Genomic DNA, 561,049 nt, shown 5'->3' on the forward strand with positions numbered 1-561,049 from the left:
GGAAAGCCCAGGATGGATGAAGGGCGGAGGGCCACCAGGGTAGGGGTCAGGAGGCCTGGATCCCTGTCCACGCTTGCAGTTGCACGCACAGAGCTGCTCTCAAGTATGGGGCCCTCCAGCCCCTTGACTGTCTGCCAGGCCCTGCACACGAGCCCCCAGGGCTCCACTGGGCCTCTATCCCATGCCGGGGGCCTCAGCCTGGAGCCCCACCTGGCCGCAAGCCAGCAGTGAACTCCTGCGCATCCTTCAAAGCCCCTCAAGTGTCTCTCAGAGCTTCCCACCCCCACACACCGAGGCAAGAGCGTCTTGCTCAACCACGTCTTCTGCTCCCACACATCCCATGCTGGTGATCAGCCCTGTAGGGCTGCCCCTAGCCTGGGAGCCCCTTCAGGCAGACAGCAGAAGCCATGCAGCCTCACAAACCGCACATGGGAAGCTTGACGCCCGGAGGGTCAGGGCCAGGGTCCGTGGTGAGTGACCGATCAGCAGGTCACTTGGTCACCTCCTCGAGGCAGGAGCCTAGGGCTGGTCACAGGACGAGGATTCACCCGGAAAGTCCCCGTCCAGCCCCAGACTCCCACCTCTGGCCTTCAGTTTTTCCTCGGAAATTCCTGCGCCTGCCCAGCCCTGGTCTGAGTGGCTGAGACGTGACACATCAACTCCCTCCGCTGCAGCCCCCGCTCCCAGGTCTGAGCCCGGGAAGCAGATGGCCACTCAGACTCACTCACCTGCCCTGAGGGCCCTGGGCCAGGATCCCACCTTCGGGCCAGGATCAGGGCCTGCCTCTGGGCTGTCTCCAGCTGCCTCCCCCCGGAAGCCCCCCAGGCTTTGCCCCCGCAGCCCCAATGTGAGCTGCTCCTGTCCTCCCTGTGCTTCACCGTCACCTGCCTTGGAGGGGCTCGTGCCCTGCACCCAACCTGGGGCAGTGTGGGCTGGGGGCTCGGGGCGGTTGTTGGATGGGTGTTGGTTGGTTCAAGGGATGCCAGGCCCCTGGAGGCTGTACCCTGTCTAGCAGAGGGCAACAAGGAAGGTCATCTGCATGAGGACAAGTCAGGGGATGGGCTTCCCCACACCTGCCCCCCTCAACCCTTAGGTCTGCAGGAAGGCCCCCCTTCCCGTCCCCTTCCCTCTGCCTCCATGGCCTCTGTTCTCCCAGGGCTGCCGGCTCTCCGGCCTCTAGTCTGCGTGCTGGAGGGAGGGTGGGCTGCGTGGGACCCTGGCCCAGGGAGATGATGCAGCTCCTACCCCATCCCAGCCCACTGCACAGGGAGAGAAACAGGCCCAGCAGAGATGAGGCAGATCCAGGCCTCCTCCACCCACCCACCCAGGACCTCCCATATCTGACACTCTCCCACCCATGTGGTTGTCTAGGGAGGTCAAAGGAGACTTGCTGCTGCAGTCATGGAAGGCTCCTTGGAAGAGGCGACGGTCTGCAGGGTGTGGAGGGGCTGGTGGAAATTGGAGGTGGGTGAGCTGGAGGCCTCCCCAGGGGGCGGCAGGAGGCCCCAGGCAGGACAGCTTCCTGCAGGCCCAGGAGGATGAAAGGGAAAGCGCAGGAGAGGCTGCTTTGGAGCCCCAGGCTGGTAGTGCCTGCCGTGTGCAAGGCTGCTCTGAGTACAGGCCAGTCACGGGACCCAGTGCTCTGCTCTGCCCGGGGGCTCCCGGGCTCGCGTGCCAGCCTGGGGGTGTTCCTGCCTCCTAGTGGGGCTCAGGTGAGAGTGTCCCTGGGTTGGCCCCGCTGGAGGAGGGAGCGTGCAGATGGGGGCCCAATCCTTAGGTCGGTCCTCTTCACCAACCTCGGGCGCTCTCATGCAGCAAATGGGGGTCGAGCATCTGCCAGCGGCCCACTGGTGCCGGGGACCCAGACCTTCAGGGCAGCCTGGCCTGCCCTTGAGGGCTCCCGGGAGGCAAAGACTGCAGGTGGGATGTGCACGGCTGGAGCAAAGCACGGAAGGGGGTGGGGTGAGACAGGAAGGCCTCGCCAGGACGTGGCCTCGGCGGTCACAGGGAAGCACGGAGTCTGGACTGAGCCCGGCAGTCAGCCTGTCCTCAACAGGGATAACCAGACCCTGCTCTGCCCTCGGGAGGATGCACCTAAGGGCTCAGGCGCCGGGTCTGCCGGGGTCACATCCTCCCTCTGGCGCCACGTTGACGAGTCCCTCCCTCCTTCGTGCAGAGGTGAACACAGTGCCTGCCTAGTGGGGGGATGGGGGTGGGGGAAGCTGCTGCTGTGAGATTAAGTGTCGTGTCAACGTTTGGACTGTCCGTGTCCACAGAATGTCTCAATGATTATTAGCGCTAGTGGGAAACACCGCCCTTTCCAGGAAGACCCCTGGCCTTCTTTCAGATTCCAAGGCCGGAATTTGGGGGCCACTTATGAATCTGAGGAATGTCCTCTGCACTTTGTGACACTTGAATAGCTTTTTGAACCTTCAGGGGCACTTGAATAGTTCATCAGAAGACTTGACATTGAGACTTTTCGGGAAAATCCAGGTCATCCAGTCACTGTGCTTATAGTTAGTTGTATAATAAAACTAAAAATTGAGAACATTGGGCTGTGCACAGGCAGATGGCACTCAACTGACCTCCACAATTTTTGCGGTAGGTGTACTAGTTAGCTGTCACCACAGACGTGCTGCATAACAAATAATCCCCCGCCCCCCAATACTCAGAGCCTTAAAGCAGCAGCCAGTTCCTCTGTTGGGTCTGTAGCTTGACTGCTCTTGGCTGACCTCTGCCAGGCTCGTCCATGTGTGGGGGCTGAGCTGATGTAAACTCTGCTCTGCTCCACCCTTTCCTCCTGGGACTGTGACTCTTATCACGTCCTGTGGCTCAGGCGCAGTAGGGGCGAGCCTGGTCATGCAGGCGCTTTTCAAGCCTTTGGTCACATGGCCTAACCTCAGATCCTGGTGGAGAGAGAGACCCTGTGATTTTAGGGGAGGAGCTGCAGGGCTGCTGGCACAGGGCATGGGGGCTGGGGCTTGCAGGTCCTCAGCCAGCGGGGTTGAGACAGCCAGGCTCGCCAGCCTTTCTTGCCCTCCTCTGTGGGGGTGTGTGTGTGTGTGTCTGGGCCCGGCCACAGGATGAGGGCATTTCCGTGTGTGTGTGTGTGTGTGTGTGTGTCTGTCTGTCTGGGCCCAGCCGCAGGATGAGGGCATTTCTGTGTGTGTGTGTGTGTGTGTCTGGGCCCGGCCGCAGGATGAGGGCATTTCAAAGTCAGCCTGCCTCCGAAGCAGCAGCGTTGGCGGGAGGGAATAACTCCACTCCCACCAGGCTGAGAATAGCTCAGAATTGGGTCACGCTCCCCAAGAGCTCCGGTCACAGCCTCCAGCCTTTGAGGATAATCAGCTTTCTCCCCGACATCTGTCCCTTCAAAGAGGAGGGCAGGCCGGGTGCGGGCACATTCTTAGAAGGAGCGGAGGGGATCGGGACGGGGCGGGGAGTCTGTTAGTGGCTGGCCCCTTCCTTCCCTCCCCCGCTTCCCTTGCTGACCCCGCTCCATTCATGTCCCCTGCCTGGCAGGCCACTTCCACCCTTCCTGCCCACCCTGCCACTTCCCTCACTCCCCGGGGCCCATCAGCCCCTGCCCAGGGCCAGATGATGTGAGAAAGCTCTGAGGGTGCCCCCACCCTCCTGCCCTGACTCCTTCCTGGGCTCTCTTTCCTTCTGTCCTGGGTAAAGGTGATGGTGGGGAGTGCGCAACCCCCCTCTCCAAGGATGCAGGAGGCTCAGGTCTCTCCAGCCTTCAGGCTCTGACATCCTGCTCCCCACTTGGGCCCAACGTGGAGTGCAGCCCCTTGGCCTGCCAGAGGAACTGGAATCCCTCAAACTGCTCTTTTCTTTCGCGCCTCGATGAACCTAAGCAGCAGGGTAACCACTATGGAAGCTTCCAGCACCAGCTTCCTGGCTCTTTCCGAGGCTAGGCTGCGCTGTTGTCAACATGAGCTTAGTTTTCCCTCCCTTTGGTTGGATTGTTTGTGCCGACGCCCCAGGCCCTTCTGGGATCACTGTGTCTCCCAGTGGCTCCATCGCAGAGGCCCCTGGGCTCCCAGATTGACAGCAGCAGGGGGACAACAAGGCAACGCAGTGCGGACGCTTCTTTTGGTTCAGCTGGGCCATTTGAAGGCCGAGTGGATGTTTCGTGGGTTTAGGGATGACAGCGTTTTTAGGTGTGCTAACGATACTATGAAATGATACGGTGGCTGCCATCGGCCTCAAAATAACCTGGGTGGGGGGAGGGGGAGGGAGATCCGAAACCCTGGTCCCCCGGGACCAGGAAGCCTTTGGGATTCTCTCTACTTTCACCTTTCTTTGACGTTTTCCATGATACAGAGTTTTGTTCTGTTTTGTTTTGTTTTAAAGGAGAAATGCTCCAGGCCACTTAACCATTTCTTTGCTCTTGACTCCCCAGCCCTGGAGGAGGTCAACCAGATCAGTGCCCAGGGTCACTAGCCCCAGCCTCCCCTCCCAGGGCCACCAGGCTCCTCCTACATCGAGGGCGGTGGTGTGTCCCTCGGGTTCTCCAGCACTGGGGGCAGGGGCAGCAGCTCACGCGCTGTGGGGCAGGAGAGAGACACAGAGGGTTGGTCCCCGGCAGGGGCAACGGTGAGCCGTCCACTCTCTGCTCCCCTCAGCGTGGGTCCAGTGGCCACACACCCAGGAGCCAGCTTGCTGTGGTGGAGCCTGGGCCTTGGGAGCAGCTCCCAGCCTTGCAGGGTGGGAGGGGGAGGGCTGCAGGACGTCCTCACCTCCTGCCTCGGAGGGGGTGCTGCCCGCTCCAGGAGACGGCCACTCTTCTGGCCTCTCCAGCTCCAGACAGCCACCCTGTGTTGGCTTCCAGACCCTCCCTGTAGCCCTGTACCCCCTTTGTCCACCCTGCTGCCACAAATAGGCCTGACCTCATGCCATGCCCCCAGAAGGTAGCTAAGGGATTCATTCGATTGCAGTGTAATTCCCATACAAGGATGGACCCGTTTAACAGTCCAGCTCCAGGAGTGCTGGACCCACGTATGCACCCCTGGACCCCCGCTGTCCCTCCCTAGTCTGTCTCCGCACCTATCCCAGACGGACACTCGGCTGCCTTCTGTCACTGTCATTACATTTGCCGAGAAAATGAATCTAAGCGGGCGAGTGAACCAGGGGATGGGACGAGGTCTGAACACAGCCTCTTTCCGTGGTGTCAGGGAGCACCGACAGGGCCAGCAGCGGACACACGGCTCCGCAGGACCCAGGCTGCTGGGCACGCCGATGGGAAGGCTCTGAGCCGCTGGACACACTCGGGTGAGCAAGGCCCGGGCCTGCGGAGGCGAGGGCCCTGCCGAGGAATGCGGGTGGCCGCCTGTGGGGCGGGGGCTGCGGGGGCGACAGACAGAGGCTTGTTGCTAAGCTACGGCCACAATGGACATTCCGGGCACCAGGCAACTGGGACAGAGACGGGAGGAGGACGGGGGGCCCAGGCCACCCCCACCCCCAGCTCTGCTGTCCCCCAGGACGTGAGGCATACGCTGCCCGGCCCCGCGGGGCCTCCGACATCCAGGCCCACTAGCCGGGCACCCAGTGGGGAGGGTGGCCAGCGCGGGCTTCTGCAGCTCAGGCTGACCCAGCCCTCCGTGCCAGCCACCTCCTCTGGGCCTCTGTCTCCTCTGCCCCGTGCTTCCTGGCCGGTCCCCCCAAGGCTCAAGTGCAGGCTCTCACGGGGTCCCGGGCAGAGCTCAGAGGGTTTGGGGGGCCTCCGCCCCCCCAGCCCTTAGCCTCGGCACCTCCGCTTTTGGCCACACCCGGCCGGGGCTGGCTCTGCTGGTGGCCACGCCCGGCAGGGCCCCAGGCCCCCGGCGGCTGGCCCCGGTGTCCAGCGCGGCCTCTGTTTGTCTGGGACAAGACAAGGGGTAGGTCGGCTCCCTTTGGGCTCCACTTCCTCCCTCCGTGGAGAGACTGCTAAGGAGCTCTGGGCCCAGGGCCGCCAGCTGGTGCCCAGTGGCGGGGGCTCGGCGGCCCTTCCCACCCCTCTGATGGGTGGGACCAAGCTCCCGGTCCGTCCATCGGGCCTTGGCCCTCGCAGTTCCCGCATCCAGCGGCCCAGGGCCCCCTCCACCAGGGCGGCTGAGCCGCCAGGTCCCCTGCAGCCCCGAGAGGCAGACATCCCAGGAGCCCACCCAGGCCTGTCTCCCACTGCACAGTGCCGGGGCCCCAGATGGACTGCACAGTCCTAGCGGGCCCAGGTGGGCCCGACCGTGTCCAAGCTCTGCGGCCACAGTTACGGCATCGGAGTCCACCAGGCACCGTCTCTGCACTTGCCCAGCTTTTGTCTCTGTTCTCTGCTACCCTGTCTTTGCTGACCCCCACCGGGCCGGCCCCCCGGCCCCTGCCCGAGGAGGTGCTCAGTGCAATCTGACTCATCCTCACTGTGGACGCTTGGCAGAAGGGTGAGAGTTTCTCCCAGCCCCACCGGCTGGGGGCTGGGTGGTTTGGGGCAAAAGACTTGCCCTCTCTGAGCCTCAGCCCCCCCACCCCCTGTGGAACACGGTACGCCCAGGAGCTCCCTGGCTGGGCTTAGGCGGTTTCCCGCATGGGGACGTGCCCAGGCCTGCAAGCCCCTCACCCCACCACACACACATGCACAGAGATGAATGCACAGGTGCACGTGCCAGGCGTCGTGGGATCCAGGGAGATAGTAGTTTCAGAGCTCCCCACCCCCCCCACCCCGTGCCCAAGCCCACCCCAGGGTGCTTCCTTATGCCGGCCTCATGGTTCCCCTCCCCCTCCTGCAGCCCTCATCCTTGAAGCTTGCCTGCCTGTCCTGTGACCCAGACAGACAGCTGGACACAGACCCTCCCACACCAGGCCAAGACCCGCGCCCCACCCCCCAAGAGCTGCCTGGGCCCAGCAAGGCGTCTGGGGTGGAGTCTGCACCTCAACAGGTGCTGCCACCTATCAGGAGCAAAGCCAGGGGAGGAGGCCGCTCCCCTCCCCTCCCCCACTCCGTCCACTTCCCAGGGAGGCAGCCTGGGCCTCTCCAAGGCCGAGCAGGGGCCCCTCGGGGTCTCTTCTAGGCCAAAGCTGAGGACAAAGAGGCAGCTGCCAGCAGGGCGGGTTGGGGGGCCTCGGCCTTTGTGAGCACAGGGCCCCTCCTGGTGACCTCATCACAGCCCAGAGAAGGGCCCTTTCTTCCCAAGGCGGCCGCTGGGAATCTGCCTGGGGACAAAGCGGCTGCCCGGCAGGGGACCAGTGAGGGGCTGGCCCCCCCATGGCATAAATTAGGGGGGCTGAAGTGGGGGAGGGGAGGGCAGGGCGGCTGCAGCTGGTGCCCGGAGGAAGGCGCGCACAGACGGCCCCCGAACCCCCCCGCACACACCGGTGCAGGAGCTGCCCCCCTCCGAGGCTCATTCATTCATCTCTACTTCATTCATTCCACACATGGCCACTGGGCACTGGCCCTGGGGACGCAGAAGAGCATCCGGAGGAGGAAGGAGTGAATGGACAGGTGATGGCTGGGGCTCCCAGTCTGGAGGGGGGATTGGGACAGCCAGTCACCGTGGTCCCCAGGCTCCAGGGCTGAGCAGGGAGCTAGTCCATCCAAGCAGGTGCTCGGGACACCCACAGCTGCATGTCTGTCCCTGTGGGGAAACCAAGGCCCAGCAGGTGGCCGGGCCTGAGGTCACAGAGCAGCCTCTCAGCCTGGCCAGCTCCCCAGGTGAGGTCAGGAAGACATCTGGTTTTCAATGAGATCAGTAGTGTCGGGTGACATCCGCCCCCTGTGGGGCCCAGGGCTCTACAAGCATCCTCACTGCCTTGCTGGCCCGCGGCCCTCCCTCTTCAGGGCACCTCCCCTGCACCAGAGATGACCCCTGGGTGAGGCCTTGCTGGGTCAGATGGCTCAGGGTGGCCGGTGGTGGCAGGGCATGTCGACATCACAGATAGTGCCCGGCCGGCACAGGTCACCCAGAGCGCCCCTTGGGCTGTCCCATGGATGCCCCAGATCTCTGTGGCCTGCTGAGCCACACTGGGCATCGGAGACACCTGCCCCCATCCCCGAGGCTCTGAGTGCACCAGGGCCCCAGGCCGGGCGGGCTTCCTGCAGGCGGAGGCAACAGGGCAGATGGCCCTGAGTGTCAGGCCGGGTCCAGGAGGCATGCACAGGAGACCTGGTACTGTCAGCAGGGCTATGTCAGGCCCAGGGGGTCTCCTTCAAAGAGTGACAGCCCTCCCCACCTCCCCCACCAGCCATGAGTAGGATCTGGCCCTGCGTCCTGTCCACAGTGAGCACAGAGGCTGAGAGGGTGTCGGAGCGTGTGGAGGGCACCAGCTCCGGGTTCCGTCCCCAGGTCTCCTGGGCCCCCCTCTCACCCAGATGCTGTCCTGACTTGGGGGACTTGGCCTGAGTTGTTTGGTTGGGGTCCGAGAACTTCGGGGCTTGCAGTCACTCCAGCAGCACAGAGAGCTCTGAGATTCCTGGTCCGGAAACTCCCAAAGCCTTTTTGCAACCACTGGGGCCAGAGCCCAGCAGGAGACAGGGAGGAAACTTACGCAACTGAGCACAGACTGGGTGCTGGACATTTCTGTCCTCCCATCACCCCCATTTGTGGATGAGGAAACTGAGTCTCTGTGGCTGGGGAGGAGGCCTGAGGCTTCCAGGACACTGAGCCCCCAAAGGCTGGGGCGCAGCCTGCAGGAGCCCCTCACCGCCTCCCTGGAACAGAGAGCTAGCAGGGCGGGGGCGGGGTGTAAGTAGGCCAGCGCTCTGTGCAGTGTTGCTATGGCGCCGCCGTTGCTGCTGTGCAGGCTTCCTTCTGGGCCCTGTTCCCAGGACACCTCGAGCTAGCTGCCAGGCGTCCCTCCCCAGCCCGGCCAGGCCCCATCGCCACTCAGGGGCTGCTCCCAGTCTCCGAGCCCTCCTCTACCCCCGGGCCCCTTGCCCACCCGCAGGCTGCCGGGGAACGGAGGGAGCCGTGGCAGAGCGTCTGTTCCACCTCGTCACACACACAGCCTGTGCACACACTCACAGCACACACGCGCAGCCACACGAGGCACTCGTGAAGGTGAAGCTGCAGGAGCTCCGCCTCACGGTGGGAGGTGGGCTGCAGTGCAGAGCTTCGGCTCCAAGACGCCCCCGGACTCCGAGGGGCTGCGAAGCCCGGAGCTGGGCCTCAGCGGCCTTGGCGAGGGGCCTCCTCTAGCCTGGCTGCCCTGCTCAAGGAGCGGGGAGGGGAGGGGCTCTTTGGGCCTAAGGGGCAGACTGAGCCGAGCAGCAGCGCGTTGGCTCGGGCTGCCTCTGGGCCCCGCTGGGCTTCCTCCACACACCACGGCGGCTGCCGTGCCCACCCCGGGCCCCGTGTGTGCCTCGCTGGACTCAGCCCCGCGATGAAGTGGCTTTCACCGCCCGCTGCACAGGCAGGGGCCCAGGAAGGCTCTGGTGGGCAGCCGCCATGGCCGGAGCCCCGCCCGCCTCCCTCCCGACGTCAGCTGACGTCAAGGCGTCGGTGAGGGGGCTGACCCCAGGGTCCCGGAAGCCCAGCCGGCAAGGACCCCAGTGAGGGCGGGGAGGGGGCACGGGAGCCGAGTTCCCTGGGGAGGGCCAGGTGGGAGGGGCCGGGGGCACTCCCAGGCCGCCCTTCAGGGTCGCAGCTGGGCCCTGTGAGCTCCCCCCTCCCAGTCTGACGCCAGGGGTCCTCACGCCCGCCCGCTGTCTGTGCAGGCGCTGGCTCCTCGCCAACAGGAGGGCCTGCGTCCTTCCGACCTGCGCCCCGCGGTGGCGGTGGCCCCGTGGGCACCCGCGTCCTTGGGGTGAGCGCTTTGTCTGTTAGAATCCCAAGGGCCCGGGGAAAGGCCCTGAGCTGTTAGCAGCGGGGGCCTTTCAGCACAAAGGCCTTCGGGCCCAGGAGGCCGAGGCTCTCCGGTGGGGATCCTACCTCTGCGCCCCTTGCAGCCTCCCCAGCCCAGCGGCCAGCAGCGCGTGAAGCTGTGTGAGGCGCTCAGGAAGTGCTCGAAAGTTAGAGCTGCCTCAGGGCAGAGGAGAGGGGCTCTTGAGAGGCCCCCAAAAGCTTCCTTAGGCAGGGGCGTGGTGGAGGGGCAGCAGGGGGAGAGGGGGCTTCGTGGAGGGGCGAGTGGGTGGGCCGGAGCTGGGAGCATGCTGGGGGTCCTGAGGGAGAAAGGGCAGGAGGCGTCTGACATCAGGGGCGGGGGGCGGGGGAAAGGATCTTGCTCCTGGCGCTGAGGTGACAGTGGCACAGAGGCTTGCCTTGGGCACAGGCCAGGCTGGAGGCCGGGAGGGACCCCTGCACCCTGGGCCACCCACCAGGCCCCATGGCTGGAGCTGCTGCGGTCGCCCTCACACCTGCCCCGCCTTGCTGCTGCAGGTGGCATGGGGCCAGAGGCCTGCTTCACACGGGGGCAGAGGCCTTTGCCTGGTGCACGTCACCTGAGCTGCCCTGGTTGCTGCCAACACAGGCCCTGGGAGGCCTGCAGGGGGGAACGGAGGCCTGGAGAAGGACAGGGCTCCTTGAGCCCCGGGAGCACCGGGGGAGGCCCAGGCAGGGTGAGGACCAGCCCTCCCTTCCCACTGCCCACAGCAGTGTTTCCTGACCCCGAGGGCCCAGACTCCCCGCCCGGGCTCGCCCACCTGCTACTGATTTCCAGTTCCTCCCTTCTCTTCGGTTTCCACTGACTTCCTCGGCCCTCCTGCCCTAGACCTCAAAACACAGGAGCCCCCGTGGGGCCCGGGAACAGAGGATGCGGCTGGGATCAGCCAGTTCGGCGGAGGGGGGGGCGGTATCTGTCCCAGGCCAGAGCGCCTTGGGGCCCGGAGGGTCAGCACACGGGGCAGGGGGCAGGATGTGGCATTTGGCTTGGACGTGAAGGTTGAGCTCAACTGCCCAGGAGGGAGGGACCAGCCTGCGTAGAGATGGGGGCGGACTGCACGGCTGCCTTGCCTGCCAGGCCACCCAGCTCCACCCTGATGGCGCGATGCCACATGAGCTGTGGGCAGGTGGGCCGACCCGGCCTGAGACGGTCCTGCTGGACCCCCAACTCTGAGGGGTGAGTCAGAAGCGAGATCCACAGGCCTCCACAAGGACCCATCAGAGCGCGTGGTCGCGGCGTGACGGGTCATGGAACCCGGCACGAGCACCACGCACAGCTCGGGGACAGAAGCCGCAGCCAAGCGGCGCCGCGGCCACCTGTCCAGCATCCCGAGGGCAGCTGCGCGGCCGGCGCCCCTGCCCGCTGCCTGCTGCTCCCTCCACCAGGGCGGGTCCTGGGCTCCGTGAAACTGGGTCGCGGGCGCCGCCTGGCGGCCGCACAGCAAAACAAGACCGGAGGGCGGGCCGCGGAGGGGAAGACCGCCCTCCAAGGTCAGGGGCCCAACGTGGGAGCAGGTGCGCCGCGGTGCGGGCCGGGCCGTGCGGAGGGCCGGGCCGTGCGGCGGGTCTATCTAGGTCATCCTTTTCCACCCAGCCGGGCAGGCCCCGCGCACAGTGGGTCTCACACCGGCCCCTAGGGATCTCATCTGGAGGGACCCCCCGCAAGGGGCGCTCTCTCAAGCTGGCCCAAGCACAGGCCTAGCACCTGGACGGCCATCCATGGCAAAAGTCACGGGGCCTGGCTTGGTGGAGCTGCTGTGGGCTGGGCCTGGCAGGGTCTCCCCAGAAGCACCCAGTCCCAGAAGGCTACCTGAACCTGGCTCTCTTGTTTTTGGGGAGCCTCTGGTCTAGGATGCAATCCTGCCTTGCCAGGCACACATGGCTCCCGCCATAGCCAGCAAGGCCCTGTCGGATCCAGCCCTGCAGACTCTCACCTGACTTCTCACCTGGCTACAACCACAGGAGCTGCTGCACCTCAGGGCCTTTGCACAGCTGTTGGTCTGCCCTCACACTCTTCCCCTGGCCCTCGCGTGGCCCCTACCTCCTGGGCCACCCCGATAACCCTGTTGGTCCAAGTTGGCCCTGGGACACCTGCCTTTCTTTTGAGTGGCTGGGTCGGGGATGAGTGCCAAAAGATGCCTTTTTCTGAAAAGATGGAACCTGGGCCTCCCAGAGAAAATAAGGCATATGGGACCCTGAGAGTGGCCTGGGCCTGCCTAAGCTGGCCTGTGGGGGAGGGCAGCATGATGAGGCTGTGGACGGTGCCGACGAGACCTCAGGCTCAGGAGCCAGGCCCATGGGACATGGCTGGCTTCTGTGCCTGCCTGTTAAATTATCTGCATCCTTCTTTCTTTCTTTCTTTTTTTTTTTTTTTTTTGCCGCACCGTGCAGCTTGTGGGCTCTTAGTTCCCCGACCAGGGACTGAACTCAGGCACTCGGCAGTGAGCGCGTGGAGTCCTAACCACTGGACCGCCAGGGAGGTCCCTCTTTGCACCTTTAATAACCAGCTCATTTTGTTATTCAGCTAGATCCAGGGGGTTCTTGCACTGCTTGTGTGACCCTGTCCCCTTGAGTAGACCCTCCTGCTGTTAGGCCAGACCCCTGGAAGCCCCCATCCCCTGGTGCCACCCTCACCGTCCTTGTAAACCCTCCCCCTGGGTCCCTCCCTCCCTCCGGGCCCTGCTGCCCTGGCCCCATTGCTCCCAGTTCAGTCCCTACGTCTGCCACCGGGGTGAGCCTTCAACAAAACTCCTCGTCTCCAAAGACCCAAATCCTCCCCTGGCTCACCAGGGCCCCCGGCACCCGTGCTCTGACCCCTGCTCCCTGCCGAGGTGCTCCCAGGCCCTCGGGTACGCCTGGCACCAGACTCTGGGCCTCTACGTCTGATGCCCACTTACCTGGGAGGCCCTCCCACCCCGGGGGTCTCCGTGTAAAGGGTGTGCCCCTACAGCATCCTCAGAGTCCCCTGCACAGGAGCTCAGGGCACATGCGCACCCGCTCCCCTGGACTCGTCCACCAGCCTGGCCGGCAAGACGAGGTGACCAAGGGAGGAGGCCGCAGTGCGTGCCCCTGAGGGCCCCTTATGTGGGGGCTGACGTGTCCCTTGGGCTTCTCACCCAGCCGGGTGCTCGGCCGAGTGCAGTCAGTCAGACGTGAGGGTGGCGACGTGCCAGCCTGGCTGGCTTTCCTGCCACACGGGTCTTGGGCACGGCCGCTGCCGATCCCACCCAGCGGGCGAGGTGGGCGTGAGGTGACCTCCTGATGGGGATAGCAGGATTTTGGCTGCAGGTGCTGTAGACCAAGCTTCTTTGGATCCAGATGAGCAAAAGGGCCGCTGATTTTATTTAATTAACTATTTGGCCGCGCCACACGGATCTTAGTTCCCCGACCGGGGACTGAACCCGTGTCATCAGCAGTGAAGGTGCCTAGTCCTAGCCACTTGGCCGCCAGGGAATCTCCCTGATTCTAAACACTTTATGAAGCCACGTGAAGGGCTGAGGTTTTCCATTTACTTATGCAGCAAGTTTTTTGGGGAATATGTATTATGTGCCAGGACACTGTTTCTAAAGAGAAGTTCAGCCAAAGGGTATCCGAGCGCCTCCTGCTGCCTGGGACGGAGGCTTCAAGGATGAGGAGAAGGTTCTGCCTAGGAAGGCACCGCAGCCTGGCGTGGGAGTGACCAGCCCGTGGGCCCCGAGGGATGCGGCAGGGGAGGGGGCCAGTACCAGGCCACGCCCGCCGTCTCAGGGGCGGGGCGGAGGTGACAGAACCCACCAATGGTGGCTCGCCCCTCCACCCAACTCCACATCCTGCGTCTGCAGGAGGATGCGGCGGGACAATCACGTGGGTGTGAGGGCCAGGTGGAGGCTGCAGGGCAATGGTTCAGGAGTTCAAAGGGTTAGTACACAGACGACGTCAGCCACTTGCCGTGACCGGTTTGGTGTTTCTCCGGTGTTTCTCCAGCTGCGAGTCACGGGTGCCTGGAGCTCCGAAGGTCTGTGACTCCTAAGCGGGGGAAATGCCAACTACACTTTAACTGGCCGAGTTCTCCGACCCTGAGTGCTCCGGACGCCTTCCCACCGTCCAGCCTGCACCCATGCTGATGAAATCAGAGCCCCTGGGGTGGGACCCTCCAGGTAAACCCTGTGCTTGCATGTACCCTACTGGGCTGTCCTGTCCTCCCGGTTCGCCATGCGGCCTCGGGCAGTGCCTTGGGCAAGTGATTGCTGTAGAGCCCAAATCTGTGAAATACACTTACCAAAACCTGCCGTGGAATGGTTCGCAGAGTTTAACATGCACATGAGGCCTTTCGCCCAGGGCCTGGCACGCAGGAACGTTCACTCAACGATGGCTTGAAAAATGTTTAAATGATAGCGGAAGCAACGTAGGACACCCCCCGCCCCGCATCAGACACACTCTGACAGCCGGGCACCCGCTGACCTGCATCCGGGCCCTGAGGCGGGCCTCGCTCGCCCTCCAGTTAGCGCTTCTGCGCGCTGGAAGTAAGAACCAAGTTTGCCAGCGCTGTGCTGCTCAGCCCCTGTGCGACATCGCTGCCCTGCGCTGGGGTTTCTCCTGTCTTGTTCCTGACCAGCCTCGGGGGGTCCCTGAGCCCTGTCCCTCAGCCTCCCTGGCCTATGGCACTCACGGTCTCTCTCCAGCGCTCAGGGAGGACCTGCCCTGCTCTCCTGACATCCTGGAGTTTATGCCCGAGACGGATGCGGGACAAGCGTGTCCTTTGCCACCTCCACGCTGGCTGAGACACAATAGGATGGCCATTTCCCAACCTGAGCACTGAGCACACAGCAGGAGCTTGAGAACAGTTTTAAAAAAAATTTATTTATTGATTCTTGGCCACATTAGGTCTTTGTTGCTGTGCGCAGGCTTTCTCTAGTTACAGTGAGCGGGGGCTACTCTTCCTTGTGGTGCGTGGGCTTCTCATTGCAGTGGCTTCTCTTGTGGCAGAGCACGGGCTCTAGGTATGTGGGCTTCAGTAGTTGTGGCGCACGGGCTTAGTGGCTCCACGGCATGTGGGATCTTTGCGGACCAGGGCTCAAACCCGTGTCCCCTGCATTGGCAGGCGGATTCTTAACCACTGCGCCACCAGGGAAGTCCTTGAGAACAGTTTCTAACGTGCGTAAATAACCCAAGCCTAACGGGGCAGAGCGCACCTTGGTGGGTGGCAGAGAATTAAAAATGTCAAATTTCCTGTCTTTTTAACCTGTACGATTTGTTTCTCCTGGCGGCTGGCCTATTACGCATCACACACCTGCACGGCGGGGCTGGCCGCGCTGCTTCTCCACTTTGATCACTGGAACACGCAGGCAGAGAAGACAGAAGAGGGCCTGTAGGAGGAGGCGGGGAAAAGGCAAAACCAGTTGCTGCCACCAGGTAATGGGTTGTAATGGGTTTGTGACAGACAACTGCCAAAACGAGGGTGAGCTGCGAGGTGGGTGAGGGAGCCCGAGGCAGAGCAGAGCATTTTGGGAATGCTGGAAGGACTAGATGGTCAGAGATACACGGCCGCCCGACTAGCTCAGGTGGCAGAGCACGAGACTCTCAAGTGGCCAGAAAAACATCTCCGTTAAGATGAGTTTCAACAGCACAACACCTTACCTCAAACCTTTCCTCCGGGGAGAGGACCTTTCCAGAACGCCTCGAGTTTCCCCTCCTGCGAGTAAGGGCAGCTCCTGTGCGCTTGGCCCGCGGGCACCCTCCCCAGGGAAGCAGCACGTGAGGCCACATCTGCTCCAGGTTCCCTGCCCCCCCCCACTTCCTGGGTTGTTTACGGGGGCACAGTTACCCCTTCACCCGCCACTGGATCCCCGTCTGTGCTCTGCGCTGCGGCCCCCTCACATCGCTGCCCCTGACTGGAGCCAAGGAGCCCTCCTCCCGGGCCTGGCCTGCTCAGGGGCACCCAAGTCAGACAGTACCCAAAGGTGAAAACATGACGACAGGACTCACACCTCAGACTCACGTCCTTTCTCCACCGCAAAGAGAAGCTAAGAGATTTTTTATTTCATCAATAATTAAGGGTATACTAGTATGTCTACCTCAAAATAATGCTGAATTATTTAAGACACGGTATTACAGTAGTCACACAGTTCATGGGGCAGGGACGAGAACCAACACGCTGGAATGACACACCTGAATTATACATCAAAATCAGTGTGGCAAATTGTTCTCCAATTATTCTTGAGAAAAACACTGCATGAGTTAAAAGCTAAAAAGCTTTGCTTAAAAAAACCTGTGTGAACAGGATAAGCTTAGACCCTCCAAAACCAGATTAAAAACTGGCCAAGCAAAACAAATGAGAAAAACTGGTTAAACTTTTCAAATATACTAAATTATGTCAAATATATTATACCCAGGCAGTTTAACAAAATAAAGCATTAAACTGTACTTAGTAGACATAGTCATTATATTTATTTTCTTAACTACTTCACAGTAGGCTGATTAATCTGTTTGGATAAAGAATGACCTGAACGCAATGCTGACTGAGTGGAAGGTAAAGAAAGCAAACATTCCCAGCCAATTTTTCATGAACATGGATTATACAGTTTAATGCAGACCCAAGGCCAAACATTTGTAGGGGGCAGGTTTTACTTCCAGTACAGATTCTCTTCAAGTGAGATCATAAAAATACAATACAAAGTGATGAACCCAAAATACATGCAGCAGGCCACATTAACACACATGCCTCCCGACGAGGGACAGCAGCAGCTAAAGCCAGTATCGCTAGGGCTCATCATGGGAACCGAATCATCAGGTACAAGGAACTAGAACAGACTGAAGACAGGGAGCATCACTCCTCAGCACTCAAGGCTGATCTGATTATTTCAATGACCAAAATAATCCCCGTGAGAAATCCAGCGTGACCGTGGATGGGCTCAATATCCTATGCTCACCCCCGATGCGCAAAGATTAACGGTTTGAGCCATCTCTGCGAGTTATGGAAAACACTGCTGGAAATGAATGCTGGAGGAAGAACTGCTTTCAAACAACAATGGATACTCTGAAAGGACAGGCTAACATTTAACTTTCAAATCTGAAATTAACGTGAAGCAGTGGGGCCTGGTGCAGGATGTGTGTACCTCTGAAGTGAGTTAGAGTACAGCCTTGATTGCCCAGTGATATAACGCCAACAGTGCTCGAACTTAAAAACTCAAGATTTTAAGAGCACCCTAAAATTATGATACAGAATAGCAATCCTGAAACGACTTTGGTTGGCATGAGCTACCAATAAGCTGCACTGAAAGCCCGCTGGACGTGCAGGTGGAAGGCTCACGGCCCAAAGACCTCTGATTGCCCTTTGACCCCACTGTCCGATGAATCTATAACATTTCTAGTAGGAAAGACATATCAAGGGCTTTTAATTATTGGGCAGTACTGAGACAAAATGAAAATTTTTTAGGGCTACACGTTTATAATCTTTTAGGTATTTAGGGCTATTCCTTTATCCATCTTATTTTTAGCTGTTTCCAAAGTTATCAAATTAATATCTCTGAAAGAAAAGAACAAATTACTATAGAGCTCAAAAGATGTACTCTAATACGATTATTTTGTGAGAGCTGACTACAGAGTAGTCTGTTAGTTATAATACTGGGGCAGCAAGTTATCAAGGCACTTCAGAACTCTGGGAAATTCTTTTGTTCACATTAACAGGCAACTGGTAATCTTGGATCCTCAAAAAGTATGTACAGAAATATGTGTACCCTTTAGCAGAAAAAAAAAATTTCCTGCACTGACAGACTTTACTGGCCCTTTCAGGCACTAGAGAAGCATCCATGTGCCAATAACATGAGCTAAGGAATGCAGCAGGTGCCCGGAGTGCGACGTCTGCAGGCGCAGGGAGCTGATGCTCGCTTCCTCTGAACAAGCTTCAAAGAGCTGGTCCTGCAGGGCTGCTGACAGTTTCTGCTCTCATACACTGTAAAACAGCATCGGGAATGTTTAACAAGTTTGTCCCTTATGCCGCCTTGAATGACAGAAGAAGCCCATTACGTGCTACATGCAGACATTTTTGCTTATTTTAGCATAACCTGATAATTGGTAATTTCCACTTCTTTTCATTATCTTACCATGGGTGTGGGTGTTTCCTTTTTTTTTCAAGGTCCATTAACTTCATTTAAATGTTCCCATCCTTAGTAATTTCTAAGGGAAATTCTAAGTTTAGATTTTACAAACAAAAACAACTTGAAGGTATCAGCTGGTGTTTTATCCCTTCTTCAATGCAGTCTCAAAGGTGTTTTTGCTATTCATTTTCATAATTTTATTATGTCATACACAAAAATAAGACTCCCCCTCTAAATGCAGAGTACAGGAGAAAATACACTGTATTTCAAACAAAAAATGTTTATGAAAAAACCCACCATCCAAAAAAACAAAAAGACTCCCACCCTATTAAATTGGGTGGAACCAACTGGGTTTTATAAATGAAAAAAATCCTTCTGCTTTATTTAGCATAATAAAACATTTCATTGTACTGCGTTTGTGCTTGGACCTTACTTCTATTTAACCAAAAATTTCCCCCTTCCTCATAACTGTCCTGGTATTTATTATGTAAGGTTATGTCTATTCTAGATTCTGAAATATCTGCATTTTAATGCTTGAACCTATTAAAACTTTTAAAAGCTGCCCCTATTCCATTTTCTGATTTAAAAAAAAAAACAACAGAAAACCACACCACAACATAGTGATCCAAATGGAAAAGTTAGTATGTCGTAATATTTGTTTTTCAACATCAAAAGCAGCAGAGATACTGAATTTGCTTAAATCATAAATACTGAGATTGACATATGCATGTATAAATCACATCCAGGCTCAACAAACTGAACGCTCTCTATAAATACACAGACATATATATAAAGTGCAAAAGAAGAATGATCAACCGTGGGCTCTCTGGCGTTTCAGTACTCCCATTCATCGGATTTCAAGTCGAGATAGCTGAGAATATTCTGTGCAAGCTTCACTGCCTGCTTCCGGGCAGCCTTACACTTCTCCTCTCCCTGTGGGTCAACGGCGTCCAGGGCAAGCAGCTGCTTGGTGAGCAGCTCCTCCAGCCGGATGTAGTTCTTATCATTTCGACTGCCATCAAATGAGAGAACTTCCCCCTGGATGTCTGACAAGTTTCCCAGGACGCTCCAGACCGCTTTGTGTGAGGGGTGCTCCTCACAAACAAACAGCTTTCTCTTCTCGAGGGCTTCCTTCAAGTCGATGTAAGTGATGAGGGTCTGAACTTCGATCACCGCTCTTCTCCTGGCTTCCCGGATGCAGGGGTTTTTTTCAAGGCTTACCTCATCCAACTGTCCAATCAAACCCTGCAGCTCTGTTTTGGAGCTCAGGTACCATTCTGAAGGATTCTGTGCTTGAAGAAGTTCGTTTTTTATTTCTCTCATTCTCTTGAGGACCTGTTCTATTTTTAAAATGGAATGATTCTGCCCCAGGTCAAACGCACGAGTGCTATCTGCTTCCTCTTCTAAATCCAAGTACTTCAATAACTGGTTGATATCTTCCACGACCTCCTTCCGGTAATTTCTGATTTCTGTGCGGCCGCACACGTCTAAAGCATCCAGATCGGCCATCAGTCCCGAGAGCACACAAGATAAGTGCCTGCAAGTCTCATCACTGTTCACTCCCATAAGAAGGGCAATCAGAGTGCCTCTGGTCTTGTTCACATCACACAGCACAGAGTTAATTTTGGCAACTGAGGGATGCGCGTCCTCAGAAAGCGGCAGGGAAGGCTGCTTTTTCACGCAGTCCTCGATAATCTCTTGCACTGCACAGATTTTGGTTAAAGTGTAATACCGTGCTTTCCGCAAGGAGATCTTGCCTCCAGTTTTAACATGTGTCAGCCTCAAAATGACATCCTGGATGCCTTCTTCAAACTCATCAGTTACACAGTTGCCTCCACTATAAAATGGCACAATCTTCTCTTTCACTAGGGACTGGGCTTCTTTAAAAATGTTCTCTATTTCGATCCTGTGTGGGTGGTTTGCATTCTGCTCCAACTCTTTGAGAAGACGCTCTGTCTCTTGTGCTGCCCTCTTCCTAGCTTGCTGAATATCTCCTTTGCCTTCAGTATCTACCGAGTCTATTTCAAAAAGTTGTCTTGTTAGAATCCTCTCCAGTTTCTTGTAATTCTTGTCGTCTGACAGACCGCTGAAACCAATTACTTGCTGTTCTATGCTTTTTACCTCCTTTTGGATTTCCTGAAGCCTAGTAATAGAAGGATGTTGGTTTCCCATCTCCATACTTTTGTTGTGTTCAGTTTCACAAGCACTAAAAGATGACAAACACGATAACTTATTACACCACAAAGCCTGCAGAATGGTAATCATATATTAATTCATTCTACAAAGATATGCTTAAGAAATACGGCTTGTTATTGCGATCCCAAGAACAGTCAAGCTCAAGTACAGAAATTAGAGTGACTAATCAACTCCCTCTCCTGAAAACAACCTAAACGTGACAGTGATTGAGATCGGGGTTACTGCAGTGGGGAATATGAGCCAGAGCTCCGGACCTGGGAAATTCAGTTTCCTCAGTCATCAAAGAAAACGGCATATGCCTTCGTAAGTATGCCACGAGGCTGAACCATCAGCTTGGAAAAAGCACAAGTACCTTAGGTCCTAACACTGGAAGCTGGTTTTTGGCAAGAGCAGGGCCCCTCTGCAGAATGTGAAACAGCAGCTCTCCTAACCTTCCAGACGACGTGGGTTCACTGAAGCAACCCCACCAGGCCAAAGTGCTATGCCTAGTTTCAGGAAAAGGAACTAAACAAAAGGAGCTGAGCCAGTGAAACAAACACCAGGGGTTCGCAGACACTCCCAAAAGTCCCCGCTTCTACTTCCTCTCCACCCTTTAAGCACTTGTGTAAAGATACCCTGTTTCTCGCCTCGCCCTTTTCATACCTCACAAATCCTCCCTGCACAGGGATAAAATTCCACAGGGAAGGCGACTGGGGTTCCGTTAAAGACACCACCTTGGGCTTCGGAGGCCTACTACCCCCTGGGCCCTATCATGCTCCTCTCCTCCTCCAAACCACACCCCACGAGAATGAGACAACTATGACTAATTCATTCACCAGCCTCCCTTTAAGGGTCCAGAAGGACTTAACGCATTTTTTTTTTTTTTACGCTCTTTCACGGGAGGGGGATGGATGCTCAACCGAAACTAATCCCCTGTGGGTGGCCGAGCCCAGAACACGCCTCTGGAAGCCCAGAAGAGCAGGCTGCCTCTGCTGTTTCCTCCTCTCTCGCCCGGCCCTCCCGGCACTTTACCCAGCAGCGGTCTAAGCTGGTTTGGTCTTGGCTTCCCGTGGGTGAAGTGGCCAGATGGAAGATCGACCCTTTACGGGGTGCGGCAGCGGAGCTGCATCTCTCTCCCCGTCCCGGCTAGGTCTGAACGGGGCAGCCAGTGAAGGGGCCGGCGGTGGCAGCGGCAGCTACCGGCCGCAGCGGCCGCTCCGGGCGTCTCGCCCCGGCCCCACGACGCGTCCGCCGGCCTGACCTCACAATGGCCCGTGGGGGGAGGGGACGGCCGCGCTCTGCCGGGCCAGGGGAGCCGGCGAGAAGAGAGGGAACTCGGGCCCGGCCGGCTGCGGGGAGCCCGGCTCCGAAACCAGGCCCGGCCGCGTCTGACCCGGGGCGGGGGTGGCGCCCCGGGACAGGGGTCGTCCTCTGGCAGCCCGCGCCGAGGGAGGCCGCGCGCGCACCCCCTCCCCCCCGCGGAGGCCTCCGCCCTCGCTCACCTGCGCAGCCCGCGCCATCGCACGCTTCGCCGCCAAAGCCCCTCAGTCCTGCAGTCGCCGGGACCGGCAGCCCCGTCCCCGGGCCGAACACACCCCGCCCTGGGAAAACGTCCTCCGGCGTCCGCGCTGCACCTCGACCTTTGCTGAGCTCGCCGCTAGCCGCCTACCGCAATGCCCTGGAATGCCCGCGCCCGAGGAGCTGCCACCCGGGCGCGCTCGCGCCGTTCGGCCGCCCACGCAGCCTGTCACATGCCGGGCTAGTTCATGGTCGGCCAAGTAGTCCCCTCCCGCGGACTTTGCGACCGTGCCGTAAGGCAGCCCCTCGCACCGTCGCGACTCCGCTGTGCGTGCGGTAGCCGCCGGACGGCAGCCATGGCGGCCTTGCGACCCCCGAGGAGGTTCCTCCTTCCTCTCTGCCGCGCCTTCTCCGGCGGCGGCTGCCAGCCCGTCCCCGAGCGCGGCGGTGAGCGCAGGGATGCCGCGCCGAGCCGGGTGAGCGTGGTTCCCGGAAAGGTTGGGCCGGGAGTGACCGCGAGGGGCGACAGACCCGAGCCGCGCCCCTCAGGGACACACGTGGGCGCTCACCTGCGTTGCCGCACTGGCGGCCTCGGCTGAGCTACCCGGGAGCAGGGTCCCCGAGCCGGCACGGGCCTGGCGCGGAGCAGCGTACGCGGCGTGGGGGGACGGGCGGGTGGAGAGTGGGAAGGCCCCGGAGCCCCCAAGTGTCGTGCGTCGCCGCCACCCCGGGGCTGTTGACAGAACTTCTGTTAAGTAGAGCAGAGTCAGCTAGGAAGTTTATACGTACCTTATTTCTTGTCGAGGGTAATTAGTCTTTACATTTAAAGAGCTGTTGATAAGCACAGCGTGTGTGTTCGCGCGCGCTTGGCCCCTCGTTCAAATTATTAGTGCTTTTCGTCAAGTGATGACAAACTATCGTCATATCTTGTAGGACTTCACGTTGAACGCTTTTTCTGGTTTGGAAACTTTGTGTGCATATATGCGTGTTACTGACCAAAGATGCACAAAGATGAATATCTTTAGCAGCAAGGGGTGGCGAGCAGTTTTTATAAATTGCACTGCTTTGGGGCAGGATGTTTTGTTTGAGGGAGCCGTAGGCCTTCATTCCAACTGTCACATGAAAATTTGGACTAACGGTGTGGAATGGACTGCAGATAGAATATTTAAACGAAGCCTAAAAATACTGGACCTCCCTGGCGGTCCAGTGCGTAAGACTCCGCGCTTCCATTGCAGAGGATGCGAGTTCTATCCCTGGTCGGGGAAGTTCCGCATGCCGCGCTGTGCAGCCTGCCCCCGCCCCCCACCAAAAAAGAAAAAAAAAAAAAAAAGCATACAAAAACTAACGTTTCATTTGCCAGCAGGCTAAGGAGCGAGGCTGGCAAGCATCCTTTAAACGATAATTAAAGAAGGATAAAAAGAGCTTATTAAGAATTCCAAAACGTGCCTGCCTGTAAATTTTCATTTATTTTGGTCTGTTGCTATTAGCATGCTTTTATAAATGCAGCTTTGAAGTTCTGTCTGGTTTACAGTGTAAACAGGGAGTTACCAGGGCAACTGGGCGCCTAGACCCCAAGCCTCTGGCTCAGTTCCCTCATACCGTGGCCGCAGCCCTGACTTCTGTTCCTAGAACATAGAAACCCGCCAGCATCTCAGTCTTTGGGCAGAAAGATACTCAACAGGTATCTGAAAATGCTCTGGGAGGGCAAACAACATCAGCCAACAGCTGCCCCCACGGTGAGGACTTCGCCCAGCTTCTTTTGTGAACAAGTGCTGGAAAAAAGAACAGCACCCACACAGGGCTTTCTCTGTCGACATACAGCCTTTTGTTAAAGTAAGTCTTACTGTGGGTCTGATCCTCGGGATGAGACCTCTGCCTTTTGCAGTCCAAGTGACAAGGAGCCAGTGCTGCGTAGCTGTTGGACTGCCTACACCTGTGAAGGCGATGATGCCGACGAGGCTGAAAGTGGAGCAGCTGACCCATGAGTCAGACCTTCCCCGTTCTAGCCTTACGACTTGTGTTGTTTTTTATTTTATTATTTATTTATTTATTTTGCGGTACACGGGCCTCTCACTGTTGTGGCCTCTCCCGCTGCGGAGCACAGGCTCCGGACGCGCAGGCCCAGCGGCCATGGCTCACGGGCCCAGCCGCTCCGCGGCATGTGGGATCCTCCCGGACCGGGGCACGAACCCACGTCCCCTGCATCAGCAGGCGGACTCTCAACCACTGCCCCACCAGGGAAGCCCTTGTTGTTGTTTTTTAGAATGTGTTCCCCATTACGCTAGGTTTTGGATGGGACGTTGAAGAACAGTTCTTTCCTCAGGTCAATTTGTGTTTCCTATGTATTTGGCCCCGTCTTTGTGTGCTTCCTGAGCACACAGCCGGTTCTCCAGGTAATTAAATTCCTGCAGCAGAGAGAGATTGTTGTCTTTCAGGCTGTGATTTTAAATATTTTTTAAGGTCTTCTTAAAAGTCACAGGTCCTAAACCTTTTGTTTTCTTTATCTAAAGAGATATATTTTAATCCTGTATTTCTAGTTCACCCTATGTATTTTCTCATTCTTTGTTCTTCACTTGCGTTAAGGAGACCTGCTTTTAGGACCTACACAATTTATTTCCCTCTCTAATCTCTGGCTACCAGTTTATTATTATTATTATTTACTTATTTATTTTTTGGCCATGCCGTGCACCTTGCGGGATATTAGTTCCCTGACCAGGGATTAAACCTGGGCCCTCAGCAGTGAAAGCGCAGAGTCCTAACCACTGAACGGCCAGGGAATTCCCTGGCTACTGTTTTTTTAAAAATAAATTTATTTATTTATTTCTGGCTGTGTTGGGTCTTTGTTGCTGTGCGTGGGCTTTCTCTAGTTGCGGCGAGAGGGGGCTACTCTATGTTGCGGTGCGCGAGCTTCTCATTGTGGTGGCTTCTCTTATTGTGGAGCATGGGCTCTAGGCGAGCGGGCTTCAGTTATTGTGGCACACAGGCTCAGTAGTTGTGGCACACAGACTTAGTTGTTCTGCAGCATGTGGAATCTTCCCAGACCAGGGCTCGAACCCGTGTCCACTGCATTGGCAGGTGGATTCTTAACCACTGTGCCACCAGGGAAGTCCCTGGCTACCGGTTTTTAATAGAAAAACATTATAGAACTTAGAGTTAAGCACCACTTTTCCTTCCAAACCCAGCTTAAACTGAGCCGTCAAATCAGGAGTTCTCTAGCTGCTTCGTACCTGCTTATTCCTTACCTTTGTTGTTTACGTCATTGGTTTACACCTTTGCCTGCACATTTGGAATGATCTGGAAGACTAGGAAATACCGGGGCCCACCCCCAGAGATTTTGATGTGATTGGTCTGGGATGCAGCCTGGGCATCAGGATATTTACTTATTTTCTTGATTTGTCTAGTTGTTTTCCCCCCAGCTCTGTTGAGATAAAACATAAGGATTCTCTTTTTTTTTTTTAAAAAAAATATTTATTTATTTATTTATTTTTGGTTGCATTGGGTCTTCATTGCTGCACGTGGGCTTCCTCTAGTTGCGGTGAGTGGGGGCTACTCTTTGTTGTGGTGTGTGAGCTTCTTGTTGCGGTGGCTTCCCTTTTTGTGGAGCACGGGCTCTAGGTGTGTGGGATTCAGTAGTTGTGGCTCGAGGGCTCTAGAGCATAAGCTCAGTAGTTGTGGCGCACCTCTCCGTGGCATGTGGGATCTTCCTGGACCAGGGATCGAACCCCTGCATTGGCAGGCAAATTCTTAACCACTGTGCCACCAGGGAAGTCCAAACATCAGGATTCTTTTTTTTTTTTTTTAATTTATTTATTTATGGCTACATTGGGTCTTCATTGCTGTGCGCGGGCTTTCTCTAGTTACGGCGAGCGGGGGCTACTCTTGGTTGCAGTGCGCAGGCTTCTCATTGTGGTGACTTCTCTTGTTGCGGAGCACGGGCTCTAGGCGCGTGGGCTTCAGTAGTTGGGGCTCGCGGGCTCTGGAGCGCAGGCTGAGTAGTTGTGGCGCACGGGCTTAGTTGCTCCGCGGCATGTGAGATCTTCCCGGACCAGGGCTCCAACCCGTGTCCCCTGCGTTGGCAGGCAGGTTCTTAACCACTGTGCCACCAGGGAAGCCCCAAACATCAGGATTCTTAAGGGCAAGTCCAATAAGTTCACAAGTTTGGGAACCATGGTTACATTATATGCATTAATATTTGCTTATAGTCCTGAATTCCATTCACGTTTATACTGATAGTAAACGTTTATCAAGCACTTGCATGCACTGTTCTGAAAACTTTACATATTTTACCTTATTTAAGCCTCAAATTCTGTCCAGTAGGTGCTTTTATCATCCCCATTTTACAGATGAGATTGAATAATTACTTTTCAATAATTACTTACTTTTACAGTAAGATTAAACAATTTCAAGATCATAATGCTTGCACATAAGGAATATACATGTTATAGTTCCTTTATCCAAAGGATAAAGAATTAAAATTTTTCTTCTAGTAAATTTTAGATGAACAAAACAGAGAAACAGGCCCTCAGCATAGAGAGGTAATATTTGCAAGTAACAACAGATAATGGAACCACTGGTGTCACGTTTTGCTTACATTTTCATTAAGGAGAATGATCTCCAAAATCCCCAAGTTTAGATTTGGAATAAACCTCATAGGAAGAAGTTGAAACTCAGGATAGATGAGAAACTGGTGAGAGAGCCAGTCACTGAATTTTAAGGTTAACATGGCTATTTCTAGTATTTAAAAGGCTTTCAATAAATAGTTGGAAAACAAAGCTGCGGTGGGAGGACTTAAAAACCATGCAATTTAACTCTTTTATCATAAAGGTGAGGAAATTGGGACCCAGAGATGTAAAGTGACTTGCCTGCTAATCACAGAGCAGAGTCAGGATTGAAATCAATGTTTTCCCACTCAGTCCAGTGTTCTAACGCTACCAAATGCTTTTCCTTCACCTATTGAAACAATTACATGATTTCCCCTTGTTCTGTTAATGTGGAGAATTACTTTGATTTATTGATTTTCTTTTTTTGTTACTTATGGGAAATTTAAAACATGTACAAAGATAGAAGAACATAAAGAATTGTTGTGTATCCAGTACCCTGCTTCTACAGTTATCCACTCATGGCTGTTTATTTCATCCTTAGCCCCATCCAGTCCCCCTTCCCAGATAAGTTTATGCCAAATAGCAGACATATTTCATTTGTAAGTATTTCAGTATGTATCTTTAAAAGATACAGACTTAAATATATATACATATGTGTGTGTGTATATATATATATATATATATAAAACATAATACCATTGTCACACCTAAAAATATTATAATTCCTTAATCCCAGCAAATTTCCAATGTTCAAATTTCTTCAGTTGTCTTAGAAATGTCATAAATGTTTTCTTTTACAATTTGCTTGTATCAGCATCCAAATAAGGTCTACACATTGAGATTGATTAATATTCTTTTAGTTTTCTTTCAATCTATAGGGTTTGACTCTATCCCCTTCCTTTTTTTTTGAATTTTTGAATTTTATTTATTTTTTTATACAGCAGGTTCTTATTAGTTATCTATTTTATACATATTAGTGTATATATGTCAATCCCAATCTCCCAATTCATCCCACCACCACCACCACCACCACCACCACCACCCCTCCACTTTCCCCCCTTGGTGTCCATACGTTTGTTCTCTACATCTGTGTCTCTATTTCTGCCCTGCAAACTGGTTATTCTGTACCATTTTTCTAGGTTCCACATATATGTGTTAATATACGATATTTGTTTTTCTCTTTCTGACTTACTTCACGCTGTATGACAGTCTCTAGATCCACCCACATCTCTACAAATGACCCAGTTTTGTTCCTTTTTATGGCTGAGTAATACTCCATTGAATATATGTACCACATCTTCTTTATCCATTCGTCTGTCGATGGGCATTTAGGTTGCTTCCATGTCCTGGTTGTTGTAAATAGTGCTGCAGTGAACATTGGGGTGCATGTGTCTTTTTTTTTTATCATCTTTATTGGGGTATAATTGCTTTACAATGGTGTGTTAGTTTCTGCTTTATAACAAAGTGAATCAGTTATACATATACATATGTTCCCATATCTCTTCCCTCTTGCGTCTCCCTCCCTCCCACCCTCCCTATCCCACCCCTCCAGGCGGTCACAAAACACCGAGCCGATATCCCTGTGCCATGCGGCTGCTTCCCACTAGCTATCTACCTTACGTTTGTTAGTGTATATATGTCCATGCCTCTCTCTCGCCCTGTCACAACTCACCCTTCCCCCTCCCCATATCCTCAAGTCCGTTCTCCAGTAGGTCTGTGTCTTTATTCCTGTCTTACCCCTAGGTTCTTCATGACATTTTTTTCCTTAAATTCCATATATATGTGTTAGCATACGGTATTTGTCTTTCTGACTTACTTCACTCTGTATGACAGACTCTAGGTCTATCCACCTCATTACAAATAGCTCAATTTCGTTTCTTTTTATGGCTGAGTAATATTCCATTGTATATATGTGCCACATCTTCTTTATCCATTCATGGGCACTTAGGTTGTTTCCATCTCTGGGCTATTGTAAATAGAGCTGCAATGAACATTTTGGTACATGACTCTTTTTGAATTATGGTTTTCTCTGGGTATATGCCCAGTAGTGGGATTGCTGGGTCATATGGTATTTCTATTTTTAGTTTTTTAAGGAACCTCCATACTGTTCTCCATAGTGGCTGTATCAATTTACATTCCTACCAACAGGGCAAGAGGGTTCCCTTTTCTCCACACCCTCTCCAGCATTTGTTGTTTGTAGATTTTCTGATGATGCCCATTCTAACTGGTGTGAGGTGATACCTCATTGTAGTTTTGATTTGCACTTCTCTAATAATTAGTGACGTTGAGCAGATTTTCATGTGCTTCTTGACCACCTGTATATCTTCTTTGGAGAAATGTCTGTTTAGGTCTTCTACCCATTTTTGGATTGGGTTGTTTGTTTCTTTAATATTGAGCTGCGGGGCTTCCCTGGTGGCGCAGTGGTTGAGAGTCCACCTGCTGATGCAGGGGACACAGGTTCGTGCCCTGGTCCGGGAAGATCCCACATGCCGTGGAGCGGCTGGGCCCGTGAGCCATGGCCGCTGAGCCTGCGCGTCCGGAGCCTGTGCTCTGCAACGGGAGAGGCCACAACAGTGAGAGGCCCGCATACTGCAAAAAAAATTGAGCTGCATGAGCTGTTTATATATTTTGGACATTAATCCTTTGTCCACTGATTAGTTTGCAAATATTTTCTCCCATTCTGAGGGTTGTCTTTTTGACTTGTTTGTAGTTTCCTTTGCTTTGCAAAAGCTTTTAAGTTTCATTAGGTCCCATTTGTTTATTTTTGTTTTTATTTCTGTTACTCTAGGAGGTGGATCAAAAAAGATCTTGCTGGGGCTTCCCTGGTGGCGCAGTGGTTGGGAGTCTTCCTGCCCATGCAGGGGACACGGGTTTGTGCCCCGGTCTGGGAAGACCCCACATGCTGCGGAGCGGCTGGGCCCGTGAGCCATGGCCGCTGAGCCTGCGCGTCCGGAGCCTGTGCTCCGCAACGGGAGAGGCCACAACAGTGAGAGTCTGCCCGCGTACCGCAAAAAAAAAAAAAAAAAAGATCTTGCTGTGATTTGTGTCAAAGAGTGTCCTTCCTATGTTTTCCTCTAAGAGTTTTATAGTGTCTGGTCTTACATTTAGGTCTCTAATCCATTTTAACTTTATTTTTGTGTATGGTGTTAGGGAGTGTTCTAATTTCATTCTTCTACATGTAGCTGTCCAGTTTTCCCAGCACCACTTATTGAAGAGACTATCTTTTCCCCACTGTATATATTTGCCTCCTTTGTCATAGATTAGTTGACCATAGGCGCGTGGGTTTATCTCTGGGCTTTCCATCTTATTCCATTGATCTATGTGTCTGTTTTTGTGCCAGTACCATATTGTCTTGATTACTGTAGCCTTGTAGTATAGTCTGAAGTCAGGGAGTCTGATTCCTCCAGCTCCATTTTTTTCCCTCAAGACTGCATTGGCTACTCGGGGTCTTTTGTGTCTCTCTACAAATTTTAAGATTTTTTTGTTCTAGTTCTGTAAAAAATGCCACTGGTAATTTGATAGGGATTGCATTGAATTTGTAGATTGCTTTGGGTAGTATAGTCATTTTCACAATATTGATTCTTCCAATCCAAGAACATCGTATATCTCTCCATCTCTTTGTGTCATCTTTGATTTCTTTCATCAGTGTCTTACAGTTTTCTGAGTACAGGTCTTTTACCTCCTTGGGTAGGTTTATTCCTAGGTATTTTATTCTTTTTGTTGCAATGGTGAATGGGATTATTTCTTTAATTTCTCTTTCTGATCTTTCATTGTTAGTGTACAGGAATGCAAGAGATTTCTGTGCATTAATTTTGTATCCTGCAACTTTACCAAATTCATTGATTAGCTCTAGTAGTTTTCTGGTGGCATCTTTAGGATTCTCTATGTATAGTATCGTGTCATCTGCAAACAGTGACAGTTGTACTTCTTCTTTTCCAATTTGTATTCCTTTTATTTCTTTTTCTTCTCTGATTGCCGTGGCTAGGACTTCCAAAACTATGTTGAATAAGAGTGGCGAGAGTGGACATCCTTGTATTGTTCCTGATCTTAGAGGAAATGCTTTCAGTTTTTCACCATTGAGAGTGATGTTTGCTGTGGGTTTGTCATATATGGCCTTTATTATGTTGAGATAGGTTCCCTCTATGCCCAGTTTCTGGGGAGTTTTTATCATAAATAGGTGTTGAATTTTGTCAAAAGCTTTTTCCGCATCTATTGAGATGATCATATGGTTTTTATTCTTCAATTTGTTAATATGGTGTATCACATTGATTGATTTGCATATATTGAAGAATCCTTGCATCCCTGGGATAAATCCTACTTGATCATGGTGTATGATCCTTTTAATGTGTTGTTGAATTCTGTTTGCTAGTATTTTGTTGAGGATTTTTGCATCTATATTCATCAGTGATATTGGTCTGTAATTTTCTTTTTTTTGTAGTAACTTTGTCTGGTTTTGGTATCAAGGTGATGGTCCTCACAGAATGAGTTTGGGAGTGTTCCTTCCTCTGCAACTTTTTGGAAGAGTTTGAGAAGGATGCGTGTTAGCTCTTCTCTAAATGTTTGATAGAATTCACCTGTGAAGCCATCTGGTCCTGGATTTTTGTTTGTTGGAAGATTTATTTATTTATTTATTTATTTTGCGGTAAGTGGGCCTCTCACTGCTGTGGCCTCTCCCGTTGCGGAGCACAGGCTCCGGACACGCAGGCTCAGTGGCCATGGCTCACAGGCCCAGCCGCTCTGTGGCACGCGGGATCCTCCCAGACTGGGGCGCGAACCCGTGTCCCCTGCATTGGCAGGCAGATTCTTAACCACTGTGCCACCAGGGAAGCCCTAACTTCTCCTTTTTCATTTCTAGTTTTATTGATTTGAGTTCTCTCCCTCTTTTTCTTGATGAGTCTGGCTAAAGATTTATCAATTTTGTTTATCTTTTCAAAGAACCAGCTTTTAGTTTTATTGAACTTTGCTATTGTTTTCTTTGTTTCTATCTCATTTATTTCTGCTCTGATCTTTACGATTTCTTTCCTTCTACTAACTTTGGGTTTTGTTTGTTCTTCTTCTTTCTCTAGTTCCTTTAGGTGTAAGGTTAGATTGTTTATTTGAGATTTTTCTGTTTTTTTTGAGGTAGGCTTGTATTGCTATAAACTTCCCTGTTAAAACTGCTTTTGCTGCATCCCATAGGTTTTAGATCGTCGTGTTTTTGTTGTAATTTGTCTGTAGGTATTTTTTTATTTTCTCTTTGATTTCTTCAGTGATCTGTTGGTTATTTAGTAACGTATTGTTTAGCCTCCATGTGTTTGTGTGTTTTTTTGTTTTTTTGTTTTTTTTGCGGTACGCGGGCCTCTCACTGTTGTGGCCTCTCCCGTTGCGGAGTACAGGCTCCGGACGCGCAGGCTCAGCGGCCATGGCTCACGGGCCCAGCCGCTCCACGGCATGTGGGATCTTCCTGGACCGGGGCACGAACCTGTGTCCCCTGCTTCGGCAGGCGGACTCTGAACCACTGCGCCACCAGGGAAGCCCGTGTTTGTGTTTTTTACCTTTTTTTCCCTGTAATTGATTTCTAATCTCATAGCATTGTGGTCGGAAAAGGTGCTTGATATGATTTCAATGTTCTTAAATTTACCAAGGCTTGATTTGTGACCCAAGATGTGATCTATCCTGGAGAATGTTCTGTGTGCACTTGAGAAGAAAGTGTAATCTGCTGTTTTTGGATGGAATGTCCTATAAATATCAATTAAATCTCTCTGGTCTATTGTGTCATTTAAAGCTTGTGTGTCCTTATTAATTTTCCGTTTGGATGGTCTGTCCATTGGTGTAAGTGAGGTGTTAAAGTTCCCCACTATGATTGTGTTACTGTCGATTTTCTCTTTTGTAGCTGTTAGCAGTTGCCTTATGTATTGAGGTGCTCCTATGTTGCGTGCATATATATTTATAATTGTTATATCTTCTTGGATTGATCCCTTGATCATTATGTAGTGTCCTTCCTTGTCTCTCGTAACATTCTTTAGTTTAAAGTCTATTTTATCTGATATGAGTATAACTACTCCAGCTTTCTTTTGATTTCCATTTGCATGGAATATCTTTTTCCATCCCCTCACTTTCAGTCTGTATGTGTCCGTAGGTCTGAAGTGGGTGTCTTGTAGACAGCATATATATGGGTCTTGTTTTTGTATCCATTCAGTGAGCCTGTGTCTTTTGGTTGGAGCATTTAATCCATTCACGTTTAAGGTAATTATCGATATGTATATTCCTATTATCATTTTGTTAATTGTTATGGGTTTGTTTTTGTAGGTCCTTTTCTTCTCTTGTGTTTCCCACTTAGAGAAGTTTCTTTAGCATTTGTTGTATAGCTGGTTTGGTGGTGCTGAATTGTCTTAGCTTTTGCTTGTCCATAAAGCTTTTGATTTCTCCATCAAATCTGAATGAGATCCTTGCCAGGTAGAGTAATCTTGGTTGTAGGTTCTTCCCTTTCATCACTTTAAATATATCACGCCCGTTCCTTCTGGCTTGTAGAGTTTCTGCTGAGAAATCAGCTGTTAACCTTATGGGAGTTCCCTTGTATGTTATTTGTCGTTTTTCCCTTGTTGCTTTCAATAATTTTTCTTTGTCTTTAATTTTTGTCAGTTTGATTACTATGTGTGTCAGCATGTTTCTCCTTGGGTTTATCCTGCCTGGGACTCTCTGCGCTTCCTGGACTTGGCTGGCTATTTCCTTTCCCATGTTAGGGAAGTTTTCGACTATAATCTCTTCAAATATTTTCTCGGGTCCTTTGTCTCTCTCTTCTCCTTCTGGGACCCCTATAATCCGAATATTGTTGTGTTTAATGTTGTCCCAGAGGTCTCTTAGGCTGTCTTCATGTCTTTTCGTTCTTTTTTCTTTATTCTGTTGCACAGCAGTGAATTCCACCATTCTGTCTTCCAGGTCACTTATCTGTTCTTCTGCCTCAGTTATTCTGCTATTGATACCTTCTGGTGTATTTTTCATTTCAGTTATTGTATTGTTTATCTCTGTTCGTTTGTTAATTCTTCTAGGTGTTTGTTCTTTAATTCTTCTAGTCTTTGTTAAACATTTCTTGCATCTTTTCGGTCTTTGCCTCCATTCTTTTTCCGAGGTCCTGGATCATCTTCACTATCATTATTCTGAATTCTTTTTGGAAGGTTGCCTATCTCCACTTCGTTTAGTTGTTTTTTCTGGGGTTTTATCTTGTTCCCTCATCTGGTACAAAGTCCTCTGCCTTTTCGTTTTGTCTGTCTTTCTGTGAGAGTGGTTTTCCTTCCACAGACTGCAGGATTGTAGTTCTTCTTGCTTCTGCTGTCTGCCCTCTGGTGGATGAGGCTATCTAAGAGGCTTGTGCAAGCTTCCTGATGGGAGGGACTGGTGGTGGGTAGAGCTGGCTGTTGCTCTGGTGGGCGGAGCTCAGTAACACTTTAAACCGCTTGTCTGCTGATAGGGCTGGGTTCCCTCCCTGTTGGTTGTTTGGCCTGAGGCGACCCAGCACTGGAGCCTACCTGGGCTCTTTGGTGGGGCTAATGGCGGACTCTGGGAGGGCTCATGCCAATGAGTACTTCCCAGAACTGCTGCTGCCAGTGTCCTTGTCCCCACGGTGAGCCACAGCCACCCCCTGCCTCTGCAGGAGACCCTCCAACACTAGCAGGTAGGTCTGGTTCAGTCTCCTATGGGGTCGCTGCTCCTTCCCCTGGGTCCTGATGCACGCACTACTTTGTGTGTGCCCTCCAGGAGTGGAGTCTCTGTTTCCCCCTGTCCTGTTGAAGTCCTGCAGTCAAATCCCACTAGCCTTCAAAGTCTGATTCTCTAGGAATTCCTCCTCCCGTTGCCGGACCCCCAGGTTGGGAAGCCTGCCGTGGGGCTCAGAACCTTCACTCCAGTGGGTGGACTCCTGTGGTATAAGTGTTCTCCAGTTTGTGAGCCGCCCACCCAGCGGTTATGGGATTTGATTCTGTTGTGATTGTGCCCCTCCTACCGTCTCATTGCAACTTCTCCTTTGTCTTTGGATGTGGGGTATCTTTTTTGGTGAGTTCCAGTGTCTTCCTGTCGATGATTGTTCAGCAGTTAGTTGTGATTCTGGTCCCCTTCCTTTTTTTAAAGCAGTTTATCTGGGGCTGCTGAGGGGAGTCTGTCCTTTGGAGTTTCTCAGAGTCTGGATTTTGCTGATTGCGTTCCCGTGGTGTAATTTAACGTGGTCCTCTGACCTGTGTGTTTACTGTAAACAGACAGCTGCACTCTACAGCCTTGACCTCATGTGGATTTCACTTTTTTATCTCTGAGAAGACTGCTTCATTGGTTATTGATTTTCTGATGTTAAACCAACCTTGCACTCCAGTATAAACCCAGCTTGGTCCTGATGTGATGGCCCTTTTGTGTACTGCTGAATTCAGTGTGCTGCTTTGTCTAGCATCCGTCTAGAATGACAGGCTGGGGGCGCCAACCCTCCAGAAGGGAAAGGCTTTCAGTTCCCATCCCAGGAGTGTTAGGACTCTAGACCAGGAAACACGCCGAGAACGCTGAATCTGGCCAACATTTGTTCCGTTCACTGTTGCCCGTTGGTTTCCCCAGTGTCTGGCAGTGAAACTTTAACTCAGAGAGGAGCTTTGTGTTGTGTACAGGCACTTCTGGGAAGGAAGGCACTGGATAAAAAGGTCTCCCACTCCAAATCCCGGCTTCTAGAAGGACAGGCCCCAGGGTGGGAGTGTGCTGGCAGAGCTCTGGAGCCTGCTGCAAGGCAGAAGGGATGGAGAGCCAGGCTGGGCCTGCAGAGCTGAACAAGGAGAGGCCTGGTGTGGGGCTGCCCAGCCTGGCAGTTTACAGTTACAGAGAAAAAACTGGAAGGTTCATCACCACCCCACCCCCCAGTAATGAAAACTCAGTGTGACCAGTAAGAACATGTGTGGCCCTCCGCGGAGCTGTCAGGTCTGGCACGCCTTCCCACGCACATCCCTGCCCCTCCAGGCCTCAGGAAGCTGTGCACTGTATGCTTTTGCTGGAAGAACCATGAATTATGGTAATTATTCAAACCTCAAAGGGATTCTTTCTTTTCCTCCCCCAAGCCCCTTCTTCTCCCTTTTAAATAGCAGTTCTTGGGTGAACAAAGACAGAATGTATGTTTATAGGGGAGAGTAGAAGGACTACTTCTGCCATAATTGAAGATGCAGTCTCTCAAATTATAGTGGAAAACTGAGGATGGTTGAAGGAGTTGGTTCACAGAGTTCACATATGAACTGTAAAGTAGTTTGTAAGCAATAACTAAAAGATGCGTGTGGGAAGGTAACTGAATACCCCGGCTCCTCTGAGCTTGCCTTGGTACGCATGGGCAGCTGGGGTGGCTTCTTTAGCATTTCTTGATAGGGAACCTGTAAGAATAGATGGGGTACAGTTCTGGGAGATAGTAAGGCAGGTAAACAGGTGCAGTTAGGGTGGAACCTGCCCCTTTGTCTCCTTGCTGCTGGCAGAGCTGACGTCTCCAAGGGGTGTTGTGCAGCCTCCCCAGCTTGGAGGAGGGGAAGGAACCCCATCTTGCAACAGAAGTTCACAGCAGGGGACCCAGGCTGGCTCCGTTTCTGTCTCCACTCACTGGATCCTTTTGTGTGAATCACCTTCAATTTCTAAGACTATCTGAATACAACAGATGCAAAGGCTGTGTGGGAAAAGTCCAGAAATACTTGCAGAAAAGTAGGGTTTTTTTCTTAAAAGCTTTTTTTTTCTTCTTCTTATTTTTTTTTTCTTAAAAGCTTTTTTAAAAGAAAAGGAAAATGTGGTAACCGTATATTATTCTTAGAATGATGGATAAAACATTAAAGATCTATGTGTTACGGTCCTTTTTTTTTTTTTTTTTTTTTTTTTGCGGCACGCGGGCCTCTCACTGTTGTGGCCTCTCCCGTTGTGGAGCACAGGCTCCGGACGCGCAGGCTCAGCGGCCATGGCTCACAGGCCCAGCCGCTCCGCGGCATGTGGGATCCTCCCGGACCGGGGCACGAACCCGTGTCCCCTGCATCGGCAGGCAGACTCTCAACCACTGCGCCACCAGGGAAGCCCCTGCCTTTACTTTCTAAAAAGGATTTTTAAGTCAGTCTAGTATCAAGTCAGTATATTTCAACCCTGCTGGCGAGGAGCATAGTTTCAGGTCTTAGGTAGCAGATCAGGATGCCTTTCTGCTAGTGGGGCCCTATCACTTTCACACACGAAGGATGAGTTCAGTCCCTTCTTGGGGACTTGCTGGCCCTTCATTTAGAACTTTCCACTCTGGCTGTGCCTCTTACGGCTCAGCTTTGCTTCCCAGTGACAACAAGAGAGACACTCTTTAGAAGAACTAGACAAAAGTAAAAATGGTCAAAGATAAAGATGTTTGAGTCTGCAAGAAGAAATGAAATAGCCATGCTGAACTGGTCAGTAGGGTGTAGTAGACCGGTGTGGAGTGTGAACTGGCCACGTAGAGGTGACAGCTACGCCTAGGCTTCTCCCCGTCTCCCTCTGTCCCTCTCCAGCAGCCGGTCAGCCTGGCTTTCCACTTCCCCTGCAGCTCTGACGTGTCCACCTGCAACAGTGCCTCCCTGTTCTTCCACCACGTGTAAGTCATACTCCAGAACACTCAGCCACTCAGTGTGCTTCTGCTTCTCTGATTATACAGCCTTTGAGAGTTTACTGGAAGACCTAGAAACTCGTCAAGAACTAGCAGTTACATAAGGAACACTGTTGGCGGTGATGGCTTCTGGCTCCCTCAGAACTTCTCAACATTCTGGTGCTAGTTATCAGTGATTGCCATATTGAGTTAAACTTTGCTAGGGACTTCCCTGGTGGTCCAGTGGTTGAGAATCCACCTGCCAATTCAGGGGGCGCGTGTTCGATCCATGGTTGGGGAACTAAGATCCCGCATGCCACGGGGCAACTAAGCCCTCCTGCCACAGTTACTGAGCCCACGCGCTCTGGAGCCCGTGCGCCACAACGAAAGATACCACATGCTGCAGCTAAGACCCGACACAGCCCAAAATAAATAAATACATATTTTAAAAAAAAACTTTGCTAGATGTTTCTCCACCAAATCGTTCATGTAAATCAAGCTTTTTGAAGATGAAGGGATTTCTCTGCATAAGCATAGAGAAAGTGAACAGGAAAGATTTTTAACAACTGAGAAGAACATTCCTCCAACAAGTGCTTGTTACAACCAGAGAGATGCAGTTTCTGCCCCCATGGGCTTGCAGTCTAGTGGGGGAAACATGTGTTTCCTCACGTCACCAGGGGGCTCAGGATGCCCTGGAGATGCGCCATGGAGCCTGAAGCCAGTGAAGGGGACGAGATGAGAGAGGGATTCAGGGAGGACATAAGTAGAGTTCCCGAGGACGGTCAGAAATCAGCTGTCCTGTTATTAAAGGAAGTTCCGGTGGGTGGACGGGGAAGCAGAGATGGGGCAGGCCTGGCCTGCTAGACCACAGTGAGGATTTTAGACTTTATCCTGAGGGTAATGAGTAGCACTGACGGTTAGGTTGAATGATTTGGAGCAATCGCTCTGGCTGCAGTCTGGAGAATCGGTGGGTGTAGGGCAGGCCTCTGGAGGCAGTTGGAGCTGCACGCACTAGCTGACTGCAGAATTGAAGTGGAGCCTTCAGCCTGCTGCGGAAGCCCGAGGCCCGGGGCAGCTGGCACAGGAGGTAGTCGGAGCCGCTGCAGGTGCAGCTGTTTGAACCCTTCAAGGGCCTGGTGGGAGGGTGCCAGAGTTAAGTGCTGCTTGGGCCTGGAAATCTGTAAGCTTATTCCCTGGGCCACAGAGAAGAAGGCTTCTCAAAAGATAGTACTTGACTCCCTTTAACTTTCATCAGCTGTAGGCTCTTGCATCTTCTGCAGCTGTGAGAAAAATTCATCTTAATAAAAATGTTTGCATCAATCATGAAATAAGCTAGCATGAAGCACGGAGAAGGTTTTAGTTCTAGCAGCTTCTTCTCCAGAAGTCTGAAGGTAATAAAAGAAAAAGTAAAATAAAGTATTGGAAGCAGCAGAGCCTGCTAATATTCATTGCTCAGAAATGAGGCTAATTAGAATTCTTATGGCAAAAACTGCACACAGAATTTTAGAAAATATTTTTAAAAATTTCTTTTCCTTACTAGTTTTCTAATACACACACACTTATATTTGCTTGTTTCTAGACGACAATAACTACAGGAAACAAACTTTTTTTATTATGTTGATAATTTTGGACGTTCTATTAAGTTTCTTCTATATCCTCATAAATATCTTTAGGAAAATTAAAAACATTTTTAGGCATTTAAACTATTGGTGTAAATTTTAGCTCTCTAAAGAGTACTGAAGGGACTTCCCTGGTGGTCCAGTGGCTAAGGCAACGCGCTCCCAATGCAGGGAGCCCGGGTTCGATCCCTGGTCAGCTAACTAGATCTCTCACACTGCAACTAAGAGCCAGCACAGCCAAATAAATCTTTTTTAAAATAAAAATAAATAAATAGTACTAAACGGTAACAAAATAAGCCACCCCGAAATAGGCCACTTTGGCATGAAGATTATTTTGAGCTAAAAGCACTTGAAAGACAGCAGGTGCAAGAAGGGCACTGTGACCGCCCCCTTTTCTTCCTTTAGGCAGGAGATAAACCTCCCGCGTGAAAGCTGCCTTTCGTAAATCAGGAACAAATGTGTTCTTATCACCAGAGAGCGAAAGAGGTCTGTGCAAACGGGTCTTGGTAAAATAACTCTTACCTTCCTTTAGTCTCCCCATAGATTTTAGTCCCTCTTCCACAGTGGGTACTTTTTGTTCAGCCTGGTATATAGGCAGTTGGGCCTATCTGCTTTTTGGGGTCTTCATTTTCCTATGGGTGCTCCCATGTGTACATTAAAAAATCTATATTGTTTTCTTTTGTTAATCTGTTTTATGTTAGTTTGACTCTCAGGCCCGTTTAGAGACTCTCAGAGAGGAGAGGAAGAGTTTGCCTCCTTTACTAAAGGTTGGATTATAACTATCTCTGCTTCTGAGGTTGTTTGCATCTATTTCTACCATACCTATATGGCAGAAATAACATATAATGGTATTTCTGCACATCTTTTCCCAACTCCTTGTTCAGTAACATCACGTTGCTAGCTTGAAGTTGTCCATGGTGGAAGTCATTGCACTATGGAAATTGGCAAATTTTCCAAATCAGGGCTTGACTTACTGTTTTGTTGATGGTCCAGACTTAGGAAAGTGAAGGATGTATTGTTAGTACACTTGATCCTTGAACAAGGCGTGTTTGAACTTCGCAGATCCACTTACGCTCAGATTTTTTTCTGTAGTACTATATACTCTCAGGTTGGTTCAGTCTGCAGATGTGGCACCTCTGATATGGAGGGCCGACTGTAAAGTTGTATGCAGATTTTTGACTGTATGGAGGGTCGGCACCCCGACCCCTAAGTTGTTTGAGGGTCAACTGTAATGTGGATTAAATTAAGAAGTATATCTTGAGACTTCCTGGTGGTCAAGTGGTTAAGACTCCATGCTCACAATGCAGGGGCCCGGGTTCACTCCCTGGTCAGGGAACTAGATCCCGTGTGCCACAACTAAGACCCGGCACAGCCAAATAAATAAATAAATACTAAAAAAAAAAAAAAAAAAAAGTAGTGTATCTTGTCGGTTGACATCATATTGTGAATAAACCTAATTGAGAAAATATTCTTCCAGTATTTGAAAGCTGTTACCCATTTCATCAAAGAGATCATTTGTGGGCTTCCCTGGTGGCGCAGCGGTTAAGAGTGCGCCTGCCAGTACAGGGGACACGGGTTCAAGCCCTGGTCCGGGAAGATCCCACATGCCACGGAGCAACTAAGCCTGTGTACCACAACTAGTGAGTGTGCACTCTAGAGCCCACACGCCTAGAGCCCGTGCTCCTCAACAAGAGAAGCCACCGCAATGAGAAGCCCACGCACCGCAACGAAGAGCAGCCCCCGCTTGCCACAAGCAGAGAAAGCCAGCGTGCAGCAACGGAGACCCAACGCAGCCAAAAATAAATAAATAACAAAAGAAAAGAAAATCATTTGTGTCCTTGACAAATAGGTGAGATCAGTAGGTCTTGTTCACCCTTAATTAATTACAAAAAAAATCATTTGTGTCCTTGACAAATAGATGAGGTCAGTAGGTCTTGTTCACCCTACTTTTTTTTTTTTTAATTAATTAATTTATTTTTGGCTGCGTTGGGTCTTCATTGCTGTACGCGGGCTTTCTCTAGTTGCAGCGAGCGGGGGCTACTCTTTGTTGCAGTTTGCGGGCTTCTCATTGCGGTGGCTTCTCTTGTTGAGGAGTACGGGCTCTAGGCGCGCAGGCTTCAGTAGTTGCGGCACGCCGGCTCAGTAGTTGTGGCTCACGGACTCTAGAGCACAGGCTCAGTAGTTGTGGCAGACAGGCTTAGTTGCTCCGTGGCATGTGGGATCTTCCCGGACCAGGGCTCAAACCCGTGTCCCCTGCATTGGCAGGCGGATTCTCAACCCCTGTGCCACCAGGGAAGCCCCCACCCTACTTCTTAATATCAAATCACCTTTGTGTCCTAAGTATTATACGCTTACTAATTAGTCACCTGCAACCAGGGTTTGGCTATTAATACCAAATTTAGCAAAAATCAGTGAAGGAACTGCAATGAGATAACACTTCGTACCCGCTAGGATGGCTGTCATTTTAAAACATGGACAATAGCAGGTGTTGGTGGGAATGTAAAATGATGCAGCCACTTCGGAAAACAGTTCGGCAGTTCCTCAGAGTGTTAAACAGAGTCACCATATGACCCAGCAATGCTCCTCCTATATATACACCCAAGAGAATTGAAAACATATGTCCACACAAAACTCTGTACACAAATGTTCATAGCAGCATTATTTATGATAGCCAAAAAGTGGAAACAACCCGAATGTTCTTAGCTGATACATGGATAAACGAAATGTGTTTATATCCACACTATGGACTGTCACTCAGCCATGAAAAGAAGTGAAGTATTGGCAGCACAAACTACAGCTTGGATGAACCTGGAAAACATGTTCGGTGAAAGAAGCCAGTCACAGAAGAGCGCGTTGTATGATCTCGTCTGCGTGACGTGTGTAGAACAGGCAAATCCGTGGAGTCGTGGTTGCCAGGGGCTGGGCGAGCGGAAGGATGCGGAGTGACCGCTCTTGGGTACGGCGTTTCTTTCGGGGGTGATGAAAATGTTCCGGAATTAGTAATAATAGTTGCCCAGCTCTGTGAACATGCTAAAAACACTGAATTGTATACATTAAAAGGGTTAATTTTATAGTAATACTGTTTTTTAAAAAAATATTTATTTATTTGGCTGTGTAGGGTCTTAGTTGCGGCACGTGGGATCTAGTTCCCTGACCAGGGATCAAACCCAGACCCCTGCATTGGGAGCGCGGAGTCTTAGCCACTGCACCACCAGGGAAGTCCCTGTAGTATGTGAATTATATATATATCACTAAAGTTGTTAAAAATTAATGAAAGCAGTTTGTGAGAATCAATCGGCTATGTAAAATTTATGAGGAAAGGTAACATATGTTTTATTATTATTTGTAAAGTGTGTGCTGCACATCCTGATATCAGTGAAGTTATAACCACATGCGTCCCCCAGCCATTAAACATTTAAGGGCACACCACTGCCCGGGGGGCGGCTCCATCCACTGGTTCCTCAACGCTGTCCCCAGGCCTTCTCCCGTTCCTCTGTCCCTGCAGCCCCCATACCGCCACAGCCTCAGAGAATGGCTCTTCCTCTCCACCCCCTCAGAGTGGTCATGTCCCCCCAGAACAGGCCTGAAGGACCCTTCCTTGCATTCCCCTGGGACCTCCTCCAGCTTCTTAAGCTCCATTACTGATGTGTAAATTTGAGTGAATTTTAGGGCATATTCTACTTGTCACCAAATCTTTAACTCATTACTACATAGGTTCTTTTTAGTGATTGGACATTTTCTATCAATTTTTTTTTTTTTTTTGGCTGCGTTGGGTCTTTGTTGCTGCGCGCAGGCTTTTCTCTAGTTGCGGTGAGCAGGGGCTACTCTTCGTTGCGGTGCACGGGCTTCTCATTGCGGTGGCTTCTCGTTGCGGAGCATGGGCTCTAGGCGTGCGGGCTTCAGTAGTTGTGGCTCGTGGGCTCGGTAGTTGTGGCTCACAGGCTCTAGAGCCCAGGCTCAGTAGTTGTGGCTCACGGGCTAGTTGCTCCGCGATACGTGGGATCTTCCCGGACCAGGGTCGAACCCGTGTCCCCTGCATTGGCAGGGGGATTCTTAACCACTGCGCCACCAGGGAAGGCCTCTATCAGCCTTTTTTTCTCCCCAGTCAAATGCTGTATTCTGGGCTTCCCTGGTGGCGCAGTGGTTGAGAGTCCGCCTGCCGAGGCAGGGGACACGGGTTCGTGCCCCGGTCTGGGAAGATCCCACATGCCGCAGAGCGGCTGGGCCCGTGAGCCATGGCCGCTGAGCCTGCGCGTCCGGAGCCTGTGCTCCGCAACGGGAGAGGCCACGGCGGTGAGAGGCCTGCGTACCGCAAAAAAAAAAAAAAAAAAAAAATGCTGTATGCTTTTACCTAATCTGTCAAGGGTCCTTAAAATTTTGAAATTTTGTTTAAAAGATACTTTTCTAGAAATGTTTTGAGAGTCTGAGGGAATCATATGTACTTTTCAACATTTCCTGCTCATTCACTTATTCTAGACTCAAAATAGTTTTCTAAATAGTAAGCATTCCTTTTTTTAAAAGAATTATTTATTTATTTTTGGCTGCGCTGGGTCTTTGTTGCGGCCCTCGGGCTCCTCTGGTTGTGGCGCTTAGTTGAGGTATGTGGGATCTTAGTTCCAGGGATTGAACCTGGGATCGAACCCAGGCCCCCTGCATTGGGAGCGTGGAGTCTTAACCACTGGACCACCAGGGAAGTCCCCAAATAGTAAGCATTCTAATGCTGAGCTGAACATGCCACAGATTTTTAATAAAATATTATAAATGCCAGTGTTGTCCTAAAGGCAGAGCTATAATGTGTTATAACTCAGAAACTCTGTGTTCTCAGGTGTAAGGAGAAGCTTTTTGCATGAGCGGATGTCCCTGCATATTTTGTAATATAACTTGACCTGCTGAACTCTGAGCAGTGATGGCAGAGCTGATGTAACCTCCTCAGGTGTTCTGTGGTCTGAACTATCCTCGTTAGGTGGCCACACCGAGCTTTGTAACCCACTTCCCGACCAAACCCGCTGCTATCCTTGTCATGTTTTAAATTCTTCCTATTTTTAAACTGCCTGGGAATTTAGAAGACTTAGGAAGGTCATAGCATCCAAGACAAGGAGAGGGCCGACGGGTAGTGCTGCATCTAGCAGTCTCCTTCAGTTAATGCCAAGTTCTTGGGATGCTCGGTGTAGGTTGGTGGTGCTTAGTGGCAGCCGTCAAAGCGAAAACTAACTGACTGTGTTTCCTGAAGAGTGACTTGGTTTCCTTTCTCAGTCTCCACTTGGTTCTTTACTCTAGTTGTCCAGGGTTGAGTCCAGGGACCAGAAGATGGTCAGACCCACACCAGAGAGAGGAACGCTGAGGATTGTACACCAAGCTGAGCTTCTGCTTGGCCTCTCCTTTCCTCCCATGGTGCTCCTGCCAAGTGAGCCATTGCAAAACACGCAGCTGCACCTGGTTATCTGCATTAATTTGTGAAATGATTAGCTATTAAAGCTACGTTTTTCAAATGAAATTATAAGTAAGCTGCTTACTGATAGAAAAAGAGCTGCTTTATCTTAAACTTTGCAAACCCTGCATCTCTATTTTTAGTTCCTTGGAAGTTGCAGCTTATAGTGGTGGTAGTGAAGTACTGAAGTATCCTAAACGAAGGGCCTTCTAAATGCAGAAGAACTGTTAATTGTGCTCAATATAGTAATTTTGTATCTTTGTAAGTTTTACCACTCTTTTAATTGACTTTATTGGGGTGTAATTTATGTATAGTAAAATGAGTGCACCCATTTCGAGTTTGATGAGTTGTGACAAATGTGTAAATCTGTGCATCACCACCCCAATAAGATCTAGAACATCACTCCAATCCCCTCCACCCCTCACTCTGGGCTACCATTGATCTGATCACTTTTTCTAGAATGTCACATAAGTGGAATCACATAGAACGTCCTCTTCGGTGCCTGGCTCTTTCGCTCTGTATGTTGTTTTGAGATCTGTCCGTGTTCCACCTGTCAGTGGCTCACTCCTCTGTGCTGCTGAGTAGTTTTCTGGTTGTTTCTGGAGGGAGGGCTGGCGGGAGGCACTCCGATGTTCCGGAGGTAGACGTCGTGCTCAGTAGAGCTTTTGCTTTTTTAAAATCGGAGGACAGTTAATTTACAGTGTTGTGTTACCTTCGGGCGTACAGCAAAGTGATTTAGTTATACATTTTCCATTATAGGTAGAGCTTTCTTTTTTAAAAATAGGATATAAGAGATTTCCAAACTGAATGTTATTTCCCCCCATGGACTGTGGTTACATTGATCTTTTAACAGACAAATGGATAGTCTTTTAATTACTCAGCTGATCTCTTTATTTTAATATCAGGTTTATTGAAGTCCAGTTCACATATAGTAAAATTCACTCCTGGCAGACATGTACGCCATAATTCAAGGTATCAATCACTTTCACCACCCCAGAAAATTCCTTTGTAGTCACCCCCTTCCCCTACCCCAGCACGTGTCTTTTCCAGGATGTCTTGGGAATAGAACCATCCAGTGTGCAACCTCTTTGGTGTGGCCTCTTCAATCCGCATAGTGCCTTTGAGATTCATCTGTGTCGAGTAGTGTCCGTCACATGTATATGCCGTGCTGTTTTTCTGTTCATCAGTGGAAGGGTATTTCAGCTAATTCCAGATTTTGGCAGTTATACATAAAGCCACTTTAAACAGTCATATCCAGGTTTTTGTGTGAACATGTGTACTCATGCATCTTGGATAAATAACCTGGGAAGGGGCTGCTGGGTTGTATGTTAGGTGTGTGTTTAATTTTATAATGGACTGCTGACTTTTTTCCCAAGTGGTTGTATCATTTTGCATTGCCATGAGCAATATTTAAGAACTCGATTGTTTTATGTCCTTGACAGCACTTGTTTTGGCAGATTTTTTTTTAGCCATATTAATAGGTGTGTAGTGATATCTCATTGTGGTTTTGATTTGCATTCTCTAATGACTAATGATGTTGAGCTTTTTTTTTTTTTTTTTTGTGGTACGCGGGCCTCTCACTGTTGAGGCCTCTCCCGTTGCGGAGCACAGGCTCCGGACGCGCAGGCTCAGCGGCCATGGTTCACAGGCCCAGCCGCTCCGCAGCATGTGGGATCTTCCCGGACCGGGACATGAACCTGCGTCCCCTGCATCGACAGACGGACCCCCAACTGCTGTGCCACCAGGGAAGCCCGATGTTGAGCAGTTTTTATGTGCTTTTATTTGTCATCTATATATCTTCTTCGGAAAGTTTTATTTAAATATTTTGCCCAGTTTTATATTGGGTTGTGTGTTTTCTTATTATGGAGTTTTGAAAAGTCTATATATATTCTAGAAACAAGTCCTTTTACAGATTTGCATGTATTTTCTCCCAGTCTGTGGCTTGTCTTTTCATTTTCTTAATAGTGTCTTTAGGAGAACAGAAGAGTTTAACTTTGGTGTAGTCCAGTTCATCTATTTCTTATTTTGTGGATTGTGCTTTTGGTGTTGTACGTAAGAAATCTTTGCCTAATCCAAGCTTGTAGAATTTTTACTGTTTTAGACGTTTTATAGTTTTAGATTTTACATTTTACGTCTTTGATCCATTTTGCGTTAATTTTTGTATATGATACAAAGCACAGGTTGACATTCTTTTTCCGCCTTAGGATGTTGAATTATTCCAGCACCATTGCTGAACATGTTTGGTGTAGTATTAATGTGAATGCTATTTATTATAGTTCTTTTAATTTGGATATTCCCTGGCACATAGTCTTAAAAAGAGGAAGCTGACAAGGGTCTTTAATAAATCTGGACTGTTCATTTTATAATACTAGAGATTCGTTAAGTTGTATAGTAACGCCATGCGTTTTGTTAAAGGTCTCAAGATTCTGCCCTCCAAGAAAATCTTGCCATGATTGGATAGGACCCCCAGATAAATATTCAAACCTTCGACCTGTTCACTTCTACATCCCTGAAAATGAATCACCATTGGAACAAAAGTTAAGAGAATTAAGACAAGAAACACAAGAATGGAACCAACAGTTCTGGGCAAACCAGAATTTGACTTTTCTTAAGGTAAGTTTAGGTTTCGGGTCAGAATGAGAAATAATACAGTTGGCCACTTGGGGGTGCTAAATCTTTAGCATCTGCTTTGCCTTTCAGTTATTTGGCAGCATCTCATTGCCTCCCCGCCATACATACGTATATGTATATATATGCGTAGAATTTTAAAATCAGTATGTAACTGTAAAGAAGAAATATTGATCATTCACAGAATCACAGATCTTGAGACGTTCAAGGAAGTAAAGAGAGTAGCAGAGCCAGAACCAGAACTGCAGGTTCCACATGTATATACGCTTGTGTGTGTGTGTGTTTATGAAATTATGGGTGTCTGGGATGTGTTGTCATTCTTCCTGAGAATTCAGGATTCTTAATAGCATACTCATAGATAAACTACGAGAAAGGAGTATAAATATTCTAATCCAGAAGAAAGACTTAGGCGATACATGTTTATCCATTTGGGCAGGCTAAGTCAAATGGAGTTGCATTTATCTTATTCTGTGGATTTATAAACAAACAGTGCCTCCCAAAGGTTATTAAATATCTCATTTTCAAATCCTGTTTCAAGCATGAAACTTTTAACTAAGCTCAGATGGTTTAAAACAGGCTTTGAGATGGGCCACTTCTCAGGAAATCCACATCCAGATTTCTCCAGAACACTGAGAGCTGTGTCCTAGCCAAGGAAAAACGGAAAGATGAAGAAAGGGAATTCTGATAGCTGTCTTATTTTAGGAAAAAGAAAAATTTATTGACTCAAGACTAAAGGCCAAAGGCCTGGAACTGAGAGCTGAATCAGGTGAGTGAGTTCTTTTTCTGCCAATACTGGTTTTGTTTGAGTAACTATACGAGAAGGTGTGAAGAAAGAGTATTAGGGCCTCCCTGGCCGTCCAGTGGTTAAGACCCACACTCCCACTGCATGGGGCGCAGGTTCCACCCCTGGTCAGGAAACTAGATCCCATGTGCCTCTCGGCACAGCCCAAAAGAAAGAAACGAAAAAGAAAGGATGTTGAATGAAGTAGAGAAGCTCAGGGGGCAGGCGCTCTGAGGCCGTGTCCTCGGTGGGACGCACGTCTGTCCTCCTCCCGCTCCCTCTCCTGTCTTTGGGTGAGGTCAGCCCTCTCGTCATTTTGGGTCATTCTGATCGATGACCTCTTTCTGACCTTTGGGCTTATATCCGAGGTCCCATGGCTTCAGCAGCCTCTGTCTCTTCTGCCCTGGCTTCTCTTCCCTGCTTCCTGATGGCAGTTCATGGTCCCACTGGCCATGAGCCGGAAACTGCAGAGTCATCCTGGAAGCCCCTCCCCACCCCTTCATCCTTCATCTCTCTACCAGATTTACCTCTTAGGTGTTTCTCAGCACCTTTGCTACTCCCTGTCCTTTTTTTTTTTTTTAATAAATTTATTTTTATTTATTTATTTTTGGCTGCGTTGGGTCTTTGTTGCTGTGCACAGGCTTCCTCTAGTTGTGGCTTGCGGGATTTAGAACACAGGCTCAGTAGTTGTGGTGCATGGGCTTAGTTGCTCGGTGGCATGTGGGATCTTCCTGGCCCAGGGCTTGAACCCGTGTTCTCTGCATTGGCAGGCAGATTCTTAACCACTGCGCCACCAGGGCAGTCCCTACTCCCTGTCCTTTAAACATGGCTTTAATTCTCTGCCTATTGCAGTATCTTCCTAATTGGTTCCCTGGCCCCCAGTCTTTAAATCAGGGGTCATTAGACTTTCTGTAAAGGGCTAGATAGTAAATAGTTTAGTCTCTCTGGGCCATATGGGTCTCTCCTTCAACTGGTCAGCTCTGCTGTTGTTCTGTGAAAGCAGCCATAGAAAATACATAAATTAATGGGCGTGAACTTGTCCCAATAAAACTGTATTTACAAAATCAGCTGGTAGGCCAGATTTGGCCTACAGGCTGTAGTTTAGCAACTCATGCCTAAAATCCATTCTTTGCAGTGTAGCCAGTCTGTTCTACCCCAAATGCAGTTCTGACATTTGCCACTCAGCTTAGGTTTTTCGATTTCCTGTGACGACAGAGTGACAGCCGTGCTCCTCCTTCTGGATTGGAGGCCTGCCCGGCCCCTGCCTGTTTTACTTGTTTTACCTGTTTCGTGTCTTGTTCCCCAGGCTGCGCGCTTCATGTGTCAGGGATGCAGACTGCATTCAGTTCCCTCTGCCTACCGTGCTGTCCTTTCTTTTGGATGGAGAATCTAGTGCTCAGAATAACCTTTAATCATTTTCTCTCACTGTTGATGTTTGGCCTGAATAAGGTTTTGTTCTGTTGGTTAAACAGGTGTCTACTGTCAGAACATTCTGATGGAAAATCTGAAATCGTTGACCCCCAAAGCCAGGTCTTCGTTGGGCTAAAGCACTGTGACTCTACCTGCTCGTGGTAGCCTTGCCTGGGCTCATTAGAATAGAGGTCTGGGGAGGATGGAGTTAGCCCCATGCTGGGCCCAGTCGTGTGCTGTCTGCTGCACGGGCCCCGCTGAGGGTCTGGGAGGGCAGGAGTGAGCAGGAAAAGGTGCTATGTCCTATCAGTTTTTGTTTGTTTTTTGTTTGTTTTTGGGGGGGGGGCAGTAAATATTTTAATTTTATTTTTATGGTGACAGACAATTTTCAAGTTTACTTCCTTTTTTTTTTTTTAAATACAAAGCTAAACCACAAACAGGTACAACCAAGACATTTTATCTCCCATTTACACACTCCCATTGAATCCTCCTCCAATTGGCTGGCCGCTGAGCAGGCAAGTGTGGGGTGAGGGGAAGACTTTCTTAGGTAGCACCGTCCTTAGGCCAGGGGCCGGGGCATCGAGACGAGGACAGGCTCTCATCACAAAGCACAGAATGAGAGCCCCGACCTCAGGACTGTGCCCTTTGCACATATGTTCTGTTTTAGTTCCCACGGTGAACCAATGAAGTAGGTGCTGCTACTTTTACCATTTTGTAGATGAGGATCCCGAGGGCAAGTTGTTTGACCAAAGTCACAGAGTGAGCAAGTGGAGGGGCCTAGGTCCTGACCTGGAGAGTGGGTTCCCAGGGAGGCCCACGGGCCACTGTCTTCTGTGAGTATCATGGGTTCCTACTGATGGCGTTACTGAGTGTTGAAAGACGGGCCTTAATTAGATTTCAGATTAGTTTGGTAAGAAAACAGGAAAGAGTATCTTGAGGAAAGGACTCATGAAGGGAGGTGCCCGCTCTGTCAGCTGTTTAAACAGTTACCAGGCTGCAGTGATGGAACTGGGGGCGGGGGGACAGGTGTGTCACCCCCGTGGGCCAGAGCACGCATGTGTAAAACCTGAGTGCAGGGGTCTCGCAGAACCCAGGAAAGAGGAGTTACATTTAATAAATGATGTTGGAGAAACTAATTATTTTAGGCCCAAAAGGATAAATTTAGATTCATGCTCCCTGTGATACAAATATATTCCAAACGGATGAAAAAGTTAACTCTTAAAAATCAGTTGTTTATGGGGTAAAAAGTTAAGTACATCGCTCCTAGTTGTAGGAAGTCTAACGATAAAAGTGACCCTCCATTATCTGGAGGGGTGATGATTCCCTGAGCTTGACAGTAAAGGTAGAAAGATTCAGGAACGTGAAAACTGACAATGTCTGGATTAGTCAGGACTCCCTTTGATCTGTCCTCCTGGAAAGGAGAGTTTACTGAGGGGACACGAAGTGGCTCAGACCCAGGACCAGGGGAGAGCCGGGCCCAGGCACGGCCTGCACTCAGACGCCGGCACTAGAGGGAACCCAGGACATCCTCCCTCCTCTCGTTTCACCTCCTCTCTGCCCCACTGCTTCAGCCTTCTGTTGCTGTAAACAGGCTTTTTCCACCTCTCAGTTTATACCTCCCAGGTCCAAGGAAGTAGCCAGACTGAGGCTCTGCCCAGGCGGGGTTCTGTTGAAGGAGTGAGGCTGCTCCACAGACAGTGCCCAGCAAACCCGAGGGCCAGGCAAAGGGGTCCACGTCCAGGAAACACATTAAACGTGAACGGCAGGTGGCGGGAGGCGTTTGTGGCAGAGACGAAGAGGCGTGTGGACTTTATGAAAAGCCTTAACAAATTTGTAGAAATAGCAAAACACCTGCAGATGAATAATGTGACTACAAGAAAAAAACTCCTCAAACTAAATTTCACAGTGTGTATTAAAACAGCACCTAGGCCTTGTTTTATGCTTACTGAACTCAAGATGTTTTCCCAGCTCCTTTTCCAGAAGGATTTAGTTGCATGAAGTACGCATATGCCAAGAAGCGGGGAAATTATGGCCACTGAATATCTAAGAATTCATCCTGTGGGAAAACATGGGAAGATTCACTCTGTTCTTGCAGCGTTGTCTCTCACTGCCAAACAGTGGAAAGTATCTCAATATCCGGCCACTTCAGGTTGCATAAGGCTGAGGTGGCCCACTGTGCACTGGATGTTCACTGGAATATTCTGCAGCAGTCTAGGAACATTATTGACTTAATTTCAAGTGCGAGAAGTAGAGTGCCATGACGTCAGCGCTGCCTGCCCCCGATTAAATCTCGTGTAAGGCAGGCAGTGCTGTGGGAGGGCTCTTGCCTCTAGTTTCTTTCACTGCTGAAGTGTTCATGCAGCTGGAGTGGGTGCTATCAGGATGGATTTACTTTAAGTCAGCTGGTATTTAAGAAGCACCCACTCGGCTTTCGGTAAATGTGTAATAGATTAGATTGTCCTGCCTATCGTTCTTAGTATTACTAAAGTTCAGTGTCACACTGCAGTGCTGACAGGTGTGGAACCTGAATTACTTAGCAGACATTTATGGTGCGTCTGCTTTACGCTGAGCGCCACCTGGCAGCGTTTGGGCAGGACACCAAACTAGACCAGTAGCTGAAGGTGGCACCCCGACCTGTCCTTAGAACCCTGGGGCGCCTGCTGTTCTGCCAGCGGCGGTGACGAGTGCACCCCTCTGTGCCAGGCCCGTCCCACCTGCCGCCCTGACCGCGACTCGGTTTGTCTCAGAGCAGCCTTATGAGGTGTGCTGTTGTGATCTGCGTCCTGGAGCCCGGAGAAGCCACAGCCCGGCTGCAGGGCCGGCGAGGGACGGAAGCCCGGCCCGTGGAACCGCTGCCTGCGGGGCCAGGAGGACACGGCCCACCTGCTCAGCTCCTCTCGTCAGTGTGAGAGGCAGGGGAGGCCGGCTGGAGGACCGGCGGAACCTGCTTGCAGCTTAGGAGACGCCGTGCTCTGGGGCGCTCCCTGAAGCGAGAGCTCCGTTTGTGGCGCCCGCATCGCGCTCCAGCCCTGCCTGCCCCTCTCCTCCCTCGCTCTGTTCAGCCGTGTCTCTGCCTCTCCACACCCTGCATTTGCTCTGCCCATGCTGCTCCCCTTCTCCGCCCTGTGGAGTCCTAGCTGGCTGTCACCTTCCCTGGGAGCCTTCGGCTTCCCTCCCCGCCGCAGCCAGCTGGTTGTCCCTCTCTTTCCCCGATCGGCGTCCACCCCTTGATTGATTCCAGGTATTTATTGAACACCTGCCACATCCCAGGCTAGTCCTGGGGACCAGCTGGGGACGAGACAGAGCCACGGCCTCGCCTTTGTGGAGCAGACCTCCTTGCGTGGGCCGGGAGGGTGACCAGCAGACAAGCAGCTCGGTGAACGCACTCTGCACTCCCGGGGTGTCGACCGCGGGGGAGAAAGAAGCCGGGGGGAGGGGAGGAGCGGCGGTTTCGCAGAGCGGGGGCATAGGGGGCGGTTGGGAGAGGGTCTTCCAGGTGGAGGTCTCGAGGGCCAGCAGGAGGCCGAGTCAGAGGAGTGAGGACACGTGGAATCGACTGCTCTTCACTCAGGCGCTGGGGGTCCAGGTGACTCGTGGGGCCCTGCTCAGGCTGGCTGGGAGGTGGCCCTTCTGTCTTCGTGGGGGACAGCCACGCTTGTACTGTGCGGTCTTCGTTTGCCTTTGTGCTGTGTGAGTTCAGGGTTGGCCACTTTCCCTCCTGTTTCTGTAAAAATGTGCCCTGGGGTTACCTTCCCAGCTCTGTCTCTGTCTCCCAAAAATCCTGGTGTGGTTGAAGTGTCAGCATCAGCTTTGCAGCCAGGAAACATGGCCTCTGTCTGGAGTCCTGGAGAGTGTACTAACCCCGGGGGAGCCAGAGCAGGGGCCTCTCTGGATGGGGGTGCTCTGCAAGTGCAGGGACCCTGGGTGCGATGCCTGTTTGGAGCTTGGGGCTTCTAAGCCAGAGGGCTCTCTACCTGCGGTCTCATTCCTTCGCCCCTGAGCCGCTGCAGGGTGTCCTGAGGCTGGCCCCTGGCCTGCTGTACCATCCCGAGTCACAGGGGCCCTACTGCCCGCTTGGCAGGCTGTGGTTCCTGTCCTGTGTGGCCTTTCAAGTCTCGTGAGAGTGTGGAGGGCAGGGGCAGCCCTGAGGGTGGGCATCACGGTTGGCATCTCCTACCACAGAGGCTACCAGGTCAGTCCGTGTGTGTCGCCAGTCCCCACCAGCACCTAGTGTGTTACTGGGTTCAGTGTGTGCGCACTGATGCGGAGTGGCATGGTTAGGCTGCTGTCTGCCCCGGGCTGCGTTCTACTTAGGAAGCACGTCATTTTCCTTATGCTGATATACTGGTAGCTCACAGTCTCCACCCAGAAACTTCAGAAAGCATTGGCCTCTGTGTGCTGAAACACATCCCACACCTATGTATATATCAATTGTGAAGAAAACTAGTTACACTGTAACCATTAGGGTCCAATGGTAGAGGAAGGTATTTTTCCCCCTTAAATCTCTTTTTCTTTACTGAGATATAATTCACGTACCGTAAAATTCACACTTTTTTTTTTTTTGCGGTACGCGGGCCTCTCACTGTTGTGGCCTCTCCCGTTGCAGAGCATAGGCTCCGAACGCGCAGGCTTAGCGGCCATGGTTCACGGGCCTAGCCGCTCCGTGGTATGTGGGATCTTCCTGGACCGGGGCATGAACCCGCATACCCTGCATTGGCAGGTGGACTCTCAACCACTGCACCACCAGGGAAGCCCCAAAATTCACACTTTTATTATTTTTTTTGCGGTATGCGGGCCTCTCACTGTTGTGGCCTCTTCCGTTGCGGAGCACAGGCTCTGGACACGCGGGCTCATTGGCCATGGCTCACAGGCCCAGCTGCTCTGCGGCATGTGCGATCTTCCCAGACCAGGGCACGAACCCGTGTCCCCTGCATCGGCAGGTGGACTCTCAACCACTGCACCACGAGGGAAGCCCATTATTTACCATTTTTATATCTCCTTTGGAGAAATGTTTATTCAAATCCTTTAAAATTGGGTTATTTTAAAGGATTTAATCGGGTTATTTCTCTTCTTATCGTTGAGTTGTAAGAGTTCTTTACATACTCCGGATATTAGACCGGTATTAGAAGGATGATTTGCAAATATTTTCTCCCATTCTATAGGTTGTCTTTTCACTTTTTCAGTAGTGCTCTTTGAAGCACAAAAAGTTTAAATTTTGATGAAATCTGGACTTTCCTCATGGTGCAGTGGTTAAGAATCTGCCTGCCAACCCAGAGGACATGGGTTCAATCCCTGGTCCGGGAAGATCCCACATGCCACGGAGCAACTAAGCCTGTGGGCCACAACTACTGAGCCCATGTGCCACAACTACTGAAGCCTGTGCGCCTAGAGCCTGTGCTCTGCAACAAGAGAAGCCAGTGCAATGAGAAGCCCACACACCACAACAAAGAGTAGCCCCCACTCGCCGTAACTAGAGAAAGCCTGTGCGCAGCAGTGAAGACCCAACACAGCCAAAAATAAATAAATAAAATTAAAAAAAAATTTTTTTTGGATGAATCCAATTTATCTATTTTTTTCTTTGTTTGCCTGTGCTTTAGGTGCCATATCTAAAATGCATTGCTTAATTCAAGGTGATGAAGATTTGCACGTGTTTTCTTCCAAGAATTGTATAGTTTTATCTCTTACATTTAGGTCTTTAGATTATTTTTGTTTATGGTGTGAGATGGGATTCAGCTGGTTTTTTTTTTACATGTAGATATCCAGTTGTCCTAAGCATCGTTTGTTGAAAAGACTGTTTGTCCCCATTGAATTGTCTTGGTACCCTTGTCGAAAATCACTTGCCCATAAATGTTTGGGTTTAGCTTTGTTCTATTGATCTGTAAGCCTGTTCTTCTGCTGGTATCACACTGTCTTGATTACTGTAGCTTTGTAGTAAGTTTTGAATATAAGAAGTGTGAATCCTCCAACTATGATTTCCTTTTCCAAGGTTGCTTTGGCTACTGGGTTTTCTTGCATTTTTATATAAATTTTAGGATCCACTTACCAATTGCTTTTTTGTTTGTTTTTTGGTTTTTTTTTGCCGCACCATGCAGCTTGTGGGATATTAGTTCCCCAACCAGAGATTGAACCTGGGCCTTCGGCAATGAGAGCACAGAGTCCTAACCACTGGACCACCAGGGAATTCCCTGTCAATTTCTGGGGCGAAAAAAAAAAAGCCAGCTGGGGTTTTGGTAGGGTTTGTGTTGAATCTATATGTCATTATGGGAGAGTGTTGCCACCTTAATGGTATTAGGTCTTTGAAACCATGAACATGGGATGTCTTTCCATTTATTTAGGTCCTTCACTTCTATGTTTTGTAGTTTTTAGTGTGTAAATCTTACACTTCCTGTCTTAAATTTATCCTGTCTTTCATTTTTTTTGATGCTGTTGTAAATGAAATTGTTTTCTTAATTCTGTTTTCAGATTGTTTATTGCAAGTGTATAGAAATACAGTTGATATTTGTATATTGATCTTGTATCCTGCAACCCTGCTGAACTCATTTGTTAACTCTAATAATTGTTTGGAGAACCCTTCCCCTTAAGTCTTAATGTTTAAGTTGAAATTAATTTTCAGGTCAAAAAGCAACATTGAATGCAGAAGAAATGGCTGACTTTTACAAGGAATTTTTAAGTAAAAATTTTCAGAAGCACATGTATTACAACAGGTGGGTGTCTACTTTTTTCCTGAAAGTTTGAATATCACAACCATATTGTCTATCTGAATTTAACATTTGTGTTTATATTAAAGGTAGAAGTTGCTATCAGCTTAGTGTTTGCACTTTTAAATAAAAATGACAGCTTCAAGTTACTTGCATGGCAGCCCTAAAGCAGCTTGCACCCCTAGTGCGTAGACAGTGGGTTCACAGCACTTCCCGCTGAAAGGAGCCTGGACTCCATGGAGAAGCACAGTCTGGGGCAGGAGCAGCACGAGAGGAGTCGAGACATCTTGTGTTTGAAAGAGAGGAAGCTCGGAGCCCAGCGGGGTCGTGTGAGGACAGCACAGAAGGCGACTCGTGGGGCTCCCGTAGGCCAGAGGCGAAGCCATTGCAGCCACACAAAGAAAATGACGGCTGTGGATTAAAAATCTATCAAATACACTAACATCTTTGCGATCATAATGACATTGAGTGGCTCACAGGCACCGCGGGGTATTGCTAGGCAGCCAACCCATGGTTCTGAAAATCCATTAGTGAAGGAGCGCCTCCAAAGAACAGTCACCTCTCCTGCCTTTCCTGCACCGACTGGATTCCAGGGTAGCCAAACGAAGGAGCATTTTTCTTGGTAGAAGAATGACAGCTGACGCGGGAGTGCTGGAGTTAGATCTGGGCCTGATCACCCCACAGCTGCTAACCGCTCGGCAGCAGGGCTGATGGGCGCTTCATAATGGACGGGTCGGGCTGATCGCACCTGAACCCCTGGTTCCTCTTTGCACTGTGCGGAGTGGGGCAGCGGCCTGCCTGCACTTCTGTGAGGTGTCCTCACCAAACAAGGGGACTGCAGTCTGGCAGGCCTCCGGGTCTAATATCAGGTTACAGGAACAAGATAAAAGGGTGTGTTGGGGGGGGGTGGAGAGAGCAGGTCACAGACCGTGCTTAAATCGTAGCCTGAAGATACAGTCCCAGATGTTGGAAATTCTGCAAGACAGACGATCCAGTTTCAACCAGTAACTAGGATTAAAAAAAAAAAAAAAGGACAGCTTAAAGTTATTTGCATGGCAGCCCTAAAGCAGCTTGCACCCCTAGTGCGTAGACAGTGGGTTCTACACGGGGGAGCTAATATTATAGGATAAAAGAGGCTTCATGCAGTGTGTAGACAATGTTTGGGTCCTAATACAGACAAACCACCTATAAGAAGGTATTTTTGACAATCAGTCAAAGAAAACTGCACAGTGACTGTGTATTAGGTTGTATAGATAAGTTATTGTTCATTGTATCAGATACAATGATGGTATTGTGGTTAGGTGTTTTTAAAAAAGGTTTTGATGATACATAGTGATGTGTATTCCTAGGTGTGACGATAGGACGTGGCGTTTGAGATTTGCTGTGACATTCATAGGGCAATGGCCACGCCGGATGGGCGGGTGGGGCAGGGTCTAGACAGTGGGGTGATCGTCAAGTCTGGAGGAGCTCTTGAGTGACACTCAGGCATAAAGCCCAGTCCTGCAGCGTCCAGAGTCTGTTGCTAATGCTGTCATGTGTCACTCTGAATTAGCTGAGTTATTCAGTCAAGCCAGTATTAGTTAGATTTCCCTGGACCTTTGATTTCTGGCGTGGACGCGGCATGTTTGCATCTTGCTTCCTCTCCGGTAAGCTTGATGTTTTCCGTGTGGCACTCAGAGTAGAGAGAGGGTCGGACAGCGGTGGAGCCTGCGCGCTCCCCCTCTGTGCCCGCACCACCTCCTGCCCCTGCTTTCCTTACGGAAGCGGGGACAGCTTAGTTTGTCTTTTCCACTCTCCCAGTTCAGGTTGTCTGTATCGGTGGAGTGGAATCTGGCTTTTCCCTAGTAACCTAAGAACTTTAATCTCGGTGGGATACCAGTTTTCTTTTTTCTGGAAGCCTTTTTTATTTATTTAGGGCATTGCTTCCCATTTATAGCATCATTGAAGTGGATAGAAACGTAAGGATCGTTCTCGTGTGGAGAGGGGTTTTCTGTCCAGCTGTGCAAAGGCTCCAGGAAACGGGCATTTTTGCCTCTTGCTACTGCTTCACTCAAGCCCTTGGTTATTCTCCATTCTTCTATGCTGAGATCCAGTCAGCCGTTTGAGTCCAGTCTGGAATAGCAGTTCCATGTCCCTCATTAGCTCATTTGGACCCAAAGCACTGGCACTTGCTGGCATTTCAGCTTCCAAGGGCTCAGCACTGAGAGTCTGGAATGTGTGCTTTCCGTTGTGGAAACTTGCCAAGTTTTGCCCATTCAGCTGCTGACAATGTGGTGAATTTGCAAGTTCTGACATGTTCTGTAGAGTAATTCACAGGCAAGTGAGCCTATGACAGCGTGTAACTCCATCCCAGTATTTGTATGAGAAGTTCTGGAATATCCCTTTCGAGACACAAGTTACCCAAAAGTTCAGATCATCAAGAAAAAGAAGATATGAAACTTGATGATGTTGGCACCTGCGATAAGTTAGCTTCTCAAGATGGAGTGCTTTTGTCATGTGCTTCTTATGCAGTTAAGGTGCCAAAGCCTGGGGGTCCCCACTGAGTTCTTGCAGAGCCTCCAGTCCTTCTCTGAGAGGTTACGCCCCCATCGCTCTACAGTTGTGTCTCCGAGAGAATGCCGCTGGGCTCTGGGGGCCCCAAGGCTTCCGAGAGCTCTTTCTGTGTCTTCTAGCAAAAACTGAGGAAGGCTGCAGCAGCCTCCAGGAGTGCGAAAAGCGGGGTCAGGGTGCCCTGGGCACATCAGCCTGATGAAAATCCGGGTGGAAGGCAGGCAGGCTTTTACGGGCAGTCTAGCTTTAAAGAGGGCGGGGAATGGCAGAGATGGTGGGGAAGGGTGGAAGAGGAGACAGTCGGATGCCTGAGCGTGGGTCACGTGTGCTTGTGCTGTTCTTCTTCAGGGACTGGTACAAGCGTAATTTTGCCATCACCTTCTTCATGGGAAAAGTGGCCCTGGAGAGGATTTGGAACAAGCTTAGACTGAAACGAAAGAAGACCAGCAATTAGGAGCCCACCCTGACCCACCCGCCCAGCGTCTAAGTTTCCACGAGAAGCAGCTGCTTATAGGAGCTCGTTTTACGAGGGCTCTAAGAGCTGTGTGTGCAGGGCAGGCTGGGAGGACGCGGGTCCTGGTGCGCTGTGGCCCACGTGGCTCCGTCCTGACTGTGGATTCCAAGCTGGCTCTTGGTCATGGAAGTGATGTTAAATAAAACCCAAGCACTGTGCGCCTGTTTTCTGTGTTTTTGAATTATACCAGTTTGAAAGAGAACAATATAAAGATACTAATAAAATTTCACTTGAAAAATTTGACTCTACTGATAGGAATGTTTTGGAGTGTTACCACAGCCTCACCTGACCAGTGAGCCCTGGTTATTGGAGGGCCACGGGTCCAGGCCCTGATGAAGCGCAGCTGTCCTGGGAGGCGTCCGGACACAGACCCGGAAGCAGGTGCGGCTCCTCCAACAGGCCCCAGGGGACTTCTCTCCATTTATTCCAGGGAGGCAGAGCCTGTTTCCAAGGTTTTCCGGGACAGCTTGCTGTGGCTTGTGTCCCTCTGCTTCAATTCTTATAAAATCAGCATTGTTTGAAATAGGATTACGTGGTTGTAAAATGATGAGGCTCACTTTGTACTGTGTCCTGGAGCCGTGGCGGGGAAGGGGTGGGGGGACCTGCCTCAGCAGCGGGGAAGTGGCCTTCAGAGTCAGGGCACAAGGTGTCCTCTGAGGACAGATGAGACATCTGGATTTTACCAAAAGCCACTTGGCAAGCAGTTTTTATTCCAAAACGGGATGTGACAGTAGAGTCGAAAGGCTGGATTTTTTCTGTGGCTTATAACCTGCTGCCCCCGAAGATGATTTCCAAGGAGAAATTCCAGATACCAGAGGAAGCACATCATCCCACCCCCACCCCACCCCAGGCCCTTAAGGGCCACGCGGATGGACGAGGGTGATGCTGAAGAGGAAAGCCGAGCGCTGGGCGCCACTGAGCGCCGTGGTTCCTGGCGAACCCTGTGCGGTCCATCAGCTCCGTGGGCTGTTAACCCAGGTGTCCATGGAGGTCCCCAGGGAGTGGAGTGCATGCACCAAGCAGCGTGGGACACGAGGCTTCACAGAAATAACCCCATCTCACGCGTCACGCCACTGCCTCTGCTAAACACAACCTGTCACTAGCACATGTGACACTGTTTGCATCTGCAAAGGAACGCCAGCAGAGTTAGGGGACCAGGTTGGGCTCCGGTTCCATATGAGTGAGCCCGGAGGCATGAACTGTTCTCTAGCTTTTAATTCTTTTTTTTTTAAAATTAATTATTTTATTTTTGGCTGCATCGGGTCTTAGATGCGGCACATGTTGTGGCATGCGGGTTTTCTCTCTCTAGTTATGGCGCATGGGTTCCAGAGCACGTGGGCTCTGTAGTTTGCAACATGCAGGCTCTAGTTGAGGCTCGAGAGCTCAGTGCCCTGCAGCATGTGGGATCTTAGTTCCCAGACCAGGGATCGAACCCACGTTCCCTGCATTGTAAGGAGGATTCTTTACCACTGGATCACCGGGGAAGTCCTTCTAGCTCTTTTTTTTAAAATGTATTTACTTTATTTATTTATTATTTCTGGCTGCATTGGGTCTTCATTGCTGCGCGCGGGCTTTCTCTAGTTGCGGTGAGCAGGGGTTACTCTTTGTTGCGGTGTGCGGGCTTCTCATTGCAGTGGCTTCTCTTGTTGTGGAGCATGGGCTCTAGGCACGCAGGCTTCAGTAGCTGTGGCACGTGGGCTCAGTAGTTGTGGCTCCTGGGCTCTAGAGCACAGACTCAGTTGTTGTGGCTCACAGGCTTAGTTGCTCCGCGGCATGCGGGATCTTCCTGGACCAGGGATCAAGCCTGTGTCCCTTGCATTGGCAGGCGGATTCTTAACCACTGCACCACCAGGGAAGCCCTCCCTTTTTTAAAAAAAAAATAAATTAATTTAATTTAATTTATTTATTTTTGGCTGCTTTGGGTCTTTGTTGCTGCACGCAGGCTTTCTCTAGTTGCGGCGAGCAGGGCTACTCTTCGTTGCAGTGCGTGGGCTTCTCATTGCAATGGCTTCTCTTGTTGCGGAGCACGGGCTCTAGGTGCGCAGACTTCAGTAACTGCGGCACACGGGCTCAGTAGTTGTGGCTCGTGGGCTCTAGAGTGCAGGCTCAGTAGTTGCTCTGCAGCATGTGGGATCTTCCCAGACCAGGGCTTAAACCTGTGTCCCCTGCACTGGCAGGTGGATTCTTAACCGCCATGCCACCAGGGAAGTCCTCTTTCCCTGTTTAACCCTAGTAGCATATTGGAAAGTCTGCCTCTGGGAGGTCCAGGGGAGCGTCTTTATGACAGACCTGCACAGAGGAGCCTTCCAGAGCAGACCGGTCTACCCAAGCCCATCTCCTGGCCTCGGCTTCCTTGGCCGCAATGACACCTGACAGAACCCCTGGGCGCATTCCACGTGCCTGTCGCAGATAGTGTCCGGCACTTAACAGGCTCCTCACAAATGGGGAAATTAGTGACTAATAACATTCAAAGGGTCTGGTTCCCAAGCACCTCAAGGCCTCTGTGGGGGTGGGGTGACTGGAAGCCAGCCCGTCATGAGTGGGAGCTGAGCATCTGCACCAGCGGGAGTTTAAGCAGGATGCCTGTAGGTAGATGTTGGCACACGGGGTCTTCGGGGATTGCCTCTCCCGAAGGAGCCCGCACACCACTCCTGTGGCCGGCAGCCTCACACGGGCTCTGGAGGAAGCATCGCAGCGTCGGCTGCCAAGAAGCTCTGCTCTGTTCTGACCCTCCGGCCCTCCCCCGAGGACGCAGGCTTGGCGGGCCCTTTTCCAGCCAGCCCTTCAGGCCACTTCCACGGCGCAGGGCTTCCGCGCCGGCGGAGGGCGCACAGCCACGGGGGCGCCTGCACAACAGGCCTCTTCTGCACGTTTGCAAAGACTATTTTACACTTCTGATTAGTGGGGAAGTCAGAGAACTCATGGGAAATCGTGTGATAAAGTTTTGTGCGTGTTGATTTTTTTTCCCCTACTAGCATTGCTTTTTTTGTGATTCTGAAAACAGAACAACAAATAGGCATATTCTGTTGACTTTTTTTTTTTTTTTTTTTTTTTTTGCGGTACGCGGGCCTCTCACCGCTGCGGCCTCTCCCGTTGCGGAGCACAGGCTCCGGACGCGCAGGCTCAGCGGCCATGGCTCACGGGCCCAGCCACTCCGCGGCATGTGGGATCCTCCCGGACCGGGGCACGAACCCGTGTCCCCTGCATCGGCAGGCGGACTCTCAACCACTGCGCCACCAGGGAGGCCCTGTTGACAATTTTTAAGTTAAAAATTTAAGAATGCCTCTGGTTAGAAAGTTGGGACGGTGCAGGGAGGAGCAGACAGCAAAGGAACAGCCTTCCTTTACGGGGAATCAGTTTCCCAAAGGGGAGGCTGTGCGTTCTTGTTCAGCAAGGCCGCCTGACTGGGGGGCCGGTGAGAGCTGGGGTTTTGGTGCCGGCCGTGCTTTCTCCTCCTCTGGGGTGCGGCCAAGCCCACAGGGGAGGCCTCAGTCCTGTTAGATTCCCTCTCAGACTCCATTGCACCCATGTTATTCTTATTTCAAAGTAATTGCCTTTTAACAACTTCCAGGCCTTCTGAATACATGCTCTGGCGCCTCCCTTTCTTCCCAAGGTTTTTGCATCATGGCGTCGCATCTGCCACAACTGGGAAAGCCCAGCGCTTCCCATGGGCCCCGGGCATACGCCGCCTGCTCTTGGCCAGCTGCACGCTGCCCACCCATGAAGGCTGTGGGTGAGTGGGAGAGTTCGTTCATCCCACAGATACTGAGTGCCTGTCCGTGCCAGGCACAGGGGCTGTGATGGTGAGGGCTTGTTGTTGCTTCCGCCGCAGCGCTTACAGACTAGCAGGATGTAAGGTAGGAGAAAAAATTAGTCACGTGATAAAGAACCCATGAAGAATATTTAATGGAATCACCTGATCTGATTTGCATGTTTATATTCCAGGTTAACCATAGATTTTAATTACATTCCTTTAATTGCAGAAGCATCTCTACTTAAAATGTACTGCAATTATATCTAAGTGCTAGTTAATTAACATTTTCTTGCTGGTATCACAAAGAAATAGCATCGTAAAGTTGATAGCCAAATTTTATCTTTTTATTTTTTAACTTTTTGTTTTATGTTGGAGTACCGTTGATAAACAACACTGTGTTAGTTTCAAGTGTACAGCAAAGTGGATAGCCAAATGTTAAAACACGGGTCTTCAAGTGGGGATGTACAGACAACTGCGCGAGCCCTTCTAGGGCACTGTCCCCTCCACACGTTGCATCTGCTCGCCGAGGAAGGCACCTCCCACTTCCGGTCCGTGTCCTGACCTCAGGGGCCTCAGGCGCAGCCTACCCCCCGATTGGCTGGCGGACTTGCTTGTGTTACAAGACTTGGCTCCCCAGAAAAACTTCCCAGGGGGCCTGCCCCTCAGCTTTGCTCAGGAGACTTGCCCACCTGAACGGAGCTTTGCCGTGTCCATGGCTGGCGAGTGGCCCAGGGCACTGCCCCCCGTGCCTGCAGGAAAGGAGGGAGGCTGGAGGAGCAGCAAAGGGTTTACAGGCCAGGCCCAGAGAGGGCCTGTCACTCATTTACCTTCCGTGGAAGCAACCCTTGTACCTGAGCAGAGGCGAGTTGGGCCAGGCTGGGGTGCTGGTGACTCTGGACGTGCCTGCTACCCCTTGCTGGGAGGCGCACCTCTATGGCATCTCTCTTAGGAAGCCTGATCCCTGTGCGGGGTGCCCTCCTCTCGGAGTGGACGAGCCTCACCTCAGAAATACCACAAGGCCCAGAGGCCAAACGGAATGAAGAGTAATTTTGTGTGAGTATGTGTGGTAAAATACACATAACATTAACCATTTTTTGAGTGAACAGTTCAGTGGCATAAAGTACATTCACGTCACCACCATCCGTCTCCAGGACTTTTCCATCTGAAACTCTGTCTGCATGAAACACTAACTCTCCACCTCCACTCCCAGCCCCTGGCCCCCAACAGTCTGTGAGTCTGACTGCCCTGGGGGGCCTCATCCGTATTTGACCTTTTGCGATTGGCTTACTTCCCTTAGCGTGACATCCTTAAGGCTCATCCATGTTGTAGCCAGTGAAGACGGTTTTGTTTGCCCTCTCAGCTCTGGCATCTGAGCCCTTGAGCCTCAAATGCACTGTAGACCGAGAACGGTGAGCCGTCTAGCAAAGTGCACGTGGTGGCGTTCCGTTTGGGGCCCTGTGAGGACAGCAGGGTCCTTGCTCATCATTCATTCATTCATTCACTCAACAAATGCTCAGAAGCACCTGCTGCGCGCCAGGCCCTGCTCTCAGCCCTGGGGATGGAGCAGCCCGCACGGGCCGCCCTGCCCACCTTGTGGCCCCAGTGCCCTGTGCCCACATGGTGAGGACAGCCACCCTCGTTGCTGGGCAGTGCCCCTGCTCAGACACTCAGCTCACCTCACTGGTCTTCCAGGAAAATCATTTCTTTCTTTTCGTGCCATTGAAAATGAGTTGATCAATCTTCCAGAAATGTTCAGGCTGCGTTTGGAGCTGCTTGGCTGTTGATTTGCCGTGATGATTCTCTTCACTGAGTCCAAGTCGGTCCTTGAGTGGAAAAAGTACCGGAAGAGCTGCCGGAGGAGGGGATGAGATGGATGGACGAGGTCGGTAGGTGTCTCGAGGTGGTTTCTATCCAGGTAACTGGGGGCTCTAAGCTCCCCCAGGCCCATCCCCCCTTCCCCTCACCCCAGCACACGCACCTGAAGACTTGAGTTTACCGTCCAGACGGATCCACAGTGTGGTGCAGAGTGGGAAGATTAACACAAAGGAAGCCAGAGCTGTGGTGGAGAGGCCCTTGAGAGGCGCTGCTTGCTTGCTTGTTTGTCTCTGTGCACACGCAGGCACACACACCCGGGGTCTGCCAGCCACAGCCAGACGAATGAGCAAACAGCTGTGGGCACTGGCTTGTGAAGATTTGGCCCATCTGCCAGGAAAACAAGTAGGCAAACGAGCTTTTTATTTTAAAAAGAAAGCAGGGACTTCCCTGGTGGAGCAGTGGTGAAGAATCAGCCTGCCAATGCAGGGGACACGGGTTCAAGCCTTGGTCCAGGAAGATCCCACATGCCGCAGAGAAACTTAAGCCTGTGCGCCACAACTATTGAGCCTGCGCTCTAGAACTCTCAAGCCACAACAACTGAGCCCACGTGCCACAACTACTGAAGCCCACGTGCCTGGAGCCCGTGCTCCACAACAAGAGAAGCCACCGCAGTGAGAAGCCTGTGCACCGCAATGAAGTGTAGCCCCCGCTCGCCGCAACTAGAGAAAGCCTGCACATAGCAATGAAAACCCAACACAGCCAAAAGTAAATAAATTATAAAAAAGAAAGCACAGCATCCTAATGTGTCCTTGGTGCCTCCCCAGGCCTGGCCACAGTGGTCATATGTCAAGCATGGCCCTGGCCTGGGGAGCACCCATTCTGGTAGGGATGTAGCAAGACACCTGGCAGGGCCACCGGCACAGACCCAGCTCCCCTGCCATGGCTGGGGGCCTTTTACGTAGAAAGCAAGACCTCCCGTCAGCCAGGGTCCTGCTGCATCTGGCCACAGACTCCAGAATCTGAACATCTGGTCATGCAGACATGGGGCCCAGAGGTCACCAAGGGACATGACTGCCCGGCCCGGGGAGGTGACCTTCATCCCTGTCGTCGCGCCCCCGCCCCGCCCGGTACTCGCCATGCTGCCTGGTGCAGAGTAGGCCTTGGACACAAGTGTGCTAATGATTGCACTTGTAGCGCCCTGGACCCCTTTACCGAATAATAATAATAATAACAGTAATAGTGAGCAAGGGTTATTGCCTGCCAGGCACGGCTCCTGCAGCATTATTCAGGTGGCTTCCTAGCATCCTCAGAACGGCCCTTGGAGGGTTCTGGGGCCCCTCGGAGCACAGGGACAGGCGGGTCAGGCCAGCACAGGCCCCTGCAATCCAGGGGCAATTTGGAATCAGATCTGCTCTGATTGGCCTGGCCAGGTCCTGGGCCCGCCCCCTGGCCTATCAGATGCTGGCAGGGAGGATGGATGCTGCGGAGCCCATGTTCCCGGGTGTCCTGTTAGGTCAGCAATGCGCGGAGGCTTGCAGTCACTGCTGCAGCGCTGGGGGGTCGTCCGTGAACAAAACTGGCAGAAATACTAGAGGGGGCAGACATGTATGCAGTAAAGAGTAAATCATAGCAGATGCTCAGTGCTGTGGGAAAATAGCAAGCAGACTAGGGAGTTTGGGAAGGAGCAGATGGCAAGGGCACCTGACCCAGATCTGGGCAAGAGTGACTAAGGCCCTGGGGCTGCAGTGTGCCCGGCAGAGCCAAGAGCAGCAGGACGGCCAGCGTGGTGGCACAGCGGGAACCATGGAGGAGGAGGGTGGGAGGAGATAGGCCAGGGCCTGGCAGGCCACCACACAGACCCTGGCTTTTCCCCTGAGTGCTCCGGGGAGCCACCGAGGACTCTGTGCAAGGGAGGCCATGGCCTCGTCACTCTGCCAGGGGGCCAGGTCACTCTGCAGGGGGCTACCCCACATAGGCTACTGCCGGGACTCGGGTGGCTCTGACCAGAGGGGCAGCCAGGAAGGTGGTGAGAAGTGGCCTGTCCAGTACAGGAGCCACTAGCCACGTGTGGCTATTTACATTTCAATAAACATAAAGGGAAGTTAAAAACTCAGTCCCTATGTTGCACTAGCCCCTGTCAAATGCCCAGTAGCCACGTGTGGCTCGTGGCTACTGTATTGGGCATCACAGATGTGCAGCATTTCCATTGTCGCAGCAAGTTCTGTTAGTGCTGGCCTGGGAGGTGCCGTAAGGCATGTTCTTCCTTCTTTGGTCCCAGAGGGGAGCTTGGAATGTGTGAGTGTGGGCTGGGCAGCAGGTGGGGCAGGACAGGGCTGAGAACTGAGGAGGGGGATGCAAAAGGCTGTGTCCCCAGGAGGACAGGTGGGCCATCCAGGTGAGTCAGTACCTGGCTGAGCGGGGAGGGGATCCAGAAGATGCTCCAAGCCAGGCACGGCCACTCCGGCTTCTCCCAGGATGTCTGGCAAGAAGCACTGCAGCCATGGCCACATGGTAGCAAGCACTGGAGATGTGGCCTGTCTGAGCTGAGCTATCTGTAAGCATAAGCTCCACCCCAGATTCCAAAGACTTAGTGTGAGAAGAGGAATGCAAACTACCTCATGATTTCTTATATAGGTACATGCTGAAATAAAATTTAGATATATTGGGTTCAGTAAGATATATTAAACAGCCTTAAAAAGAAAAGAGAGGCTTCCCTCTGGTGGAGGGAAGTGGGGGCTACTCTTCGTTGCAGTGCATGGGCTTCTCATTGCAGTGGCTTCTCTTGTTGCAGAGCACGGGCTCTAGGAGCGCGGGCTTCAGTAGTTGTGGCTCGAGGGCTCTAGAGCGCAGGCTCAGTAGTTGTGGCACATGGCCTTAGTTGCTCCGCGGCATGTGGGATCCTCCCGGACCAGGGCTCGAACCCGTGTCCCCTGCATTGGCCAGTGGATTCCTATCCACTGTGCCACCAGGGCAGTCCCTGTATATATCTTATTAAAGTAAATTTCCCCTGCTTCTTTTCATCTTTTTTACTGTGGCTACTGGACAACTTTAAGTAACATTGTGGCTCATGTTAGCTTCCTGGTTCTGTGAAGAGCCTGACCGTCCTGGTGGCCCCCCAAAGATGTGTCCACATGCTAACCCTTCGTACCTGGAATTGTGACCTGATTTGGAAGCAGAGGCTTTGCAGAAGTAATTAAGATAAGGATGTCAGGATGAGATCATCCTGGATTTAGGGTGGGCCCTCAATCCCTTGACAAGTGTCCTTAGAAAGGAGAGGGATACTTGAGACAGAGACACCCAAAGGGGAAGGCCACGCACAGACAGAAACAAAAGTTGAAGTGATGTGTCTTCAAGCCAAGGACCTCGGGAGACATCAGAGGCTGGAGAGAGGCCTGCGACAGCCTCCAGAGGGAACCAGCCCTGCCCACACCTTGGCTTCCAGTTCCGGCCTCCAGAGAACACACTTCTGTTGTTTTAAGGCCCAGGTTTGTGGTCTCTTGATCCGGCGGCCATGGGAGTCACACGCTGATGGGCTCCAGACCTAGGGTTAGCAAGGAGAGCAGCAGGAGGGACGCGTGGCACTTCGGGTGAGATTGGGTCGGTGTGCAGCCCTGGAAAAGGAGAACGAGAGTTATGTCTGATGGATCCGCAGACTCTACAATGAAGCGATAGATGAAAATTTCCAGATAAAAGCCTCTTCCTGAGTCTGTTCTCCAGAGGCGAGAATGTGGGTAAAGGCTTCAGTCTTACTTACTGCAGCACCCAAGTGGGCACTCGGCTTGGGTCCAAGGACTAGACCTGAGTTGAGGCCTCGCAGCCAGTTTCCACACTCGAGCTTCAGTGTCTCCAGCTGCAGGGTGGGATGGTACTCCCTGCCCTGGCTGGCTCTTGGGGAAAGGGTGTGCCAGCACATGGGATAAGGGTGGTCTGTGGTTGCCAAGCTTCTCTACAGATGGGGGTCACGGGTGCTGAACGAAGGTAGAGGCCAAGGGTGCAGCGTAGATGGACCAGGTCAGCCCAGCCCAGGCGGGCTCACCCCGGATCTTCTGAAGGCTGGGTGTTTTCCTTTTTAGCCTGTGGCCGTGATGTATCCACTTGCACATTTCCTTGTTCAGCGCCTGTCCCCCTCTCCGCTCTGTCCCGCAGAGCTGAGTGGGGCCTGACACCGTCAGAGGCCCATCCCAGGGCACCGAACGCAGGCAGGGCTGAGAGCCCTCCCTGGGTGTGGGCGGCCTGGGTCTGCCGCGCTCGCAGGTTTCCTCAGGCCTGGCCTTTCTCTCTGCACAGGTGACCAGCACAACAGACGTCCTAGCAGGGTGGGAGTGTGTTGCTTCTGCTCCTGGGGGAGACCCTCTAAGCCCAGCTTTGGCCAGCCTCCGCCCCCAGCTCCCTTTCTCAAGTCACGTGGTCCCAGCTGGGCCAACATGCAGGTGATTGCGGTAGGAGAAAATAATTGACCCTCTTCTCCCAAAGGTGACTGTGAATGCACCAGATCACTGGGGACCAAGAAGTCTACTGAGAGAGGGAAAACCAGCGTGACGAGTGCTCACGATTGCACTTTGTATACAGACAGGCTTGTCTGGCAGCTGGGGGTTTGGGGGAGGAAAGGGGGAAGTCAGTCTGGAGGGTGGTTCATGGGGCCTGGGAGGTTCAACAAGCCTGACCGGCTGAGCCAATGGCTTGCGTGCAGAAGGTCTGCTTGGAGATTCCCCACTGCACGCCACCCCCACCCCAGGGAGACGGGCCTACGTGAGCTCAGAGAGCCCCCGTAGAGGGGACCAGCTGCCCCCAGCCTCCAGTCCCCATCCCCCATCCTGCGGCAGCATGTTCCCAGGGCAGCCCCCACAGGCAAAGCCAAGCAGTGTGAGGTGTTCTCCTGGCTAGGGGTGGGTCCTGGGGGGCTTGGGACCTGGGAGGTGGAATCCCAGTGAAGCCCAGGGCATTGCTGATGGGTGGAAGGTGAGGGTCTCTTTCCTTCTGAACTGTGAGGTTCAAAGATGTGATGTCTGGAACTGGTGCAGCCATTTCTGCTCCTACAAAGAGAGCCAAGCTGAGGCCTGATCACACCCCGAACAGAGGCAGAGGGAAGAAAGCCACAGGACACAGAGCCCCCTGCCTGATGGTGGGATCCAGAAGTCCAGGGGCACCCGCAGGTGGAGCAGGGGACGGGCGAAGCCGACTAGGATTCCCACCTGGGGCATGTGAAATCAGCACCTGGGGTGTTGACTGTTTCCTCGTTTGTTCATTCGTTCATTCACTTGTTCATGCATTCAGCCCCACTGACTGAGAATCACTGTGTCCAAGAACCTGAGTTAGGCCTGGGGTGTGTGGGAAGGAGGAGGGGCTGGAAAGAGATCGAGGTGGGGTCTGTGCTCCCAGAGTGCCCATAACAGCTTGGAGACAGCCTGGTCTTACCGGACGAGGCTGATGCCGTGGAGAGGACGGGAGGAGGCTGAGTCTGGGGGGCGCGTCTGGGCGCGCGCACGAGGCCGGCGCCATCAGGCATCCAGAGCTTGAAGTCCCCAGACAGACTCCTGTGGGTGGAGGGGGGCTGCAGCCTGTGCTGATTCCAGGACAGACTGGGCACCTGCGTGGCTATTTTTGTCCAAAAACGAATAAGCTACCCATCTGGCTGTCTGAGGAGCCCCAGATTTGTGTCCTTGAGCAAGTCCACCGCCACCCCCGGGATTGCAGCTGTCTCAGGTGAAAAGGGGGGGTGGCCAAGATGTGGGCTTCTGGGCCGTCAGCATTCTGCACAAGCAGGGCCTTATGGGGAGGGTCAAGAGAATCTCCCCCTGGAAGGGCCTGGCGACCTGCCTCCAGGGCATACCTGCGTGGGGAGTGCAGAGCTGAAGCAGCAGAGTCCCTGAGAGAGAGAAGGACCGGAGGACTGCCTGGAGGAGGCCAGTTGCGCTGGGCCGTAGAATGTGGAGACAGGTGGACAGGGGCAGGGAGGCGAGAGAACACGACACGGTCAGTGGAGGCCATGAATCCACCTGTGACTTTGGGGGCTGGGTGCACAGGGCAGCCGGGACAGCAGCCCAGGCCTTGGAACCTCCTGCAGCCCTTCAAGCTCTGGGCACTGCTGTAGACACCCCCCAGAAGGAGAGAGGAGCAGAGGGATCTCGCCCCATGGTGTGGTCGCTGTGGGAGACTCTGGCTGAGCCCCTTCCCCTGGGGGTGGAGATGCCCCCAGGCTCTGCCGTCGGTCAGCTGCCCCGTAGGGATTGGGGTGGAACATGGGATTGGCACTCATGAGCCCCTTTCTCACCCATCAACTCCTCACAAGGTTCTGGGGCCAGATGGACAGCGTGTTTATGCCCCCTTGACAGGTGGATAGACTGAGCCGGTGCAGGAGTGGAAGGGGGCTGGGTCCTGCTCTCCTGACTGCAGGACAGTGTGGCTCCTCACAGGCCATAGTTCAGGACTGAACTCAGTTTCTCCTCTTTCCCTCCTTCCCTCCCCCTTTAACGCTTTCTGTGCCAACCTCATGCTGCACGTGTATCAGGATGGGTGTGCCGCGAGGATGACCTCACCTCAGCTGTGGGGTGGGAGGGTCCTGCGGGGGCTGCACTCTTAATTTGTGCCCCTCCGTCCCCAGGTGTCAGGGCCTCCCAAAGGGCCATGAGCACTAGAGGAATGGGGCCACGTTGGGGGAACCGACATAACGTCAGGGAACAAACCACCTCAAAGCTCAGCGGCACGACAGAGTGTTCTGTGCTCATGGGGTCAAGGGTGGGTCAAGGGTCTGGCCTGGGCACACCCGGGGTGGCTCATCTGTGCTCCTCCATGTCTCAGAGGCTGGGGTGACACCAGGGCTGGGGGCTGGCACATGTCTGACGGTGATGCTGGCTGTCAGCTGACTGTCTACACAGGCTTCTCTGCGTGGTCTCCCCATGAGGCTGCTTGGGCCTCCCAGCAGCATGGCAGCCGGGTGCCAAGAGGGAGCTTCCCAGGAGAGCCGGGTAGAGGCAGAATCATCTCTTAAGACCTAGCTGCTCGTAGTGTCACACGGTGTCACTTCCACTGTATCACAGACCTGCCCAGATTCAAAGGGAGGGGGCAGAGACTCCCCCTTTTGTTGGGAGGAGTGTCAAAGTCACTTTGTAAGAAGAATGGGAGGGACGTACCGATGCTGCCATCTTTGGAAACTGTAAGTTGGCTCTGCGGGGGGTGGGGAGGCGGTAGTAAGGCCACCTCCCCTAACCCCTTACCTGCCTTCTCCCCAGAGATGACAGCTGGTGTCCCCTCCTCACTCTTCACCACACCTCCAGTTCCTGCACATTTGGAGCGCATATTGCAGTGTTTTTTTTTTTGTTTGTTTTGGGTTTTTTTTGGCGATATGCGGGCCTCTCACTGTCGTGGCCTCTCCTGTTGCAGAGCACAGGCTCCGCACGCGCAGGCTCAGCAGCCATGGCTCACGGGCCCAGCCGCTCTGTGGCATGTGGGATCTTCCCGGACCGGGGCACGAACCCGCGTCCCCTTCATCGGCAGGCGGACTCTCAACCACTGCGCCACCAGAAAGCCCTATTGCAGTGTTTTTAATCATTGCTTTTTGAACAGCAGAATCATTGGCCTACAGGATGTCTTGTGATGGGACTTTGCACCTGGCGGCTCGGCTGTCACTGAGGAACTCTGTCCCTTCCCTTCAGGAGGCTTGAGGCCTTCCAGCAACCACCTCTGCTCAGCCAGCACCACCCTCCCCCATAATCCAAGTGTGGCACCCCTGGTGGTACCTGCTGGGCGGTACTGGCTGTCCTTTGTTCCAGACCGTCTCTTCAAGGATTCTGGTATAGCGAATTGCCATGTGTGGAATGCTCATACAACACTAGTGGGGTGTAAAATAGTCAGTCACGTAGGAAACAGGTCTGGAAGTTTCTTATAAAACTAAACATACCCCTGCCCTATAGCCTAGCAGTTCCATTCCTAGGTATTCACTGGAGAAATGAAAATACAGGTTCCCCAAAGATTTGTATGAGAAAGTTTAGATCAGCTTTATTCATGCTGACCAAAATGGAAGCAGCCCAAGTTCCCATCAACAGGGGCAAACACACATGCAACCACACGGATGAGTGCAAATCTGCTAGTTGTGTGAAAGGTACCACACAAAGGTGGCTCCTGTATGGTTCCGTGTATGTGAAGTGCTAGAACACGCAAAACGAATCTACAGTGAAACCAAAGGAAACGACAGTACACAGCAGTGGATGGGGGATTGCCTGACAAGGCACTTGAGGGAATTCTGGGGGGTGATGGGAGCTTTCCATTTACTGACGGGGCTCTCAGTCACGCAGGTATGAGCATTTATCAGAACCCATCAGATGGTCTCCTTAAGATGCGTGCATTTTACGTTGTGTAAGTTTTCCCTAAAAAACAGCAAATGATGAACTCCATTCAGCATTCAGGAATGCTGGGGGCCCTGGGCACTCCTGCAGGGTCAAAATTCCCCAGCAGGACCCAGGCTTCAATTCCTCTGCATCAGAAAAAAAAAATGCGTACGAGGGAGGCTGAAGCAGGGGGCAGGGCTTCTCCCTGCAGCTACCCCTCCCTCGCCCACCTCCTCCCCACCCAAGGTGCTGCTGTTTCCCATTTGTCTGAGGGAGCAGTTCCCGGAGCTTAATTAATGCTAACAGCTCGAGCTCTTTAAAGGAAAAGCACCTGGAAATCTGATAAATGCCATTTTCAGCATCGAAGCCAGAGACCAGAGAGGGTGTGACCAGCCCAGGTCTGGATGCCAGGCTGCCCCTCCCAGCGGTTGCGCTGGCCACTTGTTCCCGAGCCTGGAGAAGACCCGATGATGCCCAGGCTCCTCTGTGCCCGACTGTGGGGCGGGGTCCAGGCTGGGTGTGACGCCCAGGCTAGGGCAGGGGGCGGGGAGGGGTGTGGACCCGAGAGAGGAGTGTGGGCTGTGGGCGCTGGGTGAGGTGCGGGGCGCGCAATGGGGCCAGCAGGGAATTGGGGGGTCCTGGCTGTAGAGCCTCTGTTTACCCTCCCCCCTCCATGTCCCTCTGCGGGTGTGCAGGCTCCTCTCTGGCCTGGGCCACCCAGATGGGTCGCCCCTCCGGACTGAGGACGCCACCCAAGTACCGCTTCCTGGCCCCTCCCCACTGCCATGAGCAAGCAGGCTTCCTTCCCTTCCTTCTCCCTGCCTGCCCTCCCTCTCAGGCACTCAGACTGGGGCCGGCCCCCGCTCCCCGAATGCAGACCTCGCAGGATCAAAGGGAAATCCCCAGATCCCAGTCTCCCCCAAAGGGCTGCGCCTGGACACAGACGTCCACAGACATTTACAGTAAGAAGATGGATGCTTTATAACCGTGGTGGCATCCCGCCCCATTCTCCACTGGAGACAGAGGATCGTGTGGTTGGTTGGGCGCTTCCTCCACTGGGACCGTCATCTGCTGGGTCCTTCCCACCTGCCAAGTGAATGTCCCTCTTGCATGGGGTCCCCTAATCCCTGCCGCACCTGGCCCAGCCTCCTGTCTGAGCTCCTGTCCTGGGCTCACCTGTGCAGGTGCCCCTCACTCTCCTATTGCCCAGCCTCGCACCAGACGGTATTGGTTCTCAATAAATACTGGGAATGGAATGAGCGTGGGCCACCCTCCTAGCTTATCTCCTATGCCCTGGTGCCTGCGAACTGCAGGAGGTTGGCTTGTGGTTGTTTCCGCTGTTCCTCGACCAGGGACCTCAGTCACAGCTTCATCTGGTCCCTGTATGCTGTACTGCAGCCCTAACCTCTGTTTCGACCTATAGGCTGCCTGTTGATTTCTCAGGTTTTGGAACAGGGGAGTGAAAGGTGGGAAGCAGACAGAAATAGATGAGGGCAGAGAACATGGCAGGAGGATGGAGAGACAGGGACAGGCAGAGAGAACGAGGAGGCAGCGGCTCAAGCCACATGGGCTGCCTTTCCAAATGGAAGAGACATACATGGGAGTGAGGAGGGAGGCCGCTCACGTCTCTCGTGCCTCTCGTGTCTGTGGGAGGAACCCCTAGTCCTGCCCTAAGGGGTCGGGTGCAGGGCCCAGCTCTGGCCAAAGATCCCTGCTGCCCCCCAGGCACAGCCCCACCCCTCCAGGACCCTGGCTGGCCCAGCAGGCTGTTGGCTACAGGGATGTGCAAGCGTGTTTGCTGCCTCTAGGTTTCTGGGGAAGGTCAGATAACGAATGAATTTGCGGCCCCTGAGTAGCCCTGATGAGGGTTCCCCACCACAAAGGCATCAACTCCTGGCCCCGCCAGTGCCAGGGGCCCAGGGGCCCAGGGGCTTCCATTTGATTGCTAAAGCCAAGTTAACCCCTCTTCGGGAAGCAGCAAGCAAACCTCGGAACTAGCAGGACCTCAGCTGCAACATCTGTAAAACGAGAGAGCAGTGCTCCTCTTGGGAGCTCCAATGAGGCTGCTCAGGGGTTCTCAGGGAGGACGGACGCTTGTTAGTCTCAGCGTGAGACCCTGGGTGAGGACAGGTGCTCCAGCCCGCCGCCCTGAGAATGATGGTGCATCCAGTGCTTCCAGGAGGGTCCCTGATTGTGGTGGATGATTGGCCTTTTCTCTGTTTCCCTCATCACTTCAGATTCATTGCCGCCTGAGGACTTTTGCCTGGAGTGTCCCCCACCCCCACCCCCACCGCCATCCCCGCCGGCTTTGCAGTTGGCTGCTTCCTATTATTTAGGTCTCAGCTCACCCCACCACCTTGCCTCTGCCTGCCGCATCATCTTACTTCAATTCTCTGCCGAGCACTGCACCAGAAAGAGCAGGCATCTTATCTGTTCTGTTTACCGGTGCATCTTGGCTTTTATCATGGTGACCACGGCAGTTCAACAAATATTTGTTGAGAGAATAAAAGACTAAGATAATAGAGCCTGAACAGAGCGGCAGCAGAGGGGATGGACTAAAGCAATAGCAAAGGGGTAGAATCTTGGCCACCCATCGGAAGAGGGCATAAGCATCTCAGGTTCCTTACTTGCTGGTGTGATGAGTGAGTGGAAGGAACAGTTTCTGAGCCCAGAGCTCAGCCCACTCCTCCCCTCTCCAGAGCACTTCAGTTACAGCTGCCTGCCATGCCCAGCCCCAGGGTGGTTGTTGGGGAGCAGGTGACATCCAAGCTGCAGTGCGGCCCAATCACTAAGGGAATGTGGAGGGGTTGACTCTGATTAACTGCCTCTCTCTCTCTCTCTCTCTGCCCAGTAATTGCTGTGTCACCAAGGATCTTTCCCACTTTTAGCTCAACTTTGCATTTACAAATGAAAGCAAAGTAACTGGACCACCCTCTGAAAATCTAGGAGCATTTATTTCCCAGGTGACTGGGTCATCGCAGGGTTAAAAGGGCTGCTGGTGCTGGGGTGGTAGCATCCGAAAAACAGCAGTTTAAAAGCAAGTGTGGGGGGGACTGGCACAGGACCCCCTCCTGGTTAGTAATGCCACTTGGGGCATCCGCAGACACCTGGGGGGCGGTCTCCCAAGCTGGTGGCAGGCAAAGCAAGCCGAGTCTTGCCCACTGAATCAGCAGGCATCCTCGCAGCTGGCTGCTGAGTCAGGCCTGCAGAGCCCCGGTGCAGCAGGATGGGGCCCAGAAGCACTCTCTGACCTGGAAGTACTGCCCTTTGGGTTGGGCTGGAGGTCGTGGCACTGCGCCCAGGGGTGTGCCCTGGTGATGGCTGCCCGTGGGTGGGGGGGCGACAGCACCTCTCTCTTGCCAGGCATTAGGGGTTAAGCATCCCACCCCGCTTATGAGCCTGAGGTGCTGTTCCTGCGAGGCCTTTGTGGCTGAGGGGAGGGCTTGGAAAGAGCCCGTGGACTCAGATCCTTGAAGATCCGATGGCCCAGGGGCGAGGGAACGAGATAGGCAAGGCGTGGGGACTGGGGGGTCAGGGTCTCGACCGAAGACTCCAGATTGTCCTGGAGAAAGGCCTCCTGGCTTAGGCTAGCGCCTCAGGATCCTTTCCTTTGGAGGGGCTGGTGAAAGCCCCCCTCGTGGGTTCTGGAAAGATTTAAACGAGCACATAAATATTATGTGAATAAATATTATTCCTGATACATGAGAGGAGGAGACGGCCGCGCCCGGGAGGGAAGGGCCAGGACGCGGTGCTGACCGGCAGCGCCGGGCCAGCGCCCTCCTCAGGCCACCTTCTGGCCCTGCCCGCGCGGGGCCGCCCACGGAGGGGGGTAGTACCCCCTCCCCGCCCCCAGTGTGGCTCACGACAGCCAGCCTGGGACCGCGTCTGGCTCCAGGAGGCCCGCTCCGCCTGGCCCCAGGTTCCCGAGCTGCCCCGCCCATAGGCGGCGGGGCAGGGTGACGTCACGGTGGCGCGCGGCATTGTGGGGCGGGAACGCCGAGCCGGGGGAGGGACGCGGAGACGCCATTTTCGGCGGCGGGAGCAGCGGAGCCGGAGCTGGCTGGGCGGCGGCTGCGAGGAGGAGCCGTGGGACACAGCGCGCGTGGGCGGCCGAGGATGCTGCGGGGCGGCCGCGCCGGCGCCCCTCGCTTGTGACCGCGGCGCCGCACCTGAGGCGGCGAGGCGACAGCCCCGGCGGTCCCGCTCGGCGCACGCGCCCGCGGCCTCCCGGTGCTGACAGCGCGAGCGCGCGGCCCCGCGGGAGCAGCACGGTGAGTCGGCGGCGGGCCCGGGTCCTCCGGCCGCACCCGTGTCCCTTCCCGCCCCCGACTCCTCCCGGCTGCTCTCCGGCCCTCGAGCCTCCAGCAGGTCCGTCCCCTTTCTCCACCGGCCCCGGCCGCCGCCCAGGACCCCGGCCCATCCCCGTCACGGCCCCTTCAGGTTCGGGTCTCCTCCGCGTGCCCATCTGGCTCCGGCCCCTCCCGGCCCCCCGCCCGGCCCCGCGTCGCAGGCTTGGCCCCGCTGCGGGCGGGGGCGGCCGCCCTGGGAACAGCTGTGGCCCCGGGAGCCGCGCGGCTGGGGACGGGAGGCTGGACGCGGCGCGCGGGGAGGGGGCGGCCGGCCCGGCTTGCTTTGTCCGAGTCCTTCCCCTTCCTTCCGGCCCCCGCCCTCTCCCGCGGCACCGCCCAGGGCGGGCGCGCCTGTCATGCTCGCGGTCGGTCGGCGGGTCGGAAGCGTGCGGGCTCCTTCCCGAGAGTCCGGCTGGACCCCGCCTGCCCCGCGGCCTCTTTCTTCTAGCGGTCAGACCCGAAACGCCTCATCCCCAGTGTTCGCCTAGGCTGGAGTTGCTCCCACTAAACTTGTAGCATTCCGGTCCTGGAATATCTACTCGGTTGTCAAATTTGATGTACCTCTTTCCTTAAAAATTTAAAATAAAATATTAAAGCGAATGCCTGGTGAATTGGATGGTTTTATAACTTAAGGTTTGTAGATCCAGGCAATTCGGTGTTAGAGATTTTTGTACTGTTGCTGCTTTTTACTGTTTTGTTAAACAGCACATTCAGAGTTTACATATTAAGCGTTTGTTAAGGAGAACTTGCAAAAATGATGTTCTTTAGAAGTGTGAGAGCAGAAAATTTGTGATACACCATTTAAACTGCTGTGTGAAGGGGCAGTTGGTTCTTTGAGCCTTTGCATTAGTTAAATGCAAAGGCTTTTTTTGTAGAGCATGACTAAGCCACTGATCAGAATCATTAGCTCAGAATACATTGTAATAGTTCAGTGAATAGTCCCATTAGAAATTGGAACAACCTCCTTAGATCTCATATTCTTATTTAGGATGACCCTCTTTTATGGACTGGCAACAAGCCTTAGTTAAGGTGGGAAATTTGATTCATTGTTCTGTTTCCTAAGTACCTCTAAGAGTACAGTGATACTAAACACTAAAAATTTCAGATTGTGTGGGATTATATGTCGTGGGGGAGGACCCTCTCTTAAGAGCCAGTTTCTCCAAGTCATCTAAGAATGCAGCCTCATGTTGCAGTGGAGCCTGGCAGCCCTGTTGTCACTGAGGGGCGTGGAGGACCTGGGGTGGTAACCTCACAGCAGCCTTGCAGGTTCACCTAGCTTGGCAGTGTCTTCTAACAGTACTGTAGACAGTACATAATAAAGGAAGAAAGACATGCATGGGAATCGCAGCAAGGAGGAGGGAGGAAATGCCACCGGGGAGAGGCACACAATATCCTAAATATTGCATAGTAAGTAAAAACTCAGCTGCAGTTACTTAAATTATATATTCTTTTAAAAAATTATATCTTAAGCATGTTTCATAATGTTGAAAGATAGGTAAGTCAATGTGTAGCTTTTCATGTAGGGCTATAAACTATTGCAAAATATAATTGTACAAAAAGAAAATTAGAAGTGGAAAAGTCAGAAGTTAAAGTGTAGGATTCGTATAACCTGGAAACCTAAGTGAAATATGATAATGAACCAGAACTTTATTAACAAAGAAGTGATCAGTACAAAAGTACTGATCAAAAAGTACAGGGAAGTTTTAAGTGTCCATTTCGTGGTACAGGATAAAAATGATTAGCCTATTAAGATGTGAAAGCAAGGTCTTAAATGTTTATTGAGAACCAGCTGAATGGCAGGTGCTGTGCTGAGTAGTCGGGGATACGGGGACAGTCGCTGTCCTGGAGGAGCTCACAGTCTGGTACCACAGATGAGATTGAATGCTGTGCCGAGTGCTCTGAGGAGGTGATTCTGGCTGGGAGACTTGAAGAAAAGTGGGGTGGGACTGGGAGTGGTGGCGCTGCAGATTGGGAATGGGTGAGAATGGAAGGATGAGATCAGGAAAGCGATGTACAGTGTGTCTAGGGAGGGTGGTCCTGACTTGGGACCTGAGTGGAGTGGGGGAAGGGTGGGGCTGTAGGCAGAAGGAGACTGTAGGCAGTTTTCAAACCCAAGCCAACTGCTAAAACCTAGGTGGGATCATGTCACTCCTCTGCTGAAGTTCTTGCCAGTGTCCTGTAAGCACCCCACCCCATCTTTTCCCCTTGTCTTCCTACTCTTGCCCTCATTCAAGTCCACCCAGTCGCATTCCGAGTCTGCTCTTCAGGATATCAGTATGTCCTCACTTCTCCACACACTCCTTACTACTTCTCACTCTCTGTACAATATTATATTCTTTTTTTGGGGGGGGCCACATTTCGAGGATTGTGGGATTTTAGTTCCCCGACCAGGGATTGAACCCAGGCCCTCGGCAGTGAGAGCTCGGAGTCCTAACCACTGGACTGCCGGGGAATTCTCTACTTAATTATTTTCTTATATAGTTATATCTGTCGCCTCCACTTACATTCAGTCTCCACAAGGGCAGGGTGGGGATTTTTATCTGGTGTATTCAGTGTCAGTGCTTGGCACATAATGTGAAGGAATACATTTAGAGTCACTTCCCTGTCTCTAACTTGGGTGACTCACTGGCAGGTGACACCCACCACGATGGGGAAAATGGGAGGAGGAGATGGTGAGTTTGGGTTTGGGAAGGTTAAATCCATGATGCTCGTGGGGCGGCCAAGTGGATTAGTGGTCTGTTGGAGATTCAGGCCTGGAGCTCAAGACAAGATTTAGGCTGGAGATAAAGATGTGAGAGCTTCTGGCACTTGGTAGAGATTGCGGAGTGGCCCTAAGGGTAGGAAAGCCCTGGGACACAGGGAAGAGGAGGAGGGCAGTATCAAATTGGCTAAGAGGTAAGGAAAGATTTGGACAGAAAAGACTATTGGGTTTGGTTCTGGAGGGCTATTTGTGACCTTTTAAACTTTTCCTGAGAATATTGCTTCCCAAGACTGGAGGGCTAATTCAGAGATGAGCTGCTTATTTTTTCTCCCAAGGTATCCTTGTGTCATTCTGCCCTGTAGCCTGCTGGTTAACATACTCTTAGATCAAAAATGAATTATGTTTTTATTTTTAACTAATTTTTGGAGGCAGATGAAAGCAGTCTCAATCTATGCTTTTAAATATGCTTGGTATGTCGTTGATACTTAATAAAGCAGATATAAGTGAATATCATTAGAACAAACAATTTAAGCTAAGTGCATGTGTAAAGTAGAAATTATTTCCATGGTTCTAAAATATCCCACTCACCTCAACTTTTTTTTCTTTTGTTTAAAGGTTTTTTGTTTTTTGTTTTTGATGTGGACCATTTTTAAAGTCTTTACTGAGCTTGTTACAATATTGCTTCTGTTTTTTATGTTTTGGGTTTTTGGCCATGAGGCATGTGGGATCTTAGCTCCCTGACCAGGGATCGAACACGCACCCCCTACATTGGAAGGCGAAGTCTTAACCACTGGACCGCCAGGGAAATGCCTAACTCAACTCAAACCTTAGATTGTTCCCTGACTTCGATGGCATGATGTGGAAATTTATGCTCCAGCTTCTTTGAAGTTATTAAACTTCTACGATAAAACTCATAATAGTGAATTTAGCACTGTACCAGGTAAAATTGGTACAGCAATCGCCTCTATCCTGCTGTTGAGGAAATTGAGGATTAGAGAGGGTAAGTTATGTAAACCAGAGGTATACAGCTGGTTTAAAGCCTTCTAATTCAAGGCTTTTTGCTTGTACACTTCAAGCTTTGAACCACCTTGCTATCATGAATCCCAGTAATGCTAAGCTCAGTCTTCCAGTTGCCTTCACCTGGGATGCCCTTGCCCCATTTCTTCGGTTTCAAAAGCCCAGGTGATGCAGGTGGTCATGGTCACTCCTTGGGGTTGCTGTCTAAAGTATAGTGTTTCGGGTCACCATGTTGGTGTTGTAGTACTTGTGGCCTTCAGAGAAGCTGGCACAGGCTCCATGGTCAGTAAAAGCTGACTGAATCTTCATTCTTACGGTGAATATGGTGGTGTGTTTTCTCTTAAATTCACTTATTCTGTCTAAAAATTATTTGTATTATTGACCAAATGGGGAAAATGTTAATTTCTATTCTTTTTAGATTGTGGTTTTAAAAACCCCCAAATTTACCATCTTAAACATTTTTAAGAGTGTATTTCGGTAGTCTTAAATATATTTACATTGTTGTGCAGTAGATCTCTGGAACTTTTTCATCTTCCAAAACTAAAACTGTATCCATTAAATAACAACTCCCTATTTCCCCCCATCCCCTTAGCCCCTGGCAACCACCATTCTAATTCCTGTTTCTATAGATTTAACTACTTTAGATACCTCAGATAACTGGAGTCATACAGTATTTGTCTTTTTGTGACTGGCTAATTTTACTTAGCATAATGTCCTCAAGATTCATCCATAATTTCTACTTTTTTTTAACTAAAACATCATTAAGTTCTAAAGCTTTTTTTGTGTGACATTTGTGTTAGTTTTCTATTTACCATATAACAAATTACTGCAAATTTAGTGGTTTAGAACAGTAATGTTTGTTATCTCACAGTTTCCGTGGATGAGGGGTCCAGGCATGGCTTGGCTGGATCCTCTGCTCAGGGCTCACGTGGTTACAGTTGTGTGTTGGGCTGTTGTTCTCTTCCAGAGCTCAGGATGCTCTTGCAAGCTCTTGCGGTTGTGGCAGAATTCAGTTCTTTTGGTTGTAGGACTGATGTCCTGGTTTTCTTGCTGGCTGGCTGTCAGCTGAGGGCTGCCTCCCGTAGCTCCTAGAGGTGGCCTGCACTCCCCTACCAGCAATACTGACTTACTTCCATAACGATAGGTTAGTTCCGTCTATTCTAGAATTTCATGCAAATGAGATTAAACAATATATGTATTTTCGCATCCATCTTCTGTAACTCAGCGTAACCATTTAAAAGTCAGCACATGCGGGACTTCCCTGGTGGCGCGGTGGTTAAGAATCTGCCTGCCAATGCAGGTGGCACAGGTTCGATCCCTGGTCTGGGAAGATCCCACATGCCCGCAGAACAGTTAAGCCCGTGCGCCACAACTACTGAGCCCGCATGCCACAACTACTGAAGCCTGCATGCCGAGAGCCCGTGTTCCACAACAGGAGAAGCCACTGCAATGAGAAGCCCGCGCACCGCAACGAAGAGTAGCCCCCGCTTACCACAACTAGAGAAAGCCGGCATGCAGCAGTGAACACCCAATGCAGCCAAAAATAATAAATAAATAAATTTAAAAAAAATTCAACACATACAATAGCATGGGTCAGTGATTTCCTTCTTTCTCTTCCTGAGTATTGTTCTTTTGTATGGATCTACCACAGTCTAGCCATTCTCCTTTTGTTGCACATCTGGGGTGGGGAGCACTCATTCTTGTACAGGACTGTGTGGACATACATCTTCTTTTTTTGGCCTCATCCCGAGGCATGCAGGATCTTAGTTCCCCAACCAGGAATAGAACCTGTGCCCCCTTCCCCCCCTGCAGTGGAAGCATGGAATCATAAATACTGGACCGCCAGGGAAGTCCCACATTTTCATTTCTTTTGCATAAATACCTAGGAGTGGCATTGTTCATAGGTTAGATGTAGGATTAACTTGTAAAGACACTGCCAGTTTTCTCAAGTGGTTGTGCATTTTACACTCCCGCCAGCAGTGTGTGTGTTCCAGTTGCTCCATGTTCTCTCCAGCTTTTGGTGTTGTCTGCTTCATCTTAGCGACTGCAAGGCCGTAGCATCTTGTGATGGGTTTAGTGAGCATTTCCCTGATGACTAATGATGATGAGCACTTATTCACATACTTATTGGCCTTTTGTATACCTGCTGTTGTGAAGTGTCTGTTAAAGTCTTTTGCCCATTAAAAAAATTGGGTTGTCTTTTTGTTATTGATTGTAGGAGTTCTTTATGTATTTGGGTACATGTCTTTTGCCATATGTTAGAAATACTTTTTCCCAATCTGGGGCTTAACTTTTTTGGCTGTGCCTTTTTTTTTTTTTTTTGCGGTACGCGGGCCTCTCACTGTTGTGGCCTCTCCCGCTGCGGAGCACAGGCTCCGGACGCGCAGGCTCAGCGGCCATGGCTCACGGGCCCAGCTGCTCCGCGGCATGTGGGATCCTCCCGGACCGGGGCACGAACCCGTGTCCCCTGCATCGGCAGGTGGACTCCCAACCACTGCGCCACCAGGGAAGCCCCTAAAAAATTTTTTTTAATTTCCTTTCTTTAGGAAAGAAAATTATTTCATGTATGTGTTATTGATTAGCATTTAAATACGTGAACTTCGTCCTATGGTATTATGTTAATCTGCTGACATTTTTCATTTTGAAATAAAAATGTTTTTTTTTAAACCACAGAATGAATACTCTCTATTTTTTTGCCCCAGTCACCCATAACCACCCTCTTATGTATTCTCTTAGTCACGTCTGGTGAAGCTGTTTTTCCTTTTTGCTTGCTCAACCAAGGACTTGTAATAGAGACATCTGCATCATTTGGGCTCACTCATCCTTGTTTCAGGAAAACGCATGTTCTCCCATATTTTCATGTAGTACCCTTCCCTGTAGCTTCTCATACTTAAAATTTGTATGCGGAGAGATAGACCTGTGGTCCCACAGCAGATTAAAAGACCTCAGTGCACTCCTGGCCCTGGCCTGGAGCGCTGCTCGGGGAGAGGTAGGCACTTCACCAGCTGGTGGGGGACCTGGCCTTCTTGTAAAGTTCTTTCCACAGGTGGTGTGGTTAGGTTATCATAGAGTTAGAGGATCTCTGTACGCAGAGGTGGCCCAGTGCAAAACAGAACCACACTCAGCCGCAACTTCCTGAGCAGGGCTGTGGGGAAAAGTACCTGGAGTTCTGCCTTTATTTCTAATTCTGCAAGGGCATCTACAGTAGACTCACCCAAGAGGCAAATACAAGCTTTTGTTTTATCCAGTGGTTTATAGTTTTAGGATGGAAACAAATTCAGAATAGATACTGTAATTATGGAGTCTTTAATTTTAAAACATTTCACTTTATAGATTTTTCTGATTTTTAGGCCAGCAGGATTTTTGTTCATTCAAGTTCATTCTTGTGACCCAAGTTTAGAAGAGGAAATAAAAGGATTAGATAAAGTTAGATTAGATGAGAAGGAGATACCATGGTTCTAGCAGAAAATGATGCAGTCAGTAGTTTCCATTGGCAGGCTCTGGAGTTGTATCTCTCAGTTGTCTCTGTCAGTTCATAGCCCAGAGATGAAATTTCTGGTCAGGAGGTACCTGATACAGCACATCCTCCCTTGAGTAGATTATAGTGATTCTCAGTGGGTAAGGGCAGGCCATGTAGAGCTGGATAAAATATATTTATTATTATAATATTGTATTATATTTAGAAAACAAACTCACTATTGTAATACAAACCACGAAGGGGTGTGACGTTTGCATTTTTATCCAAAATGTCATGGTTTGAACAAGATTGAGACCCTGCAGGAGACCTTTTTGGATTTTGCTCAAATATGAACCTTAACTTTGTTATATAAACTGGGGGAGTGACACACCTCCCTGCTTACCCTCTCCTGCCCCCACCAAAACAAAAATGAACCATCCCCTGGAAATTCTCGAATTGTATTTCCCTTTGACTCTACACTGTATAATTTTTGTTCTGAAATTTCAGAACCAAAAAGTATGTATATTTTTACTTCTGATATTACCATTGATTACCTTTTTAGTTGCAATAGGTAACGTATTGTGTATTTAGACATTTTTAAATACCTTGAGAAGGGCTTGAGATTTTTGTTTATCAAAAGGGGAGCATAGGATAAAAAGGTTGAGAAATGAAGCTTTCTGTGACTCCTTGACAAAGCTAAAATAGATTAGGTCCCAAAGTGGGGTTTTGTGTTTTTCTTTGATCTGTATCATTTAATTAAAAAAAATTCTGGTTGTATTTTACTGAGATATGATTCATGTATGAAAAAATTCACAGGGTTTTGCAACCATCTGTTTCCAGAACATTTTCATCACCCCAAAAAGAAATCCTGTACCCGTTAGCTGTTACTCCCCATACTCCTGTCCCTTTGGCAACTACTAATCTACCTTCTGTCTCCATGGACACTTCATATAAATGGAATTATGCAACATGTGGCCTTTTGTGTCTGGCTTCCTTCAGTTAGCACACCGTTAGCTATGTTGTAGCATGTATCAGTATCTCATTCCTTTTTATTGCCAAATAATATTCCACTGTCTAGATATACCCCATTTTGTTTATCCATTCATTAGTTGATGGACATTTGGGTTAGTCCCACATTTTTAGTATTATGATTAATGCCAAAATATTTGTGTACAAGTTTTACATTTGTCCAGCATTTTGTTTTTTGGACCATTCATGTGTAAGTTTTTACATAAACATGTTTTCAGTTTTCTTGGGTATATACCCAGGAGTGGAATTGATGGCTCATTCATTTAATTTTTTAAGTTTTGACACTTGTGTCGTTTTACCCACAACACACTGTAATCTTGGGTTCCAGGTACTGAATGTCTTAGTCCATTCAGGCTGCTGTAACAAAATACCATAAACTGGGTGGCTTACAAACAACGGAAATTTATTTCTCATAGTTCTGAAGGCTGGGAAGTCCAAGGTCATGGTGACAGGAGATTCAGTGTCTGGTGAGAGCCTGCTTTTGTTTCATAGATGGTGTCTCCCTGTGTCCTCACTGGGGGAAGGGGTGAGGGAGGTCTCTGGGGTCTTTTTTATAAGAGCACTAATCCCATTCATGAGGGCTCCACTCTCATGGCCTTCCCAGAAGCCCTACCTCCAGATACCATCACCTTAGGGGCTAGGTTTTAACATGTGACTTTGGGGGGATACAGACATTCAGATCATGGCACTGAATATTTCCCTGAATACAACTTGGGTTGTTTTCTATAGACCCATTAGAGACTCTCGACCTGCGTCTCCTCACTGCTGCCCTCTGCGTCAGCACCTTCCCTGTGTCTGGTGCTCATCAGGGCTTGTGTGCAGAGATGGGTCTGGCTGGCTGCCAGAGTTTCCCACTGGATCAGCTCAGATATCTCTTGGAAAAACATCTCAAATGTGATTTTCTGCTACCAATCTTTGCTAGGTAAAGACCTCCGTGTTCTTCCCTCCATCTTATTTTTCTGTGCCACTCTCTGCTGTGTTTATAGGAACTTCATTTCGCACTCAAGAACTGTCAGAATAACTCACATTTCTGTCTTGGCTGTTATTCACTCTGCATACAGAGCTGCTACTTTTATTCCCCACATTTCTTTTTTTTATTTCTTTTTTTAATTGTTGGCTGCGTTGGGTCTTCGTTGCTATGCACAGGCTTTCCCTAGCTGTGGCGAGCGGGGGTTACTCTTTGTTGTGGTGTGCGGGCTTCTTGTTGCAGTGGCTTCTCTTGTTGCGGAGCACAGGCTCTAGGCGCGTGGGCTCAGTAGTTGCGTCACACGGGCCCTAGAGCGTGCGGGCTTTAGTAGCTGCAGTTCGTGGGCTCAGTAGTTGTGGTGTGCAAGCTTAGTAGTTGTGGTGTGCAAGCTTAGTAGTTGTGGCGCACGGGCTTAGTTGCTCCACGGCATGTGGGATCTTCCTGGACCAGGGCTCAAACCTGTGTCCCCTGCACTGGCAGGCAGACTCTCAACCACTGCGCCACCAGGGAAGCCCGGTTTATGGGTTTTGGGAGGGAGACCCCTGAGCCCAGTTTTGGACTAATGGCTGATTCTAGGGCTGGGCTAGGGAGAATACAAGATGGGCCTGGAATGTCTTGTAGTGCCAGAAAGTGCTCGAAAAATAAAAGGATGGGCATATCAGTGGGGCACAAAAGAAACGGAAAGAGCTCCCATGGCCAGAGGTGGAACAGTTTGAGCAACAGAATAACTAGCGTGTCTTATTTGTTGTGCGCCTGCCAGGGCTGTGCTGGTTGGTGCCTCAGCGGAGCCGCCTGGAGGCGCACTCAGCAGCAGGGGTGGAGGGAGACTGAGGGCTGACAAACTGGGATGGCTGACATTAGAAATCAGCGTGACCTCTGCCTTAACCCTCTCAGCTCTGTACTGTGATGGGCTGCAAAATAGTGTTTCCTCAGAAAGGTAGTTTCTAGATCAAACTTTAGTAGGAGGTTTTTTTTTGGGCAGCGTCCTGGGGCTTGTGGGATCTCAGTTCCCCGACCAGGGATTGAACCCGGGCCACGAGAGTGAAAGCCCAGAATCCTAACCACTAGGTCACCAGGGAACTCCCTAGCAGTTTCTTATTTTAAACATATCTTTTTTTAAAAAATTAAATTTATATTTATTTATTTATTTTTGGCTGTGTTGGGTCTTCGTTGCTGCGTGTGGGCTTTCTCTATTTGCGGTGGCTTCTTGTTGCGGAGCACAGGCTCTAGGCGCTTGGGCTTCAGTAGTTGTGGCACACAGGCTCAGTAGTTGTGGCTAGCGGGCTCTAGAGCTCAGGCTCAGTAGTTGTGGCGCATGGGCTTAGTTGCTCCACAGCATGTGGGATCTTCCTGGACCAGGGCTTGAACCCGTGTCCCTTGCACTGGCAGGCGGATTCCCAACCACTGTGCCACCAGGGAAGCCCTCTTACTTTAAATAAACTCTTATTAGTCTTTTCTTTTAGTTCTCTGCCATTTTATTCATAGAACGCTCTTTACCTTCACCTGTATGCTTATAGATCTTTGCCTAAATTTTATTCTAGTTTCTCGTGGGTTTTTTAACCTTTAATTCTTTATGCAATATGGAATTTATTTTAGTGTATAGTGAGGGTAGGAATGCATCCCCCCCCACCACCACCACAAATAGCCAGTTGTCTTAGCGCTGTTTTTTATATAACCCACCTTTGGTTATAATGGCTTAGCTTAGAAATAAGAGAGCTATGGAGCAGTATAAATATATGTGCCATTGTGTGCTTCCCTCTGAAGAAGCAGCGTGCACAGTTGAATCCATGTGATGGTGACTTGGATGGGAGATGAAGAAACTGTCACGATTGAGGCGTGCCAGAGGAGTAGTGTGAGGTGTGAGCCAGGGAGATGGAAGATTTGCAGAGTCCTATGCCTGTCACACAATATTTGAAACGTTATCTTGTGGATGCGATAGTAAATGTATTTTATGTTTATTTTAGAGGGAAGAAGTTGGCTCAGTGGGTAGAAGTTACAAGGAGGAAGATATCAACTCAGCAAAAGGAATAACTTTCTAACTAAATACTGGAACAGTCTAACAAGGAACTGACTATCTTGCAGAGTAGTGAGTTATAGGAAGTGTGTCTGCAGACCTTGAGCAGTCATTTATTAGGGAAGTTCCTGATTCCTTATCTCTCGCGTGGGAGATTGCATTGATTACTGAGCGGTTCCTATGTGTCTGTCAGCCCTGTGCTTAGTGCCCCATCTACACTCGCCCATGTTGATAAAAGCCTGGTGAGGGAGGTCTGCTAACCACTGAGACCCCAGGAGGTTTGGGGACTTCGCCCATGCTGAGGTGATGGCTGGTGGTGGAGCCAGGCTCCGTCCTGCCCACAGCACCTGTCATCTCATTTCTAAGTGCCTCCCAAAAGCATTTGGATTCTCATTTTCTTTTAAGAGTAAGAAAACTGCCTTAAGCGACTCTTTTTTGGTGTGTGTGTGTGTATACACGCATGCATCCAGATAACGTTTGTATTCATTACTCTTGTGTATATGGTTAGAGCCATTGCAAGAGTGTGTGAGCACGCAGTACCCTGGGGCCAGTTTTGTTACATATTCCTTAAGGAATTAAAATTGGGTTTCTCTAAATGTATTTACTTAATTGAGGCATTCCCTCAATTAAAGTGGTAAGTCTTTCTCATTTTGTTTTCTTTTTTACCTAAGTCCTGCCTTTTGTGGTTTTCCTACTTTTGTATAAACACTGTCCCCCTTTCTCTTTTACGTCAACAAAAGTGCCCTCTCTTCCCGTTTCAGCCACTGCTGTAACCTGTAGAGGTGTGACACTGACCATCTTTATAGCTGGACAGAATTTAACCTGCAGAGCTATGACTTACTGCCCATTCATGCCCCAAGAGCCTTGGTTTTCCGGAGGTGATTTGAGCAGTGAAGTCGCTGCCATTTATTACTAGGTCTACAGACTCTCCTCTGCGTCCCTTTGGGTTTAACATTGCTGGGAAAGACTGAGAAGTTGCTGGCGAGGTGTTTGGCTTTCTGAGCAGAGGCATCAAACCTTGGGCCAGCAGAGGGCTGGGAAGTAAGTGCTGTGGGTCTTGATGGATGGCTCCATGGCGTGGTCACTGATTCCCTCCTCCCTCTCCTGACTGCTGCCGTGGCCCCCTCACCCCGGCTCTTGCCTTCAGAACGCAGGTGTGCTGTGGCCTCGCTCCTGTGCGTCTCTAGTCTTATCACTGTGAGTGTGCCTAGCTCACAGCGACCTGCAGCGTGGTGCAGCTGCTCACAGGCAGCAGGAGCGTGTACATCTCTCCCTCGCCCGTTGCCAGCAGTGCCCCGCACTTCGTCTAGAGAAGATGTGCTCATTTGCTAAGAACAGCTCTCCTGGGGGTGGCGGTCGGGGGTCGTTTCTCTTGAGTAGCTGGCTTCCCCTCTCCAGTGGAAGAGCTGCTGCCCCCTCACCCCCCATGCTCCCACCGTAAGTCCTGTCACCTGTGAAGTGTCTTTAGCTCTGGGTGGATTTGTTCATTTACTTATCTTCTCCTTACCTGCATGTCCCTGAGGGTGAGGCCCTTGTCACCCTGTGTAAGCCAGGGCCTCGCTCAGAGTATGTTGTAGTAAAACACGTTTATGGTCTAGGTTGGGGAAGAAGAGAATAAACGTTGCATCGTTAGGAAATAATACATAAATGTGTTGCTGCCAAAAGTGGAGAAGGAGTTCTTCATATTGGGTTTTTTTTCTTTCTCTAGGGACACCAGTTCTGGGAAGTGAACCTTAGGCAGTGCTCAGATCCACACCTTAACCTAGTGGTATTGAGTCCTGTTCATTGGAAGCTGGTTCTAAAATGTTTCCTTCCTTCATTCAGCAAACATATATTTAGCGTTTACTGTGTGGCAGGCTGGGAATATAGTGCTGAACAAGACAAATGAGGTCCCTGCTCTACTGGAGTTTGCAGTGCAGTTGGAGAGCTATGAGTTAAATAAGTATGTAACAAATCTAATAATACTACACTGTCAGGTAGAGGAGTCGCCTCTGTTCTTTTGTTGTTTTCTGGGCTCTTTGTGTTATGGAGGTGGATTTCTGAATAGTCCTACAGACAGCTTCTAAATTTCCAAAGTTTAGTCTTTGTGTTATACAAAAAAATCAGTTTTCCAGTATGAAACTGGGGGTACAAGGACAGATGTGACCCTGTTATCATCTACTTGCAGCCTTCACTCCCAAATCCTGGAATGTGTGGTCTGTATTCACTGCTTCAACACTGCTTCCCCAGAGTTCCCTGGTGGTCTAGTGGTTAGGATTCGGCACTTTCACTGCCGTAGCCCAGGTTCAACCCCTGGTCAGGGAACTAAGATCCCACAAGCCACGCGGCGTGCCCCCCCCCCCAAACAAAACAAAACAAAACAAAAAAAACAACCAACCACTGCTTCCCTTCCCCCAGCATCTATCAGTCCATCCATTCACCAGATGGTCTGTGAGGGCCGGGAACTGTCCTACGTAGTGTGCATTCACCGTGGGTATAAGGTAAAGTCTTGCCTTTTAAATAGAATTCATATTTAAGGGAATATAAGATAATATGTGAAAACAAAGATTTTGGGTAGTCGTAAGTGCTCTGAAGGAAATCACTCTCAGATGATTTAATATGACTTCTGTCCCTATCACTCTCCTGAACAGGCTTTCCTAATGATCACTGTTTGTGGCCTTAAAAAAAAAAAATTATGGGGTTTAAAAACAGACATGAAACTAGAGAGGATAGTAAAAAGAACTATTGCTTCGTATTAGCCATCATCACCATTTTGCTGACATTGTTTTATGTGCTCCTTTCCCCTTTCCTTTACCTTCTCACTGTAGTATTTTAAAACCAGTCCCAGACACCATATGATTTCGTGCTGGTGACCTCTTGGCTAGTCTGACCCAGTAGGCATGCTCAGCCCTCACCCTCCTGGAGTCTTTTTTTTATTTAATATGTTTTTAAAAATTAATCTATGGCTGCCTTGGGTCTTCGATGGTGCACGCGGGCTTTCTCTAGTTGCAGCGAGCGGGGGCTACTCTTCGTTGTGGTGTGGGGGCTTCTCATTGTGGTGGCTTCTCTTGTTGTGGAGCATGGGCTCTAGGTGCGTGGGCTTCAGTAGTTGTGGCACGCGGGCTCAGTAGTTGTGGTGCACAGGCTTAGTTGCTCTGCGGCATGTGGGATCTTCCCAGACCAGGGCTCAAACCTGTGTCCCCTGTATTGGCAGGCGGATTCTTAACCAGTGCGCCACCAGGGAAGCCCCCTCCTGGAGTCTTTACAGCACTGGTCATCCTGCTGTGTCACCAGGCTTCAGTCAGGTGTGGTTTTCTTGCTGCTCTGATTGTTCCCGTGCTCCTTTGCTGGTTTCTCCTTCTCCAGCTGTGACCCCTTCTCAAGGCTTTGTCTGGTAAATATGTGACCGAGAATTTACTGTCCCTTCTGCATTTCATTAAGGAAAAAAAAGCTTGCAAACATTCACAGAAGATTTTGTTCACAGAGGCTATGTGTTTTATTTATTTTAAAATTTTATTTATTTCATTTTTGGCTGCATTGGGTCTTTGTTGCTGCATGTGGGCTTTTCTCTAGTTGCGGAGAGCGGGGTCTACTCTTTGTTGTGGTGCGCGGGCTTCTCGTTGCGGAGCACAGGCTCTAGGCGCGCGGGCTTCAGTAGCTGTGGCACGTGGGCTAAGTTGTTCGGCGGCATGTGGAATCTTCCCGGACCAGGGCTCGAACCCATGTTCCCTGAATTAGCAGGCGGATTCCTAACCACTGTGCCACCAGGGAAGCCCTGCTGTGTGTTTTAGAAGTGCCATTTGGATGTTTTGCTGCTTTTCATCTTTGGCATTATTTTCAGTTACTGTCATTTCTTCTGTAAAAAAAAAAAAATTCAGACATAAGCCAGAAAAGTAATTAATTTGGTCTGCAAAGGACAAACAGATACAGTACAGAATGTAGTATTTCCAGGTAATAAATCACAATACACCTATTTATTATTCACCTATAAAAATGTTAATTCAAAAGTCTTCACACATGTATTTCATTAAAGATATAACATAATTTAAGCCTCTAATGAGATTTCTATCTTTTTTTTCTTTTTCCATCCTAGAATGTATGACAACATGTCCACAATGGTGTACATAAAGGAAGACAAGTTGGAGAAGCTTACACAGGATGAAATTATTTCTAAGACAAAGCAAGTAATTCAGGGCCTGGAGGCTCTGAAGAATGAGCACAATTCCATTTTACAAAGTTTACTGGAGACACTGAAGTGTTTGAAGAAAGATGACGAAAGTAATCTGGTGGAAGAGAAATCAAACATGATCCGAAAGTCACTGGAAATGTTGGAGCTTGGCCTGAGCGAGGCACAGGTACAAGTCTCAGATATGAACGTGAAGTTGACAGTCTGGAAAAGGGGAGACTTTGTTTGACATACGAGGTTTAACTAAACTAGAGGGCAGATACTTATAGAATAATAGAAATCAGCTTATATGTGGGTTATGTATGTTATACAAATGATGATTTGGGCATGTCTGCATTTTAAAAAGTAGAGCGAAAATAGGTAACTCTGTGTCGGTTAGGATTTGATTTGGCTGCATATATCAAAAAACAAAAACAGTGGCTTAAATATCGTAGTCACATGTAAAAGCACATACTGAGGTGGGCTGTCCCAGATGGGTGCTATAGCTGTTTGGGTGTCAGGGGTGCCCAGGACCCTGCCACCTGCTGCACTACACCCCAGTCAGCCTATCTCGTGGGCTAAGACAGAGTCCCAGCTGCAGCCACGTGACCCCACCCTAGGACTGCCAAGGGGCGGGAAGGGTGTGCCTCCTCCCTTCACCTCCTTGAGGTGTGCGTGGCACTCTGCTTACACCTCATTGGCCAGAACTTGGTTCCGTGGGCATACCTAGTTGTGAGGGACACTGGGGAATGTTGTCTTGCCCCTTAGACTTCCAGGTTCTTAAGCCTGAGGAAGAAGGGTGAATGTTGGCCAACAGCTCATAGTCTCTGCAGTACCCCAAGACAAGATTGTCTTAGGCACTTGACTAAACCTTTGTTTCTATCCTGCTAGACATAGAGATGAAAAAATTGGAAACATTTAGGTGTGCCCCCGCCCCCCCCACCATAACTTTCAGCTTTGCCAACATATTTTAGGTAAAATTAAATACACTAAAAATTGGCTTCTTCTTTCTTAGCTTTCGTCTTGTATAGCAAATGAATGAGGCAGAAGTGGGGCTGCTGGGTTACCAGTTCCTGCTTTCACAGAAGAAATCATTCTGTACCAAAGTGACGGCCATACCCTGATTTTAGAATTCTTCATCCTAAGCATGTTACAGATTCTAATTGCAGGACTTTGGTTATTGTGAATCTCTTATTTTGCAAGTTGTGTTGAAAAGCGATATAGAGGTGAACCTCCTTTTTTAGTTTGGCAGATATTGGGGTTAAAAGAAGGAGGAGGAAAGAGCCCCACCTTCTAGAGTGTCAGGTTTTAGACCTAGGAGGATAATAAAGAGGGAGGGGCAGGTGCACGGTCTGCAGAGAGAACAGACCGAAGCCGGCTTTCCTCCCCAACTCTTCCAGCCCTTATCCTCCCAGGCAGGCCGGTCCCTGAGACCCATCAGTGCACCCCAGGCAGAGCCCAGTAGGGACCTCTGCTTATGAGTGCGTCAGGGCGTCCTGACTCTTGGTACTGGCCACAACACAGAGCCTTCGTCCCTTCCCCTGCAGTGGCGAAGAAGTCTTGTCTGTGCGCCCAGCTCCACCACCAGCCCCTCACAGAGTGACCTGCACTCTGAACACGTGTGCAGGTGTGTGCACGTGCTCTCACCCGTGGCAAAGGGTCTCTGAGAAATTCTGTTGGCGCCATCTAGATAAAAAGTAAAAGAACACAGCTTCATCAGTACAGTAGCTGCCTGTCCATTGCTAGTCCATTCGAGATACTTTCTAAACAGAAAAAAAAAATGCATTTTTCATAGATGTTCTGAGCATGTGATATTCTTGATCATGCCCTGAATGTAGCCTGTGACTAAAGAAAGGGTGGAAATAGAAGTAAATGGCAAAATGTACTTGTATGTACTTTGGAGCACGTGTCTGCAGGTGTCAGGTAGAGCTACAACCCCAGGACGCTTGCGGAGACGGGAGGTGGCGTTTGTTGGGCTGAGTACTGCAGTGCTGTCAGCGTTTCTGTCTGTCTAGGTTATGATGGCTCTGTCAAATCACCTGAATGCTGTCGAGTCGGAGAAGCAGAAGCTGCGTGCACAGGTTCGTCGTCTGTGCCAGGAGAATCAGTGGCTGCGGGATGAATTGGCCAACACGCAGCAGAAATTGCAGAAGAGTGAGCAGTCTGTGGCTCAACTGGAGGAAGAAAAGAAGCATCTGGAATTCATGAATCAGCTAAAAAAATACGATGATGACATTTCTCCATCAGTAAGTGGTTCTGTAGGAATGCAGTATTGACAGTTACCACGTTATCGTCGGTAGATTGTTTCAGTAAAGCCGGCAGTGTTTTCCTGTTCCCTCCAGCGATTGTGTTTAAAGAAGACCAAGGATTAAGGGTCTTGGGACCGAGTCCCTGGGCAAGTCATATAAGTTCTCTCTGGAGTAGTTTCTTCGTATGTGTTTTTTTTGAACGATGGTCAGTTCAAAAAATACTTTGTAAATATAAAATAAATGCCAAGAGGTGCCATTGCCTTCAGCGAGGTCTGTTGCAGCTTGAGATCTCCTGAGCATCCTCACCCTTTGCGGTCTGGCTTCCATGCACATCCCGCTGCTGGAATGCTTTTCCTTTAACAGTGCCCTGATCCAGTCGCCTGAATCCAGACTCGGGACTACCTCTAGTTTGTAGTGGATCCTCACTTTCTCTTTGCAGCCCTCTGCCCTGCTCCCAGGACGCCATTGGTTCTCCTGCGCCCTCGCTCGTGCCTCCTTGGCCTCCTGCGGTTCCTGGATGTTAGGGTTCCCCAAGGATTGTGGTCTTTTCCTTCTTCTGTTGGCTCTCTCTGGATGTTCATCCCAATCTCGATTACCGTTTTTCGTTTACTGTTTATTTCTGATTCAGTTAAGTTTTTTTTTAAAGTAACCTTCTTTATTTTGGAATAATTTTAGATTCACAGAAAAGTCAGAGGTGGGGCCTCTGGGAGGTAGTGTGGGTTAGATGCAGTCATAAGGATGGGGCCACCATGACGACATTAGTTACACAAAGAGCAAGAGACCCTAGGTCTCTTGACGTGATACTGTAAAGAGAATTCCCACATGCCCTTCACCCAGGTTCCCCTAGTGTTAACATCTTGTATTGCCGCATAACGTGTCTGAGTTAACTTGGAGCGCTGTCTGTCTCCAGAGTACCGTAGGCTGCATGGCTTAAACAATAGACAGTTAATTTCTCCTGGTTCTGGAAGCTGCAAGTCTGAGATCAGGGTGACAGCTTGGTCGGTTTCTTGGTGAGGGCCTTCTTCCTGGTGTGTCCTCGTGTGGCCTCCTTGGTGCATTTGTGCAAAGAGAGAGAGAGAGAGAGACACACACCTAGGGTCTCTTGCTCTTTGTGTAACTAACGTTGTCATGGTGGCCCCATCCTCATGACTGCATCTAATCCACACTACCTCCCAGAGGCCCCCCCTCCAGACACCATCACACTGACCATTAGGGCTTCAACATAGGAATTAGGGGGTGGGGAGGACAGACATTCAGTCCCTAGCAGTACGTTTGTTAAAAGTAAGAAATTAACGTTGCTATTGCTACGTCACTATTAACGAAACTACAGCCTTTATTTGGATTTCACCAGTCCTTCCATTAGTGTCCCTTTTCTGCTCTAGAATCCAATCCTGGATTTCACATGGTATTTTGAGCTAATGTTTTTTTAATGCCTACATAGTTCTAGGCATGTTCGCTACATAATCCGTATACCATTGAGTTCCACATTTGTGTCTCCAGTCTGAGCCCTCATCCTAAGACTGTAGGAATGGTTTTGTGTATTGTACCAGCAGACCTACACTTGCCCTGTGTCTTAGCTTGGGCTACCATAACCAGATACCATAGACTAGGTGGCTTAAAGAGCAGATCATTTACTTTCTCATAGATCTGGAGGCTGGAAGTCAGATATCAGGGTGCCAGCATGGCTGGTTTCTGGTGAGGACCCTTTTCCCAGCTTGCAGATAGCTGTTTTCTTACTGTGTTTGCACATGGCAGGGTGTGGGTGTGGGGGGAGGGAGAGCTAGCTCTCTGATGTCTCTTCTTGTTATTAGGGTACTAATCCCATCGTGAGGGCCTCACCCTTGTGATTTTATCTAACCTAATTTCCTCCAAATACCATCACACTGGGGGTTAGGGCTTCAACATGATTTTGGGCACAGTTAGTCCACAGCACCCTGTTTTATGAGGCATCCTGTATTTCCCCCTTGCATCTCTAGGTCAGGAGCAACTGAATGTTTTGATTTAAAAGATATAACTCCTGTAGGTTGCTGTGGGAATAAGAATAGAGAAGTGGATTCACCTGGAAAACTGGATAACATTGAGCAAGGGAAAGCTAGTCTCATAGAATCAGAGACATTTAAAACATTTTATTTGGAAAACATGTCTAGCTTGGAGAAGAGATACAATGAGCTAACCCTGCCTCCCCTTTTAGGGGGTTCGCATGATAATTTTTCTGCCCCGTTCCTCCTACCGCTGCTGGTGCATTTCCTTAGCATGAGGAGTTCTCCTGTGAGACCCAGGGCTGGGGTCAGATTCAGGAGATTGAACACAGGCGCAGTGCTTCCTCTGTCCTCTGCAGCCCAGATTCCATTTTTTTGTTGATTATCTCAGCAGAGTCCTCGATGACGTTTTTCACTCATTCCAGGATCCAGTTCAGGACCACATGTTGGACATAGTGGTCCCATCCCTTTAGTCATCTTTCATCTGGAACAGGTCCTTTCACAGAAAGAAGAAAGCCTGTCTTTGTATTTCATGACATTGGTATTCTTGAAGAATACAGGCCAGTTACTTCATAGATTGTTCCTCAGTTTGGGTTTGTCTGGTGTTTCCTCATGAGTGTGTTTGGATTGTGTGTCCCAGATGGGAATGTTATAAAAGTGACATGTGCCTCTCAGGTCCTTTCCAGAGGCAGATGGTGTCCGTCTGTGCCACGCGACGCTGAGTTCTCCCCTGGTCAAGCTGCTGTCTGTTCTCTCCAGCGTGTACTCACTCTTTTTACCTGAGGGCTCATCTGTGGGGGACATGAGTCATAGGCTGTCACACTGCTCTTAGGGGTGCTGCGGTGGAGATGCTGGGTGGGGAGGGGAGTGTCCAGCCTGCCAGTTCTGCGGTGTTCAGAGATTTGCCATTTTAATCATTTGGTTTCCAAATAAAATTTATTTCAAGTAAGGGCTTCCCTGCTCTTTAAACTTCTGTAGGACACGGGTGACGACTAAGGCACAGAGATGCCATCGTGATCTGTTCTGCCACTCCTGCCCGGACAAGTACTTTGAGTTCAGTCTAGCAGGCCTTTTATTACTCTTTACTGAACTGATGGATAGACCAAATTGTGGCTAGTCCTATGTTTAATCTGAAAAACAAACCATCTTTTCTATTTTTAGTTTAAATGAAATTTGTATCAAAGATTTCCAGTGCAGGATTTATAGTATTTGTAAGACTAATATTGTCCTGGGTTGGTTTTATAGGAGGACAAAGACACTGATTCCACCAAAGAACCTCTGGATGACCTCTTCCCAAATGACGACGACGACCCTGGTCAAGGAAGTAAGTTGGGAGTGGTGGTTAAATGGCTGCATGCAGACGGAGGTGGCGGGTCCTCTTGGGGTGTAATTGCTGTCATTAGCAGGCGGTGGCGTGCCTGCAGCCTGCCTCACAGCAGCCCTTGCACACTCAGGCTGCCTCGTGGTTCCCCAGAGAATTGCGAGTCGTTTTCTCGCTGGGATAGAGTAACGTGTTGAGCCAGCCCTCGTAAACAGGGGCACGCACCAGCAGTTCCGACGCGATCTGTGGATACTCACAGAGTGAAAGGGCAAAAGAGTTTTCCTGGGGCCAAGAGCAGTCTCACCAGTCTCACTGTTGGGGCGTGTGCGGCATCCCCAACAAGTTGCTGGTGTTGCCTCGCCTGCGCGGGGAATGCTGGACAGGTTTGGTACAGTGGGGACCACGTGCTGACCTGGACCAGAGCCAGAGCGGGGAGTGCTAATCAGCTGGTGTCATCGGGTGATTTTCTCTATTGCCTGAAGTGAGCCCTTCTCTGTGTAGTGCAGCAGCAGCAGAGCAGTGCAGCGGCGGCCGCCCAGCAGGGTGGCTACGAGATCCCCGCGCGGCTGCGCACCCTGCACAACCTGGTCATCCAGTACGCCTCGCAGGGGCGCTACGAGGTCGCCGTGCCCCTCTGCAAGCAGGCCCTGGAGGACCTGGAGAAGACCTCTGGCCATGACCACCCGGACGTGGCCACCATGCTGAACATCTTGGCCTTGGTGTACAGGCTAGTAGTCCTCGTTTTATTCTCTTAATTTTACCTAGAGACAACGTTTTTAACGAGCTTGTCCTAAAAATACGTTTCTGTAAACTGTTATGAGCTACTTTTCCAGCCTTATCGTCCATTTGTCTTCACACAGCCAGGGGTTAAGTTCAAACATTTAGCAAGCTCTCTGGCAAGAGTATGACCCTGAAGAACAGACGCTGCCTGGGGCTCCCAGGCAGCCGTCCAGGACTAGCCCACAGCACCCTTCGCTCTGGCCAGGCTAAGCTCTTTTGATTTTTTTCCCCACAATACTTGGTATACCAGGCTCCTTCTGCCCACCCTGCCTGCCCGTATCCCCTGCCTTTCTGAGGCCTTGTCAGCTCGCTCTCCTTTCTGAATCCAGGGCTCCACGTGCCCCTTCCCAAGTTGTGCCCCATAACCCTGTCCCTGCCTCTCTCGCAGCGCTTGCCCTGTACTTGGCCTCCGGGTGATTTGAATTTTGTCATCTCTTCTCCCGGGATCCTGGCTCCTTGAAGTTGAGGACCAGGTTGTCTTCTTGTCTCCACCTTGAGTCGCTTGAACATGTTTGCTAACTCAGAAGCCTTTGGTGAACTTCCTGAATGGAATTAAATAGTTTGCCTAGGCACTGACTGGGCAGTGGTACGTGGGAGCCCTTTGTCTGCTTCTGTCTTTTAGCCGAACTGACCTGAAATCGAGCAGGTCGGGGTGTTACTCACATGCAGGACTGGTTTGCTGTGGCCACTCCAGTGTGGTGGGTTTCAGGGAACTGCTCCATTTTTCCTTCGTTGGTTTGGTTGTTTCAGTTTAGCCAACAGTTTTGATCCAGATGTATGTAAGACTTTGGGCTGGTTCCTGTGAGACCCTAAAGATGGATACATAATACCTGTTCTCAAGGAGAAACCAGAACGTGGAATTTGAAGTCAGGAGAGTTCAGTTTGTATCTCTGCTAAGTGGCCCCTAGACAGAGGATGTGGTCCAGAGCCCTTAGCTTTTCTGAGCCTCTGAAGGGTTGCAGGGCATGTGAGACATGGTGTTACCTGGCACTGTGAAATAGTCGAACAGCATCATCTAAACCTGTTTCCAAAGGAACTGAGAACATTGTTTAGAGAATAGGCTGGCTATGTTCATATGTAATTATAGAAGCAGGGAGACCGTTGTTAATAAAATAACAGAGAAGTGGGAATTCCCTGGCGGTCCAGGAGTTAGGACTCTGCGCTTTCACTGCTGGGGCCCGGGTTCAATCCGTGGTTGGGGAACTGTGATCCCATAAGCCGCTTGGTATGGCCAATAAAGAAAGAAAGTAACCCAGAAGTGTTTATGGAACAGAAAGATGCCTTCCAGCTGAGAGGATTAGGGAAGGCCTAATGGAGGGGTGTGAGTGCTTTCTGCGGCCTTGAAGGGTGTGTTTGGGGCAGACTCCTGCATCCTGTTTGGCAGTAGTAAGAGATAGGGCTGAAAGGGCTGGGCACTCTGCAGGTGCCAGGTCTTAGAAGAGTGGCTGTGGGGAGTGCACAGGACCTGAGGGGGCTGGAGCCTGGAGGCAGGGCAGCCCGGCAGGAGGCAGCAGCATGGGGCTGGCGGGGATGGAGCTGGGAACCTGAGCAGGGAGGGGGAGAGGAGGGGGAGGGCTCCATGAAGAGAAGAGGAGTAAACTGTCCAGAGAGAGAGGTGATGGCCTTAAAGAGCACCGGAAGGAAACTGAGCACTGCCATGCCACTGCTGCAGCTCCAGGCCACTGCCGCGGCTCAGCTTCGAGAGAGCACAGCCTTTTCCATGCTGCATAGCACTCTGTTTTATAGGTAGTCCTGACACTTTTTGACAGGTTCCTGCTGATGGACATTTAGGTTTGCAGATTTTTACTGTTACGCATTATTGTAAGAATTCCTTAGTCACAGGTTGCATTTAAAATCTTGGTAGATTATGCTAAATTTCATTCCAGAAAGGTCTTTAAAAAATTTACATGCCTATGAAGAACATTAGAGTTTCTGGCTGATGGTAGATATTTTTATTGTAAATGAATTAAATAAAAAATGTGCGTAGAATGCCACTGGAATTTGTTGTACTTAGGGTGCGTGGTCACACAGATGTCATTGTGCTGGGTGCTGGGACTTCGGTGGCCTCTCCTCAGTCTTGTGTTTTTCCTTCGCACTATAGTGTGAGAGTTTACTCATGTCAGCAGAACATTTGAAAAAAGTTAGCAGCTACGTATATATTCATATTTAATGTTGTGTCCTAGAGCTGTACCATAACTCTATTTCAACATTTTTCTGTTAAGGAACATTTAATTTTAAGCTTTTTGTGGGGGGGCATTAATCTACTGATGAACATCTTTTGCTCAAGTTTTGCTCAGGATTTTGTATTTTGTTTTAGTGTCAATTCCTAAAGCGGGTTAGAGTATAAGCATGATACGCGGGCTTCCCTCGTGGCGCAGTGGTTGACAATCCGCCTGCCAATGCAGGGGACACGGGTTCGATCCCTGGTCTGAGAAGATCCCACATGCAGCAGAGCAACTAAGCCTGGGTGCCACAACTACTGAACCTGCGCTCTAGAGTCCGTGAGCCGCAACTCTTGAGCCCATGTGCCCCAACTACTGAAGCCCACGCACCTAGAGCCCATGCACCGCAACGAAGAGTAGCCCCTGCTCGCCGCAACTAGAGAAAGCCTGCGTGCAGCAATGAAGACCCAACACAGCCAAAAATAAATAAATTAAATAAATAAATTAAAAAAAAACAACAAAACATGATACGCTTCTTGGTACATGTTGCCCAGCCGCTTTCAGGAAGGTGGTGCCAGTTCACACTCCTCCTCCTCCATCACCAGCCTGGGGCTGGGCTGCTTGTCTCTTACTCTTTATTAATGGAGAAGTGCAGCATTGTGTATTAATTTGTATTCTGTGATTGTGTGTTTTTAGTCATTTGTGTCCTTCTGTGAATGTTCTGTTACCTTTTTTTAATATGTGTTTATTCATTTATTTTTTGGCTGTGTTGGGTCTTCATTGCTGCACGCAGACTTTCTCTAGTTTTGGCGAGCAGGGGCCACTCTTCGTTGTGGTGCGTGGACTTCTCATTGCAGTGGCTTCTCTTGTGGCGGAGCATGGGCTCTAGGCACGTGGGCTTCAGTAGCTATGGCACGCAGGCTCAGTAGTTGTGGCCCAGGGGCTTAGTTGCTCATGTGGGATCTTCCCGGACCAGGGCTCGAACCTGTGTGCCCTGCATTGGCAGGCGGATTCTTAACCACTGCGCCACCAGGGAAGTCCAAAACCTATATACTTGGCCAGAATTAGTGTGCTTCGGAGGATCTGGAAGGCTTATTAGCCCTTCCAGTGTTCTGCAGGACAGTCTGGCTTCTGCAGGGCAAAGCCTTGCTGGGCAGCCGTTCTTACTCAGTTGGGAAGTATGTGTACTCAGTCTCACAAAGTAAGTAACTGGTTTGCAGCCCCATCATCAGGTAGCACTTAAACCAGGGGGGCTGGGCTGGAGGTGCTTCTGTCTCCCCACTGTCAGCAGACACTGCGGGGTGCGTCCTGGGCTTCTGTTTCGCAGGCTTTTCCATGGCACGTGGCGAATCATTAGCTTCTTAGAGCAGCTCTGTGAGTCACGTCCTTCCTTTTTAGGTGGGCCGACTGCGACTGTGGAGCCCATGTGACATGCCAGAGCCACGCAGCCGGTAGCTGGCAGAACTGAGTGCAGACACTGGGATCCGTTCCGTCTGCCTCACCGTTCTGGATGGCCTCGCTTACTGTGTGCGGGGTTATGGGGGTAGTATTGTCCCAGTGATCTAGATGGGAGGGCCAGGTTCAAAAGCTAATCAGGCCCGACTCCCAGCTCACCTTGCCAGTACGTTTATTGATGGAGTCTTTTTCTCCTACATTAGGAGTGTTTTTAATAGTTTTAATAGCTAACGTCTATTTTTTAGTAACTGAAGCTTAACTTCTATTTCTTTAGTTCCAAAATTAGATTTTAAAGAGATGTAGTAAGCTGTGTCTATAACACTTAACTGTATGTTTTTCAATTTAGAGACCAGAATAAATACAAAGATGCAGCTAATCTACTGAATGATGCCTTGGCCATCCGTGAAAAAACTTTGGGCAAAGATCATCCTGCGGTTTGTATACTGGTCCTTTCATTCTTTTTATATATTATTTTCCCTAATGTATTTTTATACCCATCTCATTTTAATATTAAACTCAACAGGGAAGATTTAAGAGCTGCCTTTTCACTGGATGGCACAGGTAGGACTTCCCTCACTTAGTACAAGTGATGAGCTTCAGTGCTGGTGACTCCCATTTAGCAGGTGTCAGTGTGCACTTCAGTTGTTTATCACCCCACCTCAAATGGATCACGTACTGTGTTTTTTGATCCTAAATCAAATTGCATGTACTTCTGTAAATTTTTTCATAAAGATTTTGTATTGTCTCTTTATTAAAATCTGGTCAGATTTGCATATAGATCTATTTTGGTTGGCTTTGTGGCTTTCAGTGAAATTAAAAAAATCAAGATCCTGTTGATGTTGATTTGTTAATTTTAATATTCTGCAGTGTTCCTTTATGCAGTCTGTCTGTAGACAGTGAGATTGCTCTTTCGCCTTTAAGTGGAGTCATGTTCCTTCATCCAGCTGAGAGCTCTTCCCTGCACATACTGGGCGTGATGAGTGTGTGATGTCTCACATCCCCTCCACTGCTGTCGTTTACTGTTCTTCACGGTTCCCTGTGTTGGTAGGTGGCAGCAACTCTGAATAACCTCGCAGTGCTTTACGGCAAAAGAGGAAAGTACAAAGAAGCTGAGCCGCTGTGTAAAAGAGCTCTGGAGATCAGAGAAAAGGTGCGACTAAGGACGGTTCTCCTTGAGATGCTATGTTTTATGCTTTTAAATAACTCACTTTTTTTTTTTTTAATAACTCACTTTTAAGCTTTGAGATAGGACCACTGTGATATATCATTACTGACCATTTACTGAAAATAAGCCCTTCAGTCAGGTGGGCAGCCCGAAACGCAGCCAGATGGGCCCATACACATGGGAGTTTAGGAGGAGTGGGTATGCAGAGGGTGGAGCCTTGAGTCTGCATGCCCTCCTAGCCTGAGGCCTAGAAATGATTCAGCTGAAGAAGGAATTTCTCAGGCCTGTAGGTAGGTGGAAGGCACGGGGGCATTTCATTGACGGTGGGGCACGTGCCTGTCAAGAAGAAAAACATTAAAATTTTAAAAATGAGGTCAACGAATATGCTTATGAAACTGAAGAAAATGAATAATTGTTTTTGAGAACTAAAGAGTAACTCAGAGCTGGAGATTAAGTCAGTCATGGATGTGTAATGTCAGCTAATACAGTTTATAGTAATTAGGTATTTTTTAAATGTAACTTGTTAATTTCAGCAGTGCTCTGGATGACCGTGTATTCAGATGTTAGAGACTTGGCAGGTCCATGCCATGACTTTTTTTTTTTTAAAGGTTATTTTATGACATATAGGTTTGTTTGTTTATTTATTTGTTTTTGGCTGCGTTAGGTGTTGTTGCTGCGTGTGGGCTTTCTCTAGTTGCGGCGAGCAGGGGCTACTCTTCATTGCGGTGTGCAGGCTTCTCTTGTTGCGGAGCACAGGCTGTTGGCGCGCGGGCTTCAGTAGTTGCAGCATGTGGGCTCAATAGCTGTGGCTAGCGGGCTGTAGAGCGCAGGCTCGGTAGTTATGGCGCATGGACTTAGTTGCTCTGTGGCATGTGAGATCATCCCGGACCAGGGATCGAACCCGTGTCCCCTGCATTGGCAGGCGGATTCCCAACCGCTGTGCCACCAGGGAAGTCCAATGCCATGATATTTTAATTTGACTTTTTGTGTCATTATTTACCATTGATACTGAGCAATCAGTCATTTAATTTTGAGTCATATGGCAAGGACTTGGGAAAGGGAAGATGAAAAGGGCTAATTATCACATTATGCAGGTAAAGTTTTGTCCATGTTGCCATCTGCATAATATTTACAAAATAAAATAGTCTTTATTTATTTATTTTATTTTATTTATTTATTTTTTTGCGGTATGCGGGCCTCTCACTGCTGTGGCCTCTTTTGCTGCGGAGCACAGGCTCCGGACGCACAGGCCCAGCTGCTCCGTGGCATGCGGGATCCTCCCGGACTGGCATGTGAGATCTTCCCGGACCAGGGATCGAACCCGTGTCCCCTGCATCGGCAGGCGGACTCCCAACCACTGCGCCACCAGGGAAGCCCTAAAATAGTTTTTATTTTATTTTTTATTTATCCACTGAGATTTTGAGTGGGCTGGGGTTAAAATCAGGGAGAATCACAAATGTATCAAATTGAGGATTATGAACTATAGGTGATGATCTATCAGATTCATTCATATATATTTGCTCTTTCGTTCAGTCATGTAGCAGACATTTATTGAGGACTTGGGGGCTCCCTGCTTGGTTAGAGTTGGCGATTTCAAATTAGACACAGTCCTTTCCCTGGGGACACAGTGCAGCAAGCAGACCTTGGGAATGCAGGTGCTTTGGCTTCTAGCCTAGAGCTCAGGGAGCACATAGAGCAAGGGCTTCTCCAGGTACAGGGCTGGGACTGTGCTGGGCATGGCCTCCCACAAACGGCCAGCGTTGGAGCTGAGTCTCAAGAACCGAGATCAGAGCTTCCCAGGCAGGGAGAGGAAGGGAATGCAGAGGGGATGGAGAGGCAGCCTGCCTCACTGGGGACTGTGTAGGTAAAGGCACAAGGTGAGAGACTGGATGGCTGGCTCAGGTCCTGAGGAAGCAGTGTAGTGTTTGGTCGTCCACCTGTGTGCCAGCACCGTCCTAGGTGCTGAGAGGACATTACATCCAGACATTGAGACAAGGCATTTGCATACTGAGGCTTACGTCTTAACGGGTGAGAGTCTAGGCGGTAAAGGACTAAATAGATAAGACAGTTTGGGGTAGTGATACTTGCAAAGAAAGAAAAAAACCAGGTGATGTGCTTGTGAGTAAACTGGGTGGGGATGGGCTGAGGGCTCCCTTAAATTGGATATAAGGAGGTCCTCTCTCAGGGGACCTGAAAAGAGACCTGAAAGATGAGTTATTTAGTGGAGGGTGGGGAGCAGGGCAGTGCTGGGAGAAGAGTGTTGGGCGTCTGGGACAGTAAGTTCAAGTTCGAAGAGCCCTGAGGTGAAGTTTGAAATGTGAGGGAAGTGGTTTGGGATGCTCAGAGAATCTGGGTCTGAATGTGAAGGGATACGTAGGATCTGAATTGAAGAATTGGAAGTTTCCTTTGAAGGCTGTTCTGTGCAGGGATAAGTGTAATGTAGTTAGACTCAGAAGGGCCAGGTGTAAGTTCAGGCACTTCAAGGACTGGGTGGCCATATTAAACAGCCTTTATAAAACCCAGTTTCCTCATCTTCAAACTGTGCATAGTATTGCCTACCATGTAGGATTATTATAAGAATTAAAGACACTAAAGCACGTGAAGGAAATCAGCATAGTCCCCTCCCCCCACGAATAAGGAGTTCAACAAATTCTGGTTAAGTTATTTTTATTATTGCATGGGGAGCCATTTAAACATCATAAGCCTGGAAACAAGGCACAGTCGTATTTATGTTTAGAACGCGCCTTCTCATGATAGGGTGGAGAATGGATCGGATGGTACCATGTGAAACAAATAGTAAGTGTTTCTAATACACTATTTTTTATTCCCAGGTTTTGGGAAAGGATCACCCCGATGTTGCCAAGCAGTTAAATAACTTGGCCTTACTGTGCCAGAACCAGGGCAAGTACGAAGAAGTAGAATATTATTATCAAAGAGCCCTCGAGATCTACCAAACCAAACTGGGGCCTGATGACCCCAACGTGGCCAAAACGAAAAATAACCTGGTACGTTGACAGAGGTACAACTCTATAGATAGAGCCAGATGACTTTCTTCCTGAAATCTGAGCTCTGTTCTTCCATAGTTTAACCTATAAATAAGCACGTATGCTTCACTTACTATGAAGAACAGTAAGTACTTTGTTTTATTTTAAGGCGTCCTGCTATCTGAAGCAAGGAAAATTCAAGCAAGCAGAAACGCTGTACAAAGAGATTCTCACTCGCGCACATGAAAGGGAGTTTGGTTCTGTAGATGGTAAGAAATGTACTTTTGTTTCTAAGCAGATGCAGTTGTAGGATGCATTAAACATAGTGATTTCCATGAAGCAAAAGGATAAAAAAAAATAGTGATTTCCAGCTTGAACTTGATAATACACAAGTCATCACAGTATTTTCAAGGTAGAATTTAATTTGAATTTTAGAAATGATTTTCCACGGAGCGCTTATTGGAGAGGACGTGACCCGGTCTGAGTGAGTGCCCATCGGCTCATCATTCATCATCCAGTGACCGTGGTGAACCCTGCATACCTGCCCTGGCATTACCGATAATGGAGTCATGCAGCCTGTGGTCAGGGTGATGGGCCACGCTACCCTCACCGGAGTCCACACGTGCTTTAGGCACAACCTAGATGCACTGACTCCAGAAAGCCTTCCTGGAGTCATTAGTGCTTTCTAGAATTGCTCTGTAATACAGTGGTTCTCAAAGTGCCGGCAGGAACCAGCAATTTCAACACTACCTGGGACCTGTCAGAAATGCAGATCCTTGACCCATCCCAGGCCTGCTGGGTTGTTTGACAGCCTTAAGGAGCTAAGGCCTGTCTCCTTTGTAGCCCTTAAAGTATTGTAGGTGCTTAATATTAATATTTTATAAGATTTTGATTGCTCAGTAAAACAATATTTGTGTGTTACATAAGGCATCTTCCCCCCTTTACTGCCTATTCCATGAGGATTTCAGAATGTGAACAGTTGTTACTAGTGTGTGGGAAACCGTAGAATTCGTGGGGAAAAAGGTTTTGATTAATAAATACTTTTCTTCTATAGAGAGTTTCTAGAAACTACTTTTGAAAAACCTTTGAAAAGTGTATTAGTTTTTGTCTGTTAACAAGTGGAGCAGTAAATCTCTTACTCTCAGAAGATCGTAATGCCTCAGGCTCATCATTTTGAAAATGGATTCTGTTTGCAGTTGGGCCGGGATTGGATAACCGTCCACCTCCCTGGACTTGTACAGTTCACAGGGCCCTTTCATGTCCTCGTCTAACTGTAGAGGCCTTGCTGGTTTTGTGTTGATTCCAGGCCATCTCCTTAGTGCTTCTTTCAAAAAATTTTACTCTTGGGGAAGACTTGTTTCCTTGCGATTTGCTAGCTTCTTTCTACTAAAAATAGTAGCATGAAGTCCAGTTCATTGGGTTCTAGTTAAAAGCACTTTTTCTGTACTCAGCTTTATCCTCCACACAAATGTTAAAACGTAGGACAGAAAGGCATTTTTTCTTTAGGCAAGATGCACATGTGTCCTGGTTTGCTGTCGGGGCGTGGCTTTCAGGTCACAGGGCCTTCTTGACTACAGTGCAGCATTGAAACCCATGACCTGGTTTGTTGTCAGGAAATCTAGTTCTCTTAACTGGTGGATTCTTGTCTGTTCTAACAATAGGGTTAGGTTAGTACATAAAGCTAAAACTGCAGTAAATAACAGTGTTATTAAGCTTTAAATACTGTTCACTTTTTTTTTAAAATAATTGTGATATACAATTATTTTTCAAGTATTTAAACAATTGTACGAGCACCACTAACTGAATAATCCTTCCATTCCCCCCACTCATTCGTAAGGTCATATTCTAAATTCTTTATCAAGTCAAGGGTTTTGTTGCTGGTGGTAGTGGTAGTGGTAATGGTGGACCATTCCTCTCCATTTATGCAGGTATTGATTCTTGTACCAGTTGCACATCTTCTTGGCTGCTGTGGTTTTGCAGTGAGGCGGGGTGGGGGTGAAGTTAGATATGTGATGTGACAAAGTCTGTAAGTACTCTTCCTTTTCAAAACTTCCCTGGCTAGTCTCACCATTGTTAATTGAAGTATAGTTGATTTACAATGTTGTTAATTACTGCTGTACAACAAAGCGATTCAGTTATATATGTACATTCTTTTTTTTTTATATTCTTTTGCATTATGGTTTATCATAGGATACTTATAGTTCCCTGTGCTGTACAGGAGGCCCTTGTTGTTTATTCATTCTGTATATAATAGCTTGCGTCTGCTAACCCCAAACTCCCACTCCACTCCTCCCCCACCCCCCTTCCCTTTGGCAACCACCAGTCTGTTCTCTATGTCTGTGAGTCTGTTTCTGTTTCATAGATAGGTTCCTTTGAGTCATATTTTAGATTCCACATATGAGTGGTATCATATAGTATTTGTCTTTTTCTGACTTACTTCACTTAGTATGGTAAGCCCTAGTTGCATCCATGTTGCTGCAGATGGCATTATTTCGTTCTTTTTTTATGGCTGAGTAGTATTCCATTGTATATATATACTACATCTTCTTTATCCATTCATCTGTCGATGGACTTTTAGGTTGTTTCCATGTCTTGGCTATTGTGAATAGTGCTGCTATGAACATAGGGGTGCATTGTATCTTTTTGAATTACAGTTTTGTCTGGATATATGCCCAGGAGTGGGATTGCTGGATCAAACGGTAATTCTATTTTTAGTTTTCTGAGGAACCTCCATACTGTTTTCTATAGTGGCTGCACCAGTTTACATTCCCACCAACAGTGTAGGAGGGTCCCTTTTTCTATACCTTCTCCAGCATTTGTTATTTGTAGACTTTTTAATGATGACCATTCTGACTGATGTGAGGTGATAACCTCATTGTAGTTTTGATTTGCATTTCTGTAATAATTAGTTATGTTGAGCATCTTTTCTTGTGACTGTTAGCCATATGTATGTCTTCTTTGGAGAAATGTCTATTTAGGTCTTCTGCCTTTTTTTTTTTTTTTTTTTTTTGCGGTACGCGGGCCTCTCACTGCTGTGGCCTCTCCCGCTGCGGAGCACAGGCTCCGGACGCACAGGCCCAGTGCCCATGGCTCACGGGCCCAGCTGCTCCGCGGCATGTGGGATCCTCCCGGACCGGGGCACGAACCCGTGTCCCCCGCATCGGCAGGCGGACTCTGAACCACTGCGCCACCAGGGAAGCCCCCTTCTGCCCATTTTTTGATTGAGTTTTTTTTTGTTGTTGAGTTGTGGGAGCTGTTTGTATATTTTGGAAATTAAGCCCTTGTCAGTTGCATCATTTGCAAATATTTTCTCCCATTCCGTAAGTTGTCTTTTCATTTTGTTTGTGGTTTCCTTTGCTATACAAATATTCATTCTTTTAAAGCCAGTATTTAAAACTAGTTTCATTCTTCTCCTATGACATGCCCAATAATCCTAAGAATAGTTAACCACATACTAGTCTTTTAGTTAAAAACAGTTTAAATATGTAATCTTATTTAATTTTCTCAACAGTCCTGTGAAATGGGTCACACGTTACTCCATTTTAGGAGCGAGGACACTGCAGGCTAAGCGACTCGCCCAGGATGGGTAGCTTATGAGTGGTTGGATTGGGTGGGAGCACAGGTCTTATTCTCCAGAAACCTCAAAAATAAGTGAAGAGACGGGATCATGAAAATCACCTATAATTTCATCACCCAAATATGTCTTAATTTTTTGTGTCTTTCCTTCCTTTTTTGCCAATTGATTTGCAAAATTGAAACCACACTTTATATATAATCATGCATACTGCTTATTTTCTTTTATACTTGTAGCTTAAGCATTTTTCATGTCATAAAAGTATTTTCATAACCTTCACTTTTAAAAAATATTTATTTATTTGTTTTTATTTTTGGCTGCGTTGGGTCTTCTTTGCTGTGCTTGGGCTTTCTCTGGTTGCGGTGAGCAGGGGCTACTCTTTGTTGCAGTGCGCAGGCTTCTCGTTGTGGCTTCTCTTGTTGCGGAGCACAGGCTCTAGGTGTGCGGGCTTCAGTAGTTGTGGCACACGGGCTCAGCAGTTGTGGCTCGCGGGCTCTAGAGCGCAGCCTCAGTAGTTGTGGCACACGGGCTTAGTTGCTCCGCAGCGTGTGGGATCTTCCCGGGCCAGGGCTCAAATCCGTGTCCCTTGCACTGGCAGGCAGATTCTTAACTACTGCGCCACCAGGAAAGCCCATAACCTTCACTTTTAAGACTGCTTATCCTCCATGATGTGGGTGCATTAGTTGGAAGCTTTGGATGAGTGGTATGTGTCAGTGTTCTCAAAAGTGAAGAAAATTTTAAAGGAATATTGATTTGTAGTTTTTCCATTTTTGCTCCCAACATCTTACTACTATTTCTTAGACTTTTGTTTAATGTTAGTTGTTCAAATTCTAAGTAGTCCCAAGTGTTACGTGAGGGTTCTAGCATTAAAAGTTTCCTTATAGGGACCCTAGCATTTGTCCGTGTTTTTGATCGTTGCCTACCCTGTCTAGGTTGGTACCTTTGATTCCATGTCTTCTGTTCACAGAGCTGCATGTGAATGGCCATTTCCTACTGGTTTCTTGTGGTCTGGTTCTGTCTTCATAGTCTTTATTCTCCATTGTGAAACCTTGTCTGTCCATGATGTGAAAAGTAATATCTGAGAAGGATCATACGGAAAACAAAACAGAAACCTTGCAGTTGCTGAAACTTGACAAATTCCACTTTGTGGGCTCTGTTATGCTTCAGTTTATAGTATGTTATTTTTTCTTCCCTAGATGAAAATAAACCCATTTGGATGCATGCTGAGGAAAGAGAAGAATGCAAAGTAAGGACATACTATTTCGAGAGATTCTAAATTGAATATATTGCTTAAGATAATTATTCACTTGAAATTATTTCCTATAATTTAGGGAAAGCAAAAGGATGGGACTTCTTTTGGAGAGTATGGTGGCTGGTACAAAGCCTGCAAAGTTGACAGGTACGTCTGCTTAACTGAAAAACAAAGACACAGCTGTGGAAGGTGCTAATGCTTCAAAGGTAGCTTGTAAATAACCGAGTGTGTAAGTTGCTTAAAGTGGTGTGGTTGCACAGTCCCTGATTTTCCACAAATTCCAATACAAATTCCATAACTTCGTAAATGAGGTAATTCATGTACACAAAACCCACCGTAATATGAGTCACGTGGGTAAAATATTGGTTCTGTCCATTAATGCTGTGTCTAAGGCTAAGTACCAAATCGCAGGAGAAGAGATGACTAAATATAGAGACACAACATTTGAGGTCGCCATAGAGCAAACTCATGGGAAACAGGCCAGCAGACGTGCAAAAGCCAGCACTTTGCAGGTGTGTCCAGGTGCACACCCCAGTCTCCCGCAGCCCTCAGGGCCTCCGTGTCTGCGGAGGGTTGTGTGAGCTCCTTCACCAGCAGCCCATGAGCCTGTGCAGATGCCCGTTTCCTCTTCTGACTGCAACACCTTTCCTGCAGTCTTTTTCCTATTTTAACTTTTGCTCACCCTTTAAGACTTAGTTTACCAGTCTTCTATTTCAGAAAAACTCTCTGAACCCCTAGTTTGGAACAAGTACTCCTTCTTTGGGTTCCCCATAGCACTTAGCATAACTTCTGAATTGCATGTGCTTTGTTTCTCCCAATACTCTGTAAATTGTCTCAAAGACATGGAGTATAGCTTCTTTATTTCTAAAGCGCCTATCATCAGTAAGAAAAGAATCTCTTGAAGTATATCTATACTAAAATGAACTAGACTTATTTCTCGTTTCTTAGTAAGAGTGCTCTGTGAGGAGTGCAGAAGCACTGTCTGTGTGCACACTGTTTGTTCATCCTTTCGCACACACAGCCGTCATTCTGTGACTCAGATCTCATTGGTGATGAGTTTTGGATTCACTTTGCTTCCCCTCTACTTGTAGAGGGAGGGGAGAAGGTAGATAGCAGCATTAAAACATGTGTCCTCTTTACTACCTGGCACAGTCAGCTCTGCCCCCGATGGGGGGAGAAGCCTGATGGTCACTGGATAGACCCAGAATAGACATTTTTGTTGAGACTGCCCGGTGGTCTGTGGGAGCAGCCACAGACTGGAGAGGATACAGGGGCATGTCCCATCAGCCACAGGGCTCAGTGCAGTAGGCAGGGGATGCTTGACATGGAAGAGCCTTTTAGAGTTTTACAGTTAAAAAAAAGTACCATAGAAATTTAAATAATTTTAGCCAAACATAAGTCTGTTTGTCCTTTAGATTATGTGCTGTTGATAGTGGTTGCTCTAAAACTTATATTTTATAGTTTTGTATATCATATGCTTTCTTACAGTCCAACTGTTACAACTACTTTAAAAAACCTTGGGGCACTTTACAGACGTCAAGGCAAATTTGAAGCTGCAGAAACATTGGAAGAAGCAGCCATGAGGTCACGTAAACAGGTCAGTCAAAAACCTTCTGTTTTTAACTTAGCCTTCCGTATTGATTGATTGATTGATTGATTGATTGATTGTACGCGGGCCTCTCACTGTTGTGGCCTTTCCCGTTGCGGAGCACAGGCTCCGGACACGCAGGCCCAGCAGCCATGGCTCACGGGCCCAGCCGCTCCGCGGCATGTGGGATCTTCCCGGACCGGGGCACGAACCCGCATCCCCTGCATCGGCAGGCGGACTCTCAACCACTGCGCCACCAGGGAAGCCCCAGCCTTCCGTTTTTAACTTTGAGTTTAATGATTCTCTTTTATGAGACTTACTGAAACCTTGATTTAGAAATAGAAAATGTTTACTGTTCTAGTTTGTACAAATAAACTTATATTGTTCAAGCGACAATATAATGTAAATATATGGTAAATATGACACCAAAAGCACGAGCAACAAAAGCAAAAGTCAGATTCACCAAAATTACAAACATTTGTGCGTTCAAGGACACTATCAAGAAAATGAAAAGACTCACAGAATGGGTGGACATATTTGCAAATCACATCTCTGAGGAGGTCTAGTGTCCAGAATGTATAAAGACAAAAGGACCACCTAATTAAAAAACGAGCACAGGACCTGAATAGACATTTCTCTGAAGATGCTATACAACTGCCAACAAGCACATGGAAGGATGCTCAACGTCATGAGTCATCAGGGGAATGCAAATGAAAACCACAGTGAGGCACCACCACACACCCACTGGGATGGCTAGAATTCAAAACCAAAACAGAAATAGCAAGTGTCGAGGAGGAGGTGTAGAGACTGGAACCCTTGTGCACTGCTGGTGGGGACGCAGAATGGTGCAGCTTCTGTAGAGAACAGTTTGGAGGTTCATCCAAAAGAGAAGCATAGAGTTCCTATCTGACCCTGCAAGTCCACTCCTAGGTATACACTGGAGAGAATGGAACACAGGTACTCAAAAGAAATACAGCCGGTTCTCGTTATTCATGGTACTTATGTTCTATAAAGTTGCTTTGAACACTGAATTAGCAAATACTGAACCATTGTTCCTAGGGAGATACAGAGTTATGTTCCTGGGAGCCTCTGGTCACATTTACTTCGATCAATACATAACCTTGTTTTAGGTGTGTTTCTGTTTAAAGACACCTTATTTAGTATATGTTGTTGATTCATTAGCATCGGATTCATGGCCGGCAGCACTGTAACTTGTGCCTGAAGGGAGCTTATCTTTCTCCATAGGGCACACCCCAGCCTTCTTGCGCTTAGGAACGCCAGAGGACACTTTTTCACCGTTTAAACAGTGAAATCACTGACTGAAGTGCGGAAAGCATGGCCGCAGATGGTTTAGACTCGGGGAGGGAGGCGCTTGCTCACATTGCAAGGTGCAACAAGAAAGCAGAGCGCCACCTCGCTCGACCCCAGCGGCGCGTCAGGTGCCTCGAGGTTTTCTCCACTTCGTGTGTCTGTGAATGACCGTGAAAGCACTGCGAGTGTTGATTTTAGGACTACAAGTACGTCTTGGCCACTAGGTGAATTGGCAGATGTGGCCTCCATAAGTGATGATGGTTGACTGCTCCTGTGCATATACGTCCGTGGCAGCGTTACTCTCGGTAGGCTGAACGAACACACAGACACGGGTTCGTCGGCGGATGCATGGATACACGAGGTGGTATATCCATGCGATGGAGTACTATTTGGCAATAAGAAGGACTACTGAAGCACTTTGCTTCATCAACTGAGGTAGTTTAGTTATGCTGAAACACAGTTGTAAAGACCATTCAGGAAGAAGGCTTAGTTCTTGCCCCTTAATTACCAGTTTTAGAGTAAGGAGTTAATGTATTACTGTGTATGTATATGCATATAAAGATGGCAGGTTTTGTTTTCTATTTTTAGTGCTGGAGGGACAGGTGTGGCTTTTTCCCCTGAATGGTGTGTGTGTAGCCTGTTATGCAGTTGTTGGTTTAAAGCCACCTTTTGGCTGGGATTAAAGTTACCCATAGGTACCTTAGAATTTTTTCCTTCGAGAGATTCTGTGCAGAGGGATTAGAGAAGGCCCAGCATAGGTGTTGTCAGTGGTGCTCTCCTAGCTTGTGCCCTGCAGGAGCCCCTTTCTTGAGTCCTGTCGTCCTTCCCAGGTCTTTTGACTCTGAGGGGCTACTGTTCAGGGGAGGGCGCCCTGGGTGTAGGCAGCGTGGGATTCTGGCTCGACTGGTGGTCCGTGGTGCTCCTTCATGACCAGGCTTTGCTGTAAACCAGTGCCAGATAGTGTTCATCCAGCCAGTGGTGTCTAGAGTCATGAGCTGCAGATGTCTAGAGAAAGGGATGTTGCTAGTGGTTTGTTGAGAACAGCCCCTCCTGCGCCTGGGAGGGCCACGGTCCACTTCACTGTGGAGGTCACCGCAGCACATGGTCTGTTTGGGTATTGTGCCCCCCTGAGGAGGAAACCCTCAGGGTCAGCGAAGGGGCAGTATTTGCATGAGCTGTTCGGGTTGAGATTCCATTTAGAACATAAGACATGCTGCACCTGGTCATCAGATGGTGCTGAAATGCACATGGAGAACGTTTGCTGCTGGGTGTTAATCCAGTTATGTTTCCACTCAGATGTGCGTGGGGTGATTGTTGAGAAAGTAGGCGAGTGCTTGCCGCTGCTCATCGCTCTGTGGAGTAGGAAAGTTTGCTGTTAAAATGCCTTTTGTTAAATAAGTGGCTGATTTTTTTTTTTGTGGTATGCGGGCCTCTCACTGTTGTGGCCTCTCCCGTTGCGCAGCACAGGCTCTGGACGCACAGGCTCAGCGGCCATGGCTCACGGGCCCAGCCGCTCCGCGGCATGTGGGATCCTCCCGGACCGGGGCACGAAGCCGTGTCCCCTGCATCGGCAGGCAGACTCTCAACCACTGCGCCACCAGGGAAGCCCTAGTGGCTAATTTTTAAAAATGTTATACTGAGAACAAAGTAATCCGTGAGTTTTCAACCATGTACTTATTTTGGAGGCATGGAACACCAGGCACTTAATGTTAAAGTGTCAAAAACTGGGCAGTTTCCCAGCGTCTCACCATGAAACTTCCAAACATAGAGTACAGTTGAGAGGATTTTATACCCATGTACCGCCTCCTAGATTCAGTCATGAGCATCTCTCCCATCTATCCATCCTTCAGTCCTTTTTTTTTCCCGATGCCTTTCAAAGTTGTATACCTCAGTACACTTCCTTTTAAATACTTCAGCGTGCACATCATAACCTGGAGCTCAGTATTTGTTTATAATTTTTTAACATTTGAGGTAAAATTTACATGCGGTGAAATGCACAAGTGTTAGGTGTACATTCCTGAGAATCACTGTTCTGATTTTCCCTCCAATGTTTAAGAACTTTTTTTCCCCTAATATACATTTAGCTATCTTAGAAATTCCCAATAAAACTTAAGTGCTGATGGATCACACCCTTTTCCCCCTGCCTGGCTCGCAGGGTCTTGACAATGCTCACAAACAGAGAGTAGCTGAAGTGCTGAATGACCCTGAGAACATGGAGAAGCGGAGAAGCCGCGAGAGCCTCAGCGTGGATGTGGTCAAGTACGAGAGCGGCCCTGACGGAGGGGAGGAAGTGAGTATGAGCGTAGAGTGGAACGGGGTAAGTACAGTACACAGCGCGTGCTCAGCCCGTGCTGCGAGGCCCTGGGCAGCAGCCTGGGCCGTCTCCCACCGGGAGTGCTTTTTGGCATCTCCTGGCTTAACTGCTAGACAGCCTACTTTTCTCAAATTAAATACGAATTAAGCTTTTTGTAAGTTCTTCTGCTAACACTGAAGTCTGTTATTTGTTTGAAGTAGTAATTTTCTTCTTTTTAGGAATCCATGAAAGCTGTTTGGCTTAACCTTGAGCACTTCAATGCTGATTGAGTGTCCTGGTTTTTAAAGCATAATCCGTAATTTGGTTTTATTTTAATAATAGGATTAGTGTGGCAGATCACTAACTCGCTTTTTTAACTTGCCCATTTTCATTGCTAACTTCAGTGCTCCTAATTTCACTGACGAGGCTGCTGTAGATTTTGTTAGAATTAATTTAAATACTTCCAAGAAAAGGGTGATTCAGACAGAACTCTTCTGTAGAAGAGAACAGGTCAGGAGTGAGAATGTTAGGATGGCTGCTCTCCATGTCCCAGCTCAGTCCACGGAGGGCCCAGCGGCTCATTGCTTTCCATGGTTACCTGCCGGAGGCTTTTGCGTCCCGAGCATGTGCCTCTATTAGAAACATGTCACCTCTGTGGCCAGGCTCTGCCTCTGCCTCTGTGGAAATTCTTACCACTGCTGTTTCTCCAGTATTGCCTTTTGGACGTTTTCTTTCTAGTGAATTTTTGTAACACGTGGGTAATTTTTTTGTACATTGAGCTGGTGTCTTTGGAATTCTGCTTTTATGGGGGAGGGTTGAATGCAGGATTAGGTTTAATGCATTCAGTTGCAGTGTTGATTTTTTTGAAGTCACGTAATGCAATTTGATTAGTTGTAATTGTGCAGATGTTTTTCCAAATGGTAGTTTGGGGCTTTCTTATAGTCTATCTTTTTGAATCTATTTATTCTTTGGGATTTTCTACAGCTGTAGCAATTTGGTAAGGGTCAGCACTCTAGTTGACATTTTATACAGAATGTTGTTGGCCAAGCTTTAAGGGAGAGCATCTCTTTCGACTGTCTTTACCTGGCAGCTCCCTTGCTTTGGTTTCCCTGTGCCAAGACAACCAATCAGCATCTGCTTTGACCACTCACCCTGTCGGGCAGTCGCCCAAAGTGAAATGAGGGCGGCGCTGCCCTACTCATGTCCGCGTCCAGCCCGCACTGTGTACTGTACTCTCCCCGTGGTGGCTGTTGTCTGCGTGCTTTGTGTAGAGGGCCCCTCCTTTCACTGGTCTTCAGGAGCCAGAGGGCAGGGTTTGATCATTTAGAATGAAGTTCTGGAGGAGCTTTCTCTTGAGACAGTATTTCTAGGTCAATCTTTCTATGAAATCACGTGAAAATAAAATTATTGACATCTCAGAGTTCTATTACTGTCTTCAAGACTGAGACTCGGGGGTGAGGGAGAGCTGCTTTCATTCCTCTGTGGAGGGGCGGGCGGGCGGGCGTCACGGTGCGGTGGGCAGAGGTGGGCACCCTCCCCCCCCTCCCCGTTCCTGCTCTCTGCCCTTCACCGCACATTTCCTCTCTCACTGTGGACATGCTGTCACTCAGGACACACACGCACACGCTGGGTGCTGGATACCTTTTTACTTGACTTTTAGACACTAGCGACTGCATCTTTGACAGAATCCACCCCAGGGCGCTTCGCCTGGGCTGGATTCAGTTGACTGAAAGAATCTAGATTGCAGGTCATCCAGTGCAGCGGTTCCTAAACTCACTTTGAGCAGCAGAAGGAACCCTCGCAGAAGGAACCCTCCCTCAGATGGGGCTTATGTGAAGCAGTAAGTAAATAGAGAACTGCTTGGGTTAACCAGGGAGGGACAGTCGAGAGCTGGCGCCTGAGGCCACCGCTCAGACCAGCACCGCCCCCAAACGGGAGGCCTTGGCTCTCAGACTGGTTTCCTTTGGGAGCTCTGAGGCTCTGAGAAGTTAGTGCGGCTCTTCCAACACTTGACTTGAGTTTTATTTTCAAAGCATGCATTTATGTTTTAAAAAGAGGCAGGAAAGGCAGTATGCACCCTTAGGTGGTGGTTGGTTTTTTCAACATCTCTTTTGGAGTATAATTGCTTTACAATGTTGTGTTAGTTTCTGCTGTATAACAAAGTGAGTCAGCTATACATATACACGTATCCCGTATCTCCTCCCTATCCCACCCCTCTAGGGGGTCACAAAGCACCGAGCTGATCTCCCTGTGCTTTGCAGCTGCTTCCCACTAGCTGTCTGTTTTACATTTGGTAGTGTATATAAGTCCATGCCACTCTCTCACTTCATCTCAGCTTACCCTTCTCCCTCCGCATGTCCTCAAGTCCATTCTCTGTGTCTGCATCTTTATTCCTGTCCTGCCCCTACGTTCATTAGAACCATTTTTTTTTTCAGATTCCATATATATGCGTTAGCATACGGTATTTGTTTTTTCTCTTTCTGACTTAATTCACTCTGTATGGCAGACTCTGGGTCCATCCACCTCACTACAAATAGCTCAATTTCGTTTCTTTTTCTGGCTGAGTAATATTCCAGTGTATGTATGCGCCACGTCTTCTTCATCCATTCCTCTACCCTTAGGTGCTCTTCAGATTCAGCTTTATTGAGGTATAGTTGTGTGCAGCCAGAGGAGCCCGTTTAAGCTCACCTTGGTTTAGAGGCTCACACACTGCTGTCCTCACATTATCTCTGTCCAGGTGTGAGGATAAAATGTTTAATGCTGTCTCTGCATGAGTGCAGATTTCCCTGGGATTACAGGGCAAGCAGATTAAGCATTGTTGCTATTTGCAGCCACTTTCCTGTGTGCATCAAGATTTTCTCTGTTATGCAGTCAAGATAAAAGATAAAAATAAATGGGGAGTTGAGGTGGGCACTGAGGCTGGACCTGTCTGTAACTTCACGTTCAGATCACAGGTTCTCTAAGGCAGCCTCATTGTTCTTGTTTACTTTAATCATAAGAACTTGTTACCCGTTTATAATGAGAAAATGCTGTTTAGGTTTTATTTTATATTGGGGTTCTACATTAGATTTTAATTTTTTTCAAAAAGGATTTCAGCGCTCCTTATAAAGTTTGGAACTCACTGCTGTAGGGAAGGTGCTGAGCTGCTCTGTTGGGGAAGGTGCACACAGCCCTCACTTGGGTTTTCACAAACATTCTCACAGGCCACCAGGCGCAGGCCTTCTCAACACTCAGAAATAACATGGACCACAAAGGGCAGTGTGGTCAAAGACGAGACAAACTAGGTTATGTAATAGTTACTCCCCGCAGATACTGCAAGTCTGGATCAGCAGAGAACTGAATTGTATGCTATTAAGATATAAGAAACGTAAGGCTCCTGGACATATTCTAATTCACGTGAAGTTTCTGGATGAGATTCTTCACATGGTAGATAATTTGTTTAGGGAAGTACAATTTTGTTCTTTTTCTATGTACCATAGAGATCATAATTGAAGTACTTGAAAATGTAACTTCATCAAATGTTATTTTTGTGTAAACTGTTCAGATCTAAAAGTCACTGTCGAGATAAGTCTCTTACAGTCCTGCTTCTAAAGATGCAGATGCTCTGTGCATAGTGACCCTTTCTGGGTAAAATTGACTTCACGTTAACTGTGAGACGCACATGTGTCAGTCACCGGGACCCAGGTCCCCACTGGGCCACGCAGGAGCCTTGGGGCTGCACTGTAATTAAGGAATTGCCTTTGCAGTGGTCCCACTAGGCCACCAGGAAACATCACACGTCTTACATTCTGAGCGGAACCTGAGCTTCACCTGTGCTGGCCTTTCTGTTTTCAGAGTGCCAGTTCTCTACTGGGGTCCTTCTGAAGTAGCCCCACCCCCATGTCCCCATCCTTTTCATACTGCTCCCCATGTTAATATTTCTAAAAGCTTTTAATACACTAAACTCTTTCCCAAGATTACTGGGAATGAGGTAGCTGTTAATTAGAAATAAAGTTATTTTTTAAAAATAAAAATTAAACTAGGAAGACAACTAGAATAAACCAAAGAAGGATTTAAAAACACCAAATCACCTGAAATCCGTAGATGATAATTACTGCCATATAATTCTTCACCAATACATTATACTGTTAATTTTTGTTCAGAAACCCAGTTTTTTGATGCAAATATTCTTTCATGGCAGTATAACGATCTAGACTCTTCTGAAAGTGTTGGAATACAGTGAAACCTCCCAACCCTCTAGTCTGTTTTGAGTAGAAATCCACCTTGTTTGGGTGGGTTTGTGCTGTCCTTCCTGCTGGTTCTCAGGGGCCAGGTTCCCAGCTGGTGAGAGCAAGGAGGACAGGCAGACCTACCTGCTCCAGCGCCCCACTTCCCCTCCAGGTGCTGCTCCCCCAGCCCAGCCCAGCCCAGCCTGCCTTGCGGGGGTGGCGGGGGGAGAGTGAGTGTGTGTGGATAAGTGTATGAAATGCTCTTGGAATCTGACTGAAATTACTCTTCCATATTCTGTGGAGTGTCTAGTACAGGAATATTACAAATAGTGCTACTAAAGAGTAGCACTGAATTTGAAATGAACACAAGGAGTTGTACCATTTATAGAATTATATTAACATTTTAGCATTCTATTTCTAAAGAGCAGCAAGAACTTGTGTTTTCTTGTCCTCCCAGCATTGGTGGGGAGTTGGTAACAAGTTTTATTTTTCCATTTTAAAGATGAGAAAGATGAAGCTCGGGCTGGTTAAATGACTTGCTCAGCGTCGCATGGTGAGTCAGCGCGGGCGGGCTCAGGTCCCCGCGGTCTGGGGCTTCCAATCTGCCAGGACCCAGGATGCGTTGCTGCTTCGGAAATCCTTTTTCTAGTTAATTTTATTTTGGATTATCAACTGCATGTTTAAAATGTGCTATAAACTTTAAAAGTCAGTGTTTCTTAACATTTCTGAAATGTCTAAAATGTTAGTGTTCTTCAGAGAAAGTCCTTTCTGATTTCAGAGAGAACTTTATAGTTTAGTTCTATGCAAGAGGATTTCTGATAAAGTTAAATCTTTAATGAATGCACTCTTCCTGTGCATAGCAATCTTTCTTTTGGTCACTGTCGATGGTTTTTGTTTCAGAATCTCCTTATGTACAGTAACTTGAAAACCTTTTTATTGTAAGTATCAAGGAGATTTCTAGCACGGTGCCAGTCCGTGCTCTAAAAATGTTGAATTTTATTTTATTGAGGATTAGGAGTGATTTTAGTCTAGATTATGTGAAATGTAACATAAGGTCCAGTACCTGTTTCATACGGGGCTGACAGGAGCAGACAGAAGGTAATTCCAAATACTAAAGCGGTAAAAATGCTGCTTAGACTTTGTGACCTAGAAATACTGTAAGCCAAGCTGTGTTGCGTGGAAACTGGCTCTTTTCTCATGAGTTTCACTGGGCTTTCTCTCTCCGTTTCTGTCTAACAGGCCTAGCTGCCCTGTGTGACACTCACTGTCTCCTGCATGATGGGCGGCATCTCCTCCAGCTTTTCTTCTCTCTCCAGTGCTGACTGCTGTGTTTAGCAATCCCCTAGGATTCTTGTCAGAGCTACACCTCTCTGTGACTGGCCATTCCTTTGGTGCTGCTGTCCTTTTGGGGGGTTCCTTATCTCTGTATACATGTAGCTTTGCCAGATATGTACTTAGTAATATAAACTGTGTTAATAAAACCATTTACTGTGTAATACATGAGTTTAAAAACTAAGAGCAATTAGCTGTGCACTTTGATAAGAGGTAGTTAGTAGTATCCCCCAGGTGTTACTGCAATGGCATGATGGTGACTGTGACACTACCTAGGCTGTCAGAGTAGGGCATGTGCTGCTCCTGTCGCGTTTGGAGACCTGGTGGGACCACCCTGGGCTCTGGGCGCTCCCCTTAGGATCGTGCTCAAGTAGAATTTGCTGTGTAGTCTTTGTGTGAAATTTTGGCAATTCTGCTTTTCTCTACTAATCTTTAAGTGTTCAGTGATTTGTGTATTTGTGTCTTTCTAACTTCTAATAAACTCACTCCAACTGACCTGTGTCTTGGTGTCTGTCTGCTTGGTAGACCTTCTCATTCTTTCCATGGAATGCAGCATTGCCGTAGCTTCTAGAAGTGGTGGGGCTACTGTTAATCTTACTAAATGATTCATTCTGAGAATAAAAGTTGTTCTATACACATTTTTTTCACTCTGTGTATTTGATTTTCATATCCAGATGCTGCCAAGTGTTTCACTTATTAATGTCTGAATCAGTTATACGAAAGCTGGGCACTCTTTCACTTGCTTCCTACAAGGCATCTAAGGATTTTTAGTTATTTGTATAGAATGAACGTATTGTTTAATTTTCCCACTACATCTATAATCAACATTTAATAAAACTGTCGTATAAAACTTAATGAAGAAACAGTATATCTATTGCATGTAGATGAAATTGTTAAAAGGAAGTTGCCTATGTCAAACCTAAATGTTTTAGGTCCTGTACTGTTTCATGGACCAGATGCTTCCTTATTTATTAAACGTGGAGTTTGATTTTGGTGATCTTCCTAGAAGCTGCCTTAATTTCCTTGAGTCTTTCTGTGTATCTTTTGTTTCAAAACAGTAATATAATTAATTTTCCTTTGGGGATTTTACTACTTTTGTTTGAGCTTTTTCATGTTCAAAGGTTTTCATATTCATTGGATTAGCTTTCATGAAATTTAAAATGGATAGATTTCTATTTAAAGTGTATTTACATACATGGCAAATTGATAATTTCTGTAGGAATCACATTACCAGCACGTCACAGACCGGCAGGTCAACACGATGTGAATTCTTGTTTTCATTTAGCTTTGTCTCTTGCGGGTTGGGAGGGAGAGCCGTGTGGCGCTTCACATTTGTTCACGTTTTTTTCAGGATGGCACTGGATCTTTAAAACGCAGTGGTTCCTTTAGCAAACTCCGGGCTTCAATTAGACGCAGCAGTGAGAAGCTGGTTAGGAAGCTGAAGGGAGGAGGTTCACGAGACAGTGAGCCAAAGGACCCTGGGTAACTATCGCCGCCCCCGCCCGCCCGCCCTTCTCGCCCGTAGACCTCAGAGCTGCGTTCCCGCCTGCTTCCCACACGGTAGGAGTGCAGAGGGTTAGTAGCTGCAATCCGACTTTTGCCCAGGTTAGGTTGAGAAAAAATTGTGAAATTTCCTGCTTAGAGGCTAAAAGAGCTGAAGCTTAGAAATTTATGGAATTCTTTGATTTTGTTACATGTTCAAAGAAAGCCTTAGCAGTGGAAAGTAAGAATTTAATATTAAAATATTGAGCATATTAACTTGTTTTCTCTAAGTATGCATTATTCATTTTTAAAACCAGCATTAGCTTAAATCCTTTAAAGTTAGTTTTAATCTTTTAAAATCAAATGCCAGCTGTGACTATATTCAATCTCATCATACAGGTGTTACTATAGGAAGAAAAATGGTTTAAATAGAAGGATGACAATTTCAAGACTTTTGTTATAATGAGTTTCTTTAGGAGATTTAAAAAACCTTAGGTTTTGCATGTGTTTAGAAAAGGGTCTCTTCAGTCATGAGTCTTTTAGGGTCTTTTGAACAATAACTTTTAAGTTATCAAAGGAATTTGATTCTTAGATATTCCTTGCTTTTTATAAGGTTCGTCAGAGGAAGGGTTCTTTGTCCTTCCCTGTTAGTGCTAACAAATTGCCCTGGTTTCTGGGTTATTTCTGGTGTAAACGGCTTCCTGTTTTTGGATGCGTTTCTCACAGAAGCACTGTATTGTACTGTCAGCTGTTCGTGAAACTCAACCTCCCTAAAATGGTGCCTATTTTTTAAAGGTTGATTCTTATCTTAGTATGACTCTGTTTTAAAGTATTTCACTTCAAGTTCTGTAAGAATTCTAATGTCTCAGGACTGAGACCGAGTTCCTTTGGGTAACGTATGGGAGTATAAAGGTAGGTGCGTTTACAGTTGTGCGCTTTGCTGTCTGTAAGGCATGTCCCGTGTCATTCCTCTTGTCATCAGTTGGGGCCTGACTCCCGAGACCCCTGGGGTCGCCCAGCCCGGCTCTCTGCCCCGCGCCTCACCCGCACCTGTGGGGAGAGGGGCTGGGCTTGCCCTTAGCTCTGCCCCCACATCTCTGCTGGCGAGGGACTTGCTTCCCGATGGCTTTGGAGGCAAGAGGAGCAGTTGGATGTTTATATGCTGCCATTGCCCTCTTCTCAGAAATGCCTACAATCTGCAGAGGGAGTTTCCCGCGCTCCGCCCACATCCGGTGTGAAATTGCCAGAAGCTGCGGTGTTGGAAGCCACTGGGGGCTTCAGCGGGCGCGTGGGGCATCGGCCCTGCCTGGGAGGAGGCATGTGCGCGCTGCCTTAGGGAAGTGGGTCCTAAAGTGCCCTTGTTCGGTTTCCAGAGCTAAAGTGATAGGGTGCTGTCTGGCCTCTCACAGCGTGGGGAGGGGCTGAGCAGATCGCTGCGCCCGCTGAGTCCCCGTCCTGACCCTTCGGCGTGTCTCATGCGTCAAGTGAGGGTGCGTCACGCGCTCTGTGCCGTGCAGGCCGTCGGCCGGTTCTGCCAGGGCAGACGCACTGTGGCCTGGGGTTCTGGATGTCTCAGAGCTCGTTAGGGCAGCGTCCAACTCTGGCACCGAGTCCTGGACGCGGCAGAGCTCACAGTTTCTCCTTCTTCACGTCTTTCTGTCTTTCCCGTGACGCCGCATGTGTGGACGCTCCCCAGTACGGATGTTCACGGCGCTAAGAACGCTTTGCCAGCCTGACCTGATGAAAAGTAGACCCACACACTTGCATATCTTAACAGTTTTCCCATGTGATGTTATTTGGGTTGATATCTTACTAAACGTTTTGAAAAACTAAATAATTTAGAAAGTTTATCCCGTCAAATGCATGAAACAAAGTAATCTTTCCAGGTAAGAGCAGCGATCTTTATTAACTAGACCAGTGGCTCTCAAACTGGAGCATGCCTCAGCGTCTCCTGGAGGGTTCCTAAAACAGACCGCAAGGCCCACCCCTGCGTTTCTGATGCAGTGGGGCTGGGCTGGGGTGGGGTGGGGGGGCGGGGCAAATTTGCCTTTCTAGCAAGTTCCCGGGTAGGGCCAGCGCTGCTGGGTGGGCCACGTTGTGAGAATCACTGAAGTGGGTGCCCCGGGAGCAGGGTCTGCAGCCTGCAGTGGGCACAGCTCCAGGGAAGCACTGGACTGCTGGATGGTCTGGGCACCGCGGGCTTCAGTGAGAGTGTGGGTGCGATTCTGAAGAGTCACTGATGGGGCAAGTTGTTCTTTCACTTCACCTTGTAAAGAAAAGGAGGTTTGAGGACAAAGTTTGTGTACCTTTCTTAGGAAAAGGTAGCTGGCCAATTAAGTAACAGAATAATTAAATATGGCAGAATATAATTCACTGGTGATTTGGTTTGATTTTATCCTTTGTCCTTTAGTGGTTCTGAATAGAGGAAAACCTGTCCAGAGCTCTGGCAACACTTGTGTGGGGTTCATTGGGATGTTTTTGTCTTGTCCTAGGTGGGAAGTTTGGGGAGTGAGTTCTGTAATACTTGGGGATGAGCCAGTTAAGGTTTTGCTTTTAGTGTAGTTTGTTTAGTGAGGGCTCAGTAAGCGCCTGCTGTTTGCCTGGCACTGTGCCTGTGGCGCTGGCGGCCATGCGTCCATCACGTGGACCTTTGGTCCCTGCAGCTGGTGCGTGCGCGCGCGTGTGTGTGTCTGTGTCTGGTTGTGCTCAGCCTTCACACCTGTGCTTCACCCTTGCAGCCATGCCCTCAGCTTGTAAATAATAGTGGTCACTGTTGATTTCATAGTAGTTCAAATTCAGAATTACTGATCCTATTATAAACATTTAAAAATAACCCTTCATATTGGTTCTTTTAGCTTTAAAAGAGAAGGTGGCTTTGTTTGAGGTCATCCGTGGTGGCAGTAAGCAATTACAGTAATTTTACGACTGTCTATAAGTTTAGATTATAGGTAATTTGTAAGATATTTTATTAAGTATCTTAAAGGTGTTAAACGGGAGAAAAAAGTAAATTTTATATATATATATATATATAAAAATCAGTATGTTTTTTGTAAATGTAAAGCCATGAAATATGTTTTAAATTTTGGTTTCTGAGCAGAGAAATACTAGCCTTAGAGTTTATTTTACTAATAAAAAATTATTTTTGCCTAGTTTTAATATAGAAAAATCTACAAAATATATTTATGCATTTGATCTTAATACTGAGCTTTGACGGTCTCTCTCTTTTTTTAATATTTATTTATTTGGTTGCGCCGGGTCTTAGTTGTGGCCGGTGGGCTCCTTAGTTGCGGCATGCATGTGGGATCTAGTTCTCCGACCAGGGATGGAACCCGGGTCCCCTACATTGGGAGCGCAGAGTCTTACCCACTGTGCCACCAGGGAAGTCCCTTGAGGGTCTCTCTCTGACGCGATCACTTAGGGGCGAGGTTTACGGGAGTCGTTGAGGATCCCTTCCTGAAACTCATCTCAGGAGGCTCCTCGGGCTCCCACGCTGAAGTCAGCGGGTGGCATTGGCAGAGCCCCTCTGCTCCTATAGGAGCCAGGTTTTAACAAGTGAAACTGCAGCGACACTGGCTTTATGGGGCTCAAAGATAAACTTTTTGCTGAGAAAGACGCAGAGGAACTTCGCTTTTTTCTGCTGGGTGCAGTAGAGTAGATCTGGGTTGTACGTGTATCCCAGTGGGTATCCCAGTCTGGGCGAGATAAAGGTCTCCTCTCCGTTAGGGATGGTCCCAGGCCCCCATGGTGACAGAAGCTTTGGAGGGGTGGCTTTGCTGTGCTCTCTGCTCCTGGTTGACTGATGTGCTGACGGTTTGTCCTTGCATGTCCGCCGTCCTGGGTGCAGCATGAAGCGTGCCAGTTCTCTGACTGTCCTTAACGTGGGTGGCACGGCGGCCGCAGACCATTTCCAAGTAAGGAGCCCTGCCCCACTTACACGCTTTACATGTTGGCTGGACCTTCCTCACCACTGCTGCCCTTTGAGCAGAGCCTGTGGGGACTGCCCCACTTACACCCTTTACATGTTGGCTGGCCTTTCCCCACCGCTGCTACCCTTTCAGCAGAGCCTGTGGGCATTTTAGTGTTCCTGATTCAGGACACATAGACACCATAAATGACACTTTCATAGTCGGCATGAACTTAACCATCTGAATTATGGGAATGTTGTGAACATTCTCAGTGTACGAATTAATGATCTTTACAAATACGTTGATTGACAATTAAAAATTAAATATTCTGATGAAGTAATATCAAAACTTGGCCAGTTGTTAATTTGTATTATTTGTATGATTTTAGCTTCTAGTAGTTTATAACTAATATAATGTCTAGCTAAGCTGTTCAGTGTTTTAAAACTATTCAGAACTTCACTAAGTACAGTCACTTTGACAAATAGTCTTTAGCACTTTGTCACCTGTCCAAGTCTCGCACAGACCGGTCACCTTTGCACTTAAAACTGTTGGCATCCTGTTCTCCATTACAAATGGCCTTTTTATTTTCCATGTGTGACTGTTGGGTGCGCCCAGGCCTCTGGCCCCTTCTGTGGCCTGGCTGCTGTCCACCAGGACCAGGTGTCCTGGTCCCCACACCTGTTGGTGCAGCAGCTCTCCCAGTCAACTCAGTCCCACCGGTAAACTATTTGACGCACAGGGACGGTGACGGGCCGGCAGGAGTGCTGGCCTTCCCCCTCACCCCCAGCACGCTGCGGGGGGCGGCTGTTCCCAGGATGCTGTCATCGGGCCTCTAGTTTAAAAGCTGCAGGGTGCTGGGAGGATGCACTCCTGACGATGACGATAGAAGAAACTACTTTTGTTTTTAAAAGGCCTGGAGCTAACACAGTCCTTTTGCTCCCCTTTCTTGTGTTTTGCGCACACACATCTGAGCATCAGGACTCTCGTGTGTTGATGTGAGTTGTGCAGCTATTGTTAGTGCCGAGACCACTGGAAGCTGGCGTCATGTGAGGTACTGGTTAAGAATAATTTTTCCATTTGTTTTTTCATGCAGGAACGAAATAATTGTCTGGCAGACTCCAGAGCTCTCAGTGCCAGCCACGCCGACCTGGCCCCCACGGGTCGAGGCAGAGCTAGATTAACCCCCAAGGCTAATGAGCGCTGAGACCCTCAAAGCTTGGCCAGGCCCCTCCCCCCTGCAGGGCGGCCCTGGGGTCGCCTCCTTTCCTGGATGGTGACCTCCACCACCTGCTGGAGGTTTGCCCCGAATTCTGTTAGGCGGTCTGCAGCCCTAGTGCCCGAGAGCTGCCAAAGCCCGGCGGCGGGACCCGGCCGGGTATGGAGCTGGCTCAGCGCACTCGGGGTCGGCCGCTGCTCATGGACACCGGCCCCAGCACCGAAACCTGCTTGCAATTGTAATACTGTGTTAAGGCTGTTCATTAAGACTGGAACCTTAAACTACATCCTTTGAGACTAGGAATCCAGTGACCTGTGGCAGCGATGCTGGGATTAGGGAGCGGGGGAGATGGGGTAGCTGCGGGGAGGCCTGCACCCCCTCCTGGTCTGCATCTCAGCCCCTTTGGAGCCCTTTTCCCTCCTCCAGGCCTCTGTACACTAGCACACGGAGATGCATGTGTTCCTTTTAAAAAGCTTTTCTTTGTAGCGTTAAGTAACACAGGGTGGGTTCTGACAGATGCATCTTATTTTATTTTTTTAATTTATTTTTGGCTGCATTGGGTCTTTGTTGCCGTGCACGGGCTTTCTCTAGTTGTGGTGAGCGGGGGCTACTCTTTGTTGCGGTGTGCAGGCTTCTCATTGTGGTGGCTTCTCTTGTTGCAGAGCACGGGCCCTAGGTGTGCAGGCTTCAGTAGTTGTGGCTCACAGGCTCAGTAGTTGTGGGTCACGGGCTCTAGAGCACAGGCTCAGTTCCCGGACCAGGGATTGAACCCGTGCCCCCTGCACTGGCAGGCGGATTCTTAACCACTGCGCCACCAGGGAAGGCCTGACAAATACATTTTCAAACCAACCCTGAGACATTATTCCTTAAGGGAATCCGTGAGACTAGCTGGTAGGCTAAGAAGGTGTAATTCCAGATGATGCCAACTGTACAAGGGCACATCCCTGCTGAGGAGGTTTGAAAGGATCTGGAAAGCTGTGAGCGTCCTTGTGAAATGTTGTCAGGGTTAGTTTCTAGTTTACCTTAATGTTATCATATGGGTGGTGTCACTGAGCAAAGGCGCTTCCAGCCACCTTTTCCTCAACAACTGCACTGGGCTGGGGTGCTACGTGCTCCCTGGGCTCCCTGTGGGGACTAGGGGGTGCTCACTGTGGGGTGCCCTTGGACTGCACGTGTCCTTCACCCCCACTGTGGACCTCAGACTGAGGGCTAGAGGCAGCAGCATCCTGGGGTTTCGGTACAGCAAGGCTAGACTTTAACTTAAGCTTTGTTTAAAAGTTTCTATAATTCAGTAGTGGATCACCTCAGGGCACCGGTGCTTGTGTTGGTGAGAGCTGCTGTGCCCCCCCAGAGGCAGACACCCTGGCCCGGTGTTGGGGGCCCTCGAGGCTGACCTGTCTCCTGCAGCCTGTCTCCTCTGGCCACGCTCCTTTCCTCAGCTCCTGACTCCTTAGGTTTTGCAGTTTCCGATGGATCAGGAACTTTCAAAATGCTCTCTAGAGGTGTTTAAAAAAATATGATGGGTTGTAAGAAACCACTGGAAAAAAGAGCAGAGCTGTGTCCCCATGTGGGCACTGTGGCCCTTTCAGGTTCACGTTTAGGTGCAGTGGGGGTGATGTGTCTGTGTCACATCAGAACCAGGAGGGGACCAAGCTGTCCTGGCTCCTCCTCCCACTACATTGAAGTTTCCTCCCAGCCACAGATCTGGTACAGGACATCTGAAACCCACTCGGTTTCCCTTAGTGACAGTTGTCTCTGGAAAAACAAAGGGCATTTAGAAAGAATAAACATGAGGCTAAGAACAGGATTTAATTTTAAGCTTCCAGTTGGTGAAAAGAGACCTTCTTTGCAGGGGCCTTAGTTGAACCTTGTCTGGCTTTGAGCCCTCTGGCCCTGGTTCCCCGAGGGTTATGGTGGCCTTTGTAAGGCCACATGGAGACAGCATTCGGGGTAAGAGAGGCTCGAGGGCCTTCCTGAAGCTGGGTTGTAAAAGCCTTCGTGTCTCAGAGGGGATGCTACCTGGGACTCGGCAGTGTCTGATTTTTGAACTTGTATCAAAATAGAGAGAAGCCAGGTTGTAACCTACTTGCAGTCTGGTAGTCAGGATTTTAACATTCTCGGAGAGAGCAGTGGGGGTGGTCCAGCCCTCCCTCTTCCTTGCCTGGTGAGGGGACCCTAGGGGGCCAGCACCCATTTCTACACTGTGCTGTGTCTATCAAGTTAGACTCCCCTGGTCAGAGGACGGACTGGCAGTGGAGGAGCTGAGGGTCTACGTGAGTGTCTGAGGGCTGAGGTCGTGGAGAGCTGGGCCTCCTGACCCTTGTGCCCCTCCCCAGGCGGAGCAGGCACTTCCGGTGCTGCAGGGATTCAGGTAGTTATTTTCTGAAACTTAAAAAAAGTCCCTATTATTTGTTTGGTCAGGAGGCTGCTAGGAGTATCATGTAATTAGTTATTGTCTTTACAGTAAAGTATAAGTACTGCTAAGAATTCAGAGTTTAGTTTGTAGCACTCATTGTTATAACTTCATAGAATGTTCTGGGGAAGGCATGTTACATCTGTACGAGGCCAACTCTTGGTATGCTTAGACGTTGTACTGTGTAATCATGGGATATCTGGAAACTAAAGCAGCACTGGATAGCACCAACCAAAGGTGAAGTTCAAGTGAGCTAAGCGAGCATCGTCCTGCACACGTCTCCTCCGTGCAATCGGGCTGATGCGTAAAGACCTGTGCGGCTTCCACTGAGTTCTCCACCACGACAGGAGGACTCAGATGGTGTATACAGTGGTGTGCAGCTACCCCTCGGGGGTCACAGGCCTGTGAGGACCGTCCGATTGTCCCTGGGGTGTGCTCTGGGGGATGGGATTGGCTGAGAGGCCAGGGAGGTAGGGTGGACACTGCTTTGGGGCTTGGTGTTCCTGAGACACAGAGAGAAAACCCCACTGCCAAGTTCTATGGCCCCTGGTGGGTGAGCACCCCCAGGGGGGCCTGTCTGCCTGGTGGGCGGGTGCGGCTGCCCAGAGGCCGAATGTGGGTGCGCTTGTGCTGGTCCGCACCTCTGCAGGGGGTTGGCCATGAAACATACCTTCTGTCTTGGAGCAGTAGTTTTCTTTTCTCACTGTTGGTGTGACTTGCCTAGGAAATCATTTGGAACTGTTTATATTTACTTACAAAAATAAAGTGTTTTATTTCCTGTTGTAAAGCCCCTGTACTTTTGTGGAAAGGCTCTCTTGTAGAACTCCAACCCTAAAAGAACCCTTTCCTGTTTAACGTTAGGCACCCACTTTTTAGGGTCACAGACTACTTTGAAAACATGATGAAAGTTGTAACTGGATCATCCGGTCCTAGAATGACGTGCACAAAGCGTGTGCCCCGTGACGGGTTTACCGCCCCGCCCCAGTGAGCCCGTGGGAGCTTGGGACCAGTGTCTAGCTCCTGGAGCTGTGGGAGGGTGGCCACAGCGCTGAAAGTGCAGTGACAGGGCTGCCCCAGGCTGTGAGGACAGACGTCACGTGTATGAGTCCTGAGGACAGTGCCTGGCAAAGAGCAAGCGCTGGTGAGGGTCCAGGGGCTGCAAGTGCCTTCCCGGCACGTCTGTCCGGCCGGGGCTGCTCTGTGCCGGGCAGCAGCGGGGAGGGGGCAGAGGCAGGGCGATGATGGGGGTGAAGGCGGCGCAGCCCTGCCGGAACTGGGCAGTCACGTCCCTTGGTGACCGTGGGGCCTTGTGCTGCCACGACCAGATGCTCAGATTCTGGAGTTTCTGGCCCGATGCAGCAGGACCCCGGCTGATGGGAGGTCCCGAGTTCTATGCACAGTGCAGGAGCGCCCTGCCAGAGTGGATGCGTCCCCAGGCCAGGGCTGACGGTCCCGGCCACTGTGGCCAGCCTTGGAGGAGGCACTGAGGGCACAGCGGGATGTGCTCTCCCTTTAGAATAGTTCTCGTCTGCCCAGAACGGATTTCCCGGCAGATGGGCCAAGCCGGCGCCGAGGCTGCTAGCGCTCGCTGCGGCCTGGGGGGCTGGTGGCAGGGGCAGCGCACAAGGCACCTCTCCCCGCCCCGATGCCTCTCCCGGACCCTGCGGCCTGGCCTGCCGTGTGTTCTCCACCCTGTGCCAGACCGGGGCCAGGGGGTGTGCTGGCGGCCAGGAGCCGACAGCCCAACCACGGGGTGAGGAGGGCCAGTGGGCACTCGTCTGACCTCGGCCCCGCTGTGGCCCGAGGCGTGGGTGTTGGGAGCTTTGGGAAGGGGACGCGGAGCCTGTGGGGGTCAAGGTGGAGGCCCTGTCTGGCCGGGGCCCAGGGGCCTGCATCCGGGCGGAAGCTAACGTGGGCCCAGGGGGAGGAAGCTGCTGCTTATTGTAGAGACGCTGCAGCAGCTGGCGGGGGTGGGGGCAGCCCCTGGTACCTGAGGGGACCCTAACCAGAGGGAGGGCCACACGTCAGCAGGACTCAGTCCCAGGTGTCCCCCGCACACCCTCGGCGGTGACCGTGTAGGAACAGGACGAAGGCGGCAGGTGGGGGGCGGAGAGCACCCTCAGGGTGCGGCGGGGCGCGGCGGAGGCGGCCTCCTCAGGGCGCAGCCGGTCGGCCATCAGCCTCACCAGGAGCTGGTTGGACCAGGTTATGCCCAGGGCCGGAGAAGCCCGCTCTCCCCCGACACTGAGACAGAAAACAGCCCGACCGTCCTGTGCTGCGTGTGGATCTGCGGGCCCCGCCACCCCTGCCCTCGGGGCGCCCCACTCACCCCGGCGGCCCGGCTGCCACACCCCGCTCCTCTGTGGATTCCGTCACCTGGAGGGTCCAGATCGGGGTCAGCGGCGGTGAGGACCCGGCCCCCCCGGCCTCGCCCTCCCCGGGGGTGGAGGGGGGCCCACCTGGTTGATGCACAGCACGGGGCTCCGGAAGGTGCAGCTCAGCCGGCGCAGCTCGGCCCCCAGCGCCTGCAGATGCCGGGCCCTGAGGGCCGAGGCCGCCTGGTCGAACTCACAACGGAACGGGGCTGCCACGGAGTCGATGACCACCAGGCGGGCCATACCCCGCGACAGCAGCACAGGCACCTTCTTACGCACGCACTCCAGCAGGGTGTCCTGGAAGCCGAGGGGAGGTGGCCGTCACCACCCCCGCGGGGGGGGCCCCTCACCACGCCCCGTCCTGGGCCATCACGGTGGCCGGGCCCCTCCCCTTCAGTGGCCCCGTGCTGGGCACCGACCACCCGGACCACCACGGTCACCAGGACTGCCCAGCCCCACCCAGTGGAGGGAGGAAGCAGGTGTGCGGGGACCTGAGTCTGTCCTGCCACCAGCGTTGCCTCCCATGTGAAGACCCCTGGGCCGCGCCCAGGCTGTGTGCTAGGACGCCAACCGGCCCGGCGTGGGGCCTCAGGTGCCTCCAGGCCAGCCCCACCTGCCCCCCACGGCCCTACGCACTGTGCTCGGGGCAGCCCTGTCCCTTGGGGCTGCCTGGCCCTGCCGGCCTGGACTCGGCCCTGGTGCCCAGTGGCCACACACTGGCCATCCCGTCAGGCACTCCTGGGAGCTGTTGGGTGTCTGGGATGAAATTCGACTCTGTGCTTGTTAACTCTCCAGGGTGTCTCCAGCAGAGCCCCTCTCTGTGGAAAATGACAGCAGCAGCAGCGGCCTGGAGGACGCCAGCCTTAACGTGAGTCCTGCACCCCTTCCCGCCACCTCAGGCAACGCTGGGGCACCGGGGGGCCGGGGGCGGAGGCAGGGCTGCACCCCCCTGCTGCAGCGACGGGACTCCGAGAGGGGCCTAGCTTGGAGACCCCGTCCCCCGGGAGGAGGCCTGGGACCCCGAGGCTCTGTTTGTGCAGCAGCATCAGGCCCTGGTCCGCACCTCCCGCCTCCCCCCGGCAGGGCCCCCCAGTTGCTGGGCAGACACCAGCGAGGGGCTGGGGGCCTCCTCCACCAGAGCTGCTCCCGGAACAGAACTTAGGAATGTGCCCCTACCCCCCGCTGGGGTCTCGGTCGGCCTGGCCCTGACCCACTGCTGCGTTTCTCAGTGAGGATGCACTGGAAGGATGAGGATTGTGCTGCTTGTGTGCGTCCAGAGGGCCCTGTGACAGCCAGGGGACGGTCGCGAGGCTGGAGGGCCTGGAGCCGGAGCCTGTAGCACTGACCTCGTCTTCTCCTGTGTCCACGCCCTGAGCACCGTCACGCTAATAACCGCGCTGCCCGCCGCCAGCGCGCACTCACCTGCAAAGCCACGGCCGCGCTGGGCCCCTAGGGGACGGCCACCTGCCGCCGGTCCACCCCGGGCCGCCCGTGCCCTGAACCAGCCCGGGCTCGCGTGCCACCGCTCATCGTGTCACTTCCCTGTGCTATGTGTGATCATGTATTTTACGGTAAAATTTTTTAAAATTAAAAGTTTATACAGCTCATCCTTTACCGGAAATTCTTTTTATAGCAGTTCTTAAATGGGGGAAGGGCCTGGGTGGGTGGCTCTGCACACTTGTGTTCGGTGCACTGGTCTGTACTCCGTCTCCCATCTCCCTCCTGAAGCCTTTGCTTCGTTATTCAGCCCCAAACAATGACCTCAGCTGGCTGCTTCCCGGCCGCTTGCCTGCCCCCTGCCCCCTCCCCAGGGGCCACTGCCCTCTGTGTTCCCACCGCTGTCTGCCCCCAGGGAGGGCGCGTGACCCGGGGACGGCTTCCAGGTGTGGTGTCGCCCCAGCGGCCCTGCCAGGCGTGCTCAGCAATCGGGGGGGGGGGGGGCTCGACAAGGGGGCTTTCCCCTCCTTCAGAGGCAGAGGTACAACCCTACACCACGGCTGCGGCCGGGCCAGTGGCCTGGACGGCAGGTCCCGTCCTCTGGGCCGCGGGCACCTCTGTGCCCTGCCGGGGCCTCCTCTAGGGGGCAGGAGGTGGCGTGTCCGGTGCCCTCCCTTGCCCGCTCTTCCCTTGGGGTTAGGCTGCCAGAAACACACTGGACGCTCAGTTCAGCCTGAGTCCAGGTAACGAGTAGTGCCAGCCTGAGCGGAGCACACGGCCCCCAGCAGGCGACTCGCCGCAGGCGGGCACCGGGGCCTGACCTCACGGGTCGTGCACGTGGCCCGCCCGCACGGCCGGCTTCCCCTCAGACGCTTACCACGTCGGCTGCGTGCTCGATGAAGATCTGGTGGCCAAACTTGATTTTCCTGAGCACGTCCCCTGGGACATCTGTCCGCAGGCGCTGCTGCTGAGCGATGAGCTGCTGCAGACGCTGGCTGGGGAAGGCGTCCTCTGTGCACACGTAAATGGCCCCTGGGAAGCCGCGGGGCGGTGAGCAGCTGGGGGTGGCCTGAGGCCGCCCCGCCAAAGGCCAACGACCCTCTCCTTCCTGCACTGCCTCTCGTGGGTCTGCCCCTCTGACCCAGCACGGGGGCCGGTCGGCGCCCACCTCCCAGCGCAGGCCCCTCGCTGCCGGAACTTCACCCTGTGGGTCTGCCTACCCTGTGCTGTCCGAGTGGAAGCGAGGGGAACTGTAGGGGCTCCCGGCTTTCGGAAACGCCCCCTCCTGCAGACACAGGGAGATGCCCCTCCCAGGCCCTGTTGGGCGGATGTTCCCTCAATTCCACTGTCAAGGCTCCTCCTATGGTTCTGGGCTACCTGGTGGTAACTGTCTTTGCTGCGCCTGGAAAAGCCAGTAAACAAAACACAGGCGATGCATCACCAGGGGCCTGGAATCCCCGCCAGAAGGCACCCCCGGAGTCCTGCGCTGAAAAGAACGAGGGGCCACCGATTCTCAACAAAGGCCCCAGGACAATTCAGTGGGGAAAGAGTATTTTTAACAAATGGCGCTGGGACAGAGAGACACCCACGTGCAAAAGGATGAAATTAGACCCTTACCTCATACCATATAGGAAAACTAAATCACAATGGATCAAATATGAGAGCCCAAACCATAAAACTCTTAGAAGAAAACACGGGTAAACCTTATGACCTTGGGTTAGGCAGTGGGTCCTCAGACAAGACATCAGAAGCACAAGCAAGAAACAAATTGGACATCATCAAAGTGAAAAACTGCTTTAAAGGACACCAACAAGAGAGGGAGAAGACAACCGAATAGAGAAAATACTGCAAATTGTTTATCTGATGAGTTTAGTGGCCAGATTATATAAAGATCTCCTACAGCTCCACAGGCAAATAACCCAGGCTTTTAAATGGGCAAGAGATTGGAACAGACATTTCTCCAAAAACACACGAATGAGCAGCAGCACGTGAAGAGACGGCCAACGTCACCGGCCACCGGGGGTGCGGTCGGCGCCACGGTGAGAAGCCACCCACGCTGGCGTCAGAGGGACAAGTGTCGGCTCAGACGTGGAGGGACTGGAACCTCCTGCATCGTTGATGGGAAGTGAAACGGTGTAGCCACTGCTGAGAACAGTCTGGCAGTTCCTCAAAGAGCGGAACACGCAGCTACCATACGACCCAGCAATCCCACTCCTAGGTGTCCACCTGAAGCCACGCACGAACAAGAGGTGTGAACAACCCACATGACTGTCAACGGATGAAAGGGTCGCTAAGTTGTGGTCTGTACACGTGAAGGAACATTATTCAGCCCTGCAAAGGAAGGAAGCACCGACACACGCTCCAGCGTGGGTGAACCCTGGGTGAAAGGGCACATGTGCATGATCCCGTGTATCTGAAATGTGCAGAACAGGCGGATCCATAGAGACAGGAAGCAGATGGGTGGTTGCCAGGGGCTGGGGGAGGGGAGAGTGCGGAGTGACTGCTCATAGGGATGGGGCTGCTTTTTGGGGTGAGGAGATGTTCTGGAATTAGATAGTAGTGGTGGGTGCACAATTTTGTGAAAATGATAAAAACCACTGAGTTAAATAAAGAGGAAGGGCCTCAGGACTTCCCTGGTGGCACAGTGGTTAGGAATCCGTCTGCCAATGCAGGGGACACAGGTTCGAGCCCTGGTCCAGGAAGATCCCACGTGCCGCGGAGCAACTAATTGCCCGTGCGCCACAACTACTGAGCCTGTGCTCTAGAGCCCGCGAACGACTACTACGGATCCCGTGCGTGACAACTACTGAGCCTGGGCTCTAGAGCCCGCAAACCACAACTACTGAGCCCGTGCGCCACAACTACTGAGCCTGAGCTCTAGAACCCGCGAACCACAACTACTGAGCCCGTGCACCACAACTACTGAGCCTGGGCTCTAGAGCCCGCAAACCACAACTACTGAAGCCCGCGCGCCTAGAGCCCATGCTCAACAAGAGAGGCCACCACAATGAGAAGCCTGCGCACCTCAGTGAAGAGCAGCCCCCGCTCAGCACAACTGCAGAAAGCCTGTGTGCAGCAACGAAGACCCAACGCAGCCAAAAATAAATAAATAAATAAATAAGAAAGGCCTGTGATCTGGTGGTGCGCTGGCTGAGCCCCACCAGGACTCTCAGGGCCACGGCTAAACCTACCGTTCCTCTCGCTGTACCGGTCACGGCACCGCCCCGGGGAGGGGACCCAGAGAAGAGCCAGAAGCACTGACGCCACGTCCGCGTGCCCTATTTGTGAGTGTGTAACTTTCATTTTGACCCGATTCTGTTTCAACAGACTTTCAAACTTGGAAAAGAGATGCAGGATGGAGGGAGAAGCACCGTCTGACCGTGTCAGTGGTGAGCTCCTGACCCTTGAGGCCTCCCTAACCTTCCCTGGCACGTTCCAGCCCATTCCCGGGGGCAGGGCTGCCTGGGGAGCCCCCGACGTGGCCGAGACCCTCGTCACAACGCCGCGGCACCCGTGTTCTCCGCATCTTGGGAGAGGCCTGGACAGAAGGGTCACAGCCAAACCCAGTCGCACGGCCCTCGAAGCTCCTCGCCCCACACCCTATTGGGCGTCTCACTGGGACAGATGAGTGGGGTGCCCGCCCACAGAGGGGCTTCGAGAAGCTGGCGGCGAGGCGGCCCAGCGTTTGAGGGTTGGCGGGGAGGAGCTCCACGTTTTCTGAAGTGCAGAGCCGCTTGGCCATTCTTTTCAAAATTGGGCCTTTCAGACCTGATTTGGGAAGTCACTTTCTCAGGAAAATGTGCCTCAGGCCCCACATTTAATGCGGTCACAGTGGCCGCGGGCCAAGCCTCTGCAGGGGACATGTCGCTCGGAGTCACCCCAGGCCGGCTCTGTCCCCCCTCGGCCAGGCCCCGGGGCTCTGCACTTTCCCTCCCACTGAGGGGTCCCTGGCCCACCTCCCTCTCCTGAGGCAGGAATCGCAGAGCGGTTGTGAAGACAGAGACGGGAACCCTGGAAAACGGCCCCCAGGGGCAGCCTCTGGCCTCGAGGGCAGGTGCCCGCGAGGTGACAGGTCAGGACCCCTGCCCGCCCCCCGAAGTGGCCGCACTCACCGGCCCCCAGGCCTCCGTGTCGCCGTGGGAGCTGCACAGCCAGGCAGAGCTGCAGTGCCAGCTGGGTCTTCCCGGCGGAGCTGCGTCCGGCCAGCTCGGTGATGCCGTCCAGGGGCAGCCCGCCACGGAGGAGCCCGTCCAGCACGGGGCAGCCCAGGCTTAGGCGCTCGTGCTGCTCAGGGAACTGCTCCTCCTGCTGGAGCAGGTGGAGCGCTGGGTGCGGGGAAACAACAGGTGAGCCCAGCCCCGCACAGCCGCCCCCGGGCCAGGAGGCCCCTCGGGCTACAGCGCCGTGGCCTCTGGGCTCAGCCCCACGCCCCACTCCTCCAGCCAGACCCCAGGGCACCGGGCACCTGTGCAGACGCTGCTTCCTTGCAGGTGTGAGGAGGCCGCCTTCAGTAAGCGCTGCACGTCGGGGCCGGAGAGGCGGGTCAGTCTCTGCAGGTCTGGTCCAGAAAGATGCAGAACCTCCTTTACTGACCTCAGTTTGGCTGAAGGTATAGAATCAATTACAAGACAAGGTCAGACACAGCAGGGACAACAGGTATCCTCCAGTTCTGGGGACCTGGTGGGCAGGGGCCAGTCCACATGCTCCCTGAAGTTGCAGGGACCCCCAGATAGAGGGCGACCGTGACGGGACGGGAGGGAAGGGGCCTGGGGAGGCCCACGTCTTGGCTGCAGAAGCCGGATGCTTGGGCCTCTCCCTGGTGCCGGGAGTAGCGGCCTCTGCCTGGTCCCATGCCCGCCCGGACACATCTCCCAAGACAGGTCTGTGTGTGCACAGCCTGGGAAGGGCCCGGGCCGAGTCGGGGGAACCATGCACGAGGGAGAAGCCACAGGAAGGGATCCAAAGGAACACCCAGGCCACAGGATGGCCAGTGGGGTGAACAGACAAAAGAAGAGTCAGCATGCTGGTGGCAGTACCGCGGAGGGCTGGGTTACAGGGTGAACGGCCCAAGGGAGCTGGTGTTTCATGAGGAAAATGAATAATTTTGAGCTTAGATAAGCATATTACTTTCAAACGAGTAGAAAGAAAAAAATACGCTAAAAATAGATCCAACCAATCCAGAAGAAAGCATAAAAGAAAAACAACACAAAAAATAGGACAAACAGCGCAGCATAATAAGGGAGGGTTAAACCTACATTTATCAGGAATTACCTTAAATACGTATGCACTGAGTGCTTCAGTTAAAAGACAAAGACTGAATGAAAGGGGAAAACAAAACTACTGCTGTGCTCTCAGGATGGAGGAGCAGGGGGGCACCCTGCTGCCGAGCCCTGTGCTCACTCAGGGCCCCTGTCACCTGCTCACAAGCACCTGATGTCGAAGCATCCCTCACAGACACCCTGGGAGGCAGGGAGAACAGAGGGCAGGTGCGGGGCACCAGCCGGGCTGCGGAGGGGCCAGTGCAGCCTGGGGATGGACGTGCCCAGATGCCAGCAGACTCGGTGGGCTGGCCAACCCTTTGAGCATTTAGAAAAGAGCCACTGCTGCCTGACAGACCTACTGTGACGTGGGAATAATCAGAAGTACAGAGGAGATGCAGTGCATGAAAAAAGGAGGCAACCACTAACTCTGGGGGGAAAAACCAGAGACGGTACAAGAAAGGAAACAGTCATAACCCTGGGTTCAGTGGCAGCCATTATGTCCCTAGTCACAACCCTGATGGCTAATGGGACCCAAACTGTGTTCCAACTGTGGGGGGGGAGGTGTGGAGGAAGTAGGGGCACACGGGCAGCAGCCTGCCCTCACCCCCAAAACAGGAGGCCTGTGAGGACTCGTAACACAGACAAACACAGCAACACAAGCACACTCGCCAGCAACCCAGACATAAATACAAAATGCTGCTAAAAGACTCCTAAGTGGTAAGTAGTTCCGTTTCACTTTTCAGACACTGTGTGTGTACTGCTTTGATGAAAATGAAATTAACTTAAAAGAAGTCCTTTCAGTTAAAAACACACACACACAACTGAAAAACCTGCGGCACATTCCAGCATCAGGGCGTTGATCAGGACCAGCTGTCTTGGGATCAGTAACCAGAGGGTCCCCGAGGCTCGGACAGGCAACCTGGTAAACCTGTTCTACATGAGGTGTGTATATCTGTGCGTTTATACTTTTACACAATCACTTTATATAAACATCAGCAAAAGCACCTTTCTTAACTGCAGCAATAATTCTAGGATTCAGGTCCAACTGATCCACGTCCATTTTTTCAATGGGGTGACCACAGAGATGGACGGATTCCCAGGGACACAATTCTGACGCGCTTGTCGTCCCCTCGAGCAGCCCGGGAGCTGAGTGCAGCAGAGTGGCGGAGCCCGGGTGCGCGGTTCCCTTGTGACGGGGCCACACCATCAGCCCGGAGCCTGGAGAGGCTTCACTGCACCAGGGACGGCACTGAGAGACGTCCAAGGCGGCGCTTCTGTCCGGGCAATTGTTCGGTAACTCAGAACCTAGGATTCAATCCACACACAGATGCATCTGAAGAACCACCCCCCGCCTCGCATTCTGAAGGTCAGCCCACTTCATCCCCCGCAGAAGGCGGGAGAAACCGGCTTGTGTCCCAGCCCCACGCCCCCCAGGCCAGGGGCGCCCTGCCCTGACCCACCTCTCTGGGGTGACGGCGGCGGATACAGTCAGAGGCCCGTGCGCGCCGGGCTCACCCGAGTGGAGCCTGCTTTGCGTTCTCTGGTGTGAGTTCCCTTAAGTGTGTCTCCACGGCGATCTGGAAAGAACAGAAAAGGCCACGTGTGGTGGATCTCAGAGGACGCCCAGGAGGTCGGAACCGCTGTGACCACCGAGCTGCCCGACCTGCAGCGGACACCGAGTCTGGCCCGGCCTGCAGCCTGCCCTCCCCGCTGGCAGGAGGGGCAGCCAGCGGCGTGTCCACCCAAGACGGCACAGCCGGGGATGCAGCAGGGCAGCAACACTAAGGCCGTGGCCACTCAGCAGAGGCCAGGCTCAGCGTCCAGCAGCAGCAGCAGCAAGGCCCGGGCCTCTGGATGGTGTCAGGTCGCTCCGGAAGCTTAAAGAACCAGGCCGTGTACACCCCCTCATCTGCGGTCTGCTCAGGGAGCCTCTGGAGGCAGCTTCTGGGAGGGGGCAGCACGAGGCTCTGGGGCCCACAGCCCGGGCAGGGGGTCTCCGGGCCAGCAGGCTGCTCCCACGTTCTGCTGGCGTAGGGGGCAGGGGGCTCCCAGGCCAGCTGCTCGGGGCAGGGCTGACAGTAAACACTGCTGAGGCTGAGGGGAGACACCGAGGCCCTCAGGACTGCACATCAGAGCAGAAGGGCGGCCTGAGTGCAGGGCCCCGGTACCAGCTGCAAGGCGGCTGGGGGATGTTGAGTAGCTAGGAGTGCACCCTGAGGCCGTGTGGGAGACGCCCGGGCATCAGACATCTGGACAGAATACCAACCTGGGTTTGTAAATTCTAGAGGAAGTGCGTGTGTTCTTCCCCTGGACGTGTGGAAAGCGCCCCCCCCCACCCCGGCGTGGGCCCTGAAGCGGGAGTGGGCTGGGGTCTGGATTCTGAATGACGGGGGGGAGGCAGCCTGCGTGGGGACACAGCCGGGAGGTGCCTGTATATAAGGCTCGGATCCTGACGAGCAGCTGGACACGGGGCAGGAAAACCAGTGGGTAACCACCAACCGAAGGGCCTCAAGCTTCCGTGATGGGGGTAGGGCCCCCAGAAGCAGAGTGCCCACTGGCGGAGCACCCGCTGGGTACCCGACACTGGCCCAGGAGCCGGACCAAGAGCAGGGCCCGGGTGAGCCAGCCACCCTCCAGGCCTGTGCTTCTCCAACCGGGGACAAGCATGTGCCCAGGCAGCACCCAGTAGCAGGCACGGGGTGGGCCTGGACGGAGCGGGGCAGCTTCCAGGAGCATCCGAGTGCAGGTACCGTCTCAGGGGCACAGCTGACAGCGGGCGCTGTTTGCTGAGTGTGAAGGTGCATCAACTCTTAGGGCCCAGCACAAGACTTTGAGGAAACTCCAGTTACGTCCCTGAGCCTTCCCAGGTGGAATCGCTTTCCTGCATCTCTGGGGCTCTGGGGCTCTGAGGGGGCCTGAGGATCCCATGCCGCCAACACACGCTGGGACAGGAAGGCGGGGCCGCGGCAGATGGGCCCACCTCCACCCTGGGGGCAACACTCAGGTTTCCGGCAGCTTTTGTTGACTCAAACTAAGGACTCAAGGGGAGAATGAGGGAAGATCTTCTTTCAAAACTAATGCACTAAAATAAACGTGTTCAGGGCCTCTCCCGCTCAACCAGACAGCCACCCAAAGGAACCGGAGGGTTGGTCGGGGTGGGAGGACCCAGTCCCCACACACTGAAACTGTTAATTCTTTCTCTGGCCAAGTTCGGAGCTAAATTCAGGCAAACTACATACAGCTCCACTGATGTTGCCCTAAAATCACCAAAGGTAATGGAAGGTCGAGGGCTGACTTTTATCAAACACTTAGTCTCTTCCAAGCACGTGACAGGTATGAACTCAGACATCACACGAGCAATATTATAACCCCTGTTTTGCTGTGAGAAAACAGAAGCACAGAGTGGTTAAACGACAAGCTTAAGGTCATGCAGCCAGCAAGTGGCTGGCCTGCGATGCAGGTCCAGGCTGTGTGTTCTAAGCCCCGACCCAAATTAGGCCGACACTGAGTTTACACAGCCCACCTGTTAACAAATCCAAAGGGAATCATTTGGTCTCCATACTCTGCAGAACTCGGTCATCCAGAGGCTGACCTGCCCTAGGGTATCCAGCCCTGTTGGGAGCAGCCCACTCTCAAGGATGGGCATCTTTTCCGGCTCCCCCTCCCACAAAGGGCGCCAACGAGCACTCCTTCATCCTGGGCTGCTGGGAGGACGCTTTCACCTGGGACCTTGGGTGGCCATACAGGTCCTCCCACGGCTGGGCCACCTCTGTGGTTTCTCCAGAACTGGCCAGCCTGGACTTCTGGCCCCCGTCGCTTCTCAGGATCGTCTTCTGCCCTGGGAATCTCTTCTCTCTTCAGCCCCTGAGGCTTTGAGCACTCCCCACTCCCCCAGACCTGGGTGTCCGGCAGACCCCGCCTTGGCCGTCCGATGGACCAGGGCGCCCTGCAGACGCACCCTGCCACCTACGCGCATCTGCTCTTCCCATCGGGCGCTGCATCTCCGAGGTTGTCCACCCCCAACCCTCTCCCGCCCCACCCCACGGCCCCTAGACTGCTGCCACAGCCCAAACTGGCCCTGCAGCTGTGCGGGCTGACGGCCCCAGGACAGGGGCCCTCCGGTCCCAGCCCCGCTAGCCAGCCCGCGCGGCCCCGGCACCGGGCTCCCTCCCGCCACCGGGACTCGCTCGGACCCTCGCTCGGCTGTGCCTTCTGCCCGCCCGCCCGCGGGTGCGAACCGCGGCTTGGGGCATCGATGACGCGCGACCCCGTCCCTCCAAAGCCCCAGGAGGAGGGCCGCGCGGGCGCCGAGCTGCGCTCTCGGTGCCCAAGGCCACCCCTGCCTCCATCCCGCCCCGGACCACGGCAACCACTACTCCTCGCACTCACCTAGCCCGCGCTCCACAGGCTTCTTCGCGCCATCCTACCCTTCGCAGCCTACTCTTCCAATGAGCGCCGGGCGCCTCGCGCCGGATACGCCAATCAGAGAGGAAGCGGCGCCCACGTCGCCGACTAATTGGCCAATCCAAAGTCTCAATAGCCCTGAGGGGGCGGAGCGTGCTCGGGCCGGCCCTCACTGCCTATTGGTGGCCGACCGCAGGGTGGCAGGGGAGGTACCCTTGCGCCAATTGGAGAGCGCAGCGACGGGGCGGACATCTGGCGCCGATTGGTCCGCGCTCCGTGGTTGGCGTGGCTATTGGGCGGAGGCGCTGTCAGTCGCGCTGGCGGGGCGGGGCGGGGCGGGGCTCCCGGGGGGCTAGGGCCCGGTTGCGGGCGGCGGGCGAGCGCTGGGGCGGCGTCATGTCCTCCGAGGTGGCCGCGCGCCGCGACGCCAAGAAGCTGGTGCGCTCCCCCAGCGGCCTGCGTATGGTGCCAGAGCACCGCGCCTTCGGCAGCCCGTTCGGCCTGGAGGAGCCGCAGTGGGTCCCGGACAAGGAGGTAGGTCGCGGACGCCCGTCAGCCCCGGGACCGGATCCGCTCCCCCTGTCCCCTCCCCGTGCCCCCGAGCCTCCCGGCGTCCGCGTCCCGCGTCGGCTCCCCGGGCCCGCCCCACCTCCCCGACGCCCCTCCGCAGCCCGACCCGCTCTCCGCTCCCCGCGCACCCCGGCCCCGGAACTGCCTCCTCCGGCCCCTGTGTCCTCCCCACCCCCAAACCCGGCCGCCCTCGGGACGCCTGCCCCGCGCCCTAGCGGAGCCCCCGGGCTTCACCCCTCCCGGGCCACGGGTACTCTGCCTGGCCTGGTTCCCTTTCGCGGGGCGCCCAGTCTACCCCGCTCTTAAGAAACTGCCCCCCGAGGTTTCTGTGACCCCTCACGTATCTCCCTTCCTGATACGACCCGGGCTTTGCCCAGCTGCGAGGTCATCTGTGGATTCCGCCACATCCATAGGTCGAGCTGCTGGGCTGGAACCTTTGATACAGTTGCGACTCCCTCCCGCGAGGGAGGAGAGGAGTCTCGTGTTTGTTTATTTATAATCAGCGCTCTGTGCAGGGGACTCTCGCTGTGTGGATTGCCTGGCGGTGGTGTCTGAGGGAGTCTTGGGGGTGAGTACGCGTGTCCAGGTGGGGCGTGTGGAGGGCGTCCTGCCTGGGGAGCTGCACCTGCGCCCAGAGGTGAGGGGCGGGGTGGGGCGTGAGCTCTCCCGTGGGTGGGGTGGGGGCGGAACCTCTGAAGGCCTTTTTGTGCTTGCTGTGCCACAGGGTTTGGACTGGATCCCATAAGCCGGTTATTCTCAGCTATGCTAAGCCAGGCGGAAAAACTTACCGCATTCCTGTAAATCACAGACGTCCCAGAGACATAAAAGTAGCACGACTTATTTTTTTTACGCGGGCCTCTCACTGTTGTGGCCTCTCCCGTTGCGGAGCACAGGCTCCGGACGCGCAGGCTCAGCGGCCATGGCTCACGGGCCCAGCCGCTCCGCGGCATGTGGGATCTTCCCGGACCGGGGCACGAACCCGTGTCCCCTGCATCGGCAGGCGGACTCTCAACCACTGCGCCACCAGGGAAGCCCAGTAGCACGATTTTTGAAAATGCTTTAAGTTGCATCTCCTTCCAGCGTTCCGATTGACCACTTTTCCTTCCTCCCCATAGAATGACGGTTGCAGGCGGCACGTTTTTTTGCAGGGGGGGGCGAAGTGAGGGGATGCGATCAGGTGTTTTCAGGGCACTGGCGGTGAAGCGCCCAGAGCTCGGAGGGGCGGTTGGGCCAGCCGCGGGGAGGTCTCAGCGCCGTCCTGCCAGGGCTGCCCTTTCCTCCCATCTCCTGGTCACCGAGTCCCTGCAGGCCAGTGCACAGAGAGCGAGATGTTGGCGCGCAGGCGGGTCACTGAGCTGGCCCAGGCCACGTCCTCCCTTCCTCTTGGGTTTCTGGTCGCCCTGTCTGTGCTCTTTCTCTTCTGCATTTTTCTTCCTGGCGTTTGCAGTGTTTGAAATCACAGAACATACCTTTTCTCGTGTGGTCTCCTTGGTTAGTGCTGTTAAAAGGTGATTAAAGAGAAAAAAGGTAATATCACGACTCTCGGTCTTCTAAGTGAATGCATGTTCCGGAGCTCTTTTAACTGCATCAGTGAGGGAGCCGGGCAGGTGTTATCAAGGTTCGAAGAGAAGTCAGAACCGCACAGCCTGACCTGGAAGGAGGCAGGTGAGGGCAGGAGCTAGAGGCGAGTTGGTCTGTTCCACGCCGGGGGAGGGGAGCCGGGACAGGGACATACTGTGTCCGCAGCGTCTCCACTTCACTGCGTGGGCACCAAGCGTGTCCTCGAGGCCAGGTCAGAGTGTCAGTCTTTTTCCACTTTTGTCCTCCGAGGACCCTCTTTAGACATTTTTTCCCCTGATTGATCCCCCATGAAATGCTTACAGCAGGGATATGTCCACCTCCTTAGGGACCGTATGTGCGGGAGAACACCCCTCTGGACGATGTGCAGTTTTCCCCTGCAGCCCGCGAGCTGCTCTTCAGTTAACCTCTGGGTCCCCCCTGCCAGCACTCTTCAGGGCCCCTTGCTCTTTGCTGGAATGATTGTTTCGCAGGTTGTACTGCATGTGTTGTCTTTCTTTGAGGGTCTGGTGTTGAGGTGCGTCTGGGGCCCTGCCCGCCTGTCTGGGGGCTCTCGGGAAAGCGATCAGTGTGGGTGGGAGTGCGTGGCACTCCTTCCTGTAACAGAAGTTTCGTTCTTGTGTTAGAAGGATGGCGGGGTGCCTTCCAGAAACACGCCCCCAGTTTGCCATCTGAGCAGCCAAAGAAGGCCCTAGAGGCGGAGGGAGCTCAGAGCGGGGAGGAAGCGCCAAGTGACCGTGGACAGTTTCTCCTCTGACTTTGAGGAAGTGCGTGTTGAAATGTGCTGGGGAATGTCCTAGAGTCCAGAAGGGACCAAAGGAAGCGTCGGGAGGAAAAGAAACTGGGAGTGGGGCAGTTGGGGCTGGGAGCGTCGGGACGAAGGCTGGCCTTGGTTGCAGGGCCTCTGCCCTGCTGCTCGCGCGGCCTGGCGGCACTCGGCCTGCCCAGTGCTTCTGGACCCACGACCCTGGTGTGTGGGGCGGGGACCCAAGCGTGGATCTACCAGTGCTGAGAAGTAGGTTTACTTGTGGTTTGGGACGGGCGGTGGGGGGCATAGGTGGAGCATGGCAGGGGCGACATGCTGTCCTCAGCTTCACCCGCCCCCGCACTCAGCTGTGGGTGGATGAGTGTCACGGTTGTGTGCAGCCGTCCTGTGTTCTTCGTCCCGGCTGTCTTCTGCTGGGTCCATCAGCGGCCAACCTGTTGCCCATCTATCAACTCTTTTTTTTTTTTTTTTAAAGTTTATTTACATGTGGTTTTCTCGTTGTGTTGCCATTATCAAAGTGGGATTCATTTTTTAAAAAAATTAATTAATTAATTAATTTTGGCTGCATTGGGTCTTCATTGTGGTGCGCGGACTCTAGGTGTGTGGGCTCAGTAGTTGTGGCTTGTGGGCTCAGTAGTTGTGGCTCGTGGGCTCAGTGGTTGTGGCTCGTGGGCTCTAGAGTGCAGGCTCAGTAGTTGTGGCACATGGGCTTAGCTGCTCCACAGCATGTGGGATCTTCCTGGACCAGGGCTCAAACCCATGTCCCCTGCACTGGCAGGCAGGTTCTTAACCACTGCACCACCAGGGAAGCCCTATCAACTCTTTACTCAGTGCCTGACCCTGTGCCAGCTTGGTAGCTGGGGCCCACAGGGGCATCCCTTACAGATGTTGGAAAACGTGGGGATGTGGGTACATCTGTAGCTCTCAGCTTCTCAGAGGGGTTCCTGACCCAGAAGTAACTGAGACTTGCTTTCCTGGTGTCTCTGTGCCCCTGGGAGCTTGTGAGGTGGGGAGGCAGTGGCGGGACAGGGAGGGCCTGGGAATAGCTTGGGCCTCGTGTGGCTGCCGTCCGAGTGTCCCATGACCAGGAGAGTGGCCTTAGGGGTGGGCTGTCTGGGCACACAGCCATAAGGACTTGCTACAAGTAGCCCAAAATACTGAATTTTATCGTTAGAATCCATGCAGTTTTGCATCCCTTTTCTTCCTGTCCTGGGCGCTGGGTTTAGCCAGTGATGACGATGGCTCTGCACTGTCACTGACGTCAGATGCTCTGCAGATGCAGAACCGGGGAGGAGAGAGCACAAGTGTGTCAAACAAAAACAAGGTGAGGAGAGATTTGTGTCCCACAGGGTCACTGTGGGGGGAGGTCCGGCCCAGGGCCCTGTGAGCTCTCCAAAGGCAGGTGGCAGGGGCTTGCTCCATGGGAGGGGCAGCCCAGGCTAGGAGAGAGTGGGGTGGGAGGGGCAGGTGGTGTGATCTGACAGAGGATCAGGGGGTGCATCACCCCAGGACAGCCTGTCTCAGGCTACGGGGTGGGTCAGAGTTCAAGGCCCTGAAGGAAGGAGATATGAACGAAGGTTTTATCAAGTCCAGTTCGTGGGCGCTTTGTTCCGATGGATGTGTCAGCCAGTCCCATCTGCAGTCTGCGTGTGGCTTGTGGTGGGTGGACAGGGGTGTCTGTTAGTCTTCTCTAGGGCAAGAGGGGAGGGGGCCCTTTGCAGGATGCGTTCCCAGAGCACTGTGGGCGGCGTCCCCGGTCTCTGGTCTCGTGGCCTCCGGGATCCCAGGCGGGTCCCCGTGGTCAGGAGCCAGGAGAGCTGCCCACGGCCGCTCGGGCCAGCGGGGCGCTGCTGCCAGTGTTGGGAGAAGGCGGGTTCCTGGCCGTCCTGCGGGACATGGGCAGTGGCAGCCTCTCCTTCCTGGGATGTGGTGTCTGCACCTGCTGCTCCCTGTTTGATGGCTCTGGGCTTTGTCCTTGGAGGTGTTCTGTCCCTGCCGCTCCTTCCCTCAGGCGCCCCACCCACCCCCGTGAAAGCATCTGTTGTCAAATTCGTCTCGTTCCCGGGGCTGCTGTGTGTCTGCTCTTCGTCCCTTGAGCTGGTTTCTAACATCCTATTGGTTCCCTCATTAGTTAATGAGTTATATCTTTTTTTTAAAATTTATTTTAATTAATTTATTGATTTTTGGCTGCGTTGGGTCTTCGTTGCTGTGCGCGGACTTTCTCTAGTTGCACTGAGCAGGGGCTACTCTTCGTTGCAGTGCGTGGGCTTCTCATTGCAGTGGCTTCTCTTGTTCCGGAGCACGGGCTCTAGGCACGCGGGCTTCAGTAGCTGTGGCTCGCGGGCTCTAGAGCGCAGGCTCAGTAGTTGTGGCACATGGGCTTAGCTGCTCTGCGGCATGTGGGATCTTCCCGGACCAGGGCTCGAACCCGTGTCCCCTGCACTGGCAGGCGGATTCTTAACCACTGCGTCACCAGGGAAGTCCATGAGTTAAATCTTTGACATGGGTTCATTTTATATTTGTAGGAGTTATGCTTTTCCTCTTTAAAAACGGTTGTCTTTCAACAAAGATACAGTAATACATGTAATTTTGTAACTTATTTTTATGATTTATTTCTGAGGAAGCTTTTTCTTTTTAATTTAATTATTTTTGGCTGTGTTGGGTGTTTGTTGCTGTGCGCGGGCTTTCTCTAGTTGCGGCGAGCAGGGGCTACTCTTCGTTGTGGTGCGCGGGCTTCTCATTGCGGTGGCTTCTCTTGTTATGGAGCATGGGCTCTGGGAGGAGGAAGCTTTTTTAAAATAATATTTATTTATTTATTCGCTTGTTTGTTTCGGCTGTGCCAGGTCTGAGTTGCGGTATGCACGTGGGATCTAGTTCCCCGACCAGGGATCGAACCTGGGCCCCCTGTGATGGGAGCCCAGGGTCTTACCCACTGGACCACGAGGGAAGTCCCCTCGTAGCCTGAGAAACGGTCTAGCGTGCGAGCCAGGCGCAGCCGGGCAGGTGTTGTCTCTCCCAGCACCGCCAAGGACAGTGTGGGAGGAGGCGTGACTGTCCTTTGCCGCTCCAGCCTCAGAGGGAGGGTGGGCATCTGTCCCAAACTCTGTCCTTTTTTTTTTTTTGCGGTACGCGGGCCTCTCACCACTGCGGCCTCTCCCGTTGCGGAGCACAGGCCCCAGAAGCGCAGGCCCAGCGGCCATGGCCCACAGGCCCAGCCGCTCCACGGCATGCGGGACCCTCCCGGACCGGGGCACGAACCCGTGTCCCCTGCATTGGCAGGGGGACTCCCAGCCACTGCGCCACCAGGGAAGCCCTGTCCTTTTTATAGTAACTTCTTTTTAAACACTCCTTTAAACTCTCCAAACTCTCTCTTCCGACTATTCTACCTTGAGGGGAGATGCCCTGTCGGCCGTCCTGATGCGCTGCCCTGGGCACCCCCAGGGCTCCCTGTGCTGGAGTCGGACAGCAGATCGGCAGAGACCGCGGGTCTCCAAGCAGCCCTGTGGCCCAGCCTCTGCCCTCGGCTGTGTGCCGGGGTGGACCCCACGATCCCCGAAGGCCCCTTCTGCCCTGAAGTCTTCCATCTGGGCCCGGCTTCCTGTGGCCGTTTCTGGTTTCTCCTTTGATTGCTCGTAATCCCCTCACTTCCCCACCAGAAAGCACACCTCCAACCTCGTCTGAACTCTCCTGCGTTGGCAGGGTGGGCATGAGTCAGCTGTTGCTTTCCTGGCCCTGCGAGGGGTTGAGGCCGCTGGGCTCTGACCCTGGGGCTGCAGCCGGGAGCGCCTCGGCGTTGGGTGTTGCACTAGAGGCTGTCTGTGCCACCCCCCCGGCTCCCCTGTCCTCTCGTGGGCGCCCAGGGGACACTGTGGAGGCCACCCTTACCACTGGCTTCCTCCCAACTGCGGGGCAGGAGTCCTGGGGGTGAGCGCAGGGGCCCCGGTGGTGGGCTGGAGGCCCCACCGTTGACACTGTTTCACTCGAGGACGAGGACGGCCCTGCTTGTCCTACCGCCCGTCCTGGCGGGTGGGGAGCGGCCTGGGGCAGCCCGCGGAGGATCAGGCAGCATCTGCATGTGTGTCTGTGTCTCTGTGCCTGTCTGCATGTGCTGTGTGTGTTTGTGCCTTAACCTGCACCTCACACGCAGGGCCCTCACTGAGCTCCTGTGGGTCCCGGTTCTCCCTTACAAGTGTGCCTGTCTGTGATGCCAGCCCCAGCCCACCCTAGTGATGCCGTGGTGACACAGGCCTGGGTGCGACATAGTCTGGGAGGCTGGAACCCAGGCAGCTTTTGTCACACATGGTGCAGGTGGGTTGCTCACACCTGGTTTCTGGACTCCGTCTCCCCAGACAGTGGTTTCCCAGAACCCCAGAGCCTCTGGGTCCAGGTCAGGTGAACGGGGCTCGGCCTGGGCTTTTCGTTTCCTTTCGATGCAGCTGGTTTATCAGACAAGGTGTGAATTCTTTGGTGGTAATTTTACTCTCATATCTTCACCAGTTGCTTTATTTCCTTATTTAATTCTGTTTTCATACCAAATTGTTCTCTTGATAATTTTAAAAGCTTCTTTTATATAATCCACAGGAAACTTACTTTATTTAAAGCCTGTAAGTTTTCTGAATAACCTCGTTGGTTATTTAGATTAATACAAAACTTCTAGATCACTAATGTTTTTAAGGGAGTGAATTTTATTTATTTAAAAAAATTATTTATTTTATTTATTTATTTTTGGCTGCGTTGGATCTTCGTTGCTGCATGCGGTCTTTCTCTAGTTGCGGCGAGCAAGGGCTGCTCTTCGTTGCAGTGCGTGGGCTTCTCATTATGGTGGCTTCTTGTTGCAGAGCACGGGCTCTAGGCACGCAGGCTTCAGTAGTTGTGGCATGCAGGCTCAGTAGTTGTGGCGTGTGGGCTCAGTAGTTGTGGCATGTGGGCTCAGTAGTTGTGGCATGTGGGCTCAGTAGTTGTGGCATGTGGGCTCAGTAGTTGTGGCTCATGGGCTCTAGAGCTCAGACTCAGTAGTTGTGGCACGTGAGCTCAGTAGTTGTGGTGCACGGGCTCAGTAGTTGTGACACGTGCAGTCAGTAGTTGTGGCTCACGGGCTCTGGAGCACAGGCTCAGTATTTGTGGCACACGGGCTTAGTTGCTCCGCAGCATGTGGGATCTTCCTAGACCAGGGCTCAAACCCTCATCCCCTGCATTGGCAGGCGGATTCTTAGCCACTGCACCACCAAGGAAGCCCCGGGAGCAAATGTTAAATTCTGCTGTGGTCTTAGTTTAGAAATTGGTCTCTCAGTTGTGTAGATGCGAGCCTCCCGGCGAGGGTGGGGCAGCCCTGGGCTCCGTGTCCCAGCCGTGGGTGCAGGACGCGCATGGACTCGGGAGGCAGCTCTCGCACTGGAGCCTGGCCTGACGCTGGTGGTCCAGCCGGCTTTCCCCACATCCAGTGGATTCTGTGGCTGGCAGATGTGTGAGGTCACAGGAGAGCGTGGCACACAGATGCCCTGCCATGGGTGGAGGCCCAAGGGCCAAACACACGGAACATTCCAGAACTGACAGCGAGAGGCAATGGCAGGGACTGGTGGAAGCAGCTGCGCTGTGATTAGCCAGCTCATGCCTGAAGCCGACAGGGACTCTGTGGATGGTTCTGGAGAGCCAAGGTGGGCCAGGCCCTGTGTCCCAGCCCAGAAAGCAGCGTAAGAGCAAAGAGAAAATAAGGAAACATCAATCACAGGATCTCAGAACGCTTAGACACCAGCCCAGGGTGGGGCCGTGGCCACGTAGAGCTGGGTGGGCTCGGGGCCGGCCTGGATGCCTGCCCTCCCACGGACAAGGGCACACTGCGTGTGGATGCCAGGCTCCTTCCATAAGCTTCCTCAGGGTCCCGGCCCCATGGTGGGCCCTGGCACCTGCTGTGCCTTTCCTCAGAGCAACAGACCCGGCTGCAGGCGCAGGCCTGGGGGCGGGAGGGGTGCAGAGCAGGGGTCAAGGTCAAGCACTGCGTTGGCAGAACGGGGAGGATGGGGAACAAAGCCTGGGTGGCAAGTGGGTTCTGGCTGCCCAGATTGAAGCCAGGCAGTGAGGACGAAGGGCAGGACACTGGGGTCAGGCCGTGTTGGCCAGGACTGACTGGGGACTGGCCGGGTTCAGGTCGCGTGGTGATCAGGGTGTCTGGCTCCCTGACAGTGGCATTTTACTGTCACCATGTCATTGGGGTGAGGTGGCACATGTGTCCAGGAGCAGCTTTTCCACCGTGGAGGCTGAGCCTTGGCGGTGCGGGGACAGTCTGTCCGCACTTGGCGCCAGGATGGGAAAAAACCCTCGCTTTGTCAGATAAGAGGTCTGAGGTCCTCTGCGTGGTTGGTTGGTTTGGTGATAATGTGGCTGTTTCCGGCCCTGGACCTCGGCCTGTCCCTGGAGCACTGTCCCCAGCCTCCCCGCTGAGCCCCGGGCATTTGGGGCTGGTAGCACCCTTGCTAGCTAGACGCTGCCCCAGCTCAGCAGACCCACTGCCCTTCCCCGTGCCTGCTGCCCCCTCCCCCTGCCTGCTGCCCTTCCCCATGCCTGCTGCCCCTTCCCCGTGCCTGCTGCCCTTCCCCGTGCCTGCTGTCCCCTCCCGGGCCTTGGCAGCCTAGCCCCCCCGGCCTGCAGGCCCCTTCCACCTGCTGGCAGCAGGGCAGGTGGTGCTGCCCAGTGGCCCCTGAGCACTGGGGGAGGGTCGGCGCCCTGTGAGCCAGGCCCTTGGGAGGTAAGGCCCCTGGGAGCCCCAGGCAGCACCTTTTATTTCCACTGTTGAACCCCAACCCCGTCACGGCCTTTCCGCCTCAGCCGAGGGCCCCACAGAACAGAGCTGCCACCTGTCTTGCTTTCCTTTTGTCCTCTGTGCGTGTCCCCTGGTGGGCTGGCCTGGAAGGGGAGCGCGGGGACCCGGTGTAGATCACTTTCTGCTGTGGCATCGCATCATCTCACAGCCGATCCTGGGTTCCGGTGACAGGACGGGGCTCCCTGAGGAGCTGACCACGTGGCCTTGGCAGCCGGGTCCTGACGCCCTGTCACCTTCTCTCCTAGTGCCCGAGGTGCATGCAGTGCGACACCAAGTTTGACTTTCTCACCAGGAAGGTGAGCTGCGGTGGGGCGGGAGGGGGCGTGGGGGGTGGGAGTGGGCGCTGTCTGTCGCGGAGCCTTGGGGACAGTGGCAGCCTGGTCAGCAGGCAGGGTTCCGGCCGCTGGGAAACCGTTGGGACCCTCGAGGCATCTGGTCGTGGATGCCGGTGGCGTGGGTCTCCGGGGGTCCTCACTGCCTGCCCCGCGTCTGCAGCACCACTGTCGCCGGTGTGGGAAGTGCTTCTGCGACAAGTGCTGCAGCCAGAAGGTGGCGCTGCGGCGTATGTGCTTCGTGGACCCCGTGCGGCAGTGCGCTGAGTGCGCCCTGGTGTCCCACCGGGAGGCCGAGTTCTACGACAAGCAGCTCAAGCTGCTCCTGAGTGGTGAGCACCTGGGGCCTCGTGTCTGTCGTGTGGTGGCTGCGATGCTGTGACGCCTGACGCCGTGCCTGGCCTCTGTCTCTGCAGGGTGCCTGCTGCAGGCTTGGGACCAATGGTTGGGACTCCAGGTGCGGCCCCCGCCCTCCTGGGACATGGTGGTGGCGAGAGGGCAGCTCTCTCCCTGTGCCTGCTGCCCCTCCCCGTGCCTGCTGCCCCCTCCCCCTGCCTGCTGCCCCTCCCCATGCCTGCTGCCCCCTCCCCGTGCCTGCTGCCCCTTCCCCCTGCCTGCTGCCCCTCCCAGTGCCTGCTGCCCCCTCCCCCTGCCTGCTGCCCCTCCCCGTGCCTGCTGCCCCTTCCCCCTGCCTGCTGCCCCCTCCCCTGCCTGCTGCCCCTCCCAGTGCCTGCTGCCCCCTCCCCCTGCCTGCTGCCCCTCCCCGTGCCTGCTGCCCCCTACCCCTGCCTGCTGCCCCTCCCCGTGCCTGCTGCCCCTTCCCCCTGCCTGCTGCCCCCTCCCCCTGCCTGCTGCCCCTCCCAGTGCCTGCTGCCCCTCCCCGTGCCTGCTTCCCTCTACCCCTGCCTGCTGCCCCTCCCCGTGCCTGCTGCCCCTTCCCCCTGCCTGCTGCCCCCTCCCCCTGCCTGCTGCCCTTCCCCGTGCCTGCTGCCCCCTCCCCGTGCCTGCTGCCCCCTCCCTCTGCCAGCTGCCCTTCCCCGTGCCTGCTGCCCCCTCCCCATGCCTGCTGCCCCCTCCCTCTGCCTGCTGCCCTTCCCCGTGCCTGCTGTCCCCTCCCCCTGCCTGCTGCCCCCTCCCTCTGCCTGCTGCCCTTCCCCGTGCCTGCTGCCCCCTCCCTCTGCCTGCTGCCCTTCCCCGTGCCTGCTGCCCCCTCCCCCTGCCTGCTGCCCTTCCCCATGCCTGCTGCCCCCTCCCCGTGCCTGCTGCCCTTCCCCGTGCCTGCTGTCCCCTCCCGGGCCTTGGCAGCCTAGCCCCCCCGGCCTGCAGGCCCCTTCCACCTGCTGGCAGCAGGGCAGGTGGTGCTGCCCAGTGGCCCCTGAGCACTGGGGGAGGGTCGGCGCCCTGTGAGCCAGGCCCTTGGGAGGTAAGGCCCCTGGGAGCCCCAGGCAGCACCTTTTATTTCCACTGTTGAACCCCAACCCCGTCACGGCCTTTCCGCCTCAGCCGAGGGCCCCACAGAACAGAGCTGCCACCTGTCTTGCTTTCCTTTTGTCCTCTGTGCGTGTCCCCTGGTGGGCTGGCCTGGAAGGGGAGGCGAGAAGGGAGCTGCCGGGTCCTCATGTCTGGTTTTCATCCCCAGGAGCCACCTTCCTGGTAACTTTTGGAAACTCGGAGAAGCCAGACACGATGGTCTGTCGTCTTTCCAGCAACCAGAGGTAAAAGCGGGTGCTGCGCGGCACTGACGCTCTGTCGCTCCGAGCCTGAAGTGACGTGGTGTGGACACCCTTCGTTTGCTGCAGGTACCTGCTTCTGGACGGGGACAGTCGCCACGAGGTCGAGGTCACGCGCATTGCCGCCGTGCAGATGCTCACGGAAGGCTTCCCTCCTGGAGGTGAGCGCCGTGTGGCACCGGCCTGGGTGACCCTCGAGGTCTGTGGGCCGTCGCGCTCAGCCGTGGCGGGGGCTTGTGTTCAGTGAGTGGCTGTAGGAGCTCGCCAGGAGAATGGGGCTGAACGTGTAGAACAAGCGGGGACTACCCTTCTGTACGTTTCACTTCCTGTCGGACTCGGGTCAGGGGTAAGGCTCCGGCGGCAGCTGGCATCGGTCCGATTCCCCGATGCCTGGATCGTTGCCCGCCCAGCACCACGACCCCCAGGGTCTGCGGGGACGACCCTCCTCCTGGAGCTTGCGGAGCGCTTAGCCTATTCTGGATCTTTCCGCCTAAACTTTCGCACTTCAGCAGCTGTCCTTCCACGGAAGTGGAGTTGGTGTTCCGCGTTGGGCGCAGTGCGCTGAAGAAACCCACGTGACTTAGCCCGTCTTGCTTTCTGTTTTCTGATCGTCTCTTGCTTGTTCTTCTCTCCTGCCGGCCTACCTTCTTGACGTAGAAAAAGACATGCACACTTACACCAGCCTCCCGGGGAGCCAGCCCGTCTCTGAAGGTCAGCTCCCCGCTCCCCGCCGCTCTCCCTGCCCCCGCGCCGGGCTGCGCCTCCTTCAGACCCTGCTGTGTGCTGGGGTCCACGCCGAGGCTCTCTGTGAAAACACATTCCCTTCTTTTGGTTGATTTGAAGGACAGTTGGGTCTAAGACGGGCAGACAAAGCATGAATGAAGCAATCTATCTCATTTGCTCAGTTCTGCGCTCCCAAGGGGAGCCCTACGCAGTGTTTCCTAACGTCCCCTGGGCATCCTCCCCTGGGCATCCACTGGGGCCTGAGCGGGCCACGCGAGGGGGGCGCGGGCGGCGGCCCTCCCCAGCGCGCTCCCGTCCCTCCGCAGCGCGCTCGCTCCCGTGTTCTCTCGTAGGAGCCTCCCTGCGCTCCTGGGCCCGCAGGTGGCGAGGGGAGCGGGCCGGCTCAGCGTTTGCCCCCTGTCCCCGAGCACAGGCTGTGCGTGGCGGCACCTGTGCTGGGCCGTGAGTCGAAGGTGCGAAAGTCACGGTCCGGAGGAGCGGGGGGCCACCCCCCGACCCAGGCCGGGGCCTCCCTCCGTGTCCTTCCCACGTGTGGGCGGGGCCGGGGGCTGGTGGCGCTATGCGGCCCCTTGTGGCGGTGCTGGGAGGATAGTGAGCCCTGCTCTGCCCAGGCTTCCGGAACCGTTAAATGTCCAGAAAAATGTGTTCCCGAGTGGGCGGGGGTGGTGGCCACAGCAGCGTTGCGCACTTTCTGTCGAGGCCCAGGTACTTGCATGCAGCTCTGCCGGCCACAGACTCAAAATGCGACAGCGGTCGTAGGAGCCATGGAAACGTGGCCTGGGCCAGTAGAAGTCTACCTATGGGAGCGGGGGGTGGGCAGAGCACAGCCTGCCTGCCCCAGAGCCCGGGGGCGGGGGGCACTCCTGCAAGGAGCCCAGGCGGGGACAAGCCGCTTGACACCCAGGGTCGAACCGTGGCTTATGAAAGGTCATGAGGGGCGTCCCAGGCCTTGGGTGGCGGGGCACTTCCAGCCGGATCGACCTCCCGGTGGGCCGGGCCTCTCCCCCCCAGCACCTGCTCCCCCACCGGCCTGCGTTTGACTCTGAGACCTGCGTCTGATGGAAGGGATCTTCTGAGCTGGGTAACGGCTCACAATGGAGTTTTCCTCCCAAGTCACAAAGTAGAACAGCTGTAGGTAGGCAAACTCCACTGTGAGGCTTGGTCTCCTTGCCACTTTTCTGACTGCAGTCGTGACAGAAAGGCCGTCTGTTCCTCCAGCCGTTGGTTCTCAGAGCAGGTGCTGGGGTCCCGTCGTCGTCCATGGCGTCACAGCCCAAAGGCGGGCAGTGTCCCCGCAGGCCGACCCCACATGGCATCTTTTCAGGAGCTCATGTACTAGAGTGGGGTGTTGGTGGCACTTGTGCCCTCCGCTTTGACCCTGGCTCTCCAGAGTAGGGTGGGGGTGAGGCCAGCGTGACAGGCAGGGTGCAGCCTGGGCAGCCCTCCCAACGGCACCGCGCCTCTCCCTGGGTTCTCGGCCACGTGGTGCCGGGCCTGTGAACTTGGGCTCAAACGCTGGGCAGCCCCTAGCCCAGGCCCCGCCACCAGGCTGCCTCCGTCTGAGACCAGCACCAGGGCTGGGGAGGAGGCGCCCCGGCAGCACATCAGGGCCGGCGGCACCCTGGGCGCTCAGCGTCCCCTCGGGCATCCTTACCTCGTCTCCCCACTCCAGGAGGCAACGCGCGGGCCACAGGCATGACCCTGCAGTACACGGCGCCAGGGGCGGAGGGCGTGACGCAGCTGAAGCTGACGGCCGGGGAGGACGCAAACGGCAGCAGAAGGCAGGCGACAGCATGGCTGGTGGCCATGCACAAGGTACCGTGGGCCTGGCCCTTCTGCTCAGAGCACTGCCCACCTTTCCCAGAGGGAGGCCCGCTGCCTGCCTACCCGGGGTGCCCCCACTGGATTCAGCCAGGCACACGCATTTATCTCTGGTCACCTTGCAGGCTGCCAAGCTTCTCTACGAATCTCGGGACCAGTAACGCCACGTGGGCTGGATAGTCCGCTAGGGGCAGCAGCACCTGCTCGCCGAGCACGCACAGGCGCAACTAACCCTACACGTGCTGGAAACGCAACTCAAGTACTCGGAGCTTACCTAGTGCAATATGTACACAGTTGATTAATGCTCAGAACACCTCGTGCTTTAGAATTTGTCTCATCGATGCCTAATTGGGGGTGGGAGAGACTGAGCTACACTACTGCTAAAATCTTTTTAGCATAATCTATACCATGTTTTTATGAGTGCCCAAGTTTACTAGATAGTTCTGGCCCCTTGATGTTTGTTCCATTAATTCTTCCACAGAAGTGATCTGGGCAGTGGTGACCTGGCCTGATTTGTACTGGAGCGCATCTCACAGACTGCCCGTTCATGTGTCACTCATCTGGGGCTATGAACAAACCTTTGCTACTTCACAGGGAAAGGAACAAGATTTGTGTTTTGTACTTTTCACTATTTCCCTTTATTAAAATAATTGTACAACAATTTGTATATAAAGCTTACGATTAAAACCTATTTTGAAAATACGGATCAGGCCTCACCTCGCTGTGTCCAGACAACCTGAGCTTCATGCTCAGCTCAGTTCTGGCTCCAGGACACAAGACTCGCTCACAGCCTGCGGTGAGAGACGGCAGTTTACGGTGTGCACGTTTACACGGCATCCGCAGAGACTGCCTTGCAGGATGCTCGCTTCCCATCAGCACACTGTGCACAGTCAGCCAGCGCTTAAAGGTAGGTGACTCTACAACAAGGACCTACACGTGTCTGTACGTAAATTACACACAAGACTCACGCATGGAAAATAAGCTCAGGGCCTGGATTTTAATGAGAGAAAAAAACATTTCCAACGTGGTTCTGACAGTTTCGAGTGGTTTAGTCAAAAAATAGTTTTGGTATATAAAAGCCTGTACGTACAGTTGACGCTTCAGGGAAGCGCCTTACTTGCTTCAAGTCTGGAACCAGGCAGGTTATGGTGTCATGGCTGGGACCGGGGAGCTGGGGCCCCTGCCCTCCCACCCCCATAGCTGCCCCCGTGACTTTGCAGGCGTCCCTGCGTCCACCGCCTCCTGGCCCGTGGGCTGCACGTCCACGCTGGGAGGGGTGGGGACCACACCGGGGCAGCACAAGGCTGCAGAGAAGGCAGTGCTGTGCTGAGACTCCTGACCACGTGTCACTTGATTTTAAGGTCCCTCGCATCCACGGCCTGTCGGTGACCTAGACCGAGGCCTGGAACAGGAAGTGGAGCCCACACACCAGGCACCACTGCTGGACAGAAGTCTCCACACAGGGCCTCGTTTGGTGATGAAGAAACGCATGTGGTGAGGATGAAAAAGGTGCCTGGGTTTCTGTGATTTCTAGTAAACGGGAGGGCAGGGCTCTAGCGAGGGGACGCACCTCACGGCAGCTGCAAGTTTTCATTGTTGGGGCTGGGGTGACACCGGGAATGAGGAACGACGGCCTTGGGGCCCAAGTGTGTGACAGCATTCGTCTTCCTTGGCAACCGACCAGGGGTTAATTACAGGGCTTCTTACTGGCAACAGGGACAGTTGTTTAGAAAGCTGGGTATTTATTTGGATTTACAGTAACTGGCAAAAGTCGGTCTTCCTGGAGGCGAATGTCTCTCTCCCAGCTGCGGGCAGACCAGAGAAAGGGCCTCACCTAGAACCTGCCGGGCTTTCACATTGTGGACGCTGTCTGATAAAGGGAGCACCAGTAAAGCCATTTCTAGCTTCAGCTTCCCAGGGAAATGGCAGAATCATCTCTTCAGTGGCTCCTCGTCGCTGGAAAGCCCGTGCAGTGCTCCCAAGGGAAGTTCAGGCCAGTGTTCGCTGTCGGGGTTTGATCCGTGGGTACAACTGGGAAGCAAGGGACAGGAGTTAGGACGAGGGGACGACAGGAGTTAGGACGAGGGGACGACACACTGGGCAGGAACCCCTTCCAGAGGCCAGGCTGCCCTCAGAAGTCCGCACACCAGCTCCTTCAGGCTGAAGTTCAGCTTGTCACCCTCCTACGGAGAACTTCCAACTCCCAGGATACCCCATTCCTCTTCCTCTCAGGGCACTCGACACTGACACTGTCTGTAAGGCCCCTAAAGGTGCCTGGCAGGCCCACGGTGTCCAGTGACTGTGTCACGAAAGCATCTGCCAGCCCCACCGGGCACGGAACACGAGAGCAAAGGCACGGCCCTGCCAAGGGTCTGAGGAAGCATCAGTGCAACGCAGAGGAGCAGCCTGCAGTCGCCTGTCCCCCACCGCATTACCGACCCCACGAGCAGAGCACTCTGAGCAGCCCCTGTCGGGGGTCTCCGGCAGATGCCCCCCCACGGTTCCCACGAGGCTTGGAGAAAGGCAGTCTCCCGCCCGCAGGATTGGAGCCCAGGTTATGCCCACGGGCAGGTAGAGGGGACAGCTGGCTCCAGCACGGGGCCCCCGGTGCAGCGCAGAGTGCTTACCCCCAGCAGGGTTTTGGGCACATAGCCCTCCCGGTCCCCAAAGCGAGCCCACCACCAGTCCGTCTCGCTTTCGTCCTTGCGCCTCAGGATGGTGAGGGCATCCCCTTCGTGGAAGGACAGCTCGTCACTGTTCTGGGCCTCGTAAGCCCACAGAGCATACACCACGCCTTTGTTCATCACGCCCAACTTCTCCTGCACCCCTGGGACGGGAGAGCAAACGGTCAGGTCTCCATGGAGGGCGGGCTGCAGAGAGAGCCCCACAGCAGGACCAGAAGGGACACGCTGCTGTCCTTGGGCAGCCCGGCGGGGGCCACAGTGGAGCGGTCAGAAGCCAGGCCAGCTGCCACCCTCCGCTTAAAGCCAACAGTCCCTTCCACGTCCCAGCAAGAGGACCGTGGCGGAACCTTTGTGTCCAGAAGCAAAGCAGGGTTGTTCTAAAAGGCGTTTCTTAAGGTGAAACTTACAGCCCACACGCAGAACAAACTCCCAAAAGTCGATGACTAAGGAAGCCGCGGGACTTGCTCTTGGACAGTGGGAAGCACTCACCACCAGAGCGACGGAGCCACTGCGACCCAGTGAGCGCACACCCAGGACTCGCCTGCGGGTCCCCAGGAAGGCCGGCCGCCCCCCACCCCCGCCCCGCCACAAGGCCTCTGTCCTGGGAGCTGGGCCTGGAGGGCATTGCCTGTTTCATTTTTCACTTTGTCCCCAGGGTCTAAGGTAGGCTGGGCCCACAGGTTCTCCCATCGGGTGTAGCGTGGATGGCCTGTGACTGTTTAGCCCTTGGAAAACCCAGCGCTGCCTAATGGAGAAGGGAGCTTCCCTCCCCCACGGGACAGGATGGGAGACCCACTGTGGGACACCTCAGCCCTCACAGGCCTCTCCCCTGGGGACCCCCGGCCGCCCGCCCCGCACCGTGTAAGAACTGGGAGCACTGGGGGTAGCCTTCCTCCGCCTCTTCGCACTTGTCCGCAGCAGTCTCAACGTCGCTGATGGTGGAGGCAAAGATGGCGGCGCCGCTCTCCACCAGCTGTTTGCAGAGGTGGACGCTGTTGCAGGAAGCAGCGCAGTGCAGCGGCGTCCTGGAGGGACAGAGGAGGTGCTCACGCCCGGCCGGGTCCCAGGCGGCCCCCAGGGCTGTGTGCTCAGTGCCCCGCGAGCTGCTGTGCTGCTGGCTGTGTAGTGGCCTCACTTCTACTAACAGTTTTGGGCCACACACACGTTTCTGAAAAGGGCGGGCGGGGAGTGGACTGAACACCGGCCTGGAAGCTGGGTGTTCACAGTGCAACAGCACGAATGTCCCTCACACCAATGATGTGTCCCTTACAATGGCTGCGACAGTGACGGCTGTGTTGTATCACAATATACAAAAAACAGCTGTTCAAACGCAGCAGTGCAGACTGCTGCCTGAAGCTCACGATGAGACCCACGGGGCACAGGGCCTGCGGCGCAGCGGCCGGCCTGCAAGGCTCCCCTCCACACAGGCTTTCTGGCCGCTTAAAAACGTATGGATCAGCAGAGGCTCAGCCTACAGTCAGCGGTCAGCCACGTGTAGAGCGTGATCATGGCCGAGCCTTTAACAAAACCCCCGCGAGAACGAAGACCAGGAGGATACGCAGGCCTGGGACCAAGTTGCCACCCTCGTCCTCTTCCCTTCTCCCCACCACCCCAGCGCCCCGGGGCCCTCACCAGCCGTCGCTGTCGGCGGCATTCACGTTGACCCCGAAATCCAGCAGGAACTTCACAATCTGGTGGTGCCCGGCACAGACGGCGTTGTGCAGCGGGGTGATGCCCTCGTCGTTGGGCTTGCTGGGGTCCTCCACCTAGGACAAAGGGCGCGTGAGCCCCAGCCCTGCCCGGGGCCGCCAGGGCTGCGGCCGCCCGCCCACTCACCTCGTAGATGATCCTCTGCACCAGGTCGAACTCCCCCTCCAGGGAGGCGTCAAGGAGAAGCGCCAGCGGGTTGAAGCGGACCCTCAGCCCGTGCCCCGTCCTCTCCGAGTTGGGCTTCTTCAGGTTGGTCCGTTTGCTCTATCGGGAGGAAGCTTTGGATTTCAGGGTGACCCCATGGAAGCAGGCCCGGGGGGCAGAGGGGAGGGCCGAAAGCCCAAGGCAGAGCTTCACCCGCAGCCCCGAGTGGTGCCGGGCACCCCGGGCCAGCCCGCTCTCGGGCCAGCCCAGCCTGGCTCCAGAGGGTGTCTCTGCCTCAGGGGCCGGGCCGCGCCACGGGCACCCGAGAGAGGCAGCAAGTGGGGGGGGGGGTCACAGCCGAGCCCAACTGCTTCTGCCCTGCCAGCCGTGAGGGGCTCCCACCTGCCTCTGCTCCTGCAGCACTGCCCTCCCTCCAGGGCTCTGTCTAGAAGGTTCTCCTTCCCCTTGCTGCCTGCCCTTCTGATCCCCACATGGCTGCTCTTCCTCAGGGCCGCCTCGGGCCCCCAGGCTGGCTCTCTGGTAAGAGGCCACCGCCCCTCGTGCCCCGGATGAGCCCCACTGCTCCCAGCAGCCCCGACGCAGGCACGCCCTCCACAGGCACTGGCTGGGTGACTAGGGAGCCATGGCCCTGGTCCGGGGCGGCACCCACCGTAGGGGGCGCGGCGGGGGGAAGCGATGGGGGGAGCGGCGGCTCAGTGGGCGGGGCCGCGGCCACGTTGTTGTTGTCGTCCTCGGCAGGCTCAGCCGTTTGGTGGGTGTTCAGGGGACAGATGGGCCCCTCCGGTTCGGGGGAAGGGAGCCGGTTGTCATTGGCATCCGAGGTGGGGGCAGGCTCGGCCGGGAGCGGGGCCGTGGGCAGGGTGGGGCCGGCCTCGCCCAGGTTCCCGTTGGCAGCAGTGTTCCCATTGTCCACATCGGCTAAGGAGCCCAGGAAGTCCCGCGAGGGGCTGGGCTGGTAGAAGGGGGTGCCCTCCATGCCCCCAGCCAGGGTGTTGAAGCGCTGATACAGCAGCTTCTGGATGTTGGGCCCGCCGGGGCCCTCTGGCTCCGTGATGGAGCCGCGCTTCTTCAGGGGCCGGGGCGCGTTGGCCAGCTTCCTGCGCAGGGCCTCCAGGTCAGCATCGCTCTGGTAGCGCAACGGCGAGTGCACAATGGGCGTGAGCTTGGTGGGGCTGAGCGGCCGCGGCAGGCTCTCCACGGCGGCCCCGTCTCCGGGGGCGGCAGGGCTGTCCTGCTCTGGCTCCTTCTCAGCACTTTCTGAAGGCGGCAGGGGATGCGAGGCGCTTGTGGCCAGCGACCCATGAAGAAACGGTAGCGGCGACGGGGATGTGGAGCCGGAGGGCAGAACGGGTTTACCGTACACTGGGGAGACACAGAGGACACCCACCTCAGCAGCCTGTGGCGTCTGGGGCCTGCTCACCAGGCACCTTTGACGACACAGAGATGGGCTCCTACAGAGACTGTAATCTGCCACTGAGGATGCTAAGTCCCCATATTAAATCCCAAAGGAAGCTACTGCTCATAGAACCCCACCAACTCCTTCTGGAAGGTGGAGTGTCTCTAGTTTATCAGTTTTTACAGAACTGGATCTTTCTCAAATGAAAAAGAATGAAAGGTTGCAAACCTGCCTTCCTGCCCTAAACAGGTGTTCACTGTTTCCTGGCCAAGAAGAACCCACGTGACCTGGGACCAAGCCAAATGATGTAAAACGCAGGCCACCTCAGAAAGGAAGGCTCATCTGGTGGCCCCGGCAAGCCTTTCCCCCGTGGGCCAGGGCCTGCCACAGGCCAGTGCTGGTGTATCCACCTGGGAGATCCCTGGGCACAGGGTGGCCTGGCCTGCCTAGGGATTCTCAAACTAGATTCTAGAAATGTTCTGCAGCCATGCCCAAGAACATCTGAAGAGGCCCCAGCCCAGCCCAGATGCCCAGGATCCTGCCGCACAGGGAGGAATCACCGTCAGCCTCCGTATGTGGGGAACTGGGCTCTGTGCTCACACCTGCCTCCCCAGGAGGCCCGGGGCTGATGTTCCCACACCCAAACCAGGTCTTTTCTCCCCTGTGGGCTCTGGGAAAGGATCCCAAAGCAGCAAAACCGTCCCCCCTCGCATCACCCCCTAGGGGCCTGGCTCAGCTACTGCTAGGAGGCCAGGGGGATCAGATCCAGGCAGAGCTCCCACTACGCCAGCTCCCCAGATATGTCCTGTACGAGTTACTACGAAGCAGGAGGAAAAGAGGAACTTCCAAAGTGCCAGCCTTCCGAGACCTGGATTTCCTGAGAAATGTGGGCAGGCGGGTGCTCAGACAGGAAGTCAGAGAGCGGTGGTCCACCTGCAGAACTGCTCTATGCATGTCATCTTTTACCCCCATCTCACACAGATACCCAAGGCCGCACTTTATGTAAGAATCAAGTTTAATCCTAAACAGCACGTGGCCCAAAAGTAAGAATATGGATTGGCATTTTCTCAAGTATGACTTCCTCACCCCGAGAGATGGCGAGTGCAAACCCACCGTACCTGCTTTAACCGACTTATTTAAGGTGCTGTGTGCCGCTGGCTGGTACTTCTTAGGTGGCGTGGCTTGCTGGAGGTACATGGAGTATATGGAACTTGAATTCACTGTCTGTGGTCCTTTCCTGGGGGATTGTGGCCTTGACCCTTTATCAGCCAGAAAGGGCCTAATGGCCACAGTCAGTGGGAGTTCAGGTTTGCCGTCGCCAGCTGGAAAGGCAGGCAGCCCCGCCGGTGGGTACGTGGGACTTGGTGGCACAGAAATCCTCTGCTGAATCTGCTGGGAGGACCCTGGCTGGTGGGGGCCAGCCGCAGGGGGCAGCGGTGCAGGTTTCTGCCGACTGGGCAGGCCTGCGCTGGGCCTGGGCAAGCTGCCCTCCTTCCTCCTCTCCAGGGAGTTTGTCGAGCCTGGGCCCGCGGGCGCAGGGCTTGGGTACGTCCCATAGCTTGGGGGCAGCTGCTTGCCGACACCAGGGATGGGAGGTGGCACTTTACCAATCTCGATGCCCTAAATTTAGGTGTTAAAAAGAAAGACAAAGTCATCCTTTGAAAAGTCAAGCACGTTTCCATCCACGGTCACAAGAGCACAAAGCAGGACTTGTAATCCTTCAAACAGGCTTGTGCCCAGGCACAGGGCACGCCGTGGGGGTGAACAGCAGGGTGAACGACCCTGACCAAAGGCCTCACACCTGTACCCCACTCTCGTGCTCAGGGTCCATGAACTCCTTCAGACTTGGGTATGATTTGGACACCAACAGGATTAATTTGCCTCGTGACACCTCCTACCACTTAGATAAAGACGAAGGCTAAGTAAGGATGTAGTCAGTCAGGAGCTTGTTTGTGTTTTGTGACAAAGACAAACGGCCTACCAGCTTCTCCGGGGCTCCCAAGGCTGACAAGGGCGCAGGCTGGCTCGAGACGGCCCCCTGCTTGAGCGGCCCCTCCACGTTCGGGTCCTTCCAGTCCACACTGGCGATCTGCGTCGGTTTCACCAAAGAGCTAGAATTTTGTTTTAATGTTGGCCAGTTTCCATCATTGGCTTGAAAAGAACACAGAATTTAAGTAAAATTTTTCTTGAAATTAGTTGAACCAACATAAGAATAACCCCCTGCCAGAAGCAAAAATCACCTTCTGGAACGTCACGCTCTGACGGAGCTCCATGACCAGGAGGTGCCCCCCACACACACACCGGCTGCTGCGCGGCAGGACGACCAAGGTCGGCCTCTGCCGGCACCGCCTCACCAGTGCCCACATGCGGTCACGTGTGCAGAGACTCCATGACCAAGCACAGGGCTGCTCCAGCCCGGGAGAGGGGCCAGAGGATTGCAGAAACATTCTTAGCGCCCACTGAAATACAGGTCAAAGCCATTACATCGCCACCAATGAATAACATAAGCGTCGGCACTTGGTTTTCAAACACTATTTACAAATACAGACAGCAATATAAAAAAAGACATCTTTTAACTTCATAACAGGTTTGACCTGTACTGCTTCTAGTATTAAAAGAAAGATTTGACTTTTATCTGTTAGAAATTTCCACCCTCTTAAAATAATTCATGATCACAGGAGGACAGTACAAGTTCCCAGTGATTGGAGTAGCAGGCTATTATTCTGTTGCAGTGATTAGAAAGCCAGTCAACCCAGCATTTTCAGGACAGCCACTGAAAAGGTATGTTTTTTAACATAGCATCTTCCAAACTGAGAAAGGGTGCAGAAGCATTCCCTGGTAACACAGGCCCACTCACAGTGAGCCCACAGGGTTAGATCTCAGCCCGCCTCAGGCCCCTGCTTCTCTCCGCAGCGGTACAGGGCTGGACCGGAGTGGGAACCCTCCCAGCCATCAGCCGTATGGGAGGGAAAGCAGCCAGGGGCACTGTTCTGGGCCCTCCTGTAAGAGAAGCACACCCTCGCCTCTCCTCCCGTCTGCCAGCACGGGCAGGTGGGGCAGCAGCAGAGCAGCAGGGAAATCACCCTCCCTTACAGCAATTGTGCTTGAGCCCAAACCTGCGACTCACAAAACAGGAAGAGCAAACTCTCAAATCCACTCTGCACACAGCCATACAAGGCAGCGTCAGCGCAGTGAGGATGAGAGGGCCTCTGAGTGCCCGAGCAGCGACAGCTCCTAAGCCAATCTATCTCTGGCAGCAGCACGGCCAGCCCATGTGTCCACTGCTCCTCCGGCTCAGTTCCTCCATGGCTGGAAACCACTGCAGGCTCCAGGCCGCTGCTAGGGCCCTGGTGAGGCATTCCCAGGCCTTAGTCTAAACCATCGCTTTGCTCTGTGTGGCCCATCAGCCTCTTCCGGGCCAGAAGTGTGTGTGCTTTCACACCCCCTTGGTTGTATCAGACCGGGGCGGGTGTGGGCCAGAGATGCACAGGTTCACCAAGGATGCACCAAGGTGCAAACTCCGGGCTGAGGGGAAGATGGACAGAGCCTGCTGCTGACTCAGGAGGGAGGATGGGGCTGGCCGTGGGGGCTAGAGTCCCTGACCTCTCTCAGGATCACATAAAATGCGGCCCCCAGCTGCTCCTCAGATCCCACAGCCATGGCAGAGTTCGCAGAGATCAGGCACAAAGGGACTGGACAGGGACTAGGAATTTTCTTTCTTCAGGATGAGGCAGGAGGTACAGAAGGAAGACCATTTATTATTATTATAAAGGGACAAAATCATCTAAGTATGATGGGAGATTCCTGTACTGAAGATAAAACTAAAACCCTCATAATGAACTCAGAAAATCATCTTAATTTTGTAAAAACAAAACCAAAAAACCCTTGCTGGGCCAGCACCTGTCAAACCCTTCCTGAGGATGATCTGGTGTTTCGACCCAGCCCAAATCTCACACCGGTTGAAGGTGGGGACCAATTAACATGTATGTGGCTTCTGTCTCAAGCCTGAATGCGAGAAGCAGGCCTCTGTCAGTTTGGAAGAGCAGCCACGGCTGATTTGGCACTGTCACCAGAGCTTCCCACCGGACCTGCCGGCCAACATACGGTTCGCAAACGGGCTTGTGGGGCGCTGTGACGAGCCACAGTCAGGCCCGACGTCGAGGTCTGACACTGCCCACGAGCTGGTCACTCTGGGTTTACCATGGCCATCTGTGTGACACGGGAACCAGAAAGACAGCCGACAGCACAGTTAGTCTCCCCTGGGAGATTTTCTCACCCCGGCTCTACATCTGGGCCGAGATACTGCCCCCCAACGTGGGGGTGACACAGGTTTCCTGCGCCCACTCACCCCACAGCACAGAGAAGGAGCGAGGCTACTGCCGAACCTCCGGAGGACACGGTCTCCCGGCCCTGCGAGGGGTCTTATCCCGGCAGCCTCTGTGAGGCGGCCTAGCACACACCCACAGAGAAGAGGGGAAACTCGAGCCATCCTCAGCTCGGGGCAGGTTTGAGATATTTAAGCAGAGAAGGAGCCGGCTGTGCTAATTATCTGCCATCGGCAATAGCTGAATATATACTCCCACCATCGGGTGGTTCAAACTATAAATAACAGCTTATCAAAGAAAGCTGCAATTAGAGTTTCATGCCGACCACGCACTCCACGTGGCTTCTGAGACACAGCCACGAAGAGATCTGAGCCGGGCACGTGGCCCACGAGGACTGGGGACGCCTCCTCCCACCTGGGTCGGAGCAAGCCCCCGGCCCTCCAGCGGGGGCAGCAGTGGTGTTGCTGCTCAGACCAGGTGCCAGGCAAGAGAACTCAAAGCGACCAAATGAAAGACCAGCACAAATCTACCACCAAACCTGGAAAAACGTCCTCAAAATGTAGCCCTGACCCAGTCAGCACTACTGCTGTCAGGCATGTCACCTGTGCTCTGTGATTCCATGTGTGATGGGCCAGCATGGCAGCCCTGTCATATACAAAGTCTCACTGCCAAGGAGCCCTGGCATCTCATGCATCAGTTTAAAGCACAGCCGTCTTCCTCTGAGCACACAGTGCAGAGTCTCCGTGGAGACCTGGGCCTGCGCTCGGCTAGGAGGCTGGGGGCGCCGCAGGGGCTCCATGTCCTCGGGACGGCTACGCACCGGCTCGGCGCTGGGGCCCGAGTCCAGTCACACCGCACGATTCAGGGTGGCCAAGAGCCAAAGGGGTGGCTTGTGGACACTCTGGTGGACAGAGACCATGCTGGGTAGGGAAGGCAGAGCAGCTACAGGCTCTGCTGATGTGGAGGCAGCCCTCTGCCTGGGCCGCAGCGTGAGGACGAGCAGCAGCCCAGGCTACAGTGACGCGTCCCCTGCCGCCAGCGAGCACCCTCACAGGCAAACAAAACCTGTGGCAGGAGAGGCTCAGGTCTTAACTAATTTGTGTTTTGAGAAGCCACACAGTAAGGACACTGAGTCCAAAAAAGAGAATCTGTTCTTGTTTTAGGATCATCATTACTGTGGTGGCACACAGCTCCCCAAATGCTGCCCTAGAGGACGAAGTGCCTTGGAGGACACATCACAGAGGCTGGGTGCAACGTGGGGGTCTTCTCTGAGGCTACTGTCCCCCCCACAGTCCCCCTTCCTGCTCACTCTCCCCTCGAAAGAGGACCCAGGCCACTCACCGGATTTGGATCTTCCGTGGGCAGCACTTGAGGCGATAGTGAGAGACTGGGGCTTTATGGGGTCTCCGGGGGCAGGACAGCTGCCGGTGCTGGGAACCTGGATGTAAGGCCCCACCGCAGCGACCCTGCCAGGCGTGCTCAGGGGTGACTGTGGCGACGACGTGCCATTCACACGGCTCAGCTATAAAATGGGAAGAAATCAGAGTCAAGATTATCCTCAGTTAAGTTCTTTTAACTGTAAGCCTAGTATGACCGACTGCTCAGATTTGAGCCAATCACTCAACAGTTCATACGTAGGAAGCTCCATGACCCTAGAAGATCAGTATCTAGAAAGGGCAAGACTTCAAAAAAGGGCCTGAACCCACAGTCCCACATGAGTGATGCTCTGTGATAACACCTACCTGTTTGTGAGTTATAAAACCAGGAGCCGAGTGTGTAACAGAGCAACCCCTCAGGACCCCTCTGTGTACATAACCCTCTCACCTGGGGATGCACTCCCTTCCCTGGGTGGGCACAGAGGCATCGTCAAGCCTGGGCTCTGAGCCTGGCTTCAAATCCTGCTCTGCCACTTACTCGCTGGGCTGCCTTGGGCAAGTGATGGAACATCTCTGAGCCTCTGTGCCCATGTCCGAAAATTCGGGATAAGCGTTGTTGTAAGGACTGAATGAGCCACGCAGGACAAAGTAATAGGGTCTGGAACCAGGTGAGACTCTGACCAGTTCCCTGAAGGCAGCTCTGCTGTTCTCAGCAAGGACACCAGGCCACAGCCAATGACACGGGTCACGTGACACTGCCCAACAAAAAAAGCCTGCAAAACAGGGATCTGACTAGAGAAACACTGACCCTTAGAGTTCCCCAGACAGGCTCTGAGAGAGCCATACCCATCCTACAACTGTTTGCAAAATTCTGCATGCATGAGCATGTGTCATTTTGGAGAAAGCGTCCATGATTTTGACAATTGTTCAAAGATGCCTAAAACCTTTGGGTTGGAGACACATCTCTGCAGAAGCACCAACTTCTTCAGGGAGATCCCTTGAAGTATCAGATGGAATAAGAAGTAATATTTATGTAGCCATCTGTGACGGTTAATTTTCCCTATCAACTTGGCTAGGCTGTGATACCCAGATATTTGGTCAAACATGTCTAGATGTTGCTGTAACGGTATTTTTAACATTTAAATCAACAGACTTTGAGTAAAGCAGATTGCCCTCCATAATGTGGGTGGGCTGCATCCAATCAGTTGAAGGGCTTACAGAGAAAGACTGAGGTCCTCAGAGGAAGAGGAAATTCCACCTCTAGACTGCCTTCAGACTCACGCTGCAACATCCACAACTCCCTGGGTTTCAGACAACTCCCTGGGTTTCAGGCTGCCAGCCAGCCCTGCAGATCTGGGGTGTGCCTGCCTCCACAACCGCATGAGGCAGTTCCTCACAGTCAGTCGACTGATCAGTCTCTACACACAGGTACACACAGAACTGATTCTGTTCTCCGGAGACCCCTGACCCACCAAGACTGTAATGTAAGCAAGCATGGAGCACGGGCACACGTCCTCTCCCATGCTCTGTGTGTTGTTAATTGAGAGAACAAGGAAGTCATTATCTGAAATCATGGCATCATACAGATCAACCATTGACCTTTAAGCACTCTGGTTAAAAAAAAAAAAAGTGTGGATTTGTAAATAAGAGACTTTTCACCTGAGACCACTGATCACGATGCCCACAGAAGTGGCAGTACCCTTCTGCCTCTCGTGTCCTCCTAACCCATCCCACCAGGCGAAGCTGCTGAAGCCTGCACCTCGCCTCCTGAGAGCTACCTTCAGAGCAGCAGGAGCTGACAAGAGGACACCTGTCAACGTGAAAGCACTGGTTTTGGAGTGTGGAGAGAGGAACTCTGGGAGCACTGTCCCAGCTACCTGGCTGCCTGCTCCATTTCCACTCCTGAGGGCAAAGTGCCAATCAGCTCTCCACTCAGGCACTGCTCCCCTCAAACACTGAGCACCACTGGTGGAACGAAAGGTCAAGTGCTACATCCAGCCAGAGACACCACACACAGCAGTCCCTTATCCTCCCACGAACTCCCAGCGATGCATACGCTCATGAAGCACTGACAGCAACAGCAAGACTCAGGGGCACCCTGCCTAACAACAGGGCTGGGTAACATGACCACAGGCCCTGGAACATGGAATTTTACACAGAAGTTACAAAAGGAATGAGGTAATAATGACCTGGAAAGATACCCGTATTGCAGTTCAAAAAAAAAAAAAAAAAAAAAGGACTAGGTACAGAACAGTGTGAATGATATAATTCCTACAATTCCATTTTCAATTAAAAATTGAATACCTTTCTCTCTATATTAAGCAAAAGACTGGAACCATTAATAACTATCATCCCTGGAGAATGAGAAGGATGGAAGGGACTTCCACATTTTCCTTTAAATATTTCTGCACTGTTTTAACTTTCTTCCAATGAGTATTTACTACCTTTGAAATTCAAAATACCAAATAAAGATTTTAAAAAAGCACTAGCTCCTTATATAGCACCTTTCTCAAGAGTTTACAAAGTCTTTCCACATGGGTTATTTCTCAGAATCCTTATAGCAATTCTCAGTTCACAGCAAGGACACAAGGCTACACAAGGTCAAGGAATTTATGCACATGGCGCAGCTTAAAATGGTTGCCGCAACTCCAGCGCCAAAGCTTCCCCCCAGTGGAAAGGAGACAGAGCTGCCTGGGGAGAATGAATGGTGAGGAGCTGCGCACCGGGCGGTTTTGATCCATACATACACCAGGAAACAACTGTGTCTTTGGGAACATGAACTTTCTTCTACTGTCACTTTTTATGGTTTATGGCCAATTTATGTTTATCAGCTATGGCAAATGGGGGGAGCAGAATGGCATTACAGTGAAAATGTACACTTTGAGGATGAACCATTTTCAGTAGTTTATCTCACAGAAATATTTTCTTTTTCACATGCCTGAATTTTTTTCCCATAAAGACGTTCACGCAGTTCATTGATCCGCTTGTCCATCACGGCCACCTCCATGTTGCGCTTATTCAAGAGCTCCTTCTGCTGCTGGAGCTTTGAATTCTGCTCCTGGTTGAGCTGATTACGAATCTGCAAAATAGAAAACACAACATTCATGATTTGTATTAACTAAATAGTCAAGTTCTCATTGTTAGGGGGATTAAAAAAAGAAGAAAAAAGCAACATTTAGTTCTTATGTGTACTTACATACAGGCATCGTCCCCTGTATGCTAAATATTTTACAGGTACAGCACAGATGAAGCTGGAACATATTTCTTATGGAACAAAAAAAGAGCAAATATCTGCAAATGTGTCTTCTTCAAAGCGTACGGAATGACTAGTACCAGTAATGACTGTGGGACACCATGCCTGTGGTCCTAGGGAACGGGGGTGGGTGGGTTCAGTGACATAAGGAGGGGTATCTGTTCTGCCCCACACAGTCCATTGAATGTGGCAGCAGGAAACCCAAGGATGGCCAAATCACCAAACAGAATGTTCTTATATCATTTTAATGGGTTATAACAAGCACTTTTAAAAAATGAAATAGAGAATAGGAAACATCAGAGTGCACTGCACATAGAAGGTTAAGTCTTGTCTTGCTAAACTCTTTCAGATGCACACATGTACTAGCACATACATACTGGCATATGTGTATAGACAGGAGGTAACATGTACTTTATAACCTAGATTGCAGTCAAAAAATTGGAAATATATATAAATAAATGTACTACAGTCTTCACACTTTACCAAAAATAAATCCTTAAAAAACCCTGCACTTGCATGAGGGAGGGGATATGAGGATATATGTATACGTATAGCTAATTCACTTTGTTATATAGCAGAAACACAACAATGTAAAGCAATTATACTCCAATAAAGATGTTAAAAAAAAAGAAAAACCCTGCACTTTTAACAACTGCTTAAAAATATAAAAAGTAATAAATTTTTATAACACTTTGTTTCTATGCATTTACATTACAGAACTTAATGGCAACAAGTGAGTTTACTCCCTGTAATTAAAAATCTGCATTTCATAAAATGATATAATACTTTTTCTAGCAAGTACTAATATAACTGCAAAACTTGTATCTGGCTTGAAAAATCACCTGCTGGGGACTTCCCTGGTGGTCCAGTGGGTACGACTCCGCACTCCCAGTGCAGGGGGCCCAGGTTCAATCCCTGGTCAGGGAACTAGATCCTGCATGCCATAACCAAGAGTCTGCATGCCGCAACTAAAGATCCTGCGTGCCGCAACTAAGACCTGGCTCAGCCTAAATAAATAAATAAATATTTTTAAAAAATCACCTGCTGAATGACAATTTCTGAGAAATGGGAATCTTGAGGGTTGTTATGATTGTGTCCTCCCAAAATTCATGTGTGGAAGCCCTAATCCCCAATGTGATAGTATTTGGAGATGGGGCCCTTGGGAGGTAATTAGGCTTAGATAAGGTCGTGAGGGTGGGGCCTTCATGATGGGGTTAGTGTCCTTATAGGAGGAGGAAGAGAGATCAGAGCATGTGCGGACACAACAAGAAGGCAGCCAGGAAGTGGACCCTCACCATGAACTGATCTTGGACTTCCAGCCTCCAGAACTGGGAGACATAAATGTCTGTTGCTTTAAGGCAGCCCAAGCTGACTAAGACAAGGATTTAACAAATAAGCATCTATCTTGTCAAAACACAGTTTACACAGAGGCCTTAAGTATTATCTAAAGCTTAATTCTTTACCAGTTCATCATATTGCCAATTAAATTCATACCGAAATTTCTGTACCGGAAACATGCTAAGGGAAAGAAGCAAGCCTCAAAGAACTACAACTGCATGATTCCATTCATATGAAGTTTCTGGAATAGGCAAATCCACAGCGATGGAAAGTAGAGTCATGGTTGCTTAGGGCTAGAGGGATGGGGGGTTGTGGGGTGATGGCTAAAAGGTGTCTTTTGGGGGTGATGAAGATATTCTAAAATCAACTGTGGTGGCGTATACAGAACTCTGTGAAGATACTGAAAACCACTTAATTGTATGCTTTGAATGGGTGAATCGTATGCTATGTGAATTATGTCTCAAAGCTGTTTAAAAAATTACTTTGTACTGAATACATTTTGTGCCTACTATTAAATTAGAATCCATTAATTTGTTTCCAGTCCCTGAGGTTTCCACACTGAAAGAAAACTCAAAAGATAAGGAAGTTTTAATAGAATCATTCCTCGGACCCAGGTGAGTTACCTGTAGCTCTTGGTACAGTCTTTTCAGCTCCACTGCTGCTGGTCCTGTCAGCTTGCCATTGTAAGACTGGAACCCATTCAGTTTTCCCTTCTTTAAATCTTCCAATTGCTGACTGAGCTGATCAACTCTTAAAATTGCAGTCTGTACTTCTTGCTTCTTTTCCTGGAACATGGCACTGAACCTTTCTATTTCGGCAGCTATAATTTCCCACCAATTAGGGAAAAAAAAAACATAATTTAGTTGATATTCTTTCTTTCACAGTATTTTGCTATTTTTATTTTGTGATTTCTTCATTTCTATCCATTTAACTCAACTTTAGCATCATCTAGTGCCAGACCTTGGAGAGAAAGTTGTAATATCCATAATCCAAAACACACTTCAACAAGCCTTTGGAACACATAATGTGACCGCTCATATGACAAACAATTAATTTGCACTAATTATTGAATATTTTTAAATCAGGGCAATCTGTCCAAAAGCTATCTTGGTCAAGCCACTTAGGAATCTCAAGGCACCAAAGAGACCAAGGCTCTGTGAGGGCAGGACCATCCAAATCTATCTTGCTTATTCTGTAACATAAAGTAGGTACTGACAGAACTGACTGATGAAGTAACAATCCACGCACACAAATAAAAAGTGAGCATTTGTATGCTTTATCTTAATACACAGATAAAATTTATGCTGTTCAATTAAAACAGACCCTCATGATGAGTTGAGTCTTAAGAGTACCCTAGCCCCAGTCCAAAGGGTGGCTACAACCAAGGTAACAAAAGGATCTCTCTACTACATTGCTAAAGCTGCAGAAGATTTTCTAAAATCTCTTAATCTAACCAATCCATCCAGTTAGATGCAGATGACAGAGCAAAGCTTTAGTGCTTTTCTACAGCAAGATCTGACATCAGCTTGTGACTGAGAGCATCTGGAAGCTGGCCTCTGTCTCACGTCATCTACGCCTGCTGAGTGTCAGGGTGCCAGTGGGCCGCGGCACGTACACAGATTGCCATTCATGATTTTGCTGTAGTCTACTTGTCCTCTCATGGCACGGATCTTCTTCAGTTTATTTTCCTGGGCTTCAACTCTTTCTTTCAATTTCTGAAGCTTTTCATTTTCAGAAATAGACTGCTGCTGACGGCGCTCCTGTTGCTTTAGAAAATGTAAACGCTGTTCCTATTGAGAGAGGAAAATAGCTAACTTTGAAAACTGAAACATACAGTAACTTTTGTACACTAAAAAAATTTAAGTGGATCCCTCAGTATCTCCTATCTTAATGAATGTTACAGAAATGCCAGCCATGCTTTCACCTCCATCCTGTGTGTGAAGCCCCAGCAGCCTAAGCTTCCTGCCGCCAGTACCAGGTTTCCTGCTGCTACAAAGCGGCTTTCAAGGGTCCCTTATATTAACCTCCTAAAGGAAATGAGCACTGAGTAGCAGAGAATTTTATATTGAAAAGAGATAAGGTGAGCAGTAAGGAGATGAACCTCTAATCTGCTAAGTGACAGGAACTTTTGAGGAAGGGTTTGTTTTCTTTAGGATTAGTTCCTTCAAAAGTAATCAAACATTTTATAGTCAGACAAGAACAGGACAGTCCTACAGTAAAAATATATGTGATACTCTTCAATAGTTTTTTTCCCTACTCATGTGAAAGCACACCTTAAGGGTAACAGTCAATATTATTCATGGTCCCATCTGTATGCATAAAACATACTTAAGAAGAGGCTTAAGTGTGACTGTGTAGGCGTTACACACTGCACACTAAGGGAAGGGAATATGTGCTTCAATATGGAAAGATCAGCATTAACTTGTGAATTACACTGCTGAAAATATCTAAGGTTTTTTTAAAATAGCAATACTCTTGGATCAATATTTGGAAAGAAAATAAAAAGTAGAATTAGAAAATTTTATAATGACATAATACCACGTACATTTCATCTTAGAAATGGAATGAAAATACTTTCCAATTACTTTTAATTGTTCTTTATTCTTGTAAATCCAATAAACTTTGTAAGACAACTTTTAAAAACAAGTCCAACTTAAACTATTATTTACATAAAAGTGTACAGAATCACATGGTCATTCAATAAATGATAAAAAATTGAACTGGACATTTGGTTCTTAAGAAAATCTCTCTACAGAGCAAGCATGAAAAACCTAGGTAGTGGCGTTAACATGTTCTCTCTACAGCAGTTTCAGAACATTTACGATCATTAGAACATGAAATCATTTTCAGCAGGCATGGGTGATAGGTCTGATGTTTTAGTCCAAGACTAAACCATTATTTAGAAAAGTTTTGAAAGCAAGCAGGATCCTGTGGGGCCGTCCCAGGTACAAAAGCCTTTTCTGCGCCCCCATTTCTGGTTTGTAGGGAAAAGGCTTCAGATTCCTATGCCTTCCCTGAGCCCTAAAAGGCAGATTCAGTTACTAACCAGGGAAGTAAGAGAATGCAGGAGCAAAGGAGGAACAGTCAGGAAACAACAGGGTCCTGGCTCCTCCTCCAGGGACACACAGAACGATATACCCTTGAGCTCTTCTGCAGGAACTAAGGCCCCCACCCAGGTGGAGGATGCTAACTCCACGCTGAGCACAGACTCCGGAACACCAGCCTGTTCCCTCACCACCAACGAATCAGAAGAAAGCCACACACCCTGCAGCCCTCCCCTAAATTTTGCCTATAAAAATGCTTCCCTGAGAACCACCAAGGAATTCAAATTTTTTGAGCATGAGCCACCCGTTTTCCTCACTTGGCCCTGCAATAAACCTTTCTCTTTTCCAAACTCCAACATTTCTGTTTTGGTCTGTTTGGGCTCACTGCGGGTTGGCAACAGTTTCAAATGCTACGACAGAGTTTCAACAACAAATCCAGTACTCAGTGTAAATAATGAGTGCTGATGATGCCGTGCACCAAAATAAACCAAACAAATTCCTTGTAGGGTGGGATAAAGGGAAGCCACTGTCTTGGGGGCCCACGGCCAGTGTCTTATCACAGGTCATTGGCTTCCTCTAGAACACTAATGCCAACTACATCAGCCGAGAACACATCCAGAGGGAAAAGGAGGGGACAATGGAAAGCATCCTTTCTTTCCAAATTTTATCTACAATTGGGTAAGGCCAACTGTTTCCTGTCCCGGGGGGTTGTGTGTACAAGTCAAGGGTCAGATGCTCTTGTTCTGATACTTTCCCAACTTCAAGAAGCTACAGTATGCATTTATGATTACAGAAGAGATAATTAAGATATTGTGTTTAACACTGTGGCGGCATGGTCCTACTTGCAGGGGTTAGCCAGGTAATCTAAAGTAATGCCGAAGGACACACTTGTTGAACATTTCCCCACCGCTGCTTTAATAACTTACCTTGGCAACCAACATTTGCTGCTGGTTTTCAATTTGCTGTTGTTGCCTAGCTGCCATATCTTGGAGTTCTGAGAGGGTAAGTTCGACACGTGGATTTCCAATCTGCAGGGAACAAAACAAACTCAGACTGGAATGTATGTTTATCTGCATAATCATTTTCTCTAGTGTCAAAATGCACACACATCAAGATTTTTAAATAGGTTCCCTAGAAGCTAAGAGAAGATAAATAAGTTTACTTTCTCATAAGAACTTTTCCTCCTAATTGTTGACTGCTTCTATTACATTTATTTGAGTAAACTGGGATGTCAAATGTTTAAGGATAAACAACGTAAAAAATAAATGTGTAGGGCTTCCCTGGTGGCGCAGTGGTTGAGAGTCCGCCTGCCGATGCAGGGGACACGGGTTCGTGCCCCGGTCCGGGAAGATCCCACGTGCCGCGGAGCGGCTGGGCCCGTGAGCCATGGCCGCTGAGCCTGCGCGTCTGGAGCCTGTGCTCCACAACGGGAGAGGCCACAGCAGTGAGAGGCCCGCGTACCGCAAATAAATAAATAAATTGGATACAGGGAACTACATTCAACATCTTTTTTTTGGCCGTGCCGTGCAGCTTGTGGGATCTTGGTTCCCCGACCAGGGATTGAACCTGGGCCCTCGGCAGTGAAAGAACTGAGTCCTAACCACTGGACCGCCGGGGAAGTCTCAATACCTTATAATAGCCTGTGATGGAAAAGAATACGAAAAAGAATATATATGTGTGTGTATAACTGAATTACTTGGCTGAACACCTGAAACTAACACAGCATTGTAAATCAACTTACTGTAATAATAAATAAATAAACAAATAAATTGGACAGAATTGCTTTAAAAAGAATAAAAGAGGACTTCCAAGCCTGGGTGGTAGTTACCTGAGTGTCTGCTAAGTAATTCTTTAAACCATACATGTTTTACACGTTCTTCTGTACATTTATTTCTCAATTTAAAAAGTAAGAAATAAAGAAGAATTAGACCTAACAGCCAGTATCCCATCTTGTGATTTAATCATCACAAGATATTGGTTTAAAATTATAACTAGTTTTTTAAAGTATAACTGGATTCTCAAGAACAATGCCACTTCAAAGATGACAAACTTCCCTAAAACAAAACTGACAAAATAATTAGGATAAATCTGTTTATACTCATAAGATATTCTAGAACATTAAATCATTCCTCTTTTTTCCTACCTCTCTCCAAGGTTATAAACTTTCAGGTTTGGAGAGTATTTTTACTTGCTTATTTAGCAAACAAAAAAGTAGGTGATAATGATATCAAGGTACACTATAAGCATGTAGGTTTATTTTTATCACATAAAATATTCTGTAAAATTGAACCTAACCTCTCATTGTGCTCTGGGACTGGTGTATTTCATATTCCAAAAATTACTAAGTCTTACAAATTAATAAGAGTCAATCAGATATCTAAAGCATATACTGGCTCCCACCCCCTGCAATACTACTACAATATGCTATTTTATCCTATATGTGAATCACTCATATGATTAAAATTCACTGATACCAATTCAGTGTGGTTTAACCACATTTATACCCAAGGCAAGTGGCTAGGTGCAGTTGGGGCTAGAAAGATCAACAGGAGAACAGGGCTATCAAAGAGCATGAACACCAATAAGAAACCAACTACACCCCGCATGAGTGCTACAAGCTGAGCATTATGGTAACTGCTCCATCTCTCAGAATGTGGTCCACAAAACACGCTGAGCTACTCTCCTGATAGCAACAATTAAAAGGCAAGATAAAACATAAAAACCGGGCTTCCCTGGTGGCGCAGTGGTCGACAGTCTGCCTGCCGATGCAGGGGACACGGGTTCATGCCCCGGTCCGGGAAGATCCCACATGCCACAGAGCGGCTGGGCCCATAAGCCATGGCCACTGAGCCTGCGCGTCTGGAGCCTGTGCTCCGCAACGGGAGAGGCCACAACAGTGAGAGGCCCGCATACCACAAAAAAAAATAAAAAGACATAAAAACCTATTTTTAAAAGCATCACTGAGCTGACACAGCAGGAAGGAAGCTACAGGGGCCAAAATAAAGAGACAGCAGAAGCTCTGGGCATTGAGGAAATATCAAAGCCACCTTATGCCCACCTGGAGACTTGCCCTCTGGAGCTGCTGAAGCCTGGCACTAAGAGAGAAATATGGTTTTCCGGTAGTGATGACCTCCCCAAGAGAACACGCCTCTCGGAATGGATCTCCTTCATCCCTTTCCAGGAGAGAAGAGGAACACAAGAAGAAGTGCCTGGTGCAGAGCCCCAGTTCCTACTTCATGGATGTGAAATGCCCAGGATGCTATAAAATCACCGTCTCTAGCCATGCACAAACAGTAGTTTTGTGTGGCGGCTGCTCTACTGTCCTCTGCCAGCCTACAAGAGGAAGAGCAAGGCTTACAGAAGGATGCTCCTCCAGACAGAAGCAGCACTAAAAGCACCCTGAATCAAGAAGAACAGGAAACCATCCCAATAAACACATTTCAGATTTAAAAAAAAAAAAAGAGAGAGAAAGACGAGACCAACCCAGGGTGGAGAGTCCAATAGGAGATGCCCATATACATCCAGGACCCCGATTCAGTGTGACAGTGAATGAGAAACAGCCTCAAACCCACAGATGGGAGCAGGAGAAATCTGCCCTCTCTCCATCGCAGTCTGAGTGGAGGGGGACGACCCCGCTAAGAATCTATGAAGACTTGACAGCCCTCATGCAAGCTTCAAGACCCACAAAGGGGACCACAGAGTGAGTCTATCTGCATGCCCAGTTACTGACCAAAGCAAATGCAAACCACCTGGGAAAATCCCACCTTCATCCAGACCTTAAAAATACTCACAGGTCAGGCTTCCCTGGTGGCGCAGCGATTGAGAGTCTGCCTGCCGATGCAGGGGACACGGGTTCGTGCCCCGGTCTGGGAAGATCCCACATGCCGCGGAGCGGCTGGGCCCATGAGCCATGGCCGCTGAGCCTGCGCGTCCGGAGCCTGTGCTCCACAACGGGAGAGGCCACAACAGTGAGAGGCCCGCGTACCGCAAAAACAAACAAACAAACAAAAACCTCACAGGTCAAGTTCCAAGGAAAATGAGAAGCTCATTGTCAAAAATCAAAGCACACAAAAATCATAAAACCATGACTTAAAGCCAGTAGAAGCGACATATGCAGAAACTGAAATTATTAGTTGCAGAATATGAAATGACTATGTTTAGTGTGTTGAAAGAAGTAAGAGAAGCTTAAAATATGACCAAAGAGTAACCAAGAAGAGGTGGAAAAGAACCAATTAAAACCTCTAAACTGAAAAATTTTTAATGACTGTTTAAATCCACTTTACTGTAGTTGACATATAATAAACTGTACATATCCGAAGTGCACAATTTGACACGTTCTGACAAACATGCACACCATGAAACTATCACCACAATGAAGAAAATGGACAAACCCATCACCCTTAAAACCTCCTTGTGCTCCTTTGTAATCCCTCCCTCCCACCTCCCTCCAACCCCTTCCAAGGTCCCAGGTCCACAGGCAACTGCTGATCTACTTTCTCTTACTAGAAATTAGTTTACGTTTTCTCGAATTTTATATAAATGGAACTATACAGTGTGTACTCTTTTGTCTGGCTTCTTTCTTACAGCGTAATGATTTGAGATCCATCCATGGTGTAGCATGCAGCAGTGGTTCATTCTTTTCTTTTTTAAAAAATTTATTTATTTATTTATTTTTGGCTGTGTTGTTGGGTCTTTGTTGCTGTGCGCAGGCTTTCTCTAGTTGCAGTGAGTGAGGGCTACTCTTTTGTTACAGTGCGCGGGCTTCTCATTGCGGTAGCTTCTCTTGTTGTGGAGCACGGGCTCTAGGCACACGGGCTTCAGTAGTCGTGGCACGTGGGCTCAGTAGTTGTGGCTCACAGGTTCTAGAGCACAGGTTCAGTAGTTGTGGTGCATGGGCTCAGTTGTTGTGGCTTGCAGGCTCTAGAGCGCAGGCTCAGTAGTTGTGGCTCACAGGTTCTAGAGCACAGGTTCAGTAGTTGTGGTGCATGGGCTCAGTTGTTGTGGCTTGCAGGCTCTAGAGCGCAGGCTCAGTAGTTGTGGCACACGGGCTTAGCTGCTCCACGGCATGTGGGATCTTCCCAGACCAGGGCTTGAACCCATGTCCGCTGCATTGGCAGGCGGATTCTTAACCACTGCGCCACCAGGGAAGCCCGGTTCATTCTTTTTTATTGCTCAGGAATATTTCATTGTATGGATATAACAGTTTTTTTGTCCATTCACCTGTTAACAGACATTAGGGTTTTTCTAGATTTTTGGCTACCACAAATCAAACTGCTATAACATTCATGTACAAGTTTATATGGACATCTGCTTTCCTTTCTCGTGTAAATACTTAGAACTGCTGTATCGTATAACAGATTTATGTTCAAGTTTTAAAGAAACTGTCCAACTGTGTTCCAGACCACACCACTTAGATTCTCAGCAGCCGTGTGTGTCTCGCAGGCTCTCCACACCTCTGCCAGCACTTGCTATCACCAGTCTTTTTAGTTTTAGACATTCTGATGGATGCGTGGTAGTATCTCACTGTGGTTTTAATTTGTATTTTCCTAAAAACTAATGATGTGGAACATGTTTACACGTGCTTACTTGACATTCACATACCTTCTTTAGTGAAGCATCTATTCAAATATTCTGCCTGCTTCTTCTAAAACTGTTTTATTTTCTTAATGAGATTTGAAATTTCTTTTTATATTTTGAATATAGTTCCTTATTAGGTATAGTATTTGCAAGTATTTTCTCCCACACTGTGCCTTGTCTTTTCATAACAAGTAACACTAAAAGCATATTATATGTACTAACATCCAAATAAACATAGTGAAAGACAGAATTCATTAGCTGAAAAATGTATCTTAAGACATTATCCAGAACACAGTACAAAGAGACAAAGAAAGTGAAAATATAAAAGAGTAATTAAGGATAAAATGAAAGATATAACATGTCTAATCAAAGTTCCAGAGAAGAAAAAAGAAAGAATGTGGAAGAAGATATACCTGTAGAGATAACAGTAGAGAACTTTCCAGCTATGTTGATAGATGCCAATCCTCAGAATCAGTAAGTTCAACAAATCCCAACAGGAGAAATTAACAGAAATGTACACTTAGTTCTTCTGCTCAAAACACAGAATTATTTAATCCTAATTTCATTAAATCTCAAAACCACTATATGATAGTAAAGGGATTTTTGACATCAAATAATACAAAACCACAAAAACAGGAATGGAGACAACAAGAATGTTTGGAAGCTGGAGAGAGAATGGATGAGAAGTAACTGACCTAGTAGATCTGAGACAAACCTCAAGAGAGAAGAGGTGAAACTGGATGAAGAAACCAGTTATATCACAGAACCTTAAAAGGGCTCAGGAATTGGCAAAACTATGTACCTCTGGAAAGGGGGATGAAATGTAAGGCACCTAAAATAAAGCAAACTGAGTGAAAGATATTTAAGAAGCACTAAAATCCCTAGATCTCCTCCCCAACTCTATGATCTAGGTGACTGCCTCTCTCTTACCCTGGCGGAAGTCTAGAAGTTTATTCTCTAGACAATTGAAACGTTATCTGGCCTGGGAGATGACAGTCCCAGCTGAGTCCTGGGTACCATATGGAAAACAAGGAGACTAAGTGACCATATTAATAATAAATGCTTCCAGAAACAAACAAACACATATACAGTCAATTGATTTGACAAAGGTGCCAAGACAATTCAATGGGGAAAGGATAGTCTTTGCACCAAATGGTGCTGGGGTAATTGGATATTTACATGCAAAAGAATAAACTTGGCCCCCCTACTTCATACCATACACAAAAATTAACTCAAAATGGACCACAGACCTAAATATAAGAGCTACAACTATAAAGCTCTTAGAAGAAAATATGGGGGGTGGGGGTAGGATCAACTGGCCTTGGCAACTTAGTGGATGTAGAGGAAGAGAGCAGAAACGGACTCAGATTTAGCCTGACTGGCTGAGAAAACAGCAAAGAAGTATAGATACTTTCAGGACACCTAAGTAAAATGCTTGCTTTCCTTCTGGGAGTCTGGAGTTTTGGTGCTTGCTAGACAGAGGCTGCCCACATGAGCAGCTCCCAATAAAACCCCAGGGCTCGGGGCTCTGACGAGCTTCCCCGGCAGACATTTCACACGTGTCATGATTAGCGGTTGGAAGAATTAAGTGCATTCTGTGTGACTCCACTGGGAGCGGACTCTTGGGAGCCTGGTTTCCTCAGATGTCACCCCGTGCCCCTCTTCCCTCTGTTGCTCTTGCTCTGTGTCCTCTGACTGGAGGAGGTTGCAGCCGTGAGCACAACCATAATGCTGAGCCCTGTGAGTCCTCCAAGCAAATCACCGACACCGGGGGTGGTCTTGGGACCCCTGATACAGGCATACACAATGAGAATAAATCAATTTGCCTTTATACCATAAAGTTAAACAAGATCTTCAAAGTTCTGTTGGAAAAGTAAGTTCCAAATACTTACGACAGTGTGTGCATATAACCTGGAGGTTCCCAAACTGGCAGGGCAACAGTCATATGGGGAGTCTTCCAGGCCCACCTCACACTTACTGAATCAAAAGTTCCGTCAATGGGATCTGGGCCTTTCTTTTTTTTTTAAATACATAAATTTATTTATTTATCTACTTTTGGCTGTGTTGGATCTTTGCTGCCGTGCGCGGGCTTCTCTAGTTGTGGCGAGTGGGGGCTACTCTTCATTGCGGTGCACGGGTTCTAGGTGCACGGGCTTCATCAGTTGTGGCACGTGGGCTGAGTAGTTGTGGCGCATGGGCCTAGTTGCTCCATGGCATGTGGGATCTTCATGGACCAGGGCTCGAACCCGTGTCTCCTGCATAGGTAGGCGGACTCTTAACCACTGCACCACCAGGGAGGCCCGTGGGCCTTTATTTCTTAGACAACCTGACTTCATGACCTGCAATTTTAGGAGAGCAGAACTTTCGCAGCCTCCTGCCTCAGCAGCTGCTAATGGGCATGAATCACACCAAATCAGCAGCCTGTCTTTCTCTTCCAACCCACAGGCTGCTGGATCTGTTCCTGGTTGCTGTAGCCCACAGACAGAAGGTTCACTGTGCCACCATTCTATATCCAGGATATACACAAAAACATTTTTGGAGAAGGACATTTTTAACATCTTATTAACTTTAAAAATGCACGTAGGGCTTCCCTGGTGGCGCAAGTGGTTGGGAGTCCGCCTGCCGGTGCAGGGGACACGGGTTCGTGCCCTGGTCCAGGAGGATCCCACATGCCGCGGAGTGGCTGGGCCCGTGAGCCGTGGCCGCTGGGCCTGCGCGTCCGGAGCCTGTGCTCCGCAACGGGAGAGGCCACAGCAGTGAGAGGCCCGCGTACCACCCAAAAAAAAAAAAAAAAAAAAAATGCATGTAAAAGTGCTTTGTAGACAATAAAGTACTTCACAAAGGTAATATATTATTAGGCTGAAAAGGCAGGTGTGTGTGCCATAAAACACAGTAACATCTTAGATGTCATGCTTCTAGGCCAGAGTTATACCTCCTCGCTAGCTCTCTACCTTCCTCTAATTATAAGCTCATGTAAAGGCTACAAACACATTTTTTTTTTTTTTTTTTTTGGCGGTACGCAGGCCTCTCACTGCTGTGGCTTCTCCCATTGCGGAGCACAGGCTCCAGACGCGCAGGCTCAGCGGCCATGGCTCACGGGCCCAGCTGCTCCGCGGCATGTGGGATCTTCCTGGACCGGGGCACGAACCCGTGTCCCTTGCATTGGCAGGCGGACTCTCAACCACTGCGCCACCAGGGAAGCCCTACAAACACATTTTTAATTTTGGTTTCAGGTTTCAGTTTTGTTGCTCTTGAAATGTAAACATCATTTCCATGTTAACAAGAAACAACTTCATCCTGGAAAAGATCACAGACCCATCACATCAAAACATCAAAACTCACCTTATTACATTATTGGAAGGGAATCCTTTCCTCCTGAGTCCCTTCCCTTTATCATATACACACACACCCCGCCTCAATACACAAAGCCTACTCAATGTATTTACTTCACCTTCCCTAAAGCTCAGGTCAGGAAATCTTAGAACTCAAAAGGATCTTCAAAATTCTGTTGTACAGGTAAGTTCTGAATGCTTCCGACAGTGGGTACATGTAACCTGGAGGTTCCCAAACCTGGCAGGGCAACAGAGTCATATAGGGAGTTTTCCAGGCCCATTCCAAACTTACTGAATCAAAAGTTCTGCCAGTGGGGCCTGGGCCTTTATTTCTTATGACTTTCTGAAGCACATATGCCTGACGGAACCCCACAAAGGCTCTAGATTTGGAGTGGACAAGTATATCAGAAGGCAGGAATAAGAAGAGGATTTGTGGAATGATCTTTAGAAATTGAAGGGTAAGGAAGGAGAATCCTTAATCTTGACATTAGGAATAGTTCTCCTTAAGTGGCACAAGGATTAGTACATTGGAACTAAAACGAAGAAAATATAATCTAGTATACCATTTGGCTCTGCAGTGGCTAATATCTGAAAAATCTAAAATAATAAACACCATTAAATAGTTTTCAACTTTATAACCAATGTATAAACAAAGTATAAAGTCTTAACTATACTTAGATAAAAGTACACAAATATTATCAACATTGACAACATAAAAGTACAGCTGACGGCTTCCCTGGTGGCGCAGTGGTTAAGAATCCGTCTGCCAATGCAGGGGACATGGGTTCGATGCCTGGTCTGGAAAGATCCCACATGCCGTGGAGCAACTAAGCCCGTGCACCACAACTACTGAGCCTGCTCTCTAGAGCCCGCGAGCCACAACTACTGAGCCCATGTGCCACAACTACTGAAGCCTGCACGCCTAGAGCCCATGCTCCGCAACAAGAGAAGCCACCACAATGAGAAGCCCGCGCACTGCAACAAAGAGTAGCCCCCACTTGCTGCAACTAGAGAAAGCCCGCGCACAGCAACAAAGACCCAACACAGCCAAAAATAAATAAATTAAAAAAAAAAAAAAGGGCCTCCCTGGTGGCGCAGTGGTTGGGAGTCTGCCTACCAATGCAGGGGACACGGGTCCGGGAGGATCCCACATGCCGCGGAGCGGCTGGGCCTGTGAGCCATGGCCGCTGGGCCTGCGCGTCCGGAGCCTGTGCTCCGCAACGGGAGAGGCCACAGCAGTGAGAGGCCCACGTACCGCAAAAAAAAAAAAAAAAAAAAAAAAAGAAAAGTACAGCTGAAAAAGCTGGAAGGTAGGACAGGAGGGAAGGGGAGACGGAGAAAAGGGAGGGGGTGCTAATACTCTCATCTTACAAGAAGGGAGGTCCAGAGACATGGTTTAAAGTTTATCATACAAAGAAATAGAGACTTAAGTATATCATTTAAAGTCACAATGGTAGCCAATAAAAGAAATAAAATCGGAAATCAATAATAGCGAGTTGGAAAGTACAGAGGCAAAGTAACTTGCTCAGACTTAGCTTGTTAGAAAGTTCTGAAGCCGTGTCTGAGCGTGGGCCCTCCGCACTCCAGGCCGGTGCTTTTACCAGTGTATAGCTGTGCCAAGCACATGCCAGGGGGTGACCCGCCCAAGGCTACACACCTAGTTAGTGGCAGAGCCAGAAAAAGAAACTAATTCTCCAGCCTGAAAATTATTTGGAAAACTTATTACTAAAACTTCCAGAAAAGACCATGGTGAAAATTTCTCATTCTTCCTTCTCTCATTCATTCACCCTCATTCATTCATTTCTGCTCATTCTTTTAACATGTATTTCTTAAAAAGAACCCTTTAGGACTTCCCTGGTGGCGCAGTGGATAAGACTCAGTGCTCCCAATGCAGGGGGCCAGGTTCAATCCCTGGTCAGGAAACTAGATTCCACACGCATGCCACAGCTAAGGAGCCCATGTGCCACAACAAAGGAGCCTGCAAGTCACAAAGGAGCCCACCTGCTGCAACGAAGACCCGATGCAACCAGATAAAATAAATAAATATTAAAAAAGAAGAAAAAAAAAGAACGCTTCTACTTAGACAAAATTCCTCACCTATATCAATGTTAGGCCTATGCTCCAACTCTACACCATATGATAAAGGAAGTTCTCTTTCCTGGAGGCACCTATGAAGACTTCAACCCACCAGCCACTTTGTCTTTTAAGACCTGACAGAAGGATCAAGACATCAACACTGAAGATACAAAGCAAGTCTGCCTGTCCATCTCTTAGTCTAGAGACTAGACCATTTGCTTCCTGGAGACAGGCCATTGTCATGAGCACAGAGGCACACATGCAGCTGCTGCTCCAGGACATGCTGTGGGCGGCAACATGTAACGGGCATGGAGAGCACTGCTCTGCTTGAGACCATCCAGTGCATGGGCCATGGTATGGACTGATAAAACCATTACCACTCAAGTGACTGCCACTTTATAACTTCATAAAACTGTTTGAAATATTCAACAGAAATGACAACTTCTGTGAAAATAAAGGGCAACCTCAGGAAAATGGAGTTGGGAAGCCACAATGGGGAGCTCTCACACACATACCACTAGACACTGGTGCAGATCCCAACAGGAAGAGATGTACTGTGCATCCCCAGAGGAAGTAACACCATTCTACTGCCACCAGCAGCAGGAAGAACAATCTCCTCTTTGCCTGACAACAATTCAGCCAATGTAAAGCCACCATACTTCAAACTCCCAGGTTCCTCCAACAGACTTTTTGTTGACAGCGGCCCCTCCCAACTTCCCCTTCTCCTCTAAAAAAGAGTTTCCTTTTGCTTTAGAGGACTGGGATGTGGTTGTCCAGAGCTGCGGGTCCTGAATTGCAATTCTTCACTGTTCCCAAATAAACTTGTTTTGCTGGTAAAATAATTGGCTGTTTTATTGTTTTCGGTTAGCACTACCCCAAAATTAATTCTTTAAAAATAAATTATAACCCCAATTCATTAGTACCTATAAAAAGCAATTAAAAATTTTCAATTTAATTCACTATTACTTACCCCATTTTCAGTGCGTTTTTCTCCAGGTACATTTATTACATTTCTCTGAGTTCTTTGCTCTTGGGTCTGATGGCCACCTAGAGAAATGAAGGCCAAACTTACTAAAAGACATACTAGAAAAGCGATATTTTATCATTTCTTCACTTATTCAAATATTTATTGAACACAAGCATAAAATACCAGGCTGGACAACTCAAAAATTAGTACAGTTGAAAAAATGTCTTATAATCAACCTGTATACATAAAGTTGTTTAAATGAAAATTTTTTCTAATATTCTATTTCAGAATTTTGAAATTGCTTTATATCAAAAAGTTTCGTACACTTAGAAAATGGTCAAGATGGTAAATTTTACGTTTATGTGTGTGTGTGTGTGTATATATTTTTTAGAATTAACTTTTACTTTTATTTCTCTTTTTCTTGACCTCATCAATTTTATTCTAAAGTTCTTTCTCATTTCCAAGAGATTCATATTCCAATGCCATGTTATCTTGTTCAGGATCACAAAATAATATGGGAATCTTACAATCTGTTTTACAAAATAGCAAAACTCTTGTCGTTGAACTGAATTAGCACAAATACGTGTGTGATCAATGCCATTCACAAACTTAGATACCAAAGCTTATTAAGCCTTCTTTTAAAAGGAACAATATTTGAAGAATTCCTAAAGAAAATAGAGATGAAATTCCATGTCATCATACACAACAGGAACCCAAAGATGCTATACACCGTGTTCCCCTAACTCTCCCAGACCCTCACTACTTAGAAGGCTGGCTGCTCCCTCTTCAAACTCACAGTGGAGGATCAGCCTCCCTTCCTGCCCTGCAAGAAAAGCTGCTGGACGTGGGCCTGGAAGGAGCCTGGCTGCTGCTCTGGCTCAGGGCCCCTCTTCCTCAATGCTCACAGCCTCTGCAGACAGGGATGGGAAGGACCTGGGATCCCATCGATGGACCCTGAGCAGATACTCCAGGACCTGCCACTTGCTGGTCTCCATGTTGGCCCCGGGGACCCCACAGGAACTCGTAGTGGGCGGGGTTGCTGTGGGGCACCTGCTGGTACTCCAGGTAGCCCTCCTGCACCCACACTTTGGTGAGCAGCTCCCTGGGCTCCCCATAGATGCAGTGCTGCTTCCTGCATACACCCCCATGACGCTCAGTGCTTCCCAGACCTCCTCCTCAGAGGCACATTCACCCTGCAGGAGGATCACGGCCAGAAGCATCACCAGGAGGCCAACCTTGGACATGCTCTGCGCATCGGTCAACATGGCATCCCAGGTGAGGCCCAGGGTGGGGACCAGGACATAGGTGTGCTTGCTGGGGTCCACCTCCTTCACGTCCATGCCACAGACAGCTGCATGCACTCGCAGGCATGGCTGAAGACCACGGGGAAGTGGTCCCAATGGTCCCGGAGGATCATACTCAGCATCTCCGCCTTGGAGGTCAGCTCCTTGGCGCGATACTTGAGGAGCAGGAACCCCACCAGGTCAGCCATCAGCACACCAAGTGCCTCCTGGGACAAGGACTCGGCCTGGGTTGGGGGGCGGGCACGGACTGGGGAGGAGGAGGAGGAGGGGGATGCAGCCTCCTCCCCCTCAGTCCCGAACAGCTGCACCTCCACTGGGCCCTGGGCCTGGACTGGGGCCTGAAGGTCTGCCTCAGGCTTGCAGAGCTCACTCATCTGGACCAGGGGCCTGATGACTGGGATCGGGCCGCCGACAGGAGTGTGGGCAGGGGTGACAGATGGGGACCATGGGCAGGTCTTCTTCTGAGGGGTGCTCTCGGGCCTCACAGGGGCACCCCTCCTGGGCGGCCTGTCCCCTGCCAACCTCACCTTGACTCCTGGCACTGCCTGGGCCTCCTCTGCTCTGTGACCTGAGGACACGGTCCTCAGACCTGGGCCTTCGCCTTCCGGTTCCTGGAGCCCTCTTGGGTCCTGGATGAAATGCTGGCTGGAACAGGCTACCTCCCGGTCAGCTCTGAGCCTCCGACCAGCTGCACCCCGTGCAGAGAGTGACTCTGTGCCCCAGACTGGAGGCTGGGTGGGAGCTGCAGCACCCCTGACCGCAGGGGAGGGTCCAAGAAGAAGCACACCTTCCAGTGGTGCCTCTTTGCTCACAGCCAGACTTCAGAGTTTCTTCTCTGTTGTTTTACCACAATTAATTTTTATTAAAAATTAAAGCTTGGACTTCCCTGGTGGCACAGTGGTTACAAATCCAGCTGCCAATGCAGGGGACACGGGTTTGAGCCCTGCTCCGGGAAGATCCCACATGCGGCGGAGCAACTAAGCCCGTGCGCCACAGCTACTGGGCCTGCGCTCTATAGAGTCCGCGAGCCCCAACTACTGAGCCCGCGTGCCACAACTACTGAAGCCCATGCGCCTAGAGCCCGTGCTCCGCAACAAGAGAAGCCACTGCAATGAGAAGCCTGTGCACTGCAACGAAGAGTAGCCCCTGCTCGCCGCAACTAGAGAAAGCCTGTGCACAGCAACGAAGACCCTACGCAGCCAAAAATAAATAAATAAATTTATTAAAAAAAAAATCTTACTCTTCTTATGTATAAAGCAAAGCTACTGGGTACATAAACAGATACACAGTACATCTGATAGGGGGAAGACAGGGGCAAGTAAGAATACTATATCCAGTAAAGGGCCCTTAGGGAGGTGATAATGAAAAATGAGGTTAAACAAATGGGAATGACAGAGTATGCCACTGAACACAGTCGAATATACAATAGCCATTTCATCACAGCTATTATATTTCCTATTAGCAGAAATTACGCATACACACATCCTAGACTACAGCATCTATCAGTTTACAGGGTAAATTAAATTCTTAGTTATTAGTACTTTTAAGAAATAAGGTACTCGGGTTAATTTAATATTCTATCATTGCTGCCTCTTGCAAACAGCAAGCCATCAAATTAGAATACTATAGAACACACAACATTGGAATTATATCAAGTGCCACTTAATCTTTGATGGAAAAGAAGAAACTTGATGGTCTTGCATTCTGGAGTCAGAAAGTAATAGTAAGAGCTGACACTTAGTGAGCACTGCGCCAGGACGCCTCATTAACTGCCACCACAAGCCAATGCACCCGCACGTAAGGAAACGGAGCCACAGGGATGGAAGTCACGTGCCCAAGGTCCAAACTGAGTAAGCAGCAGGGCCGGTGCTGAACCCAGGAGGCCTCGCTCCAAACTCCATCACACCAGCCCCCGGATTCTAGCTTACACTCTGCACATGACCTGCACCGAGTTACTTTACACATTAAGCTTCTGTTCCCCCAGGTATACAAGGTGATTGAAGGAAATGTCCTCCACACTCTCCTCTAGCTTCCATATAGAGAATTCCTACTGTTTTAAGTCAGGGTTGTCCTTTACTTCTTGTTATATCTTATAGTTCTACAGGCAATAAATACTCAAATGTAACTCCTTTTAAACAATATATATCACTGACAACTGGCTTGTCCTCAGCTCTGTGGGGAGCAGAGAGGAAACATGAGTCTTGGATCTTCACCTCTGGCTGCTTAGAATATAAGCTGGAGGCTTCCCTGGTGGCGCAGTGGTTGAGAGTCCGCCTGCCGATGCAGGGGACACAGGTTCGTGCCCTGGTCCGGGAAGATCCCACATGCCGCGGAGCGGCTGGGCCTGTGAGCCATGGCCGCTGAGCCTGCACGTCCGGAGCCTGTGCTCCGCAACGGGAGAGGCCACAGCAGTGAGAGGCCCACGTACCGCAAAAAAAAAAAAAAAAAAAAAGCTGGAGGAGAAGTTCAGTGAACAGAAATAAAACGGAACACAGCACCCAATGAGAGCTGTTCTACCTGCCACCTTTCTTCTTGAGCTCTGAGAGAGAGGCAGAACATGCAGAAGCACAGGCAGAGGAAAAAGGGAAGAGGGTGGAGCATCACAGCTGGAGGAAGATGGAATTCTGAGTTAGGGCACGACAGGGAATGAATATGCAACTAAGAATATGGTGGAAGAGAGAAAGAAGAGACAGTGAGGTTGAGGAGATGAGCAGGGTCCCATTACAAATGCCATCAAAGCTAAGCTGAGGAGTATTAAATAGGGAAGCAGGGACTTTGCTGAAAGTCGTGAAAAGTGATGAGAGTCGTGTGATGAATTTGGTTCTTCCAATCCTGACCAATCCTCCATACCAGCCCGGGTCGAGAAAGGTGTACTCCCTGGCACCACTCCCCTCGGAGCCTCCTTCATCCTGGTCTCCTGCCTTCAGTGCAGCAGCTCTCTACTCTCCCCTCCAGGTCCGACTCCCTCTTCAAGGCCCTCGTCTCGAGCCCCATCCCCCTGGGACGCATTGTCTCCCTAACCTCAAACAGCTCAGCATCCAGCTCTTCCACTGTCTCAGGTGTACTTGCCACGTCAGCACAACGAGACTGAGCAGCATCCGGTGTGACAATGAAGGTCAACTGGAAGGTCAGTGCTGTCCCATTCCTTGTAACTCTAGACAGTTCTCTCAAGTATCCCTAACGCTTCCAGACTTTACAGAGTGAGAACAATATAAGACCTTCCCCCCATTCCACCATCCTGGGACAGTAAGGGTTATGTACATATATTATAATGATTAAAGTAAAATATAAAACTTTTCATTTAACTATAGGGTATAAATATTTGGAGCACTCAGGTAGAGAGTTAAAGTAAGTTCTTAGCACTAGAACAGCACTTTAACTGCCAGCTAGTCTAATCCTCCTCAGGAGGAGTCCATCCAGAGAGGCAGGGCCCTTTTCTAAGGTAGAAATGGATGAAGAGCTAGGCCTGGAGTCTTGGTCTCCTGACTCCAGATGACCAGCACCCAGTGGAATAAAAACGAGAAGTAGGGCTTCCCTGGTGGTGCAGTGGTTGGGGGTCCGCCTGCCGACGCAGGGGACGCGGGTTCGTGCCCCGGTCCGGGAGGATCCCGCGTGCCATGGAGCGGCTGGGCCCATGAGCCATGGCCGCTGAGCCTGCGCATCCGGAGCCTGTGCTCTGCGGTGGGAGAGGCCACAACAGTGAGAGGCCCGCGTACCGCAAAAAAAAAACAAACAAAAAAAAAACAGAAGTAATGATGCATTGTGAAAAACAGCATGATATTTACAGCTATGGGAAGATGATTTTAAAGCAGACAGTAGCTCATCCTAGGGGCAAAATATCCTTTAATTAAAAATACGGGAAAAAAAAAAAAATAAAAAAAAAAAAATACGGGGACTTCCTTGGTGGTCCAGGGGTAAAGAATCCGCCTTCTAATGCAAGGGACGCAGGTTCGATCCCTGGTCAAGGAACTAAGATCCCACACACCATGGGGCAACTAAGCCCATGCGCCACAACTACTGAGCTTGCGCACCTCAACGAGAGAGCCCGCATGCCACAAACTACAGAGCCCATGCGCTCTGGAGCCCGTGCACCACAACCAGACACAGAAAAACCTGCATACCGCTAGAGAGAAGCCCGCGCATTACAACGAGGAACCCATGCGCTGCAACAAAGACCTGAAGTAGCCAAAAAAATAAATAGGTATTAAAAAAAAATACAGCTAGGGACTACCCTAGCGGTCCAGTGCTTAAGACTCTGTGCTTCCAATGCAGAAGACGTGGGTTCAATCCCTGGTCGGGGAACTCAGATCCCATAAGCCATGTGGCTCAGCAAAAAAATAAATAAAGAGGGATAACTTGTAATAAAGGAATCTTCTTTTTACAAAAGGATGTCCTTTCATTGTTTTTTTTTAAATACCAGAAGTAATCCATAATCACCGTTAAATAACAAAGGTTTCTTTCTTAACTGTACAGTGTATATGCTTTCCAAAAAAAAGATTCCCTTATTTTAAATTTTAATTAAAAAATAAGTAGTTTATGGGAAATTGGTATTGACATATACACACTGCTATATATAAAACAGATAACTAATAAGGATCTACTGTACAGCACAGGGAACTCTACTCAGTACTCTGTAATGGCCTATTTGAGAAAAGAATCTAAAAAAGAGTGGATATATGTATGTATATGTATAATAGATTCATTTTGCTGTATACCTGAAACTAACACAACATTGTAAATGTACTATACTCCAATAAAATTTTTTTTAAAAAGTAGTATATTCCTATCATTCAAAATTCAAAAGGAAACAGGCTTCTCTGGTGGTGCAGTGGTTGAGAATCTGCCTGCCAATGCAGGGGACATGGGTTCGAGCCCTGGTCCAGGAAGGTCCCACATGCCGCAGAGCAACTAGGCCCGTGCACCACGACTACTAAGCCTGCGCTCTACAGCCCACGAGCCACAACTACTGAGCCTGCACACCACAGCTACTGAAGCCCGCGCGCCTAGAGCCCATGCTGTGCAACAAGAGAAGCCACCGCAATGAGCAGCCCGCGCGCCACAGCGAAGACCCACACAGCCAAAAATAAATAAATAAATTTTTAAAAAAATTCAAAAGGAACCAAAAGATATAAATGACCAATTTTCCCTCCCTCCTTCCCCTACCCAGCAGCCTTCCCCCCAGGCTAGCCATGTTGCCAGTTTCTTACTTATCGTTCCAAAGGTATTTCATACACACAAGCCAACACAGAATACGTCATTACTCTTTCATCTCTGTTACACAGGAGGCAGCATGTGTGTACACTGTGCTTATTCAAGTGACAAGTGCAGGAAGTGGTTTGGGACAGGGCACAGAGCAGATGTACTCCGGTTTCTTCAGCCGACGCCCCTGGAGGCATTGAAGGCTGCTCCTACCAGCAGTGCCCATGACTTACACTATGTATATGTCATTTTGTATGTGTGCAGACACAGCTTTAGGATAAATTCTCAAAAGTGAGATTGCTGGGTGAAAGGTTTCATGCTTTTGTAAGCTTAACAGATACCACCAAACTGCCCTCTACAGAAGCTGCCAACAATGTGGAAGACTGCCTGTTTTTCAGCATTCTTGCCAACACTGTGTTATTAAATGTTCTAATCTTGGCCACGTGACAGGTGAACTACAGTATCTCAGTGTTTTTCCTACATTTCTTTTATTAGGAGTAAGGCTGAACTTCTTTGCATGTATTTCTGGGTCATGAATATTTCCTTTTCTGTGAACATCGGGTTTGTATATTTTGTCTGTTTTTTTTTTTTTTTTACTGTTTTTCTTCTTATCATTTTACGTAAAGGAAATTAGCCCTTTGCAATATGAGCTATACATGCTGTTTCCCAGTTTATAATTTGTCTTTTGACCTTGCTTTAATGTGGTTACTGCCATGCAAAGAGGGTTTTTTTTTGGTTTTTTATTTTAATAATTCGGTTTGTCTTTTCTATTATGGTTTAGAGTTAGTTACACTTAGGCCTTGTTCCTTTTTTTTTTTTTTTTTTTTGGCCACACCGTGCAGCTTGCAGGATCTCAGTTCCCCAACCAGGGACTGAACCCAGGCTGTGGCAGTGAAAGCCTGGAATCCTAACCACTAGGCCACCAGAGAACTCCCCACTTAGGTCTTGTTCTTATTTTTCTGTTTTTCTTTCTCTCCATATACATATATGTGTATATATACACATATATAGATACTATATAAATATATATATATATTTCCCAGAATTTTTATGATCCTTTCATGGTTTCATTTATTCTTAAAATCTAGAGATTTCATCCATGTGATATTTATCAAAAGCAATCCCTTTCAACAGCAGGTCCCCTTACGTGTTTCAGTGCATTACGTGACTAATTTAGGATCCTGAGGAGGAGGCTGAAAGTGTGAAATAATCGTAAACTGCAATAACAGAGGTCAAAAAACCTGTGAGATACCAACTCTCCCTCTCACCACTTGTAAGTGAAGGGGGGAAAGTCATGTGAATAATATTTACTCCTGTTAATTCTTAAATTAATTTTAATTAATTTAATGTTTAAATTAACTTTTATGGCAAAAATTAGCAAATGGGGGAAAAAAGCACTTATCTACCTTGTTCACTGTTCTCGGTTGGGGAATCTTCATGTCGAAGAAAAAATTTCACTTCTTCCCTTCGTGGCCCCCACTTCTGAAGATGTTCATACATCATATAATCAAAGGGTATGGGACGCTCTAGGAAAAAAACAAACAAACAAAAAATCTTACTTTTCTCAGAAACAAAATGACTCGTACCAAAAGTAAAAAATGAATAAAAATAATTTAAAATAAATGTACACATATATTAGAATTCAAGGATATTACAAGCACTGAATTTTAACTTTAATGAAGTGAAAACAAGACCATGAAGGGGAAATAATTTAGGTAACATATAAACAAAGAAGTAAACATAAAAGCAATTTTGCAACATTAAATGGGGAACAGTGAAAAAAATGTCCTTTAGTATATTTATCATGAAGCAGTATGCCTCCCACTCTTTCAAAGAAACACATTAACAAATTGGCTGAATCTTGTTATTCATTAAAATGTTACAGGTGGCAATCAATCAGATGTATAAAGGCTTGACAACGCACTTGCTGGCAATACAGCTAGCCCACACAAACACTTGTACGTGAATGTTCACAGCAGCAATATTCATAGTAGCCAAAAAGTGGAAACAACCCAAGTGTCCATTAACTGATGAAAGGATAAATAAACTGTTGTGTATCATACAATGGATATTTGCAGCCAAAAAAAGAAATTAAGTATTGATACATGCTACAACATGGATGAATCCTGAAAACATGCTAAGAGAAAAAAGCTAGATCAAAAAGTCACACATTAAAAATAAATAATTTTTTTAAAAAGTCACATATTGTATGATACAATTTATATGAGATGCCTAAAATAGTCAAACACATAGAGCCAGAAAGTAATACAGTGGTTGCCTGGGGGAGGAAGGAATGGGGAGGTACAGAGTTTGGAGATAGTTGCACAACACTGAGAATGTCCTAAAAACCACGAAGTTGTACACTAAAATGGGGATTTTTATGCTATGTGAATTTTATCTCAATTAAAAGGAAATCTTGAAATGTTCCCACTGCTGCTTGTGCTTGAAAGAGAGAAAGGATATCGGCAAGTTCCAAGGCTCACAGCAAACGGCCTGGCGTGGGAGAGGAGCAGGACAAAACCGAACCATATTTTGGCTCCTTTCAACACAGGAGTATGTCTGGGCGAGAGGCTCCTCCTGCTCAGCCTGAGAACCCGACACTGAGTCAAGAGAAAGAGCTGTGCAAGCTGCAGCCTTGTCATACATTCAAGGTGTGATTTACTGTTCAGTCCTAGATAAGTGCCAGACTTCCGTAAGGAAGAAAACCCCACCATTCATAGAAATGCAGCGCACATTGTGCTGCTGCCGTTTCATCTTCCTACATGTGCAGGCAAGCTTTGCCTATTCAGCCAACATCAAGGGCAAGGACATAAATCATCTCATCTCAGTTGAAAATGAAGTCTGTGTGTGCTTAGTTCAACTCTGAACTGAGTATTTGTACAACGAAAAGCAAGCACAAACTGAACACTAATGAAGTAATATCATTCCATATTTTTAGTTTTGAAAGTAACACTTTTTATGGATATAGGCCTACAAAAAAGATTTTTAGGAACTTGTATATTGTAGTTTTATAGCTGTGAGGTCCATGTTTAAGCCTAATCGTGTCCCTTGGTTTTACATAAAATTGTCTTAGGCCATATTTTTATTCATATTGCTTTGGCTTACAAATTTTTTTCACATTAATTAAAATCAGTTTACAATCTCCACTTAAATCTACCAAGTCTGAGCATAACTTTATAAAGTTAAAACTCCAATTTTGCCTTAAAGCCAGTTATTGAAAAAAATGTTTCCCTTTATAAATAAAAAAATTTTAAAGACTAACTTCAAGAAAAGCAAGCTAAGCTTCACTACCTTTTTTAAATAAGAAGGGTTAACTAAAACGTATTTCTGTTTTAAAGCGAAAACAAAACTACCCCACATGTATCATGTAGAATTAATAGCATACTATACCTCATTAGCATCTTATGTAATGGAGAAATCTATGATAAGACTTTCAGCCATTCTTGGATAAGGCAAAAAGAAAATCAAGTAGGAAATTTCACAAAAAGAAAAACTGAAGGTCCTACCTACACTCCTGATTTGCATTAGAGCTGACATACTCGAGGAAGGGAACCACAAAAAGATCAGGATAATAAGCTGGCCAAGTTAACAGATTGTTACAGGCTGGGTTGTGTCCCTTCACACACAAATTCATATGCTGAAGTCCTAACCCCTAGTACCTCAGAATGTGACCTTATTTGAAGACAGGATCTTTAAAGAGGTAATAAGTTAAAATGAGGTCATTAGGGTGCACCCTAATCTAAATGACTGGTGTCCCTTTAAGAAGAGATTAGGACACAGATACAGACGGAAGGCCATGTAAGGACACAGGGAGAAGACTGCTGTCTACAAGCCAAGGAGAGAGGCCTCAGGAGAAACCAACCTTGCTGACACCTTGATCTCAGACCTCTAGCCTCCAGAATTGTGAAAAGATAAATTTCTCTTATTTAAGCCACCCAGTTTGTGTTACTTTGTTATGGCGGCCTGAGCAAAGTAATACACAGATCCACAGAGAAATATTCTCTTCTCAAAAGCACTGACAATTACATTGGAGTATCATATTTCTGAATACTGATGACATGAGTATACCATGTGTTATGGATGCAATCATTTTTATGCAAAGCGTTCTCCAAAATCTGAATATTACCTTAAGGGTTCCTCTGGGGTAAAAAAGACTGAGAAAGGCTGTGCTTTTTCCCCTTCCTTTGAATCTCATCCACCACCATCTCTTCAAGACCTCGCTTTGCTGCTCCAATTTACTCAATGATTTAAGTGTTTACTCAGGGCCTATTATGAGAAACAGGCTGGGCACTGGCGGTATGATGGTGAACAAACAAGTTCCTGCCTTCAGGAATTTTAGTCCAATAAGACAGAGAGAGATGAAAGCTACCATATTATGTTTTGATAAATACAATGACAGTACTGGAGCAAAGGGGAGGGACCCTTAACACACTCTGAGATTCAAGGAAGGGATTAGAGGCAAAGGTGCGTGGGTGCTAGGGACTGCTCTAGACAGTGGGAGCAGTGGCTGTGACCCTCTGTGCTCCGAGGAGGTAGGCCTCATTCCTGATGAGGCTAGACCACAGGTTATGATTTCAGATGGCCCTGGAGCCAAGGACTGCAACAAATGAGTGACTCAAGCGGCCAGGGACCACTGGGGCTCTCCCAGACTAATATAAGGGGCAGATAAGGAATAAGAAGTGACAGCAAGCCACAAAAAGCAAGAGTGCTAAGAGGCTAGAGGAGAGCAAACAATGATGGAATGACCAGCCTCTAACATTAGTCCTCTAAAAACTGCAATTACTTAACACCCCTCTTCCTGTAGCTGATATCAGACTGATAACTGAGGACCTGGCCTCTTACTTCTACTTTAGTAAATAGTCCACCATTTATCAAAGTCAAGTTTCTCTCAATGTGTCCTTAAAGTTTTTACTCTGAATCTGAAGGATAACATTAAAAGCACAAGACTTTGGAAGAAAATATTTACAAATCATACACCTAATAAGGGACTTGTATCTACAATATATAAAGAACTCTTACTGGGGATGTAATGTACATCATGGTGACCAGAGTTAACAATACATACTGCAGGGACTTCCCTGGTGGCGCAGTGGTTAAGAATCTGCCTGCCAATTCAGGGGACATGGGTTCGATTCCTGGTCCGGGAAGATCCTACATGCTGCGGAGCAACAACTACTGAGCCTGTGCTCTAGAACCTGTGAGCCACAACTAATGAGCCCGTGTGCCACAACTACTGAAGCCCACGCACCTACAGCCCATGTTCTGCAACAAGAGAAGCCACCGCAATGAGAAGCCCACGCACCACAATGAAAAGTAGCCCCCACTCGCTGCAACTAGAGAAAGCCTGTGCACAGCAACGTAGACCCAATGCCACCAAAAATGAATTTAAAAAAAAAACATACTGCATATTTGAAGTTGCTAAAAGAGTAGACCTTAAAAGTTCTCATCACAAGAAAAAATATTCTGTAACTGTGTGCAGAAATGGATGCTAACTAGACTTACTGTGGTGATCATTTCACAATATACACAAATATCAAATAATTATATAGTACATTTCAAACTAATAAAATGTTGTATGTCAATTATACCTCAATTAAAAAATTATTTTTAAAAAGTGTAAGAATTCACTGATTATCCCTAAGTGTCCTTTAAACACATCCATCTGGACACCCACCTCATACACAGCATGTTCCAACTGACCACTCTCTTGCTTCCTGACTCAGACCCATCCATGCACACAGCTACCTCCTTCCACACGCTGCCAGAGCAGGTGGCCTTGCCAGTCTAGTTCCCACCCTCCTGGGCCCCTCCTCTCAGTGCTGTCTGAGGAGCACGCCTTCTCCATGCTCTTCTCTTGTCCTTCCCTCACACTGCTCCCCTCGCCTGGTGTATCCTATCCCAGTTCAATTCCACATCTCCACGAGAATCCACATTATTTTGCAGAATTTTCTGTATTCGGTAATTATATTACCTACACTGATCATCTCTGCCCAGCTAGCTGACAAATCCTTAAATGTAAGAGCCAGTATTAACTCTTCTCAACTTAATAAACAAATATTTATGAAGCACTTACTATTTAAAAGGCTTTGTACACAGGGGAACACGATAGTGTTTTTGTCTTCGTGAAGTTATCGTAGGGAGAAGAAAAGCAGATGAACAACCTGACATGCAACAAACAAAACACTGTAAGGTCTCAGTGGACAGAGAACTCTCGTTTGGTCAGTAGTGATGTCAGAAAGCCTTCACACAAGAACCGGATCTGCTTTCCCAGCTTCTTCCACATGGCTACGGTGAGGGTCAAATCACAGAACACACTTCTTTGCAAACAGCATTTATAACATCCTATCCTCATGCGATAAAATAGTTTTTACTTTACTCAATTCCTTATTACCTCAGATAACAAAGAACCGGAAACAACATTCTGTATTCAATAAACACTGGATTTCATGTACTTAGTCATCTTTATAGAGCCTAATACATACCATTTCCTCTCCACACTTCAGCTAAATGGCAACTGCCTTCTCCAGGTTCCTTGCAAAATTCTACAACATCCCGACATGTTGTTTCTGGTGTTATGGGAACTTCTGTTAAAATCTGTTCATTGTTGCTCAAGAACACGGTTAATATCATCTGTAAGAGAAAGATTAAATTAAAGCTACAACTTAGAGTCATCCATCAATAAAGAGATTAATCTGTAAATTAAAAGTGATCCCCCCACCACCCCAGTCCCCCACTGCCGCTCCGCCCTGCCAGAATGCTTACGGGACAGGTTAAGCTGATCCTAAAGTTCATGTAGAAAAATTGAAATATAAGACAAGTCAGGAAAATGCCAAAAGAGGAGTATTAGAAGGAAACTAGCACTACTAGATATTATAAAGCCTCAAAACAGTATGGCAACAGCACATAAATAGATCAACGGGACAAATTATAAAGTCCAGAAACAGAAAATGGTAAATGATGAAGCAGGTATCTCAAAACTGAGGAAGGAAAAGACTATATAATGAATGATGCCTGAGCAATTAAAATACCCATCTGGAAAAAAATGATTCATATTGCATATCATACACAAGCATAAGTTCCTAATAGATCAAATATTTAAATATAAATCACAAAATTGTAAAGATTCCAGACTAAAACTGGATAAATTCCTTTTTATAACCTTGGAGTACAGAGCCCTTTCTACCTATGACTCAAAAACCAGACACCACAGAAAAAGATATATTCAGGTAATAAAACACAGGGATCTTTTACAAAGCAAAAAAGACTAACTGGGGAAAAATATTTGTAACTAATATCACATATAAAAAGCCAATCTCCTCAATATATAAAAGGCTCCTAAAAACTGGTACCAGAAAGACCAGAAATCCAATTTATTTTAAAAAATTGACTGAAGAAATAATATATCACAGTAAAAGAAATGAAAATGGTCCTTAAATGAAGGTATATTATAATGTATTTGAAAAATTAAAAAATAAAAATTGTCCAGCATTATTTTAAAAAAACTTTTAAAAACCCTACCACTTTGATCTAAGAACTCAAGAGATTGTATCACAAGGGATTTTTAAAAAACATTACTCCTAAAGTAAAATTTAAACCAAAGATTTTCTTTAATCTTTTTTTTTTTTTTTTTTTTTTGCGGTACACGGGCCTCTCACTGTTGTGGCCCCTCTCATTGTGGAGCACAGGCTCCGGATGCACAGGCTCAGCAGCCATGGCTCACGGGCCTAACCGCTCCGTGGCATGTGGGATCTTCCCGGACCGGGGCACGAACCCGTGTCCCCTGAATCGGCAGGCGGACTCTCAGCCACTGCGCCACCAGGGAAGCCCTGTTTAATCTTTGATCAAAGTCAGAAACAAAATCTGCATTTGTCCCAAAATTCTCCTCTCAAAATCTCGGCTGTCAACTAAGTATTTTAGTTCATTGTTAAAATATTTTTTTCTTAGAAGTGCCCTAAATTCCTAAATTTTGAGATTAAACATCTCTATACTGACAGCCAGATTTTATTACCAAAACTAGTAATAGTTATGAACTGTTCTCTTGCCACCAATCTCCCCTTACTCCAACCTACCCCCCCTTCACTGTTGCCAGTTAATTTCCTAAATGTAAATCAGTTGAAGTCATTCCCTTGCTTAAAATATTCAGGAGCCCTGCGCTGCCTAATAGCAATCCTTCCCAAAACATTTATTCGAGTTTATAAACAGGAAACTGGTTTCTTTACTGAGCACTCAAGAGTCTAACATTGTAATGTTCATGTGAATCTCTAACTTTTCTCCCCCAGAGACTCTTATGGGGCTTGGATTTCCACAGAATGCCCTCCGAGAAAGCCTAGACTACAGGATAAACTGCAAACTCCTATCACAGGTAAAAGATTCCTCACAACCTTCCTAGCCTTCCAGTCCTAGTGCCTTCCCACAATGAACCTTGCTCCCTCAAGTCCAAGTTCTCTCAGGCCGCTGTCCCTCTGCCCCAGTGCCCTTACTGTTTGCCTGTAAACTCCTATTCACCCTTCGAAACTCAGCTCATATGCTACACCTTTGCAAAACCTCCCTTCACCACCTCCTCTCACCAAGGAGGCTACATGTTCCTTCCTTTGTGATCCAGTAGCTCTTCACACACATCTTTATTACATCACCCTAGGCTCTACGTGCCTCCAAGCAATTCACTTTTGAATCTTTTGTTCCCGTTGCCTCATCAGTATCTGACGTATGGGAGGCACTGTGAAATCTGGTCGACTCCACGAATGACAGACAAAATATAAAACCTCCACCATACCACAGAACTGAGGAAACACTACTCATGATCTAAGTAAGATACACCCAGTCTGTTGAACAAGCACTTTTCCTTCAGTTCTTCTAGGATGTTATAAACACATTTCTCTTTTATAAGAAATAAAACAGTTATTTCTGCTCACTAACCCACAGAGGAATTTATCTTTAAAAGTTGGGGTCTTTTGGGCTTCCTTGGGGCGCAGTGGTTGAGAGTCCGCCTGCCGATGCAGGGGACACGGGTTCGTGCCCCGGTCCGGGAGGATCCCACATGCCGCGGAGCGGCTGGGCCCGTGAGCCATGGCCGCTGGGCCTGCGCGTCCGGAGCCTGTACTCCGCAACGGGAGAGGCCACGGCAGTGAGAGGCCCGCGTACCGCAAAAAAAAAAAAAAAAAAAAGTTGGGGTCTTTTAAATACTAACATAAATGGCCTGGAATCTATAGAATTTGGAATAAAATTGGTAATTCCTGGATCCAGTGCAAACAAGTCCAGAACTGAAGGGCCTTAATGCTATACCAGTTTCATCAGAACAAGTGGAATTTTTTTAAAATAAATTTATTTACTTATTTATTTTTGGCTGCATTGGGTCTTTGTTGCTGTGCACAGGCTTTCTCTAGTTGCAGCAAGCAGGGGCTACTGTTGCGGTGTGCGGGCTTCTCATTGCAGTGGCTTCTCTTGTTGTGGAGCACGGGCTCTAGACACGCGGGCTTCAGTTGTTGTGGCTCGTGGGCTCTAGAGCGCAGGCTCAGTAGTTGTGGCCCACGGGCTTACCTGCTCTGTGGCATGCGGGATCTTTCCGGACCAGGGCTTGAACCCATGTCCCCTGCACTGGCAGGCGGATTCTCAACCACTGCACCACCAGGTAAGCCCTTGGAATATATTTTTATTCTTGTTTACTCATATTTATTTTATTCTTCTAATGGTAAATATTGTCCCATGTGATTTCACAGCCTATGCTTTAAATTTAGTTATTTATTTATTTGTTTGTTTGGCTGCGCCGGGTCTTAGTTACAGCACGCGGGATCTGCATTGTGGCATGTGGAATCTAGTTCCCTGACCAGGGATCAAATCCGGGCCCCCTGCATTGGGAGTGCAGAGTCTTAGCCACTGGACCACCCGGGAAGTCCCCTCATAGCCTATGCTTTTTAAGATCTAATAATATATTTTCCCAAACCACAGTTTATAAATCAAAATTTCAAATCAGTGAGAATATTTTTAAAAATTATCTTCTCTTTAAGTGCTGTAACTACATTTCACTAATAACCAGGAGTGGGTCCTGTTTTCCGCAGTGTTTCAGCCTTTTCATTCCTCATCCTGTACCGCTTGTGTCTACTACAGGATCCATGATTTGTTCTCCATACTGTGAGCTAGTGAAGGTTTACACAACCATCTGCTTCTGGAAGCCGGGCCTCTGGCCAGAACCAGTCTCGCATGCTCATCACCCACCATGGGCACACAGTGGCACCCGTAAAGGCATGGCTTGTGCTTCTCTGCTCGGAAAGCAGAATTCTTTAGGAACCTGCTGTCAGAATGAACATGGCGTGACACTCTTCAGGGACACTTTTGAATTACCAAGACTTTTCAGCTAGTGAATAAGTTCAACATGATGGGGGAAGGGGAGGAGGGGCAGAATGGCAGAGTTGTGAGTTTGAACATTTATTTTTTGAAAGCTAAGAACTCGCAGATAATTTATCCGAAAGTCACTACACATTACTTCAGTTTTTAATTCTATTTTATAGTCTTTAGTAAACCCTATCTTTCCTAATCTTAGCAAAATCCATTTCCCCTAATCTCTACTACTCAATCAAAGCTAATATCATTATAATCATCACAGATTTAAAAGCTCTCGAGATAAATTAAGCTGGCATTGACCTGGATGGTACATACTTCCCTAGAGCAATCCCTAAAATTGCAGCTGAAAAGGCATGGGACTGCTACCATTATTCTAGCAAGTATTTCTTAGATTAAAAGAAACTGAAGAATCTCCAACATAAATATCATAAGTATTAATCCTAGATGCACTTTTTTTAATATCTTTGAAATCACAATATATCTTACAACTGATAGCATGTCACAATCTAATGGGTAGTGTTATTTTTTTTCTTTCTTAATAGTATGTATGGAGATGAAACCCAATAGGGTTAAGGATTAAGAAGACAAAGAAAACAAAGTAAAGAAGTTAATGTTTTATTCTTCCTAAAAGATTAATATGTTGAAAATAAAAGATTTGGTTAACTACAGTTAGAAAAACACACAAAGATTTATACTATGTGCTGTAACCAGAATGGCACGTGATGATAAAATGCCTTATATGCCTTTCTTCAAACTGTTCCCTCTGCCCAGACAAGTCACGTTATCAGACCCTGCCCGCCTGTCTGTCCTTCTCCATCATCCGCAAACGTCCACCTCCTCTTGGAAGTATCTCCTGACGCAACTGTCTACCCATCCTGACCCAATGTGAGTCAGGGCCTCCTCTTTTGCTCTCCTATAACAGACTGTGGCTATTTCTGGCATAACATTCTTACACTAAATTATCAATGGTTTTCATGATTACATCCTCTACTGGAACAGTGTTTGTGACTCACAGGAGTGAGTTGTGACCCATCACCTGCTCTTGAAATCATCTAAGTGGGTCTCAAGCTGCACATATTTTTATTTAAAGTTGTTTTAAAAAAACCTAGAATGGCCATAAGGCCACTGAGGGCAGGACCTGTGTTCTCTAACTCAGTGCCTGAGTAAAATATGTGTGCTCAGTAAATAAAAGATGGAAGCAGCCTAGCAGGCAGCTAACTGCATAACCATATCAGATTAAGAGGTCAACTTCTCCTCACTCTCAAGAACATTTGAGCTACATAAAGAAAATCACTGGGAATCTACCACTAATGTAAGTCATCTACATAGGAGAGCCTTTAAAACATTTGCTCACCTAACCAACCTATCTAAAACAGCACTCCTCTATCTCACTCTGCTTTTTTTCTTCTTCGTTTTCATCACCACCTGATCTATGTTGTATATTTATTTACTTGTTTATCCTCTGTCTCCTCCCACTAGAACATAAGCTCCCTGAGAGCAGGGATTTTAGTTAGTTCACTGCTCTATCACTAGTGCCTGGAGTAAAGCCTGGCACATAGTAGGCACTCAGTAAACTCCCCCAAGTATATAAAAAATTTCTTTTTAAAATAGGTTGAGTCACAAAGGGTAGGTGTCTGCCTTCTTATCTTCAAGGTCTCCATAGGAAAACAAACAAACAATATTTTACCCCCCTTATCACTGAGTTACTCCACATCAGAGAGGAGAAGGATAAAAATCTTTTAAAAACGTTAGTGTTGGGGACTTCCCTGGTGGCGCAGTGGTTAAGAATCCGCCTGCCAATGCAGGGGACACAGGTTCGAGCCCTGGTCTGGGAAGATCCCATATGGTGCGGGGCAACTAAGCCCGTGCACCATAACTACTGAGCCTGCGCTCTAGAGCCTGCGAGCCACAGCTACTGAGCCTGCGTGTCACAACTACTGAAGCCCGCGTGCCTAGAGACCGTGCTCCACAACAAGAGAAGCCACCGCAATGAGAAGCCCACGCACCGCAACGAAGAGTAGCTCCCGCTCGCCGCAACTAGAGAAGGCCTGCATGCAGCAATGAGACCCAAGGCAGCCAAAAAATGAATTAAAAAAAATTTTTAAATGTTAGTGTAAAAGTCAGAAGCCTATACACATGCATATGATATTTGGCAGATTTTACTCAAAACTAGACATCACAGAAATCCCTTGTTAAAGTTTTCCCTCCTTCCACAAGGTGGCACTGCAGCGTGTCGGGGGGGGTGGGGGGGGAGTCCCACCCTTACTCCTGCAAATTTTGGGGAAACGAATTAACTCCAAAGAAAATGAACAAAGAGTTTGGTAAGATATTACGCTCAATTTTCATAATTGGAATTCGTGTTATTTTGGCAAAGAACTAGAACTAGCCTTTCAAAATCAATGAAGAATTTTTTTCTAAATAAGCAAGAAGTAAATATTTAAGACTCTTGAGAGGACAGATACATTTAAATATTTAAGTAGCATCTACTCATAAGAGACTAATACAGTTAAATGACCATTAAATTAGATCCTCAATAACCATATCAATTAGTTCAAGTCACTGTTTTTTGCCTTTTTTTTTTTTTTTTTTTTGCGATACCCGGGCCTCTCACTGTTGTGGCCTCTCCCGTTGCGGAGCACAGGCTCCGGTCGCGCAGGCTCAGCAGCCATGGCTCACGGGCCCAGCCGCTCCGTGGCATGTGGGATCTTCCCGGACCAAGGCACGAACCCGTGTCCCCTGAATCGGCAGGCGGACTCTCAGCCACTGCGCCACCAGGGAAGCCCTGGCAGGCGGATTCTTAACCACTGCGCCACCAGGGAAGTCCCTTTGCTTTAATAATTTAATATTTTAAAAGTATATATTCCATCATATAAAAATTTCCTCTCACCAGCTTGAATTGGTGAAATCTGGTCACACGCTATTCCTGGGAATACAAAATATACATCTCAGCTTCCCTTCACCTTACTTACTTAATCCCTCCAGTATTTAAAAGCATATGCATTTTGAGGAAACCTGTCTAAAACCTTGTAGAAATACAAAACTCACGAAGCTTCTTGTAATGTCTAGATATGCTATTACTCCATACCATGTGTGGAGGTGATGCAGCTGACCAAATATAATCTATTCATTATAACTTAAAGAATCCTCTAAAATAGGAACAGGGCAGTATCAACTCTGACACCCTTGTTCATCAATGTTGAGAATCACTGCTCAGAATGATGGTTGCTTTACTGACATTGTCCATGTGAACATTATGGAAGCAGAGCTGATTTTCAAACCACAGGTTGTGACCTACTAATGTGCTGTATAATCAATTAGTGCCCTCAGGGCCAGTTTTGTTTTTTAATGGAGAAGAACAATATAAAATAGTATTCTAACACAACACTGTAAATCAACTATACTCTAATATAAAATAAAAATTAAAACAAAACACACATCAAAAAAAAAAACAGTATTAAGAGAATGAAAAGGGACTTCCCTGGTGGCTCAGTGGTTAAGAATCTGCCTGCCTATGCAGGGGACACAGGTTTGATCCCTGGTCCGGGAAGATCCCACATGCCGTGGAGCAACTAAGCCCGTGCGCCACACTACTGAGCCGGCGCTGTAGAGCCTGCGAGCCACAACTACCGAAGGCCTCATACCTAGAGCCCGTGCTCTGCAACAAGAGAAGCCACTGCAATGAGAAGCCCGTGCACTGCAACGAAGAGTAGCCCGAGCTCAACACAACTAGAGAAAGCCCGCGCAGCCATACATACATACACACATACATAAATAAATAAATTTAAAAAAAGAACGAAAAGACCAGCCTGGGAGAAAATATTTATAAAACACATATCTGATAAAGAATCTGTATCCTAAATATACACAGAACTCTTAAAACTCAATAAGAAAACAAAGAACCCAATCAAAAAATGAACAAAAGATCCATATACCTCATCAAAGAAGATACACAGATGGCAAATCAGCATGTGAAGAGACGTTCATCAGAGGTCATTAGGGAATTGCAAATTAAAACAACAATGAGAAACCACTACACACCTAACAAATGTCCAAAATCCAGAACACTGACAATACCAAATGCTGACAAAGATGTGGAGCAATAGGAACCTGCTGGTGGAAATGTGAAATGGCACACCCACTTTGGAAGACAGTCTGGCAGTTTCTTACAAAACTAAACATATTCTCACCATGAGATCCAGCAATTAAGATTCTTGGTATTTACCCAAATGAATTGAAAATTTATATCTACACAAAAACCTACACACGAATGTTTATAGTAGCTTTTTATTCATAACTGCCAAAACTTGGAAGTCACCAAGATATCCTTCGGTAGGTGAATGGATAAATAAACTGTGGTGCATCCAGAAAATGGAATATCATGCAGTGATAAAAAGAAATGAGCTATCAAGTCACAAAAAGACATGGAGGAAACATAAATGCACATGGCTAAGTGAAAGAAACCAGTCTGAAAAGACTACATACTGTATGATTCCAACTATATGACATTCTGGAAAAGAAAAAACTGTGGAGACAGTAAAATAATCAGTGGTTGCCAGGAGCTGAGGGTGGAAAGAAGGATGAGTAAGTGGAAGGAAAAGAATTTTTTAGGGCAGTGAAACTACTCTGTATGATACCATATTGGTAGATAAATGACACTCCACATTTGTCAAAACTCACAGAACTGTACAACAGAAAGAGTGAACCCTCATGTAAACTATGGACTTTAGTTAATAATAATGTACGAACATTAGTTCATTAATTATAACAAAGGTACCCCATTAAAGCAAGATGTTAATAATAGGGAAAACTGTTGGGGTTCAATCTTTCTGTAAACCTAAAACTGCTCTAAAAAGCAGAGTCTATTAAGTTAAAATAAAAAATAAAACAATACACTACATGTGGTAAAGGTTGAGTCCTGTCTCCTGAAATTCTGACTACATATATCCATATAGAGAGATACAGGATTGTGTGTAAGACTGGGTCACGTTGTAAAAGGTGTTTCTTGGTGTGGGTCATGGTCCAAGAAGTTTGGAAGAAACTGCTCTCAGGGCCTCATGAAACCCCCCAGGATTAAATGAAAAAATCACTACACTGGGGGAAAAGCACTCCCATCAACATTTATCAGTGCTTATTACTAGGCACTGTGATACACACTTCACACATTCTCAATTCGCACACCAACTTTGTGAGATAAATACCAACCTTCATTTTACAGATTAGGGAAAGGAGGCTTGGAGAGGTTAAATAACTTGTCCAAGGTCACTGAGCTAATAAATGCCAGAGTAGGATTGGATTTAACCCTGGTCTGACCGACTCCAAAGCTATGGTCTGAACCACTACTCTAAACCACTTCAAAAGAAAAAAAGCAAAACAGCAGAATTTTAATAAATACCTTCTACTTACAGTATACTCCCCATTATTAAATAACTTCTCAACTAACCAAATTTTATCCAGTGTCTACAGTTGAAGCTATCTAAAATGCAAAGTTAATCATACAAGGGAACCAGAACAAAGAATCATGCATTTTTTCTAATTATTCAACTATAAAGATGATCTCACTAATAGATGTTCTAATTAAATTTTCTTGACCTTACAAAATTTTAAATTAGGTGTACCAACAATTTTCAGAATAAGGCTTCCTCTTTCTACATATTTCTTTGTAAAATTCAAGAAAATATATTCCTGTAAGTATTTTTTTAAAAATATTTATCTACTCCTAGGTATATACCCAAGAAAATTAAAAACATATGTCTACACAAAAACTTGAACAAAAAAGTTTATAGCACCATTACTCATAACAGCCAAAAAGTGGAAACAGCCCAAACTGATGAACGGATAAACAAATGTCGTATATCTATCTATACAATGGAATATTACTTGATCATAAAAAGGAATGAAGTGAATGCTACAAACATGGATCAACCTTAGAAACACTGCCAAGTGAAAGATGCCAGATACAAAAGGTCACATGTTGTGTGATTCCATTTACATGAGATGTCCAGAATAGGCAAATCCATAGAGACAGGAAGTAGATTAGTGGTTGCCAGGGAATAAGGGGAAGGAGGAATAGGAAGTGACTGCTAATGGGTACAGTTTCTTCTTGGGGTGATGAAAATGTTCTAAAATTAGATAGTGGTAACAGTTACACAAGTCTGTGAATATGTTAAAACCACTAAACTGCATACTTCAAAGGAGCGAATGTTATGTGAAATACATGTCAATAAAGCTGTATTTAAAAAATATCTAGCTATACCAATTATTCAACCTATATAATCAGTAAAATATTTTTCCCAATGGAAACAACTTTAAATAAATATTATGGGACTTCCCTGGTGGCGCAGTGGTTAAGAATCCGTCTGCCAATGCAGGGGACACGGGTTCGAGCCCTGGTCCGGGAAGATCCCACATGCCGCGGAGCAACTAAGCCCGTGCGCCACAACCACTGGGCTTGTGCTCTGGAGCCCGCAAGCCATAACTACTGAGCTCACGTGCCACAACTACTGAAGCCCACATGCCTAGAGCCCGTGCTCCACAACGAGAAGCCACCGCAATGAGAAGCTGGCACACCACAACAAAGAGTGGCCCCCACTTGCCACAACTAGAGAAAGCCCGTGTGCATCAACAAAGACCCAATGCAACCATAAATAAATAAATAAATATCATTTCCTTGTATATATTTTTCTTTTCTCTAGTAATAAAGATTTATAATTGTACAAATCCTGTTTTTTCATGTCTGCTAATACCAAAAGTTGAGTACTAATCCTTTTGCCAGCAGAAAACAAAGCTCAAAACAAGGATAATTAGTAATGTCTCTGAAGAACACTTTAATATAATCACGCGTATAGACACCATAGCAAATACCATCATCTGTACAAAATCAGAATAAAATTTATGAAGGAAAAGTAAGTCCAATAGCCCTCCTATCTCTTTACAAATGACTCCGTCCATTTTGTCTTTCAGGTTTGAGCCAGCTCTTAAAAACCATGATGCTACTTTGAATTTGCCTATAATGCTCTGAGTTACCATTCTCAAAATATTTCTCTAGAAAAATAAGCAAAACTCAAGTGTAGAAAACAAAAGTCCCAGTGCCTGGAGATTATCTATGCCATTTACAAAGGAAAAATACTTCAATAGGTGTCCCTTAGGCCTCATGGAATCTAAATTCAGGCACTAATGACATGAACCATGATAAGATGTCCTAATGAAACAAGACAGACCACTGTTGTTACAGCAGAGTGATATGGTGGATAAAGTTTCACCTAATTAGGTGAGTTCCACGGAAGAAAAAGTTTGGTGTTAGCACTGTTCAATAACAACTGTAACCAGGATCTAGAAATCACTATGAAAAGGAAAACTAAACATTAATTTACTAATCTCCATATAAAACCCACTGTTAAAAAAAAAAGACTTGCCTAAATTTCGTCATCAACTTTAAAAAGAGAAACCTCAAGGTTTTTAAATAAGTTTTCATAATAAATGCCGTGTTGGTATGTTATGCTTAGGAAAATTGCTTGTTGGAAGTAGGACACATACAGAGCTACAATTGTTTTTTTCAAATTATGCTAGTTCTGACATACCTTAGGTGCTTAAAATTGAATGAAGTTTATAACAAGATACTTAACTTCAAAGGACTTTTCCAATTTATTAATAATAAAAATAGCTATTATTTCAGTGCTTACTATGTTCACAGACAGGCCTTCTGTTTACCCATATTATATCTCTGAACTCTCCCAACAGGTCTACGGAGCTAGGTGCTAGGATGATCGTGTCACTGCATACAGACTGAAGGACTGCCCAAGGTCACGTGACTAAGAAGTGCCAGAGTGTCTGACCCAAGAGTGTCTGACTCCAAAGCTTAAGTTTCTACTTGAATAGCTCAGGAACAAAGCTGTGAACACCTTTAAAAACAAAACAAAAAACAACACAACTATTCAAGTTCTTCATCCCTATGAAACAGTAAGAAACAATCTCTATTCAAAAGTTATCAGAAACGTAAACTATTTTTTTTATAATGGAAGAACTCACTTCAAATATATAATGTACACATTCCTTTGAAAAGCAAAACACTGTAAGTATGAATACAAAACAGTAAATTAGTAGAGACTCATTATAAAATCCGAAGATGAATGTACTCCACAGCCTAGACTGCCTCTGGGAAAAAATTCCTACTAACAAAGACTAAACTGAAAACTGATGCCTTCCCACTCCACGTCTTCACCTCTTTCTTGACCTGACCTGGGTCCTGAGATTTGGATCTGCTCAGATACCAGAAGAACCTTTATAAAAACCTGTGTACAATTTGCAAAACTTCAAAACCATTCCTTTTGAAGAGAGAATTATGTATTCCATCACTCATTACAACATGAGGCTGCATATAAGTTTTCTTATTATCACACATCCAAATTTTTACCTTTCCAAACAAAAAGCTCTATTATGGAGATCTGACTGAATTTCTGAGTATTAATATTGTCAGGAAGTTATATGTTTTCAGAAAGAGAAAAGAATGAACATTTTCTTAGCCCCTACTAGGCAATCATACACCAATTCAGTCCTCACGGCAACCTCAGAGACCCCAACTGGGATGGCTTTCAGATGACAATTCTCTCCCCTCTTCTCTGGGACGCACACTTGGCAAGTTTTCAGGGGTCAGGCTTATTTTACATGCCCATCCCTCTTGCCATTGCTGACTCAAACTAAGGAAGATACGTGATGAAAAATGTTCTTCGTCCCACAGATATCCACTGAGTGCCTACTGTGTGCCAGGCGCTGGAGATTCAGCACTGACAAAGCAGACAGTGTTCTTGTGTCTGCTTGTGGAGTTTTCATTATAGTTTGAGGAAAGAGACAAAATAAGTAGGTAGAACATGTATCGTATGGTGGGTGGTGATGTATACTATGGAGAAAAGCAAAGCAGGCAAAGGAGATTGGGAACAAGGCAATTTTAATTTTAAGTAAGGTGGTTAGAAAAGGCCTCTGGGAAGGAGGTGAGAGAATGAGCCTGCAGACAGCCTGACAGAAGAGCACTCAGGCAGAGGGAACAAGTGCAAAGGCCCTGAGGCAGAAGGAATGCCTGGTACGATTCAGAATCAACAAGGAGTCAGCTTGGCTGGAGCAGAGAAATCAAGGGGAGAAGAGTAGGTGATGAGAGGTAAACTACTAATTAGGCTTCTGCTCAGAGGGAGCTTGGAAGTCCTTAGAGTTCAGCTAAGAAGTGGCATGTTTTACCATCATGATTTACAGACTCACTCGGCTGCTTTGTTGAGAACAGACTGAGGGTGAAGAAGCACAGAAACAGGAAGGCCCTTAGAAGACGAACCCAGGAATCCAGGAGAGAGAGAGAATCCCGGAGGCAGTGCAGAACAGAAGCTGGCTAGACTGTGAAGGTAGCTCTGATGGATCTGCTGATGGAGTGGATGCTGAGAAAGAGGCTGTGCCGTAGAGAGGGGGCCCACCACCCCTGATGCCAAGGTCCCCAGAGTCGTCCCAGTTCCTGCTCCACCTGAAGATTCCATTGTTCAGCTCTCCCTCCAGCATCCTTCCAATAAAGCCCCTTCTAAGATTTTTTTTTTTAATTTTTTGGCCACACCTCACGGCATGTGGGATCTTAGTTCCCTGACCAGGGATCGAACCCACACCCCCTGCACTGGAAGCGCAGTCTTAACCACTGGACCGCCAGGGAAGTCCCTTTTCTAAGATTTTAGAAAGTACTTGCAACCAAAATCAACTCAACTACTAAAGTTGCTATCGTTTTACAAATGAGAAACCTGAGGTATAAAAAAGGTTCAGCGCTCATCCAAGGCACAGCAGTTCCTGGGTAGCTGAGTTCAGATGTGAACACACAAGTCTGCCTGGCTCCCGAAAACCTGTGCCACACTGCCTCCCAGGCCTTGACTAGTCCTCTACCTGCAAACAGGCACAGAGCATAAAAGCAAAACAAAACCAAAAGCGAAAGTGGGAGGGAAGTAGGGAGAAAAGGTTAGCAAGAAAACCCGCTTCAGGGCCAGCATTTCACAAGACGTGAGAAGCAGGATCATCCTGTTACGGAGACCTACCTCCCTTTCCCTCCACCCCACAGGGTCAAGGGCCTCAGCAACTCTGTTCCGCAAACACATGGAAGTCCCAGCTCTGTACCAAGTTGAAAGCTCCAACTGTCTCCATCCAGAAGAAGAGAGCAAATGGGGCTCAGGTTGACAGATCACCTTTCCTTTGGTCTTATCATCTCCCTACACTGCCACAAAATAGTTTTCTTCCCCCTCTGGTCACAAAAACAGTTAACGTATTATTGTTGGCTCAGCACTCAGAGTGATCTCACAAGGATTCACGTTTTAACACAAAAATAAAATGTTGTGTTTCCTGAGGTAACAGTCATACCAGTCCTACAAAAAGCATACATTTTAAGCTGCAAATTTGAGAGGACAGTACACAGGTGCCTCAATTTTTTTTCAATAGTCAGTAAAGTTGTTTGGGGAAAAAGAAAGGATAAAAAATTTTTTTGGTAATTTGAGTTATTTTAGAGTAAATAACCACTTGCTTCTTAATCCATTCATAAAAGCATTCAATGCAATTAAAAGGGATATGCTGAGAGTTTCAAATTTAAGCTATCATAAAGATCAGTCATCAAATCTTAGAGCCAGAAAGGAGACTTACCTAACCACCACTCTTTCCCCATTTTACAGATGAGGAAGCAGAAGCCCAGAGAAGGAAATAATTTGTCAAGGTTAATAAATCTTATTAGTAACAAAACCAAGACTGAAATCAGGTCTCTCAATTCTCAGCCCAGCAGGCTGCCTCCCTTTCAGCAGTTTATTTAGTTACACTGTTTACTTAATATTGAATGAGAAAAAATCTATTTTTTTGTCACAGCAAGAAGCCTGACATACAATATTCTCTCAAATCTAATTTCCTTCCTTTCTTGTTTATTTAAATACCTGGCAACAACCCTGGGCACTGCAAAAGTTAGAAAAACGCCAGAACTAAAAATTATAGAAATGAATTGAAATTAAATTACAAAAGAGAACCATGAAACAAAATTGACAGAGGAACACATTATCAAGTGCAAATTATAAAAGGTAGCTGATCAGAAAACAGACCTATAATAAATTTTGAAAATGACTCCATGACTATCAATGGGATCCTGAAAAATGTAAGCTAAGTGACACTATTTGTTAAAAAGGCATTCAATTGGGATATAACTAGGTGACCATATAATTAAGAACCAAACATGGTCACTTTGAGTGGGGAAAAAAAGCTAACAAAACAGAATGCCAGGACAACAGGCAAAAACCAAGATGTTCTCTTGCACACCTGGATGTATGGGCACCCAGTATAAATCACACCTATGGAAAACTACATTGTTTCATCTGCAAGAAAACACTCCCAAGAGATGAGTACCACAAAGCAACAAATATTTTAAAAATCAGGACTAAAGAGAAAATGAAAACTACAGAATAGATTTTTTTTTTCCATGAATATTCATTCCAACTATCTACTTCACCGGCAGATGAAAAGTAAGCCCTGACCTCCCTGGTGGTGCTGTGGTTAAGAATCCGCCTGCCAATGCAGGGGACATGGGTTTGAGCCCTGGTCCGGGATGCCGTGGAGCTAGTAAGCCCGTGCACCACAACTACTGAGCCCGAGTGCCACAACTACTGAAGCCCGTGCGGCTAGAGCCCGTGCTTTGCAACAAGAGAAGCCACCCCAATGCAGCAATAAATATTTTTTAAAAAGTAAGCCTTATAAAATGACTCATCAATCATACCTCAAAAAAATTCTTTTCCACCCTTAATCCAACAGAAACAAGGAAAAGAACCATTTACGACATGCAAGTGAAAGAGGTAGGAGCATCATCCCCATTTTACAGATGAAGAAGCAGGGTCAAGAGAGTTTTTTTTTTAATTTACTTATTTTTTTTTATTATTTATTTTTGGCTGTGTTGGGTCTTCGTTTCTGTACAAGGACTTTCTCGAGTTGCAGCAAGCGAGGGCCACTCTTCATCGCGATGCGCGGGTCTCTCACTATTGCGGCCTCTCTTGTTGCGGAGCACAGGCTCCCGACGCGCAGGCTCAGTAGTTGTGGCTCACGGGCCTAGTTGCTCCGCGGCATGTGGGATCTTCCCAGACCAGGGCTCGGACCCGTGTCCCCTGCATTGGCAGGCAGATTCTCAACCACTGTGCCACCAGGGAAGCCCCCAAGAGAGTCTTGATACGTCACTCAAGGTCCGAATCTAAACTCGGGGATGACTCCAAAAGCTACAAGGCCCATCAGAGTCCCAGGTCTCTTTTAGGACAGACAGCACAGCTTGGCAGGCCACCTCTCCCCCTCCCTTCAAGATGAGGCAGACAGTGTTTCTATCCTCAAAAGAGAATGAGGGGAGGGGGGATGGGCTTGGCATGTAGGTTTGGCACACCTCACCCAGCTGTGGGTCTCTCTCTTTCAGCCAAGGCCAGAAAAAGCTCATGGACCACAACGACCCTAGTCACCAGATCTGGGCCCCGTGGGATAACCAAGGACACCCACAGGACAACCAAGATCCTACATCCAAGGAGTCAACTGACCTTGGAAATTCAAACCACAGAACCTAACTTCAACTTTCAAGGGTTCTGCAGTCCAGCACCCATCTTCCTCCTCAGCTGCTGTGAACAGCAATAAAAGTAACGGCACCCATTTACTGATTGACACTATGTGCTAGACCTCATGCTGAGCATTCTCCAATGCATAATATTGTTCAATCCTGCCAGAAATCCTGGGAAGAGGTTTTTGTTTTTCTTTGGGGTTTTTTCTTTTTTTTCTATTATCCTTATTATTTTTTAGGTGGCAAATTAACACCCACGTAATTTTTTTTTAGAGTCTAACAACAGATGTAATAAAAAACAGACAGTGCCCCTAATGACTCACACTTTTAAACAGCTGGTATATATCCTTTTAGACCTTTCTCTCCACCACAAAACTCTTTTCTTCTTTTTTACAGTGAGATCACATTAAGTAGAACACGGGTTTTTCAGCCAACACTACATTTGGGGCATTTTTCCATAAGAATTCACACAGTTCTACTCCTTTTTTTTAGGCTATATATTATTTCTCCCTATGGCCACACCATTATTTATTGAGAGACACTGTTACTTTCAGATGAGGAGATAAACTCCAACAGGTATGTGACTTGTTTAAGGTCACAGAGTAAGTGGCAGGGCCAAGGCTGGACCCAGGCCTACCTGATTCCAAAGTCTGTGTTCTCAGACACTCGGTCCCACAAGGTACTTGTTTTGAAAGTTTCTGTCAACTAGACTACAAACCCCTTGAAGACAGGGAATCAGTGTCTTTAAGTCTCCAATGCCTAGCATTGTGTTGGCATATAATAAGAGTTAATAAATATTTGTTGTGTAAATATCTGATGAATGTCACTTTTTTTGTACCTCGTTTACCTTCCCTCCTATGCCATTCATATCTTTCACAGTGCCCTGGCATATCATGGAGGCACAAACATATCTGTTGAAAGTATAGCTCTAACGCCATTCTCGGTCTGGGTCACTTGGCCTCTCTCCATCTCAGAATTCACCTGCAATGCCAGCTCAGACCCACCTGCTTCTCCAGGAGCTTCCCTAACAGAGGGCTTTCACATGGAGATCCCTCTATTCAGCTCTAATACAACATCATAAAAAGTCAGCACTAGAAACAATCTTAGCAGTTATTCATCCTGTACCCCTCCTCACTCTGTAGTAATAGAGATCGTAATCCATGGTTTTATGACAAACTAATAAGTCTTCAACCCACAAGAAATTAAAAATTTCAAAACCAAAGTGCAAGGCACTTAAAGTAGATTTTGCTAGGTACTACTTGGGGAGGGGGATGGCAAGATACGAAGGCAGTGAAATTCTGCAACAATTTAAATGTCTACTTGAGCCTCCAAAAGACTACTAACCCTGAGTTTATAGTCTTGTCCTGCCTGACTCCATGGTGGTGCAGAATTTTGACCTTGGTAACCTCTAGCACCAGACTTCTCTGAATATTAGCCAAAACCTCATCAACTGATAGAAATGGGCTCTTCTATTGTATGATTAACCATAAAGCTTCAGATTAAGAGATTTTAATCTCTTAATTTAATCTCTTAATTTTGCGTAACAAAACAAACTGGCAAAACAAACACAAAAGATAATTTTCCATTAAATTTAGTCATGGAACTTAGCTACTTTGACTTGACTATCAAAAGTATAAGCAGGGAGGCTTCCCTGGTGGCGCAGTGGTTGAGAGTCCGCCTGCCAATGCAGGGGACACGGGTTCATGCCCCGGTCTGGGAGGATCCCAACATGCCGCGGAGTGGCTGCGCCCGTGAGCCATGGCCGCTGAGCCTGCGCGTCCGGGAGCCTGTGCTCCGCAAAGGGAGAGACCACAACAGTGAGAGGCCCTCGTACCGCAAAAAAAAAAAAGTATAAGCAGGGGACTTCCCTGACGGTCCAGTGGTTAAGACTTTGCCTTCTGATGCAGGGGGTGAGGTCGATCTCTGGTTGGGGAGCTAAGATCCCACATGCCTCAGGGCCAAAAACCAAACAAACAAAAAAACATAAAACAGAAGCAATACTGTAACAAATTCAGTAAAGACTTTAAAAATGGTCCACATCAAAAAAAAAAAAAGCATAAGCAGCTGCTACTGCTACTATCAAAATATCCCATTTTCCCTCCCAGTTACCCCATATGAGCCTTAGTATCTGATTATCAGCAACTCTCCAAAAGGACTCCCACCAGAAACCAACTGGACCATGAGGTATTCTCTGTTAACAATGATACTTGAGGATTTGTTCGATTCTAGAGGCAAATAACCATATAAGGAGATAATTATCCTCCCGTGTTTATGACAAGACACTGCAGTATAATAGACACAAAAAACCAAAACCCATAATGTAAAGCAAAGTATTACAATGTATATAACATAAACTGGACACACTTACAGGATCACTCATTCATTTAGGAAAATTTTACTGAGCCCGACATGGCCCTGGGCCAGGCTCGGGACACAGACTGTCAACATCGCCCCAGTCACTGAACCTTGAGCTGAGACAGAGAAGAGACACCAGGAAACTACAGTGGGAAACTGCAGAGTGCCATGAGACCCCACAGAAGGACAGCCTGATCCAGATGCCAGCACCAAGGAAGACTTCCCAAAGGAAGCAACATGTAGGCTGAGACTAAAGGAGTTAGCCTTGAAGGGGAGTGGAGAATGCGTGCGGGAGCCAGGGGGTAAGTAGATTATGTTCTTTTGTTTTTTTTTTTAATTTTTATTCATTTTTTAATTGGAGTATAGTTGATTCACAATGTTGTGTTAGTTTCTGCTGTACAGCAAAGTGAGTCAGTTATACATAAACATATATCCACTTTTTTTAGATTCTATTCCCATATAGGTCATTACAGAGTATTGAATAGAGTTCCCCATGCTATTCAGTAGGTTCTTATTAATTATCTGTTCTATATATAGTAGTGTGTATATGTCATTCCCAATCTCCCGATTTATCCCTCCTCCTTCCTTTCCCCCTTGGTAACCACAAGTTTGTTTTCTACATCTGTGACTCAACTGCTGTTTTGTAAACAGGTTCATTTGTACCATATTTCTTTTTTTTCTAATGTGTTTCTTTTTTTTAAATTATAAATTTATTTACTTATTTTTTGGTTGTGTTGGGTCTTCATTGCCGTGCGTGGGCTTTCTCAAGCTGAGGCGAGCAGGGAATACTTACTCTTCGTTGTGGTGTGCGTGCTTCTCTTTGCGGTGGCTTCTCTTGTTGCAGAGCTCTAGGTGCACGGGCTTCAGTAGTTGTGGCACACAGGCTCAGGAGTCGTGGTTCGCAGGCTCTCGAGCACAGGCTCAGTAGTCGTGGGGCATGGGCTTAGCTTCTCCGCGGCATGTGGGATCTTCCCGGACCAGGGCCCGAACCCATGTCCCCTGCATTGGCAGGCAGCTTCTTGACCACTGCGCCACCAGGGAAGCCCTGTACCATTTCTTTAAATTCCACATGGAAGCGCTATCATATGATATTTGTCTTTCTCTGTCTGACTTACTTCACTCACTATTACAATCTCTAGGTCCATCCATGTTGCTGCAAATGGCATTATTTCGTTCTTTGTTTATGGCTAATACTCCATTGTATATATGTACCACATCTTCTTTATCCATTCCTCTGTCGATGGACATTTAGATGGACCACTGCGCCACCAGGGCGCCTATTTTTTGATTGGGTTGTTTTTTGATATTAAACATGAGCTGTTTGTATATTTTGGAGATTAATCCCTTGTCAGTCGCTTCGTTTGCAAATATTTTCTCCTATTATGTGTGTTTTCTTTTCGTTGTGCTGATGGTTTCCTTTACTGTGCAAAAGCTTCTAAGTTTAATTAAGCCCCATTTGTTTATTTCTGTTTTTATTTTCATTACTCCAGGAGGTGGACCAAAAAAGATTTTTCTGCGATTTATGTCAGAGGGTGTTCTGCCTATGTTTTCCTCTAAGGGTTTTATAGTATCTGGTCTTACATTTAGGTCTTTAATCCATTTTGAGTTTATTTTTGTGTATGGAGATTATGCTCTAAGCAGAGAGTCTGCTTAACTGTTCCACAGACCACCAATCAATGACAGATGAAAACAGCCATGATTAAATAAACCCCATTAGGCACTGCCTTCTTCTGTGCCAAAAACTTGACATTTAAATAACCATACCCTAATTTGGTTATGTTTCCAGCCATGCTTCACTCTAGAAGGTGATAAAGGACCTCCTCTTAAATGTCTTCCACAGTGTTCTTTTTATATTTTGGGTTTACTTTTGCTATTCTTTTCTACTCTATTTACAAATGACAGTAGAAGGTGAAACTCTCAAAATAATTCAGTGTTAGAATATACTGAAGGAAAACTGAACTAGGTAGTCTTCCCAGACATACTAGGGCTGATGAAGTGTTTCTGAGAGAGAGTAGTTTAACTGTAACAGTACTAGTAGTTAAATGTTGATAAAATCATCCTCTCAAATTTTTCCTAATTTTAATTAGAATCCTAAATCCTTTAATTATTAATTACACTATTTCTGTGGTTGTTAAGCACCCTTAATGTCCCAGTAAACAATAAAATTAGTTACCCAAAGACATTAATTAGAATATATCCTCACAAAATTACAATTTTTCACCTGTGAAAACTTGTTAAATACCTATCTAAATTAAGCAGTCTCCAAAGCAAAAATGTTTTTTAAATGTACTGAATCAAGATCATTTAACATTTTGGAGATGCTCAACATTTGGAGGATAAAAGCACACATCTATAGTGCTTATTATAATAGACCAGGCACTGTTATAGGTTCTTTATATATAACTCATTTAATACTTACAAAACCAGCGAGGTAGGTACTACTATGACCTCCATTTTACAGATGAGGACACTAAGACACAGAGAGATTAACTCACCCGAGATCACATAGGTAGGAAATTAAATAGTTGAAATTCAAGCCCAGACAGTCTACCCCCAAATCCGTGCTCTTTAACTACTGCATTACACTGTCCCTCAATAGTTTTTCGAAAATAAAAGCAAAAATTAGTAAATAAAAACTACTATAATAAAACACCAGGGACTTCGCTGGTGGCACAGTGGTTAAGAATCTGCCTGCCAATGCAGGAGACACAGGTTTGAGCAGTGATCTGGGAAGATCCCACATGCTGCGGAGCGGCTGGGCCCATGAACCACAACTACTGAGCTTGCGCTCTGGAGCCCATGAGCCACAACTACTGAGCCCACGTGCCACACTACTGAAGCCCGCACGCCTAGAGCCCGTGCTCCACAAGAGAAGCCACCGCAACGAAGAGTAGCCCCCTGCTTGCTGCAACTAGAGAAAGCCCGCGCACAGCAATGAAGACCCAACGCGGCCAAAAATAAATAATTAATTAAAAAAATAAATAAAACAAAACACCAGCCATGTATAATCCTTGAGGAATTAGTTCTTATGAATGATAGCATTCTCTGAATAGCTGAGCATCTAACCCCTTTGTCTGAGCCAAAATCTGAAACTGTGCTGTCCATTTGATATGGCCACTAGGCACACATGGCTACTGAGAACTTGAAATGTGGCTAGTCCAAAATCAGGTGTGCTGTATGTATACAATGTGTCCTGGAATTTGAGAGGCTTAGTATGAAAAAAATGAATGTAAAACACCTCACCCATCATGTTTTAATATTAAATGCATGTTTAAATAATTTTTGGATATAGTGAGTTAAATAAAATATATTATTAAAATTAATTTCACTTTTTTATGTGGCTACCAGAAAATTTTAAATTGCATTTGTGGCTCACATTATGTTCCTACTGGACAGAGCTCATCTCAAATGTGTCCAGCTGCTGTCTACATTACTGATATTATTTAGTCTTTCTTGATGACTCAGTCATCATGAGGACCTTTAACCACCACCCTGTGTGTAGTCTGTAATCTGTCATTGTGCTATCTTTGGTGTTGACTGAGGTCAGGATGCCCACCCTCAGACCACAACCTCAGGTTTTCTTAAAGTTGTTTCTTTCTACGGTTTCCAGCAGCATGTCTGCCCACAGCTACACCCCTCCAGCAACCTCGGATGCAGCTTCTAAAGATTTAGAAGCCAGGTAAATTAGAACTAACACCTACGAATCAATGATAAGTGAGGGCTGAGGAGGATCACCTCCAAGTTACCTTCAACGCATGATTCTTTGACAACTATTTTGACTGCTCGGAGACCCTTTTCTGCCTTGACTATCCTGATAGACTCTTCTCATTGATTCCAGACACTTAATGCCAACTTTAACATAAATTAGAGCATTTACAACTCTCCTTAAAATCCTGCAACGGTAGTTTCAGTTTGAGATGAAAAAGTTCTGAAGATGAATGGTGGCGATGGCTACTGAACAATGTGAATGTGCTTAATTCCGCAGAACTGTACACTTAAAAATGGTTAAAATGGTAAATTTTGTTATGTATATTTTACCGCAGTTTAAAAAAAAACAACCAACTTCAACAGTTTCATATCTTTCTCAGGATCAAGTTCAAACTTTCATGCAGGTCACACATGGCCCTCAGAATCTGACCTCTACCGACCTCCTTTCTAGCCTCCTTGCTTCATCTGGCCTTAAGCTCCAAGCAACTTCCCTCAATATACTACACCAATTCAGATCTCAATGCCCTGGAAACATTAAGGCCTCTACCTAAAATCCCTTCTTCCTCATCCTTCTCAACTCCATTCAAATGTCACCTCCTCTGTGAAAATTCCCCCGACATCCCAAGGCTGAGAAGACTCCTCTCACCACTGTGCCCTGCCGTACATAGCTTGTACTCTGCCAGGCGCACAGTCTTTATCTTTCAGAATGGCACTTTTTATTTACATGATTGTTCCCCACCGTGATTTCACTGAGAGCAGGGACTGTGCCAGCCCTGGCACAGACCCAGCATATAAGGGATGTGCCCTAAATGCCTGCTGAGGTCATTCAGTAAACAAGTACTTACTGAATGCCGACCAGAGGCAGGCAGTATCCTAAGCACTGGGGATCCTGCAGTGGGAAAAGAAAATGAAGCCCCACTTTCACGGAGCCTCCACAAATATCTGCTAGGTGGACATAAGTACTATAAAGAAAAATGAAGTACAATCAGGGAGGGACATTTTATACAGGGTGGCCTGGAACGTGCCAATTAGGCAGAGACCAGAGAGCAGGGGGTGAGCTTTTCTGCTGACAAAACACTGAGTGAAGTGAATCTGAGCTGGTTTTGAGCTGTGGTCTGGATAACAGAGGGTACTGGAAAGAGAAGGTAAACCTTCATTTCTAAGAAACACAAACCATCCCGCTCTGTCCTATCAACTTGATAGATTTTGCAATTACCACCTAGTTCTCCTGGCAGAAAGAACACAGGCATTCTACCTAGGTGGCGTAAAGTTCACGTATGGTCCTTTGCTGAGTGAATCCTCTCTGCCATGAGGCCTTATGGTTGCTAGAGAAAACTAAGAGGAGCAGATGTTATCAACAGAATGCACTAAGCAGTTGACAATCCTCACAACCACGTTTTGAAATACACTGCTATTAAAACCCATTTTTAAAGAGGAAAATAAGACACAAAGAGGTTAAATAATTTGTCCAAGGTCACAGAGCTGGTAAGTGGCAAAGCTAGACTTTGAAACCAGACAGTCTTGGCTTCAGAGTTTGAGCTGATAATCACTATGCCCCCTGTTTTACATCTGTATTTCTATCATAAATACTCTGTTCGTATTGTTGGGTTTTTTTTTTCTGTTAATCCTGAAATCATCAAACTTCACTTCATCGTTCTTCACATTTTGACAAAATCTCACTTCTCATTCCTATTCTAACACAAAAATCTGTCTATATTTTGATCATTTGAGTTTAATTTTTTTTTGAGTTTAATTATTTACTGATGTTATTTTCAAGACTGCCATGAGATAGAACTATAAGCATGCAATAGAGCAAAAAGCAAAATACAAACTATCAATACAGAGACACAGATTACACTGCTATAAAAAGTGTGCATATATACTCCACAAAGATGGAGGAGGCCCAGGCCAGCCACTGTCCCATGAAGCTGGGTCTAGCGGGGGCTCTGGGTGGGGCTGATCAGGCAAAATGACAAGTACAAGGGATGACCCATGTGTGTGGCATGCCACAAATGCCCAGGCAGTAATCTAGAACACCAAAAACACAACATTAAAAATCACTTAATATAGGGCAAATGATTTTTTTAACTCAATATATTTATTTTACCTTAAGATTTAAGAGTAACATCTTTCAGGCAGGATATAGCAGGCATCTCAAGCTCAACACACCCAAAATAAACCTCATTCATCCCCTTACAGCCCTCTAAACCTATTCCTTCTCACGTGTTCTCTATCTTGGTTACAGGAAAGACAAGCCCGGCTGCTGAAGCAATAAACCTGTTATCCTCAACTCCAGCCACTGTACTTCCTTCCTGTTAATCACACACACTTACACGTCAGTACACACACTCACATGTACGCACACTCTCACACACCCTCTCACTCCATCAGATCTATTTTATCTCCTATTGACTGGCTCTTTCCCTTGACCTTCATGTCAAGTCTGACCTGCACCAGCTGGTCTCCTAACTGTTCTTCCTGTTTCTTTTTAATTTCCCTTCCTCCACAGTCCATGCCCCGGCCTTGGCTCCAGAATTCTCCCTCTACCATACAAATTTGACTGCATCATTCCACTTTTTAAAAACGTTTGGTGGTTTCTGATCACCCACGGGATCAAGTGCGAACCCCATTAGAACACACACACACACCTCTTCACAATGGGGTCTGACACTACTTTCCACATCATACCTTCTTTCATTCAAAAAATCGTCACCAAACACCAACTATGCGGCCAGTCACTGGGACAGGCACTGGTGGTAAATAGCAAATAAAAAGAGACAGCTCCTGCTGCCATGAAAATTACAGTCTAGGACAAGAAAGACATTTACCAGTCACACAAACAAATGTTTAAGACTGCACTACAAGTATTGCAAAGGTAGACCAGGCAAAATGTTCTGGAATCAAATAGTGGCAAAGGTTGTACAATCTTGTAAATACACTGAAAGCCACTAAATTGTACACCTTAAAAGGTAAATTTTATGGTATGTGAATTATATCTTTAAAAAAAAAAAAAGGCACACCAGGTTGAAGGCCTCTACTGGTGTATTTGGCCAAGGCAAAGATGGGAAAGCTTTCCAGAGGAAATGAAACTTATTACATATAACTAACATTTGCATTTACCACACAACAGGTACCTTTTGCTGTAATAATCCATCTGATCCTCCTAACAACCCTAAGGTTACTATTATTATTATCCTCAGTTTAAAGACAAAGAACTGAGGAATCAAGTAACTTTACCCAGGGTCAGAGAGCCAATAAACGGTGATGCCAGAATCCACACTTCAGCCAACTGACACCAGGGCCCATACTCTGCTACAGTGAAGTCACCTGGGCAATGCCTGCTATTCAGAGCTACTTATGATACAAAAAGTAAACCACTGTGTTTCATTTCTTCCAAAAGAAATTTCTCTCCACGTCCTCTATAAGGCCCTTAAAAGGCCCTTTAAGATCCTAACTCATCCGCTCACCACCATTACCTTCCTGACTTCATCTCCTCCACTCTCGCGCCCCGCCCCCCCACATACTCTGCTCCAGCCACAAAGGCCTCCTTTTGTTTCTCCAGAATGTTGGGCACACTCCTACCACAGGGCCTTTGCATTTGCTTGACCTACTATGACTGCAATCACAACATATGTTATAAATCATGATGCTGCCAAAACTTCAGTTAACATTTTCTCTAGACACACTTAACAATACTCCTAGCAAGACCCTGTTCTGAATTAGACACTAACATTTCGAATGTCTCATTAATTTTAATCAAAACTACCTCATTTTCCAGTCTTTTATTGTTCTGTATGATGTCACCATGCAAAGATTTTTATTTTACAAAATCTAGTAACAGCAGCTTTTGCTTACCAATTAGTGTGAACAACAGTCATACGGCTATCTTTGCAGTGAAATAAAACAAAGCAATCGAGCCAAGAAAGTGTCACAATAGAACCTGATTACCACCATTCCTCTGTTCAGCCCTAGAACCATAGTTTGTGAAATAACTATGGCAACAGCACTTCAAGGCATCAAAATCCCACCAAAATTTGCTGGGAAGTTACTGCCCATCTGTGCAAACACACAAAAATGCATGTTGACAACCAGTTATATAACTTCAATACAGTAACCTGGTGATATTTTAAGTTTCTATCATGCTAAAAATTCCAAGTAACTCTTAGGCATATATGCTGGCATAAACTTTTCAAAGTAGGACGCTGAGGAAAAAAAGAGACATTTAACACATTTACATTTAAAATAGAGTTGTCGGGCTTCCCCGGTGGCGCAGTGGTTGGGAGTCTGCCTGCCGATGCAGGGGACGCGGGTTTGTGCCCCGGTCCGGGAAGATCCCACATGCTGCAGAGCGGCTGGGCCCGTGAGCCATGGCTGCTGAGCCTGCGTGTCCGGAGCCTGTGTTCCGCAACGGGAGAGGCCACAACAGTGAGAGGCCCGCGTATCGCAAAAACAAACAAACAAAAAACCAAAAAAACAGAGTTGTCCCCAAACTCAAGATGGCGAAAACTATCGCCTTTTATCAAAAAGATTCACCATGAGAATCTTTTAAATATTAAGCTCCATTTGAGCTAAGCATCAGGGGAAAATATTTAGCCCAATTCAACTTACCAGCACCTCTAGCAAAATGCCTTGACTACATAGCAAGTAAGTGACTGGTACAACGGCTAGGAGCAAAGGCTTTTCAGTCAGACAGTTTGTTTTCAAACCTTGTTTTACCACTTACTATCTGGGGGACCTTAGCCAAGTTTTACTTCCTGAGCCTCAGTTCTCCATAAAAATAGAGACACCACCACAAAGCCTATAGGATGCAGTGCTTTAGCGCATAATGACAAACACCATACACTGACTGCTCACTGTAACTAAACTGAATTGTAGGAAGTTAAATAGCTGCAAAACTTTGTTGCTTGGGCTTCCCTGGTGGCGCAGTAGTTGAGAGTCCGCCTGCCGATGTAGGGGACACGGGTTCGTGCCCCGGTCCGGGAAAATCCCACATGCCGCGGAGCGGCTGGGCCCGTGAGCCATGGCCTCTGAGCCTGCGCGTCCAGAGCCTGTGCTCCGCAACGGGAGAGTCCCCAACAGTGAGAGGCCCAAGTGCCGCTAAAACAACAACAACAACAACAACAACAACAACAACAAAAACTTTGTTGCTGTACTTAATACTGTAGTCTTCAGAAGAGTTATCCCTATAGACTAGTCTTTATTTCAATAAAACTGTACTAATAAAATCTTTTTTTTTTTTTTTTTTTGCGGTACGTGGGCCTCTCTGTTGTGGCCTCTCCCGTTGCGGAGCACAGGCTCTGGACGCGCAGGCTCAGCGGCCATGGCTCACGGGCCCAGCCGCTCCGCGGCCTGTGGGATCTTCCCGGACCGGGGCACGAACCCGTGTCCCCTGCAACGGCAGGTGGACTCTCAACCACTGCGCCACCAGAGAAGCCCAATAAAATCTTTTATATACACATCTTTGTATGAGCGAAGCTCTGCTTTTCCTTTTGTGAATTTTTTGGGCACTCCAAAAGCTAGAAATAGTTTTATTATTTTAAATGGTAATATTATGTTCGTAATTTTGTCTTAAAGAAACCAGTTAAAAAAAAAATCTTCTCTAGTCCTCAGTGTTTTGTTTACTGAGTTAGCCTGTAAATTCAAGCCTATCAAATGACTTAATGATTAAGCAGGACTTCCCTGGTGGCACAGTGGTTAAGAATCCGCCTGCCAATGCAGGGGACACGGGTTTGAGCCCTGGTCCGGGAAGATCCCACATGCCGCGGAGCAACTAAGCCTGTGCGCCACAACTACTGAGCCTGTGTTCTAGAGCCTGTGAGCCACAACTACTGAGCCCACATGCCACAACTACTGAAGCCTGAACGCCTAGAGCCCATGCTCCGCATGCGGTGAGAGGCCACCGCAATGAGAAGCCTGCACACCATAATGAAGAGTAGCTCCCGCTCGCCTCAACTAGAGAAAGCCCGCGTGCAGCAACAAAGACCCAACGCAGACAAAAATAAATAAATAAATTTAGTTTTTAAAAAAATTCTTATTTCTATCAAATCTGTTTAGGTATGGCCTAAATGATTTCAGGTCTAGACTTTAGGGACCAGCCAACGAGTAATCTTTAAAGTATAGCCCTCTTTTTTCCTTGGGAAAACAGTTTTAAAATGTCACCCACTGAAAAAAGGTGAATGACCACAAATACTAAAATGCCATAATATTTTAATAAGGGAAAATTCCAAAATACAGCTTTAAAAGTAGACAATCATGAAACTTTGTGTAACAGGCAAATTGAACATTTCTACAAAGACATTATTGTGTCAGATGAGAACACAGCCAGATACTTATTTCCAACAGCTGAGAGACTGGGTGCTGCAGTAAGCCATCTGATCAATTAAAAGTTATTACAGACTCTCAAATAAGTAGAATATACTCTAAACCTGTGTTGTTCAATAGAGTAGCCACCAGCTACATGTAGCTACTGAGCACTTGAAATGTCCTAATCTAAAATGAGGTGTGCTATATATGTAAAACTTTACTGGATTCACACTGGCTTTTAATGACTTAGTACCAAAAAAAAGTAAAATATCCATTAGTAAATTTTTCATACTGATTACATGTTAAAATGATAATATTTTTGATATACTGAGTTAATAAAAGATACTATTAAAAATAATACCAAGGGCTTCCCTGGTGGCGCAGTGGTTGAGAGTCCGCCTGCCGATTAGGGGACGCGGGTTCGTGCCCCGGTCTGGGAAGATCCCACATGCCACGGAGCGGCTGGGCCCGTGAGCCATGGCCGCTGAGCCTGCGCGTCCGGAGCCTGTGCTCAGCAACGGGAGAGGCCTCAGCAGTGAGAGGCCCGCGTACCGCAAATAATAATAATAATAATACCAATTACTAGAAAAACTTAAGTCCCATTTGTGTCACTCATTACATTCCTATTGGGTAGTGCTACTCTATACAAACTATGCAAAATGCGATCTAACCCTCCTTTGATGATTCATGACGATGATGATGAACACCAAATATATAATAAAGAAAAAATCTCATTTATACCTTGGATACATAGTTTAAGATAGTATCAAGTAAGAATGGCGTGTTCTTAAAACTTCTATTAAATTTACAACCAACGCCAACTACATTTATAGAGGAAGGACTCAATCCTAAAAGTCGTACTTTTAGGGAACAAGAAGGAAATACAAAGTAAAGACCACAAAAGAGGGACTAAGAGAAATACCATCTGTTTCTAGAAGGCATTTAAAAATAAAAGCAGTGTGTTTTAAATAGTTAGTAGGCCTGTTTTTTAAAAACAACATTTGATTATTATGAGTATCATAAAGAAATTTCCCAATTGCCAGCTAAGCAAACATCGTAAAAAGGAAACCTGGTAAGGTTCAGACTAGAAATTCTAACTATGTGAGGAATAGAAGTAAAATGTCTGAGTGTACCATATGGAAAATGTAAGCCAAATTTCTTAACAGGGTATTTAAAATGAAACATCATACAATGATGAAACCAGTCAAAATTTTATAGATATCCTTCAATATTACTATGGCATCAACTGTTACAGGATTTAACTAAAAGTGGTTTCAAAATTCCAAAACACCATAGTGCCTTTTCCAAATCTAGCCAGTGAGAAATAGGGAGGGAACTGTTTCCAAATGCCTTATCTTGCAGATGTTAAAATTAGAAATTGACAATTCAGAGCCATATTAACCATAAAAAATATTTGCAGGGCATTCTGTTTGACAAGCACTATTGGACACATCATCGTTTTTGATCCTCAGAACAGCCCTCAGATATTGGGATGTTTTTATCCCTGCTTTAGAGGTAATTCCAGGCTTGGAGACCTTGACTTGTTCAAGGTCACATTGCTAAAAAGTAGCAGAACCAGTACTTGATTCTGGTTCTTCTGAGGCTCATCCAGTTCTCCTTCCATTACAAGACAATCACTCATTTAAAACCAAACGTTTAAAAATACAACAAGCTCTGATGCCAAAGAAGGATCTAAGGATCAACTAGGTCAAACCTTAAGACTCTGCAAACACGGTGTGTTGGAATCAGTTCAAAAAGGGGAGAAGAGATTATCAAGAGACAGGAAATGACTTGAAAGATCAGGGAAAAAAAATTCTGATCTAAATGTCCTTGGGTGCAGGCATAGCAGAATAACAGTATTCAAGCAGAAAATGCAGAGAAACGGTACTTTCCTTCTGAAATGTGATTTTCAATGTAGAAATTGTAGGCTAAAAGAACGATTTTGTTGTTACTTTACTATAAATGTGTTTGAAAATTTTACTTAATATACAGGCACTCAGAAAACCAATACATCCAACAGGGTACCACCAGCCCTTCATTTTTTTCACAAGTCATGACATTTACTTCACAAAAAGCCAGATGAAAAAATTATAATTCAGCACCCACTGCTATTTAGATTACAGGTAAAGGAAAAGGTCAGGTAGGAGAATGGCAAATTTAATGAGCACTGTCTTCTTCCTAGTACAACGCATCCTTGAGGGCAGGACAAAGGCGGCACCACCACAAACGAACCTAGTTCAACCTTCAAAGCACACTGACAACAGGCCAGTTAACGCAAAATGTACAAATCTCGAAGGCACGGTGAAAGGGAATTCCTAAAACGGCTCTCTAGATCCATTCCTAAGTAAGGAATGTAAAGTAAATTCCTAAATATAATACAACAGGATTCCAGAATCAGGAAAGGGCTACGGAGAAATGTGGGTTTCTAGCGTGGGAACACCACACGGGGGTGCCCACACTGCCGACACCAAATACGACACCGGCCCATTTCAGGCGGGGAGCAGAGGCGCCTCGAGACCCCGAAACGGGGCGAGCGCCAAACGACACCCCTGCCTCCCCGTCCGACCCCCCGCCGGGACGCACGGGGAAAACCGACCGGCTCCAATTTCACCTCCGGCTTCCCCTCCCGGGCAGTGCGGCCGGGGAGGCTCGGCAGGAAGGGCCGCGCCGCGGCCAAGGGAGGGGGCGCCGGCCCGGGACCCCCGCCCGGACCTACCCCCGACCACGCCGGCCCCCGCACCCGGCCCCCGCAGCGACCCCCGGACCAAGGACCCCCGGACGCCGGCTCAGCCCTCGCTGACAGCCGGCGCCGCCCCACCTGCCCGCCCGGGGGGCGCCGGGGCCGGGCGCGCCCGCCAGGCCACTTCCTTCCCCGCCCGCCCGGCCCGCCGGGCTCGCGCGGGCACCGAGGGCCGGGAGCCGCGGGAGGAAGGAGGCTTGGCCAGCCGCCCGCGGAGGAAACCGCCGCCGCCCGCACCCACCGGCATCATCGCGGCGCGGGTCCGCGGCGCCCTCCGCCGCCTGACAGGACGCTCGGCGTCGCGCCGCGCCGCGCCCGCCGCTCCGGCCGCCTTCACAGGCCGCGCGCCCGCCGCCGCGCTCTCGGGCCCTCACGGCGAGGCGGCGGCTGCAGCGGGCTGCGGAGCCTGGCCGGCCCTGTCGTGGCCGCCGGCTCGCTGCGTCGCTGTCTCAAGACCGGTCGTCGTCGCCACCACCTCCGCCCGACCGCCTCCCGCCGCCAGCCCGCGGACTCCCCTCAGCCCCCGCAGGCCCTGCCCCCAGCGCGTCGCCCCACACGGGGCCAGCCGCCCCCTCCGATTGGCCCGACTGTGCTGGGGGCGGGTCCGGGGGTGGGGCATCTCTGCCCCGCCCGCCCAACCTCGCTCCCGGCCGCGGCCAGGTACGAGCGCGTCCGCGCTCCCGCGGGCGGGCGGGGGAGGGGCGGGAGTGCTGCGGAAGCTGGACCGCTGCCCCGCCCGGCGTGACGGCCTGTGGGCTCCAGGCCGTGCGGGGCCAAGATCCCGGACCCTCGGAGACGTCGGGCATGGGAAAACCGAGGTCCGAAGAAGGAAGGGTCCGGCCGGGGCACCGCAGCGGGTCACGGTAGGGCCGAGACTCGAACCCCAACTCAGGGAGGCCAGAGGGGGCGGGGCGCGCGCCCGTCTTTGACCGCGTCCTGACCCCCGGCTCCCGGCGCCCGGTCGGGCTGCAGGTCAGGGGCCGAATTGGAAGGGTGTAGGTGCGCCCCAAACCATGCAAGTGACCCGGCTCCGCATTGCTCAAGATGAACCCACGAACCGGCGTGGCGCTCGGTCCCTGGGCACCTGTTCCCCGACACCACTACCTCCCCGCGTGTTCTGCGACTCTCGCTGCCCTTTCCCTACGGCCAGCCGACCTTCCCGGGCACGTGACCGCTCTTCAGCCTTGGCCCTTCGCACAGGCGATACCCCCGGCCTAGAATGCCTGTGCGCACCTGTACCAGCATCCTTCGATGCTCAGACGTCTCCGGGCAGCGCCCAGTCCGTCTCTCCAGGGTCCGGGTCTCTCCTTACAGCCCTCTCTCCCGTGACGCCACCCACTCAGGTCTGAGCGCCCGAGTAACAGAGGCCAGGGCAGGGGCTGAGCAGACTCTCAGTGAAGGCCGGCCAATGGGCAGGCATCCTTTCTGTGCCCTCCACACTGTACCACTCACTGGAACCCTGCGAGAGATGAGATGGTAACTGATGCACTCCACAGGCAGCTCTAAAACTTCCTTGAGCATCCGGAGCATAGGGGTCTGTTTATGGCCCCAAACCCACCTTGGAAAGGGCTCAGCTACTTAGAGATGACAGCAGGTGGTGGTCAGAGTCCATCCCTAGCCTGTCTGCTCCTTTGAGGGGCCTGAGGCTGCTGGGTGGGGCTGAGGGACAAAGAGGGAGGAGGCCAGAGAGCAACACCGTACTCCTCTTGGCCAAGGGGGTTAGTGGTTGAGAGTGTAGGACTTTCCAGTTAGACAGACACTGCCTTGGCCACACCCTCACAGTATGATCTTAGACAAGCTACATCTTCTCTCTGTATCTCAATTTGCCCATCTCTATAATGGGAAATTACAGGAATCATAACACCTGCCTCATATTTAGGGAGATTTAGCAGTTTGTGGCCCATGGGAGCTGCTCCATAAATAGTAGTTTTCTGTAGTTATGCTATCATTAGCAAGCAGGCTTAGTATATACATGTATCCCAGGTAATCCCCTGAGAGAGGGATTATGCAGGGATTTTAAAATTTATACACACTGGGCCTCGATGGCTAATGACACATCTCTTCTGGGAGCAGGGTTTGGAGAGAAGAGGAAGCTCTAGGCAACGGGAGATCCTAGGTTGAAAGTCAGAGACCTGGGTTCCAATTCCAGCTCTACTTCTGACTCCCTTTGTGGCCCTAAGCAACTTGCATCTCTTCTCTGGGTGTCAGTTTCCCCATCTCTAACCAGGAAGGGGTTAGATTCCGTGATCTCTGAGGGTCTTTCAGCCCTGACATGCTATGGTCACGAGTCGTGAAGGAGTGGGTACCGGCCCACTAAGCCAGGCAAGGGACAGGCTTTGCCAGGGCACGGCAGAGAAGCGCCACCTGGGATGAGGTGGTCAAAATGAGCTCACTCTCCTGAGAAGGGGAGGCTTGGCCATTGGATTCCCACTCTTGCCTGTAGGACCTGTGGGCACAGACAGTGGCAGCTGCCCTGCTCTCACACCAAGGTACTCTCTGTCCTCCAGGCAGGCACCTTCTGAAGACAGGCTGGTCACCGGCCCGCCACAGAGGCTCTCCAGCTGCTGCCACTCCTCTCCATCCTGCTGCAAGCTCCAAGCATCAGGCCCCATCACCTGGTACCCAGACCAAGGTCGTACATAATTGGCCTCCCTTCTCTGACCTCCACGCCTGGACCATCCCACACATGGACATAATTAGGTCACACACAAACACCCCGACCCTGCAAAGCCCTCTGTGTCTCCACATCACCCAGATTAAAGTTCACAAGAGGCCCTTCAGGAGTCACTGTTGATGCTGGGATGTGGTTTTCAGGGTGGTCTAAGAAGATGTCTGGGTTGTTCAGAGAGGAATACTAGCAAAACAGTTCAGCAAAGGAGAGCGAGGCAGGTGGGATAGCTTATGCGTGCTCGGCCAATTCTTGGTAATTGTTGAATCTGTGTGATGGGTACATGGGATACATTGTCCTTTTCTCTCTACTTTGTATGTTTGAACTATTTTATATTTAAAAAAATGATTACTCTTTAAAGCAAATAAAAAACCCATTTGGGGAGAAAATCAGTATAGATTCATATTTGCATAAAGGAATTCTTGAATGATCAGGAACACTAATAAAGTAATGATTGCAGATGGGAATGGGAACTGGGTGGATTAGGGACAGAAATCAGAGTAAGAATTTTCACTATTACTTTTTTAAAATATTTATTTATTTATTATTTATTTTATGTTTATTTTGGCTGCGCCTGGTCTTAGTTGTGGCATGCGGGGTCTTTTATTTGAGGCATGCGGACTCCTTGGTTGTGGCTTGCATGTGGAATCTAGTTCCCCAACCAGGGATCGAACCCCGGGCCCCCTGCATTGGGAGCGCGGAGTTTTACCCACTGGATCACCAGGGAAGTCCCAAATTTTCACTATTGCTTTTTTTTTTTTTTTTTTTTTTTTTTTGCGGTACGTGGTCCTCTCACTGTTGTGGCCTCTCCCGTTGCGGGGCACAGGCTCCGGACGCGCAGGCTCAGCGGCCATGGCTCACGGGCCCAGCCGCTCCGCGGCATGTGGGATCTTCCCGGACCGGGGCGTGAACCTGTGTCCCCTGCATCGGCAGGCGGACTCTCAACCACTGCGCCACCAGGGAAGCCCCACTATTGCTTTTTAAAAGTAAACTTTATAGCAGTTTTAGATTTACAGAAGACTTGCAAAGATAATACAGAGTTCCCATCTTCCTTCCCCCAGCCTCCACCCTGTTTTCCCTACTATTAACATCTTATATTAGTGTGGTACATTCATTAAAACTAATGAACCAATATTGATACATTTTTATTAACTAAGTCCATACTTTATTCATTGGGTAAATTCCCTTAGTTTTACCCAATGTCCTTTGTTCCGGGACCCCATCCAGGACACCACGTTACACTTCGTGATGTCACCTTCGGCTCCTCTTGGCTGTGACACTTCCCCAGACCTTCCTTATTTTTTATGACCTTGACAATTAATGAGGAATACTGGTTAGGTACTTTGTAGAATATTTCTCCCTTGAGATTTAGCTGCTATTTTCCTCATGATTAGATTGAGTTTATGGGATTTGGGGAGGAATGTCACAGAGGTAAAATGCCATTTTCATCACATCATATCAAAGGTGCATACTATCAACCTGCCATCTCACTGTTGACCTGATCACCTGGTCACTATTACCTTTCCTGTTTGATTTTTGAACCAGGTGAATAAAGTACTATTTAAAATTTTTAAATTTCAATCTTAAGACCTGTATTAGTTTGCTAGGGCTGCCATAACAAAAGATCACAGCATGAGCGGCTTAAACAACAGAAATTTATTTTCTCACAGTTCTGGAGGCTGGAAGTCGTAGCTCAAGGTGTTGGCAAGGTTGGGTTCTTCTGAGGCCTCTCTCCTTGGCTTGCAGATGGCTGCCCTCTCGCCAGCTCTTCACATGGTCTTTTCTCTTGTGCACGCATCCCTGGTGTCTCACCCTGTTTTTATAAGGATATCAGTCTACTGGATTAGGGCCTATCCATATGGCCTCCATTGAATCTTTTTTTTTTTTGGCTGCGTTGGGTCTTTGTTGCTGTGCACAGGCTTCTCTAGTTGCGGCGGCGAGCGGGGGCTACTCTCCGTTGCAGTGCGCAGGCTTCTCATTGCGGTGGCTACTCTCCTTGCGGAGTACGGGCTCTAGGCATGCGGACTTCAGTAGTTGTGGCTCACGGACTTTAAAGCACAGGCTCAGTAGTTGTGGCACATGGGCTTAGTTGCTTTGCAGCATGTGGGATCTTCTGGACCAGGGATCGAACCCGTGTCCCCTGCATTGTTGGTAGGCGGATTCTTAACCACTGCGTCACCAGGGAAGCCCTCCATTGAATCTTGATTACCTCTTTAAAGGCCCTATCTCCAAATACAGTCACATTCAGAGGTGTGTTAGGGGTTAAGACTTCAACATATGAATCTTGGGGGGACACAATTCAGTCCCTAACAAGACACTTCATAGCCTGGCCCAGTCTACCTTCTACCTTTTCAGGTTAATCTCCTATGCTCCCAGCACCCCACATCTGGAATTTTTTTTTTTTTTTTTTTTTTTGGCCACTCAGCTTGTGGGATCTTAGTTCCCCAACTAGGGATCGGACTTGGGCCCCGGCAGTGAAAGCGTCGAGTCCTAGCCACTGGACTGCCAGGGAATTCCTGCACACCTGGATCTTATACCCCAGCCATCCAGAGGCTGGGCCCTCCCCTCGTCCAGGACCCTATGCCTACAGAAATGCTTCTGCAATTTCCTCAAGAAGTGCTACCTGCTCCTGTCACAATTCAAATCCTTCCTCTTCTTCAAGGTTTTTCCAGATTCCCCCCAGGAGAACTCACCTCTACCACCTTCCTCCAGACTGCTTAGACCTGGCTCTCTCGTCACATCCTGCTACCTTAGGTCTGGAGACGTACCTATCTCCCCCAGGGGCCAGTGGGCTCATTTAGGTAATAAGTGTTCACTGGCTTTCTCCAGTGTGCCCAGCACGGGTCCAGGCCCCGGCAACACAACCTTGAGTAAGACAAACATGGTCCCTGTTCTCACGGAGCTTATAGTCTGGTCAGGGAGAAGATGATAAACAAGAACGCAAGCAAATAAAATAACTCTTCAAATGCTGGTAAGCGTATACAACAAACGCAGTAAACCAGATCAATGTGACAGAGATAACTGCTTTTGCCAGGAGAAGGTGACATTTGAGATGGGACTTGAATACTGAGGAGGCACCTTCTGGGGCTCCTGAGGAGGGGTGCGTGAAGGAGGAGGGAGAACAGGTAAGAAAGGAATGAGCTGAGGGCAGCTCTGGGGGCAGCCCTGGGGGCTCAGCAGGCACAGCAGGGGAGAATGGAGGGAGGTGACGTCAGGTTTGGGTTTGTGGGCCAGGAGCCTGCATTTTATTCTGGGCGGGTAGAGAGACCAGATGTGTGTTTTCCAATGCCCAGTGGCCACCATGGGGAGGCTGGCTGGCGTGTGGCAAGAGTGGGGGAAGGAGGCCCCTTAGGGGGACTGAGGTGTAGGTGGTGGATGCAGGGAAGGGGTCCCATTTGGAATGTGCTTTTAAGGGGTGGGGCTTGAGAAGGAAGGACCTGGGACGGCCCCCAGCCTTCTGCCCAGTGCTGGGGGCTGGGGTTCAAGCGAGGCTGTCTGGTGCCCACAGAGCCTCTGGCATACTTAGCAAGCAGGAGCTAGTGGGTCCAGTGCTGACGTCCTGCTTGGCCACGTGGTCCCCGAAGGGCCACATTTCAGGACTCCCCTGCCTCTGACCAGGCTGAACCCGCTCCCCACCCAGCCTTTCATCCAGCACTCCAGGCAGGCGTCAGGCATGGCCCGGCCTCTCCCCTTCTCTGCCCACCATCCCTGACTGCTGCCTACCCCATCCCTTTTCTCCCCCTGCCCCACTGCAACAGGAACCACCCTCACCTCTCGTCTCCATTAAACTCTTTTTGGCCAGGGGGGTGTTTCTGATGTGGAAATCATACCTGCCGACTGCCCCAGTGGGACCCTCTCAGTGGCTCCCTTCAGGGGGCAGGGGGTTGTTAAACCCCTGCGGGTTTGGGCCTTCTCTCCCTGAAACAGGAGGGAAGGAGGCAGGGCACAACCTCTGAAAGAATGACATAGCCCGAGGACACGACACAAACTGATTAGAACCACATGGGTCCAAGATGGTGGGCAAGTCGACTTTTTCCACTAGACCTTGAGCCTCAGTATATGCTCGCATCAGCAAGCTAAATGACACGCCCACGGGGGCCATGACGGTTCCAAGACTGAACTGACCAGAAAAATCAAAAAGTGGGCGGAGGTCCAATTCCTGGAAATCCCCGCCCCTTCCTAAAATAGCTGGAATACTCCTCCCACTCATTAGCCTATGAAATTACCCACCACTATATAAACTGGCGACCCCGTACTCTGGTGCCTTTCTCACTTTCTGAGATGGCCCACACTCTCTGAAGTGTGTTTCTGTCTAAATAAATCCACTTCTTACCTATCACCTTGCCTCTCACTGAATTCTTTCTGCGATGAGATGTCAAGCACCTGAGCTCGATTAAGTCCTGAAACCAGGTGTGTGATCTCAGTTGGAAGACTGCGGGTTCTGGCTGCGTTGGAGTCCTGGGCGCGTGTGTTCGAGTCCCAACCTGAGGTGCATGGTTTCACCCCCCAGGCTCATTTCCCACCTCCACCAGCCCCAGGTGAACTCCTACCCCTCCCACTCCGCCTGAAGGCAGCCCGCCACCCCACAACCCCTGTGTCCCCTTCGTGCGGGGGTGGGGACAGTCTGGGCGAAGCCTCGTGTCCCGCCCCCACAGTTCCAAGGGAAGCCTGATTCCACAAACCCTGGCTGCGAACCAATCGTGGTTCCGTTCGGTCCTCAGGGGCATTAAAATAGTAATATTTTTGATCAAGGTGAGAAGAGAACTTGACAGGAACACAGCGATCTGCTTCCCGTGTTTTGCTCTGCTGGGCGGGCCCTGAGGGGGTGTGTCCGCCGCGGGGTCCTCCGCGCCCAGCACCGAGTGGCGCCTAACGCGCACCCCACCGCCGCCTCCACCTCAGGAAACGCACAGCAGACCCCCAGGCAGACGAACCTCAGGGCGGGGGCTCGGCAGCTGGGGAGCTGCGTTCACTCCCACACAGGCCGCCGCTGCTGCCACGGGTGCAGAGGTGCCCGGTCACCGCCCCGGGGTCGGCGGTTCAGCGCTGGGGGAGGGGTCCACATGCCCAGGACGCGGCCAGTGCTCGGTACACAGAAGCCTCTGCTCATCCCCGCGGGGACCTCGTGAGGCAGGTGTTCGCCACTTGTGCAGGGTCACGGGGCGGGGACCTACGGTGGCTGGGGCTCTAACCTGACAGAGTCGGAGTCCGCCCCGCGGCCGCGGGTCCAGGCGCGCTCTTCCAATCGGACGCAGCCTCCGGGGCTCCCGGCGCCGCAGGCTCCGCCCAGGTGGGCGGGGCCTTCTCGCCCGGAGAGGGTCTTCGGGGCGCCTTGGCTAAGCCAGACACACACACGCACACGCACACACACACACACACACACACACACCACTATACCACACACCACACACACATCACAGACCCCTCGTCCTGGTCTGAGGCCTGAACCGCATTCTGCTCTCCTCCTGGGATCCGCCTAGGGCCCCTGTGGGAAGAAGAGAAGCCAGTGCTGGGCCCAGTCATTCCTTCATTCATTTCTGACCTTGACTGTGTCCTCCGTGGTGGACTTGAGGCTACCAGGTTGCATCTCCCTGCCCGCAGGCAGCTTGTTAGAGGCCATGACAGAATGCAATTTGGGCAATTTAGTCTCCAGTCTTTTGTTCTTACCCAACCGTCCTACCCTCGGCATTCCCTTCCCCACTCCCGGAACATCATTTCCGCGGGATGCAGCCCCTCCCGCCCAGCCGCTGTGCAGGGTCCCCTAATCAGCCCTCCCTCCTCTCCCCCCGCCCACACACACTTCAGGTGCTTCCAGTTTCCCCCATTATTCATGACGCTCTCACATCAGTCAGGGTCCTGTGGGAAAACAGATGGCTTCCGCAAATTAGGGAAATTCCAGGAGGGTTACTTACAAAGGGGGACTGCTTACCGAAGGGGCAGGGCCGCGGGGGTAAGGGAACCAGAGGGAGAGTGTAAGCCTCCAGGACCAGCACAGGGGGGACAGTTACCACCCGTAGGGCTGGAGGGAAGCAGGAGGGGAGGTCACCAGCAAATGAAAAAAGAGAGTCACCAAGGGGATGCCTGCGTCCTTGAGAGCAGTGACGTTTGGTCAAGTGACAGCCTGTCCAAGGCCCCCTGACCTCCCACTAGGGCACTTCACTGGGCCAACCCACTGGGTTCTGAGTACCAGGAACCTGTGGATGCAGTCCCTGGAGATGGGCCTCCCCTGGAGAGTAGCGGATATTCAAACATAGTTCTAATGCTAAATCCTGCACTCTATACACACTTTATGTTGTTTTATGAGCTTAGAATCCATTTCACAATAACTACTTTGTTATTTTGTAGCAAGAAGTTAACCAAATTAGCTTTCACGTAGGAGCTCTGCCTTTGGACTGTGGAGCTAGACCACCTGCTAGTTAGGTCTGGCTGTGTAATTTGGGGTAAGTTATGCAAACTTTCTGTGCGTCAGTTTGCTCATCTGCAAAATGGGGATAATAACAGTGCCTTCCTCAAGGATTTTTGTCTGGATTACATACAATGATAAGTGTGGCACACAGTGAATGCCAAACGGGCATTTGCTGTTACCCTGAACTGGGTGAGACGCTGCTGCCAGAGCAGGAGGGTCCCTGCTCTCGGAACCACTGTGCTCACCCACTGATCTGCAGCCTTGGGTGCCCGGGTATGCCAGCCTGACCTTAAAAAGCCCCCACCAGCTAAAGAGCAGTGTCTACTCCCCCCCCCCTCGTCCCCCTCGCAGTTTCCTCTGCACAGACGCAATACAGCACAATCCGGAACAGGGTGACCTGTCCTTTTTGCCAACCCCAAAGAAGGCATCTGGCAGCAGGGGTGGCCCTCTTGGTATGTGGAGAGGACGTGACTGACTGCTGCCATTTGTCCCGGGATGCCTGAGACAACTCTGGACAAGTTCCGGAAACTCCTTCAAGTGAATGAGGAGGACACTGGGCTTGCCTCCTAGTGAGCCAGAAGGGTAATTGCCAACCCCTTAGCCTGCCTGGCTGAGCAAGGAGGGCGATTCAGCTGAATGAGGTGCGCAGAGCACGTCAAGGCCATGTGGGAGCCTTGCTGGAGAACATTGGTCTTGACAGGTGGGTCCCGCTGGGCCAGAAGGGGGATTTACATAACACACACACACACACACACACACACACACGCAGAGCTATAGGTCACAGCTTATCACTTGCTTGTCACCTCCCCAATCGACTTCTAATGCCCTCTACTTGTAATATAGTGATTAGAGTCAGAAAGTTCTGATTCAAATTCCAATTCAAAAATGCAAATGTGCAAAAATAGTTCTGTTTGGACAAAATACCTCACTTTATGTTTAAAATTAATTCATATTCTTATCAAAATAATCCACGGATTTGGGTTTTTTTTTGCGGTACGCAGGCCTCTCACTGTTGTGGCCTCTCCCGTTGCAGAGCACAGGCTCCGGACGCGCAGGCTCAGCGGCCATGGCTCACGGGCCCAGCTGCTCCGTGGCATGTGGGAACCTCCCAGACCGGGGCACGAACCCGTGTCCCCTGAATCATCAGGCGGACTCTCAACCACTGCACCACCAGGGAAGCCCTGATTTATTTTTTTTTAAGATTTAATTTTTAATTTATTTTTGGCAGCGTTGGGTCTTCCTTCCTGTGCCCAGGCTTTCTCTAGTTGTGGCGAGCGGGGGCTACTCTTCGTTGCGTTGCGCGGCCTTCTCATTGCGGTGGCTTCTTGTTGCGGAGCACGGGCTCTAGGAGCGCGGGCTTCAGTAGTTGTGGCACGTGGGCTCAGTAGTTGTGCCTCGTGGGCTCTAGAGCACAGGCTCAGTAGTTGTGGCACACGGGCTTAGTTGCTCCGCGGCATGTGGGATCTTCCCGGACCAGGGATCGAACCCACTTCCCCTGCATTGTATTTTTTTGTTATTGTTTTTTTTTTAAAGAATTTTATTTATTTTTGGTTCCGTTGGGTCTTTGTTGCTGCATGCAGCCTTTCTCTAGTTGTGGCGAGTGGGCTACTCTTCCTTGTGGTGTGCGGGCCTCTCATTGCGGTGGCTTCTCTTGCTGTGGAGCACGGGCTCTAGGCGCGCGGGCTTCAGTAGTTGTGGCATGCAGGCTCAGTAGTTGTGGCTCACGGGCTTAGTTGCTCCACAGCATGTGGGATCTTCCCAGACCAGGGATTGAACCTGTGTCCCCTGCATTGGCAGGTGGATTCTTAACCCCTGCGCCACCAGGGAAGTCCCTGACACGTGTTTTATTTATGCATATTAGCTCACAGGTGATTGGTAGGCAGGGGCAAGGCATAAGTACAACCTGGAAGTTGGGTAGTTCTTATGCAGTTTTTCCCAGTGTATTAATGTTTTTGAAGTCAGCAAGGACAAGGATTACAACAATTAAAAGAGGGCCTTAGCAATATATGAAGGCCTTAAAAAATTAGGTAAGCTGAAAAATCCCACAGAAAGTCTTCCTTTAGAGCAAGAATAATGTAGTGTAGGACCACTTCACTCCCCTTTGTGTTCAATCTGTCTGGGGAAGCTGAGTGTGCAGATGAAGAAGCTGCAAAGGTGTGCTCTCATATTAAAACATTTTGTCTTTGATGGATAGAGAAAGCTACCTCTAGATTGTATTTTTATTGTTGATGAAACCAGTCTCTTTTAGAGGTGAACGTCTTCAAGGGTCAACATCTCCAAGGAGGAAGCAGAAGCCTAAAGCCTAAGGCTGCAAAGGAGAGTCTAGCTGTGATTTTAGGTGCTAATGCCAGTGGAGAAATGACTGTGTTAGTATCTTTATTAGTATCATTGTTGGTCTTATTAGGGCTCTGGTTATAGAGCTATGCAAAAATATAAACTTAATAAAGGAAGTGTATCCAGAATATATAAAGAATTCTTATGATTCAATAATAAGACAAACAACCCAATAAAAAAATGAGCAAAAGATTTTGAAGAGGAACTTCCCTGATGGTGCAATGGTTAAGAATCCGCCTGCCAATGCAGGGGACACGGGTTCGAGCCCTGGTCCAGGAAGATCCCACATGGCGCAGAGCAACTAAGCCCATGAGCCACAACTTCTGAGCCTGTGCTCTAGAGACTGTGAGCCACAACAACTGAGCCCGTGTGCCACAACTACTGAAGCCCGTGCACCTAGAGCCCATGCTCCACACCAAAAGAAGCCACCCCAATGAGAGGCCCGCACACCACAATGAAGAGTAGCCCTGGCTCAGCACTAGAGGAAGCCCGCATGCAGCAACGATGACCCAATGTAGCCAAAGAATAAATAAACAAATAATTTATTTATTAAAAAAAAAAAGATTTTGAAGAGACACTTCAGCAGAAATATACATCACATATAAGCACATGAAAAGATCATCATTGGTCGTCATCAATGAGATACCATCACACACCTGCTATAAAGGCTAAAATGAATAAGACTGACAATATTTAGTGTTGACAAGGAGGTGGGGCACCCGGAACTCTCATACACGGCTGCTGGGAATGCAAAACAGTTCAGCCCCTTTGAAAAAGTTTGACATTTTCTTTCTTTCTTTTTTTTTTTTTTTTTTTTGAAGTATGCGGGCCTCTCACTGTTGTGGCCTCTCCCGTTGCGGAGCACCCGCTCTGGACTTGCAGGCTCAGCAGTCATGGCTCACGGGCCCAGCCGCTCCACGGCATGTGGGATCTTCCTGGACCGGGGCATGAACCCATGTCCCCGGCATCGGCAGGTGGACTCTCAACCACTGCGCCACCAGGGAAACTCTGAAATTTTCTTTTATTTTTTGAAATTGAAGTATAATTGATTTACAATATTGTGTGAGTTTCGGTTGTACAGCAAAGTGATTCAGTATAATATATATATGTCAGGTTATTTTCCAGTGTAGGTTATTATAATATATTGAATATAATTCCCTGTGCTATACAGTGAATCCTTGTTGCTTATCTATTTTATATAGAGTAGTTTGTATCTGTTAATCCCATACTTCTAATTTATCCCTCCCCCTCTCCCTTTCCTTTTTGATAACCATGAGTTTTTTCTTTCTATGTCTGTGAGTCTGTTTCTGTTTTGTATATAGATTCATTTCTATTATATTTTAGATTCTACATGTAAGTGATATCATATGATATTTGTCTTTGTCTGACTTACTTCACTTAGTATGATAATCTCTAGCTCCATTTATGTTGCTGCAAATGGCATTATTTCATTCTTTTTCATGGTTAAGTAATATTCCATTGTATATATATATACCACATCTTCTTTCTTTCTTTCTTTCTTTCTTTCTTTATTTATTTTTAGCTGTATTGGGTCTTCATTTCTGTGCGAGGACTTTCTTTAGTTGCGGTGAGCGAGGGCCACTCTTCATCGTGATGCTTGGGCCTCTCACTATTGTGGCCTCTCTTGTTGCGGAGCACAGGCTCCAGACACGCAGGCTCAGTAGTTGTGGCTCACGGGCCCAGTTGCTCCGTGGCATGTGGGATCTTCCCAGACCAGGGCTCGAACCCGTGTCCCCTGCATTGGCAGGCAGATTCTCAACCACTGTGCCACCTGGGAAGTCCCCACATCTTCTTTATCCATTCATCTGTTGATGGGCACTTGGGTTGCTTCCATGTCTTGGCTACTGTAAATAGTGCTGCTATGAACACTGGGGTACATGTATCTTTTTGAATTAGAGTTTTCACCTTTTCTGTGTATATGCCCAGGAGTGGGATTGCAGGATCGTATGGTAACTCTATTTTTAGTTTTTTAAGGAACCTTCATACTGTTCTCCATAGTGGCTGCACCAATTTACATTCCCACCAACAGGGTAGGAGAGTTTCCTTTTCCAACATTTATTATTTGTAGACTTTTTGGTGATAGCCATTCTGACCGGTGTGAGGTGATACCTCATTGTGGTTTTGATTTGCATTTCTCTAATTATTAGTGATATCGAGCATCTTTTCATATGCCTGTTGGCCATCTCTATGTCTTCTTTGGAGAAACATTTATTTAGGTCTTCTGCCCATTTTTGATTGGGTTGTTTGTTTTCTTGGTATTGAGTTTTATGAGCTGTTTATATATTTTGGATATTAACCCCTTGTCAGTCACATCATTTACAATATTTTCTCCTATTCCATAGGTTGTCTTTTTGTTTTGTTGATGGTGTCCTTTGTCATGCAAAAGATAATAAGTTTGATTAAGTCCCATTTGTTTATTTTTGCTTTTATTTCTTTTGCCTTGGGAAAATGATCTAACAAAATATTCCTACAATTTATATCCAAGAATGTTTTGCCTATGATCTGTTCTAGGAGTTTGATGGTGTCGTCTTATATTTAGGTCTTTAAACCATTTGGAGTTTATTTTTGTACCTGGTGTTAGGGAGTGTTCTAATATTGATTTCCATGTAGCTGTCCAGCTTTCCCAGCACCACTTGTTGAAGAGACTGTATTTTCTCCATTGTATTTTCTTGGCTCCTTTGTCATAGATGAATTGACCATAGGTGTGTGAGTTTATTTCTGGGCTCTCAGTTTGGTATTTTCGTGTGTGCGTATTTATAAAATGAGAAGCAGTCCCACTTCTAGTCATTTACCCTTGAGAAATGAAGATATAAGTTCTCACAAAGACCTGCATACAGGCAGCTTTAGTCATAGTAACCCCAAACTGGAAATAACCCAACCTCTATTCAAATGGTTAATGTGGTACCTCTATACAGTGGAATACGACTCCAGCAATAAAAAGGGACAAACTAAGTGATATACACAGTAAAATGGACACAACTAAAATAGCATTATGCTAAGTGAATGGATTCAGACACAAAAGATTACATACTGTATGATTCTATGACATTCTGGAAAGTCATAGGGACAGAAATATCATAAGGACAGTAATTAGATCAGTAGTTCCTGAAAGATTAAGGGGAAATGACTGCAGTAGGGTCTGAGGCAACTTTTGGGGATGATGGAGATGTTCTGTATCTTGATAGTGGTGATGGTTACATGACTGTTTACATGTTTAAAACATCAAATTATATATTTCAAAAGAAAAAATTTTACTATGTACAAATTATACCTCAATAAACTCAACTTCTTAAAGATGTTCCACAGGTTTTAAGTGTCTAACCCTCTTTTCTCTGTAAGCCCTGTTATTTTTCAGTGAATGACTTTACAGAAGGCAAGATTTTAAAGGAACATTTATATATAATTATAGCAAAAATATTTCAGTTATGATTACATCTCCTTTCCTCTATAATTTTTTGTTCTTCTAGGAGTTATATGGATGGGTTGCTCTCAAGTCTGCCACATGGCTGTTGTCCCTTGATCTCTCTCCTGCATGGGCATCTGTTTCCTGTATCCTTTGTCATCCTCTTTCTTGAGTTTGCATCTTCTTCATGGCAAAGCACATCTACCAGTAGCTTATTGAGATAGGGTGCATAGGAGGTGAATTTTCTAAGACTTTGCATTCTGAAAGTGTCTTTATTCTGCTCTCACAATTAACTGATAGTTTGGCTGGGTATAGAACTTCAGGTTGGAAATCATCACTATCAGAATTTTGGAGGTGTCAATTCCATTGTTATCTTGCTTCCAGTATTTTTGTGGAAGAGATTCTGCTACCTCTTCCTTTGAAAATGACCTTCTTTTTTCTCTTTGGAAGTCTTTCTTTTCCCCCGTTTTTTGGTCGTGCCACGCAGCTTGTGGGATCTTATTTCCCTGACCAGGGATCGAGCCCAGGCCCCCTGCAGTGGAAGCCCAGAGTCCTAACCACTGGACCGCCAGGGAATTCCCCTCTTTGGAAGTTTTTACCTTTATCCTCATTGGTTTGAAATTTCAAGATGAAGTGCACTGATGTGAATTTTTATCTATTAATTACGCTGGTAACTTGGTGGGATTTTTTTTCATGTGGATACTTATATGCTTCCATTCTGGGAGTTTTTCTTAGATAATTTCATTTCTTCTGTTTTCTCTGTTTTTTTTTTTTTTTCTTTGTGGAATTCCTGACATTCAGATGTTGGACCCGCTGGTTTAGTTTTTAAATTTTCTTATTAAAATTTCTCTCCTCATTTCTATCTCTGTCTTTTGGGAGATTTTTCAACTTGATGAAATGATGATCCCAAGATGATCTTATCCAGTTTCACGGCTTTAAATGCTATTTGCACACTCGTGACTCCAGCCTGGCCCTCTCCTCTCAATTCGATATTCCTCTGTCTAACCAGCTTCTCAGCATCTCTCCTTGCATATCTAATAAACATCTTGGCTTAATAGATCCAGAACTGAATGTCTGGTTTCTGACTCCCTGTGCTAGGCTGAACAATGGCTCCCAAAATATAAATACTTCCTAATCCCCGGAACCTGTGGATGTTACCTTATATGGCAAAAAGGACTTGCAGGTATTATTAAGTTAAGGCTCTTGAGATGAGGAGATGATCCTGTATTGAGTGAGTCCTAAATGCCGTCACGTGTGTCCTTATAAAAGCGAGGGGAGGGACTTCCCTGGTGGTCCATTGGTTAAGACTCTGCACTTCCAATGCAGGGGACACTATCCCTGGTCAGGGAACTAAGATCCCACATGCCGCCAGGAGTGGCCAAAAAAACACAAAAAAGGGAGGGGAGATGGTCAGAGGAGGAAGTAGGAGATGTGACAGCAGAAGCAAGTGGTTGGAGTGATGTGAGGAAGGGGTCATGAAGCAAATAAAGCAGGTGGCCCCCAGAAGCTAGAAAAGACAAGGACACAGTTTTTCAGAAGGAACTGGCCCTGCTGACACCTTGCCTTTAGGCCAGTGAAACTGATTTCAAACGTCTGGGCTCCAGAACTGTAAGATAAAAAATGCGCTGCTTTAAACCCCCAAGTTTGCAGTAATGTGTTCTAGCAGTGATCGGAAACTGATTGGTTCCCTTTGCAGTAATGTGTTCTAGCAGTGATCGGAAACTGATTGGTTCCCTTTGCAGTAATGTGTTCTAGCAGTGATCGGAAACTGATTGGTTCCCTTTGCAGTAATGTGTTCTAGCAGTGATCGGAAACTGATTGGTTCCCTTTGCAGTAATGTGTTCTAGCAGTGATCGGAAACTGATTGGTTCCCTTTGCAGTAATGTGTTCTAGCAGTGATCGGAAACTGATTGGTTCCCCCCCTCACTTCTCCCACAGACTTTCTCATGTCAGTTGAGGGCACCCCCATCTTTCCAATCGCTCAGGCCATAACCTCGGAGTGGTCCTTGAGTCCTTTTTGACCCATACCCCATATCCAGTCTACCAGGAAATTCTTTCAGCTCTACGTTGAGAACATCTTCAGAATCTTACCAGGTCTCGCCACCTCCACGGCAACCACTCCAGGCCAAGAGGGCATCATCCCTTGCTCGGATCACTACAAAAGCCTCCAAAGTGGTCCCCCTGTTTCTGCTTTTGCTGCCCACTTACCACCCACCACCCACCTTTGAGCCCATTTTCAACCTAGCATCCAGCATGATCCTCTTAAAATGAATAAGATCATTTCACTCCTCTCTCTGAACTCTCACTGGCTCTTCATCTCACCCAGCAAAAGCCTACTACTGCGTTGACACACTGCCACCTCCCGTGCCCTCTCTCACCTCATGCCCAGCAACTGTCCCCTCGCTAACTCTAATCCAGCCACACTGGCCGCCTTGCTCGATTGTGCTAACCACACTCCTGCCTCAGGGCCTTTGTAGCTGCTTTTCCCTCCGCTTGGGAAGTCCTCCCAGATTCCACATGACCAAAGCTGACTCTGTAATTTGTGGGGTCCAGTGCAGAAATGAAAATGTGGGAATCCTCATTCAAAGAGCAGTGGAAAAAAAGGTATCATTAAAAGTACCAAAATATAAAAGGTTTTCATTTCTTCCAAGAGAGAGGCTCTCTCTTGACCTGTCAAGGTCTTTTTAATTTGTTATTTAATGTTGCAGTCCCTGGGGCAAAGGGATGCTTGCCATGGACTTGCAGACCCTGACGGGTACGCAGGGTCCCACACTTGCGCATGCACAAATCACAGGCTGCTGAGTAACCCCTACTAGAAAAGCGATCGCCCCTTACCATGGGTGACCCCCAAGGGGCTGCCAGATCTCCTACAGAACATGCTGTGTAGCTGGCCAGCATGGGGCAGGGACAGCCGCCTCCATGTCCTACCCTGAGATGCCGGGGGCCGTGTGTGACAGCCCCTGACCCTCCCTGTGCCCAGGTTCCCAGGGGGGGCAGAAGATGGCAGCAGCTGCTGGTCTGGTCTGTGTGTGTGGCTCTGATGGGGTCCGGGGCGCCAGCCAGCAGAGGAGTGGGCAGTCAAGAGGCAGGGAAACACACATCCAAAGGTAAAATTATCAAGACTCTCAAGACAGCGGGCAGAGCATAAGTCCTGGGTTGGGACCCTGTGCTCGTCCATAAAGCTGGTCCTAGACATGCTTTCCTTGCTCTGTCTCATCAGTGAGGCCACCCCTGACCCCTCCCCCCACGCCTGGTACACCCTTTCCCTGCACTCCAGCTGGCCTTGTACATACTGTTTAAAGCCTGCCTCTCACCTCTGGAACAGATGATTCATACGTGGAGAAGGTGGGGAAGAAATCTCCCCAGCACCTAGAACACCGCTCAGCACATAAGAGGTGCTCAATAAACACATTGAATGAACAAAAAAGTGAGTGAATCAGTGAATAAATGAATGAATGAGTGGATGGACGGGCTTCCTTCCTGTGGCATCCCTTTGCAGCTTCCTCGGACCTGCCAGCTCATCTCCCGCTGCTCTCCACCTTCAGAACCACTGCTGGACCCTTGGGCTCTGTATCACATCCTGCTGCTGCCCTTGTGGGCTTGTTGCCGGGCGCTTGGTGCTGTGGAATTCTGGAAAGCGGCAGCTGTGACCCACTGCCCACTCAGCCTGTCTGAGCAGCCCCTTGGCCATTCTCAGCCCTGCCCCTCCTCTGAAATTTAGATTTTTAGCCCTAAGGGCCAGGCTCCTTTGTAGGTACTTGCCAACTTGGTAAAACTATGATTCTCAGAGAAAGCTCTTACCACGTGACTCCCACTTTGTAGGTGGGTGAGCTGAGCAGGAGAGGTCGAGCAACTTCCCCGAGGCTGCACAGCTGCTGGGTGGGGACTTGAACCTGAGCCTCTGGCTCTAACAGTTCACATGCCCCCGGCTGGGTGCTTGTCCAGACTGGAGATGTTGGGTGGGGAGCGCCAGCCCTGACAAAGCCTCCTGCCGGGAGCCTGTATTGTTCCTGGGATTAGGCTCTGGGGAGGCTGGGCTACAGGCCGAGTGTCACCAGGGCTCGCAGCTCTTTCCAGGGGCTTCCAGAGCCTCGGCGGCGGGGCAGGGCAATGCCCATCTCCCTCATCCTGAGAGGAAGCAGCCTGGGGACAGTACCTCAAAAAGGACAGGGGTGCTTCTCGGTGCTTCCAAGCTGGGGAGGGGCTGCAGAGGGACTCGCCCCCCCCATACCCCCAGGCAGCAGGGGCCCCAGGATAGGGACTGTGCAGGTGCCCTTCTCCGCTGAGAGTGACAGGCCACGCCTAACAGTGAGCAGCTCCAGCCATTCTGTCCCAAAGGCCCACATTAACACCGCAGGGCTCAGAGGAGGGGCCCGGACCCACCCCGTCCTGTAGAAGAGGGGGAACTAGGAGCTAGGAGGAGAGGTAAAGCACTCCCATGGCCTGTGTTCCAGAACCCTGCCTGCTGGAAGCTTCCCAGCACCTCCTGCTGCCTCGTGACCTCCCCAGAGGTTGAGGGGACTGGTCAGGTAACTCTGACATGGTTTCATGGCTGCATGAGTCTGCCTTCCGTCAGCTCCCCGAGGGCGCTTCTACACACATTTTTATCCTCGCCACTTCCCGCCCCTGGTAAGTCAGTGCTGCTACCACATCCCCATTTGACGGATGAGTAAACTGAGGCCAGAGAGGATCGATAACCTGCCACTCAAGTTCACACCCGCAGGAGAGGGCCTGGAGCCCACGAGCTCCCACACCTGCAGGCAGCAGCGCCTGTGCCTGCAGTTCCAACAGCAAAGCACCTCTGCCCAGGGCCCAGCTGAACGGGGTGCCAGGCAGTGCTGCGTGGGAGGTGGGGCTGGAGGGTGGCAGTCACGCCTGGGCCTGCAGGTACTGGCTCTGGGCCTGTTAGACCAAAAAGGAATCCATCGGGTTACATGTTGGACCCAGATTTCTCATCTCAGAGGGACTTTCATCTCTCTCACCAGCCAGTTGGGACCCCTGGCCCCCCAAGCCCTGCACCCTCCTGCCCAGGGGCCACTGACTGAGCTGGGTCCTAGCCGGGCACAGTGTGCTGCTCTGGGGTCTGGCCTTGTGGGCAAACAACAGTGGTGGGTGGTCTGGGAGGTGGTGATGCTCCCCAGCCCTCCTTGGTGCCCCCTTCAGAGCTCAGCACAGAAGTGATCTGCTGCTGACCTGGGGGCGGGGGGCGGGGGGGTGGGCACGTGTTGTCCCCTTCAGAGCTCAGCACAGAAGTGATCTGCTGCTGACCTGGGGGCGGGGGGCGGGGGGGTGGGCACGTGGTGTCCCCTTCAGAGCTCAGCACAGAAGTGATCTGCTGCTGACCTGGGGGCGGGGGGCGGGGGGGTGGGCACGTGGTGTCCCCTTCAGAGCTCAGCACAGAAGTGATCTGCTGCTGACCTGGGGTGGGGGGCGGGCACGTGTTGAAGGAGGCCTGGCTCCTGATCCCCTGGGCCCTCCATTCTAGCTCCTCTGGGGGCTGGTCCCACCCCGCTCCGGCATCCCCTTTGTCACTCCCTCACCTGCCCCTTCCCACCGCCTTGGCTGCTGCTGTCACTGGACCCCAGGGTGCCCTGGCTTCCATCTTCTCTGGTTAGAATCCTCCTCTGGTCCACTCCCTTCTCACCTTGTCTCCGCCAGGCATCGGGCTAAGCACTTAGTAGGCTTTATCTCTTGAAATCCTAACAGCCACCAGACACAGCCTTGGTGGGGCGGGATGCGGGGAGGCGGGTGACCCTTTTTCCCACTTCCTGTTCCAAAACTCAGGGCAGGCCAGAGAGAAGGGTGTGGACTGGGCCCTAGGCTCCTGGATCCCGGGGTGGTAGACCTGGGCTTCACTCCAAAGGCTCTCCGGACCGGCTGCCCAGGGCTACAGGGAGGGGTCCTCAGCACCCTGCCGACCCTGGCCCCCAGGGCTGCACGCCTCCCCCGTCTAGGCTCACAGCCACGCTACGTGGCCACTCACTGACAGTGAGTGACGTGCACCACTCGTCTGTCTCCTCATTTCTGAATGACGATATCTTAGAGTTACTTTAAGGCCCAGGTGTGCGCTGCTGGATGACTCAGGCCTCTAACTCAATAGGCTTCACACCTATTGGTGGTTACTGGTAGCTGCTACTAATGACAGCTTATCTGTTCATCGACAGGGCTGTGGGCAGGAACCGGTGCTGCGCGCTGGGCTGAGGAGGGAGGGGCGGGGCTCTCCCCCCTTCCAGCCTTCAGGAGCACCTTGACGTCCCCACCCTGAACTCCTCCCCCCTCCCCCTCTTCTCCATTTCATGTGTCATGAGTGTCACCTTCCTAGTACCTGTCTGTCCCTCCAGTGTGTCTGCACCCCTCCGTGGCCCCATCAGTCTGCAGGGGCCTGGCACCCAGAAGTGCATGGGGTGGGAGTGAGGGTGAGGGAGACATCTCAGCCCCCTCTCATTTTGCAGGTGGGAAAGCCAAGGCCCAAGGAGGTCAGGGGGAGGCCCAAGGACACAGTGAAGTGGGTCAGTGTTGGGAGGCTGCGAGCCAAGCAAGGGACCTTAAACTAAGTCATTGGTTTGATCTCAGGTAGAGATCTGGGTTCCGGAAGGCTCCAGGAGCTGCAGTTACAGGTCAGTTTCAGGCCAACGAGCATCCTGGGGACACTGCTGTGTCGTTCTGCACCTGCCCTGACAGGAGCTCAGGTGTCTGTCTGGGTGTCCACGGCAGCCTGGGCAGCTGGGATGGGAGTGGAGCAAGCCACACCTACGAAGGGCTTCTGGAAAGCTGAGTAGCACTGCCTCTGCTGGGTCTCCACAACGGGGCCCCCAAAGACCCCTGGAGGTGTGAGCCGTCCCCAGGCATCCCAGGGAGAATGCCAGAGGCCTTGACTTTCCCCAGCCCCCAGCCCCACTGCTGCAGCCTGCCAGGCCCCACCCAGCTCAGGCCCCTACTTCACCTCTTCACACACAGCAGTACCACTCGCTGGGCATCCTGTCCCCAACCACTTTCTTCCCGAGTGTCCACAGCAGCCTGATGAAACCCGGATCTGACCAGGCCACCCTCACTCCCGCTTGCCTGTAGGATGAAGTCCGACTTCCTGTACCTGGCATTCAAGGGCCTCCATCTCTGCCTCTAGTGTCTGGACTGCCCTTAAGAGGGAGGAATGGGGTGTTCCCCAGGCAGGAGGTGGTGGTGGCTGTGAGCCTTGTCCATATGTGGCCAGGCCACCCAGACTGCACTGAGCTGCTGGGCCGAACACGGCTTTCCTAACCCTGGGTGTGCAAGCGTGAGGGCATCTGTGAGTGTGGCTGGGTGTGAGATGGTGTGTCCAGCGATAATGTTGGGGCACTGTAGGATATTCCCAAGAGGTTTTTGTTTTTTGGTGGTTTTTTTTGGCTGCGTTGGGTCTTCGTTGCTGCATGTGGGCTTTCTCTAGTTGTGGCGAGTGGGGGCTACTCTTCGTTGCGGTGCTCAGACTTCTCATTGTCGTGGCTTCTCTTGCTGCGGAGCACGGGCTCTAGGAGCTTGGGCTTCAGTAGTTGTGGCACGTGGGCTCAGTAGTTGTGGCATGTGGGCTCAGTAGTTGTGGCTCGTGGGCCAAGAACTCAGGCTCAGTAGTTGTGGCGCACGGGCTTAGTTGCTCCGCAGCATGTGGGGTCTTCCCAGACCAGGCCTCGAACCCGTGTCCCTTGCATTGGAAGGCAGATTCTTAACCACTGTGCCACCAGGGAAGCCCCTCCCAAGAGGTTTTGCTGCTGGGGCCACATCCTGGGACCAGCTTTCCCTCCAACTGTCTCTTAGCAACCAGAGCTCCTGAGGCTCCACCGTTCAACCCCTTCCAGGCCTGGGCCTCAGACGACCTCAGCGGAAACAGTGTGGCTTTGGTCAGAATGGCAGATGGGGCACAGAACTGGGCCTCTGACCCCTGCAGGTGGAGTCTCAGGTCAGGCTTAACTTCGTGCCCCAAGATAGCTGGAGCCACATGACTGGCTCTTCTTCCCCTGCCTCCACCCCTAGCTCTAACCCAGCCCCAGGGGCCGAGCCAGCTTTGAGGCTGGAGGGGGCTGACCAGGTAAGTCCCTGCTCTGTAGCTCAGAGGCAGAACCCTCTTACAGCTCTCCCAACCTGGAGGGGTCTTCTGTCCATCAGGCCTTGTTCTGGGTCCCATGCCCTGGTTACCCTCTGCCCTGTGATCTGCACTCTGTGTTGTCTTGCTGCCAGCTGGACCAAGTACACCTTCCCATACCTGTCGCTGACTCTGATCACCTGCTAGCTGGGTCCCAGGACCATCCTCCCTGGGCATGGCTTCTGGACAAGTAGCACCCCTGGTTACTGGAGCAATAATCCCCAGGTGTGTGCAGGTCTGCCATGGTAGCCTCTATGATGGCTATGGTTGGTGTTCTTGTCCCATGTCTGGGGACAGTGCTTCCTGTTCCAAAGAGGGGGTCCAGATGAAGGGCTCCAAGCAGCCCACCTGCCCAGGTTGTGTCCTCCTGCCCTGGGACTGGCAGGAGGGTAGGCCCATGACCCTCTTCATCCCTGGACCTTCTGTTGTCCTGGTCGTCACACCCTGACATCCCCACACCACAGTGTAAGGAACCCGTGTGAGGATGAGCACGCAAAGGATGGGGGCGGAATGCCACGGAGGGCACGGGAGGAGGGTGGCCAGCGAGGCGGGTGCGCCCTGGGGTCTGCAGAGGTCCTAGGATGCTCCGACACGGACTGGGGGCGTGGCCTCGATAGTGGGCGAGGCTTCAACGGGAGGGGCGGGGCCTGCTTTCCGAGACCTGTGGGCCCCTCTCGCCTGCCACGCTTCCTTCTGGTTGGGGGCTTACGTCTTGCTTGGTGGTCCTGCTGCTCTTTCCCCCTGGCGCTGGGCCCTCCCCTCCGATCCTATGTCCTAGACGTGGTGACAATGACAACGTGGACGATAAGAAGAGCTTTGGGGACTTCCCTGGTGGCACAGTGGTTAAGAATCTGCCTGCCATACAGGGGATACGGGTTTGAGCCCTGGTCCCGGAAGATCCCATATGCCGCGGAGCAACTAAGCCCGTGCCCGACAACTACTGAGCCTGCGCTCTAGAGCCCGCGAGCCACAACTACTGAAGCCCACGTGCCACAACTACTAAAGCCTGCATGCCACAACTACTGAAGCACACGTGCCTAGAGCTGGTGCTCTGCAACAAGAGAAGCCACTGCAATGAGAAACCCGCGCACCGCAACGAAGAGTAGCTCCTGCTCGCCGCAACTAGAGAAAGTCCGCGCGCAGCAACGAAGACCCAACACAGCCAAAAAATAAACAAATAAATTTATTAAAAAAAAAAAAAAGAAGAGCTTTGGCTTTCGCCTTTCCCAGGTCCCCGCCCTGGCGGGGGGGGGGGTCCTCTGGAGACATCCCGCCCGGCCAGAGCCTCTACCCAGACCCTCCCACTCCCTGCTGACCGCCCTGGCTCAGCTCTCTAAACCTGCCCATCCTCCAGGCCCTCCTCAAAAGTACCCCCTCCCAGATGTGGACCCAGTTTAACTTCTCACCTCTGAGAATCATACTCTGTCACCCCCTCCCAGACACAGCCCACAGCCTCCCAGCAACGGTGTCATCAGTGTCCCTAAGGCCAGGCTTCCAGAGGCCAATCAGATGTGCCGTGGCTAGGTGGCTTCCACAATGGCCACCAGCAACACGGCCCAACTCGGCTACAAGGATCTTTTGCTACAAGACCTAGGATGGAGTCTTCCTACGGCTTGTGACTTGCAGTCCTGAGGGGCCAGGAAGCTGACGAGGGTCCTTTCTCCCAGAGCAGGGTGGGGTCTCCAAGAGGAAGAGCCAAGTCTCACTCACCCCCAGCCCCCTACAGCTGGGAAGTCCTGATGTTTTTCAAGGGTAAATGGAGGTTTCTGGAACCATAGCTGGGTGAGAAGGATGTCTCCACCAGGCAGAATCTGCTGGCACACTTTCCTCACAATTGGCTTGGGGTCTGCCCACGCTGGGTAGGTGGGTGGATGGATGGGTGGGTGGATGGATATGTGAGTGGGTGGATGGGTGGGTGGATGGATGGGTGGGTGGAGGGATGGGTGGGTGGATGGGTGGGTGGATGGGTGGGTGGATATGTGAGTGGGTGGATGGATGGGTGGGTGGATGGATGGGTGGGTGGATGGATGGATGGATGGATGGATATGTGAGTGGGTGGATGGGTGGGTGGATGGGTAGGTGGATGGATGGGTGGATGGGTGGGTGGGTGGATGGATATGTGAGTGGGTGGATGGGTGGGTGGATGGATGGGTGGGTGGAGGGATGGGTGGGTGGAGGGATGGGTGGGTGGATGGGTGGGTGGATGGGTGGGTGGATATGTGAGTGGGTGGATGGATGGGTGGGTGGATGGATGGGTGGGTGGATGGATGGATGGATGGATGGATATGTGAGTGGGTGGATGGGTGGGTGGATGGGTAGGTGGATGGATGGGTGGATGGGTGGGTGGGTGGATGGATATGTGAGTGGGTGGATGGGTGGGTGGATGGATGGATGGGTGGGTGGATGGATGGGTGGGTAGATGGATATGTGAGTGGGTGGATGGGTGGGTGGATGGGTAGGTGGATGGATGGGTGGATGGGTGGGTGGGTGGATGGATATGTGAGTGGGTGGATGGATGGGTGGGTGGATGGATGGGTGGGTGGATGGATGGGTGGGTAGATGGATATGTGAGTGGGTGGATGGGTGGGTAGATGGATGGGTGGGTGGATGGATGGGTGGATGGGTGGATGGATGGATGGATATGTGAGTGGGTGGATGGGTGGGTGGATGGGTAGGTGGATGGATGGGTGGATGGGTGGGTGGGTGGGCAGATACCATGTTCCCAACAAAGGCCAGCAGACCTCCCTGCACACCCTGAGTGCCCCAAGGCTCCAGGCCAGGAAAGGATCACAGAGCCTGTTCATAAAACAGCTGAGGAGGTGGGTGAAGCTCAGCCTGTAGAAGACAAGCCTCAGGGGAGCAGAAGAGGCGCCTTTGAGGGTTTGGAGGGCTCTCCACTGGGAGAGGCAAGGACACCCCCTCCTAACCTCATGGCTCTAGGGATGAACCCAGGACTAGTGCGGGAAGTGGGAGGGAGGCAGATGGTGTCTTGAGGCAAAGCCAACTGCTGGAGCCTGCCTCCTCTCCTGCTGTGTTCCTGACAAATGGTAAACGGAACCGGTTTTCTTGCTAACTTACATTTTCAGTTCCAAATGGTCTGTGACTCCAAACATGTTCCAATTAACAAAGTGTCTTTTTGTTGCAAGCAACACACTGACAGTCACAAATGAAGTACACAGAGGTGCGTATGATGCGAAGCCACACAGTGCCCAGCCACCCTCCCCCAGTCTGCTCCTTGATCCCATGGGGCTCAGTGAGGCTCACAGCGGCCCCTGCAGCTGTACACACCACATCTACTTCTCATCTCTGACTTGCCAAATTTCAGACACTATGGACTCCTCAGTGTGAGAGGTGGAAATTCAAGAACATTACAGTTGACCCTTGAACAATGTGAGAGTTAGGGGTGCCGAGCTCCTGTGCAGTCAAAAGTCTCAGTATAACTTTACAGGTGGCCTTCTGATCTGAGGTTCCACATCCGAGGATTCAACCAACCTCGGGTTGGGTAGTGCTATGGTATGTATTGAGTGAGAAAAAAAAAACAAAAACCCGCGTATAAGTGGACTCATGCAGTTCAAACCCATGTTGTTCAAGGGTCCGCTGCACATGACCCTCCTATTTTTCATATTTACATAGCTACTTTTATTCTTCTATTGTTTTTTTGGTAACTTTAAATAACATTCTTTCTACCATATAGCCTAGCAATTCCGCTGCTAGGTATATACCTAAGAGAAATGATAACGTGTCCACGGGACTTCCCTGGCAGTCCAGTGGTTAGGACTCGTCGCTTCTACTGCAGGGGGCACGGGTTCGATCCCTGGTCGGGGAACTAAAATCCCGCATGCCGTGCAGCACAGCCAAAAAAGAAGAAAACATGTTCATACAAAAACCTGTACATAAATGTTCATAGCAGCATGACTCACGATAGTCAAAAGGGGGAAAACAACTCAAACATCCAGCAGCTGACGAATCGTTAAATAATATGCAGTCCATTCCCACAATGGAATATTATTCAATTATAAAAAGGAATGGGGACTTCCCTGGTGGCGCAGTGGTGAAGAATCTGCCTGCCAATGCAGGGGACACGGGTTCGAGCCCTGGTCCGGGAAGATCCCACATGCCGCGGAGCAACTAAGCCCATGTGCCACAACTACTGAGCCCACAAGCCACACCTACTGAAGCCTGTCTGCCTAGAGCCCGTGCTCCACAACAAGAGAAGCCACCGCAATGAGAAGCCCGCGCACCACAACGAAGAGCAGCCCCCGCTCGCCGCAACTAGAGAAAGCCCGCGCGCAGCAACGAAGACCCAACGCAGCCAAAAATAAATATATAAAATTAAAAAAAAAAAGAGGAATGAAGTACTGAGACAGGCTTTACCACTGAACGCACCGTGCTGAGTGAAAGAAGCCACACACACACAAAACACATCTTGCGACTCCGTTTATGTGGAATGTCCCGAACAGGCAGATGCGTAGAGAGACAGTAGAGCTGTGGGTGCTCAGGGCTGGCGGGGAGGGAGAAACAGGAGGAACAGACTGCCAGTGAGTACAGGGTTTCTTTGTGGGGCGATGACAGTGATGCAAGTAGCCAGCAGTGATGGTTGCACAACCTTGCCAATGGACACAACCCCGCAGAATCACACACTTTAAAAGGGCGCGTTTTATGCTGGGTGACATCTATCAATAAAGCTGTTATATGTAAAAATGTGTACTCATTGGGTAAAGAAGATGTAGTATACATATACAGTGGAATATTTCCCAGCCATTAAAGAGAATGAAATAATGCCATTTGCAGCAACATGGATGGACCTAGAGATTATCCTGCTAAGTGAAGTCAGACAGACAGAGAAAGACAAATACCCTATGATACCACTTATATGTGGAATCTAAAATATAACACAAATGAACTTATCTATGAAACAGAAACAGACTCACAGACAGAGATAACAGACCTGTGGTTGTCAAGGGAGAGGGACGGACTGGGAGTTTGGGATTAGCAGATGCAAGCTATTATATACAGAATGGATAAACAACAAGGTCCTACTGTATAGCACAGGGAACTATATTCAATATGGCGTGATAAACCATAATGGAAAAGAATATGAAAAAGAATGTATATATATATATAACTGAATTACTTTGAGCAGAAACTAACGCGACATTGTAAATCAACTATACTTCAATAAAATAAGTTAAAAAATATATATCTATTCGTTCACATTCACTTCTGACCCAGCCTCGGGGAGGCAAGGTCACTGGTCCCGCCCCCACCGGCATTCCCCCATCCCTCGTCAGTCAGCCCCAAACAGTGAACCTGAACACCGTCCAACATCAATCTGCGAACACATACTGACAGATGGGAGGCTGAGGTTGGGGGAGGATCTTGCAAAAGATCAGAATCCTGTTGTGGTCATAATTGTGATTTAAAAAATAAGTGCTGTGCATTGAATACTCACCCTGTGCCAAGGTGACGGTGCTGTGTGTTTTACATGCATCTCATTAAGTCTCAGGATGACGTGAGGTCAGGCACCGTGTCCCCATTTTACAGAGGAGGAAACTGAGGCTTAGAGACATCACGGGACTGCTAGAATGTGGCAGAGCTGGGAGGAGAGCCCAGAGTGTAAATCCAAAACTCTTGGCCACCTGGGAGAACAGCCCACATTTGCTTTCTGTCTCCAGGTATGGGTTTTCTTACGCTGGTGCTCACGTAGACCCGTTCATTTTATGTGTTTTAAGCCCTTTGTGCGATGCAAGACCTATCTCGAGAACGTCCTTCGGTGCAGAGGAAGGCAGTAGAGGCAAGGGCTCCCACCCCCCATGCCCCCTTGCCGCCCACCCGGTACCAGGATGCTCCGGCCCCCCTGGGCTTCATCCTGACCTCAGGTGGGTGCAACCTGGGCCGTGACCGTGACCTGCTTCCTGACAGACAATGGGAAGCCTGTTTGCCTTCCCGGGTGCCGGATTAGACAAAGTTTAGCTTTCCCTCGGAGGAGAAGTGTTGCCCCTCCCCGGCGTGGCAGGGCCAGCCGCTGGGCCGCCGCCAGGAGCCTCTCCCTGTTGCTCAGCGCCTCAATGCCCATTCTAGAGGTTTAATCATTAACGGGCACATTTGGCCTTTGATTTCAGGTTGGGATTTGGGAGCTGTGCCCAGGAACAATTACCTCTGACACACTATTTTGTGTAAAATCACTCTTAGCTGCCATTCGCTGATAAAGCTGAATAAAGAGGAGTCCGCTAACCGCACTGGCCTCTCGGCCTCCGTGGAAGGCAACCGTGGGACCTGCCTTTTGGCGGCCGTGAAGTAGGTTCTACAACATCTGCTGGCCCTGCGGCTGCGTGGTGGCCTCACCCCCACGTGCAGTTCTGAGGCTGGCAGAGTGGCCGGAGCAGCACCGCTCAGGGCAGACCCCCCAGAAGCCAGGCCCCTGTTGGCTCTAGGCTCCCCGAGCGAGAAGCCGCTGAGATCAACAGCCCCGCACCCTTCCAGCCCGGGGTGGGGCCCAGGCTTCAACACCCACCTCTCGTCACCCCTGGGAGGAGCAGCCGCTGCCTGGCATGGGAGTGAACTCCCCATCCCGGGCGGACTCCAAGCTGGGGCGCCCACTCAGGGTTCCCCCTGACCTGAGCCGGCTTTCGGGAGTCACCGCCAGGTACCAAAGCCACGCGTCCTCCCCCATCCTCCTTCCCCTGCACCCTGCCTCCCTGACTGCCACTGAGACCCGCCTCCCCCGCCCTCTCCTGGGAACGGCCCTGGGAGGCACGGGGCCTCCCATCGTGAGCTGCAGGGGGGGGTGGGGGTGGTGGGCGCTGCCTTTCTGCTGCTCGGGGCGTTGCCGTTGCCGGAGCAGCTGGCTGGAGGGGGAGCCCGGTTGAGAGAGGCCTGCTTGGGAGGAGGGTGGTGGCTGACCCGGTCTCCTTCAAGGGACCCTCTGCCTTCCTGCCCTCCTGCATCTCTGCTGCCTGAGCCCTGCCCCACTCCTCCCCAGAAACCTGAGGCTGAAACCTCAGAATCTCCCACCTTCCCCTGCGCTGCAATTCCCCTCGAGCTGGCCCGTCCCCTGTCCCCTGCTGCAGTACAAGTATCGGGGGGGCCAGTCAGCACGGGTTTGCTCAGGGGTGACCACACGGTCAGCACCCGGATGGGCACGACCTCGGACACTCCCAGCTTGTCAACTGGAAGGGACTTGGAGGCCAGTGTGTCAGAAGTTCTCAGACGCAGAAGGGCCACAGGGGCCAGGTACACTGAGGGGCAGGCCAGAGCCTGCACACTTCTATGCCACAGCCACTGCCTGTTTTTGTTTTGTTTTTTTAAAAATATTTATCTATTTATTTTTGGCTGCGTCGGGTCTTAATTTCAGAACGTGGGATCTTTTGTTGCAGCGCGTGGGCTTCTCTCTAGTTGTGGCACACGGGCTTCAGAGCATGCGGGCTCAGTAGTTGCAGTGTGTGGGCTCTCTAGTTGAGGCACACGGGCTCACTGGTTGTGGCGCAGAGGCTCAGTTGCCCCGGGGCATGTGGGATCTTAGTTTCCCGACCAGGGATGGAACCCCCATTCCTTGCACTGGAAGGCGGTCTTAACCACTGGACTGCCAGGGCAGTCCCCACTACTGCCTGTTTTGCCCAAGTAGCCGCGGGCCTCCCTGTGGGGCTCTGCTCTGTGACCCTGGTCGCTGGGCGTCATCTGCCCACCACCCTGTGGGGCTTCGGGGCCTTCCTGCCAGCCAGCCCCGGCTCCAGATGGCCAGACACTCCCAGAGCCTCCGGCTGGCCGGGTGCGGGGCTCCCGTGGCACCGGAAGAGCTGCCTGGAAAGGCAGGATGGGCACACCCTGTTAGGGGCTTGCCCACTGTCCCCCTGGGAGCCTTCCTGGAATCCAGGAAATTAAGGACTCAGGCAGGACCCCCAGGGGCCTAGTGGCCCCGCCTCTGTCTTGCTGCAGGACTCCCGGCCCTGTTCTTGGCTCTGCCGGGGAAGCCAGACCCTGCTGCCCAGAAGCGGGGTGGTGCTCAGGGGGGAGGGTAGCTGGGGCCTCGCGGGGAGCAGACCCTCCAAGTCCCCTCCACGTCTGCCCTCTCCTTTGCACCCCTGCTGCTGCCATGCCCCCTGGACCAGGGCAGTGGCTGCCCGGCCAGTCGCCCTCCTTCGTCCTTGCCGCGGCCCCGTCCACCCTTGGGCCGGCTCCATGGATTCGAGTCGTTTACTGGTCCCTGTTGCTTTAGGAACAGACTTGAAATCTTAACTTGACTCACAAAGAGGTGGCTGCAGGGATTGTGGGGTCGGGGGACAGACTCTTGTGTAGGCAGGGTTTGCTTCACAGATACGTCCCGGAGGGATGAAAGCGCTGAATGTAAACAACAAGTCAGAAACGTTTAGAAGAAAGTCTGGGCGCGTGGACCCGCCCGAGGAGGGGAGCGGCGTCCTTGCCCCGGAGAGGGGCGTGGCCGGCTGCTCCCTGGGCCAGGCATCCAGCGAAAACAAAGGCCAAGGATGCCACCCTGTCCACTGGGCCCCATGCAGGGTCAGGGACCTGCATCTCCCCAAACAAACAGGCTGTTATCTCCAGTGCCATGTGGCAGAGGGAGCCGATGTTTTCCAGATGTCTGGGGAGCCGTCTCCCATTCCCCACACTGCCCACGCCCAGCTTGGTGGGATGCTTTGGGTGTGCAGCCAATGGCAGCGCTTGGGCCCTGGGGCAGGAGGGAGCACAGGGAGGCCGCTGGCCTGGGTGGGGCCCTCGGACCCTGCTGACACCCACATGCAGGCCTGTGAGGACCAGAGTTGGGCGCTCCACACCGGGCAGGGAAATGACGCGCCCCACGCAGTCCTCTCCAGTTCAGTGCCATGGGGGGCAGCCTGTGAGGGGAGGCCTGGCAGAGGCCCTGTCAGCCCTCCCCTGCATACCCGACACTTCCCAGATGGCTGAGGTGAACCAGCCCTGTCCCAGCCCCAGAGCCTTTAAGAGACCAGCGGGGAGGCCGCTCTTTATGAGGTGCTGTGGTAAGGATGACGCATGTGTAGAGGCAACAGAGACAGACATAGACACACAAGAGCCTCGATAGACATAGACATAGACACACAAGAGCCTCGATAGACATAGACAGACAGACATACAAGAGCCTCGATTACCAGAGCCTCAGTCTCTGCATCTATAAAACGGGGACAAGAATCAGGGCACTGCCTCAGGGTGCTCGGAGGATGGAGGTGACATAATCCTGGCACCTGGCAAGTGGTCAGGGCACGGCATGGGGCCTGGGTGCACGCCCAGGTGCAGCGGGGCAAGGGGCTCCCTGGGGTAGGGAGGGAAGGCTTCCCATCCTGTGTCTGCTCTGGGTGAGCCAGGCTGACCACGAGGACAAGGGTACCCCGGCAGAGGGCATAGGACGCCTGGAAACTGCAAAGCCCCAGGAAGACTGCATGCTCAGAGGCTGGGGGGAGGGGCCGAACAAAAGGATGGCAGGGAAGGGCTGGTCCCGATTGGGCCTGGCAGAAGGCCGAGAGGGGCGGCCTACCAGAACTTTCCTCCTGGGCGTTCCCTGCCCTCTGCTGCCTGTCAGGGCCTCTGGACAGTGCAGACCAGCTGGCTGGGGGCCTGGGCTAACATTTCCATTTAAAATTCCCAAGTTGCCCTAAAGGACCCAGCAAGAGCACAGAGTGAGGGGTGGAAAATGTTAGCTGAGAATCTGTCCTGTCTCTGGAGTTCTCCTGACCCTTCTCCTGTCCCTGCTGCCCCTGCAATGCTATGAGGTCTGCTCCCTGCAGTTGAGTTTCTTTACAAAAGAGGAAAAGAAGGCTCAGAGAGGAAAGAGCTCTCAGAGTCCCACTGTTGGTCTAAGGCCAGATCGGCTTTAAATCCAAGTCTTTTTTATCACTGGGACCGGAGGGGACCAAAGAAGTCCACCATGGCCAGCAAGGATGGACCATACTGTACCGCATCCCAAATTCCTTTGGCCCAGAGTCCCTCTCCACCCCACCGATCAGGGGAGCCTGGTGGACGCCCACCCTGGTGGCCCCTCCCGCAAACTACAGGCACTCAGGAGTGTCCCTGAGGCTTCCCCTGGCCAAGGTCAGGACTGGCAATGCTGACCTTGAAAGTGGTCATGGCCACAGTGGTCTCTGCTGGGCTGCTCTGAGGGCAGCAGATCCAAAGCTGGTGGTGAGGCCTCCAGCCCTGCCTGCGGCCCGAAGTCCCCTGCACTCAGGAGGCAGCTGTCAGCGTCCCTGGTGGATGTCCGTCTCTGAGTGCACGGAGGCCGAACAAAGGATGGTGCCCAGCCCTGAAACAGGAGAATCTAACAGCAGCCCCTGGAGGGGACCCAATGATCAGCGTAGACCCACACCGTGGGGCTCCCAGCCACTTCCCTTCTCCAGGAAAGCCCCTTACATGGGGTGCCCAGTGGCCAAGTCTGGGCCTGGTCACCCTGCCTACTGGCCTCAGTTACTGGTCTCGGCGTGGGCCCCTGACTCAAGCTGACCAATCAGAATTTCCTTCCTGGAAATCTGGCTCTGATTGGCCCACAGAGGAGCCCTGAGGGCCACACCTGGCGGCAGGGGCCCTTCCTCATCCATAAAAGAATATTAAAAATGACATTTTCCAAACATGTTGGCATAAAGACGAGTATATGCATATTATATGTGGAAATATTTTCTTCAACCTAAAAGCTCATTTCTTTTCCTTCCGATTTGAGAAGAAATAAAAACAATTTGGGGGGCACTGAGCCTGCTGTGCCTCTTGAAGGCCCCCCAAGGTCAGCGCTGCAGGCTCGCTGGTCGCGCTCCTTCTTGACCTGGGAGACGCCTCACCTCCTTCCTGACTGTCTCCTTTTGGCCTGAGCTGCCCAGAGCTGGATTCTGAGTGCTGGTGGCCTAAGAACTAACGTGGCCTTCCTGCTGTGGCTGTGCCTCGGAGCGAGCCCAAGTGTCACTCATCACCCCTGCAGCCGCGGACCCGTTTCACAGGTGAGGACACCGGGGCCTGGAGAGTTAGCTGCCTTGCCCGGGGCCCCGCTGTGGGTCCAGAGCCAGGTTCCAAGAATTCATGTGCAGCTTGTTCTTTGTAAGGAAAGGTGAGCAGCTTCCTTCCCAGTTTCTCCTGCCCACTCTTTCCTTCCTTCCTGGTTCTTCCTCTGTTTGCACTTAGGCCGGGGTCACAGCAGGATGGAGCTGGGAGAATGAGACTGGGGGTGAGAGTATGGCGAGGGTGGACAGACCAGACAAGTGGGCAATGGCTGCTCCAGAGCCTCTCAGGTGCCACCCCCTCTGGGCACGAGGCTGGTTCCTACAGCATCCCTGGGTCCCCCACCCTGCGAGGCCTTCGCCAGGAGAGGTGTCCCCAAGGCCACCTGCAGGAGGAGAGTCCCTTCAGGGATCTGGATCAGGTCAGAGGTGCTGCCCAGCTGCCTCTGGCTCCAGGGAGAAACCCTAGGCCCCATGGAGCTCCATCAGCTTTTCCTGAGAACAGGAAAAGAAGCGGGAAGTGGGGATGTAAAAATAGACGCTACAGCCAGTCGGGGCAGGACTGGAGTTGGCAGGCCTCACGTCTTCCTTCTTCTGAAGGTTGGGCTCGGCGCGCCCAGCCTGGGAGGAACGCCTGCCGGGCCTCCCTCCTCTCTGGCTTCCCGGATGCCTCCTGGGCCCCCAGCCCCGGGAGGCACATGTACGGGCCACAAGGCCTCTGGGCGGGCGCTGTGATTCACGGGGCCGGCCACCAGCATGGCTTCTGTGCACCGCTGGCGACAGCTTCCCTCCGGGGCTGCTGGGCTGGGTGAGCCACACACACAGCACCCAGTGCGTGTGCTAGAGATGTGGCGCCTCCCACACCTCTGCCCAACCCCCACCCAGAGGGGCTGCCCCCTCTGGAGCTGCCTCTGACCTCTAACCTTTCCCAGGCAGGTTAGATTGAAGGCCTGCGAAGAGGCAGGGGTGGGGCTCATGACTATCTTTCCAAAGACCAGCCAGCGCTGTAGCCCCTCCCAGCTCATCCTCCCGGCACTGCCCCAGGACCCACCGATTCCAGCTTCTGCCCGATGCAGCGGGAAGGCACTGCGTGTGGCCCCGAGGCCGGCCTGCCATTCTGCTGTGTCCCTCCCTGGGCAGTCAAGGTCCCCTGCGACCTCTGTTTCCCCATCAGCCAAAAGGTAATTCAGCTTCCGCCTCCCTAAGAGAATGCGAGACGGAGCTGTGTAAACTGTAAATTGCCGTGCGGACGCGAAGGGCTACTGCCCCCTGCAGGAAGCAGGGTTTCTCTCTGAGGCCGCAACAGAGAAGCACCTGCAGCTCCTGCCAGCCGCCCCGCCTCCACCCCACGTTCCCCTCCTGCCCCTGGGTCCCCGCGGAGTCGGTCATCTTCCGGCCACACTCAGTTGATGCTGAAGGTGAGTCAGGTGCGATGATGGCCCGAGTGCCGGTGAATCATGGAGCCGGAGGAGGAAGTGGGTTAGTACCGGGACTGCCTCCCTGAGAGGCCGACAGAGCAAGAGTGACGTCACTGCCGGGTGACGCCCGAGCTCCAGCGGCCTCTGTCCCCCTCCTCACCTGCTCTGTCCCCGCAGGCTGCGTTGGGCCCTGGCTCTGAGGACCACAGGCTGAGCGCCGCCTCCAGGCTGCTGGGAAGCGCGGGCACAGAGCGGGGATGGGGGCCGTGCCCGCCTGGAGCCACCCTCAGCTGTGAGCCTTTGGCACCTGCTCCAGTGAGGTTAATTCAGGGGGTTCAGGGCGAGTGAGAGGTGACACTGGGAAATGTAAACTTTAAACTGTATCAGTGTTTGTAAGTTGGGTTTGGCATTTAAAAATTTTACCCAAGGGACTATACTCAATATTTTGTAATAATCTATAAGGGAAAAGAATCTCAAAAGAATATCTATAGCTATCTATCTATATCTATCTATCTATCTATATATATACACATACCTACATACGTATATAACTGAATCACTTTGCTGTACACCTGAAGCTAACACAACATTGTAAATCAACTATACTTCAATTAAAAAATAAATAGGGCTTCCCTGGTGGCGCAGTGGTTGAGAGTCCGCCTGCCGATGCAGGGGACACGGGTTCGTTCCCTGGTCCGGGAAGATCCCACATGCCATGGAGCGGCTGGGCCCGTGAGCCATGGCCGCTGAGCCTGCGCCTCCGGAGCCTGTGCTTCGCAATGGGAGAGGCCACAACAGTGAGAAGCCCGCGTACCGCAAAAAGAAAAAAAACAAACCCCAAAACATTTTATTTATTTAAAAATCCTCATCCAGTGGAAGTGGCTCTGGCCTCTGAGGCCCTTTGGTAAAGCCACTTCAAAGGTCTAAGCTCCCAGGGCTGGGACAGGGCAGGGGAGGGGCACTGGAGGGGCTGGGCAGCGTCGGGCAGTGTCGTGGGCCCTTAGAATGAGCTCCCCTTCAGCGATGGGCCCTGGGCACTTCACTCGCTTGACCCTGGTCCCAGCCCTGCAAGCTTTTCTAAGTACATGGGGGACACTGAGGCCTTGGGTCTGGGTTGGGAGTCAGGAGTTGGCTTCGTGGGGTATGGACCGCGAGGGCTGCCCGAGGGCCCCCACCAAGAGCAGGTCTGGGGGCAGGGTCTGTCTGTCCTTCCTGGTAGAAGGCAGCACCTGCACAGCCTCAGCTGGTGACAAAGGGGCAGAAACGCTCTGGACGTGGACAGAGGGCACTGGCACAGCCGCTAATGAAAGGCTGGGGCAGTGGGAGCTGAACCATCCTGCGGCTTCCTCGAGGCGCGGCCGCTGTGACCGTGATCGTGGTAATAACACCAGTGCCCATCGTGGGTGGTCAGGCTGCTGGTGTGGGATGTCTGGACACTGAATGGCCGGGAGCTCAGGAAGCCCCTCCCCACGCGATCTCACTGATGCTGCCCTGGCTGGCTGGGCTGGGGGATTATTACTTTATTGTTTTTAAAGTGCCCTGTTGTTATTTTTTGATTACGGAAGCGATCCAAGCTCACGATAAAGACCTGTGAGCACTGAGTGGGTGGTGCTATTAGCTTGGTTCATGGTTCATGGATGGGGAGGTGACGCAGACTGTCGCAATTCATCAGTATCAGCAGCAGGATGACAAAAAAGATTTAGTCACCGTCCTTTGGGACACAGCTGGGTAAGGCTGCTGGCAGACAGACAGGGTCTGCACCCCGGCCTCCCAACCTAAAGCTGACCAAAAATGAGGGTATTTTCTGCACAGTCCTGGGAGGTGAGGGCAGGAGTGGGGACTGAGAGCAGATGCTGGCACAGTCCTCCAGCCGCTGGTGGCCACAGCCCACAGGGTGACTGCCCATCTTGCTTCTCCAGCTGCTTCCTGCTGCCGGATCTGGGGCTGGGCTGCTCTGATACCCTGGTGCTTCCCGGGCTTAGGGGAGGCCACTGAGAGCTGGCGGGCGCGGGGTGACCCCTTTCAGCCACGTGCAGGCACCTGAAGACCTAGGCTGGGCTGCGTGCATGAGGCTCCTCTGGGGAGCACGGAAGACAGGGGTCCTGCAGAGGAACTCTGTGCTGTGCATTTCTGTGGCCCTGATTTTAGTGACGAGCCCCTTAGCCCAAACCAGAGCATCATGTCCTGAGGAACACAGATCACCTAATTCATTCTCATGAAGTCTCACCGTGAGTTGCTGATGTGGCCGTCACAACTCCATTTTACAGATACGGAAACTGAGGCTTGGGGGACGATGTTCACATGTCCAAAGCCACACAGTACTAAGTGGCTGAATTTGATTAGAACCATTCCAAGCCCTTCCCCCATCTCCCAGCTCCCCGCCCACACTCGGCTCTCCAGGCCCTGATGCTATAGACACGATGCTGCCGCCCATCTTCGGGGAGCAGGGGCTCCCAGAGCCCAGCGGTGACCAGGCAGCAGGTGTGACCTCCTGGGAGGCCAACCTTGGAACTTGTTTTTCTTGGCGCCCTCCTGGGGACTGCATTCCACCGACCCCAAAACACATTTTCCCCAGGTCTAGGTGTGAAACTTCGGGGGCGAGGGTGGCCAGATCTGGGGAACCTCCCAGAGCCCCTGGGGTGACCTGGGAAGCTGGGCTTGTGTCTGGATGCTGCGTCCCCAGGATCTCGCCCAGAGCAGGCCTTCTGTGTTTGCCAACTGTGCCCCGGGGACAGGTAGCTCATGGGTACACTTGGCTTAGAGACGCCTGGGCCTGGTTTGGGCTGAGAGTAGTGAATGCGAAAGGATATCAGAAAGGGGCGGGTGCTGAGAAGGGGCAGGGCCAAGTGTAGAATGCTGGTGGGCGCTGCAATCAACGCTGGTGCCTAAGGGGTCCGCTAGGAGGGTCTCAAGTTCAGAACACCTTGCAGGGGGGTTGCAGGGGCGTGAAAAAGCCTCCAAGTCACCTGTTTCCTGTGACTTCATTGGTGTTGGGGTGCAGGTTATCCAGCCTCCTTTAGTTCTGCTGCGTGTTTTACTGTTTGGCTAATCTATCTTGGTCTGACAAACTTTCTTTTTGGAAGTAAATGTTTATTCGTGTGTGTTTGACCTGAAAAATACTATTGCTGGGTTTTCTGGCACCTCCAAACATTTAGGAGACACATGTGGAAGCCGAGCTGGGCATCAAGTCTGCCTGCAGTGTCCCTCGGGGCTGGGAGCCTCTCCAGGTCAGGTCAGGCCCACCTTGGAACCGCCTCTGACCCAGAGTCCAGGCTGAGGCCAGCATAGAGGCAGCAGCACCTGCTTGTTGAGTGAATAACCGACCTGGCTGGGGGACAGTTCCCGGAACAGAGGTGCCAAGAAGGTGAGAGAAGCCAGGCAGGAGGGCAGGGCTGCGTTAGGCTCTCAGGGTGTAATTCTTCTTGCCCTTGCAAGGAGGGTGCAATTCACATTTTTATTTATTTGAAATCACACAGTAATTCTTTTTTTTAAAAAAGTAATTAATTAATTAATTAATTTTTGGCTGTGTTGGTTCTCTGTTGCTGCGCACAGGCTTTCTCTAGTTGCAGCGAGCGCAGGCTACTCTTCGTTGCGGTGCGCGGGCTTATTATTGCAGGGGCTTCTCTTGTTGCAGAGCACGGGCTCTAGGTGCACGGGCTTCAGTAGTTGTGGCACGCAGGCTCAGTAGTTGTGGTGCACGGGCTTAGTTGCTCTGCAGCATATGGGACCTTCCCGGACCAGGGCTCGAACCTGTGTCCCCTGCGTTGGCAGGTGGATTCTTAACCACTGTGCCACCAGGAAAGTCCCACACACAGTTAATTCTTGAACACAGTCTCATATAAATCACAGTGTTACCAATAAAATCCAAATCCATCTTGCTCAAGCCCCTTTATTGTGCCCCCCGACTCCTGGTATATCCCGTTTTGTTTCGGCGCCTAGTTTGCCAGATTTTTACTGATATACAAGCTCGTGCCTATGTAAACACATAGTTTGAGTGTTGTGCCTGTGTGTGTGTTTAAACTCAAAGGGTGTCGCTCTGTATGTATCATGCTGTAAACTGCTTTTCCCTTGAGCTGACTAAATCTTGGAGATCCTGTCAGTGTGCATAGATCTTCCTTATGACCTGCGTCTGCTGCGGAGGACCCAAGGCTACAGCAATGGCCCCCACAGGAGTCAGCATGCCCATTTTATGGATGAGGAAGTTGAGGCTCAGAGAGGTTGGGTGACTTGCCCAGCGTCACCTCCAGCTGTTTGAGGGTTGGGCCTGGCAGGGACTGGGAGAGGGGCAGGTGGGACTGCTGAGTGTGGAGCACAAAGGAGTGGCAGGTGAAGGGGACCCCAAGGGCAGAGTCCAGATGCCCGAGGGAGGAAATCAATCAGGGCCTCTGGGAGTCTCAGCGATTCCGGATGGATCAGGCAGGAAGCTGGCCCTCCGCTGGAAGCCGAAGAATTCTGCAGGCCCCGCCCGGCCACACGCTCGCTCTCCCTTCCGGGGCCTGACTCCCCTGAGACTGTGTGGCCGGGGCGCTCAGGGCTGAGCGATGACCGAGTGGGCCCTGTCCTCCAGGACACATGGCCTGGGCCCACTGCCATGCCAGGCGGGCCCAGGGGCAGGGGCAGGTACTGCCCACGTCTGTCCCCCACATCCCCAGGACACCAGCCCTGGATGTACTCTGCCAGGTGCTCATTCCCCAGGACTTATGTCAGGGTGAGGCACGTGCCGGAAAGACCAGGCCACCCGGGCGGGCCCAGGGTGTGACCTGCAGTGCTTCCCACAAAGGCTGAGCCAGCCAAGGTGCTGATTGGGGCAGGCTTCCTGAAGAGGTGGAAGGACGCAGGGAAGTGGCCTCCAGCCTCCTCAACGCGCTGCTTCCTCCTGACTCACTGCTGGCCTGCCCACCTGTGGCGGGAAGTCACCAAACCTTCCCAGACTTAGGAGCACCTGCCGGGAGATGGACCTTGCCCCACGCTCCCTACATGCGCCTGCCTCAGCTGACCCACTTCCCAGGCATTTGGCTGAAAGAGGCCAAGGCAATCCCGAGGGGTGGGGTGGGTGCGGCCGGGGTGTGTCCATGGTGCCAGCACCCATGCAGCATTTTCGGCCTGGTTTCCCAGGGCTGTGCCCCACCTGACCACGTTGTGCCTGTCCCCTTAGAAGCCACTGGCTTATTCACAAGGCCACTTGTGCCCAGCAGCTCAGGGGCATCGCTGCCAGCAGGCTGTCAGTCGGGGCCTTCCCACAAGAGTCCCAGGGAGGAGCGTCCCTGGGCTTGGTCTGCAGGTTCTGTGCACCCCAGGCCCTGCTGCTCTCCTGGCTGTATGACTTGGACCAGCTACCTCTGGCCCTTCAGGCTTCCTGACTTACAGTGGAGACCCTCAGATTCCATCCCACACACCGTTACCTGGATCAGACAGAGCCCGGTGTTCAGGAGGAACAGAGCAAGCTGACCACAGGCTGCTGCATCAGGGTCAGTAGCACCTCTGCTTTCTGAGTCTGTATCTCGCCCAAGCAGCCTTCCTCCCAGTAAACCCCGTGGGGTTCACTTCTGGAGCTCTCAGTTTGGCTGCAGAGCAGAATCTCTTGGGGAGCATTTTCTAAAAACTTTCATTATGTGGAACATTGTTAATATTTTACATCGAACTTTTTACAGAAGTAGACAGGATTTATACTGAACTTTCATATCCCGGTATCAACCATCAACTCATGCCCATCTTGTTTTATTTATACTCTACCCAGTTCCCCTTCTCCCGACATTGTTTTGAATCAGACAAAGGAGGTTTTTATCTTTTAGCTATTTTTTTTAAGTACAAGTGCCAGACTCTCACCCCCAGCAATTTAATCGAGTCATCCAGGCTGGGGCCCAGAAAAAGTGTATTTTAGCAAAGCTCCTTCCTGGGAGACACAGGGGTGCAGCCAGTGGGGAGGGTTTAGAGCCAGCCGATCTGTGGAGCTGCTTCCAGGAGGGTCTGGGAGACACCGCGAGACCCCAGAGCTGTGGTACATGGGGTGTCAGCCCAACAACCCTGACCTAGACGTTCAGGTTTGGACGGCCCCCTCTGAAGGCACGTGGCACCTTCACTCCAGACGAGGGAGAGAGATCCCATCCCACTCTGACGTGGAGGGTCTGGAGGGGGTGCTGACAGCCCCAGCAATCCCGTGCTTGGGAAAGCAAAGACCAGAGTGGATAAACCCACCACAAGGCTGCATGTTCCCAGGGGCTGTGCCAGCCAGTTCCTATCAAAGGAGATCCTGGCGCTGGCAGAGCTGGCCCACAAAGGATGCTTTGTTCATCCGTTAAAATAAACACTTCCCCTGGATATTTACTCCCGGGACTCAAATGTAATATGGGGTGTAAGTTACTCTTTAACAGGAGACCTGATCCAGGCCACCAAGCTCTCCTGAACTAATTTCCTGGAAGAAAGGCGTCCCTCCGCCAGCCCAGGGGTTTGTTAACCACTCCCCGTGGCGGTCAGAGAGGCTGGTCGTGGCCATCACCCGGACCCCAGGTTCACCCTGAGAACCCTGGTCCTGAGGGCCAGCCTCAGTCTTCCCTGAAGAAGAGTGGCGGTGACCAGCGAGTCCTCGCTGTCTGGGCAGAGAAACCAGAGGCTCTGCAAACACGTGTCTTCCTCTGGTCTGTTCAGTTCCCACCTGGAGAGAACACGAGTGGACTTGGGCTCCTAGCCGGAGAAGGGGGCATGCAGGTGTCCAGACAGGCCCCTGGCACCAGGACCCAGCACACACCCACAGCACTGCCACCAAACCTGGACTTCTAGGTCAGGATCACTGGGTTGACATACTCGACACATCAATCTTTAAAGGTTAAATATAACTTCACGAACTTGGGGGCTTTTACAATCAAGAATTTCAAAGCCCAGTCAATGGAGTGAGAGGTGATGTTAAGAGCTGTCGTGAAGGAAAGCCGGCTGCCAGTCTCTGCTTGTCACACCGATTGGATCAGGTGGACACCTGACCTGAAGGCAGCTCACGCACAGGCTGGCCATGCCCTGTAGCCTGGTGCAGAAAGATGGGCTGGGCCAGTCAGATATCCCCCTCAGGTATCTGGACCAGGAAGAGAGGAGGGGAGATGCCCCAGAGAGGAGGGTAATGCAGCAAAATGTCACATGGGCCCCACACAGCATTATGACCTCATCCTCGGGCCAAGACCAGGAGGAGGAGAGGAGTGGGCAGAACAGGCACCAGGGAGAAGAAATGCTAGCAGGGGGAGGCCTAAGGGATGCCGAGACCTTCCTTCTCCCAGATCCAGTTCTGCTTCCAGGAGGCCCAGGAGCCCCAATGCTTTCCTTGGGTTCCCCAGGGATCCTGTCCTGTCCAGGCCGATGTGAAGACAAGCCAAGTGAGAGCATCTTGGGATGGACGTCTGTGGACACTGGAGCCTGGTCTCCTTCTGGTCTGCCTTGGTTTACAGGAGGGGCAAGAGTGGAGTTGGGCTGTCCCGAGGGTGGCTCTGTACGGTCCAATGGCTGCCTTCAGGTAAATGTAGGTCAGCTCGCATTGGCTCACAAGCTGGGATGCTAGCACCTGGCTGTAGGTGTCGGGTGCAGGTGGCCCACCTGTGGGAGGGGCCTGGTGAACAGAGGGACAGTGTGGGTGGGAAGGGCCCAGGGGAGGTCCTGGCCAGTAGTGACACTAGCTCCATCTGTGTTATACCTGTATTTGACTGCAAACCGGGGACTGGAAGACAGTCCGTCTCCTGGAGCGAGGGGACAGAGCCAGGCAGGACGGCAGGACCTCTGATGCCCAGCCTTGTGCTCAAACAGTGGCTGGGAGGCAGCGGGCCAGCTCAGCCTGCTACCTGGGTGCACCAGGGGGCTGGAGGGGAGATGACACTGGGCCCAAGGCCACCCTCCAGGTCACCAGAAATTGAGCTTAGGGCCACAAGACTAACTGTGGCCCCCAGACACTGGTGCGGTGGGGCCCCCAGCCTTGGTCAGGGATCGCGGGGAGGGAAGGGAAGCAAGTGTTCAGATACGCAGCTCTTCCCCGGTGACACCTGGGCACTGGGCCCTGTGGTAGGAAAACCTGCTGTGCTCACGTCTGACTCACTGGCTGGGCAGAACTGCAGGTGGCTGATGACCTTGCTGGAGCCTCTGCTCCAGGCTTCCTTCAGAGGCAGGCTCTTCCAAGGGTCTTGAACTTGTGTGATCAGAAGCTCCTTGAGGGCTCCTTAAAGCACAGGCCGCCGCCTCCCCAAGTGTGTGATGCCGCAGGTCTGGGTGGGGCCTGAGGACCTGCATTTCCTACCGGTTCCCAGATGCTGCTGCCGCTGCAGTGGCCCCGGGACCCCACTTTGAGAGCCACCGCTGTGGCTGAAGCCATTTCAGAGAGGCCTTCTTTTCAATCATTCTGCACCTGCTTCCCTTTGGAAGGGGGCTGCGGCCCTGTCCAGTGCACTTGAATCACCTCTCCTGGACCACTGTCTCCAGGGTGCTGGGGCTCGAGGGCAGGGATCTGGGGAGTGAGGGCAGAGCCCTGCTTCCTTCCTGAAGGTGGGGTGCGGAGACCTCTAGGCAGTGCCTGGAGCTCAGGGCACAGCTCACCTGTGGAAAGGGCTTCTTGGCAGGGATGGGGACCTAGGGACCCCACTTGGAAGGCTGGCAGAGGCTCTGAGGCCAGCGGCGCCTCAGCACACGGGATGGACTTTGGAGCTGCTCCGGCTCCCCGGGTGAGGGCATGGGAGGCCACAGTGCTGCTTTCACTGGAAAAGCCACTGGGTTTTGAGGCCAGAGAGGAGATGCAAACACAAGGCTCCTCTCTGCCTTTTTCAAAAGACAGAATGCCCGCACTTCAATGACAGTGTCTGCACTGAGTCCGGCCATTGTTCACAGGAGGTAGAACCCCAGCCTCCAGGACAGGCGGCTCCTGTGCTCCCCACAGGAGTCCCTTTGTGGGGTGGGGGAGGCGCTGGGCCCCCGCCAGTCTCCTGGATGCTTCAGGACACTGGCAGGTCCGCTGTGATGTTCCCAAGCCACAGGCTGGGGTATCAAGTCACCTGAAGGAAGGTGATATGAAGGTCAGGGGAGAGCGCAGAGGCATGGCCGCCATGCCGAGGTACCTGTATGCAGGGCCGTGTACTGGGCACCCCTGGGATTCCTGTCACGTTCATTTGAAAGGTGTCTGGAGGCTCAGGATGGGTGGTCAGAAGCTGACTCCCGGGAGAGGACGCGGGTGCGGGTGGCTTCTTGGGGAAGTGACCCCAGGGGAGACCGCGAGGGCGGAGAGGAGCAGGCTTTGTAACACTCTGCAAGAGGAAGAAGCCAATGCGGGGGTTCCACAGGGGAGGGCGGCCCCGGGGGACGTGAACTTGCGGCACTCCTGGCTCCTCCCTGGGCCAGTCCCCAAAAGCAACTTTGCAGGGGCTGCAATGGGGGAGGCCAGCAAAGCCGGGAGGGCACTCAGGGCCATGAGCAGATCCCAGGGGTCTGCGGCAGCAGTGACAGCAGCCACCCCACCTGAGTCCTCCATAGACCCTTCAAGATGGGAAGGAAAATGTCCTTGTAATTCTTTTAAGAAATTCATCTACCAAGGGAGATGTGTAATGATTAAAAGAGCTTAGTGATTATAACCCATAATGGAATAGAATCTGAAAAAGAATATATATAGAGAGAGATATACATGCATATGCAACTGAATCACTGTGCTATACACTTGAAACTAACACATTATAAATTAACTACACTTCAATTAAAAAAAAAATAAAAGAGCTTAGTGACACCAGAAGGGCGTATGCAAAACATGGTGAGAGCAGGAGGTGTGGATTCCATCTTGGGGCTTCCTGCGCTGTCCCTTGGCTCAGGGAGAGCTGGAGAATGCTGGGCAAAGGCTCACCATGAAGAAAAGAGAAAACCCAAATAAACAAAACAAGAAGTGCAAGAGGAGAAGTCACAACTGATATTGCAGAAGCACAAAACACCGGAAGAGAGCACTATGAATTATCATGTGCCAACAAATTCGACAACCTAGAAGAAATGTACAACTTTCTAGAAACATACAGCCCACCAAAACTGAATACAGTAAAAACAGACAACTTGAAAAGACCGATCACTAGATGTGAAATAAAACCTGTAATAAAAAAACTCCTTACAGGGGGCTTCCCTGGTGGCTCAGTGGTTAAGAATCTGCCTGCCAACGCAGGGGACACGGGTTTGAGCCCTGGTCCGGGAAGATCCCACATGCCGCAGAGCAACTAAGCTCATGCGCCACAACTACTGAGCCTGCACTCTAGAGCCCATGCGCCACAACTACTGAGCCTGCACTCTAGAGCCCGTGTGCCACAACTACTGAGCCTGTGAGCCACAACTACTGAGCCTGCACTCTAGAGCCCATGCTCTACAAGAGAAGCCACCGCAATGAGAAGCCCACACACCGCAACGAAGAGTAGCCCCCGCACAGCAATGAAGACCTAATGCAGCCAAAAATAAATAAATAAAATAAATGAAAACAAAACAAAAAAAACCTCCCTACAAACAAAAGTCCAGGACCAGATGGCTTCACAAGCGAATTCTACCAAACATACAAAGATGAATTTATACCAATTCTTCTCAAACTCTTCCAAAAGACTGAAGAGGGAACACTCCCAAAGACATTATATGAAGCTACCATCACCCTGACATCAAACCCAGACAAAGACACCACCAAAAGAAAATTACTGGCCAATATCTTTGATGAATATAGATGCAAAAATTCTCAACAAAATATTAGCAAACTGGACTTCCCTGGTGGCGCAGTGGTTAGGAACCTGCCTGCCAATGCAGGGGACATGGGTTTGAGCCCTGGTCCGGGAAGATCCCACATGCCACGGACAACTAAGCCCATGCAACACAACTACTGAGCCTGTGCTCTAGAGCCTGCGAGCCACAACTACTGAGCCCATGTGCCACAACTACTGAAGTCTGCGCACCTAGAGCCTGCGCTCTGCAGGAGAAGCCACCGCAATGAGAGGCTTGTGCACCACAACGAAGGGTAGCCCCCGCTCAACGCAACTAGAGAAAGCCCATGTGCAGCAATGAAGACCCAATGCAGCCAAAAATAAATAAATAAATAAATTTATATTTAAAAAAATTAGGAAACTGAATCCAACAATACATAAAAAAGATCATACACCATGACCAAGTTGGATTCATCCCAGGGGCACAAGGATGGTTCAACATACGCAAATCAATCAATGTGATACACCACATCAACAAAAGAAAAGATAAAAACCACATGATCATCACAATAGATGCAGAAAAAAATCTGATAAAATTCAACATCTATTCATGATAAAAACCCTTAAAAAGTGGAATAGAGGGAATATATCTCAAATAATAAAAGCTATTTATGACAAACCCACAGCCAATATAATACTCAATGGTGAAATACTGATAATCCTTCCCCCTAAAATCTGGAATAAGACAAAGGATGCCCACTTTCACCACTTTTCTTCAACACAGTATTGGAAATCTTAGCCATAGCAATCAGACAAGCAAAAAAAAAAAAAAAAAGTAGTCAAATTGGCAGGGAAGAGGTAAAAGTGTCATTATATGCAGATGACAGAACACTATATATAGAAAACCCTGAAGACTCCATACAAACACTACTATAACTGATAAATGAATTCAGCAAGGTTGCAGGATACAAGTTTAACATACAGAAATTGGTTGTATTTCTTTACACTAACAATGAAACATCAGAAAGGAGATGTAAACAAACAATTTTTTTAAAAATTTATTTTATTTATTTTTGGCTGTATTGGGTCTTTCTTGCTGTGTGTGGGCTTTCTCTAGTTGCGGCAGGCAGAAGCTACTCTTCATTGTGGTACGCAAGCTTCTCATTGAGGTGGCAGAGCACGGGCTCTAGGTGCGTGGGCTTCAGTAGTTGTGGCGTGCAGACTCAGTAGCTGTGGCTCACGGGCTCTAGAGTGCAGGCTCAGCAGTTGTGGCACACGGGCTTAGTTGCTCCGCAGCATGTGGGATCTTCCTGGACCGGGACACAAACCTGTGTCCCCTGCATCGGCAGGCAGACTCTCAACCACTGCGCCACAAGGGAAGCCCTATATGTATATTTTAAATAAATTTATTTATTTATTCATTTTTGGCTGCGTTGGGTCTTTGCTGCTGCGCGTGGGCTTTCACTAGTTGTAGTGAGGGGGGTACTCTTCGTTGCGGTGCACGGGCTTCCTATTGTGGTGGCTCCTCTTTGTTGCAGCGTATGGGCTCTAGGCGCATGGGCTTCAGTAGTTGCAGCAGATGGGCTCAGCAGTTGTGGCTGACGGGCTCTAGAGCGCAGGCTCAGTAGTTGTGGTGCATGGGCTTAGCTGCTCCACAGCATATGGGATCTTCCTGGACCAGGGCTCAAAGCCATGTCTCCTGCATTGGCAGATGGATTCTTAACCACTGCGCCACCAGGGAATTCCTAGACGCACTTATATTGTGGACGTCCCGTTCCATCCCTACTTTGCTGAGAAATTTTACACAAATGGATGTTTAATTTTGTCTAATGCTTTTTTTTTTGGCATCTATTGAGATGCTATTGTTTTTCCTTGTTATTGGAGTAATATGGTAAGCTACATTGATTTTTTTTTTTTTTAGTTAAGCAAAGAACACCTTATTTCTGCTACACATAACAGCACACTGCCCTAAGAAACAACTACTACTATTTTTTCTTATTGAAATACAGCTGATTTTCAATGTTGTGTTAGTTACTGCTGTACAGCAAGGTGATTCAATTATATATACGTACATATATGTATATACACATTAAAAAAATTTTTTTTCCATTATGATTTACCATAGGATATTGAATATAGTTCTCTGTGCTACATAGTAGGACCTTGTTGTTTATCTATTCTACATATAAAAGCTTACATCTGCTGACCCCAACCTCCCACTCCATCCCTCCCCCACTACTACTATTTTAGCTTCAGCATTAATATGTGCATTTACAAATATAGGTCATCCTGTATATCAAAAAATACGCCAGTAATCCCTGCTTCCTGGAGAAAACAATGCTGTAGATAGATTATCAGTCAGTCAGCTGAGGATTATGTCATTATCTAGTCTTTGTTCTTAAGAATCAGTAGGTTCTCTGCTGTTTGCCAGATTCTTTCTCTTGGGGAACCTGCCAGCGTAACCTGATCCTATTCAGGGTTTCTTAAACATCTCAATTTCTCTCTATTCTCTCTATTGAATGTTGCCATTGATTAAAATCCACATCTCATTGATTTTTGAATGTTAACCCAACCCTTCCTTGGTCATGACTTTTTACTTTTGATTGGATTCAATTTGCTAAAATTTTGTTTAAAACTTTGGCATCTACGTTCAAGAGGAATATTGGTCTGTAGTTTTCTCTTAATGTCGTTCTACTTTTGAATCATGCTGGTGCTGCTCTCACAGAATGAGCTGGGGAGTGTTTCCCCCTGTTCTATTAAGGAAGAATTTGTGTATAATTGGTATTATTTCATTCTTCAATATCTGGTGTAACTCATCAGGGAAGCCATCTGAGCCTGGAGTTTTCTGAGCAAGTTTTCAACTACAGATTAAATTTCTTTGATTTAGGGCTATTCGGGTTCTCCATTCTTCTTGAGCCAGCTTCAGTGGTGTCTCACAAGGAACTTGTCCATTTCATACACCCTGCAGAATTTTCTGGTTTCAAGCTCTTTGTGATATTCCCTTATCCTTTTTTTTTTTTTTTTTTTTTTTTTTTTTTTTTTTTTGTGGTACGCGGGCCTCTCACTGTTGTGGCCTCTCCCGTTGTGGAGCACAGGCTCCGGACGCGCAGGCTCAGCGGCCATGGCTCCCGGGCCCAGCCGCTCCGCGGCATGTGGGATCTTCCCGGACCGGGGCATGAACCCGTGTCCCCTGCATCGGCAGGCAGACTCTCAACCACTGCGCCACGAGGGAAGCCCCCCTTATCCTTTTAATATCTGTAGAATCTGTAGTAACGGCACCTCCCTCATTCCTGATATTACTTTTTTCTTCTTCCTTTATTTTTTCTTCATCAGTCTAGCTAGAGTGTCCATCTTATTTATCTTCTCAAAGAACAAGCTTCTGCTTTCACTGAGTGCCTACTACAAATGCCTGGTCCTATGTGAGATACCAGGTGGAAAGAGATGAATTAGTGTCCTTTACATAAATCCGCTATTTTATTCTTTTTTAGAAAGTCCTCTGCTTTTTATTTCTGAATTTTTTTTTTTTTTGGTGGTACGCAGGCCTCTCACTGTTGTGGCCTCTCCCGTTGTGGAGTACAGGCTCTGGACACGCAGGCTCAGCGGCCATGGCTCACGGGCCTAGCCGCTCCGTGGCATGTGGGATCTTCCCGGACCGGGGCACGAACCCGTGTCCCCTGCATCGGCAGGCAGACTCTCAACCACTGTGTCACCAGGGAAGCCCTGAAATTTTTTTAAAAAATTAATTTGATTTATTATTTATTTTTGGCTGTGTTGGGTCTTTGTTGCCGCACACAGGCCTTCTCTAGTTGCGGTGCGTGGGCCTCTCATTGCGGTGGCCTCTCTTGTTGCAGAGCATGGGCTCTAGGCGCGCAGGCTTCAGTAGTTGTGGCTTGTGGGCTCTAGAGCACAGGCTCAGTAGTTGTGGCGCACGGGCTTAGCTGCTCCGTGGCATGTGGTATCTTCCCGGACCAGGGCTCGAACCCATGTCCCCTGCATTGGCAGGCGGACTCTCAACCACTGCGCCACCAGGGAAGTCCCAAATCAATCATCTTACAGGTGCCACACAGCTCGACTGGGGCACACGCACCCCTGGGATATATTAATACAATGACAAGCAAGAAACACATGCCCCCTCCAGAGGCTCCCTGGTGGCTGAAACACATTGTTGAAAGTTACCCCTTCAGATGCTGGGACCATGTTCTCCTCCCTCTGCCTTTAGGGTCCTCCACAGGCCACTCTGAAGAACACTGACGAAGCATGGATGGGCACGATGTGTGGACCTCAGGATAAAGGGCCTCCGTGGAGCTCCACCTGGAAACTGGCTGCTCCTGCCCACGGGTGAGTTCGAGGCCCTCTCTGCTTCTGTAGACAGACGTCTCTCTTTTGCCGGCACCGCCCAAGCGCTGCTCTGAACAGGGTGCCCCCCGTGCCCAGCACAGCTCCCACATCTGTACTCAGCGCCCACAGGAAGCCTGGTGACGACAGGCTGGCGGCGTGCACTGGCTCCACCTGCAGGCCACCTCGGGACATGACCGGCTTGTGTGCAAACGTCAAGTGGGTTCTGGGCAGCAACAAAACTCCTTTCTGCGACAAAACACGCTGTCTCCACTTAGGAACTAGGGACGGGAAACCACTTGGTGCAGCAGGAAGACAGTTTTGTTCCACTCTTTAAGGCATGGTTGACGCTGGGCACAATCTCCAGGGGTGGGGATGGGGGTAGAGCACGTCTCTCCTCAACATCCTCCAACCGGCCGCTCTCACAGGCCACAGGGTCCACCTTTCATAGGATATACTCCACCTCAGCCAAGTTCCCCTCACAACATAAATCCCAAGAGCCCCTCACCCCATTCTGCACGGGCAACTGGTCCATGATGGGTTTTTATTTACTGATGATAACTCAAGGAACCCACAAGCGGTAGAGAGGGACACACTCCCAGGGTTTGCACACCAGCTCCTCTGCTGACTCCAGGGGCTGGCTGCCCAGGCCTCACCTTCTCCTTCTCCGGATAAGAGCTCAGCCTCCCGGAGCGCAAGTCCCGGTCCCAGCATCGGCTAGCTGGCCTCTGGCACTTCACTGCCCTCTCTCAGCCTCAGTTTCCTCCTATGTAAAATGGGACTGCAGCCCTACCTCATTCGGTTCTTAGGACTCAGTGTGCTAAGAGGCACAGGGGGAACATGGGTGGATGCTGATGTAGTGGATGTAAGGGCTCGGGGTGGGAGGGGACGGGACGTTCTTTGTACAGATCAGTGGTTCTCAAAGTGTGGTCCCTGGGCGTCAGCACATCCCGGGAACCTGTGAGAGATACAAGTTCTCAGGCCCCTTGCCACACCAATGGAAGCAGAAATGCTGGGCCCCGCTAGTCCTTGCTGACCGCCCTCCAGGTGATGCCTGTCTCAGAAAAGATGGCCCACGTGAGTAATTTTTAAGATTAGGACTTTCTGATCCACAGTGCTGACTCATCCTCTGGAGGGAGAAGAGAACAAAAGCTTCTCGGAGAAAATGTGATCCCTGCTTTAGAATGGAACCCTGCTCCCAGCTCCAATGCCAGCTCTCACTGGGGCTGTACGACGCTTTCACGCCAGTTCCCCGTTGAGCCAACAACCGTGAGGCAGTCAGTGAGCCTGATAAATGGGTTTTATCCCCATTTTACAACAGAAGAAACCAAGGCTCAGAGACTCCACCCAAAAGTGGCAGCCATTTGTCAGGCACCAACCATGGCGAGAGACCAGGACCAAGACCTGGGCCACCATTTCTATTCCACAGGCAGACCCCCGTCACCTGCAAAGCACCAGATTTCAAACTGGACTCAATTCCACCCCTACGCTTACTGCTTTAGAATCTATTTTTTAAATGCAATTTTAGGGGTTTTGGTAATCGCCTTAAATGGAGAAAAACATTATGCAGCATTCACTTGATATTAGCCAAACTACAAGAAGTATCAATTGATTTAAAAAAAAAAAATTTATGTACCTTGCCTTAGAAGTGATTTCTGGATAAAATTTTCTAGAGCTTATAATTCCATCCACGATGTGATCTAATATTGCCTATTTCTAAAGCATTTTACATAACTTTGCTGTATACCTGAAACTAACATAACATTGTAAATCAAGTATACTCCAATAAAATTTTTTTTAAAAAGGCATTGTACAGTTTAAATAATGCTCTTGCATACTTTCTCTTACTGCACTCCACAGTAACTCTAAGTTAGAACTTACACATTATCTCCATTTTCCAGATGAGAAAACAGAGGCTCAGGGAGGTCATAGGAGTTAAGTAGCAGAATCATCTGCTTACCATTTACTGACCTTCAGAGTGTGAAGCCTAGATCTGCCCTCCACCCCTGTGCTAACCGAGGTGTTCACTCATCGGCCCCTTGGATTTCCTAAGGACAGGGCAGCTCGGCGAGACTCTGGCTGCACCTGGCGCACGCAGACCTACTCGGAGTGTGGCGGGGGCGGGTCGAAGGGAGGGACACGGGCGCAGGCAGCATGGGTCTCACAGGTACGTTTATTCATGCCCAAGGGCAGCGGCACTGCTGCAAGTCAACCCGATGTCCCACGTTCCCACAACACAGCCAGACCGACGTCCCATCCAAGGAGAGCTTGTTAATGATGACCACGAGCAGGCTCAGGACTGGAAGCTTTTCAAAGAGAAGCACGACACAGATACAATTTAGGAGGAAAGGAACAAGCAGACTGTGGTTCATTATATAGGTATGTACTGACAAGCCAGAAGATGCAAAGGACAACTTTCAACATGATGGAGCACATGGAGGGTTATTTCTATACGGATGTACATGGAGGGTCTGTGGAATCAACAGGGGCATGCAGCTCACGTGCAGGCGCAAAGAGCAAGCGGCATGGAAATGTCTTCTCCCCAAGGTCAAGGGCCAGTCCTAAGTTTGCACAGGAATCAGATGCCTAGAGTTTCACTGTCCTTTGGAAGCGAAGTGAAGGAACGCCCAGCACTAGGGCACAAATTTATGTGGTTCTTGCTTTCAAAACACGCTCTACAGGGCAGCCCACTGGCACAGCTAACTCCTCCTGCCTACTGGTGACACCAGCTAGCTCCGATCAGTTCATTTCACTCCTGGAAGCTGTACTTCCAGGGGTGAGCAACGGTTTTTAACACACAGACTGTAGGGGGCGGAACTTCAGAGTCCGCTTCCAGCAGGCCAGCGCTCTCCACGTTCTGAAGTGCTCCTACTGCCTCTGCGTGCTTAGTGAACCACGCAGCAGCTTCAATTCACAACAGGGATATACCTTGTCCCAAAAAGGTACGATGGGGTTTTTTCATTCCCCATCCATTTTAAGAAGCAGAAATCTTACCTTTCAAGGCTTTACTTCTTTTATCTAAAATAAATGGAAAGAAAAATTGGTCATGTCAATGCTTTACAAAAATGCCTTTAGTCGACTCACTGTCGAAATCATCATTTGGCTGAAAAGTTCAGAGCTTAGGCAAAGCTATTAAATGAAGCTTTCAGAAAATAGGAATTCCTATAGTGTCTCAAAGCCAAGAAGTGGTAAAAATTCTACCACAGATGTTCTCTCAACAGTTAAATAGCCCTTCAGAATCTGCAGGACTCTTCACTCTCTACCAGATCCTAACCTCCAGTCTTGCAGTTTAAAGTTTCTCCTTTCTTTCCTCTTTTTAACCAATCGCTCATTCATACACAGTTGGGCCTCATCTCTGCTTCACTGAGAACCAAATGGTTACTCTGCCCCTATTTTTATTAAGAAAATATTTAAACATTCAGATCAATGGAAAAGGTACAGTAATACACTGCATACCATGACACTTCATCCCTAAATATTTTAACCTGCATCTCTGAAAACAGGATATCTCCTATGCATTCTAAATACCATTGCCACACCTAAGAAAATTAACAATTCCGATATCAAGGTCTTGTTCAAATTTCTTATCGCTGACATAGCTCTTACACTCCCCACATTTTAACAAAGGACCACCAGGGGTTCGGATGTTCACTCCTAGTTAAGAACCACAGTTTCTTTACAATATGAATTGTGATTCCTCTTGAAAGTAATTTTCTTCTTGACCTCCAATGAATCAAACACAAAGAAACTTACCAGCACTCCTGATTTTATAAACGATAAAAGCCATCAGCCCCATTCCTGCCCAAATCTCCTGGTAAACTTGGGTATAGTAGGGCTTCATGGGGACCCAAACATTCTTAATAAGGCTTTGAAGCATCTGAAAAGGAACACAGTGATAAATATTACCATGACTATTGTTTTAAACCTAACTGGTAAGAGGTTTCCATTTATTAAGTTTGACCCTATTTCCCAAACTATTCAACAGGGAGCAGCCCCTATGCCAGACCTGCTACCCGAAGCCATTCCAACATCTACATGGGGACTCCTGCTCTCAACAGCTTTCCAAGCTCCACTCACCTCTCACCATCCCCTGACCTTGGCCATCCAGGCACTCCTCACTTCACATTCCTCCAGCCTCAGAGCTCTCCCAGCCCGTGCTGTCCCGCACTGTCATCAATGGTCCCCCTCTCCGAAGGCTATCGTCCACGAATGCCCCCAAATTATGCCAAGAATTACACACTTTTGAAGAAACTAGCATACCTGCATCACCATGTTAAGAACTGTTGGCGTTCAAAGCTGGGAAAGAACATGGTCAAGGCATGGTGATTTCCCTGTGACACTAACACCCAGGCTTGGGCTCACGTTCATCAGCTGTATCTCAGTCCTTCTTTTGTTTTGTTTGAATCTCAGCTGTATTGAGGCATAACTGACATATAAAACTGTAAGTCATTTACGGTGTACACCATGGTGGTGACTTGATACATGTGCATGATGTGTAGGGACTTGCCCTGTCTAGGTGATTAACACATCCATCACCTCACTTTTTTTGGAGAGAACTTTCAGTTCTCTAAAGAGCCAGAGCATCTGGGAGAACAGTGTCCTTGGTAGAGGCAGCTCACGGGCCAAGACCCAAGGTCAGAACATGCTCGGAGTGGGAGGAACAGCGAGAAGGCCACTGTGGTCACTCAGATTCAAATCCTGGCTCTGTCACTTTCCAGCTAACTTAAACTGCCTCGGTTTCCTCATCTCTAAAACAGCACCCGCCTCAGAGGGCTGTTACGAAGATGGAGGAGTTGCTCTGTGCCAATTGCAGTATCTGCTGTCCTACAGCAAGTGCTTGTTACATGAAGTGTCATGGCTGGGCTAGTGGACAGAAGATGGCCAGGTCATACAGGGCCTTGCAGGCCACAGCAAAGAGCGCAGCTTTTATTCTCAGAATGTCATGCAAATTTAACAGCATTCACGAAGTGCTTTACTTGCTTATCTCCTGCACTACTTGGACATATCTGGCTGGACACAGTTGCCTGAGACCACACAGCTGAATCTGTAAGTCACCCAGCTGGATCTGCTCCTCATTACTGAGAATCTGCTCTGAGGACTGGCTTCCAGCTCTTCCAAAGAGAGAACATACCCAGGCTGAGACCCAGGCCTGAAGGGTAGCCAGCCCCGAGTGACCCAGGAAGACGTGGCTGTGTCCTCCTCCTGGAACCCCTTGCAGACGTGTCTGCCCTCACACTTCCTGTCTTCAGGCAGTACCGGGATGCTCTGCCAGAGCATAACGTTCCAAGAAACCCACAGCCCTGCCCTGAAAAGGCAGACGAGAAGATCCAAACAGGATGTGGAGGAAGCCTCTGGAAGCCCTGGACAGGAGGAGTTCAGAGGCACTGAGCAAATTCCTCTCCTCCCTGTGCCCAGCACTGACTGGGAAGGAAGACCGATGGGGTCGGAAGCCTGCGAATCCTAGGTTCCTACACCAGTTCAGCCTGTTTTGCCCTCGATCCTGGCAATGTCTTAAAGCTGTCATTTCAGAGGTTTCCCTTTCTGTGAAACAGGGATAGCTCCACCTGCCCCACTGGGCTCTCAAAGTAAAGGACCCCAACCTACTGCCTGGTGTGGAATAAAAACTCAGTAAATGATCGCAGCAAGAGCAGAAAGAATTTCTGCAGATGCCCAGCTGACTACAACAGTACTAAGCTCCTGAGATTCTACGAGGAAGGCCTTAAGAAGCTGAGGGCAAGGCCCAGGTCAGGTAGGGGCCTTAGAGCAAGGCCAGAAGAGGATCTAGAAGGAAAAGAGCAAAGCAAACTAGGAGGGTGTAAAGGAGGTAAGAAGGGGCCAAAGAAACTTCTGTTATCTCCATATTTTGCTCGGGGCCCAGACCCCTGGTGTTGTCTCCTCACCTAGAATTACCCAAGAGTGCTTCAGGGTAGGTACACGGCAAATGCTTACCTCTCACCCCGCCTTTGGCCCAAGGCTGACATATCTGGCTGGACAAGCGACATGTTCCCAATGTTTACAAAATGAGGCCCCCTACTTTTTCTGCCTGAGTTCACTCTATCTAGCATCGTCTCCCAGCTGTGTGAGTTTTATTAGTGCCCATTCCTTCAAAGACCCATCCTATTCAAAGGCCAAGTGGGTGTCGGTTGTGTCCGTTTAAGTCTGCAAAGTGGTTGGTATGTTACATTAACAGCAAACTATCACCTGACCTTACACTGGAAACAGGAAACGTCTGACCCGTTGAGCCTCAGACCGGGCTTCACAGGCTGAGGTCCGTACAAGTGCAATAACCTCCGATCCCGTTTTGGTCCCCGTTTCCCCCTCTCCCAAAGCCCTGTCATACGTACAGTGTAGCTCCGAGAACAGTGTGCTTGCAAGGAAACTTGAGGTGTAAAGGAGAGAAGAGAGTAAACGTGGGGAAGGAGCTCTCGGCTTGGATCCTGACTCCATCACTAACCTGCCCTGTAAGCTCGGTTAGGTGGTTGAACCTCTCACGGCCAAAGGAAAAGGCGTAGCGCGGCCTCGACTAATAACAGCTAACCCCAGGACGACCTCCCTTTACAGTTTGGGGGACCCAAGTAAAAAGTGCGCGTGGGCAGGGAGAAGAGTTGGACCTCAAGGTCAGCGGGGATGGAGGTGTGGCCGCGGTGGGACCGGGGAGGCTCCCACCCGCTGCGGAGGCCACTCCGGGCCCCAGGTCCTCGCCGCCCACGATCCGGCCCCTCACCGTACCGGCTACCCCGCGCCGAGCGCCGACCCCAGCCCCGCTCTCACCTCGGCGAAAGACTAGCGCCTCAGCCAGCCCCAACTCAAAGCTAACGACTCGGAAAGGTCACTGAGCGCGCAGGCGCCGCGCGGGGCCTGCCGGGAAGGCGGAAGGAGCGGCGTCGCCCTAGACCAGCGCGCCTCCGCCGGCCGCGCCTGCGCACCACAGCGCCCTCAGCGGCCGCCCGGGTTCGGCCGCCTGGAGGGTTGGGGGAGGGGACGTGGTGGGTGGGTGGGTGGCGGTGTGTGTGTGTGCGCGCGCGCGCGCGCGCGCGACAATCACGTGACTTTACCATTCGTATTTGCCTGGGAGTGGGACTTTCAGTGCTGAAACTGAGAAGGTCTTGGACAAAACCGACGAGTTGGTCTACCTGAAAAAGGGAATCTTTACTTGTGTTAAACGCAGAAAAGTTGCATCTCCCGTCTCTGATTTTCTTGCCATTTCTGTGTTAACATTTTTCGCTCTGCATATTTTTATGCATCAATTCTGTGCATCGTAATTCTACTAAACAGACAATCTAAAGACTTCCACAGGGGTGCAACACACTGGACCTAAAAGACGCAGGCTTTAAAAATAACCATGCTTGGGACCTCCTGGTGGTTCAGTGGGTAAGACTCTGTGCTCCCAATGCAGGGGGCCGAGGTTCGATCCCTGGTCCTGGAACTAGATCCCACGTGCATACCACAACTAAGAGTCCACATGCCACAACTAAGGGTTCGCATTGCCACAACTAAAAGATCCTGCATGCCGCAACTAAACATGCCACAACGAAGATCCCACAACTAAGACCCGTGCAGCCAAAATAAATAAATATTAAAAAATAAATAAAAATAACCATGCTTAATATGTGCAAGAAATTAAAAAACAAGACTGAAAATCTCAGCAGAAAACTGGAAACTGTAAAAAGTTAAACAAAAGAAAGCCACTTAGCTGACTTGAAAAAGAGCCCAATAGAAGTTGGATTGATTTAGCAACAGATTAGACAGTTGAAGAATTACTGAATTGGAGGCTGGGTTAGAAGAAACCATTCAGGAACACAGACAAAAGAGAAAGGAACAGCAAGAAAGTCTATCATAGGTGTAACTGGTGTCTTAGTATAACTGCCAATCTAGAATTCCACGCGTGAGGAAATTAGCATTCAGAACAGAAGGCAAAATGACATTTTGGGCCAACTAAGAACTGAGGGAATAATCACCAGTAGGCCTGCAGATTAAAAAAAAAAAATCAACGTTCATTATTCACGCAGAAGGAAAGTGAGCTCAGAAGGAAGGATGGGGAGGGTGAAAGGAAGAGCAACAGACTTGGTCCTACTTCGAAGTGAAAGCTTAGGATCAAATGAAGCTGCATGCAAAACTTGGAAAACTTAGGGTAGCGATGCTCAAAGTGTGGTCTCGGGGTACCCAAGGCCCCCAAGGGCCGAGACTATTGTTTGTAATAATGGTAAGATGTTACTCGTCTTTTTCACTAGAGTTCTCTCACAAGTGTATGGTGGAGTTTCCCAGAGGCTGTGTGGCTTGTGATGCCACAACAGAATGAGTACAAAAACAGGAGAATCCAGCTATCTTCCATTACGGCAGACATTAAGAGGTCTGTGAAAATGTAAGCGTCTTTTACTCTTCTCAAACACCAAAATTTGGGGGTAAATATAGTGACTTTTCATAATGATTCCCTTTAACATCAACTGGTCTTATTATCATCATTTTAAAATGAATTTAAGAAGTAAATAAAACATTTCTCAGTTGTAATCCCTAAATAAAGCAGATAGAACCCATGTAAACAAAAGCTCTGTAGGGTCTTCAACAATTTTTTTCTTCAACAATTTTTTTTTTTTTTTTTTTTGCGGTACGCGGGCCTCTCCCTGCTGTGGCCTCTCCCGTTTCGGAGCACAGGCTCTGGATGCGCAGGCTCAGCGGCCATGGCTCACGGGCCCAGCCGCTCCGTGGCATGTGGGATCTTCCCGGACCGGGGCACGAACCCATGTCCCCTGCATCGGCAGGCGGACTCTCAACCACTGCGCCACCAGGGAAGCCCTCTTCAACAATTTTTAAGCATGTAAGTGGGTCCTGAGACAAGGACAAGGATTGAGAAACACTGTCTTAGAAAAAGAATGTTTTAGACTTATAATGAGCTAGAAAACCGCAGAGGACAATAAGCACTTAGGAAGAACTTAAGGAAGAGCATCATCATTGTAAAGCTAGTTCAAGACAAATCTTTTAAACTTCAAACTCGACTTGAGAGCAACAGAATTTTAATGTCCTCAGTTGTTAATCTAACGTAGCCCATGAAAAACACATGTTCAAAGAAAACAATGTTTAAAGAAAGGGTCATCCCAGCAGATTAATGCAAAATGCTGTATTTTGTGGCTGGGAAGGTCACTGAAGATATGAAGGTATTTTGGGCAAAGCTCCTCCCACTTCACAGCATCAACATCACTTGGAATTGCTCTCAGCTGTTTTCCCTTTGGGCCTGCAGCTCCAACTGCTCTGGGGTTGCAAGTATGTGAAACTTCCACCAAGGCCCGCTCTGTGGCCTTCCCCTTTGCTCTGGCCTAGATGTCTACATGCCTATACGGAACTATGAAGCTGCCTCTTTTTAACTCTGGACTTTGGGCAGGAATGCCAGATGAGCTGGGCTAGATGACTAAAGAGAACCAAGAACTACTCATGAAATGAAGGGGCTCAAAGCCATTTACTCTGTCACGACACCGAATGTTAACCAGTGTTTCGTCTGGAAAGTGGCAGTTAAATGACAACACATTTCAAAACTGAAGAAGCATCAAGACGGTGTCCTTCAACTGCAGTTAAAAACTCAAAGCTCAGGAGGACCGAAGGAGGTAGTAAGCCAAAAGGATCAACGAACAGAAAAAGCCCTTCAGAAAACATCTGCGTGAAAGGCACTTTCTTCAGAAAAAGAGCAACTTCCACTTAGAAACACACTCACTGTAACATCAACAAAGGAAGGTAGTGTGGGAACAGTAACGTACTAGGAAACACAAATGGGATTGGCAGAGTTGTTTGAAGTGGTTTTGGCCTATCTTGTGAAATTCAGAACATGTGCTAGCCTTCACAAAATGGATGAAGTTGCAGTATTTTCCAACCAATGCTGAATGACATACTGAGAGTCTAAATGACTTTATGATCACATTTTCTTACTTATTGAAAAATATGTTTTTTCCTTGCCAAAAAATGTGCGTGTGAGGGGGACTTTTGAAGCCTGCACTATTTGGAACAGTCAAAATACGAGGCCCAGAGCTCGTAATACATTAGTGGTGTGGCCAAGATAGGGCCTGGGACTTCTAGCTCAGTACCATGCTGGGTTTGTTTTTGTAAGAAACCAATAGCTCAACCCGGCCTAGTCTGACTTCTCTCTGCACTGTTCTCAGGCTGACCTCCTATCTGCCACTCTTTGGGCATTTTCCAGTGTTTGTTTAAGTGATTGGCCCTCACACTGTTGACCAGTGCCATGCTCTGGATTCCTCCCACCTATTTCTTCACAGGGCTCTTTCCTGTGAGCCCACACTGCACTGGGCACTGACGGTGTGAAGGTGGGCAGGCAGTAACGTCACTCTTCTGATTCTCCCTGTTGCCTTTCTTCCTTTGTATATCTTTACTGGATTTCCTCTCTGACCCTTCTTTCAGGCTGCTTCCTAGTTTGTCTACCTTCACTCGCTCTGGCCTGGACCATTTCAGCTGCTCCCAGGGTGGTTTTAACCACCATCCATTTGCTGATGACTTCCAAATGCGAACCTCTCACCACCTGTTTCTGTCTAGCTGTGGGGAGGACACCGCCCCTGAGACGTGGAGGAAGGAAGGGAGGGAGGGAGGGAGGGAGGGAGGAAGGAAGGAAGGAAGGAAGGAAGGAAGGAAGATGAACTCAGTTTAGTCAAGATCTCGCCCCACTGAACTTCTTCCAGATCCTCAATTCAGCCAGCAGGGCCACCTGCCTTCAGGCCTTCATCAGTGGACTACCTCCCCCTCCGAGTCCTCTTTCGCCGGGCTTGTTCCTGGTTCTTCTGCAGGTTTCCACTTAGGTGTCATTTTCTCCAAGAAGCCTTCCCTGACTTCCTTGCTCCCTTCCCCAAATTAGGTGCAAGGTGTCCCAGGTTAGCAGGTTCTGGTTTGCCTTCCATCTTCTCCATGCTGAGGTCTATTACCACGACCCTGCGCTGGGCCAGGCGCACAGCTGGTGCTCAATAAACGTCTGTCCCGTGTTGGCCCAGAGCGCCCACCAAGCCTCAGATGGAGTAGCCCTCAAAACGGGAGATTGGAGAGAGACTGGAGGCCTTGTTCTTGCACATCCCGGGTTCGCTGATGCTGGGCCGCGCCCCCAGACGGCCGAGGGGCCCTGAGGGACTCGTTTTGCCAACTTCGGTACCTGGTGGCCGACCCCCAGCGACCGGACTTCGGCGTCGCTGCCGGGCAAGCGCTTCCGGCAGGCTTCACACGGCGCAGCGGGGCGGGGCGGGGCCGGTGGCACAAGGTCAGGGTGGCGCGTGGGGCGCGTGGCGCGTGTGGGGCGCTCTGATTGGAGGGCTTGCGGCGGGGCGGGGCCGCGGGCCTGCCGACGCTGCGTCGTGCGGGCGCTGCGTCGTGCGGGCGCTGCGTCGTGCGGGCGCTGCGTCGTGGTGCGACGTGTTCCCGCTTCTCTGACCCGAGGTTGAAGAGGCGCGGACGCCGGCCTGTGAGCATGCTGCGCAAGCTCACCCTCGACCAGATCAATGACTGGTTCACCATCGGCAAGATGGTGACCGATGTGGAGCTGCTGGGCTCGCCGCCCGCCCTCCCGGCCGAGGTGGCCCGGGATGAGGTGCAGCGCAGGGACGTGGGCCATGAGGCCCCGTCTCCGGCCCAGGCCCAGGCCAGGCTGGTGCCGCCCGGGAGGTAAGGAGGCTGGGGGGGAGAGATGGGGGCGGGCGCAGGTGCGGGCCTGGGCAACGAGGACCTAGGCCTCCCCGACCCCGCATGACCATGTCGCTGGCCTCGGCCGCTCTGGTGAGATGTCTGGCCGTCCCAGAGTGAGCTGGCCACCAAGCAAGCTCCACCCCGTGGCCTGGACCAGGTTAACTTCTCCCTACCAGAAGTGGAGCCGCTCCAGAGTTTGGTTCAGTTTAAAAACTTTTTATTGGTAGCCTTTATTTACTTTTTAGAGCAATTTAAGTTTATGGAGAAATTGAACAGAAAGTAGAGCCCCATGTACCTCCTGCTCCCCGAACAGTTTCTCTCATTGTCAGCATCGAGCTTTACTGTGGTATGTTTATTATTATTAACTAAATCCGTCGATAAGACGAGGGTTCATCCTTTTTTTTTCCTTGCTGTACACGGGCCTCTCACTGCTGTGGCCTCTCCCGTTGTGGAGCACAGGCTCCGGACGCGCAGGCTCAGCGGCCATGGCTCACGGGCCCAGCCGCTCCGTGGCACGTGGGACCCTCCCGGACCGGGGCACGAACCCATGTCCCCCGCATCGGCAGGCGGACTCTCAACCACTGCGCCACCAGGGAAGCCCTCCTCCATGTGTTTTTAGGGCTTGATAGCTCATTTCTTTTTAGTGCTGAATAATATTCCATTGTCTGGATGCACCACGGCCCGATCACCACTGAAGAATCTCTCGGTGGCTTCCAAGTTTTGGCAGTTATAAATAAAGCTGCTGTAAACATTCTCGCGCAGGTTTTTGTGGGCTCAGAAGTTTCGGCGCATTTGGGTAAATACCAAGGAGCACTAATGCTGGATCTTTGTTCAGTTTTATGAGTGCTTCTCCTCCCATTATTCCTTGACTTGGGTGCTGTCAGTTAACCTGTTCACATGATTTTAGTGGAAATAAGGCAAGAGGATGCCTATATTTGTAGGAGACCTAGACCTGGTGAGTAGAAACACCTGCTCCCTCTTTAAAGAAGGTCAGTGTGGAAGTATCCCCTGCTTGGGGTATCTGCATCACTGCTTGGCCTCTTCCCCCCGAGTTCAACACCCTTTACCGTTGAGAGGGTGGTTTTGATTTTAATTTTTTTTAAGTTACCATTGTGCATTGCCCCCAGCCTTCACCCCCATTTGATCTAGCGGATGGACTCGAGTCTGAGTCAGGGTCTCATGGGTTGTTTTGAGCCTTTGTAAAGTCAAGTGCAACTTGGGATCGTTGGTAAATTTGTTTCTTGGAGGCAGGGAGGGGACAGAGAGACTCTGGTACAGCTTTAGAGTGGCTGTTTTGTTTACGTTTTCACACACTTTGTTTCCTTTAATTACTCTGGCGAATGATCCCTTAGATCCGCCCCCTGCCCCCACTCCCCTGCTTGCTCCGTAGACTTAATGGGCAGAACAGTATTGCTTTTAAATGACTCACCGGTACTGAAGTAAGCTATTATTGACCTTGTCAGAAACGACAAGCATGGATTTAAATGTCCTTTTAACTTCCTGGACCCTTAATGCTCATCTAATGCCAGAGTCTCTAGCAAAGAGTAGGCACTCAGTTAAATATAGCTATATTATTTAATCCTCAAAACAACCCCTTGAGGTTGCTGGCATTACCTTGATTTTATAGATGAGGAAACACACTTGGGTGGTAAAGTGACTTGCCTGGTTTCCAGGAATAAATGGTCAAGGTAGGTAGAATGACTTCCTCCCCCACCCCCAAAAGATATCCACTGGAACCTGTGAGCATTTTATGTAACGTGGCAAAAGGGATTTTGCAGATGTAATTAAGGTTACAGATCCTAAAATAGGGAGATTACCTGGATTATCTAATCAAATGAGCTCTTAAAAGCAGAGACCTTTTCTGGGTAGAGTCAGGGATTTGAAACTTGAGAGGGACTTGACTGGTCATTGTTAGAGGGGCCACATGGAAAGCTTGAGAAGGAATGTGGGCAGCTAAGAGCAAAGACTGGATCCTGGCTGACAGCCAGCAAGGAGATGGGGACCTCAGTTCTACAACTTCAAGGAGCTGAATTTGGCCAACGACCTGAATGAGCCTCCAGCTTAGGGAATGCAGCCCTGCCAACACCTTGATTTTGGCCTTGTGGGACCCTAGACAGAGGACCCAGTTGGTCCACCTGGACTTGTGATTTACAGAAACTGAGAGATAATGAACTTGTGTTGTTTTAATCTGCTGAACTTGTGGTGACCTGTGGCAGCAGCAGGAGACTAATACAGTGGTAGAGCTGGGACTCAGACTTAGATAAGCTGACCGTGAAGCTGTGGCAGCTCCAGTGCCTGGCAGACAACGGCTGCTCAGAGGCTTGTTGAATGATGTCTTCCCAGTGAAGGAGAGTTTTTTTAAAAAATAAATTTATTTATTTAATTAATTTATTTTTGGCTGCGTTGGGTCCTCATTGCTACATGTGGGCTGCTCTAGTTGCGGCGAATGGGGGCTACTCTTCATTGCAGTGTGCAGGCTTCTCATCGCGGTGGCTTTTCTTGTTGCGGAGCATGGGCTCTAGGTGCGCGGGCTTCAGTAGTTGTGGCACGTGGGCTCAGTAGTTGTGGCTCGCGGGCTCTAGAGCGCAGGCTCAGTAGTTGTGGCGCAACGGGCTTAGTTGCTCTGCGGCATGTGGGATCTTCCTGGACCAGGGCTCAAACCTGTGTCCCCTGCATTGGCAGGTGGATTCTTAACCACTGTGCCACCAGGGAAGCCCTGAAGGAGAGTTTTGATGTTGGTGAGAAAACATTCGATGTAGGGGAAGGCAGGCTTTATAGGTATAGGGTATCGCATAGTGAAAAGGTATTTGAGAGGGACAGTCACTCAGGTGGGAAGATTAGCTTGCGTTGAGTCCCCGGAGTCCAGTCTGTGGGTGCTGTTAAATCAGCTTAATGAGTCATATGAGTTGTGACCAAAAAAAGAGCAATAGAAAATACCAGACTGTATCATGGTAGTTCAAATAAGAATTGCTCTGTGAGATGGACCTGTGTCTGTGTGGTGAGTACAGAGTCACAGTGTGAGTTTCTTTCTGAAAGAAAACCCTGCTTGAGTTCCTGTGGTGAGAAGTGAGCCAGGACCAGAAGTTGGGAAGGGTGGTAAAGTGAGTAGGGGTAGTTGAATGGTTTGCAAATGATATATTCAGTGATCCTATGAATTTCCTTCCGTCTTGTTTTCCACATGTTATTGTATTTTCGCTCCTTTGTGCTGATTGTGGGATATACTTTCCCTTTTTTCTTTTTCTTTTGGCTGTGCTGGGTCTTCGTTGCAGGCTTCTCTCTAGTTGTGGTGCGCGGGTTTCGCTGCCCTGTGGCATGTGGGATCTTATTTTCCCGACCAGGGATTGAACCCGTGTCCCCTGCATTGGAAGGCAGATTCTTAATCACTGCGCCACCAGGGAAGTCCTGGGGTGTGCTTGCTTTTATTTTTACATTCCTGTTTCTTCACCTTGGCACATGAAAAAGAGAAACTTAGTGGCTGTGTTAGGCCGTTGTGTTTTCCTCCAGGGTTGTCTGTGCCAGCTTTCCTTTGGAATGCAGGGCATGGTCCTCAGATTGTGGCTGGCAGCCTCGCTGCACTCCCATTGCCCTTCTGCCCAGTGTTGCCTTCTTTGTGTGTGGACTTCCCTCTGTCTTCCTAACTCACGCGAACTCCTGGGCTCATGACGGTCTTGCTTAATTCTCGCTTTGACATCTTTGACTCTCCAGTACCTTAAAATGTACTTTGTCACAGTGAAACTCCACTGCAGAAAGCTTTCAAATCGCTTTTCAAAAGCATCTGGTGATGCTGTTACCCAGTTTCCTTTTTTGTTAATTTCACGTTTCCTTCTTGAAATGTCTTACTATAAGCTGAATGCCTACTGCGTTGGGCATTGTGTCAGGTGACGCAGGCAGTGCAAGCAATCTCACTCTTTCTGACAGACGAGGCAAGTCCCATCTTACAGCTGAGGAAGTCAAGGATCAGGTAAGTTGAGAAACTTATCCCAGCCCATGTATCTGTTATGTTGTACAATGGGTGTATTTGACTCCAAAGCATGTGACTTTTTCCTTTTTGCCTTGTCTTTCAGTATTTAGGCCTTCCCTAGATGGTAGTATTTGCTTGTGTTACCCTCCAAGGAGTTCTGTTTTCTGTTCACCCACAAAAGTCCATGTTTTTTAAAAACCTTTGTCTGTTTAACAGATTTAGTCTATTAGGTAATTTTCCCGTTAATTGAAAAACTATTTGAGTGTCTATTCTGTATCTACCACGTGCAGCTGGAGTAGAGGGATTGAGAGGGAGGGAGGACATGAAGTCAGAGAGGCAGCAGGGTGCCAGGTCAGGAGTTCCTTGTTCAGTCTCAGTGAGCAGCCTGCTGCTTCATCTTTGACATCGGGGAGCCCACTGGAGGGCGCTTGGAGATTTTGGGCATAGCTGCCGCGTGTGGTCTCCGCTCTAACAGGGTCACTGCCAGTTGAATGAATGAAGGGGGCCGAGGGCAGAAACAGGGAGGTCAGGTGTCAACTTTATGTGTAAACTTGGTTGCACCATGGTGCCCAGATATTTGGTCAAACATTACTCTGGGTCTTTCAGTGAAGATATTTTTTGGATAGAATTAACATTTAAATAGGCGGATTTTGAGTAAAGCAGGTTAACCTCCATAATGTGGGTGAGCCTCATGCAATTAGTTTATGGCCTGAGTAGAACAAAGACTGATCTCCCCTGAGCAAGAAGGAATTCTGCCAGCAGACTCCCTTTAGACTCAGACTGCAACTGACCTGGGTCTCCAGCAGATTTTGGACTTGCACCTCTACAATTGTGTGAGCTAATACCTTAAAACTAATCTCTGTATATACAGATGTCCTGTTGGTTCTGTTTCTTTGGAGAACCCTTACTAATACATCATCCAAGCAAGAGAGAGGACGATGGTTTAGACCAGGACAGTAGCAGTGGAGGTGGCAAGCGATGGTGGAATTCAGGGTATATTACTAAGAGGCGGGAACTTTGTAGCTGGATCAGGTATAGAATCGGAATGGGGAAGCAGTCACGGGTGACACCAAGGTTTCCGGCTGAGCATTTGGGAGGTGTTGCCATCCACCGAGAAAGGCCAGACCGCAGGAAGAGCTGGCTTTGGGGGAATACGAGGTGTTTGATTTTGAGCATGCTAACTCTGAAAATCCTGTTAGATAACAGTAAGTGCGTGAATCGAGGAAAGAAGTCTGGTTGTGGAGCTAGATGTCTGGGAGTGTAAGGCTGTGAGGCCAGTGAGGCTCTGGGTGATGGGGCCTGGCGGGTGAGTGCAGAGAGAGGGGAGGCCTAAGGACCCAAGCCTGGAGCACCTGAATGTTTAGAGGTTGGTGACAAAAAACGCAAAGGAGACCGAGAAGGAACCGCTAGCAGGGTGCGAGGAAAACCAAGCGAGCGAGCCTGTTTTAAACAGCTGCTTGCTTAGTGCCCTGTATGTGCATCTCTTAGTACTTCGAAGGAATTATTTATTTATTTATCTATTTAATTTATTTATTTCTACTTTTTATTTTTTGGCTGCGTTGGGTCTTCGTTGCTGCACGTGGGCTTCCTCTAGTTGCAGCGAGCGGGGGCGGCTCTTCATTGCGGTGTGCGGGCTTCTCATTGCGGTGGCTTCTTGTTGTGGAGCACAGGCTCTAGGTGTGAAGGCTTCAGTAGTTGTGGTGCACGGGCTCAGTAGTTGTGGCACACGGGCTTAGTTGCTCCGCAGCATGTGGGATCTTCCTGGACCAGGGCTTGAACCTGTGTCCCCTGCAGTGGCAGGCGGATTTTTAACTGCTGTGCCACCAGGGAAGTCCCAAGGAATTATTTTATGCGTTGTTTTCCCCACATAAGAACTTCTTGAGGGTGCAGATTTTCACTGAATCTCCACCTCTTAGCACAGTACCTGGCATATAGTAGGAACTCAGATGTCTGTTTGGATGAATGAACTGCCTTTGTAGGTCCCAATTATTGATTGCTTACAATGTGCTCGGTCCTTATTCTAGAAATGATGAGAGTTGCTTCCTCATTTGCTCCTACCTTGAGTGAATCCTGAAATCTGACTTATTCCTCTGACCAGAGCTGATTTCCCTAAGGTAGGGGTGTGTGTGAGTGAGTGTGTGTGTGTATGTATACAGTCAGTCCAATAAAAATCAGCATATCCTGGCAACTGTGCCGTAAAGTATTTCTAGAATAAGAGTGTCTCACTGTGTATACGATCACCACCCTGGTCTGAATAAACCACCATCATCTCTTGCCTGGATTATTACAAAAGCCTTCTATTTTTGGTCTCCTGGCTTCCTGTCTTTGCCCCTAATAATTTATTTTAGCACCTAGAAGAATACCTGGCGTGAGGTAGATGCCCAGTTGATATTTCTTGAATGAAGGAATCCTTGTTTTTTTTTTTTTTTTGCTGTATGTGGGCCTCTCACTACTGCAGCCTCTCCCGTTGCGGAGCACAGGCTCCGGACGCGCAGGCTCAGTGGCCATGGCTCACGGGCCCAGCCGCTCCGCGGCATGTGGGATCCTCCCGGACCGGGGCATGAACCTGTGTCCCCTGCATCGGCAGGCGGACTCTCAACCACTGCGCCACCAGGGAAGCCCTGAATGAAGGAATCCTTGAGTAAACATTCACACGTAAGGTTTGAGGAGCACATGTGCGACTTTCTGTGGGGTAGATGGCTATTAGAACAAGATGTAGACTCTGATCGTGGCTTACCGAGTGTTCCTCCATCTGGCACCTGACTCACCTCCTGCTGTCTTTCACTGCATTCTGGACACATTGGCATTTTTCTGTCTTGAAGACACCACACTCCTTTCCACACTGGGGCTTCCACACCTGTCTGTCTTGTTCCTGGAGTGCCTGCCCTCTTCCATTCCTGCCCTGTTTCTTCCCATGACAGGCTCCTTTCATCATTCGGGGCTCTGCTCCTTCAAGAAGTCTCCTGTGACCTCCATAACTACAGAAGTCCTCCCCCACCTTCTTTGGCAGTCTCTCTAGTCTTTGTGAACTTTTTCTCCTCCTCTAAAGCACTTATCACTTGCCCCAAGTCTTGCTGTTTGTGATGTGTTTTGGGCTCCTCCACCATTGTGGGGGGGCCAGAATGATTCTGAGATTTCTGGCTTGTAGAATTGGATGGATAGGTAGGGTTGTCATTTCCTGAGAAACGACTGGAAAACACTAGTTGAGGTGTTCGAAGAGTTATGCTTTTAGTTTGTGTAAAGTGTGTTGTTTTGATTCCTCTGTGCCTTTCTTGAATTTTATTTATCCTTTTAGGAAACAAACCTCTATGATTTGGTTTTGAGCATGTTGATTTAAGTTGCCTGTAGGTCTCCCAGAGGAGGTGTCAAGTAGGCAATTGCCTGTATGCATTTGGAGCTCAGACGTAAGTTGGGGCTGGAGGTGGTGTAGGGGCCTGCCAGGCTGATGTGAATCCTAGCCCTGCCATTCAGTATCTCTTGTGATATTGGGCAAAGGCATCGAGCAGGTGTGAGGCTGTTTGCTCATCTGTCAGATGGGAATAACATCACCTACTTTCAAGTTTAGGATTAAATGAGATGTACATACATACAGTGGTTAGCACAGTGCCTGGCATGTAGCAGAATGACTTTCATGTTATTAAATGGATTCGGCTGGTTAATAATGCCACTTTTTCAGAGCTTACTATATGTCAGGTTATCAGAATCCTTTTACGTGGGTTAGTGTATTTATTCCTTGCTATTCCCTACTTAAAACTTTTAGCTACTGTGCCAGTACTTTATCTTTGTAAAACATACCTGAAGCTTTCCTAGTAGTCCTCTCCCCCATCTGCACCCACTTTATATTTTTAACGCTCATTCTTTTGCCAATTTTAGGTACTATAAGTAGCCCAGTGTATAAAAGTGTGGATCTATTAACATTCAGGAAGTTATTTGTGTTATAATTTCTACCTGATTTGTCAATTTTTTAGAAACAACCATAGATTTCAGTTATACACACCAGTACTGACATAGGAAACATGGTTATTAGGTTATTGCCAAAAACAAATGTGAGAGGTAGAAACTCAGAATACCAAAGTCCCTTTTGTATTTTTCCAGTCCCTTTAAAAGTCTGGTTGTACAGTTGACTCACTGCATCGTGGATGACTTAGAGTGGTGGGGGGTTCGTCTTCATCCTGGACTAGTGGGATGACCTAACGTCTATAGCTTCTTCAGTCACTGTAAGCTTTTTTTTTTTTTTTTTTTTTTTTTTGCGGTATGCAGGCCTCTCACTGCTGTGGCCTCTCCTGCAGCGGAGCACAGGCTCCGGACGTGCAGGCTCAGTGGCCATGGCTCACGGGCCCAGCCGCTCCGTGGCATGTGGGATCCTTCCGGACCAGGGCACGAACCCGTGTCCCCTGCATCGGCAGGTGGACTCTCAACCACTGCGCCACCAGGGAAGCCCCTTTTTTTTCTTTTTAATGGAAAAAAACTCACTCGAATAAATCTCCAAATATAAAGTTATGGAAATTAGGTTCCTTGGATTTACTTTTAAGAATGGTATAGATTCTAGCACTTAATCATAGAAATAAATCTGACTAATGAATAGTTCCCTACTTTAATGAAATTCTGAGAGATTGAATTTTATGTTAAATATTTTGCTATTTTAAATGAACATAATATTGGTTTAGATTATAGATTGGCATTGACTGTTTTTCTTTGAGTAGCTGTTACTAATGTTGTTAAACTAGTCCATTTCTTTTTTGCTCATGTAATATAGAGCTGTTTTTTTAAATACTTTTCCTTAATGCTGGTTGAGATTAAAACGAATCTCAGTGTTGGGATGAAGCACTGCTTTGTTTTCAAACTGCACATTATTTTTTCCCTCACTGCCGTCTTCCTCCTTCCCCGCAGAGAATGACTGATTCATTGTTATATTGTAAAGATAAGATTCACATCAATCGTTTATTTTATTCTATACATAGTTCTTTTTAGAATAAAAGCAAGGTTAATGTCAAAGTTAATTTATCGAATTTCATACTTGGTACTTTCATACAAATTTCATATTTCACATTTCAAAATAAAATGCCTTAGTTCCTGTTGGGATGTGTTTGAGGTATAAGAAAATACTTCAAACATTTTTTGAAAATATTTAGGAAACATTTTAGTTAAAAGCATACTGTTCAATGAAAACATTGCATTTTTAGAGTGGTTAAAAAAGGAACACTATTTAAAACATAGGCTACATTGACAGGAATTTTAACTTCTGATCTTGAGACAAAGAGTAGCATTAAGTCACATCACTTTCTCTTTTTTCTTAATATTAAGGGTTCCGATACTAAGACTGTCAAAAACTCCTCTGTTTACAAGTAATTTAACTTGATGGGTAATAATATGGTAGGTTCCATATCGTATGTGAGAATGTTGGGAACCTGTTCTTTGTGTTTTTGTCTACGTAACTTGAAATAGTGGGTATTTCATCCTTGTCTGGACTCTTGGAGCTTTCTCCTGGGATCATGGAGCGAACAGGACAGGCAGCGCTCTGTGACTCTTCCACGCCTTCTTGCTGACTGCCTTTGTCAGTACTACTTAAGAAGTCCTTCAGAACTTGCTTGAAGATGTAGACAATTTCCCATGGCAGTACATCATTTTCTGCCAGAACTTCTCGAAATCTAGAGGCAAAGCAGTTATCAGTATTCAATTCAGAAAATCTCTTTTGTCGTATCCCTTTGTCTCCAAAATTCAGCTTAGATAATGTAACCACACAGTAGTTACCCACCTTTTGAGTAAACTGCACATTGCTTTAAAATTATACTTCTAGTAAAGAAATTTCAAAAGAGACTTTAAAACATTTCCTAGCCAGTGAAATACCAACAGTGTTTTTTTTTTGTGTGTGTGTGTCCGGCCCATCCTTAGGGATTTTGGTTGCTGGGTAGTTGATACACATGATTAAAAAATTTATATGATATAATACGATTTCCAATCTAAAGCTATGAGGAGCTTAAACTTGACAGCAAATATCACAAGAAGGGAACGTAGTATTTTTACCTGCTGAGAATAGCTCCAGTTTGACAAGGTTGAACCTGTGAGCAAAGAACTTCAAGTTGTCTTTGTTCAGTAGCTGGGATGGTTGCGTGGGGATTCTGATAGTTTCTCAGCCAATTGTAATCCACACCTGTTCTTTTCACTTTTTGCTCACTTTCGATCTCTTGTATTAATCTCTCTCGTTCCTTTAGATGCCATTTTAATTCCCGAAGCAGAGTCTTTGTCACTACTTCTGAGTCAGGGTAGCGTGTGGATTTGTAGGAATTGTGTTTTGGCCATTTCATCCAGCCAAAAAGTGGCATTTTTAGCCTATGGAAATATTCTCACTTGTTTATTTGCATAAAATATTATGGTTCTGATGAGCAAATATTTGTTTCTTTACAGTAACTTTGCCAGAAAAGTGCATGAATTTTTCACTGGTTAGATATACAGGTCAAAATAAGATTAGAATGGATTAAAGTCTTAATTTCTAACTAGGCCAGTGCCAAAAACCAGGCTTTGAAAATACTTTTATGTAGCTAAGGAGAAATGAAATGCAGTCAGATAATCTACAGACTGAACAATTTTCTGAAAATACCACTAACACTTGCTATTAAAAGTTCTTAGGAGGCTTTAAAATATGAACATATAGGAAAGTGCTATCTGCAAACATACTTTTGACTTATGTTTTGTACAGAAAAGGTTTAAAGATTACCTGTGAAGTTGATGGATCCGATGTGGTGATGTTGCCGAGGAGTTTACTTGAATTGGTGATGAAGGTGTGCTTCACTCAGGCATATCTCCTTCTCCTGGATGTGTCCCCTGTTGAAAGAATGATTCTCCTCCTTTACCCACCGAAACTGTATTTGAAATAACTAACCTTCTATGTTAGGAATGAGGTTGTGATGTCTTCATTTGGAGAGAATGCTCATTAATTCACCTTGTAAGTAAGCTAGAAGAAATGACAAAAATAACTTACTATTTAATCTTTACAAATTATATAATGGTTTGCCTTTTGAATGTAGCTCAGTGTATTTGAAAGAGATGCCGGCAGCTACAGATTCTGGTCCTAAATGCATTTAGACATATCTTTGATAAAGAAACGAAGAAAGGTCGTCTGAAGCACCACAGATGCGCTGCCAGCTCAAGTGAAGACTGTCGCACGATGTGATGCTTTGCTGTGCATAGCTGCGGGTCACAGTTTAGTGCTGTATTTTTATGCCTGTAGAGCTCTAAAAATAACCATGTTGCTTTTATTCCTCAGCTTAACTTTCAGGCGGTTTAGAAGCCAGGTCACTGTCCCCTCTAATGAAAGCAGGAAAAATAGATCAGACTTGACTATTTGCACAATATACATTCTGAGAAACCTCGTTACAATTGAGCAAAGTAGGCAAAGAATGCTGATATCAGTCGTGTGAAATATTTAGTAAATGTTATATTCTGTACACATTTTGTTTTTCTAAATAGTATTTAAATTTGTATATTTAAACAAGTTGTAATGCTCGAGGACATTACATACACATAAGTAGATAACTTTAAAATATACTTTATAATCTCTAAAAACATGGTGATAAGACAATAATAGATTAAGGTCAGAAAAAAAATAGAGACTTGACAACATATCAAGTTCACAACAAAATCTTATAGTTCATTATAGAAAATCATTTTCGTGTTTTCTTTTGTAGCTGAAAGTGAAACTTATACTCACAGTTTGGGCGAGTACTGATGTGTAATTGGTCTTTATTGTGCTAGTTTTCTATTCCAGAGAGGTTTGTGTCTTTGGTTTAAGCATGGACAGGTTCGTTACTCTGTAGTTCTGTGTTAAATGACTGTGTAGTGGCTTTTCCTTTTATAATATTTGTTTCTTCTGTTGCTTTTTCCTTCAAATGAACTGTGAAGAATAGACCTCGTTTACATCAGACCTGCATGTCATGCATGATAAAGAGTGATGTGTGTGGTCATCCTCCAGCTCCTGTTACTTATATATGTTAGAAAAACCCAGATGTCAGGATTCATTATCTGTAACTAGAAGGTTTTCATATTACATTGTGTATAGTACTGTGAAAGGGAAGGGAGTAAAGTTTATCATGACAGAACTGTCCTATCTGATTTTCTACTATAGTTATGATGAGTCAGGCTGCTTCTCCCTTTGAATAGACTCGTTGTCATTGCTTTAATTTTTAAATTTTTTGCCTCTGAAATGGTGACAAAAATATCAAAAATGTATTGGATGTGGAGCATAAACCGACTTTCTGTTCCAGGCCCTCTTTAGTCTTGCCTGTCCCTTCTTCTCCGGCTTGCTCTCTTACTCTACCTGAGTCTGTCTGTCGTGTCAGCCAAGCCTGACTGCCCCACACAGGCCGTGCTCCCTCCGGCACTTCAGCTTTGGTCACACTGACTCTCTCTTCTGAGTTGCTCGTTTTTCTTTTCCATGTACCTACACTGTAATTCTCTTATTTATTTTTGCCTGTGTTGGGTCTTCGTTGTTGCGCGAGAGATTTCTCTAGTCGCGGTGAGCGGGGGCTACTCTTCATTGTGGTGCGTGGGCTTCTCGTTGCGGTGGCTTCTCTTGTTGTGGAGCATGGGCTCTAGGCTTGTGGGCTTCAGTAGTTGCGGCACGCAGGCTCTAGGGCGCGTGGGCTTCAGCAGTTGTGGCATGCGGGCTCCGTAGTTGTGGTGCGTGGGCTCAGTAGTTGTGGTGCGCAGGCTCAGTAGTTGTGGTGCATGGGCTCAGTAGTTGTGGCTCGCAAGCTCTAGAGCGCAGGCTCAGTAGTTGTGGCTCATGGGCTTAGTTGCTCCGCCGCATGTGAGATCTTCCCGGACCAAGGATTGAACCCGTGTCCCCTGCACTGGCAGGCAGATTTTTAACTGCTGTTCCCCCAGGGAAGTCCCTATACTGTAACTCTTTTTTTCAGGGCTCAGTTTCGATACCAACTAATTTTTTCTTCTGTCTGAGGGAAAAACGTTTTTCCCTTGGCCCCCACGCCCTGTTCCTTTGAATTCCGGTTTTATTTCTCTTTACTGTTAAACTAATAGTCCTTTACAACTAGGTTCTGTCTGTCCTCCACTTATTTGCAGCTCTCATTAGCTCAGCAGATAGTTTTGACTGTGCCATGTCCTAGATGCAGGTTAGGGACTGGGGATGCAGCAGTGGACCAGACAGACCTATCCTCTGTCCTCATGGAGCCCGTGTTCTAGTGGAAAGATGAACCCGAGGACCCAAATCACCCAGTGCAGTGGTCACGATACACTCGAGGTCTCCCCAGTTCACTGTGGAGGTCAGGGAAGGCCTTCTGGGTAGGGGCTGTCCTTTGAGCAGAGGTTTAAAGACCAGCGAGGAAGCCACACAACGCGCGTCATGCGGCCAGCTCCCTCCTCAGCTTGGCCTGTTAGCGCCTAGCTGGCTATTGAGATTCAAGTCTGGCCTTCACGGAGCTTTCCTTACACCTCGGCGCACATTCAGTGCGTTTTCCTTTGATCTTCCTCGGGTAAGCCAATTTTCCTAGTACTTAGTGTGTGCTACTTGCATTATTGTACATTTTATTTTTTCTGTCCTATCTCCGGAGATTGTTATGCCCAAATGGCATTCTCTGATTACAGTAGTTCCCCTACTACCATGTAGATAGAGAACAGAAATATTTGTAGATCAAGGTAAGGAAGTACCTTTGCATTAATCCTTCCTGTTTGTTGGGAGTATAACCAGATTAATGTTGGATTTTATTCGTCACACATTTTAGTAAGTTGAATAAATGAATTATTTCTAATGAATTGCAACCTCATTAGGCTATTTTGTGTGGAAGACATAAAGCTTAAACTATGACGCAGTTAGGTTAATTTCTTTTTGGTCTTTGTCATGGTTTTCTAGGCTTTATCTTCTTAGCTGAACAGCAAAAAATTTTATGACTTGAAGTGAGATAGGATCATATCATTCATTGTGTGTGTCTGTGTGTGTGTGTGTGTGTGTGTAGAAGTTTAAGATGTGTAAGGAAGTACTTAAGTCTAAAAAGACAAAATTTTGGAATCTTGAAGGGCAGGCTAAGGAGCCAGGTTGTTTATATACAACTTGTATATATTTATGGTCAGGGGGCCTTATACAGTTCTCAGCAGCATTTGATTGCAATTAAAGGAAGATTTTTCATTGTGAGAGGACTGATATCTTTCTGTTTTTAATTCCTTTGCTACTGAATTCAGAGTTCTGAATTATTGGTTTGTTCTTTTTGGCTATTAAAGATGCAGTTAATATTTGAGAAACTGTGATGTTAAATTCCTTTTCCCAATATTAATTCCCTCTTTAAAATACTCTAATTAAAACACACTAAGATGTACTTTCTCATGTTAAAAATCCTATTCTATTGGGTTGTCCACATCTTACTGACTTAAGAGAATTCTTAGTGTGCGTCTGCGTTCTGTGCTGCAAATGTTCACTCGAGAGAGACCACTGTTCTTGCTCTGTAACCTTTATAGACGTTGTTCATAAGTTTTACATTATAGTTTAGTTTAGTTTGTTGATATTTTCCTTTTTTGACTTTTCCTTTTTTGTGTTCTTGTTTAAGCCCTTCTTTACTTCAAAGTTACAACATACAGAAGAAGGTCAGCTTTTTAGGCTTAAAAAAATAAGTACTCCTGGGTGTTGAGTTGGTTTGAAATTGATTTGAGATTGGTTTGAGGTGTAGGGATCCCCAATTTGGATAATCATTATTCAAAGTAAGTAGTCATTGTTCCACCCAGGAGATTTTCCTGATTCCTAGAACGCCCAGTAACCGTGTGGCGTATCCTGGGTATTTTGAATATTATATTATATTATGGGACTCTGGGTCTTGCTTAAATCCTGTGGGGATTGCAGCTGACCAGCTGTGTTCAGGCTGCAAGTTCCAGCCAGCTTCCTTTGGGCAGTGGTCCCTCCGGTTTTCAGAGCCTTTGCAGGGCTGTCTGGATCTATCTTGCACTGTGCCATCTAGTGGCCGTCCTGTAGCTCAGTTCTCAAAGTCTGTGATGGGCTGTTTGGGGTCAGGGCACTCCTGCCAGCCCAGGGGTGCGCCCAGCAGTTCCTAAAGGTTCTCAGGTGTCTGCAATCTCCCTGGTGCTTTCCCAGCCCAGGGCCTCCCTTTTCTGGTCCTCTGGCCAGAAGACAGGGGCTTTGTTGCCCTGCTCTGCCAGGCACTTCTTGCAGTGATGTCTGTCTCCCAGGCCAAGCAGTGGGAGGGCAGAGAAAGAAAAAAGGCAGTGAGAGTTGGCCCCACCCTCTTATAGAGGGAGTTTCCCTCCCTCAGAGTTTGATGCTCCCGCCGCACCTGGCTTGTGAGAGAATGGAGAAAAGAAAAATGTAAGGTGTGCACTGCCCCCGTTTTGAGTATTTGGAGTCCCCTTTCCTGCTGGACCATATGGTAGCTCTATTTTTAGTTTTTTAAAGAACCTCCATACTGTTCTCCATAGTGGCTGCGTTTTGGAAAACAGCCACTTTCTGTTTCCACCAACAGTGTAGGAAGGTTCTCTTCTCCACACCCTCTCCAGCATTTTATTATTTGTAGATTTTTCGATGATGGCCATTCTGACTAGTGTGAGGTGATACCTCATTGCACTTTTGATTTGCATTTCTCTAGTAATTAGCAATGTTGAGCATCTTTTCATGTGCCTCTTGGCCACCTGGATGTCTTCTATGGAGAAATGTCTACTCAGGTCTTCTGCCCATTTTTTGATTGGGTTGTTTTTTTTTGATACTGAGCTGTGTGACCCATTTGTATAGTTTGGAAATTAAGCCCTTGTCTGTCGCATCATTTGCAAATATTTTCTCCCATTCTGTAGGTTGTCTTTTTTTTTTTTATGGTTTCCTTTGCTGTGCAAAAGGTTGTAAGTTTGATTAGGTCCTTTGTTTATTTTTGCTTTTATTTCTATTGCCTTGGGAGACTGACCTAAGAAAACGCATTGCTACGATTTATGTCAGAGGATGTTTTTCTTCTGTGCTCTCCTGAACCTGTAGCGTCTTGACTGCCTTTAGTTCAAAATAATCCTCATGCAAAAGTGACACATTTTGGGGAGGCTCATTCTGAACCCCTACAGCTCCCATACATGTCTTTGCATGTGCTTCCTTGTCTACAGGTGCTGCGAATACTGCCCTTGGGGAAGATACTGAGGAAAGAAGTGTCAGCTGGCAGGAGATGTGTTCTGAGGTTAATAGGACAGGTCACAGTGCTCTGCAGAGTAACCACTTGTACCCATCTGCCTCCCTCTCCTCGTAACCTAAGCATAGTTGTACTTCTTGCCAATTCAAAGGGTGGAAAAGGTTTCTCATTGTTTTAATTTGCATCTATTTGTTGACTGACTGTGAATTTGAGTGTATTTTCATTTGTTTATTGACGATTTGCAGTTTTTTTAATAGGACTTAATGTAAAAGTAACTATTCAAGCATTCTCCTAGCATGTGGGAATTCCTTGGCTTTCTGTGAACAGTGCACTAACTTCTGATATTCTTTGCAGGCCACTGAGCCAGAAGAGCTCAGAGACGGAGTATATTAACAAATACAGAAAACTTGAAGCACAAGAGTTTGATACGTATGGCAGTGATCATTCAGCCAGTGGGCCAGGTAAACGAGTATCTTTAAATATCATAAAATATGATATGTGAGTTGTTCACATGTTAAAACATTGACTTCTTTTTTTTTTTTTTTGCGGTACACGGGCGTCTCACTGTTGTGGCCTCTCCGGTTGCGGAGCACAGGCTCCGGACGCGCAGGCTCAGCGGCCATGGCCCACGGGCCCAGCCGGTCCGCGGCATGTGGGATCTTCCCGGACCGGGGTACGAACCCGCGTCCCCTGCATCGGCAGGCAGACTCTCAACCACTGCGCCACCAGGGAAGCCCTAAAACGTAACTTCTTAAAAGTGTTTAAGAAGTGTATTTTGATCAATAAAGAATCCGTATTGCTTGTTAATTCAGGATTTTGGGGGGAGGAGTATATGACAGATTATAAATTGTGAGTGTGTGATGATGTGTTGTGAGCTGCTCATGTTTTCCTCTCTTAAGTACAGTGTCTAAATAGTCTGTCCTTTGGAAGACTACTAACGGTCCCTGACCTTACTATTAATTAGAATTACTTAAAATTGTTATTATAATTTTAATAATAACAATACAATAATATATTATTATAAAATTATTTTATTGTTATTAAAATTATTATAGTTTTAAAAATAATAATCATATTAAAACAAAATTTTAAATAGTACATAAATGTATACAATAAAAGGCAAAGGTCCTTCTTAACCTCTCCTCCTCCCAAGAAGGAGATACAAGGATGCAACTGTTCAGACTTTAGGTTAAGCTAGTTACTTTCTGTGAGTATGCACTTTCTTTTAGTGAGCTGATTGTCTTATTAGCATTAGACCGTATTCATATGACAGAAGTAAGTTTTTGATTTTTTTGCTTTATAAAAGGTTATCCGTCACAAACTTCCTACCAATTCAGTCAGGAAGTTCTGCCTCCTTTCTTTCTACTCTGTGTACTTATGCTCGGACTTAGGGACAGAAGTTGGGGTTAGGGTAATATTTTCCAGCCTTTTTGAAAATTACGAAATATAGTCCATACATAAAAGTATACTAATCCTTATTCTTCTTGGTCTTTATTTGGGTTTCTTGACAATGTAAAATATTGGTATCTTTCATCAATTCTGGAAAATTCTGAGCCATTATCTATGCTCCACTCTCTCATGCAGTTTTGTATTTTTCATTTTTTTGGTCACTCTACTATATGCAGACTAATTTCTCATTGTTCATCTTTCTCCTAAGGCAGAAGCAGCTTTGAGTTCTTTGTCTTCCTCTCTGTGTCCTTGCCTTATTATAGACTTTGGCCTGGTGTTTCCTCTCTCTCTTGCCAAGCTTTCGGTTTTTTAAACATGATGTTTGTATATTTCGTCTAGCATCTTTAGTTGTCCTCAGGAGAAATATTTGTGTGAACAACCCAGTACATTATTACCAGAAGTGATAGTTCAAAGAGATAGTGTGTCCTTTGATTCAATATTTACTTATTCTAAGAAAAGTACAACGTAGTACGTGTAAGAACATTTATTGCACTGTTGCTTATTTATGGGAAGCCTTAGAAGTCTCTTAAATGTCAGTGAACAGAGGCCTGGTGATTTTTATCTGTGTAGGGGAGTGTGTGGACTTTGATAGAAGCCTGAAATAGCTGTGTGTTATTGTGGAAAGACATCTGTCATTTAATATTTCCTTTTGGGGAAGTGTGTTAGTTTTCAGAAGACTCTTGATGATGTGATCCTTCTTGTTGCACTCACATATACAAACCCCGAGCACACCACTGTGGGTCCTGGAGCCTGCCATAGGGATTGCCGCTGTGTGGAGATGGCTAGATGACAAATGAGTGCCTGTAAGTGCAAGTGTCTGCTCTTGTAACTTTTGATTTGGATTCATATTTGAAACTGCTATTTGCTTTCTCTGTCCATGGCATCTTAATATATTTGGAGCTTTTCACTAGGCAGTCATATAGCTTTGACTGCACTTGGAGGATTGACTCAACGACCAATGTTTATCAAGGTGTGTGCCAGGGACGGTGTGAAGCAATGAGAATATAAGTTAAAAAGACCTGGTCCCTCCTCTTACAGAGATTATCATTTAATCATGTAGTTACACAAATAAATGCTTTTGGAGGTAAATCCTCTGAAAGATAAACTCTCTGGGGACTTAGGACAAGGGTTTCTGCCTTTAGCTGGGGTATCAGGAAAGTAACAATTGAGCTTGGAGCTGAAGAATTAATAGAAGTTATAGAAGTTACCTAGAGAGTTTGGGGATCAGGGGGAGGGGGAAATGTATGCAGAGGGCCTGTAATAGGAGAAAGCCTGGGGTGTGGGTGGGCAGGGTCAGTTGGAGACTGAATAATAGCCCTTCACAGAGATCCTCACCCTCCTCTTCAGAACATGTGGTGACTGTGCTACATCACATGGTAAAAGGAACTTTACAGATTAAGTTGAGGAGCTTGAGGTGGAGGGACTGGGGGTGGGTCTGGTGTAATCGCAGGGCTGTAAGCAGAGTCAGTCATAGATGTAAGGACAGAAGCCGGAGTGATACAAGGAGGGGGCGGTGAGCTAGGGAGTGCAGGCGGCTTCTTGAAGCTGAAGAGGTGGGGAATGGGTTCTTCCCCACAGAGCCTCCAGAAGGAACCAGCTGTGCAGACCTCTGGATCTTAGCCCAGACTGCTTTTGGACCTCTGACGTTCAGAGCTGTAAGAGAATACTGTAAATGTGTGTTGTTTTAAGCTACTAAGGTTGGGATCACGTGTCACAGGAGCAGTAGAAGACGAGTGAGGTTGTGTTGGATGAGGCTGGATGAGATATAGGCACAACTGGTGATAGGGCCTGGGGTCATGACTAAGAATTTTAGGTTTTTTTTTTTTGTTTGTTTGTTTTTTTGTTTTTGCGGTACGCGGGCCTCTCACTGTTGTGGCCTCTCCCGCTGCGCAGCACAGGCTCTGGACGCGGCTCAGCGGCCATGGCTCACGGGCCCAGCCGTTCCACGGCATGTGGGATCTTCCCGGACCAGGGCACGAACCCGTGTCTCCCACATTGGCAGGCGGACTCTCAACCACTGCGCCACCAGGGAAGCCCAAGAATTTTAGTCTTAATACTCAGAGCAAGGGGAAGCTGTTGAAAGTTCTAGGTTTACCTTGGCATGAGTGTGTGTGTGGGGGGGAACGTCGAGGGATGAGATCAGTGTTTTGAGAAGACCACTCTGGTCATATTGGAGAGACTGGACTGGTGGGGACCAGCATGGACATGAGGAGAAGTCCAGGTGAGACTGGATGGTGACTGATGACTGGGGTGATGGCATGGAGTGGGGAGCTGGTCGTGGGATGGCCGGACAGGACCAGGTGATGCATGGATGGGAATGTGAGGGAGGAGAGGGGCCGCAGGAAGCAGGAGATGCTGCTCCATGCTTTGAAGTGCGGCAGTGCCTATGGGAAGGAGATGAGGTTCTCGTGTGTGTGTGTGTGTGTGTGTGTGTGTGTGTGTGTGTGTGTGTGTGTGTGTGTATACACAGCTATTTCTATCTCTATTCTGTCTGTTTACATTAAAACTGTGAGATTGCACTGGTACCTCTAATTCCAGTCCAGCCCGAAGGTTTCAACGTGAAAATTTTGTTATATCCAGTTTAAAATACTTTGATTCAAAATACCTTTGCTGGGACTTCCCTGGTGGTGCAGTGGTTAAGAATCCACCTGCCAGCAGGGAACATGGATTCGAGCCCTGGTCTGGGAAGATCCCACATGCCATGTAGCAACTAAGCCCGTGAGCCGCAACTACTGAGCCTGCGCTCTGGAGCCCGCAAGTCACAACTACTGAGCCTGCATGCCACAACTACTGAAGCCCGTGTGCCTAGAGCCCGTGCTCTGCAACAAGAGAAGCCACCACAGTGAGAAGCCCATGTACTGCAACAAAGACCCAACGCAGCCAAAATAAATAAATTAATTAAAACATAACAATTAAAAAAATACCTTTGCTTTTGGCGTGATACAGGTGTTATTTCATCTATATAACTGTTTTAAAAAATCATTTCTGAGTAGAAATCCAAGAATGCACATTCAGTGAATTTCTGTGAATTACATTAGAATCATTGTATATAGTTTAAAGTAAATCATTTTTTAAAAATTGAGATTTAATAGCATTTCTGAACAGCTTGACCTTGGTTCCAGGCTGTGGACTCCTGCGGGGTTTCTGTTGTTTTCATATAGCAGTTTTGAATTTGTCCTGGCGTGGTGTCCTTAGTTGTGATTAAAGGCCACAGTGCTACCTCCCTTTTAATTTGGTGATATTTTTGGTGGTGGTTTCCATCCCTTTGATAGCTTTTCTTTTGAGTTTAAGAGAATGGCCTGTCTGGAGTTTTTAATAACTGAAAAGGGAAATATTCAAATTAAGTTTAATTTTGTGTTTGGAATACCAACCCATACTTGGAAAAAGTGATATGTAATTATTTTGAAGATTTGATTTTATACTTAAATCAGCAATGTAATAATTAAACTTATTTTCTGTAGTGTACAGTGTCTAGATTTTATGATAAGAAACGTTATTATGTTCTCCAGTTAAAATCCATTATATACTGTTTGGAACCCTGACTGCTGAATTTTTTTGGTTAGATTTTTTGTATTTGAGAAACTAGCAATTTTCATGGTTTCCAGTTTTTTCCAGTTCATGTGAGATATTTTAATGTTAATAACCTCAGATAAAGAGATAACAGGAAAATAAAATTTGAGGTTGAGGTATTTCTCATATCACTTTTGGATTACACTTTGCTGTATGTGGTTTGTTGATTTGCGTTGTTACCCGTTTTCTCTGAGAACTTACCTGTAATATTTTCCTGGCCCCCTCCTTTGATTTGGTTGCTGCTGCACAGGTGAAAGAGCTGCACAGCCGTGAACATGTCTTTTGCTTGTGGTCTTCCCTCTGGCGGTGGATGTGGAGGCTGGACTTGATTTGCGCTCAGGTCGGCTGCAGCCAGTGACCTAAAAATGTCAGCCTGTGTTTCTTGTTAAATAGAGAGAGGGCTGTGGTTTAGACAATACAGTTAGGACTTCTGCAATTGTTTTCTTGTAGCATTTCTGTCTTTAAGCAGCAACCTTCAAAATGCATGTAATCAAGGAATGTAAGTCACATCAGTGTTGTCAAAGTGATGGCTCGTTCAGCAGCACTGTGAGCCACGGCTGCAGGTTCTGAGCAAAAAATACAGCTGCTACCTTTCTGTCTTTCTAAAGAGTCTGTGTCACCTCTCTTCCCCATGCAGGCCTTGTCCCTCTCACCCTGTGTCCCACTCCCTGTCACTGCATCTCCCAGCGGTGTAGCAGCTCAGGAGCTCCTCCCTCTGTCTCTCCTCGTTAGTTGGGCCGCATGGAGTCTCATCCCTTCCCTTTGTGTTAAAAAGGCCTATTATTGATTGATAAGCCTACCAACACCAAGAATGGGAAGGTCTCTATTTTTTCCCTATTTATGCATATATCATCTCAGTTCTTGCATTTGTAGACTGGCCTGGGTACCCAGCCATCATTTAGAATTCTACATAATTTAATAAAATCTTGGAACCATTTGTAAGTTAGGAACTGTTTACACATTGAGTTTTGCTACATGTTTTGAAGGTAGTGTGGTTAAATTAAAGGGCTTTTTAGCTGAGAGTGCTTCTGGAAGGGGTGAGATTGAGCGCAAGTATACCAGTGGGAACACAGGACAGCGTCAGTGATTGTGTTTCTTAAAAGCTAAGCGGAGCAACGGAAGGAGAGTGAGATGTGAGAGTGGACAGAAGTGCACACTTTGTGGAGTTTGGCGGTCAGTAGTGAGGTGACTAGAAGGTTAGAAAGCTGTTGAGGGCAGGACTTAGAGAACTTTCCCCCGAAGTCAGTGCCACGATGCCCTAGAAGGAACTCTGTTTCCACAAAGAAGCTGTTTTTGCTTTGAGAGAGAAGAGAACTGGCTCCTCTGTTCTTAAAATTCAGAACAAGTACTGCACATTTTGATTCAACTATAGGAAAATAGCCATATTTTCATTATATAGTTAGACCGATTTTGAAACTGAGAGTATGTGTAGGAGAAAATGTAGGAGAGCAAAAACAAAGCATGGACACGTGTGTCAAGTGGAAAGGGTGACGGCAGAACAGAGGGAGAGGCTGGGGCAGAGAAGCGAAGGGCTGGGAGGAACAGGGAGGGGGGCGTTGAGGGGAGACCTGGGGAGGGAGCCAGCTCAGTGCTGAGTTTGGGGGGCACAGGGAAGCTTTCAAAGTTTATTTACTTTGGAAGTAAAACTTATTTCCCAATAGAAGTCTGTATCCTGTGAATTTTGATGATATATCAAGAATTTGTGGCATCCCCGGAGTATAGTGCGTGTATTTACAGGAGGACGTTCAATAGCGGAGCTGGGCAGAGCTCCCCAGGGTGTGTCTTTCTTTTTTTTTAAAATAATAAATTTATTTTATTTATTTTTGGCTGTGTTGGGTCTTATTTGCTGCTTAACAGGCCTTCTCTAGTTGCAGCGAGCAGGGGCTACTCTTCATTGCAGTGCACGGGCTTCTCATTGCGGTGGCTTTTCTCATTGTGGAGCACGGGCTGTAGGCACGCGGCCTTCAGTAGTTGTGGCACGTGGACTCAGTAGTCGTGTCTCACGGGCTCTAGAGCGCAGGCTCAGTAGTTGTGACACACGGGCTTAGTTGCTCCACGGCATGTAGGATCTTCCCGGACCAGGGATCGAACCCGTGTCCCCTGTATTGGCAGGCGGACTGTCAACCACTGTACCACCAGGGAAGCGCCCCAGGGTGTGTCTTTGTCAGAGTAAAGTTGTCCCTTCCAGGGTGCTTGTTCCTAAGGTATCCTTATGGTGTTTGGTTGTCTACTATGGATTTAGTAGCAAGGAATGAACACTTAACAAATTGGTGTGAAATTTCAAATAAAAGTTTGTTCTTTAAGCTAAACATTTTTGTGCCATTTTCAAGTGATGAGTACTGTGCTCTGCACATCTTTTATCTTAGAAGGTAGTGCTGAGCCTACAACACTGATTGCTGTGATGGAGGGTAAGATGGTGCTCAGCTTGTATAAATTATTCGCAGTGGGTGCTAAGGAAATTTCCTAATTACCCTGCTCACAGTGTTAGCCTGTAGAATATGTATTTGTGTGTGTGTACAGCTTGCTGTGTATATAGATAAAACACTAGGTTGTTTACCTTGTCTTTTTTCATATAAGAAATAGCATTGTATTTGTTTTGCCTGAATCCAGGTCCAAGGCCACCTTTAGCTAAATCAAGCAGTGTGATGTGCATCCCAGAGACAACTTATAAATATCCTGATTTGCCTATCAATCGATGTAAGGAAGAGGTAAAATTATTTTTGTCATAATGTAATTTTGTTGTTTGACTAAATGCTGGCGACCCAGCGCTTGGTTTCTGGTCTGAAAGTGACGAGGTGCTGGGCAGGCACCCTGGGGAGGTGGTTTTGTGTAGTAAGCGTGTTGATGGCCTTCCTTTCGGCGGTGCTTCACTTGTTCAGCCTTCCCCTGAGCTCATTATTCACCTAGTCATCCCTGCTCTGAAATAAGTGTGAGTAAACACCTGCTGGGCCCCAGGAGAGCTGCTTCTCGCAATACCGGCTGCCCAGACTTTTTAGAAAGCAAATAATGCCCTCAGCCGCAGTCTCTCTAGCATTCCACTGAGTTTTCTTTACACTCTGCCTCGTTTGTTTGCCTGGTGATTGATCAGTCATTGATATGTAATTTTAAGAACAATGTTGGGCAATATAGCAGCAGGAGGATTACACTTTTAATTGGTTACATGTTATTAAACATGGGTAAAAGTAAGCGTATTGAAACCTTAACTATACTAGCGGAAGAAGTGGTTATAGATAGGAATAAATTGTAAATGTTCTAAATTTAATTTTTATTTTGCTTTAGATCGAATCATGCAGCTTTTGTAGAGTAGATATACTTTATTAATTTTTAAGAGGCCAGTATTCAAATTAATTTGTATTCCCTGGCCATGGCAATTGCTAGAGTGATAAGAGCTTACACATATCTAGGGTGGAGGCGGGGAGCGGTGGGGAGAGATCGGGCTGGCGTTCTCGGGCCGCTCCATGCAGTCTGTACGTGGCGCACTAGAAGTTCATTGTTTTAAAGTGTGTCTGAAGAGTTTCAAATGAGAATTTAAAGCCACTTGAGTGTAATAACAGCTGTGTTTTCATGTTTCTCAGTAGAATTACACGGAAGTTCATTACAAAATTTTTAAATAATAGAAATTTAGACTTAGCAAGAGCTATAGAAATTCATTTTGGTGTTTTCATATTTATAGACGAAGAAATTGAGACATAGGGATCAGTGAACTTGGCCTGAATTTCTGTGGCCATTAGTTATTGTTCACAGTGTTCAAATTGGTTTCAAATTCAGCAGCCATTAGTAACCTTCTTTCTCTCGTTTGTGATGTTTAGGTGGTTAGGTAATAATTTAACTTTTAAGGATGAAAAGAAAATAAATTCTGAAAGTCTTCTTGAGATAAAGCTTTTGGTTCATAGGTAATACTTTATTACATCATTGTTAAATTTGTGGCAATTTTGAAGGTTTGTTTTTTGTTTTAATTCTAGGTCATTTCTTTGATAGAAAGTAATTCTGTGGTAATTATACACGGTGCCACCGGTAGTGGCAAAAGTACTCAGCTCCCGCAGTATATCTTGGATCATTACATCCAACGCTCTACCTACTGCAACATTGTGGTCACCCAGCCACGGAAGATCGGGGCCAGCAGCATCGCCAGGTGGATCAGTAAAGAGCGCGCCTGGACTTTGGGTGGTTTGGTGGGCTATCAGGTGAGACTGAGAGAGGGAGCCATCTCTCTCTGTTAATTTTTTTTTTTAATTTACTTTTTGGCCATGCCACATGGCATGTGGGATCTTAGTTCCTTGACCAGGGATTTAACCCATGCCCCCTGTGTTGCAAGCGCAGAGTCTTAACCACTGGACCACCAGGGAAGTCCCTCTTTGTTAATTTTTAATTTTATATAAGTTGATGATAAGGTGTGATTATTTTCTGCTGGAAAAGAAAATGAAATCGGTTGCTTATAGAGCAGAATTATGGCATAATTTTAAAAAGTGAATCTCTGAAGTTCTTGAAAATATTGATAACTTTAGTTTCTTTCTCAGTTGAATAGAAAAGAAGTGAGAATGCTCAGACTTGAGAATGGCTTTTATATAATTTTATCTTTCAATTATATCTTTATGTTGAAGATGTCTTCATACACAATCATTTTAACATAAAAATGATACGGGAAGTACGACTAGATAGGCCAGTCTCTCCACTCATCACGAAGAAGAAGAAGAAGAAGAAAAATCAACTTGAGAATTTCAGTTTTAATTTAGACCCTATATTTTTGTGATATACAGTAGTTTTTTCCCCTTTCTTACCTTCATTATGAAAGGAGCATAGCATTTTTTGGTAATTAAATGTGAACCATTTAAACTGAAAAATTTCTCCTTTCTTTTTTCCTTCCCCAATTTTAGGTAGGGTTGGAGAAAATAGCGACAGAAGACACCAAGTTAATTTATATGACAACCGGAGTGCTGCTTCAGAAAATAGTTAGTGCCAAGAGTTTGATGGAATTCACACATGTCTTCATCGATGAAGTAAGTGCTCTGCTCTTATGTTCATATTCCTATTTGATAAGAGAACACAGTGCAAGTTACTTGTAAAGTGTCAAAAAGTAATTTGGGTCTATATCTGCTTATTCTACTTAGAATGTTGATTTTCTGTTTTTATCCTTTGCTCTTACTTCCAAAATGCAGGTGGGGAGGTTGAGGACTGTGAATCCTTGTTTAGAGCAGGGGTTGGCAGACTACAGCCCTCAGGCCAAAGTTGGCCCCTGTTTTTGTAAGTAAAGTTTTATTGGCACACAGTTTTGCTCTTTGTTTATGATTGCTGGTGTTCTACAGAAGAGATGAATAGTTGGAACAGGACCGTATGTTCCGTGAAGCTGGAAGTATTTGCCCTCTGGCCTTTTACAGGGAAAGGCTGCTGACCCTGGTTTAGAGTGTTAGCCACATCAGACAATTAAGAACTTTAATTGTCTGTAGGTATTTTTAGTGCCTTACAGATACTTTCCATCTAGTAAAACAAGGATAATAATATCTTTTAAGAAAATGAATAAAGTAAATAGATGATATTGATCTATTCATTTTTCTAAAAAAATCTCTAATAAAGTATTGTGAACACAGTCTTTGTGCCAGTCTTAGCTTTCTCGACTTTGCTCAGTAAGGATGGAATATTTAATCGATTTTGATTTGATTCTATTCTGTTCTGTTTAGGCCACACCACGCGGCTTGTGGGATCTTAGTTCCCTGACCAGGGATTGAACCTGCGCCCTCTGCAGTGAGAACGCTGAGTCCTAACTGCTGGACCACTAGGGAATTCCCAATTTTGTTTATAGAGTTGTTTGAGGTGGGGAGATGCTGTGTTCAAACAGTTTTCCCAGGAGCTTTGGAAATGCCTCTACCCCAAACTCTTGAGTTTTAAACCTCATCAGTAATTATGCCTTGAGAAGCTTTACTTATTTCTTGTGGCGTTAGAAACATCAGCAAATAAATAGGATTTGTGGGAGACTGTGAGGTGGGGCTGGAGTACCTGATGGAGGCTGGAATGAAACCCCCTGAGCAGCCCTTTAGGGAAAGGTCTCTCCATTCTCTTGATATGTTGTGTGATCAGTATAATACCAAAACATACTGCCAATGGAAATAATCAGTAAACAATCTATAATAGGAATACAAAAGAGTATTATTTGAGCCAAACTGAGGACTATAGCCTGGGACACACAGATTAAAGAAGCACTTGAATTGGGTTCTGCTGGACTACAAAATGGGGGGCTTATAAAGGCAAAAACTGAAAAATACAAGTTGTTTGTTGAGAATTAGGATTGGAGCTGGAGAGAAATAAGGGTGCTAGTTAAGCAGGGATCGGTTGGGGTCTGGAATGGTTGCATAGTTACAAGCGGAGACCTTGAGACCATAATAAGGTTGCAGTCGGCAGCTGCCAGCAGATACTGTTTTGAGAATGGCTGGAGGTGTCCTTGAGTCTGATGCAGTTCAGAAAGTTCAGGTTCCAAGTGATGGAGGAGCGTGTCTGAAACCACATCCACAAGGGCCACCCGGCTCCATTTTGGATGCCTGAACCATAGTTACTCCATTTTTATGTTTAAGTGCATTCTCGTCGTTAATGGTTAAAGCAGATGCACGATGCCTGTGTGACAGGCCACAAAACAAGGCTGTTCTAATTAGCATAAAGTCCAAGCATGTCATGTATAAGCCAGAATGACTTCCCCATACCTTAATATGTGAAAATTTCTTCCATCGATACTGCAGGTAAAGCTGAATGGGTGCATTTACTAGCTTGTGTACATTTACTTGGCTTTAAATTACTGTTGTTTGGGAGAGTAAAAGGTGGAAAATATGTTGTTATTCTTTGCAATACAGTGTGATGTGCAGTATGGTTCATAATTTTTCTTTATGACTTTTGGCAGTTTTGAGTGTCTTTAGGTAGTGATGAAATTCAAACTTAGGCAGTATGCCCAAAGGTGGTATTACACAGTCCACAGTAGCTACCGTTTGTTGTTGAGCCTTTTACTGAGGCCTCCAGATAGCATGGTGTTGTGGGGTAGTTCACTCCAGAGCTCTACTTCTCATGCCTCCATTTATTTCTGTAGATCCAGCAACTTTCTGACTGTGTTAGGAGGTATCTTTGCACACACACGCGTGAGTGGCGTGGACATGCCCATGCACACTGCGTTACTGGGTGCATTCTTTCCTGAAGCTGTGTGATGGTAGCTGAACACAGGTCAGCTACACTGTGCAGGAGCTTGTCCTACAGGGAGTGCCTCGTCACTTGGTTACACGAGCAGCTTCCTACTCTACCACCGTGTCCCCAGCGCCTCGTAGGTGTTCTACTAACTATTTGCTTAAAGAATTAATGGGTTGGATAGACCTGAAGTTTCAGTTTTACAAAGAATATTGTTCCTATTGTGCAGGATGATTTGAATTCCAAAAGAAATCTACGAAGTTGAAGGTGGCCAGGCAGTTGAAAATGGAATGATCATGTCCTTAAGTTCTTAGCTCTTGAAAAAGAATAAACTAGCTTCAGGTGAATCATTCGTTTAGTAAACATTTTTTGAGTACCTGCCTCATTAGGTGCTGAGGTTATAAAGATGCCGGAGTTGTAGTTTCTGCTCTTAGCCACTCTGCTGGGGAGACACATATCTACTGAGATAAGTGTAATTATGGGCAACGGAAAAGGGCCTGGGGCAGGGAGATGACTGTGGGCATCCTGGGATATAGGGGTGAGTGGGGTCCTCAGGGCAGGAGGGGGAGGCAGCCCGGCCTCCAGCAACTGGGAGAAGCCGGGTTGTGTGAAGTCAGAGCTCTGGAGGCTGCAGTGGTGGTGTGGAGGCCAGGGGAGTCTCAGCGCTAAGGAGAGGTCACTTTGGGGCTCTTGCCTGAGCACAGCCTTTATTTTTCTTTGTTAAGTACGCGAGGCAGGATGTTTGCATTGAGGAAGTGCTCTGGGGTTTGGTGATAGAATGAAATGAGAGTTAGATTAATAAGGTGTCTGTTAGGGTTTCCAGCCGTTAGGCCAGAAGGTTAAATACTTTTCAGCTGCTGTTTTTTTCTTTTCTCTGTACTACTTTTGTCCATACCTGCTTCAGTGGGAAGTGCGGCCGGGAAGGAGCTGGCTAGAGAACAAACAATGGAGCCTTTCGCCTGGAGGAGAAGGGAGGCCCTCTTTCAGACTCAGCTAATCTCTCCACTTGGGCAGAGGAATGTCCCAGAGTAGAATCTGCTGTCCCCTTGTGCCTTGGGGAGCCCGACTAAGTGTAGAGAAACGGCCACACGTGACTTAGCCCTGGGTGTTGGCTGGTTCGGGACAGGCCCTCGGGGACCCGGCCTGGAGGGCGCTGCCTGAGCAGCAGGCCCCCGGGGGACCCCGCAGCCCCATTTCCCCGGGTGCTACTGCGGGGCTTCCGATTGCCCTCAGCTCTTCACCCAGCCCTGCGCTACCTGTTCTGACTGAGCCAGCTCTTCCGGAGCCCACCCTGTGAGCTCCAGCCTGCCAGGCAGGGGGCACTGCTGCCGGGGCATAGCCACCGCCCTGCACTCCCTTGCTGAAGTAGTAGCGTAAATATGCCCATGCAGAGGGGTGCTGTGGGCCGGGAGCGGCAGAGGGAGGCTGGTCTGCTGCTTCTCGGTGGTGGGATGCTTTGTGTTGTCGCAGTGGGCAGGGCCGAGAGCGGTAAACATTCCTCTGTCCAGATGCCAGTAGGGCCCTACAGAGAAGCACGGGCGCCGGGGGCGACAGTGACGCACACGCCCCTCGTGCGCTCTCTGGTTTGTGGGCCACCGTTCTTTGCGTCCTCTTAACCAGGAGTGATAGTTTCCTGAGGAACGGCGTTTAGCGCAGAGACTTAGTCCCCAGGCCCCTAGGCGCACCGTTGAACCCTTGCCCTCCAGTCACTCAGCGGTGACATGTGCCTTCCCACGTTGGGGGTGCCCCCTTTCTATTTTGCAGGTACACGAGCGAACTGAAGAAATGGATTTCCTGTTGTTGGTCGTCCGCAAACTTCTAAGAACAAATTCACGTTTTGTGAAGGTAAAGTTGATTTCATGAGTAACTGAAACATTTAGGGTTAAGATTTATTGTTTAGTTTTGTTTCTCTTTATTTTAATAGAAACTAGTTGTTCATTGTCTTGTGTAGTCCTCCAGATCTTGCTAGGAAGCTGGCTAAAGGGAGCTGTCGTATGATCAGACTATGGAGTACTCTTTGGTTATTATGTTGCATTAAATTGTGAAATATTCTCCAGGCTGCAGAAAATGATCTGATGATAGTTGACGCTAATGAAATGCTGGGTATTAGAGCACTGCTTTTGGTTGAATAGGTACCATAATCTGAAGGTATGTGACTATATCTGTAATCTCTGTTTTAAAAGTAGCACTGAGTCACATTGAAGTTTGAGAATAGTTATATGCACTGTTATTATAGGAGACTTGAGTTAGGAGCTAACTGGAAGTCCGTGGCAAAAATGGTAAACATTGCTTACATTCTGTTTGAGCAAAAAGGACAAAGAAGTGAACTAGGCCAAAATAGCAAAAGGTTTATAATTATTATGCAGTTTAGACATAGGTCAACCCAGCCATGCTAAGTAGGAGTCTTTCAGAAGCAGCAGTGATTGGGTGCATGTCATTCATTATATAAAGGAACTGTGGAAGGATTTGCTGTTACTGGAAAGCAGATGCCCTCTAAATCGTAACATATTTTGTCTTCAAGTGTTTCGTCTCTCTGTCCGTTCAGGGAGATGTTCCCACCCTGCCCCAAGGTGGGGACATCACCCTGAGGAGGCTCACAGTCTCACCTGGTGGGTGCTGACTAAATGGAACCTGAAATTTGCAATAAGTTGTCTTATTGCTTGAGATGACTATAAAATGAATGAGAGAATTTGGCTATTTCATTCCTTTTTCTGAATCTTAAAGATGACATTGAAGTTTGTTCAACAAGTCTGGACCTTTCTTTTTTTTTGTTTTTTGGCTGTGCCTTGGGGCATGTGGGATCTCAGTTTCCTGACCAGGGATTGAACCCATGCCCCCTGCATAGGAAATGTGGAGTCTTAACCACTGGACTGCCAAGGAAGTCCCCAGAATCTGGACCTTTCTTTTTTTTTTTTAATAAATTTATTTATTTTTGCCTGCGTTGGGTCTTTGTTGCTGCACGTGGGCTTTCTCTAGTTGTGGTGAGCAGGGGCTATTCTTCGTTGTGGTGCGCGGGCTTCTCATTGCAGTGGCTTTTCTTGTTGTGGAGCACGGGCTCTAGGTGCATGGGCTTCAGTAGTTGTGGCTCATGGGCTCAGTAGTTGTGACTTGCAGGCTCTAGAGCACAGGCTCAGTAGTTGTGGCACATGGGTTTAGTTGCTTCACGGCATGTGGGATCTTCCCGGACCAGGGCTCGAACCCGTGTCCCCTGCATTGGCAGGCGGATTCTTAACCACTGCGCCACGAGGGAAGCCCCAAAATTCCTTTTTTCTTACTTTTTAGAAAGAGAGTGGCTGTCAGAGACTTAGATGCAGGAGCACGGGCAGATGGGCCTTCCAGTCCCCCCCTCCGCTCCCCACCCAAACCTTTAGAGGTCCCTGGCTTTGTGCCATCCCCCAGCCTGCTGACCCTGCTGTCACCGCTGGCTGACCAGACTCAGCCCAGGCCACCCTGGACAAGCAGGTGTCTTGGGCAGGCTGTTGAATGGTCTGTCTGGAGGAGAGGCTGAGAGCTGCTTGGGGGAGGGCGCACGACAGGGAAGTTGGTGGCAGCACGGAACCTCGTAGCTTTGAGCAGTCCAGATTTGACCTTCTCGTCGCCTGCTGCCTCAGTAGAACAAAAGCCTTGCAGTTCGTTAGCCTCACTGTTCCTTGGTAGGTGGTTTAGAGAACATCTGCTGCAATGGGTGTGCCCCTTGGGGGCCACTCTTACACCCCAAGTGGTTTCTCAGAGCCTGCCTTCTAACCACAAGCATCTTGTCTCAGTGAGTTCTGGTCAGCAGGACTTTGACCTCTTGTATCTAACATTAGCTGGGAAAATGCCGACATTTTGTTTACCCAGTAAGTGTATTAATAATACCTGTGTAAAGTTTTTACTTTTCTGCTAAGATTTACACTTCAGAAACGTAGTAGGTAGTCAGTGGTCAGCAGATAGCTGTGTTTACCTCCTGCTTAGCATTTTGGAGACTGGTGGATGGCACAGACCCTTTGTAACGCTGCCACCTTCTCCAGGGCACAGCTGATGGGCTGTGGATGCTGCCTCTGGTATTCATGGCTGAGTTTCTTAAGGATGTCATCCCATATTTGCTTTTTGGCAAAACTGAAACCTGTGGTGAGTCCCTGGGCCTCTGCTGTCCCACTTGGTCTGGACTGGTTCCCCTGGGCTGCTGCACAGCGGCCGTCCTGGGGCTTCTCCAGTTTCTCGGCTTAGAGTCAAGGTTTTATGGGCCCCTTTTCTTCCTCTTTCGTGCCTTTTTTTTAAAAGAGCTTTTTTATATTTTTAATAAATTTATTTATTTTATTTATTTATTTTTGTCTGCGTTGGGTCTTTGTTGCTGCGCGTGGGCTTTTTCTAGTTGCAGCAAGCGGGGGTTACTCTTTGTTGCGGTGTGCCGTCTTCTCATTGCAGTGGCTTCTCTTGTTGCGGAGCACAGGCTCTAGGCATGTGGGCTTCAGTAGTTGTGGCATGTGGGCTCAGTAGTTGTGGCTCATGGGTTCAGTAGTTGTGGCTTGCAGGCTCCAGAGCGCAGGCTTTGTTGTGGCACATGGGATTCGTTGCTCTGTGGCATGTGGGATCTTCCCGGACCAGGGCTCGAACCCGTGTCTCCTACATTGGCAAGCAGATTCTTAATCACTGCGTCACCAGGGAAGCCCTCTCTTTGGTGCTTTTTACGCCCTCATTTTTCTGGAGCATAACATCTAGTAGCTTATTCTGTCTTAAGTTAGCTTTCTTTTTTTTTTTTTTAGCTGTAGCTTTTTTTTTTTTTTTAATAAATTATTTTATTTATTTTATTTTCGGCTGCGTTGGGTCTTCGTTGCTGCACGCGGGCTTTCTCTAGTTGTGGCGAGCGGGGGCTACTCTTTGTTGCGGTGCATGGGCTTCTCATTGCAGTGGCTTCTCTTGCTGTGGAGCACGGGCTCTACGTGTGCAGGCTTCAGTAGTTGTGGCACGTGGGCTCAGTAGCTGTGGCTCACGGGCTCTAGAGCGCAGGCTCAGTAGTTGTGGCGCACGGGTTTAGTTGCTCCACGGCATGTGGGATCTTCCTGGACCAGGGCTCGAACCTGTGTCCCCTGCATTGGCAGGCGGATTCTTAACCACTGCACCATCAGGGAAGCCCTTAAGTTAGCTTTCTGATGCAAAGTGTCCTTTTAGGTTAATGGTTGTAATTTAGCATAATTGGAGAAATGTAGTTTCTCACTTGATAAAGCAATTGAAGAGAAATTTAAAAGTTGGCATCTCTGAGCATTCTTTAAATTGTAATAATTTGAATTACACTGGAGATCAAATTGAAGTATTCAGTTAAAGTTTTGAAAATTATTAAAACAGAAGACAAGCCTAGAATTGTAAAAGTATTTCATTTCAGTTATTATTATCATCATCATTTTGTCTGTTTTAATGGTTTTTCTTACTCTGTAGGTAGTCCTGATGTCAGCCACCATCAACTGTAAAGAGTTTGCAGATTACTTTGCTGTTCCTCTTCAGAACAAGGTGAACCCTGCTTATATTTTTGAAGTGGAAGGAAAGCCCTATGCAGTTGAGGAGTATTATCTTAATGATTTGGAGCACGTTCATCATAGCAGGGTATGTTGGAACGCATTGTTTCTTTTACAGTGAATGTACTTCTGTATTTGATCACACCTGCATTTATTAGCTACAATTGCAAGGCTCTTTTGGAGCTTAAAATTGGAGCAGAGAGATGGTGTGGGATGGGGCTGGAGAAGAATAAGAGGAAGGAAGCTCCGGGGTTTGTTGTCATAAATGTGAGCATGATAAGCACTCTGTGTGTCCCGGTGAAATTTATTCAAACTGCTTTTGTACTTTATTGATGTTGAAGAAAAAAATGTCAGCTTTTGGTCAGCTACAAAATTGCAGATTCAGCTGAGGGTAGGAGGTAATTTTATTTCTGTTAAATTAAATTTTCTAATGTAAGTTGTATTGCTCTAAACTGAAGAAGGATTGCATTGTGGGAACAGTGTGTGATAACGTATTCTTATGAAAAGTTGCAGTTGATTTACAGTTGTTTTCACGTGGGTAATACATTTATAGGATTTGAAGATCGAAGAGTATATGCAGGTATAAAATATCTCCTTCCTACTCCTGTCCATTGTCTGCCCAGTTCCCCCACTAAATTATTGTCATTAATTTCTCTGGATCTTTCCATATTTACAAGCAAATATGGATGTATTCTTTCTCTTTTTTACAGAATGATAGCATTCTATGTGCATCTTGTTTTTTTTTCACTTACCTTTTCACATTTTTTACATGTCATATAGTTTCTTCATTCCCTTTTTAGAGCTACATAACATTCTTTTATGTGAATATAAATATTATTCTTTTTTTAAAATTGAAGTATGGTTGATTTACAATGTTGTGTTAGTTTCTGGTGTACAAAGTGATTTGGTTATATATATATATAGTGTGTATATATATTCTTTTTCATATTCTTTTCCATTATGGCTTATTACAGGGTCTTGAATATAGTTCCCTGTGCTATACAGTAGGACCTTAACTGTTTATGTATTTTATATGTAGTAGCTGGTATCTGCTAATCCCAAACTCCTAATTTATCTCTCCCCCACCCCTTTTCCCCTTTCATAACCAGAAGTTTGTTTTCTATGTCGCTGAGTCTTTTTGCAAATAAGTTCATTTGTATCATATTTTAGATTCCACATGTAAGAGATATCATATGGTATTTGTCTTTCTCTGTCTGACTTACTTCACTTAGTATGATAATCTCTAGGTCCATCCATGTTGCTGCAAATGGCATTATTTCATTCTTTTCTATGGCTGAGTAGTATGCCATTGTGTATATGTACCACATCTTCTTTACCTGTTCATCTGTCGATGGACATTTAGGTTGCTTCTATGCCTTGGCTATTGTGAATAGTGCTGCTATGAACGTTGGGGTGCATGTAGTAAAGATTATTCTTTATTTAACTAATCTCCAGTGTTTCTTATCTTTTCTTATTAAAAACAGTGCTAAAGAGAACATCTTTGTGCATGTGAAGGTATATCTTGTAGGCCAGGGTTTCTTAGCCTCAGCACAGTTGATATTTTGGGCCAGGTAATTCTGTATGGCGGGGGCTGTCCTGTGCATTGTAGGATACTTGATATTTAATAGCTCTGCTGGCCTTGACCCACCAGATGCAAGTAGGGCTCCTTCCCATCCCCACCCCCCTGTGACAACCAAAAATGTTTCTGGGCATCCCTGGGATGGGAGTAAAACACCTCTTTCGAGGACCCCTGTGTAGGTTGTGCCTTCCTGGAAGTGGGTCAGAGGATGTGTGCATTTAGAATTTTGATGCATGTTGCCAAATTGCTCTATATAAGAGTTTGACTTTTATTAAAAACATTTGTAGGGACTTCCCTGGCGGTCCAGTGGTTAAGACTCTGGGCTCCCAATGTAGGGGACATGGGTTTGATCCCTGGTTGGGGAACTAAGATCCTGCATGCCGCGCAGCTCGGCCAAAAAAAAAAAAAAATCTGTAATGTTAAAGTAAGCAGTCTCTACTACAATGAGTTGGCTGACTAGGGTTCACCTCATTAGAAGATGTATTTTGTCAAATCTAATCATGTCAGAGGGAGGCCAGTGATGGCCATTAGAATGTAGCACTTCTTTTTTTTTCTCCCAGCTTTTAATTTTTTTAAAAAAATTAATTAGTTTATTTATTTTTGGCTGCATTGGGTCTTAGTTGCTGCACGTGGGCTTTAGCTGCGGCGAGCGGGGCTACTCTCCGTTGCAGTGCATGGGCTTCTCACTGCAGTGGCTCCTCTTGTTCCGGAGCACGGGCTCTAGGCGTGTGGGCTTCGGTAGTTGTGGCACACGGGCTCAGTAGTTGTGGCTCGCAGGCTCTAGAGCGCAGGTTCAGTAGTTGTGGTGCACGGGCTTAGTTGCCCCCCTCCCCCCACTCACTGCCGCCTCTCCGCCAAGCCTGCACCCCCCAGTGTCACAGGTAACCACCTCGTGAGGGCCAGAGCACTCGGCCCTGCACCCCCTGAGCTCTCTCTAATATTTGACCCTGTTGGCCACTTTGATTTTCTTGAAACTCACCATTCCCCTGGGTCCCATGATGCCCTCCTGGTCTTTCTGTTACCAACTCTGGCTGTTACTTTCAGTGTTCTTTGAAGAGCCCTTTTCATGCTTCATTTTCAACTTTTTTTTTAATTGCCAAAAAACCCTCACAAAACCTGCCCGTAGGAAAGGACATAAAATGTAATCGCGAACTGGGATAAATTGTGGCCCCCCGTGATCTGCAGCCTGGTCCAGCAGCAGCGCATGGCCCACTCCCCAGGCCTCCCCGTGGGTTCTTTTTGGAGCACACTCCACCACCCTAGAGCATCACCGTTCTATAATTCTGCTTGGTTTTGCTGTAATCCATTTGAAGGGGAATTGGGAGGATGGTGTGGGACGGGTTGCTTCCCGGACAGGCTGGTTGGCCTGGGCGAGGCCGACTGGGATGGAGGCAGACAGGCAGGGCTCCAGGGCCTCAGCTTGGAACAGAAACATCATGGTCGCTGAACACTGGGCACCGGTGGGTGGGCTGACTGGAGCCACCCTGGCCCCGCCTCTGTGAATAGCAGCGCTTCCCTCCACAGTCCCGCTCCTGACTGAGCATGCCCTCTGCAGTGCACTTCACTCCACTGCCTGCCCACACCGTGCTCTCCGGGAATGCGGAGGCTTGTCTGTCGTGCCTCCTCCTGGTTTCCTCTCCGCAAACAGAAGGGGATGGGTTCAACAGGTCGATGGGTGGGCTGTGACTAGTGTATGTCCTTTGTCACCTGTGTCAAGGCTGGCTTGGAGAAAGCAGGGCTATGTTTGGTATCTTAGCAGTGTGTTCAAAAAATATTCTCTAGGCTTGGATTCTAGAACTCAGTGAAATCACTTGTGAACTGATGTCATGCTTTTCCCACAACCTGTTTGTAGGAAAACAATTCTAGATGGATTTGAATCTACTGTTGGAGTTTGTGAAAAGTATACCTTTTCTTCTATTTCTTTTTTGTCTGGTTGTGTTATGGTAAATACTGGTTATTGTTTGGGTAAAGTAGCAAATTATTTAAAGGTTGAACGTCAAGAATGCTTATTCAAAATTATTGATTAAATAAGAGTCAATTTGTCATATTTATATTAGTAGAATTGTAATTTTAATGAAACATGGATTATTTGAATACTAGCTGACTTAATTTACTCTAAGTAAAAATTGGAAAAGGAGTTTCTCCTGAAGTCTTCTGATCTGTTTTTCACAAAATCAAATGTTGTGTCTTTCATACACAACTTGATAAGTAAAATTATTAAATAAACAAAATAAACAAAAATATTCTTGGTGAAAAAACTCAGTATGGCTATGAAATAGATTTTATGGCAACAATGACATAACCTAATGCTGGATATTCTGGAGAGATATGCAGTGATGGCCTTGGTCCTCTGAACACTCTCAGCTCAGACTGGTAATTCTAACCCCACCAGGGAGTCTGTGGATGTGGTTGAACCCCAGTGTTCCAGAGAAGCACCTGAAGGGCAAGTTTAAAGGAACTGGCCTCCATGTGGCTTTGTTTTAATACACAATTAAAAGCAGTCTAGGGACCCCCTCAAAAAGCTTGGTAGCTATAATATGACATGGTTATATTATTACTGTAAATTGGCAGATACAGACAGGCTGTTGCCTTCTCCCAGTACTTGTGATTTTTAGGGCTACTTTCCACATGATGCTGTTGCAGCCCTCAGGCGCTCTGAGGTCGAGGGCATGAGCACTGCCTCTGACCAGAAGCTCTTCCTGGCTCCACCGGCATTGGGAGCAACTTTTCCTTTGTTTTCGGAATAGATTTCCCACCAGAGGTCTCACTTCTTTACGTGTGGACCCTGACTCCTCCGTTGCTCCCGCGACGTGCGTGCCGTGAGTGTCGGGGCCTTGAGAAGGGCTTGACGCTTAGCATTCACCAGATACTGGCTGCAAACGATGCCATGTTGGTTCGGGGTATTTGTTACGGTGGTAAACTCGCGGGTCACCCATCCAACACGAGTTTCCTTGGTGATCCTGTTTTGGCTTTTCCTCTTCCTCTTTCTAGCTTTCTCCTCACCTCTTGGAGGAGCCAGTGGTAACCAAGGACATCTATGAAGTCGCTGTCTCCCTCATTCAGATGTTTGATGACTTGGACATGAAGGAGAGTGGGTAAGAGGTGCTCCATGTGGCAGTGTACTTGAATGTATCTGAGAATTAAGAAATCTTTATTCGTTCTGAAGCTTTTTACTGTTTTTATAATAGTAACTGTAGATACTGTTTCAGTAGTCACTGTGTATATTTTAAAATAATGTCAGTATCTTGCAAATTTTTTTACTGGAAACTTCTATTTTAAAGTAGTTAAAATCATGCTAAGAACAGTTCAGGACTGACTGTGTTTAAAGCTAGAGACTGCAGCCTGAAGATAGAATAGTTTTTCCAGACACGCAGAAGTCATGTCAGGGCTTCCCTGGTGGCTCGGTGGTTGGGAATCCGCCTGCCAATGCAGGGGACATGGGTTCGAGCCCTGGTCCAGGAAGATCTCACATGGCGCGGAGCAACTAAGCCCGTGTGCCACAACTGCTGAGCCTGCGCTCTAGAGCCCATGAGCCACAACTACTGAGCCCATGTGCCACAACTACTGAAGCCCGGGCGCCTAGAGCCCATGCTCTGCAGCAAGAGAAGCCACCGCAATGAGAAGCCCGTGCACCGCAACTAAGAGTAGCCCCCGCTCACCGCAACTAGAGAAAGCCCATGCGCAGCAACGAAGACCCAACACAGGCAAAAATTAATTAATTAATTAAAAAGTAGAAAGATAAAACCAAAAGCTAATAAAAATCTTTAAAAAAAAAAGGAAGTCATGTCAGTCAAGCCACTGACAGTCCTGTCAGTCAAGTCCTAAGGTAAAACTCAAAGGACCACATTAGGAGAACCTGTTGAAAGCCTTTCTTTGCCTTTGTTTCCATTTACTGTAAAGATATATTCCCGATTCTAAGTAGTCTCCCATTGTAATCCAGACGTTTTTTCATTTAGCTGGCTCTTTGAAACCTAGAACATATTTATTTTCCCTTAAGGACAATTTTAGGTTCCAAGTGGTAGTTAGAGTCTTAATTTTCAAAATATTATACCATATTAAGACCTTTTACTGTGCTCATTTTGCTACAGCTCATAAATACCATTTATATATTGGGACAACAAACAGAATATAGATTCCACCTCCTCATAGTAACCAGCACTCGGTTGCTGGGAAAGCTGTTCTCTTATAGGCCCTAGACACACACAGACATGGTATTTCTCTTCTTTTAGTTGTTAGTTGTGTAACGTAAACATACAGAAAGTGTCAAGGTATGCACTGTCTCTAGTTCCTCCTCAAGGTATTCATTGTCTTACATTCCTGGTGAACAGTACCTTGCAGTGAGGTGGCTGTATTCTGCGCCTTCAGAATAGATTTCCTGCCAGACATTTCACTTTTGTGTGTTCGGATTCTGACTCCCCCGTTTCTCCAGTGCCGGGGTCAGGGATGTGCCAGGATCTCCATGTGTCTGGGGCCTTGAGTAGTGCTTGACACATGAGTTGGAAAATCCAAGTTACATGCAGCTCTGTTTTTAAGCTCCCACAATTTTTTTGTTTTTTTTAATATGATCAGTGTGTTTAGCTTTACTCAGATATATATCATTTTATTCATCAGTTTCATCTTAGACTTTCCTTTTTTTACTTTTTCTAATTTCTTAAGTAACTTTATTGAGGTATAATTTACATATATTAAACATACCCATTTTTTATTGTCTTTCAATATTTTATGATATTTTCCCATAATATTCTGGCTTCTCTTATTATGGTGAGAGGTTACCTTTTGGTTCAGCTGTTCCTTGTCGGTACATCTGCCTTTGCCTGGTTAACTTGCAGCCTCCTTCCTTGTCTTTGTCCTGTGGTTTGGCTGCTGTGAGTAGGTGTGGCAGCCTTTTCATTGATCTTGCTTGAGGCTCAGTGGACTCAGGGAGTCTGAATGGGGGTGGCTTGGGTGTTGCCCAGCAACCTTTCATCCAGTAGTATCCACTGATGCTCTCTCCTGAGTCATTGGTACATTGGTGAGGTTCTGATTTTATCACTTGTTCTAATTGTTCTCTGAGATTGTTCTATAAAGAGGAATTTTCCTTTTATTACCCTGCCTCTTTTCTCCTTCTCTCTTTCTCTTTTCATGTCACAGTGGACTCATGGATTTTTTTTTTCATTTTAAATAGCTTTTATTTTTTAGAGCAGTTTTAGGTTCAAGGCAAAATTGAGCAGAAAGTACAAATAGTTCCTGTGTACCCCCTCTCCTACAGATGCACAGCCTCCCCTCCTATCAAGTCTCCTACCAGAGTAGCACATTTGTTACAATTGACACATCATTATCACTCAGAGACTATAGTTCAGGGTTCACTCTTAACCCTAAAGATTCCTAGAAATCCTCTGTGCTTGACCTGTTCATCCCTTCCTCCTCCATAACCTCTGGCAATCACCGACCTTTTACTGTCTCCATGGTTTTGCCTCCTCCAGAATGTCATGGAGTTGGAATCGTACATATTGCAGCTTTCAGATTGGCTTCTTTCACTTAGAAATAAGCAGTTAAAGTTCCTCCGTGTCCTTTCAGGGCTTTTTAGTGCTGAATCATATTTCATCATCTGGATGCACCACAGTCTGTTTACCTGTTCACCTACTGAAGGACATCTTGGTTGCTTTCAAGTTTTGGCAATTGTGAATAAAGCCACTATAAACATCCAAGTGCAGGTTTTTGTGTGGATGTAAGTTTTCATTTCATTTGAGTAAATACCAACGAGTGCATTTGTTAGATCATATGGTAAGAGTATGTTTAGTTTTGTAAGAAACTGCGAAATTGTGCTCCGAAGTGGCTGCACCGTTTTGCATTCCCACCAGCAATGAACAAGAGTTCCTGTTGCTCCACATCCTCGCCAGCGTTTGGTGCTGTCAGTGTTCTGACAGTTCTAATAGGTATGCAGTGGTATCTTGTTTTAATTTGCATTTCCCTGATGACATATGTTGTGGAGCATCTTTTCATAGGTTTATTTGGCATCTGTGTGTCTTATTTGGTGATGTGTCTTTTCAGGGCTTTTGCCCATTTTTTACTTGGATTGTTCATATTCTTATTGTTGAGTTCTAAAAGCATTATATATATATTTAGGATAACAGGTCTTTTTATCATATACGTGTTTTGCAAATGCTTCCTCTTGGTCTGTGGTTTGTCTTCTCATTCTCTTGAGACTCATGGATTTTATTTATTTAAAGTGTCAAATTTAATCAGTTTTATTTTTTTAACAGTCAGTTGTCCAAAATTTGGCCAGTGGGAGCCTTTGGTAAGTTGGCTCCTGTATTATTTGACGTGACTTCCTTAGTTTTGGGGCATTTATTTGCTTTCTGGCACAAGGTGTTCCAAGCCATTCATCTTGTTCTTTCCCTGCACTAGACCAAGAATCATTTCTCCAAGGAACTGATTCTTGTAGTGAGGAATGTTTTTAGAAAACAGGATTTGGATTCTAAGTGTGCTCATTGCTACTGGGGTGTCTGTCATTGCTTCTAAGTCTTTTCAGTGGCTGTAGCTGGAAATGTATTATTTATTTATTTTATTGAAGTATAGTTGATTTACAATGTTGTGTTAGTTCCAGGTGTACAGCAAAGGGATTCGTGTATATATATATATATTCTTTTTCAGATTCTTCTCAATTATAGGTTATATTCCACTGGAGTAATATTTCATTGTATATATATGTACCACATCTTCTTTATCTGTTCATCTGTCAGTGGACATTTAGGTTGTTTCCATGTCTTGGCTATTTGAATAGTCTGCTGTGAACATAGGGGTGCATGTATCTTTTTGAGTTATAGTTTTGTCTGGATATATGCCCAGGAGTGGGATTGCTCTATCATATGGTAATTCTATTTTTAGTTATTGAAGGAACCTCCATACTCTTCTCCATAGTGGCTGCATCAACTTACATTCCCATTAACAGTGTAGGAGGGTTCCCTTTTCTCCACACCCTCTCCAGCATTTGTTATTTGTAGACTTTTTAATGATGGCCATTCTGACTGGTGTGAGGTGGTACCTCATTGTAGTTTTGACTTGCATTTCTCTAATAATTAGCAATGTTGAACATTTTTTCATGTGCCTGTTGCCCATCTGTATGTCTTCTTTGGAAAAATGTCTATTTGGAAATGTCTATTTCTGCCCGTTTTTTGTTGTTGTTGGTAATTTATTTTAACTGTCATACATGAAATGATATTTAAACTCAAATTTAATATTGTTCTTTTCTTAGCTTTTCTTTTATATGTTTGTTACTGAACCAAACTCGGGTCTGCTCACCCATGTGCAGTAAAGCCAGTCTACTGACACTGGTTGTGGTGAAGAAAAGTGCAGGGTTTATTGCAGGTGCCAAGCAAGGAGTCCAGGCAGCTAATGCTCAAAAAGCCCGAACTCCTTGAAAGCCTTTAAAGGCTTTTAAAGACAGGTTTTTAAAGACAGGGTGAGGGAGGGTTGTGGGGTGCCTGATCAGCTCGTGGACGCTCGTCTGATTGGTTGTTGATGAGGTAATCGCAAGTCAACATCCTCAGCCTTCTGGTTCCAACTGGTCTGGGGTCTACAGGCTTGTGGTCACCATGCAGTTAACTTCTTCCACCTGGGGGGGGTTTCAGTATCTGCAAAACAGCTCAAAGGATGTGGCTCAGAATAGTACCTATTGCCCTTGAGGAGGAACTAAAGGTCCTTGACTTTGTTTAATGGCTAAATTATTATTATTTTGTCTTGCTTGACTGTTTTCCTTTGTTTCTGCATTTTTTCACTTCTCTGATTAAATTTGCTCTTTGGAACTCTCGGAAGGCCTAGGAGGCTAAAGTTTTTCTACAAATAAGAGGAAGGTGGAGGACATGGTGTGTGTGGGGGGTGGTTTCTGTCCTGGGAAGGCCCCATAGGGTCCTGCTTGATTACATTTTTAGTGCTTTTCTTAAACACCAAAACTTTTGGTTGCTAAAACATTATTTACTTATTTGTTTTCCCCCATAATATAATAAAAAATAGTTTAACAAGTAAATAGCGATAGTTCTTCTAAAACTAAACCTGTGAGTGAAGTATAAAACTGCTTTGCTGTTCCTTTTGTTCTTAGAATATATCCCACTAGATATACAGTCAGAGAGAGCTGTTCTCAAATATTACTTTAAATAATAATTCTGTTTGGTAATCAGTTTATTTTACACCTAGGTTCATTTGTTTATTAGTTGCCTATTTAAAACATTTTAAAGAACCCTATTTTAATTGATTATTTGCCATAATTTCCATCCTTCCACTTTTTTGGTTTACTTTGTTACTGTTTTTTAACTATTAAATTGATTGTTATTTTAGTTTCATCCTTTTATTTTATTGATAGAAGTATTTAATCCATGAATTTTTATTTGGTGACTTCTGTGATTGTATCCCATATGTTCTGATATATAGTGTTTTTGTTATTATTTTTGAGACAGTCTCAATTTTGGCTTATATTTCCCCTTTGACCCAAGAGAAATTTAAATTCTTTTGATAAAAGGGCCTTTAAGCACTTCTTACTACTAATGTCAAGTTTGATGGAATTGTTATCATAAAATATTATTTGTATTATTTTTGCTTCATGGAACTGAAGTGTTTGTTTTTCCTGTGATCTAGCACATGGTCAGTTGTCATGAATACTCTGCATGCCCTTGAAATGACAATTTTTATTATCAGAGTGAAAAGTTTGACATATGGTCATAAGTTGCACACTATCCATTATGTTGTTAGCTTTTTAAATTTATTTATTTTTTTAGAATTTTTTTTTGATGTGGACCATGTTTTAAAGTCTTTATTGAATTTGTTACAATACCGCTTCTGCTTTACGTTTTGGTTTTTTGGCCCCAAGGCCTGTGGGATCTCAGCTCCCCGACCAGGGATCAAACCAGCACCCCCTGCATTGGAAGGCGAAGTCTTAACCACTGGACCGCCAGGGAGGTCCCTAAATTTATTTTTTGACCTTTGGAATGGTTGTGGAATGAGACTGGTGTGTGAAGTCTCCTCGTATTAGTGTATTTCTGTTTCTGCCTTCATCATGTGTGGTTTCTGCTTTGTGAAGAGGGCTGCTCCAGTCTTTTGTCGCTAGATACTCATAACTGTCACAGTGTCGTGAACTATGGCCTTCTGCATTATACTGTGCCCTTCTTTGCCTTGCTTAATACTGTGGAGTCTGAATTCTACTTTGTCATATATCAAGATTGCAACTCTTGCTCTCTTTTGTTTGTCTTTACCTCTAAAATCTTTGCCATCCATTTGTTTTCATTTTCTGAATTGCTTAGTGTCTAAGTGTGAGTTCTGCGTATAGCATAGAGTTGGTTTTGCTTTGTGAGCTACTTGAAAATCTTCTTCTTTTGCTCATTGGCTTCAGCCATCCAGGCTTACTGATGCATGACTCATGTGTTCAGCCTCAGATATGTCATATTTATTGCATGGTCCTTCCTTTTCTTTTTATGTTTTGAATTTTTTCTTGGTAGTTAGGGATGTTTATACTTTTGTTTTTGTGTTTACCTTTAATACCTTTATATAAGGCCCATATGTTACATAGGCTTCTTATATTTGTTTTTTTTTCCAATTTTTTAAAACTGACATATAGTTGATTTACAATATTGTGTTTTAGGTATACAGCATATTGATTCAGTTTTATATATGTGTGTGTGTGTGTGTGTATATATATATATATATATGTATATATATATATACTTTTTCAGGTTCTTTTCCCTTATAGGTTATTACAAAATATTGAGTATAGTTCCCTGTGCTATACAGTAAGTCCTTGTTAGTTATCTATATTTTTGAATTTTATTTATTTTTTTATATAGCAGGTTCTTATTAGTCATCCATTTCATACACATCAGTGTACACATGTCCATCCCAATCTCCAAGTTCAGCACACGCCCCTGCCCCGCCCCCCACACTGCTTTCCCCCCTTGGTGTCCATATGTTTGTTCTCTACATCTGTGTCTCTATTTCTGCCCTGCAGACCAGTTCATTGGTGCCATTTTTCTAGGTTCCACATATATGTGTTAATATGCCATATTTGTTTTTCTCTTTCTGACTTACTTCACTCTGTATGACAGTCTCTAGATTCATCCACATCTCTACAAAGGACCCAATTTCATTCCTTTTTATGGATGAGTAATATTCCATTGTATATATGTACCACATCTTTATCCACTCGTCTGTCAATGGGCATTTAGGTTGCTTCCATGACCTGACTATTGTAAATAGTGCTGCAGTGAACATTGGGGTGCATGTGTCTTTTTGAATTGTGGTTTTCTCTGGGTGTATGCCCAGTAGTGGGATTGCTGGGTCATATGGTAATTCTGTTTTTAGTTTTTGAAGGAACCTCCATACTGTTCTCTGTAGTGGCTGTATCAATTTACATTCCCACCAACAGTGCAAGAGAATTCCCTTTTCTCCACACCCTCTCCAGCATTTGTTGTTTGTAGATTTTCTGATGATGCCCATTCTAACTGGTGTGAGGTGATACCTGATTGTAGTTTTGATTTGCATTTCTCTAATAATTAGTGATTTTAAACAGCTTTTCATGTGTTCCTTGGCCATCTGTATGTCCTCTTTGGAGAAATGTCTATTTAGGTCTTCTGCCCATTTTTTGATTGGGTTGTTAGTTTTTTTTAATATTGAGCTGCATGAGCTATTTATATATTTTGGAGATTAATCCCTTGATTTGTTTGCAATATTTTTCCCCATTCTGAGGGTTGTCTTTTCGTTTTGTTTGTAGTTTCCTTTGCTTTGCAAAAGCTTTGAAAGATCCCACTTGTTTATTTTATTTTATTTATTTATTATTATTATTATTTTTTTGCGGTATGCGGGCCTCTCACTGCTGTGGCCTCTCCCATTGCGGAGCACAGGCTCCAGACGCACAGGCTCAGTGGCCATGGCTCACGGGCCCAGCTGCTTCGCGGCATGTGGGATCTTCCCAGACTGGGGCACGAACCCGTGTCCCCTGCATCGGCAGGCAGACTCTCAACCACTGCACCACCAGGGAAGCCCCCATTTGTTTATTTTTGTTTTTATTTCCATTACTCTAGGAGGTGGATCAAAAAAGATCTTGCTGTGATTTATGTCAAAGAGTGTTCTTCCTATGTTTTCCTCTAAGAGTTTTATAGTGTCCAGTCTTACATTTAGGTCTCTAATCCATTTTGAGTTTATTTTTGTGTATGGTATTAGGGAGTGTTCTAATTTCATTCTTTTTTATGTAGCTGTACAGTTTTCCCAGCACCACTTATTAAAGAGACTGTCTTTTCTCCATTGTATATCCTTACCTTCTTTGTCATAGATTAGTTGACCATAGGTGCGTGGGTTTATCTCTGTGCTTTCTATCCTGTTCCATTGATCTATATTTCTGCTTTTGTGCCAGTACCATATTGTCTTGATTACTGTAGCTTTGTAGTATAGTCTCAAGTCAGGGATTCTGATTCCTCCAGCTCCGTTTTTTTCCCTCAAGACTGCTTTGACTATTCGGGGTCTTTTGTGTCTCCATACAAATTTTAAAATTTTTTGTTCTGGTTCTGTAAAAAATTGCCAATGGTAATTTGATAGGGATTGCATTGAATCTGTAGATTGCTTTGGGTAGTAGTCTTTTCCACAATGTTGACTCTTCCAATCCAAGAACATAGTATATCTCTCCATCTGTTGGTATCATCTTTAATTTCTTTCAACAGAGTCTTATAGTTTTCTGCATACAGGTCTTTTGTCTCCCTAGGTAGGTTTATTCCTAGGTATTTTACTCTTTTTGTTGCAGTGGTAAATGAGAGTGTTTCCTTAATTTCTCTTTCTGATCTTTCATTGCTAGTGTATAGGAGTGCAAGAGATTTCTGTGCCTTAATTTTGTATCCTGCAACTTTACCAAATTCATTGATTAGCTCTAGTAGTTTTCTGGTGGCATCGTTAGGATTCTCTGTGTATAGTATCATGTCATCTGCAGACAGTGCCAGTTTTACTTCTTTTCCAATTTGTATTCCTTTTATATCTTTTTCTTCTCTGATTGCTGTGGCTAGGACTTCCAAAACTGTGTTGAATAATAGTGATGAGAGTGGACATCCTTGTCTTGTTCCTGATCTTAGAGGAAATGCTTTCAGTTTTTCACCATTGAGAATGATGTTTGCTGTGGGTTTGACATATGTGGCTTTTATTATGTTGAGGTAGGTTCCCTCTATGCCCACTTTCTGGAGAGTTTTTATCGTAAATGGGTGTTGAATTTTGTCAAAAGCTTTTTTCTGCATCTATTGAGATGATCATATGGTTTTTCTCCTTCAATTTGTGAATATGGTATATCACATTGATTGATATGGGTATATTGAAGAATCCTTGCATCCCTGGGATAAATCCCACTTGATCATTGTGTATGATCCTTTTAATTGTTGTTGGATTCTGTTTGCTAGTATTTTGTTGAGGATTTTTGCATCTAAATTCATCAGTGATATTGGTCTGTAATTTTCTTTTTTTGTGGTATCTTTCTCTGGTTTTGGTATCAGGCTGAAAGGGGCCTCATAGAATGAGTTTGGGAGTGTTCCTTCCTCTGCAATTTGTTGGACGAGTTTGAGAAGGATGGGTGTTAGGTCTTCTTTAAATGTTTGATAGAATTCATCTGTGAAGCCATCTGGTCCTGAGCTTCTGTTTGTTGGAAAATTTTTAATCACAGTTTCAATTTCAGTGCTTGTGATTGGTCTGTTTATATTTTCTATTTCTTCCTGGTTCAGTCTCAGAAGTTTGTGCTTTTCTAAGAATTTGTCCATTTCTTCTAGGTTGTCCATTTTATTGGCATATAGGTGCTTGTAGTAATCTCTCATCATGATCCTTTGTATTTCTGCAGTGTCACTTGTTACTTCTCCTTTTTCATTTCTAATTCTATTGATTTGAGTCTTCTCTTTTTTTTCTTGATGAGTCTGGCTAATGGTTTATCAATTTTGTTTATCTTCTCAAAGAACCAGCTTTTAGTTTTATTGATCTTTGCTATTGTTTCCTTCATTTCTTTTTCACTTATTTCTGATCTGATCTTTATGATTTCTTTCCTTCTGCTAACTTGGGTTTTTTTTTGTTCTTGTTTGTCTAATTGCTTTAGGTGTAAGGTTAGGTTGTTTATTTGAGATGTTTCTTGTTTCTTGAGGTCGGATTGTATTGCTATAAACTTCCCTCTTAGAACTGCTCTTGCTGTGTACCATAGTTTTGGGTCGTCATGTCTCCATTGTCATTTGTTTCTAGGTATTTTGTTGATTTCCTCTTTGATTTCTTCAGTGATCATTTCGTTATTAAGTAGTGTATGGTTTAGCCTCCATGTGTTTGTATGTTTTACAGATCTTTTCCTGTAATTGCTGTCTAGACTCATAGCGTTGTGGTCGGAAAAGATACTTGATACGATTTCAATTTTCTTAAATTTACCGAGGCTTGATTTGTGACCCAAGATATGATCTATCCTGGAGAATGTTCGATGAGCACTTGAGAAGAAAGTGTATTCTGTTGTTTTGGGATGGAATGTCCTATAAATATCAATTAAGTCCATCTTGTCTAATGTGTCATTTAAAGCTTGTGTTTCCTTATTCATTTTCATTTTGTATGATCTGTCCATTGGTGAAAGAGGGGTGTTAAAGTCCCATACTGTTATGGTGTTACTGTTGATTTCCCCTTTTATGGCTCTTAGCATTTGCATTATGTATTGAGATGCTCCTATGTTGGGTGCATAAATATTTACAATTGTTATATCTTCTTCTTGGATTGATCCCTTGATCATTATGTAGTGTCCTTCTTTGTCTCTTGTAATAGTCTTTATTTTAAAGTCTATTTTGGCTGGGACTTCCCTGGTGGCGCAGTGGTTGAGAGTCTGCCTGCCAATGCAGGGGATATGGGTTCGTGCCCCGGTCCGGGAGGATCCCACATGCCACGGAGTGGCTAGGTCCATGAGCCATGGCCGCTGAGCCTGCACGTCCGGAGCCTATGCTCCGCAACGGGAGAGGCCACAACAGTGAGAGGCCCGTGTACCACAAAAATAAAAAAATAAAAATAAAGTCTATTTTGTCTGATATGAGAATTGCTACTCCAGCTTTCTTTTGATTTCCATTTGCATGGAATATCTTTTTCCATCCCCTCACTTTCAGTCTGTATGTGTCCCTAGGTCTGATGTGGGTCTCTTGTAGACAGCATATGTACAGGTCTTGTTTTTGTATGCATTCAGCCAGGCTGTGTCTTTTGGTTGGAGCATTTAATCCATTTACATTTAAGGTAATTATTGATATGTATGTTCCTATTACCATTTTCTTACTTGTTTTGGGTTTGTTGTTTTAGGTCTTTTCCTTCTCTTGTGTTTCCTGCCTAGAGAAGTTCCTTTAGCATTTGTTGTAAAGCTGGTTTGGTGGTGCTGAATTCTCTTAACTTTTGCTTGTCTGTAAAGGTTTTAATTTCTCCATTGAATCCAAATGAGATCCTTGCTGGGTAGAGTAATCTTGGTTGTAGGTTTTTCCCTTTCATCACTTTCAATATGTCCTGCCACTCCCTTCTGGCTTGCAAAGTTTCTGCTGAAAGATCAGCTGTTAACCTTATGGGGATTCCCTTGTATGTTATTTGTTGCTTTTCCCTTGCTGCTTTTAATATTTTTTCTTTGTATTTAATTTTTGATAGTTTGATTAATATGTGTCTTGTTGTGTTTCTCCTTGGATTTATCCTGTATGGGACTCTGTGCTTCCTGGACTGGATTGACTTTTCCCTTTCCTATGTTAGGGAAGTTTTCAACTATAATCTTTTCAGATATTTTCATAGACCCTTTCTTTTTGTCTTCTTCTTCTGGGACCCCTGTAATTCGAATGTTGTTGTGTTTAATGTTGTCCCAGAGGTCTCTCAGACTGTCCTCAATTCTTTTCCTTCTCTTTTCTTTATTCTGCTCTGCAGTAGTTATTTCCACTGTTTCATCTTCCAAGTCACTTACCCGTTCTTCTGCCTCAGTTATTCTGCTATTGATTCCTTCTAGAGAATTTTTAATTTCACTTATTTTGTTGTTCATCATTGTTTGCTCTTTAGTTCTTCTGTGTCCTTGCTAAACGTTTCTTGTATTTTCTCCATCCTGTTTTCAAGATTTTGGATCATCTTTACTGTCATTACTCTGAATTCTTTTTCAGGTAGACTGCCTATTTCCTCTTCATTTGTTTGGTCAGGTGGGTTTTTACCTTGCTCCTTCATCTGCTGAATATTTCTCTGTCTTCCCATTTTGTTTAACTTGCTGTGCTTGGGGTCTCCTTTTTGCAGGCTGCAGGTTCGTAGTTCCCGTTGTTTTTGGTGACTGCCCCCAGTGGGTGAGGTTGGTTCAGTGGGTTGTGTAGGCTTCCTGGTGGAGGGGACTAGCGCCTGTGTTCTGGTGGGTGAGGCTGGATCTTGTCTTCCTCGTGGGCAGCGCTGCATCCGGTGGTGTTTTGGGGGGGGTCTGTGAACTTGTTATGATTTTAGGCAGCCTCTCTGCTAATGGATGGGGTTGTGTTCCTGTCTTGCTAGTTGTTTGGCATGGGGTGTCCAGCACTGGAGCTTGCTGGCCATTGGGTGGAGCTGGGTCTTAGCGTTGAGATGGAGATCTCTGGGAGAGCCCTCGCCAATTGATATTACCTGGGGCTGGAAGGTGTCTGGTGGTCCAGTGTCCTGAACTCGGCTCTTCCACCTCAGAGGCTCAGGCCTGACATCAGGCCAGAGTACCAAGACCCTGTCAGCCACATGGCTCAGACGAAAAGGGAGAAAAAAGGAAAGAAAAAAAAGTTTAAAAATTATTAAAATAATAAAAAAAAAGAAAAAAAAAAGAGAGCAACCAAACTAGTAAACAAACCCACCAGTGATAACAAGTGCTAAAAACTAAACTAAGATCAACACAAAAATCAGAAACAAATCAGTCGCAGAGAGCAAACCCCAAGTCTGCAGTTTCTCCCAAGTCCCCTGCCTCAGTTTTGGGACGATTCGTTGTCTATTCAGGTATTCCATAGATGCAGGTACATCAAGTTGATTGTGGGGATTTAATCCACTGCCCCTGAGGCTGCTGGGAGAGATTTCCCTTTCTCTTCTTAGTTCGAACAGCTCCTGGGGTTCAGCTTTGGTTTCGACCCCTCCTCTGCATGTAGGTTGCCCTCAGGCATCTGTTCCCGCCCAGACAGGAGGGGGTTAAAGCAGCGGCTGATTAGGGGACTATTGCTCACTCAGGCCGGGCGGTGGGGGGGGGGAAGGGAGGGGTAAGGTAGTCATAATTGTAATGCGGGGCGAGCCTGCAGCGGCAGAGGCTGCTGTGATGTGGCAACAGCTTGGGGCGCCGCCGTGTGTTCTCCCGGGGAAGTTGTCCCTGGATCACGGGACCCTGGCAGTGACAGGCTGCATAGACTCCCGGGGCAGGGGGTTGGGGGGTGGATAGTGACCTGCGCTTTTCACACTGGTTTTTTGGTGGCAGCAGCAGCAGCGTTAGCGTTTCATGCCTGTTTCTGGGGTCCAAGCTGATAGCCGCGGCTCATGCCCATCTCTGGAGCTTGCTTAGGCGGTGCTCTGCCTTCTGTGGGTAGACAGGGAAGGAATCCCCTCTCTTGCGCACCCCGAAACAGTGGTCTCTTGCCTCTTAGGCAGGTCCAGACTTTTTCGCAGACTCCCTCCTGGCTAGCTGTGATACACTAGCCCTCTCAAGCTGTGTTCACGCAGCCAACCCCAGTCCTCTCCCTGGGATCTGACCTCCGAAGCTCGAGCCTCATCTCCCAGCCCCCATCTGCCCCTGGGCGGGTGAGCAGACAAGCCTCTCGGGCTGCTGAGTGCTGGTCGGCACGGATCCTCTGTGCAGAGAGGTCTCCGCTTTGCCCTCTGCACCCTGTTGCTGCGCTCTTCTCCGTGGCTCCGAAGCTTCCCCCCGCCACTCCCCGTCTCCGCCAGTGAGGCTTCTTCCTAGCGTGTGGAAACTTTTCCTCCTTCACAGCTCCCTCCTAGAGGTGCAGGTCCTGTCCCTATTGTTTCTTCTGTCTCTGTTTTTTCTTTTTTCTTTTGCCCTACCCAGGTACATGGGGATTTTCTTGCGTTTTGGGAAGTCTGAGGTCTTCTGCCAGGGTTCAGTAGGTATTCTGTAAGAGTTGTTCCACATGTAGATGTATTTTTGATGTGGAAGGAAGGTGATCTGCATGTCTTACTCCTCTGCCATCTTGAAGGTCCCCAACAATTGATTTTTGTTTATTGATCTTATATTCTGCAACTTCATTGAACTCATTTATTAGTTCTAGGAGGATTCCTTAGGGTTTCTGTATATAAGATCATGTCATCTACTGAATAAAGATAGTTTTATTTCTTCTTTTCCAATCTGGATGCCTTGTATTTCTTTTCTTGCCTAACTGCCCTGGCTAGAACCTCCAGTACATTGTTGAAAAGAAGTGTCAAGTGTGGATGCCCTTGTCTTGTTACTGATCATAGGGGGAAAACATCCATCTTTCTCTGTTAGGTTATCATGTTTGCTGAGGGCTTTTTGTAGATGACCTTCATCAGGTTGAGAAAGTTCACTTCTATTTCTAGTTTGTTGAGTGTTCTTTTTTTAAATTGATTAATTACTTTATTTTTGGCTGCGTTGGGTCTTTGTTACTGTGCATGGGCTCTCTCTAGTTGCAGCGAGTGGGGGCTGTTCTTCGTTGCAGTGTGCGGGCTTCTCATTGTGGTAGCTTTTCTTGTTGTGGAGTGTGGGCTCTGGGTACGTAGGCTTCAGTAGTTGTGGCTCGTGGGCTCTAGAGTGCAGGCTCAGTAGTTGTGGCACACGGGCTTAGTTCCTCCGCAGCATCTGGGGTCTTCCTGGACCAGGGCTCAAACACATGTCCCCTGCATTGGCAGGTGGATTCTTAACCACTGTGCCACCAGGGATGTCCTGCTGAGTGTTTTTTAAATGAAAGCGTGTTAGATTTTGTTAGATGATTTTTGTCTATTGAGATAATCATGTGATTTTAGTCTTTGTTGATTTTTTAGATGTTAAATAAACTTTGCATCCCTCGGATAAATCCCACTTGGTCATGGTGTATACTTCTTTTTATATGTTGCTGGATTTGGTTTACTTAGTATTTTGTTGAGGATTTTTACATTCATATTCTTAAGGTATTGGTCTGTAGTTTTCTTATGTCTGTCTGGTTTTGGTATCAGGGTAATACTGGCCTCATAAAATGAGTTGGGAAATGTTCTGTTTTTTCGGAAGAGTTTGTGAAGAATTGGTATTACTCTTTGAATGTTTTTTGGAATTCAGCTGTGAAGCCATTGGGGTCTGGGCTTTCTTTATGGGTAGTTTTAAAATTACTAATTCAATCTTGTTGTTTGTTATAGATCTATTCAGATTGTCTGTTTTTTCTTGGGTCAGTTTCAGTAGTTTGTGTCTTTTTAGGACTACTAGTAATGTCTTCTCTTTCATTTCTCATTGTAGTATATGGACTCACATTTTTTCTTTTGGTCAAACTAGGTAGATTTATCAATTTGTTGATCTTTTCAAAGAGCTAGGTTTTTGTTTTTCTGTTGTTTTTCTTTTTCTATTTCATTGATTTCCACTCTAATCTTTATTTTTTTCTTGGAACAGTCAAGAAACAGCAATCCATGCTGTGCCTGGGAACAGTAACCGCAAAGAAAGAGGAGGGGGTGAGAGGGGTAAACTAGTAACTGCAGCTCCGTGGCTCTTTGACCCCTGTTTGTTCTTGTCACGGTCTTACTGCTGAACTGAAGGGGCTGATTTCCTTGTTTCTTGTCTGTCTCTCTAGCTAGAATGTAAGCTCCAAAGAGTGGGGAGCTTGTCTGTCTTTCTGCTGTGCCTGCCTGCATGGAGGAGGGCCTGGCACAGGGGAGGGGCTCAAGGGTTTGTGGAGGAATGAAAGTTCTGACTTCGCGCAACTTAAATATGTTGCTAGCAGCAGGGAGGCGAGAGGACAGTTTGCGATCTTGGTCTATAAACATGCTTTCTAATACTAGTTTGGATTCCTTAGAGTTGAAGTTTTGTTTATAGTAGTTTTTCTAAATGTTTTATATTTTGAGGTTCTGGATTACAGTAACTGAATTTCAGAGAAGACTTTTTCGGATAGTGAGTTTTTATGGGAGAAAGTAGTCAAGAGGCTTGGGGTCCCTTGGGTGATCCTGGGGCTTTGGACAGTGTCTCACGTCCTGGGGCCTCTGTGTTTTCTTATGTAGAAGAAGGAAAATTATACTCGATGACCTAGATGTAAGAACCTTTCAGGGTCAGAAGCCATAATATGAGGATTCTGGAAAAACAGTGGCTACTTAGCCTTGATTAATACTTGTGCACTTCACATTTTAACAGGGCCAAGACCTGGTCGGTCACCCCATTTGTGTCAGAGCGGAGCAGTGTGTTGGTGTTTTTGCCAGGTGAGTGTCATTCTTCCGTGATCTAGAATCTGCGCTGGATGGAGACTAGTTTGTGTCTCGCACATATTGTGAAAAATGGTATTTGTAGTGCGGGTTTATTCTTTGTAGACTCTGGGAATGTGAATAAATGTGATTTTTGGTTTGACTTCTTACTATAACCTTTGTGTTGCTAAAAACGTTCATAATGAACAGTTTAACTTTTTGAGGGCAGTCTGACCCCCTTCAGAAAAAATTGGCTATGTTAATTTTGCTATTTCATACATATGGTTATAAATGTGAAGTAATTGTCATCAATCTGTATTTAAAGCTTATTTAATAACAATATCATTATTGTAATACCATGAAAATCATCAGGGTAGCCCTTGAGTTCCTTTTTCTTCAGTATTTGACAAAATAATCTCTTAAGATACTTAAAGATTAATTTTTGTTAAATTGTACTTTTTCAAAATGATGATGTTGATTTTTTAATCAAGTGGTATAGCTTTATGAAACCTTATGACAATAATTCATGTATTCTTTGCTGTTGGAAGGTAATATGTAGAACATATGAGTATTTGTGCTAATTGTGGTGGAGAACAAAAAGCATGAATAAAGTAACCTTTTACTTTGGAATGCAGCATGGGAGTTTAGAACTTTGATCATGTTTTGCTTAGGTTGGTACGGATTAGTTTTATATCCAGGAAACAAGCATTAGCTGACAGTGGTATGGAGTTGCATTTGTCCCAATAAATAGTTGTCAGTGATTGCTGTGTGCATAATATTGTATCAAGGAAGAAATGACCAAAGTAGAGTCAGGGCAGTACTATCTTAAGAACACCTGATGTGAAATAAATGCTTTCTAACTGCTAAACATTGCCTGAATAAAATATGTATAAATGATATTTTACAGTTTTTGTTGTTTTTGTTTTATGTGTTTATGTGAGTTCATTTGACAGTATATTTATTTCATTAATTGATCTTTGGGGAATGGTTCTGTGTTAGTTTTTTTAGGGCTACTGTAACAAAGTGCTATAAACCAGAAGGCTTAGAACAAGAGAAGTTTATTCTTTCACTCTGCTGGAGACTAGAAGTTCAAAATCAAGGTGTCAGCAGGGCCCTGCTCCCTCTGAGGCTCTGGGTAGAATCCTTCCTTGACTCTTCCCAGCTTCTCTCGGCCGTCAGTCTTTGGCCCTCCTTGGCTTGTGGCTGCAATACTTCTATCTCTGCCTTGATCGTTACGTGGCATTTTCTGTGCGGGTGTCTTCTTATGAGGACACCAGTCCTATTGGAATAAAGGCCTATTTTTCTCCACTGTGACCTCATCTTAACTAATTATATCTGCAATCATGCTTTATTTACAAATATGAACCTTATGAAAAAAATTTAAAACATCTCTGTGACGAAGACTTTTTAAATATTATTTTTTGGTTGTAAAATTTTGCATAATCAAAGTAGGACATTTGGAAAACCAGTGGGGGGAAGAGAGGAATGTAAAATTACTCATCTCCTATGGCCAGCACTCACAGGCAGTCATTGCTGTGGAAAGGAAAACATAGAAAGAATATGGTTTTTCTCATATTTTTGAGTTAGTGGTAGTCAGTGTCATTATGCATTTTTCACTTGTAATTCTGATATATTTAGGTGAAGAGGATAAAAAAGTCAGATAAAATGAATTGGTAGAGCCGTATTTATAAAAGATGTCATCTTAATTTAAAGGTTGTTTTCTAGAAATAAATACAAATCTTTTTTTCCCCATCCACTCTTTTTCTTCCCTAGGTCTGGGTGAAATAAACTATATGCATGAACTTCTCACAAACATGGTTCATAAAAGGTGTGTTTAAAATGATACTGTTGTATTTTTACTGTAAAGCATTGTATTGTTTCTAGCTTAAATAATTTTAATGATCTCAATGAGTAGTTATTCATTTTCATGTATATCTAGTCTTTATGGATATTTTATTTCATTTACTTCTTTCTTAGGTTACAGGTCTATCCACTCCATTCAAGTGTGACTTTGGAAGAACAGAATAACGTGTTTTTAAGTCCAGTGCCTGGGTACAGAAAGGTAGGACAGCTGGGAGAGCAGTTCTGAGCACTTAGGTACATTTTCCTTAGAGACTCTGCTAATGAGAAGTGCTGACATTCCAGCTGTTTGTCCGATATGTTCTGTAGCTGGTGGTTAGTCACCTAAACAAGCACTTGCCTGATGAGCCAAGTATGTTATTTGATTTTGTCTGTATTTTATAAGTCAGTTTGCTAAGGTTTTTTATTTCCTCCGCCTCAGGACCTTGTTTCTAGTGGATTTCAGCGCCTCTTACCCCCAGCAGTTCTCTAACTGTGGGACTGTTCTCTTGTCCCTGGCACTGCGCTGGAGGTTTTGGTTAGAACCCACGTTCTTAGTCCTGGTTTAAGAGTATTTCTTTAATTTTCTTTTTTATGTGTGAATGATGGGATTGTCTTATCACAACCCTTCTAGTGCTGCTTGAGATCATCAGGGACTCCAGACATGCAGCCCAGCCCCCTTGATTCCAGTGAGAAGGTTCTGCATCTCTAGGGGCAGCCTAGACCTTGCATGGCAACTCAGGGCTCTTATGTACTGCAGACCTTCCTGGGAACTTTAGCCTGGTTGTGCTCTGTGCCCCTGGGTAATTCCAAGACCCCCTGAAGCTATCATATCTGAGGTCAGGGAGAGCTGTCTTTGCCCTGTTTCTTGCCTGCTGCTTTTATGAACCTTCTGTGTTGCATGGGCCTGGTTTTCTGTACATCAGCGGCTTCCACTGGACCCCTGGAATGATTCCACCAGGAAAAGGCTGTACCTTAACATTGAGGTGTAGGGGTTAAGAGCATGCGTGGGGAGTTGGACAGATGACATGGGTCTCTGTCCCCTGTAGGTGTGTGCCTCTGAGCACATCGCTTCTCAGACTTAATTTTACTGTTGGAAAGTAGAGTCGATAACATTTACCTTGCAGAGCTGTTAGGAAGGTTAATTATAATAATATATGTCCGTACTTAAATTGTGGTAGTGCTGTAGTGCCTGACACGAAGTAGGTGTCCAGTGATTGGATGCTGGTGCTACAGGTAATAGCTAATATTTATGAGCACTTGGCTCACGCCTGGAGCAGTTCTAAGCATTTCACGTTTATTAACTCAAGTAATAGGGAAGATATTATCATCTCCATTTTATAGATGAGAAAACTGAGGTTAAGTAGTCCAGGGTCCAACGCTGGGGTAGAGCAGAGCTGGGATTCAGAGCAGGTTTGGCTGCTGAGCCCGCACTGCACTGACTCCTCCTCGTGCCCCGCCCCCAGGACCCTTGACTAACTGTGACTTCTGTATAAAATAGAAAAAATGGCTAATTTCAAAATTTGAGCCCAGTGCCTAATGATTTCCTGTATATAGTGAGCATGTCAGATTCTTTTTTTGACGTTTGATAGGTCATTCTGTCTACCAACATTGCGGAGAGTTCTGTCACGGTTCCAGACGTCAAATATGGTGAGATCCTGCTGTTCTCCTCACAAAGTAAACCATAGTATTTGTAGCCTGTGTGTCCCTCAGGAGTTGTTCTTCCCCGTCTCTTCCCCTGCTCTGGAGGAGAGAATGTAGGAAAGTGGGTTCCGAAGTTCCTCCTGTACTTCTCTCTCCCCCGCCCTCCTCTGAGCTCACGTGTCCGTTCAGCCGGGCAGCCTCTGCGGCGCAGCTACTAACACACACAGGAAGTGATCAGGGGCGTCCCCGGGGCGCCGTGGGCAGTAGGAGAGCTTTGGGGCTGCCCCTGCTGGACATAGTGACTGGAGGGAGGGGCCCGAGCCCGCCCCGTTGCTGCAGGTCGTTGAGAAAGACACCACGTCACCTCGGGGTGAGGCCACTCATAGTCTGGTCTCCCACGTGTGTGTCCTTGATGACGCTGTGAGGTTGCATTAATTCATGTTCGGGAGACTGACGCTTGCCGGGCACTGTTCTCGGTGGTGGGCAGGCGTACGGGGCGAGTGAGGCGTGTTGTCTTCTGGTGGGAGAGCCAGGCAGTTAGCAGGGGAAGAAATAGGTGCAATTTCAGGTCGAGGTAGATGTTATGTAGGGAAATAAATCAAAAAAAGGGGTTACAGTTAATTGGGTAAATGACCTTTTAGATGGGGCGATGTGGGAACACCTCTGTGAGGACGTGATAGCTGAGGAAGGCGTGACTTGGGTGAGGAGTGAGAGTGGAAAGAGGCGGGACAGCGTGGGGAGCAGCTGCGAGGAGCAGCAAGGTGGCCAGTGTGGCTGGGACAGGTCAGCCGGCGCCACGGCAGCCCTCCGTCTGGGCCAGCGGCCGTCCAGGTGCTGCGGGGACAGTGCAAAAACAGGCGAGGCTCCGTTCTCCTGACACGTGGGGGGCGGGTGTTGACACGCAGGCGATCAGTTAGACAAACAGCGACGTGCCGCCAGATAGACTGCTGCATGTCCAGAGGAAGAGGTGGAGGAGCGGGGCAGGGGTCAGGGAGGGGCAGCCGGAGCCGCGGGGGCAGCGGCCAGTGGGGGCATCTGCGGGAAGGGCGTTTCTGTAGAAGGGACGGGAGGTGCCAAGTCCCTGAAGGAGCGTGGGACAGCCGGGAGGCCGGGCGAGCTGGACGGGGCGAGGTCAGGGGGGTCACGGGCACCAGGGCACCAGGCGCGGAGGCCGCCAGGGCATCGGAGACTCCAGCTTTTCCCGAGGGAGCCGGGGACGTCAGCGACATGTGAGGGAGGAACGACGGCACGTCAGGTCCGCTCGACAGCCTGTGGGGGACATGGTGGGGGAGACGGAGATGAGGCCGAGGAGAGGGCCGGTGGGTGTCGGGTGCCTTAGGAGGGGAGCCCGGGGGGCAGAGGCGGAGGCGGCCGTTCCTGGGCGGAGCCTGCGGGGATTTGACTTGCTGAGGGGTCGGGTGCAGCGGTTTCACGGCTCGTGGTGACTCCCCGCCGTGCGCCCCACCCCCGGGAGTCAGCGGAGACTGGCCCGGGCTGTTGAGACGCCGGCGGATGTGCCGGTGGCGGCCTTGAGGAGGTTAGGGCCAGGGCTCCGCGCCGCCCAGGGAGCACGAGCGGGCGGTTCAAGGGGGGAGCCTGTGGAGGCGCGGCCGGCTTGGAGGGGTCACGGAGGGTCGGCGCCGAGGCACTGGGGGTCGTGAAGCCAGAGGGCGCTCCTGTGGTGGTTTCTGTGACGGGCGGGCGGGGAGCCGGGGCAGCGGCCGGAGCGCTGGCGGGCCGGGAGAACGTGTGTGCCAGGCGGCGCGGGGCCCAGAGGCGCAGAGGGCGCGTGGGAGCCGGCCGTGGGGGCGGGGCGAGGCACCTGGTGGGCGGCTTGGCTCCCATCCTGGGGAGGAGGCCGATGTGGGCGGAGGGGTGCTGCCGAGGGGGCGCAGGGTCCTCTGATGGCCTCTGCGTTCCCCGTGAGCCAGAGGCCAGGCCTCAGCTGAAAGCGAGCAGGACAGGAAGTGCTGGAGGTGTGAGGAGGCTGGATGGACGGGGCAGCCTGAGTCCCAAGGGCCGCTGGCGACCGGGAGCTTAAAGGACGCCGTCAGCCTACAGCCCGTTTTGTTTCTCTTCTTCCCTCTCCCGCCACTTGGGCTGCGCGGTGTAGGTGGAGAGCTGTGATCAGCAGGCCTGGGGTCGAGTCAGCTGAGCAGAGCAGGGTGACAGGAGGCCAGGGGTCAAGGAAGATGTGTGGAGTGGTCACAGTGGGGGCTGGGAGCCCGTGGCTTGGTCAGGAGGGAAGGAAGGTCATTAGGCGGAGGGGCGGGGACAGTTAGCAGCAGGCCCTGACATGCACAGATGGCAGGTCCGTTTGTAGGGATTAAGGGTAGGGTTACAGGACGGGGAGTGGGGGGGGTGGGAGGGGAGGAAAGCGGTCTGGTGCCAGGGAAAGATGCTTGCGATTGAGATTGAGTGGGGTCAGGTAGGGCGGTGGGAAAGAGATGCTGAGACAGGTGGGAGATGGGGTCTCGAAACCGAGGGCCTCGGCGCTGCCGGCACCGTTTTTATGGGAATGGAGATCCCCAAACGCTATGGCGGGAGGAGTGTTCAAGAGCCCTGGGGAGCCAGCAAGGAGGGCTGGTGGTGGTGGCGCAGTCAGTGAGCAGGAGGTTGCTGAGGAGGGAAGCGGCGCTGAGGAGCAGGCCGAGGCCGAGGCAGGCGGGGACAGGAGCCAGCACTGCCCCACCAGCTGCCTGCTCTCCTCCCAGGGGCTGGGAGTGGGACACTGCAGCACAGAGATGCTGAGAGCGGCTGTCCCCCCCACCCCCCACCCCGCCAGCATGCACACGGGATTGGGACCTGGCAGTCCCCCACTTTACCTGTGCTTCTGTGCAGCCCTGTGAGGCCGGCCTGTCGCTGCAGCCCGCGTAGGCTCGTATTATGACGTGTGGGCTCTTACAGGGCATATGTTCTTTCTGCCCAGACTCCCAGGACTTAGAAGAAAGAATGGGACCCCGGCCTCCCCGTCCTAGGCAGTCGGGAATGGCCGGTGCATTTCCAGAGGCTTCTGTGTGTACACTAATTCTAAAGGCTGTGTGTTTCATAAATTGTCTTATCGCTGTGCACTGTGATTGTTACACAGTTATTTTTTGCTAGCCTGGTATTTACATTCTCTTTTTTAAATGACAGTTATAGATTTCTGTTTGACTAGAACTCTGGTTTGTGATGAAGATACGAATTACCAGAGCTTGCGATTGAGCTGGGCCTCTAAAACCAGTTGTGATCAGAGAAAAGGTAAGGCATTTGTGTTCCAGCACAATAACAGGAGTTGGTGGCGCATTCGGGTGTCTTCTTGAATTTTTTGCTTTTTGTACCTTTAGTCTTATTCAGAGATTTCCTTTATTGGAACTGGTTTTAAGTTCTAAGCAACAGCATTTCATACTGTCAGGCTCTCTGTTCAAATCCACGATCCTCCTCGTGTCCATTGAAGTAGGTAAGAGCCTTTGCACATACTGGATGAGAGTCCTGTCATCTTTCACAGTGACTAGTTACGGAAGCCGTGCGGGTCACTTGTTAATTGCTGCTAGTCCTTCCTCTGACTTCTCTCCAAGTTTTCATCCTTTTGGGATGATTTTTTCCTGAGCTGAGCTGGCTCCACGGAGGGGTCAGCCTTTTCTGCGAGTGCACATGGTGTATTGCTGGGGAGACGAGGGTGTGGAGTCGTTTGTCGGGGCCAGGGTGTCGGGGGGTGGGGGGGGCTTTGGCCACAGTGGCTGTGCAGTTGCCTGCAGGGAGTGGCCCCAGGGCACAGCCTTCTCGCCATGGACTGAGACGTAGCTTGTGCTTTATGAGAGAGCCTTCAGGGAGGACAGCTGAAGGACTGCTCCAAGAATACCTGTTGGGTTGGATCATAAAGCTACCACGTCAAAAAACAGAATAGAGGCCACATTTACTGAATGCTTGCCACAGGCCAGGCACGAGTCTAAGTGTTTTCCGTGTACTTACGCATTTACCCCTCATTCCCCCAGTGAGGTAGCGCGCTGTTAACACCCGGACTTCTCAGTGATGCAGCCGACACACAGAAGGAGTAGCCTGCTCGGGTTACCCTGGGAAGTGCTGGGACCGAGACTAGGACCCAGACGTGTGGCTACAGCCCGCAACTTTAACCATGTTGTCGTGTTACCTCTCTTGAAATGACTTGCCTGGAGAGGGATTAAGAGAGAATGATTAAGGGACTTCCCTGGTGGCGCAGTGGTTAAGAATCCGCCTGCCAGTGCAAGGGACATGGGTTTGAGCCCTGATCCCACAGGCCGCGGAGCAACTAAACTCATGCGCCACAACTACTGAGCCCGCGTGCCACAACTACTGAAGCCCGCACGCCTAGAGCCCGTGCTTTGCAACAAGAGAAGACACCGCAATAAGAAACCCACGCACCGCAACGAAGAGTAGCCCCCGCTCGCCGCAACTAAAGCCCACGTGCCGCAATGAAGACCCAACACAGCCCCAAAAATTAATTAATTAATTTAAAAAAAAAGAGAATGATTAAGGAGTCACTGAAATATGGTCATAGAGAGCTTCTCATCACCTTGGGAAAAGCTTATGTATTGTTATAATCATCTCAACCCCCACCCCTGCCAAAAAAAACCCAGAACATAAAACTATGCTTAGAAGAAGTGATTAGAAATATTGTTGACCAAAAAGTTCTTTTGGTTTTTGCCATAAGGTGTAATGGAAAAAAGCCAACCCAATAGATACACAAAAATGTTTAAAGTGATTATTTTTGGGTCAGTCTTGAGATTATAGGAATTGTATCCTTTGTCTTTTTGTATGTTCAAAATTTCTATGCTGAGAAAATTTTTCCCATACAGGAAGTTGTAAAAAATAGTACATAGAGTCCCTTGAACCCTAGCCCCAGCATCTCAGCTTGTCAGTGGTGACACCTCCTACCTCGGTGCAGCGTCAGCCCAGGCAGCTGATGTCAGCACAGGGCTGGACCGCGGACCCTAGTCAGTTGCCCAGGTTCACACTGTGCAGGCTTCTCTCCAGTTGATCCCATGGGTAGCCACCGCCACGGTCAGGACACAGAACTGTTCCAGCTGCCTTGAAGGAGCTGCCTGGTGCTGCATCTCTAGTCACACTGTCCCCTGCCACTCTCTGCTGACCTCGAACCCCTTCTTCATAGCCATAGCTGTGGCCTTTCAAGGACATCATTTAGGTGGAATCATACCACATGTAACCTTTTAAGATTGGCTTTCTTCACTCGCTGTAGTGTCCTTAAGCTCCATCCAAGTTGCTGCATGTGTCAAAAGTTTCCTTTTTATTGCTGAATAATATTCCATTGTATTTTGAAAATTAGTAAAGGGAAACCTCTCTAAAATGGAGGGGGAGGTCAGAAGGGGGCGCTCTTGTTCGGTACACCTGAAGTACCACTGGAGCTCAATTACGGGAAGAATTGTCAACTTCAGATGCCAATAAGAACCAGCAACAGGAAAGAAGCATCAGTTATAGGCCCCAACAGGAAAAACTGTGCCTTGCATCTCCCACAAGAAGTCATCTGCCCCAGCAACTCGGCCAGTGAGAAACCATCCCCACCCTGAACTCTCACTTTTCTCCAGTGGACTTGTGTTCAAAATAATCCCTCCCAGCTTCCTCCTTTTTCTCTATAAAATAATGTTCCTCTTCTTTATATGGGACTTGCCTATGGTTTTTGCCTTAGCTTGCTTGTCCCAAATTGCAATTCTCTGCTATTTCTGAATAAACCCATTTTGCTGGTAAAATTACTGTTTTTATTTATTTATTTTGAATATTTATTTATTTGGCTGCACCAGGTCTTAGTTGCGGTACTCGGCATCTTTTAGTTGCGGCACTTGGGATCTTTTAGTTGTGGCACGCAGGATCTAGTTCCCTGACCAGGGATCGAACCCAGGCCCCCTGCATTGGGAGCGTGGAGTCTTAACCACTGGACCACCAGGGAAGTCCCAATTACTATTTTATTTTTAAGGTCAACAGTACCATTCACCTGTTGAGGGACATTTGAGCTGTTTGTAGTTCTTGGCGATTACAAATAAAGCTACTGTGAATATTGATGTACAAGTTTTTGTGTGGACATAAAATTGCATTTCTCTGGGATGAAAGCCCAGGAGTGCAATTACTGGGTGGTATGGGAAGTATATGTTTACTTTTATAAGAAACTGCCCCAAACTATCTCCATGGTGGCTGTACCATTTTACAGTTGTACCAGCAGTGTGTGAGATCTGTTTTTTTCACGTCCTTGCCAGCATTTGGTATACCACTATTTTTTATTTTAGCCATTCTGAAAGGTACATCATAATATCTCATTGCAATTCTAATTTGCGTCTCCTTAATGCTAATGAGCTTAAATGTCTTTTCTTGTGCTTATTTGTCTTCTGTATCTCTTCAGTGAAATGTCTGTTCAAGTCTTTGGCCCATTTTCTAACTGGATTGTTTGTATTTTTATTGTTGAGTGTTGGGAGTTCTTTATATTATATATACTAGATAGAGTCCTTTATTAGATAGATGGTTTCTAAATATTTCACCCAGTCTATATTTTGTCTTTTAATCCTCTTAACAGGGTATTTCATAGAGAAGAAGTTTTAAATTTTGGTGTGGTCTGATTCATCAGTGTCTCATTTTGTGGATCATGCCTCTGGTGTCATGTGTAAAGCTCGTCACCTAGCCCTAGGTTGCGAAGATTTTTCTCCTGTGTTTTCTTCTAGACATTTCGTAGGTATGTTTTGCATTTGTATCTGTGATCCATTTGAATTAACTTTTGTAGATGGTGTGAGGTTTGCTTATGGATGCCCAGTTGTTCCTGCACCACTGTTCTCCTCCCATTGAAGGCTTCTGTACCTTTGTGAAACATCGCTTGGGTGTACTTTTCTGGGTGTATTTCTGATTCTTCATTACGTTCTATTTGTGTGTTTTTCTCTCTACCAATACCACATTGTCTTGATCACTGTATAGTAAGACTTATCACGAAACAGATGGATTCCTCCCACTTTATTCTTCATTTTCAGAATTGTTTTAGCTATTCTACTTTGCCTTTCCATGTAGACTTTAGAATAATCTTGTCTATATTCACACACAAAAAAGCCTCCTGTGATCTTTTTTTTTTTTTTTTTAGCCTCCTGTGATTTTGCTAGGAATTGTGTTAACCTGTACATCAGTTTGTGGAGAATTGATATATTTGCTCTGATGAAGCTGCGTATCCCTGAACATAGTGTGTCTCCCTTTATTTAGGTCGTCTTTGATTTGTTTAATCAGCATTTTATTATTTTCAGCATACAGATCTCTGTATATGTTTTGCTAGATTTACACCTAAGTATTCAGTTTAATTTGGAGGGATTATAATGATTGTGATGGCGTTTTTAATTCTGGTTTTCACATGTTCATTTCTAGTGTATAGAAATGTGATTGGTTTTTGTGTGTTGGTATTGTGCCCTGTGACTTGCTGATTTCACCGATTAGTTCTAGGAGTTGATTTTGGTTTTGTCATTACCTTGGGATTTTCCATTTAGACAATCCTGTCATTTGAAGATACGGCGGGTAGATGGTGGCGCAGGCAGCAGTCTGGACTCTGCACTCAGTCTCCTGTGGCAGGACAGGTGGGTGGGGGCAGAAGGGGATGGGGGTCCAGGCTCCACAGGTAGGGAAGGAAAGCTCCTCCCTGGGCTGCCCTGTTTTTTAAAAGCTGAGTATTTGTGAAGGATCCTCCCTCCCCACCTGTCTCCTGTCTCTCAGATTTTATTGTGTTTGGGGATAAAGGAGTTTCCATTGCACAAGCAATACCATCACAAGAGAACAGTCGTTTATAGGATGGTCTCCGTGGTCCAGGCCTGGTTTTGAGCTGTTTGCGTGTGATCAGTCATTTCATATGAAGCCATTGTCTTGAAGGACGCCTTTGCAGAGGTGTTGGGATGGGTAACAACCATCCGTTTCACTGGGGCTTCTCTCGCCAGCTTGATTACTTTTGTTTGGTGACCTCTGTATTTTTTACCAGTATGAACTATGCATTTGCAGGAGATGTGTGGTATTTAAAATGTTTAGATTGCCATTGTATTTTGGGGCCAAGGTGGTTCTCTTTAGAAATATGCATTGGATTTTCCACTATATATCACTGAGTAGGAGTCAGCACTTAATCTGTATATAGAAGATCACTTCTAACACTTACTCTGAAGTTTTTACCAAACTGACCTGGTTTGGTGGAAGATAACGGAAGTTTTTCTTAATATTTAATGGTTATTCTTAAGTATATCTTTATGCTAGTGTTAAAGTAATTAACGTCAGAGTTTGAATGTTTCTCCTTTGCAGGCCGTGCTGGACGAGTGTCTAAAGGATACTGTTACAGACTCATATACAAGGATTTCTGGGACAGCTCCATCCCCGACCATGTCATTCCTGAGATGTTGGTAATAAACTTTGGTCATCTTTATGACATAGTTTGTTTTTTGTAGACAGTTTTGCTGAATAGTTTAATATAATTTTGAGTGTCGTATGATTTTGATCCCAGAAAAATCACTTCTGATCAAACTCGTCTTTAATCACAGAACTGGCTTCTAGTCACTAAGCACCAGTGAGGGACTCCACACCCATGTCACGTTTCTGGCCCTGTAGGAGGACTGTCCACAGACGCTGCTGCTGTGTATTTATTTATTTATTTTGCGGTACGCGGGCCTCTCACTGCTGTGGCCTCTCCCGTTGCGGAGCACAGGCTCCAGACGCGCAGGCTCAGGGGCCATGGCTCCCGGGCCCAGCCGCTCCGCGGCATGTGGGATCCTCCTGGACCGGGGCATGAACCCGTGTCCCCTGCATCGGCAGGCGGACTCTCAGCCACTGCGCCACCAGGGAAGCCCTGCTGTGTGCTTTTATAGTTCATGCTGTGGAACTGGCTTCTGTCTTTCCTCTCCTGCCTCTCTCTCCTTTCTCTCCCTCTCTCCCCGCTTCCTCTCCTTTCTTTCTCACCCTTTCCCTTTTCCATCTTCCCTTCTTTATCTCTCTCTCTCCTTCTCTTCCCCCATCTCTTCATCTCCCATTTCTCTCTCTCCTTCTCCCACCCCTCTTTCTCTGTTTTCCTTTCTTCTTTTTCTCTCCTTCTCTCTCTAAAGTACTAGTCATGTGAATAGGTTAATTGATTTACTTATTTTTACTGTTTCTGAATTTAAGTTTTGTTCTTTTCAGCGTTGTCCATTAGGAAGCACAATATTGAAAGTGAAATTACTTGATATGGGTGAACCGAGGGCTCTGCTGGCAACAGCCCTTTCTCCACCTAGCCTGAGTGACATTGAACGCACCATCCTTCTGCTAAAGGAGGTGGGACCATCTGATACTTGTTCGTGTTAGGAAAAGCTAAGATTTTTTGGGTGAAGTTTAGAAGTTTCATACTGTGGATATCTTTAAGGTATTTTGACAGTTGTAAATAACGAGCATTTGCTTGGAAAAGCACGTCATGACTAATTTTTGATTCCAGATTTTATATATGTTGTTCAGACCAGCTTTGTTAGTTGTCTGAAGGTGAAGCTCCTACTCTCTCACCCCGCCCCCCGTGGGGGATTGCTGTTTGTTGGCGGGGCTGAGAAGCGCTGGATAGGAGATGGCAGCCGTAGAGCTCTGCTCTCCTGCCCTGGCTCTGTGAGCCTTCTCCCCACTTCCCCTCTAGTTCTGCTCTTCACCCTCATGCTAGCCTCTCCTCTTCCTGTTGCTGGAAGCCCTGCTCTGCTCCTGTGCATTCTCTGACTCTCCTCTGACCCACGCTCTGCTCTCGCTGCATGCAGTGCCCAGTGCCCCGGCCTGTTGGGGCTGTGGACGTTCTGCCTCGGACCCTCAAAGCTGGGGCTGCCTCTGATACCTTGGGTACCTGCTTGGGCGTCCGTAAAGTACACTTAGTCAAGTTGAGGACGTCGTTTTCTGTGCACAGCCTGGACGTTTTGGCTGTGAGTGACCACGCGACGTGGTGGTTGGAGGTTGGTTTAGTGCTGTGCGTGCCATGTTCGTTAAATCTGGGACTTAAGTAGACTTTTGTGGGGGTAGCTGGAGCATCACCTCCCAGCATTAAAAAGTAATAAAATGTGTTCTGAGTATCAAAACACGTATTAAAAAACTTTAGTGTCAATCTTTCATAAGTTGACTTAGGTATCTTTTAGAACCTTATTCACCAGAATTTGGTCGTTTCCTGTTTTAAACTCCCTGCCTTAAGGAAGAAAAGAGTGTGAATAAATCAGTGCTTGCTAATCGCACTAATTTATTTTATAAAGGTTGGAGCACTTGCGGTGAGTGGGCCGAGAGGAGATGAAAACCCCCATGATGGTGAATTGACCTTCTTAGGAAGAGTTTTAGCCCAACTTCCTGTTAATCAGCAACTTGGTAAACTCATAGTCCTCGGACATGTGTTTGGATGTCTAGACGAGTGTCTTATTATAGGTGAGTGTGGGAGCCGAGAAGCGGGAATGGGGGGTAACGTAAGGCTACTCCAACAGTCTTATCTTCTCTTTGTTTTTTCTCTTGTTAGCGGCATCTCTTTCTTTGAAGAATTTTTTTGCAATGCCTTTTAGGCAGCATCTTGATGGATATAGGTATTTAACATTCATATTTGTTTTTTTTTGTTGTTGTTGTTGTGGTTTTTTTTGCGGTACGTGGGCCGCTCACTGTTGTGGCCTCTCCCATTGTGGAGCACAGGCTCTGGATGCGCAGGCCTAGCAGCCATGGCTCACGGGCCCAGCCGCTCCGCGGCATGTGGGATCTTCCTGGACCAGGGCACAAACCCGTGTCCCCTGCATCGGCAGGCGGACTCTCAACCACTGCGCCACCAGGGGAGCCCCAACATTCATATTTTTAAAAGTCACTGTGTTTTAGTGGTGTCAAGTGACACTGTTCGTTGTCTGTTTATAGGAACAAAGTGGATTTCTGTGGCAATAGTAAGAGTGACTGTGCTGCGCTTGTTGAAGCGTTCAGGGTAAGTTTTCCCAGTGTGAGCTGTGAAGGTGGCTGCCACCGCTTGTCAGCACATGCCGTCTCTACCAGAAGCACTGTGAGGGTTGCCGATGTCCATTAGTAAGCAAAGTGTGTTGGGAGATGGGGACTTCCCTGGCGGTCCAGTGGTTAGGACTGCATGCTTCCACTGCACGGGGCGCAGGTGCCATCCCTGGTCAGGGAGCTGAGATCCTGTAAGCCTTGCGGCACAGACAAAAAAAAAAAATAGTGTTGGGAGAAGTAGATGAGGGTGGGAGTCCAATTCTAGAAGTAGATTGGAAAAATTAAATTTGTAAATTTTCTGTGGTCAGAATGTGTTGAAATTGGACTGACTTTATTCGCTAACCGAATTTTTTTATTTTGAAACTCTGGATCATTTGTTTTCAGGCTTGGCAGACTTGCAGACAAAGAGGAGAGCTGCGGCATCCGAAGGTCGGTGAGCTGTTTCTTTGTGGATGGCTGCCCGTGTCGTGGAAGCTTCCCAAGCCTTCTCTAGCTCAGCCTCAGCGCTGTGTGTGAGCCGGCAGTGTTCAGCCTGAGCGGAGGTCACTGTGGACGGTTCTTAGGGCCCGCAGTCCAGGGCAGCTCCTGGGCTCACCTTCAGCTGTAGTCACTTCCCAGAGGCAGCCGTGCTGCCTGTCGCCCACCCCTGGGTAGTAGTGACCCTTCCTGTGTCAGGAGCCTCTTAGCTGCCTGCCAGTACTAAATACCTGTGGGATGTGCCTCGGCGTGTTGGCTCAGAACTAAGAAACCCGAAGCTTTTCGTTCTGCTGTTTTCAGCAAAGTTTTAGATAATGGGCTTGAAAAAACCAACCTGTTAGCCTTCATTTTTGGGGGTGGGCGTGGTTGCGTGTTGTTGTTGTTCTTCTAAACTGACTAGGTTCAAAAGATTGTTGATAGGTCTGTGTGTTTAAATTTGCCATGCCTAGATGTATCCTTAAAATAACTACGTGAGTTACTCGTGAAAGTCACCTTTCACAGAGTCAGCCATGTTATTTTTCTTGTTGGTGTATATTCTTTTTGGTGTATACTTTTAGCTGAGATATATGGATTACAGTAGCCAAATTAGCTCTAATTTGTTACGTCAATATTGAATATTATCCTTTTATGTATTTAAAGGATGAACTTGACTGGGGACGGTTAAATTACATTCAGATCAAGAGAATTAGAGAGGTAAGTTATAAATTCTTTGAATGCAAGTAAAGATGACTTATCAAATGTTTATCAAGTACCAGCAGTACCCAGGGTAGCAGAGAGTATTCCAAGAAGTACATCCTCGTTTCCAGCTTTGGTAGAATTTATGTGTTCCGTTCACCGTTACAGTTGACTACAGCTGAAGGACACAGATTAAGGTCAGCAAAGGTAAGAGGTGGGTGGGGAGGAGCCAGGAGAGACAGAGACCAGGTGCCAGCTTGCAGCCGGGGGAGTCTTCTGGGCAGCACGATGTGTGACAACCCACGTGAAGTACTGCAAGCCAGGGAGGCTGTCCCGAGCCTTGGCGTCCAAGGTTTTATTGAGGGTTGGTTACATAAGTGTGGGGTGCCCACATGGCTGACCTTAACTTCCTTAGTTTTTAGCCCCTCCAGAGGTTACTGATACTGTATGTCCCCACCATACAGAAGTCACATTGCTACCATGAACTGTTTGTTGTGTCCAAGGCCTCAGGTAAACAAAGTCACTCTTACAAGGCAGGATATTCCAAGGGCCTGGAGGTGACCTGCCAGGAGCCAAACCTTTCTTTGGAATGTCCAGGGTGTGGACAGCCGGGCCTGCTGACTTAATCCTTTACTGCACAGTTTGCAAGACAATCTGTCTTTTTTGTTTGTTTTTTTTTGAATCTGTTTTATTTTTATTTTCAGAGAACTTACTCTTGGTTTGATTTGTCAGTTTTACTGTGCAGGTGTTTTGAGGGAAGGGGAAAGGTGGAGGATTTCAAAGGATTGATTTTTAATTTTTTCCATTAATTTAGTTTTTCTGTGTCTCTTGGTTTACGTTTTTAGTCTTACTGAGATGAGAATTTAATTTCTTAATACTTTCAGTCTTTCTAATTAAAGGTATTTAAAGCTGTGAATTTTCTTATGAGCACAGTTTGGGGCACATCTCATTGATTTGTGACATGTAGGGATCTCATTGTTTTCCCTGTCTGTAACTTATTTTAGTGTTGGTTTCCTCCTTGATTCAGAGTTTTTAGAAGAATATTTGAGTTTACAGGTAGAAAGGAATATTTTTAGGTATCTTGTTTTTTGTTAATATTTTTGTTTTTATTGCATTTTGATCAGAGACAGTGACTTGCATAATTTTTAGTTGATTTTTAATTAGAGAAGTTGTATGTATCAATACTACAGCCTTACAGAAGATTTTTTTTTAATAAAATTATTATTTATTTATTTATTTTTGTCTGCATTGGGTCTTTGTTGCTGCACGCAGGCTTTCTCTAGTTGCGGTGAGCGGGGGCTACTCTTCTTTGAGGTGGCTTCTCTTGTTGCAGAGCTCGGGCTCTAGGTGAGCGGGCTCAGTAGTTGTGGCACACGGGCTCTAGAGCGCAGGCTCAGTAGATGTGGCGCACGGGCTTAGTTGCTCCGTGGCATGTGGAATCTTCCCAGACCAGGGCTCGAACCCGCGTCTCCTGCGATGGCAGGGAGCTTCTTAATCACTGCACCACCAGGGAAGTCCCCTCTTAGCTTGTGTTTAATCACAAAAGAAGTATACGTTTATGGCAGAGGTTTCGGAAGTGTTTAAAGGACTTAAAGCAAAGGCTGTGATCACAGTCTCCTGCTCCTCTGACACCTGTAGATGACTGTGTTTGTGCATTTGCAGTGGTTTCCTGTGTGTGCTTATAAACTGGGATCGTGAAGCATATACAGCTTTGTATCCTGGTCTTTTCTGTTAATATTGTATTGAGCATCCTTTCCATTCTTTATTAATTAATCTTTAATAAGATGGTTCTTTAAATGAGTTTTTAGATTTTTTTCATTTATTTTTTTGGCTGCATTGGGTCTTCGTTGCAGTGCGCGGGCTTCTCATTGCGGTGGCTTCTCTTGTTGCGGAGCACAGGCTCTAGAGCATGCAGGCTTCTGTAGATGTGGTGCGTGGGCTCAGTAGTTGCTGCTTGCAGGCTCAGTAGTTGTGGCACACGGGCTTAGTTGCTCCACAGCATGTGGGATCTTCCCAGACCAGGGCTCGAACCCGTGTCCCCTGCACTGGCAGGTGGATTCTTAACCACTGTGCCACCAGGGAAGTCCTAATAATATGGTTCTTAATAGCTGCAGTGTTTCATCCCATAGACATACTCATGCTTTCCCCATTATGTACTACTTTTCTAGTGCATTCGCTATTCTGAATAATATAATCACTTGGAGACATCATCTCCCAATGTGTTTTTCTCAGGTGGCTGAATTATATGAAGAATTGAAGACTAGAATCTCACAGTTCAACATGTATGTTGATTCCCGGCGGCCTGTCATGGACCAAGAGTATACATACAAGCAGCGATTCATCCTGCAGGTACTCTAGAGTTTCCTGGATGTCTCTTCCTGGTTCTTTCTGCTTATTAGGTCTTGTGGTTTTGACAGTGCTTATTTCCTCCTCCTTTTTTTTTTAATGATTTGGAAAGCTTACAGTTATTAATTAGAAATCTGACGGCTTTTTAAAAATTTTATTTAATTAATTTTTGGCTGCGTTGGGTCTTCGTTGCTGCACGCTGGCTTTCTCTAGTTGTGGTGAGCGGGGGCTACACTTCGTTGTGGTGCGTGGGCTTCTCATTGCAGTGCTCCTCTTGTTGCGGAGCACGGGCTCTAGGCGCACGGGCTTCAGTAGTTGTGGCTCATGGGCTCAGTATTTGTGGCTTGCGGGCTCTAGAGTGCAGCCTCAGTAGTTGTGGTACACGGGCTTAGTTGTGCTCCACGGCATGTGTGATCTTCCCGGACCAGGGCTCGAACCGGTGTCCCCTGCATTGGCAGGTGGATTGTCAACCACTGCACCAGCAGGGAAGCCCTAGTTCCCCTTTCTGATACAAATCATGCCTCACGGGAGATTTTAGGTACATAGTGTTAATACTGTGTTTGGGCACCAAGAAAAACTCTGGTCTTATACCTAGTTTAGGTTTTCCATGTCACTGAGTTGATGATCCAGACCCATTTCTAATCTCTGGAGTAGTGTTTCTAAAGACTGCTAGATGTTATTACTGCTTCTGGAGAGATCCTTTTGTTTTGGCTTTTAAGAAAGTATAAATGCTCTTAACATTATTATGTGGTTCTTCCCTTGCACTGAAAAATTATTTTAACTTTGGAGGCCATGATCAAATTAGCTTGTTGGATGGAACCATCTAGGCATTGTGTAGAGGGAAGTGTGTCCTAGAGAGGTGGCCAGTGCTCTGATGTAGGGGCTCAGAGGAGGAGTACCTCTTGTATGTGTCAGTGTGTTGGCTGACGCATACAGAATTGGGTTCTAGGTGGATCCTGTAAACTAGGGGATGCTGGGAAATGGAGTGTTTCTCTGGTTGTAAAATTACTTGAAGTTTAGGAGAGACTCTTCCATGGGTGTATGTTTCATATAGTATATTTTTATTGAAGAAGGAACTCCTCGCAGCATGCTTTTAGAAGTGAATATTCGATGCAAGCCTGCTGCTCTAAATCTAAGTGTCTTAATTGTAATTTTATCTAAACATTTGGGAAAGGGCCTGACCCATAGAAGTAAGTATGTCAGGGAAAAGTAGAAAAAGTTGGCTAACCCCCGGGGCTCTGTGTGTACAATCAGTTGTATCCTTGTTCAACTCACCACTGTTTTCTAAACCTCATTCTGAAAAGTACTCAGGCTCCTTGGAGGAAAGACCATGCAGAAAGTGTTTTGGTTATGGGGAAGTAACCAGAATTGTGACTTTCTGCTTGATTGGTTTAAAGGTCCAGTGGTTTTTTTTGGTTTTTTGTTTTTTAACATTAAGCTCATCTTTTATATTGTAGATGATATTCTGGGATGAGATTAGTATATTGGTGAGATAAAGTGATAAAATAATGCTGTTACTTCATGAAAATAAGCTTCTCTTCCAGGTTGTATTGGCAGGTGCTTTTTATCCAAATTACTTTACTTTTGGGCACCCCGACGAAGAGATGGCAGTGAGGGAGCTGGCGGGCAAAGACCCAAAGACAACCATTGTGGTAGGTGGAGAGATAGGCAGCCTTCTCTGGGGTGGAGGCCGGGTGCTCAGTTTTCAGATGAGCTTCATTCCAGTGTGGCGAACACGGAACATTTTATTTCCCCACTTGCCTCTATATTTTTATAAGTACTAAGTGGATTTTTTTCCCCTAAAGTGAATTTCATGGCTTGTCTGACCTTTTCACATGCATCCACTAGTTTCTCAGTCTCGCTTCCTGTTTTGCAGACCTAGCCTTAAAAAAGAAAGCCTAAAAAAAAAAAAAGGAAGCCTTGCAGAGTTAGGTATTCATGGCTAACCTTGACTGCTCATGTCCCATTTTGAAGGATTTAAGATACTTCTCCATAAATTTAAGAACATTTAGTTAATTGACAACTTCATTTTACACAAAGTAAAGAGTTATATGGTTGGCACCTTTGTACTGTGATTTAAACTCTGATCCCCATTCATGCTTAATAGAATCGCCTAGAGAGTGTTTATTTTGAAATTCAGATTTTAGGCCCTATGGCACAGAATCTGAACTAGAAAGTGTGGCCTGGAAATCGGTGTTTAACATGAGCTTTGGGCAAATCTGATGGTCAGTCCCAGGCACTGACTATCAGATCAACATTTGTGGACCCTTTGTTTAAACCTGAGTACAGGATCACTTCAGGGTAGGCAACTGGAATAAAGCATTTGGCAGTCGGGCTTTTAGCGGACCCTGGATTCCATTACCGGCCTATATCTAATAAAAAGGGGGTATAGAGCACGTGGCAGAGTTCCTGGCCTAAAGTAAACATGCCATCATTGCCAGCTCTTACTCCTCTTGTTGTTTCCATCACACTGTTACTGAAGAAGTAAGAGTTCACAAGGGAGAGGGTCTCTGCAGAGCACTGGAGAGGAGCTGGTGCTCACACTGGGGACGAGAGGCAGCTGAGATGCAGTTTGTACCTGGGGCCGGGTTTTACCTGAAGGGTAAAACCCGTCATTAGATCCTTTTTGCTCTCGAGGAGTTGTGGCTGGGCCTCTGCTCGTACTGACCGTCATGGTGGACCAAGCCCTTCTGGTTGGCTTCCTCTCACGCCTTGGTGGTGCTCCCTCCTGACCTGTGCACCAGGGGAGGGACCCCACAGCACATTTCCTCAGACGTGGGCTGTGCTTGCCTCCTTCAGCCTGTTCACCTTGCCAGCCAGGCAGCGTGTTCACCTTGCACTCTGGGGGCCAAAAGGTTACCTGCTGTGTGCGTTATAAAAACTAAGTGTGGCTAGTGTTTACGTAGCGCTTATCATCTGAGAGGGCCTTTGTCGAGTGCTTTTTACTCATTCTTCTCTGAGCTTCACATTGGCTCTCTGAGGACTTATTGTCCCCCTTGATTAGTGATGTGGCTGTTGGGTCCTAGGGTGGCTCCATAACTTTCTGCCTGCAGAACCCTGACAAGCCAGGACTTGAGCTTAGACCTGAGTCCCCAGCCCTTGCTTTTCAGCCACCCACTGCCTCTCACGGAGCTGTGCTGGGCTCTGAGATAAGCAGGTCACGGGGCAGGGGACTCCCAGTTTCGCACCAGAGCTCGGAACACAGATTGCCCTGATGGGAGGGAGAAAGCACTCGGACAGGGAGGGGTTGCTGCAGCTCCTTTCCTGTTAGTGCAGCCTGCGGGGCGGGGCGAGGACGCACCCCCTCCTCCACCAAGTGGTGCATTTCCCTTTAACATTTAAGTTCCTGCTGTTGCCTATATAGAAATACTATGTTTTAAAAAGATGTATTTAGTCAGCTTGGTTATTTTAAGGTAAAAATGAAAAATAAGTCTTAACTTTTCTGTATCAGACTTTTGGACTCTTTTAACAGGGGAAGAATTAGCCTTTGTTTAACATGTATTATTAAAACTTATTATAATTTAGAAGTCATTAGTCCTTAAATACCCTGCTGTCGGGTCTACGTCTTGTGCTTAAAGACAGTGTGCTCTGTTTTTGTGAACATTATGACTGTGAGCTCTGTGTTTGCTCCTGTTAATGCAGTGTGGTGTTTTACAGCTGAAGCACGTTCCTCCCTATGGATTTCTCTACTATAAACAACTGCAGTCTCTCTTTAGACAGTGCGGCCAAGTCAGATCCATCGTGTTTGATGGTGCAAAGTAAGTAGTGTATTTTTGTAATCCACCGCAATTACGAAAGAACCACGAGATTTTATGTTTACAGGGGCTGATTCTTTCAACTTGGGAGCGTGTGGAAATGGGTCGTCAGACGGGCTGCTGAGGACACAGCTCTTAAAGCACAGCTGTGGTTTATCTTGTTGTCAGGAGCAGTTTATCTTCTCTTTCAACCACGTTCCTCCTAAAGGACGTCTGGTGCCGAGAAGGTTCAGTAGCGTGATGAGGTTCAGGGCTGGCGTGATGAGGTTCAGGGTTGGTGCTCTGGAAGTGCCCTGCACTCGGGTGTGTCCATCTGAGATTTCACAGTAAGTTGCCAGCCGCCAGAGATGCCTGCAGGAGAGTTTATCTGCTTATAGTTATTTAGAACTTAGATGTTCTGAATATTTTTGGAAGACAAATATTGCAAAACTCAGTTACATTTGGCCTATTTTAATTGCAGATAAGGAGTAAGTGGTGTGTTTTGGAGTATCACTTTGAGTTTTCATTTCCAAGAGAGAATGCTTATGCACAGAAAAGACTATTAGGGTTTTTAAATTGATTTTTAATTTTTAAAATTGGGGGCTTCCCTGGTGGTGCAGTGGTTGAGAGTCTGCCTGCCAATGCAATGCAGGGGACGCGGGTTCGTGCCCCGGTCCGGGAGGATCCCACATGCCGCGGAGTGGCTGGGCCCGTGAGCCACGGCCACTGAGCCTGTGCGTCTGGAGCCTGTGCTCCACAACGGGAGAGGCCACAACAGTGAGAGGCCTGCATACTGCAAAAAAAAAAAAGAAAAAAAAAATTGGAAAAAATTTTCTCGTGTCCTACACATTTTATTAATTTACAAAGTTTTGTAAATCTAGTAAATAAGAAATACGTTTAGTTTTTTTTTTGATTAATGTCCAATAACTCAAGTTGAGCATATTCATTCTGCTTAAATTTTGGATTAATTGCCTCGCACATTTTAAGTTCCATTCCTGTGATTAACATATTGATTTTCTTTGTAAGCATGTAAATGCCTCACGTGGCAAGTATATAACCCTAATAAGTGAAGTCTTTCTAGGTGCTTCTAACACTGGTACAGATTTAATTAAACTTACAGTGTCTCAGGTTTTCTTAAATATTCTTATATAAATTAGCAGTCAAATTCTTAATCACATATACAAAATTACTTACTTAAAAATTGGATCCTCGTAGCTACACCATCTTTCTTGAATATGGAAAGTCCATCTGCCTTGCTGAGCCTGCAGCTCTGTGTGTGTGGGTGCTCTCCGTGCTGATTTGGGTGGTGCAGTCTGGGCTCTCGCTAAGCTTGCAGCAGCCTCTTTCGTTAATCCTCACTGCTGGATTGCATTTGGTGTTCATTTCTTCTTCTTCCTGTCAGGGTTATCTATATAGGTATTCTAATTATATTTTATTCGATTCCTCATAGATTTCTGGTGTTCAGTCATAATACCAATGTCATACCAATTACTTGGGGATGTAACAGTGTTCTTCTGGTGATACCAGTCCTGTGCATCAAATATTAAAGGCAGAGAATGACATAAAATAGTTGCTGAGTCAAGACTGTCCTCCCCCTTGGGATCCAGCAGGGCCTGCTGTGTGCAGGACCAAGGGCGCTGGAGCACAGGCCGCACGTGGGCGCACGTTTCCTCCTGTGAGACATTTTCAAATTAGTGGTCGGCGTGGAGAGTAAAATCAGTTCCACAGATGTTTGCCCATCGTGAAGTGTCCCGGGAGAGGCCTGGGGGGTTGGAAGAAGATATCGTATCCGAGGCTCGGAGTAGGAGCAGTGACATTCACCTGGGCCTTCCTCTGGAGGAGTTAGAGGGGCCTGGAGGGGAGGCAGCCCTGGCAGGTGGGGCAGGAGCCCAGTGTGAGCAGAGCTGTGGTTTGGGAAAGCGTAGGGTGTGTGCCAGGCGCAGCCAGAGCCCTCTTGCCGGGAGCTGGTTTTGTGTCAGATTGAGTCTGAAGAGTGGGCGTCAGGCGCTGTCTTTCAGATGGTATTTGTAGCCAGCTGACGAGTATGAACGCCAGTAGTGGGTATTTAGAGAGCCCTGGGTGTTCTGACTAGAACTGTGTTTTGTAGAACTTAATTGGGGAGTGATGAAGAGGAGACGAAGCCGTCCAGCATAAACTTGGCAGTCGTCCAAGCCGAGGTGACTTTTGACATGAAAAGGAGGCAGCGGATGGGAGGGAAGAGCTCTTGGATTCGGCTGTTGATGGCCCGTGGAGGACCAAGATGAGATAGGAGCCAGCGAGGGCCAGGACTTCAGCCGGGGGGAGTGGACAGGAGGGCAGGGCTGGGGGCTGAGGGGGGCATGGGGAATGTCACGGGTTTGGCTCTCGCCACGTGTTGAGTTGAAAATACTCAGGGAAGGCGAGAGTCTTGGAAATGTGCTCTAGAGTATTTGAAAGAAACTATTTCTAAGGAGAGACTTGGGCTCCTTCTAGAGAAAGATGGCAGAAATGGAAGTGAATAAAGGGAGCTGAGGACAGGAGGAGACTGCACGTGCTCACTTGTGAGCTCACCCAGGGTCGGTGGAGGAGGCTTGAAAGGGAGCCGAGGGCAGGGGGACAGTGCAGTGGAGACAGGAGGCTGCAGAGAGGCCGGAGGACGGGACGGGATGGGACGCGACAGGCTGCTCTTCATCAGCTCAGCGTCCTTCCAGGTCACCCAAAATCACACATTTCCATGACAATAGTTGAAGCAGTCATAAGTCTATTTTTCTGAGTATGATGTTTTGCTCCGGGAGATTTTGACGTGCATATACAAACAAATGTAAACTTGAAGATTTTTTCCTTTTTACCAGGAAGTGTCTGGCAGGCACCCTTACTGCACGTTTTTTTTTTTTTTAAATTAATTTATTTTTTGGCTGCGTTGGGTCTTCGTTGCTGCGCGCGGACTTTCTCTAGTTGCAGCGAGCGCGGGCTACTCTTCGTTGCGGTGTGTGGGCTTCCCATTGCCGTGGCCTCTCCTGTTGCGGAGCATGGGCTCTAGGTGCACGGGTTTCAGTAGTTGTGGCACACGGGCTCAGTAGTTGTGGCTCACGGGCTCTAGAGCGCAGGCTCAGTAGTTGTGGTGCACGGGCTTAGTTGCTCTGCGGCATGTGGAATCTTTCCGGACCAGGGCTCAAACCCATGTCCCCTGCATTGGCAGGCAGATTCTTAACCACTGAGCCATCAGGAAAGTCCCCTTACTGCATGTTTGATTCTTATTCCCCCAGAGGGAGGAATGTGATAATAGGACACTGCGATGTGGTTGGGTCGTAAGGTGGGGCATGCCTCAACATTACTGGGTGATAAACTGGATGGTTTTTTGGAGGGAGATCAGAAAGATCACTGAACTACTCAGTTGTGTGCTTTTCTCTGTCTGATTTTTATTTTACAATAAAATAGAAGAAAACAAAAACCCGAATCTGTCACTTTGTTCTAATGATGAGAATTAAGATTTCTTAGCCGAAAATTCCTTTTGAACTTAATCTTTATTCTGCATTATACTGAGTAATACATGAGGATGATACTTGGTTTTAATTTAATGGTATGTCGTTGTAACTTTTATTTCTCTTAAGTGAATAATTTTCCCTTAAGTAAGTCTTCTTGATTAATTATTGAAGGAAGAGTTGCTGGTATTTTGAAGAGAGGTGTTACTGAAAATCTCTGTCTAAACTTGAGAGAAATTAACATGCCTCATAAACTTATTTTTTTATTTACATTTGTGGAACAGAGCCTTTGTGGAGTTTTCACGCAATCCAACAGAGAGGTTTAAAACTCTTCCTGCAGTGTATATGGCCATTAAGATGTCTCAGCTGAAAATTTCCCTTGAACTCAGTGTTCATTCTGCAGAGGAGATTGAAGGGAAGGTGCAAGGAGGGGCTGTTTCCAAGCTCAGGAATACAAGGTATTTTCAGAAGGGAGGCGGGCACAACTCTGTCCACCTGCTTTCACATTCTCAATATTATTTTTAAACAACTGTTTAACCTTGCTTAAGTTCACACTAAAAGCACTGGCGTGGTAGCGTGGTTTCATCAACTAGCTGTGTGTGCTTGGGCACATTACTTGACCTCTCTGAACCTCAGTGTTTTCATCTGTTTAATAGCTATGATACCTGTTGTACAAGGCTGTTTGGAGGATTGGGTAGAACCATTTGTGTCATTTTCAGTTTAAATCGAAGGGATTGACCCTAATGTTAGTTTCCTTTCTTCCTCCTTACAGTTACTGCCTTTCTCTTCCTAAGCAGAGGAGAGTCTCCCTTGCCTTTAGCAGAGCCAGCAGCGGGACAAGACGCAGGTGCAGTTGCGAGCAGCCCGCCGCTTGCCAGCACAGGCCACCCGTCCCTGTTGAGCAGGGTGGGGGGGCCGGACTGCCTGCACGGGTCTGCTTGGCCCCCAGGCAGCTGCTGTGCAGTTCGCAGGCTGGCTTCTCTTGGACCAAATTAAATCGCCCTTCAGTGTTTCTGACAGATTACTTTGCCTTTTAGTCATATTCACACAGTGCTGTATGTAGGAATTCTCCCGCATCTTTTCTTGTTTGTAATCTTTTTAACCCCATGAGGAATTTGACAGGGATTTGAGGAATTGTTGAGGTAGGGAAGTATGTTCCATCGAGTTTCATCCAGTGTGGGATGGTTTGATTCTGCGAGTTTGGGAGTTGAGTGGGTTCAGTCTGTAATAACGTGGAGTAGGCCTGTCTTGCTGGGTAACTTAGCCTGAGTCACTCTTGTTTAATAAGTGGGTTGGAAAATTGGGAAGAGAGGTGCATCAGATCTCTTATAATTCTTCCTCTTCATTTAAGTATAAAATTATTAGGAAAGGAAACTTTTTATCAATTTATATTCATCTCCTGGAATTTTAGCATCTATTATATTATTGCTTCAAGGGATGAATGATAATTCTTCAGTTATTAGAAAATCATGTATGTGTTTCCTAACAACATTAAATAGGCTTAGATTCTTGTAGTTTTCTAAAAGTCAGAGTCAGTCACCTCTGAAACCACAAGTTAGGAAACATTGCAGGTCCTAGATTTAGAATTTATATCCTTAAAAGTAGATATTCCGGAAAAAAAAAATAGATATTCCGTAACAGTCTTGACCTTTAGAATATATTCCTGAAGGGTAGTATGTAACTACTGGGGTACACACCCTCCCCCAGGGCAGCTCAGGAAGCCATCAGAAACTCACATTTCAGATAAGATTGACTTCGTCATCTCTGGCTTTAGGTATTTTATTAAAATGTTCTTTTCTTATAGAAACAGTGGAATAGTTCAAGCAGTAACTTCATATATGTAAACATGTTTTCTTTGTAATACTTTTATTGCCTTTTAAAATGTGTTAAATAGGGTGAATGTGGACTTCCAGAAGCAGACAGTTGATCCTGTGCAAGTCTCATTCAACACGTTAGACAGATCCCAGCTGATGACAGATCTCTTCTTAACAATTGATGTTACAGAGGTAAGAATGGTGTGGTCCAATCATCAGTGCTTTTCTGTCTTCTTAATCTAGAGCTGTCATGTTGTATACATGAGATAGTGGATGTATAGAGACCCTCGCCTACAGCCTGTGTACCTTAGTCATCTACACTGGACCCTTGAACAGTGTGGGGCTAATCCATGGGTAACTCACTGTCGGCCCTCTGTATCCGTGGTCCCAGATTCGACCATCCTCAGACCATGCAGTCCTGTAGTCTTTACTGTTGAAAAGTATCCGGGTAAGCGGACCCTCGCAGAGCAAACCTGCCTTGTTTAAGGGTTACCTGTAGCAAATCTGGGTGAGCTTGAATTACTCTCACTTGCTGAATTGAAATGTGGCTGTAACACAAATGTGTAAACACAAATATTCATTCTAGAGTCAAAGTTTAATTTTTAAAATGTTAGTACATTTTAAAATCAGTTTTGGCGACAAGATACATGTAAAAATGTTAATTGGCATAGTGCTGTTTGCTTGCGTAATTCAATTTACATCCACAAAACTAGCATTGGCACCATTATTCATTGGGGTATAGTTTTTACTTCTTCAAAATAAAATTTCAGTTAAAATGCATTGGGCTTCCTGGTAAATCCGTAGTTACCCTTCACTGGGAGACTTCCCATAGAAACCTGGATGCCAGGAGACCGGAGAGCTCCAGCAGTGCGGCCCTGGCCGTCTTGCAGCGGCAGCAGGCGAGGACATCCACTCTTCCGTCCCCTCACTGCTCTTCCAGGAGGCTGTGCGTTCACCCCGCAACCAGCCCTCGCCACCCAGAGGGCGCCTGGGGCCCCTGGGGTCTGGTCAGGGATGGAACAGCCCTGCTCTCACGTGCCCCCCAGAGCCTACAGTGCTTGTGTGCCCGCAAGTCTTGTGCCTCCAGACAGCGTTCCTCACCTCGCTCAACCCGGGCACCCCCTCCCCCGTAGAATACTTAGGGACCGGGGAATCTGGCTTGTGACATGCAGTAGGGTGGTATGCCAGGGCTGCAGTTTGAGAGTCTGTGCCTCTTGACGGAAATCCTCGCTAGAGTTCATCTCTGCTCTTCCTCCTCGTTTTTAGGTGGTTGAAGTGGGGCACTTTTGGGGATACAGGATTGATGAAAAAAGCTCAGAGATTCTGAAAAAGCTTACTGCTGAAATCAGCCGTCTGAAGCTGGTGCCCTTGCCCGTTCACCCACATCCGGACTTGGTCTGTCTGGCTCCTTTTGCTGATTTTGATAAAGAAAGCTACTTCAGAGCACAAATCCTTTATGTTTCTGGAAATTCTGCTGAGGTATGTTTTTCTGTAACAAATCACTGAAAGGGAAATGAAACAGACTTATAGCAGTTGATAGAAAGTCTTTTCTAATCTCAAGTGGAAATTAAATATAAACTAATTACAGTTAGAAAAGTGGTCTAGTAGAAAAGTTACTTCCCTCAGTGACGTGAGGATTTAAGCCCCAGTTCCTAGGAATCCTGTGACGACAGCTGGAATGGACGGTCGCGTGGCCGTGGTTGGTGGCACACAGTGTTTGCCTGGGCCTGTACTAACTGAGGCACTTTCCTCATCCTCTAGGTGTTCTTTGTAGACTATGGAAACAGAGCGCACGTGGCTCTGGACGTCTTAATGGAGATTCCCTGTCAGTTTCTTGAACTTCCCTTTCAGGTAAGGTCGAGACGCTCCTGTGGTGTGAGAGCGTAAAGCTAGAAGGGTTCTGGAGGCCATGTGGTTGCCCCTCAGCTTATGGACAGGGCCAAGGCCCAGAGGGCTGGCATTCGTTTTGTCGTGCTCTCCGAATTTGGTTTCTGCTTTTTCCCAAAAATATATTGCTGTAGATATTTTTGCTAGTACTGCTTTTGGAGCAAGTTAAAATATATGGAGTGTTTCACACTTAGCAAAAAAAGGTAGTTTTAATTCAGCAGTAATTTCTAATGCTTTCCCACATGCACTTTCTAAAAGTTATTCTAAACTTTTTTTGTTTTCGAAAAGGAAAAACAAGTTTTTTTTTTACCTATGAAATCCTCACTTACCCTGAAACTGTTTTCAGTAGGATTTGTAGGAGATCACTGATGAGGATCCCAGCACCAGGGTCACTTTTCAGTGGTATTTGGGGTGAGTGTCTCACACATTTATAAACTGGCTCAGCTGTGCACTTCTGTCCCGTAGGCTTTGGAGTTTAAGATTTGCAAGATGCGCCCATCCGCGAGGTGTCGGGTGTGCGGCGAGCACTGGAGCGGCAGGGCCAGCCGGCGCTTCTCCTCGCTGGTCAGTGGCCGCGCCCTCCTCGTGAAGGTCTTCTCCGTGGTGCACGGCGTCCTACATGTGGACGCCTACCTCTCCTCGGCGCTGCAGGACACCGTCAACGTGCGAGACGTCCTCGTCCAGGAGGGCTATGCCGAGCTGGCCGAGGAGCCCTATGAGTCCAAGGTGTGCGCTTCCGTCCTCCTTTTAGGAGCGTGTGTGTGTGTCTGAGTGTGTGTGTGCAGAGGGCGGGGGAGTGAGAGAGAAGGGGGGCCCTTTTCCTCTCTCAGGATATTGGGGGGTGAAGAGCTGGACAGTGTTCAGTGTGTTGAGGTCTGTGGTGCCCTCGTAAATGTCTTCAAGTTTCTTTGAGACCAAATTATGGTGGTCAAGTGCTGTTCTTGTTGGTTTCTGATTATGGAGCTTTTTTTTTTTTTCTTGGAATGAAGATTATATGTGAAAATGTTCTCTGTTTGGGGATTTTTAAAAAAATGGATTCCAAGATTTATCTCCCTAAGGAAAGTAATCATATAAAATATTAGTTTCAAGTATTTTGAACATTTCGAAATGTCTTTCAGCTGTTTCTTTCAAAATCAGTTCCGAAGCTATTTTTCTTGATCTGAAGGTTTGAGGTGCCACATTGAGGCTCATGTTGAAGGTGGTTTGTTTTTCCTTCTGTAATTTCTGCTGGGGATGAGGTGCTGAGTTGGGCAAGGGACAAACAAGCAGGAAAACGTCACTCTAGAGCTGGCTGGGTTGTGTTTCCATGTGGGAAAACACTTCCGGGGATCCTGGTAATATTCCCAATATGAAACTGACTTTTTTTTTTTTTTTTTTTGCGGTACGCGGGCCTCTCACTGCTGTGGCCTCTCCCGTTGTGGAGCACAGGCTCCAGACGCGCAGGCTCAGCGGCCATGGCTCACAGGCCCAGCCGCTCCGCGGCATGTGGGATCTTCCCGGACTGGGGCACGAACCCGTGTCCCCTGCATCGGCAGGTGGACTCTCAACCACTGCGCCACTGGGGAAGCCCGAAACTGACATTTTGTATACAAAAAATTCTTTTTCTCACTCTTTTCAGTTATTTGATGGCTGAAAGGTAGTAAAGGCTAATGAATTGAGCCTTTAATGCATTCTGTTTTATTTCTTTTGTTTGAATTTTAAAACGTACTTGAGAAAATTATCTTTTGATACCTTAATAATCTAAAGATCACCTAAGAATAAGGTCATGCCTATGAAATACTTTGATTAGCTTGGAATAAAGTGCTTTTAGTACTGGTTTTCCTTTTAGCAAAATGAACTTTTCTTATTTTGTTCAGCAAAGCCATGAAGTTCTCAAGAGTCTCTTTTCCAAATCAGCAGAATATGTGACAGACATGTCCGTGCCATCCCCCTTGAAAGACGACAAAAAGTATCTGATCCGGATTTTGTTAGAGAGCTTTTCTTCCAATAAACTGGGTAACCCAAACTGCAAGGTAATTTATAGGAGTTATTTTAAAATACAGTTAAAATTAAAAAAAAAATCATTCTACATTTATAAGCTGAATTGTAGCTAGTAGTCATGGTGGTTTTTTCTTTACTGTTTTTTTTAAAAATTAATTTATTTTTGGCTGTGTTGGGTTTTCGTTGCTGTGCGTGGGCTTTCTCTAGTTGTGGTGAGCGGGGGCTGCTCTTCGTTGTGGTGCACGGGCTTCTCATTGCTGTGGCTTCTCTTGTTGTGGAGCACAGGCTCTAGGCACGTGGGCTTCAGTAGTTGTGGCACGTGGGCTACAGTAGCTGTGGCTCATGGGCTCTAGAGCACAGGCTCAGTAGTTGAGGTGCACGAGCTTAGTTGTTCCGCGGCATGTGGGGTCTTCCCGGACCAGGGCTCGAACCTGTGTCCCCTGCATTGGCAGGTGGAGTCTTAACCACTGTGCCACCAGGGAAGTCCCTCTTTACTGGTTTTTAACTGTTACTTTTCTCACAACAGAGCCTATATTAGTAAGACCAAAACCCAGGGTTTAGTATAGAGCAATGCTTTGACTAGTTCTTCCTTTCTTCCAAAAAAAAAAAATTTTTATTTATTTATTAATTAATTAGCTAGCTAGCTGTTCCAGGTCTTAGTTGCAGCATGTGGGATCTAGTTCCCTGACCAGGCTTGAACCTGGGCCCCCTGCACTGGGAGCGCAGAGTCTTAGCCAGTGGACCACCAGGGAAGTCCCATGACTAGTTCTTTTTTAAAACTAACCTTTCCAAAGGCGATGTTGAGTGAAAAAAAATGCACAGCCTGAAAGTTGAGGATTATATTTTATTCGGCAGACTTTCTGAGGACTTGAAGCCTGGGAGGCAGCGTCTCAGGTAGTTCTGAGGGCCTGCTCCGAAGAGGCGAAGGAGAAGCCAGGATGTATAGGAATTTCGCAACAAAAACCAGGCAGTCGGACAGCAGGCAACATTTTCAGTCACAGCGACCAGTGCTTGTCTGTCAGAGCAAGGGGAAGCACAGTGTGTGGGCTTTTGAGAACCAGCGTCAAGGCTTAGCTTCGTCCCGTGGAGGTGCTCTAGTCACTTGGCCCGTTTGGAGGAGGGCTGACGGGGACTCACTCTTACACTGCCCCAGCCTTTGGCTGTGGGGTCGTAGACCTGCTTATTTAACTGGAATAGTCTGCTGCCATGAAAAGAATACTTTCACTGAAGTCTTTGGCAGTGTTTCCTTTTTTTGACCAAAGCGTGTGTATGTATTTATATATATAGAGAGAGGAAGGTTAGCGAAACCATGGAAGGAATCAGTTGCATACCAGAAAAATACCTCCTTTAAGGCATTTTTCTCCCATTAAATCTCAAAGATGTTATGGCTGACGAAGGTGTAGCTTTTTTCTTTTTTTAAACTATGAGCTGGCTTTTGGATTTTTAAAATGTATGTGAAGTGACATTTTACTTACTGGTAACATCTTGTATATTTTATGTGTACAGGCAATACTTCATGGGCCTTTTAACCCTTATGAACTGAGGTGTCATAGTCTGACCAGAATATCCAAGTTCAGGTATGATTAACTTAAGTTTCCCATGAAGTTTTTTTCTCTGGTCCTCTTTTTACAGAGCTCATCAGAAACTAACTTTATTTATACCTGACCTGTAGGAATGTGATACTTTTTCTGACTCCTTCCAGCTTCTCCACTAGCTCCAAATCTGCGGTTCCCATTCTCTCTTATGTGAAAGCCATTCTTTATAAGACATGTTGGAGTATCTTTCATCAAAGCCTTCGTTTTTTCTGTTCTTACTGTAATTGTTATACATTCAGCAGGTCTGTGACTGCCCCCTGTGTCCTGGGAGCAGCTGGGGAGAACAGTAGTGAACAAACACAGTTGGTGTCCTCCCCCAGATTATGGGTCCAGTGGGCAGAGGGTAGGACAGAGAAAGCCACTTATTTCAAGATAGGTTGATGAGGGTCTTGTTAGGGGCCATGGAACATTAAGAAGGCATCTAAGAGGGGCCCCTGTCCACAGTCGGAAGGCCGTCGAGATTTTCCAGGGAAATCAGACCTGAAGCCTGCAGAGGAGTTAGACCAGGAGAAGTCCAGCTGTCAGGGCAGGCAGGGTGAGGGCTGGGTGGGGAGGATCCCAGCAGCAGGCATATGGGCCTTGGGTCACCTCTGAGGAAGTGGAAGGAAAGTGCGGGGGCTGCAGAGCCTCACGAGCCACGTGGGAAGCCTCACTGCGTGTACTTTATTTTTTAATTTTTAAAATTTTTTATAAATTTATTTATTTATTTATTTATTTTTGGGTGTGTTGGGTCTTCGTTTCTGTGTGAGGGCTTTCTCTGGTTGCAGCGAGTGGGGGCCACTCTTCATCGCAGTGCGCGGGCCTCTCACTGTCACGGCCTCTCTTGTTGCGGAGCACAGGCTCCAGACGCGCAGGCTCAGTAGTTGTGGCTCACGGGCTCTAGAGCGCAGGCTCAGTAGTTGTGGTGCATGGGCTTAGTTGCTCTGCGGCATGTGGGATCTTCCCAGACCAGGGCTCGAACCCATGTCGCCTGCATTGGCAGGCAGACTCTCAACCACTGCGCCACCAGGGAAGCCCTGTGTGCACTTTAAATGGTCACTTCGGCTACAGGGTAGACCCTGGCTTCTCAAAGTCTCCTCCAGGACCAGCAGCAGACGCGTCCCCAAGAGCTTGTTAGAGATGCAGGGCTCAGCCCCACCCAGACCTTTCGAACCTGCATTTTCACAAGGTGTCCAGGTGCTCTGTGAGCACTTTAAAGTGTGCAGAGCTCCAGCATGAAGGATGCTCGGGTGGGCGCAGACCTCTGAGGCTGCTCACACTGCGCTCCACAGCAGGAGCGCCGTGGACCGTGCCGAGTCCACGGCAGGAGGTGCAGAAGTGGGCAGCTTTGTGAGAGCTTTCGGTGTGGACCCAACAGGCCGGTGCCTGATTAGAGCTGGTGATGGGGGAGGAGCGGGAGTGGAGGGCGCCCTGCTGGGCTCCGCTGAGGGGGGAAGGGGGCGGGTGGCCACGGCACAGAGGTCTGGGGCGCAGGTAGAGGTTCGGGCAGCGTCAGCACGTGGGTCCAGGGATGGCTGGGATCACACGAGGGGTGGAAGAGCGGAAGGGGTGGAGGACCAGTCCCAGGGCTCCAGCGTGAGGAGGCTCAGTGCAGACTGGGCCGTGGTGTATTGCGCTTGTTGGGCCTGTGTTTGCATGTTGGACTGTCTTTGAAATGTGCTCCTCGCGGGTTTGGCATCACTCACTGCCTCGCGGGTGGAGGAGCAGCCGTCTCCCGACAGCTCTCCTTTCAGGCGTGTTCGGATTGAGAAGGAGAGCATCAACTCTGTCATCATCAGCGACAGCCCCGAGGACCTCCACCAGAGGATGCTGGTTGCAGCTTCCCTTTCGGTTAACGCCACCGGTGAGTGAAGGCCTGCTGTCCCTGCGGTGTTGCTCTTCTCTTCTTCCCCTTGACTCCAGTTCCCGGAGCAGTTTGTCTTGTAATCAGTGAACAGCCTCACGCCTGTGGCCATGTTTTAGACTATTCCCTGAGTACATTGGCTGGTGGGAGGTTAAGAACTGGAGCATCATCACCTTTCCCGCTGTGCAGGGATGCGTGGATTGATTCCTTGGTCATCCATTCATTCCACTGTGCTTGGCCACGAAGGAGAGCAAATCCAAGAGCTTGGCCCAGGGACAAACCCAATAGCCTAAGGAGGAGAAAGGAAAGGCGAGAGTAACCAGACAGGACGGGTCCCCAAACGGGGTCAAAGCTTGAGCCTTAAGATAAGGGGTTCCTCTTGGGGTGCTGTGGGGACCGACACCAGGGAGCACTTCTCTGCTGGGGCACATCTTTGGGGACAGACTCAACACAGGGAGGGAGGCCTGAGGACAAGGAGGAGTTGTGGGGAGGGAAGATGGCACACTCATTACGATGCGCCCAGCGCTGCCCTTGGCCGTGACTGTCCGCAGGGTCCACCATGCTGCTGAGGGAGACCTCGCTGATGCCGCACATCCCCGGCCTTCCTGCGCTCCTCAGCATGCTGTTTGCACCAGTCATGGAGCTCAGGTATGGGGTGCTCCCTCGTCTTGTCCCCAGGCTTTGGTAAGATGCGAACCCAGTGGGAGAAACGGGGCCCCTCCCCCCTTTTGGAGAGAAAGCGCTGATGGAAAAGTGTCCTTGGCAGGTCTGGAGGCCGGCCGCACCTCCCCCAGCTTCAGTGTGGTTGAGGGAGGCATTATGGTTATTTGCGGAGCTACACTGAGACTCAGTGTAGAAAGAAGCTCCGAGAGCTGACAAGGACACGCAGCCTCACACGGGAGCGTGGCTTGAAGTGGGGCAAGGGATCAAAGTGGAGGTGGAGTGGAGGCCCAGCATCAGCACCGCGCTGATGGCCGTCCTGTTGTCAGTGGGCTGTGGTTGTGACACCAAGTCTCCTGGCACCGGTTGTCAGTGGGAAACCATGCCCGTCCCACTGGCGATGGTGCCACGAGGTAGACTGCAGCGGTGGCTCTTTCGCGTGCCAAGATCAGACAGGAACTCCTAGAGGCTTTAGTAAAGAGAAGTGTGTCAGTGAGCAGGGCTTGCTTTTTTTTTAAAATTAATTAATTAATTTATTTTTGGCTGCATTGGGTCTTCATTGCTGCGCGCGGGCTTTCTCTAGTTGTGGCGAGTGGGGGCTACTCTTCATTGCAGTGTGTGGGCTGCTCATTGCGGTGGCTTCTCGTTGTGGAGCATGGGCTCTAGGCACGTGGGCTTCAGTAGTTGTGGCATGTAGGCTCAGTAGTTGTGGCTCACGGGCTCTAGAGCGCTGGCTTCAGTAGTTGTGACACACGGGCTCAGTTGTTGTGGCTTGCGGGCTCTAGAGTGCCAGCTCAGTAGTTGTGACGCACGGGCTTAGTTGCTCCACAGCATGTGGGATCTTCCCGGACCAGGGCTCGAACCTGTGTCCCCTGCATTGGCAGCCGGATTCTTAACCACTGCGCCACCAGGGAAGCCCCTCAATATTTTCTAATAACCTATAAGGGAAAAGAGTCTGAAGAGGGATATATACACATACATACGTATATATATCCAAATTGCTGTGCTGTATACCTGAAACTAACACAATATTGTAAATCAACTATACTTCAATAAGTAAATAAATATATATATACTATCTGTATATATAAAATAAACTCAGGCTGCCCATTCAAAAAAACAAAAACAAAAAACCCCGTGGCTTAACAATTTTGAAATATTAACTTTTCTCAAAACTTTTCATTTAGAGTTGATCGAGATGGCAAATGCTATACTGGAGTACTCTGTGGTTTGGGGTGGAATCCGACTACAGGGGCCCCTCTCCTGCCAGAGCATGACATGGAGCTCGCATTTGACGTGCAGTTCAGCGTGGAGGATGTCATAGAGGTAAGGCTGCTGAGGTCATCATAGAGTGGGAGCTGCTGCTCGCTCTCGTTTTGCTGGTACAGCCGTTTAGCAACAGGAGCTGTGTCTGACGCCGTGCTTAAAATGCAGGCGCACACCTCTGGTCCTGGAGGTGCTCGCTCTCCCTTGACCTGCCTGTTTTACTTTTCTGTGCAAAGTAGATTCCTGACAGGTGGTGCTCTCTGAATTTCTCATTAGGTACCTCCCGGCACAGTAAGCCTTCCTGGGCAGTAGGACTGAACAGCAGGCAGCAAGACTGCCGTGCATGTCTACCCAGGCCTCACCCCAAGTCAGGACCAGCTGGACATCCTTGCTAGTTCCTGCTGGGGACTGAGGAAAGTCCTGCCCCACTCGGTCCTTTCCACACACACACGGTGGGGGGCTTGCTGGGCTGACCCTTGGGTGCAAACTCGACTCTGCAGCGGAAGTACCTATGCTGGTCTGGGACCAGATCAGTGCACAAGTTAAGGCTGACCATTTAGAGACTTGGGTGACAAAGTAATTTTATAGCTTTTGAATTTAATAATGAAAAATTTGGGCTTATGTTTTATATGCTTTTGTTTTTGTATTTCATTGTTGTAGTAACTCAGTTCTCTTGCATTTTACAAAATGAGAAACAAAGCTGGTCTTTCAGGACAGCTAGCTTGGAAGCACTCCTCCAGAGTGCTAGAAGTTCCATGGCGTCGCTGAGGTTGGCATAGCTGTGCAGGAGGGGGTGGGGTGGGGGAGGGGCGCTGGGTGAGGCCTGCGGTCTGGTCCTTTCTCCAGGGGGCATGTGGCTTTGTTGATTGAACTTGACTGCTCTTTCATGTAAAGGGGCTTTGGGGCTTAAAAGTACTCCTTAGATCATAGACCTAGTCATGAAATGTGGAGCTGTAAAACTTCTAGAAGTAAATACAGGAGAAAATCTATATGACCTTGGGTTTGGCAATGAGTTTGTAGATGCAATGAAGCATAATCTGAAAGAAAAAATTGATAATTTGGACTTTATCAAATTAAAACCTGCTCTGCAGAAGACCCTGTTAAGAGCATGAAAAGACAGGCTACACACGGGGAGGAAATATTTGCAAATATGTATCTAAGGAAGGACTTTTGTTCATAATGTGTAATGAACTCTTAAAACTCAATAAAATAAGCAACTAAATTAAATATGGATGTCAATAAACCAATGAAAAGGTGTTCAACATCATATGTCATTAGGAAAATGCAAGTTAAGATCTCAGTGACGTACCTCTGCAGACCTATTAGAATGGCTAAAATCCAAAAAACTGAAAATACCCAGTGCTGGCAAGGATACGTGTAGCAACAGGAACCCTGTTACTGCTGGTGGGAGTGCAGAGCGGGGCTAGTGTTTTGTGGAGGATAAGGTTCTTCAAAGTTAAACATACACCGACCGTAAGACCCAGGAGTCCTACTTTTAAGTATTTATCAAAGAGATTTGAAAACTTACATCCACATAAGACCTGTTTGTGAATATGGATTGCAGCATTCATAATAGCTAACACCTGGAAGCAGTCAAGATGTCCTTCAGCAGGGGATGGACGAGCTGTGGCACAGCCGTATACAGTGGAGTACTCCTCAGCAATAAAGGGAGTGAGCAGTTGATTCCTGCAACAACGTGAGCGAATTTTAAATGCATGTTATTAAGTGAGAGAAGCCAGGACTCGGGGGCTGCAGATGGTATGATTCTATTCATATGACATTCTGGAGAAGGCCAGACTATAGGGACGGAAAACAGATTCGTGGTTCCTGGGGGCAGAGGAGGGATGGACCACAAAGGATACCACGGGGACTGGAGAGTGAAGGAGCTGCCCTGTGTGTGCTGCGGGGGTAGATGCATGGCTCTGTGTGCTTGTCAAAACCCGTAGTCTGACTACCAAATGTAAAATAGATGGCTAGTGGGAAGCAGCTGCACAGCACAGGGAGATCAGCTCAGTGACTTGTGACCACCTAGAGGGGTGGGATAGGGAGGGTGGGAGGGAGACGCAAGAGGGAGGGGATATGGGGACATACGTATATGTATAGCTGATTCACTTTGTTATACAGCAGAAACTAACACAACATTGTAAAGCAATTGTACTCCAATGAAGATGTTAAAAAAAACAACAACAACAAAACAAAAAATCCCATAGTCTGGGGCTTCCCTGTTGGTGCAGTGGTTAAGACTCCACGCTCCCAGTGCAGGGGGCCCGGGTTCGATCCTTGGTCAGGGAATTAGATCCCATGTGCATGCCGCAGCTAAGAGTTCGCCTGCCACAACTAAGGAGCCCATGTTCTGCAACTAAGGAGTCCACCTGCTGCAGCTAAGACCTGGTGCAACCAAATAAGTAAGTAAAAAAATAGTTTTTCCCATCTTGCAAGATGGCGGGTGAAAGGTCTGAGAAGCCAGATACTAAGGAGAAAAACCTGAAGCCAAGAAGGCTGATGCTGGTGGCAAGGTTAAAAAGGTGAAGCAGGTTAAGAAGCGGAAGCCTCACTGCAGCCGAAACCCTGTCCTGGTCAGAGGAATTGGCAGATATTCCCGATCGGCTATGTATTCCAGAAAGGCCTCGCATGAGAGGAAGTATTCAACAGCTAAATCCAAGGTTGAAAAAGAAGGCGAAGGTTCTTGCTACTGTCACAAAACCAGTTGGTGGTGCCAAGAATGGTGGTACCCGGGTGGTTAAACTTGGCAAAATGCCTAGGTATCATCCTACTGAAGATGTGCCTCGAAAGCTGTTGAGTCGCCGCAAAAAACCCTTCAGTAAGCACGTGAGGAAACTGCGCGCTAGCATCACTCCTGGGACCATTCTGGTTATCCTCACTGGGCGCCACAGAGGCAAGAGGGTCATTTTCCTGAAGCAGCTGAGCAGTGCCTTGCTACTTGTGACCGGGCCTCTGTCCCTCAATCGAGTTCCTCTGCGGAGAACACACCAGAAATTTGTCATTGCCACTTCCACCAAAATTGATATCAGTGGTGTGAAAATCCCAGAACATCTCACTGATGCTTACTTCAAGAAGAAGAAACTGCGTAAGCCCAGGCACCAGGAAGGTGAGATCTTCGACACAGAGAGAGAAATACGAGATTACAGAGCAGCGGAAGGTTGATCAGAAAGCTGTGGACTCAAATTCTGCGAAGAACCAAAGCTGCTCCTTAGCTCCAGGGCTACGTCCGCTCTGTGTTTGCTCTTACAGACAGAATTTCTCCTCACAAAGCAGTGTTCTAAACTTCTTACAAAGAACCTAATTAAATAATTGGGTCCAAAAAAAAATAAATATTAAAAAAAACCCAACATAGTCCGTGCCCCGTGAAACTCTGATATATGCAACACACACACACACACACACACACACACACACACACACACACACACACACACACACACACACACACACACACACACACACACACACACACACCCAACACCGACTAGGATTTGGGGGATAATTGCATTGAAGGGGGTGAGGGGAAAAGGAGCTTTGGAAAACACTTTTGACTGGAAATGGTAAGGCTCCTGTCTTCTACTTGGTAAAGTTGTTTCTCATGGAGTGCAAGTTATTTCTGAAACTGTGTGCTACTGGGCTTGAGCAACAGAGTAAATGGACGCAGGAGCCAGGTTTCTTATTACTAAACTTAGAGATGGACTTAGAAAGGAAGGCTAGAACATACCCTGTGGGACAGGGTGACTGAGAGACATGGTTCAGTAGGAATTCATGTTTAACTTACTGCATGCAAGTAAGTTACGTGTGTATACATGATTTCGTACGCACGCACCAATAACCTAGCTCTCTGAGCGCAACAAATGATGACACCCCAGTAGCCATGAACAAACCCAGGGCCCAGATTGCGGTTTCTGATAGGATTTTCCAATAAAAGGAACCCGGGCTCCTTGGAGAAATGGGCAGAGGAAACACAGGATGAGCCTGGAGCTTCCTGTAGAGCCAGGAAGTAACGAAGCACTCAAGAAACAGAAGTATGCAGCCTGTCACAGGGACATGGGGGGCCAGTGGCCAAGGTTGGGACAGAGCAACAAAATAAATCACGGGGTATTGGGTTATAACTCACAGTGTCCAAAGGGTGTAAACAAGTGATTGAATAAACAAATGCGGACGAGGAGACAAATCTTCCACTCAGGAGAATTCCCAGCAGTGCCCAGGAGGTGGAGCTTACACCTCCCCTGTTCCCTCCTCCCCGCTTTGAGAGTGGACTAGACTTAGTGACTGGCTTCCACGGAGCCTGGCAGACACTGCCTCGGCTAAGTGGCCAAGGCCAGCATCACCAGTGATCCGTCCTGGCGATGGCGCACACGTCTTGACGGGACGGGATGAGAAGGGCCCCCACCTCTGTGGGGTTCTCCCCAGAACTCACCACCCCAACCTAATCATGAGAAAGGTGTCACATAAGCCCAGACTAGGGGGCATCTCACAAAATACCTGACCAGAAATCAGAACTGTCAAGGTCTCAAAAAACAGGAAAAGGCTAAGAAACTGCCCTGGACCAAAGGAGACCGGGGAGACGTGACAACATGTGCAGTGTGGTGCCCTGGATTGGGTCCGGGGATAGAAAGAGGACGTGAGTGGAAAAGGTGGTCAAATCCACATGGAGCCTGGACTCCAGTTAATAGTGATGTGCCCAGGTCAGCCTCTGAGTAGTGACAGATGGACTGCGGGTGGAAGGCGTTCGTGTCCGGGAGGGGTGCACGGAACGTCTGTTCTGTCTTCGCTGCTCTTCCTAAGTTTCAGATTACTCAAAGCAGAAGGTTCATTAAACACTATGGCACAGGCTGGAACAAAATATGGCACGTTGTTGCTCTGGGGGCACTCCTTAGGCTTCTGTGGGAACGTTGCAAACAGGGCGACAGCAGGGGCCGAGAGGGGCGGAAAGGGTGAAGGGGTCAGGTACATGGTGACCGTTGGTAACTGGACTTACTGTGCGGTGTATACAAGCACCGAATTATTCTTTTGTACCCCTGCAACTAACATAGTGTCATGTACCAATTGTACCTCAATTGAAAAAACACACACAAGGGACTTCCCTGGTCGTCCAGTGGTTAAGAATCCTCCTTCCAATGCAGGGGACGTGGGTTCAATCCCTGGTCGGTGAACTAAGATCCCACATGCTGTGGGGCAGCTAAGCCCATGTGCTCTAGAGCCTGCGTGCCACAACTACTAAGCCCACGTGCTCTGGAACCCGTGTGCCACAACTAGAGAGAAGCTCGTGCTGCAGCGAAAGACCCCACGTGCCTCAACTAAGACCTGATGCAGCCAAATAAATAAATACTAAAAAAAATTAAGGAAGAAAAGACACACACAAAGTGAGAGGAACATATGGTCCTGCCTCGGTATCCGTGGGAGATTGGTTCCAAGACCCCCCTCAGATACCAAAATCTGCAGAAGCCCCAGTCCCTTATATAAAGTGGTGCAGTGTTTGCATATAGCCTGTGCACACCACCCATACACTTCAGATGATCTCTGGATTACTTACAATACCTAATACAATGTAAACCCTGTGTAAATAGTTGCCAGTGTATGGCAAATTCAGGTTTTGATTTTTGGAACTTCATGGAATTTTTTTTTCCTGAATGTTTTTGATCCAAGGTTGGTTGAATCCACAGATACAGAGGGCTTACTGTGTATGTGATACAAGTAGATTTTGAACAGTGTAACCCCATGGGTTAAACTATTAAATTTTAGTAGAAGTTTAAAAAGTGTGCTTACACTGAAAAGTCTGAACCTTCCTTGCTGTTTTTTTTCTGTTATTGCTTCTTAAATTATTGATAGTGGTTATTGGTGTTATTTGTGTTGTTTTGATAATTTCTTCCAGAAACAATACTGATGATAATCATGAAAATATGAAATCTGAATGCTTATGAATTATTTAAATGTGGAGTGGAATTCAATTATAGAAGAACCATATGAGTACGTTGCCATTTATTTACAGATTAATATTCTCAGAGCCGCTATTAACAAGCTAGTGTGTGATGGACCAAATGGATCGATGTGTCTTGGGCCAGAAAGGATCACACAGTTGCAGGATAATGCTCGGCAGAAACTTTTAGGGTGAGTTGTGTGATGACAAGTTTTCTTTCTTAGCTGTCTAGATTGTGAATGCCTTGAATTGTTTATGAGACGTGATAGACTGATCCTCTGATGCGGGGCGGCAGCTAGAGGTGCCAGACGGAGGCACCAGCCACCTGTGTCCTGATCGTCTGCCAGGAGCCAGGCAGCAAGTAGGGGCGGCTTGAGAATGTGATAAAGAGACCCTTTCAAATGGCACAGGCAGGTCGGAGGGAAACCACAGTGGGCACCTCAGGGGCAAAGGGAGGGAAGGGGCCTGGGCTGTGGAGGCTGAGAGGCTGTGTGGAGAGGACCAACTTACAGGAGTGGGCCCCGCTGTCATGCTTCCCCCTCCCCCCCGACACTTGCTGGGCTCTCCGTTGGCCAAACCCAATCCGAATCCCTAGGACAGGGGCTCTCGTTGGTGCAGCCCGTGAGCCCAGGTCAGCCTGGACAGCTCAGAGGAGGCCGAGAAGGGAGGACAGACATGGGGGAGGAGCAAACAGAAGGCTCCCGGCACATCCAGTCCTGCGCGAGAACAGGGAGCAGTGGACACCTTTCAGAAAGGTGTTAGATAAACAGAGCTGCCTTAGCCATTGTGATAAAGGCTGAAAATATTTTTACGTGAACTTTGTGTTGAAGTTTAACATACATACAGTGCACAGGTCATCTCAGTGTGTTTGCACGCAGTGAATGTGCCACGTGACCAGCAGCTGAGGGAAACCGTGTTATAAAACTTAAGAAGTGCTCATAAAGCTAAAAGAAATCACCCAAAATGCGTATGGGAAGGAGCGTCAGGTCACCAAGTTGGCAGATGCTCCCCGTTCTTACACAGCTCTGCTCCCAACAGCACAGGATGCCTTCTCGCCAGGAAGGACCAGTCACCTGGTGCTCCTTTGCCTCTCCTTATTCCCTCTCTCTCCACCCCTGACGAGGGTGGCCGTGTCCTGACTTGCTGTGCTCTGGGTAGGTGGGGGTTAGGGTAGCAGTTCAGTGGTTTTAGTAAGTTTGCGGACTTGTGCTAACCATCACCACAACTCAGCTTTACAACAGTTGTGTCATCCCCAAAAGTTCGCTTATAAATACCTTAGAACAGTTGTGGTGATAGTCACACAAATCTATAAATTTATAGATTTAAAATAAATCTATAATTATTAAATTGTGTACTTAATTAGTTCATGGTACGTACCTCAATAAAGCTGTTTTTAGAAACACAAGTTCGTACGTTTGTCAGCAACTCCTGTTCCTACCCCCACTCGGGGCAACCACTGAGCTGCTCTTGGTCTCCATAGATTTGCCTTCTCTGAAAATTTTATATAAATGGCATAATGTTTTTAAAAAAAATCTGGCTTCTTTCATTGAGCATAATATGTTTGAGGTTCATCCGTGTTGTAACATGTTTGTTCTTTTTGACAACTGAATAATACTCCACTGTTTGTGTATGCCACATTTCCTTTATCCATCCATTCACCAGTTGATTAAATGTTTGGATTGTTTCCAGTATTTGGCTGTTATGAATAATGCTACTCTGGAAAGTCATGTAAAGTCTTTGAGTGAACATATATTTTCTTCTCTCTCAGGTAGATATCTAGGAGTAGAATTGGTAGGTTGTATAGTAAGCTTATGTTAATTTTTTAAGAAATGGACAAACTGTTTTCCAAAGTGACTCGCATATTACATTCCCACCAGCAACATATGACAGTTCCAGTCTCTTCACATCCTTGCCTGCACCTGGCATTGTCAGTGTATTTTTTGTTGTACTTAATCTAGTGGAGTTATGGTAGTATCTTATTATGGTTTTAATTTGCATTTCCTTAATAACTAATGATATAAAAGATCTTTATATATCCTTATTAACCAGCCATACACCTTTTCTTGTGAAGTATCTTCAGATCTTTTCCCTGTTTTTTAATTGGTTTGATTGTCGTCTTATTGAGTTGTAGAAGTTCTTTATAAATGCTAGCTAAAAGTCTCTTCCGAATATGCAATTTGCAGATATTTTCCCCATCGCATAGCTTGTCTTTTCATTTTCTTAATGGCATATCTTAAAGAACACGTTATTAATTTTGATGGTGTCCACTTTAGCTTTTTTTAAAAAAATTTTATGGTTTATGCTTTTGGTGTTATATCTGAAAAATCTTTGCTAAACCCACTTCACAGAAGAGTTTTCTTTCTCCTCTGTTTTCCTCTAATTCTTATATTTACTTATGGTACTGAGGTCTTTGATCCATTTTGAGATGATATTTGTATATGGTGTGACGTGTAAGAGTTACGTTCATTTTTTCACATATGAACATCCAGTTGTTATAACATCATTTGCTGAAGAACTGTCCTTTCCCCCTCTGAATTGCCTTGGCACCTGTCAAAAATCAATTGGCCATAAATGTAAAGGTTTATTTTTGAACTTCCTATTTTGTTCTGTTGATTTATGTCTGTCTTTAATAGAAATTGGGTAGTGTTAGTCCTCATATTTTGTTCTTCTTTTTCAAAGTTGTTTTTTTTACTCTTTTAGATCCTTTTACTTTCCATATAAAATTTAAGATCGGCTTGTCCATTTCTACAACAAACCTTGCAGGGTTGTGATGGGGATTGTATTGAATCTGTAGATCAGTTTGAGGAGAACTGCCATCTTAACAGTGTTGAGTTGTACAATGCACTGAGCTGGAATGTCTGTTAGATATCCTTTAATTTCTCTTAACACTTTTTATGGTTTTCAAGTGTGCAGTATTTTGTTAAATTATTTCTATTTTAGTCTTTTTGATGCTATTGTGAGTTTAAATTGTTTTCTTTATTTTTGCATTGTTCATTGCTAGAAATGAACAATTGATTTTTTTTTTTTTTTTTTTTTTGGCAGTACACGGGCCTCTCACTGTTGTGGCCTCTCCCATTGCGGAGCACAGGCTCCGGACGTGCAGGCTCAGTGGCCATGGCTCACGGGCCTAGCCGCTCCGCGGCATGTGGGATCTTCCCGGATCGGGGCAAAAACCCGTGTCCCCTGCATCGGCAGGCGACTCTCAACCACTGCGCCACCAAGGAAGCTCGATTTTTATATATTGATCTTTTATCCAGTGACCTTGTTAAACCTGTTTGTTAGTGCCAGTTTTTGTAGGTTCTTTAGGATTTCCTACATACAGGATCATATCTATGAATAAAGACAGTTTTACTGCTTCCTTTCCAATCTGTACGCTCTTAATTTCTTTTTCCTGTTTTATTATACTGGCTAGAACCCTCTGTATTGAGCTGAATAGAAGTGGTGAGAACATACATCTTTGCCTTGTTCCCAGTTTTGGGGAGAAAGCATCGTTTTTCACTACTGAGTATGTTAGCTGCAGGTTAGCTGCAGGGTTTTTGTAGAGGCTCTTTATCAGGTTGAAGGAGTTCCTTTCTATTCCTAGTTTGCTGAGAGCTTTCATCAGGAAAGAATGTCACATTTTGCCAAATGCCTTTTCTGTGTCTGTGAGATAATCATGTTTTTTTTCTTTGATTTGTATGGTATATTACATTAATTGCTTTTTGGTTGTTAAAGCTAGCCTGCATTCCTGGGATGAATTCCACATAGTGTGTAATTCTTTTTATAAACTTGTTTTATTTTTATTTATTTTTAAAATTTACTTTTATTTTTGGCTGTGTTGAGTCTTTGTTGTTGCATGCGGACTTTCTCTGGTTGCAGCAAGCGGGGGCTACTCTTCGTTGCAGTGCGCGGGCTTCTCACTGCGGTGGCTTCTCTTGTTGCGGAGTTCTAGGCGTGCAGGCTCAGTAGCTGTGGCTCGCAGGCTCAGTAGTTGTGGCACACGAGCCTAGTTGCTCTGCAGCATATGGGATCTTCCCGGACCAGGGCTCAAACCCGTGTCCCCTGCATTGGCAGGCAGATTCTTAACCACTGCGCCATGAGGGAAGTCCCTATAAACTTGTTTTATAGCAAACAAGTTAAAGGTTTTTAATAGGTTTTTGCTAAAGATTTTTCATCCGTGTTCATGAGGGTTATTGGTTTCACAAGATATCACAAGTTTTCTTGTGATATCTTTGTCTGATTTGGTATCAGAGTAGCACTGGCTTCATAGAATGAGTTAGGAGGTGTTTCCTGCTATTTTCTGAAAGAGTTTATATAAGATTGATATTTCTTTAAATATTTGATAGAAATTACTAATGAAATCATTTGAGCTTGGACTTCTCTTTGTGGGGAGATTTTAAATTACTAATTTCTTGTGTTTTAGGTCTGTTCAGATTTTCTTTCTTCTTAAGTCAGTTTAGCGTAGCTAAAATTTATTAATTCTGTTGACCCCTTTAAAGAACTAACTTTTGGTTTTGTTTTTTTCCCCCTAGTGTTTATCTTTTTTCTGTTTCATTGATGTTCACTCTCATAATGATTATTCCCTTACTTCTGATTGCTTTGGGTTTAGCATGCTCTTTTTCTAGTTTCATAACTTATAAGCGTAATTATTGTTTTGAGACCACCTTTTCTGTTACAGACGTTTAAAGCTATACATTTCTCTCCGTTACTGTTTTTGCTGCATCCCATACTTCTTGATTTGTTGTATTTTGATTTTTATTCTTTGTAAAATATTCTCTAGTTTCCCTTGTGATTTCTTCTTTGATGGGTTATTTAGAAGTATATTGTTTAATTTTCAAGTATTTTGGTATTTTTCAACTTTTTAAAATGTTGATATATAATTTATTTCTGTGTAGGTATTATACATACTTGGAATGATTTCAGTCTTTCAGAATTTCTTTTAAAATTTATTGAGACTTGTTTTATGGCCTGACATACAGTCTTTCCTGGAAAATGGTCCATGTTCACTTGAGAAGAATGCACGTCTGTTGTTGGGTGGGGTGTTTTGTAGATGTTGGGTGGATTGAGTTGGTGTTCTAGGACTCACTGTCTTTGCTGGTTTTCTCTCTAGTTCTGTAATGTTGAAACTGGGATATTAAAATTTCTAACTAATTATTGAGTTATTTCTTTTTTCAAGTCTGTCAGCTTTTCTTTTATGTCTTTTGGGGCTCTGTTAGACACGTTTATGTTTATAATTTTTGTATCTTTCTGATGTATTAGCCCTTTTGTCATTATGAAATCTCTCTTTTTATTCTAGTAGTATTTCTTGTTTTAAAGTCTATTTTGTCTGATATTAATATAGCTACTCTGGCTTGGTTTTGTTACTGTTTGCATGGCATATCTTTTCCTATCCTTTTACTTATAACCTATTTGCATCTTTGAATTTTTATAAATGATTTTTCTGCCCTATTCCTGCTCTCCTCTCCTTTGGGACTCCCATTTTACATGTGTTTGTGTACAATTGATGTTGTCCCACTGATCTCTGAGGCTCTGGTCATTTTTCTTCAGTCCTTTTTCTCTGTTGTTCAGATTAGTTAGCTTCTATTGATCCATCCTTAAGTTTACTGATTCTTTATTTGTGCATCTCACACCTGCAGATTTTGGTCTCCTACATAAGGAATTTTCCATTTTAGTTATTGTACCTTTCAACTCTAAAATTTCTCTTTGGTTCTGTGTATAGTTTTAAATTTTTATTGAGATTACCTTTGAGTCATTACCATCATATTTTCCTTTATTTCTTTAAACACAGTTTGCTTTAATTCTTTGTATGTACTTGCAGTGACTTTTTTAAAGTCTTACCTGCTAAAACCACATCTGAGTCCACTCAGTCAGCTTCTGTTGGCTGTTCTTTTTTTTATTCCTGAGTATGGGTCACACATTCCTGTTTCTTCACAAAATATCTCATAATTTTTGCTGAAAATTGGGCATTTTAGATAACGTAGTGTATTAATGTAGGGTTTTGATTACTCCCTGCAGAATTCTGCAGAATCAGTTTCCCCACCATGTTGTAAGGCCACTAATGCCTGTTTTTTTAATTCTTCTTTTTATTTTTCAGCCTGGCTTGTTAGGGGTCATCCTTGTGTCTGCATTGCTTAGTGCTCAGCCAATGATTAGTGAGAAGTTGTGCTTAAATACCTGAGTCATTAAGGCTTCTGCCCTCTGCCGGTGGGTCTCTGTGTGGGTCAGGTAGTACATCCAAAGTTCAGGCAGTTTTGAAATCTGGCTTTTATTTCTTGCCAGGGCTTTCCTGTGCGTGCATGCCACCTTCTGGTCGGCCAGGGCTGTGTGGCAGGCCAGGGGCCTTCGTAGGTCTCTGCTGCACGTGTGTGTGCAGCTTCTCCGTCAGCTAGGGAACGTGTGGTGAGCCCGACTAGCCTCTGCGGCACTCGTTTCCAGGATCTCCCTCTTGCATTTCTGGATTGTCAGCTGGTCTGCTGCTGGCCCCAAGCAGGACCAGGGCAGAAGGCTCCCAGAGCTGTGGGCTTTCTCCATTTATTTCCTACTGAGGTTGCCATTTTCACTGACAGTGCTGCCAGGCATGAGGGTTTTTACCCTCTGCTCCAAATCAAGTAAATTCAGTCTGGCAGTGAAGATGCCTGTTTTCACCCTGGGAACACTAGGGTGCCAGGTTGAGCTGGTGGGGTGGGTGTGAGTGGTGGGTGGGAGTAGCCCCAGGCATGAGTTCCACAGACTCCACTGTTGTTACCTGGAGTTCAGCAGTTTTTCGTGAACGAATGCTTCTGAATTTGCTTTTGGTTAATATCCAGAGTCTTCAGGCATGTTTTTTGGACGATTTAGTCTAGTTTTATAGTTGCTTGGAGGGGTGGTGCAAGAAGATTTGCAGACTTCTTTACATTCTTATTGCTAGAATTCTCTATCTCTGCCTTTTTAAGCTGATGACATTTCCAACTTGTCATGGCTGCTTAAGAATAAATGGTATAAAAGATCCTCTTACATTTCCTAGAACTTGACTCGGTAACCCAGGCGATGTGTGGTAACGGAGCAGCTCCACTGGTTACTAGGGGAACACAGAAAACAAGGGTCAGTCTTACAGACCCACGTTGCTCCATTTTTTTTGTTTTTGAATGTATAGGGGGTTAAAATATTCTCTGATCATAATTACATAAATTTTGACCTTTAAGAAACTTATTGGAGTTACAATTCTGAGGGAAAGTACATAGGATTTAAATCTCATTTTAAAAATCACAGTAGTGTTTTCAATTACTAATGTATAATTAAGGTGACTTAAACTCTCTTTTTTTAAATTTTAGTTTGTTCTGTCCATTGAAACCAAGAGAGAAGATTGTTCCTAAGTGGCATGAAAAGCCATATGAGTGGAATCAGGTGAGTGAGAAATAGGTGGCCACGTGAGCAGCCTACCACCAGGATTGATGGGAACAGAACTCTTGATGGATTCAGGGGCTCCAACAGGGTTGGTGGAGGATGCCCGGGGAGCAGAGGGAGCCTGGCGGCAAAGTGTGTGGTTCTTTGGTTAACGGGGCAGGGTCACAGGCCACACAGGCTGTTTCTGGATAGTATACTCTGTGTAATGTCTTGGTGAAAAATTAGACCTCAGGCTTATTATCCTTTAATTTTGGATAAAACAGGTACGAATGTTTGGATTAGCTTTTAGGGTACATTGGTTGTTGTTGGAGTGGCTTGGAGACACCCACCTTCTCACTGTGCCCTCACATGGCAGAGAGAGTGGTGTCTCTCTGGTGTCTCTTCTTATAAGGGCATTAATCCCATCCTAATCCCATCATGGGAGCCCCACCGTCATGACCTCATCTAACCTGAATAACCTCGCAAAGGCCTCATCTCCAAATATCATCACATTGGGGATTTGGAAGACACAATTCAGTCCATAGCAGTTGTGAAGTAGGGCACGGCCCATATGGGGCACCTTGACATTTCCTGTCTGTAAGATTTAGAGTAAAATGTAATTTCAGGAAAGGAACTCAGGGAGGAATTTGAAGCTTTAATCCTAGAGCCAAGGATGTCTTTATAAATAAACCGGCTGGGGCACTAGTTTCTCATCCCTTTGGCAGTGGAGGTAGGCTACTACCCCTGGAGATGGTGTTGTCCCACTCTGAGTCTGGAAGTTACTTCTGCTGCAGAATGTTCCTTCTTCTCTCCATGTGCTCCATGACTGGTTTCCCCTGTTAGAGCCCTGAGGACCAGTCCCTGGAGCCAGCTCCATCATGTGCACAGAGCTGTGCCCCAGCCACCTCTCCTACAGCCTCCACGGGGGTGTTTGAAGCTAATAGCAGGGCTTACTTTGAAAGCAGAATTTCATTCTGAGGTTGGTGTGGTTTAGAAAACTTACATGCTTTAATGCCTCTGTTCACGTTTACTGTTCACAGTTACATAGGAAGGAATGTATGGGAGATTTCTGGGTAAAGATTGCCATATTATTAGGATGAATTTAAAGATGAAATAGCAGATATATAGTATTTATTGTTGTGAGAATAGAGAAGCGTTCTGTAAATATTTTTAGAAAATTAAAAGAGTAGTTTCTGCCATATTATGTGTCTATGTATATGTGTGTGTATAATTTTATTTGTTTTACTTTATGTCTAGAAAAGTCCCATTGCAGAGCCTGACTGGTCCTTTTGCCCCGATAGGTTGATCTGAAGCTGGTGATGGAGCAGGCGGACCGGGAGAGCAGCAGAGGGAAGAACACCTTTCTGTACCAGCTGCACAAACTGATTGTCCTCAGTTCCTAGACGGGACGCAGGCTGTACCCAGCCCTCCTGGGGGCCACGGAGGCCTGTTAAAGGCTCCACCCGCAGGCTGCCTCCCTCTGTCCACTCTGTCTGAAAGACCTTCTCGGTCCCAGTTCCTTTCCTCTTCGGATGGTGGCTGGAGAGTGGTATTTCTGTTCAAGTGAAAGATTGGGAAAAGTCTAGTCTTTTCTAGAAACAGAAGATCACTGTATTAATAAACATTTTGGGAAAAGTTATTCTGAAAGAAGACTTCATTTGGAAAAAGCTGTATTTTGCTTTCAATTTACTAAGGTAAATATAAGTGGCTAATTTTTCATGTAAGGTTCTAGAACATGCTTGTATGTTCTATTTTGTTACAGTGATTTAAACCTGGGGCACAGGAGAAACCAGGGCTCCCAGTGTACCACAAGGGGAAAGCTGTGTGTTTTTTTCAAAACCATGTGGCATTTTCTAATTTTTTTTCCATGAAGGAAAATACCTAATTTTGGTAAAACTACTTCAGTTTTGTATATTTTAGGTTTCTACTTAAGTTAAATTCTTAGTCCACATTTTGGAAATTAGAGAGATTACCTGGTCACTAGTATATCTATGTTAAAACAATAAAAGCATTAGACTGAGTTTGTTTCTGACAGTTATTAGTCAGAGGAGATTAAAAGGTATTTCATTCTGAAAAAAATCCAAATTTCTAAAACTTATAAAGGAATATAGACTTCTTTTTAAAAGTCAACTTTTGTCAGACAGGGTTTCACCAGAAAAGCAGAGCCACTGTAAATGCAGCAGTAAATGAGATCTGAGTTAGCTCTTACACGAGCGTGACAGGAGCTGGAGTGAAGGTCTGGAAGGGCCAGTGGGCGGATCGGAGAAATGGTCCACCTGAGCCGGCTGCTTACAGGTGGACAGTTTGAGGCTTGTGAGAGCACACATATTTGGTCAGCAACGTGGGGTCATGACCAGGAGCTCATGTAGAGAACTCGAAAACCACCCCGTCTAGGGGAGCTTCTATAAACTGGGGGCCTGGCCAAGGGCTGTGCTGGGCCGGCAGCCAGGAAGCACGCTGGATGCTGAGTGTGCCGGCAGCAGCGGCTGCGCCCGACACGACCGTCTGAGCACATGGCCCCCACTTCACCTGTGCCCCAGTCTTGCTCAGCTGCTTCTGAGGCAGCCCAGAGCAGAAGCATTCCAGTGGGGGGTTTCTGGGGAATGCGCTTCCCACCTTTAATGCAGGAGGTGGTGCTACCAAGCTAGCAACACACCATCCTTTGTTCAACTTTAAGGTTAAGATTTCACCTGCCTTGTGAAAAGAAGCAGGATATTTTGACCCTGGTGTTTGCTTTTTGCTTTGCCAGGTGGAAGTAGTTAGCCCATGTCTGCAGAGTGAGCACATTGTGGGGTTAGCAGTGCAGGAGGACAGACCTGAGCCGATGAGCACCCATTCTGCTTGTTAGCTTTTGAATAAAAGTTCTGTGAATGGTTAAAAAATTAAATAGTACCAAAAGGCTTGTTTAAAAAAAAAAAAAAGAAATACAGTTTTTTGATTTCTCTGGTTCTCACCCTCAAAGAAAACCATTCTAACTCTTACCTGTTTTTTTTTTGGAATTGCCTCCATCTTGATAAGTACTTTTTTAAGTAAATTATGCTTTTTCATGATTTCCTCTTTAGTCATTACTTGCTGCTATAATAGATGAAGATTGAGCTCTTTCCATCATTCTGTACCTTATTTTCCCCATCCCTCATACAGTCACCAGTCTTTATAACATTAACTTTGTAAATATTATTTTCTGCAAAACCAGGTAGTGTATTTGATGGCATCTCCTTCCACATCACTTTAATTTAGATGGTAAGTGCCTTGCTTTTCATGTGCATAATTCTCTAGTCACATACTTTTAAACAGTTGTTTATTCTTAAAAAGTTATGTATTACTTGCTAAGTAAATAACTTTATTCAAAAAGTTACTTAGGAGCTTCCCTGGTGGTGCAGTGGTTGAGAGTCCACCTGCTGATGCAGGGGGCACGGGTTCATGCCCCGGTCCGGGAGGGTCCCACGTGCCGCGGAGCAGCTGGGCCCGTGAGCCATGGCCGCTGGTCCTGCGCGTCCAGAGCCTGTGCTCCACAGTGGGAGAGGCCATGGCAGTGAAAGGCCCACGTACCGCCAAAAAAAAAAAAAGTTACTTAGTAAGTAATACATATCCATGATGTGAAATGAAAGGTTTTAAAGGGCAGATTGGAAAAGTCTGTCTTCCCATCCCACCAGTGCTGAGCTCTCCTCTGAGGCGGCTGTGGTTTCTTCATTTGCACAGTCCTTCAGCGGGTGTTTGTTAAGCACATACTGTGCCCCAGGCACTGGGGCAGGTGCTTACGGACACTGACACCCTCACAGAGCTGACCTCAGAGTGTGTATAGGCAAAGGACGGGCAACCAGGCAGGCAGTGGTAAGAGCTGTGAAGTCAGTTGAAGGGACTGAAGGGATGGGGCAGAAGGTGCCTGCTGTCTATAAAGGGCCCAGTGGTAAATGTCCTAGGCTCTGTGGGCCACGTGGTGTCTGTGCTGCTCGTCAGCTCTGCAGTTGTAGCTCAGAAGTTGTCGTAGGTGATACTTAAACAAATGAGTGGGGCTGCATTCCAGAAAAACTTTATTTATAAAAACAAGTGTCAGACCATGGTTGTTGGTTTGCTGACCCTGCAGTAGAGGGCAGGGGCAGGTGCAGGGCAGTGACACTGTCCTGTAGACGGCAGTCAGGGAAAGCCTTTGTGATGGGGGGACAGCAAGTAGAGATCCCATCTGGGGATATCTGGGAAAAAGGTGTTCTGGGCAGAGGAAAATGTGCCCAGGCCCTGAGGAGGGAGCACATGCTTGGTGTATTTGGAGAGCCAGCCAGGAGGCTGGGGGCAAGGATGGTTAGGAGGGGACATTAGACAGAAGCCAGGTCTGGGACCGTGGGGCAGAGTCCAGCTTTTATTCTGAGTGAGGTGGCAGGCTCACAGAGGGGCTTGAGCAGTAGTATCGTGCCTCAACTGATTTTCTGAGAAAGACCATCCTGGCTGCTGCATGGGGCACAGGGTGAGACCACTGTAGGTAAGGCCCAGGGATAGACACTGGTGCTGAGAGCAGGTGGCTGGACTGGGGTGTGTTCCAGAGGGGAAGGGACACGAGGGAAGAGGGTTGGATTTGAAAAATCGGAGAGGAAGAACGTTCTCGGTCCACCAGTGTAGTGGGCTGAACTTCCCCTCAAAGCTGTGTCCACATGTTAACCCCTGGGGCTCTCTGTAAATGTGATCTGATTAGGTAAGTTAGGATGCTGAGATGAGAAGATCATCCTGGATTTCGGGTAGGCCCTAAAGCCGATAGTCAGCATCCTTATAACAGACACACAGAGGACCCAGAGGGAAGAGGCCGTGTGAAGATGGAGGCAGAGGCCCCAGAGGGACGAGGCCGTGTGAAGATGGAGGCAGAGACTGGAGCAGTGTGGTCATGAGGCAAGGACCACCCAGAGCCCCCAGAGGCTGGAAGAGGCGGGGGAACCTCCCCTAGAGCTGTGGGAAGAGTGGAGCCCTGCTGGCCCCTTGCTCTCAGACTCCTGGCCTCCAGAGCTGTAGAGAATCCACTTCTGTCGTGTCAAGCCCCCCAGTGTGTTACAGCAGTCACAGAAAGCTAAAAAATGGACACAGCTGTCATCTTTCTAAGATCTAACACAGGAAAAAATGGCTCCAAAGAAATCCCACAGTGACAGAAGCTCTGACTAATACAACTATAGATAGAACACACCTCCCCAAACATTCTGTTTAGAAAATTGAGCAGGGAATTATACAGATTTAGTGAAATTCATTCCAGAAAATACTTTTTTCAGTGAAAATTTTCATTGTTGATATAATGCTAATTAATGTGTTTTAGATTCACAGACACTTTGTCAGAATGGTGTCAGAATGGCAGGCGAATGCCTTGTAGCTGAAACTTCCTGCCTGATGTCTAGTTGCTGCCCCTTCTCCCGTCCTCCGCCCTGTGGCATGCACGTCACCTCAGTGCTCAGATGCCTCTAGTCCAGCCTGGACGCGCCTTTGGCTGTCGTGTCACCACACAACCTTGCAGCCTGGGTCCCAGTGCCACGGGGCTATTTCTCATCATTTCCTGAGCATTGCACGTACTTGGATATTCTGTCCGTGCACACAGCGTTCCTTCCGCTTGGACTGACTTCTGCCCCTGCTTGCCCCTGGTGAATTCCTCCTCTGCCTCTGTACACCCCCAGCGGTGCCCCTTGTACTGCAAAGCTGTCCGTAAGTCTCTGGACAGAATTAAGTATCACGTTTCCTGGGTGGTCCAGGCATCTGCTTATGCTACCAGAATGAAGTGGTTCATTTGTTCCACAAGCATTTCTGGATTGCCTTTTGAGGGGTTAGGATTAAATGACCCCGCCCCTTAGTAAATGCTAAGAGACGGGTTTCACATTATATGTCTCTTCAGGGTAGAATCTGTATTCATTTCTGAATCTGAAATACCTGACACCTACTTGGTATTCAAATACGGTTTGAATAGAACCCACCACAGCCTGGGGAGGGAGGGAGGTATCGGCATAGTGTCAGGAGGGGAGGGGCTGAGGGGTGGCCCTGTGTTGAGAGGAGCAGGAGGGCCACGGGCGGGGTGAAAGCCACGGGCATACACCCAGACGGTGCTCCTGCCTGTCCAGGCTTCTCCGGCAGGGAAACCCGATGGTGCTGGCCAGTGCATGTGCCTCGAGGCAGCTGGCAAAGCCACCTCCTGTCACGGGGCTTATTGCCATGGAGATGTCAAAGTGCTGTGCTCAGATGTAAGAGCGACTTGCTAAATGTGAAGTGGATTAGTGAATCCCAGCAGTTCTGACTTAGAAGTGCAGAAGGAGATTATCAACGTAAGTAGTTTTAGGAAGAGGCAGCTTTCTGGACAGGTGAACACCTGCCGGCGCCAGGCACAGGGCGCTGGAGGTAGAAGTGAAGGAGGCTTCCCGCCCGCAAGAGCTCATGGTTCAGTGAGGAGACAGTGTTCAGGAGGAGCGCAGTCTGTGTTGTCACGGGGCAGCCGGGGCCGCAGGGGGCTCTTGTCGAGGGCGGGCCTTAGCCTGGTGCAGGTGGGCGTGGGGGGAGTCTCCCCGAACTCGGCGTATCTGCTGAGCTTTGAGGGCAGGTGGAGAGTCTGATGAGGAAACTGGTTGGGGCCCGGAGGGGCAGCTGTGTGAAGACGCTGGAATGCCTGCACGGTCTGGAGACTGAGTGGTTCTGGAAGGTTCCGGAAGGCTCAGGTGTAGGATCAAAGGCAGGGAAACTAGCCCGAGGGGAGACTGAAGGGGTGGGGAGCAGCTGTTTTTCTGTCTGCCCTGCAGTACCTCCCCGACCCTGTCCTGAGAACTCTGGACACTGGACATCCCCTTCTGAGTATTGCTTCTCCTCCCAGGCCATCTGTGTGGTGGGCCCCATATTGATCCAGAAGTGGGCACCTGCCTTCACTGGACCACTGTGCCCCCCGTCAGGTTTTTAAATTGGAGATCAGGGCATCAGGCCACTCTCGAGTGGCTGAAACGAGAAGGCCTGAAGCTCTGGAGTTCTCTTCTGTGGGGAGAAGGCCAGCCTGCTGCCTGAGTGATGGCTGAAGCCATCATGTCCAGAGAAGCAGGGATGGGAGGGGCAGGGGAAGGACATTTGAATCCTTTGTTCTGGCCTCAGTCCTGCCCCTGGGGTCCGTGACACCATCCAGAAGTCTAATAATAAACTCTGCTTGACAGGTAGGCTGGTTCAGGTTGGGGTTTTGTCTGAGAGAATGCCAGCAGACAATGGAGTGTGGGGTTTTATAATGAAGGCAGTGCCTGCCAGCGAGGGGTGTTAAGCAGAGCAGTGACATGATAACGTCTGAACTATAGATAATTCCGGCTTCGGGGTGATGAATAGATGGAATGAATAGGAGCAGAAAATGATGAGACCAAAGACTGGGAGAACAGCTGCTCGGGCAGGAAGAGGGGACCTTCCAGGACCGAGGCAGGCAGTGGAGCTGGGGAGAGCAAGAAGAATGGATTTCCAGACCCCTGAAGGAGGTAGGCTTGATGTATAACTGAGTGATGAACAGTGTTCTGGGGTGGCCTTTAGGGTTTAATTTAGATAATTGGGTCAATGGTGACATCTTTTGCCAGGAAAATAACAGTTTTGGTGGAATGGGGAAGATTATGGATTTGAGCTTGAATCACCCATGGGTAGTTGAGCAAAGATGTATAAGAAGCTGTGAGGTGTCTGGAGGTCAGGAGAGGCATCTGGGTGGAGGGAAGGGTCTTGGATGGAGCAATTTACAGGTGGTCACTGAACTATTTTATTTTTTCTCTTAAAATTTAATTTCCAAAACACGTCTGCAGTTCCATCATGTGTCACCATCTTGGTGGCCACCAGCATCTCTGATCCAGTAACTTCCTGACCCAGTCTCTCCGTGGCTTCTGTTTTTCCTCCGCTTCTGCCCATTCTTCTTTTTAGAAGTAGGGATCCGATCATAAAAGTCAGTGTTCCACAGGCCTCCTGGGCCATGGTTAGTGCGTTGGGGAGATGGGGGAAGAAAACATCTTGGCGTGGGAAGTACTTGGACACTAGTCTTCACGTGATGGCCATGGTCACAAGGGCCGTGGAAGGGGGGGAGCCCTGAATGGGGACTTACAAACAAGCAAGGGGAGAGATGCAGTGGCTGCAACCTGGGCAGACCAGGAAACTGGGGAGGGAGTGGTCAGAGGCAGTCCCTTCGTGATGAGTAATAAACATGAAGGTGAAGGGAACAGAATCAAGTGTTAGTTATTACGTGGACTGAATTTTCCCACCAAAGGACAGGTACCTAAATAGAGCTGAGAAATAAACAAAACCCAGCTCTACACTACACAGCTAACACAGCTTTAAGTGTTTTAAGAGAACACACTTAAAGTGGTGAAAGTTGAAAATAAAGATGAGGGCAAAGATACCAAATAAATGAGAACAAAAAGCAGAATGTGCAGTTAACATCAGACGAGGTGAAGTTTAAGGTCAAGTGTGTTGAATTAAGAGGAATGTTATGTAATGCCAAAGGCACAATTAATGGTGTGTTAGGAACACGTGTGCACCAAGCAGCAGAGTGATGGAGAGCGTGAACAGAAAGTTTCTGGAAATGCTGGGAGAATTTCATGCAAATACAGTGCTAATGGGTGATCTTGGAACACCTGGGTTCACTCCTGAGCATTCTAATTGACCAATTAGGATACAGAAATTAAATCATACAGTCAATAAAGCTGATATAATATGTATGTAGAATCCAACATCCCTCACATTTCAAGTATCCTTTCCCTTAGGTTAGTGAAATGTTTACAAAAATAGATCATGTACGTGACTACAAAGAAACACATTTTTTTAAATCAGAGAATTTAAAGGCCACATTTTTTTGGTTATAATCCATTAAAGTTGGACATAAATAATAAAAAGGTGTCCCCCTCCTTTCCAAATTTTAACTGCTTGGAAATTAGAAAAAGAAGATGCACATATATAACTCTTGGATCAAAAGAAGAAATTAAAAGAAAAATTACAAACTGCCAAGAATGCAATGAAAAGATGCTCTGTGCTGAAATGTGTATGATTCTCAGGCTAAAAGAAAAAGGAACTAAGTATTCTTAAGAAATTAGACAAAGAAAAGCAATTGCTGGGACTTCCCTGGTGGTCCAGTGGGTAAGACTCTGTGCTCCCAGTGCAGGGGGCCTAGGTTTGATCCCTGATCAGGGAACTAGATCCCACATGCCGCACCTAAGAGTTCGCATGCCACAACTAAAGATCCTGCATGCCACAATGAAGACCCGTTGCAGCCAAAATAAGTAAAATATTAAAAAAAAAACTTGAAAAAAATTGCTTGGAAGAGAAATATAGTAAAGATATAAAATCAGGAAATAGAAATTAATCAGGATAAATAAGTCCAAAAGCTGGTTTCATAAAAATAGATAAGCCCTTCACAAGTCTGACTAAGAAAAAATAAGAACGGGAGCAAAACAGGCTAAATGGAGTAAAATTCCACCACTAAAAAAGGGTCTGGCATCAGCTTGGCTCACAGCCTGCAGAGAACAGATGACCCAAATGCTGACTAATTTCTCTCAAGCCACCTTCAGTTCATCTGAAGAAGCTGGCGCGTGACTTTAATGTCACTACACAGAGCCCGCTTAGGAATACAGACAGAAAAAACTAAATTATCACCAAACGGAATCCAGTGATGTTAAAAAAAATAATAACTGACAAAGCAGGGCCTATTCCAGGAATGTAAGAGCAGTTTCATGTCAAGAACCATCAGTCAAGTCCCACATAAATACAGGAGGAAAGGTGTGTGGTTCTGTTCAGTGGATGCTGAAAAGGCATTTCATGAAATTTAGCATCCATTGCTAAGTCAAAAGAAAAAAAATGAAGTAAAGTAGCAACAGCAGAGAGTTGCAGGCAGTTCTTGCACAGCAGGCGGGGCGGCGAAAATGCAGACAGTCTGCGAAGCTGTCCTGTGAGACGCTTGGTCAGAACAGTGGAACACTGTCCGCTTCAAATACAGAGAATAATGAAAAGAATAGTCAGTCTAGTGCATATCGTACACTGTAATTTAAAAGATTGGAAACACTGAGAATTAAAGTGAAAAAACAGTGGTTTGAACAGCGCTTCCCTCTTTTCACCGTGTAACTTTTGGCGTGGAACCGTCACAGTCCTTCTTAGGTCGGGACGAGCCTCCAGCACCGCCCTCTTGCCGGAAAGCTGGCCCTGCTCCCTCGGCGTCCTCCTCCCCGTTGCCCCAGGTCCCGGGCCGCGCACCTCCAGCCCCAGAGCAGCCGCAGGGCCTGCGTCCCCTGCAGCCTCTCTTCCTGGGGCGTTAGGGTCCACTCCGATTTCACTGCCAGTGTTATCAGCGCTTTTCCTATCTTTGCTGCACTTTCACCTCAATTGGCCGATTTCCTCTTTCAAGTGTCCGTTTTTGTAAGACATCATGTGAGTTTGTCCCTGGTGAGGCAAGGAGGCGACGCCACTACAGACTTTGCAGTTTGTGTGTGAGTGAAATAACACACTCGGTGATCAGGGACCGACGGACTTCGGGAGAAACACAGTGTGGACGGAGGAGCTCAGCGCGCACCTGGCTCGTCCCGGGCTCAGTTGCTCACGGTCACCACGCTGCGGGGACTGGGGTCTAAACCGAGTTGTTGGGAGGCTGGTGCTCCTGAAAAGGAATGAAAGCCCAAAATCCACAGTAAGTGTTCTCTTCAGTGGCAAAGCATTCAGACCATTCAGTTAAAATTAGGAACTGGACGGGGATGTCTCCTGTCCCTATTGTTTAAAACGACTTGAAGGGGCTTCCCTGATGGCGCAGTGGTTAAGAATCCGCCTGCCAATGCCGGAGACATGGGTTCGTGCCCTGGTCCGGGAAGATCCCACATGCTTCGGAGCAACTAAGCCCGTGCACCGCAACTACTGAAGCCAGTGCACCTAGAGCCCGTGCTCCGCAACAAGAGAAGCCCCCGCTTGCCGCAACTAGAGAAAGCCCACGTGCAGCAACAAAGACCCAACACAGCCAAAAATAAAAACAAATAAATTTATTAAAAATTTAAAATAAAACGACTTGAAGGTTCTAGCAAATGCAATAAACCTAGAAAGATGGAATAACTGATCCAACATTAGACGTAGATAAAGCTCTTTTTTGCTGGTATGATGTATAATCTGTGTGTTGGGGTCCCTAAGACCTCCTCCAGTTTTGGTGATTCCCCAGCAGGACTCACAGCTAAGAGTTATGACAGCAAAAGGATACGAAGTAAAATCAGCAAAGGAAGCAGGCACATGGGCAAAGTCCATGAAAACAGCAGGTGCAAACTTCCAAGAGTCCTCTCCCAGGAAAGTCACACACCGTTAATTTGTCCGGCAATGAGCTGTGACAGCCTGTGTGAAGTGCTGTCCACCAGGAATCTCCTCGGAGTCTCAGTGCCCAGGGGTCAGTCGTCTTGGAGGCTGGTCGCCTAGGCCCCCTCTGTCCCACATGCGCTGCGATGCCAGTCTCCCAGTTCGGCATAAACCTCAGCGTTTATGCAAAGGGTTTAGGCTCAGTGAGTCACCCTTATCAGTTAGAGAACGGCGGGAACCCTCCTGAAGTCTAAGCTCCCAGATGCCAGGCAAAGGCCAGCCCTGCAAGCAGAGGCCTTTCCAGGAGTCCAGTATCGTGCCTGCTGTGTGAGCTCTGCAACAACAAGATCCTTTGGTAAGGCTTCTGGACACACGCTAGGGATACAAAAGTCATTAGCTTCCATGGCGACGAGAGCCTAGAAGGCCTTCCATGTACATCCTGAAAAAATATGCTTCAGAATAAAGGTGGAGGATTTATACCCTCATGAAGAAAACTGAGATGGTATTGAAAGACAGAAACAAAATCTGAACAGATGAAAAAGTATACTTGGGAAGATTTTACATCATGAAAGATGTCGTTGATATGCAAATATAGTACAATTCCAGTAAGAATCCCAATGAGGTATCTTTTTGGATTTGGATGAAAATATCTTAAAATTGTATGCGGATGAGTAAACGCCCAAGGATAGAATCTTGCTTGAGGTATGGGCAGCGCCTTATTAACCTAGATGGGAAAACCAGAAGCTATACAAGCAGATACAAACATATTTGATTAACGCTGAAAAACGTCGTATGGCAAAAGACACCATAACCAGTCAATGGGTAGAATGGAAAATATTTGTGATGTGGATGACCAAGGGCTAATATATACTACGCAAAAACCTTAACCCATCAGGAAAGAGCAACAATCAAACCGAAAAACAACAAGTATATGAATAGAAGGTCTAGAGAAGAGCAAATCTTCATGGCCAGAAACATGAAAATGCTCACATTCCTTAGGAGTAAGGGAAATAGACACCAGCGAGTTTTATACCCACAGACTGGTGGGCAAGACTTTTTAAAGTGCTGTATCATACAGCTGCAGCTATTCCCTGACGTTGATGGGTAGTCACCACTTCTCTTCTGCCTCACACTGTACAGCTGTCCTGACATATCAAAGTTAAAGGAGAGGCCTGTTTTTAATTTTCACAGATGTTGCCAGATTGACTTCCAAAGAAGCTAAAACACTTCATATTTTACCAGCAATATATATATTTTTCCCTTCCACCTCCACGTCAGCAACTTTTAAAATGATACAGCACTTTCAAAAAGATCCGGCCGCCGCCATTAAAGAGTGAGCTGAGAATTAGAGCTGCTCCCTGAAGGGATTCCACAAGGAAGGGCAAGTGGGAACAGAGAGGTGCGGAAATGTGCATATTATCTCATTCTAAAAATAAGTAACCACGTTACATGTACACGTGTGTGTATTTGTGCTTATGCTTGTCTGGAAGGGACTAAGAGCACAGAGAAAAATGTGGAAGAATACATTCTAGGAAATCTCTGTCATCTAGGATGGGATGGGCCCTTTTAGATTTCTTCCTGCTGCTCTCCTGGAACACAGACCTGATGGCTGGTGCTTCAGCAGCCATCTTCAACCTTGAGATGACCTTGATAGTGGAAACCACCCACATACATACAATGGCAGAATCTGGGTTCCTGTCAACCAGCCATCCCACTAGCCCTGGACTGCCTACCTCTAGACTTCTTTTATGTGAGAGGGAAATTAACTTTTTAAACTCTGTTACTTTTGGTCTGTGTTACAAGCAGCCAAACATAGTTCCTGTTTGATACAATATATACTTTAAAAAAAGAACTTAAAAAGTAAAAGAATACACGTTCAATCAACAAAGTGCTCAGTTACAGGAGGAGTATTAAAAATCGCAAGAAGAGACCAAGGCAAATGGATATCGTCTAGATTCAGTGCAGTCATGGATATTTGCTTCCAGGCTATACGTTCTGACTTGGCTGAATTCAAAGTAACTCTTGACCACCTGCTTCCCACTCTGAAAAGTCCAGGCTTCCTTTTAGAAGCATAGACATTATCCAAATTGCCAGAATCCAAGTGAGTAAAGCATCTTCTACTAAGCATCTTCTCTCTCCACCATGAAGTTACTCTGTACATTAAGGAATGCAAAAGATGGATCTGATCCAGTCCCTGACGGCAAGTTAAGACTCCCTAGAAACTAGAGAACGATGGCTGAGAGTGCAATTAAATACCACGTGAGGAAGTGCTGCAGAATGTAGTGCTCTGCTTTCTGTCCTGTTATGGATTATTCCCTGGATTTGCTTTTGAATTGGAACAATAGTTTTAGAACATTAACTGGAAAAGTTTTTTTTTCAAGCAAAAGAGAAAAATGGCTTTATAACCTCAGAGAAGTAGTATAATGTTGAAAGATGATAGGCAAAGACTTCAGAGGAATCTTCAATTAGACTGTGCTTTTGAAGACCTGCAGTTAGAGAGAGGCGTGTTATCTCTTACATAATATTTTCTTGCTTAAATTACATTTCATAATGAGCTACTTATACTTGGGTTTCAGGAAACCAATTCCAGTGTGGGGAACATGTTTTTCCTCGCAAGTGGAGAAACATCAGAATGACAGCACTGCCCTCTGGCGCCTCTCTCCTGGAACTACAGGTTTTGCCTCAGCAAAAGGCAACGCTTTTGAAGCTTTTCTGAATGTTAGCTTGCAAACTGGTAATGGTAGGGACTACCTCATAAATGAAAAAAAATTGGAAGTACTGATGAGAAATTATGACCAGAAAGCAGAATTTCTTCCAACTTTGTGGAAGCATTTTTATAAACAATATGGAGCGGTATATAAGTTTTATTGTTTGTATATTATTGGTTGCTCAGGCTTATTACAAAATAACGATTTGGGAACGCATAAAACAAAAAGATATTGCCCGGTCTTTTTATGTTCTCTCCTTTTTCATACAGCTCTAAATCAGCGGCTATTTTTGCCTTTTCTAAAAATGGAGGCATAGTTTACACACAGGGAGTGTATGGATCTGAGTCATCGTTCAGCGAATGCTGATGAACTCATGCAGCCACACCTCTGCTAAGAGAACAGAATGTCTCCATCAGCACTGAAGCTTCCACGTGCACAGCAAGCACCGTTCTGACTTCCTTCACTGCACAGTAGTTTTGACTGTTGTGGAAGTTCATGTAAGTGGAATCCGACAGCGGAACGTACTCTTTCGGTCAGGCTGCTTTTTGCTCAACATAGTATTTTTGAGGTTCATTCGTGTTGTTGTATAAATCAGTCATTTGTTCTTTTATTGTCCATTGTACGAAAGCAGCAGTTTATTTATCCGCTCTCCTACTGATGGGCACACGGATTGTTTTCACTTTGGGCCTGTAACGAATGAAGCTGCTGTGAACAAGTCCTTATAGATACATGTTTTTGTGTCTCCTGGATGAATACCTAGGAGTGGTGGGATTACTGGGTCATAGGGCAGATGGTGTTGGGCTTTATAAGGAGTTGACCAACCTTTCCCAAGTGGTGGCTGCTTGGAGCCTCCTCTTCCTGTGTCTTTAGAATTCCGTCTACCCCACTGAACTAAAGTGGTGAAGGCCCTCTCATGAATTGTTCTTTGTATTAAATTTTACCTGTATCTTCCTCAGTGAAGTATTTGCTCAAGGCTTATGCCTCGTTTTGGCGGTTGGTTGTTTTTTTTTTTGCGGCACTTGGGCCTCTCACTGTTGTGGCCTCTCCCGTTGCGGAGCACAGGCTCCAGACGCGCAGGCTCAGCGGCCATGGCTCACGGGCCCAGCTGCTCCGCGGCATGTGGGATCTTCCCGGACCGGGGCACGAACCCATGTCGCCCGCATCGGCAGGCGGACTCGCAACCACCGCGCCACCAGGGAAGCCCCTGGGGGTTGGTGTTTTTATTACTGAGTTGTAGGAGTTCTTTATTCAGGATATAAGTGCTGTGTCAGGTATATGTTTTGCGAAAATTTTATCCTAGTCTATCCTTGCCTATTCATTTTATTGTAGTAAAAACACAAAACAATTACCGTTACAAAATGTTAAGTGTATTTACATTGCTGTGAAACCCGTCTCCAGGACTTTTTCATCTTGTGGATCTGAAACTCTGTGCCCCATGAAGAGCACGCGCCCCTCCTCCTTCAGCTCCCAACACCCACCACTCTCCTTTCTGTCTTACCTCACATAAGTAGGTTGATGCAGTATTTGTCTTTTTGTGACTGGCTTATCCCATTTAGTGTAACGTTCTCAAGACTCACCTGTGTTGCAGCCTGTGCCGGAACTTACCTCCTTTTTAAGGCTGAGTAAGAGTCCATTGTGTGGACGGACATTAGGCTTTTCCGTTCATCCATCCATGGACACTTGGGTGGCTCGCACCTCTTGGCTGTTGTGAATAGTGCTGCTGTGAGCATGGGTGTGCAAAGATGTCCTCAAGACACTGCTTTTAATTCTTTTGGTTGAATACCCAGAAGTGGGATTGATGGACCATATGGTAGTTCTAGTTTTAATTTTTTGAGAACCCTCCATACTGTTTTCCATAGTGCCTGCACCATTTTAAAATCCTGCCGGCAGTGCACAAAGCTTCCAATTTCTCTACCTTCTCGCCACTATTTGTTGTTTTCTGTTGTGTTGTTTTTTATAGTAGCCACACTATTGGGTATAAGGTGACGTCTCATTGTGGCGTTATTTGCATTTCTCTGATGATTAGTCACGTTGAGCATCTTTTCAGGTGCTTATTGGTCATTTGTATATAATCTAGAGAAATGTCCATCCAAGTCCTTTGTTCATTTTTATTTTTTTTTATTTTTAAATTTTTTTTGCGGTACGCGGGTCTCTCACTGTTGTGGCCTCTCCCGTTGCGGAGCACAGGCTCCCGGACGCGCAGACTCAGCGGCCATGGCTCACGGGCCCAGCCACTCCGCGGCATGTGGGATCTTCCCGGAGCGGGGCACGAACCCGCGTCCCCTGCATCGGCAGGCGGACTCTCAACCACTGCGCCACCAGGGAAGCCCCTTTGTTCATTTTTAAAGTGAGTTATTTGATTTTTGTTGATTTGTAGGAATCCTTTATATATTCTATTAACCCCTTATCAGGTACCTGATCTGCAAATACTTTCTTTGATTCTGTAGGTTGCTTTTCACGTTGTTTATTGTGTCCTTTGATGCACAGAAGTTTTCAAGTTTAATCTAGTCCCATTTGTCTGTCTGTCTTTCGCTGCCTGTGCTTTTGGTATCACATCCAAGAGATTATTGCCAAGTCCAGTGTCATGGAGCTTTTCTCCCATGTTTTCTTCTAGGAGTTTTATAGTTTTAGGTCTTACGTTTAGGTCTTTTAGCCATTTTGAGTTATTTATTATATGTGGTCTATTCATTTTTTAACAGTGTCTTGAGATGAAGTGTAGTTTGGGATTTTGATGTTTATTAATTTAAAATTTTGATTTTATGGTTAGTTCCTTTGAGTTTCCTAAGAAATCTTTGTCACAGAGAAATGCTTCTGTGTTTTCTTCTAGAAATGTTACGGTTTTAGCGTTTGTATTTGCGCTTGTGACCCACGTCAGGTTCACTCCTGTGTGGGGTGCGGTCGGGGCGGAGGATATTCTCCCTTGGAGGGTCTACTGCAGCAGACCTCCCCGTCCTGTTGGATGCTGCAGAGGATGCTGCGGTACTCCACTGGCTTCCCCTCAAGGTGGCAGACGTTCTCCTCCAGCTGGCAGGGCCCCTCGGCTGTCAGTTCTCTCTGGGGACGTTTTTTGCTGAAGAAGCCCTGCCCTCCCCTGCTTCCCAAATCACACTTTCCTCCAGAGGAAGTGTGCCTCCAGTGACTGACCCATACAGGGCTTGAAAGCACCTTCTCTCTGACTCCAGACAGCCGTGCAGGCTGGCCCCGAGGCCCTGGGCTGGCCGGGGTCTCCCTGGGGCTGGACCTCCCTGCCCTGCAGGGCTGCGTCCCAAGAGCACCCCCCAATTAGCCTACCCCAGGGCCCGGCCACGCCTCACACCTCCTTGACTGGGGGCAGGGGTGGGGCTCCTGCAGGGCGCCTGGACCCTCCGGGGAGTGGGAGGGCAACAGCGGCCTACTCTTCCCAGAGCCCCTGGTCACACGCGTGGCACGGTCTTCGCGTGCAAGGCATCCACTTGGTCCCTTTCGGCTCCTTGTACCGGTTTCCAGGCGGGGTGTTTTCCCCCTCACCTCCAGCAAGCAATCCCTGGGCCTCAGCAGGTGCCTGGGACGTCCCGTCAGCTCTCACGTCCAGGGATCAGCCCTGCAGAATGGTCCCCCCGCCTCACACACACGTCAGACCCCAGTCACAAGGCTCGGTTGTCACCTGGGCTTCTGACTGACCGTCTGTAGATCAAGGTGTCCGTGACCCCCTCCTCAGGTTCAATTAACTTGCTAGAGCGGCTCGCAGAACTCAGGGAAACACGGTGCTTACACCAGATGAGTCCAAAAGGGGTGTGAAGATTAATGGAGGGAAACCTCACTGAAACGGGGTCAGGAGGCAGAGGGGGCGCCCTCATCACGGACCACTCGCATCAGTGCAGCTCCCGGTGGGTGGACACTGCAGGCCGACGCTGCTTTGTTGCCCTTTGCAGATACCGTGTGTTTTTACAAACTGAAGCTTTGTGGTGACCTTGCGTGTCTGTTGGCACTGTTTTCCCAGAAGCATTTGCTCACTTTGTCACGTTTTGGTAATCCTCTCAGTATCGCAAACTTTATTATTATTACCGTATTTGTTATGGTGACCTGTGACCTTTGAAGTTACGTTGTCATTGTTTTGGGGCGCCTTGAACTGCACCCATGTCAGCCGGCAACCTTAATGGATGGATGTGCCTGTGTTCTGACTGCTGACCGGCGTCCCCCCCCTTCCCCCGCTTCTTCCCCCCAGGCCTCCCCATCCCCTGCGGCATGACAGCACGAAATCAGGCCAGTTAATCCCCCTACAAAGGCCCCTAAGTGTTCAAGTGAAAGGAAGAGTGGCATCTCTCTGCAAGCCACACCCCCGCATCCCCGCAGGGGCCTGCCCTGCAGCCCGACACCACCCTCTGCATGGCTCAGAAAGGCTCAGCCTGGTGCCCGGGTCACCCTGGGTCCCTTCTAGCCCCTCCCTCATCCTCCACACCGCCCTTTGTCCCCAGAGCAGTGGGCTACTCTGTGACAGCTCAGAGTGTCCCGAGGCGGTGAGAGGCAAGGCCTGAGTCCGGTGTGCAGTTACCAGCGGCCTGGGCGGGCATGCCAGCGAGCCTGCTGCCACCCTCCCGGGGCTGAGTCCCGGGGTGGGAACAGGTGCTGCCCCCAGTGACCGGGCTCAGGCAGGAGCGTGTCAACGGTGGGTGTGTGGAGCCGCAGCATTTGGGAGGAAGGCCCGAGCTGGGGCTCTGAGCTCGGGGGGCCATTTGGGCTTAGCCGAGGAGGCTCCCCACTCTTCTCCCCGGTTCCCATCCCCCATCGGGAGGGCTTCTTTGGCGCCTCTCCCTCCCGCGCCTCCCGCCGCGTCCCAGGTGCAGCTCTTCTCCCTGCTCTGTTCTCGAGCCTCCTGTTGACAAAAACATTCATCCATATTCAATCGAAGAAAAAATGGAAAATTTTATTCGAGCCAACCTGAGGATTCTAACGCGGGGGACAGTCTTTCAGAAGCTCTGAGGACAGTTCCTCCCTTAGAGGTCAAAGCACAGTTGTATATGTTTTTGAGACAAAGAGTTATACGTCAAGGTAACGTGGACACTTTACAGAGTCCAGCAAGGGGAGTGGTGGGTCATCGTGACCCCTTATGGGATTGAGACAGGAATGTTATCTCCTAAGGAGTGACTTTGCTGGCGCCAGGGGAACCGGCCTTTTGGGCGTGTCTCGCGGCGGGGGGTGTCTAGTTAGTGTGTGATGCAGACGCACAGGGCGTGCTGCAGGGGGCCAACGGCAGAGAAAATTTTATGTTAACTTTTTCTTTTCTTGCCTTAAAAATCACCTTACCTCGTCATTCCCACCTGACGGCCCTCAGTCTCCACTGCAGCCGTCTGAGCCGGTGCCTGCCGCTGCCCCCACGTGCTGTCCACAGGCCCGCCCTGCTCACTGGCCACAGGAGCCTCGCGGAGCCTCAGGGGCCTCACGTGACACACAGGTGCGTCCCAGGCCGAAGGAATCGTGTTCATGAGGGTGTCCCGCAGTGACTGGCCCCTCGGATGGCTTTGTTAAAGGGGGAGAAGCTGAGGGAGCCTTTGGCCCCCCGGTGTCTGCCAGGGCCTCAGGAGAGAGGGGGTGCGCTTTTCCCAGAGGACTGGTGGGGGGCTGCTTCCCCAGTGCCCACCATACCTTCAGGACCCGCGGTTGCTCTGCCCCCATGGAGTCCCCACGTGTCTGTCTGCAGAGGCCAGGCCCTCGGACCGCTGCTCGAGACCCGTGAGGGCGGAGGCGACGACCAGGGACGAAAGCCTGCCCCAGTGGGTGGGCTGAGTGGAGGGGGGTCCCCATCTGTCACCGGCAGGCCAGCCACCACGTGGCCACCGGTTCTCCGCCGGTTGCTCCCCACACCGCACATAAGTGTGTGGACGTGACTGTCCCCATAACGCTTCATTTGCGGGGACAGCTGGGCCACATTTGGCCCTTGAGTCATGGTTTGCTGGCCCCTGGTCTAGGCCCGTGGTTCTCAAACTTGTGCTTGCGTCATTTTTCCCCCGCGGGGGTATCGGAGCATAGATTGTCAGGGTCCACCCCCGGGTTTCTGAGTCAGGCCGTCTGCCAAGTGTGCCTTTCCAAGTTCCAGGTGAGGCTCTAGACCAGGGCTGGCTTTGAGAGCCCTGCTCCGGAAGACGGGTACGAGTGCCGGGTGAGCAGGGAGCAAGTAGATGGGGCTGTGGGTGCATTGGGACCAGCCAGGAGCTCCCAAGCCCCAGACACGCCTCCCGCGCCGTGATCCCGCTGTCTGGGACACGCCTCCCCCGCCGTGACCCCGCTGTCTGGGACACGCCTCCCCCGCCGTGACCCCGCTGTCTGGGACACGCCTCCCCCGCCGTGACCCCGCTGTCTGGGACACGCCTCCCCCGCCGTGACCCCGCTGTCTGGGACACGCCTCCCCCGCCGTGACCCCGCTGTCTGGGACACGCCTCCCCCGCCGTGACCCCGCTGTCTGGGACATGCCTCCCACGCCGTGATCCCGCTGTCTGGGACACGCCTCCCCCGCCGTGATCCCGCTGTCTGGGACACGCCTCCCACGCCGTGATCCCGCTGTCTGGGACACGCCTCCCCGCCGTGATCCCGCTGTCTGGGACACGCCTCCCACGCCGTGATCCCGCTGTCTGGGACACGCCTCCCCCGCCGTGACCCCGCTGTCTGGGACACGCCTCCCACGCCGTGACCCCGCTGTCTGGGACACGCCTCCCACGCCGTGATCCCGCTGTCTGGGACATGCCTCCCACGCCGTGATCCCGCTGTCTGGGACATGCCTCCCACGCCGTGATCCCGCTGTCTGGGACATGCCTTCCACGCCGTGATCCCGCTGTCTGGGACACGCCTCCCCGCCGTGATCCCGCTGTCTGGGACACGCCTCCCACGCCGTGATCCCGCTGTCTGGGACACGCCTCCCCCGCCGTGACCCCGCTGTCTGGGACACGCCTCCCACGCCGTGACCCCGCTGTCTGGGACACGCCTCCCACGCCGTGACCCCGCTGTCTGGGACACGCCTCCCCCGCCGTGATCCCGCTGTCTGGGGTGGGGCCGGGCGTCATATTTTATAAATGCCCCGGGAGGGGTTCTGACCCCGAGCACCCCTGCGCTGGGGGCAGGAAATGGCTCTAGCAAGGGTGTGGATGGGAAGAGAGAGAGAAAAGAGGGTACGAGGGGTCCCTGGGGGTCCAAGAAACAAGTTCCTCTGAACAACTTGAGAGGTAAAACAGATAAAGGCAGGGGTTGGGGTGACCTTGATGAGAACTGATGGCCCTGCCCAGGTCCTCCAAACCCACCTCCCAGTCTGGGCACCACTGGCAAGGCTTGACCAGTGGAGGAGCCTTGGGGGATCCTGGAACAGCTCTTCACTCCAGGGAGAGGGTCTGGGACAGTTCCCTGCCCCCAGGGGGAGAGAGAGGATTGGGGACAGCTCCCGCCCCAGGGAGAGGGCTGCACATGTCATCACCCCCAACCACTGAGTTGGGAAGACCAATCCCTGTGGGAGGAGCCAGATCCTCCGGCAGGGGCACGATGGGCACTGAAGCAGCCCTCCAGGGGTCGTTTGTCCCCTCTGCTCCACAACGGGGGGTCAGGTTGCCCAGGGCCTTCATCTTCCTTAGGGTCTGGGCACCCCACCCACCCATCCACACACACACACTCAAGCCCTGGTGTTGGCATGTGGACCCCACCTTCACCCCTGACTCTCCTGGCTTCTCCCCTTTTCCTGGCTTCACAGCTGCAATGCCAGGCTCAGGCTGGGCCTCGGTCTCCCTGCTTCCACTCCAAGACACCTTGTTGCCATGACTTTAAATGTCATCTCTGTGCTCTTGACTCTAGAGCATACAGCTGTTGTTTCCTCTGGGCTCTCCAGGTGGCATCTCAAACATAAGGCACCCAGCATGGCCCCAGTTCCTGCCCCAGGCTTTCTGGACTTGGGAAAGAACATCTCCATCAAAGGTGCTGCTCTGGTCCAAACTTGAGTTGTCCCTGTTTTTATTTTTAGTGTTCCAATAAAACTTTATTGGGGATGGGGATATATGTATATGTATAACTCATTCACTTTGTTGTAGAGCAGAAACTAACACACCATTATAAAGCAATTATACTCCAATAAAAATGTTAAAAAAAAGAACAGAAAACTTTATTGGGAGACTCCCCTGGTGGCGCAGGGGTTGAGAATCTGCCTACCAATGCAGGGGACACAGGTTCGGGCCTGGTCCGGGAAGATCCTATGTGCCGCGGAGCAGCTAAGCCCGTGCGTCACAACTGCTGAGCCTGTGCTCTTGAGCCCACGAGCCACAACTACAGAGCCCATGAGCCACAACTACTGAAGCCCACGTGCCTAGAGCCCGTGCTCCACGACAAGAGAAGCCACCACAATGAGAAGCCCGCGGACCGCAACGAAGAGTAGCCCCCGCTCGCCACAACTAGAGAAAAGCCTGTGTGCAGCAACAAAGACCCAATGCAGCCAAAAATAAATAAATAAATAAGTAAATAAATTTACTAAAAAAAAAAAAAACTTTATTGGAACTGGCCCAAGTGGTGGGTCAGATTTGGTCCATGGGTCACTGTTTTCCACTTTTGCATTAATCCACTGTCCAGTGGTGTGTTTTTAAAAAAATTTTATAGTGATTTTTATTTATTTATTTATTTATTTTTGCAGTACGCGGGCCTCTCACTGCTGTGGCCTCTCCCATTGCCAAGCACAAGCTCCGGACACGCAGGCTCAGCGGCCATGGCTCACGGGCCCAGCCGCTCCGCGGCATGTGGGATCTTCCTGGACCGGGGCACGAACCCGTGTCCCCTGCATCAGCAGGCGGACTCTCAACCACTGCGCCACCAGGGAAGCCCTGATTTTTATTTTTATACAATTTTATTTTATTTTTTAATAATTTATTTACTTTTGGCTGCGTTGGGTCTTCACTGCTGTGCAGGAGCCCTCTCCAGCTGCGGCGAGCGGGAGCCACTCATCGCCGCAGTGCATGGGCCTCTCACTGTGGTAGCTTCCCTTGTTGCGGAGCACGGACTCTAGGGGCGCGGGCCTCAGCAGCTGTGGTGCACAGGCCTAGCTGCTCCGCGGCATGTGGGATCCCCCTGGACCAGGGCTCGAACCCGTGTCCCCTGCATTGGCAGGTGGACTCCCAACCACTGCACCACCAGGGAAGTCCCTTTTATACAATTTTAAAGGTTACTTTCCATTTACAGTTATTACAAAATATTGGCTATATTCCCCCAAATATATGGAACACTTCACAAATTTGCGTGTCATCTTTGTGCAGAGGCCACGCTAATCTTCTCTCTATCGTTTCAGTTTTCACATATGTGCTGCCAGAGTGAGCACGAGTCGTCCCTGAGTCTTGTCTTTGCCTCACACCCCAAGCTTCAAAACATGCTCCCGGGATGACCACCTCTCACTTCCTCCCCAGCCACTGTCACGCTTCTGCGGGACCCTGACTGCACAGCCCTCAGCGGCTCTCCTGACCCCTCCTGTCTGCCTCTCTCCACACAGCAGAGCTTAAGTCGAACCAGCCAGCCCTCTGGGGGCTGACAGTCACATTTAGGGTTAAACCCAGGGTCCTTACCTGGCTCCACGGCCCCTCAGCCAGCATCTGACCTCCTGGGCATTGTTCAGACTCTCAGGCTTGTGCCTGCCTGGGGCCCTGGCACCTGCCTCTTTCTGCCTGGCATGCTTGCTCTCTGCTTAGGCTCTGCTCAGACATCAGCCCTTCAGAGAGACTGTCCCTTGCCACCCTGTTGGAAGCAGGACCATCTATCACTCTGCTCCCTGTTGTGCCTTACAGCCCTTGTCATCGCCCGACACTGGGGGAGGGTCGTCTGTTGCTGCTCCTCCCCACCAGACGGTGTGCTCCAGGAGGACAGGGGCTGAGTCCCCAGGGCCTAGAGAAGCTCCTGGCACACAGCAGGGACCCACACACGTGTCACGTAAACAGTTAAGTAAGAGAACGTTTAGACGTAGGTAACCATAAGCAAAAATACAATCAAGGCAGAATAGTGAAGAAGGCTGGCAGAGGAGCTGAGCTGCCAGACGGTGTCTGCAAATGACATTCAGTCACACACCCTGGAAAAGAAGCCACTGTTAGGATATCACCAGAAAAGCCCTGCCCGACATACAAACTTGGTTTCCTGGGACTTACGGTTAACCAGTGGGTTGTAAAGGAATGGCTTCCCAAGGTGAATTGTGGCTCAGACAGACAGAGGAGCACGTATGAAAGAGTCTACTTACCCCACAGGCAGGGGCCCAGGCAGGTGTTAGAACCCGCTCCAGGGAGAAGCCCAATGACAGACACACATATAGAGCAGGAACGGTGATGTGAATGTGCAAACAGATGCAAAACTGGGCTTTCTGGGTGGAGGGGCTGAACTGTGTCTCCCCCTATATTAACATGGTGAAGCCCTGACTCCTCAGCAGCTCAGAATGTGACCGGCTGTATTTGGAGACAGGACCTTGAAAGAGATGATTAGGTTAAAACTAAAAAAACAAAATGTGGCCATTAGGGTGGGTCCTAATCCAATCTGACCGGTGTTCTTTTAAGAAGAGGAAATGTGTTCACTCAAAGAGACAAAGAGATGTGTGTGCAGAGAGCCATCCACTTACCAGGGAGAGGCCTCAGAAGAAACCCACCCTGCTCAGCTTGGAACTTCCAGCCTCCAGAGCTGTGAGAAAATAAACTTCTGTTGTTTAAACCACACAGTCTGTGGTACTTTGTTGTAACAGCCTGAGCCGATTAACACAAACACTCCCCGGACAGGTTCATTTGCTTGTGTGTAGACAAGAATTACTTTTGCATTGTTGTCAGTTATCAAAATAACTAACTTCTGTCAATGAAAAACATTAATCAACAGTTAATCTAAGAAACAGATGGAAAATTTTATTTGAACCAACCTGAGGATTATAACCTGGGAGACAGTCTTTCATAAAGCTCTGAGGACTGTTCTGTCTGTTAGAGGTCAAAGCACACTTACGTAAGATATTTTGAGAAAAAGGGTTATACGTCAAAGGACATATTGACAGTTTACACAATTCAGATCTGCATGTTCAAAGTGAGTAGTGGGTCATCATGACCCCTTACAGGATTAAGAAGGAAGCTTGTCTCCTAAGAAGTTAAGAATGTGGTGGGTCATTTCAACCTTAACAAGATTAAGAAGGAATGTTATCTACTAAGGAGGTCTGGTTAATGCAAATGCACAATGCACACTACGGGGGAGGGAGGAAACCCAAACAGGCAGAGAAAATTTTTATATTTAAATTTTTCTTGTCTTGCCATAAAATATGAATTTTATTTCATCAATTTCCCCCTTTTGATCATTAATCTTTTGATAGAAAGCATTAGGTGGTCAAATATTTGGTCCCTCAATATCAGGGTGGCTGCTTACCTGCCCTGAGTCCATCATGTCCCTCAATGTTGGGTCTTAGTAAACCCAGTTCTTTCTTTCCCTTTAGGGGTTGCACTAGTAGGATATTTGGCAAGGACTAATGGTGAATTCCAATTTGTCCAATAGGACTTATGCCAATTTTACCTTGCATGTGCATGTTGATTAATTTATAGAGAACTATAGGTGTGAGCAATAGTTTCAAGTTGTTTAGATATCATCTTAATAGAAGTAGGTGATACACAGACCGAAAGGCAAGAAACTATCACTTTACTTTTTAAAAATATTTATTTATTTATTTATTTAGCCTGCTCTGGGTCTTAGTTGTGGCATGCAGACTTCTTAGTTGCAGCATGCAAATTCTCAGTTGTGGCATGCAAATTCTCAGTTGTGGCATGCATGCGGGATGTAGTTCCCCGACCAGGGATCAAACCCGGGCCCCTTGCATTGGGAGCCCTGAGTCTTAGCTACTGGACCACCAGGGAAGTCCCCAAAAACTATCACTTTCTATGTTATACAAACTGTAATCAAAATTGACAATAACAGTAACGATGTCATTAGTAAAGGTTTAAGCAAAGATCCTGCTAAACCATAGCATTTTCCTAGTATCTCCCCTAAATTGGGAAGAGGATTCTTCAGAGCTGAAGTTGGATTCTTCATATGTATCTTAAGATGAATTATGTTAGAAGACTCATCAGGTATAAAAACCCAATATTCAGTATGTGTCATAACACAAGTTCCCCCTTGGAGAGCAGTTAGAGAATATTTAGGGCTCTACGATTCTGCAGGACCGATTTTCTCATCATGAAGACTTCTGAATCAAGCAAGCTAATGGCTTGATTACTACCAGAGCTTGCTGAGTAAATTTTGTTAAAGCCTCTGTGGTTAATGTTATATTCTATTCCAAGTGAAGGAACAAATATTGCCACCAAGTGGTCATACCATTGGAAAATCGATCCAACCCGGGGTGCTCACATTACAGGCAGATTGGCAGGGACTGTCTCCAAAACTACCCACAGGTGACCTTGAGCCAAAGGGAGAAATACATTTGGTTCCTAAGCAAAAGTGTGAACAATTATCAAAGTTATTGGTATACAGGCCTCGTCTTGTATACCATCTTGGGTCAGGCGTCTACTTCAGATGTTTGTTGTCTCCTCATCCTGGTCTGGTAGTGCTGGTCTTAGTTGAAGTAGGGTGTCAGAAACAGAAGTTGCAGTCAGTTCAAGAGAGGAGGACTGTTAGGTCCCTTCCAACCTGGCTGTAAAGAGTCCTTTATCTGATGCCTTTTCCAGTATGCATAATCTCCTGATCGAAGTTCCTGGGGCATCTGATCTTCATCCAAAGACAGATTATTGCGATAAGATTCAGAAACAAACTTAGAATGTCCTTTTAATATAATCTAGTTAAACTTTACGGTAATGTAACATAGCAACAAGGAGCCATCTGGGAAGTGATTCTTAGGTGGTAAATACATAACAAAAGCAAAAACACCCTTAAAGACAGCAACACTAGAACTTAATGTTCACTGAAATGTAATATTTTTCTCTCTAAAGTTACCCTCATTTCTACCAATGATATAGCCAAATTAAGACTAATTAATTTGCAAAATAAGTCTGGTTTCAATAAACTTGGCCTGATTATTTCCATAAGTGTAATTGATCATACGGGTTCTTACAATATGGCTGTGCTGGAACTTTTTATAAAGAATCTCAAGTTGAACTTTTAAAAGACCTCTCTGGGCTTCCCTGGTGGCGCGGTGGTTGAAAGTCCGCCTGCCAATGCAGGGGACACGGGTTCGTGCCCCGGTCCGGGAAGATCCCACATGCCGCGGAGCGGCTGGGCCTATGAGCCATGGCCGCTGAGCCTGCGCGTCCGCAGCCTGTGCTCCGCAATGGGAGAGACCACAGCAGTGAGAGGCTCGCATACCGAAAAAAAAAATAAATAAATAAAAATAAAAGACCTCTCAAGGCCAGGAAAGCCATGCCAAGGTCTTGTTATCAGATTCTGCCTGTAATATCTACAGATTTGGGTGGATTCCTTTCTTCTAGAGGTCCCCCAAGTATCTTGAGATTCTTGCACCTGTCAGGAGGTGGCCTTCCTTGTTCACCTGGAAAGGCTGCTGGGAACTTAAGAGTTTCCAGTTTCTGGAGGGATCAGGTAGAAAGAAAAGATAAGTGTTTCAGTTCTAATTACAAAGGTATAATTTACCAAATTTAAGCCATAAGTAGCTTAAGGGGAAGGGTTTCCTTATATCTGGAAAACACAGATTAAAAACCAGCCAAAAAATTATAACCATACTCATCAGGTTGCTCAGTCTATGTGACTAATCCTTAATCTTCTTTTAACAGCTTTATGAAGTCACCAGGTTAAAGAATTCTTTAATTTCTTACCCAGCTCAGCAGTATGACCTGAAAGTGATCAGAAACCTGTACTTGTCCAAAAGTCCTTTATATGAATCTTCTTGAAGATGGAGCATTTTTGCAAAAGCATCTGAGTAAAACAATAACTATCTATAAATGGCAAAAGACTTTAAAAGGCATGGTTAAAGAGCTGATTACAATGCAATTGACAAACTTCGTTACTGTTGTGACATGCAACATTTTAAGATGTTAACTAGAATTATAATTGATAACATTTTATCAGGATATACCCGATTTTTAGGAGTTCCATATAATTTCCTTTTTAAAAATAAATTTATTTATTATTTATTTATGTTTTGGCTGTGTTGGGTCTTCATTGCTGCACGTGGGCTTTCTCTAGTTGCGGCTAGCGGGGGCTACTCTTCGTTGTGGTGTGCGGGCTTCTCATTGGGTTGGCTTGTCTTTGTATAGGAGCACAGGGTCTAGGTGTGTGGGCTTCAGTAGTTGTGGCACGTGGGCTCAGTAGCTGTGGCTCGCGGGCTCTAGAGCACAGGCTCAGTAGTTGTGGCACACGGGATTAGTTGCTCCGCGGCATGTGGGATCTTCCCAGACCAGGGCTCGAACCTGTGTCCCCTGCATTGGCAGGCAGATTCTTAACCCCTGCGCCACCAGGGACGTCCCTGTATAATTTCTAGACTATTTTAATAAAATTTACCCATACAATATACCTTAGAAGGTTTATCACTAATTTGATGATGCTTCCCTTGTAATTTAACAACCAAATAAGCCTAATTAGTTTAATATGCTTCTTTGATAAGAAGAGCAAACAATTCTCTTGAGGTGTTCTGGGGGCCTTCGGGAAACCTCAAAGTTAGTCAGAGGTCAGACAAACTTCAATTAGAATTTGATCTTTGTCAAAAATATCAAAAAGGCTTTAAAAACCCTTTGTCAAATAGGATCATAGGTCTCTGTGAAACAATACTTGTTGACTTAACCAAGTGACAATAAAAGATTTCAAAGGCACATACATAAAGTTACAATAGATTAATTAAAAGGTAAAGGAACCTTACAATCTGTTATCAAAAGCCGATTCATATTCTAAGAAAACTTTGTTCTCTTAACAAAGAGAAAATCATACTCAATTTTCGCGCCAGCCTTTTTTTTTCTTTTTCTCGCTGCACAGCTTGCGGGGTCTTAGTTCCCCAACCGAGGATTGAACCCGCGGCCCCAGCAGTGAGAGTGCCGAGTCCTAACCACTGAACTGCCAGGGAATTCCCACCAGCTTTTTTTTTTTTTTTTTTCGGTACGCGGGCCTCTCACTGCTGTGGTCTCTCCCGTTGCAGAGCACAGGCTCTGGACGCGCAGGCTCAGGGGCCATGGCTCACGGGCCCAGCCGCTCCGCAGCATGTGGGATCTTCCTGGACCGGAGCACGAACCCGTGTCCCCTGCATTGGCAGGCGGACTCTCAGCCACTGCGCCACCAGGGAAGCCCCCACCAGGTTATTTTTAATAACAAAATTCATTTACTCAAATTCAATCTAAATCTTAGTCCTGACCACCGTAGAATTCCTTTATTTTTTTTATTTTAAAAAATTAATTAATTATTTGGCTGCATCTGGTCTTAGTTGCGGCACACAGGATCTTTGTTGTGGCATGCAGGATCTTTTGTTGCGGTGCGCGGGTTCTTTGCTGCAGTGTGTGGGCTCTTCTCTAGTCGTGGTGCAGGGGATCCAGAGCGCACGGGCTTAGTTGCTCTGAGGCATGTGGGATCTTATTTCCCTGACCAGGGATCGAACCTGCGTCCCCTGCGTTGGAAGGTGGATTCTTAACCACTGGACCACCAAGGAAGTCCCTAGAATTCCCTTCTAAAGATCTTCCCCCGCCCCCGCAAACCTTCTACAACTTTCTATATCCATATTAATTTGTGCTTTATTTTCTATACTATTTAGAAATAGCCAGCTTTAGGACAAAATTACTTTCTTTTCCTTTACAAAAACACATTTCCATTTCTTTTACCTTCTTTTTCCTTGCATACAGTAGTGTTTTCCTTATTAATTTTTAATTATATATTTTAATTACAATTTTTAACCTTAGTTTTAAAACCTTAAAAAACCTTAGTGAAAACCAAGAAGTTAATTATGAACTATTTATCATACCAGCATTTCCTGATTGGCAAATTTAAGAACATAGTCTAGAAACTAATTTCTTTCCTCAGTGGGATACAAGACCTGTCCAATGAACAAAACATCTTTAGTTTTTCTCTAATAAGAAGACTAAAGTAAGGGCTTCCCTGGTGGCGCAAGTGTAAAGAATCCACCTGCCAATGCAGGGGACACGGGTTCGCTCCCTGCTCTGGGAAGATCCCACATGCCACGGAGCAGGGGACACGGGTTCACGCCCTGGTCTGGAAAGATCCCACATGCCATGGAGCAACTAAGCCCGTGCGTCACAACTACTGAGCCTGCGCTCTAGAGCCCACGAGCCACAACTACTGAAGCCCGTGCGCCTAGAGCCCGTGCTCCGCAACAAGAGAAGCCACTGCAATGAGAAGCCCACGCACCGCAATGAAGAGTAGCCCCTGCTCGCCACAACTAGAGAAAGCCCGCGTGCAGCAATGAAGACTTAATGCAGCCAAAAATAAAATAAATAAATTAAAAAAAAAAGACAAAAGTAGGTAAACTTAGACTCGTTTAGCAATGAATGTTTCAGTATCTTATTTGGAAATGATATGGATATTCAATGAATTCCCATCATTTAACTTAATTTAGCAGTTTCAAGTTACCAAAAACCTGGAGAAACTTTTTTTTTTTTTTTTTTTTTGCTGTACACGGGCCTCTCACTGTCGTGGCCTCTCCCGTTGCGGAGCACAGGCTCTGGACGCGCAGGCTCAGCGGCCATGGCTCACGGGCCTAGCCGCTCCGCGGCATGTGGGATCTTCCCAGACCGGGGTACGAACCCGTGTCCCCTGCATTGGCAGGCGGACTCTCAACCACTGCGCCACCAGGGAAGCCCGAGAAACTATTTTTAAGTAGACAGTCCTAAAACATACTTTTTCCTAAAGAATTCACCTAGAAACTCTTATTTACATTTAATTTACTTAAAAGTTTCATCATATCATGTTATTTTTCTTGCTGACAAATTTTGCAACAGGAATAAGATTTTTGTTTTTAAAAGAACTAAATTTTTAAAAAAAATTCATTTATTTTTGGCTGCGTTGGGTCTTTGTTTATAGAACTGCTTAATTCCCTTTAAGCCAGTTAAATAGAGCTCTTTTACTTGTTAAATTTGGCAACACCACACATCTACAACACACACATATATATAGATACAACACACAGACACAGAGACCCCGTAGTTCCCATTCCAAAATTTCAGCCATGAGTCAGGTACAAGAGTACAAAATCCATCAGTTACATACAACACAGGGAATATAGCCAATATTTTATAATAACTGTCAATGGAAAAGCAATCAGTCAATCTAAGAAAGAAACGGAAAATTTTATTTGAGCCAAATTTGAGGACTCTAACCTGGGAAGAGCATCTCAGAAAGCTCTGAGAACTGTTCTGCCCATTAGAAGTCAAGGCACAGTTCTACAATTTGTTGAGACAGAAGGCTGTACGTCAGATGACGTATTATTGACAGTTTACATAATCCAGATCTAAGCGTCATCCTGGTGAGTCATGTGACCCCTTACAAGATCAAGAAGGAATGTGACTATTTGGGGAGTTGTCGACGCTAGGAGAAAGTTCCTCTTCGCGGTTGAGCAGGTATTCCTGCTGATGGGGGAGGGGGAGGTCTGGTCGACGCCTAACGCAGACACACAACGCACGGTGCGGGAAGCGAGGAGGCCAAAGGGCAGAGAAGCGTTTTTATGTTCACATTTTTCTTGTCTCGCCATAAAATCTGAATTTTGTTTCACGTAACTATAAATAGAGCATAACTTTTAAAAATTGTGAATCGCTATATTGTACACCTATAACATATAATGTCTACATCAACTATACTGCAGTAAAAAAAATAATAATAAAAGGTAAAGTTACCCCCGCAAAAAATCTCATCAGTTACAAAAGGGGTTGGCTTCAAATTGGGTTTCTGGCGGATGGCACAGATCAAGGTCACCTGTTTGGATGGCTAAACCCGTTTTGCTAATATACAGGGAGAAGACATTTGTATCTGTCCTTGACAAGTCAAGTTCCAAATTACCTATCCCTCCCCTCCCTTTTGTTTTTTCTTAGGTTAAGAGTTACCGTCCTGAAATTTGCATTTTTAAAAGACGGCCGGGATTAAAGTTCCCAGAGAGGACCAGGTAGAACATTGACATCTGAAAGGCATAGGAGAAAAGCGAGTTCCTCCCAGGAAGATTTTGTTCCCTTGAGGCCAGAATTATTTTTACTCTTGTCTTGCCAGAAAATAAGAATTTTATTTCATCACTTCCATGGAATCAAAATCAAGTACGGGAAGGGCTCTCTCTGGAGAGGAATCAGTTTTCTGGCAAACCACGTCGTGGTCCCTGTCGTCCCCCCAGCCCGCCACCGCCGCCAGTCAGGGTACAGGGCCTTGGTGTGCCGGCACCCAGGGAGGGAAACACGGACTCAATGCATCTGAGATGAAGCCTGCGGCTTGTTCCTCCCGCTACCCTGCATCCCCCTTCCCTTCCCTCCGTAGGCTCTCCTGGGACTGAAGGTGGTGGGCTCTATCTAGCCCTGGAGGGGGTCCCCTCGGGCCCTTCTGGACGGTGTGAGTGGGCCGGCTGGGGTCTCTGCCTGCCCCCGCCATCCCAGGCACTGGACACCGAGGGCATGGTCAACAGTGCTGGATCTGCTGGAGCGCCAGGGCCTGGGGGGACTGCCTGGGAGGGGAGGGCGACCCCGCTCCGCATTGGGGGTCCTCTGGCACCACTGTCCGTGAGGCACCTGGCCTTTGAGCCACAAGTCACAGCTACTCAAAACGCCCCGGCCCGCTGCACTGAAGTCGGATCGCCTGGGATCGCTCCGGACCTGTCCCCTAACCGCCCACCCGAGACCGGACCCGCCCCGCCCCGCCCCTCCCCCTCCCCTTCCCCTCCCCTCCCCTCCCCTCCCCTCCCCCCATCCCGGGACATGCCCCGACCCTCCGGCGAGTATCCGCCCCCAGGCAGGTCCCTCCACAGCCCCCGCAGGTCCCTCCCTCCCCCGCCCCGCCCCCGGCAGGCTCCGCCCCTCCCCCCGGCAGCCCTCTGCGCGCCCCGCCGCCTGCCGTCAGTCCCCCCGGTCCCCGGTCCCCTGGCTCACGGGCATGGCGCGCGCGGCGGGGCCCGAGCGGCGGCTCCTGGCCATCTACACCGGAGGCACCATCGGCATGCGGAGCGAGCGCGGCGGTGAGTGGGTGCCGGCGCCCGGGCACCGGGGGTGGGGTGGGGGTCGTCCGCTCGCCCTTTGGCCTGTCGGGGGTCTCCAGGCCCCGCAGGGGTGCGCACCTGACCCCGCCGCTCCCGGTGGGCGGTCAGCCCGCCCGGGGGCACAGCCTCTCCCCCGCGCTGTCGTCGGCTCCTCCCGGGGCCGAGCCTCGACCACCGTGGCGTCTGTCTGAGCGCCCTTCCCCGCACAGACAAGCCGGTGGGCAGGTGTTCAGAGTCTGCCGAGGCCCCTCACTGGGGACCACCGAGCGGCTGCAAGGCGACCCCAGCCGTTCCCCGCTGTTCCCGGCCCGTGCTCGGCTGGGCAGCGGGCACCAGACACCTTTGGGAAGTGTTCACGTGCACGAGCAGCCCGGGCAGGTTGGGCGTTTCGTTTCTCTGCCCCTGTGACGTTGGCCTGAGTGGGTCCTCGAGGCAGTGACTGCTGGGCCGGGCGCTGAGCTCTGCGGGCCACTGGGGCAGGGGTGCCCCCAGGCTGGGCAGAGCACCTTCGGGCAGGGACCGGGTTTGGGGAGCCTGGGGCCCCGCAGGGGTGGAGAGGACTGCACACACCTCCAGAATGTTCCAGCGCTCCCGGGAGAGCGGACACTGTCTGTGCCCTCCACACAGGCCCCCCTGGGCTCCCTCCCTGGCCCCAGGTGCCTGTCCGGGCTGTCCTCACACCTGGGGCAGCCCCACACCTGGCCCTGGAGTGTCCCCCTACTCGGATCCTCTGCCAGCTCCACAGCGGGGGACTTGCCAGAGCTGCCCCGTGCTAACAGGACGGTCGCCTTTGCCCTTGGGCCTGGGGCCACTTCCCCAGCCCCCCCCTCCTGGCCACCGTTTCCACTGAAGCAGCTATCCAGATGCCACTAGCACTTTCTCGCTCCAGCAACTGCTTCTGGGTCCTCTGGGCCTGTTCGTGCCACCCCCCGACGCTGGCTGCCAATTCGCAGACATCTCTTGAGGCCCACTCCGTGCTGGGCCCCAGGACTCAGACCCCCAAAGAACCCTGTCCTGGAGGCACTCAGGGATGGAGAGCATGATTTCCACACCCCCTCACACCCTTCCCCCCCAGTTGCTCCCCCCGGGCTGCTGGGGAGTCTGCCCTGTGCTGCCCCAGGGCTGGGGCAGAGAGCGGGGAGTGGCTGGCCCTGTCTGCATCCCTGGACTGTCTGGGGCCCTGGCCCACCCCTGTCGCTGCCCCTCCAGGCTTGGCACCTGGCCAGCTGTGATTGCTGGGATTCCATTGAGCTCACTCATTGTTCTCCAGGGTCCAGGCTGCAGGGACAAGGTGGACTCTGACCTGGCTCCCACCTGCACTGCGTCGTGTCCCCTCACAGCCCCCCACCTCCCCGGGGCCCCTTAGGCTCACTCTCCCAGGCGCTGCATTTTCCAGAGAGGATGTAAACTCCCACGTCTGGAAGGTGACCTGGAGACTGACTCTAGAAAGACGAGGTGTGGTGGGAGCGCCTTTCAGACAGGCAGGAGTCATCCACGAGACCTCAGGACAGCACCCCAGGCTGGGGACGGAGCCAGATGGATGGAGGAGCCAGGCCTGGGCCCAGTGGGCCGCCGTGCTCTGCCGGCCTCTGCCCTCTCTGAGCCCAGCTGGGGGCTGGGGGGACGCAGACACTCCAGGCCCTTCCTGCCTGGGGCATTCTGATCCGGAGGGCGGAGGGCATCAATGATTAACTCGCCTGGCACTGCTGATGTGGGCTCCGGCCCACGAGGGGGGGTGAGGGGCGGCCACAGCAAAGCTGTTTAGATTGTCGCTGTTGGGAGCCCTTCTGCGCCTGCTGGTAAACAGTGGCCTGCAGGGCACTCGGCGCCCCACACGTGAGCTCTGCCAAAGGTCAGGATGGTGACGGGAGGGCAGAGGCCGTGGCAGCTAGGGACGCCCGCCACCCATCCCCTCTCTGAGTTTGGGGAAGATGTCACTGGTCAAGGGGCATCGTGAATCCCGTATCAGCGGGTAACCCCAAGCCCAAGGCCGAGCCGCATCGCGGCCGAGGAGCCCTGACGCCCTGAGCGTCCCGGTGGGCCTGGCTCCTGGCGGGCGTAGCAGGGTGAGTAGAGCCTTGGAGCCTGGCGGCTGAAGGTGCCAGGACATCCCAGGAGGCCACCGGAGGGCCTGGCAGCCAAGCCTCATCCGGAGGGGTGACGTCCATGGCTTCTTGCGCCCTTGGCCTAGACCCCCTTCCTGAGCGAGTTGCCACACGTTCACAAGTTCACTGTTTTATAGCCTGAGCTGTCCTGGGACGGCCCTTACAGATGAGTGGGTCTCGTGGAGCCGCTGCCAGGGACAGCTCCCTGCCTGCACGGCCTGGGGACAAGGCCCGGGCAGGGCGGCTTCTGCTTCTGTAGAGCCTGAAGCTTGGGAGCCCGTGCTAAGAAAGAGACTACAATTTACAAAATCAGAATTAGATGAGAAAGCAGGTGTTTATTTGTTTGTTTGTCTGTTTCGTTGTTGTTAGTGTTTTCGGCTGCACCGCGCAGCACGTGGGATCTTAGTTCCCCCACCAGGGCTCGAACCCATGCCCCCTGCGGTGGAGGTCTTAACCACTGGATTGCCAGGGAAGTCCCCTTGTTTTTGTTTGTTTTGGGGGGACAGGTGTTTATTTAGAATGACGAAGGAAATCACAACAAACTGCTAGTTCTGAAAAGCCAAGAACATTACAAATCCCAGAAAAATATTTTTTGTTCGTTGACTTCCTGACCCTCCCTCAAGGCTGTTCTCCCCACACTTTTGGCTGCTTGGTGTAATGATGTGTCGGCAGAATTTTGCACAGAGCGAATAGAACAGAAGGAGAGTTTAGCCTTCTCTTCGGCTGGTTTTGCCTGTCCACCCACACGCTCCCCCGGCGGGGACACCAGGGTCTGGGCCGCGTGGGGCTCGCTGGCCCTGCACCTTCCTGCCACCCCGAGGCGTGGGGTGTCCCCGGAAGCCAGTGTCCCACCGTCCACTAGCAATAGCCTCGCTCTGGGTGGAGGTGACCGTGCACGTCACCTGCCCCGTCCGTGGATCCCCAGGTTTACATGGACACCCCAGTGCCACCCACTGGGAGGGCAGCTAGCGTGAAGAGTGGTGTGCGGGCTTCCTGCGGCTGCCCTGACCCATGAGCACAAACGGGGGCCTAGAGCAGCAGGAGCATCTCTCGGGAGATGCTCCACTGCAGGCCGGTGTGTTCGTGTCTCTGCTCTGTCCTTACACGGCCTTCTCTGGGTGTCAGCTCTCTTCTGTCTCTGTCTTACAAGGATGTGAGTGGTGGCACTCAGGACCCACCCACATAAGCCAGCATCATCTCATCATCTCAGGACCCTAACTCAATCACGGCCTCGAAAACTTTGCATTTCAGGTCCTGGGGGTCAGGAGGGGACACCTTTGGGGGCCTGACGCAGAAGGGTGGGTGGCTCTGAGCCTCCCTCAATGCCCAGGGTCTGGAGTTCAGGCCTCCTTGCTGTCAGGGCTGGCGAGTCCAGACCTTTGTGGAGGCAGGTGTGTGTCCTGGTCACACTTCAGGCGTCTCGGGAGGGTGGCCGGGCTGGCAGTCACACACGATGTCCCCTCTGTCTACTGAGCCCCGTCACTCCTGCAGCAAAGCGTGTGGAGCCCCTAAAGGGCGCTTCCTGGGTTGGGGGGCTGTTCAAGGTGCTCCCCCTTGGGTCTCCTTCTCTGGCTGGGGAGATGGCACCACGACATCCTTGGGCCAACGCAACTGTGTTTACTGGGGGGTGGCAAGGGCTGGGCCTGGGATTTACTTGGGGCAGTTTATTACGCAGCAGCAGGAGACTGATACACCGGGCAAAGGGTGAAGGCTGGGAGCAATGTCGTCGCCCAGGGTGACCACTGACCCTGGTCCTGAAGGTCTTACATGTTTCAGCCAAGGGTGCTTCTCGAGGAGGGACCCTGCTGTTCTCGCCTCTGTGTCCAGGTGTTCGACATAGCCAGGCGCGTGGGAGACACCCAACAGAACCTCAGTGAGGGGTGCATATGCCCAGAGAAGTTTAGCCGACTTGACCAAGGTCACGGAGCTTGCAGGGAGCAGGGTGGGGCAAAAAGCCAGGGCCCCAGTGCAAAGATTCTTCTGGGAGCCTTTGCTGAGGAGTTGTTTGTTTCCAGGAAACACTTGTGACTTCTCAGGGTTTTCTTAGAACACACACCATTTCTGCCCAGTGCCTCCTTAGATGCATGTTTCTGGACATGGAGGCTCAGGCAGAGGGCCTGGGCTGGACCCTGAAGGTGTCACACACAGTCCACGTAGGGAGAAACAGTAACGGGGAGCGTGTGGGAATGGCACCAGCATCTGGACATCAAGGAGGGCTTCCTGGAAGTGGTATCCTGAGCTGGGATGAAGCACCTGCTGGGTGAGAAGTGGAAAGGAATAGAGGACTTCCAGGCAGAGCCAACAGTGTGTCCACGGGCAGAGCGGTGTGGACGTTCTGGGAAGTGGGGGAAGAAGAGTGGGCACATGTGTCTGAGTTGTGAGAGGGCCAGGGCCCCTGAGCCTCGGTGGTGGAGCCCTGGGGCTGTCTGGGTGAGAGTAGCAGTCCCGACACGGGGCAGCTGCCCATCCTTGCCAGGGCCCGGGGCAGCTGCAGGCCCGTCTGCCCAGCCTCTGACTTCCCTGAGGGCCAGAGCTCACCCAGCCAGCTCCCAGCCCCCCACCCCTGCTGGGGCCCGGCCCCCAGTGAGGAGGGAGGGGCCGGTGGTGGAGGGTGTGTGTGGAGGGGGCGGTGCTGGTGGTGGCTACCAGCCTCTGACTCCGCCTCCCTGCCCCACCCCGCCTGCAGTGCTTGTCCCTGGCAAGGGCCTGGCCGCCGTTCTGAGGACACTGCCCATGTTCCACGATGAGGGGCATGCCCAGGCCTGTGGCCTCCCTGAGGACACCTTAGTGCTGCCGTGAGTGTCGGCTCCTTGGGGGTCCCGGGCAGGGACGATGGCCAGCTGTCATGGGGTGGGGGGCATCCTGAGACTGGCGCCTGCCAGGCTGTGGCTTCTCAGTGTGTCCATGGCGAGCTGCTAGAGGATGCTGTCCCCACGGGCTCCCACTTCGATGGCTCTAGAACTGACTACAGCCCCCTTTCAAGTGAGCCCCATGGGGACTGAAGCCCATAGGAGAGGCAAGGGCTGGCCCAGGTGCCCTGCCTTGTGACGGTCCCTCTGTTTCCCAGCTTGTGGCCCAGGCTGTCCGCTGCTCTTCGCTGCTGGCCGGCTGAGCGGGGAGTTGCCCTCCCGGTCTCTGACCTCCCTCCTGCCAGCAGCCCTCCTCCCAGGGTCGCCCTGGCTCACCGAGGGGAGGGGACACTGCTCTGGAGCAACCTGGCCTGGCCTGTCCTTGGCCCCTCCAGGGACCACGGTCCTTGCTCCTGGGGCCTCGAGTGGAAGGGAGCCGGTGGGGATGCAGAGCCCACGGCCACGGCCCTGGGTGCGGGGGCCTGGCTGGGCAGAAGGGAACGGGGCCGCCGAGCGAGCAGGCAGGCGGGCGCAGAGTGCGAGCCTGCTGTCCACCTCCTGCAGGCCTGCCAGCCCCGCCTGCCCCGACCAGAGGGTCATGTACACGGTGCTGGAGTGCCAGCCTCTCTTCGACTCCAGTGACATGACCATCACTGAGTGGGTTCAGATCGCCCAGACCATTGAGGTGAGGTGACGGGGGAGTGTGGGCGGGGCTGGGGCCAGGAGCCAAGTGGGTCGCACCTCAGCTACAAGGCTCCCAAGGCCCTTTTACCTGCACCCGTGAGGGTGGGCATCGAGGGACCCCATTTCTCACCTTCCTCCCTTAAGAAAGCCCACTCCCCACAGAGAGGCTTGTCGCACAGCCTGCCCCTTCCTGGCAGCAGGACGCTGGCCCCAGTTCCGCACTTGTCTCGTTCTGCTGGGGCAGAACGGCTTCCGGGGCCTCACCCCTCTCACGGTGAGCGCCTGGGACCGCATGCGGCCCTGGGCCCGGCCCTTGTGTCTCTGAATGTCCGTAGCCGTGCTCTGGGGCAGTCTCCCTGCTCTGTGGCCAGCAGCATCCTACAGTTGGGGCCCGACCGCTTCTCTGAACGCCTAGGGCCGCTGTCCTGGCCGCAGAGGCCAGCCATGCGCAGATTCACTGTGTGGCCAGCAGAGGGCGCCCCAGCCCGCCACGTGGCTCGGCTCCCCTGCAGCTACGGGCCCAGCCTGGCTTGGTCTTTCAATGGGCCGCGAGAGATGGTCCCCTGAGGTCCCCTTGTCTCCCGGGACTGTGCCCCTCGCAACCACAACCCAGGCCAGCTGCCCACTGAGGCCCAGACTTGGCTGCCCGCTAGGAGGTGGTGGCCGGGGCTGCGTCCCTGCAGAGGTGGCCTGTGTGCCTGGAGGCACCTTCCCCATGTCCGCCTGCGGGCATCCTTTCCACCTCCCACATCACAGCCGGCTCCCAGCACTGGCTGTGCCTTGTGTCCGCGCCTGGCCCCCCCACTGGACCGAGAGGCTGGCGGGCTTGCTCACCCCTCAGCCCCTGCTGCCCCAGGGGCAGTGGTCACTGAGCAAGGGGCCCTCCATGGCACCGAGCTGACCAGTGTGCTCGGGAGCCCAGACCGGGCATTGCACGGGGCAGACCTTCCCATCCTCAGATGAGAGTGTTCAGAGACCCCGACCTGAGTTCTCTCGGGGGTTAGGGGTGTCATGGGGAGGCCCGAGGGGACGGGAGGAGGCTGTCCTGGGCGCAAGGAGAGCACGGGCGCCGGGACTCCAGGCAGAAGCTCCATTTCCAGCGCATTTCCCCGGCCAGCGGTGACCCGGGTCCCACTGGCACCTCCCCGGGTCCCTCCAGCTGTATGTGGGGCCCTTACCTTCCTTTTCCTGGTGGCCCCGAAGGCCAGGCCTGCCTGAGCTCGCCGCCCCTCCTGCAGAGACACTACGGGCAGTACCATGGCTTTGTGGTCATCCATGGCACCGACACCATGGCCTTCGCCGCCTCCGTGCTCTCCTTCATGCTGGAAAACCTGCAGAAAACCGTCATCCTCACTGGTGCCCAGGTAAGAACCCGGGCTGCCCAGTGGGCACCAGGTCCGGGCCTTCCTGAGGCCACAGGGCAGTTCAGCGCTGCTGGGGGCCCAGGTGGGTCCCCGGGCTCCTTGCTCGGTCCGGCAGCTCCCCGAGCTGGTTCCTGCTCTGCCTGAGCCGGCCAGCGCTGGTCAGTGCCCTGGTCCTGCCTGGTGCCAGCCCTGCCACCCTGTGGGTGGGTCCACAGCCTGCTGCCCGCCTTGTCCAGCTGCCCTCCTTCTGTCGCTGTCATCCTCTTCCCACTGTGGTTCCCACCGATGCCATCCCTGGGCACCTGGGCGCATGCTGCCCCCTCCTCTCTCACCCTGACCCAGCACAACCCCCAAAACCAACAGGTGGAATATTCTAGAAAACTGCTGGATTTGAAGGGGGGTGGTGGGGGAAGCCTGGACCCCCGTCAGGGCCTGCGTCAGAGGCTGCCTGCGGTGGCGCCACGGGGCCAGCCCTCCCCAAGGCCCTGGAGAGCCTTCCCCGGGGTCAGAGGTCGGGAAACCCCGTTGCCAGGTGCTGACCCGGCTGCCTGCCCTGCTCTGTCCATGGTCCCCGCGGGTGTCACAGTGGGGCGGCCCCACTCAGGGGAGGCCCAGGGCTGCACCGCACACACCCCATTGCTGCCGAGCACGTCCCACTCGGAGCTCGAGTGGAGGGATGGGGTGCAGGCTGGCCCTGGCCCTTCCCAGACCCTCCTGAGCCCCTGGGTGTAGGTCGCCATCAGGCCTCTCCCAAGGGACGAAGGGGAGGGTTTTGAGCACTGCCGGCCCCGGGGAAGGATCACGCTCGTGCTCTTCTAACCCCCGCGCTGGCCCTGACGAAGCGTCCCTGTTATAACGCAGGGGAGACTGAGGCTCCAGGCGCGGGGCTGCTGGCCCACTGCCACACCCCTTCTGAGGACCCAGGACTGTGGCCCCAGGCCAGGGCTCGTCCTCTGGAGGCCCTGGGCCCACCCCTGCCCAGCCGGCCCGTCTGCACACCCCTTTGTTGCCTTCCTGGGCAGGAGTGGTGGGGATCTGGGTATGGGTCAGAGTCAGCCCCGGGGGCACTGGCCCTCACGTAGACGCGGGAGCAGGCCTGGGACCTGGTGCTCGGAGGTCCCGCGTGAGGCTTCTGGCCATCGCGTCCACCCACGGTCAGCCCTTGGCCACCCGGTCCAGAAGTGGCCGGGGCAGTGAGGGAGCAGGGCCTCTGTGCCCCGGGGCCAGGGAGCTGGGCTGGGCAGTGACGGGTCCCTGGGCAGGAGCCCATCCGGCCGGCCTCCGGCAGCGGGCACTGGGGCCTGCGGGGAGCAGAGGGCGCTGGGGTGCGGGCCAGACTGGCATGGCCAGCAGGTGCAGCTCCCTGAGCAGCGGTCCCCACCGACCCGAGCCTGCCTGCCCCCTCTCCTGGACCCCTGCCCGGGCTCCGCACTGGCTCCCTCCTACGCTGCCAGCGCCTCAGCCCCTCTCCTCTCCGTGGCCTCTCCTCCAGGTGCCCATCCACGCCCTGTGGAACGACGGCCGTGAGAACCTGCTGGGTGCCCTGCTGCTGGCTGGCCAGTACGTGATCCCCGAGGTACCTCCTCCTGCCTCCTTCCTGCGGCTCCTGGGAACCCAGGCCCGGGGCTCGGGGTGTGGTGCTCAGGGGGACACACGGGGGCGCGTCTGGAAGGGTTTAAAGATCTGTCTTTCCCCTTGAACGTGAAGTACACCGTAGAGAAAATGGGAAAATAGAGAAGGCGGCAGGAAACAGTCGCTGCCTCTCACCCCCCGAGACGTCTGCTGCTGACAGTGTGGTGGGTTTCTCCGGGTCACGTACATATGTATGTGGTTTACGTGTATTTGTCTCACGCCTGTGATATCCTGTATACTGGTTTACACCACGTGCATGTGTACGTGTGCACGTTCCCATCAGTAGGTTGTACTGGTTTTGGAACGGGCTCTTTTTCCTCTTCATCTTTCCTGGTCACGTGGTGACACAGGGAGGCATTTACAAGATCCCCCCTCACATCTCAGGGGACGGGGAGAGGAGCCCTGGGAGGGGGTCGCCCGCCCTGGGGAGGGGCTTCATGGAACGCCGTCAAGGCCTGTCTCACTGCCGAGGTGCCCAGCCCGCCCCACGGGAACAGCTCCTGAGCAGGGTGGGGGCTCCCCGGCGCTGAGCTGCTCCCCGCCCCCCGCAGGTCTGCCTGTTCTTCCAGAACCAGCTGTTTCGGGGCAACCGAGTGACCAAGGTGGACACGCGCAGGTTTGCAGCCTTCTGCTCCCCCAACCTGCCCCCTCTGGCCACCGTGGGCGCTGATGTCACAAGTGAGCAGGGGTCACATCGTGTCACAGCGTGCAGGGAGCTGCTGCGGGGACTGTGCGGGGCCTCCTGGGTGGGAGTGCACGGCTCGGGGTTCTGCCCTGGGCTGCGGAGAAGCCGGGGGCCGGGGGGCGCTGCTCAGAGTGGGGAGGCCCCAGCAGGTAACCCCAGCTCGGAGCCGGGGGGCCATCCCGGGAGGGGCCAAGTTTGGGCGATCAGCCTCGTGTGCCTTCCCTCGGCCACGTGGCCCCAGGCCCAGGAGTCCCTCAGTGACGGTCAGTGGCTCTGCCACTCGCCTCGGCCTCCCGGGGACGTGGTTCTGGTAGTGCGACCTCGTCCTGGGGACTTTCAGGGGTGTTTCAGGCCGCCCAGCCCCTGTCGTGGGGTTGCCCGACGCCTCCCGTGGGTGGTGGACCCTGAGCCCTCCCCCCGGGGGACCCCCGACGCCGGCCCTGGTGAGGAGCCGTCTCCAGCCGAGTCCTCGGCGAGCGCCGCGGGGTTGGTGCTCAGGCCTCACCCGACTCAGCCGCCCTCATGGCCGTGGAGACTCTCTCCACCCAGGATGTCCGCTCTCCTGTGTGTCTCCGGGGCCCCCCACCCCCACTCCGGGTCCGCCGTGGGCATGGCCAGCCCCTCCGCGAGGCGGCGTGACGGCTTCGCTCCGGTGGCCTTGCTGTCCGCCCGGTCCCTGCCGTCTACATGTTGCCCCCTCGCCCCCTCCCCGTGTCTCCTCCTGTGCCTTCGAGATGTGGGCATCCAGGCGTGGTGGCGGGCAGGACCTCTGCCAGGCGGTTGTGGGGCTACAGCAGGAGGAGGGAAGGACCATGCAGGCAGGCACTGCGGCCCCGAGCCCTGACTTCATTCTGGGGGTCTTACCCTGCGTTTCCCTCCCCCTGCCCACCCACCCTGCTTACTGGAGCGGCCTGGGGGTTGGTAAGGCCCAGAACGGTCGGTGCATCTAAGGTGTGTATAGCACGCCCGGGTTCTCGGGGCCAGAGTCAGGAAGGCTTCCTGGAGGAGGTGGCCCATGTGCTGGTACTGGCAGATGGATCGCTTCCTTGCTGTGGTGGGCAGTGGCGCTCAGCCCCTCCTGCCCCGGTGCCAGCCAGCCGAGGAAGGAGGAGTGGGCGGGAAGGAGGGAGCGGCCGCTGTGCAGGCCTCCCTCCCCCGTGGGGGCTGAGTCACACCTTCTCTGGGGCTCAGAGGGGAGCTCCCAGGACGCAGCCCACTGGCAGGTGCGGAGTTCACCCTGGATCCCCAGGCCCCTACCTGTGCCACGCCAAGCCCGCGCCGGCCTTGAGGTGCAGGGCACACTGGTGCGGGCTGGGCTGGGCGGCTGGCTGGGCGCGGGGCTGAGGCTGGCCCCGAGAGGAGAGGCCGCCCTTGGACCCCCAAGCCCGTGATCCCAGGAGGATTGTGTCCCCCCAGCCAGGGTGCCCGTGTGGTGTGTGAGGGTCCCGGGCTGGTCCCGGCACCAGGTGCTGAGAAACACCAGCTTCTGCCAGGGGTGTGCCCGGCGGGGCCCCTGGGGAGGCGGGGGCTGGGGGCTGCTACCAGCACTGGGGCGGCCGGCGCCCTCTCACTGCTTTTTGATGCGTTTTCCCTCCCCTCTGTGAGGCTGTCACAGCCGAGGGGCTTGGGGCTCGGGGGGGTAGCTGTGCCGGGCAAGGAGGGGCGCACGGCGGGGGGTGGGGGGTGGGTGCTGGCACTGCCCTTCCCCGAGTGGGTGAGGCACGTGCGGTCACACCGGGCCTCCAGGAGCCCCAGGTTCTCGCTGTGCAGAAGCCCTGGCCCCAGGGAGGGGGAGTCAGGCCGACAGGCTCGGGCCAGCGGGGTCCCAGCAGCTGAAGGGGACGTGGGACCCAGTGTCCCCTGTGCACGTGGGCTCCACCGCGTGGCCTTGCGGTGGCAGTGTTAGGACCGAGCAGGGACGGTGGTCCTCACACCACCTTCCCTCCTCTCGGCCCCTCTGCGCATGGGGACAGCGGTCCCCTGGTGTCCAGTAGGCCCAGGTGGAAGGACTTGGGGTCCCATGGACTCTGAGGGGGATGGGCTGGCCGGGCGGGGCGGCGTGGGCCTGCTCTGTCTCCGTAAACCCCCCTCTGCAGCCATAACTCCTGGCTGGTGGCCTCGCTCCCACCCGCCGCCATCTTATCTGCTCGCCCAGCTGGGGCCGGGGCCCGAAATTGAAGGACGCCTCTCGCTGCTGACGGATGCTGCGGCCGCCCTCCTCCCAAGCCCATCCCCCAGAGCCCCCACGTCTCCCACCCTCCCAGCTCCCCTGAAAGGGCAGCACGTGTCTGGAACGTTCCTCAGTTTATTATCGTATGAGAACTGCTCTGGTGGAAACAGCAGGAGGCCCGCAGGCTTGCGCCCCCTCCACGGGACCGGGCTGGTGAGGAGCCCTGGGCAGGGGCCCTGGAGCCCGCATTCCCCTCCGGGCTCTGCACCTGACTCTGGGCAGCCTTGGGCAAGGCCCTTTCCCTCCCTGGGCCTCAGTTTCCCTGGGCTGGACAATGGGGCCTCTGCCTGCTCGAGGCTGCCATGTGCGAGGGGCCGAGAGAATGGGACCCTGACCCTGGGCTCAGCGCCGGGCTCCTGAGGGTCGACGGCCAGGCCTGCCGCCCAGACGCCTGCCCCCTGCCCATGGCTGGAGCAGAAGGCCTGGGAGGCCTTTGGTCCCCGCAGAGCAGCAGCCTTTAGACCCACGGAGAGGCTGATCGTCTGGGGAGTTCTCAGCACAGCAGGCACTGACCCCATGGAACTGCCCCCTTCACGCTCCACGGGGCTCAGGAGCCGCCCTGGGCGTGGAGAGCGGGCTGGGCTCACGTTAGGCCTCTGAGACTTTGGGGTGAATGAGATGGAGGTTTCCTTTCCCCAAAGGTTAGGGATCCAGAAGGCTCATTCATTCATTCACCCACTGACTTGCTGGGCCGTGGGCCGGGTCGGTGCCCAGTAAGGGGCTCGTGAGGCTGGCTGGTCAGAGGATGCCGCCCTGACTGCTCCTGGGACCCAGGATTGCAGGTTCCTGGTGATCCCCCAGCTCTGCCCCGTCTGCTGTGCTTCTCGCCGTTGCACGCGCCATGCCCTCTGCCTGGAAGGCCCTTCCTCCACCTGCCCTTCCCCTCTCCTGCCCTGGCGTGGCCTGGGCAGGGTCCTCTTCGCCCCCTGGACCCCACGCCCGCCACGGGGGCTGGCTCAGGCTGGAGCTGCGCCCCTCGCCTGAGCGAGCTGGGAGAGGGGGCAGGGGACGGGACTCCGGAGGCACCAGACAGAGGCCGGGGGGTCCGGGGAGGCTGGGCCGGGGCCGTGGCCTGCAGGTGGCCGGAAGGTGTGCATTCGGTCCCTCTGTCCTCGCAGTCAACCGGGAGCTGGTGCGGAAGGTCCGCGGGCAGGGCCGGCTGGTGGTGCACGGCAGCATGGAGCGCGACGTGGGCCTGCTACGCCTCTACCCCGGGATCCCCGCCGCCCTGGTAGGGACCCCGGCTCAGCCCCCGCGGTGCCTGCCTCCTACCCCCTCCCCTCCCCACTGTCGTGTCACTGGGACCTGCACCCCCTCCGCTGCCTTCTCAGCCCGTTCACCTTATTCGTGACCTGGGCTTGTCCCCGCGGACGTCACAGCACGGGTTCCGAGGGCTCCTCTGAGGCTGAGGGGGTGTGGCCCTGGACTGCTCTTTCTTGTGGCCGCTCTGGTGGTCCCTGCCGTCCACCCCTTGGCCACCAGCTGTTCCTGGGGCGGACACGGCGCCTGCCTCCGTCCTGCCCAGTGAGTCAGGCCCAGACGCTGGGCTGCCAGTTGGATGGAGGGGTCTCGGGTAGAAGCGCCTCTGGGCGTCTCTGGCACTGAGTGCGGGGCTGCAGGGACTCAGAACACGCTTGCTTCAGTGCTGTGACCGGCGGGGCACTGCGGCCCCCTCTTCCACCCAACACACGTGGCTTCCCAGGTGTGTCGCTGTAGCTGGGGTGGCCCGGCATCGGGCTGCCTTTAACCTCTGGGCCACAGTCTGTGAACTGGAGCTGCTCCCCTCCCAGGGCGCTGGGGACAGACGGGGTTTGCTGGAGGCGTGCTCCAGTGAGGGCTGCCCTCGAAGATGAGGGTCGTCCCGGGGGCTGGTGGCCGGATCCCACGCACGGGTCTCACGTCGTGTAGTAGCCAGAGGCCACTGCACGAGGCTGCCATCCTAAGTGGGGCTTAGCTGCACAGCCTCCTTCTGGGAAAGCATGCCGGCCTGTGAAGTCTTTCTAGAACGTGCCGTAGCTGGGGGAGTGCAGAGCCATACGCTGCGCTGAGCTCAGGCGGGGGGACGGGACCCCCAGGGCTTCGCTCGACGGGGACTTCCGGGCCGTCGGGGCAGGGCCTGCTGCTGGTGACCTAGGCTCCAGCGGCAGCGGGTCCTGGTCTCCAGTCTCCCCGTTCCCGGGTATCTGCCAGCAACAGGTCTGCTTTCACCTTTGGCCTCTACCTGGAGAGGCAGAGGGAGCCAATGGCAGTTCTGAAAGGCTCTGAGGGGGGCGCAGCCAGAGGGCTGGATGCCTGCTGCACAGGCCAGCAGCTTGGCCTCTGGGCTCCCCCTGTGTAGCAGGTTCAGGGACAGACAGTGCTCAGCCCTGGGGCCTCTGTGCTGACACAGGGCACGGCTGAGCTGGGCAACAGGTGTCCCCGCAGGGTGGCCTCTGAGGGGACCATCCTTGTTTGAGGTAAACCCCAGGCCCCGTCCTCTTCTTCTTTTTTTTTAAAAAAAAATTAATTTATTTTTGCCTGTGTTGGGTCTTCGTTGCTGCGCGAGGGCTTTCTCTAGTTGTGGCGAGCGGGGGCTGCTCTTCGTTGCGGTGTGTGGGCTTCTCATTGCGGTGGCTTCTCTTGTTGCAGAGCATGGGTTCTAGGAGCGCGGGCTTCAGTAGTTGTGGCACTGTGGGCTCAGTAGTTGTGGCTCACGGGCTTAGTTGCTCCACGGCATGTTGGATCTTCCCGGACCGGGGCTCGAACCTGTGTTCCCTGCACTGGCAGGTGAACTCTTAACCACTGCGCCACCAGGGAAGCCCCCGTCCTCTGTCTTCCGAGTGGAGCCTTGCAGCCTCGTGGGATGTGCGGACAGCACCCTGGCTTAAGCAGAACGCTGCATGTGTGTGTGTTTAGCTGCAGGGCCCTTTCCCCACACACTGGCTTGCTGGGAGCATCACCTGTTGTGTGTCAGATGGGGCAGAGCTTTGGACCGGATGGAGGGGCCAGGGGCCGGGAGGGGCGGTGTGGTGGCCCAGCTGGGATGGGGGCCCTTCGCTCCGTGAGACCTCTGATGGCCTTTCTCATCTCCAGCTGGCTCCTTGTGACCTCTGACCCATTTCCACGGTGTTTGTGGCCTTAACACTTAGAAGGGGACAAGGTTCCCTTTGGGGGGATGTGTTGGGGAGCGTGGCGGGCACCGAGGGTGCAGGGCCAGCCTGTTGGTCCCCATTGCTGGAGCAGGAAGCCAGGCCCCTCACCCTCGCCTCCCGGCCCCCGCAGGTTCGGGTCTTCCTGCAGCCCCCCCTAAAGGGCGTGGTCATGGAAACCTTCGGATCGGGAAACGGGCCCACCAAGCCCGACCTGCTCCAGGAGCTGCGGGAGGCAGCTGAGCGAGGCCTAGTCATCGTCAACTGCACCCACTGCCTTCAGGGCGCCGTCACCTCGGACTATGGTGCTGGCACGGTGGGGCGGGGACACCGAGGCCTTGGGAGGGAGGGCAGGGGCAAGTCCGGCTTGACCCCGTGCCCCATCGTCCGCCGGTGCCTCCGTTCCTGCAGGCCCTGGCGGGAGCCGGCACCATCTCAGGCTCCGACATGACATCGGAGGCGGCCCTGGCCAAGCTGTCGTATGTGCTTGGCCTGCCGGGGCTGAGCCTGGATGGCAGGAAGGAGGTGCGTGCCCCTCCGGCTGGGGACCCGGGCCTGCACTGGTGGGCGGTGGGGCCCAGTCCGGGGGATATGTGCCTGGGTCTGGAAGGGGGGCGAGGACGGGGGGCTCCCCCGATCGGTTGCCAGCCCCAAGCCCGGGCACTGCCTGTCCTCCCCTCGAGGAGCCCCAGGTCTGGCTTGGGCTAAGGATCCCCAAACTGTCCCAGGGTATCCCCTCCCTCTTGCTTTTCAGGCTGGCCTCAGACACGGCTGTCCCTGGGCCCTGGGGCTGGGCAGAGGCCACAGGGGCCCGGGGAGACCCTGAGCTGGAGGGCTGGAGGGTGGGGCTGGCCTGGTGTGGGGATCTGCCTGGGGTTAGGCTCCGTCCTCAGGCATGGAGCCCGAGGGAGGAGCTTCAGGCCCTGGGCAGCCCTCTCCCGGGGTCTGGGGTGCCTGGCCTGCGAGGTCTGTCTGGGCTGCTGGGCCCGGGCCCTGATGGAGCTGGCCCGGGTCTCCGTGCGCCCCCCCCCCGGCAGCTGCTGGCCAGGGACCTGCGCGGGGAGATGACGCTGCCCGCCACGGACGAGCTCCGGCCCTCTCTGCGGGGCAGCACGCCGGGCCGCGGGGTCGCCCAGCTCCTTAGTCTGAGCCAGGTACTGTCCAGCGTGGGCGAGGGGGTCTGGGCGGTGGGTCCCTGAGGGATGGGCTCCCGCCCCCTGGCATTTTGGTGCCAGGAGCAGAAAACCACCAGGCACGAACTGGTTCTGGGCTCGGGGCCACAGTGGGGAGGGTTTGCAGGGACTCGTGGGCCAGCGTGTGGGAAGGGGCCGGGCAGTCGAGAGGGGCCCTTGCAGCGTGCACACGGTGCTCAGAACGTGGCCGCTCACCCGGTGGGCAGCCGGGCGGGGCCTGCTGGCCCTGGTGCAGGGCCGCTTCGTGAGGGGGGCGCTCTCAGGCAGCATGGGCGCTCCGTCCGTCCTGCTGCTGGCGGGAGAGAGGTGTCTGCTCTGGGGTCTCCCTGGGAAGAGGGGCCAGGCTTGGAGCTCCTTCCCCTTCTCAGCCAGGGTGCCCAGGCCCAGGAAGGGACCGAGGACTTGCTTTAGGGCCTGGGATCTGAGATTTAAGCTGGGCCAGGCTCACGGGGGTGACTGGGGCCTCCTGGTGTCCCACCTTACCACCACCCCCAGCACTGGCCTCTGGGAGAAGTGTCCAGACCTGGTGCGCCTGGCAGGAGACGGGCACTGTGTCCCGTTGCTGACCCGGGTCACACCACGTGCCTCAGTTTCCCCTCTGCAGAGTGAGGGTGGGAGAGTGGAGAGTGGCAGGAACTTAACCTGTTTGCCAGGGATGGGCAGCAGCCAGACGTGTGCGGCCTGTCGTCACAGTGGATGCCTCGGGCCTTAATGACTCCAGATCTCAGGCCCCGCCATGGTGCCTGGCGCGGGGATGCCTACGGGGGCCTCTGATGGGACCCCCAGCCGTCTGGAGCCTTGGGGAGCTGTTAGGCGACCCCAGCACGGGGTCCAAGTGTCCCTTCCTGCTGGGGAGGGCCAGGCACCCCTTCCCACCCTCCCCCAGGCAGGTGCCCTATGAGTTACCCCTGCCTCCTGGCCCGCAGGAGAGGCAGGCGAGGACGTGTGTCTCAGCGGGCGGGTGGCAGGCCCCGGTCACACAGCTGATGGGACAGAGCCAGGTGGTGGCCTGTGTCCTGCCTGGACTTTGCTCCCAGGGCTGGGGGTCCCGAGTAGGCCTCGGATGTGGTGCCTAGCCCCTTCCTTTTACCATGTCGAGACTTGAGGGGGCGCTGGACCCCATCCTGGGACTCACTGCCGGCGCGGTGTGTGGGCCAGCAGGGTTCCCACGGGCCCTGCGCCCCACCTCTGCCCACCTGTTCCCCTGCTCCTGGCCCTGCCCACTCCTGGGGGTGGTGAGGACCCCAGGAAGTGGCAGGGGTCCCAAGGTGCTGCGGCGCCCCTCACGCCAGGAGGCTGAGGACGTGCGAGATGCCCTGGTACCCAGCCTGGCCTGCGCCGCGGCCCACGCCGGCGACCTGGAGGCCCTGCAGGTGCTTGCGGAGCTGGTGAGACCCTGCCCGCCCTCGGGGACCAGCTCCAGCTGCACCAGGCCCCGGGGGGTGGGGCGCTGCCCAGATGTGGGCAGGACTGCCTGTCCCGGGGCTTGCTCACCTCCCCGCAGCCGAGGGGGGCACGTGGCTGTGTCAGGCCCCCCTGGGTGCACCCCGACCCTGTCCCTTCCCTGTGGCCTACCTGGCCCTGTCCGGCCTCCCCTCAGTGGCTGGTGATCCCTTGCACCGCCCCAGGGCAGTGACCTGAGCCTGGAGGACTTTGGTGGTCAAACTCCGCTGCACTCGGCCGCCCGAGGGGGCCAGGCTGGGGTGGTCACCATGCTGCTGCAGAGAGGGCTGGACGTGAACGCACGGGACAAGGATGGCCTCAGCCCGCTGCTGCTGGCCGTGAGGGGCAGGTACTGGGCTGGGGGGGGTGGGCACTGTGGCGGATGTGTGGGCAGGGCCTGGACAGGAATGCCTCAGAGGGGGCCTTCGGTGTGCCTGTGGTCACACAGCACCCCCAGGCACAGCCAGGTGGGACCAAGGACGCCTGCTTCCCGGAGCCTCGCCCACCTCCAGCTGGACCCTACAGACTGGGAGGACTGACTCTGGGCAGGGTGGTCAGGGAGGGCTTCCTGGAGGTGACCACCAAGCTGAGCCAGGCAGGCCCGGCAAGACCCTGGCACGGAATTTCTAGAAAAGGAAAACGCTTACAGAGCACAGGGGTCTCATGTGTGTTCCCTCCGTCCTCCACCTGAGGGGCTGGGGGTGGGGCAAGGGGAGAAACCCCCAACCCAGCACTGGGATGGAGCAGGTACAGAGCAGGTGACATAGTACCAGACGTTGGGCTGGGTGAGCACAGGTCCCCAAGGGGCCAGGCTCAGCATGCATGCTAGTGGGGGGGTCCCCCAAGCTGGCCCCATCCAACAAACCCTGGCTCTTTAGGGCAGGGCCCCAGCCTGGGTTTTTTTGGGGGCCCCCGCCCAAGTGGAGAGTTGCAGAGCTGAGCTCTTGCTGAGGCCCGAGGGCCCTGGGTAGTCATTGTGGGCACCTGACGTCTGGTTCCTTCTAAGGAGCAGCAGAGGCCCCCTGCCCTGAAGCCAAGGCCAGAGGCTGGGGCCCCCTGGAGGGGCCGCCCTGTGTGCTCACCTGTGACGCGCACTGCAGGCTGGGGCGGCGGCACCTTGCAGGGCGGGTTGTGTGAGGATCGACGTGAAGGAAAACACACGAGCTGGTGGTCACCACCCAGGAGCCGGGGTCACAGGCTCTGACCCCTTCCCTTGGGGTTGGGCCTGGCGGGCGGGCAGCCAGCCAGCCGAGGCCGGAGGAGCAGGCATCGGGGCTGGTGAACACCTGTACCCGTGTCCTCTGCTGGGGCGGCCGTCTCCTTGTCCTCCCCGGCCCGCCTGGCATCTCTCCGAGGGGCAGGCCTCTCCTGCTCTGACGGCAGATGGGCACGGGTGGGGCCTGGTAGCCACTTGGCCCTGCATTCTAGGGGCTTACGTTGCTCCGAGGCCTGGAACTTTCTGGGAAGACCTAGGGGCAGGGGCGGGCCCACTCTCCCACCTGTTTCCCCGTCCCCTGCCCGGCAGCTGGGAGGGCCATCACATACGTGTGTGTGTGAGAGTGTGTGTGTGAGCGCACTGGGGAGCACGGGTGTGAGGGTGTGTCTGGGACACGGGGATCACAGGCCTTGCTTTCCATCGCTCGTAGTCTTGCGTTTCCGAATGCAGAGCTGGTCTCGGTTTAGCGTCTGCCACAGGCCCCGGGCCCTCCCCAGGGGCTCTCGGCCTGCAGGACCCTGGGTCATTTCTGGGGGTCTCATGAGTCTTATGGAGAGCCCAGGCCACCAGAGCGCTCGGCTCAGCCCTGGGCCAGGGCGCCTCACCCTTGGGACAGTGGGCAGCGGGGTAGCCCCTCCCTCCCAGCCTCCTGGGAGCATCAAAGGGTTCTCAGAACAGGTGGGGGACCGAGGGGGAGGGCTGCACGTGGGGTGTGCCCGTGGCGCCCAGGCCGGGTGATCTGGCTGGAGACTCTGCGGCTCACACTTGGGTGTGGGTGGCAGCGTGGTGAGCTCACCCCGTCCTGGTCCCACCTGCTCGTCCCCAGCTGGCTGTCACGGCAGCTCCCTCCGTCTCCCGAACCGGTCTCCCGGCTCACCCCCCAGCGGGCCCTGCTCTGCCCTGGAGGGGCTGGCCTCACCCTGGAGGGCTCCGGGGGGGTGGGGGGTGGCCCACTCTCCTCCCCAGCTCCCTAAAAGTGGGGTGACCATGAGTTGATGGTACACCCCCAGACTGGGGAAGGGGGCAGCCTCGGGGCTCTGTGCTCTGTTCCTGGGCTCGGAGCCGGTGCCTTGACACCCACAGGCCTCTGGGCCCTGCTCCGGGCCAGCCTGACGCCCACGTTCTTCCGTCAGTCTCATGCCCACCCCATCCCCAAGGGCAGACTACCGGCCCAAGGGATTCCGTTTTCCCAGACTCGGCCCTGGCGGGTGTGAGCTCGGCAGGGAGACTCCTCCAGGGTGGGCTGTCCGAAGGTGCCCAGAGCGGGGCCTCGGGGCCTCTGGCGGGGGTGCTGCGGACGGAGGTGCTGCACAGCCGGGGCTGACTGACCGCCCCCCCGGCGTGGGTCTGGGTGCTGGGGACCGAGGTGGGGTGGCCCTAGTCTGGGGAGGGTGGGTTCCTGGTCTTGGGCACAGGCCAAGGCCCTGCTGGCGTCTCGCAGAGGCTGCGGCGGGCAGGCGGTCACCACGCTGTTTCTCACGGCAGGCATCAGGGTGTCATTGGGCTGCTGCGGGCGGCTGGGGCCTGCCTGTCCCCCCAGGACCTGGAGGACTCGGGAACAGAGCTCTGCAGGTGAGGGTCGCAGGCATACCTGTGCTTCCTGGGACGCGGGCTTCAGAGGGGGGAGAGCCCATCGTGCACCAGCTGGGCCCTTGGAGCACTTGAGGGTGGGGTTTGTTCCTAGAAGAGGGAGCAGTCCAGCAAGGGGGTGCGTGTGAGAGTGTGCGTGCGTGTGTGTGGGTAGAGGAGGGCCGTGGAGGGCTGGGAGGGTACCTGGGCTGCGTTTGGGGAGGTTGGGGACACGGGGTGGGGGCAGGGCAGTCGGCAGCTCTCACGCGTGGCCGCGCTCCCCCGTGGGGAGGACACCAAGGCCCAGCTGCGGCCCTGCCCTGGTCGGCGTTCGGCTGTCAGCTGCCAGCAGGACTCTGACCCCAGCCGCTCTGAGTGGCCACCAGGCAGACCTGGGGAGGCTGAGGCCCGGGAGGGGTGGTGGTAGGCTGGGCGGGGGCAGGCCCAGGGCTGCCAGCCTCCGCTCCTTCCTCCGTCCCTGGGACCCTCACCGTGGCTCCCCCCCACCCCGCCCTGCCCACCAGCCCCTCCTGTGTCCAGCCCGGGCTGCCCTGGGCAGGTCTGAGGCCTCGAGGAGGGGAGGGGCCGAGGGGGGGGGCAGGCTGGGGGCCGGAAGCGCCTTGGAAGTCAGAGCCCCCAGGCGTGGGCTGGGTGACAAGGGCGGTGTCTTAGACCGTGGCTGCTGTGGTGTGAGGAGGGGTGGCTGCCTGCTCTCCAGGAAGAGGACCTGAAGCTCTGGCCCCTCGTCCCCACCAGCCAGCATCCCCCCACCCCCGAGCCTTGGAGGCCCCCGTCCTAGACACAGTGGGGTGGAGAGAGCCCACTGGCCCCAGCCTCAGCCCCTCCCTCCCTGGAGTGCAGCGTCCCTGGGGGGACGAATCCTGCTGGCTGACCTGCCTCTTCTCAGCACCAACAGGGCTAAGGCGGGCGGGGCTGGGGGGTCTCAGATGTGCGGGATGGTGGTGGGGCCCAGGCGGGGAGGGTCTTGGCTCTGAAGGGACTTCTGGGGTGACTTGGTTCAGAGCTGCACCCCAGGTGGGTCTCGACGGCTCCGTTGACAGATGGGGAAACAGGCAGAGGGGGGAGGTGACAGCAGCTCCCCCGGGAGTGGGTCATCCGACCTGAGCTGCTTGGCTGGATTTGTGGGGGGCCCTTGGCCAGCTCTTCCAGGAGGTGAGCGTGTGTGGGAACCAGCGCGAGAGGCCTGCAGGCAGATCTGGGGGCGGGGCGGGTGGTGGCGCCCTCAGCGTCAGCGTGATTCACCTCAGGGATGACCCAGCGCCGCTTCGGGGGCTGCTGCTGCTGTTTCCTGACCCACAGCGAGTCCCTAGGGCCCCGTTGGGGGATGGCCCTTCCTCCCGGCAGTCCTGGCCAGCACACCTGGCTTGGACCCCTTCCCTGCCTGGTCCCAGGGTGAGAGCAAAGGGAGGATGCAGACGACCCCACGAGGGACCGGGAGGTGCGCTGTGAGTCCCCCGCCACCTCCCTGGGGCAGGCAGGCCCAGGCCCCCTCCTAGCCAGGACCCCCCCATGCGGCCTACCTCTGTGGGCCCCGCCAGGGAGAGCTGTGTTGTGAAATATGAAACTGGCGGGCGGCACTCAGCCGGTGGGGTGTGTGTGGTGTGCACGTGCGTGCATCCTCACGCGTGTGCCTTCGTGTGTGCACCCTTGACCTGAGTCCCAGTCACCCCTGCTGGGTGAAACCAGACTCCAGGCCGTCAGCTGGCCCGCAGCGACTCCTGCGCTCCTGCCCCGGGGCTCAGGCACTGCTGGGTCAGCTGTTTGGGGCTGGCTTTGCAGAAGTGCCGGTGGGCAGATGGACATGTGCCCGGTGGTCTCTGACGGCTCCCCGTCCTCCGCTCCCCCTCCCAGGCTGGCATCCAGGGCAGACTGTGAAGGCCTGCGGGCATGGTGGCAGGCAGGGGCCGACCTGAGGCAGCCGGGCTATGATGGGCGCAGCGCCCTGCATGTCGTGAGTGCCGCCAGTGCCCTCTGAGGCCACCTCGTCCAGGAAGGCCTCCCTGACAGCTCCATTGGCTCCCGCTTCCCAAATGCCCAACCCCTGCTCTCCGGGTGGATGCACTTCATATGCGGGAACCACAGGGGTGGGAGGGCTGTCCCTTTTCCTGTCCCAGGTTCCCTCCCAGGGCCGAGACCTGTGGGGACAAGGGCAACGGAGGAGTCATGGGGTCCTTGGTGCGTGGGTGGGAGGGCAGCCTGGTGGGCCACGGGGGGGGAGGCGGGGTTCAGGGCCAGGTTGCTGGTCCGAGTCCCTGAGGCAGCACCTCCCGCGTTCCCCCTCACCCACCCTGCAGGCAGAGGCAGCTGGGAACCTGGAAGTGGTGGCCCTTCTGCAGAGCCTTCAAGGTGGGGTTGGTGACCAGGCCCTGGGCCCAGTAAGTCCCCTACCCCCCTGTGGGGTTGGACCTGGTGGGGATTGTGTCCTGGGGACAGAGCCGGTCTAAGTCAGTGGGGCCTGCAGGGCCCCTCCTGTGGGTGGGGCGCACCCTCTGTGGGAAGCTGCAAACTGCCTGGAGGGAGGGCCAACCCCAGACCCCCTGCTTCCATCCTGTCAGGCCGCCCCATGGTGCACCCTGCCCCATGGCGCACCCTGCCGCGGCACTGGAGGCCCCAGCCCGGTCAAGAAGCTCCCCGAGCCTGGAGGGGGCCTGCCCGCCCTGCCCCGCCCCAGCAGGACCAGCACCCACTGGGCTGGGTGGGCCAGGTTCCAGCTGACTCCCCACCCCCACCCCATCAGCTGGCCTTCCGGAAAACCCTCCAGGCTGGTTGGGTTTGCTCAGGTCCTTGGGTCCCTCCCCTGTGAAAGGCTGCTTCCCACTGACAGGTTCCCAGGGCTTGTCTGTCTGCTCTGGCCCCATACAGTACCTGGGCCTCCACTCCTCTAGAGACCTCCCATTGTCAGGAAGTGCTGCCTGGTGTCTAACCTGAAGCTGTCCTGCTGCAGCGTAAGCCATTCCTTCCTGTTGAGACCTGCTGGAAGGATGACAGCAGACCCACCCCTGTGGCCCTGACTGTGCTGTGCGCCCCCTTCCCCTGCCCCCCTCCTCACTGCTGGAGCTGCTCCCCATCCTGTTTGCACAATGCAGCCTAAAGGTCTTTGTTGGGTCGAGTGGCAATAAAATCTCTCGGAGGGCCGTTCCCTCCCGAGATCCCCAAAGCCCGGCTCCAGTGGGTCTGTCTGGGTCCCAGGACCGTGGGTGTGTGTGTGGGGTGTCAGGCCCCAGGCTCTGGGTCAAAGGGCGTGTCTTCAGCACCCTGGGGGTGAGGGACGCTCCTCCAACCCTTCCCAAGGCACCAGGAGTGAGTGTGAGTGTGGGCCCCTGGGCGGGGTGGGCAGGCTCTGCCCTCCCCAGACAACTTCTGCCCCGTCTCCTCTCCTCCCAGACCTCCTCTTGAAGCTTGGGGTCACCTCCTCCAGGCAGCCCCCACCCACATCTGCTTCTGCTGAACTCTCCTCATGGAGACCATCTCTCTACCTCTCCCGGTGCCCCTCATCCGTTCTTCACAGGGGCCTCTGCGGTGTGCTGGCCCCTTGGCCCCGTTCATTGCAGCCCCTGATCTGCTGGTAGCACGGGACCTGCTGCCTCTTATGAGCCAGGCCCATCCTGGGGAGCCTGGGTGGGTGGGAGCACCCTGCTGTGCGCAGGTGTGGTATGGGCAGGGCAGGCCCGGGCCTGGTGGGTGTGGCTCTCTGAGGCCAGTGTCAGTGCCTTACCAGAGGCCCCGCTGGGGCTGAAATCAGGTGTTTGGACCCACAGCCTGAACCGGAAGCACCGGAAGCAGTCCGGTGGGGCGACAAGGGCATGACCTTGGGCCTGGGCTGGCCTGAGGCCTCCCGCCCCTGCCCCGCCCCCGGCCCTGCTGGGCGTGAGGAGCCTCCCCGCTCCAGGTCCCCCACCACCTTGGCCCCTCTCTAACTGCCCCCATAAGGACTGCCTTCAATCTGTCCGTCTGGCCCCTGAGCTGGGGGCTCAGGAAGCCGCTGGGCCCAGCCTGAGGGCAAGGGTGACCCTAAAGAGCTCTCCCTTGCACCCACCATGCAGCTTCTCCCAGAGGCGCTGGGCCGGGGGCGGCTCCGCCCGCACCCCCAGGCTTCTCAGCCCGGTTCCCAGGCCCGGGCTGGCAGCCTTCCAGATCTTGCTCAGACACGGGTGTGCCTGGGTCTTGCACAAACAGGTGACACCACACGAGCGTGGTGGGGCCCCATACCCTGACGACAGCCCAGTGAGCTGGGGCCTGGGGGGAAGAGGGGCCCTGGGGCTCCAGAGCCGGGAGCCCCTGCAGTTGCCGGTGGGCTGGGACCCTCAGAAAGCCAGAGGGCGGCAGGACCATTGGACAAATACCTGGACAATTGGAGAGCACCTTCCGCATCCCACGACCGGTACCCATCCCCACGTCCTCCGTGGCGCCCGGCACACAGCAGCTCATCAGACACAGCCATCCCCTTTGGCTCTGCTGCCAAGGGACGGGGGACCGGATGGGGCAGAGCCTGTGCTCACGGCCACGCCACACTCAGCGCATCTCCCAGGCCCCGCGGAGCCCAGATCGTGAGAGCTGCGGTGCCTCAAGTTACCCCACGTGGGCCCTCCCTCCCAGAAAGCCGGCCAGTGGAGGAGCGCCCCCTGGAACCCGGTGTCCCAGGGCGTGAGCACTCGCTGCACTGGCTTTTCCCCAAGTGGGTCATCGAGGGCAGGGGAGAGGCTTCTGCCAGCGGGGCGGATGCGGGGAGCTCCCCTCCAGGCCCCCACTTCTCAGGCCCCTCCCCCCACTTGGGGGATGCAGAGCCCCACAGTGAGCGGCTCCTGGACTGGGCAGGTGTCCCAGGAAGCTCTGGAAAGTCTCAGACATCTGTCTGGAAAGTTCCCCAGGGCCATTCCTCAGAGAGTGGCCAAGTCGCAGCAGGGGAGTAAGGGGCCGCCCTCCTTGCCCAGCCGCGCAAGGCGGGGGTAGCCCTGCGAATAACAAAGTTGAAGGGTCACCTGCCGGGAGCTAGCTTCCATCCCGCGACGCCCCCGAATGGGCACCAGCCCATCTTCCTTCCCACTTTACAGCTGAAGAAACTAAGGCCCAGGCCTGTGCTCAGGGTCCCAGGCGGGCACGTGGCAGAGCTGGGCTACCAGCCCGCCTGGCACTGCACCGGCCTCCTAACCTCTTGAAGGTAGTGCCAGCGGGAGAGGTCGCCGGGCTGGTGGGAAATGCGGGAGTGAGGCGAGCTCGGCGAGGGCGGGGTACACGTGCAAGGCGCCCAGACCCCCTCGGGGTCTCGGAGGGGCCGGAGCTGCGTGGCTCGCACCCGGTGATTTCACTTGGGATGGCGCTCCGGCTCCCAACGGCCCATCTCCTGTCACTGGGATCCCAGGGTTATCGCTGGGAAACATCTCTCATTTAGGCCGTTATCCACGTTTACCCAGTGTCTTCCGTCCTTAGATTTCTCAGTCAGGGCCGCCCTCACCCCAGCTACAGGTCACACCTCAATACCTCCTGCTGCGAGTGGGGGCCCCAGGCACTGGTACTGGTCACCTCTTCCTCTCCACTCTTACCAGTCCCCTCTGGTGCCGGCGACAGTGGCAGTGTGGAGGGAGAGGTCTGCCCCGGACTGGGCTGCACCAGGGCCGAGAACAGGGGACAGGAGAGGTGGGGTCTTTCCGCCCATGCAGTGACGGGGGTGTGCGTGTGTGTGGGGGGGGGACAGGAGCGCCCAAGCTCATTGTCTTGGTTACACACCTCTGTGCCCCCTCCCCCCAGTTCCTGCCCACACACACTGCCACTCAGGCCTGTGGACTCAGCAGAGATGTGGGGTGTGGAGTCCCAGCTCCACCATGGAGCGCCGTGTGACCTCTGAGAAGTCACTGCCTCTCTCTGAGCCTCAGTTTCCCCAACTGCAAATGGAAACGATGAAACCTTTGCTACTCACGTTACTGGGTGCTGGTGCAGGTAAACCGCACACAGCGTGTGTGACGAGGTCTAGAGGGTCCGTCACACCTCGGTGGCTGCACCCCGACCTGGGACCAGCCTGGGCTCCCGAGCCTTGTGTGGCCACCCTGGACTTGGCCAAACGATGGTGACCACCCGCCGCCCCCCCCACCCCCGGGCCGCACCAGTGGCTCAGGGTTTGGGCCGAGGACCTTAGGGGTCACCTCCCTCCAAATTTTCTCTTTCCTAAAGCTTGGACTCTGCCATGAGCCCCCAGTGGGCAGCTCCGCTGCCCCAACATGTCCAGGTGACTAAAGTGGGCAGGCCGGGGTGCACGGGGCTGCGGGGTGCCGGCCCAGGGCTCTGCCGGGCGTGGAGGGGACGGGGACAGGAATGTTGTGCCCTGGCTCCCCTGCCGCCCAGGGTGGGGAGTGTGGGCGCAGGATGGGGCTTCCAGCGTGGGCTCTGAGGAGGGTTCCGGGCTGCCCTCCTTACCCTCTGGGAGGAGACAGGGTCTGAGAACCAGAAACCTGCCGGCGCGTCCTCACCCTCCCTCTAGTTTCACTTTCCATTTGTTCCCTTCCTCCCCTCTCCCACGAAGTTCCCTTTGAAGTGAGAAGGGACACGGATGGGCGTGTCCAGCCGGCCCTCCCGCCACCCATGGGCGGTACCCGGGTCCCGGGCTTCTGCCGGCTCCGGTCCTCACCTGGGCACCAACTCGGCTGCCGTCCCCACCTCCCCGCAGTGAGCCCAGGCGCCCCGGGTCCCTGGCGGGACGGTGCGGGTATGGTCCCCGGGCCCGGAGCGTGGAACCCAGGGGCGCCGGGGGCAGCGGGCCGGGCGGGGCCGGGAGGCCGGTGAGTCAGGGCCACCCCCGCGTGGGCGCGCCGAGCAGGTACCGGGGCCGCGGACGACCGGCCGCGCGACCTGCCGGCCCGGGAGCCGCCCCGCCCGGAAAAACCGGTCGGGCCGGCGCGGCCCGGGCGCATTCCGGCGGCGGGGGAGGGCGGCCACCCGCTTAAAAGGCGCCGCGGCACTGGCCGCCGCCGCACGGACGCACCGCCGGGCATCGCGGGGCCGTGGGCAGAGGGGACGCGCCGCCGGGACGGCTGGGCTCGCGGGGGCTCGTCGGGCGCGGTCGGTCGGTCGGGGCTGGGTCCGGCTGCCGCGCTCCCCCTGCGTGTCCGGGAGTCGGGGCGCGCGGCCGGGGTCCCGGGCGGCGGGGCTCTTCTCTCCACAGCGCGGCGGACGCGGATCGCGCGCTGGGTTTAGTGGTTCTTAACAGTTCAACAGTTCTGTAGCGCAATTGTGAAATGTTTAGGACCACTAGACCCGGCGGGCCTGCACGCAGCGACAGCAATGGAGCGGCCCACGCGCGGCCCGGGAGCAGGGCCAGGGGCGGGGGCGCCTGGAAGGAGCCCTCGGACCCTGCGCCGCGCACCCTAGGCCGGCCCAGGCCCTCTGCACCTCGCCCGGCAGACCCCGAGGCCGGGCCTGGGGCCGAGCGCAGCGGGAGGCGGCGGGGCGTGATGGCGCCGAGCGCTGGGAAGCGCTGGGAAGGGCTGGGAAGGGCTGGGAAGCCCTGGCAAGCGCTGGGAAGCCCTGGGAAGCGCTGGGAAGGGTTGGGAAGCGCTGGGAAGGGCTGGGAAGCGCTGGGAAGCCCTGGGAAAGGCTGGGGTTTGGGCGCGCCGGGCCCACGCTCCTGGCGTGCTGCCTGCGCGGAGAAGCCACTGCTGTCCTCCTGTAGCCCGAGCACCCCCCCACCCCTCCGACACTTAAAACTCCGTCGGCTTCCCAGCCGGGCTCTGGCGGTGGCCGCGCGGGGTGAAGGAGCTCTCCTAGCCCTCGGCCTCCCGGTCCTGGTGACGCGGCGGCCGCGCCCTCCGGGGCGGGAGTGGGTCGTGGGCTCGGGCTCTCTGGGGGAGAGCCGGAGCCTTCGCTTCGAAGGGGGCCCGTGCGGGGCGATTGCAGGCGCCCAGTGACAGCGTGTGGAATGAATGAAGGACCCCCAGGGACAGAAACGTGTGGGGGGGAGGAAGTTGGGAGACCACGCCCCAGGTAGGGGAACAAGCCCGCGGACTCGGTGGGCCGGACCGCCTTGGCCAGGGCGTCCCCTCTGCAGTGCGTCCTGGGAGCACGCGCCCGATAGGTCCCGTGGGAGCCGCGGGAGCCCGCGTATCTCTGGGAGGGGCTGGCCCCAGGGGGGGCTCAGCAAAGTGTCACCCCATTCCCACCTCCCGCCAGGGCGAGGCGTCCCTCCCGGAGGATGAGACTGACCTGCTCGGGAGCCTGCCTGGCCCGCGGGTCTGGCGCCACCCTCTGGGGAGGGAAGGTCCCTGCCTCCTTGGCCCCGGGAGTAGGGGAGCCGAAGGGCAGCCTGGATGGTGGGTCGGACAGGCCTGGGTTTGAGGCCCACCGGAGGCGCGCGGACCCGCTGGATGGCTTTAGGCCAGTCACCAGCTCGTGAGTGTGGTGGTGGTGGTTCGCGGGGTGGGAGGGCGGATGCCAGGCCCCTACAGGGTGGATGTGAGGACAGGAGGCGTGGCGCGGAGGGAGAGAGCTGGCCGCGCGCAGCAGGATGTGGCCCCAGCCCCGGCTGTGGGCCCTCTGGCTGCCTGGGGGGGGGTCGTGTACTCGGCATGAGGGTCCACCTTCCGGCCAGCACTTTCCCCTTTTGCTCAGTAAACTCTACTGCAGCCGCCTCTCGGGAGCACAGCAGGGCCAGGCCGGGTCCACGGTGCTCTGAGGGGTCCAGAGGGTCTCAGCAAGCATGCTGACGCTGTCTCCTGACCGCCAGTGGCAGCTTCATTCGACAGTGTTCTTCCTGCCCCGCCTGCTGTGCCCCCAGCAGCCCGGAGGCAGGGGCTCCCCTGCTGGGGTCCAGGTGAGGGGTCATGGGGTGTTGCCTAGTCTGTGGTCTGGAATCATTTTGTACGATGTGAATATATACATTACAGACTGATGAAAATAAACATATGTTCTAAAGCATCATCGTGTCCCGGGCTGGCTGTCCTTTCTCCCCCGGGCCTCGTCGTGGTCTCTTCTTCCTTCCAGCCCCAGAGGAAGAGAAATGAGGACAGTTGTGTAGGGGGGTGGCCAGGTCCCGACCTGGCCTGGCTGCCAGCCTCTGCCTTGCCTCTGGCCCCGTGGTCTCCCAGCAAGCCCCTAGCCCCTGCCACCAGCTTTCTCTTAGTTGGGGAAGGGACACCTCCTGAAACCTTCTCCCACCTCCCTGACCCAGGCCCCTGGGCCCCTCCCCCCTTCTGTTTCGAGCTGCTGCCTTGAAGAGCCGGGCTGGGGAGAGGGCTTGGTCCCGGGGCCCCAACTTCAGGTGGCTCCACCTGCTTCCAACCTCACCCCATACTGGCGCCCGGCTGGCTGCTACCGTGCCCAGCCTGGCTGGGCTCTGGTCACCGGGAGGGGCAAGGTTGGAGGGCTTAGGGGCTGAAGTGATGGAGGACGCTCCTCGGCCGTACCCACCCCCTCCCCCATCCTGGCACAGACTGAGAGTCAGTCGTGGTTACAAGCCTTGCCGCCCATAAGCAAGTGACCGTGGCAATTCCCTCCTCTCAGAGAGCCCATTGCTTCCTCTGGCAGTGGGGCTGGTAGTGTCCATCTCGCGGGGCTCGCTGCAGGGCCACTCCCAGAGCGCTGATGTGGGGCAGAGCTAGAGCTTATCACAGGGACGGTAATACCTCGTGGGGGAGGGCTGATGGGGGGAAGAGCCCAGGTAGCAATGGGGTGGGGTCTCAGCCCATGCCCCCTCGGTCCCTGGGGCTTTCTGTGACAAGCCCTGTCTCTCCTGACATACATTGCCCCCTGCCCCTGCCCCCCGACCCCTCTCCTCTCTCTGGCATTATGCCCAGGGTCCCCAGTACCCATTCTCTATAGCAATGGAAGCCCCTAGTGTCCACTGGGCACTTGGCCCCCTGGGCTGCTAGTGTGGGGTTCTGGCCTGCCTCTACTTCCTCTTTCCCCTTGCCGGGTGGAACCAGGCCACTGTGGTGCTAAGCCCGCCCTGGCCTTGCAGACAGAGGGCCACCCTGGGCCATGGCAGAGCCTCCCTGGATGAGGCTGACCAACTCGTCGAGGTTTGCCTGGGACTTTCAGGTTTTAACACTGGAAATCTCATGTTCTGGGCGCCCTGTTTGTTCAGGGCAAACTGGGACAGCTGATCACCCCACCCTGGACTAGTTCGGGGGACCCACCACCCTGGTTCCTTGGACCACTTACCAGCTTGTCTTTTCCACAAGAGAAATTAACCTTCCGTCTTTTTAAAGCCACTGTTATTTTGGTCTCTGTTAAAGTAGCTAAACCAGTCTTCTGAGCGAGTGGTCTCCAGCTTTGCCATGTGGCTGTCACCGGGAGGGCTGGTGAAGGTCACCAGGCCCAGGCTCAGAGCAGGATGGACGGGGAACCCACGCCTTGGCCGGGTTCCCAGGTGATTCTGATCGAGGCCCAAGGCCGGGAACCACTGTCTTAAGTAATCGATCTCAGCAAGAGAAAAGAATTGGAGGAAGGAGGGTAGACAGAGCCCGGAACCTGTGGCTTTTGGAGATGTCCCGAGCCTCTAATCCCCAGGGAAGCAAGAGCCCAGAACAGACACTGCCTGTCGGTCCCTCTGTCCCCAGCAGCCCTGCCTGAGTCCCCAGGGCATGGGCAACCTGCTGGAGGCTGCCCCCAGGCTACAGTGAGTCACATCCAGGTGCCCCTGAGGTTGAGGATCTTCACAGAGGAGGAGGGGCAGATGACAGTTCCCTACTGTCTCCACACCCTTGGTGACTTGGTGAGTGTCCACTGTGACGGGCTCTCTGAGCATCTGCTGCGGTTCTTGAAGACTGCGGGGCACACAGATGGCAGGGGACATGTCCAAGAGAGCTTCCCTCAAGCCCTCCAGTCGTTGGGGATCACCCTTTTTTTCTTTTTTTTTTGAAGTCTTATTTTATTTTAATTTTTAATCATACCTCATCTAAAAAAATAGCTCTGAAATTGCAATGGATACTATTGAATACACATAGTTGATGACGTTAATCAGGTATTCTTTGTTTTTTTTTAACATCTTTATTGGAGTATAATTGCTTTACAGTGGTGTGTTAGTTTCTGCTGTATAACAAAGTGAATCAGCTATACATATACATATATCCCCATATCTCCTCCCTGTTGCGTCCCCCTTCCACCCTCCCTATCCCACTCCTCTAGGTGGTCACAAAGCACCGAGCTGATCTCCCTGTGCTATGAGGCTGCTTCCCACGAGCTATCTATTTTACCTTTGTTAGTATATATATGTCCATGCCACTCTCTCACTTTGTCCCAGCTTCCCCTTCCCCTTCCCCGTGTCTTCAAGTCCATTCTCTACATCTGCGCCTTTATTCCTGTCCTGCCTCTATGTTCTTCAGAACCATTTTTTTTTTTTAGATTCCATATACATGTGTTAGCATACAGTATTTGTTTTTCTCTTTCTGACTTACTTCACTCTGTATGACAGACTCTAGGTCCATCCACCTCACTACAAATAGCTAAATTTCGTTCCTTTTTATGGCTGAGTAATATTCCGTTGTATATGGGGATCACCCTTGTCTTTATTTTTTCAGTGTCTAGAGAGGTAATTAACATATAGTAAAATCTACAATGTATGTTCAAAGCGTACAGTCTGATGGCGTTTGCCCTATGCATACATCCATGAAACCCTCTGCATTACCAAGGTAAGGAGCAGATCCACCCCCCAACGGGGTTAACGTGGCCCTTTGTGATTACTTCCTCCCTTCCCCAGCGCCCCCCACCCCTGACACGAAGTTTTCTTTCTTGGAACATTTTCAAATGCAAATTCAATATCTTTAATGGATATAGGACTATTTGGTTTATCTATTTCTTCTCAGGGGAGTTTTATCAGTTTGTATCTTTCAAAGAATTTGTTTATTTAATCTAAGTTGTCAGATTTATTGGTATAAAGTTATTCATGAAATTCCATTATTATTTGTTTGGCATCTGTAGCATCTGTACAATGTCCCATCTCACATTCTTTTATTTTTTCAAAATTTTATTTATTTATTTATCTGCCCAGCATACGGGATCTTAGTTCTCCAACCAGGAATTGAACCTGTACCCCTGTGCAGTGGAAGCTCGGAGTCTTAACTGCTGGACCGCCAGGGAAGTCCCCTCCCCTTCTTTTTTTTTTTTTTTAAACCCAAACTCCCTGATAGTTTTCAGGGAGGATTTTTTTTTAAGATTTTTAAATTTATTATTTATTTTGTTTATTTTTGGCTGGGTCAGGTCTTAGTTGCGGCACCAGGATCTTCACTGAGTCATGAGGGATCTTTTGTTGTGGCACACAGGCTTCTCTCTAGCTGTGGTGTACGGTTTCCAGGGCGCGTGGGCTCTGTAGTTTGTGACATGCGGGCTCTCTCATTGAGGCGCACAAGCTCAGTAGTTGTGGCGCACGGGCTTAGTTGCCCCATGGCATGTGGGATCTCAGTTCCCTGACCAGGAATCGAACCTGCATCCCCTGCATTGTAAGGTGAATCCTTTACCACTGGACCACTAGGGAAGTCCCCCCTCCCGTCCTTAATATTGATGATTTTGTGTTTTCTCAGCCTGGCTAGAGGTTTATCATTTTTATTGATCATCTGAAAGAACCCACTTTGAGTTTGATTAATGTTCTCATTATTTTTCTGTTTTCTATTTAATTGATTTCCACTCTTTTATCTCTGTTATTTCCCTTCTTCTATTTACTTTAGGTTTCGTTTGTTCTGCTTTTCTAGCTTCTTTTTTTTTTTTTTTGCAGTATGCGGGCCTCTCACTGTTGTGGCCTCTCCCGTTGCGGAGCACAGGCTCCGGACGCGCAGGCTCAGCGGCCATGGCTCACGGGCCCAGCCGCTCCACGGCATGTGGGATCTTCCCGGACCGGGGCACGAACCCGTGTCCCCTGCATCGGCAGGCGAACTCTCAACCACTGCGCCACCAGGGAAGCCCTCTAGCTTCTTAAGATGGTGTCTGTTAGGCCATTTGAGGTTGACCCAAAGCTCCCTGAAGCTCTGTTCATTGTTTTTTTTTATATTTATTTATTGATTGATTGATGTGGCTGTGCCAGGTCTTAGTTGCGGCACATGGGATCTTCGTTGCTGCGTTAGGGATCTTTAGTTGCAGCACGCAGGATCTAGTTCCCTGACCAGGGATGGAACCCGGGCCCCCTGCATTGGGAGCACGGAGTCTTAACCACTGCAACAGGGGAGCCCCTCTGTTCATTGTTCACAGTTTTGTTTTCTCTGTGTTTCACTTTGGATAGTTTCTATTTCTAGCTAAATAATTGCTTCTTCTGCAGTGTCTAATTGGTATTAATTACATCAGTGTAATTGTCATCATGGACATTATATTTTCCACCTATGGAAGTTCGATTGGGTCTGTTTAATAGTGTAATCTCTGCTTAATGTATTTAAGCATTCCTAGATCTTCTTGAACATACTGAAATAGTTACAAAAATAGTTTTAATGTTCTTGTGAACTGATTTTATCATCTGCATCACTTCTGGGTCTGTTTGTGTGTGTGTGTGTGTGTGTTATTTATTTATTTATTGAAGTATAGTTGATTTACAGTATTGTGTTCATTTCAGGTGTACAGCAAAGAGATTCAGTTATGTGTGTATGTGTATACATTTATCTATCTACCTATCCATCTATCTATCTATCTACCTACCTATCTATCTACCTATCTATCTATCTACCTGTCTATCTATCTATCTACCTATCTGTCTATCTATCTATCTATCTACCTACCTATCTATCTATCTACCTATCTATCTATCTATCTATCTATCTACCTACCTACCTACCTATCTATCTACCTATCTATCTATCTACCTGTCTATCTATCTATCTACCTACCTATCTATCTATCTATCTACCTACCTATCTATCTATTCTTTTTCAGATTCTTTTGCTTTATAGGGATATTGATATTGAGGGACTTACCTGGTGGTCCAGTGGTAAAGAATCTACCTTCTAATGCAGGGGACGTGGGTTTGATCCCTGGTCGAGGACCTGAGATCCCACATGCCACAGGGCAACTGAGCCCGCGCACCACAACTCCTGAGCTCACACGCCTCAACGAGAGAGCCCACGTGCCACAAACTATAGAGCCCACGCGCTCTGGAACCCTCACGCCACAACTAGAGAAGAGAAAACCCACACGTCACAACGAGAGAAGCCTGTGTGCCGGAATGAAAGATCACATGTGCCTCAGCGAAGATCCCACATGCCGCAACTAAGACCTAATGCAGCCAAAAAAACCCCAAAAAACAAACCAGAATTAAAAAACCCCAAGATATTGAATATAGTTCCCTGTGCTATACAGTAAATCCTTGTTGTTTATCTATTCTATATATAGTAGCGTGCATGTGTTGATCCCAAACTCCTAATTTATCCCCCTTTTCCACTTTGATAACCGTAAGTTTGTTTTCTATGTCTGTGAGTCCGTTTCTGTTTTGTAAATAAGTTCATCTGTGTTATGTTTTTAGATTCCACATTTAAGCGATATCATATGCCATTTCCATCTGACTTACCTCACTTAGTATGATAATCTCTAGGTCCATCCACGTTACTGCAGACAACATTGTTTCATTCTTTTTTATGGCTGAGTAGTATTCTGATATATACATACACCGATATATCTCACATCTTCTTAATCCATTCCTCTGTTGAGAGACACCTAGGTTGCTCCCATGTCTTGCCTATTGTGAATAGCGCTGCTATGAACATTGGGGTGCATGTATTTTTTCAAATTAGAGTTTTCATCTTTTCTGGGTATATGCCCAGGAGTGGGATTGCTCTAACATATGGTAATTCTATTTTTAGTTTTTAAAAGAACCTCCATACTGTTTGTTCTCCATAGTGTGCACCAATTTACTTCCCACCCACGGTGTAGGAGGCTTCTCTGGGCCTGTTTCTGTTAACTGAGTTTTCTCCTCATTTTGCGGTTTTCTGCTTCTTTGTGTGCCTGGTCATTTTTGATTGGCTGCCGGGCATTGTGGCTTTAAACACTGTTGGCTGCTGGGTAATTTTGTACAAACGTTGTGAGCCTTGTCCTGGGATGTGGTGGAACTGCCTGCAGAGAGTTTGATCCTCTCGAGGATTGCTTTTAGCTTTGCTAAGCAGGAGCTGTTCAACATTTATTCTGTTTTATTCTGTTGCCCCAACCATGAGGCAGCCCTCAAGTCCTCTAGCCAACACCTTGCAAACAGTGAGACTTATTCCTTCTGGGCAGTGGGAACACACACCATTCCCAGCATGTTTAAAATTTTTTTTTAATTATGGGAAAATATACAATACATAAAATTTATTCTTTTAACCATTTTTTTTTTTTTTGCGGTATGCGGGCCTCTTACTGTTGTAGCCTCTCCCGTTGCGGAGCACAGGCTCCGGACACACAGGCTCAGCGGCCATGGCTCACGGGCCCAGTCACTCCGCAGCATGTGGGATCCTCCCGGACCAGGGCACGAACCTGTGTCCCCTGCATCGGCAGGCGGACTCTCAACCACTGCGCCACCAGGGAAGCCCTCTTTTAAGCATTTTAAAATGCACAGTTCTGTGGCATTACGTACATTCACATCGCTGTGCAGCCATTGCCACCATCCACCTCCAGAACTTTTTCTCATCTTGTGAAACTGAAACTCCTTCTCCATTAAATAATAGTTCCCCGTTCCCCTCCTCCCAGCCCTTGGAACCACCGTTCTACTTTCTGTCTTTAAAAAAATATATATTAATTTATTTGGCTGCGCTGGGTCTTAGTTGTAGCATGCGGGAGCTTTGTTGTGGCGCAAGGACCTTTAGTTGCGGTGTGCATGCAGGATCTAGTTCCCCGACCAGGGATCGAACCTAGGCCCCCTGCATTGGGAGCGCAGAGCCTTAACCACCGGACCACCAGGGAAGTCCCTCTACTTTCTTTCAGAGTTAAGACAGTTACTCAAATGAGCAGAGTCGTATTTCCATCTTCTGTGACTGGCTTGCTTCACTGAGCAAATGTCCCCAAGGCTCATCCGTCTTGTGGCAGGTGTCAGGATTCCCTGCCTTCTCGAGGCGCAGAGCAGTGCTCCACCCTGTGGAGGGACCGCAGCTTGCCGACCTGCTCCTCTGTCAATGGACACTTGAGTTGCCTCCACCTTTGGGCTGCTGTGAGTGATGCTGCTGTGGACATGGTGTGCGCGCATCTGCTTTGGTTCCCACGTGGTTGAAACGCAGGCAGCTTTCCTTCTGTTCCCTCCCGGTGGCTCCTTCTCTGGCCTTGGGGAACGTCCTTTCCTTCACGTGCCGACGGGCACTGGGCTAGAGACTCAAGGGGCACCCTTGCCGGTCTCCAGAGCTGTGGCGGTTCTGGCCGCTCTTCTCTCTGAGACTCTGCCCTGCAGACTCGCGCAGCCTTGGCTGCCCCAGAGTCCCGACGGTGTGCGCTCTGTCCGGGGATGCCTGAGAGCTCCCTCTGGTGCTCCCTCCATGTGCTGAGGCCCGTCAGCTCTCCCGGGCCAGTGGGCTGGGCCAGCGCACGCCCTGCCTCACCTGCTGCCCTCTCTCAGGGGTGCCTGTCCCGTCCTGCCTGAGAGCCAATGTCTGTGAACGGTGGCTTCACCCATTTTGTCCCTTTTTGAATATTTCTGGTGGGAGTGTGAATCTGGTCGCTGCTGCTCTATCTTGGCTCAAAAAGCCCCCGCCCCGTTACCACAAGAATAGTGGCTCAAACCTCCCCCTGTGGTCTGCTGATTCTCTGCCATGGTCCATTCCCAAAAATGTTTCTGGCTGTCCCCGAGGGACGACAGTATTGTGACAGACACACGGTTGAGGGGGGTCCCCATCCTGCTCTCCTCTGGAGCTAGATCTCTCCTGGACTCTTCGTGCTTACGACCCCCGATGCTGGATTTTCCTGGGGACTCAGATGTTCCGCTGGCTCAGTGCTGGGGCATGGAGGCTTCGTCAGAGCCCACCTAGATCCACGTGTAGCTCGTCACACGTGCGCACAACTTCCCTGAGGGCCTGGCCTCAGCAGAAGTGGGTGGAGGTGGCCACCTCCAGGAGTGGCTCCTGGGGGGTGTCTAAGTGGCAGAGCCAGCTCAGTCCCGGCAGAGGGGACCCTCCAGGTACCTTGTCCTCCACCCTCCAAGATTCAGCCTTCCTTTGTCTCCAGACCAAGTCCCCATCGTGCCTGAAGAGTGTCTTGGGAAGATGCCCCAGCACGCAGGCCAAGGTGACATGCCATGGGCAAGGTGACACTTGGCCATACATTTTGTGAAGTCTGGCTTCTTTCGTCTTTGCTCCTCGTTTTAAAAACCATCTAGATAAGTGTTTAATTTTCCTTTGGAGTCACTTTGGTGACTGGTATAAAGCACTCAATTGCTTTCTTTGTAATTTCCACTGGGATTTTTCTCTAGAGTTATTCAGAAGTATGTCTTCACTTTCATCTACATTTCTAAATTAAACAAATAATTTCTTTTAAAACTGAACTTTAAGCATTTATATAATTTAAAAAGTCAAATAATAATTATAAAACTTGTTAAGAAAAACAGGAGCTTCCTGCCCCAAGTCAGCATACCATGTCACAATTCCTTTCTGGTACAGTTTTTAATTAAAAAAATAATTGCCTCATTTTTTAATTTGCATAGTTATGATGAAAGTTTATATCCCTTCTAAATGTGTTCAAACACATTATGTAATCTATATCCTTCCTTCCCTCCCTCCCTTCCTCCCTCCCTCTCTTCCTTTCTTCCTTCCTTCTTTCCTTCTTTCCTTCCTTCTTTCTAAGGCCTCCCTGTACAGTGCTCTGAATGCCTGCTCCAATCTGGACCCTTAGGACTCAGCTGACACCTGTAAACCTCTGTTCACCACCCTGGAAATGCCCTTTATCTCTTTCCTGGGTTGGAGTCCCATTTCCTTGATCCCATGTCCTCTTTTTCCTTGGTTTAGTTCTGTATTTGGGAGGAGCCCATCTGCCAGGAACTTGGAGAAAGGGAAAGATCAAAGGCCAAGTTTTTGTCTTCATTCTACTTTTCTACTCAGTTGATAGTTGGGCTGGGTATAGAATTCTAGATAGGGAATAATTTTTCCTCAGGGTTTTGGAAACTGCTCTATTCTCTTCTAGTTTCCATTTGCTACTGTTGAGAAGTGGAGGCCAATCTGCTTCTTGCTTGACATGTGGATTCCTCCCCCCATCACAAGCTTTTAGTATCTTCTGTTTGTTCCTGGTGTTGTTTTGAGATTTCACAAAGATGTTGGTCTTTCTTTCTTTCTTTTTTAATTGTGGAAACCATTAAATCCTCAGTCCTTAGTTCTGGGATTTTTTTTTTCATTATTTCCTTACCCATATTTTTTCTGCTCTTTCTTCCTGCAACTACTATTATTCAGATATTGAACTTCTTACTCTAATCCTGTAATTTTCTTTTCTTTCTCCTCCCCTTATTTTTCTCTTTCTTTTTCTTCTACTTTCTGGGGTATTTCCTTGATTTTATTTTTCAACCTTTCGAATTTTATTTCTGTTATCACAGTTTTATTTTCCAAGTGCTTCTCTTATTGTTCTCTGAATTGCATCTGTACTTAAGCTCATGGAACTCAATGTCTTCTCTTCTTTCTTTGAGGAACCCCCATGGTCATGCCCAGGATGAGTGAGGGATGGTGGTTCATGAGGCATGCAGATGTCCTCGACATGGTCAGTGGTGTGCCTGGACCCTGGGGTCCCTCAGCACCCCCATCTTTATTCATCCAGCACACCAGCTCATGCTGTTTGCATGCTCATTGTGTGTGGTCCATCATGCTGTACACTCTTGTGTAAGCTGTATTATGCACACACACACACACACACACACACACACACACACCCAACCTGTGTTCAGAAGGGCAGCTTCATGTCCAGCCCTGGTTCCTGCAGATCCAGAGCTGAGCTGGACTCTGCCCCTGCCCTGGAGAGGTGAAGGGAGCTGTTTGTATGGGACAGTCACCCAGACGGGCTCCTCAGGAAGCAGCAAGGTTTCTGGCACGTTGTCGGGGCAGCGATGCAGCTGCACTAGGGGTTCCCCAGGGCTTTCCAACTTGCACCCCCTGCCCCCATGTGTCCCTCTACCCTGGTCATTGCCTGTCCTCGAGCTAGAGGTTGAGCCCAGGTCTTTGAGGGGTAGGGGGAGCCGGAGCAAAAACGGGGGTGAGGGAGGAGGAAGGAGTCGGGGTGGGCTGAGGCCTGTGGGGGTGGGGGGGACACAGGGAGGCACGTGGAGGGGATGCTGAAGAGGTCTCAGGGCTGGCACCTCTCACTCTCAGGGGTCTAAGCAAGCCCCTGCCCCTCTCAGGGCCTCAGTTTTCCTATCTGCATAAGAGGGAAACCAGACGGTTTCTCTCTTAAATATTGATGCATTCTTTTTCACCAGAGACTGTGGCCAAGGGGCGCCATCTGCCGGCCACAAGTGGCAGTGTCCCCATTGCAGCTGTGGCTGTGTGGACACAGGGGATTGGCTTCCCAGAGTCCTGGTTCCTGCCCTCTGACCCCATCAACCAGGGAGTCGGGGAGGAGGGGTCTGCTCCTGCTCCTTGGTGACCTTCCTGACTGGTTTCCTGTCTTCCTTAAACATTCACTGACACCTGGGAATCAGTGACACCTGTGCCCTGGAGGGGCACAGGAACATGCCAGGTGCGGCAGGAGTACCAGGACTGGGGGACTAGTTCTGCCTAGGGCTGGAAGCCTTCCTGGAAGAGGTGGCATCTGAGTGCACCCTGAAGTTGGAGTTTGTCAGCTATGAGGGGGAAGTCCAGGCAAAGAGGACAAAAGAAGTTGAAGGAGCGGAGCCCAAAGAGGAGGAGGTCCAGGCTGGGTGCCTTGCGGGCTGGCTGAGGGACCACCACTTTCTGTGGGGCACCTCAGAATTTCTACTGGGGCTGGGAGCCTTGCAGGCTGGGCTGGAGGGCCAGAGTGCTGCTGTCATGGTGTGGCCACTGATTACAGGGTTTGGGGACCACTCGGTGCCACGTACATTTCCTCTCGGGAGCTAGGGAGGTGCAGACAGATCAGGAATGCTTCCATCTGGGCCAGGAAGTGTCCTCAGGCGGGTCAAACCCGCTGACCTAGGGCTGGGCTGGGCGGGTCTGGGCAAGTCATCCCAGGGTCGGGGTCTGACCCTGCAGCCTTGCTCTGGATCGGGTGGGAAGGAGGGCCAGTGTGAGGAGGCCAGAGCAGACATCCAGGTGGGGGGCCAGAAGGGCTGCACCCAGGAAGGGGATGGAGGGCAGGGGCCCCTCTGCAATGGGACTTCACACAGGAATTAGCAACAGAAAGGATGCCTGGGAATCACGCATGCCTTTATTTCTTCAACAACCATCAGTGGGTGTCCACCCTGTGTCGGGTATGAGAGGAACAGCCGATTTTCTAACGGGATGATGTGCAGTAAACAAGACAAATAAGAAACATTCATAGCAACACAGGGTAGGTGCTGAGGAGGAAAACTAAAGCATTGCAGTGCTGGGGAATATTGGGAGGGTTTGGGGTTTTAGGTAAGGTGGGTAGGGAGGGCTTTGCCAGGAAGGTGACCTTCCAGAAAAGAGAGAGAGAGCAGAGTGGATGTCTGGGGAACAGCGTCCCCTGCAGAGGGAACAGGAATGAGCCCCTGAGGGGGCTGTGCTCAGCAACAGCCAGGAGTCTGTGAGGCTGTGGGACGCTGGGGCTCCCAGGGCATGAGAAGGGAAGCAAAAGTCCTGAGCAGAGAGGTGGTGTGGTATCACCCACCAGCTCGAAGGCACCCCTGGCTGCTGTGTTGAGAGCAGACCCAAGGAGGTGGCAGTGGTCACAGAGCCTCCAGTTAGGGGCCCCTGCAGTAAACATGACGGTGGCCGGGACAGGGCATGGGCAGCGCAGGCTGTGCAAAGCAGTCTGACTCTGGTCATTGTGTCAAGGGCGCGGGAACAGGAAATCCTGATGGATAGGACCCAAGGGCGCCGAGAGCAAGCAGGAGTCAAGGATGACTCCAGGGTGATTGAACTGAGTGAACGAATGAGCGAGTGAATGATGGAAAACCCAGCACCCAGGAGGCCCCTCCTCCACTGCCCTTATCTGAGCCCATCCCCACGTGACTTGAAGAAAGGGGCAAGGGGCGGGCCCTTGCGCCACGGCGCTGGCCGAGGTGCTGAAACCACGCTGCTGGAAGTGGTCCCATCTCTCTGGGCCTGGGGCTCCTCCTGGCGTGGGGTGCTGGGCAGGGGTGCGGGGCAGAGGGCAGGGGGGGTGCTGGCCCAGTGACCAGTGAGGGTCCCTGTTCCACAGGGCGCCGGCCTGACTCTGCTGGTCTCTCTCTCTCTCTACTTGACACACCCTTATCCTGCAGCCCACTGCGGCAGGGGTGGGGGTGGGGATGTGATCATCCTCGCCTCCTGCTTCTGACCCCCGGCTGAGAGCCCCCAGGTCAAGGCCATGTCCTGCCCTCCACAGCTGCCCTACTGAGGCCTGGCCCTGGGGGTGAAGGGGCTCCTGCACAGACGCCGGATCCAGACGGCCTGGGAGGCATTCTGGCAACTTAGTTCCCCACTCTGCCTGTTTCCTCATCTGTGTGCTGGGGGTCGCAGTAACACCCCCTGCTAGAGTTGTTGTGAAAATTAAATGAGTGGCCCCCAGCACTCAGCCACCCCTGAAGGAGAACTGGGAACATGGCTGATCTTCTCCTGACCTGAAGCCTGCCCCCCCAACCCCCCCGGAGACCCTGCCCTGAGCCGAGGTGGGCTTCCCTTGCGGACACGGTGGGGCTGTCATCACGGGCCGCCCTCCTGAGGCGCCCCTCACCCACCCCAGACATGAGCCCAGCCTCTTGGAGGGGTGCTGAGGGGGCGCCTGGCGAGCTGACCAGACTTGGAGAAGTTGGGAGGGTCCCAAGCCCCCCTTGAGATAAGGGGGAAGGTTTCTTTCCCTCCCCCACCCTGCCCATGGAGGGGAGGGAGGGGCTGCTCCATGCTGAGTGGGGTCCTAGTTCGAGGACCTCAGATCATCTTATCTCTGGCAGCTTAGGCACTGCAATCCTTTTTTTTTTTGCGGTACGCGGGCCTCTCACTGTTGCGGCCTCTCCCGTTGAGGAGCACAGGCTCCGGACGCGCAGGCTCAGCGGCCATGGCTCACGGGCCCAGTCGCTCCGCGGCATGTGGGATCCTCCCGGACCGGGGCACGAACCCGTGTCCCCTGCATCGGCAGGCGGACTCTCAACCACTGCGCCACCAGGGAAGCCCTGCAATCCTTCTTGAACTCTTTATTAAACACCCACACTCATGGTTTAAATGCCCTGCAAGAGTTAAAACCAGACGGGGGGGGGGGGCGGGGAGAAAGTGGAGAGAAGCCTCTCCCCGGCCCACCCTCTCCTCTCCGCAGAAGCAACAACTCCTACCTGTCCCTTGCGTCTCTCCCAGGAAAGGTCCAGGCCTTTATGGGCATAAATGTTCTCTAGAAACGCAAACCTGACCCTGCTGCACACGGTGTCTGGGCTTCTTTCCAGGATCCCCTGGTTTTTGACCTGTGTCTACTGTCAGCGAGGATCGAGTATTAGGATCTGTTGGCCGTTTCCCTACTGGTCCCCTTTGCCACCATCATAGAGGCTGCTGCCAGGCATTCATCTTCCAAAGTGCAACGTGGACGCATGTCAGGATGCCGGCCCAGCTCTCAGATGGCTGGCTGGAAGGGCTTGGCCCCTCTTAGAAAGGCTGGCTGGGGGTGGGCTGGAGACCACCCACGGGAACTTGGGTTGCATGTGGAGCTGGGGGCGTTTCCCAATGTTCCCAGCAGGTCGTGGTGAGGTGGGGGTATGGCTCAGGCTCCCCATGCCCGGTCCAGGACTCTGACCACTGCATCCTGGTGTCCTCCCGCTGTCCTGAAATACTGCCATGTGGGGTCTGATTGGAAGCCGAGTCCAGCAATTAATCCTGTCAGAGCTCCACTCAACTGCAGGGGTTTTTCTCCTTTGCTCCCTTGGCCTAGATTTCCCCGGGGACAGCTCTGACTGGCCGTGGCGTGCTTGGTAAATTAAATGTTAAAAAAAATCCCCACGATGGCTTTAATCAATCCACTGAGAAGGTGGCAGCCCCCTCCCAGAAGAGCGGGGTCCACCGGAGGAAGCGCCCCAGGATCAGGGTCTTGGAGAGGTGGGGAGGGAGGAGGGTGGGAGGTCCCCAGGGTGGCCTCCAGTGGCCGACAGGAGGGGCTGAGGAGGGGGAGTGGGCGACTCCGGGCCTCCTTGTGGCTTTTGCCCTGATCTCTGCCCCAGGCCAGGAGTGGCCACGGGGATGGGGAGGCGGGCAGCTCCTCCCGGGGTGTCTCTCCTGACGCGAGGCCCGGGTGGGGCAGAGCAGTGGTAATGGCCAGCCCTGCGCCGGGCAGATAAGGTGTTTATGATGAGTCCTTCGGGTGCAGTCAGGTGGAGACAATGTCCTCCAGTTGCCACTGGAGTGTCAGGGGAGGAACGCCGTGAAGCAGGAGGGTCTCCCGGCGGCGGAAGAGGGGTGAGTAGGGAGAGTCCATGGTCCTTTCCAGGGGGCAGAGGGGGCTGCGGGGCTGGCCCAGCCCAGCTGTCATTTCAGGCCATCTGCGCACCTGCGCCTCTGAAAGGGCCCAGCGCTGTGACGTCCAGGCCCTCGCTTCTCTGGTCTTCTCTCCATGCCTGCTTACCTTCCGCATCCTGTTCAGGTCCATCTCCCCCGGCAGTGTTGCCTAATACCCACCCCGCTAACTCCCAAAGACCTCGCCGTGGGCCTAGGTTGTTTAGGAAACCCTGTCCCGGGGCTCCACCCTCCCCAGGCAGGCGTCCCGCCTCCTGGCCTGCGCCCACAGAGGGCGCCCGTCAGCTTGCGAGGCTGGGGGGCTGCGCACTGAAGGAGCGCGGGATTCGGGCCTGAGTTTGTATCCCGGTAGAACCCAGCCCCTGATCCCCGAGCGTCCCGCCACGGACTCCGAAATTTGGTCGCGCCTGGCGAATAGCAGGGATCCTCCAGCCCGCAGGAATTCCAGGAACGGCCGGAGGTTCAGGTCAAGGGCAGAGAAGGCTGCAGGTGGCTGCGGAATCGGGGTGCTGGAGTGGAGGCGCTCTAAGGTCCTGGTGGGACGGGCCTTAGGAGTCCGTTGACCGAGGCTGGGGTGTGGGATGGGGAGCTTCCGAGGAGGGGCCCCAGACAGGAGCGCTGTGGAGCATGGGGAGAGGGGGGAGCGCAAGGTCACTGGGCTCCCTACACATGTCTAGGGACTGGGACCCCCAAGGCGCGGAGTCCCCAGGGCGGATTGGAGTGGGAGGGGTCACGACACGCCCCCTGTCCGCCGGGGTTTTGCGGAATCCCGCTAGGCGCTGCCGCCCGGACCTTGTGCTTCCCGGCCACAGCACCCGGTAGGAGGCGCGCGAAGCAAGGGGGTGCGGACCCAGGCCGGGTCCGGGCCCCCATCCTCCGCCCCAGGGCCAGCAGGGTACTCGCCCCCCGCCCCTCCTCCTCGGGTGTGCGTGTCCAGGAGTCTGGCTCGCCGCTCTGGCGGAGGGGGCGCTGTCGGCGCGGGCGGGCGGGGCCGGAGCGCGGGGGCGCGCGGCGCGGAGCCAGCGCAGGGGCCGCCGACGCGGGCCGCGGAGGACTGGGGACCTGGCGGGCTGCCCTGCGCGGTGCGGAGCGCGGCGGAGGCGGGCGCGCGGCCAGTGAGCGCGCGGGCGGGGAGGCGGCGGCGGCGGCGGCGGCGGCGGCGGCGGCGGCGGCGGCGGCGGCGGCGGCGGCGGCGGCGGCGGCGCCGCTGCTCCCCGCGCTCCGCTCTTCCATGGCGCTGCCGGGGCCGCCCGAGCCGCCCCGCGGCGCGCCCCGCAAGGCGCCCAGCCTGCTGGAGATGGGGGCGCTCTGCCTGGACTCGGAGATCATCCTGGGGTTCACCAGCCACCTCCTGCGGCGGCGAGCCAAGGTGAGGGCCGGGCGGCGGGACCCGGCTGGCGGCAGAGGCGCCGTCCCGCTACTTTGCGGCGCGGCTCCCGCGGCCCAGGGTGCGGCGCCGGGAAAGAGGCGGCAGGTCCCGAGCAGCGTCGCGCAGGCCGGGCCGCACTTTTCCCCCTTAGTGCTGTCCTATCTCTCTCTCTCCCCTCAGCGAGGCGTCCTGAGCGGGGGACTGTCGGCGAGGGAGGAGAGCGCAGCGCAGGGACTCCGAGTCCCACCGCGCGCCTTGCTGGGGAGGGAAAGGCTGGGGGCCGCGGGTCTCGCGGCTGATCCCGAGTCCCGAGGTGGTCCAGGTTCCGCGGGACCGTGTCTGGCCGTCCCCGGGAACCCGGGTGTAGGGTGTGAGCGTGTGCTTCTGGAAGCGCCGCAGCCGTGCGGACAAACGAAGTTGCGGGTGTGGCCGGCCCCGGGCATAGGACAAGGGCTCCTGGGGCCGATGTGTTTCCGGAGGTGCAGGTGAGGAGTGTGTGCGTCGGCGTGCTATAGAGTCGCGCTTCCCGGGCCTGCGTATGTGTGTGTCTGTGTCCCAGAGCAGTTGAGGGGCGGGGGCTGCGATGTCCCGCGGTACCCAGATCCGGACGGGGGTGACGCCCCTTTCCTTCGAGGAGCTAGAAAAGGAGAAGAGCTTCGGCGTCCAGGCCGAGTGGAAAGGGGCTGGACGACGTGGGACCGTGGAGTGAGAGTGGGGACCCTTTGCCCACTTTATGCTCCCCTCGCCGCTTTGCAGGCCAAGAACAACTGGGAGAGCCAGGAGGGGCAGATCACCCCGCTCCACTCTTTTCTGGGGAGTGAGTGCGTAGGTGGAGAGGACCTTTCTAGTGAAAGGGAGGGTGGGCAAAACATAAAGAAGGAGTCGTTTTGAGGGGCTCAGGAGAGGCGGGGAGCGGCTCGAATCTGTGTGAGGGTCGCACTGCGTGCCGGGGAGCTGCGGTTGGGGTCTCCGCCTGGGCCGCGGTTTTCCAGCCGCCCTCTGCTCTGGCTCCGCTCCTTCTAGCCCCCCTCCCCCGGCGTACCTCTTCGCCCCGGACGTGTGGCGCGAGGCCTCTTCCGAGCCTCGCGGCGGCGGGTGCGCGGCGGCCAGCAGGGGGCGCTCGCGTCGCGAGAAACCGGGTGGCCGCGCCCGCGGAGCCCGACCCTGGATTTCTGGCTGACCCAGAGCCGGACCCGGATCCGCCTGCCGCCTCGAATAGCGAAGACACTTAGGGCTGAGCTGGAGCGGGAGCAACTGGTCGCCGGAGAAGGGGGGCGACCTCCCAGCCGGAGACTAACAGGCAATTAATTCCGGAGCTAAGTTCCCATCTGCCCGGCCGGCTGACAACAGGTCCCGCGCACACCCCCAGGGCCACCTCCTCCCTCTTCCCGGGCGCACGGCGCGCACACCGGCCTTCTTGCACACGCGCGGCTGCAAAGACTCGCGTGCCGTTTGCAGACACGCCTAGGCACAGATAGACTGGCATGGGCGCTGCACGTTCCGAGGCACAGAGCCCGGCGATGCTCACCCATGCGTGACAGTTAGACCCAAAGTGTGGCCACCGACACGCGGAGTGCGCTGGATTTTCAGGAAAAAGCGATCGGGAGCCTGGGGGCCGGGGTTCCCTTCCACTTTGTTGTGTGACCTTGGGCAAGACCTTCCCCTCCGCGGCCTCAGTTTTCTCGGCTGTAAAGTGACGAGTGGGTTGGGGCCTCCCAGGAGACCCCAGTGTCCCAGGAGAGGAGCAGGAAGGCGCATACGCGCGCGTGTACGGGGTATCTCATCGCGGCCCCCAGCGCCCCTCCCTCGGGCTGGGACTCGCCTAACAGGTTGGGGGCCTCGGAGTGGGTGCGGCCGCGGCGCTGCGGGACCCCCTCCCCCACACACTGCCGAGCGAGGGCTTGGGCGGGGCGGGACAGCTCTCCCGGAGCCCCGCCCCTCCCCGCCCCCGGAGTCCCCGGCCCCGCCCTCGTTTCCGAGCGCGCTCGCCGCCACAGCCATCGCGCTCTCCGCCACTTGCCTGCTCCGCGAACTTCGGAGCGGCCGGCCTCGCCATGGGGGCGTCCTCAGGCCGGATCACGTAGCCGCGGCGACCCCGGAGAGCCCTCGTGGCCCCAAAGCGACGGCCCAGCCCTTCCTGCGTCCCGGCCATGGGCAGCCGCGGCGCCCCCCTGTGTGCGGCGCAGCCCGCGGTACGCGCAGCGGGGCACGAGAGGGAGGCGGGCGACGGGGGGCCGGCGGACGGCCCGGGACCGAGCCCGGGACGCAGAGGACACTGGCAGGGTGCGCGGCGGCCCCTGGGGGCCGGGCCTGGAGCGGAGCGCGGGTGGCGACGGGCCTCCTGCTGGGGGGGGGGGCGGGCAATGAAGCCCTCCCGGGATGGAAGAACACGTTGCGCTGCAGGTTCGTGCCCAGCGCTCGTAACTTTGTCGAGTGAGTCACTCGGCCTGGGTCGCTCTGAGGTCTGGAGTCTCCGGTGCTGGGTACCGGGGTGGCGCCGCCCAGCGGCCCAAGCTCACTGTCCCCTTCTGCCCCCCCCACCAGGTGACAGAGGGCGGCCCGGCCCGCGAGACGTTGCAGCTGCTGGAGGTGCCCCCCCGCAAGAGACTGACCGCCGGGCCCGAGCAGGATCCATGCGGCAGCCGCCCTGCGCCCGAGGGCGCTGGGGCGGGCGCGGAGCAGGGCCACTCGGCTGGTGGAGGCGGCTGGTGCCGCCACTGCCACACGAAGCTCGCCGAGCTCAAGCGACAGGCGTGGAAGCTGGTCGGCGGGCCCGGGACACCCCTCCGGGTAAGTGACCCTTCCTCAGGTCGGCCCCTGGGACGGGTTCTATGCTGACACTTGGGAGTCTTCGGGGCCCGGAGGGAGGCGAGGTTCCACCGTGGATTTGGGGCCAGTCCCTTCCCTTCTCTGGGCCTCGGTTTCCCGTCTGTTAACACCTTGTGTGTGAGTTGGGGCATTTCATCCTAAGAGGGTCCCACTGTCTGATGGGAGGGGCTGGGTGGGCGTTTCTGCTGCAGATGTCCCACAGCTGGAAGCCGAGTGTGTGTTTGGGAGAGGGAGAAGAGGGGGAGACGGCGGGGCCTCCACCCCGGGCGGGACAGCTCCTGCGTTGCCAGCGGCAAGAGGTTATTTGGTGTGTTGTTGCCCTTGGAGCACCTGGGCCCCCAGCCAAGTGTCTGGAAACTGCACACCTGGGGCAGGAGGGCTTGGAGGGCCAGAGGGTGGGCCAGCTGTTGAGAGGGGGGGGCCTCCTCCCTGTCCCCTCCCAGGGCCATGGCTAAGAGTTGCGTGTGGCCCACAGCCTGGGGCTCTGCCACTTTAGGCAGTGGCCACCCATCTGGCCCCCCAGGCTCCAGACCCAGCTGCCAAGGTGTTGGCCAGGGGAGGGCGCTCTGCCGACTTCTGTAGCCAACGGGCTTGCCCTGGTCTTGGAAGGAGCAGGGACCATTGTTCCAGGAACAATGCGCTCTGGAAGTTTGCACAGCCTGGGAAGCTGGGGGCTGGGGGGGGGGGGGGTTCTCCAGAGGAAGCCCTTCCCGCCCGACCTGCAGCCTTTCTGAAAGCTGTCCTGGGAAGTAAGCCTGCATAATCCCCATTGAATCTAAATATAGTTCTCCGAGGAGGCCCTGTTGTCTGGGCGAGACCCCGGCCTCCTGGGGTCCAGCGGTGCTCCCCGTGGCACTGGGAGTGGGGATGTGAGTCTGGTTTGTGTCCTGGGCACCCTCGCTCTGCGGTCAGGGGAGGGGGCCTGTGGCCCGTCCTGGGGTGGGGCTGCACGCTCCCGCATCTGCTGCCCTGAGCAGGGTGCAGCCTTGCCACGCTCTGTGCCCCACATGGCCTGAATCTGGTTGAAAAGACGTGAGAAGACCTTCACGGCCCCAGGAGAGGGTGTTCTGGGCTAGACGCCTGGGGGCCTGACAGGGCCACAGGGCCATCTTACTACCCCGTTAGGGGAAATTGAGGCCAGAGAGAGGAGAGGCTTTAGTGACTGAACTGGGCTTTGCCTGGTGGTGCTGGACATGTGGCCGGTGGGTCGCAGGTGGGCAGGGGATACTGGTGGAGAGAGCTGCAGGTCACACCAGTCGCCGGTGGATTCGGGGTCCCTCATCTGGAGGTCTCAGTGGTCGTTTCCTGCAGACAGCTCATCAGGGAAGGCCCTGGACCACCCACAGTGCTCACCTTCCACCTCCCCTGGCCTCCCCGAGTTTGGCGTTTGACACTGGGTACCCCTCAGTGCCAGGTGAGGGCTCACCCCCTTCCCCAGCTGTCCCTGGCACCCAGCGGCCTGTTCACGCAGCAGACCAGGGTCTCTGGCTTTGTTGATCTCTTTGGCCCCTTCCCCCGCTGCATTTCCTCCTTTGTCAGATGGGGGTAGCCTCCAGGGGCCCTTCTGGGGTGCTGTCCAACCTGTAGGGCGCTGTGCCTGAGGAAGGGAGGGCCCCGTCATCCACTGTTTCTCCAGAGAGGGTGGGAATGGGCCCAAGGGGGCTTCAGGCCCTTGGACTGAGCCACCCGGGCCGTGGGACATGGGACAAGGTGGCTGGGGCCTTGGCGGGTGTCATTGTCCTGTGTGACCCAGGCTGATGCGCGCACAGCCTGCAGCCTCACCCGGCCTGCCCCAGAGCTTCCTGCAGGCAGGCTGGGGAGACGGTGCCCGGGATGGGCTTGTGCAGCTGCTTCTGCTTTTAGTTTGCGAAGGAGGCTGGGGCAGCCGGGGGGACCCGCGTGTGCCCGGCTCTGGGTGAGCCCCAGGGGGGCCTCCCAGGAGTCTGGCCCGATGGTCCAGGGGCACTGGGCTCTGCTCTGAGGCTGACAAGGCACTGGAATGTAGTTTGTGGTCTAGAATTTTCCCTAGGGCCCTTTCTGGTTTCTCGTCGTGAGGAGATGAGCTTTGTGAGAACGGTACTTCACAGTTTACAGAGAACTTTGCTGGCTGTCATCTCACTTAGTCCCGTGCTTGGGGCATCTGGGGACGCCCCGGTCCGGAGGTGGCTTGCTGGGCTCCCATGGCCTGGGATGAGGGTGGAGCTGGGACCCCAGCCTGGCTGAGAGGCCCTTGCCCCAGGTGGGAGGGAGCCTTGCAAGGGTCGAGGGATGTGATGTTTCACGGCCACCCCATCCTCTGCCTGAGGCACCCTGCCGGGGCTCGACTCCCCGCTGGCTCCTTGTCCACCCTCCTGCCAGCTGCCAGCTCCAGGCTGGGGCCTTGGGCAGGTTCGCTGAGAGCTCGTGGCCTCGGTTTCCCTCTCTGTACCTGGGACCACCTTCGCACCCCTTTCACAGGTGTGTTGGGCCACGTCTGGCACGGGCTGGCCCGTACGCCTCAGCCCTTGTTGCTTTTGCTGGGATGTAGGCTCGGGGGTCATGCTGTGCCCAGGTCTTTGGTGCCCATGGGAGGTGGGCGGGCGGCCTGGGTGGAGGGCCCGCCTCCCCCTTGCTGCCTCTGCTCCCTCCTCCCTGCGCCTGCCTCAGTTTCCGCACCTGGGCAGTGAGGATGACCGTGGTTCCCGCCCAGGCACCTCATCCATGCGGAGCAGATAGGACTGTGCCCCCTGCTTTGGAGCCCCAGTGTCCTTGGGGGCCGTGGGGGAGGGAACATGCTCTGCCTGCCCAGCTTGGAGCCCAGAGACCGTCCTGCCTGAACTGGGAGGGGTGGTGGGCCTGGTTGTGGACGGGATGCCAGGCTGGGGCCTCTGGGCCTCCACGGAGCCACCTCTGCTCTCACCAGGGTCCAAGGCCTTGTCTCTGAGTGACCCCTTCGGACCCCTGCGTGGCCTGGAGCACGCCCTTCGGACTGTCCTGTGGCCTCCACGGGCCGCTCCTCCCGTGGGCCCCGCTGCAGATGCCCTGCTTCTCCCCAGGCCCCCTCCCCCTGCCCCAGCCTCCCCAGGTGGTCCTGCCAGTTCCCTGCTCTGCTCTCCCTGCCCCTGCCTCTGAGAGGCCTCTGCTGGGAGCTCCCAGAACCCCCCACCCAGGGACCAAAGCCAGGCCTTCCTCTCCTCCACGACTGAGCGCCCTCCAGCTTAGTACTGGCCACTCTATCCCCCGAGTCAGAACCTGAGGCCCCAGCCTTCCCTGGCAAACTGGTCACCAAGTTCCTGCAGGCCCCTGTCATTGTCCCCCGGCCCAGCCCACCCACAGCTGCCCGCCCTCAGGGCAGCCAGAGGGGACTCTCTGAACTGTGGAGCCCTCAGGAGGGTCCCTGGCCAGTCCTGGGTCCTGCTGTCCACCTGGACCCTGCCAGACTGAGCCCAGACCGAGGCCCCCCGAAAGGCACAGCCCCTGGGCACGGGGCCCCTTCTTCATTGCATGGTGGTCTGCCACAGCGCCCCTTTGGCAGACCCCCCCCCCCGTGCCCCTTTGACAGACTCCCCACCCCCGTGCCCCTTTGACAGACTTACCCCCCCACCCCCACCCATACTCATTTGGTGGAACCGTACAGCCTGAGTTGCCCTGAGCCCTGCTTGGGCAGCTGACGGTGGTGGGGGACTCGGACCTCACTGAGTGGCCTCACTTTGAGCTCCTGGCACAGAGCCTGGTGGCCCTCCATGTGCAGTGAACCTCTCCTCCCCTCCCCTCCCCCGAGCTTTGCCTCCCCCACATCTCCACCGTCCTCCCAGAGGCTACCCCTGCTGCCACCCGGCCCTGCCTTTTCTCAGCCTTTCCCACACTCCACGGCCACTGTGTGGTCTCTGTGGCCAGTGTGCTACCCCCAGGCCAGGAGCTCTGTCAGGGCAGGCATGGGGTCTGGGTCACCCAGAAACGTTTGTTGAACGACTGAGTGACCAGATCTTGCCTCCCACACCCTGCTGTGTTCACCCCGAGGGCTGCTGGACTGGATCTTGGCTCTCCCCGCCGCCCCATATGAGGCCCTTGTGGAGGATGGCGGTCCCCAGCCCCTTGCAGCTGTGGGGGGCAGGGATCCTGCTTGGGGATCTGCTCCAGCTGCCGCCCAGACGCATCGCGTGGAGGTGGTGACTCTTCTGGAACCCGTGACGTCCACGTGTCAACACGGCACTGAATTGATTAGTGCTCAGATGGGGGAAGTGATCAGTTCTCCTTTCGATCTTGGGAATCTCTCGCTCACCCGAACAGGGGGTTCTCGTCCTCCCTCACCCTGCGAATTCCAGAACCACTGCCCACCCGTGCAGCCCCAGCACTGGTTCGTGTTTTTCGCCAAGCTGGACAGCGAGTCTGAAGGCTGCCGGGAGGCCGTGGGCTCACCCTGGGCACAGCTCGGGGGGAGTGACCAGGCTTCCAAGGCTAGAGGCCTGGAGACCCTCCCATCTCTCTCTGGAGCCTGGCTCAGGAGTGGTGGGCCTCTGTCACCACCCCCAGCACGCCTGCGTGGTCTGTCCCCACCGCCCCCAGCTCTGACCGCACTGGTATGCCACGGTGGGGTCCCGGGGCGGCAGGGGCTTGGCCCAGCTGGTGCTGGACATTTGCCACCTGGGGTCACAGTCCCTGGGCCCGTGTCCCCCATGCTGTTTGGAGCCTGGCCTGAGCTCCGCCAGCTTCTGGGGGGGCTCCCCGGGGCGGGGCGCCTGGTGTCAACAGCATTCTCCAGCTGAGCCAGGTGTTGGCAAGCCCCAGAGGCAGCTGGGAGGTGTGAGAGGGGCCGGTGCTCCCTGGGGCTGGCTGCTGGGCACTCTCCCAGCTGGTAGGGGACTGATGACTCAGCCGGGGAGGGATCAGGCCGCGGGGACCAAGCCTGGGCGGGAGGAGGGAGGAGGCCGGTCAGGCCTGGCCTTGCCACCTGGCCTCTGCGAGACCTCGGCCGGCCCCTCCACACCCTGCCCTGGCCCCCTCCTCCCTAGGTGGGCGGTGGTCTAGCTGGTGTCCCCTGCTGTCCCTGGGAACTTCCTCTGGTCCCATCCGTGTGCCCGTCTTGGGTCCTTGCTGGTCTGGGGCTTCGGGGAGTGAGGGTGGGCAGTGGGGGCGGGACTGAGCTTCGGGTCCTGAGCACCTGTCCTCTGAACGTCAGCCGGAGGCGGAGATGGCGCTTTGGGGGCCGGCTGGGGTCTGGGGTAGGGAGCTTCTTGAGGGGAGTCCAGTTGCAGTCAGCACTGGGGCTGAGCAGGGGAGTGAGTTGTGGTGACTTTCCTCACTGCCTCTCTGCTGAAAGGGGGAGGGTCAGGGTGTCACCCCTGTACCTCGGGCTGCTCAGTGCCTTTCCGGGGGCTTGTCTTGGTCTGGCATGGCTTAAGGGAGGGGGTCTGGGGCCTTCTCAAGGCTCCCTCGAGTGTCCTGAAGGGATCTTTTACTTGGCAGTTGGAAGAGCTGGTTGTCGTCTTGAATGGCAAGGAAAGTCTAGTTTCCTTTTTCCTTTGCCTGCCAGGAAGCTCACAGCAAATGCAGTCTTCAGCTTCCGCCAACCGCATGGGCCCTTTCTCACACATCTGTGGGAACTGATCGTTCCTAGCTGCTCTAACATGACTGTCTCTAGCCACGTGGTTTCACTTCCAATTTATGCCGAGTAATTCCTGGAAGCCACCGCAGTTTTTGTGCAAGAAGGTGCGGGGTATGAATAAACAAACAGGATGGAAGTGGATCGAGTGTCCCTCAGTGCGTCTGGCCTCCGTCCACTCGTCTGCTTCCTGGGGACGGGGAACCTGTGCGGTGGGGGGTGGCATTCAGGGCCAGGCTGTCCCCTGTCAGGTTTCTGGAAGCAGCCAGTCTGGGCTGTCTGGGACCCTCTGGGAGCTGCTCTCTGGTCATGCACCCCTGAGCCCTGACCTCTGAGCCCCGTGATCTTCATTCCCGCTGGGTGGACGCGTGGCGGACAAGCCTCTCTCCCCAGCTCCTGTGGCCCCCGTTCCCGTGGCCCCAGCTCCCGTGGCCCCAGCTCCCGTGGCCCCAGCTCCTGTGGCCCCAGCTCCTGTGGTGTGGTCGCTTCTTGGCAGGACCTCAGCTGCCCTGCCTGGGAACAGCATCCTTGGGCTGAGTAGACACTCTGGCCCCCTCTGGGTGAAGGGGCGCTTTCGCTTCTGGTGCTACGTTTTGTGGCCGAGGGACCAATGTGGACAGCAGGGCTCCTGGGAGGGCTCCCCGGACTCATCTGGTCTGGTCCCTGCCCCCCTGGGCAGCATCCCAGGCTTTGGCTGTGGGCGCTGGGCTGGGGCAGGGGTGGGTGGACTCAGCTGGGTGCCTGGGGCTGGTGGATTTACGGCCCTACACGGCCCCGTGACAGGCTGCTGTGTCCGCCTTGGGTGGACGTCCTTACACCGCCGTGTGCGTTCACCTCTGATCCCGTGTGATGGATGCTGGCCTGCGCAACTGCCTCCGTTTCCGGGTGGAGCGTGCCGGGCGCTGGCCCTGCCCCGTGCCCTGCTCGGGGGTGTGGGCTGCAGAGTCAGCTCCTTCCGAATTGCCCCGTCCTAGGCTCCCCGTCACCATCCTCCCCCACACAGCCTTGGTGCGAGGCCACAGCCCAGTTTTGCTTCCTGGAATCCCCGTCAGCCCCACATACTTGGCCTGTTCAAAACCCGTCACCAGTGAGCCGGCCTCTGGGAATTATGTGCTTAGCTCCACCACCCCACGTGCCAGGGGAGGAAGTAGCGGACACACGGGTGTGAGTGACTTGCCCGAGGCCACGCACCCTGGCTTCTCCACCTCTGAAGTCTGTGCTCTTAACCAAAGTGCCCTGGGAGGGAGGGCTCTGGAAAGGGGCACCCAGGAGGACCTCCTGGAGGAGGTGGTATTTGATCTGGGCTGGAATTAGCCCAGAGGTGGGGTGAGGGTCTCCAGGGGCGGAGCATCAAGAGCTCGAGGGTGGGGTTGCCCGGAGCACATGCGGAGACTGTGTCTTGGGTGCCCTGTAGGGTGACAAGGGGAAAGCAGGATGAGTTCGAAGGTAGGGAGGTGGGGTGGAGTGCAGTTGCGCTCCAGCCCAGGGGTAGAAGTGGGGCCTGGGGGGTCCTGGGAAGCCCTCCGATAAAGAGCCGTAGTTCCGGGCTCTTCTGGCAGCCTTGTCGGAGGGGCTGGTGGGCGGGGGTGGCCCTGTGTGCAGGAGAACACGGTATCTGGGGCCACCTGGGGGCAGGGGCCCCATTCAGCTTCTGCACCTGCCCCTTTTGCCGGGACTCAGAGCCTCCCACGGGGCATTGGGGGCCCTGGCCGTGGCTGGGCTTGTGGGGTGCGATCTGCCACGGCCCGTTGTCCAGAAGAGGAAACTGAGGTCCACAGGCTGTGCTCGCATCCAGAGGTGGACAGTCAGACTGAAGGCTGTGTCCGGCTGGGCGCCAGGCCCCCCCCCGCACCCTGCGGCGGGTGTCCTGGTGGAGCTGCTTCTCCACCACCCTCACCCGCTGAGGCCGTCCTGCCTGTCTGGCCTTTAGCCCCCCGGGCCCCCGCCACCCTGTGTGGCCTCGTGTGGAGGATAGAGAGGCCGTTGAGGGGAGGAGGTCTCAATGAGCTAGTGTGTGCCCCGAGCTGCCCAGCTGGCCGGTGCCTGGCACAGGGTCTTGGGGATGGGTGCTGGGCAGCGCTGGGTGGGCCAGGCTACGGCCCCCCTCCCCTCCCCCTGTGTCAGCTTGGGGCCTCAGAGCTGCAGGCCTGCAGGCCGGGGTGGTCTCTGGTGGCCTGGCTGGCAGAGGGAGGGTTGGGTTTGGGTCTCCAGGCATCCCACTGGACCCAGCAGGTGGTGGGGCCTGGGGCTGGGGGCCGGGCCCCTGGTGAGGCCCTGGCTGGGTGGGAGGGAGGGAGGGAGGGCCTGGGATGGCTGTGGTGTGGCTGGAAACCGAGCCCGCTGCACGCGACCTGGGAATGTCCTCGACAGCAGAGCCCGGGAGGGCAGCGCCCGGCCCGGCAGCCAGGGGTCCCTTCCTGGACCTGTTGTCAACTCCGGAAAAGGGGGCCGCGCGGGGTCACGGCCCAGCTGCTTTGTTTGTGGAGAGAAGGGAGGATGGGGCGGAGGGAGCTGTGGCTGGTGGGACCTTGCTCAGTGCCTGCTTGTCGAGCCTGACCGTGTGGCTGGCCTCTGGGCCCATGTGCTCTCCTAGCCGCCCTGCCAGTGGGTGCCCAGGCCCCCTTTTAAAAGACGGGGTGATGGGGGCTCAGAGAGGGTCGCCTCATAGCCCTGCGGCCTGGGGGCTTTTCTGAATTGGGAAATAGAGCCCCTCCCCACCCCCTCCCAGGGGGGCATCCGTGGTGGTGGGTTGGGGGGCTTCTGGTCAGCTCCCCTCCTGCCCTACACTGGGGCCTGACCAGCCGGGCTGGGGAGGCCTCTCCTGGTGGTGATGGTGGGGCAGCGCGGCCCCCTCCAGGGCTCCCTCACAGGAGCAAATGGAAGGATTACTTAAAGCAACTTGGAGACCCAGAAACAAAGCGAAGAGTGAGAAGTCATCATTTTTAAGTGCGGGGAGGCTCCTTGAAAGCCAGGCAGCGTGCAGGGTAGGTGGTACGCGATGCTAAGTTGAATCAAATTAAGAAAAACAATTTCCAAATGCAAGTGAAATATCTGTCTGATTAGACCACAAAGAGGAAACTAAAAGTAATATTTTGCAACAGGAAAACTACTGTTTTTCTGAAGGTGCTGGGCTCTGGAGGGGAGGGGTGGGTGCCAGCCTGCACGGTGGCCGGGGCTTTCAGGGGTTAAAATTCTGGAACTTGGGCCTGTGGGCCCTGGAGCTGCCAGGAGCTGCTCCAGGGCTGGGAGAGGAGACCAGGCCCGGGGGAGGGAGGGCTGCTCCTCCCAGGCGTCCCCCAGCTCCCCACCCTGTGCTGGGGTCTGAGGACTGTGGGCTGCACTGGGGGGAAGGGGTGGCTGAGGAGTGGGGAGGGGCCTTTGTCTCCCTGAGGGCTGCCCAGGGGTCGGCAGGTGGTGTGGAAGGTGCCGTCACCCCTCACCTTCTGGGGCCCAGGGTGCCCTTCCTGGGAGTGGCCCGTGCCAGCTCCCAGGAGAAGCCCCATCCCTGGAGCCCCGAGTGCTGGGCCAGCAGCTGGGGGCGGGGATCCTGGCTCTAGGCCTGTCCTGCCCAAAGCTTGCGGTCCCCCGGCTGGTCCCTCCAGCGAGGGCTGTGGTTCTGAGTGACCAGCGTGCAGTGACTGTCCCAGGCTGCTCAGTGGCCCAGCTGCTGCTGCCTGGCCTTTCTGAGGGGCTCAGGGTCTGCTGGGCTTTCCGTGCGGTCACCCCAGGCGGGTCCCTCCCCCTGTTGGCCTTTGCCATCTCACGTGTGTGACAGGAGACAGGTTGGAGAGACGGGCCTGCCCCACGCCGGGAGCCCCTCGAGGCCCGGGGGATCAGCCAGCCTTCGGCAGTGATGATGGGAGGGTCCCCCAAGGGGTGGGCTCGGCTGCCATTGCTGCAAGGGGGTACTTGGCCCCTCAAGGGGGCTTTGGCCATGGGGTGGGCCTGGCCTTCCTGGGAACTTGTGAGGCAGGACTCGGGAGACCTGGGGGGCCACGAGCGCAGAAACCCCCTCAGTTGGCTCACCGAGCAGGTGACCGGGCAGCCCTGGGCTTGTCTCCCTGTGCGGGGTGTGCTTGAGCTAGGGGGGCCCTCTCCCCCCAGAGCAGACCCCTGTGGTTCCCACGTAGGGCTTTGATGCTCAGAGCCTGAGGTCTGGGGCCGCTGGGGCCTCCCTGGCGTCCCACCTGAATTCCTCGGGACCGGCTGGGGGCGGGGCTTGGGCGGGGGGCTGCCGTGGCCGCGCGGTGGGGGTCTGGTGGGGGCCCAGGGCTGTTAGCAGCCCCCCATGCCCTGCGCTTCCCACTTGCCTTCCGCCTCCTCTTGTGCAGGCCGTGGAGGGGATGCCAGGGCTCCCCGGAAGCAGAGGCCCTAGAACAATGGGCAGCTGGGCCTGGGCCGGGCGGGGTCTGGGCCGCCTTTCAAGTTGGTTAATGGCTCTAGCGGCCGCCCTCCCTCGCCCTCTCACCAGCCCACCATTAGCTGCCTCCCGCTGAGTGGAAAAACCAGAGTCATCAGGGCTGGGCCTGGAAAACTGGCGGGGTTGGGGGTGGGGGATGGAGTGACAGCCGGCCCGTGGGAGCCAGGCGTGGCTGGGCTGCCGTCTGGATTCCATCTGTGGCCCACGGGCAACACGAGTGGGGTCCCCGCGGCGTTTCCGGGCCTCCCCGGGGCCCCACGGGGGAGCAGCAGGCGGGGGTGGTGTCGCTGATTGGGACCCGACACGCTGGGCGCTTCCGAGGCTCTGGGGCCCGCCAGCCCCTGCTGGAGAAAAGCCAGGCCTTCCAGAGCAGCCTGTAAATCAGGTAGCTGGCAAGGCCTGGCCTGGCTGGGGTCACGCTGTCGTTCGGCCGGGCCTGCCCGGGGGCACGTGAGGGGGCAGCTCTATGGCCGAGCCTGCCGGGAGCGCGGGGCGGCGCAGGCACACCCTTTGGACGCGCTTTGCTTTGCTGCGCTTCACAGGTGCGCTGTTTTCTGCGAGCCGAGGCCTCGTGGCAACCCCGTGTCCAGCGAGTCTGTCAGCGCCGTTTTTCTGACAGCGTCATTTTTTAATCCGTGCTCTTTTTTAAAATTAAATTGTTTTGTTTAGATACAATGCTACTGCACGCTGAAGATTACAGCGTGGTGTAAACATAGCTCTTATAATTGGGAAACCAAAACCTCACGTGACTAGCTTTATTTCAATACTCCCTTTATTGCGGTGACCTGGACCGAAACTGAAATATCTCCGAGGTCTGCCTGTCCTGGGGACACAGAAGCAGAGCGATGCCCTCTGATGCTGGACCGGCAGAGTGGACTTTCACGGCAAGCCACCCTGTCCCAGCTGTCACCCTCTGGAGCCCTCCCAGGCGTCTGTGGACACTGGTCAGGCTGGCCACAGCTCAGGCTTGGGGAACCCTGCTGGGATGAATGAGGCAACCCCTTCTGCACGGTGCTTACGGCTTCTGCATCTGAGGGTTTGGGGAGGTCGTAGTCCTTTTTTGGCCAAGAGGGCCGCTGGACTGGAGCCAGGCCTTGCCTAGAACCTTTTGGGAGAAGTGTGGCCAGGGAGGGGGGAGGGCCCCGGCTCTGCAGATTTGCAGCGGGTCCAGGCTGTGGTGATGGGGAGGGATGGGGCCGGCTGAGTCCCCCAGCTGGCCGAATTGGAGACCCAGGCCCGCATTTGGGGTTTGCTCTGTCAGGTGACACTGGGGAAGTCCTGGGTGGTCACAGCCACGGCTGGGCTGGGCTCGTGCTCTGCTGAGGGGATGTCCCAGCCAGGCACCTGTGGTTGGGGCTTGCCCCTCGGGGAAGGGGCAAGGATGCTGAGGGGCTGGTCCCAGCATAGACCCAGAGCCCTGCGGGGCTGCCCCGGGGAGAGGCTGAGGCAGAGCCTGATGGGGGGTCGAGGTGCAGGGGCTGGGCCCCGGGAATGGGACTCTTAATAGCTTCCCTCCAGTGAGTTTCCTTCTGAGGATTGGCTCCCTCCTCTTCTTTCTTCCAGAGATGTCACCTCCTCCAGGAAGCCCTCCCTGACCTCCAGGCTAGGCGACGACCTCTTCTGGGCTCCCCTGGCTCCTGTTCTTAGCCCTCTCTGGTTACCAGGCTTGCAGTTAGACCCGTGTGTCCCCCTCAGTGCAGGCCAGGGGGTGGGCTGCAGGGACCAAGTCCATGCCCGGGATGGAGCGTGGAGGCCATCGAGCCTTGCCTCCTGTCTCTGCTGGCCGCGCTCAGCCTCTGTCTTCCCGTGGACTTGGAATCACCAGCTCGGCCCTGTGGAGCAGGGCTAGAGATGCCGCAAAGGCAGGGGGAGGGTCTCCAGCCCCTCAGCCCCACCTCCACTGGCTCTGGAATACACGTTGCTTCCAGCCGGGGCCCTGGTGCTGGCCGCCCCCAGCCGGCCGTGGATGCCTTGCTCTGCCGGCCCCCTGGCTGCTCCTCGGCTGGGCGGCCTTGGCTGCTGGCTGCACGTCGGGAGCGTGCAAACGCCTCCTTAGCTGTGAGCGAGCGTGGTGGTGACGGCAGGAGGAGCTGGGCAGTTGTCGAGGGCGCCGCGAGTCTCACCCTCAAGCCCCGATGATATTTCCTGCTGGGTGTGTGCTGACGACACAGCTCGGGGCTTATTAATCAGCTACGGATGGTGCGGCGGCCGCCACGCACGCTGGCCTGGCGCCGTGGACGTGAGGGCCAGGCAGTGAGTCCTGGCACCCAGGCACTGATCCCTTTGTCCCTTTGTCCCCTGTTCCCCCAGGACCCGTGCCTCTCCGCTCTGCTTCTTGACGAGCTGCCTGCGTGTCGCCCGGAGGCTGAGCGCCGCTGTGACGTCTGTACCACGCACCTGACCCAGCTCACACGGGAGGCTCTGCGGCTGCTTCAGGCGCCCGCCAGCCGCGAGGACCCTGACGCCCCCCATGGAGGCCCTGGACTCATGCCCCCCAGCCCCGGTGCCGCCACTGGCCCGAGGGATGGACCGGCGCCGGTGGGCCCGGTGGGGCGGCAGCTGGGCCGAGTGGGGCCAGGCAGGAGGAAGGGGCTGGGCTGGCCGTCCGGGCCCAGCGTCCAGGTGTCAGTGGCACCTGCCGGCCTGGGCGGGGCACTGAGCACGGTCACCATCCAGGCCCAGCAGTGCCTAGAGGGCATGTGGAGCGTCTCGAGGGTCAACAGCTTCCTGCCACCGACGTGCCTGGTGAGTGCCCGGGGCACAGTGGGCTGTGGGCCCCCTGGGACACCAGGCAGGACGCTTACAGCCGGTCAGGGCTGGGCGCTCTCCGGGGCTGAGCGCCCAGCTCAGTGGGTGCCCTGCAGCACGGCTCCCCCTAGAGCAGGGGGGCTGTGCCTTTTGGAGGAGGCCCCAGACATTCCCAAGGCCCTCGTCAAGTCAGCCTACGAGGTCACTGGGGGGCAGGGAACATCGCTTCCACCTGGCACAGGCCTGTGGTTGGGGACGGTTTGGCCACTCTGAGAGCATGCGTGGCGCCGTGGGCTGATGGAAGGGCCCTGTGGGCTGCTGGGGCAAGATCAGAACGTCATCCAACATCTCCTCCTGGTGACTCCCTGTCCAGGCTCTCCTGCCTGGAGCGCAGCAGCCCTGGGTGACACAGCTCTGCCCCCTGGACAGGTGACAGAGCCTGGAGGGTAGCGGGGGGCCTGCAGGTGGTGGGGACCCCGTTCCCGCTTACACGGGGCCTGGCCTCTCAGGAGCCGCCTCTTTTTGGGTGACTGCGGGATACCCCCCTCCCCGCTCCGGGGCTCCCCTCCTCAGGCCCACCAGATTGTCACCCACAGCAGTGGCATAGCTTCCGTGGAACCTGCTCTGGGCACCAGGGGTGCCGGGGGTGCCCCAGACCTGGGCTGGGTGTGCCCAGGGAGGGCCCCGTGGCCTGAGATGACCCCAGCTCCGGAGGGTGGAGCTGGGGGCCCGGCCCCGCCTTGGTCACAGGGCTTCTCTGGTGGGAGTTTCTCCCAAGTGTCCTCTGTGTCCCCCCAGTCTTCCTTCTAAGAGAAGGCGTACCAGGGTGGGGGGGGGGGTCGGGAGAGGGTGGGTTATTGGATCAGGGGTCTCCTGGGACGCTGGAGGGAGTTGCTTTGGGTTTGGTGGTACATGGGACTAGGTGTGCTGGGCGCCGGGAGGGCCTTTCCCCAGGAGGCCCAAGCCCTGCACGACATGGGGGGGGTGGGGTGCCTTATCCTGGGGTCCCAGCCGTGCCCGGAATAGGGGCTCACCAGGCGACAAAGTAGAAGGGACCCTGTAAGCAGAGGGACTGGTCTGTGTGCATGGAGGTGGGGAGGCCTTACTGGGAGACAGAGCTGGGGGTGGGGTCGTGGCCGGGGGGGAGCAGGTGGCGGTGCGGCACAAGTGTGGCTGTATCGTCCGCCCCCCGTGGAGCCCCAGGGGCAGGGAGACGGGTGCGTGGCTGTGAAAGCCTTTCCAGTCACCACAGCGCCAGCCGCACCAACTCGCCCAGCAAGTGTCTCTGAAATAGAGCACGAGGCAGACGTCTCCTGGGGTCTCCATGCCCCCTGGGGCTGTGGGACATGGAGGCATGAGGAGGGCCCCCAGCTCTTGGGGCAAAGTCCGTACAGCCCCTGGGCGGGACTGACCCCCGCCCTGCCCCCGCCTCTGGGCTTGCTGGCCCCTCCGACAGCACCGAGATGTGCTGGCTGGACGTTGCTGCCTCCAGGGTGGCCCTTGGCGAGACCCTGCCCTTGCTGGGAGCTGGCCCCCTGTGACTCGCTGCTGGAGCTGGTCCGCCTGAGGCTGCCCTGTCCTTGGGGCCTCCCTGGCCCTCAGTAGCCTGGGGTGCACGGGGGGCTCCCAGGAAGAACTTCTGGGTCTGAACTAGCCTCCAGTTGGTGTGACAACGCCCCCTGGGTGTGGCCTCACTGTTTCCGACTCCTGCATTTGTTAAGTCCTGAGTGAGGTCAAGAAGAGCGAGGCCAGCCTCTGCCGTGCCAGTCCCATGGTGCCTCCTGGCCCGAGAGCTGGGCTGCCCGGGAGGAATGTGCCGAGGGGCTCGAGAGAGCCGGGCAGCTTCCTGGAGGAGGTGGCATTGAGCTGGGCCTGGAGGGAAGTGTCAGAGATGGTGGGCCCAGCGAGAAGTGTATGGGGGCAGAGGAGGCTGCTGGGAACAGCCAGGGGGCTCCTTACCTGGGAGGGAGCTGAGCGCAGTCTTGCAGGTGGAGAGACGGCTTGGCCGTGGCTCTGAGGGCTCCAGGAGGCGGAGGGGTGGGGTGAGCGGAGGTGGGAGAGGGCGGGATGGCACAGCGCCCCGGTGCAGCCTCCCTGGGCTGTGGTAGGGTCACTGGCCTCTAGCTGGGCAGCCCCGCCGGTGGCCTGCACACCGTAAAACGTGAACATTTAAGGCTCCCTGTTGGTTTTATGTGTGCACTGATTGCGTTCAGGGTGGGTGGGAGTGGATTTATAATTAGACAACAGTCCTGGCGATCAATAGAGAGATTATTAGAACCATAAATAGAACTTTTGGACTCAGATGAGGTAATTTCCCCTGAACCGGGGCATTGATCATTAGAGGCAGCCCTGGAATGTTAAAATACTGCATGTTAGGCTCTAGAATTAAATACCTCTGGAGAGACGTGCTGTGAATCTCCACCACAGCCCATCAGCGGCCCTGGGCGCCACAGTCTCTAGGCAGACTTGGATCTGGGCGGGCGAGGTGGGTGGAAGGCCTGGTGTGTTCTAGGCGCCGTGGCTGGGAGCCTGCCCCGTGGGCTGCCGGGGGTCGTTCTGTGCGCATGGCTGTCTACTGTCCGGAAGGAGCAGCCCTCAGCCAGCCACGCTGTTGTCGAGACTGCAGCCCGCTTCCCCGTCCAGAGCACAGAGCTCGGCCCTTTCCGGGTCATTCACCTCCCGAGTGTCCAGTGATGATTCCCGGCAGTGGGAGCCGCCCAGCGGGACAGTCGGGCAGTTGCTTTCCAGACTGTGTCAGGCAGAGGCATTTCTGCCACTGTGGGGGATGGAGGTGCCCGTGGGCCACCCCAGGTGCTCTGCCCTGGCCTGCTCCACGGGGACACGGCTGTGAACCGTGATGTCTCCCCCATGTTGGCAGGGCCCCATCAGATGTTCACAGGACATCTGCACTCATTTTACAGCCGATGCCAAGAGATTGAGGCTTTGGCCTCCTGACCCCACGGTAGGCTAAAGGTAGCACCGCCTGGGGCGGCTGAGGGTGGGACTGAGTAACTGGGTGAAGGGTGCAGCTACCTTGGGTCCAGGCTAGCAGAGCCTGTGCGAACCTTCCCTAGTCTTGTAGACATAGGCCGGGCCCTACCCAGAGCCCCACAGTTCGTGGAGGAGGACCTGGAGCAGAGGGTTCCCAGCCTGCCGCAGGGGCTGGGACAGCGGAGGCTCGGCCTGGACAGGGAGGATGGAGGGCTTCCTGGAGGAGGTGCTGCACGCTGCTTTGAGTGGGAGGTGAGGTCATTTTTGGTGGAGCCAGGATTTCCCTCTGTCCATGGAGGCTGGGTGGCCCCGGCTTGGGGACCTGGCTCCTGCTGCCTGTGTGCCAGCCTGCTTGCCTCCCCCCACTTCCTGTGAACCCTGGCGGGGGTCCCTGGTGGGTGCTCACCTGTCCTCGGGGACAAGGCCGAAACGGCGTGGGATGGAGGGAGCTTTGTCCCTCTGACCTGGCTAACCCGTTGCTGGTACCCCCTATGGGCCTCAGTTTACCCGCCCGTGGAGTGGAAGTTGGACAGATGGGCCCCCACTTCCATGTGAGGTGCTTCTGTGACACGGGGGCGGGACAAGGCACCTGCAGAGGCTAGGACCGTCCCAGCCCGGGGCCCTCTGGGTGACCGGGCAGAGCTTTGAGGGGGCCCGGCACATGCCCAGTGGACGATGCCACCTGTGCCCCCTGCAGGGCAAGATTCAGCTCTGGCCGCCCCTTAGCCACCTCCTCCTCTGCCTCCCCACCTTTCCTCTGGGCACGAAGTGGCCCCCGGAGAGGTATTTGTCCTGAGGAGCTGGGGAGCGCTGTCCTTCACGGGCCACAATCTTGCAGATGCGGAATGCAGGCCCAGAGGGCTCCTAAGGAATGGGTTAGCTTGGTGTTTCCCAGGCCGTGCTCCTTGGCACCCCGGCGCCCCGTCGTGGGCGCCCTGCAGAGGGGTCTGGAGGCTGCTGCGGGGGCCTCCCGGGACGGCGGGCCCTCCTTACGCTCCTCTCCTCATGCTTTTCTTTCCTTGCTGCTGTGGCACCTCCATCACGTTTTCTGTTTGCCCCCCCCCCCCATCTGCTGTCCCCGTGTTGTGTCGTGTCGTGTCTTCCCTCCCCCGCCCCCTCGGCTTCTTTGGGCGCGTCCGGGCTCTGCTTCCGGCAGGAACCTGCAGCTCGTGGGCCGGCGGAGCCGAGGCGCGTGCGGGACCCCCGACAGGTCAGTGTGGGGCTCGGCCGGCCGTAGGCAGGCTGGGTGGCCTGCACCGTTGCTGGTGGACGTCCTGGCTGAAGGCAGAGATGCTGGCGTGGGAGCTGGGGTGCTTGGGCCCCGCGGGAGTGGGTGGAGGGCCGTGTGGGGCCGTGACCTCACAGCCCTGTCCCCTGCCATCCAGGCGGCCTTGCTGGCCTGCGTAGCCGGGCCAGCCTGGGCTGCTGGGCGTGGGCCCCGCCTCGGGCCGGTTGGGGCAGTGGGCACCCGGGGTGTTGCGGGGGTGAGCCCTGCCCCGGCCCCCAGGAGCCCCTGGCCGTGCGCTGCTCACAGGGGGTTGCTCAGCCAGACCCAGGCCAGGCCCTGTGGGTGACGCAGCTTTTAACATCAGTCCTGTCCTCCACCGCTCTGCTCGACAAAGGAGTTTAGATCTCTCACGGGGAGCACGTATGTGAAGTGACAGAAAAGGGACTGATGTTTGAGGTGAGGGAGCATCGCACGTCATGTGCGTGTAAGGCCGCAGGGGAAGTGGGCAGCGTCCAGGCTGTCAGGGACCTTGGCTGCCCCGCGTCACTCACATTTGCCTTGAGCTCCACAGCTGCCTGGAGGAGAAGCAGCGTCCGGTTCCCGTTACCCAGGTCCAGGCCTGGCTGACCACCCCGCCTTGTGGAATGTTCCCTGTGATCGGGTGCCCCTCTGCTCCTGCAGCCCCCCCCCTTGCCCTGGGGCACAGGGCCCACCTCCTGGCCGTGAGCTCCGCGTGTCCCTGCCACGCCTTGTGCTCCTGGAGGACAGATTTATTGAACACCTACTATGTGCCAGGCAAGGTGCCATGGATGTGGAGGAGACCGGGCAAGTGGAGAGGCTCCCTCCGGGGCCTCCTGATTCCTGGCATGCACTAGGTGCTCATGCAAGCTTGGGGGATCGGAGAATATGGTGCTGGGTAGTTGAGCCTGGCCTTGTTTCTCTGTGACTTGGCAGCACTACGTAGACTGGGGGAAGCTGGGGGAGGTCTGAGGGCTGGGGGAGGTCTGAGGGCTGGGGGAGGCCAGGGAGTGGCACAGGGAGTGGCCTGGAGAAGGAGAGGGCTGGCCGGACTGGGTTCTGAGGGATGCATAGAAGTTCTTGCCCTATAGGCAGATGCGAGGCAGGTGGCAGGGTGTGGTGCTCTAGCACAGTGCCTGGCGAGGGTTGACTATTCCAGGTTGGCCCTTCTCTGCCACTGACCTGTCCTTGCAGCCTTGGGGGTGCTGCAGGGGGGCCAGGTGGGGGTGCTTGGCGTCCATCCAGCTTAAGGTTTGGGGCTCCCTTTGAACTTCCTTTGCAGACATGTTTTTGCTGTGTCCCTAGGGGGGTTTTGGGAGCTGGTGCTGACCACGGGCTGGGTGGGGTGAGACCCTCTGCCGTGGTGAGGAGGGATGCTGCTGTGAGGTGGCGGGACCTCCTGCCAGAACGTTCCTCCTGGGGCCCATGATGGCTTATTCTGCTGAAGTGCCACCTGACGTGGCTTGTGGCCGTGTCACTTGGGAGACCCCGAGGACGCTAGGTCCCCTGGAGTGTGGCTGCCCCCTGGCTTCCTCACAGGCAGGCTCACCAGACAGGCCCCTGTCCTTTCATCCAGGTACAGAGGACTCCCTGGACAGGGCTCAGGGCCAAGTGAAGCCAGAAGCCCCAGGGACCGGGCTGTGGTGCCTGGGGAGCCTTGGGGAAGGGGATGGGGCTGGGGTGGCCGACGTCCATCCCCCTCCAGGGCCAGGTCTGGCCTGGGGGTCCAGGGCCCGACGCGTGCGCGTAAATGTAATGTACAGTGGCGGGATCTCAAGTCCGCCGGCGCCGTCCTGGGGCGCGCTTAATTACCTTTGTGCTTCGCTACGAGGCTGTCTCCCTTTCCGGAATTTATTTTAGCTAATGAGTTGGAAATGCCAGAGTAGTATTTCAGGTGATGGGAAGACAATGCATTATCACACGTGGGGCAATTAGCGCTCATGACAAATATTTATTGTGGTTCCTTCTCAGTCGTGCCTCTGGGTGCTCCCAGACAGATGGCCCAGGGGTGAGGGGGTGGTCCCTGTCCATCGGTCCTGACCACTGTGGTCACTGTGTTTGTGGAACTGGAAGGGGGAGGGGCTGGAAAGTCCAGTCCCTGGGCGGGCGTCTGTGCCCGCTTCTGCTCCAGCCACTCCCCAAGCCGGCTGGTCCCATGCGTGCAGGGCCCAGGGAGCTTGCTGGGCTCCGGGGTGCACGGGCCTACTTCCCCAGCTCCCCGGTGAGGGACGGGTGCCTGTCCCTCATGCGGGCTCCCTGCTTCCCTCCAGGCTGAAGCAGCGGTGGCCGCGGTGGCGGTGGCAGACACGGTCCGGGACGGCCCTCCGTCCGTGGGCCCTGATGGCGCGTCGAAGACGTGGAGCCGCGGCGGGGCCTGCACCACGGCCCTGGTCACCCCAGCCCCAGGCATCCCAGCGGGAGCCTCCACGGGCCCATCAGCCGCAGCCTCCTTCTTCCTCAGGTACGTTCTCCTGGGGCAGGCCCGGGGCCTGGCTTGGGGGCAGCTTGGGCGCGGACAGTGTGAGGGGGCCTGGGGACCTCAGCCTCTGGCCTGGCAGCCTGCGGGCCTTCCCGGGGAGATCTGTGGCCTTGCGCTGCCGGCAGTCGAGCAGAAGGGGAGCTCGCAGCCGTCCTTCCGTCCGTCCGGCCTCTCAGGGCGCCACATCGATGGCAGTGTGAGTGGAGGCCTCTCGCCCTGGGGGTGGGGTACAGCCAAGGACAGGGTTCGAACTCTGCCGCTCCGAGCTGTGCAACCCTGGGCAGGTCACGTAACCTCTCTGTGCCTCAGTTTCCTCAGAGGTGCAGCGAGCTGATGTCTGTGAGGCCCTGAGAGGACGCTGGCCCAGCGAGAGGACGCTCAGCCGTGGGTGGTGGATGTCCTCGGGCGGCCCTGAGCCAGGGCCGGCGGGAGGGGGAGGGTGGCCGTGGAGGGGAGGCAGATGAGGCAGGTCTCAGGGCAGCTGTCCCTGCAGTCGGGGAGCACAGGGGTGGAACGGGCCCGGGGGAGCATCCCTGGGTGACCGAGGAGGCTGTCCTGGGCGCCGGCTGTACCCACACCCCACCTACCGGGCTCCCCCTCCTGGGGGGCTGCTGGCACACCCCCTCACGGCTCTGCTGTCAGATCTGGCTCCACCGGCAGCAGGAACCAGGTGGGTCCCCGCCCCAGCCCCGAGCTCCAGTGCGCAGGGCCGACCGGGCCGTCCGCGTCCCCGGGATGCCTTGCGTGGCCCCGCAGACACCAGGTCCTGGGCCGTCGGTTAGCGTGGACGAGGCCTGGCAGGCCGGGGCGCTGCGTCAGCAAGGTGCAGGGTGCGGGGGAGTGGTGTGTGGGAGCAGGGGGTCCCTTCTCCCACTTGTGCGCCCCCCGGCGATGCCCTTGGGTTCCGAGCTTCCCCCTGTGGCGTGGGGAACGCAGGATGTGCCGGTGGTAATGAGCGGTGATGGCTGGCCCGGCACGGGTCACTGTCCCATTAGCAGCCCCTGCGGGCGCTAATCTGGTCCCCTGATCCCAGGAGCCTGCGCCGCGTCAGCTTGGCCCAGTGGCGGGCACACGGTGGGGTGTTGGGGGGCGCCAGGCTGGTGAGCACAACATCGTGGCCCTGTGCGGGCTCACCACCCCAGCTAGGTGCAGAGAGCCCGGCTGGGACTCTGGCTACGGGGCAGGTGGGGCCTGCCTGGAGGGCCTGGGAGCCCTGTGGAGGGGACGAGAGGGGCAAAGCGGGCCTCGGGAGGTGTCCTGGCCCGGGTAGGCTCTGCCCCTGGGCTTTGGGCAGCGGCCGCGCTCCATCAGGCCATGCTTGCTGGGGGATTTCAAGCCTGAGACCCTCTGAGGACGAAGACCAGCTCCGGGGGTCTGGGGGCCACACTGGCTCCTTAGCAGCCTAGGGCCCTCAGGAGGGGTGCGCCTTTTGTCTCCAGCTGAGCTAGGCTGCCTCCACTGACCTTGGGAAGTTACCATAGAAACAAGCACTGGGGGCTGGTTTACAAGGCATGGGGCGGGGGTGGGGTGGGGGGGACACTGCCGGCTGCCATTACTTCCAGCCTGTTGGATCCCCCCAGTCACAGCGGCTTCCGGAGGGTCCTGGGCCACGTTATGGGGTGGGTGTTCCTGATGGGAACACCGTCTCCAGCTCGTGCCTGATTTGGGCCCGAGACCCTCTGCCCTTTGGGGCTGTGGCACCCTTCACTGTTGGGGTGAGGGGGGTGCTCTCAGCTGTATGTGCCCTTCTTTGCTTTGTGGGGCTGTGGCTCAGAGGGGAAAGGGGCTTGTCCAGAGTCCCCAAAGACCAGGAGCTGCTGGACCCCGGGGGGCCTCGGGCACGAGCTGAGCGCGTGTTCCGTGCTCCCACCTGCATCCCTCACTGGGCATCTGGGGGGCAAAGCTGACACCCAGCCCATGCCCTGCCCCTCGGAAGTTTCTGGTAGTCGGGGTGGGGTCTGTCAGCCTTTGACAGCAGCACGGAGCCTTTGAAGGAGCCGAGCAGTGTCGCAGGACACAGGCTTTGAGGGTTGAGTAGGAGTCCGGTGTTTGCCAAGTGGAGACGGGATAGGGTGGGGTCAGGATCTGGGTTCTCCACCGGCCCTGAGCACTCCCTGCGGGCATGCTAGCCGCGGGCCTTCCCGACCACCTCCGAGCCCCTCACCCTGCTGTGGGCAAGCCAAGGTGGGGGTGATTCTGTGGGTGGCTTGGTGCCCAGGGTCTTGTTACAGGGCGTAGGGCACAGGGGTGAGGCCCGGCGCCCTGCACGCCTCAGCTGGGCTGGGTGGGTCGCTCGGGCATTGCAGCCACAGCTGTGACCGAGAGCTCAGCGTGCCAGCCCCCACCAGAGTCCTGAAAAGGCCGGGCCGCCAGTAATTACATTTTCTCCGGAGGCTCTGGTGACCTTGACTCCCCCTTCCCGAGTCCTCGGGACGCTGTGTGATGTCCCCGTCCTTCCTGTCTCTGCAGCCTCTCCTCCCCCGAGATGCGTCCGTTAGCGCTCTCTCCTACCCGCGCTTCTGGGCCTCTCGGGGGCTCACCTCCTGGACCCCTGAATCTAGATGGCGTGGGAAGAACTGCTGGGGGTCTTCTGGGCAGGTGCAGGGCAGGGCGAGTGGTGGGTTCCTTCGGCGACAGGAGCCCCCTGCACTCGTAGGCACCCCCGCCGCCCCATTGCAGCCTCAGCGGAGCCCCCTTCCCCACGTCAGCCCGGGTGCCCAGGCCACGGAATGTCAGCCCGGGTGCCCAGGCCACGGAACGTCAGGTGTGGCACCTGGCAGAGGCCCAGAACCAGAGCGGGTGCTGCCCAGAGGTGCATGGGCAGGAGGACCCCGCGGAGAGGTGTCCCTCACCGGCAGGGTGCGTGAGGCAGCTTCGTAGCCGCAGCGTGAAGTTCCCAGGTGATATGCAAAATGCAAGCGGGCCATGGCAGGGAGCAGCGGGCCAGGTCAGGGCTGCTAGGGCCTTGGGCCTCGGCCTCGGAGGCGTAGGCCCCGTTAGCAGGCAGCTCTGAGGGGGGATGCAGGCGTGGGGCGTGGCATGTGGCATGTGGCTTGGTCCGCCGGCCTCCAGGCGGCCCAGGCAGGAAGCCCTGGGTTGGCCGTAACTGACCCCCACACACATCCAGACAGGCCCGTGTGTCTTCTCAGGGTGATTAAGGACCTCACCGTCAAGGCCAACTGCCTGTGAAATTACCTTCTTGTTTGGAAGAGGCAATTTTTCTTTGTAAAAAGGCAAATATTTTCTTTTCTGTTTATGTGAATTAATGACCCGGGCCAGTGAGCCTGGGGAAAGGCCTGTGGGATTAGGTGAGAGGGCTGGGGGCTCAGAGGGAGGTTGGAGGAGCTCGGTCCCTCCCTCATTCATGAGTTCACTCCCTCCCTCCTTCCCTCCCTCCGGGCCCCATCCTGAGCTTCCCTGTGTTCTAGGCCTGGGCTTGGCAAACCCCTGCCCTCCAGAGCCCCCACCTGATGGGACACAGCCGTGTGAACTTGTGGCTCAGGGCGTGGAATGGTTCCCGTGGTAGCAGCAGGCACAGGGTTTGGGGAAGCCCAGTGTGGGGGCATCAGGGAAGGCTTCCCGGGGGAGGTGTCCTCTGAGGACGAGGAGAGCTGTGCGTGCAGGTGAAGTTCCTGCTTTTCCAAGTCTCCTCTCTAGAGCCAGACCACTCAGACGTGCCCACCCGCCCCCTGCAGGTTCTGCCTTGAGCACCCCGCACCCCAACCCTGCTCCCCAACAATGCAGTGGGTGTTCAGGGTCCTGAGTGTGGTGCCTGTGTGTTCTCTTAGCCTCTGTGAAGCCTGGCATCACTTCCTCCCCCACCCTCACTGCCTGGAAACCAGGTCTGTGCACCCAGAAGGCTGGGACCCTCCCGAGACCACCCCCAGACCGTGTGAGCTGAGGTGCAGTTGCTCAGTGGCTGATGGGCTTGTCCCGGTTTTGAAGGGAGCTGGATTTCATCACAGGAGACAGTGCTGTCCCGAGGTCTCTGAGTCATGCCCGGTGAGGCAAGCCTGTAAGAACAGAGACCTGGAGGGCTGGGCAGGCTGGGCACAGCTTCTCAGCTCCCAGCCCCGCGGGGGCTGACCCAGGGCCAGGGAGGGAGGAGGGGGTGCCCCGAGTTAGGTCAGACCACGGGGCAGAGACGCCCAGCCAGTACCGTTCCAGCCTCGTGGGGCTGGCGGGACTTCAGATGGCTCCGGGCCCAGCCTCTGTCCAGGCGAGACCTGGGCGTGTCCAGCGGGGAAGGACACCTCCCTGTGCTCTGCTGCTGGGACCTGAGGGTGACGGAGGGGGCTGAGGTCTGTGCCGGACACCCTGGTTCCTGAGAGGGTCACAGAGGGTGCAGAGCCGTCTGTGGCCTTGAGCAGCAGGCAAAGCACTGCCTTCTGGTGTGGCCTCTGCAGCCTGATGTCCTGTCTCCCCCAGCGCCTTACCCGTCCTCCTGGCCTTCACGTCCCCTTGAGCCTTGGGGGGTTCAGGGTGGCCCCACCCCAGCCTCGGGGACCCTGGGTGGCCCTGCCTGACCTAGGGGGGAGCAGGGAGCCAGCTGTGACGGGAGCGGGGGACACACCTCGGCCGTGGTGGTCTGCTGACCTGTCCAGTCTCCTCGAGGGCCCAGCCGGTGCCTCCCAGGACAGGCCGGTGCCGGGCAGTCCCTGTGCTGCCCTTCCCCCACGTCTTGGGGACTTCTGTTCAGGCGGTTTTGGGTTTAGGGCACATGCGCTCAGGCAGGAGTCGGGGCCGCGTCTCCGGCTGAGGGCCCCGGCCCGAGTTGTCCGGGCAGCTCGTGGGTTCCGCTCACAGGCCCCCGCCCCCGCCAGGCGTGCGCCGGCCGCCCCACTGAGTTAGGAAGGGTCCGCCCCGCACCGTAGATTACTTTTATTTTCCTTGATGACACCTCGCTAGGAGGAAGGCCGTCCCTGGGGTCTCTTAAAAGACAGCTCCTGTGAAAGATGAGAGGAGTTAAGCAAAACAGCGGTCGCTGCTCCGAGTGGGAGGCGGGCTGGGGGCCGTGTGCGCAGAGGGCGCAGGCCCTCCTGTCGGGCCCCTTTGAGGGGCACAGGTGAGACTCAGGGGCCTGGGGGCTTTGGGAGAAGGAGGGCGGGCGCAGCAGGACCGGGAGAGGGGCAGCTGGGCGGGGCGGCGGGGGGCTGCCTGCAGGCCTGGTGGGCAGCTTCTTTCAGCCCTGAGTTGGCCCTACTCTGACCTCCAGCCCCTTTCGCCGGGAAGGCGGGCGGGGTGGGGGGGCTGACGGAGGCCTGGGCCATCTGGAACCAGGGCCGCCTGGACCCAGGCCCATCTGTGTCACCTGTGCTGGGTGCCTTGAATGCGTTCGCTCCTCAGGGCTATACACGAGGGCCTCTGGTGGTCATGTCATCCCATGTTAGAGATGGGGAAATCGAGGCACAGAGAGGCTAAGTCACCACGTGTGGGTCACACAGCCTGTGAGTGGCTGACCCCAGCATGTGCCGTCCCGCCCCAGCTGCTGAGTTGGGGACTTGGGGCGGCAGAGGGTGGGGGGAAGGGGATGCCCTCAGTGCGGGGCGTGGAGGGGGGCCGGGGTCCCGTGTCTGCCTGGGGCCTCTGTCGCCTGGCCTGTACTGGCATGGTGGCCCCAGCCCCGCGGGCCCCTGCTTGGCTGGGGGGGATGACCTGTGGCCGTGTAGCCGCATTTAGGGTGGGGCGGGTGGCAGGACCGCTCTGAGGACCCGCCCCGCCTCTCCTCCCTTCCCCCCCTCCCCACGCCACCCGCCCCTGCCCTCTCCGCCCCTCCCCTCCCCAGGGCTGCCCAGAAGCTCAGCCTGGCCTCCAGGCGCAAGAAGCCCCGCCCGCCGCCGGCCCCCGCCGCCCGCGGAGCCGCCCCCTACCCCACGGACTTCAGTGGGGCCCTGCAGCTGTGGCCGCCGCCCGCGCCCCCCTGCCTGCTCAGGGCCGCCTCCAAGGCCAAGCACAACCCCAGCAGTGCTGGAAAGGTAGGCCCTGCCCTGACTGGGGGTGACCCGGGGGGGTGGCACGAGGCTGGGGTGTCTGGGCAGCTGCGGGATGGGGTGCGGGAGGTGGAGGGGATGCTTCCTTCTCCTGGGCTGGACCAGGCTGGTGAGTGTACAGATGGGGCGACGGAGGCCCAGGCCCACCGTGACGGCTCCAGGTGGTGGCAGGGAGCCTGGCAGACTGTGGTGGGCCTCCAGGGGGCACGGGCTGGTCTCAGTGTGGGGCGGGACGGCCAGGGCTTCCCGGACTCAGGGGTGGGGTCTGGCCCCAAGAGCCCCCTTGCCTCGTCTTTGTTGGTGTGCTGCCCTCAGGGGGTCCGGGGGGCAGGGGTGGGACCCCTCAGCTATCCAGAGTCCCGGCAAAGCCCAGCCGCAGCCTGACCTGAGAAGTGGGGGAGCAGTTGAGTCAGGACGTCCCAGCTTCAGGTGGGGGCGCAGGCCCGGAGTGGAGAAGGCCTCGCCCGGTCGCAGGCTGGCTGCCCCCTGGCTCCTGTGGCCTTTGGCTTCAGGTGGGGACGCAGGCCCCGAGTGGAGAAGGCCTCGCCCGGTCGCAGGCTGGCTGCTCCTGGCTCCTGTGGCCTTTGGCTGGGACCAGTTCTCTCCTGGTCCCATCTGGGCTGCCCATGACGGCCCCCCAGTCTGGGTCGGGGCTGCCTGTGCGGCTCTGCGTGCATTAGTGGGGGATTCTGTGCCTCTGGAGGCACAGCGGGGTGGGGCCTGTCACCAGGGCCACACGGCTCTGGGGTGAGGACAGGACCCCAACCCTGAGCATGCACCCCATCGCGTTTCCCTGGCCTTCTGCCCGCTCTGCCCCTCCCCGAGAGTGGCGGCTGCCCACCGGGCACTGGGTCCGGCCTTTCCAGTGCCCAGAGGCCCAACCCCTGCAGAGCTGGGGGGGTGGGTTCCACGCACCCCTGGACTCAGTCTGTCCTGCCGCCTAGGACACGCCCCAGGGGGCTTCTGCTCCTAGTGACGGGTCTGCAGAGGGGTCTGATGCATCTGCAGGGGTCACCCTGCCCGGGCCCGAGCTGCTCCCCAGGCCCCCACCCCACCCTCCCCCTGGCCCTCCTGCTGTAGCCTCTGTGCTCGGCCTCCCGGAGGTCAGTCCCCGTGTCCGGACGTCCAGGAAGCCTTCCCTCACCCCATCACCACCACGCCCTGAGACGGAGGTAGACGTGTCCCCCGGGAGCTTGCTGAAGTGGGGAATCTGGGCCCTGCTTGGGCGGTGGGAGTGCCGGGGCCAGAGGGAGGACACCGCGAGCTGGTCGTGGGGAGGGGGCTCTAAGCAGCTCTGGGCCTGGTCACTCGGCCCGTCTGGGGTGGGTGCTGGGTGGCTGGAGGGTTGGGGGGGCTCGTGGTGCGGACCCTGCTTTCTTACCGCCGCCGTGTTACTTGGGGCTCCAGCAGGCCTCCCCGTCCCCCTGGGGCCAGGCCCCCCACCCAAGTATTCCAGGGCAGGGGCTCCTCCCCTCTCTCCGGCAGACCACCGCTGTGCCCTGGTCCCCTGCGGCAGGGAGCCTGTGGCCGCCCGTCCTGGTCCTCTCACCGTGCCCCCAGAGCCCCCTCCCCAGCTCCCTGGATGTTATTTGCATGAAGAGCACATAGTTAGAAATGCCTCCTGAAAGGCATTTAATATTGTCAGAGGAAAGAAAGTTAGATTACACTCGATTCCTGACATTAATGTACCACTTAAGGTAATTCATCATCGTGCGGTATTAAAGAAGACAGCCCCTCCCCCCAGGGCTGCCTGGGCCGTCTCTCAGGAGTGGAAGCCCCTTTTTATGCAAAATGTATTTTTTCCCTACCTAGCTGCTATTCAGCGGGGCTCTGCAATATCTGAACATTTAGGGGGGAGACGTGCTTGTGTGGCGCAAAGACCCTGTCATTTCCCCGCGGTAATGAAAGGATTCTCGCAGACAGTGACCCAGGCATTTAGCTGGGACGGTGGCGCGTGGCGTGGGGCTGGCGCACGCGATGTCCCCTCCCCGCCGGGAACGCTCTCCAATCCGCAGAACCCATTTGGCTCCTGAAGCGGCCAGGAGTTCACGCTGAAAAAAAATTGCCCAAAATTACTGGGAAATGCACGTTTTCATCTGCTTGGCAGTGGCGTTTGGAAATGAAATAGTTTTGTTCATGTCATCGGGGAATAAGAGAATCGATTCTCGGCTAATGGAGCCCAGGTTCGGAGGAGCTCAATAGAAAAGTATGTCTTTCCGCGTCTCCCCGGAGGACCCCCTCTCCTTACGGCGGCGCGAGTTTGCATGTCAATTTGCCACATGCCGAAGGGACGGAGATGGTGCCTCGTGCGAACTACCCACGGTAAACCAATTTCGCCGGAGTTATGTATCTGTCAGTTACAATTAAACCCGTGAAAAATATTGGCTCTGAGATGAGGCTGGTAATTTGATTTACACTGTACTGAAGAAATCGGAAATTTCACCGGAGAGCGGAGGGCGGTGTCCTCCAGCGGAAACCGGAGTCTGGTGCCTTCTCCTGGGAGGGGCCCCCCCCAGGGTGGCTTGCCCTGTCAGCACTCAGCCCCCCTTGGCCACACCCAAGATGCGCGGCCCAGGGTGTTTGTTCTCCACGCGGGTTTGGGGGTGTTTGCAGTGTCACTTGTTCTGGGCTCCTGCATCTTGGTTCCTGGCTTCCCTCCCCTCTGAGCTTTCTGTTCCCTTGAGGGCCTTGGGGCTGGTAGTCCAGCCCCAGGAGCTGGCATGAACGTGGGTAGGGAGCACGGGCAAGCCTTGTATCTGCTTTTGTGTTCGGGGGACTCACAGTGGCAGAGGCTGCCTGGTGGCCTGTTGGGCCCTGAGCTGAGCCGAGCCCTGTCCAGCTCTGCTCTGTCCCCACCCCGGGCCCCCACCCCAGCCTTTGTCTCTCCACCATCTCCCCTGGCCTGGGGATTCAGGATTCCCGTCTCCTCTGGGATCATCCCGCCCTCTTCCTTCTGGGTTCTGTGCCAGTGGGATTGCCTCTGGTGTCCTGCTGACCCGGAGTCCTGCCACAGGTGTCCGAGGGGTTTGAGTCTCCCCAGGTGTCCTTGGGGTTCCGAGCGGCTCTGGGGTCAGAAGCACCAGATCCCGTTTCTCCCCGAGGGCACCGCAGGCGTCAGGCCCGTCCCCCTCCGCGTGTTTGTCCGTCCTTCACTCCACACACTCCTGCCCACCCACCGCCTGAGGTGCAGACACGGGAGGATGTGCCCAGGGCTCTGAAGGCCTCTGGCTTGGGGCTGGGAGCTGGGAGGAAGGGCTCCCTGGAGGAGGTGAGGCTGGACAGACACGTGGGGGGCCGGGGTGTGGGGCACTTGTCCCTCCGCTCAGCAGGGAGGCAGCTGCTCGTGCGGCCCGCGCGCCCCTCGCCTGCCTGGCCGCGGCGCACGGCTGTCTTTCCTCGGGGCTGCACCTTGCTGTGCGTGGAGCCCGAGGTCGGGAGCTGGGGGCTGTGGGGAGGCCCCGGCTGTGAGGCAGCCCCTGTCCTCCGCATCAGGGGTGGAGGACACGCCTTCGGAGGAGCGTGCGTGGGGCTCTGAGGGGACCCTGTGGGCGGGGCCGGGGCCTGTGCCTTCCTGTCTGGTTGGGCCGGGTCTTGCCGCCCCGATCTGCTTGCCCCTCTCTCTCCGCCCTCAGATTTGGGGTTTGGGATTGCAGGAGACCCCCTGGCAGGCTGTGTGACACGGGTGAGACGGTCGACCTCTCTGAGTGTGTTCCCTCCCCCTTCTGAAGCCTGTGTGGGCCCGGGGGTGGGTCGCCATGGCGGCTGGTCCAGCGGGGAGCTGGCGGGCCTGGGGTGGGCCTGTGTGGGGTGACCCTGCTCTCAGAGGCCTGCCTTTGGGTTCAGCTCCCTTGGTGCTGGCTCTGCCTCGGAGTCATCGAGAGGGTGCGGAGGAGCCCCAGATCGAGGTGGGGTGCGCTCTGGGTCCCGTCCTCGTCCTTCTGTCTCTCTGCTCGCTGGGGCAGCTGGAGTCTGCTCCCTCTGTCCTGCCCTCCCTCCGCCCTGTGCCCCCCGCGCTGTGCTGACGCGCTCTGTTCCCGGCCAGCCTCTCCTCTCGCTGGCCCTCGTTTTCTCCCTGCATGGCTGACCTCATGTGGGAGGCGCTCTGGCCTGGAGCTGGGGTGCCGGCGCCGCGTTCCTGCGGCGGGGACCCCACGCCGGGGCCTGGCCCACTGTCCTGACTCGCGTGAAGCCCCTCCTGCCGTGTACTTAGCAGCTGCTCAGATGCCCGCCCTGCCCACCTCCCCAGGTGAAGGTCATGCTGCGGATCTGGCCTGCGCAGGGGGCCCAGCGCTTGGCCGAGTCCTCGTCCTTCCTGAAGGTGGACCCGAGGAAGAAGCAGGTGACCCTCTATGACCCGGCCACGGGGCCCCCAGGCTGTGCGGGCCCCCGACACGCCACCACGGCTGCCGTTCCCAAGATGTTTGCCTTCGATGCCGTCTTCCCCCAGGACTCGGAGCAGGTGAGGGTGACAGTGGCGGCCTCGGGTGGGGGTGGGGCCTTCTCGTGCAGAGCCGGGGCTGGGCGGGGGTGGGCGGGGGTGGGGGGGGGGTGGGGAGGCCGGCTGTGTTTCCCCTTCCTCGCTGGCCTCCCAGCCCTCGTGGTGTGTCCACCCAGCTCCTGGCCTGGTTCTCAGGCCAAGTTTTTCAGAGCCCATGCCGCATGGAAGCTTTCCGAGTGGTGCTTTGTTTCCCAGAGATGCTCCTCCACGTGTCCCGTGTGTGCCGTGCGTGCGTGCAGCATGGTGTGTGCCCGGCGTGGCCGCAAGGGCACTGTGACTTCTGTGTGTGTGCGTGCACACTGCGTGTGCCTGTCAGCTGTGTCTGGCTGGTTCATGCTGTGAGTGTGTGTGTGTCCATGTCCGGTCCGTGTGTGTCTTGTGTCCACATGGCGATTTTTGTGTCCTTGGTCTTGGGCGCCCTCCCGGCCACCTCGTGGACTCAGTGTCTGTACGTGATGAGACAGAAGTGGCGGGAGGCCGGTGGCTGCCTGACTCTGTGCCTCTCCCCCAGGCCGAGGTCTGCTCGGGGACAGTGGCCGACGTGCTTCAGTCGGTGGTCAGTGGGGCCGATGGCTGCATTTTCTCCTTTGGCCACGTGAGCCTTGGTAAATGCCCCTTACCATCCCCTCTCTGCAGTCGCTGGGCGCCATTTCTGGGTGGGGTGGGGGGTGGGCATATCCCATATGGGCAGCAGGTGGGCACCTGGGGCGGGGGGCTGTGGAGAGGAAGCTGAAACCCTGTAGCCCTAGAAGGTAGAGCCGTGGAGTGGGTCGGAAGAGGCCCCCGGGGTCTCAGCGGCCCCAGGTTGGCCTGAGGGCCCCGGGCGGGGCCAGGGAAGCAGCTGCCGGGTCTGCTGGGCTCTGAGGGCTTGTCACGCTGGCCCCAGGCAAGTCGTACACCATGATCGGGAAGGACAGCTCGCCCCAGAGCCTGGGCATCGCGCCCTGCGCCATCTCCTGGCTCTTCAGACTCATTGACGAGCGCAAGGAGAGGGTGGGCGCCCGCTTCTCCGTCCGCGTCTCGGCCGTGGAGGTGTGCGGCCGGGACCAGAGCCTGCGGGACCTGCTGGCCGAGGTGGCCTCCAGCAGCCTGCAGGACGCCCAGTCCCCGGGGGTGTACCTGCGGGAGGACCCCGTCTGCGGGGCACAGGTACGCCGAGGCCGCCGCGCGGGGAGCAGGGTCGCGGGCTTGGGGGCCGCGTGGGGGTGGCGGCTCGGCCCCGAGCCACTCAGGCGCCATCCCCGCTGTCCCTCTGTCTGCAGCTCCAGAACCAGAGCGAGCTGCGGGCGCCCACGGCTGAGAAGGCGGCCTTCTACCTGGACGCGGCACTGGCTGCGCGCAGTGCCAGCCAGGCCGGCGGTGGCGAGGACGCCCTGGGCGGCTCGCACATGCTCTTCACGCTGCACGTGTACCAGTACCGTGTGGAGAAGTGCGGCAGGGGCGGAAGTAGGTGGCCGTGGCGCCTGCGTGGTGTGGGTCCGGCCGCCCTCCCTCTCGGCAGGACTGTCCCGGGTGTGGGCTGCGGGGCAGAGTCTGGGTGCCCTGCGGCCGAGCCTTCACCCTCCTGCCCTGTGGTTTCAGTGTCTGGAGGCCGCAGCCGCCTGCACCTCATCGACTTCGGCAGCTGTGAGGGGGCACCTGGCAGGGGTGGGGAGGCCCCCGGGGGCCCGCCACATCTGTCCTTGTCGGCTTTGGGCAGCGTCATCTTGGCCCTGGTCAGTGGAGCCAAGCACGTGCCCTACAGGTGAGTGGTGGGCTCCTGGCCGGGGCCCTGGGGACCCAGCCCAGCCCAGCCCACGTCAGGCGTGTCCAGCTTGTCTGTGGTCCCTGAGCCCCTCAGTTCTTTGCTCCTCCATCACCTGACGGGCCTTGCTGCCCGAGGGCTGGGTGGGGGGGTCCTGGCGCCCAGGGCGTGGGGAACAGAGGTGGGCGTCAGCCCTGACCCCGAGGCTCCAGGCCTGGCCCTGGTCCAGCGAGAGGCCCTGCGGCAGCCCACGCGCCCAGCCTCCCACCCGGCATCCCTCCTGGGCCCTCAGCCCCTGCCCCCCGCCCCTCCCCGGCCCCCAGGGAGCACAGGCTCACCATGCTGCTGCGGGAGACCCTGGCCACCGCCAGCTGCCGCACCACCATGATCGCCCACGTCTCCGATGCGCCCGCCCGCCACGCCGAGACGCTCAGCACCGTGCAGCTGGCCGCCCACCTCCACCGCCTGCGCAGGAAGAAGGTCAAGGTTGGCTCCGCCTCCCGCCTGCCCCTCCCTCTCCCCAGGGCCCCTGCCTGCATGGTGGGGTCACAGGGCTGTGCCCACACGGCCTTGCCCAGAGGCGGCGGGGCCCAGGCTCGAGGTCGCCCCAAGCAGAACCGGACCTGCTCGCGCTGGGGGCTGTGGTTGTCTGGCCTCTATCTGCCTGGCCCAGGGGTAGGTGTGTGCTCAGGGCAGCCTGGTGGGATTTCCGTGGCCTGTACCCCTCCCAGGCCTGGTCCAGCAGGGCACGCCCCAGGCAGCCCTCCGTCGGGCCGGAGGGTGGAGTTAGGGGCGCCCCGGGGTGCGCTGGGTCTGACTCCGGGGTTTGCACTTACGCGCCATGTGCTGAGGGCACGTGTTCTCACCCCCCTGTGACTCGGCTTAGCGCTTCCTTGGAAGTGGCTGAGGAGGTCCGGTTACGTTCGCGGCCTGAGACCTCTCATGCCGGTCCAGTGCTTGATGGGACACGGTTGGTGGCTGCGCTGTCACTTCCTTCACTGGAGCGTGGTGTGTGCGGCTGGGGTGCGGGGGAAGGGGGGGCAGGCGGGGAGGCCGCTCAGGTGAGCCTGCTCTGTTCCCAGTACGCGTCCAGCTCCTCGGGTGGGGACAGCTCCTGTGAGGAAGGCCGTGCCCGCCGCCCCCCGCACCTGCGACCCTTCCACCCGCGCTCTGCAGCCCCAGACCCCGACCGCCTGGCCCCCAGCTCGCCCGGCGACCCCGACTACTCATCCAGCAGCGAGCAGTCCTGCGACACCGTCATCTACGTGGGGCCGGGGGGGGCGGCGCTGTCGGACCGCGAGCTCACGGACAGCGAAGGCCCCCCCGACTTTGTGCCCATCATCCCCGCACTGAGCCGCCGCCAGCCCTTCCGGGGCCCGCGTGACGCTGACCACTTCCGTTGCAGCACCTTCGCGGAGCTGCAGGAGCGGCTGGAGTGCATCCACGGCAGCGAGGGCCCCCCAGGAGGCCTGGGTGGCACCAGCGGAGCCCAGGCTAGCCCGGCCCGCGGGGGCAGGAAGCCCTCGCTGCCCGAGGCCGCGGCCCCCAGGAAAGCCGTGGGCTCCCCACTGGCCGCCAGCACGCCTCGCGGCAGCCCCGGCCCAGATACCGGTGCCCCAGAGCCCTCCAAGGCTGGTGGTGACCAGAGAGAGGACGGCAGTGCCAGACCCGAGCTGCCTGTGCCGGATAAGGCCACGGGGGGCAGAGGCAGGAGGCCGCTGCCCAGCCCGGCCCCCCCACTGCCTCGGCAGCTGGAAGCTGGCGGGGCCCCAGAGGAGCCTGGGGGAGCCGACGGTGTGGGTGTGGTACGGACACCCCCCGTGGGCATGAGCGGGCAGGAGGGCTGCCCCCGCCCCTCCGCACGCGGCCAGTGTCTGGAGCGGGGCCTGCTGACCACCACGGTGACCTTGCAGCAGCCCGTGGAGCTCAACGGCGAGGACGAGCTGGTGTTCACACTGGTGGAGGAGCTGTCCCTGGGGGGGCTGGCCGGCCCCGGGCGCCCCTCCAGCCTGGCCAGCCTCAGCAGCGACTGCTCCCTGCAGGCCCTGGCCTCGGGTTCGAGGCCCGTCAGCATCATCAGCAGCATTAACGACGAGTTCGACGCGTACACCTCGCAGGCGCCCGGTGGGGCCCCGGACGGGGCGGCCGAGGCTGGCGGCAGCCACGGCTCCTCCGTCAGCTCGTGGCTCAGCGAGGTCAGCGTGTGCACGGCCGACAGCCTCGGCCCCGCCCCGCGGCCTCCCTTGCGGGCCAGCCCAGACCCCTTCAGCCCCGGCTCGCCAGCGGGGCCTGAGCCTCTGGGCTCCCCGATCCTGGATGGCTCCTTGGAGGGCAGCAGCTTTCAGTTCTCAGAGCAGGACAGACCGGACAGTCCCGGCCCCGCCCAGAGTCCTCGTCCCACAGACGAGGCCACGGCAGCTGCCAGCCGACCTGGCCGGGAGCCCCACGCCGCGTCCCCACGGCGGGCCGCCCCAGCACCAACCATCCACTCCAGCCTTCCCCGCAGACCGAGGACTACCTCAGCGGCCGGTCGTGTGGGCTGCCCCCGCCTGGCCCCGGGCCCGCCTGGCCCCGGAGGCCTCTTCGAGGACCCTTGGCTTCTCCGGGCGGACGAATGTGGCCTGCTGCCCCTGGCCTCTGCCAGCAGGGCCCCCGGCCTGGCCCCGATGCTGGCTTGTGCCCGGAGGGTGGTGGACGGCTGTGAGGTGGGCAGGGCAGCGCACAGGCCAGAGGCCGTGGCTCAGATCCCACCGCTGCGGAGGGGAGCCACCACGCTGGGTGTGGCCACGCCCTCCACATCGTTCGGGGGTGCCTCGGCCGAGGCAGCGGCCTGCCTGGGCAGCCCAAAGGCCACGTCCAGCGGCAAGAAGAGCGTGACCTCCAAAGGGGACCTCTGCCCGCGGCCTGGCGGGGGGGCGGCCCCCCCGGCCCCGCCGGTGCGCAAGTCCAGCCTGGAGCACAAGAACAGCCCGGCGCCGGCCCCTCCCCAGGCCGGGAGCCTGGCTTGGGCCGGGGCTGCCACCTGCCTCCGAGGGGAGGGGGAGGCCAGGCCTGGCGGCCGGGCCGACCACTCCATCCCCAGGGCCACATCCAGCCTGAAGGCCCGGGCTGGCAAGGCAGAGGCAGGGTGCCGTCCTGCCGCTCACGGGTCTCTGGAGCGGTGCGAGGAGGGCCTGGCGCACGGCAGCAGCAAGGCCAGGGAAGGCCCCGGGAGGCCGGCCCGGGCCATGCCCAGGTTGGGTGTGCCGCCTGCCAGCCCCACGCCTGGGCCCGCTCCTGCCTGTAGGAGCAGCCCGGCCAAGGGCGTGGGGGCCCCCAAGCCCCCCACCAGCGGGGGCAAGGGCCGCAGCCCGGCGGCAGGCGGGTCCAGGGCTCTGGGTGCTTCGGTGAAGCCGCTGGCCCCTGTGGCGGGCAGGACCCCTGGGGGCCCAGTGACGGGCCCCAGGGTCGCCCCGCGAGCGGTGCCTTGCGTTGGGGCCAAGGCCAGCCGGGGCACCATCATGGGCACCAAGCAGGCACTCCGGGCCGCCCACAGCCGTGTCAATGAGCTGGCAGCCGGCGGAGGCCACGACCGAAGTGGCCCCTTGTGGGGCTCGGCTGACTCGGACAGCGGCAACGACAGCGGTGTGAACGTGTCCGAGGAGCGGCCGCCCGCGGGCCCGGTGCTGCCCTCCCCGTACAGCAAGGTGACGGCCCCGCGGCGGCCGCAGCGCTACAGCAGCGGCCACGGCAGCGACAACAGCAGCGTGCTGAGCGGGGAGCTGCCGCCCGCCATGGGCCGCACGGCCCTCTTCTACCACAGCGGCGGCAGCAGCGGCTACGAGAGCATGATGCGCGACAGCGAGGCCACCGGCAGCGCCTCCTCGGCCCCTGACTCAATGAGCGACAGTGGGGCCGCATCCCCGGGCGCCCGCTCCCGCAGCCTCAAGTCCCCCAAGAAGAGGGCCACAGGTGGGTGTGGCCCAGCCCCTGCAGGGCCCGGGCCCGGCCGCACTTGACAGCTGGGCACCACCTTCGCGGATCCCAGTGTAGGCGGCCCTCGACAGTTTCACAGACGTGCCTGGGGCTGTTCAGGCTGTAGGTGTGCGCAGCCCCTACCGTCTGTAGACGCACCCAGCGTGCGCCCTTCTCCGGTCCCTACGCTGCCTCTGAGGCTGGTCCCCATGCCCTCAGAGCGGGCTGGCAGGGGTGGGCCCACACGGGGCACCCTGCTGAGGCGTGGGGAGCCGGGAGAGGACTTGGGTCTGGGGCTCCAAGCCTGGTGTTCCCCCCGCGGGGCTGGTGCCCAGCTGCCTGGGAGCCCCCTGCTGTGCTGTTCCTGCGTCCAGCCCCTGGCCCTTCTGTCTCTGGGGACCTGGGGAGTGTGGGCCTGTTTCTCATGCTGTGTGTGGCTGAGGGGTTTGGCCACTGGCTGCTGTCCTCCGGGAGGGCGGGGGAGGCATGCCGTGGCTGAAGGTGGGCTGGGAAAGCAGGAGGCCGGCGTGGGGAGCAGGGAGGGGTGTGCTGGGAGATGTGGCTGGTGCCACAAGCATGGGCCTGGCCTGGGAGCCTGTCTGGAGGCGGTGCGGTAGAGACGGTTGCCATTAGGAAGCAGCGTGGCCCCTTAGGCTGTCGGAGGGCTGCCTCCAGGGCTGGCGGGTGTGACCCTGAGGCTGCTGTCTAGTGGGGAGGGTGTGGCCGTCCCAGGCCGGCGGGGGAGGGGCTGAGGGACAGGAGCCCATCTCTCCCACCGGGCAGGCAGGGGCAGCCGGGTTTCCGGCCGGCGCAGGCTGAGCATTTCAGGATTGGGAGGGCCCCCGTGGGCTCTGCCTGTCAGAACTGCAGCCAGGTGCCCCTCTTGGTCCTGGGCTGAGGGCTGGGGTCCGGCCTCTGCTCACCCAGCGCCCGGCTCTCTGTTGCAGGTCTGCAGCGGCGACGGCTGATCCCGGCCCCGCTGCCCGATGCTGCTGCCCTGGGCCGCAAGCCCAGCCTCCCCGGCCAGTGGGTGGACCTGCCACTGCCCCTGGCTGGCTCGCTGAAGGAGCCCTTTGAGATCAAGGTGTACGAGATTGATGACGTGGAGCGCCTGCAGCGGCACTGCCTGCCCCCGAGGGAGGACCCGGCCGAGGTCGGGGCTGGGGCAGTCCGGGGGCAGGCGGTCCTGGGAGGGCAGTGTGGGCCCCTGGGCTGTGGCAGGGCAGCCCACTGACCTCATCTTGCCCTCTTGTCCACAGCCCTCCCAGAATGCAGAGAAGGTAGGAAAGGCCCCGCTCGCCCCTGAACCCCTGGCATCTCCCGGTGGCCCTTGTGGGCCGAGTGGGGGGCTGGAGGGGTCCTGAGGCCACCGCTCTCGTGCCCTGGAGTTACGCCGGGGTGTGGGCGTGCTTCCCACCGCCGTGCCCGCTCGTCCTGGGCCCGGGTTCCAGACAGGCACGGGCTGCTTTGGGAGCACGTGGCGTGAGCTCCCTCGGGCAGGAGGGGCCCAGGTCCTACCCCCTGCCTGCCTTTGAGGCCCTGCTGTTTGCCTGCTCGGGACCGGGGGGTGGAGCGAGGCTCACGGAGCCCCTGGGAGCAGGCCGTCCTCCGTGCCTGAGCCCACCCGCCGCCGTCCCCTCCGCCCAGGGCCCGGTGTGCGTCAGTGCGAAGTTGCGGCTGGCCGAGCGTCGGCAGCAGCGGCTGCAGGAGGTGTGGGCCAAGCGTGAGGCGCTCCGCGAGGAGCTGGCTGAGACCCAGGGCCGGCTGATGGTGGAGCCCGGCCGCTGGCTGGAGCAGTGTGAGTCTCCCCGCTCATCCCCCCACACCCCGGGAGGCGCAGGTGCAGGACCCCAGGCTCTGCGCCCCACCTGCGCCCCCAGTCCAGCCACTTCACCCCGTCCCAGGTGGGGACCCAGAGGCTGGGAGGGAGAGAAGCATTTCCTGGGCCTTGCGGGGACCCCGGCCTGACCAGCGGTCTGCCGTCCATCCCTAGTCGAGGTGGACCCGGAGCTGGAGCCTGAGTCGGCCGAGTACCTGGCGGCCCTGGAGCGCGCCACGGCCGCCCTGGAGCAGTGCGTGAACCTGTGCAAGGCCCGCGTCATGATGGTCACCTGCTTCGACATCAGCGTCGCCGCCGCCACCACTGCCCCGGGGCCGCAGGAGGTGGACGTCTGAGGCTGGGCACTGGGACACGGGGGAGGGGTGGGGGTGTCGGGGGCTCGAGGACGGGACGTGGGACGGAGCGAGGATGTGGCGGGGGTTGGAGGGACGAGGATGCGGAGGGTCCAGTGGGGACCCGCGGGTCTTGGAGGCGATGGAGCGTGAGGCAGGGGAGGGGCCGGCCGAGCACGTGGACGGAGGAGCGAGTGAGCAGGACACGGGAAGACTATCGCCCCCAGACAGCAACGCAAGTGCCTTTAACCTTGGACTGGATTTCTCTCCTTTTCGCGTTTGGTGCTAAGGACTCGAGACACCAGCAGACGGTGCGCTGGGGCCGCCGGCCCGACTGATCTGATCGCGCCTTCTTTACAGCCAGGCAGTTCCATGTAGCAAGACAGCCCCAGGCTCGCCGGGCTCCGGGTTAGGATTCAGGGTTGCTTTTCTTTCCTAGCTGTTTCCTCTCAGCAGAGCCCGCCTTGGTGGTCTCCAGACCTCGGCCTGCGTGTGTTCTCTGCGCAGATCGAGCCGGTGGGGTCTTCCAGGCGGGGATGGCCGACCCTCCTCTCCCCAGGACCTGCTCTGTTCTGAGGTCACCGGGAGGGCGGCGCCCAAGGGTTGAGCTGAAGGCACCTGGCGCCTTCTTCCACGGCAGGAATTCTTACCAAAACCACAAGCAAAAAACAAACCAACACACACAAAAATGGGAGGGGGAGGGGGAGGGTTTTGTAAAGGTTCTGTTAGGTTCGTATTTTTATATCGTTTTGCCTATAACTGAGGTATTTGCAGTTGGAATTTGAAGACAAATGGTCTATGTTTTTATGGTTTTCTATGGAAGGTGTCACTCCGGCCGGGCTCTTTCTGGGGGTCCCCAAGCAGGGCAGGGGTCCTCAGAGCCACTTCTTGCCAAATGTAGACCAGGGGTGAGCCCGCCGGCGAGCGGGACGCTCCCGTCACTGCGGGTTCTGTTTTCTGATCGTCATGTGTTTTCTAGGGTTGTCCAAACGTTTGTACAAATGTGTAGATAATATCTTGCTACAGCTTTTATTTGTGAATAAAAGATGCACCCATTGTTCACGCGGCTCCTGAGTTCACTGGGCGTGCAGTCCTCTGAGGGTCCTGGGGCGAGGGGGCTGCAGAACGTTGGAGGGATGCGTCCACGGGGTCAGAGGGCTTCGGGGTCAGCAGGGGACCCTCCCTCTGCCCACAAACCCTACAGCATCCCCATGCAGGGACCAGCGTTGTAGGCGAGAAGGCACTGGCCGGGAGGAGGTCCTCCTGCAGGCTGGGATGCAAGCCCCCATCTCCTCTCTGTCCCCCTCCCCAGCCACTCCGTCTTGAGTTGCCCGGCTCTCGGGGCCCTGAGGCAGGGAGCCAGGGGCAGGGGCTGGGCTGATGGGAAGCAGCATTTTCTGGTGGGCTCCTGGCCCCTTTCCCAGAGCTTATGTTAGCTGGGGAAATCCTGGCAGCGGCCATGGTGACCCCGCGGGAGACCCCACCGCCTTTCCAGGAGGTAGACGAGCAGACACTCCACGGGCACGTCAAGGTTCAGGACCCCCTGAGCTGGAGGGGGTCCCCACCCAGCACAGCCACCCTCCCCACCGCCCCTCTCTGCTGTGCTCAGGCCGCCCTACCCGATGGCCCTGGCTGCTCCCTGACTGCCGCCCCCGCCCCATCTGGGTGTCCCCACCGCAGGCAGCCACGCGGGCACCTCGAGGCCCCTCCCAGCCAGCCGGGCCTCTCGCAAACCCCTACGTACGCCTGGAACTTCTCCGGGCGGCGAGTGTCGGGGCCCCTGCTTGGTGGCCTGGCTGCCCGGGCCTGCATCCACCCGGCACGTCACACCCGTCTCCTGGCCTCGATGGGGCCCCTTGGGGGCGTGGTGGGGTCTGAGTCATGGCTGCACCCCCTCGTCGGGCACAGGGCTGAACCCCAGTGGGGCCCCGGCGGCACATGCTGGATGAATGAACGAGCAAACAAGTGAACGAGGCCTTGCCTCAAGGAGTGTCCCTCTGGGATAGAGCAGCGCCAAGACCGAGAGCACTTAACAGCTTGCAAGCTGCTTCCCTGAACCCTCCCCGGGCCGGTGCTTTGTGTGGCCGTGTGGCCCCCGAGCCCCGCCCCGGGGTCGCCTCCTTGCTCGCTGCTGTCGATGGCATTTGGGGCCCCTGGGATCGGGGTTGCACGTCGGCCGAGAGGCACCGGGACCCTGGACCCCCCACCCCACCCTGCAGGCTCTCCCTCTCTGTTCTGAGGCCAGCCTGATGCCTCCCAAGGGGGGTTCTGGGGGGTTGGGACAGGTGTGGTGGGACTTGGGGGGGGATGGGGAGATACATCCTTTCAGGACCTGTTGTCTGAAGGGAGGGGCTGAGAAGACCCCCTGGTCTGTGGATCCGGTGATCCAGGGTCTGACCTTCCTGTGTGGAGGTGCTGGCCCGGTGGCCCTTCCATCCTGAGGGACCAGGGCGCGGCTGGGGTCTGGGTGGGTCAGGGCTCCATGCTCAGGGACCAGGGCTGGCCTGTGAGCCCGGGATCCATTCTGAGGGCTGTGCTCTTGCTCCCAGCATGCCCTGCATCATCTCACCTGGGCTGTGTGGGGGATGGGATGGTGCGTGGGGCACGCTGGGTGGGTCCCTTTCTTCCGCGCAGAAACCCCTGCTCCCCTACCTGACCCCCAGTCACTGAGGGGCCCAGAGCCTGCTTCTCACCAAGGAGGCCCCTCCTGCCCTTGATCCTCCTGGGCCCCCGCCCCGGCACCTGTCCTGGGGGGGGGCGGGTCTCTGTGGAGCGGGCCCAGCCTGGGGCAGTTGACCTTTGGGGCCAGCGGAGCCCTCTTCCCACAGACCAGGGTAGGCTCGGGAGGGCAGCGCCTGCTCTGTTGGACGGGAGCCCCTGTCCTGGGGCTAGCTTGGGAGCCTGGGCGGCCTTTCATCGGGACCATCAAAGCCCTCGGCCCTGTCATTACAGGCTGGGAAGCCAGCAGGGGAGCAGCTGTGAGGACGAGAATGCCCATTTTACGGATGGGAAAGCTGCAGCGGCGCGGGACCCAGCTCCGTGAGCAAAGCCCGGGCCGCCCCCTGTCATGTTGCGGGCAGGGGTCTGTGGGCGTCCTTCTCATTCACCATCTGCAGAAGCCGACACCCAGAGTGGGCAGGTCCCTCCTCCTGGGAGGGGAGGAGGAGGGGCGCTCCCGGTGGAGGCCCGGGATCAGCCGGGTCTGGGGTGGAAGCAGAGGGCGAGGGCGGGGCTGCCTGGGCCGCTCAGGACAGGGGAGTGAGCCCACCCAGGTGAGGTCCTTTGCGGCCTCCGAGGTGCCCGCCTGACTCACTCTGTGAGTTCAGAGTTCAGGCCTGCTCCGCCCGCCCCCCGCCCCAGCCCTGGGCACCAGGAGGCCACGAGAGGAGGTGGGGCTTGTGGGGGGGGTCGGGCTGGGCTGGGTGGCCAGGGGCGGGGGGCTTACCAGGCCCAGCGGTGGCTGGGAACAGGCCTGAGCCAGGGAGGTGGGCGGAATGACGGGGCGGGAACTGAGCACCTGGCCCGCGGCCCCCGGGGGAGATTTGCCCGCTCCTTCCTGGGCCTCATCTGGACCAAGGGGCGTGCTGACCCCCGCCCAGGGCTTCAGGTGCCAGGAGAAGAGTCTGGATCTTCGAGAGCGAGCGTTCAGTCCTCTGGGCCTCCTCCTGTGGTCACCCAAGCTGTGGCCCTGGGGAGGGTGACAGCAGTGGGGACGGTGGCGGGAGGGATCAGAGCAGTGGCAGCAGAGGTGTGGGAGCCTGGCAGACTGCCCAAGGCCTTCTGGAGCCCGGGCTGCAGCAGGCTTCTTGCCTGCCTCGGGCCCTTCTCTGCCCGTGAGGCCATCTGTCTCCTGAGCTCCGGCCCCAGTGACGCCAGGTGTGCGGCCTTGTCCCCTCCTGACCCGTGTCCTCCCTGGGAAATGGGGGTGAGGTCACGTCAGCCGCCCCCGTGGGGCTCCCACTGGGCCTGAGCCCTGTGGCCTGGCAGGGGTGGAGTGGCGGGTCCTAAATAAACAGCAGTGACCCGCGGCCCGCCTGCCCCTCGGGGGGCACCTGGCGCTCTCCTGAGTTCTAGGGCAGGGGCAGCGGAGGGTAGCAGCCTCGGTTCCCGCCTCTGTTTATGCTACCGTTTGGGTGCTCATGGCTGGGTGTCTGTCCCACCCCTGGGTCTCCCCCCAGTGCCCAAAGCCCTGGCCGGCCTCCTGGTGCACGGTACCATCGATGGGTGCAGGCACCACCTGTCTTGGGGTCCCTGGCCCCATGGTCCCGGGGGAGTTTGAGGCCCCCAGTGGATCTCCCTGCAGCCCTGGGTGGGGGAGGGTTTGTCTCACGGGTGGAGACCCCGCTACTTGCCCCAGCAGGGTGCCCGGAGGCCCCGGGGGCCGGGGCTTGGCCCTGGAGTCTGCGCCCAGCAAACAGGAAGCTCGGAGGGTGACTTCTCCCCGATGATATTGTGTTTACCAAGGCGGGATCCAGGGTCCGTTTCCACACAGGAAGCCCAGGAGGCTGGGAGGGGGCCGGGAAGGAATTCCCTGGGCTGGCCAAGAAGCCAGGCTTCCTGTGGTCAGGTCTGTAGAGTGGGGGGTGGGGGTGGGGATGGAGCCGCCAAGAGCTCAGGGAGGCCCCTCCCCACTCGGAACTCAGGGCTGGGGACCCTGGAAGGCCTGTGCCCCCCAGCCCCTTGAGGTTGGGGACAGGAAGGCCCAGGCCCAGGGCCTATCTCCCTACCAGACAGGCAAAGGGCCAAGGGGCATTGCCTCTCCCCCTCCCGAGTCCGGCGTGGCCTGGCACAGGGGCAGGTGGGCTCACAGGGACGTTGGAGGTCTTGGGGAGGGGTCTTCTGGGAGGGGGTGGGAGCTGGGGCGGGGCCTCCGCAGGCGCTGTACCTGGAGCCTGCCCTGTGGGCCCTCCCTCTGTGCCCGCTGCCCTGCCCGGGGGCCACCCGCCTCTGCGCCCCACTCCAGCCTTGGGCAGCCAGAGGGTCCTTCTCAAACTTCCTCTGACCAGGTTACTTCATCTCAGATTAAAAACCACCGATGCTCTGCTCAGCCTTCCAAACAAAGGCGGGCCTGGTAGCCAGGCCTGGAGGCCTTCATGAATGTATGTCTTCCTCCCTCCCCTGCCCTCCCGTCCCCTCCCCTCCCCTCCCCCTCCCCTCCCCCCCTTTACCTGGAGAAACAACCCCCACAGAGACAAGCACAGAGTTTCATTATGCACCCACCACCCAGCTGCACCAAACCTTAGCCTCCTGCTATCTTGTATTTGTTTCAGAATCACCTTTCGAAAATAAACTTTATCTTAGATTTATAGAAAAACTCAGAAGATAGTACAGAGAGTTCCCGTATACCCCATACCCAGGTTCCTCTAATATTAACATCTTACGTTAGTGTGGTGTTGTACATTTGTTATAATGATAATTATTATTAACTGAAGTCCATTCTTTGTTCAGATTTTCCCTAATGTCCTTTTTCTGGTCTCGGGTCCCACCCAGAGTAACACTGTGAAAGGGCGGTGGCACCTACGCAAACGACTTGGAATTATCCTACACAAGCGAGCTGTTAATTATCCTACACACGCGAGCTGTTATTGCACCATCACTCGCGTCTACTGGTGTGGACTTGCGGGTATCTATTTTATACTTTGGGTTATAATCCAATACTACTTAATTTTGTTACTCAAATCCACTGGGAGCCCTTGCATTTGGCCGGAGTCATTTTTAAAGTCCTCGATGGTTGCATGGAGGCCCTTGTGCCCTCCCCAGGTGGCCCAGTCTGGAATGGGCAGCCCACCAGCCATCCCGTGGCGAATTCGGGGCCCCCTCCCTGCCCCGGCCCGCCGGCCTGGCCTTTCTGCTGACTCTGTGTTGGTGGCCACAGCATCCTCACCAGCCTCCCACTGGACATTCTGTGCCTGTGGGCCTGGCTCTCCAGCACTGGGAGGCCCCGAGCCCCTGAGATGACAGCTGTGAGGGCTGAGGCCCTGGGGGCGCTGCAGTCTCTGAGTGCCCAGGTTGGGAGAGCAGTCAGCCTAGGTCCCCTCCTGGGGCTTCCTGAGCGGAGGGGAGCTCCAGGGGACAGGGACTGTGCCGGGGAGGCACCCAGGCCCCACCTTTGAGCAACCCTGGAGATCTGGGAGTGGTGATGGCATCCTTGGGGGTTGCCCAAGGCGGGGTCCGTCTCCTCCAAGGCCAGATGCCAGGCTCTGGGCCTCACAGTGGACTCAGTGGCTGACGCAGGAGGCGGCCTGCTGGCTGGAGGGCTTGGGGCTGCAGCCTCAGTGCCGACGATGCTGGTCTAACAGCTGGTGTGACCTGGCCACCCGGCCCGGCCCCGGGGCTGGAGAAGGGGCAGTGACGTCCCTGAGAACCCATAGGGTGGCTCCAGGGTGAGGTCACCCTATACCCGACTTCACGCTCTCATCACTTGGGGAATGTGAGGTCAGCTGGGACGTGCCGCCCACCCCCTGGGCAGCCAGGCCTCCTGCCATTGGTCATCTGGTCTGCCCACCGCCTCCAGCCATCTCCAGGGACAGCCGTTTGCCCACACCCCCAATCTGGAGAAAGGCAGCCTCTCCCCCACTGGCTCCTGCTTTTCTCAGCTATTTGGGAAAACATGGTCCAGGTTAATAAATGGTTTCAAATGTCCTCTGAAGACGACCTAGATGCTCCACTGAGAGAAAACTCCCAACCTGGGGGCAGCTGGTGCCCCGAGCACCCCCAGAATGGACCCCTGGGTATGGGGCCTGAGACAGATGTGGCACTGTGGGTCCCGGGCAGGCCCCCCTCCTGTGCCTTGATTTCCCCTCCAGTGGAAGGAGCCACTGCCGGGCTGTGTCTGAGACGCCCAGACAGCGGACACAGACCTCGTTGGTTTGGAATAAATCTCTCCCGTTTCTCCAGCACCTGAGACGTGGGGCCGTATTTCTTGCAGCCTCGGTGGCCACCTGGGGAGGCTGATCTGCCTGGCAGATGGGTGACGCTCTAAGCCCAGTGCCCGGGGCTGATCTGTGCTGCCCAGGGCTCGCCGGCATCTTTACGAGGCAGGACGAGCCCCGGCTGAGAACTCGGGACTGGATGGGGAGGACCTACAGCTGAGCCGGCCCCGCCTGCCCATCCACCAGCCACGCTGTGTCCCCTGAGCCGGGCCCGGCTCAGCCACCGTCTGGGCCCCAGACTGAGGTCGAGAAGAGGCTGGTGCTTGCTCCACGTCCTTGCAATTTGGCTTCAGGGAGGAATCTTGTGGGGACTTCCCAAGCCCTGTGCGCCCAGCCCTGGGCTGGGCCGAGCCAAGGGGGACAGAAGGTGGAGACCCAGGTCCTGCCGCAGGGAACCGGGGCTTTCTGGGCGCGGGGGCAGGAGGGACCTGTGGGTGGTGGCCTGCAGCCTGGAGACGTGAGGAGGCCGTCCTGCACTGCGCTTCCCAAGGCACCAAGCCTGGGTGCGAATCCCAGCTCTGCACCTGGGGCTTCACCGTCTCCCAAACAGGGCAACAAGGCCATAGTGAGGGTCACGGGGGCTCCATGTGCACAATTCTTCGCCCGTGTCAGCAAGCGCCCGTCTCTGTTGTTCTAACATCGGTGCAGGGCTGACTCACGGTCCCGCCCCCCTCCACCCAGGGTGCGCAGCACGCCCCGGAAGCCAGGCTCCCCCAGGGGGTTCCCGCATCGCTCCAGCCCCCGGGGAGCCTGCTGCCTCCTTCCCAGGAGCAAAGGTCCCGGCTCCATTTCTCGCCACTCATCTTCGGGTGATTCCATTTGCCCAGAAGTGACCTGCCGAGCTCCGGGGCTCCTACGGGATGAGTGGAGCTGAGGGGGAGGGGCAGCCCATGGAGGGAGGGGCCGCTCCAGAAGCAGGGTGGTGGGTCCAGCGTAAGGGTCAGCCTCTGACGAGGGCCCTGCGGGTCTCCCGAGGGAGTGTGCAGCGGCAGCCCTGGGATGGGACACTGACCCGCCTGGGGGCCCGCTGAGCTGTGAATGTCACCTGCCGGTCCCTGCTGGTCACCACGTGTCAGTGACTGTCCTAGCAGGATGCGTTTGGAATCCCCTGAGTCTCCACACCTGTCTCACCCACCCCTCCTTGAGCTCCCACCAAGCCCCCAGCCTCCAACCCCGACAAGAACCTCAGCCCCGCTGGGTACCTGGGTGGCCGTTGCCTGGATGGGCTGCAGAGAAGATCGCTGACCGGGGCGCACAGTGCCCCCAGGCCTGCTGGCCACTCCTGACTTCAAGACCACCCGCTGCCTACATGTGGGGCCCATTTCTGGGGTCCTGGTCCCTAAACCGCCCTGCAGACAGGGGGACCCTGCTCTTGCCTCTGTAAGGGATAGTCTGCCAGTGGCTCTCTCTGGCTGAGCCCGACTTTCCTCGGCGGGGATCCAGGCTCAGCCAGCACACTCATCTGCTGACTTTCCTCGGCGGGGATCCGGGCTCATCTACTCATCTGCTGAGCCTGTCACAGGAGGCTGGTCTTATGCACATGCTGGCGGGCAGCCCTCCCACAGCCAGGAAGCACAGTGTTGCCCCAGTTCCGTTTCTGGAGCAGGACAGAGCCAGGTCTGTGGCCTGGTTCCTGCACTTCCTGCTGTGTGATGCTGGGCCGGGGAGTGACCTCACCTCTCTGAGCCTCAGTCTCGCCACTGGGAAAGTGCAGAGGATAAGCAGACCGTCCCTCGGGGTGGCAGTGCGGGGGACCGAGGGAGCATTCGGTGACCCAGGGCCTATCCTTCGAGGTCAGGCACCTCCCGGCCCGGCCTGGGCTTCAGGGCCACACTCAGGCAGCTGTGGGCTGGCATCTCTGCTCCCCGCATCCGCTTCTGGGCTTGGGTTTCTGGGGCCTTCTGGGGGTTTCCCGGCTTTTCTGGAGGCCGGGCAGGACCGACCCTTTCAGGGACGTGAGCCTAGATGTTCACGTGTCTCTCAAGCCTCCGGACCCTGCACTGGTCCACTCAGAGGGGTGCACCGGGCAGTGGGAGGCCTGGGATCTCCCAAGGATGGACTGTTCTCGGCTGTGTCACTCTCGGGGGATGCTGAGATGCCCCCAGGGCCTGGTGAGCTCCGGCTGGGGACTCCCGTTCTCGAGCCCTTTGGGCCTGGAAACCCCAGCCTGACGGAGGCCCCGAAATCACGCCTCCTGGTCCCCAGGTCTGGGGTGGGGTTGTCTCAGAGCAGCAAAGCAGATGGCTGTGAGCTGGGCGGCCTGGCAGGTGACCCCTCCTCCTAGACCCAGGCACCGGGGCGGGGGGTGCATCTCACGGTCCCATCTCCCTGCTGGCCCCCTGCCGTGCTCTTCTCTCTCTCCTTGGAGAGAAAAGCATCTTCTCCTCCATCAGCCAGAAGGGAATCGGGAATCCGGGAAGCAGTGGCAGCGGGACAAGCGGGCTGGTGCCCCTGCCTGGCCTGGGAGGGCAAGGCTGGCCTCACGTTCCATCCCTGTGTGAGCCGAGGGTGGGCCGTCTACCCACAGTTCACTGTTTCCCTATAAACACCACGGTGACCCCGAGGGCCTGCCCTGAAGACCCCCAGTTAGCTTCACGCAGGGGTCGGGGTGGGGGGCAGTTTCCCAGGGCTGGCAGATGTGTGAGGGGAACCGGGAGGTCCTGGGCACAATCCCGGGGACCCCAGGCCCCTCCATGGGCCATGACAGGCAGTGAGGGCTGGGAATCTGGCGCGGCTCTGAGCCCTCGGGGGAAGGTCCAGACTCAGCCAGTCCTGGGCAGGGCCCAGGGCTGGGGCGGGCGGGTGGCAGGCGGGGAGGCGGCCGCTGGCCGAGCGCGGCTGGAGAACCGCAGGGTTCACTTACTTCACGTTATGCTGATCGGGTGGCGGGATTTCGTCCCGGGGGAAACGCGTGTCAGGCCATGCGATTTGTTAATAAGCTGAGGAAGAGCGTGAGCTTGGTGGGAAGCACGCCTCCCCCGGAAGGACAGAGTTATTACTCGGCGCCACGGGCACACATACACGCACACACACACACGCAGGAGCGCACACACGCGTGGGAGTTTGGCCCCAATGCTCTGTGCTTGTCACGTCAAAGTTCTTGGAATCCCGATGCTGGGGGCGTCTTTCCCACCGGGAGCCCTGCTCTCGGCCCCTTTCCCCACCTGCCCCGGTCCTGGAGGGCCAGCCGGCCGGCTCAGGGGCTCAGTGGCAGGAGTGGTGACCTTCCAAGCAGTGAGCATGTGACACTCGGGCAGAGGATGGGCAGGCTGGATGCCTGGGGCTGTTGGGGTGAAGAGTCCAGATTCTGGACCAACAGGGCAGCAGGAGGGCCCCTGAGCTGCTGCCGGGAGGAGGGTGGGGCTCTGTGCTGCTGGCGGGGAGGAGGGTGGGGCTCTGTGCTGCAGCCGGGCTGGGCAGGTGCCGTTGGCTGACGCTGGGGTTGAGAGAGCAGGGCCCAGTGGGCACCTTGGTCTGTGGAGGCCAGTGGACCAGCTGCCCCCTCATCAGCCTCCCCGCTGGGTTGCTTAGGGGTCTTTAAGTGTCATTTAAGAACCCCACCCAGTTAGCCACACTGGCTGACAGCAGCTGAGCTGGTCCTGGGCCAGGTGGGATGAGAAGCCCTCCCTCCGTCTCCCCTGGGGGCAGGCGGGGGTCCAGGCTCCTGGCAGTCAAAGCTGAGGTGATGAAGCTCTGTAGGGGAACCCCTCCCTTTTGGAGCCCCCCAGGGGCTGGGGCCGCGGGGCTGGGAGGAGCGGGGATCCGGGAGGCTGCAGGAGTTGGGTGTGGGTGGTGGTGCTTGGGCCCCGGGACCGTCCAGGGTGAGGGCAGCCACCTGGCGGGCCGGGTGGATGCCGTTTGCGGGGCACCTTTAAAAAATGATTACTTCCTCATCCTTTCTCTGGGTTTGTTTCTCCAGAAATGTTCATCTCCAGAGCCCCTGTGGCTCCACGGCAGAGAGGGGCCTGGCTCCAGAGAGGGCTGCCCCCCAGTTCCTGTAGTTCCTGCTCTTTTCCCGGGGTCTGGTGGAGGCGGGGGGCCAGCTGTCAGCTCCGAACGGCAGAGTCTGGACAGCCTCATTCAGCAAGGGGAGGGCAACTGAGGCAAGGGGCGCGGGCTCATGCCAAGGTCTCCCGGGCAGTTAGAGGGGCCAGGACTGGGCCCAGGCCGAAGGTCTCCATCAGCTCCCTTTCCTGTCCTGTCTGTCCCCCTGCCCTTGTCGGCTTCCTCTTGCCCTCCCTCTGTCCCTCATGGTGGGCTCTGTCCCTGGCCCGTTTAGTGTCGTCACAAGCCATGGTCACCGGCCCCAGTCCTCCCTGGCTGGCCCTCCCTGGGTGCCGTGAGCCAGGACCCATGCGTCTGGCTTCCAGGCCTGGTCCTGGCACTTAGATCACAAGGTGGCTTCTCCCCAGGAGGCCCCCTTTCTGTCCCCAGGCACCAGGGGCAGCGGGAGGAGGGGGTGGGTCTGGGGGCTGCTGGCTCAGGCTGTCCCCCCTCACTTCAGAGCCAGCCTCCACCGGCCATGCTCTCTGGGAGGCTCTGGCCTCCATGCCTCCCTCTCAGCCCCCATCAGCAACCCCTCCTGAAATGGGGCCTCGGGCAGCAGGGCAGTGTCTCCTGCCCCCCAACTGGCAGGTGCCCTATGTCCCCTCGCCCAGTGCTGGGGTCAGGACAGCCTGCCTTGCAGGGAGGAAGGTGTAGGTGAGATCTGAGTGAGGCACAGGTGAGGGCCGTCCCTTTGGGTGGCTGATGGAAACTTCCTGAAGGTTTTCATCTACTCCAGGCCTTCACCGTGAGCTCTGCTCAAACCGTCAACTCCAGTTCCAACTGCTCCTCGGTGGCGCCTGGGGTAGTGAGACCTTCCTGCCTCTGGCCGTGGGGGCACTCTGTGCCTGTGACGGTCTGGGGTCTGGGGTCTGGGGCCTGAGGGTCTCAGGGTCTCAGGCCCTGCAGGTATGGGGCTTGGGGGCCTGAGGGTCTGGGGGTCTGGGGGCCTGAGGGTCTGGGGACCTGAGGGTCTGGGGGTTTGAGGGTCTGAGGGTCTCAGGGCCCGCAGGTATGGGGCCTGGGGGCCTGGGGTTCTGGGGGTCTTGGGTCTGGGGTCTGAGGGTCTGAGGGTCTCAGGGCCCGCAGGTATGGGGCTTGGGGGCCTGAGGGTCTGGGGGCCTGGGGGTCTGGGGGTCTGAGGGTCTGAGGGTCTCAGGGCCCGCAGGTATGGGGCCTGGGGGCCTGGGGGCCTCAGGGTCTGGGGCTCTGGGGCAATGAGGCTCTAGGTGTCTCAGGGTCTGTGATCTGAGGGTGGGACGATTTAGGAATCTGAGGGTCTGGGGATCTGAGGGTCTAGCTCAGGTCTTTGGGCTGCTTTGGAGTTTCCCTTGAAGGAAGCTGGAGTTTGGTACAAGGATTTTCTGTTTGAAGCTTCTGTTGGCCCCAGCTGGCCATGCAAGGGGCAGGTGGGCCTCCAGGGGCCCCTGGCCTCCCAGTCTAGAGTCCTGGGCAGACTGGCCCAGATCCCAAGGGCATCCCCAAAGGCGGTGGGCCAGGGGTCCCCATGGAGGCAGCAGATGTGGGGCTCGGAAGGGGGCAGTGAGGGGCCGGGAAGCTTCTGGGGCTGGAGTCAGGATGGAGCGGGCAGGATGGAGGGGAGGGGGCAGGGCTGAGACCTATGCAGTCCCAGAGCCACTCTCGGGGTCCCCACTGTGCTCATGTCCAGCTGTGGCCACCTTGAAGTTCTCAATTCCTAGCCCTGGGGGAGTGAGGCCCCACCTGCTCCCTGCTCTGCGGGGGCGCCGTGACGGGGAAGGGGGGAGGCAGGGTGGAGGTTGGCCCCAACGTGAGCTGCGGGAGGTGGGGAAGCAGAGTGGGGAGAGAGCCCTGTCCTTGCGTGTTCCCAGCCCCCTCCTCCAGGAAGGCCCCTGGGCCCCAGCCTGGCCTAGGCGCTCTCCCCACACCTTCCTGCCTGCCCCTTGGGGGCTCTCCCTCCTGGCTCCTGCGCTGTAAGCCGGGTGAGGAGGGGCCGCCATACTTGTGAGCTTAGAGACACAGCTCACCCAGGCAGGCATCTCGGCTCTGGCTCCGGTGCCAATATATGGGGTGTGAAAGGCAGAGCGGAGCGGGGCAATTAGACTTGCAAATGGACCCACAGCCCAGGAGTGGGGCCTAGGGTGAGACCCAGCCCTGCTAGCGGATGTCACCCCAGGGCAAGGCAGGAGGGGTTGGGGCCCCTTGCTCAGGGCCGGCCAGCCTCCCCTTCCCCACACCGAGGTCCCAGATAGGCTGCAGAGGAAGGTGCCCCATGGTGTCACTCCTGGCATCTGGGCCCCTCCCCTCGTGCTTTGCCTCCTCCCGGGATGTTCCTCAGCTGCCCCACCCTGTGGGTGTCCTTGCTCTGTCCTTTTGGTGGCCCTCCTCCCTCTCCCCTCTCCCCCAGGACCACCTTGCTCTGCCCTGTGGCTTCATGTCCCCAGATCTGTGACTCTGTCGCCCCTACCCCCACCCCTGGCCTCTGCCCTGTGCCCCTTGGACTCCCCAGACCTGCGGGATCCAAACCAGTGCTTTCTCTTCCCTCAAACCCACCCCTCACCCTGCCCTCCGCCCCACTGTGGGAACTCCATCCTCCTCCCAGAACCTGGGGTGACCTGGGCTCCCCACTGCCCCCTGAGGCCTCCAACCCAACCCCATGGCCACACCAGTCCTGACCCTTGGCTCTCAGGCATGACGGGGAGAGACCCAGGTGTCTCCATCCTGGGGAGGGAGGAAGGGCGGGGGGTCTCCCGGTGACAGGCCAGAAGGTACTCTGTACTCGCAACTCAGCATCTCACTCACAAGGACAACGTATCTCCCGTGAAATCTGGGCTGCTCTTTCTAGTCTGCTTTTGCTCATTGCTTTGTTTGCCGAGTTGCTTCCCGGCGTGGTCGAGCCGAGCAGTCCCGCAGTGGATTTCGCCGTCCGTCTGATGTGCTCCTCATGGACGCACCTGAGGGTCTCCTGCTCTTTCTCGAAACAAATATTTGCATGGGGTCCTCTGTTGCTCAGCTCAGCCCCAGGGAGCTCTGTGGCCGAGGGGGACGCCATACCCTGTACGGTGAGCCGTCAAGGTCGGGCTAAGGCTAGGGTGGTGGGGGCACCTTCCACAGAGACCCAGCTTCCGCCCCACAAACCCAATCGACACGGGAGTGATGCTGTGCCTTTGGGGAGAGGCGCCTGTCCCACCACGCTCAGGCTGAGCTCCCGTAGGTCCTAGAAGCAGGACATACGGTCCAGCAAGCGACCTGCAGTCTGGGAGGCAATCTAGGCCAGGAGAGAAGTCAGAGAACGTATGTGGGGGGGGGCTCAGACGAAGGGAGGTCCTGGGGCAGGGGTAGTCAGGGAAGGCTTCCTGGAAGAGGAGACACTTAGTGAGATCCTGGAAGGCAGAGAGGACTAGACAGGCAGGGGTGAGTGTCCTCCTGGCAGAAAGGATGCTAGGTGTAACTGCAGAGGATGTGCATGGCGAGGTGGGCAGTTCAGTTCCACTGCTGTCTTGGCTGCCAGGGGAGGGGAGGCCCATCCGGGGTGGCCAGGCTGAGATGGGGCCTCGGGAGGAAAGCAAAGTGCTGTCCACCTCCCCTGCGGTCCACTGAGCACCCGAGACCTCGTTCAGCCCTCGCAGCATCCCTGCCCTGCAGCTCCAGGTCTCTCCGTAGACCCTCCACCAGTGGATGGGGAGCTGGACCCAGCACGCTGCTGGTGTTTGGCGTGCTGGGCCTCTGGCCACGGCCTCACCCGCAGTCCTTCTGGTGTAGGAGGCTGGTGAGGTGGGAGCCCCGGGACTACAGGATTGCCAACGTTGCTCTGGGAACCTGTTTAGTCTGAAATGCTTTAGACAGTCCAGGGAACCCACAGGCAGCTCCAGAAGGAAGCTTTGGGCTGAGACACAGAATTCGTCCGTTCATTCATTCATTCATTCATTTATGTCAGGCAGGTATGGAGGCAGGGACCATGCTGGGAGCCGGCTCCTCTTGGCCAGCGAGAGCTGCTAAGTTTTCAGGACATTCATGAGCCATTTGTGAAGCATGTATGTCATCATGCTGGGCCGTGGTGCCGGGTCTGTCTCACCCTGTCCCCGCTGCGGAGCCCTGCGCGAGGCCAGTCCCTAGAAGTGGTCAGATGGTCTGAAGAGGGAGGGCTCTGCCACCCGGGTGTGGCAAGCCCCTGGCAAGTCCCTCGACCCCCCTGAGCTTCAGTTTTCTCCTCTATAAACTGGGGACAGCAATCCAGGACCTCTGCGCACACCGGCCCGGGCTCCCTGGAGCTGACCGCATGGGTGTGTGTGGTGGGGGTGCCACAGAAGGGCCACTGGGGGCTCGGGGGGCTCCAGAGCCTTGGCAGGAAGCCCTGGGGTCTGTGGCTCAGGGAGCCACTCCTGCAGGCCTCGGAACTCGCTGCTGCTCCCTGGACCTGCAGGACTGAAGCCAGAGGTTTCCTGCAGAGGGCGTGGGCCATGTGTGCGTCGACACACGCGCCTGTGGACAGGCATGGGGCAGGTGTCTGGGTTCAATACGTCAGATCAGGAACCCCTTTTCAGTGCGGAGGGAAGCAGCATCAGGAACAAGCATTTGTGCAGACCCAGGGGTGCCCGTTTCTGCTTTCCAGGAGAGGGCACTTAGGTTCCCAGCGGAGGTGACGCCCCTGGGGTTCCCGCAGGGGGCAGGGGGCGGAGCCTCTGGCCTGTGCCTCTCGTGGCCGGCACGAGGGTCCCCCTGAGCTGCCCTCCAGGACGGGTTGGCCTAGTGCAGGGGTGCAGGGCGCTCGGGCGGTCGTGGCCCAGACGCAGGCTGAGCCCGTCCTGGCCCTGGCTGAGGGCATCATGATGACCGAGGCGGGGCACCGAGGAAAAGCGCTGAAACTTCACGCCATCCATCTCTGGGTGATTTGCTGTGAAGCCGGCGAGGAGCTGCGTCCTGAATCATGTCGGGGGGTGTTACACACGCATCGCGAACAGACTGGCTCCTAAAATTGTCTTTTATGAGCACCCGCGAATCTGCGGGCAGCGGGCGTCTGGACCCAAAGCCTGCCGTTATTTGTGGCGCAGACGAGGAGGCGTTAATTACTGATGCACCAGCCCACCTCCTCGCCACCTCCAGTGAAAATTCATGGTCCGGCCACGGGCAAATATTGATTCTGACCCTTAACATTATTATAATGAGGGATAAAAATCAAATTGCCTTCCCTGAAACTCAATCGTTCTTCCGTGCCATTCCTCATCGATCTTTCTTTCCCCAGGTTTTGCCATAAATTATTCTATTCAATTAAGTAAACTCGCACATAATGGCATTTTGCAAACTGAATAATTTATTGACTGTGTTTGGTAAAAGTCTGCTTCGGGGTGGGTCAGGGAACGGAGGGAATTTTGTCCCCAGCTTGTGGAGGCCGGTCTGGGCTGGGGGCTCCAGGGGTTACCTTCTCCTCCCCGAGGGGCTCTGGGGCTGTGGGGTGGGCGGGACACAGAGCAGTGACAGTGAGGTCCTTGGGGAGACTCTGAGGAGGAGGGCTGGACCTGGGTGGCTTTCAGGAGGTGAGGGAAGGGAGGGGGCGATTCAGGCTCAGGGCCTGGGGCTGGGGTCCCGGTGGCCCTGGAGAGGGGCTGAGAGCGGTCACCTGTCTGCCCTCTGCCCCGCCTCGGCCTCAGCTTTGTGTCTCAGTATAAAACATCTGTGTTCGCCGTCTCAGGGCCGCTGGAACCAAGCACTCTGCCCGGGCGACTTGGATAACAGACATTCATCCTCTCGCAGTCCTGGAGGCTGGAAGTGTGAGATCAAGGTGTCGGCAGGGCTGGCTTCTCCCGAGGCCTCTCTCTGTGGCTTGCAGATGGCTGTCTTCCTGCTTTGTCCTCACGTCCCGTGCGCCTGCGAACCCCCGGCGTTTCCCTGGGCACCCAAATTTCCTCTTATAACCAGTCAGACTGGTTTAGGCCCTGGCCTAAGGGCCTCGTTTTCACCCAATCCCCCTTTCAAGGCCCTGTCTCCAAATGCCGTCACATTCTGGGGTGCCGGGGTCGGCTTTGCACGGGAGCTTCCTGGGAAGCAGCTTCCGTAGCCCCGTACGGCCAGCCCCGGACTGTCCCCTCGGCTGTCCCTGCTGCTGCCCTCACCCACCTGTGCGGCCCCACACAGCGCCATGGCCCGCCGTGGTCAGGACGGCCTCAGCCGTGCCCTCCGTCCACACCTCCACCTCCAGCTGGTCCTGCTGCTTAAACTCCAGGTCAGGTGTCCAGCTGCCCTTTGCCTGTGTCCCCTGGACACCCCTCTGTTTCCACACACCCCAAAGAAGACCATTGCTCCCCCCGGCCTGCCCCCCCCTTTCCTGGGATCCCGGTGCCAGTGGAGTGGTCACCGTTTACCCGTGGTCCAGGCCGGGAAGCCGGGGTCACCGGGCGCCTCTCTTCTTGACCCCCCTCCACCCCCATGGCCCCCGAGCGGTGCCAGGGCGGCAGAAGCTCTCGCTTTGGGTCGGGGCAGGGTGGGAGTCAGAGACCCACCTCTAGGTCCGCCCTGGCCGGGCCTGATGCCACCTTGGCCAGGGCTCGGCTTCCAGCTCCACCCCACCCTGGAGCTGCCCCTCAACCTCAGATTCTCCTTGAGAGGCGAACAGGTCCCCTCCCTCCAGGTAGTGTGAGGTCAGGGAGGGCGTGGAAGGACCCTGAGACACAGGAAGCGCTGGTGGGCGTGGGGCAGGAGCCGGCACCGCGTGTGCTCCGTGGGTGGGGTCTGGGTGGAGCCGGCAGGGGGGGTGTGCGAAGGGCGGAGGGGGGAGCTAGCCTGAGCCTTCTGGAAGCCGGCTCCCTCCCCCCGTCCCCCCCACAGGCCGGCTGGGCTGCCGAGGGAGCCAGGCTGCGGACCAGGCCCCTGCTGCCGCCTGGGGGACGTCACGCAGCCCAGTCTCGACTTCTCCTTCATGGGCCTGGGGGCGGGCTGGGGACGGGCTGGGGGCACAGGGACCGGGGATAATTACAGTTAATTGCTCCTGGATCTGGCCCTGCAGAGGCTGCCCGGGAAAGCTGTTAGCACTCATCAAATCGATAATGAGCTGCAGTTGGCAGGGCTCTTAGGCTGCGGGCTTTCCTGGGGAGCCCTCCTCTGCACCCTCCGCACAGGCGGGGGCCCTCGCTGGAGAGAGCCCGATGAGCGGGCCCTCGGTGGGCGGAGCCGAGGGGAGTCTTGGGCTCACCCTGCCCCCCAGAGCCCTCATGGGGAGGGGCATCCTTGGGGTGGGTCCCTGTTGCTGCTGTGGGGTGAGTGAGTGGATGGGTGAGCGAGTGAGTGATGCCAGCCTGAACTGTGGGGAAGATCCATGGAGTCCTGGGGCAGAGGAAGCGCCCACACTTCTCCAGTCTCTGACTTTTGCCCGGGACACGTCAAGCGCAGGGGCACAGAGAACGCTGGACCCCGAACTCACGGTGAAAGCCAGGGGTCTGGGACACTCGGGCTGTGGAAGCTGCTGGATGCTGGAGGAAGGGGCCACTCCTCCTGGAGGGCGGGCAGGGAGCTCAGGCCTCTGTGGGGCCGGGGGGCCGGGTGGGCGTCCTGGGGGGTCCCGTGAGCGGCACGCCATAAGCCACCCAGGCTGAGAACTGTGTGTGCAACGCTAAGTATAGAAACACTGGGCCCGACAGAGCCACGCTTTCCAGATCAGCAACCGCGGGGCGGGGGCTGGAGTGGAGCCCCGCGGCGGGGAGTGTGGGCTCCTGGCCGTCTGCGCCCCACGGCAGAGGCCGGTGGCTCGGACCAGCGTCATTCCCGGGCAGAGTCAGCTCCGGGTGGGGACACGCTGGCCACCAGCGGCGCCGACCCGAGGGGAGGTGTGCAGGGGGCTTTGGGGATGTGCTGCGCTGGGGCATGGGCGTGGCCTTCCTCCACCTCTGCTTCAGCCGCCGCCGCGTGAGGTCCTGGTCTGGTGGCCTGGTGTGGTGGGGACACGGAGGGGTCCCCCACTGCCCTGTGTCGCCAGCCTCAGCACTGGGCGACCGGTCTCTGTGGCCTCTGGCTTCGGGGCTGGCGGTGTGCGGACCCAGGGCAGGGTCGCCCCGCGGACTCAGCCCGGGGCAGAGCCGGGCCCGGCCCTCCGCCCGCACGGTGGCTGTAGGGAACTCGTGTCCTGTCTGTGTTTACGGTGCCCTGGCACGTACCCTGTAGGAGTTGTTCATAGAACAGCGACAGAAGGGGACAGGAGCAAGGTGCCAGGAGGGGGGGCTCTGGCTGCCGCAAACTCTGAGTCCCAGGGGAGCAAAGACCGCGGGGGCCGGCTGGGGGGATGACGCTGGTTTAGACCTGCAGGTTTATCCTGGGACAGCGCATCTGGCCTTTTCTGTGTTGTTCGGATTTTCTACGATGACCTTGAGCTGTTTTGAAACAGATGAAAAAAATGTAAGAAAGTGAAGGGATTGCACCTAAAAATGTGACTTGAAGAATAAGGTTTCCTTTCTCATACCCAGTAACATTTTCACTTATCCCGGGCCTGAGCAGAGGAAGCCGGACCAGCTCAGCCCTCAGACTCGCAGTTTAAGCCCAGTTCCGGCAAACCCCGGACGCAGCAGGTGGGCACATGGTGCGGGGGAGGGGCGCTGCTAGGGGCAGGTGTGGTGACTGGGTTGGGGTGACAGCTGGCAGGAGCCTGGCACATCCGCGCATCAGGGCATCCCAGGCCCCCGAATGCTGAAGGTCACTGCAAGGACATTGCACAAAAGGTGTGTCTCTGGCTGTGTTTACGCTGAACGGTGGGCACACACAGTCCTTATTTCCAACCAAGAGACTTAAAACCCTACAGCGAAGCCCTGGCACCTAACCGGAACATTTGCATTTGGAGCGCATCTGTGCGCGGTTGCCAGAGGGAGGGAGGGGTGTGCTCCACAACTCCAGCTTTCCTCCACTGATTGAATCACTCAGCGAACAGCAGCCCACGTGGGCTGGGGTTCAGCATGTGCCCGCCTTGTCCTAAGGGCGAAAATGTCCTGTCTCCCCCCATGAAGGGAGGTGGCAGGGGAACAAGGCTCAGGCTGCCCAGCGATGGCCTGGGATTGGGGAGGGGGCAACCCTCCAATGGTCCCACCCTCTGCCTCCGTCTGTTGTTGGGTGGGGGACAAATACCGGTACTTGAGGAAGAGTTCATTTTAGGTGTGCAAAGGCCACCTGGGCTCGGAAGCTTCCTGCCTCCCAGGCCGCCCAGAGGGGCTCAGCTGGCCCTGCCCCTCTGGCTGTGGGCAGGGGGAGGGCCTTCTGGGGGGTGGCCACTTGCTCCCAGGGGATGGCCTTGGGCTACATATCTGAGCAGAACCCGAACCCCACGGGCCTGCGCGGTGGGTATGTGGGGGGCAGGCAGAGCGGGGGGCCATCCCCCAGCCCTCTGTCTGTTCTGCTCCTTCAGAATGAGCTCCCCGAGGCACCGCTCTGATCGTGGCCCGCGCTGCTCACACACCTTCCGTAGCTCCCTACCACTTCGGCCACCCAGCCTGCTCTCCCAGCATTCCCCGTCCTTCCCCGACCTTGGAGTCTGCTTAGCTGCTGCCCGGCACACCGTACCAGGGCCTGGGGGGCTTAAACAGCAGGTATTTATTGTCTCAGCCCGAGCCATTGTGGGGGGCTGGGGGTAGACTGGGTGAAGCAGCCCCTGAGAGCCTGTGACACACCCCCACCCCACCTGCCTTATGCTCTAACCCCTCCTTCCCAGCTCCACCTCCATCCCTTGTGGAGGTGGACGGCCCCAGGCAGCAGGCCTGTGGAGCAAGGGTCTGGGGGTCAGGACGAGGGGCGGCGGGGGTGGTGGGCCTGGGAGAGCCAGGCCGTGGGTTCCCGTGGAGCCATAACAAAGACTCCAGAACTCCCTGTCTCCTTTAGGAGGAAGGGGGCGAGGGACCAGTGGGCCGACTGCACCATCTGTCGGGTGTGACCGGCCTGCGGGGTGCCAGGGAGGTGGGCAGAGGGCCGGGCAGACAGGGCGGCCCCCATGCCAGAAGCCCCGCTCGGCGATTGGCCAGCCTGCAGGTCAGCATGCCCAGCTGGGTCATTCCTGGGCCTGGGGCTCGGAGGACGGTCCCCAGACGACCCCAGGATGGACTTCCAGGGTGAGGATTAACTCGTTTCAGGCAATCAAGCGGCAGCGAGGCCGGTAAGTGAATTTCGCTGGGGGAGGCCTCCCGTGAGGGCTTCCGGGCTGGCTGGTGGCCTGCCCTTCACCGCGCCCCCTCTTACGGGTCCTTTAGCTCTGTCTGGCTTTTGTCCTACTGGGTGTCCTGGGGGTGCCACCTGGGAGGTGAATTAGGGGAATCTCCCGGCCAGAAATAACATCAAGGAAAAATGGGTCTTGGACCATCTTTTGGTTTTTCCATTAAATCCTGTTCGTTTCCATTTCGCAAAATGGTTTTCTAATCCTATTTGTGACATGCCTGTAAGCCACAGATAAAAATGGGACATTTGCATCGGGGAGCGTGTGGGGCAGGCGGCCCTCTTCCCTAAAGATAACATCAGGTTCCTTAATGCACGCGCGCTCCTGGGGTTTAAAATTTTTATATGGAGGTTTAAGTATTCAAAACCAGGTAGGGCTTTCCCCCTTCTGCTAACTATTAGAGACAGATTACATTTAAAAGAGCTTTAATTTGTCAGGTTGTCGCGAGCGTTAATGGAGGATAAATTACACGTGTGGAGGGAACGTGTCGCCTTTGTCTGGCTGAGTCGGGGGCTGTCTGGGGTTAGCGAGGGGCGTGATGGATAGTGAACTACCTCACGCTCTACCCGGCCCCCTCCGTCTGCACCAGGGCCATCAGTTACCTCTGGGGACACCTTACTGGGAGGAGCGCCAGCGGTGCTGCCCATGAGCCCGTGGGTGCTTGGCGGTGTTTAGCCATCAGCCCCCGTCCCATGTGGAGACCCTCGAGGGAGGGGACTCGTGCAGCTCACACGAAGGGTTGGGGTCAGGGCTGGCCCTGAGCACCCATCCAGGGCTCTGCCCCTGGTGCACCCTGGCAAGCAGGGTACCTGAGCCGCGAGTGCAGCCGCGTGTGCTGCGAGAGGTCCTGCGTGCTGTTGAGCTGGGTGGGTGGCCCTGCTGGGGCCTGCAGCGTGGCCGCTGGTGCTGATGCTGTGAGGAGGTGGGGGGTGTCCCCGGGACAGTGGAGGAGGCCAGGTGCTCCAGTGGGGCAGCAGTGGATCCAAGTGGGAGAACTGAGTGGGGCCGTGGTGAGGATGGAGATTCGGGGAACGGCTCAGATCACCTTCAAGAATATTGGGCTTCCCTGGTGGCGCAGTGGTTGAGAGTCCGCCTGCCGATGCAGGGGACACGGGTTCGTGCCCCGGTCCGGGAAGATCCCACATGCTGCGGAGCGGCTGGGCCCGTGAGCCATGGCCGCTGAGCCTGTGCGTCCGGAGCCTGTGCTCCGCGGCGGGAGGGGCCGCAGCAGTGAGAGGCCCGCGTACCACAAAAACAAAAACAAGAACAAAAACAAAAAGAATATGAACTACAGCCTCAGGAGGAAGGGCTTGGGGGTCACAGTGCGGCGTGGAGGCAGCAGGGACGCGTGGCCGGGGCCCTAGACGGAGCATGAGGCTGAGGGACAGACGGGGGACCCTTATCGAGACGGCTGGGCCCCGTGGGAAGAGGGGGTCTGGGCGTCCTGGGCTTCTGCCTGGGAAACTGAGGGCTGGGTGCCCCTTGGGGAGCTGGGGCGGGAGAAGCAGGGGCAGGCGCCCCTCGGAGCCTGGGCTGGGGCCTCTCTTTTTGGGTGCCCCGTCCTCTCCTGCTTCCCCCCAATGGAGTCTGGGACAGAGACCCTTCTGCAGTCTCGTGCAGCCGCCCCAGGGCAGGAGGGGGCCTCGGTGGACGCCCAGTGCTCAGGGCGTCTGCTGAGCTGCCAACACCCACGCCTGCCCTGGGGAGACAGGAGACTCATGAACCCCCCGTGGGGCCCCATGGGCTGCTGACTGCCCCCCACTCTGGAACCGAGGGTGAGGCTGTCAGGGTCTGAGCGCACAGGTGGACTTGAGGGTCCCGGGCACCCATGCAGACCCTCCTGCTTCAGAGCAGGGACGGGAAGCCCTGGTCCCCGACTCACACCCCCCCGTCCACCTGCGCCCGTGCGAGCGGCCTTGGAGACGGGCCGTGTTCTGGACCTACCAATTAGAGCCTCTTAGTGGAGGCCTGGCCTGGCCCGGGCACCTGGGCACCCTCTGGGGAAAGGGACGAGGATTAGGGCGCCGAAGCCCCACCTGATCTTTGTGGGGGGATCAGCCGGCGGTTGCTTTGTGTCCCGGCAGCAGGGTCTGTCTGTCCTTGGAGCCTCCAATTACAGCCCCCCTTGGGAAGGCGGCAGCGGGGTGTGTGGGGTTCCTGGGCCTTTGCCCTCGGAAGAGTCCCCCAAGCTCCTTGGCTACACCTCCAGCCTGAGCCTGAGCCCAAGCGCCGCCCTGGGCAGCCACAAAACCACCACTGTGCAGCGTAGGCGTGGCCAGGGCTTGGGGCCTGTCCTGGTGGCCGGGGGTCCCTGAGGCGCCAGGAGGCCTGGGCAGAAGCTGGGCACTTGAGGGACCACGACCTCCACCTGGATGTGCCAGGGCTGCGGTTTCTCCCATGGCGTTTGGGAACCTGAGTGGTCCAGCGGGGGGCTGCCGAGGCTGTGGCTATAGGTGCTAAAGGCAGGAGGGGCCGTCCGGGTCCTGGCCTGGCCCCCTCCCCTGCAGACCCCAGAGGTGGGTCCAGGCTCGCCCCGCCCCCCCCCCCCCCCCCACCAAGCTGTGCTACGTAGACGGGCACCGAGGGCTGGGAAGCTGGGCAGGTGTGGCGGGAGGGCCCCCCTCTGGCCATGGGGCCCTGCGCCCCGCTGCCCCTGAGCCACGGAGGTACGTCTCAGCCGCTGCACCCCAAACGCACGGTGTTTCTGGGGGGGCCCGGAAACACTGACCCCCTGGAGTGGGGCCGCCCTCGGAGAAGCAGGAGGCCTGAGCCCCTTCACCTGGGCGGCTGGGCGCTGTGGGCCCCCAGGACGTGAGTGTCGAGGAAGGCCGGGGGTTGCGCTGTGCAGGGACGAATCGAGGGGGAGCAGGCCTGGCGCTGCTCGCCGGGCTTGGTGGTCTCCTCACCGGACACAGGTCCCCACTGGAGCGTGCCCGGCCTCAGCGCCAGCCCTGGCCGCCTTGGCCTCCAGCCCCGCTCCGCCCTGGAGGTGCCTGAGTCATTCCTACCTTCTTCCCCAGGAAGAGCCAGGAGCCGGCTGTGGCTGGGGTCTGTCCTTGAAGCCGGCTTCCTCCGCCGCACCCCACCGCCGGCGGCTGCAGGCTGACTTAGAATGTTCTCTGGGAGCCGGGAGCCGCACGGGGGCTGGCAGGAGACAGCCTTCTTGGACCCTCACTTGGCAGCCTCCGCAGGACCCTGAGGCTGAGCCGTGCGCCTGCCCCGCCCGCCCGCTGCCTCGTGCCAGGCTGTTGGCACAGCTGGCTCCTTCCGGGCGGGCGGCAGGTGCGGCGGCCACGGCAGCTGGGCAGGTGTGGGATTTATGGGGGGGGGCTTCCTGCTGTGCCCCGCCGGCCGGTGCCAGTGAGCCAGGTGACCGACGGCAGCTGGGGGGCCCCACCCGACCGAGAGGGGCCTCGTTTGCATCCACCACAGCCCAGGGCCGGCCTGGCCCTTCCTGATGCCATCCGGGGACGCTTGGTGCCCCCGCCCCAAGGGGCAGACCGCCAGGGTCTTGGCGGCTCCCGTGTCCGTCAGAGCAGCCTGTTGGAGTCTTTAGGAGGTCGCTTCGAGTCTGGCTAATTCCTTGATGGGGACGCATTTGTGCCTGGAGCGTGCATGTGCACTGAGTGAAAGCACAGGGACACCTCCCAGTTTGGGACACACCGGCACTGTCCCCCCTGCAGACAGGCGACGGGCAAGACGTCCTACGGCTGGACCCTGGGGCGGCTGTGAGACAAGGAAGCCGGGGTGCTTGGGCTCCAGGGGTACAAGATGCAGGCACAGATGATGCTGGCAGAAGGGGAGAGTGAGGCATGATCAAGGGGTCAGAGAAAGTTCTAGAAAGAGGAGGGAGGGGCTACTCTTAGCTAGGAGAATCAGGGAAGGTGCTTGGAGGTGGCCGCGTGCCTAGTCTCCCCTGCCCTCGTTTCCCTCACTGGCCTCCCAGTGGAGGCTGCTGGCTTCTATCCCTTGGGCAGCTCCCCACACCTCACCCCCTGGCTCCAGCTCACCAGGCCCCTGCGTCTGCCCACGGTGCTTGTTCAACCGGCTGAGAATTCCCATGTACGCTCAGGCCGAAGCAATCAGAGGGAGCGGACGCTGCAGGAGGCTCAGCTGTTTAGGGGGCCTCTGGGTCTGCGCCACCCACAGTGGGTCAGGGCGATGGCCCCGGGACATGGTACGTGGGGGGTGGCGGTTCCCCCTGGGCCCCTTTGTTCCAGCCCACGGGGCCGTGGACAGGAGGAGAGGGACACTGAAGCTGGCCTCAGAGGACAGCGTAGGAGGGCGGGGTATTGTGGGGTCCCTCTGCAGCTCTGTCTCACGGGGGCCGGAGCAGCAAGAAGCCTGTGAAGACGGCTCCCGGTCACGCTGTCCCTGGGAGGCAACCCCGTGGTTAGTGTGTCCAGCTGTCCCTCCCACCTGGACATCCTTCCTTCTTTCCATCCTTCCTTCCTTCCCTCATCCATCCATCCATCCAGAGCCTACCTTTCCTTCCGTGTGTCCACTGACCCATCCATCGGTCCTCCAACCATCTATTCCTCCCCACCCCCTTTCATCCATCCTTCCTCCCGCCCATTATCTCTTCCAACACAATCGTGCCCAGTTTGGCCCTAGGCTGTGGGGTCCCACTGGCCATTATGGTCCAGTGCTGTGGCCCAAAGAGAGGAAAGCCAGGGGCCAGGAGGACCCAGAGACGGTCCCAGCTCAGCCGAGGGCCTGGGAGGCACTCCTGGGAGGACACCGCGGTGCCTGGACCAAGTGTGTTGGGGCAGTGAACAAGGACAGACCATCGTGGGGCATCCCGGGGGGCACTCCTGGGAGGACACCGCGGTGCCTGGACCAAGTGTGTTGGGGCAGTGAACAAGGACAGACCATCGTGGGGCATCCCGGGGGGCACTCCTGGGAGGACACCGCAGTGCCTGGACCAAGTGTGTTGGGGCAGTGAACAAGGACAGACCATCGTGGGGCATCCTGGAGTGTCCCTGAGCTGGGACGTCCCCTTCGTGGGGGGAAGGCCGGCCACATGTGCTTCCCCTTGGGGTGGGGCTGGAAGGTCCTGGGCCCCGTGACTCACCGTGGCACCCACATCCTCTCGGAGCGGGAGGTGAAGGCGGGCGCGCCGGTCCTGTGTGTGGGAGCTCTGCGCTCTGTGGTGAAACTTCTCGGTGGTCCGCGGAGCCCATTTTATGGGGTGATCCTGTGCATTCTATGGGTGAGGAAGCCGGCTCCGGGCACATGCCTCTTGCAGCCTCCTGGTGGTGGCAGCGGCTCTGAAACCTGCCCTGAGGCCCAGCTGGGCGACGGTTGATGTCCTGAGCTGGGTGTCACTGGAAGGCTGAAGGGGCTCTGACCTGTGTGGGGGTCAGCAAGACTGTCCCTGCAGCCCCTGGGGCCTGGGGACCCTCCCCTCCTGCTGGGACGTTTCCAGGGAGGGTCTCACGGAAGCCGGTGCCCTCCCCCCGGCTTCCCCGCTTGTCCCTCTGTCTGTCTCTGTCTCCGTCTCTGTCACATATTCGTCTTTAGGGGACAGATGGTGGACACCTTGCTGCCGTCCAGGAGGGCTGGAGCCCGAGGCAGGCAGAGACGGCTCCCTGCAGGTGTTCTATAAGCGCCCTGTCCATACCGACAGGAGGAGGGAGGTGCAGACGAGGCCTTAGGGCTGGCGGGGTACTGCTGCCAGGCTGGGGGCGGGGGCGGGGAGAGACAGCCGCCCCCTCCCCGCCCCGTCCCTGCGCGTGCCAAGGGCTCCCGGCGTGGGGTGGGGTGTAGCTGGGACGGGAGGCGGTGAGCCAGCGGGTGGGCAGGCCTGGCTCTCCACGTGGTTCCTGGGCCACTTCTCGGCTCCAGCCCCGCAGCGCTGGGTCCCGTGGCCCTGCCCGGGGCGGAGCGAGGCTCTGTGGGGAGCCGGGGGCAGGCGTGGGACAACCCGAGCTCTGTGCCCTGGACTGAAGCGACAGCGAGGGCCACATTGGCGCAGTCGCCAGCTCGGTTCTCGGGGGGCAGAGTCTGGGGGCGTCCGGCCAGACACCTGGCTGGGCTGGGACACGGTCTCGGGCCACAGAAAGCTGGACAGGGGTGGCTGGAAGCCAGCACTGTCTTGTCCAGCGTGGCCCCTGCGTGGCCTGTCCCGCTGCTGCCCCTGCTGCCCGTAGCCTGTGAGACTGGCTCTTGTCTCTGGGCTTCGCTTTCCCCTTCTAAGCAATGGTGACCTTTCATTTGGCAAATACAGATGTCCTTCCAGGCCCCGGGGGAAATGGCCGTGACCAGGCAGACCCGTCCCGGCCCCGTGGAGGGGACGATCTGGCGGCGAGGGCCATCAGTAACGGGGCCGTGAGCAGCGTCCACTCAGCCGACCGAGCCCCGCGAAGGCCAGGCAGGTGCAGGTGGGTGCAGAGAAGGCGAGGGCTCCGCTCCTCCTTGCTGGGGGGGCGCGGGGAGGGGTGATGGGAGCACGCACCCCAGCCCGCCCCCAGGGGAAGGCAGCCCGGCAGGCCCCGGGTGCAAGGGAAGAGGAGCCAATTACAGCCGAGCCCTCTCCCCAGGAAGCCCCCCGCCCGAGGGTCGAGTGCCACTTCCCCGGTCATTCGGTAGCACCGGGTCCAATCCTGAGTCTAACGGGGGTGGTCTTGTGTAAATTCAGGGATTAGACCTGTCCCCCGTCTCCTAATGAGCTCTGCTGGGCGTGTGTGCACGTGCGTGCCCGTCCCTACAAGCGTGTGTGTGCACGTCTACGTGTGCAAGCGTGTTCGTGCAAGCGCGTGCCTGGCAGGGCGAGGGCACCTGCTCTTTATGAAGAGAGCCCGCAGGGTGCCCACTCCCGTGGGTGTCAGGTGAAGGCAAGTGATCTCTCGAAAGATGACAAACACAGTGATGGGGCCGCACACTTGAACTTGACGCACCCGGCCTTGGTCCGGCCAACCCAGACCACAAGGGAGTGGGGAGTGGGGAGTGGGTGGCCCCGGGTCCTTCCACAGATGAGAAGCTCGGAGCTGGGGGAGAACCCCTCGCTGCCCAGCTCATGAGGCTGAGCTGCGGGCTCAGGCCCAGGGGAGGGTGGGCATGGCTTCCTGGGCTGTGGGGGGCCTTGGATGTGGTGTTAGGCTGGAGGGGAGGGGCAGGGCCTGGGGGGAGCTCTGTCCTGGGCATGTTCTGGGGGCTCCTGGGCTGCACCCGCCCTAGTGCCGAACGCCTGCAGGTCAGGGGGACACTGCCTTCCTTCCTTCCTGCCTTCCACCCCACCATCAGACCCGCTGGGTCTCGGACAGCGGGGGCTCAGGAGACCAACCGGCCTGAGATCCAATATAGGCCCCTCCCTCCTCTGGGCTGAGTGGTTCTGCCTCAGTTTCCTCATCAGCAAAATGGGTGACCTCCCTGACGCGACCCCCCTTGGTGCTGGCGGTCTCTCTGCTTGTCTCCCCGCATCCCCACGAGGGTGCGTGGCCCTTGAACGCATTGTAAAGCACGTGTGTGGGTCACACAGCTGCGTTGGGGGTCCGACTCGTGGCCTCCACCACAAGGCACCACGGGGGGCTGAACTGTCGCAGGACATTGACCCCAAAGGCCCATCTTTGCTCTCTTTGGAGAGTCCTATCTCTACAGCCTTTCACCCTCTGTCCACCTATCCGTCTGCGTCGGGGGGCCGGCCAGCGTGCGGTGACCCAGCCACTCTGCAGCGGGCAGGACGGGAGGCTGCAGGCAGCTGAACTATTCCGGAAGAGGCCAGGGGCTCCTGCCAGGCTGGGGTGGGGGGCTCTGAGGCCCAGCCCTTCCCCAGCCCGGGGCCACCCCCTCTGTGGGTGGGTGGGGGCCTGGGGAGCAGTGAGGCTGGATCCTCTCCGGGGGACCCAGCTACCCCAGGAGCCGTTTGGCCAACTCGCCCAGCTGGGTCTCCCGCACGAGAGTCTGTTAGCTGGCCTGTCAGTGGCGGGAACAGAGCAGCTAGTGGTGACCAGCTCTGTCCCCGAGACTCCTGTCCGTCCACGGCCGCCAGAGAGGGCAGGAATGGTGACCTTCCCGCTACAGCTGAAGGGGTCTCCATAGAAACCCAACAAGTTCTAATTAGACACAAGTAAGTGCTTCCGGAATGCATTTGAATTACAGCTCTGCCGACATGAACGTCAAACTGAGGGTTCAACTGCCACTCGCGTGATCCGAACCAGTGCCTCCTCTTCCCGACCGTCAGTGCGCCCTGGTGCTGCTTCGAGCCAGGATCCAGCAGGACCTCGGAAGTGCTCGGGGAGGCCCATCCCCGCCCAGAGGGCAGCCGCATCGGGAGCCTGGGGAGCAGTGATGGGGGCAAGGGGTCCGGAATTCCAGAAGCGGGATTGGCCAGTGGGCAGTGATGGGGGATGGGCTGAGGCGGGAGCAGGAGAGCCAGCCAGCCTGGGCAGGAGGGGGTAGTGGGCAGGGCACACCAGAGCACGTCAGAGCCAAGGGGCTGGGAGTCCCTGTAGGGGTGGGTCTGGGTTACCTGGTCAGAGCCAGGTGCCCAGGAAGGAGGCTGACCCTACACTGGTAGGTCCAGGTCCAGGGAGCCGGGTGAGGCCTTGAGCACTTAGGGGTCTGTGAACTCGGCTGGTTCTCCTTCCTACCTGGAAGGAGACCTGGGACCCGCGGGGCATCACTCGAGCCCCCGAGTCCACAGCCGTGGTCCCTTCTGAGCAGGTGGTGTGCACATCTCCCCCCTCCCCCCGCCATGCCTGTGTGCCACTCCTCCCTCCCCCCTACCACGCCCTCTGCCCCAGGCAGGAACCTGCCTCTCAGGCACATGATGGGTTTCTGATCCCTGGGAGAAACTCAGAATGTGACAAATCAGCAGAAAGAAGATCCCAGGCGCTGGAGGCAGAATTTATGTGGAGAAATCGCTCCTCAACTGCTGGCAGCTTTAGGCATAGACTTCTCAGTGCATATATCCTGCAGCTCGCACCTTGCAGGTGAGCCCGGCCCATCTGTCTGGCGGGACGCACGCGCGACAGGCTGAGGGGTGTTGGGGTGTGTGGGGACCCGTGGCTGCTGCCTGGAGCGCTCAGGGGCGCAGTGAGCCCGCGCTCTGTGTCTCGGGTCTGCCGGGGTTCTTGTGCTCGCTGGCCAGCAGGGCCCGAGCCATCCAAGGCCGCTTCTGAGAGAGCGGACATTCGGGCTGGCCCCTGACTCATTGGGGAGGTGCAGGGCCGGGGAGGAGCACAGAAGAGCTGGAGGTCAGGAGGGTGGCCTTGCGCCAGATGGGGTCGGTCCCCACTCTTGCAAATCACGTTTTGCCATCGTGGGCGGGTTATCTCATGTCTCTGCCTCGTTTTCTTCATCAGTGGAAGGGGAAGCAGCCTCTGGATCTCAGCTCTCGGTGTTTGGTTGAGGTTCCCCAGAAGCGAGCCTTGAGACTCAGGGCAAGTGGTGAATTTGGAGACGGATCCTGGGGTCACCAGCAGATAAGCGGGGACAAGACGTGGATGGAGCAAGCCAACACGGGGGGCTGACGATGCGGGGCGGAGCGCAGGCCGTCTGGGGGCTTCTGGTGCTGATACAAAACCTACCAGGGTCGGCCCACCTGAGCTGGCTGGGCTGGTCCCGGGGGTGTGGCCGGAGATGCCCTCAGGTGGAGGGTCACAGGTGCGTGTGGCTGGACGGTGGGCTCTGAGGGCCGGTGACTCGTGGCCGGGGCACCCACGGTGTCTACACTCAGGGACTGACTAGATCTGGAGCGTGCAGGATCCTCACTTGCACCCCTGGGGTACTGAGCACACAGCCTCCGCCATGGCGGGGGCTCCATAAACCCCCCCGGGCCCTGAGGCCTGCGGCCTGCGCAGCGCGGCTGGGACAGGAAGCCAGGCCCTCGGTCTCCAGGCCCCTTCAAGGACTGGAAGGTCAGCTTGGGCCCGGGGTGGACCAGATGGGGTCAGGAGCACCTGACCGGGGACAGTGGGAGGTGAGGTCGGAGCCGGGGGGAAGGCTCTGGGGTGGACCACGCAAGCTGGGCCCAGGTGCCGTTGCCCTGTGGTTCCAACCTGAAGATATTTGACCCTGAGCCATTTGACCTTATTTCTATGAATATTTTCATCAGCACAAGGCTGCCTGCAGTGGGCAGGTTTCCAGGATGGTCCCGTGGCCCGATCCGCTCTTGTGTTCTGTTACATGACACCAGGGACTTCATAATTAAGGTTATGAGTGCGCTGACCTCAACACAGGGAGGTTCTCTGGGTGGGCCTGACCTAGTCACGTGGCCTTTAAATGCAGAAGGTTTTCCCTGGCCCGTGGCAGAGGTGGGGTCAGGGGCTGGAAGCAGAAGGATTCCACACGCCGCTGCCACACAAGGTGGGGAGGCCACACAACAAGCAGCCTCCGTTTGCTGAGAGCCCCCATCCCCGGCCGATAGCCAGAGCGAGAGCCTCTGTCCTAGGCCTCCAGGAACTGAATTCTGTGAAAACAAGAAGGGGTCTGGCTGGGAGCCTTCCCCAGGGCTTGAAAGTGAGAACCCAGAAGAGCCTGGGTGCAGAACCAGAAGGGACCTGCTGGGAACCTTCCCCAGGGCTTTCAGATGAGAGCTCAGCCCAGCCCGAGCGCAGGACCAGCCCACGCTGCGCCGGGCGTCTGACAGACAGGCTGTGCAGCCTCAGTGGGTGTTGTCTTAGGGCGCCAAGTTTGTGGCGATCTGTCACACAGCACCAGAAACTAACACACCACCCGACGGGGTATTTTTCTGGAGACGTGCCTCCTATTAGCTTCCTGTGGCTGCCATAACAAATTACCACAAACTGGGAGGCTTAGAACAGAAGAGCATCCTCTCAAGGCTCTGGGGGCTAGAGGTCCAAAATCAGCATGACCAGGCTGAACTCGAGGTGTCGGCTGTACCGAGCTCCCCACAGAGGCTTTAGGGAAGGACCCTTCCAGCCTCCTCCAGCTCCTGGTGGCTGCCGCATCCCTTGGCTTGTGGCCACCTCCCTCCAGTGTCTGCTGCCACCTTCACAGCGCCTCCTCTGGGTGTTATCAAATCTCCCTCTGCCTCCCTCAGATAAAATACACATGAGGCACTCGGGCCGCCCCCACCCCGCCCCCACTGCCAGAAAATCCAGGATAATCCAGGGTAACCTCCCCAACTCAAGAGCCTTGATTAGTCACACTGGCAAGGCTCTTTTACTAAATTAGGTCACACTCCCAGGTTCTGGGTTGGGATCGCCTGTCTCTGGGGCCACGTTCAGCCTCAAAGACAATCGAATTCCCTGATCGATTTTCTCTCAGAGGCGTGGATGCACATTTCTAGTTGTCTTTGTAAACATTTCCACCTCCCTGAAGCCTCCTCTGCCCATGGCTTTCCGGGCACATCCTGCATTGCACAGTTGATCTGCGCTCATGCCTTCCCATCCTGGCTTCTCACCCGGGAGCCGCAGCGGATGGAGCACACTTCTGCCAAGCTTTATGCAGGCACAGCGTTTTCCAGGAGAGTTCTCGCTGCTGCCAGTTTTATTTTGTGTTAATTATTCCTACCAGCGAGCGTCACTGCGAACGGGACAAAGGCTGGGAGCGAGGTTTGGTTCCCAGCACCGAGGGGTGGAGAGGGTTAATGGGAAACGCTGCTTCTCAGCCTTTCACACCCTGTCCTGCTGGGACTGCCTCTTAACACCTTGGAATGAACTGGAAGGAGTGGCTGGAGCGGGGAGCAGGCAGCGGGCAGCGGACCGCTCCCACAGGGACGGGGGATGGGCTGCCAACAGCCCCCCCAGGCTTGTCCTCCAGGAGGAGGGTGTGGGCTCGTGGGGAGCTGAGGGGCTCCCCCAGATCCTTCCCTGAAGCCTCCCCACGAGCAGAGCCCGCTGAGTGTGGGACATGGAGGGAGGCAGGAAGGGCCTGAGACTGGGTGTTAGGACCTGCTGGGTCAGCTGGGGGCACCGCTACCTGACCATGGAGCAAAGGGCTCCCTGCTGAGTGACAACGGCCCCTCAGGGTGCATGGAGGCGCTGAGCCCCTGCTGTGGGCAGAACGACCGCCAATTGGATTTCCAGTTGTGCGTAGCATCAGGCAGGTGGGAGGGTCACACGCAGCCCCAGCTGCCCCTTCTGTCGGGGGTGGAGGGGCCAGGGAGACCCCAGCAATTCAGTGCTCCCAGCAACAAAACGCCCTTCCTTGTCAGGTTTGGTGGGGGGACAGGAAAATCCTTTTCTCTCTTTCTTCCAGGCAGGAGAAAGTCCTGGAAGTATGGATGGGCGTGGGGAGGATGCTGCCCGCTCAGCCTCTGCCCAGATGTGTGCTGGGAGGAGGGCACACATGGAAGCAGGTCTGCCCAGCTAACCCAGCACATGTACATGGGTAGGGGAAACTGAGTCTGCTGCTGGCCTGCCGCCCCAGCTCGTGATTTCGACATTGAATGATGGGGAGGGGGGAGGGAGGCAGGGGCAGAGGCTAGGCCAGATGTGAAGAAGGTGGGACGGGGGGGCATCGCCTCCGTGGGTCCAGGGGCACAGCTGGCTGAGAGGTTGGCTGGCCTGGACTCTCGCCCCTGTGAAAGGAAATATGCATGGCACCTGTCCAACAGGGTAAGGCAGGCTGTGTTTAAGGGGCCATCAGGATAGGCGTGGGGACCACGGCCACGGTGATGGGATTTTGCAGAGGGGAGGGGGATTGAACTCAAATCCGAATACAGCAGGGGCCAGTGGGGCTTATAGCCAAGGAGCAGGTGGGTCAGTGGACAGAACACTAATAAGAAGAAAGAGATGGAGGGTCTGACTAAAGCAGGGGAAGTGCTGGGAAATGTTGGATGAGGAAACACGAGAGTTGCCTTCCCTGGCTTATCTCCCAGGCCGACCAGGACCACCATGACCGCAACCATCACCACCAACACAACCACCACCACCACAACTACCACCATCACCACCACCACCATCACCACCACGACCACCACCACAACCACGACCACCACCATGACCACCACGACCACCACCACGACCACCACCACCACGACCACCACGACCACCACCACCACGACCACCACCACCACGACCACCACCACCACCACCACCACCACCACCATGACCACCACGACCACCACCACCACCACCACCACCACCACCACCACCACCAGCACGGGAATGGTGCTAGGCCAGGAAATCCCCACCAGGAGGTCTGTTTCTGGAAATCAGAGGTTTCTGGATGGCTGAACATGCATTTCTTTCTTTCTTAAAGAAACCACTTTGGAAAGGAACCATTTTGCATCAGAATCTCTCTAGAATGAAGGATGGACCCACTCGTTTCTTAAGCAGAAGGCACAGCGCCTGGTTAGGGGCCCGTGGGGTCCAGCAGATGTGCGTTTACAAACTGGTTCTGTTTCAGACAATCCAGGAATCGGGGGTGGTGGGGCCTGGCACAGATGCGAGGCTCTCTGAGGATTAAAGGAGACGAGGCAATGCCGCTGGACGGTCAGAATGTTCCTTTCTCTAGAAAAGGGGGGAATCTTTCAGAAGCTTCCATCCTCATGTGCCGAGCTCCTCACCTGCCCCCTGTGATGATTTTAGTCTTACCTTTGGAAGGAGAGGGGATGCTGCTTAGAGCCGCTGCCCTTTCAGACAAAGGAAGACATTGTGATTCCTTCTTGAACATTTAAGCATCACTGTTCTTTAAAACAGATATATAGGGCTTCCCTGGTGGCACAGTGGTTGGGAGTCCGCCTGCCGATGCAGGGGACATGGGTTTGTGCCCCAGTCCGGGAAGATCCCACATGCCGCAGAGTGGCTGGGCCCGTGAGCCATGGCCGCTGAGCCTGCGCGTCCGGAGCCTGTGCTCTGCAACGGGAGAGGCCATGACAGTGAGAGGCCCGCGTACCACAAAAACAAACAAAAAGAACAACAGATATGTAATTCAGTTCTTTGAGGTTTTTTACAAAGGGAATTTTCAAGAATATACATTTGTCACTAGTACAATTGTCACTAATATTTAGAGATTTACTATGCAAATTATTTTAAGATAAAAAAGTCAAATCCTTCTTTAAAAAAACAAAAAACATGCAGGCAGCAAAGCCAGAATGGAGATCTGTGTGTGGGGTCTGTATCTCACACCTGGGGCTGAGGCCCCCTCCTGCGGGGTGGCCCACGGAAGCAGGGGCTTCTCTTAGCCAAGGAGCAGAGGCTGGACAGCTGGGCAGCTGGACGGCCTGCCTCAGTCCCTTCCTGCCCCACTCCTTCCTTTGGTGCTGGGACCCCAGGGCCTGCTGGGCCCAAGGCCCCGTCCACGGCAGGCTGGCATGGGGGGGGGTCTCCTCCCAGTGCCCTGGCCCTACTTGGTCCCCTCATTAGCTCAGCCCTGCCCGGGAAGATCAATCTCTAATTTGCATAGCTGTCCCCTCTCGCCTTTCATCAATATTTAATGACAAGCTGTGGGATGTGATTGGTGGCAAATCCTTCTGCGGCCCCTTCTAATGTGACAGCGACAGAGGTCTTGGCAGGTGTCCGAGCTCACAGGTCACCTCCTTGCTGCGGTGGCCGGTGGTTGGGAGGCCTGGAACGTGGTGATGCATTTTAACAAAGCGTCTGGTGGCCTTGTGGTTAGGGGCCTGAGGATGTCTGGGTGGGCTCCAGATGGGAGGCGGGGCTGGGCCTCCTTTCTGTGTGGGGCTGTGTGGTGAGGTGGGGGAGACGGGCTCCCCAAGGGGAGGACCGGGTGAGGGGGTGGCGTGCGATGGTGCATCGTCTCTTGGAGGGACTCGGCAAGAAGGAGCGTTTCATTTGGTTCAGCAGCTGCTCGGAAGCCCTGCCCACGCCAGGGCTATGCACAGCGTTCCTCTGCAGGTGTCGCCGAGAGGGGGCCGCGCTGCCACCACCCCCTCAGCAGTGGCTGCCCCCTCCCATCCCCTTCAGCATTCTAGCCTCTGAGAGAAGCTGGTCCTGTCTGTATCCGTGAAGCGCCCGTGATGGACCAGGCGCCCGTGGTGGCTGGAACCCCTGGGCTCTCGGTAAATAAGGCAGCATGGGGACAGGTTTGCAGCTCAAAGATGAGCATGCAGTGTCAGCTTCCCGCCTCGTCCTGGATAAATGGGGGGTGACAAGGCGAGTGTCCAGGGGGAGTCAGCTGTGGCTGCCGTGTGTCTCTGGGTCTGGCTTCCACATCCACAAATAACTCAGCCCCCTCGACAGGCGGGGAACACGGAGCCCAGTGTATGGGGCTGGAGCTGGCCGGAAGGAGGATGCTACCGCGTGGCTGGCAGCCTGTTCCTCTGATGTGACGGAGGCTCCCGGCTCAGGGATTATTCTAGCCATGGATTTATGGCCCTTTGGGAAGGCGGTGGGAGGGCGCTATGGACTCAGCCCCACATGGGGTTTGGTGCTGGGGTCAGTGGTTGGAAATGCCTGGCCTGCTCCTTGGGAAGGAGCATTGCGCCGCAGGTGGGCGGGTCTGAGGCCTCCAGGGGCCTTCTCCGGGCTGGCTGGCTGCGTCGGGAGATGCTGCCCGGGGCTGAGGACACAAAGTCCATTTCACGCTAAGCGGCTCAGGCCAGCGGGAAACTCTGTGGGACCCACTGTGGCAGGGGCCTGGGCCAAGCGGGACGGGGCATGGGGCTCCCCTTCCCTCCCCACCCCTCTGTGGGCCACACGCTCTTCCCAGGGAGGCCAGGGGGAGGGTATCTCTGTGGCAGGTCCTCCAGAGGGAGCGGGGAAGGAGAGGGTGTCAGCCAGGGGGTTTACCGCACTTTGAAGCAGGTTCAAATCCAAGTGCTGCTGAGCAGTGAGACCAGGGGCTCCCCTGGGCGCCCACACGGCACAGGCCAGGTTACTCAGTGCTCAGTGCCTCAGTGTTCCTATCTGCATATGGGGGTCAAGGTAGCAGCTTCTCAGGGTGCTTGGGGAGAGTCAGGAACATCGGGCAGCGGGGCCCTGAAGCTCCCAGAGCCCCGGACCCTCCCCCCCCAACTACACACAGGCAGCTCCTGGCCCCCGGGGTGGGCATTGGCGGCTGCCCTGTGGCGGAGGCCAGTAGAGGACCGAAAGCGTCTGTCTCTCTGCTTCTCTGCTCGGCGGAGCTCGTGTTCCCTGAGCGCCTACTGTGTGCCAGGCCCGGAGCTGGGCGCCAGGCTCCTGAAAAGGCATCAGAGCCGGGCCTGCCCTCTGGGAGCTCACGGCCCAGCAGGCGAGGGGGCCAGGGTTTGGGAGGGCCCAGGGGCTGGAGAGCCCTGGACGGGGAGGGAGGAGGTGGCACCAGAGGAGCCTGGGCCAAGTCCTAGGGTCAGAGATGGGTGTCTAGGAGGGAAGAGCAGGGGCCTCTCAGTGTTGGGGGCTCTCAGTGCAGGGGGCTCTCAGTGTTGGGGGCTCTCAGTGTTGGGGGCTCTCAGTGTTGGGGCCTCTCAGTGCAGGGGGCTCTCAGTGTTGGGGGCTCTCAGTGTTGGGGGCTCTCAGTGCAGGGGCTCTCAGTGTTGGGGGCTCTCAGTGCAGGGGCTCTCAGTACAGGGGGCTCTCAGTGTTGGGGGCTCTCAGTGCAGGGGCCTCTCAGTGTTGGGGGCTCTCAGTGTTGGGGGCTCTCAGTGTTGGGGCTCTCAGTGTTGGGGGCTCTCAGTGCAGGGGCTCTCAGTACAGGGGGCTCTCAGTGTTGGGGGCTCTCAGTGCAGGGGCCTCTCAGTGTTGGGGCCTCTCAGTGTTGGGGGCTCTCAGTGCAGGGGGGCCTCTCAGTGTTGGGGGCTCTCAGTGTTGGGGGCTTTCAGTGCAGGGGGGCCTCTCAGTGTTGGGGGCTCTCAGTGCAGGGGGGCCTCTCAGTGTTGGGGCCTCTCAGTGTTGGGGGCTCTCAGTGCAGGGGGGCCTCTCAGTGTTGGGGGCTCTCAGTGTTGGGGGCTCTCAGTGTTGGGGGCTCTCAGTGCAGGGGGGTCTCAGTGCAGGGGCCTCTCAGTGTTGGGGGCTCTCAGTGTTGGGGGCTCTCAGTGCAGGGGGCTCTCAGTGTTGGGGGGTCTCAGTGTTGGGGATCTCAGTGTTGGGGGCTCTCAGTGTTGGGGCTCTCAGTGTTGGGGGCTCTCAGTGCAGGGGGCTGGCACCTCGTGGGCAAACCCAGAGGATGGAAGAGCTTTGCTGCCAGCGCTGAGCGAGTGGGCGTTGAGGGATGTCTGAGAGGCTGGACGCCAGGTGAAAGGTGGACTCTGTCCTGCAGGTAGGGAGGGCGGTCTGGACGGCCCCAGGTACAGGGGTGACCGTTTCAAAAGGTCTGGGGCCTTGGCATCCCTGGCGCCCACGAGGCCCTCTGCCCCCCGCCCGCCCCCCGTACCTGGACGCTCGGGTCCAGCTCTGCTAGGAATCTGCCTTCCCCGGAGGTGGGCAGGCCCTAACCCAGCCTACACACCCTCCACCCGGACGACCCACGCAGGCTGCGCCACCTGACGCCTGGGAGGCTGCCTCCAGGGCCTCTGGCTCTGGGCCCCGACAGAGCAGATAAAATGATGAGATGTGTGTTCTCTGACACTGAGACCCAGACTCCGTGCTTGAGGTAATTGGAGAAAGCCCTTCCTGCTGACCTCGTGCGTAGGTTACAGACCTACCCTCAGGCCTCTGCCCGCAGCTTGCCCCGCCTTGGGAGGTGGCCGCTGTTGAGGGCTACGCCTGGGTGCAGCACCCATGGGCGTGGGGCATCTGGTGGGTGTTAGGGAGCTTGGGGCCGGGGAGGGAGGAGAGGACATCGGGGGGCCTGCTTTGGCTCCAGTGGAGCAGCACTGTGGCTGGCTGGCCCGGGGATGTGTCTGCGCGAGGCTGGGGGCTGCGGGGACGGTCCTCGCTGTTCTCAGACCTTGGCAGCACAGGGAGGACATCGGGTGAAACTGAGGTTAACGTTTCCATTAAACCTGGACGGATTTCCACTGGCTAGAGGGGCTACCTGTGCTGTGGTCTGCAGAGCAGGGGGCCAGCCTGCAGCTACGCCCCTGCCCCTGCACCTCGCCTCCTGGGAGGCCGCGTGGCCCGCTGTCCCCCACCCCATGGCCCTTCCTCCCCCTCGGATGAGTAAAGGGCCCTCGCTGATGTTCCCTTTACAGCTGAGCTGTAGTCAAAACAAAGCACAGCCCCCCACTCCCTGCGGTCACTGCTCTTGCCCTGTGCGTGTTGTCTGCTGGATGAGTCCTGTCTGTTGGCCTTTGGTTCTCAGCCCGTTTCTGTGAATTCTCCTCTTCCACCTCCTTCCCGTGACGAGCCTGCTCAGGAGACTTTGGGTTCTGGTATCTGGGGAATGTCTCCAAAGAGATTTACGGCGCTTCCCCCTCCCCGGCCCCTCTCTCACCCTTAACGGGCAGCTCGGGTTGGCGGGGCTGTTAGATCTGCTCTGGTCCTGGAGCTTGGAGGACGGAGGTCTGGGCTGGGGACTGCGGCCCGGAGGCCGGATGTCAGCTTTGGACGGCGAGACATTGCTGGCTAACGGTGCAAGTGGCCCAAGGTGACCCAGGGAGAGTGAGATGCACGGCTGGGGCTCTGCAGATGGCCAGGCTGGGCGCAGGCTCTGTCCGCAGACACGGCCGCTTGACCGGCGCACGCGCCCTGAGCCGAGCCCTCCCTCCCGGCAAGGTGGTCTTAACCCCGTCTCGTGGGTGAGGGCTGCCCCGTCTCAGACCCACCCAGTCATACTGTGATAGTTGGCCTTGGGTCTGGGGTCTCCAGACCTGACCCGGCTTCTCCAGGGCCTGGGGACGCCAGGCTCAGTCCTCTGCCTCAGATGGCCTTGCCCGTGAGCCTTCAGTCCTGTTTCCCTGGCAGGAGACAGGGCAGCTGTGACCAACGGGATGTGTGGACTCCCGGGCTGGAGAGGACGCTGTGGTCCCCGTGGGCTGGGGAAGCCAGAGCTGTGGGCGGCAGAAGTGCTTCCGTGGTGGCCACCCTGGTCATTGAGTGACCTGGCCCTGCCCTGCCGGGTGTGGGTTTCACCTGGAGACCCTGAGGGTGCGAGCCAGCCGGGTGGAAGGAGCAGATCCAGGTAGGCTCCCTGGGCCCAGCAGTCCTGCCCAGCCCTCTGCCATGGGTGCCAGCTGGGAACCACGGTGGGGGGGACATCGGGGGTGTGCTGAGCCCTGCAGAGCTGTTGACACACGGCATAAGGGGGCTCCAGGAAGCTGGAGGGCCCTGCAGATGGCGGAGGGGCTGCCTGCCTGAAATCACCCTTCCTCAACCTCCACGCCCACCCCAGCCGGGGGTTGAGGAGAGGGCACTGGGCTTGAGGTCCAGGTTGGTCTGACCTTGCTGCATGACCTTGGGCAAGGCTCCCAACCTTCCCAGACCAAGTAGGACTGAGGGTGGGAGTCGGCCTGCCATCACCCTGGCCACGTTTCCTCCTGGGACCAGGGCTCTCGGTGGTGTGGCCGGCAGGCAGGCTTGTTTCAGATCCCACCTCTGACCCTCCCCCTGGGGAGTGGCTTATACTCTCTGGAGCCTCAGTGTTCTCAGCTGCAGATTGGGTTAATAAGACCCGTGACACAGGGTGCTGATGGGAGCAGACGTGATTGCAGCGTAACCCCGCACGCCTCACGGCTGCTCTTGTCCTGAGTGAGGCGGGGCATCCGTCTGCCTCTGCCTCGAGGATCCCGAGCTGTTTGCTGAAATAACGAGGGAGCTCCCACAAGGATGCTCCCGGACCCACACACTTACTCCCAGCGTGACTGTGTCTCTCCAGCTGTACGGGCCCCGGTGCGCATATCGCATCGTGGCCGAGGAGGCCGCTTTCTGGGGAGAGGCCGCTGTGCCTTTAAGAGGACACCAGTTAAAGACACCAACTTGTCCCTGGTGTGTGCGCCTGGCCTGCCTCGGCAAACACACGATAAATTACCACTTCCCAGGCCGCCTGCCCCGGGCCTCCCGACAGCCGTGTCTTATTAACATTTACGTTGCGTTTTGTGCGGCTAATGTCGTCTTAGAGAAATTAGGGGGAGCTTATTCGTGTTTGATCTACCGGCAGGAACCCTGGTGAGCACGTTTTCGTTCACGTATGTGGGGCCCCGGGGGTCGGGCGTCCTGGGAGGACCAGGGGAGGGGCCTTAGCACGGACAGGCCTCCCTGGCCGCTGGGGACGGTGACCTGCCGAGATGGCCCCTGTAGGACCCGGGCGGACACGACGCTGCCGTGAGGAATGGGCTGGCCGTGTGAGCCATGTCCCCGGCTCCTTGCTAAGGGCACGCTTCTGTTACGACAAGGCCGTAAAACAGCCCTGCAGGTGCCCCCAGCTCCGCGGCTCCACTTGCTCACGTGCCTGCGTTATTAAGGGGATCTGGTCAGGAAGCACGAAATTAGTCCCGACCCACAGGACCCCAGGGACACACCCACACCGCCTGTGTGTCTTCTGTGTGCTGGGCACCAGGCCAAGAGAGGGTCACAAGACACAGTCCTGAGTCCCTGGGGGACCTCGGGGTCTGGGGGTGGATCCCGTGGGGCCTGAAGCTTATGCAATTCGGGGGTGATGGGGGGAGTATTCTTTAACAAAGAAAACCTAAAAATGAAAAGATCACATGAGTTCCTGGGCCTTGCAAGAGCCCGTGTGAGTGCAGGGCCTGCGCTGAGCCTTCTCGAGGGGCTGTCAGGTGGGGAAGGACCTTTGCCATCCCCAGGGATGAGGCCTCTGGTCGGCAGGAACAGAAATACTCACAGTAAGTGGGGCTGAGGGTTTTCCTGGACCAGACCTGGGCATCACATGGAATCCAGGGATGGTTGGACCCCCTGGAATGAGAAGGGCGGGAGGGGCTGGGCTTCAGGGGCCACTGGGACCTGAGCCCAGAGGTCTGCAGGAAACACTTGGCCTCTTGCCTCCCATGCTGGGCTTCTGGTCTCTTCCTGGTTTGTTCCATATTGTGGCAAACACGTGGCTGGAGCCTCCTGAATTTTATACCTTACACCTTTGGCTACCAGAGAGATGGATTTTTCTTTCCCAGTTCCAGTAATCCCAGCAAAGTGCTCTGATTGGCCCAACTTGAATCAGGTGACTCTCTCAGGA

General features: G+C 52.1%; 11 protein-coding genes, 6 long non-coding RNA genes, 1 other non-coding gene and 3 pseudogenes across 84 annotated transcripts; 12 read left to right on the forward strand and 9 right to left on the reverse strand.

The window, feature by feature from the left end:
• Nucleotides 1–7,083: 7,083 nt before the first annotated feature.
• Nucleotides 7,084–15,067, forward strand: LOC125963657 (uncharacterized). The gene is made up of 2 exons (XR_007475917.1): nucleotides 7,084–7,480; nucleotides 13,818–15,067. It is a non-coding gene; the product is annotated as an uncharacterized LOC125963657 (long non-coding RNA).
• A 1,322-nt stretch (nucleotides 15,068–16,389) lies between these two features.
• On the reverse strand, nucleotides 16,390–21,741 carry BAG5 (BAG cochaperone 5). Of its 3 annotated transcripts, none has more exons than XM_033421159.2 (2): nucleotides 21,607–21,741; nucleotides 16,390–20,135 (listed from the first exon to the last, which is right to left on the reverse strand). In XM_033421159.2, the coding sequence occupies exon 2, from the start codon at nucleotides 20,105–20,107 to the stop codon at nucleotides 18,764–18,766; it is 1,344 nt and encodes a 447-aa protein (XP_033277050.1). In that variant the 5' UTR covers nucleotides 20,108–20,135; nucleotides 21,607–21,741; the 3' UTR covers nucleotides 16,390–18,763. The 3 variants fall into 3 exon arrangements, with proteins under 3 accessions (XP_033277050.1, XP_004262484.1, XP_033277059.1); XM_004262436.3 differs by lacking the exon at nucleotides 21,607–21,741 and adding an exon at nucleotides 21,137–21,536; XM_033421168.2 differs by lacking the exon at nucleotides 21,607–21,741 and adding an exon at nucleotides 20,478–21,114.
• Nucleotides 21,742–21,870: 129 nt separating this feature from the next.
• On the forward strand, nucleotides 21,871–63,467 carry LOC101271060 (cytochrome c oxidase assembly factor 8). 12 transcript variants are annotated; one of them, XR_004481340.2, is made up of 8 exons: nucleotides 21,871–22,098; nucleotides 46,256–46,453; nucleotides 47,171–47,234; nucleotides 49,378–49,492; nucleotides 51,363–51,564; nucleotides 51,901–52,245; nucleotides 55,273–55,363; nucleotides 58,677–58,968. XR_004481340.2 is itself a non-coding variant. In XM_033421202.2 (6 exons), exons 1-6 carry the CDS (start codon nucleotides 21,871–21,873, stop codon nucleotides 51,932–51,934), a joined length of 792 nt encoding a protein of 263 aa, XP_033277093.1. In that variant the 3' UTR covers nucleotides 51,935–52,078. The 12 variants fall into 12 exon arrangements, 7 of the variants coding, with proteins under 7 accessions (XP_033277093.1, XP_033277109.1, XP_033277116.1 ...); XR_004481338.2 differs by lacking the exon at nucleotides 58,677–58,968 and adding an exon at nucleotides 55,447–58,659; XR_004481336.2 differs by lacking the exon at nucleotides 58,677–58,968 and adding an exon at nucleotides 58,256–58,659.
• A 12,977-nt stretch (nucleotides 63,468–76,444) lies between these two features.
• On the forward strand, nucleotides 76,445–134,643 carry KLC1 (kinesin light chain 1). 26 transcript variants are annotated; one of them, XR_007475912.1, is made up of 16 exons: nucleotides 85,772–85,789; nucleotides 91,921–92,182; nucleotides 94,008–94,238; nucleotides 97,466–97,544; nucleotides 98,043–98,268; nucleotides 102,285–102,372; nucleotides 102,987–103,088; nucleotides 105,935–106,108; nucleotides 106,257–106,356; nucleotides 110,858–110,907; nucleotides 110,993–111,060; nucleotides 112,402–112,510; nucleotides 115,968–116,129; nucleotides 122,997–123,205; nucleotides 133,832–133,904; nucleotides 134,266–134,643. XR_007475912.1 is itself a non-coding variant. In XM_049706699.1 (16 exons), the coding sequence occupies exons 2-16, from the start codon at nucleotides 91,922–91,924 to the stop codon at nucleotides 134,266–134,268; spliced, it is 1,857 nt and encodes a 618-aa protein (XP_049562656.1). In that variant the 5' UTR covers nucleotides 85,772–85,789; nucleotide 91,921; the 3' UTR covers nucleotides 134,269–134,643. The 26 variants fall into 26 exon arrangements, 24 of the variants coding, with proteins under 24 accessions (XP_004262485.2, XP_049562653.1, XP_049562656.1 ...); XM_049706699.1 differs by having other exon boundaries at nucleotides 122,997–123,127; XM_049706693.1 differs by lacking the exons at nucleotides 133,832–133,904; nucleotides 134,266–134,643 and adding exons at nucleotides 126,972–127,038; nucleotides 128,126–131,448 and having other exon boundaries at nucleotides 122,997–123,127.
• XRCC3 (X-ray repair cross complementing 3) lies at nucleotides 132,076–144,361 on the reverse strand. Of its 2 annotated transcripts, XM_033421178.2 has the most exons (9): nucleotides 144,124–144,361; nucleotides 141,195–141,311; nucleotides 140,740–141,039; nucleotides 138,939–139,076; nucleotides 138,586–138,798; nucleotides 135,351–135,505; nucleotides 133,121–133,333; nucleotides 132,991–133,037; nucleotides 132,076–132,905 (listed from the first exon to the last, which is right to left on the reverse strand). In XM_033421178.2, exons 3-9 carry the CDS (start codon nucleotides 140,939–140,941, stop codon nucleotides 132,686–132,688), a joined length of 1,188 nt encoding a protein of 395 aa, XP_033277069.2. In that variant the 5' UTR covers nucleotides 140,942–141,039; nucleotides 141,195–141,311; nucleotides 144,124–144,361; the 3' UTR covers nucleotides 132,076–132,685. The 2 variants fall into 2 exon arrangements, with proteins under 2 accessions (XP_033277069.2, XP_004262550.3); XM_004262502.4 differs by lacking the exon at nucleotides 144,124–144,361 and having other exon boundaries at nucleotides 141,195–141,580.
• A 105-nt stretch (nucleotides 144,362–144,466) lies between these two features.
• On the forward strand, nucleotides 144,467–159,202 carry ZFYVE21 (zinc finger FYVE-type containing 21). 7 transcript variants are annotated; one of them, XM_049706726.1, is made up of 9 exons: nucleotides 144,536–144,672; nucleotides 145,122–145,276; nucleotides 154,115–154,165; nucleotides 154,365–154,533; nucleotides 155,841–155,916; nucleotides 156,001–156,092; nucleotides 156,589–156,642; nucleotides 158,348–158,490; nucleotides 158,622–159,202. In XM_049706726.1, exons 3-9 carry the CDS (start codon nucleotides 154,127–154,129, stop codon nucleotides 158,655–158,657), a joined length of 609 nt encoding a protein of 202 aa, XP_049562683.1. In that variant the 5' UTR covers nucleotides 144,536–144,672; nucleotides 145,122–145,276; nucleotides 154,115–154,126; the 3' UTR covers nucleotides 158,658–159,202. The 7 variants fall into 7 exon arrangements, 6 of the variants coding, with proteins under 6 accessions (XP_049562677.1, XP_049562678.1, XP_049562682.1 ...); XM_049706720.1 differs by lacking the exon at nucleotides 145,122–145,276 and having other exon boundaries at nucleotides 144,470–144,672; XM_049706725.1 differs by lacking the exon at nucleotides 145,122–145,276 and having other exon boundaries at nucleotides 144,535–144,672; nucleotides 154,041–154,165.
• Nucleotides 147,591–386,634, reverse strand: LOC125963659 (uncharacterized). Of its 2 annotated transcripts, none has more exons than XR_007475921.1 (2): nucleotides 386,618–386,634; nucleotides 147,591–147,695 (listed from the first exon to the last, which is right to left on the reverse strand). It is a non-coding gene; the product is annotated as an uncharacterized LOC125963659 (long non-coding RNA). The 2 variants fall into 2 exon arrangements; XR_007475920.1 differs by lacking the exon at nucleotides 386,618–386,634 and adding an exon at nucleotides 368,466–368,482.
• On the reverse strand, nucleotides 159,475–234,786 carry PPP1R13B (protein phosphatase 1 regulatory subunit 13B). Of its 2 annotated transcripts, XM_033421036.2 has the most exons (18): nucleotides 234,499–234,786; nucleotides 202,725–202,872; nucleotides 197,649–197,768; nucleotides 189,743–189,819; nucleotides 178,714–178,815; nucleotides 176,359–176,533; nucleotides 175,367–175,563; nucleotides 173,091–173,231; nucleotides 170,118–170,298; nucleotides 168,556–168,660; nucleotides 166,433–166,602; nucleotides 165,570–166,071; nucleotides 163,705–164,417; nucleotides 163,017–163,154; nucleotides 162,813–162,946; nucleotides 162,039–162,205; nucleotides 161,124–161,323; nucleotides 159,475–160,527 (listed from the first exon to the last, which is right to left on the reverse strand). In XM_033421036.2, the coding sequence occupies exons 1-18, from the start codon at nucleotides 234,505–234,507 to the stop codon at nucleotides 160,486–160,488; spliced, it is 3,321 nt and encodes a 1,106-aa protein (XP_033276927.1). In that variant the 5' UTR covers nucleotides 234,508–234,786; the 3' UTR covers nucleotides 159,475–160,485. The 2 variants fall into 2 exon arrangements, with proteins under 2 accessions (XP_033276927.1, XP_012388484.2); XM_012533030.3 differs by lacking the exon at nucleotides 168,556–168,660.
• On the forward strand, nucleotides 163,023–176,334 carry LOC125963658 (uncharacterized). Its single transcript, XR_007475919.1, has 2 exons — nucleotides 163,023–163,139; nucleotides 175,285–176,334. It is a non-coding gene; the product is annotated as an uncharacterized LOC125963658 (long non-coding RNA).
• LOC117199981 (40S ribosomal protein S27-like) lies at nucleotides 180,739–181,767 on the forward strand (annotated as a pseudogene).
• LOC117199980 (melanoma-associated antigen 10-like) lies at nucleotides 190,026–194,897 on the reverse strand (annotated as a pseudogene).
• LOC117199983 (uncharacterized) lies at nucleotides 234,896–237,320 on the forward strand. The gene is made up of 2 exons (XR_007475915.1): nucleotides 234,896–235,120; nucleotides 236,765–237,320. It is a non-coding gene; the product is annotated as an uncharacterized LOC117199983 (long non-coding RNA).
• On the forward strand, nucleotides 269,583–286,380 carry LOC117199987 (uncharacterized). 2 transcript variants are annotated; one of them, XR_004481358.2, is made up of 3 exons: nucleotides 269,583–275,037; nucleotides 284,459–284,577; nucleotides 285,690–286,380. It is a non-coding gene; the product is annotated as an uncharacterized LOC117199987 (long non-coding RNA). The 2 variants fall into 2 exon arrangements; XR_007475916.1 differs by lacking the exon at nucleotides 269,583–275,037 and having other exon boundaries at nucleotides 283,502–284,577.
• On the reverse strand, nucleotides 286,729–291,477 carry ATP5MJ (ATP synthase membrane subunit j). Of its 2 annotated transcripts, none has more exons than XM_012531279.3 (4): nucleotides 291,346–291,477; nucleotides 288,328–288,451; nucleotides 287,569–287,592; nucleotides 286,729–286,880 (listed from the first exon to the last, which is right to left on the reverse strand). In XM_012531279.3, the coding sequence occupies exons 2-4, from the start codon at nucleotides 288,449–288,451 to the stop codon at nucleotides 286,846–286,848; spliced, it is 183 nt and encodes a 60-aa protein (XP_012386733.1). In that variant the 5' UTR covers nucleotides 291,346–291,477; the 3' UTR covers nucleotides 286,729–286,845. The 2 variants fall into 2 exon arrangements, with proteins under 2 accessions (XP_012386733.1, XP_004262490.2); XM_004262442.4 differs by lacking the exon at nucleotides 291,346–291,477 and adding an exon at nucleotides 288,835–289,000.
• Nucleotides 295,987–402,341, forward strand: TDRD9 (tudor domain containing 9). Its single transcript, XM_033421290.2, has 36 exons — nucleotides 295,987–296,217; nucleotides 312,673–312,779; nucleotides 319,948–320,045; nucleotides 321,300–321,521; nucleotides 322,212–322,334; nucleotides 326,260–326,340; nucleotides 329,911–330,075; nucleotides 334,558–334,661; nucleotides 350,852–350,916; nucleotides 352,672–352,726; nucleotides 352,876–352,960; nucleotides 354,330–354,387; nucleotides 357,517–357,621; nucleotides 362,659–362,756; nucleotides 363,526–363,657; nucleotides 364,599–364,764; nucleotides 364,853–364,916; nucleotides 365,233–365,296; nucleotides 365,701–365,745; nucleotides 366,433–366,486; nucleotides 368,701–368,817; nucleotides 370,359–370,466; nucleotides 372,472–372,572; nucleotides 376,294–376,467; nucleotides 377,904–378,015; nucleotides 379,090–379,302; nucleotides 379,585–379,674; nucleotides 380,176–380,436; nucleotides 381,567–381,722; nucleotides 383,197–383,267; nucleotides 385,019–385,128; nucleotides 385,680–385,776; nucleotides 386,976–387,114; nucleotides 393,053–393,171; nucleotides 400,270–400,342; nucleotides 401,623–402,341. Exons 1-36 carry the CDS (start codon nucleotides 296,024–296,026, stop codon nucleotides 401,722–401,724), a joined length of 4,128 nt encoding a protein of 1,375 aa, XP_033277181.1. The 5' UTR covers nucleotides 295,987–296,023; the 3' UTR covers nucleotides 401,725–402,341.
• RD3L (RD3 like) lies at nucleotides 305,121–307,356 on the reverse strand. Its single transcript, XM_004262443.2, has 3 exons — nucleotides 306,915–307,356; nucleotides 306,224–306,529; nucleotides 305,121–305,847 (listed from the first exon to the last, which is right to left on the reverse strand). The coding sequence occupies exons 2-3, from the start codon at nucleotides 306,520–306,522 to the stop codon at nucleotides 305,550–305,552; spliced, it is 597 nt and encodes a 198-aa protein (XP_004262491.1). The 5' UTR covers nucleotides 306,523–306,529; nucleotides 306,915–307,356; the 3' UTR covers nucleotides 305,121–305,549.
• On the forward strand, nucleotides 389,479–390,338 carry LOC125963656 (60S ribosomal protein L6-like; annotated as a pseudogene).
• Nucleotides 402,342–423,506: 21,165 nt separating the features above from the next.
• On the reverse strand, nucleotides 423,507–423,613 carry LOC125963714 (U6 spliceosomal RNA). The gene has a single exon (XR_007476104.1). It is a non-coding gene; the product is annotated as a U6 spliceosomal RNA (small nuclear RNA).
• A 9,612-nt stretch (nucleotides 423,614–433,225) lies between these two features.
• ASPG (asparaginase) lies at nucleotides 433,226–456,389 on the forward strand. Its single transcript, XM_033421306.2, has 15 exons — nucleotides 433,226–433,381; nucleotides 438,194–438,302; nucleotides 438,921–439,041; nucleotides 440,279–440,404; nucleotides 441,897–441,980; nucleotides 442,588–442,714; nucleotides 446,070–446,182; nucleotides 448,213–448,395; nucleotides 448,491–448,604; nucleotides 449,117–449,233; nucleotides 450,565–450,660; nucleotides 450,901–451,064; nucleotides 453,417–453,503; nucleotides 455,373–455,472; nucleotides 455,816–456,389. The coding sequence occupies exons 1-15, from the start codon at nucleotides 433,300–433,302 to the stop codon at nucleotides 455,963–455,965; spliced, it is 1,773 nt and encodes a 590-aa protein (XP_033277197.1). The 5' UTR covers nucleotides 433,226–433,299; the 3' UTR covers nucleotides 455,966–456,389.
• On the reverse strand, nucleotides 445,009–460,673 carry LOC117199996 (uncharacterized). Of its 15 annotated transcripts, none has more exons than XR_007475306.1 (3): nucleotides 460,141–460,673; nucleotides 456,446–456,491; nucleotides 445,009–453,901 (listed from the first exon to the last, which is right to left on the reverse strand). It is a non-coding gene; the product is annotated as an uncharacterized LOC117199996 (long non-coding RNA). The 15 variants fall into 15 exon arrangements; XR_007475305.1 differs by having other exon boundaries at nucleotides 456,446–456,494; XR_007475303.1 differs by having other exon boundaries at nucleotides 456,387–456,494.
• Nucleotides 460,674–478,121: 17,448 nt separating this feature from the next.
• On the forward strand, nucleotides 478,122–520,067 carry KIF26A (kinesin family member 26A). Of its 4 annotated transcripts, none has more exons than XM_049705837.1 (16): nucleotides 478,122–478,349; nucleotides 480,894–481,139; nucleotides 493,490–493,924; nucleotides 500,435–500,625; nucleotides 506,429–506,618; nucleotides 510,880–511,092; nucleotides 511,643–511,736; nucleotides 512,018–512,280; nucleotides 512,394–512,577; nucleotides 512,713–512,875; nucleotides 513,199–513,361; nucleotides 513,958–516,826; nucleotides 517,777–517,982; nucleotides 518,089–518,109; nucleotides 518,477–518,627; nucleotides 518,823–520,067. In XM_049705837.1, exons 1-16 carry the CDS (start codon nucleotides 478,212–478,214, stop codon nucleotides 519,002–519,004), a joined length of 5,709 nt encoding a protein of 1,902 aa, XP_049561794.1. In that variant the 5' UTR covers nucleotides 478,122–478,211; the 3' UTR covers nucleotides 519,005–520,067. The 4 variants fall into 4 exon arrangements, with proteins under 4 accessions (XP_049561794.1, XP_033277266.2, XP_049561793.1 ...); XM_033421375.2 differs by lacking the exon at nucleotides 478,122–478,349 and adding an exon at nucleotides 480,325–480,541; XM_049705836.1 differs by lacking the exons at nucleotides 478,122–478,349; nucleotides 480,894–481,139 and adding an exon at nucleotides 489,592–489,743.
• Nucleotides 520,068–561,049: the final 40,982 nt, after the last annotated feature.

Source organism: Orcinus orca, chromosome 2, assembly GCF_937001465.1.
Source record: "Orcinus orca chromosome 2, mOrcOrc1.1, whole genome shotgun sequence".
Taxonomy (NCBI): Eukaryota; Metazoa; Chordata; class Mammalia; order Artiodactyla; family Delphinidae; genus Orcinus; species Orcinus orca.

Coding starts and splice junctions, on each gene's coding strand:
- BAG5 (XM_033421159.2), bottom strand. CDS start 20,107: ATGGAGATGGGAAACCAACATCCTTCTATTACTAGGCTTCAGGAAATC.
- LOC101271060 (XM_033421202.2), top strand. CDS start 21,871: ATGGTCGGCCAAGTAGTCCCCTCCCGCGGACTTTGCGACCGTGCCGTA. Junction 22,099..46,255: donor GGGATGCCGCGCCGAGCCGG/GTGAGCGTGGTT, acceptor GTTTTGTTAAAG/GTCTCAAGATTCTGCCCTCC. Junction 51,565..51,900: donor GCTCAGCTCCTCTCGTCAGT/GTGAGAGGCAGG, acceptor GATTGATTCCAG/GTATTTATTGAACACCTGCC.
- KLC1 (XM_004262437.4), top strand. CDS start 91,922: ATGTATGACAACATGTCCACAATGGTGTACATAAAGGAAGACAAGTTG. Junction 94,239..97,465: donor ATGATGACATTTCTCCATCA/GTAAGTGGTTCT, acceptor TTGGTTTTATAG/GAGGACAAAGACACTGATTC. Junction 97,545..98,042: donor CGACGACCCTGGTCAAGGAA/GTAAGTTGGGAG, acceptor TTCTCTGTGTAG/TGCAGCAGCAGCAGAGCAGT.
- XRCC3 (XM_033421178.2), bottom strand. CDS start 140,941: ATGGTGTGGCCCCGTCACAAGGGAACCGCGCACCCGGGCTCCGCCACT. Junction 139,077..140,739: donor TATTGCTGCAGTTAAGAAAG/GTGCTTTTGCTG, acceptor CTATACCTTCAG/CCAAACTGAGGTCAGTAAAG. Junction 135,506..138,585: donor ACACGGAGGCCTGGGGGCCG/GTGAGTGCGGCC, acceptor GCGGCTTCCCAG/GGGCCATTTACGTGTGCACA.
- ZFYVE21 (XM_049706720.1), top strand. CDS start 144,535: ATGTCCTCCGAGGTGGCCGCGCGCCGCGACGCCAAGAAGCTGGTGCGC. Junction 154,166..154,364: donor TTGACTTTCTCACCAGGAAG/GTGAGCTGCGGT, acceptor CCGCGTCTGCAG/CACCACTGTCGCCGGTGTGG. Junction 154,534..155,840: donor GCTCAAGCTGCTCCTGAGTG/GTGAGCACCTGG, acceptor TTTCATCCCCAG/GAGCCACCTTCCTGGTAACT.
- PPP1R13B (XM_033421036.2), bottom strand. Junction 197,769..202,724: donor TGAAGTGTGGAGAGGAAATG/GTATGTATTAGG, acceptor TTTTTTTCCTAG/AGCGTCCCATACCCTTTGAT. Junction 170,299..173,090: donor TTTATGGGAAAAAAATTCAG/GCATGTGAAAAA, acceptor CCCATTTTATAG/CTGAGCCGTGTGAATGGCAC.
- ATP5MJ (XM_004262442.4), bottom strand. Junction 287,593..288,327: donor TTATAAAATCAGGAGTGCTG/GTAAGTTTCTTT, acceptor CATTTATTTTAG/ATAAAAGAAGTAAAGCCTTG. Junction 286,881..287,568: donor AAGAAGTAAAGCCTTGAAAG/GTAAGATTTCTG, acceptor CTCTTTGAAAAG/CTTCCAGTCCTGAGCCTGCT.
- TDRD9 (XM_033421290.2), top strand. CDS start 296,024: ATGCTGCGCAAGCTCACCCTCGACCAGATCAATGACTGGTTCACCATC. Junction 362,757..363,525: donor ATGTCATTCCTGAGATGTTG/GTAATAAACTTT, acceptor TGTTCTTTTCAG/CGTTGTCCATTAGGAAGCAC. Junction 370,467..372,471: donor ACCCAAAGACAACCATTGTG/GTAGGTGGAGAG, acceptor GGTGTTTTACAG/CTGAAGCACGTTCCTCCCTA.
- RD3L (XM_004262443.2), bottom strand. CDS start 306,522: ATGCCACTTTTTGGCTGGATGAAATGGCCAAAACACAATTCCTACAAA. Junction 305,848..306,223: donor ACTGGAGCTATTCTCAGCAG/GTAAAAATACTA, acceptor CTTTGCCTCTAG/ATTTCGAGAAGTTCTGGCAG.
- ASPG (XM_033421306.2), top strand. CDS start 433,300: ATGGCGCGCGCGGCGGGGCCCGAGCGGCGGCTCCTGGCCATCTACACC. Junction 448,605..449,116: donor GCCTGGATGGCAGGAAGGAG/GTGCGTGCCCCT, acceptor CCCCCCCGGCAG/CTGCTGGCCAGGGACCTGCG. Junction 451,065..453,416: donor CTGCTGGCCGTGAGGGGCAG/GTACTGGGCTGG, acceptor TTCTCACGGCAG/GCATCAGGGTGTCATTGGGC.
- KIF26A (XM_049705837.1), top strand. CDS start 478,212: ATGGCGCTGCCGGGGCCGCCCGAGCCGCCCCGCGGCGCGCCCCGCAAG. Junction 512,281..512,393: donor ACCCCGTCTGCGGGGCACAG/GTACGCCGAGGC, acceptor CTCTGTCTGCAG/CTCCAGAACCAGAGCGAGCT. Junction 516,827..517,776: donor CCCCAAGAAGAGGGCCACAG/GTGGGTGTGGCC, acceptor TCTCTGTTGCAG/GTCTGCAGCGGCGACGGCTG.